At 37.6% G+C, this 576716-nt stretch overlaps 1 protein-coding gene and 1 pseudogene across 2 annotated transcripts; both read right to left on the reverse strand.

The window, feature by feature from the left end:
- Window positions 1-94261: 94261 nt before the first annotated feature.
- CNTNAP4 (contactin associated protein family member 4) lies at window positions 94262-360734 on the reverse strand. Its single transcript, XM_082366313.1, has 23 exons — window positions 360418-360734; window positions 322236-322346; window positions 283647-283840; window positions 218800-218947; window positions 205083-205286; window positions 204310-204494; window positions 203356-203499; window positions 199996-200257; window positions 185270-185419; window positions 179197-179368; window positions 164514-164620; window positions 161507-161626; window positions 150262-150459; window positions 145809-145965; window positions 141309-141436; window positions 128085-128303; window positions 117215-117454; window positions 115566-115790; window positions 114133-114266; window positions 113205-113292; window positions 102387-102605; window positions 101984-102055; window positions 94262-96643 (listed from the first exon to the last, which is right to left on the reverse strand). The coding sequence occupies exons 1-23, from the start codon at window positions 360500-360502 to the stop codon at window positions 96450-96452; spliced, it is 3756 nt and encodes a 1251-aa protein (XP_082222439.1). The 5' UTR covers window positions 360503-360734; the 3' UTR covers window positions 94262-96449.
- A 180207-nt stretch (window positions 360735-540941) lies between these two features.
- Window positions 540942-543750, reverse strand: LOC309616162 (histone H2A type 1-J pseudogene; annotated as a pseudogene). The gene has a single exon. The product of its transcript is annotated as a histone H2A type 1-J pseudogene (transcript).
- Window positions 543751-576716: the final 32966 nt, after the last annotated feature.

The following is a 576716-nucleotide window of genomic DNA, read 5'->3' on the forward strand; positions in this document are numbered from 1 at the left end:
ATAAACAAATGGAACCTAATGAAACTTAAAAGCTTTTGCCCAGCAAAGGAAACCATAAACAAGATGAAAAGAGAACCCGCAGAATGGGAGAAAATATTTGCAAATGAAACAACTGACAAAGGATTAATCTCCAAAATTTACAAGCTGCTCATGAAGCTCAATATCAAAAAAACAAACAACCCAATCCAAAAATGGGCAGAAGATCTAAATAGACATTTCTCCAAAGATGATATACTGATTGCCAACAAACACATGAAAGAATGCTCAACGTCACTAATTAGAGAAATGCACATCAAACTACAATGAGGTATCACCTCACACCAGTCAGAATGGCCATCATCAAAATATCTACAAACAATAAATGCTGGAGAGGGTGTGGAGAAAAGGGAACCCTCTTGCACTGTTGGTGGGAATGTAAATTGATACAGCCACTATGGAGAACAGTATGGAGGTTCCTTAAAATACTAAAATAGAACTACCATATGACCCAGCAATCCCACTACTGGGCATATACCTGGAGAAAACCATAATTCAAAAAGAGTCATGTACCAAAATGTTCATTGCAGCTCTATTTGCAATAGCCAGGACATGGAAGCAACCTAAGTGTCCATCGACAGATGAATGGATAAAGAAGATGTGGCACATATATACAATGGAATATTACTCAGCCATAAAAAGAAACAAAATTGAGTTATCTGTAGTGAGGTGGATGGACCTAGAGTCTTTCATACAGAGTAAAATAAGTCAGAAAGAGAAAAAGAAATACTGTATGCTAACACATGTATATGGAATCTAAAAAAATGGTTCTGAAGAACCTAGGGCCAGGACAGGAATAAAGATGCAGACACAGAGAATGGACTTAAGGACACGGGGTGGGGGAAGGGTAAGCTGGGACGAAGTGAGAGAGTGGCATGGACTTGTATACACTACCAAATGTAAAATAGATAGCTAGTGGGAAGCAGCCGCATAGCATAGGGAGATTGGCTCGGTGCTTTGTGACCACCTAGAGGGGTGGGATAGGGAGGGTGGAAGGGAGACGCAAGAGGGAGGAGATATGGGGATATACGTGTATGTATAGCTGATGCACTTTCTTATAAAGCCGAATCTAACACACCATTGTAAAGCAATTATACTCCAATAAATGTTAAAAAAAAACTGTTAAGATATGATAACAGTGTCTCATCAAATAGAAAATAACAATAAGAAGATAGAACTTATTTTTTAAAAAAGAAATGCAAACTCTGGAGTTGAAAAGTATAACAACTGAAGTTAAAAACTCACTAGAGAAAAGACAATGTCAAGAGAATAAGAGAAAAGCCCCATTCTGGGAGAAAATATTTGCAAAAGACACATCTGATAAAGGACTGTTACCCCCAATATACACAGAACTTGTAAAACTCAAGAGTAAATTAAAAATCCTGATTAAAAAATAGGCCAGTCATTAACAGACATCTCACCAAAGAAGATATACAGATGGCAAATAAGCATATCAAAAGATATTCCACATCATATGTCATCAGGGAAATGCAAACAAACCTACTAGAATATCCCAAATTCAGAACACTGACAACACCAAATCCTGGTGAGGATGTGGAGCTATAATGTCTCCCATTCACTGCTGATAGGAATGCAAAATGGCACAGCCACTTTGGAGGACAGTTTGGCGGCTTCTTACAAAACTAAACATCCTCTACTACAAGCAACTATATGCCAATAAAATGGACAACCTAGAAGAAATGGACAAATTCTTAGAAAAGTACAATCTCCTAAGAATGAATCAGGAAGAAATAGAAAAAATGAACAGAGCAAACACAAGTACTGAAATTGAAACTGTTATTAAAAAACTTCCAACAAACAAAAGACCCAGACCAGATGGCTTCACAGGCAAATTCTATCAAACATTTAGAGAAGAGTTAACACGTATCCTTCTGAAACTTTTGCAAAAAACTGCAGAGGAAGGAACACTCCCAAGCTCATTCTATGAGGCCACCATCGCCTTGATACCAAAACCAAACAAAGATATCACACAAAAAAGAAAATTACAGGCCAATATCACTGATGAACATAGACGCAAAAACCCTGAACTGAATCCAACAATGTATTAAAAGGATCATACACCATGATCAAGTGAGATTTATTCCAGGGAGAGAAGGATTCTTCAACATATACAAATCAATCAATGTGATACAACACATTAGCAAACTGAAGAATAAAAACAATATGATCATCTCAATAGATGCAGAAAGAGCTTTTGACAAAATCCAACACCCATTTATGATAAAAACTCTCCAGAAAGTGGGCATAGAGGGAACCTACCTCAACATAATAAAGGCCATATATGACAGACCCACAGCTAACATCATTCTCAATGGTGAAAAGCTGAAAGCATTTCCTCTAAGATCAGGAACAAGACAAGGATGCCCACTCTCACCATTTTTATTCAACATAGTTTTGGAAGTCCTAGCCACAGCATTCGGAGAAGAAAAAAGAAGAAAAAGGAATAAAAGGAATCCAAACTGGAAAAGAAGAAGTAAAACTGTCACTGTTTGCAGATGGCATGATACTATACATAGAAAATCCTAAAGATGCTACCAGAAAACTACTAGAGCTCATCAATGAATTTGGTAAAGTTGCAGGATACAAAATTAATACACAGAAATCTGTTGCATTTCTACATACTAACAATGAAAGATCAGAAAGAGAAATTAAGGAAACAATCCCATTAACCATCACATCAAAAAGAATACAATACCTAGGAATTAACCTACCTAAGGAGGCAAAAGACCTGTACTCAGAAAACTATAAGATGCTAATGAAAGAAATCAAACATGACACAATTGGAGAAATATACCATGTTCTTGGATTGGAAGAATCAATATTGTCAAAGTGACTATACTACCTAAAGCAATCTACAGATTCAATGCAATCCCTATCAAATTACCAATGGCATTTTTCACAGAACTAGAACAAAAAAATTTATAATTTGTATGGAAACACAAAAGACCCTGAATAGCCAAAGCAATCTTGAGAGAGAAAAACGGAGCTGGAGGAATCAGGCTCCCTGACTTCCGCCTATGCTACAAAACTACAGTCATCAAAACAGTATGGTACTGGCACAAAAACAAAAATATAGATCAATGGAACAGGATACAAAGTCCAGAGATAAACCCAGGCACCTATGGTCAACTAATCTATAACAAAGGAGGCAAGAATATACAATGGACAAAAGACAGTCTCTTCAATAATCAGTGCTGGGAAAACTGGACAGCTACATGTAAAAGAATGAAATTAGAACACTCCCTAACACCATACACAAAAATAAACTCAAAATGGACTAAAGATCTAAATGTAAGACCAGACACTATAAAACTCTTAGAGGAAAACATAGGCAGAACACTCTATGACATAAATCACAGCAAGATCTTTTTTGGATCCACCTCCTAGACTAATGAAAATAAAAACAAAAATAAATAAATGGGACCTAATTAAACTTAAAAGCTTTTGCACAGTAAAGGAAACTATAAACAAAACTAAAAGACAACCCACAGATTGGGAGAAAATATTTACGAATGATGCGACCGACAAGGGATTAATCTCCAAAATATAGAAACAGCTCATGCACCTCAATATCAAAAATGAACAACCCAATCAAAAAATGGGCAGAAGATCTAAATAGACATTTCTCCAAAGAAGACATACAGATGACCAAAAAGTACATGAAAAGATGCTCAACATCACTATTTATCAGAGAAATGCAAATCAAAAGGTATCATGTTACACTCGTCAGAATGGCCATCATCAAAAAATCTACAAACAGTAAATGCTGGAGAGGGTGTGGAGAAAAGGGAACCCTCTTGCACTGTTGGTGGGAATGTAAATTGGTAAAACCACTATGGAAAACAGTATGGAGGTTCCTTAAAAAACTAACAACAGAACTACCATATGACCCAGCAATCCCACCCCTGGACATATATCCAGAAAAAACCATAATTCAAAAAGATACATGCACCCCAATGTTCACTGCAGCACTACTTAAAATAGCCAAGACATGAAAGCAACCTAAATGTCCACTGACAGATGAATGGATAAAGAAGATGCGGTGTGTGTGTGTGTATACACAGACACACACACACACACATATATATATAATGGAATATTACTCAGCCATAAAAAGGAACGAAATAATGTCATTTGCAGCAACACAGATGTACCTAGAGATTATCATACTAAGTGAAGTCAGACAGAGAAAGACAAATAACATGGTATCTCTTATATGTGGAATCTAATAAAAAATGATACAAATGAACTTATTTACAAAACAAAAACAAACTCACAGATCTCGAAATCAAACTTATGGTTACCAAAGGGGAAGCATGAGGGGAAGTGATAAATTAGGAGATTGGGGTTAACATATACACACTACTGTATATAAAACAGATAATCAACAAGGACCTACTGTACAGCACAGGGAACTCTACTCAATATTCTGTAATGACCTATATGGGGAAGAATCTGAAAAAGAATAGATAAATGCATATGTATAACTGATTCACTTCGCTGTACACCTGAAACTAACACAACATTTTAAGTCAACTATACTCCAATAAAATTTTTAAAAAGCATCCTCTAACAATATGATCTAGCAATTGCACTCCTTGGTAGTTACCCAAAGGAGTTGAAAACTTATGTCCACACAAAAACCAGTATGTGGATGTTTTAGCAGCTTCATCCATAATTGCCAAAACTTGGAAGCAACCAAGATGCTCTTCAGTAGGTAATGGATAAATAAACTGGTACATCTAGACAATGGAATAATATTCAATACTAAAAACAAATGAGCCATTAAGCCATGAAAAGACATAGAGGAAATTTAAATGCCTATTACTAAGTGAAAGAAGCCAATCTGAAAAAAGTTACATATTGTATGATACTAACTATATGACATTTTGGAAACAGTAAAAAGATCACTGGTTGCCAGGGATTTGGGGAGGGAGGGATGAATAGGCAGAACACAGAGGATTTTTAGGCCAGTGAAAATACTCCATATGATATTATAATGATGGATATATGTCATTATACATTTGTCCAAATCCATAGAATGAACACCAAGAGTGAACCTTAATGAAAACCATGGACTTTGGGTGATAATGATGTGTCATCATAGGTTCATCAGTTGTAAGCAATATACCACTGTGGTGGGAGCTGCTGATAACGCAGGAAGCTATGCAAGTATAGGTATGAGGTATATGGGACATCTCTGTACCTTCCTCTCATTTTGATGTGAACCTCAAACTGCTCCAGAAAAAAAAAAAACTTTTATTTAATGTTTTACTAGAGAATCTAGTCAGGGCAATTAGGCAAGGAAAAGAAAGAAAATTCATACAGATTGAAAGTTAGAAGACATGTCTATTCAAAGATGGCATGATCTTTTATACATAAAATTGTAAGGACTAAAAACTCTATTAAACTAGTTCAACAAGACAGCAGGATACTAGAATAATATTTTAAAAATCAAATGTATTTCTCTAAACTAGCTATTAACAATCCCAAAATGAAATTATTCAAAAGAAAAATACATTCACCCAGGTACTATAGGAAATTACAATAGCCAATTTGAGTAGCCCCTTGGCTTAGGATGTACAAAAATATTTGTTTAAGTATGGATTTTTGTTATTAAGATGATGCGAACGTCTCTGAAAATCACTGTCTCCCATGTGAGAAATTCTGGGTAACTACTGAATGAAATCAATTTGTTGCCAGAAGGGATCACACAAGTTTGGAAGGAAAATTAACAGAAATATTTACAACAGAGAAAAAAATCCTTATTTAGGAATAAGAAAACCCAATAAATTAACCATATGAGAAATTGAGGTTTCTTTTGAATCCGTTTAATCAGAGAAATTTTGTTAAAGGTATATGCTGTTGCTATGGCCAAATCAGTTTGGGATCTACTAGAAATAACTCATCTAGAAAGCACGACCTTTTTAAAATCAAAAGAACTTGTCAAAAGATATATTTGATTTTCCTAAACACACACACACACACACACACACACACACACACACACTCGCTCGGCCTAAAAAATTCACAAGGTGTCTTTTTAATCCACTTAGAAGTTTTACAATGGGTAAGAATCGTGCCTTTGATTTGATCCTTGCTGCCTAAGCTCAATCATCCTTTATTGAACAAAGACCTTCTGAAATTTATCTTTCACCACTTGATGATAAAAAGCAGTTACCTCTTCCAAGTCTACATAGTCTCTATGGTCTTTTGTCTCACAAATTTTTTATTTATTTATTTATCTATCTATCTATCTATTTATTTATTTATTTTTGGCTGCATTGGGTCTTCATTGCTGCGCACGGGCTTTCTCTAGTTGAGGCCAGCAGGGGCTACCCTTTGTTGCGGTGCGTGGGCTTCTCATTGTGGTGGCTTCTCCTGTTGTGGAGCATGAGCTTTAGGCATGAGGACTTCAGTAGTTGTGGCACGTGGGCTCAGTAACTGTGGGGCTTTAGAGCGCAGGCTCAGTAGTTGTGGCTCACGGGCTTAGTTGCTCTGCGGCATGTGGGGTCTTTCCGGACCAGGGCTCAAACCCGTGTCCCCTGCATTGGCAGGCGGATTCTTCACCACTGCACCACCAGGGAAGTCCCTGTCTCACAAATTATTTAAACTACAGATTTACCAAAATTTTCATCATAGAATAAGAAGAATAGCCATTATTACAGCCTTCAATATCAGTTTACTTCCAGTCTGCCTAATAACTATTATGCTAATGCCACATATATTAGTTTTCATTAAGTCAGACTTCTCTTCTAGATACTGTTATTTATAATAGTTAGAATGGGCCAGGTTTGGCAATAACCCCACATCTCAGTGCCTTAGTTATATTTTCTGCCATCACAGGCAGCAGGCGACTCTGAACATCTTATTCACTCAGAGATACAAGCCAGTGGGGCAGCAATCCTTTCAAATATTACCAAAGGGGGGAATAATCGCTGGAGGGTATCAAACCAACAATTAAATTCTCTGACTCAAAGACATACATTAACTACTGCTAGTAACTCATCCCAAGTCACATGACTTCAATCAACCACAAGGGTTTTCAGAAATGTAATCCTTACATGTGCTCTGAAGACAAAGACCCAGTATTAAAGGGAGATTTATTAACTTACGGTGGGGGTGTAGTATTTATCCACATAAAAAGCCAAAAGGATTTCAGAAATAATGGTTAAATTGGAAAACCTTTTTTTGATATAAAAGCAGAGTATCAGGTAAAAGTGTGTGCAGATGTACACAGAATGAGAAAAATGTTATATTAAATGTGCTAGAACTGAAGTGAAACTCAAGTGACACGATACGGTGGAAAGCATACTTCACTTTCAATTTAAATATACTATTTTTCCTAGTCCGTCGGCTGGACCAATCACAATATAATAATAGCTTATGTCATTTAGCAAAACTCCTGGCAACTATCAAGATTAATCATAACATTTTCCTTTCATTTAACTGAACTACTTGCTATCTCAAATTGGCAATGTCTGCTCCACAGAGAATTAGCAAATGATACAGTTCAAAGGGACTTTAAAGTGATTTAGCAGTATAACCCTAAACGTGATTGCTTTTCTTAACTTAGCCTCAGACTGCTTAAGGCAGAAAATGGGCAGAATTCTAAGTCACTCAATAGCAGGTGGTAGTGCTGGGGTTAAAAACCAGACCAGCCAGCAACAGCATCACTGCTTTCGGTTACAAATGCAATTTCCTTTGATACACTGAAGTCAAGAGCAATGATTAATTACTCACTAATCAAAATGTAATAAAACATTTACATTCACAACAGCAAAGAAAACATGCTGTGAGGTATCTAGAAACACAATTTTAAAATATTGTCTTTTTAAGGAGCATGGTATTCATAGATAGTCAGAGACAGAATAAGAGAAAGCTGAGCTCAGGCACATACTCAGGTGCATGGGTGGAGACTTGGTTTATGAAAGAGGTGGTTTTACAAACCACTGGGAAATGATGGCTTTTTATTAAATACTAATGGGAGAATTGAACATCCATAGGAAAAAATATATATCCTTGTTCATATCACATACTAAAGTTAAGCCCAAATATTCTAAACACTCAATGAGTAAAGCTAATCTAAAATGTCTAGAAAATACATAGGTAATTATCCTTAGGATTTATGGGTAAGGAAGATTTTCTTAAAGAAGCCTAATCATAAAGGAAATCCTGCTACATCTGTGCCATAAAATAAATTACAAACAGATTCAAAACACAAGACATAGACAAGGAGCTTATTCAAGCAGCCTGTATAAAGAAATCCTAAAAATCAGTAATGTACAAAATATGTATGTGCAATTCACCTGAAAAGCAGTAAACACAATGAAAGAAAATGTTCTACCTCACTGGTAATCAGGAAAAATGCAAATTGAAGCCAATATTTCAGTCTTACAGAGGAGAAACTATAGTACATTTTGAGGAAATTGATCTGAGGAGAGAATCACCAGATTGTGTTATTAACAGCTAATATGACATGGAGAGCAATAAATACATATTCCACTTTGATATTACTTGTAGGCTCTCTTTTTGGCTTCCTCCCCTACATCAATTTTTCCTATAAATAGTTCAGGGACAGACAGCAAAGAGGATATAAAGAAAGCATGCCAGAAAATAATGTGTGCAGCAGTCTTAAAAGAATTGAGAAGCTTGTAGCATCGTAGAGCTGACAGCCCTGCAGAAAACACACACCTACACAAGAAATGTAGCCTGAAGACAAGACACTCTTGGCATTTAGTTTAACAGGGTGCTAATTAGATGAACAACAACAAGAAACATGCCAAGAAGATACTTTTGGAGAATGTTTTAAATGCTGAATGGATAGAATAAAACACTAAATATTCTCATTTGAAGTCAAGATGTTTGGTTACATACAGCTGCATAACCTACCACCTCCAAACACAGGGGCTTAACCCAATAAATTATTACTATTTGTTACAGTTATGTGGGTTGACAGGGCTCAGCTAGCCAATTCACACTTGGGGTCTCATACAAACCAGCCGTCAGATGGTGGCTGGAACTGGAGATTCACATGTCAAGTGTCTCAGTAAGGATGTGGGAACATCTGAGGAATGGCAGGGAATCCTTACATGGCCTGGTTTTTCCCAGAACAAGACTAAGATGGAATCTGCCAGAATCTTGTAACTAGCCTCCAAAATCCCAGAACATCCATTCCACTGCATTCTATTTGTCAATCAAGTCACTAAGGACAGCACAAACTCAAGAGGGCTGGGGATAGGGGTGGACTTGGACCCCATCTCTTGACATAAGAAGCAGCATGTGGGCAAAGGGAGGGAAGAAATGGCAGAAATCTTTGGAGACTATGCACTACCAAAGATAACTTCAACATTCCTTCACACCCTAGAGTATATTAATAAAATGATTCTGAAGAGTGAGTCTCTTTACGTGTTAGCACTGTATGTGAATGGAATAGCTCTTCAAGCTTTTATCCCAAGCCATGCCTGGGCACAGGCCAGCACCAACAGAAGTCATGAGTACCACCACGAGAATGGGGTACCCTGAAAATAACTCCTATGGCAGATCAAGTCACCTGGCTTTTTTTCAAGGTATTGTTTGAATCACTGAATGTCAATCGAGTCAAGTCTAAGCAATCAAATCAATTTTGTGAAATGAAATTGATTAAATCATCTTCTGAAAACAGGATATACATGTCTGAAGAAATTTCATCCTAATCTCCCAATTCATCCCACCCTCCCCTTCCCTCCCTGTAGCCACACGTCCATTCTCTACATCTGCGTCTCTATTCCTGCACTGCAAATAGGTTCATCTGTACCATTTTTCTAAATTCCACATATATGTGTTAATATATGATATTTGTTTTCCTCTTTCTGACTTACTTCACTCTGTATGACAGACTCTAGGTCCATCCACATCTCTACAAATGACCCAATTTCATTCCTTTTTATGGCTGAGTAATATTTTATTGTATATATGTACCACATCTTCTTTATCCATTCATCTGTCGATGGACAGTTAGGTTGTTTCCATGTCCTGGCTACTGTAAATAGTGATACAATGAACATTGGGGTGCATGTGTCTTTTGAATTATGTTTTTCTCTGGGTGTATGCCCGGTAGTGGGATTGCTGGGTCATATGGTGGTTCCATATTTAGTTTTTTAAGGAACCTCCATACCGTTCTCCACATTGGCTGTATCAATTTACATTCCCACTAACAGTGCAAGAGAGTTCCCTTTCTCCACATTCTCTTAGGTTGTAATTCTTACTGAGAATAGCTGATACCTAGATCTATCCTCTAATCCTTCCCTCTTTTATCTGACCTTTGTATCTCAAAGACGAAAATAATATCCAAACTATGTAAATGCCATGGGACACTTTGCTGTAATCCTGGCATGTAGGACAATCCCAATGATCACAAGAATATCTTCATGTCTTCATGTGTCTGTATCATCAGAGATATTTTACAAAATAGACTAATGAAGTAAAAAATAATAATAAAGTAAATATCTAAAGTATCAAGAATTTTGTGCTGTTGATTTTACAGGTGTCTTTAAAATTTCATACCACTTTTTAAAATGTATATATATATATATATATATATATATATATATTACATGTTACAACTGTATTACTTGATTCCCCATGTCCTCCTTTTCAGAAAAGGCAAACCACAGGTCAATCAATTTATATATGAACTATCTTGAAAAGCACAAAGATAATTCCGCAACATCATGGTGAAAAAATAATTTACCTTTGCATTACAATATTTACAAGCATTTGGTTTTTCTCTTCCATAAAAACGTGCAGCAGCTTCACTTTTAAAAATTCGCATTTCGGGAGTATCTTGTTCTGAAGGGCAATGGAAGTTGTCATAGAAACAACCATAATTACAAGAGAGACATTTATCAGGGAGGAAAAGACTTATCTTAAAATCCGATCTACTTTTTCTTTGTTGTTGAGGAAATGAGTCATTTGTTTGTTTGTTTGAGGAGCAAGGTTTATATTTCACGAGTATGCAGAGGATTATTGACCTTCTACGTTTCCACTCCCCAGAGTCCTTTCTTTCAGGTATCTTGAGGCTCAATTTAAAGTCAGTGTTCTGCATCCTAAACTTGCTGCTGAAGACATGATGTCTCCTCACAAGACTGATTAAAGGAATCATGTGATGAACAGAACAGGCTATTGTTTGCATTAGAGGGGGAAAAAACACCCATGATATTTCCCAAAGCAAATAATTATCTTCAATAATATGTATCCTTGGTGTATTCAGAGTTAACAGGAAAGCACTGGAGTAGAAGCAGAAAGACATAGGTAAATACCTAATTTATAACCCTTTATAACTTTGTCTCCATGACCACTTCATAAATATCTTAACTGTTGTGTCCAGTGCTTAAAAAATACATATCTTAAATATATGTATATATTTTATTTTAAATATATTTATATGTAATATATATCTTTATATAATAATTTAGAAAACTAAATCTGCATTTATTCATATTGTAAATGTACATTTTTTTAAGCATTGGATTCAATTTATATATATGTATATTTCTTTCCTGATATTTAAAAAATGGAGACTTTCTTTGAGTTTCATCCCCAGATAGATGTATGGCAACTTTCAAAACAGAGAGAGTATAATGAAATTAAAATAATAATAGAATTTTAGAGACAAGACAGCAGAGTAGAAGGATGTGAGCTCACCCCTTCTTATGGAAACACCAAAATCACAACTAACTGCTGAACAACCACCAACAAAAAAATGCTGGAACCTACCAAAAAAAGATACCCTACATCCAAAGACAAAGAATAAGCCACAGCGAGACAGTAGGAGGGGTGCAAGTGCAATAAAGTCAAAACCCATACATGCCAGGTGGGCAACCCACAAACTGGAAAACAATTATACCACAGAAGTTCTCCCACAGGAGTGAAAGTTCTGAGGCCCACATCAGGCTCCCTAGCCTGGGGGTCTGGCAATAGGAGGAGGAACCCCCAGAACATCTAGTTTGAAGGCCAGTGGAGTTTGATCTCAGGAATTCCACAGGACTGGGGGAAACAGACTCCACTCTTGGAGGGTGCACACAGGGTCTCGTGAGCACTGGGACCCAGGGTAAAAAGTGGTGACCTCATAAAAGACTGGGCCAGACTTACCTGCTAGTACTGGAGGGTCTCCTGCAGAAGCAGGAGGCACCTGTGACTCACTTCGGGGACAAGGACACTGGCAGTGGCAGCTCCGGTGAGTACTCATTGGCATGAGCCCTCTTGGAGGCCACCATTTTCTCACTAAGACCCGACCCCACCCAACAGCTTGGCGGCTCCAGTGCTGGGACGCCTCAGGCCAAACAACCAACAGGGCAGGAACATAGCCCCACCCATGAGCAGACAGGCTGCTTAAAGTCTTTCTGAACAAACCACTCCCTGATAAACACACCCCTGACATGGCCCTGCCCACTGGAGGGACAAGAGCCAGCTCCACCCACGAGTGGGCAGGTACCAGTCCCTCCCACCAGGAAGCCTGCACAAGCCTCTTAGCCTCATCCACCAGGGGTCCGAGAGCAGAAGCAAGAAGAACTACAACCCTACAGCCTGCAGAATGGAAACCATAATCACGGAGTTGCACAAAATGAGACAGCAGAGGAATATGATCCAGAGGAGGGAACAAAATGAAACCCCAGGACAACAACTAAGTGAAGTGGAGATAGGCAATGTACCTGAAAAAGGAATTCAGGATAATAATAGTAGAGTAAGTCCTCTACATACGAACGAGTTCCATTCCAAGAGCATGTTCATAAGTCAAATTTGTTCATAAATCCAACAAAGTTAGCCTAGGTAGCCAACTAACACAATCAGCTATGTAGTACTGTACTGTAATAGGTTTATAATACTTTTCACACAAATAATACATGAAAAACAAACACACACAAAAAATAAAACATTTTTGGGACTTCCCTGGTGGTGCAGTGCTTAAGAATCTGCCTGCCAATTCAGGGGACACGGGTTCAAGCCCTGGTCCAGGAAGATCCCACATGCCATGGAGCAACTAAGCCCGTGCACCACAACTACTGAGCCTGCACTCTAGAGCCCGCGAGCCACAACTACTGAGCCTGCACGCCTCAACTACTGAAGCCCACGTGCTCTAGAGCCTGTGCACTGCAACTACTGAGCCCACGCACCACAACAACTGAAGCCCGTGCGCTCTAGGGCCCACGTGCTGCAACTACTGAAGCCCGCGCATCTAGAGCCCGTGCTCTGCAACAGGAGAAGCCACCGCAATGAGAAGCCCGTGCACCACAATGAAGAGTAGCCCCTCCTTGCCGCAACTAGAGAAAGCCCGTGCACAGCAATGAAGACCCAACACAGCCAAAAAAAAAACCAAAAATTTTTTTAATCTTATAGTACAGTACCTTGAAAAATACAGTAGTACCAGCTACATCACCACTGCTTTTACGCTTGCTTCTGGACATCCTCGGCTTGAAATAAAGATACTGTACTACTATACTTTATACACTACTGTACACAAAAGCACAACCACTTGTAGAGGATGAATGCACATGAAAATGTACACCAGACACATGAACTAACTTATGTAACTGGACATGCGAACGCACATTTGCATATTTGAAAGTTCGCAACTTGACGGTTTTCATGTAGAGGACTTACTGTAAAGATGATCCAAGATCCTGGAAAAAGAATGGAGGTACAGATTGAGAAGATACAAAAAATGTTTAACAAAGACCTAGAAGAACTAAAGAACAAACAAACAGAGATGAAGAATACAATAACTGAAATGAAAAATACACTAGAAGGAATCAATAGCAGAATAATTGAAGCAGACGAATAGATAATTGAGCTGAAAGAATGGTGGAAATCACTAAAAACAATCACAAAACAGAATAAAGAAAAGAGAATGTAAAGAAATGAGGACAGTCTAGGAGACCTCTGGGACAACATTAAATGCACCAACATTCGCATTATAGGGGTCCCAGAAGGAGAAGAGAAAGAGAAAGGACCTGAGAAAATATTTGAAGAGATAATAGCTGAAAACTTCCTTAACATAGGAAAGGAAACAGTCACCCAAGTCCAGGAAACGCAGAGAGTCTCAGGCAGGATAAACCCAAGGAGCAACATGCTGGGACACGTAGTAATCAAACTGACAAAAAATAAAGAAAGAATTTTAAAAGCAACAAATAACATACAAGGGAACTTCCATAAGGTTATCAGCTCGTTTCTCAGCAGAAACTCTGCAGGCCAGAAGGGAGTGGCATGATATATTTAAAGTGATGAAAGGGAAGAACCTACAACCAAGAATACTCAACCCAGCAAGGCTCTCATTCATAGTCAACAAGGAAATCAAAAGCTTTACAGACAAGCAAAAGCTAAGAGAATTCAGCACCACCAGACCAGCTTTGCAACAAATGCTACAGGGACTTCTCTAGGCGGAAAAGAAAAGGTCACAACTAGAAACAAGAAACTTACGAATGGAAAAGCTCACCAGTAAAGGAAACATACAGAAAAGGTAGGAAATCATCAGCACACAAATATGATATCAAAACCAGCAATTTTGAGAAGAGGAGAGCACAAATGCAGGATATTGGAAATGCATTTGAAGTTAAAAGACCAGCAACTTTAAACAATCTTGTTTATATATAGACTGCTATATCAAAACCTCATAGTAACTGCAAACTGAAAATCTACAATAGATACACACACAAAGAAGAAAAAGGAATCCAAACACAACACTAAAGATAGTTATCAAATCACACGAGAAGAGGAAAAAAAGGGAAAAAATAAAACCTACAAAAACGAATCCAAAACAATTAACAAAATAGCAATAAGAACTTACATATTGATAATTACCTTAAATGTAAACAAATTAAATGCTCCAACCAAAAGACACAGACTGACTGAATGGCTACAAAAACAACACCCATAGATATGTTGTCTACAAGAAACCCACTTCAGATCTCGGGACACAAACAGACTGAAAGTGAGGGGATGGAAAAGGTATTCTATGCAAATGGAAATCAAAAGAAAGCTGAAGTAGCAATACTTACATCAGGAAAGATAGACTTGAAAATAAAGGCTATTACAAGAGACAAGGAAGGACACTACATAATGATTAAGGGATCAATCCAAGAAGAAGATATAACAATTGTAAATATCTATGCACCCAACATAGGAGCACCACAATATATAAGGCAAATACTAACAGTCATAAAAGGAGAAATCAAAAGTAACACAATAATAGTGGGGGACTTTAACACCACACTTTCATCAATGGACAGATCATCCAGACAGAAAATCATTAAGGAAACACAAGCCTTAAATGACACATTAGATCAGATGGACTTAATTGATATTTATAGAGCATTCCATCCAAAAGCAGCAGAATACACATTCTTCTCAAGTGCACATGGAATATCCTCCAGGATTGATCACATGCTAGGCCACAAAGCAAGCCTCGGTAAATTTAAGATAATTGGAATCATATCAAGCATCTTTTCTGACCACAATGCTGTGAGATTAGAAATCAACTACAAGAAGAAAAAACTGTAAAAAACACAAACACATGGAGGCTAAACAATACACTACTAAACAACCAATGGATCACTGAGGAAATAAAAAAATACCTAGAGACAAATGAAAACAAAAGCACAATGATCCAGAACCTGTGGGATGCAGCAAAAACATTTCTAAGAGGGAAGTCTATAGCAATACAATCTTATCTCAGGAAACAAGAAAAATCTCACAGAAACAACCTAACCTTACACCTAAAGCAACTAGAGAAAGAAGAACAAACAAACCCAAAGTAAGTAGAAGGAAAGAAATCATAAAAATCAGAGCAGAAATAAATGAAATAGAGACAAAGAAAACAATAGAAAAGATCAATGAAACTAAAAGCTGGTTCTTTGAAAAGATAAACAAAATTGATAAACCTTTAGCCAGATTCATCAAGAAAAAGAGAGAGAGGGCTCAAATCAATAAAATTAGAAATGAAAAAGGAGAAGTTACAATGGGCACCACAGAAATACAAAGGATCATAAGAGACTACTACAAGCAACTATATGCCAATCAAATGGACAACCTAGAAGAAATGGACAATTCTTAGAAAGGTAAAATCTCCCAAGACTCAACCAGGAAGAAATAGAAAATATGAACAGACCAATCACAAGTAATGAAATTGAAACTGTGATTAACAAACTCCCAACAAACAAAATTCCAGGACCAGATGACTTGACAGGCGAATTCTATCAAATATTTAGAGACGAGTTAACACCTATCCTTTGGAAACTCTTCCAAAAATCTCAGAGGAAGGAATACTCCCAAACTCATTCTATGAGACCACCTTCACCCTGATACCAAAACCAGACAAAGATACCACAAAAAAATAAAATTACAGGCCAATATCACTGATGAACATAGATGTAAAAATCCTCAACAAAACACTAGCAAACTGAATCCAACACACATTAAAAGGGTCATACACCATGCTCAAGTGGGATTTATCCCACGGATGCAAGGATTTTTCAGTATCCACAAATCAGTCAGTGTGATACACCATATTAACAAATTGAAGAATAAAAACCATATGATCATCTCAATAGATGCAGAAAAAGCTTTTGACAAAATTCAACACTCACTTATGACAAAAACGCTCCAGAAAGTGGGCATAGAGGGAACATACCTTAGCATAATAAAGGCCATATATGACAAACCTACAGCTAACATCATACTCAATGGTAAAAAGCTGAAAGCATTTCCTCTAAGATAGGAAGAAGACAAGGATGTGCACTGTCACCACTTTCATTCAACATAGTTTTGGAAGTCCTAACCATGGCAATCAGAGAAGAAAAAGGAATAAAGGGAATCCAAATTGGAAAAGAAGAAGTAAAACTCTCACTGATTGCAGATGACATGATACTATACATAGAAAATCCTAAAATACTAGAGCTCATCAATGAATTTGGTAAAATTGCAGGATACAAAATAAATACACAGAAATCTGTTGCATTTCTATACACTAACATCAAAAGATCAGAAAGAGAAATTAAGGAACCAATCCCATTTACCACCATATCAAAAAGAATAAAATACGTAGGAATAAACCTACCTAAGGAGGCAAAAGACCTGTACTCAGAAAACTGTAAGATGCTGATGAAAGAAATCAAAGATGACACAGATAGAAAGATACACTGTATTCTTGGATTGGAAGAATAAATATTGTCAAAATAACTATATTACCCAAGGCAATCTACAGATGCAATGCAACCCCTATGAAATTACCAATGGCATTTTTCACAGAGCTATCAATAGAACAAAAAATCTTAAAATTTGTATGGAGACACAAAAGACCCCCAAAAGCCAAGGCAATCTTGAGAAAGAAGAATGGAGCTGAAGGAATTAGGCTCTTTGACTTCAAACTATACTACAAAGATACAGTCATCAAAACAGTATGGTATTGGCACAAAAATAGAAATATAGATCACTGGAACAGTATAGTAAGCCCAGAAATAAACCCATGCACCTATGGTTTAATCTATGACAAAGGAGGCAAGACTATACAATGGAGAAAAGACAGTTTCTTCAATAAATGGTGCTGGGAAAAGTGGACAGCTACATGTAAAAAATGAAATTAGAACATTCTTTAACATTGTTCACAAAAATCAACTCAAAATCAATCAAAGACCTAAATGTAAGACTAGATACTATAAAACTGTTAGAGGAAGACATAGGCAGAACACTCTTTGTCATAAATTGCAGCAATATCTTTTTCAATCTGTCTCCTAGAGTAATGGAAATAAAAACAAAAATAAATAAATGGGACCTAATCAAACTCAAAATCTTTTGCACAGCAAAGGAAACCATAAACCAAATGAAAAGACAACCCACATAATGGGAGAAAATATTTGCAAACAATGCAAAAAAAACAAGCAACCCAATCAAAAAATGGGCACAGGACCTAAATAGACATTTCTCCAAAGAAGACATACAGATAGCCAAGAGATACATGAAAAGATGCTCAACATTGCTAATTACTAGAGAAATGCAAATCAGAACTACAGTGAGATATCACAATGAGATACACCAGTCAGAATGGCCATCATCAAAAAGTCTACAAACAAATGTTGGAGAGACAAATATTATATGATATTGCTTATATGCAGGATCTTAAAAAAAATGATACAAATGAACTTATTTACCAAACAGAAACAGACTCACAGACTTAGGGAATGTACTAATGGTTACCAGGAGGGAAGGGTTGGGGGGGAGGGATAGATTGGGAGTTTGGGATTGACATGTACACACTGCTATATTTAAAATAGATAATCAACAAGGACCTACTGTACAGCATAGGAAACTCCGCTCAATACTCTGTAATAACCTAAAGGGGAAAGAATTTGAAAAAGAAAAGATACACGTGTATGTATAACTGAATCACTCTGCCATACACCTGAAACTAACTCAACGCTGGTTGTTGTATGTATGTATGTATGTATGTATGTATGTATGTATGTATTTATTTATGGCTGCATTGGGTCTTCATTGCCATGCGCGGGCTTTCTCTAGTTGCAGTGAGCGGGGACTACTCTTTCTTGCGATGTGCAGGCTTCTCATTGTGGTGGCTTCTCTTGTTGCGGAGCACGGGCTCTAGGTGCACAGGCTTCAGTAGTTGTGGCACGTGGGCTCAGTAGTTGTGGCTCATGGGCTCTAGAGCGCAGGCTCAGTAGTTGTGGTGCACGGGCTTTTGTTGCTCCGTGGCATGTGGGATCTTCCTGGACCAGGGATCGTACCCGTGTCCCCTGCACTGGCAGGCAGATTTGTAACCACTGAACCACCAGCGAAGTCCCCTCAATATTGTGATTCAACTATACTCCAATATAAAATAAAAATTTTTTAAAAATAAATAAAACACACACAAATAATAATGAACTTAAGCAGGGAAAAATCAAGAAAGGATAAAACAAACAGAATATGTGATGGAATCTGGTTCACATGAAGTCGCTAGAAGATGCAGTTGACTTCCCTTCATTTTCCCATCAGTCAGTGCGGTGAGCAGCACTCTCACCTTCCTGATTGGCAGTGTCCTAATGACGCTTTCAAAGTCCATGCTTAGAGGAAACACAATTCTCTCCACCTCTGAGAAAAACTTTTCCCAGAAGCATCAAAGATCCTGTGTAAAGCACTTAACTTTTTCAGCAACATTTTATACTACATCACATAGGTTTCATCTTGTATGTCAAAACATCTCAAAAATGACAATGATAGAAAATTAAGTTTTAGGAAAAGTGTTCCATGGCGGTGTCAGAAGGCTGGTTCCTGGTTCATTTCTCCTCCAGATTAATATGAGGATCCAATTTGAGCATCCAGGTTGATGGACAGATTAGAACACTTCAGGTCTAAGTGTACCATTTCAATCAATTAGTTTCTTTGGTAAATTTCAATGAACCAAGTTATATTCACTGATAATTACTGGAGTGCAGTTGTTCTATTTTATCCCTTGCAAGTAGATTAGACCAGCCAACCAGAGGCAGAATTTCATTCTCTGTCAGGAGAAGACTCTGACAAAGCCACAGGCTATGTATAAATTAGCCTCTACCTGCCCATGGAGGACTAATAGGCAGAGCCTACTAGTGTTGGAAACTAAACAAACACACACACACACACACACACACACACACATACACACACACACACACACACACACACACACACACACACTTAGAAGACTGAAACCTCAGAACTCAATGTTATAAAGCATAGCCTTGGAAAAGTTTGGAGCAGATTACAAAGGCCATGAATCTCTGGATAAAGACCCAAACAAAATAAATATTATTATGTAACAAAGATTAACTGTATGGAAACTATATCCTAGCCTGTAGCTCTCTTGGGCTTCTAGATTTCACAAATCATTAAAGGTACACACACACACACACATACACAGCGTGCACGCATGCTCACATGCAAATAAACATGACAGCCACATACTCTTATTACCTTTCATTGCAAGTTAAAGCCAGGGAAGGTGACTAAGCATCCAAACATACACGTGCACAGCACACATACACTCACACACACCTCACACTGGCTCCCACTACCATTTAAAAATGTGAAGGTTATCTTCATGAATCCAAAGGGCCAAATTATTTTAGTACCAGAGGATGTCAGTCTTAAGAAAAATTCCACAAAGCAAAGTTTTCTTATTTTTCTGAGATGAATTTAAATGATTCGTCACAGACTAACACAAGTGTTTGGGCCAACATTAAGGAAGGTCTGTCCTAGGTAAGTGAATGAGTGACTTGGCTGGATGGGATTCAATGAATCATTTTCAAGCTCTAGCCGTGAAAGAGATCCTGCATTAGACACAAAACACTAAGAACTGACAAATAAGCCTGATTTCTATCCAGAGGTGTAGACATGACACAGATCATCCCACAAATGATACTGAAACTTCACTTCCATCAAGTTCTGTGACTACAAAGTTCCAGGTGTAATGAGAATTCATGACGGGAACACTCCATCTGCTTGGCCCCCTACTGCAGCATACAGATGAGCTGCCCAGCAGCAGGGAGAAGTTCTGCTCTATTTCTGCCGTAGTCATTTGATCCGGATCAGACCTTCATTCAGTGAGTCAGCATAGTTCTTGAGGACCTAGTGTGTTCTTGGGACTTTTCCTGGGTGTTCCAAATGATTTTGATATTCAATGACAACCAGATTAGCCAATGGCATATTTATTATTGCCTCAGTCTTCCCTAACCTCCAGGCTGTGAATCTCCTTTCTTTTTCTCTCTCTCATTAAATGTCTTAGAGAACACTCTCCAGTTCTATCCAGCAGAAATGGCATGATGTGGCTTCATCAAAAAAAGAGAGAGTTGCTAGGTTACCCATACATTCTTAGTTCAAAATGATCCTGTCTCTATTATATGTAGTAGAAAAGCCTCAAAATTATGTAATTTTACTTCCTGTTAGCCTTAATGTAAGTTTACCTGTATTCTTACCGTATTCTGAATCTGTTTTGGTAATATCATCAGGATATGGGAAGTACTAAAAACAAGAGGGGAGGTTAGAGTCTCACGGTGGCTTGACATTATCCAAAATAATTCCACACAAAAAAAATATAGTTAATGGAAACAAAATATTCAGGTTTACGAATTATAGTTAATGCCTGATTTTAAAATCTTTAAAATTTAAAAGTTCAGGGAATTTCATGAAAGTTCAAATATAGACATAATCCAGTCTTGGGAGGTGAATTTAACAGTCTATTTCTCTTTCTCTCTCTCTCTCTACACACACACACACACACACACACACACACAGTAAAGAGGATGGTAAATTGAAAAAATGAGGTTTTGATTTTGAGGGATTTGTTTTATGGGGGGACTGCTGTCGTTGTGTTATTCCTTATAAAACTGATAAAAGATAAAATATAGAAGTATCCAGTATGCCAAAATATGGTTTGCTTTTCCCAGCTATCTCTTGAATATATATTTTTCTAATTCATTAAGGATGTTTCTTTGCTCACTTCTGCTCACAGTACCATGTCTGGTGTTTTGCAGTTGACACACCTATGGAATCTAAGCTTTTAATTACAAACTTCACATCCGTCCAATGAGCGTAAGTTCCCATTAGGATTAAGTTTAAATTGTACTTATGCTCAAGACCACTCCTTCCTCTCAATCTTGCCACGTACCTTACACCATTGTGAAATGGCTTTCTCCATTTTTGCCCCAGTATGTCCTCTCTCCATAGACTTCCAGCCTAAAGCCATCCTTGGGAAGACCCTGCTATACTTTGGTCACTACAGATCTGGAAGGTTTAATCTCATGGGTAGACCCAGGTCACATTCAATGGCCTGATCATTTGGGATCACCTTTAGTAACTATCTCGACTCTCTGTGTTCTTACATGATCTCCCTTCTTGTTTTGACTACTTCCTTCTTGACCTAGGAAGAAGTCCTACTTTTCATACTATAAACCTCCAGTCATGATCTGCTCAGGGAATGAACTCATCTTCAAAGTTGAATAGAAAATAACCATAAAGTGAGCAGAGGGGAAAAGTCAGAATGCATATACTTTGCCCTTATACCTTTACTTGAGACTGTGTCTGTATTAGGTATTCATTGCTGCGTAACAACTTGCCACAAATATAATGGCTAAACAAACACCCATTTACTATCTTCCAGCTTTTGTGGGTCAGGAATCTAGGCACAGTTCAACTGGATCCCCTGCTTTGGTGTTTCTCAAAAACCTGGCAATCAAGTTGTCAGCCAAGGTTGTGGTCTCGTCGGAAGTCTCGACTGGGAAAGAACTGGCTTCTGTGCTCACTTATGTGGCTACCGGCAGGATTCAGTTCCCTTTGGTCTGTTGGGTTGAGGGCCTCAGTTTCTGGCTGGCTGCTAGCTAGGAGTTGCCCTTGCTGTGTGGGCCTCTCCCACATGGCAACTTGCTTCATCAAAGCCAGCAAGAGAAAGCATCTGCTACTAAGATGTAGGTTAGGGACTTCCCTTGCGGTCCAGTGGTTAAGAATCCATCTTGCAATGCAGGGGATGCTGGTTTGATCTCTGGTTGGGGAACTGGGATCCCACATGCCGCAGGGCAACTAAGCCCACATGCCACAACTAGAGAGCCCGAGTGCCGCAACTACAGAGCCCATGCACTCTGGAGCCCACACGCCAAAACTAGAGAGAAGTCCACGCACTGCAACGAAAGATCTCACATGCCACAACTAAGACCCAATGCAGCCAATAAATAAATAAGCAAACAAATAAATAAATATATAACACAAAGTTAATTCAAATTTAAAAAAAGATGTAGGTTACATTATCGTGTAATGTAATCAATTACAGAATGTACTTGAGAAGTGATAAGCCATCACCTTTGCCATATTCTATTGGCTAGAAAATTTCTAGGCCAGTCCACACTCACAAGGAGGGGACCACACAAAGGCTTGTACTTGAAGGCAGGGATCACTGGGGGGTCACCTTAGAAGCCACCTATTGCAGCATCAGCATAGGAAAAAAAAGTGTTAAAGACTTCCATGCCCACTAACAGCTATGGGAGCTTCGTCCATGGGCAAGTGACTGTTTTCACACAGAATAATATCTGTTTCTATAGAGGCTGCAAGCACAGTCTGGACCTTACTCAAAATGATAATCTTTTATCGGTTTGTCCAGTCTTCCTAAATTGACCTGGTTAAGGCAAGAGTTAGATTTCAGGGAAAACCTTTCCACATAATGGCTTTTTAGCTATGTGAAAGGGTAACCATGGGCCTATAATTTATTCTTCCCTCCTCCGGGGTCCCTGAAGAAGTTTGACCCTGACCAGAATTCTTTGCAAATATCGACTGATCGAACATACCAGCTAAAAGATAAATGAGCGTCCTGAAAGGGTTTGCTATGCACTGATTACTGATTTAGAAATGATTTTAGCATTATAACCTGGTCCATCTGGATTGTTTATATTAAATTATCCTGCAAATCATGGGCTGAAGCTGTGCTGAAGCTCTACAGAGAACCAGAACAAGGTCGTGTGTCTAGAGAGAGTCGGGAACCCAGCTGTTTCCCTGGTTAACCTGTCACATGTGAAGTCAGTTCTTGACAAACTCCAGAATATGTCCTGATGTGGGAAAGGACACTCAGAAAGTTGTATCTGCAGGTTTGGAGCCTCCCAGATGTTGTGTGTGTTATCGCTTCTGTCTCGTATCCATTGATAAATATGCATAAGCCTAGCGTTGGGGAAGTCAGTAGCATCTTTCTGAAGCAGTGGGAGTGACAAAGGTGAAGGCATTGGAGCAATGTGTCTACTTAACAGCTTTACTGAGATGTAAGTGGCATACAAAAAACTGCGCGTGTTTAAAGTTTTGGCAGATGTATGCACTCTAGAAACCATCCCACAATCAAGATTATGGAAACATCAGATTTGATACTGCTGACCCGAACCGTGATACATGCTATGATTGGGGGTGCTCCTCAAATCTGGGCTCCTCATGTTATGCTGCTGTCTAGGGATCAAGAAAATCCTCAAGAGTTAGTAAGCTCAATTATTATGCAGGGAATTAAATGGTAGCAAAAATGTTCTTGTTACCCAAGGGAAAGGTGGTACTAAGGGGGAAGATTATAAAGATGAAGAATGAGGTACTAATGGACTTATTCGGCTGGGATTGTTTCATTGCTGTTGAAAAGCAGGATGGGAAAGGAAGAAATAGACAAGACCATTAGTGGGTGTTGGTGTCATAGTCTTGTGGCTTGAGAGGTGAAAAACCATCTTCATCTCCAGCTATGACAACCACAAACCTTCAGAAGCCCCTTAAACTTCACTGCATATCACCTAACATGGATGAGCACAAATAATCCGATTATAGAGATCACGATTCGGAACAGAAAATACTTAAAGAGGGACTGAATTCCTTCTCTCAGCTAAAACCATAACATTTTTTTTTAACATCTTTATTGGAGTATAATTGCTCTACAATGGTGTGTTAGTTTCTGCTTTATAACAAAGTGTATCAGCCATACATATACATATACCCCCATATCTCCTCCCTCTTGTGTCTCCCTCCCACCCTCCCTATCCCACCCCTCTAGGTGGTCACATAGCACCGAGCTGATCTCCCTGTGCTATGCGGCTGCTTCCCACTAGCTATCTATTTGACATTTGGTAGAGTATATATGTCCATGCCGCTCTCTCACTTCGTCCCAGCTTACCCTTCCCCCTCCCCCATGTCCTCAAGTCCGTTCTCTACGTCTGCATGTTTATTCATGTCCTGCCCCTAGGTTCTTCAGAACCTTTTGTTTGTTTGTTTTTAGATTCCACATACATGTGTTAGCGTACGGTATTTATTTTTCTCTTTCTGACTTACTTCACTCTGTATGACAGACTCTAGGTCCATCCACCTCACTATAAATAACTCAATTTTGTTTCTTTTTACAGGTAAGTAATATTCTATTGCATATATGTGCCACATCTTCTTTATCCATTCATCTGTTGATGGACACTCAGGTTGCTTCCATACCCTGCTTATTGTAAATAGAGCCGCAATGAACATTGTGGTACATAACACTTTTTGAATTAAAAACCATAACAGTTTAAAAATAAATTAACTAAGGGTTTGGGATCTGCTCACCCAACCCTCGGGAGAGTAATCCTAGGAACCAGGAAATGGGGTGGGTGGAATGGCCTCTGGGTAATAATGAAAATACTTGGAAGGATCGCTCTTGGCACCCAGTGTACCATAATTCCCACGGCGGGTAGAGGAGGCACTTACGGAGCCTCAAGGTAAAACTCAGAGGCTATCAAGATGCTGACAGGTAACACCAATACAAAGGTTCATCCCTAATGTAGAAAACATGACAAGAAAAACTGCTCTCTGGTTGCACTGTCTTTACTGAAATGCATGATTGGGATGGACGCCATGTGTGCACGGAAGATGATGGTCCTACATTCTTCAATTACATGTGTTCCATGTCCACCCTCCACCTGGTTTCAGCTGAAATGCTAAATGAGGATCTTTGCAATTCCCAAGCCCCCCCCCCACCCCGCTGTGGAAAATATTAAACAATATAGAATTCCAGGAGTGCAAGAGGAGATTAATGCTTTAGTTAGACCAACGGTTGCAGTAGGGATATTGATCTCCATTAATTCTCTTTTTAACAGCCCTTTCAAGCCAAAAGGCAAAGCAGATGATTTACAGATACTGATAGTGAACTTTTGGGAATTTATCTAGGTAGACCCATCAGTCGCCTCAGATGTGCTGTAGATATGTTTAAAAAACAAAAACAAAAAACTGCACCAAAAGGCAACGGCCAAAGGAGACTAGTGAGCAAGCAGGGCAGAGTTAGCTCATGCTTTCTTTTCTATTCCATTTTCAGAAGCCAGTCAGGAAGAGTTTGTGTTGATGTGGAACTACCTCTGGGCTATTTTAACTGTTTACACAAGGACATTTAAGTTCACCAGTTCACTGTCACATCTAGGGTGGCTTCATTTGGTCTTAATAACCATTAAGGGTAAGTTGATAACATCAGTGATACACTGTTGCCTCCTCCGAGGAAAAAGCACAGGGGTATTTAGAGACTGTGACCATCCAACTTGCCCATAGAACGTGGCAGATAAACCCCATTAAAATGCAAGACTTGCCCCAGTCTGAAAATCTGGGGAACAGGCCTGTGAGAGGCCGTCCTCAGAGGGTGAGAAATAATTTATGATCTAATCTCGACCCCACCACTAAACAGCCCAGAGACTGGAAAAACCATCTGAGTTATGTATGGCAAAATCCCATCTCCCATTTGGGGATATTGTTAGTCCTACTCACAAAGTCACCAGAAAGAAATCTGAGATTGAAAGGTGCCCTGACAGAAACAAGCAAATAAAAGATTTATAAAGGGCTGTCAATGGCAGTGTCTCTTGAGCCTCATGACCCCAAAGCACAAACGATTGTAGAAGTGTCAGCAACTAGACCACACACAGACTAGAGCCTTTGGCAGAAATCAATATAGCTCCTCACTGGAGACAGCGGGAATTTTGGACTTGAAAGTGGTCTGATGCAGTTGCTCGATACAGCCCTTTAGAAACGTAATTGTCAGCTCGTTGTTGGGTGTTGGTAGAAATCACTCCTACCGTATGAAATCTTCAGAGAATCCTGAAACCACAAACGCCCATCATGACTTGGGTGATGGCTGTCGGAGAAACATTCAAACTGAGGAAGGATCTCCATGAAGCTCACTGATGAATGGAAATGGTATACTCCTGAGGACACTTTAGCTGAGGGTTCAAAAGAAGTTCACTTCATTTATGCACAGATTTTTTCACTGCATTTGGAGCCAATGGTAGAACCCCTCGAGGACCTCTCTGCTGTGATGGCTAGATTGTCTGAACCCTAAAATTCTCCCCTAGCAATGCAAAATGCCTGATGTCTACTGATTGGGTTTCCTAAACTGACAGTCATGAAGCTGTTTGGAAATCAGTTCTTACATGGTCTACATATGGTGGAAGAAGGGAGAGGCTGAAATGATATTTTGAGAAGTTATCCATTAGGAGGACAAATATTTGCTAATCCAAGTAGGAACACTAGAGGGAGCTCTCTTTCAGGAGACTGGCCAAGGCTGGCAATCAACTTAGAGACATGGCAAAGAAATCTGAGAACAGACGGTCTGTATTACTAGACTCACACATCAATCTTGCCAGCAGTTCTGGGAAAGAGTATCTGCCCTTACTCAGGGGACATGTTAATAACAATGAAATCAGATCTATTTAAGAGACAATGGTGCTAGTGGAAAAATGTCACTAAGACTGGGCAGTCCAATAAGGTAGCTGCAATTGGCTACTGAAATGCGGCTAGACCAAACAAGAGGCGTCATAAGTGTAAGCTACATACGGGATTTCAAAGACGGCACAAAAAAAGAATGTAAAATACCTCATTAATAATTTTATTTTGATTACATGCTGAATAATTATTTTGGATGTATTTGGATAAATATATTATTAAAATAATTAATTCCAACTTTTTAAAAAGCTTTTTTTAGTGTACCTCCAGAAAATGTAAAATTATATATATGGTGTACATTGTATTTCTTCCCAACAGTACTCTTCTAGTTTGCTTATCGTAAATAACCCTGTAATTTGTGGACTGCAGTTGGGCCGAATAATTGAAGGCACACTTGTAGCTTGGATAGGGCTACAGGAAGATCAAGATGTAATATGTAAACTGACAGACACCCAGGTTTGGCTACTTCCCTGTGATAACTGGTTCTACACATGCTCAGCTCTTGTCACTACAAAACCAAAATATTCACTAATTTGGAAGAGGGGACTTGGAGAGATGTAGCTGTCAGGTCCAGGACCTCCTGGAGAGTGACATGGAGTATGTATGCATTGTATCTGCTTCGTGTCCTTTGTTAGTTACGGTAAATCTTCACACTAAGACAGACATGTTTCCGGTGGATCCAACTGACAATCTGAGCTTTGTATCTGCACAAAGGTTAAAACGATATTTGTTGTTTTTACCATGTTTTTTTAGCAAGGTCTACAAGACATTACTAGTGCTAGGTCTTGGAAGACAGCACTATTAGGCCACCTGAAATCTGTTCATCTTCTGCAGTATTTGAACAATCTACAGAACTACGACGTGGGTCTGTACAAAGACCAGCCTTGAATTCATGTGGTTTGTCTGCAGTCACCTCCTAGGACATGACCCAAAATTGTCTACATGACCTCTGATCACACCTCTTGGATTTAGAAACCTAGTTCTCCACATAAGGAAACTGTTTTCCATACAAAAGAAGGACAATTTTTTATTAAACAAATACAAATAAATGAGATCTTTTATTAAAATAATAGGACATTTTCTTATGTGGAATAAAAAGTTGATGAAATTATTGTAAAAACTAAAGGATGTCTACACACTATGTTGTGGACCAGGAACTGACATAGGATGGTAGGTCAATTATAGTCCAGAAACAAACTCATAGAAAAACAGATCAGATTTGTGGTTACCAGAGGTGGGAGGTGAGGAAGCTTTTTAAAAAGTTGAAATTAATTATTTTAATAATATATTTATCCAAATATAACCAAAATAATTATTTAGCATGTAATCAAAATAAAATTATTAATGATGTATTTTACATTCTTTTTTTGTGCCATCTTTGAAATCCCATATGTATCTTACACTTATGATGCCTCTTGTTTGGTCTAGCCACATTTCAATAGCCAATTGAAGGTGGGGGGGAATTGGATGAAGTCAGTAGAAAGGTACAAACTTCCAGGTGTAAGATAAATAAGTATGAGGCATGTAATGTACAACATGACAAACACAATTAACACTGCTGTATGTTATATATGGAAGTTGTTAAGACAGTAAATTCTAAGAGCTCTTATCACAAGGAAAATTTTTTTTCTATTTCTTTAATTTTGTATCTATCTGAGATGGTGGATGTTCACTAAACTTATCGTGACAATTATTTCATGATGTATGTAAGTTAAATCATAGTGCTGCGCACAAACTTCTATTCAATACTGTGCTGTACATGAATTACATCTCAATAAAACTGGAAGAAAAAATAAAAATAAATTAAAACAGGGATATTTCTTTAAAAAAAAAAAACAACTGAAGGATTTCTAGATAGGTTTCCTCAGAAAGGGAAGGAGGGAAGGACCTGGCCTGCTTAGAAAAACACAGGTTTTACTCTCACTGTCATAATAGGAAAAGCAGACTTTGAGAATAAATAAAGTGCAAAAAATTGTTTTTTTAAGAAGAAAGAATAAATTAGAGGAAGAATAATGTAACTCAGGAGAAACTTTAGACCTTAAAAGCCAAGATAGACAGATAGAAAAGGGGAAAAAAGATGTAACTGGGTCCGTATGCTCACAAAAATATGTGATAAAAGTAGAGCATGTCCTATAGTTTCTAACAAAAAAAAAATTCAGGTGGACACAACGGAAATACAACAGAGAAAGGGAGGCTGTCTCAAAAATCAGAGTAGATCAACACCTTCTCAATTAAAGGCCAGAAGCCAAGAAGCCACTGAAAGGAGGTCTCAACTCTTGAGAGAATCTCAAAATATTAGAAAGATTTTAACAAGTTGTTACAGGAACTTTAGACAGATATGAGAGTAAGATCTATCTGCAGATATTATTATGTAATGTTAGAGCAATGTATTATTTATAATTAGAGATTGATATATTACTTGTTCTTAAATATACTCAAGAATTGGTAAATTAGGATTTTGAGAGAAAACACCGCAAAGATGAGACATTTATGGGGTGTCAGCCAGGGCCATCATAGACCCAGTCAAGATTTGTGTTAATGCTGCTCTAACAGGACGTCACTTGGATGGGATTATTTATATCGACAGGATGAAGATGGTCAAGATTTATGTCAATTGTAAAAGCTTACTTTGTAGCGCTGGGATTTTTAAATGTCATACCACTATCAAGACTTTATCTAAAGGAAAAAGTCAGGGAAAACTCTGGTCCAGAAAGCAAAGAAAAGAAAGGGAAGAAAGGGACTCAGTTCCAGCAAACATTATTAGACCTTTATGTAATATTTACTATAAAGAGCAAAATTGGAACACAGCTTGAATTGTTTAGACCACAACAGCATTCTAGAAAATATTCTTGGAACAGAGAAGGAAGGAAGGAAGGGTGGGGAGGGAGAAAGCAATCCAACCAGGGTGATATTCAAACTATTTAGTAACCAGTTAGAGAGAAACTAGTTTTGATTTCACATTAAGAGTAAGCACTGGCCAAGAAAACAGGCAACACACTCTGACCACAGCAATAAACAAGCCTGTGTCTGTGTAATCAGCTGAGAATAGGCATGCCCTTCAGGTAAAAAATAAACATAATGAAAGTTAGAACAAACTAATAATATTTCTTGAATTAGGACACATACACACACTTACACTGAGATTGATAATTAGAAAAATTTGCAAAAACTAGTTATAAAAAAATGAGGAGATGAAACGCCAAGATGTGAAAAACATTCAAGCCACAAGGGAAAAAAATAAAGAAATTTTACAAGTGTCCAATCATGAAAACTAGGTTAAGTTAATTGAATGCAAATCAGAATAGCTTTAATTTCCTCACTAAAACAGAAGACTTTGGAATAATTGACAGAAACATCAGAGGAGAAGACATGCTAAAGTTATAAATGGATATAATTTCAATGCTAAATCATAATGGAGAGCTAAAATAAATTATTAATTGATGGGTGACTGATTTTAAGGCACATATACTACTTGTTACCTCTGACCAGTGTAATTAGGGAGAATGTAAAAGACGACTTCCAATTTTTATATTTTGCATTTTTTTTTACAATGATTATGTTAGAGAATGCAAGGTAAATATATATGTTGTTCTATAAAAACAACCAAGAACTTGAAATTAAAATAAGAAGAATAATACACCTTACTATAGCATCAAAAGCCACAAAATACTTAGGACTGGATTTAAAATTGGTAAAAGATATGTACTTTGAAAACTAGAAAAAGAACAAAGCATAAAAAAATTAACGGAGATGAAAATAAATGGAGATATATAATGTTCTCATGAATCAGAAGGCTTAGTATTGTTAAGAACTGATTTCTCTATAACTGATCTTTATATTCAGTACAATCCCATACAAAAAACCAGCAGACTTTTTAATAGAAATTGATGAGCTAATTCTAAAATGTATATGGATATTCAAAAGACTTCAAAAGCCAAAAAACACTTTTGAAAAATAAGAACAAAATGAGAGGACTCATACTATCTAATTTCAAGATTTCTTCTAAAGCTAGACTAATTAATATGGTGTAGTATTTGTATGAAGATAGAAAAGTAGATCAATGGAAGAAAACAGAGTGCCTAGTAGACTCATATGTATAACAAGAACAGATTTTCCACAAAGTTGCCAAAGTCAGTCAATGGGGAAAGATTTTCTTTTCAACAAACAATGTTAGAATAACTGGATAATCTATATTAAAAAATAAAAGAACTTTGTCCCTTTCTGGATATGCACAAAATTAAATCAAAATGAATATAGTTGAATACTTACAAGGTGAAATTATGAAACTTTTAGAAAAATATCTTTATAACATTCACGAACTCAGTGAATTTTATATAGAACAACCACATTATTAAGACACGATATTGAAAGACATGAATAAACAAATGAATCATAAAATTAAAAATTAAATTTCATCAAAATTTTGTCTTCAATAAGATAATAAAAATCATATAATTGGACTCATATCAAGAACAGATAAATAACCCTAACAACTCAATATCAAGACAAACAAGCTAACTTAAAAATGTGCAAAATATATGAACAAATCATTCACAAGACATAAGTAGCTAATGAATGCATGAAAAATTATCAATATCATTAGTCATAAAGAAAACGCATATTAATATACTAAAAACTCTCTAGGAGAGCTGAAATTTAGAAGGCTGGCAATAGGAAGCTTTTGCAAGCATGTGGGGCAACTGGAAATCTTGTATATTTCCTCTGGGGATACAAAATTGGATAACTATTTTGGAAAACAGTTTGGCTTGCCAGTTCCTTACACATATGCTTACTACGTGCCTCAACGGTTTTATTTCTAGGAATTTACCCAATAAAAATGAAACTTATGTCTACACAAAGACTTCTACATAATTGTTCAGCAGCTTTATTCATAATAGACCAAAACTGGAAACACTTCAAATGTCCTTCAACTAGTAAATGGATAAATAAATTATGGTATATCTATGCATAGAATACTATTCAGCAATACAAAGGAATGGGCAACTGATACATAAAAGAACATGGGTCAATCTCAAAAGCATTATGCTGGAAAAAAGAAGGTACACACAAAAGAAGTCCCTATTTTATTATTCTATGTATATAAAAATGTAGAATAAGATAAACTAACCTATAGTAACAGCAAGAAGATCAGAGCTTGCCTACAGCCAGGAGTTAAGGGGGTGACTTTTAAGTGGCAATAAAAAACATTCTAAGGTGATAGAAATGTTCCGTATTTTGATTGTGATGATGACTATATGGGTGTATACTTTGTCAAAACTCATCTAACTGTATATTTTAAATTAGTGCATTTCATGTAGACTATGCGTCAATCAACTTAGTTTAAAAATACAGATGGTAAAGGTAGTAGATGCTCTATCAAATGGATTGGATAGAGGAAATAGCTCCCTCCCCCATCCTGTAACACCAAGAGGAAAAGAGACCCTACCTTTAGTGCATAAACTGCTTCAGACCTATCAGTTATTGGAAATATTTGAGAATGAGAATCTGAGGAAATCTTTGACTTTCTGATAATAAGACAAGTGTATCTTTATGCTTAGAGATTTAGAAACTTGCTATAAATCTAATATCAGATGGAACAGCTTCACCAAATCTTAGTACATTAAGAAATTGTTAATGTCGTAGATTTTTTCTTTTCTCTTACTTGTTAATAGTATGTTTGTTCATAGAAAACATTCTTTATAAATTGCATTTCAATTTGAACCAGGTGTTTCCTAGGCCAAGTGCATTGGCATTCTGAGGTGAAGCTTCCTGTCTTTTCCCTAGTGGTGCCAAGTTATTTCATGGCTCAGTTCTTTGCATTTGTGTTGCTTTCCGGGCCTGGAATTTTGTTCCCTGCTCTCTGTTGGCTGGCTCCTACTCAATCTTCCAGACCCAATGTAAAAACTACTTCTTAGAATCACCATTCTGTTTCACTGAGGTGTTCTTTTTTAAACTTTCTCATTGCACCACATTCTACTCCTTCAAAGCATTTGGATCTTATGTATTAATAAATAAGATTTTTTGCTTTCTATCTGTTCTCCCTCTATGCTACGTTCTATGACCCCATTCCTTTCAGTACATAGAAATGCTGTTGATTATTGGAATCGTTCAGTGCTTTTGGATCCTAGAGATGATTAAAGCAGAGTCAAGGTTTTCATACAAAGAGAATGTACCATTTTTAAATATGTGCTTTATGTAATCACTTGGTAATGTGACTTAATCTGGAAGTAAACTGGGAGGATTCTGAAGGCAGGACTAATACTGTGAACTTTACATTTCTTGTTCCTAAAAGAGTTCTGGAGAAAACAAACAAACAAACAAACAAAAAACAGTAACAGCAGCAACAAACCATCAAACAAACAAAAATAAAACAACAAAAACTAATTGGTCATCTTTGGTGGATGATAAGGAAACAAGTCTTTTTTTTGGAACAACAATAGAGGCCAATATATGTGAAGAAAAAACTTACGTATTTGAAAAGAGGGGTACTTCAACAATAACAGTTGAAGAAATCAATATCCCCAAATGAATAGAAAAACTAGTCAAATTAAAACTACAATGACATAAAATAACAAATGTTGGCAAGAATGTGGACATATTAGAATCTTGATAAGTTCCTGGTAAAATGTAAAATGGCACCTAGATGTTCTAGAATTAGTAGTGATGGTTGACAGATTTATAAATATGCTTAAAATCACTGAATTGTATACCTTAAAGGGTGACTTTGATGGTAATGTGAATTATATATGCTAATAAAAATGAAGGGAACTAAAGGGAACTAAAAAGTGAATCAACACCATGATTTGATTCAATATTTTTAACTTAAAACTCAAAAAAAAATACGTATTTATTACTAATGTTTGCAAAGAGAAATGAGTGAATATAATCCAGTGATCGTCCTTCTGTGTAATTTTCTCACAATCCACACCCATAATGCATCTTTTTAGAAACTTAGTTTGAGGTTATTTCAAATTGAGTGAGAAATTAAACATTTTTTGGATCACTCTGAGGGCAGAATCTGTCTAAATATTTTCCCAGTCTTTTACAGTTACCTCATCAACACCTAATTTGACAGCTATTTTAAAGCTACTCTTCTTTACTGAGTCTTTCTAAAGCCTTTAATTTAGCTCAAATTGAACCCCTAACTTTCTCTACTTTCAACTTATATTTCAACAGACTTTTTTTTTGGTATTTCATTAAAACATGTAAAGAGAGTAACAGCTACAAGTGACAAAAGTAGTTTTGAAAGGAATATAACTGATTCTTGACAAGCATGCAATTCAGCTGGTATAAACAGAAAGGTGAGGGCAGGCAAAAGTAGCAATGCCATGGCTACAAACCAACAGGTAGCACAAAATAAACAGTGGAGATTCCAGTTAGTTCCAGGACAATGGTAAGTGGAAATTACCTAAAATAATTTCTACTATACTTAAACCTGATATTCCCAATATATGGGAAGGTCATTGCGTGCACACATAGAATAGCAAGGGCAAGAGGATAGACTTTTGGAAACATAAATGAAGAAATTTGACTAGTATTTATACACTCATGCATGAATCTGTGCCCTTAGTTGAAAATATTCTTCAGTCTAGTTTTTAGAACATTTACTGCAAAGAGATGGTGATAACCAAAATTTGATGAATATGAGCATCTTCTCCCATTAGAGTCTCACCTCTCTGTCTTTACTCTGTATGGATTTCTAATTACTGACTTGGAGAAGATTACATGGACAGGGTTCAAATCCTTTTTACTCTCTAGCTTGGGAAATGGCTTTCCTCATCTTTAAAGTGGCTATAATGATGGATGTGTTAGGCAGAACAGTGGGTGCCAAAGTTTCCAACACCCTAATCTCCTATAAACATGGTATCTTACTTTGCAAAAGGGACTTGGCAGATGAGAGTAAGGTTAAGAACTCTGAGATGGAAGATCATCCTGGATTATTAAAATGAACCCAATCTAATCACATGGGTTCCTCAAAGTAGAAGAACAGGCAGATGAGTGTGTCAAAGAGACACAAGATGAGAACTTGACCATCTCTAACTGGCTTTAAAGACAGAGGAAGAGGCCATGAGCCAAAGAATGTGGCAGCCTCTAAAAACAGAGAATGACCCCCAGCCAATAGCCAGCAAGGCAACGGGGACCTCAGTCCCACAACCATATACAACTGAATTCTGCCAATAGTATGAATGTATTAAAAAAAAAAAAAAAAAAGAAAACATTCTCCCATAGAGTTTCCAGAGAGAAACACAGTCCAGTAAAACCTGCACTGGACCCCTGAACTATAGAACTATAAAGTAAATGTGTGTTGATTTAAGCTGCAAAATTTTGTGTTAGTTTGTTATGGCAGCAGTAGAAAACTAATAAGATAGACTCATCCTTATAGAGTTGTGATCAATTTAAAATTAGATAGTCCATATAAAAAGTAAGCTTGGATAGAGCCTATCACTTAGTTGTTAATAGTTTTAGCATCACTATTTTTGTTATCATTAGTATCACAGCACTTATAACACTTGATGAATGTTTTATGGCTATCTTTTTAAAACAGATTGTATGCCTCTTGGTGGCAATAGTCATTCTAATTTATCTTGGAATACTCAGTTCTAGCAAGATGCCACACCATGGTGGGTGCTTAACTTCTTTTGTGTGTGTGATATAAAAAGAAAGAAAAAGAATTCAAAGTGCTAGAGTCTGAATTTCAAACACTTTGGAATTAAAATGAAAGTAAACTTATCTGTTGTAACTGAGTCTTAAATAGGCTAGGACATGACCAGTAAAGATTGAGGAATGGAAAACACCCATAAGACTAAATGTTCCATCCCACTGCTGACTGGGTTTTGACATGGTTGTTGTTAGAGATGATTTGTATGAACGACAAAACATGTGTGGAACCAAAACATAGATCTACATTCATTGCTGATGCGGTTGTGGCATCAGAAGTATTAGGAGTTTTTATTTCCCTCAGATTCTGCTCAATAAGGCTTAGTAGAAAAGATGAACAACCAACAGTAAGAACAGCTCTGTGATCTCCTCTATAAATTTCTGGCCAGTCAGTATTCAAATTGTTCCAAATTGATGCCTGTTTGTGTTACTGCATGCACAGAATACTCATCAGGGATTATACCAAGGGATATTAGAATAGAAAGAGGCTTCAAGGAGTTGAATTTAATTACTAGAAACTCTGTCACCAAGACAGATTTTTTTTCTCCTAAGCTTCTATTCTCCTTGCTCACAATGACATCCCCAGAGCTTCCGGGGCACAATTTTTACTGCTTTGGAAAATGTTGTTGTATTTTCTACGAATCAACTAGGTTTGGATAATTACTTAGTTGAAGTTTACAAACAAAGCTTTTAACATATCAAAAAGAAACATATAAGGCAGGTAAAGACAAGAAAGATATAAAATATCATTGTTTCATGTTAGGTATCACTCTATTCTTAAATGCTTGAGAGTAGGTAGGAGAAACATAATCTCACAGGAATGGGAATTATCTTCGTCTCTCTGTGACGGCATGATCCCCACCTCCTGGTACTTATACATCATCTCCTCTCCTTGGATGTGGACCAGACTTGTGACTTCCTTCTAAACTTTAGAATCAGCAAAGGTGACAGGCTATGTCATAAGATGGCAAAAATTGTCTTGCTAGAAGACATTTCCTCCTTTTCAGCCTTTGAGGAAGCCAGCTGCCATGCTGTGAGCTGGCCTATAGGGAACACCATGTGACAAGCACCTGAAGGTGGCCTCTGTCCACTAGCCAGCAAAAATTGCAACCCTTAGTTTGATGACTTGCAAAGGAACTAAATTCTGCCAACAACCACATGAGCTTGAAATGGGATCCTTCCCCAGTTGAGCCTCAGATGAGACTGACACCATGGCTCACAGATTGACTGCATTTAAATGGAGGATCCAACTAAGCCATTTCCGGACTCATAACACAGAAAACATGAGGTAATAAATGTATGTTGTTTTAAGCAATAGCTAACAAATATACTAGGTTTCAAAGCCAACCGTTTACCTGTGAAGGCTGAGAAAAGTTGCCTACTATTAGGTGTTATCTCCTATTTCCTCATTAAATGCTAAACCAGAACACGGTATCTGTTGACTCGTTATAATACTACACACATCAAATGGGCTGACAAGTGGAAGCCAGCCTTGAATTCAACTTCAATATCTGCATTATTTAATTTGTTGTAAAGAGTTCTCATCTCTTTCTTCTTATCTTACCTATATCTAATCCCCAAGTCAGGCCAGCTCATGTCCCCAATATTTCTAAAACTCTTCTGGTTCTTTTCATTCATAGTCCCAGGTCCTGATTCAGGTACCAATATCTCCCACCTCTTGAATGTATCAATTTCCTTCTGGTCCAACCACCACCTCACCCTCACTGCTGTTTCCTCCCTTCATTTCACCTGTAGCCTGTGCAATATCTCCTATATAAACACGTGATTATGTCAACTAGATTCTTTAAATCCTTTCCAAAGCCTTTGAACAAAGGCTAAACTCCTCAGTATAATTCATATTATGCCCCAGATTTTACTTATTTTATACATCTAGCTAATAAAGCACATTCTGCTTTCCTAAGGGTAAGATTGTGTATGTCTTATCATTTTATTCTCAGCTTCCTGCATGCTTGATTCAAGCCTGAAACAAATTTGGCAGTTAATATTTGTTGAAGGAATACATGAAACAATAAATAACATACTTGTAAAAGTTTAGATCTCATGTTAAGTGTTCTTACGCACCCCCCCCCCCAACACACACACGAAAGCTAAGCAATACAAAAAATCTTTTGGAAATGATGGTTATGTTTACTACCTTGATTGTAGTGATGGTATAATGAGTATATGTATATACCCAAACTTGTCAAAATGTATATGTTAAATATGTGCAATTTTTTGTACATTAAGTATACTTCATAAGGCTGAAAATAATTTTAAAGGATTAAAAAGTTTAAAAAATTAAAGGTACTTCTTTAAAAACTAGATCGCATACATTTTGTGCATTTCCTGAAATTGGTATTTATTCATTATTAAACCTTTTTCTGCAACAACCAAAAGGCATCTGTGTCTACACAGCTGATACTCAGGTATTTATATACGTGAACTTGTATCTCCTTACATACATGCCCCAATGGGAAGGAGAAGAGGTGAGAGGAAGCAGAGCACAGACACAGCCAGGTAGTATCTACCACTGAGTGAGATAATGATAGTGTCTGTACTCTGTAGGAGTCTGTACTGCATAGTTTGAACTAATAGTTAGCTTCCCAGTGGCCACAGACAATTCAACAAGCACGTGTTTTATACATATATTACCAAGTAAATGCAAAGCTCTGAGAGTTATCTACATAGCTCTCATTTTAACAGAAAACCTTCGGCCAACACAACAGAAAGAGATTGGAGAGGCACCCAATGGCAGTTGACTAACCAATCATGAATTTGCCACTCCCCATGGTTTGCACTGTTTGTAACTTTGGCCGCAGATAATACATTTACAGACACTGCATGCAGATATGAACACACATGTCTCTTTGGCCGTTTCCACATAGTGAGTGATTAAATTGTACCAAAGAATTTATTCAAACATTTTTGTTCAGACTCTTCCCCGTCTTTCCGCCACTCTGAATGATACACAAAGAAAATGAAATGAACGAGTCACTGATCTGTATGAGAGTAAAAAGAATTTCCAGCAAATGTTAAAAAACAGGGCTTTTTTGCAGGCCATGGATGGAATTTAGGCAGAGAGAATGTTGGCAGAGTGGTGACTCCACATTCCTCATAGCTGGTGTTCATTTAAAGTAATAGGCTCTGTACAACTTTTTCTGCGCTGGTAGTTTGAGAAGACTTGAAAAGCCATTGAGTGATTCTCTCCTGAACCCAACCATCAGTCTCTTAAAGCATGAAAATTGAGAGTATCTGAAAGAAAGTGGTCTCTTTATTTCCTTCCATGGCTCCATTTGTGCTATCCAGTATGGTAGCCTCTGCATTTGTCGACCGAGGGTATGAAATGTGGTTAATCTAAATTAAGATGTACTATAAATGGAAAATACACACTGAATTTTGAACACTTAATGAGTTTAAAAGAATGTAAAATCTCATTAATAAATTTTACATGTTTATTACATATTGAAGTAACACTGTGGATATCTTGGGTTAAATAAAATACAGATGGCCCCTGAATCTGTGGATGTGGAACTTGCAGATACAGAGGGCTGACTATACTATGCCACTTTATGTAAGGGATTTGAGCATCCCTGGATTTGGGCATTGGGTTGGGGGGGGGGGGTGGTCCTAGGACAAATACCCTACAGATACCAAGGATGACTATATATTATTAAAGTCAGCTGGATGCATCTATCTCACCTGTTTCTTTTTAGTTTAAATGTGGTTACCAAAAATTTTAAATTATATATGTGGCTCACATTGTACTTCTATTGTTCAGGGCTGCTCTATGTAGTACTAACTTCAGTAGTGAAAAGGGAGAAGTGAACAGTGCTTCTCTCAACTTTCTTACATTTCTCATGGACATGGAATCCACCTCCTCTGGACTTCACAAACTCTTATTCAGGCCCAAGGCTATGGAGTGAATGGTGAGCCTTTTTAAGTGCTTCCTAGTTCCTTTAAAAAGTAGTAGTGTATCCCTTTAATTATAATTTTTAGCTCTTTGCTCTAACACTACTGTTACTTATCTTGCAAAACACAAGCTGTAGCTAATATTTGTTGGGTCCATTTTCTGATCATTAACTTGCATGTGCAGAAGTCCACTGTGCTATATAGTATCTCGTCATTTTGTTGTTTTATCAATAAAACTTTTTGGTCACAAACAAAAGAAATCAACTCTGAATAACTTAAGTAGAAAAAGACTGCATTGGAAGGATATGTGCAAACCATGCCTCAGAGGTGGGAGAATAAGGCTTAGTAAACTAGCAGGAACTGAGAGGAGGACAGGAGTGGGAAACACAATCAAGCCCACACCTTGTGTTCTGACACCCCATCCACTAAATAAATAATTAGTGATGTCAATGTTTCTACTGTCCCTGTACTTATTTATCTTCCTCAAATCTTAGGTGGGAGCATTTCATCGATGCAGCCCAGTAATCCATGCCCGTGGCCTTCCCACCACAAGAGGCTTAACTTGACCTCTTGCATGTTGGGAGGTCCCTCCCCCCCACCAAGACTCACGCACGCAAGGGGGCCTGCCACAAATTTGAGAGAGGTGTTCAGAATCTGGGTAACTTTAAAATGACAACTATCCCTATAAATCCTGCCAGAAAGTTCACGTCTGCAGTCTATCACAGTGGATAGTAAGTTTGGCAATAGAGTTGACACAAAAATTTGAACTTTATATTTTTAGTGAAAAAGATGCTAGTGTATTACAAACAGCATGGTCTTAAATGCATCAGTGTATAAAGATACACTTTGTGATGTAACAAAAATTTCCTGTGCTTTCCAAAATTAAATTGGCCCTCTCAATGTGTCTCTAATGAGGATTGAATCTTAGCTTCAGAGCCTTTCAGTTTTTTCTTTTTCAATCTACAGACATGTATTGACCTATTAGTCTTAGTTCAGCCTCTAAGAATGAAGGATCAAGGAGCAGTAGATAATTGCATATAGACATTTCCATTAAAGGGGACGAGGTAGGTCTTTTTGCAGTTGTTAATTGTCTGCTGACTCTCACTATGAGAGTAACTCTTTATATTCCTGTTTTATATAGAGCTATGCCTACAACTAGCTATTCATAGCTTGGGGTACTCATTTAATTGAAATTATCAAATTAAAAAGTCTCCTTTTATTTACTGAAAAACTTATACCCATTAAAGCAATCCACGTGCATCTAAAAAAAAAAAAAATAGGACTTACATTGTAAAGCAAAACTCGTCTAACCTGTAATTTCTTGCCCTTAGTCCTGCTGATTTTAACTATTTTTTGTTTCAATTATGGAGGTTTTGTTTCAAATCTGGAGGTTATCCATACAACTTTAAATAAAGTATTCATACTATAATTTAAGTCTGTCATACAGAGGGAAGTAAGTCAGAAAGAGAAAATTACATATCGTATATTAACGCATATACCATATGCGTTAGACACAGATGTAGAGAACAAATGTATGGACACCAAGGGGGGAAAGAGGGGATGGGATGAATCGGGAGATGGGGATTGACATACATGCACTATTGAGACTATGTATAAAATAGATAACTAATGAGAACCTACTGTATAGCACAGAGAACTCTACACAATGCTCTGCGATGACCTAGATGGGAAGGAAATCCAAAAAAGAGGGGATATATGTATATGTATAGCTGATTCACTTTGCTGTACAGCAGAAACTGACACAACATTGTAAAGCAACTATACTCCAACAAGAATTAAAAAAAAAAATCTATTATTTGTACCCAAGGCACTGAATGACAACATTCCCACTTCTCATTTCACAGTCTATTGATTCCATAACACCACAAACAATTGTAATTGGTAAAGACAGAAAAGGAATTAGAGGACGCACAATGGAGAATAAAATACACTGAACCAGAGGTTTCCAGTGACCATATTTGAGACTGGTTTTGCCTTAGTGTCTCTTAATGCAAGGGAAAAATTAGGGGTAAATTGTCAAAGATACCTGGGCTTTTATTATGTGAGCCCTCGTATGGGAAGGCAGAGAGCCACGCCCTTCCTCCCAGACACATGATGTGGAGGCCTGAGCTTAGGTGTGGGCCGGGGGGCGGGGGTGTTTTGGGCTCTCCCTGCAAAACCACCCGAGCAAGAACCCCTCTCTCCTCAAACTGGGTATCCTCTGTGTTAGGTGTGTTGATAGCTCAGCAGCCAGAATGCAGCTGCTATTTCCAGCTCTGTTGTTTTCTTTTAACGAACTCAAGCCAAGAGCAAAATGTTAAGGAAGCAGAATATTTATTTCTGGCATTTGCTTATTCAGGGCTTTAATGTCATAAGTTAGAAGAATCTGAACATCAGGACATACCAAGCACCATGGTGTGTGTGTCAAAAATCAAAGCAAGGGAGTAGTCATCTGTTATTTGAAGTGAAAACTAGAACTTCTCTAATTCGAATTGCTTTTTCTTGTTGCATGCGTGTGTGCGCATGCGTGCGTGTTTCACTGGCACGCACACACAAATATTATTGGTGGAGATAGTCTTCTAATTAATACGTTTTGTAATACATTGAAAAACTTCATAAATGAATATGACTTCCACATATTAAACTACCTACATCATTACCTAAGTGATAAAGGGTATAAATTTTACCATTATCCAAGCTTTAACACAAAACCTGGTTTCTTGCAGTATTTCCTATCTTAGTTAATGGTAATTCCATTCTTTCTGTGGCTTGGTCAAAAACTTGTAATTATCCTATAGTTCTCTTTGTTTGTTTTGTAACAAATCACAACAAATCCATCAGTAGAACTGCTCAGCTGTACATTCAGAATATGTTCAGATTCCAATCACTTGTCAGCACTTCCATGACTACCTTCTTGGTCCAACACCATCTGTCACTGATTTTCACAGTAATCTACTAGCTCTTCACCCTCCTTCCACCGAGAATTCTTTAAAATTCCTGGTCTGATAATCTAGCATCCCTACCATGCCTGATTCTGATATCTGCTTTACGTGTTCAAATTGTGTTTTTGGCCTTTTGGTATGCTTTGTAATTTTTTTTTTTTTTTTTGATAGCCAGACATGATGCACCAGGTAAAAGGAACTGCAGGAAATAGGCCTTTAGTAATGTGGTGGTGAGGCGTGAGGGGAGAGGGGTGTTCCATAATCCTGTGATGCAGGGCGCAGTCTTTAAGCTGTGCCTCTGGATGTGAACTTCACAACTGTTCCTCTGTGTTTTTCTCCCCGCCTTGGGTGACACATGACGACTCAACTGGGCTAGGGTTGCATTTTTCCCTTCTCCCACTTGGAAGGCTAAAGGCAGCTAGAGCTGGCTATTTCTTTCTGAGGTCAGTCAGGCTCTGATAATACCCAGCAGGTTAGGCTCTGGTTAACTAACTTCTCCTGAGGGCAGGCCTTGTTAAGAAGAAAGGAGTGTCTGGGCAGATTTCAAAATGATTCCTTCTCTGTTCCCCTCTCAAAAGCCTGGGGGTATTTCCCCCCTATGTTTACTAGGGGAAACTGGTCGAGTTCCCGGAGGGAAATCTCATAATATTGTGGGTCCCCCACCACCATGAATAGGTCCCCCTGGAGTTTTCAACGGTCAGATTTGTCCACACTGAATCACTGGCAATGCAATCACAGGTCAGGTTTTCCTACCCTAGCACTGGTTACCGAGGTGGTGTCTGCTCTTGAGTCTCTGCCCTGGGAAACTGCGACCCCCTGTATTTGCCTCTTGGCCTCTACAATCTTGGGGGCAGAGGTTCGCCCTGTGCCCTGCCCTCTCTTACAGATCCAAGATGAGCTGCTGATTGTCAGGCTGCTCAGCTTGTCACTGACTGTTAGGAGGGAGTGGCAATTTCCAAGCTCCTTACGTGCTGAACTGGAAACCAGAAGTCCCCTTGGGCAGGGAAATACATTTAAATTTCATACACTCTCTTTCAGTTGAATGTCCTAAAGCCCATGTGGCACTAAAGCTTTGGTGACAGTTCTGGGCCCTAACTCACGGCTTTACCATTCAAACTAGTGCTCATGTATTGATGCTGGAAGAGCTTCCTGTATTTCTTTATTCATTCATTCATTCATTTTTTTAAAAATATTGTGCTTCTCCTAAAGGCCGAATGTTATTCTAAATTCTGGGTGGAAAACATGAATTAAACATGGTTTCTGTTCTCAAACCACACAAAATTGGAGGTAAAGTTCAGGGAAAACATTTCATAATGTAACCAACCCTGCCATCTGCTTGGACCCTCTTCTGTACAATGGGGAAGGAGGATTGTGTGGAATTTTTACTACTTAGGAAGGAAAAAAGATGATAGTGGTGAACACAGTGCAGCTCCAATATATTTGCATGTGTTATTTATAATACAGTAAATGTATGACTCCAGACATCTACTTTGGAATTTTTTTTTTTTTGGTCATACATTATATCCTAATGCCAGAAAATAGAAAATATACTTTCTAGGTGCTTAATTGGATTATTTTATGACCACGATGAATGGTTTCTATACATACAACAGCAAATATGGTCTTTAGCAATTCTAGTTGAATCTTTAGTTAATGTCATAAGACAGTTCCTCCATCCTAGTACATGTCTGGTGGAAGCCCTAAGTTGGTCAGTGAATTTTCTTTTTAAATGGATATTAAATTTAAAATTTCTTAGAATTATTCTTGCATGATGTTTATGTTGGCATATCACGTGAGCTTAGAGAAAATTAGCTTGTTATACAAAATAACGCATTTAAGTGTTTGAAAGATTTAATAAATACGGTGTTTTAAATATTCATAAAATCTCATTACAGACTCAAAGTTTTGTAAAGGGAGTAATTTTTTAAAGTAAATATATGATAAAACATTTTTCACAGCACATCAATATCAGAGTTCAAGGTAAAGAATGTACACTAGATGTGTAATTGCCACCAAACATTACCCCTTCTACTAGACTTCACTCATTCATGCATTCATTCATTCATTCAACAAATTTTCTGGTAGAACCCTCTGTGGGTTAGCCGTTACAAAGTGCCCTAAGAACTTAAAGATATGCTTAATAAATATTTTTGAATCAACACTGGATACATGGAGGAACAAGACACAGTACTTTGTCTCTGAGCTCTTCCAGTCCAGAGAAGAATACAGGTAAGACCCAGTCTTAACATATACTACACTGAAGGTCACAAGATGCTGTGAGGGCCTGGAGGAGGAACCCAGTTTAGGCAGTCAGAGAAATGTTGCTAAAAGAAATTGTCTCTCATATGAGATTTGAAGGATAAGTATTGAAACAGAGTTCATCACTGGCCTGATGTGTGATGGATGACTGGGACATTTTGGGCACTTGCTCCTCCTTGGGGTAAGGGAAGATGTGAAGCGAGAGGGAAGGGGTCATTAATTACTCTCCTAGCACTGTGATTGCAATGCTCTGCTTGTGGGTTGACTAGTCTCTGTGTCACTGCTCTCTCAGGTGACAATAGGGAGTGTAGGTGATGAGGCAGGGAGTGTAGGTGATGAGGCGGTTACTCTGGGAGACTTTAAGCCACGCCTTGGGGAAAGTTCAACCTCATAGCTCTATGGAGCCACTTGGAAGCTGGTTCTGGGGCTCCTTCAGAGGATGAAAGTTGAAGAGCGAGTTCTCTTGGGTTTTGGGTCCCTCATCTGTTCACTATCTTGTATCTGTTTTTCAACTTAATCATTCCCATCAACATTCCAATGCACTTAATTCTAACTTTAAAAGAAATCTTTTAAGCCCACACCCCACCAGTTATCATTCTATCCTCTACTTCCCTTTATTCACAGTTTCTCGAAGAGTCGTCTACACAAACTGGTCTCCATTTTCTCAATGTTCACATCCCACTCTAATCTGGCTGCCAAATTCAGACACCCATTTTGCAAAATCCAATGGGCATGTTTTAGTCCTTATTCTACCAGACATCTCAGAAGTATTTGATTCAGTCACCCCCAACCTCCTCCTCCAACTTTTCTCCTCTCTTGGCTATTACATTATCACCTTAACCATTGTTTCTGAAACCGAGTCCCCCTAAAACCAAGTTCCTCTGTGGAGTTTATGGTGAACCTCTCTATCTAAAACTTTATTCTCTTTCTTGTCCTGCACCTGTTCCCTCTCAAGGTTGAGGAGTATCAAAGAAAAGGGGGGGGGGGGGGATTGAAACCAAGCAGGACATTGCAGGTCCCTCTCAGATACAAAACCCTTTCTGTGTCCTGTGTTTCTTGTTTGCAGGCCTTCCCTGAGTTCCAAAGGGAAGATTCAAACAGTTACTAATTAGGGAAGTGAGGGAATGCAGAAACAAAGGAAGAGCAATCAGGAAACAATAGTGCAGTGATAAAGCAGACTCCTAGTTCCTCCTCAAGGGATATATATATAAATCCCTTTGATACATATCTCTGAGTTTTTCTGATACATATCTTTGAGTTCTTCTACAGGAACTAAGGCCCCCACCCAGATGGAGGATGGTAACTTCAGGCTGAACACAAGGACTGGACCCCAGACTGGTTGGAACCAGAAGGCTGATGATTGAGATTCTTGAAACAGCACCCATTTACCTCACCACAAACCAATCAGAAGAAAGGTATACATCCAGAAGCCCTCTCCCCAAAATTTGCCTTTAAAAACTCTTCCCTAAAAACCATTGGGGAGTTTGGGTCTTTTGAGTATAAGCTCCCATACTCCTTGTTTGGCCCTTGTAATAAACCTTTCTTTGCTCCAAACTCCAGAGTTTCAGTTTGTTTGGCCTCATTGTGCATCAGGCACATGAACTTGGGTTCAACAACATTTCTCCTAAAACTGAAATACTTCTGTCTTTGTTTCAATTTTCCCTTTTTTGTGATCTTTTAAATATTGAGTTTTCTTTTAAGACTCACTCTAAGATCTTCTCTTTCCACTCTTTATTCCATTCCTAGATGATCATGACCATTCCCACTGTTTTAAATACTACTCATATATCAACAGTCCCCAATTTCCATTTCCAGCCCTGATGATCTCCATACTCATTTAGCCAAATGCCTACTCAACAATCAGATATGAATAGTTCACAGGTAGCTCAGAAATAACATGCCCAGGACCCACACCTTCTGACATTCATCTCAATAAAAAGAATTTCCACCCACTCAGTTGTTCAAATTAAGGAAAAAAAAAAAAAAGATTTTGAGTTGCACTTTTTTTTGGAGCAAGTGTGGTGATGGTTTCATGAATATTTAACTATCTCCAAACTCATTAAGTTGTATACATTAAATATGTACAGCTTGTTGTATGTCAACCATACCTCAATAAAGTCATTCAAAAACAAAAGAAAAAAATCATAGTCAGTCTTCACAGTTCCCTTACTCTCAAGTCCTACACCCAACTAATCAGAAAAACCTTGTAATTGACATCTAAAGTATTTTTCAATCACCTAATTCCTCCCCAATGCAACATTCAATCAAGTTGTCCTCATCTCAACTGTTCTGGCCAGCCATAATGTGCTTCATTCCAGTCTATTTTCTCACGTATCACACAGATCCAAATTTTATATGTGAACCAGGTATATCATTCAGCTGCTTAAACCCCATTATAAACATCCTATTCCATCAATGATAGAATGGCTGTATCTCTCATGTATATTCATATGATGCAGTACTACAGAGCAATGAGAGAAAATCAAGTCATGTTATATGTAACAACATGAATACCTCTCAGAAATACCATGTTGAGTGAAACAAACCAAAAACAAAAGAGCCTTTACTTTATAATTCCATTCATTTAATGTTAATAAAAGAAGTAAAGCTGCTCAATGGTAGAAGTCAGAATAGAGGTTACATGTGGATGAGTAATCACTGTAAAGAATTAGACTGGTAATGTTCTATGGCAGCTACCTGCATGGCTTCACTTTTGTGAAAATTCACTGAATTGTATAGTTCTAACTTGTGCATTTTTCTTTGTGAACATTATGCTCCAATATAAAGCTTACTTTAAAAACCAAATGAAGAGCGTTTGGGTCTTTCATAGATCAATTTTTTTGAATTACTAACCACTCTGGGTATGTTAAAACTAAGAAATAGAAATGGCAGAATTTTCTGCTGGGTAATTATTGTGTATTTAGAAAAATGCCTAATTATACATTCAACTGACACACTAGAATGATTTCAGAAAGCCTTGGCTAATATGAAAAATATGTGTTCTGAATAAATAATATCCTGTTGTTAGAAAAGTAAACATCCAGGCCTATGATTAAATAATGTTAATACAACTATGGTAAAGAAAGAAATTGAAAAACATAAACAAAGTCTAGAAATACAACATTACAAGTTCTATTCTCGTTGTTGGGTTGACAGGAATAGAAATACAATTTTTTGAGTGGGGGGAAAAAAGACAGAGGAGCTATAAGAATCCGTACGTTAGAAATCATATTTAAAACATGACTGCTCCCTTTATAATTGTAAGATTACTTTACAAATACTCAGGGTTGGTATTTTTATCTCAGGTGTCTAGCAGAGAGAGCTAGAACACTGATTTCAGTTCTAGAACTTTGGAGTTACTTGTACACATATTTTTTGAGAAATATAATAACAGGCATTCATGAGTAAAAACTGTCAAAGCCAGTACATAGGGCATAGTCTGTTTGTAATAACACACAGTAATAAATTGGTATTACCTTCTTAGTTTGTAAACTCAAAATCAACTTTCAGAATAAATGCTATCGCTTGAAACTCCTCCATCACAAAGTATATGGTAAACTATTGAAACTGAGCAGGACCCTTTGGGGCCCTCCCAGGTACAAGTCCTTTCTGTATCTCCCATTTCTCATTTGTAGGCTTCATTCAGCCTCCATGACCTTCCCTGAGTTCCAAAGGGCAGATTCTAACAGTTGCTTATCAGAGAAGGGAGGGAATGCAGAAAACAAAGGGGGAGCAGTCAAGAAGCAATAGTGCAGTAATAAAGCAGGGTCCTAGTTCCTCCTCAAGGGATATACATAACAATACCTTTGAGCTCTTCTGCAGGAACTAAGGCCCCCACCCAGGTGGAGGATGGTAACTCCAGGCTGAGCACAAGAGTCCTGGAACTTCGCTCTGTTACCTCACCACTAACCAATCAGAAGAAAGTCTGCACACAGTGGAAGATAACGAAGACTTTGATCCCCTCCCCAAATGGGTAACTGTGATTAATTTCCCCTTTCTCCCTTTAAAACACTTTCATGAAAAAAAAAAAAACAAAAAACACTTTCATGGTTGAGCAGCATCTTCAGAATTGGTTCTTGGACATGAGTCCACCTTCTCCCCAGGTTGCCATCCTCCAGAATAAAGCACCCTTTCCTTTCCCATCAACACATGTCTCTCAAGTACTGGCTTCTGAGCAGCCGAACCTGAGCTTGGTAACAATACAAATCAGAAATAACAACTTAACAAGTAATGTAAATTATAGCATTAATTACGTTCTTTCAAGTTCTTTCAAGTTATGTTTACCTAGGCGAGAAGAAAACGCTGAAGACTAATCCTTTGGATATATGATGTGAAAATTATTAATATGGTTAAGTGGTTCATTTAAAATTTATAAATCATTCACTCCCCCTGAAAACTCAGTTTTCCTAAATCATTAAAAGTTCCATATATTAAAGTTATGGATAATATCACAACCATATATGCTATAGGATGTTTTCTGCTTGGTCATCTTTTTATTGGAATGAAAGATGTTAAATTTCTATATTAATGTAGCTTCCCTCTTACCCCTATTTAATTATTTTTCATAAATTTTTGATCATTTTTGCAGAAAATCAGAATTTTTACCGATTCTCTCTATAGACTTCTTTACACGAATTCACACATATTCTTAAGATATATTTACATACAGTTTTTAATAGGTAAGATTTTGTAATATTTTAATGTTCCCAGTGGGGGGAAAAAAGTCTCTAAAACGAACGGGAGCTTCATTACCAGTCTAAAAACAACTTCATTTTTCTATTCTCAAATGATTAACTCCATTTTACAACATCTGATAAACATCCGACTGAATGGTCTCTTTTGTGCGAGGATGGGGGGCTGGAGAGGGAGTTGGGCAGATGGATGTTGAAGTTAGTCATGAATGGGAGCACGACCCCTTCAAATTCCATTTCACGACTCACTTCATGTTCAGAGCTGAATTTGCATGAAAATCAAATTCATAAATTCAGCCACGGCTTTGATCAGGAACTTTGAGGTTGTTATTGTTCTCTTTGAATTGTTGTAAAAGTCATGGCAGATGGTAATGTTTCTTGAAATGTCTGTTGACGCTCATTTCCTTTCCTCTCCCAGCACAGTACTAGGAAATCTTTAGTACCTTCAAAGGATCAGCCCATCTTAGACCTTGAATGGTCCTTAGATCTCAGTCCCTCATTTCAAAAGCTACAATCTGAAACAGGCCTCTGTCCTCTAACTCTTACCCCGGGGACCTTTCCAACATTCCAGTATGGTTTCCAAGAAAGTGAGCACCAGAATCTGAGAAACATTGTGAGTAATTACAAACTCTGCTATAGAAACAATCGAGGGAAAATAAAGCAATCTACATATATATGGACACACACATATATGTATACACATGCAGTTGCTATTATGCCTTTATATGGGATCTTTATCTATCTATATTTATATTTCTATATATATAAGAAAATTATAAATGGAAATCAATTCACAAATACTTTATATTTCTTCTATATATGATGCATATTTATACATTTACATATGTCCCCATAGATGATATTTATAATGATTAGCTCAAAGAACACATTGATTGAGTAGAGTTTGGAAATCAGTGAACATCTGAATCCCAGATCTGCTGCCTAATAGCTATAGGACTTTGGACATGTTATTTAACATATTGTAGATTTAAATATATATATACGGGATTGTTGTGTGGATTAGATAAATGAATATATATATATATATATATATATATATATATATATATATATATATATATATATATATATAAATGCTTACCACAATGCCTGACGCATGTCAGTTAAGATGCTTTTTTCAAGTTTCAAAGACATTATCTATGTGTGCCTGGAAGTGCACTATCCCATACCATGTGCCAGGAAATAGGCTAATTGCTTCTCGTGCGTAAGCATGAGCATCAAGCTCTTCCACTTACCATGGAAGGTTGGTATGACTGATACCTTGGTTACAAGTGAGGGCACAAACCTTGGAGGGGTACAGTGGCCTGATCAACATCTGATGATGGTGACGGATGCAGCTCTTCTCTACAATACCGCCACACATAATTTCAACTTAAGCCACACAAAGTTCTAACTCAAGGACTGCAAGTGTGTTGATTTCAATAGCCTAGTCTCTAAAATTAACTTCATTCTCACAATTTTCTGAAGCATTAGAAGATATTTAAAATAAGGCATTTAAAAATTTCTATTCTGATACATTTTGCCCAAATCTGTATAGTATCATCATAAAATTATACAAAAATTTTTCCCTTCTAGTCTGCTTTTTCCTGATCTAAGACACAACCTATAGGTGGATTTAATAACAACAATCACCACCACAAGAAAGAGAAAATAGACACCTGTTCTTTGGAACTCTAACCCCACACTGTGTTGTGATCTGATATCTCAATAACCATTAATAAATTTCTGGGCTAGGACCCAAGACTCTATTTAGTAATAAAATTTAAAAAGCATCTCTTTTGCATTCAACATGTAGGCAATAGGCCAAGAAAGGAAACAAATTATCTTGACTTGTTTGCCAGCTGGTGCTTTAGACCAAATGGCCAACTACCAAAGAACCAAAGAAACACCATTCCTCCATCACACAGGAAAATGAATTTCTTGCTAAGCATACATACTTTGACTACTGAAAAATTATCCTGAGAAAAAAACGAACTGCCACAGTAACACTCAATTTCCTCTCACCCGACATGCATCTGGAAACTCAGAGAGAGACAAATATAAAACTGCTGTTAGTAGGGGTTTTGGATTAATACGGCTATTGGTAAATGGCTGTTAATCACCTTTTGTTGAAATTGTTTCAGTATAGTTTCCCATCTCAGTGTAAATATTTTGCTTTTATTTGCTAACACGAATCTTTAAATGGGGAAATCATTATATAGTTGTGTTATATACGCACACATATAACACAACTATATAATGATTCGTGTGTGTGTGTGTGTGTGTGTGTATATATATATAATGTTCTAAGAATCTGAAATATATATTGTAAAATAACTTGACAACCCACAATGAATAGTCTCTTTTATGATATTATGCAATCATAATTAATAATTCCGGGTCATTTTTATTATATCATTTATTAGTGTCAGAGATATTTAGAAACACATGAGACTTGCTATTGAAAATGGAATTTGAGATTGGATTGATGGAGATGAAACACTAAATTTTAGCCATATTCACATGTAAAAAAATGTGAACTGGTTAGCGATTTTCTGGCTACCACTAGTTACCCAATTATCATTTCAAGCATTCAGCACAAATTTTTCTCCAGAAGATACGCCATTTGGAATTTCTTGTCCCCTCCTACTCTCTATATCATTTAACCTGAAGTTTGGAAAGGAGCACAAACATAGCAAATTCCATACCAGCAGATATTTAAAGATGGGTAAAATCTTGTGAGATAGCGTAACAATTTTCAAATGCACTAGTAACTATACAGCATATGGGGCAGCAACATCCCTCCCATGGAAACCTCGTGTCTTATACTCCACTGACTTCTTTGGAATGTCCACTTAACTCTTAAGTAATTACTTGAGCTGTAAAGAGATGCAGCTCCTAAAATTCCACTGCCTGATAACACTGTTGGTAAATTCTGTGAGATTACCAAGTAGAAGAAGAACAGTTTGGGAAAATCTTGGTAAGAAAAACATGATCAGAATTTTGAGATTTCTAATGAAAAAAATACAGACACCTGTGTATATTAGGCATAATTTCCTATTTAGGCTTCTTTCCAGGTTACTAATAGGTGTCTGTCAGTTGTTTGTTAAACCTCTATTTTATTCATGTAAAACTGCATAGTTTGGAAGAACGTAACAGAAGTGGCTATGTTAACACTGATTATAACTAAGTCTGACAAGTTCTGCTGACCTATGGAAATAAAATCATAAAACTTCCATTTCTTATGAAAGGAACTGAAACCCTAATTTGAAGAAATGCTCTATTTGCATCTGCATGCAGCTTGATGATTTATGATAGTGAGAGTTTTCATCTGAAATAGAAAGATGCCTCTTTAGGAGTTATTATATAGTGGAAATGAAATTTCCTAACCTATTTAGATGAACCAGGTTGTGCATTATCTTTCACACTGCTATCTCACTGCCTTCATTTCAATAACTACTCCTGCTATTCTCTGCTTACTCTGGGGAGAAGGAGATAAAAAATACGTTATTCCATGAAAATGGCAAAATATCTGATAGTTATTATATTCAGATAAAAATCTGCTTGAAGAATAAGTTAAAAATACATATAATGATTCTATTCCTGAATTATTATGTATTTTGTTGCAATATATAGTGGTGGGGGTAACATTTTATTGACTGCATCCCTTTATATTAGTGATATTTCTATATACAACAACTGAGGAAAAAGAAAGAAAAAGAGGATTTTGAAAGTTATGTAATGGGAATCAAGTGCCACCAAGGTTTACCAACTTTCAAAACAACCACCTCCTGTATTGATGAGATTCTCTAAGTTACTAAGTGGTCTATTAGTACTTAAAGGTATTCTTGCGATGGCCAACTACTGCACGTACAAATATACCATTTGGTGGTACCATTATTTTTTTCTGCATTGTCATTTTAGAGACTTCATTTATCTCTTACAGTGTGATTACAATAAAAGATAACTAGTATGTCCAATGAGAAAATTTTGGAGATGTTATCTTTAATTACTCTAATATAAATCAAAATATGTTTTGACTAATTTTTAAAATTTTGATTTCCAAGCTCCTGTTGAAATTGGAAAATGAAAAATCACTCACACTGGAAAAATCTCTATTTGAGCTGAAAAGTCTCCCTGTCATAAATCATAAGGCTGCATGTAGATGCAAATGGAGCATTTCTTCAAATTAGGATTTCAATTCCTTTCACATTATAGCACCTGCCCATGCGTGACCGTCAGAGAGAGGGTTGTTTTTTTTTTTTTTTTCTCAAAAATTTCCAAATGTGACAGGCAGGGTAACATCAAGGAGATGCCGTGCATGTGTATTTTATAGGAATGTGTCAGTCAGAGTGCGTATGATAGTCAAGTTTCAAGGTTAGAAGGGAAGGTAAAACGTATTTAGTTCAACCATAGGTTCTAATTCTCGAAGCATCTCCAGACGGAGGCTGACTGAGTTTGACCACCTGGGGTTTAATCCCAGCTCCTCCCTGTCCTAGCTTTTGGCATGAAGTCAGTTACTTAACCTGTTAGTGTCTCATTTTCTTCGTGTGTAAAATAAGAATAATAGTAATAGAACCTCTCTACAGCATCACCATAAGGACTAGATGAGTTATTGTGCTTGGAACCCACCCAGCCCTCCTCATCTCCCGTAGTGAGTCTCTGCTCTTAGTTGGGTAACCTCCAGGGAGTTTCTTATTTGGGGGCCAACATAGATTGTTGATGGTATATTTCTTGTATTGAGCCCAAATGCATCTGCTTGGAATTTCTTTTCATTGTCCTAATCCCACCCTCCAGAATTATGCAGCAAAAGGCCTCATCTCAACTTCTCTTGAATTATCTTCAAATATGTGAATTCAGCATGGGCTCCAAATTCAGACCGGGTAGGGACGCAGAAATTTACGGCAGCTAGTAACCTAGATCCTGTAATACCATGTTTCCTTGTGGCTTGAGAGAGACAAGAGACAGAGACAGAAGGAGGTGGGGGAGAGAGCGCGCGCGCAAGTACAGTGGTGTAGGGTCAAATGAATATAAGTGCTTAGAATTTAATTTATGGTGATAATGCTAATGACGATGATGATGGTGAAGATGCTGTCTCATACTAGGTCAAATACTAGGCACGCTGGACAAACTGTTTGTTCAGAGCTTCTTTGTATGTCACTGAATACCACAGTTATCACATGATTGCAAAGTTACCGTCATGCCTATAATCCGAATGATCACTGTCGTGGATGAATTCTCTTCTGTAGTTCTGACAATGAAATCATCGTGGTAATATGCTGCACCTATTTCATTGGCCAAAACTGCCCTAGAGTGGTTGCATATCTTATCAAGATCTGAAATTTTCCCTGATACAGAAACACTACAGCCAATTATCTAGAAATTCTGAGCCAAGACCTTTATTTCCTTTAGTTGCAATGCCTGTTAGCCCCCATGCTATATTCCTCAATTCTATTTACTTTTCATATTGAAAAAAGGCATCCTTCCTGTACAAACTTCCTCCAATAGAACCATATTTCTCTCCATTTTAGGCAATTTTTTTTCATGTTACGGTTAAATATTTTTCCCTCAATTGTTTATATGGTGTGTTTTCTAAGAAATATTTTTAAAATAAATTTATTTATTTTATTTCTATTTATTTTTGGCTGCATTGGGCCTTCGTTGCTGTGCGTGGGCTTTCTCTAGTTGTGGCGAGCCGAGGCTACTCTTTGTTGCGGTGCGCAGGTTTCTCATTGTGGTGGCTTCTCTTGTTGCAGAGCATGGGCTGTAGGTGCGTGGGCTTCAGTAGTTGTGGCTCGCAGGCTTCAGTAGTTGTGGCTTGCGGGCTTAGTTGCTCCACTGCATGTGGGATCTTCCCAGACCAGGGCTCGAACCCGTGTCCCCTGCACTGGCAGGCGGATTCTTAACCACTGCGCCACCAGGGAAGCCCTTCTAATAAATATTAAGGGTGTTTATAAAACAAAGCATCACCTTCCCTCTCACTAAGAGAAGGATGATGGCCTTATAACTACATGTGTGCTTCCCCCATCCTTCTCTTACAATCTCAACACACGGTCAGTCATCTTTCTACGACATCAATGTTCCCTTCATTGATTAAAATCTTCTACTGCACAATATCACCTACAGAATGAGACGTCTTTTCAAGGCATCCAAAGCAGGCCCGCTATTATAGGAGCATTTATTTTCTCACCAAATTCACTGTGTTAAATTTCTTGCACCTCACACCGCATCTGTAGCACTACCTGGTATTTATCCAATTATTTCATGCTGCTTTGGAGCTTCCGCACAATTATACCTGATGTTCCGGCTACATGGAAATGCTACCACCCACACTTAAACACACACACACACACACACACTCAAACACACGCACACGTACACAGCTGTTTAGCTTAAATGTTTTCTCCTCTTTGAGGTACTTCCCGTTTCCCTTCTTACTGATCCTGCTCTGTAATTTGCATGTGTTACCCTGGATACAACTGTGTGATTTACCTCCCTGTCTCCTCTGTTTGTGAGACATTTAACTTGCAGAATCTGTCTTTTGCTCTGCACCTTTGGTCTATTGTAGACCAAAACTTAGTGAGCAGCCCACAGCAGCTATACATGCAGAATCCATAGCCAAACTGTGTGAATACAGTTCATCTCCCCTACAGTGCGACTTGGAACAACTTCTAAATCCAGTTTATCAGTACCTGACTCAAAGAATTAATTTGAGGAATACATTAAAATGCTTAGAATAGTTTTTGGCACTTAGTAAATATTCAATTAGTGTCTGTTATTAGGTATTTTTAAATTATGGGTAGTATATACAGACAGGAATATAATATTAATTAAAACTAAAAGTGAGCTGGCTAAGTTCCTGGGCATTAAAATTTTTATGTTAAAAAATTTAAAATAGGGGTAACGTCATTTTATTCCAACCTCATTTCGATTTTCAATGATAAAAGGATAGGGACTTCCCTGGTGGCACAGTGGTTAAGAATCCACCTGCCAATTCAGGGGACATGGGTTCGAGCCCTGGTCCAGGAAGATCCCACATGCCGCGGAGCAACTAAGCCCGTGCGCCACAACTACTGAGCCTGCACTCTAGAGCCCATGAGCCACAACTACTGAGCCCACGAGCCACAAATACTGAAGCCCACGCACCTAGAGCCCATGCTCCGCAACAAGAGAAGCCACTGCAATGAGAAGTCCGCGCACCGCAATGAAGAGTAGCCCCTGCTTGCCACAACTAGAGAAAGCCCGTGTGCAATGAAGACCCAACGCAGCCAAAACTAAATAAAATAAAATAAATTTTAAAAAATGATAAAAGGATAAAGGATAAATTGTTCATTATGTGAACAATATTTAATATTTAGTAAACAATCAATTAGTAATAATCACCAAGTATTTTTAAATACTGGAGTAACCATTTACATATAAAAATGATAGAGAATATTTCTGATATGCAAAAATGAAAAAAAATCAATAAATTTCCAGAGAGAAAAAGTAGCACACATGCAAGTTATGATACCTGAATTCTGTTTTTTCTACTATAACCCTGAGAGTTCTTTACATTTGGGCCTTCAGTTATAAAGTAGTGTGGTTTTTTAAGGACTGAAATTATGTTTTTATTTTTTCTTAACTTTAGAATTTATTTTTAAAGTAGTATTTCTTATATTTAAGCATTTGTAAATAACTGAAATTTTCTTAGTTTCTCCTGCTAATTTTTCACTTAAAAATAAATGTTAAGGGCTCCCCTGGTGGTGCTGTGGTTAAGAATCTGCCTACCAATGCAGGGGACAAGGGTTCGAGCCCTGGTCCGGGAAGATCTCACATGCCGTGGAGCAACTAAGCCCGTGCACCACAACTACTGAGCCTGCGCTCTAGAGTCTGCGAGCCACAACTACTGAGCCCACGTGCCACAACTACTGAAGCCCAAGTGCCTAGAGCCTGTGCTCCACAACAAGAGAAGCCACCGCAATGAGAAGCCCGCGCACTGCAACAAAGAGTAGCCCCCGCTGGCCGCAACTAGAGAAAGCCCGCGCACAGCAATGAAGACCCAATGCAGCCAAAAATAAATAAATAAATAAATTTATAAAAATAAATAAACATCTTGTATATATAAATATTAATTTAAAAAGTTACTGAACATAAGTAACTTTATTTGCTTTCTTCTTCCTGGAGCATGAGAATAACATTTTGTGTTGGGAGAAAAAAACCTTTTTGATCACAATTTGTACAGTTTACGTTTTCTATTACTTGTATACATTATTTTTTAATAAAATAATTTCATTTAAAAGTATAGATTTTTAAAATGTACTTTAATAAACCTATCATCTTTCTACCTTTTTATTGATACTTGTATATGTGCTTTAAAAAGCAACCAGAATGAGTTTCACCAAATGTAAACAATGATTATTTTTGGATGGTCAGATTTAAGAAAACGCTTCATTTTTTGTGTGCTTTGTTGCTTGAATTGAATACATTTATCATTAAAAATAATGGTAGACAATATTCCCTAGATGGAAAATATTAAAATTTTTAGGTTTTTTTTCACATTTGGAGGGAAAGTAGATATTTAAAAACCAACAATATGGAAAAATACAATGGATCTGCTGATTACACATTAAATCCCTCTAAAGGTCATGAGACTGAAGTTAAGTAAGCAACTCTGTATAATTTTTAGAATTCATACATCCATTTGGCATACATTACAAAAACCCAGAGGGCATTAAAAGGAAGAGGAATTTTCCACATTTTTAATGCCATTATGGTCTCCCTACCATACAAATGAATCAAGAAATAAAAATATTCATTATGTAGTGAAAGCATTTATGTAATATATAATTGTGAAGATATTATGGAAATTGCTGTCTAGTCAAATGTAAAAGGAACTGCTGTGTTTGCATGTCTAAAAAAAAAAAATAACTGTACCACATAAGCCTGGGCATTCTTCACACTTTGCCATAGGCAAACAATTATGGTAATCCCTTTTATAGGTGCTTACAGTAGAAAATACGTTTTGAAGAATAAAGTAAATTAGCTAAACGCTCCAGAGGCAGAGAATATTGGGGTGATGCTGAGTGGCTCTGATTTGGCTGTCATTTCCAAAACAGGGAAGAGATAACATTATTTTAGTTTTTAATAGCTGGTTAATATTTGGCTCGTGTGAGTTCACAGACAAAAAATATCAGCTTCATCTCATCTAACTACATCTGATTTCAGGCAAGGACAGAGGATCGATCCTCTGGATGATGGCAGAATGCTAAATTGGCTCCTCAGAACTGGTTTGCCAACATATTAAACCCTAAATATCTACTTGCTGGCAGGTGATCTTCATTTCTAGCCCTTTACTAATGCTTCTCTGCCTTTCCTCCATTTCTTCCCCAGAGCATCTGTTACTGCACACATCACAGAATACACAAACGGGGTTTTCCCTTCTCATTCAATAAATAATCGACCAAACAAAAAAACCTAAGCAAAGCTGAAAACAAAGAAGAAACAAAAATTAAAAATTCTAATATTCAACTATTTGCAGGAAAACTATATTATTGGTCTGATTTACCCAGATAATTCCTTACTTTTACTGTACCATAAATGTGTAAATTCTAATCCAGAGTTGTCTGATAACCACAGTTGAGAGATGAAAGCAAAGGTAAAATAGAGACACCTAATAAATTTTAAATGCTCTAAGTAATCCACTTGGTAATTTCCTTAAATGTCTAACACATACATGTGTATTCAGCACCAGAGGCAGTAAAACATAAGCCTCTATAAGTGTGTCAAATATGTGCGTTCAACTCACTTCCTAACAGTAAATCCTTGGACACAATACATATTCCCTCTAAAACTGAGTTTTCCTACCTTCAATTTGGACATGATAATAATAGGTAATTATAACAAATAGTAACAGTACCAGTCTCACTGTGATTTTGAGGCTTGAATAACGCATATTGATTTCTAAACAGAGCACCTGGAAGTAAGCATGTGGTAGAAGTGATAATTATTCATTCCAAATACGTTATATGTAAGCATTCTTTTTAAAGGGGCTCTTCAAAGTCTAAACTTGACCCCCAGAGAAGGCTGAAAGCTGATTAGCGTATTTAAGCACTAATTCCTACAACCCAGGGTCACGGCACCTTAATCATCCCCTTTGATGGATTGACTGAGCTGAGCCTCTGCAATAAGTTTTTAGGCACCAGAACTCCCAGGATTCCTAAGTTTAAATAGTTGTTGTCTAAGCTTAAGAAAGAACATGATGAAAGCAAAAAAGGTCAGTATATCCCATGCTCCCTTTAGATGTTAAAGATCCAACAAAAGCTAGCGTTACAAGGAGGACAGTAGCACTAAGACTGTCCCTTGAGATGTCAAGGCAATGAGCTCCCTCCTGAGGACTGTCTGTGCCACTGGAGTGGAGCTTATGGTGGCTGTGACCCTCAGTACCAGTCCCTGCAGTGACTTCAAACTGGCGGCTGCTGTGACAGCTCTCAGTGCCTCTCAGGGCCCAAGTTCTCTGGGGGACCCTTGTGTCCCATGTTTACCCAAAAGTGTCTGGCTTTTAGGAGAATCGATAACTCTCGATTGGCCTGTCAATACCACCTCCCAAGGGCAAGTTAACTAGTATTTCCATGAGTGAAGGCACACTTCTATGCTAGACTTTCTTCCAAAGATGTCCCTTGGAGAAGCTGGTTGATGTTCCAGAGAGCTCCTTTAGAAAACCAAGGTGACGCACTGGTGGAATCACGACTAGTTGACGCTGCTCCCATCCTTCTGTGACTTAGGGAAGATGCAGGCTCACTGATCAAGCTAGGCAGGACCACCCCTTCGCCACCGCCTCGATGACAGATAAAAGGGACAATTTTATTTGCCTGATCAGAGCTATGTATGTATACATTTCAGTATGTGCTTGCAGGATCACCTCTTTCCCCTTCGGCTGGCTCCCACATTCCCACAGATCCTGAGGTCTTCGCAAAGACGTGTTTAGAATAGGCACTGGGGAAATTTACAACAATGAAAAAGAGAACCGTGAGTGGCTAACTCAGGGAAATACGTATAAATGTCAAGACCGTGGTTTTTTGACACCCAAAGTGCCATCAAAGAAGGAACAGAAATCTCTTTAAAGAAATTAAGGGAGGGGCTTCCCTGGAGGTGCAGCAGTTAAGAATCCGCCTGCCAATGCAGGGGACACGGGTTCGAGCCCTGGTCCGGGAAGATCCCACATGCCGCGAAGCAACTAAGCCCATGCACCACAGCTACTGAGCCTGTGCTCTAGAGCCGGCAAGCCACAACTGCTGAAGCCCATGCACCTAGAGCCTGTGCTCCGCAGCAAGAGAAGCCACCGCAATGAGAAGCCCGCGCACTGCAACGAAGAGTAGCCCCTGCTCGCCACATCTAGAGAAAGCCCGCGCGGAGCAACGAAGACCCAATGAAGTCAAAAATAAATAAATAAACAAAATAAATCTATTTTAAAAAAGATGTTCCTTTAAAAATAAAAGAGAGATTAAGGGGAAAAAATGTTAGATTTAGGAGAAATAACAGTAAGATTTACAGGTGAATCAGATGGCTATGTAATAGAAGCTGAATTGGACCTCTGTGCCTGCATTCTTTCAAAATTTGCTTGATGTTAATATAAATAATAAGAATTGATAGTTCATGCTACGTTTTGCCATTTCTAATAAAATTTTTATAATGGAAAAGCCATTATTACCTGCCTAGTGTGTTAATCTATTCTCTTGACTTCCCCACACACAGAAGTAGCCTTTGCCAAATGATTAATAGTTTTTATGGTCACAATTAACTGTTATTGAGGCCATGAAACTCAGGAGGAAATGAGAAATCCCTAAAAGGCAGCCTTAAAGCCCATAAAGAGACAGTAACACACTACATATTGAGTCCACTTAGACTCTGAGTGTGCAGATTAAGGCTCATTTTGTGGTCACCATTAAAAATACAATGCTACAGGCATTCACTTTTAAACAAGGTTTAAAGCAGAGGTGTGCTGGAGACAGCCAGCTTGTACCAGCTCACAAAAAAGCCAATTCTGTGAATTTCTTTTCAACTCTTCATTCAGCAATGTCAAGTTGGTATGTTGAAATGGACCATGGTGGGAGTATTTACACCATGGAAATCGGCAAAAAGCTACAAATCAGGACTGTGTTCCTCTCTCTGTTTACCAACACATCCCTACTTAAAAGAGCAAATTTTAAATGATCATAGAGTTATTCCCCAAAAGACATTTTGAGATTAAAAAAAGAAAAAGACTGAATAAGTGCAATGATTCCCTGAATAAAACACTGCTTCTCATTCCTTAATTTCTTTCTTACTTTATTATTTTATCACCTATAATCTCTGCTTCCTTAAAATTGCATTTTCTCAGTCTCATTTCTTAAATTCCCTGTTGTCTACTGCATTTTATACATTTATTACTCTTTTCTGAAATATCCGATTTACCTCTACTGATATTTACTTCTTGCTTTTATTAACAATTATTCATAATCAATTACATTAGATGTAAGTAAGTTCCCCTAAAACAATGCTTCCCATTAAGAGCCTAATGTGGAACAATTTAGCAAGCACATTGTGAATGAGAAAATGAGTAGTGCTGGTAGAAAAAGGAATGAGAGGACTGAGGCATAACAACAATAGTAATAATAGGTACCATATTACCTATCCTATGCCAGACATTGATCTTAAAACTTTTCATTCACTTTGGTATGGATGTAATTATTCACCAGCTAAAAGCAGTCCCTCTAAGATCAGGAACCAGACAATGATGTCTATTCTCGCCAACTTTTATTCAGCATAGTTTTGGAAGTCCTAGACAAAACTATGGAATCGCTGTCCTAGCCACAGCGATTGGAGAAGAAAAATAAAAGGAAACCCAAATTGGAAAGAAGTAAAACTGTCACTGTTGGCAGATGACATGATACTCTACATAGAAAAACCTAAAAGCCTAAAGAAAAACCTAAAAACCTAAAGACTCAGTAGCATCTTTACTGAATCAATGAATTCAGTAAAGTTGCAGGATACAAAATTAATATACAGAAATCTGTTGCATTTCTATACACTAACAACAAAATATCAGAAAGAGAAATTAAGGAAACAATCCCATTTACCATCGCATCAAAAAGAATAAAATATCTAGGAATAAACCTACCTAAGGAGGCAAAAGACCTATACTCCAAAAACTGTATGACACTGATGAAAGAATCTGAAGATGACACAAACAGATGGAAAGATATACTGTGTTCTTGGATTGGAAGAATCAGTATTGTTAAATGGGGTTATAACTTTTTTTTTGAGGTTGAACTTCATTTTTTATTTTTTTAAATTAATTTTTATTGGAGTAGAGTTCCTTTACAATGTTGTGTTAGTTTCTACTGTACATGTGACACAGCAAATGTATGGTCAAACAAAGATTTGAACCCAGCTTTTATTTATGCTTTCTCCAGTGATTATGATCTCTAGTGATGTGATTGAGCAGATGTGTTATTGCTGAAGGGCATCTCAGTGGATTGTAATACGTGAGAAGAAAGGACATATAAACAGAGAAAGGTGGTTGACTGCTTTTAAGTGAAGGTAAGATAAATATTTCCTGAACTAACCAGAGGAGAGGAAAAACATGAAAGAGGTGCAGGCATTTTTATAAAAAGATGCACTTTCTAATCTGAGTCCTGGAAGTTATTTCAGACTTTGTGGAGCTTTCCAGCAAAAATGGTTCAATTGCCAGTCTAAAAAAATTGGATTTAGCATTGAGTCAGTGTCAGGAAAAAGATGGTTCTGAGAAATTTGGATCCCCATGATAAATCAATTATTTGGATTTTTATTTCACTTATTAAGTGTCTGGGATTCAGTTACCAGAGAATTATGACCTCACAGAGCTGTTAGAATTGTCTGGAATGAGAAAGCTCTAAGCCAGGATCTAGATTACTCTATGTTACCTTTCTGTCTCAATTTGGGATCACATCCTCCATGGGGCAACTCCCCAAGCCTGAATTAAATATTCCAAGCTATGTGGAATTCTTGAGTCCTAGTACTTATCACACTATTGCTGGGCTCCCTTAAATTATAAGACCCATGAACACAAGAGAGCTATCTGTCTTGCAGATTACTGCATCTGTAGTACCCAGTACAGTGTCTCAATGAACCAATTTTGAATAAATGGATGAATGAATGAATAAATGAAGTTTCTGGTGGCCACAAAGTTACTATCTATTATTCTGTTGCAAAACCCAGTTTGGTTGGTCACACCTAGACCTCTTATACTGCTAATTTCAATACTATCTACTATTAATCACAAAATTTTGTTAGAGGCAAGTTTAAATAACAAATAGCCTTCTTCAAAAATCAGTTAATTTTATCCTGGCCATTATAGCCATAACATATTTTGGGGGAAACAATGGTATTAAGCATATACAGATCCTCAGTACAATTTCAGCCAGATTAAAAACAGATCAAATATTAGAAAAGAATGAGTGGTTTTAGAAAAAGAACTTTCCCTAATTCCATTCTATTCTTTCTGACCCCAAAACTTGGCCTCATCATAGTTGTCTGGTCTCCAACAAGAGACACTTCATGTAGCATTGTTGATTCACATAAATGCTGCAACATTACTTCCACAGAAAGGCAGCACACTTATTAGGGTATAAAAGTAATCGCTGATATTGATCTGTTTTTGGATATACAAAACAAGAAGAAAAATAATATGTTAAAAATTCCCCCCCCCAAAAAAAGAAAAATAATTTTGAGAGATTTATCAGGAAAAAAAAATCCCACTAATTTAACAAGGCCTCATTGCAAACCTGTACTTGTCTTCAATCAGCAGATTTGAATCCCCCAAAATGGAGGAACAGATAGTTGGCTAGATGGTGCATAGAGGTAGAGAGAATAATGGCCCCAACAAAGTTGAAAATTAGGAAAAATGATGTACCTGCAAAATTTGGTCCTGGATAATTTAAGCTGGATTGTATGGCCACCACAAAGAAACTCATAAGGCCAGTAATGGTAAACAGTGAAACTGATATAGATAAAAAATTTTCTATTTTGAATCAACCGTGTTGTGTAACTACACAGAAAAGGTCTTAATGAAAATACTTTCAGTAAGATATAAATAAAAGGAGAAAAAGTGAAATAATTTCACATCACTCCATGGAATACCACTCGGTGAAATAAACTACATTAATGAAAGTAGCTCTAGAAAATATTTTTCTTGACAATTTCTGTCAACACTGGTATAAACTTAATTATTATGATTGTATTTATAAGTATATATGCAAGACTCAGGAACTAAGTGATCACTTCATGCAGAGATGTAGAACAACTGTATTTCTATTCTTAGAAACAACAGGAACTTCATTTTTCATTTTAGCTGATGACAGCAATATTCTTAACTCTTCTGATCTGTAGCTTGTAAAATAGGCATACATATTGGGTTGGCCAAAAAGTTCGTTCAGGTTTTTAAGATGTTACGGAAAAACCTGAACGAACTTTTTGGCCAAACCAATACTTGGCCAATATGTACTGGGTTATCTGAAAGTATTACTGAGTACTGGTACCCCAGTGTATTATATAATTGATGCGGTAGTTGTTTAAATTCAGAGCCAATTATTTTGTTGAAAGATGATTTAGTTAACACATGTGGACTTTTCCTCTTTATTGGAAGTAGTAGATTTTGATAGCATCTATCTTTGGTAGATTAACGATAGTGTGAAAGTAACAAGTTGTCCTTGAGGAATCACTCAGATTTGTTGATAAAAGCCCTCAATGGCTCGATCCAGAGATCTAGTATTTCCGAACACATTTTAAAAGTTGAGTTTGTAAATTCACTTAGAGAGTCACGTGGTTGGAGCTCTCCTTGGAGAATCTTAGAAGCCATTTGGTTCTGTGACGTGCTCCTTACAACCTGATTGACCAGCGACTGCCAGTAACATTTTTAACCCACACAAACAACGTCCATGTGAATCACAGTTCATAAATGTAACGCTAGATAACACCTATCAAAAAAGCTTTGAAATAGTTAATCTTATTTTACGAACAAGTGAAATGAAGCAATTTGCCTCAAATCACTTAATTGTTTAATGACAGAACCAACACTGGAATTCAGTTATAGTGACTCTTAGTCATAAACTCACTTCAAGAAAATCAATTACATATTCTAATTTTATAATTTGTTTTTCAATTTTTAACACATTTGCCAATAACTGTTAACTTATAGGTCAAACTCCATCTTCTTTCATAGCTCACCTCCAGATGATGTCACTACAGAATTCAGAATTGAGTAGGAAACTTGCAAGTGCAAAATATATTTTCAAAAAGGGATAAATCACTGAGAGAGTAATGTATCTACTATACCATCACTATTTGCATTTTGGAAAAAATGGGTCGACCCTTCTTTTGCTTGCTTCTTTTGTTTTCCAAATGAGTTAAAGAAAGAGAGCTTCTCTGAGTGAGGCAGGTCAATTCTATCACGTTGTGGAGACTGAGACTCTGCATCATCAATCACCTTAACACTCCCACCTCCCTGAGTCTTTCAATTTCTCCTTCGAGATGTAAGGGTATTTTTACTTCACTTGTTTGGTAGACTATCGTTTGATCTAGGCTCCATGACACTATCAAAGAAAACTATTAGGATCAGCTCCAAGTATTTTTACTAAAATGTTAACTCTTCAATTATGAGAGAATTCGTATCGATGAATTCTGTCATATTCAATCTTCTATTGCACACACACAATCAGTCTAAAACTGCTAAAAATCCTCTTGATCCGTGTATCCCTGGTTCTGGTTGACATATTAGCAACGTCTGAATCTGAGAAGCTGTGTTGGATCTTTTATCCCCCAGGAGCAGGGCTCGTACTTTGTCATTCAGGACATACTAAGAACTGACCCTGGTTACTGACTTGGAGGCAACAAGAGGCAGAAAACCCCTGCAAGGCATCTGCTTCAATAAGGTCTTCACTTGGTCTCCAGGCCAGGGGTAGCTAATCTCCTCTGGCAAAGAGGGACTCAGGGACTCTGAAGACGAAAAGGTCTTGTACTTAAGCACCCATTCCTCCCCAGGCAAGTCTGAGGGACTATTTTTTTCCCTCTATCAGGGCTCCGATTTTGACATAGGAAATCTACGGGGACTTTACATTTAGTTTTGTTTGCAGCTTTGCTATGTTGTCATCAGAGCCTGACTTTCAGCACGTTGTTCCTTGAGGCTGCACGAGGTACCCCTCAAAGCTGCATCTGAGGCCACCTGGCTTCCCGAACATGTCTTAAATTGGCAGTTGACTGCCCGGAAATTGTCACATCTTTCTGTAAGTTCCATCAGAAGCCATGCTACTCCATTATCCTGATGTAGAGCAAGAATTCCTTCATCTTCCAGGGCAGCACCATGAGCTAGTACCTCCTTCCTGGTAACCCAGCCACTGTGTGCTAGGGACTATTGCCACCCTACTTAATGATTAGTAATATGGTTACTATTACTTTCATTCAGACAAGCAATCCAAATCCTAAAACCCATCTTGAACACCTGTATTTTTAAAATACTTCTAGTACAAATTGTCTTAGTCCATGAGATTTAGTAGAAAATAAAGCCTGAGGAGAGGATTCAAGTGCTAAAACATTATTCGGGAGGTACCAGCCCAGAGAAGAGGAAGGAATGGGAAAGCAAGTGAGGCCGGGGAAGATGTTGTGCACTGAGATGCCTACTGCTTCGCAGGGATGCACGAAATGACACAGCAGATCACAGCAACGTTCGTTCACCACTCGGAAATTCTCAAAGTGTTGCAAGGAGGAATCTTATCTTGCGGAAGAGAAACGAGGAGGAATCTACCTCCTTGGATCCCTCATGTTTCCCACTTCCTGTTAATTGCTTCCCTTTGGGGAGAGATAATGCCCCCAGACCCTTCAACAGGCACAAAGAAACCCAAGTCTCACACCTTGAAGTGTGAGGATTCACCGCACTTCAAGAGTCTGGTGTAGGTGAGATGACAACCAAGAAAGAGAGAAAGAAGAAGGCATTTGTGGGAATCTGAGAAGGTCGATGAAGGCTTTGTCCCCAAAGAGTCCACAGTTACCTCTCATTCACCAACCCACCCATGCCCCCCCATCATCAACAGACCTCACCACACATATGGGACCTCCACTTTGTGCATGAGAAAAACAGATGCAGAAGAGAGACAATTCATGCCTTGGAGCTTTAGAATCTGGTTGAAGGGAATAAAAGAATTAAGAAGGCCTGCAGTTTTAGATGATACATAAAACAGAGTATAGATATAGAGTGAAGGGGTAGTGAGAAGTGAGGAGTTTATTAGGGAAAGCTTTATGAATGAAGATTTGATGGGTTTTGGTCTACACTTTTTTTTTTATGCAAAACTTACAAATATGCCTCCTGCCTCTTGTATGTCTTGGTCCCTTCTCATCCCACTATGTGTGTGACACAATTCTCTCTCATATTGTATCAACATGACCAACCACAGTTCAGCCAGTTAATTCAGCAGAGTCCAGGCATCCCAGCATGATTATACATCTTAAGGGTTGATATAGCTGGAGAAGTCTAACTCATTTTTTTGATAGCTAAGTTATTTAGGTTATCACTGACTGTTCTAACAGTCTTAAAGATAGTCAAAGGTATCAATGAATGCAGAGATTTATAGAGAAATTTTTAATGAGAATAAAAACTGCAAGAAAAAAAGGTAATGGACAGAATTGATCATGCCAGGGAAAACATTATCTTCACAATTTACGTAACTGTGAAATACTTCATTCGCATTCAAATCACACTTTTAATTCATAAACACTGAACACAATTTATATAAACTGAATTTATATTAAAATATTATAATGCTATTAATAGACAAATTGGTTCCCAAATGTATTAAGTGCATAAAGACGTTTACTTTCCTAAAGCAGATGCATAACAGATAATGCAAAGATTCTTTATTACATTGCTTCTTGTAAATTCTTCTCAACAAAATGGGCTTTATTAATGTTTTGAATGTACAATATTTGAAACCTACAGCATGTCATACCCAGATGAAGATCACACACTAATGGAAGATATTTACTATGAACACAGTCTAACAATTTAAAATCGTTTTGAATAGCAAATATTTTGTGCTTCTATTTTGTATGACTACTCTACACTCACACGTGCACACACACACACACACACTACCCCCTATACATCTGTATGTCATAAATCATGAATCGTGGCTGTGTTTAATAATGCCAACCTGATTGTGGGATACATTTTTTGGATCAGTTAATTCCTCTTCTTTTTGTAAAGACAATTAATATAAATAGAAACAATCACATTTCAATTTAACACTATATGAGTTAAATAATGTGGCCCCAATGATTACATTTCTATGTGTTCTACATAGTGACTACATGCCAGTTAGGCTAAAACAGGTAATATACATGATACCTTGTATTGTTTAAGATTCCACTCTGATAGTTAAGCTCTCTTTTTCCAATTGATTTTCAAACAGTTGTTGGTCTGACTTTTGCCACTCTGTGCCAAAAAGATTTAAGGACTATTTTGGGACAATTTGGTTCATAGAAATATGTAGGTCCTCTCTAATATGTATGGTTTTAAGGCTTACTTATACTTAAGTGTAAATCTTTATTGGTTTGTAAATACAGGATATTTATTTCTATCTCTAACCATTTTCTGTTCTCTGCACTGAAATTTCTGAACCTTGATAAGTAACCCTCCCACATTGTTTTGATCAATTTAATTTCTACATTTTAAACAAGATTTTTGTTGTTGAAAACAACTGAATCACTGACAAAGCCTTCCAGCAAATTCATCTAGAGTGGGGGCTCTTGCCCATGCTGGGTCAGCAGACCCCTTAGGCAGACTAGTAAAGTTTGTGGCTTCCAACACAGAATAATGTTGATATACAGATATCAAAATATTATATAAAAATGTATGTTTATTACATTAAATAACAAGCTTTCATGGCAGGCTAATAACTACTGTAAATTTTAGATAGGAATATAAACTATATTTTGAGATATCTATAACAACTATAATGTCACATGAAAAATAATCTGGTCTCTGTTGGTGCTAATCACAGGGACTGTTGATACTACTTTGGTTAGTGGTCAACAATCAGAATTAACAGAAAAGCTGCATGATTTCAATTAACTCAGCTATAAGCCAGTTTCCCTCCATCAGATTCACTAATATATCATGAGAATTTAGTAAGATGTCTCCTGAAATTATGTCTTTCAGTGGAGCTTTGATTTCTCATATTCCACAGGGAATTCTGGAGAATAGAAGACATTCAATGTATTTTTGCATGCCTGTGTTCTGTGGAGGAATTGTTACCTTTCAAACAACTCCAATTTGCAAGTTGTAAAGGCTCTAGGAAGAATATGTGTGATAAGATTACTTCTGCTTTATGCAAATTGTAGCAACATGGTACTTAGAAAACAGGATAAACACTGTTCATGAAACACATAAATACAAGGCTTCTATGACAAAATAAATGTATCCTTCGGTATTAACATAACATAGGTGTAACCACAAAATTATAGGTGTATCTAATATTATTGTGTAATTTTAATAAATACAAGTCAAACTGGCAGTGCTATTTGTCTTTTAAAATAAACATTAACTTTACAGGCTCAATTTCCAAGTTTCCCCAGTACTAGTCCCTAAGTGCTTACATCATAAAAATAATTTGATTTATATAAAAAAAGTAACCATCCAACCAGCTAGTATATCAGTGTTACCCAGCCTGTGAATCACTGAGACATATTTCATTTGAACATACATCCATCAAATTAGCTCCATATGTCAACGCAAGAAGCATTCACTTTCACATGGAGAGAAGATTCTATAAAACCATCACTGACAAGGTAGTTTCACAGCTCTTATTTTTATGTGAAGCTGAAAAGCTAATTTAAATGAATACTAGAGAAGCTTAGTTTTATTGAATATGTGTGATATATAGGACATACGGCTTTAGCCTAACTTCCAGAATGGGTAAAAACAAAAAAAGGGCACTACTTATATTATCCCCATTACTCATAATAATTTTAATTACATGAAATATGTAGTTTTGAACCAAGCAAACTTTCCTAAGAAGCATATTCAACCTTAAAGTGCATGTGTAGTCATGCATGAGTATGTATGAATGCATGTACAGACATATGTTCACAGGTGAGTGCATGTTGGGAGTACACAGAAGTGCAGAGGTCTGTATCTAATAGTGAATGCACATGTGACAGTGGGTATGTGTAGGTGTCTCCCGGTGGGGATGTGTGATGGAGAAACTTGCAGGAGATACATGAGAGGGAGAGAGGCATGAGGCAGGGGTATTCACGATGGAGACTTCGGAGAGGGATGAGGGAGGGAACTGCAGATTTATGAGGGGGGCATGTGAGAGAGGATTTGAAAACTTGTGAGGGCCACAAGTAATGAATACCTACATGGGAATTGAGGGATGAGGGGGACGGGGAGAAGGGGGGGCAAAAGGTGTGTGTGGGTGAGAAGCTGTATATGGGGGGAGAAGGTGTGTGGGGCGGAGAAGGTGTGTGTGTGGGGAGAAGGTGTGTATGGGGGAGAAGGTGTCTATGGGGGGAGAAGGTGTGTGTGTGGGGAGAAGGTGTGTATGGGGGAGAAGGTGTCTATGGGGGGAGAAGGTGTGTGTGTGGGGAGAAGGTGTGTATGGGGGAGAAGGTGTCTATGGAGGGAGAAGGTGTGTGTGGGGGGAGAAGGTGTTGGGGGGGGAAAGGTGTGTGTGTGGGGAGAAGGTGTGTGTGGGGGGAGAAGGTGTGTGTGGGGGGAGAAGGTGTGTGTGGGGGGAGAAGGTGTGTGTGGGGGAGAAGGTGTTGGGGGAGGGCAGAAGGGAGGTGTGGGAAGGAAGTTGTGGCGGTGCAGAAGGTTTGGGGGAGAAGGTATGGGGAAGTGTGAGTGCATGTGTTGTGTTGTGCTTGCATGGGTGTGTGTTGTACACCTGGGCCTGCCTCAGCAGTGATTATTTAATTCTAGTGGAGAGGAATTCCCAGCTTAATTGCCAAGGAAGTTGATGGGAGAGATTGGGATGTAGGGCAAGTACCAAAGAGAGTTTCAGCAGCTTGAAAACTTCATCTGAGCTTGGGTCTCCATCACTCCTCACCTTGGATTTACATGCTTTATCTAGCACCAGCACTAATAACCTGTCCTCTGTTTAAAATCATAAAATATTAAGGATTCAAGGTCATTTACTTCAAATCCTCAATTTGGCAGTGATGTTAACGAAGTTCAGAGAAGTTTTAGTTTATGACTCAAACTTTTCCTTTTCCCTTCGGACTTAGTCGATACTTGTATTCTGTGTGATCTTGGTCAGGTACCACTGACCACTGACGACTATGCATTTGTGGGAACAAAAATAACTGTATCCCAGAGAAAAATTTCTGGAAGATAACCTGCCATAGGAGCTGAATAAACTTCAGATCTGAGAGGGTCACACAGACAGAAGACATAGCCATGGGCTGCAGATAAATAGGGCCCTGTGGGTTTTTCAAGATAGAGAATTAAATCAAGCATATCAGCTCTTTTGACTCTAATCCCTTGCTGTTTTCAACTGACTTCCCTATATTTTGAACTCTTGAATCTTTACTTTTCACCCTAAATTGTCAATCTTGATAATATTTGACTTGTGGACTCTAGGTAGTAAACAAAACCTTAATTAATCTCAATACAATTGCCCTAAATGCAATTTTAGAAATATTTTACCATTTTCCTTTTTTTATTTTATGCTTATAAACATATTTATTTACAAGCAACTCATTTTTATTAAGCAATTTGGTGGCTTAACCTATGTCCTTAAAAGGAACAAAAGAAAGCACCCCAGACTCAAACCTCATTTCTTTTTTTATCGACTCTCCTTCCTAGGTGATCTTATCCAGGATCATGGCCTCAACTATCACCTCCTGATTCACGACTCCAAATACTATATCCAGGTTCATGTATCCTCAAACTCAGTCTCTGATATCTCCTACTGAATGTCCAAATGTTCTCTCAGACTCGGGCTTACATGTTCAAAGGGAACAAAAGAAACTTGAATAAATAATCATCTGCCCCTCACCCTTCCACTGTCACTCGAGCAACTTTTATCCTTCTGGAAATACATGCATGCAACAGGACACACACACACACACACACACACACACACACACACACACACACACACACTCACTGTGGTAGGCAGCCTCTATGATGGTCCCAAATGATGCCATCTTCTGATACCCAAAGCCTTTTGTAATTCCCACCACTTGACACTCCTGTTTCTAATAAATGGAACACATCAACTTTAAAGACGCTAACCTGGGTTTTGCTAGCAGACTCTCCCTCTTGCTGGATTTGATGACGCAGAAGGAGAGAAAAGCCATGTGACCAGTAGCTGAGGGCAGTCTGCAGCCAACAGCCAGTGAGCAGCTGAGGCCCTCAGCAACCCTTGAGCAGGTGAATCCTGACAACAGGCTTGTAAGTGAGCTTGGAAGGAGATCCCTCCCCAGTGAAGCCTTCAGTGGAGACCCCAGCCCTATTTGGCATCTTGACTGCAGGCTCGTGAGAGACCCTGAAGCAGAGAATCTGTATCCGTATTCCTGACTCACAGAAACAAGCTAGCGGCTTAAAACAACAAGCAAATGTTAACTTTGAGGGTGATTTACTACGTAGCAATAGATAAAAAAGGACACATGTACATGAGTTAGCATAAATTTGAATATATTTTATGTACTGTTCTGTACTTTACTTTCATTTATGTAACATATTTATTGAGGATTAAGTGATAGAAGTGAGAAAAATTACATGAGTTCAAAATAAGTATGCTAGCCACGGTAGCTAACTACGAATAGGTAGCCTCAGTTCTGTTACCACCTCCACTGTCCCCATGACACCTGCTGTACCAATGGTTCCCACAGCTGTCACCATTACTATTGGGTTAGCCAAAAAGTTCATTCGGGTTTTTCCATAACATCTTCCATACAATGGCTGTGCCTACAACCAGAACTTGGTTAGACCCATTCCTGCCTCAGGGCCTTGGCATCCGCTCTTCTATTGCCTGGAATTATCTTATTAGCCCTGGAATTATCTACATGGCATGTTGTCTCATTTTACTCAGATTTCAGTCCAAATATCAACTCTTCAGGGAAGCCTTCTGTCCACTCTATCTACAACAGCACTGTCACTCTAATATCTGTGCCCTGTTTTTTCTTTTTTTTAAATTTCATACTGTATGTCATTCATTAGTGAGAAAGTTAAAAGCAGCCCCTGACTTCCAAGAGCTGGTCTGAATTCACAGCTGGGCCTTGATGTTCCCCTGCCCAACATCAACTATCTCACAGGACACCAACCTCACACAAGGCCACCTCGTGACTGTGACAAAATGTGACCATCCCCCCCCCCCAATACTATTTTATAATAGTGCCTAAGCACGGGCAGAAAACACTGCGAACCAAAAAAATCCCCAACTTCCCTCTCTCCCAGCTGAAATGAATGACCCCTGCTGCATTACCGATCCCAGCACTGGCCTCTCTCTGCTCTTCACTCCCAGGCAAGATTAAGATTCACAACCATAGAATTCCCTGCATTTCTTGACAGCATCCAAGCCAGAGCAAAGCCCTGCTTTCTGGAAACTTCCCCCAAATTATCTAACACCAACTCAAATTCTACAGTCCTTTCTGACTTCTTGTTACCGAGACACGTTGTTTCCTTATAGAGTGTGTGTTGTCCTTTGTTGCAACGAGTGATAAATCCAGCTTTACTTAACTAACGGTCTGTTGGTGGTGGTATGTGGTTAGAGGACATTGACATTAGCTAAGGTAGCTATTACACTTAGTTATTATTGGTTAATTGTAAGCTCTGAAAAGGCGGGAACTTTTTGCTTTGTTTTCACTAACACTATCTCCACTACCTAAAACAGAGCCTGACGTGGGTTCAGCGATCAATACCTTTTTGCTCAGCCATTGAAAGAAGTACTCCTCCCCCTAAAACATGGGTTGTGAAAGAATCAGGAACGAACAGAGTTTGGAGGACCCCTTATCTCTTTTGGATAAGGTCCCTTCCCAACTGACTTTGTATTATTTAACTCAGAAATTGAGAAACTAGGGTAGATTTTCTTCTTAGGTATAAATCTATTGTAGGGACACAGAAATTTATCTCTTCTTTAACTTCTCTTTAAAAGACAGTAGAAACAAAAATATCAATACAAAGCAACAGTTTTTGGAAACAAATAATTAGACCTATGGGCAAAAGAGGTACAATTTGCTTCCCAGATAAAACTGAAATAAAGTTATGGATTCTACCATGGATCATGACCTCCTTTCAAACGTGAACAACAAGACCGTAATTACTCTGGGGCTACAAGTTTCAAATAGTTTCTACTAACAATACTGGCAACCGTGGTAATAGATGGCTTCATGACTCTCAAGGGTTTGGAAGCATCAATAATTCTTTTTCCTTATTCTATTTCTGATGAAGTCCCACACTTTCCTTCTCAAGATCTTAATTTAGACATCAACCCTACTGTCTTCATTAATATCTTCACCATTGCAAGGCACTTATTTACATCGTATCGATATAATTACAGCTGATGTTCTCTTCAGCTTATCTCTTTATTTTTTAAGTTGCTAAGACATTCTATAGGAAATTGAAGTCGCTTTTGATAAATCACAGTACTTTCTTCAACATCAGTTAGATTAGCAAAGAAGAGATTTCACTGAAGAGAAATGGCACCTACAGCTGAGTATTAGTGCCATGAGCAAGGACCCTGTTTAAGTGACGTTCTATCTTCTGGCACTGTCTACTACCCCAGGATCACACTGCCATTACTACACCACACTGCCCTTTACCCTTGTACATGGCACAGTGAGCGTCGGAAAATAGCGGTACAAATAATTGTAGCCATCCAGGACACGTACAAGATGTTTGAATTCTTTTCTTGGCATTGAAACCCAACGTGCTGACCAAAAGACTTGAAAAGCTACTGTACGACATTTCTTAGAAGCTCATTTATTTTCCATTTCATTTGTGGTTGTAAGTGTACTATTGGCATTCATTGTGATAAAAACACACACACACACACACACACACAACAAAAACAAGCATGTTTACTTTCTTCTGTTTTTGCACTTTAAGTCTGAAAGGCAGATTTTTATGCACCCCCATCAGAAACATTTACCCCCCTGCGCTGGGGATGCAATTTCTTGGTTATTATACACAGTTTCATCTCCTTTGTTTCCACCGCGGTAACTGCTAGCACATTGAAATCCTAGTTACATATTGCATTGCAGTAACTAGGAGATGCCAGGCTGGAGAGTTTTTAGCGCTACCATTGTTGTCTTGGATTACACCATGAATGCCAGACCATCTGTCAGGGAAGCGCTGCCAAGAGTGGATATTTATCTGGCTTCTCTGTCAATTTAAGAGGACTTAGCAAGTTGGCCACCTGCCAGCAGCTACAGAACCAACCTTTGGAGAGATGGCTGCTGAGGAAATGACTGAAATTGTACAATTTTCATCTCTCCTATTTTTCCACGTCTGCACATAATGAAAGGGGAACTGACTCAACAACCCATGCCCTCCCCCCCACCGCCCCGGCTCTTCCACGTTCACTCCTGATTCTCTCTCTTTCTTTCCATCACTTTCTTCCTGTCCAAATCCCATCCATCCTTCGGGGCCAGCTGAAATTAAAACCACCAGTGGAATAAAAAATATCTCCTCTACCTTCTGTGTTCTTCTTGGCCTTTGGCCCAACACATTTATCAAGCATCTATCACGTATCATGTTATTGCCAGAAACCTAATAGATTGTGCACAGCAACATATCAGGAATGTAAAAGCCTCTGTAACTCACTAATCTAGCAAGTGTCTAGCCCATGATATCCACTAAGTAGTTATTGTAAACAATTGGAATGAAGAGGCAAATCTCTAACCAAATTTAGGGTTAGTAGAAATGCTTGTGAGAAGCACTTGCTGAGATTTTCCGAGCCGGCCACCCTTGCAGATATAAAGACAAGTCAGATGCAGGAGATTAAAGTCCAGCATGAGAGTCAGGCAATCCTATCTCAGTGTAGTAGGTTTATTTCCAATGAGCAACAGGGGAAAGTGTGGGAAAACTTCCAAATAAATGATTTGAACTAAGGTGCATAGATGAATTGCTTATTTTTTTCTCACGAAACACACATAGAAAAAAAAAAAAGTTACCTTTAACTAAAAGCCTCACAAAATGGTCCTAATTTAATTTACTCTAGTGGGCAAAAAATGAGTTACAGTTTGTTTTTCTCTGGGATGTTCCTGCTACCTTTGGTTGAAAAATATGGCTGTAATTTTGGCACAGTGTTTTTGGCAAAAAGACAAAGTTCCAAAAGAAAATGGAAGACAAGAGACATTAGATTTGTTTTTATTATCTTAGGAGAACAGCTTTCCAAATGTCCCCTATTTCACCTGAAAACTTGGAGCCTCTCTCTAGGGTTAGGTAAATGACTGCAGAGGAATAGGAGGGGAGGCCAATCAATCAGGAGAGGTCAGGGGTTGTCAGAAATTGTAATGGCCACTGCGGGATCCAACTGGCTTGCAGGCTGGGTGCTCAGACAAAGCCCATGTTGTCAGCTTTGCCTGTGGTTCAAGAGATTCTGCATAGGACAGTCACTGTGGCCAGTATCAACAGTGAGGTCATGTGTGTGTATGTGAGTATGAGAGTCCCTAAGAACACGGGCTGCCATACTTGACTGCATGTTGGAATCTCGCAAGGAGTTTTTAAAAATACCAGTTCATGGGTCCCACCCCAGGGATTCTGATTTGATTTTGATTGGTCTAGAGTGCAGCCTAAGCTTTTGGATTTTTAAAAAGATCCACAAAGTTTTAGAAACACTGCCATAAAGATAAAATGACTCGACATAGTATTAGCGACAGCCACAGTAATTGTGAAAACAGAATAGAGCACAAATTGGGAATCCCAGGATATCAAATTTGTGTGGAAAATTGAGGTGCAAGAATATACAGTTGGACACAACACTGTAAAACGACTATACCCCAATTAAAAAAAAAAAAGAATATACAGTTGGCAAATAAGTCTCCCTATGGAATTTGTAGAGGACTTTTAAAAGAGGGGGATATGATATTTGTCTTTGTCTGGCTTACTTCACTTAGTATGATGATCTCTAGGTCCATCCATGTTGCTGCAAATAACATTATTTCATTCTTTTTTATGGATGAGTAATATCCCGTTGTATGTACCTATATATTACATATATATAATACATATATACACAAAGACAAATATATGATATCACATGTGGAATCTAAAAAATGATACAAATGAACTTATTTATGAAACAGAAATAGACTCTCAGACATAGAAAACAAACTTATGGTTATCAAAGGGGAAGGGGGGTGGATAAATTGGGAATTTGGGATTAACAGATACACACTACTATACATACAATAGATAAGCAACAAGGACCTCCTGTACAGCACAGGGAACTACAGTCAATATCTTGTAAAAGCCTATAAAGGAAAAGAATCTGAAAAAGAATATATATATATATATATATATGGATCACTTTGCTGTATACCTGAATTACTGTAAATCAACTATACTTCATTTTTTTTAAAAAGCAACATAAATAAATAATGATAAAAATAAAATAATTAAGGGGGGGATAAAATACCTAAAAGAGTCATGGTCAATCATGGAGAAAATACAGAAGGTGTGCAAGACCCTGTGGCCAGGAGTTAAGAACCGGAATGAGACTGGTCAAAGATTTAAGAAAGGACAGCTGTGAAGGGCCCTGGGAGAAGTGCACCAGTTCCTCACTGGTAGCAGCATGGGGTCACTACTTTATCAGACTTCAGGAGTATAAATGTATCACACAGGTCTCTCGGCAAATATACCCATCCATCACCTACCACCGATGTCACTGAGTATTTCTTAGCTAATTACCTGTTAGCTTGTAAAGTTCTAAGTTAAATAATTCTTTGAGAACTGTTAAGCCAGATACACCTGAATCTTATACATGGCCAACCTTTGGAAGGTCACGTGAAAAAACCATCCATTCGAGGACTATTATGCTGGTCATACCCAGACGGAAAATACTACACAAATGTCAGGAAATCCTGCCACAGTTTTAGACCACAAGGACAAAGGTCACTTCATGTTAAGACACTGGTTTACCTTTTTCACTCTAGATACATTTGTAAAAATCTGCACGTTTACCTATGAATTTGAGGCTTCACAAGAGAATGAACATTTGTAAAGATGTCCAGTAATGACCAACATGAACTAAGACTCCAACTGAGGGAGGTTGAAGCTCTGTAACTGAGACTTGGGTTTAGTTTTGGCAGAAAAAAAAAAAAAAATGAAACATTCTTTTTTCAAAAACATAAGTGTTTAAATGTCATAAAACGTCAAGACTTTTGCACCCGTTTGAACCATAACATGCAATTTGCTGAGGAGACTTGCTGTGTTCTGTCTCCCAAGCAGAGAAAATATACGGCAAGAGCAAACAAATAAGCCTACAGCAGAAACTCCCCATCGCGTGAAATGATACACATCCCTCCCAAATTCATTCCACCCAGGGATTTCCAAGATCTAAAATCCCAAGGAGTTTTCGTCCAAATATTTTAACACGTTTAGTTTAAATTTTCTTTCCCCCCATCGGCTGGATTTCAAGACCTAGATGTCAATCAGGACTCTGCTCTCCCTCACACAAAGCCTCGTGGGAGAAGGGATAGGGCATCTCACAAAGGATTTACTTCAATAAAATTCTCTATTTGTGCAGTGTTGACAGGATTCTGATATTTCTTTGTGTTCCCTCCCAACTGGTTGTTCAAAGAACAGTCGTGGGCGTGTACACACTCAGTTTAAAACCTCACTATACAAAACGTGGTCCATGAACCAGCAACACAGGCATCCTTGGCAGCTTGAGAAATGCAAACTCCCAGAGTAAACCTTGGACCGGCTGAATCAAAAAGGGCTTTAACAAGATTCCTGGTGTTCTGCGCCCAGGTTCAAACGGACAATCACGGCTCTAGACAACTTCCCCTTCAGTTTTTCCTGAGCACTTACCATTTGCTGATTTCATATATTTAAAGTTTGTGTTCATTTTTTTTTAAGTCTTCACTTCACCAACACTGATTTTTGGAAAAAAATTCACACTAGGCAAAGCAAACAAACTAATATATGATTTCCAGCTGTTCTACTTCTGTTTTATCTGCTGGTTATCTCACACAGCTCTCCTACTCCCCTCCATACCCTCATATTCCCCTACAGTCTATCATTCTCATGAAAAAATTATCTCCCTTATCACATCGCCATTCTCACCACTCTCAATACCCAGTTTGACATTTAAAACATACTAGGGTTGCCCAGGTGGTGCAGTGGTTAAGAATCTACCTGCCAAAGCAGGGGACACGGGTTCGAGCCCTGGTCTGGGAAGATCCCACATGCCGCAGAGCAACTAAGCTCCTGCACCACAACTACTGAGCCTGTGCTCTGGAGCCCACGAGCCACAACTACTGAGCCCACGTGCCACAACTACTGAAGCCTGCGCACCTAGAGCCCGTGCTCCGCAACAAGAGAAGCCACTGCAGTGAGAAGCCCGTGCACCGGAACAAAGAGTAGCCCCTGCTCGCCGCAACTAGAGGAAGTCCGAGCGCAGCAAGGAAGACCCAACGCAGCCAAAAATAAATAAATAAATTTCCTAAAAATCCCATACTTATTGGATTCTTTCATCATGATTGACCTACAGCAATTAAAAACCAATTGATCTAAAATTATCTTCTGCATTTAAGACGCTTTGGAATAAAAAGAATAATTACAACAAAAGAGCTTCTCATGTGATTCTAATGACCAGAACACTTTGATAAATTCTGAGTATATTAAACATTTTTTTCCCTCCTTTTGAAATAGGCATCCAAGTTTTTGAAATAAGTTACCATTAGCCTCAATGTGTATTTATGTTACATCTCAACAGATTTCTTTACAACACATTTTAAAATTCTCAGTTGGGTGGAGGTGTTTTTTTCTTGGCAGGTTGCAGGGGGAACCATGTTTTGGCAGGCTAACAAGTACATAGATTTACCCCTGAATTAAAAGTCAGAAGCCCTATAAATTCTAATTTATGTTACTGAGAATTCCAATTTTCCAAATAACTTTGGAAAACATATTTGGATATTGGACTTTAGCTTCTTTTTTAAAATGATTTTTTAAAAACCTTATTCATTGTGCAAATACATCATGGTAAATAATTTAACTGCTTAATTATAATAAAAAATAAATATTTTGCTACTACACCACTTTGAGAGCATATTTGCCTCCCCAGGTGAAAATCTTTATTTACATTCACATTATTACTACTTGTATTTAATTCCCAGAGACTAAGACAATTTACAGCTCAGAGGATACTCAACTGGATTGAGTATCAGCCTACTCAGCACATGAGGCATTTGCTCATGAACTTCAAAAAGAGTCAGATTATACTTGAAATGAAAGCAGAATGGTACATTATCCCTCTTATTCAACTTCAGAAACAGAGACAGGAGAGAGAAAATGGTGTGCAAAAAAAAAAAAAAAAAAACACTTAAATCATAGACAAACATGGACCCATGGTTTATATCCACATCACAAGCCAAAAATGGGTAAGTCCAGTCGCTTACATTTAGAAGAATTAAGTTGAAAATTACCATTGATTTAAAAAATAAAATTAGATGTTAACGTTTTAGCTTTTTCTTTGGTGATATGGTGCAGGGTGGGTACTTGTTTTGCAAACACACATTTAAAGTGTATTCCTTTTCCTGAAATCAATACTGAAATGACTTACTTGTCAATAACTGCAACACGGAATCAGATGAGGGCATATGCAGAGGCTGGGTGGTCTCTGGCTTACTGAGGATGAGAACTCGGACACTCAACACGCGTCCCCACGGAGATTCGGCTTCACCAACTTCTGGAAGTCGCCAGCTCACCGGGTCTGCTCCCACCTCGGGCTGCGGCTTCTTACGCACAAGCGCAAATCCTTTCCCAGCAGCCCTCCCGACCTGCATCCGCCGAATAACAAGCAAAGCCTAAGAACAGCTCTCGAGCCATCGCCATCGAGTCTAACGCAGTCTTCTACCAGCTCCGAGATGTTGATTAAAAGTGGAAATTCCTGTTGCTCGCACTTACCAGAATCACGTGACTGGGTCTGGGAAACCACAGCTGAGATGAATTTTATTTCACCCAATGTTGAGAACTACTCCGTCTACTACGCAGAGAATGTTGATTGAAGCCACAGACACCCCCAGTGTCCCTATCCTGTTTTGCCAAGCGGTTTGGAAACTGCTTTGGAAAAGATTCTTGGAATTTATGCTTTGACTGTAGTAAAACAATTAATGTTCTCCTATTTACATTAAATATTGCGTGAAAATTATGGCCTATGTATTACTGATGAGTCAGGCAGTTGTCTGGATTCAGGTGAAATGCATAATAATTAACACCTATATAGCACTTAGTATATGCCAAGCTTATGTGTCCTGAGTGCATTTACACAGGTAATATTGAAAGTTACTTGCAGTGTTAGGATTTATAAGACATCTTCCAGGAGGTTGTGGTGAGAAGGCTTTGGAGTATATGTTGTCAAATAAAGTTAATTTGGAAGAGGGAGGCACTTTGAGAATTTAGTAGGCCAAATGAGTCTGCAAAGTTTTTACAATGTATCCTTTAACCGTGTCCCTTGGAAAGTAATCTAGCTGCCTTTATGAATTTCCAACAAAGTAGATTTTTAAAGTGTCTTTTATAATTCAGGCAAGTGACTGTAGAAGAAAACATACACAGAGTCCATAAAACACAGAAGCAGATACACACAAGTGCTTAAATGACACAGGCATATATATACATGTATACAAACATATATATACTATAAATACAAATATTGATAGATATTTTATCTATCTATAAAACGCCAAATACATATACGGTGTTTTACATAAATGTTTCCTAGAGGAAAATTTTTGGTCTCTTAAATCACGTTCACAAAATACACTGTACCCTCTGTGACACTGAGGAGGTAGGTGGTCTGTGGGTGTGCGCACCTGCAGCGGGGGAAAGCCTGGGGGGCATGGCTGCAGGCTCTCTGTGGGGGAAACACTCCCACAGGCCATGACCAGCCTGCGTGAGGATGAAGTAAAAAGCTCTGTGTCAAAACAGATGTTCTTAAAAACAGATTCCGAAACTTCATAGCTCTAGTGTCTGCAGAATAAAATCATAATTATATTTTTGCATCAGTGAGACACAAAACAAATAAGCACTAACAAAAGGACAGAGAGCCAGAGGATGTAGTGACAAAGATCCCCTCCTCGTCCAGGCTCCTCTGACTAGGGCCCTCTTCTCGACTAGGCCTCATCCCTGTGCTAGAAAGACCTGAACCAGCACTAACAAAGTTTCTAACATCCCGAGGATGGCCCTAGCTTCCCTTAAAGCACCGGCCTGGAAAAACTCAAGGCTGCCGAAACAGTTTACTGTTTGTTGCAGCCAACACCTGAGGAAAGGAGGGTAGAAGCCTAGCTTCCGTAATTGCCAGCAAGCAGACACAGCTGGCCTAATCGTGCCTACACTGACTAACCCTTGGTCATTTTTCCCTTCCCTGACTCTACTGAGCCCCTGCCCACCTCCTCTGGACTCCCCGCCTCCCCCCTTTAAAATGCCAGTCACCTCCATACAAATCCAAGTTGAGTTCAGCTAATGCTGGACTCTTTTCCCTATTTCAATATTTATTACTAACTAAAATCTCTCCTTACTATCTTAATGAGTAACTGACTTTACCTCTGATAACAGCAATATGGACTATTTAAAACAGCCAAGTCAAAGGAGAAATCAGAGGCTTCCGCTTTAGAGAAGAGGGGGAGGGAAATCAGACTTAAATTGAACTGAGCTGTGCTTAAAACTGAGGTGTAAAGAAAATGATGTTTCACGTGGAAAATTATGGTTATTTATTTTTGCTCCATTAGGCATTTTCTGCTAGAATTATACAGAAGTTAAGTATTTGTGATTAGTTAAGTATCAGGATCAATACTTTAATTTCTTTGATTTTTTTTTCTTGACTTCTGACTGGTTGTTTACTTCTGTATTTACTTTCTTTTAATTGAAGTATAGTTGATTTACAATGTTGTGTTAGTTTCAGGTGTACAGCAAAGTGATTCAGCTATACATATACATATATATATATTTTTTCTATTTTCAGATTCTTTTTCCTTATAGGTTATTACAAAATATGGAGTATAGTCCCCTGTGCTATATAGTAGTAGGTCCTTGTTGGTTATCTATTTTATATATAGTAGTGATTTGATCATATGAACCTCTGTGACCATCCATAAGCCTCACCTGGGGGCCATTACCAAGGAGGCCAAATATAGAACAATCTGAGCAACAAAGCAAACAGTCATGGGACTGGATTATGACCCACTGAATAAAACAAATAAGCATGAGTCCATACTAACATCAATGAATAATTCAATAAACACTTAAATGGTGGAGAAGCGTAGCTCCTCCTTACGGAAAAATCCAAGTTAATAAACGTGTAAGGAATGAGGGAAATACAAAGCCCCATAAGGCAGACATCACAGCAATAACTGCAGGAGGCAAGATGTGCTAATGGATGCTGAAATCAGTGGGTGAGAGTTTAAGGAGAAACAGGGTATCAGCCTAGGCTAAAGGTAACTTTATAAAGGAGAAGGCTGACAGACACCACACTGACCAAGAATCCAGGGTCCACATCACAAGTAATGGGACATACTGACATCATGTACCCCATGATACTATGAACTGAGCAGGACACAACATCACTTCTGCGGTGTTCTTGCCAAAAAATGCATACACTCAATTTAATCATGAGAAAGCATCAGGAAAACCAAAATTGAGTGATATTCTACAAAATGATCAGTTATTGTAAGAAATCAGAAGCGTCAAGGTCATGAAAGATTAAAGGCAGACTAAGGAACCGTTCCAGATGGAAGGACATTAAAGAGACACAGTAGCTACCTGCAATCAGGAATCCTGGATTAGATCCTGGAACAAAAATAGGATATTAGGGGGAAAATTGGAAGAATTTGCATAAGAATCTGTAGGTTAATATCCAATGTTAATTTCCTGGTTTTTATCATTGAAGTATGACTGTGTAAGTTGTTAATATTAGGACGCTGAAGGAAGGGTAAACGTAGACTCTCTGTCCCAGTTTTACAACTTTCCTGGAATTATAAAATTATTTCAAATAAAAAAGTTTTTAAAAAGACAGAAACCTAGCATTTTCATGTTGACCCATCCTTTCTTGCAATATTTCCAAATTAAACCCAAAGTGCTATCGAGACATTTAATTTCCCTCCTCGTACACATTTCTGTTTACTCTTCTGAAAGTTGCTACTGATGTATGAATGGGCACATCCCCCCATGCAAAGTGCCAGGTCTGTTGATCAGTGAAAGTCCAGCTTGATTAGTAATAAAATGCATTTACTATAAATGCAGTCACACTCTTTCAACATTACAATAAGTAAAAGAAAATTACTGATGAATGTAGCGTGCAAAATGAAATGTTAATTGCCCATAAGTGTTACTGTGGGTAAATTGGTATTGAACAAGGGCACCATTTTCAGCACTAATGTATATAATGTGACTCATTTAAAACACATTTCACTACCTCAGAAATACAATTTAGCAAATTTAGGGCATTGAGTAATTGGCTTTCATTAAAGTTTTCTTAATTGGATACTTTTGAAATAGGTTTATTAGTGATCACAAAATGAATCTATAAAGCAACCTGTAAAAATGGAGAATTTACCATGTAATGGACACTGTATTCATGGTTATTACTATCAGGAGAAGGGCATGTGATAGATAAGCTACATTTTGCTTAATGTTTGCTTTGAGGTATTTTATCGCTCTAAATAGGTAGTAAGTGTCCATTTAAAAAGAAAAACAATAGTCAGCAAGCTGCATAAAAAATAACTGGAGGACTGTCTATGTTTCTATCAGTTTTAATCAAGTAAGTGAAAGCAATCACCCTCAATCATCCTACACGCCAAAGTCACTGGCAAATGAAGCCATGTTGACGCCTGTGTAAGCACAAAAGGGCTGCTGCCATCCAGCCAGTGCACTGAAGCAACTGGAAACATCCAGTCCAATCAAAGAGTATGTGCTTGCTTGCTCTCCTCCGCTCCCACCCCACTCCACTTGGATTTCAAGTGAAACAATTTTCAAACCAAACAGAACTATATTAGAAAATATAATCCACCCAACGAATTACAATATCGAAAATCCCCATTTTCTTCTAATTCAAACACACCATCTAATCTATAATGCTCAAACCATAATCCTTTTCTTTTAAACTAATCCAAATGCTCATAACAGTACGCATATATTGTATAGTTGTGAGCACATATTGTATGCATCTTACATAAACTCAACAAAAGAAAGTTATAGATCAGAAAACTGTGGAGAAACTAGCTTTCAATTTTACATAATGGCATGAATAATACTGAACAGAGAGAAGTAAATGATGGACTGTGGCAGCACTCTTTATAAAATATAAAAAAGTGGGCTGGAGGCTCATTAAGAGCAAATAAGAGATAGAAGGACTAGACAATGTAAGAATTGCAACTTGTAGAGAACAAAGTTTTCAGCGCACAGATTTGTCCTTTATTTGTTTGCTTGTTTGTAAGACAGTAAAAGATTGATTTTAGTAATGCAATATTAACCAAGATGCTGATTAAAGATGCTTTATTGATAGTCCAGTGGCATGAGGGGTGGGTTAATCTGTTTTGCTAATATTAGAGGCTGCATTTAAACATCACTAGTGGTCTTCAGGTTCTGGAGATAAATTATTTACCTTTGCAACAGTCTTGACTTCTTATGGGGTAGTCACGAGAAATTGACCCTTCAATTATGTCAGTTATACGTATACAGAAAGCAACCAGTGCTCAGTCATTATTTACTTAATCTATATTTATTCAGTTAACTCTATTGGGTGGCTGTTAATCAGGCCCTGGGTTGGTGGTTGGACTGAATGTGAATGAAACACAGGGACACATCTCTTGATCTCATGGTGCTGTGAGTCAGGTGTTTTCAGTAGGAGAATCTGATGCAGCAATGGAGACCACGGAACCTTTGCTGAGAAAATGATGCTCAAAATGATGGAAATGAGTTAACTAATTGATTTGAGGAGAGAAGAATTTACTGCAAAGGAACTGCAAACTCAAAATCTGTGTGATGGGGGCAGGGGATAAATGGAAAATAAATGGAACTGAACTAAAAGAATCTTAGTGTGGGGTATCCGTGTCTGATCTGAGGCTGGGGCCAGATCATGATTATGTTCAGGTCAACCACCTAATTTATCATTAGAAATGTAACATTCTTGATAGTGAAATATACATTCATAATTAACCTGGGACACTAAGGGTAACCCATATAGAACATACAATCCCCATGACCTTCATCTTCAGAGCAAAGAAAGAGAACCTTCTAAAGACGTACACTGAACGTGAGATGACATACAGAGAGGTTTGCAGAGTAGGGGATGGCCAGGAGGTTTGGAGGTTGTGGTCCTCATATGATAAACTAATTAGGAGGCCACTGCAGTGGACTAGCCAAGTGATGACAGTAGCTTGAGCAGGGTTTCTGAAGAATGAGACAAGAGGATAGGGTTATGATACAGTTAAAGGACAAATGGACACATCTTGGTGATGAATCAAATAGGGAGTGTGAAGAAAAGGGGCTCCTGGTTTGATTTCAACTTTTGGCAGGTAGGTGGATGGTGCTGCTATTCTATAAAACTGGAAACACGGGAAGAGGCCAGCGGCAGGGAGATGCAGATTGATGCACAGTTGGGATGAAGTTTAGAGCATGAAAGATGAGGCTAACCTTCACGTTAACCCAGCAGTGACTCCACAGAAGGTACCAGAGAGACTATGTCAAAATCCTCCACCTGGTACTTTGCAAGGATGGATATTCTATACACTAGGAATTCACTGTCAAACACTTTAATTGTCCTGGCAATGACTTGGAAGCTAGACCCTTTTCTGTGTCTGAAGTAAAGGTTTCTACCAAATAATATGAATATCTTTCATCCTGGGGCAGAACGAAATCCAGTATCGGCAAAGAACTGCACTTCCCTTTGGGCTGTGGTCTTCATGTTTTGGGAGTGGGAAGGCAATTGTACCACGTTGGGTGGGAGGGCAGCAGTACAGAAGAGTAACTCATTGAAAGGGCAGGACTGGTGGACCCTAGGAACTGTAACAATCGATACCTGATTGAATTCAGTTTTTCTGCTTTGGGAATATTTTATATTATTTCCAAGATGTCCATAATTTTTTTTCTTAAATGTTACTTTCCTCTCTTCTCTGTATTTAGTGAATTAAGCGAAAAGCTTGGACTACATTCAGAAGCTGGTTGTAAAAAAAGAGAGAGAATCTACTTAGCTTACACTAGACTCTAGTTTGGTCACTAGAGTAATGGTCTCACGTGGGCAGCTGGCTGAGTAACATATAAGGACCAAGACAGGTTTGCAGAATATGACACCATTCCTTCAGGGACTCCAGAAGACCCTGGGGGGAGGAGGTATACACTTAAAAGATTCAACTTCCTACAGTCCTGAGAGAAGAGCTCAAACTATTTTTCCTTGGGTATTAAAGGAAAGGATGATACATGAAGGTCACAGGAACTAGGTGGAGGTCTAGCTTGGTTTCCCTGAGCTGTCTGGAAGCCAGTGGGAGGTTCTAAACCTCTTCCCATACCTACTCCTTCAGTGCAAAAGCAGTCACATGGCAAAAAAATAGTTGCATGTGTGTAACTATAATTTTTTTAGCAATTTAGTAGCGATTTTGTTTGTACAATATTATAACTCAGAAAATATTTCCCTTCAAATTAAGGATTATAAGAGTAGACTGACTCTATGTTTATATTATGATTTATAGCTTAAATTCTACAGCTAAGCTTCAGTTTCATGACAGAAGCCAACAGAAAAGTAGAAATTGCTCAAAGAAAATTTTAGAGGCATTTTATCACCGTATTGATTTCATACATCATGAAATTTCAAACATGATAAGGTCGAAGTGCACTAAATTCCGCTAAGAAAGTCGACAGGAAATATGAGAGATTTTCTTTCTCTTATACAAATTACAGGTAGAAAAAGAATGTGTGGACATGTGACACCATTCAGAAACTATCAGCAGTATTGGCACCACTATAGTTCTTAATAGTTTAAATTAATTTGGTCAGTGTTTGTTTTAGTTTCTGATTTTATTTTTTCTGGTATGATAAAATGTGGTGTTTTGTTATATTTGGTTTATTTTCCTTCATAGAACTGCAATACTTTTCCAGAAAATGTCATTCTACAATAATTTATTTGGTACCATAGACTTCTACTAAGAAAAGTTTGTCAGATATCTTAAGCAAATGAAAAAAATTATTGCAAAGAGTCTCTTAATCATCCTAGTCATTTGTAACCATCGTCTTTTAATATGTATTTTGGAAGAACAGGTCATTTGACCGCTCAATTAAAAAATTAATCTGTTGCTTAGGGAGGATGGGAGGAAGGCTCAGGAGGGAGGGGATATGGGATATATGTATACTTATAGCTGGTTCACTTTGTTGTATAACAGAAACTGACACAACATTGTAAAGCAATTATATTCCAATAAAGATATAAACAAAAAGAATAAAAACATGAAAAAAAATTAATTTGTTCCTGTTGAAAATATGGAGAAACACAAATTCATTCACAGAAATGTAATTTATCAGAAAGTTTCTCACACGAACAGCTTGGAAGCAGATATGTTAGTTCAATGGGCACGAAGCCATGTCTAGTATCAGCACATTGAAAAGGAACAATATTTTATTACGAGCAAACACAAATTAGTCTGGCATGACACAGGTAATTATAATAAGAACTGGTCTTGCTAGTTTGAGGCTTGATAAAATAGATATTACTAATTTAACGACTTTTCGAAAAATAATGGTTAGAGCTCCTAATTTTCAGAGAGGCATATGAAGACAACGAGCAAGTCAAATTGTGAGAATTTCCAATCTTTTCTCAGGAGGAGGAGCAGGAAGTTAGAGCCAAGGGAGGAGCCCAGAGTCTACTCGGGCTAGATTCACTATTTGCATTGCATCCATACATGGAAAGTGAGACAAATTTATGCAGAGAAATGGACCAGACATTCTATACCTAACACAGGAAATATGGGGACAGACAGTGCTCTGGTCTCCCAAGCATTTACACAGAGAGGCATACAGGACACCTGAATACAGGTTTCTCTCTAGAAAAGTTCAAACAAAAAGGATCTGGAGTAAAGGATATTTGGCTAGTTGGATGAAGAAAAATACAGTAAATGGGGGTGTGGTAGGCAAAACAGAAACAGACTCACAGATATAGAAAACAAACTAGTGGTTCCCAGTGGTGAGAGGGAAGCGGGGGTAGGCTTCATTGGGTTCTAGAGGCAGCCTTTTCCACACTGGGGAATAGAACTGTGACCATACATTGGGTAACATAAAAGTCCTCTAGTTTTGAATGGGGCTCAGAGCAAGAAAGGGTTTTACAGTGGGTCTAGACAGTAGACAAGTGGTCTTGCCTGTTGGACCATATAACTCTGTAGACCCTATGCTCTTAGTGGTATCATTGGTGGAAGAAGATGCCATGCAGACTTCACTGGCAGTCACCAATGGGAATAATACACTGCAGAAATTCAAGATTTGGAAGCAATGCCATGTCATCTGCAGCAGAGAAATACCCAACTCTCTAAAAAATCCCCTGGCACGCTACTGAGCCCTGCTAGAGATGAAGTGCCTCACGCTGGGACATTAAATGTGGTCAAAATTGTCCATAATGATCTGGGTTCTGTCAGAATCACCAAGTCACAACGTTAGCAGGACGGCCAGCATAACTACAAAATGGTGCATCTGGGATCAAGCATTAGCAGGAACAAGCCATCTGCACAAGGCACTAGCCCAGACCCCCATGTTCTCCACTACTCTTCCCTGGCACGTTTCCCTTGGCTCACACTTAGGGTTGCATGAATGGTCCCTTATTACCAACTGCTGAAGAAGGTAAAACGGTGAACTTGGTGCATGGATGGGATGATTTAGAATGTGGGTGAAGCTGAAGTTGAAAGGTAGCACCACTACAGAGTCCCAATCAGGATAGCATAGAAAGACAGTGGTGAGGAGAGACCTACCCAATGAATAGAACTTTTGGATGGTGGCCCCGGTCACTCACTTGGTATGAAAGAAATGGCCCAAGGTTATAATATATATGGACTTACAAGCAGTAATTTGGTCAATTTGTCAGGACCTAGGAGATTTGGAAGATCAGCGACAAGGAGGTCTGAGGTAGAAGCATGTGGATGGACCTATGGGTAGGTGGGCATGAAATGTCGAGATCTTTGCCCACCAGAAAGCTTATGCTGCTGTCTAACAACCAAGTAGACAGGAGGACTTAGCCAGTTGGTATCAACCACTCAATCACTGACCACTGAAGTGCTAGTATAATGGGTGTATGAGCAGAGTAGCCACGGAGGTAGGAATGGAAGCAATGCATCCTAAGTAGATTAGCTCCCACCCATCAGGACTGTTGTCACTACTACCACTCCTGAATGTTCAAATGGTCAGCAGCAGAGACCCATGCTCATTCCCCACAAAGATTCCCCTCTACAAGGACACCAGTTTTGCGGCCAGCTGACTACATCAGATCTTTTCTACCCTGAAATGGACAGAGATTACTTTTGATTAGCATCATTACTTATTTCAGGTATGGGTTGCCTTTACTGCCTGAAAGGCATCAGCCAACACCACCTTTTGAGTGTCTACGCGGACCTTCTGATGGTGTGATATGGAAGGACCAGCATATCCCACAGTATATGCTCACTCTCACACATCCTTTGCTATAACGTGGATCTTTAGCTAGTGCAGTGTTACGTGGGAGGCTATGTCAGGGGGAACTGTCCTGATCAGTAATAAAAGACAGAGCTGCTGTTACGCTATGGGGGCAGGAAGAATATGTTTGGCATGTAGATACCCCTTTGACCAATTTTAATGGAAAATGCAAAAGTACAGCAGCTACAGCCTGAAAAGGTCATACTAGACAAGGGTTCAAACTCTTTGCAGAGTTGTCAGCTCGCGATATGGGAGTCTGGTATGGGTTGTAGAGGAGGGAGAGAGTGAGTCCCAGTTGCAGCCAAGAGACCCCCTGCAGGGGCAGGGTCTGTGGTCTGTTCTACCCTCTTTCCTGGTATAAGTTTCCCCAGGGCAATGAGGCCCACCAGAGTCCTGAAGGAGCGGCTCCCAGAACTCACAGGAAGCAGGTGGGTCTGAGCTGCACAGGGTAGACCCTGGGGGATGGTACACTGTGCCACCCAGATCCCCCAGATGCTGAGGAGGTCTATCCTCCCTCTTCAGGAACTACCTAAGCTGAAGAGAGCTGTTTGTCCAAGTTCATGCCCTGGTCACCAAGCAGTCAATACCCAATGCCTGGATGATACAGGAGTAAAAATGCCCGGCCCTCTCACCCCAATTCAGCACATCTTTAATGGACCACATCAACAGGGTTGGCTGAGTCTCTGTTGTAATTGTACCAACTTCTCCATCTGCCCCATTTTCCCCAACAGATGTTGACCTCTACAATATTCCCTAATAAATTTCCTTCACAATAATCTCTGTCTTAAGACTTTGCTTCCCAGGGAACCCAGCCTGTTACAGCATGTAATTAAGAAACATGGAGATAGCTAAAAAGAGACAGCTAAAGGAGCTGAAAGTGATATGTCAGGGGATATGGCAATGGAGAGCTATTTTTCCTTGTAAGATTTCTTGTATTGAATACTATTTAAATTTTAAAATACATGCATGTATTTTTTTAAATTAAATATAACATTATAAATAGGGAAAAGAATAAAAAAATGATTTCACCTGAGAAGCCATTATAATTGTGGATCAGGTTGTTTTCCATCCCATTCTATTTGCATTTGCAAATCTTCAAAGCCAGGCTCCAGGGAAGCTATTGATACACCAAAAGTCCAAGTCTCTTACCACATTATATGCAAAATGTTCATATTCCCTTGCTCCTCATGTTGTATTCCTTCTTGTCCACATGCATGTGCTCACGCACACACAATCCTAACACACAGTCGGCTGCTAAACTTTTTCTTCCCTGTTATCACTCTCCATCATCCCAACTTTGGAAAAGCAGAAGACAAGCAGGACTTACTGAATGCATCTGTAAAATTGCATTATTTAGTTAGATCCGTCACTTAGTTGATACATGGATTGAAAAGTCAAACAATCAACTACACATTTTAATATGAGATGTGTCATCTTCTATCACGAGGAAAACATTTGATGACTCAGTCAGATCAAACTCATATTGAGTATTTCACAAAGACTATATGTGTTTCGATTAAAATGATCTTTCCTAGAGTCAAGAACCATAAGCCTAATAAATATGTTTTTTTAAAGAAAAACCTGTCAACAGCACGACCTACCAAATAAAGGTTTATGTTCATTTAAAAAAGGATACGGAAAAGATCTAGAACTATAGGTCATTCTGGACCAAAAGGATACCAAGATCCTTTCTACATCACTAAATAATTGTCAGAACCCCAGGTCTTAAAGGCACTAATGATCAGCAAAATGTGGAGTGAAAATGAAATTCCTGTCACAGCTTCGTCACTTATTACATACGACTACATGTCCCCTTGGGAATATAACCTCATAGATATGCGTCTCAGACATTTCATCTGTAAAACTGAGCTGTTCACACTAATGTATCAGCGATTGCCAGTTGCACGATGGACTGTCGCAAGGCTCTGTTATAGATGAAGGACAATACCATCTGATGAAAGGTAATTTGGAACGCTTGACTTCTGTCTGGTTGGTTGTCTAGATAAAGCTTCTTCTCTGGTTGTTGTCTTTAACTTACCATCTGAAGAATTTATTAAATTTGTTTTAAAGAGCAAGACTTGGGAAAGGATTTTTAAAAATGGAACTATTTCCTAGAGTGGACATGGTTTCTGCAAAATTAAGATGTCATTTCCCATGCGTGACCCTCATTTCCTATGCCACCCTAACTCCACTTTATTTGCATATTGCACATTTGGATTTAATGAGATTTGGGAAATGTTAATTACATATTGTTTTCATTTTTTTTCACTTGAAATCACCAATAAAGAATTTTTAAACTTTTATATTACAGCAGTGTGTGCTATATGCTTACGTATAATCCCGTGCATCTATACAGGGCTCACTGTATAGATGAGCCAAGTTCTTGGCAGAAGTAAAAGGATATCACCCAATTTAAATATAAAATAACCTTTCAGCAAACAACTGCTAACAGTCAAATCATTGTTCTCTGGCAAAACTTAAAATCTAGTTTAACTTCCTTTACTTGTTACAATCAGTAAACATCTTTCTATTTTTTCTTTCATTTCTGAGCCCAGTTAAAAGGAAAAATTATAAATGCAGCTTTTGTTAACAATTCATAATAATCATGGGGTGTACCAAAAGGTTCAAAAAAAACCACAAACACCAGTAAAGAAGGCATACATCTACGCATCTTTTTACTGTTTTGAGAAAAAAAAAAATCCAGTATAATTCCCTCATTTTAAACTTTTATACAACATCTCAAAATATATTCTGCATTTTACTTCAAAAGTGCATTTTATTAAGAAAAAAGAAGGAACAGATTACAAATCAGGGAATGAAAGTCATGGCATATGATGTGCAGTGCGTTTTGATGTCATAATGTTGAAGTTCCTAGCCGGCAGACCACAGAGTACTGTGAGGCTTTACCATCTATAAACCTGTTTACATTCCAGCTCCCAACCAGGTTAATGCTGCTACTAAATAACAAGAACACGTGTGAAAGATTCAGAGCTGTTACAGTGTTTGTATTCAGCTTTGCATTAAATGAAAACTACCATTTTCACGTTCAATCCTTGATAGCTACCACAAGCCTTTCAACAAAAACAAAAATGCCATTTATCCATATAGGTCCTTCATAAACTACTGTTAATTCATATCCTTGAGATTTAGTCGGGCATTTACAGAGACATCAAAATGGATATAGTGCTGTGAGAAAAGACAGGCAGGTTTGGTAAGGTGAGTCAAGAGGGAAAATAAAGAAAAATATGTTAAATTTACATATTTCCAAATTGTTCTGGTGTGAACATACTAAGGAATCCAATTTTTCTTTGGCAGACACCTGGAAAGTGTGAGTGTAAATTCCAAAGTGCCTCTGCTATATAATTGGCTTGTGGAATTCAAAGATAGCTACATGCAAGCATCTTGTTTACATGGCCTCAAAGGTAATTATTGCAAGTTTCATAAAGTTATTGATAATTATTTGAACTTCTGGTATGTATATATCTCCTAATCAAAATGAACTAGTTAGTAAGTTATATTGATTTTTGGTTCTTTTTGAGAAATATACCCCATCATCGTAAATGAGAAGTAACTAGAACGACAGACTTAGAATATGACATGTAATATGCCATGACCCCTTAGGAGGAGCATTCTTGAATAACTCTACTGGATTTGCACAAAAGGAGGCATGGCTGCAGCTTATATTTCAAAAAGTACGTCCTGGAGGTCAGTGCACAGCAAAATATATGCCTGAAGGGGGGGATACAGTTTAGAATGAAGAATGGAGCTCTACACTTCAAATTGTCTCTTTTTTCTAATACGTAAGAAGATGCTCCATGGAATATAGTAAAGGGAGATCAAAGAAAAGTGGGTGATAAACTTTAGGAAAACAGAAATAGAAACCTATAAAGAAAACTGACATAAGGTTTGGGGGAAAATATTCTCGGAAGTATATTTCATTTGAGATATTACAGTTGTAAATAAAAATAATTCTTTGAAGTGTTAAGAACTGTGTTTTTTATATCAACGAGTTTACTTGCCAACATTTCACACTCTTTGGGAAACTGGCATTACCCAGGGTCTTAACTACTGCCGATACCGAGCCATGAGAGCAAGTTAAACAGAAAAGTGTTAAAGGCAAGACATCGCATACTGATGACCAATGCACTTTGTAGGTCTTGTAACATATGAATTGCATGTTCAGAGCTGGAGCCTGACACTCAAAACCTAAAGTTCTCAAAATCATCGAGAAGAGTCAAATAGAAAAAGAGCAATACAAACAAATCAGTGACAACAAAACATATTTCGACACTACTGATAAATTGTATTGAATGCAATACAGAGAAAGGCAAAGGGGTTTATATACTTTTGGCCACTGAAGATGCAAACACCAGCCAAACAGGATCTTAGAAGCATTTCCAGGTCTATGAATAACACCATGGGGACACTTAAAGCAAACACAGCATATGTTCTCAGATAAAGCAAGGTCATTATAGTCCAATTTTGACTTTTACCTCTCACACAACTTAGGTATCACTTATGGCTGAGAGGCCAGGGCTACACTTTTCACATTGAAAAACTGTAGCTCTCAAGTGGGTTAAACTTCTGTTTTAGATCATATCAGAACAGTTGGAAATTAACATCAGTATCTAAAACTCCTTGTTATATGGAATGACCGCTACGGGAAGTATGTCACTGGATGAGGCCTCCTGGAGCTGTCTCGAGTCTGGACGTGGCAACATGGCAGTGCCGCAAATCCTTTGCCTGTACATTCAGTGTAAGAACTTTTTTTTTGTCCCTTGAGAGCCCCTGGCTATTAAATCAGACTGCTGTAATTATAAGGTAAATCACTGCTGCCAATCAGAAGAAGTACTCTTTCTGATTTTCACTGACTGCATTTTGCATATTAAGCTCACTTTTCAAAACAGCCTCGGCACTGGCTACATTCTCTGACCTTTTTGCCTCATTTCTTCTGTATAACCTTTTCTGCTGATAAATGCAGACAGCTATGGCAGCGATGCACAGCAAGATAAAGATCACAACAGCTATCAAACCTAGTGAGAGAAGAGAAAAGAAACACAAAATCAGAATTGTTGTCCAGGTAGAAACTGTAGACTTCACTGTTTAAGAAGTCATGATAAAATGATTTTCTACTGAAATCAAGCATCTAATATATATAAATTGGAAATAGCAATTTCAAATCAATATCAAAACCTTAGGCATTTCTGGATCAAGTGGTATCAAACTATGTTCAGTTCACTTCTGAGTTCTATCAGTCTTGTAGGTTCACCTTCATTTACTCTGAATGCATATTATACTGGATTTATTCAGTGCATTTATATATACAATATGTTAATAACACAAGGTATTACCTACATGTCTCTAAGACCATGGGGTCACTTCACATTAATACCCAGACAAGTTTGAATTATTTTTAAATTATAGAGTAATAGTAACATCATAAAATAATCAAATGTGTTTTTAATACTTAAATATGTAAACATTTTTTATTATTTATTTTATTTTATTATCATTATTATTTTTGGCTGCACCATGCGGCATGTGGGGTCTTAGTTCCCCGACCAGGGATAACCCACGCCCCTGCAGGGGAAGTACGGAGTCTTAACCACTGGACCTCCAGGGAAGTCTCTGTAAACATTTTTTAATTAAAGTATAGTTGATTTACAATGTTGTGTTAGTTTAAGGTGTACAGCACAATGAGTCAGTTATACATATATACATATACACATATATCTATTTTTTCAGATTATTTTCCCTTATAGGTTATTACAAAATATTGAGTATAGGTCCCTGGGTAAACAGTATGTCCTTGTTGTTTCTCTATTTTATATATAGTAGTGTGTATAGGTTGATCCCAATCTCCTAATTTATCCCCTTAAATGTAAACACTTGAATGAAGTTGATTATCAATAATTTGTTATATTGTTAAATAGCAGGAACAAGTTATGTATATGAATAATCTTGACTAATGAAATATATCGATACTAATACATAGAGTAATTATATCTATATGAGGAATACTGATTTTTTGAAACACCTGATTGTAAATAAAAAATTTAAATACCACAACTGTTAGCTATGTCAAATGGTTACCAATCCTGGCATTACGTTAAGTCAGTCTTCTTCAAAGTGTGATCTATGAATCCCTGGTGGTTCCTGGGACACTTTGAGGGGTCCACAGGGTCAAAACTATTCATAATAACTCTAAGATGCCTTTTTCACTGTGTTGTAATATCCACCGATAGGACAAAACAAGGTTAGGTGAACTTCTTGGTACCTTAGCATGAATTAAGGCAAGGCCATCAAACTTGAAAAGTGGTCACTGAATTCATAAAGCAGAAAGCAGGCATTGCACTACCAGATTCATTTAAGAATATCCTTGATGAAGCACTAAAAATTACGCATTTTACCAAATCGTGACCTTTGGCAGTAAGTCTTTCTAACATTTTGTGTGATGACATGGGAAGTATTTGTAAAGTACTTCTACTGCAGTGTGAAGTATGATGGTTGTCTCCAGTTAGAATGCTAGCGTGAACATCTGAGTTGAGTTGTGAACTGAACTAGCTGCTTTTTCCTTTAAAGAACACTGTTTTTACTTGAAAGGATGACTGACAGATAAACTATGGTTATTTTAACTGGGCTATCTGGCAGACATTTTCTTTAAAATGAAGTAAATCTGTCACTTCAAGAAAAACAGGGCTTCCCTGGGGCGCAGTGGTTAAGAATCTGCCTGCCAATGCAGGGGACACGGGCTCGAGCCCTGGTCCGGGAAGATCCCACCTGCTGCAGAACAACTAAGCCCATGTGCCACAACTACTGAGCCTGCACTCCAGAGCCCGCGAGCCACAGCTACTGAGCCTGTGTGCCACAGCTGTTGAGGCCCATGTGCCTGGAGCCCATGCTCTGTGGGGGGGGGGGGGGCACCGCAATGAGGGGGTCCCCGCACTGCAGTGGGGACTGGCCCCCGCTCGCAAGCCCACGCACAGCAATGAAGACCCAATGCAGCCAAAAATAAATAAATAAAATTTTAAAAATTTATTTAAAAGAAAAGAAAAGAAAAACAACTGACAATGTAGGATGCCAATGATAAAAGCCAAGTTTTCAAATGAAAAATACAATTTGGAAAACTGTTGTCTGTCACCATGAGTTTGAGAGTCCCCTTGTACTTAGATTCTTCTGATGAAATCAGTGGAGGTACTAATATACTGTTTTCAGGCGAAAATAGGTACAATGAAAACAGTGATGTGGATGGAGTCTCATATCATAAAACAAGGACTCTTCATCCTAGTTTAAATTAGGTATAAACAACTCTAACAAATCCAACTGAAGCCAAAACTTTGAAGGTCCTCATCAGTCACAATGGATTCCACAGCACATGATCTGACGGGCAGATTCACTACAGCCAATCATAATACTGCCAGGGGCTAAGCCGATTTTTGGCGAGGTCAGCCTTATCTGAGAGGGACAGCAATTCCTTGCTGATAGATCCAACATAAACCTGGTAACTAAATTCTGTACTGTACTTGAAATCTGAAGAATTTACTAATGCATACGATTTTTCATAATTGGTCATATTAATAAAGAATAATTTAAATCAGAATATCCATTTGATGTTATATATTTTGCCTCTCATCTTAGAAAAGTAATCAGTTGAGTTGCTATAACTACTTCTATTGTCTGGTTATAGGCCTCTAGTTTAAAGAAAGAGATTCTGAACAATTTCAGCGTGGAAAGCTGATGAAGTAGATACAGAGGGCAGGCTACTGCAGGCCCAGGCAGGACATCCAGACAGTCAAAATCACAGGTGGACTCTGGAAATGGTTTGCTTCATGCATGTGATTTCCCTTTTAACTGGAGACAGTGTTATGTCAGGGTTTGTCATGTCCACGAAAAATCTTGATCTAACCTGTTATACAAAAAAAAAAAAAAAAAAAAGGAAGAAAGGAAAAAGGATACTCTAAATGACATATGGCCATCTACAGCACTCTGTGACACTGCCATCTGAAGCTCTGGGTGAATGTGTTTTTTTGAGGAAATTATGTAGCTTTCTGTCTAAATCTGAGCATTCATATCTGTGTATTCTGGTCAGAAACCCTCTACAGTGTCTGAGTCACCAGTTTTAACTATCTTATTAAATCAATTTTCCCATCTCACACTATTTATTTATTTACTGTTTGCAACTGAAGAAAAAGATTACCTAAAATGTAAAACATGGGGGAATTAGCCAATTGGAAACTACTTAAATGGATTAATTATTGTTACACAGTGGGTGCAATTTATGAGTAACGAGAAAACAAATGAAGAACTCTACCACAACGCTAGCAGATGGAGCAACACGCTAGAGAATGGAATTCTGTGATTTAGCCGAGAAACTGCGCGTGACCCCAGGAGAGGCCTCCCGGGCTTAGATGGCCACGATCAGCTGCTCTGATCCTGAAGCTCAGTCTGCAATGATCAAAAGCAGACACTCCTGGATCTGTAGACCCTGGCGAGACCCCGAGCAGCAAATCTTCCATAATTCTTGCTCTGCTCTGTGCATTTGAGTCAAGTGAGAATTTCACAGGTCACCTATTAGTTGTTTCCATTGTGTGTTCCATTCCAACACACAATGACTTACAAACAATATTCTAAAGATTAAATACTTGCTGTAACATTAGCTTGACTATACAATAACTATTTATATCTAAATCTGTATATTTATCTCCCTGTATCCTTACTATATATCTATACTAATTAAATGCACAGAAAAAGTACCATTATGAGACTGAGACAATTTGTTTGACTAGAATCCCAACAATTTGCAATGTTGAGCACATTTTAAATGCTATAACTTCAAATGAGTTTTTACCATGGATTGTATTAATACTATATTGATATATTTATTTTAGACACGCAGTTATTAACTACTCTTCTAACAGGGTTTTAGTTTTTGTTTTTCACTTGTTACATAACTAAATGAGGAACCTATTTTATGCATCTTTAATTTATACCTCATTAATTTGATAAAAAGTAAAGCAACTGAAAAAGCAATGGGGATGTTAATATTCTCACAAAGATTTGACCAGTACTCTTCTCTGTCTAAATAAAATTCTAAGTTCTTAAAGGAAGTCAGTGTCTACATGAGTAAGGGTGTAAAAATAGAACCAAATGAGTCAGGTATAAAGCCCACTTAAGTTGCTCAAGTATACGACTAATCACGTTACCTGGCAATATATTGATAATAAAATAATTGTTTACTTTTTATGTCCATATCATATGCAGAGTATGGAGGAAAGGTGAGCCACTTAACATTTCAATAATCTGATTAATAACATTCTTAAGACCATTAATCAAGAAGGAAAAGGTTTATGTAGGGGGTTGGTTTTGAATAAATTATGTCTCAGAGAATATGCTGCTTTACTGCCAGGAAGATATATTTAAAATTTTTTGTGTTAATTTTGCAATTTAAAATAAGTATTGGGACTTCCCTGGTGGCGCAGTGGTTAAGAATCAGCCTGCCAATGCAGGGGACACGGGTTCGATCCCTGGTCCGGGAAGATCCCACGTGCCGTGGAGCAACTAAGCCCGTGTGCCACAACTACTGAGCCTGTGCTCTAGAGCCTGTGAGCCACATCTACTGAGACCTCGTGCCACAACTACTGAAGCCTGTGTGCCTAGAGCCCGTGCTCCGCAACAAGAGAAGCCACCGCAATGAGAAGCCCGCACACTGCAACAGAGTAGCCCCCATTCGCCGCAACTAGAGAAAGCCCGCGTGCAGCAATGAAGACCCAACACAGCCAAAAATAAATAAATAAAATAAATAAATTAAAAAAAATAATAAAGTAAGTATGAACCACCCTTATTCCATTAGTTTTGTATTTGATAAAATGCAAATAAAAATGTCATATTCATTGAGAGGAGCATCTAAACCATGGAAATATCCACCTTTATTAAGCATTAAGGCAACATTAAATATATGCTCCTAATGTTAATCTCAGGTTTTTCCTACTTCTTACATAAACCCTTGCAGAAGCAGTGATGTGTCCAAGAAGGCAAAAAATGACACTTCCTCAAATACAGTCAGAACACCCTAGGGAATGTAGATGGCCATTATCAAGCTAAATGATATTCATTAGTATACAGTTTAACAACTATTCTTTGAGTGTGATGTTTCAGTGAGTTATCAGTTATTTACACTGAAACTCTCCAAGGGAGCTGGGAATTCAGGATGACTCTGTAAGACAATCCAGTACAAATAATAAAGCACCCCACTGACCTCAGGATTCACTGCCTAACTCTTGGGCCATGTGTAGATTCTGCACAGACAGCTTCTCTAGTGCTAACTACCCCATCATTAGCAATGATAGGAAGAGCTCGCTCATGCTTTCTACTACCTCCAATTACTGCAGAGTCACTCTTGATTGTGTTAGTGACGGGTTCTCTGTCATCTCTTGTTCCAGAATGATCTGCAGTTAAAGGACAGAAAATGGGGGAGAGGGGGATATCGGTGAGTAAAAAGAAGAAATTTTTAAAAATTCATAAACTTTTTAAACCAGAACAGAATTATAGAGGTCAACGTGGGATGTCTGCAATTTTAACCTTAAGCAATGCCCACATGCAATGGTCCACATGAATAAAGAACTGAGAATCTAGGAAAGAAATGGGAAAGGACTGAAAATTAAACAAAACCAATTTCAAGAAACCATCTCGAGAACATAGAGTCGCAGCATTAAAAGATTTTAATATCCAAAGGACAAGCTGTGTTTGTGACTGGGTAAAGGAAGAGCCATACGCCACCTGCAAAGGAGTGTGTCCTCTCCCTTGATGTGGCATCAGTGCCGGCCTGGGCCACACAGCTGGACTCCGTCACGTGTCCTGAGATGGTGATGGGGGCTGGGTGGCTGTGGTGCAGAGCGGCCTTCAGGGGGACCACGTGGCTGACCTGCACAGCAGAGAGACAGCCCAGGAAGCCCTGTGCACCTGCCAGCGCCGTCTCCTGGTCCACATCACTGTGTTCTGTGAAGCCAAAGAAACACCGCAGTATTGACGACAGTGAAGGTGCAAACGGGCAATGCCACAGTGGAATATTCCAAGTCTTGACAACTCAACAGCAATACATACGCAGCTGTTAAATTCCTTTTGCTTTTGTCTTTATTACAAGAGATCCATTCAATCTTTCCACAACTACTGGTGAGACATCCCAGGTTAATAAAGACAAGTTTTTAAGTATGGCTAATTAAATATACTGAGAGCTCTCTGGAAATAATTAAAGTCTCTAAAAGAATGGGTCAGATAATGAACTGATCAGGGTTCTTGCAAGATGTTATCATGTTAGAGATTGTATCTCAAAAGCTTTTAGAGACTCTTAATTCTTCACGTACAGCAGTGAAAACTTTCATACCTCACTGACTTTTCTCCCTGTTTCACTATCCACCTATTGCTCAGACTGAGATATGTGTGTGCCCCCTATACATAGATAACCCCTCCCCCCATTTTAATGAGCATTTAGTTAATATGGAACTATTGTGGGACAGAGATTGGTTTGAGTGTCAAAATATTAATTCATAATTTTACAGGGAAGAAGATATTTCATGCTTGGCAAGCATGAAATCTAAACAAGGGGAATTAATTGTAGACTTTTAACGTTCAAATGTTATCAGACTACGATGCACCCACCCATCCTATATGATCATAAAGCAGCAAGACTACTTTCCCCTGTGCTGCACATACCGGGACACCAACATTTGCATTTTGGTCTCTTCAAAAACTAATATAATAAATATTGTATTTATTGAATGCTTATTATATGGTAGGCACTATTCTAAGGGATTTGCATGCTTGTGTTTAAACCTTACAGTAGCCATGAGTATCCTATTCTAGTCACACAGACAAGACCCTTTAGGTTCAGAATTTTAGTGATTCGCCTGAGGTTACTCAGCTGTTGGCATTGTGCACTGGACTCCAGGCCTGTTGGACTCCAAAATCATAAGCTTCTTTTGTTTATAATTGACACATTCTTTCCTTCACTCCACTTATATCTTCTGCGGTGCATTTTTTTTTTTTTTTTTTTTTTTGGCTTGAGATCTATTCTTGAAATGACTCTGGGCAACTCCATTCTGATTGAGGCTGTCTTGTTATATCAAGGTTTTTGAAGAACACTTCCTTCTGCCCCATTTTCGTTCACGTTTTATATCTTTTTAATAAAAATACTGATTAGATGTTTAGCATCATGAATATCACACTTCAAAAAATCTGAAAATTAGAGAGATTACATCACTTTCCTGTTGTGCTGGGGGATATGGTATTCAGATCCAGGTATCCTAGCTCTGGAGCCTATGTTCTTACCACTAGGCTGTCCTGCCTCGTAGCACAAAGAGCCCTGAGAGGCTATCACTCTGCTGCTCCGTGAGCGCACAGGGAACCCTCAACACCCAGCACCACGCGGTTACACGGGAGGCGCTTCATCAATGTGTATAAACCAAAGAACTAACTTAGTCCCACCACACAGCACTCACTCATTTGAATGGATGGAGATACATTCAAATATACATATTTTTAGAAAAAGACAGCATTCTTGCTTTGTAGTTTTTTGGTTTATTTTATTTTTTTTTACTTTAACAAGAAATAAAAAGGAATATACTTTAATAGCAACATAATCAGAACAGTGCTTTTCATATTTCTTCTACAAGGTTAAAATCTTGAATAAAATTTCTATAGACCTTAAAAAAAATCTTACCTTTTGAACAACAACAAAAAGAGTAAATAGATAAAATTCACTTCTTTGGTAAAAATCTGATATGAGGCAACTTTTTAAAACCCTACACCTTTAAACTGAAAATATTTACCTATTATAAAATATTGCAGAAAAAAGCTTTAAATTGTAAAACTTAAACTAGTCTGTCAATTAATATTTGTTTTAAGAGCTAAATATACAGGCAACACATTCCCTGCTGTTTGAGCATCTTACATCCTAGCAGGGGAGACGGACAATAAACATGAAACAGGAATGGATGAAAATTCTGGAGACTGATAATGCTATGAAGAAATAAATTAGAAAATGTGATGGAGTGTATCTGGAACAGAAATTTATCTTGATGGATTAGGGGATTTTTTTGTGTGTCTGTTTTAAGGATGACTCTGCCCAGCCCTATTCTCTTAATCGCCTGTAGACGTCACTCCAGCATCTTCTGGCTCTATCACTTCTTTCTTAAACTTTGTAAGATTCCCTGTGATTTAGGAATTTTTGTCAGATTGTCCCTGCTGTTTATCTTCTCTCATCTCTTATGCATAGACCACGGTGGCCCCTTTTAATCTGCAGACACAAGGTTTTTCTTCAGCTTGGAAAATTTCATATGCTGTGCAAGCAACTGTTTCACTTTCATCCTTTTTATCCTTCTGGACTGCCGAGTATTCACGTTGGGTCTCCTCTGCATATTCTTGAACTGCTTTTAATCTCCCTCCTGATTTCTATCTTTTTAGGACTTGCTTTTGTGTGGGTCAAGTGCGTCACTCACTGGCTCTTCCAGGGGATGATTTCAAGTGTCCACAAAGATCATTCTTTTTTAGTCTGGAAAAATCATACTTTTAGCTCCTCTAGGTCTTTTTGTTGCTTTGTTAGAATTTCCTTACAATGCTCTTACTCAATTTCATTCAGGATGGGCTCTGTCTCCTTGAATAGCTTAATTCTGGTTGTTTTGGTTTCTCTCCCACTTGATTGCTGTTGAATCAAGGGTTGTATATAGGGCTGTTTTTCTCATCTGCTAGTTGATTCTCTGTCACTGCCTTCCTTAGGTGGTTGACGCCCAGAGAAGGTAGAGAGCGCAGCAGCTGTCCTTGTCAGTGAAGCTGCCATCCAAATGCCCACCCAACCTCAGGAGAGAGAGGACATGGTCCAAATTTCAGGATTCAGGAAATCCTCACATTTCAGGTCATTCTCTCCTCGGCAAAGAGGGAACACAGAAGCACTGAGTTTTCAATGCTGCCCTTTCCCCACTGGGTCCAGGGCTCTCTGCAAGCCAAGCATTTTCCAGGATCCACACAATTCAGGGTCTCCCTTAAGACTCTTCTAGGCTGGTCCCCAGACTCCCTTCCAACCAGAAGCAGGGAGTCTCACAACACTGTCTCACTGGCAGCCCCCAGGCATGACCCCTGGCCGCGCTAGACCATCAACTCCCTTGTTTCAGGAAAGTCAATGGGTCGGAACTAGAATCTGGAGAGAAAGGGAACTATGGGACTTTGCATCCATCTTCCCAGAGTTGAGTCCAGATGAAGTCAACAGCTATATTAAGTTGCTTATAAGCAGTACATAGTATCAGAGAGCTGCACTGACAACCGTGTTCATAAAGCCAGTGAACAAAAACATTTATCTTTCCTATTATCTGACTCCTGAAATGCCAACAACATGTAAGGGTTAGAACAGGACAGGTGGGGGAATTGTAGATAAATGCCTCTTACTTCATTGAAATCCTGATAAGACTATTATGTTTGGGATGTTTCCGGTTAGAAAAATTCTTAACTGACTCAGATTTTGCAGGTGGTCTTGTCTGTTAAAAAGGTAGCCTCAAGTGTATCTTCCAACCAAGGGAATGGCTTCTGCTTTTGCAAAGAAATCTACCAAAAGTTCTACAAGAAAATAGAGTAACAAGAAAGTAAAATTCGTATGAAGCGCCTTTCTATTTATTACCCAGAGAGAGGACTGTTTCTGGAAAGGATATGAAGTAAATGAAGAACAATTAAAACAAGAAGTGCTTCATGAAACTTCTTGTGGCTGTCAAAACAACAACAACAAAGATAAACAAAACAAATAACTCAAAAGAAACCTAAGTAGTTTGGCCATACCTATGGAAAAGGGGCCACCTTAAAAAAGGATCTCAATACCTTTAATCCATAAAGATAAAGAAAGCTTGCCAGAAAATGGTGCAATGAATCAGAAGAGCAGTGCTAATATCCAGCAGGACATTTTTACCATCATAGGCAATTACAACAAGGATTCAACAACAACAAAAGTTGGTGGAAAAGTCAAATGGCAGAGCAGACAGCAAATACTGTGTGGATAAAGGAGCAGTTTTTTTTATAAACAGTATTTATTTGCCAACCAAGCCTGCTGCTCTGAGATACAACCTTGAGAACCTGATTAATGTACAAACTATTTATAGTGAGGCATCTCGGGGTAACCTGAGCTTCTCTTTTGCTTTCAGCATGACCTGTGTCATCTGAAGTGTCAATTGACTGGACATTTACAAAATCACAGTGTCCTTAAGTAACTGAATTAAACTTTCTTATGTACCCTTTGGCTTTGAAGCAGGTTTTACATAAAATGTCCCTGAGATTGAAGTCCGTTCCTGAAGCTCTTCTGAGGAGATGCCGTCGACATCCTCTTCCCTCTGACCACATACTTTATTTACATCTGGCCTAGATCTCCACTGCAGAAATCTGAGTTAATTCCTGGCTCTGCAGCCTCAGAAGAGATAAATGATCCCGATGTGGTCACTGCCTTTAAATATACCAAAGCTACTGCTCACAATGAGTGAAAACATCTTCAGGCTTTTAGAAAACTCTTCTAACATAAAAAACAATCTGTAAACACAACTCAGAACTTAATCTAAAGAGTTTTGGATAAACAAAGCAAATGAAATGCAGCCTATTAATTAGGGAGGAATATGAACCCAGTTTATCTGATGCAACCTGGCTCTTCCCACCATGATGTACCCACCGATTTTTGCTGTCAGTGTTCTTGCACCATTACATACCTGACATAAAAAAGTAATAAATAGTCGTAAACTTCACTCAGCCTCTGAATAGTAATTTTCAGTCATTTTGTAATAGGTTAAATTATATCGCTTTTCAAAATGTGGGCACATTTGCTATGAGAGGCTTTATGCAATTTCAAGAGTATGCAATGATCTTAATTGAGATTTTTTTTTTCATGTGGTGGAATTGTGACCCAATAAAAGCTTAATGAATTAGCAAAACAACTTTATACCTGCATACCTCCTTTGATTAATTACATAATTACATCGTAGAGAGATGTCTCTTTATATAATCTTTGAGTAAATAGGTCTCTTAAAGGAGCCGATTGAGGAATCATTCACTTTGGCCTCAGTACTTAACACATTTTGAACATGCTTAACAAAGAAATGACATCAGGCTGCCTGCGTCTTCAGAAGGAAGAATAGAAAGAGAGGAATTGCTTTCTCTCTGTCCTCCAGTACTCATTTCTACAAATGAGAATGGACTGTAGGAACACTTTTTGGCTTCAATCATCGTTAACAAGCATTACTGGCAGCTATCAAGCAAGGAGGATAATTTATAGGTAACAATATCTTACTCTGATGACATGGAAGCCATCACTAACCCTCTTTTATACTTAACAGACAACACGAGCAGAATTCACATTTCACTGTCTTTCTTCTGACTAGTGCTATAGACCATCATTAGGCTGGCCGGTCCAGTATCTCTTTGCCGTGGCTGTGCCCTCTCTCCACCCCAAACGTCCTGTATCCGTACCTCCTGTCAATTCCATCCTCTCTCTCTCATCCATCAATGCCTGGTCTTTAATAAATTCATGCACACAATAATGTAAGTCCCTGATCATGGCTTTATTTTTTACTTATTCCTGGTGCAGGTACATTTTTTTTTTTTTTAATAATAATAGTTTTTTTTTTTAAGTATTTGTTTTATTTATTTATTTATTTATTTATGGCTGTGTTGGGTCTTCGTTTCTGCGCGAGGGCCCTCTCCAGCTGTGGCAAGCGGGGGCCACTCTTCATCGCGGTGCGCGGGCCTCTCACTATCGCGGCCTCTCTTGCTGCGGAGCACGGGCTCCAGACGCACAGGCTCAGCAACTGTGGCTCACGGGCCCAGCTGCTCCGCGGCACGCGGGATCCTCCCAGACCAGGGCTCGAACCCGCGTCCCCTGCATTGGCAGGCAGATTCCCAACCACTGCGCTACCAGGGAAGCCCAAGGTGCAGGTACATTTTAAAGCACGTCAGTAATCAAAGAAATAAACAATTGCTTTCTCCTTTTTATTTTAGAAATTATTTGAGTTTTATCATTGTATGAAGGCTTCTAGATTGTGACAGCTGATAAATATATAATTTGGGATTTGTGACTTTGGCTTTTATCATTTAGCATTTTTTGCAGTGTAAGTTGAGCTCTGTTTTACGATGTTTGACGGCCAAGTGAAAGTGATGCAGGTGACATCCTTGTCAAAGGCGTACACTTGCCCGTCCCACCTGGAGCGTGTACTCATGATTATATGTGCCTCTGACAAAATCCCACTGTCTACCTTATCATTTGCTCCATAATTAAAATCAGATAATATGCTTCAGCCTCATGAGTGCTCTTTGCTTTTGGAACATGACACTTCTGATCGATGCTCAGGTATCACGATGAGGAGAAAAGCTGTTTTTAAGTTTCTAGGTATGGCCAATTCAAAATGATACAGCTGACTGTCTGGAAACAATTAAAGCTGCCACAAGGATGAAGTCATGCTAAGTACTGAAGATGGTCTATGACATTTTAATTATTAAAATATTCAAAAATCTACCTGATGAATACAAAAAAGTGATTTTAAGTAGATGCCTTACTTTTCTTGCTCTAAACTATACTTCTCTTTTAAAACGTGCTTTTAAAATAACGCCTCCATTATCTTAAGAGACGTTTCACAATATATTTACAAAATTGCAGTGCCCTTAGGTTACCTGGCTCATGTTTTTTCCTCACGTCTGGGCTCTTAAGTGAGTTTTACATGAACGGTTCCTGACACATTGAGATTGTTCTCAAAGCTCTTCATTGGAGACTGAGTAGATGTCCTTTCCTAGCTGACTACAGACTTTATTTACATCTGGGCTAAACCTACACTGCACTAATCTGAGTGTACTCCCTGGCTCTATGGCCTCAGAAGAGAGAAATGATCCTTAATGGTCATCAGTCACCTCTAACATACAAAAGCTACTACTCAGGATGAGTGAAAATAATCACCCAGCTTCTACTCAAATAAATCATAAAACGATTCTAACATACAAAAGTATCCAGATGCAGAATCCAAAGTTTAATTTTATAGTGAATTTTAAATATGAAAAGCAAATTTAATGTACTTTATTGAATACAGGAGTATCTAAATTGAGCTGCTTGGCAAACAGCTGGATCATCTCACCCCGGCTCCCAACTACTAATGACTATTAATGCCAAAGTTATTGAGTCTTTAAATATTTTAAGTGTAGTAGGGAGTTAGAGATGGTTTCCATGTCATCATAGTACAGCTTGATATTATTTCTAAAATTTACCCTCCTTTTCAACATCTGCTAGTAATGTTGATTAATAGTGACAATAATCCAAAATTATTCCCATGATTCTTCCTAAGTTTAAGAAATGAGTACTGGAGAAAAGTGAAAGAGGGGAAGAATTTCCTTTATTTCTGGGTTTCCATCTAAAATGGCAGTGGGGGCTTCCCTGGTGGGGCAGTGGTTGAGAATCCGCCTGCCAACACAGGGGACACAGGTTCGAGCCCTGGTCTGGGAAGATCCCACATGCCGCGGAGCGACTGGGCCCGTGAGCCACAACTACTGAGCCTGTGCGTCTGGAGCCTGTGCTCCGCAACAAGAGAGGCCGCGATAGTGAGAGGCCCACGCACCGCGATGAAGAGTGGCCCCCGCTTGCCGCAACTAGAGAGAGACCTCGCACAGAAACGAAGACCCAACACAGCCAAAAATAAAATAAATAAATTTATAAAATGGCAGTGGATGGTCATATCCTTAAGTCTTTGGTTGAAAATAGGCAAATTATAACTCCAAAAAAAAAACGGGTCAATGGTTTTTTCTGCTCCCTTAAAAGAAATATTCAGAAATTATAAAACGAAACAAGTATTTAATTTTTTTTTTTTTTTTTTTTTTTGGCTGTGCTGCTTGGCTTGTGGGATCTTAGTTCCCTGACCAGGGATTGAACCCGGGGCCCAGCAGTGAAAGTGCCGAGTCCTAACCACTGAACCGCCAGGGAAGTCCCACAGTATTTTAATTTATTTTAATTTGGAGGATAATTTGGAACTATTTTTTCCCAAGCAACATAGGGTACATTACACTCAATTAGATACACAGGAACATTTTGTATAGTGATTATCTGTATGCCCACTAACCATAAATTCTGTGAGGGCAGATGCACTGTCTGCCTTGCTGAGTGGCATTCTCTGTGTACACAACCGGTGATCACAAAGTATGTGCTAAATGAACAAGGGAGCCAAACAGACTTACAAAAATGAAAAACATAGTTGATAAGTGTGGGCACATGAGAATGTGCCTTGCAGACCTCCAACTAGATGAGAGGAATTGACCAAGGGCCCCAGCTGCTGGGCTCTGAAATCCATCCTCTTACTTGGGCCAGTGCCTTGCTTCCCATGGGCTGTTCCCAGCCAACAGCTGATCATAGCAGGGACTCTAAGGCAGACCCATCCTTGGAAACATGGGACTCCTCTGATGGATGACAGACTCATGGGCTCCCCAAAGACTGTTTAACCTTTGTTGACTGCACGGAAGTCTAGGATGCTTCTGTCTAACTTTCCCTCCCTCTCTCCTTCGCTTGAAGGCAGAGCTGCATGGCATCTGACGGCTCTGCCAGTCTTGGCAAGCTCTCTCCCCACGTTCTCTTTCACAAGTGTCCCCTTAATAAAATCCTCACATGGTTAATTTTGTCTTGGCAATGGCTTCTTGGAGGACCCCGACTAACATAATAAGAAACTTCAAGATTGAGTAACTCTCTGGAAAACTACTAGTTCCATTTTAGCATCAATTTTGCTATAAATTAACATACCATATTACAACATAATAATATAGTACATAACATTTTGTTGTAAATTCATATACCACACCATGTGACCATAAATTATTAGTCTCCTTTGAATTACAAATGATTTGAATGTAATATTAGTCCTTGGTCAAGATCCACACCTTAGGCACGTACCAAATAAATTCTTACTTTTGAACTTTAATCTTAATTTTCAGCGTGAGTGATATGCATTTTAATAATACTCTGTTCTTGAATGAAAACATTAACATCTTTAATTCCTTATTAATCTGCGATATTCATTATAAAAAGGGAAACAAATATTTATATAATGAATGCTATTATTCTACTGTTTGATTAATATAATCCTCCTCATAAAATGCAGATCAGTTTCCCAATTGTTTTATAGTATATTTGACTTATTTCTATTCACACAAAATATTTTCATCAGCAACTCTGGCATTAAATTTGAACATGTTATTTCTTCAAAAATATGATTTTATCAACATTATGCATAATTGTTAGAATTTTCTATCTTGTATTTTACATTTTTATGTAAAGTGCCTCATCTCAGACCTTGCTAGACTGAGGAGCTCTTGAAATCGGGATTTGCTATAATTATCTGATTTTTTAATTACTGTAGTTGAATTTATGTAACTTATACTATGAAACTCACTTGGGATATTCCAATTAAGCTTCCAAATATCCAAGAAGTACTTTGCACATATTTTTTATCTCTAAAAAGATAAAAATGATTTGGAAGAACAATGCAATTGATATTTCCCCTGCTTGTTTGGAGAATAAGAGCGTACAATACTGGTGCTTATCATAGTACTAGAAAGCCTATAAGTATTTACAAACTTAACTATTAACCTTCTCAAGGGCCAATATTTTGATCATTCACCCATAGGTTTGATCAAACATTCTCAAGATTCTGAGATTATGTACAGGGAATGCAAGAAATGATATATCAAGGTATAAGTAACTGAAAAGGTCAAAAAAATAAAAGATTCCATTTATTATCTTGGACAAAATATTCGAGGTTAGTGTCAAATATCAAACTAGGAATGAGAACCAGACTACAGAAAGTCTCCCACCCCCACTTTTATAACTAAAAAGAAAATCCCTTTTAAAATGTACTGCCCCTCTTTCCATTTAGTCCTTGCTGGCAAGTGTAAAAAAAGCATACATATTTTGATGTTAAAATGGCAAGAGTATGTTTCTACTTCAGTGCTATTATCAGAAGTAACTAGTGGATAGAAATAAGAATTATAAGGCATTTAGATAGACACTGGGTTATACGTCATTGGGTTCTAGCAGGAGTGGCTGGCCACTGCATCGCAACAAGGCAAACAGGATCCAGGCCACAACCTAAAGCATATTCACTAAGCAGCAGAAAAGCAATTGCTTTCTCCTCCATTTTTTTTTAGATCTAATCCTAGTTTTATCATTAGATAATGGTTTATATATTTGGCAGCTGACTGATACACAGCCTGTTATTTCTACTCCTATTTGATATTCTTGAAGTGTGAGGGCAATACCGTGTTTCATTATGCTGGACTGACGCATGGCACACGCCAGAGTGGCATAACTATCAAAGTAACATGCTTGCTCATCTTGCAAAATGTCCCTACTCATGATTACATATACCCCTGAGAAAGTACAGCTTCTGCCTTGATTATCATTCACTTCAGAAATGAAATTACGCAAGAGATTTCTTTTGGCATGATGAATTTGTATGTGGCGTGTGTGTGTGTGTGTGTGTGACTCTGGCATATGACTCTTCTGGTCCATGTTTATGCATCATGATTAGGCGAAAGGCCATTCCTTTTACTTACCTAGAATCCTGCCCAGTACAAGGGATCTGACCGCACTGAGTTCTGTACCTGATGCAAGGTGGACTTGTCTCCTCGCTTTCTCGTCAATCTACAAAATTGTTACATGAGATGCAAACATCCAAATGGATGCCGTTGTTGAGAAGAGGCAGGAAGCAAAGGAAGACAAAAGAAAATGATAAAATAGGCAAGAGTTAATATGGCCCCAAAGATTTAGGAAAACGAAGTTTAAAGAGTTAGCCATTTATACAGGTGAATATTATTTTCTAAACTATTTCTATGCACCCTCAGATACCAGTGCACCCCACCTTCTATCCCCTTATATCACTCTATTTTTCTCCACTGTATAAGAAAGCCAAAATGGGGAAAACCAACAAAAAGATACAAGCTATTCTCATCTTGATATTTTTACTTAGCTGGGTATTTTCACTTGAGTCATTCAGCTAAGAAATTTTCCTCTATCTAGAGGGCTGAAACATTAATGCTTTTCTTCAAAAGCTGGTAGAGTGAATAATTCAACTTTCTCTGCTGTAATTCACATCATTTTAAAATTTATTCTGATATTGCAATCATTAATTTCTGTGCTAGAATTATGGTTGCATGTACACCCATCTGAAGTAAACTGGTTTCATTAGAGTAGCAATGGTCCTACCAATAGCATATTATGCTAAACTAGAAAGCATTTCCCTCCTGAGTAAAGCAAAACAAATAGGAAAGTTTGGCAATTTTAAGTATCAAATATTAATAATATTTTGGACAGAATCTTATTGCTTAAAAAACCTGAACACGTCTGATGGTCTATGATCTATGCAAAAGCAGCAACTGAAAGGATGTCTTTGTTTAATCTATCCATTATCCAATTTCTGCTGTAGGTGCTTCTTGCTGGGGAGCATAATTTTAACCATTGCTTCTGCTGCATTTTCTCTATTACCTCCACAAAGACCACTGCTTCTTCTCTGTTAATCTTTATGTGGTGAAGCTGCCCATCAGCCATGTTTTTGAAATCAAAGTTAACAACATCGGGCTCTTGATATCTATTTAGCTTGTACCTGATCTGCAAACTTCCTAAAGTAGGGGGAAAAAGTTATATTTTAGTTAAAATTGTATTTTAAAAACTACTTAAAAAAACTCAAGAATCCTTTTTTGTTATTTATTAATTTCTGGGGGAAAATCCACAGTAGTTCATTTGGATGTACACTTTCCTCATAATCCCTAGAAGTCAGTTTCCATGTGAAAGTGCACTATTTTCAAAATCAAGAGCAAATATGCTGCGAATAAGCAGGCTTTTTCTTGCAAAATTTTGATTTGTCAAATATGTGATTAAGCATTTGCAAATCTCTGTACTAGCCTCTAACTTAAAAAAATAAGATTTCGTATATTATGAAGTGCCAAACTACTGTGGAATATTGCAATAACGTTGTTTCTATAATCTCATCTTTCAAAAAAAATATATCTACCATTCCTGAAATGCAACTGATGAATGGAATGATTATAAGCAAACACTACTCACTTAATTGCCTGCAAAGATGTCAATAAATTTACTTCACAGGATATCTTCCAGTTTAACAGAGAAAATGTCGTAATATATATAGATAAGCTTCAAGCTCAAAATGTATACAGTGAGGAGAAATATACTTATTGAACAATATTATTTTTATTTTGATATTCAGTGCCCTTGGGCCATATTTGATTTAGTTGAAATAATATATTCACATGTTTGTATGTTCATTTGTTTTCCTCACCCAGAGGATTTACTCATAAAATTTTTATCTCTAATCCAGATAAAGGGAAGAGAATAATAACAGTAAGTGGTTTTCTGTAGCACACACGTCCTAAGCCACATACCATTACCCTGCGTCGACGTACTAGCATTTCCCATGACTACTTTATTGCCGACAATCAGAACCAACAGGTTATTTTGTGGACGTTTTCTTATACATAATGCTAGTTTGTTAACATTCTCTCAAAACTTCTCTACTTTGATTCAAAGGAAATTATTTGTTATGTACAAATAGGCATCCTATTTCAAAATGAACCACAAAACTGATACTGATATTCACATGGAATAGGAAAGTGATCCAAGCAATGATAAAATATAATAAATATTTTATCTACATAAATTAAAAATTCACACTGATTGTGTTAAATTACCAAAATTATAAAGTGATAAAGGCATTTTAAATATTTTAAATAATCCTTTTAGATTGAGTTGATAGGACAGTACCGAAAAAACAAAACTGAATACACAGGACAGGCACACTTTTCTTCCTGTTTGTAGTTTGAGGAGTGGGAGCATGAGAAGGATTCATATCGTTCCTGACCTAGTGTTCTAACCCAGTTTTCTCTCGTCTGAACAGCACTCACCATTTTTGGCAATGATAACGGAAAGGTATTCTTTATAAAAGGAGTTGACGTAGAGCAGCAAGCTCGGGGTCCGTGTGGTGCGGAAGCTAAACTTGATCGTTTCCCTGCTTAGCCTCATGTCACCGTGAAATGAAGCCGCGTGGGAGCTGGAATTTTTACTTAGGGAGTAATTTTCTTGAAAATTGTAAATCACAGATGAGCCAGATCCAAAATAGGCAGAAATCTCTGAAATGATATGCACATTTTACGTTAAAAAATTTAAGAAACAAGGATGTTGTCTCAGTTATACTGATACTTTTTAAATTAAAAAAATAACTATCTAAACTTTTAGAAATCATTTTACTTACACGAGATTAATATCCTAAATTCACACATAAGCACACACACACCCCAAATATATTTGTATAAAAGTGAAGAAGATGGTGGGAGAGGTAACTAGCTCGGGATCCCAGAACTCTGCTTTCCCCCATTACTATACAGGGCACTTGTTGAACGTGAGCTTCAGACGATGCTCACGGATAATGTAGCAACATCTCCACTCCCTCAGAGCTTTAGGTTTTTGTCTGTTTATTATTTTTACTATCTATAGATACACATTTTAGATACTGCATAACATGTGGATGCAGAATAATATTCCCGATTACACTTAGCAAGATGAACTGGAAATCATTTAGATTCAGAAAATAAAGACATCCTCTTATAAAGACATGAGGATGCAAAGACAGGTCTTAGTTCTAACTTTAAACGTGAGAAGCATAGAACGGTAGCAGCAGTGATTGATTACCACAGGTTGATTTTAAACGATAACTTATTCCTGATAAAAAGTAGATGACTCGAAGAGTGCACTTTGGCCAACTTTCCATTAAATAATCTCAAATGCTTTCATTGCAAATCAGGGACTGCTTCAATTTGCAGCCAGTTTTCGTTAGTAAAGGTTCAGTAGCCCAGAAACACTTAAATAAAGCAACTGAATTAAGCCGGTTGACATTTTTCTATGAGGAACTACAGCAAACGTTTGTCTATTCATGGAAGTCTGTTCAGAACGCTGAGTACTGCACTCAGCTCGTTCCTTCTTCCATGACACGGATCAGTGAACAAGACCAGCTGAAAAAGAGTCCGCTGTTCCACTTCACCAACAGACAGTAGACATTTCACAGAGCAAAACGCCCGAGCATCTCTATTTTGTTACACATCAATATTGAATGCAAACGTTATTTATATTCCTGGAAATAATATTTGTTTGGTAAAACAACAAAGCTTCCTAAATGTCTTTGCATTGTTGACCATCTTCAAAAATAGCAATAATGCTTTTAATGATTTGAAAAATGAGAACTGCCCATGGGACTGGTTGTTGACACCCATATTACTTAAGAGCATTAGCTGTAGATAGAAAAGTGCAGACTGAGCAGCCAACACTCTACAACACCTAGAGGCGAGATTAGAGGGTTTATCATCAATAAACACAGTGTTTAAAGAACCGCGGCAAATATTTAAGTAATGAAATGCCATTGGCATAAAATAGGCAATTTGTCAAAAAAAATTCAGAAATGGAGTTACTTTTGTTTCAAATAGCTACAGAGGAAAAGAACTGCAGGAGGTTTTATTCACGTTGGATTGTCTTGCTGCTGGGGCACCCGCGTCACACTCACCATCTGAGCAGAACGGGCCTGCGAATGCAGAGGAGGTGCAGTCACAGGAGAACCCGCTGGGCTTTTCCCTGCACTTCCCGCCGTTGTGGCACAACCTCCCGTAGCTGCTGCAGTGCCCTCCGCAGCCCGGCTCCACTCCGGGAGTCACCTTGGCTCTTTCTTCCAGGTCCAGGGCCATTCCGTTCAACTGCAGAGACCGAATGCATCCCAGAAAGCCCCTCTGTCGGGTGGCTGTTCCACCTAAAAGGGAAATACTGCAAATGCAAACACGTTCCTAGGTGTTTTGTTCAGGATTTTAAGACCAAACAAAACTGAGGCCTCACAGAGGGCGGCCAAAATCATGACCTTAACAGAGAACCGCTGGAGTCTGAAGAGCCAATATACTTTTAGAAGCACGATTTGTGACAAAATAGAAGAATTCAAAAAGATAAAAGATAAAACATTGATTCATTTTTTTCCCCAAAGGTTGAATTTGTTATAGATTTGTTTTCTAAAAGGGTGTTATTAAACTTTAAATTGGAGACTTTTTTTTATCAGTCTCTTTATTTTAAAGAACAACTTAAAGGCTCTTTCATTCAAAATAACAGTGCTATGCATTGATATTCTTATGTAGAAACTAATCTTTTTCTTGCAATTTTAAATAAGCATATATTTGTGGGTAAGTGTGGTTTGTCCTTCACATTGAAACCTGATCCTGATGCCGGGACAGTTTTAATTTAGTGAGAACTATGAAGGAATCCTTGAGTTTTTCTAACTTGACTGTGCGTTGATGTGCTCTTTTGGTTGTTATCTTTTCATCAAAAACACACAGCATCAGATTGAGCACCAGAGTATTTGCTTCTGTCAGGCATATTTCCCAGTGGATTTTTTCTAAGTGTTCGACCAGTGTTCATTGTTTTAAGCTTGAAAAGATTCTCAACGAAATCGGGAAAGGGGATTAATGAGGACACACAGTGGTGTAACATTTATTGAATAATATATAACAACATGTATTTACCAAGTCACCCTTGAAGAGGTTTACAGTGTTTGGGTAGAATCAGACCCTGCTATTCTAAGGCAGAGGTTCTCAAACGTTAAGGAATATGAGTACTACATGGAAAGGCTTCTTAAAATACAGGGTCAGGGGCTTGTCCCAAGAAATACTGATTGTGTGGGCCAGAAAAAAAGGCTGTGAATCTAAACGGTCAACAAGCACACAGGTGAACCTGATTCAGACAGTCACTTAAAGCACTATCTTAATGGGAATGTAAGCTCTGGGTGCACTTGCACATACATTGGTGCCCAGGAATACCATAAATTAGTGCTCAGCATTTGAAGTAGGAATATAGTGTCCTAATCTAAATAATCTGGGCAATTTACCCAGAGACAGTTAGGTGGTCTTGGGGCCTCTGAAAAGGAGCTTCATCTTTGAACACACAATGCTGCCTCACCTCCAGGATCCTATACCTGCTCTGTACCTGTTCTCTCTTCCCAGAACGTGTTAACTCTCCCTACCCCCCCAACCCTCCCACTTCATTTAGCTAGTTCCTAATCTAGCCTCATTTACCTAAGGTCTCCTATTCTCAGATTAAACAGGTTTTCTGGTTTTGTTTTTTTGTTTATTTTTTTTGTATTTCAGAACCAAAATTTGGCCAGAAAGACCCTAAATAAGTCTTTGTCATCATCTAGCAAGCTTTACTTTTGTACAATTTTCCTTGTATATTATCAGTGTATCTCCATCAAAATACACATTCAATAAGGGCTGTTTCAATCACACTATATCCCCAGAACAAAGAACAGTGCCTGACACATAATAGCTGTGCAATAACTATGTATAATTATAACTAATTATCAATTAATACTGATCATAATTAATTATTAATTCTCAACTAATTTACTGCTAATAAATAATTAACACACTCATTCACTAAACCGATTGTACCTTAGGAGTAGGAGATGGGAACTTGGTGCTTCAAAAGTTGAAGAGAGGTACAGCCTTTCCTCACAGGGATGTTTGGGTCCCTGGGACTGAGATTGTCGATAGAACTCAATGAATATTTCTGAATAAATTAATTCTATGTTTTTGGATAATGAAACACCATGAAGAGGACAATAAAAGAATTTCTGAGAATTCTGAACTCATGGTACTAATGCTATTTAGTCATATATTTCAAATGACTGTATCTAAATATCTGTATTCAAATGGCTTCAGTTGACATAATTTGTGCCTTTTCAATGAAGAATATGAAAGTTTTAAGGGTGTGGGTCATATTTTCTATTTATAAATCCAGATCAAGTATGGTATGGAGCCAAACATCTTACAATTCCAGTTTATGTGGGCAAGGAAGAGAGGAGTTGCTTTTATCCCAGAGTTTCAGAATTGCTGACACAATTGTTTCATCCTGCCTACATTTACTCAATCTCCTGCCATTCTTGAAGTCTCTCTTCTCCCCTTACCTTGAGGACATCTTTTCTCTTCCTTCCACTTCAAAGCTGCTGCTAACTCAACTCAGTAAGAATGTCTAGGGCTCGGTCAAGTTTGTGACAGAGATTCTTTCAGCATCCTTACTGGAGTTTTCTTTCCTGGGAAAGTAAGGCAGCCTGCAGCCTTGGTTTTAGCTTTGGCCCAGGCACTCTTTGGAGGAGGGCCAAATGCTGTGAAATCTGGATTAGAGGTGTATTCCTGGTGTATTTCACTGACTTCATGTTACAGTATTTTAAATCACAGTGTAGAGTTTATAGTACACAGTAACATTAAATCATGGCCTGTTATGCATTTGTCACTCTGAAACATCTATAGTCTCTCTGATTTAGGGGTTTGTCTTAGTCTACCAGTGACATAATAATAACTAAATAACCCAGAGTCCAACAACTGAATAATCCATTTTCATTGGTTCCAATTCATTCATTCTTGTTTGTTTTCTGCTGTTTTGTTTCAGATGGATGAGGAGCTAGAGGCATAGAAAAGTCCAGGGACTAGCCCATGGGCATAGCTGAGAAATTTTAGAATAAACACATTTAGTCAGAGGCAGAGTTAAGACTAAAATGTACAGTTGGCCTTTCGCTACAAGGACGCCCCTTTCCTCTCCACGTAAGAATATGGTCAAAGAAGAAAACTTCCATTTTCTTCTCCTCAGATCACTTTTGGTTTGAATGGCATTTCAGTTCTGCAAGCTTCACTTAGCAGCTCTTTCCTGGACACTGTCTGACATTGGAGGTACAGAGTTATACGCAACAAATCGTGGTCTCAGAGATCTCACAGTCTAGTAATGGATTTAGACAGAGAGACGTGAGCACAACATGATGTCAGTGGCAGAAATAGATACCCCGTGGAGAGGAAGGTCAGAGGATGGGGATATTAACAGGTGAAAATACACATGTACACATGTGAGATATATGCCTAAATAGCATTCGTAATAGTGAGACGAAAATCAACACAGTTTTGTAAACAGGACTTAATGCTGTACTTTTAAAGAGTTAATGCTTGCCTAATCAAACAGTTTTAAACTACATTTTTAAATTACCAAGAAAATGTAATGTCTAATTAGATATAAACATTTGCAGCACACATGTACTGAGGATTCTTACTTTACCATTAGGTTTCAAGTTAATAACCTTTTATTTTAAGATGTAACTGTTCAGGAAAACACGACTAATGTAAATAGGATTGGGCTTGAAAGCTTAATTAAAGATTCCAATGACTTTTCCAGGTTAGAGTATGTCCAATTAAAATGAGTTGCAGTTTGATTAATTGATTCTGGATGTTTCTGCTGAGTTATTGTGTTTGGAACTGCCTTCCAATTAATTTTCTATCAATTTACCTGCCATATTGTATCAGATATAATGGATTCCGTAACTTCACAAACACTGAGTATTCTGTGAAACAAATACCCAACGTTTCTATGTGGATGAATATAACTGAATCTGTTCCCTTACATAACAGTATTGGGATACTGCACCTAGATAAGTGCGCAAGGTGCTGAGTAGAGACTGAGGCCAATCCCTTTATCACATTCCACACTCTCAGGAAGTTAGACTAAGTGACAGATGCTATTGTCACAGAGTACAAGCTGGCTCTTTCCTATGCCAATTTTCCACTACTTTTGTGGCAGGAAGACCTTTCATTTTTTAATGGCAAATTATTTACGTGCTGTGCTTGAATATTATTGAGGATTAACTGGGAACAACTGTGTAATTTGCCCAGGGGCCTTAGAGGAAAAAAGAAATCAAGATCCCCACACTTCTCTTTAAAAGCCAAAGTTACAGAAGCTTGTCAGAGTACAAGGGTTCTCTGTGACCAGGGTGCTGTGCAGAGAAAGGCAGGGAAGGCCCCGATCATGGGTCACCTGGGGACAGGGAAGTGACTGGGGCATGAGGGCTGGGCCAGGACCAAGTCAGCGGACTGACGGGAAGAGTGGTCCTCTGTACATCACGCATTGGACCTTCAGTCCCGTCCTTCCCAGCCATCCCCTAGGTCTGGGGAAGACGCAGCCCTGCAGCAATGATGGTATCAGTTAGTGTAGAAAGCTGTGAGACTGGAAGCCCAGCTATAATTTTGCCATGGAATGTTCCTCACTGAGCAAAGCCCTGGGCAGGCTGGGAAGAGGAGGACTGTTCTCCCTCACGTTTAAAGAACGATCATGGTTGAAAGAGGCAGGTGGTGTAAGCAACCGTGTCACAGGCAGAAAGTTCAGTCACTTTTCCCTGAACCAGAGTCACTGGTGAGCACACGTCCCAGTGGTAGTGGCAGCAGGGAAAAATGGGTCTACTCAGACTTAAGGCCACAGCAATGTCTGGTTTGACCGTACTAAGGTCTATTTCAAAGAAATGAATGTTGGTGGTATTAGTCATATTCTCTGATTTCAAGAGATCCCATCTGAATTCTGATTTTAGTCAACAGTCACTCAGATTTGCTCGCTAGACACAGAAAAGTACACTGGGAGCTTCTTTGGCTGATCATGAAAAAGACATCTCAAGGAGGGGAGAAGAAAATAATTGAAATAAATGATATGATTACATTAAAGAGAAATGTGACTTTTATTGCACTGCACTTTGGTAACGAGGGAACATATTTACGACTACAAAAGAAAATTAGTCTGTAATAAAAATTATTCAAACATAAAGTTGTTTGGCATTCTCTTGCTGTAACTATATTTTAGCCTATCAAAAACAAACCAAAAGCAAAAAATCTAGAATATATTATAATTAAGAACTTCTGCTCATCAAAAGACACCATTAACAAATGTGAAAATGCAATCCAGAGAAAGGAAAATATCTGTAGTGAATTTATCTGAAAAGGACTCATCCAAAATATATAAAGAATTCTACAATTTGTTTTTAAAAGAGGACAGCCCTGTAGAAAATGCGCAAGAGATCTGAACAGCCACTTCATAAATGGCGCTGCCCAAATGGCCAACAGAGGTTTGGTAGAGTCTCCTGATGCTTGGCATACGCTCATTCCTGTGACCCTGTAACTCCACCCCACGTACACACCCCACAGATATACAAGCATATGTTCACCAAAAGACCAGCACAACGATGCGTTTGTAATATGCAACTTTGCAAGTACACAAATGTCCATCAACAGTAAATAAATATCTTGGTACTGGCACTGCCAGGGTCCCAAAAGCTCCCCAGGCCATGTGAGTGTGTGACTAGGTTGAAAACCAGCTTTCAGAGCTTCAATATGCTTAGAATTCAGCATTAACCTTTGAGTATGGCATTTAGAGATTGTTTGCTCTTGATACTTAATAAATATTTGTAGATTTGATGCAGTTCAAATGCAATGCAAATGACTCGTGAGTCTACATCAGGAGTCCTTACTTCTCCTTCGGGCCCTGGTCCCAAAGTATCGAAATGAAGTTTGCCCCATTTAAAAACCTGCCAGTGAAAAATTTAGGCTGCAAACAAAAATTTTAGAGCTGGTTGAATGAAAATCAATTCAAGGCTAATTTAAGATGCTTCTAAGAAAAATGCTGAGTTTACAAGCCAAAACAGAAAATGACCACTGTCACAATTCAGCTTAAAAAAATGACTGATTCTTTTCTCTGCCTCATTTCCGTGGTTGGAGCATGTCTGTGGGTGTAAAATCACAGCAGTGACTCTCAACATTGAGTCCTCAGTGTTTACAACGTCAAGGGCATATGTTAATTACACCAATCAGCATCATGTTGCTAAACTTCTTTTTTAAGGTAGGGAATAGCACCTCTGAATAGGACTATTTAACTAAGATATGTCATAAATCACACACATACAAAAAAGGACAAAGTGAGAGAACGTGAAAAGGTTGGTAAAGACCCAGTGCCATAATTTAGAACAAGAATAGAGAAAGATGGGCTACAAATAGGAGGGGAATCATCATTTTTACACCGAAAAGCAATGTAATGGTTGAGATTATTTGGGGGAAGGGAAGATGTTCATTGCATTGTTGTTATTGTTTCTCATCTGACTATCACACTACATTAATGTTAACTTTCTCATACAAGGATTTTTGTTCATTACTTTATTACTCCTTCACTTCGCATGCCATCCTACAGTTTAGATTAGTTGAAGATAGTTGTGCCAATATTGGGAACTGCAGGGATTGTTAAAGTCCTTCTGTTATAATTCTGTGGTGCAGGCTAACACTAGTTGAATCTCCAAAACTACCTATCATTTCCTTATTCCTGTTTCAGTTGCCAATAGTTGTTGCCCAGCTAAATCACGTTTTTAGTCATGCTTTCTATTTATTTTTACTGATTTTGCTCAGAAGTTAAAGCATTAGTCTTGCCTCAGAGTTTCACTCTGAGATGTGAACACACTTTACGATTGGTCTTTAGGGGAGAGAGTGAAGCAAGCAATGGAGAAAATACATTGGATTCTTTCATGTTATCCTATTGCAGCAGTCACTTCTGAGAGACTGCCAAAAACTCTAATCTCAAAAAAAAGTAACATCGACAAATATCATCAACATGGGACTGGCTATGGTAGCACAGGGAGCTGGAGAAAATAATTTAATTCAAAATTAACATATATTCAAATATCTGTAACGTTCTACTTGTAGGTAAAAGTGTTAAAGATAGTATCTCAAACAAACAAATATCTACATTATCGAAATTTCTACTGTTTCATATTTGTAGTGCTATAAAATAACTTCATTTAGTATTTGAAATATTCTACAACAGGTTTAATGTTTTGTGCTATATTTGTTTACAAACAAGAAGGTGAATTTTTGGTAAAAGCTGCTAAATGCTGGGGTAATAACATAATCTAACTTTGACAGACTGATACTAACTTGGTCTTTCAGTTTTGCCCTGTATTTATAAAAACTGTGTTTCCACAACATTTAAAACATCATCATCATCATCATGTGTCTGAATTTAAACATTTTTATTAGGGAAAAGAAAGTGACGCTGAAAACTGTAGACTTACTCTTTGCAATTATATCTATCTCATTCATTTGTCCTGATACCCAAATACAAATGACAGTCGTTATGCACGGTTGAAAATACTGATTAGTCATAATTATTTTTTAATATGCATGGGTGAGCTACAAATTAAACTCTTGAACCTGTAAGTAAGGGAAATGAAATTGCCCTTTAAAATTTTAACCAGAAAATCAATTATATTGGCTTAAAGCGGAGCCAGTCACCCAAGGATCACTGGCTCTGAGAGCAGACTTAAGCCCAACAATTTGAAGGTATTAATACACGGGGAAACAGTTTCAAAGAGAATGTCCTTCTACATCTGACGTGCTGGCACAGAACATATGAACAAAGCAGCCAGGTTTCCTGGCGAGAGTGTGATTATGGGGTGGATGGAACCTCATTGAAGGAGGTGGGATATTTTCTCTGGACTATGAAGAATAACCAGGGGTCTTTTCCAGCCTGGCACAAGTGTGGTCTGTATTGTATATGTGGGACCGGGGAACAGCTTTAATCATGCTACAAGTTAGGATTAAGGAAGAAAACAAGAAAAGTTAACTTCAGGTGAAATTAAAGACTGAGAAATGATGTGAGTAACGCAAAGACCTTGCCGAAGGATATTAGCAGGAGTAAAAATAGTGAAACACTAACAGCGATAACCGACTCACTAGCAAGTGCTGTGCATCTCCATGTAAAATATGTCCCAACTCTCTTTATCACCATTTCCCCTTTAGCCCGTGCCACCACGATCTCTCATGGGGACTAATGCTGTGGCCTGATTCTACCCTTTCCTTCCATCCATTTTCCTCACAGCAGTAAGAGAGAACGTGGAAAACGTAAATTAGACCATGCCACTCGTCTGATCCTTTAGAACGAAATCCAAATTCCTCACCATGGCCTTTGCACCATCTTCCACTCACACCAATTCTCTCCTCAGCCACCACGACTTACTCCTTAACTCCCGAGAAGCTCATTCCCACCGCCTGGAATTCTCTTCCTTCGGATATTCCCAGGGTTCCCTCTTCTGCTTCATCTTGCCTCTGTTCCAATGTAAGGTCCTCAGAGAGGACTTCCATGAACACCCTACTTGACATAGAAGCCTCCCAAACCAAATTGTTGCCTGACGCCTTAATTTACTTTTTACTTTATTGTATTTATCATTATCTGAAACTTTATATACATACACACACACATACAGACATATGTGTGTATGCATGCCTGTGTGTGTATATGTAAATTGTTTTTATATATATTTATATACATATTGTTTTTTTATTCTGTCTTAGTTTTTACTCTTTTATTGGCTGCCTCTCGTCTCTTCCACTGAAACATACTCTTACGAAGGCAGAGAACTACTTTTGGTCTCGGTAGTGCTACATTAAACTAGCTGTAATTATTACTAGTTTTTTACTACTTTTCACCCACTTTATGCTAATCCAGTATAATCTTTTAATTATAATTTAAATTCTATCGAATCTTCCTACAGGGGAAAGGTATTTTCATCTAGAAATTTAAAAAAATGTTGATTTGTTTGACAGTAATGTTGTAAATAGACAATTACTATTTTGTCTTGTATGTATTATTCTATTAGCTTGGTTGGGGCCCTTTCCTAAGAGTGGTTCACTCTTGCAGTAGAGGTGAGGATGAAAACAGACCCTTATGTGGCCTCTTGACAGCCAAAAATGTGCCTCTACCTAAGGCTGCAAGCCTTTTTTTTTTTTTTTTTAACATGAGTCCATCTTTAATATTATCACATTAACCACTTCAATTTACTCAGTTACCTATGAGTAGGAAAGAGGGAACTGTATAAAGAGATTTTTATTAATAGATGTAACCTTTTTTTCAGAGATCTTTCTTTCTGCCTTTCCTTTTTAATTTTCAACAACTTTGACTTAAACATAAGATAGATTTCAGTTTTTAAAACTTTCAAGTAACACAATCATCCTTGAATTTAACACATGTAGGAATGTCAAAAGCCTAACCAACTGCCTCCATAAAGATGAAATCTTTTAGATCTTATTAAAATTATAACACATGACTGATGGCAAAAGACTCAAGTCTGTTCGAACACACAGTTGTGTGTCATAATAGTACTTCTATTCATTACAACTACCCGAAACCAAATAAGGCTAGAATTCCCATCAGACACAATATATAGTGACTCCATTTCTATGAAGTTAAAATTCATACGAAGAATGAAAGGTCATGCACAGGCAAACTGCAGCAGATTTCACTGAAAAATTCGAGGACTGTTTCAGCCTTCTCAATTTCTAAGAATAGTAAGGCTATTTCCTAGATCCTGACAGATTTGAAATTGCCATATCTTTTGTTGTGGCCATCTCTTATTTTTTGTAACTCAAGAAATATCTGTGTCAATTTCCTGACTGAGCTCCTAGCATGTTATTAAAAGAAAAGTTATGTATTTCTTTTCATGGTTTCTTTATGATTTCCATACCCTTAAATAAGCTTCATCCTTCGCAGTGAGAGAGAATAAAACAAGGCTGTTAAGAGAAGATGTAATGGGGACCTGATGAGAATTTTGTCCTAAAACAACTCTTACAAGTGCTTGAAATATAATTTCTGATAATTTACAATTTATCCTGCTTGACAGCGTTGCTGTGTCCTCATTTACACTAAAATGTATGAAAAGTGATCAAGACATAATTCCTTGAACTTTATGGTCAATAAGTTCTGTTAAGTAATTAGCAGAGATGTAAAATAAAACAAACACACCCAGGAGGATTCTGCTATCAAGTCTCTAAAATAACAAGTGAATGTATTTAGAAAATAAAGGAACAACGTTTGGATATAAATATGAAGTAGGTGGTCACAAGACATGAGAAAAACAGGGAAAATAAGGGACACCAGAAGAACTGGTGAAACTGGTCAAATCATGGATCCTACACACTTTGCTCATGCTTTTTTTTTTTTTTTTTTTTTTTGCCCTGCTATTGGCCTGTTTTACACAGGGGTCACTGGTTGGCATCAGCTGGATTTACAAGGAAGGTTCTTCCACTTCCTGGGGAGAAGAGGTAAACATTTCCAATATTATACTAAAGATATTAATCTTAAAGAAAAACTGAAACAAGTCACATAATCTGTAATAATAAGAATGTTTATGTTAAATTTATACAGTGCTGTATGTCAATTATATCTCAATAAAATGGGAATGGAATAAAAGAATGCAGGTTTAGGAATTAGTCAAACACAAATTTGAATTTCATTTATTAGGTGGATTTCTGAAGACAGGTCATTTCAGCTCCCTGAAACTCAGTTACCTTGTCTGTTAAACAGGGATAATACCCATTTCACAGGTTGGTTACGAGGAAGTAATAAAACACCTGGCGCAGCCTGGAACATAGGTTCTCAATAAACGGTGATTTGGTGGTGGTGTTATCGTTATCTTATAGTTGGTGTTATTTTATTTTGGCCCATCTCTGCACTTACGCCATGCAATTAAAGACAAACTGCCTAAAAGCAGGACTTACCCACAAAGAGCTGACTGTTGAGCTGTAGGAGGACATGCCCATCAGCCGGAGCAGGCTGCGTCCTTGGTGAGAGCTGATCCACTTGAACGGATGCCTCTTTCGTGTTCCTCTCAACCCTAACGTGGTGCCACTGGTTGTCGCTGAAGTGAGTGGGTGACTGCACCGAGATTTCAAAAGGCCCATTCCCCACATCGAATGAAAATGCCACAACTGCAGGAGCTGGAAATGTTAGACGTGAAGATTGTTCACGTTAGTCCCCGTGGTGGAGAGCTGAGTCTTCAATACACTCAGGAATAGCACCATAGCATCAACGGTCACTAAACATGAAGACAATGGTTTGAACTCTATGGAAGGAACCATTGATGTCGGCACAGAATAGATGTGGAATGAGACAGTAAAATACATTTGTATTTTGGGGAAAAAATGGATTCTAAGAAATTCATCACCAGAGTTAATTTTTCATGGTGATAAAAATGAAAGCTATTTAGCCAGGGCAAGAAAACTAAATAGCATCTGGCATTTTATATAAAAATAATTTTGACAGTGATTCAAAGTTTATTTAATTTCAAAAGCATGCAATATGCACTTGATATCAAAATACTAATAGCAGTCTAAGAGGATATCAAAACAATACAGCTGGTTGATTTAATTAAGTAATTTTGAAATTAACTGAGAATTTGGATTTTTAAAAAATTTTAATTTTTTGAATTTAAAAGACTTAAGTTGGTTCTAGAAGACTAATAATTTCCCCAAATTATTATATATGTTAAATATCAAATAATTTTCTTGCAAAAACGCTATCTTAATATCATAGTTTTTTTCAAAAGGACACAATGAAAAGATTCAGCTGATAAAGTAGAAACATAGTACTTTAAAAATTAGTTAAAGAATTTACTCCTAAATAGAATCCCAAAGACTTCTTAGGAAAAGAAGACTTACAGCGTAGCTCTATCCGTATAAAATCAGTAATCCCCAGGTTCTCTAAAAATACCCCAGATGAAGCTGTTGTCTTAAAAAAGAAAGACACATCTGCACTAAGTTCTCCGTGGAAAGTAGGAAAATGAAGGTATGAAGCCTCAGTATTGAAGGAAGCTGAATTCCAAAATAACCCTGTTTTTTTTTAAAGGGAAAGATAAAAAAGGAAAACAAATTCATAAAATAAATGACATAACTATATTTTCTATTTTTTTTTTTGCAGTTTTACTCTTAAAATATTGCTAATTTATACAAACCTGCTTTTCTTTTGTCTGTTAATTATACAGTATACAAGACATGAAAACACGATTGGAGATTTTACAAGGTTGAAATTCTGGATTCCTTCCAACATAGGAGAGGAAAGATCACTGCAGTAACAGTCTGAAAGTTATATTTCATATAAGAAAAATAACCTGCAGCCTAAATACCAAAGCATTATGATAAGATCTGCCAAACATTAATAGACACTTTTTTTATAACTTGAAAATTTAAACACCTACATTACTTTGAATAACAAAAACTCTACAGAAGCTCACAGTGTTTTTTGTTCTAATACTTCTAACATACCTTACAGAGTTACACCCCCAACTAACTGTTTTCATTAATGGGCTTTGTGATTTTCTAAACTGAGATTGGCAGTCAAAATATTCTCATCTAATTAAAGATCAAGACACTACTTACTCTGTGCTATGCTGATATTCTCATGAAAGTGCTCTTTTCATTCAAAACTATCTTTTATTTTGCTTATAACAGTGAAGTAGGAAAAGGGTTCTCAAAATTTGTTTAAATGCTCAAAATAAGGAGCAAATGTTTAAAAATTGTAGTATAAAGTAAGACATCTGCAAAAATTATGTGGACTATAAAGTAAATTATAATTTCTGTCCAAATACAACTTCTTATTTTCACCTTCCCATTCATTTTTTTGGTTACATCTACAAGTTTCCACAAGTTTTCTTTTGAAAAAAATATTCTCGGTCTTATAAAAACAAAGCATGGAAAAGAAAATACACATGCAGTGGCATGAAGTGACGGAAGTGAAATCCACCTGGATACGTGTGGTTGATGAGAAGCATTATTGGAGAAATGAACTACGCATTGCCGCTGCCACCAGCAAGTTGTCGACACATCAAAAATAAATATACATCTTCAGTTTTAAGCAACTGCCATCATATGTACTCACAACACTGAATGAAATTCTACTAAATTACCTTCCTGGAAGAAAGACGTATTGATCCTCTGAAGTAAGAACACAGGAATTTCAAAACAACGTTTTGTTACGTTAGCAGAGAACGGATACCTCGTTAAGTTAAAAGTCACGAACTTGACTTGGCTTCTATTTGTTCCTTAGATTATAATTTATTTTCTATAAATTCTGGATCCAAACAAACAGGGCTTACTTACATCTATTGTATTTTCTCCTGTATTTCCTATGGACCTGATTCAAAAGTCAATCCTCAGCTCATATGTGGACAACTTTAGAGCTGAGTTTATTCAGCTGAGAATATACTTAGAGGGCTTTTTTTTTTTTTTTTTTTCCTACAGCCAAATGAAACTGTATATTTTCTGAGTATGTCAAACTTTGCCCTATTTCCATTTTGCAGCTATTTCTGTACCTAGACATTTTGCTCTCTACGAAAGAGAGCAAGAAAAGCAAAACATCAAGCCAGGGGTAATAACACATTAGTGTTCTTAAAAGTTTTTACCTGACCTATTTTTAGAAGGAATTAAATGCCTTTCTGTTGAAATGTATGAACATTAAAATAAAGCTGTAACTTTAAATTATGGAGTTTTATTAAACCTTGCTCATTTGGAGTGATTACTAAGAGGAACACTCAGAATTACTTAAAGGTCTAAGTTAGATATTATTACTATAAGAACATAATATCCCATTTGTTTCATTTTTATATCACAACTAACCCAATAAAGCATCATACAGTGGGCTTCAGGGAACTGGCTGAAACAGAGGAACAATTCTTTGAATTGCTGCTATTTTTACAATGAATGCTTCTACAGTAATGAAAACAATTTATTACCTTAGGTAGTTTAAACACTCACACACACATAGTACCACATTTATCTAGTTAGCAAACCTTATTTTACAGACTCACAATAGGTAAAAAATGAAGTAAGAACACTTTATTGAATTAAGAAATTGCTGCTAATTCACAACAACTATAAAGACAGGAAAGGCCAATATTTCCAAATGATAGCTCAGCTCTTTACAGACTGTGCCAGGAAGCACCCAGGAGGATCTGGACTGCCTCTGAGAAAGGAGGGGCAAGAAAGAAGAAGCAGAGCAGAGCCCAGCACGCAGACACCAGCCAGAAGTGGCAGGTCTTTTAAAGAGAGGATTTCATGGCTGGGGTGGATTAAAAATCCCTAAGCTACACCTGGAGCAGACCAGAATGCAACCACTTACTATATGAACGCTCTTTATCATCCCAACAAAATGCCATTTGCAGCAACATGGATGGACCCTGAGATTAACACACGAAGTGAAGTAAGTCAGACAGAGAAAGACAAATATCATATGATATCACTTATATGTGGAATCTAAAAAATGATACAAATGAACTTATTTACAAAATAGAAACAGACTCACAGAAATAGCAAACAAACTTATGGTTACCAAAGGAGAAATGTGGGGCGGGGGAGGATAAATTAGGAGTTTAGGATTAACATATACACACTACTATATATAAAACAGATAATCAACAAGGACCTACTGTATAGCACAGGAAACTCTACTCAGTATTCTGTAATAACCTATATGCGAAAAGAATCTGAAGAAGAATAGCCATATATATATATGTTTAAAAAACCATGATGCATTATTCTAAGTAATTATTATTAATAATTAATAAAAGTAATTAATAATTAATATATTCTCAATTGCATTCAATATAGGGTAGTAGAGATTTGGAAAGATTCCGTCAGGGATGCCACTTACTTATTAACTTTCCAGAATTCAAAAGAAATTGTAATGAATAACGGGATCCATATGGTCTTTTACATAGAAAAGGAAGATGTACTAAGTATTTAATTCCATACATAAAGTAAAAAAGAGCCCATAGAGGAAAATTAACTTAGTAGAATATTAAGATTACAAGTAATTTTTAAAATACCTGTTTTGCTAAACTTTTATTTATATCATTTATTAATGATAATGATTCTCCTTTTAAAAGTAACAGATTTATAGAGACAGAAAGTAGACTAGTTGGCTGGGAAGATGGAAGGATTGAAAGATGACAAGGGCTAAGAGGTGAAGAGTTCTTTTTAGGGTAATGAAAATGTTCTAAATTGATTACAGTAATGGTTACACAATGCTATGAATAGAAAGCTTAGAGTAATCACTCCCAGTTTGGATGTATCATACGTATCTCATACATATACTCAAATTCTTTGGTAAACATGTAGAAAGAGGAAGGTAAAGAGGGGAGACCGCAGAGAGAGAAGAAAGAGGAAAAGCAAGAAGAGGAGGGGGTTAAAAGGGTGGAGAAACTTTAAGAAAATTAAATAAAGGAAACCCAAGGAAAGAAAACAAAAAGAAACATAAGAATTAACATAAAAAGAATTTATTAATGGTGAAGGATTATCAGATATAGTGGAGCTTGCAAAATTATATGATTATCTGTTAAAATGGAATTGGTCCTCATTCTTTTTAATGGTTTATTGTAGTCTGCCAAATGGAATAGAACTCTGTCAATGGAAGAGAAATTAACCAAATCACTCATCAATATTATTTTCCAGTCTAAGAACACAACTTCTGCAAAGTTATTTATTGACTACATGCACCTTTGATTATTTAATGCATTCTGGGCAGCTGTGATTTCTCAGACAGCTGAACAAGTCGATGCAGGCAAAATGAAGAAACTAATTTCAATGACAAGAGTATAAGAAAAAGAAACTTAGAACAATCTTTTCTAACCATGTAGGTTTTGAGGGTGCCTTGGTTAGACATAAAATTTCAACACAATGAATTAACTGAGAAGAAATACATTTCATAAAATTGGCTGAAAAATTCAAATGCCAAAGAGTTAAAAATACTACCTTGTCCAGATTAACAAATTGAGAGCAGAAATTTAGATCACGCTTACAACTCTTTAAACCGATTATGAAATGCAGGTATACATTTTACCACATCACAGCCTATTTCAGGAAAAATTAATAGCAGTGCACAAGACTGAGATGCATCCCTGTTAAGTACTGACCTATAAGGATAACTATTCCTTAAATTATTCTGTCAGAGAAAGCAAATCACCTCAAGCTGGAAAAGTCAGTTTGGCCTCAGAATTTCCCACAGCAACATTAAAAACTAGAAGATACAGGAGCACTGTCCACAAATTTCTGAAAGAAAATGTTGCCAGCCTAACTTTTTTTTTAAGCATTAAAGTAACAGATAGACCTTATCAAATTTGAAAGAATTCTGAGAATAAAGCACATACAAACTCTTTTGGGGAAAAATAAAAATAAAGCATTCCTTCATAATGAAATATAGTCCATCAAAAGATACCTAGACAAGCTATAAAAGACAAAGTTGACTGCATCTCTTAGTGCAGGTAGAGTATTATGTACAAAGTGGTGAAAAGTCACAAAGTGTGATTCAAAAATACTATACCAGTTTCTAAAAAGGTTAAACATAGGGTTACCTTTTGGTCCAGAAGTTCCACTCCTAGATGTATACTCCTAAGAGTGGAAATATACATGTCCAAAAAAACACACCTATACACAGATGTTCATAGCAGCATTATTCATAACAGGCAAAAAGTGGAACCAACCCAAATGGCCAACAACTGATAAATGGATGAACAAAATGTGATGTATCCATACAATGGAACATTATTTGGTCCTAAAAATAATGAATATTTGATACGAGCTACAACATGGATAATCCTTAGCAAAGTGCAGGCTAAGTGAAAGAAGCCAGTCACAAAGATCACAAACTCTGTGTTTTCATCTATATGAAATGTCCAGAATAGGCAAGTCTGCAGAGATAAAAAGTAGATCCACGGTTGACTAGGGTTGGGGTGGGGTGAGAGGAAAATGGGGAATGTCTGCTAATGTGTACAAGTTTCTTTATGGGGTAGGAAAATGTTCTAAAATTGATAGTGGCGATGGTTGGACACCTCTGTGTAATATGCTAAAATGATTAAATATACTAAAATACCATTAGATTGTATACTTCAAATAGGTGCATCATAGGGCACATGAACTATATCTCAAAAAAGCTGTTACCAAAAAATAACATAAGGTTAAACCAGCCAACTTTGTCTTAGAGTTCTGAGGCAACAAATACTCTCAAGCATTTGCCAACTCAGGAAATGCAACACTCATGGGTCTTTCTAGAGGAAAAAAAAAACCACAGAAAATATCAATTACCTGACAATGCAATCCAAGAATAAATTAAAAAAAAATCATTCAAGAATAGAGAGGCTCTGATGATAGGACCTGTGGTTAGCATTCAAAAATAAACAACCATACAAATAATAGCATAACTAACAAAAATTGGGACGTGGGGGGAGAAAAAGATGAGGAAGGGACAGATGAGTGCTAATTTTCCCATTTTTCAGAATAGATCAATGCTATCTAAAATTTAAAATAACTTGAATATAAAACCAAGTGACTCCATAACCTTTAAAATTTTTATAATTTTTTTAAGTTTAGCAAGATCATACAAGTTGAATATATATTTATTAGATATATAAATAATATAAAGCAATCCCTACAGCTTCAATTTGTTTCTTCTTTCTCTGTCAACTTCAGTTAATAAAGTTTTGCAAATTTATTTCTAAATCTCTTTTTCTATTCTTCTGTCTAGAACAGTGCTTCTCAATCTGGGGCTATTTTGCACCCCAGGGAACATCTGGCAATTTCTGGAGACATATTTGGTTGTCACAACTGGGGAGGGTACTACTGGCACCTAGCAGGTAGGGGCCAGGGATACTGCTAAATGCCCTACAATGCACAGGACGGCCCCCGACCATCACAATGAATTACTCAGCCCAAGAGTGCCGAGGTTGGGAAACCCTGCACTAGCGATATTTAGAAATGTCTGGAATAATGCTCACTGGTATAAATCATTATTTCTGACTTGTGTGACTCTTGGTGATTACTGTAGTCTTTTCTTTGACATTTCTGTATATCTTAAAATTTTAGAATGACTTCATATCAATTGTCATTAATATTTAATATTTAAAACAATGAATAGAGATATATACATGTAGAATCTTGTCACAAAAGAATATTATTGTAGTTCTGAGAATTATCAGGATTCCCAGTCTCAAAAAAAATGGAAATCTTTTGAAAGTGTTAGAAAGAATGTTTGTTGCCCCACATTTGGGAAGTTTCTTGAATATCAGTTACTAGCTAGTAATGTAAATGTTTTCAAAAGAACACAAAACAAAAAGCAAAATAAATCATAAGATATTTTTCTTTCTTCAAGAAGTAGATAATATTTCAGTTTTATAAAGTCACTGTCTTATTAAAAGAGTGAAAAATCAAAAGTATTAAGTAAAATCATGTGCTTATTTGAAAGCACTTTCACTGCCTCAAGCCCACGTACATGAATGAGAAATGGCTCAGGATGGTACTAAACGTCCTTTGTACTTTGTGATTTTTAAAAATCAGAATAAGTCTTTCAAAATATAAACTCCTTTAATTAAAAGCATATATTTGCATATCATTTAATTGCTTATACAATAAAAAACTTATTCCTGTTCTCTCACGAGTAACTCCAAGCTATAGGTTTCTTGAGCTGTATGAGAGATCATTCTCATTCTTTCATAAGCTGCTATTTATTGATTATCTTTCATGTAACAGGTAATGTACTAGGTGTCAGGAATACAATGATAAATGAGCAATTGACCTGCTCTTGAGAGGCTCAGAAATAATTAAAAGCCAGTATGAGAAGTATATCTTCGTAATTTACTGAACATTCTTTGAAAGTGTAGGTAAAGTCCTCTAGCGACCTGTGGAAGGCTTCATGAAGGAAGGGTGTGAATGTGAGTGTGAATGGTTTCAGTAAAAGGATTGGGGGTGTGTTGTAGATGAAGGAAAGAAAGCAAGTGAAGAGGAAATGGAGCCAGATGCCATCAGTGGTGGATGAATTTTCTCTGTGCTGCAGGACCTGAAGAAATAGGGGAAGTTCCGTGTAGGTATTCTCCTGATTGATGTCAAAAAAAACATTTAACCCCGGGGGTCAATACTACTATGCTTTCTCCTTAGTGTGAGGGGAGAGTTCTGAAGATAAGGCAACTACAATTGGCATGCTCTCCAATAATTTTTAATGCATGCTGAAGTTGAAGAATTACTGGTCTAGAACAGTGGTCCCCAACCTTTTCGGCACCAGGGACCAGTTTCGTGGAAGACAATTCTTCCACGGACAGGCGGTGCGGGGGAGGGACGGTTCAGGTGGTAATGCAAGCGATGGGGAGCGATGGGGAGCGGCAGATGAAGCTTCAATGGCGCACCTGCCGCTCACCTCCTGCTGTGCGACCCGGTTCCTAACAGGCTGCGGACCAGTATCAATCCGCGTCCTGGGAGTCGGGGACCCCTGGTCTAGAAGACTTCTGATGGCACCTCAAAAATGAAGATGGCCCCACTGCTCCCAGGAGAGTGAGCAGAAAGGAAAATATATGTACGAGCCCTCCTAGTTATAATCTTTCTATTAACTGTAAACCCATATGTTTTCCCGTGATTCTTTCCTTTGACCCTTTGTCTCTAAAGTTAGTAAAAGTCAGAAACATATTCAGTAAGATCCTAGGAGTATCCTGGAGAATACCCATGTTACTAAAATCTTTACTAGTCAGTTTCTTTGTTTTATTATTCTTTTACAATTTCAGCCATTCTAATAGTTATATATTGGTATCTCCTTGTGGTATTATTGTACATTTCCCTAATGACTAATGATGTTGAAAATCTTTTTATGTGTTTATTTGGAATCTGTATATTTTATCTGACAAAATGTATGTGCAAATCTTTTGCTCATTTGTTAATCTGAATTTTGTTTTAATTGCACTGTTAGAAAGTTCTTCATATATCTTGGATACTAGCCTTTATCAGATATGCGCTTTGCAAATATTTTCTCCCCGTGTGTGGTTCTTCTTTCCATTTTTAAAAAATTAAGTTATATTGAAGTATAGTTGATTTACAATGTTGTGTTAGTTTCTGCTGTGTCGCAAAGTGAATCAGTTATACATATACATATATCCACTCTTTTTTAGATTCGTTTCCCATGTAGGTCATTACAGAATATTGAGTAGAGTTCTTTGTGCTACACAGTAGGTTCTTATTAGTTATCTATTTTATATATAGTAGTGTGTATATGTCAATCCCAATGTCATTTTAAAAGCAGTTTTTAATTTTGGTGAAACCCAATTTATCATTAAAAAAATTTATGGATCATGCTTTTGATGTTGCATCTAAGAAATCTGTGCCTAACCCAAGGTCACTATGATTTTCTTCTATATTTCCTTAGAGAAGTTTTATAGTTCGTGGGTTTACATTTAAGTTTATGATTAATTTGAGTTAATTTTTGTATGCAGTTTGAAGTATGGGATGAAATTCTTTTATTGTTTTTGTTTTTGTAAATGGATTCTAATTGTTCCAGCACTGTTTCTTGAAGGGGACAATTCTTTCTCCCTTGAGTTGCCTTATGTGTATATGTGTGTGTATACATATATCTATTCTACTCCATTAACTGATTTGTCTATCTTGATATCAATGTATACTGATTTGAATTGTGTAGTTTTGCAACAAGCCTTAAAATCAGATAGTTAAGTCTCCAATTTTGTTTTTATTATTCAAAATGTTTTAGCTAATCTAGTTTCTTTGCTTCCCCCTATACATTTTAGAGTAAGCTTGCCAATTTCTGCAAAAAAAAAAAAAAAAAAAAAAAATGCCTGCTGGATTTTGATTGAGAGTGTATTAAATCTGTACATCAATTTGGGGAAAATTGACATCTTAACAAAATCAAATCTTTCAATCTATCAGTATTACATTTTTATTTAGTTCTTTAATTATTTCTCATAAATGTTATATGTTTTTGTTATATTTATACCAAATTATTTCATTTTTTTGGTGCTGCTCTAAAAGGTACTTTTAAAATTTCAATTTAAAGTTTTTCATTATTAGCATATAGAGATATAATTTATTTTTTGCATATTGACCTTGCATCTTGTAATCTTGCTAAACTCACTTTTTTTTTTTTTTTACAAATTCTGAAGAATTTTCTACCTAGAAAACCATGTCATCAGTAAATAGAGACATTTTATTTCTTCCTTTCTGATCTGTATGACTTGAATTCCTTTTCTTGACATACTACATGTGCTAGGACCAACAGTATGATACTGAATAGGAGAGGTGAGAACAGACATCCTTGTCTTGATCCTGATTTTAGAGAGGAAGCATTAAGTCTGTGACTATTCAGGATAAATAGTCAGATTTTCAGATTTTCACAGATGCCTTTTGAAACACTGAGAAAGTTTTTTTAAGTTCGTAGTTTGCTTAGTTTTTATAAGTAGGATGTTGAATTCTGCCGTTTACTTTTTACGTATTTTTCAAAAAAATTATTTCCATATTCATAAATAAATTCTTTAAGGTCAACAATATTTACTAAGTTTTATATCTGCAGCACAACTTTAAAGGGGACTTTATCATTCATATCTTTTGTGCTTTTGGTAAAACACCTAACGATGTTACCTATGACTTCTGACATTAAGCAATAATAGCAGTAGTAACACAAAATTTTATACCCATCTACATTTAAAAAAATGAAAAGAAAGACCTGGAGTTAGGAGCAAGCTCCTATCTGGTACCTGTAGGTCTCACTCATTTTTATTTGTCCTGCTTTCTCAAGGCTTCTGTCTTCTTTCCTAGAAAAACATGGCTAGATATGAAATTTTCAACATCTCTGGTTTGTGTGATAAATCCAAAATATTATTTTTTTATTTTCATCTTTCCATTTTTCTGTTCAAAGAAAATCTAAAAATTCTGTGTCTCAATGAAGGGTACTAGCATTCTTATTGTCTCAACAAACGGTGCTACCTGCTTTACTCAAGTCAGGAAGCTGGAGATCATCCTCACAACTTTTCACCCTCACTCCCGTCCAAATCATATTGAACTTACCTCCCTAACTGAGCCCCTTATTTAAGCCCCATGACAACTATTGCCTAGTTCAAGCCTTCATCATTTTCCTTGTCTTACGTCAAAGGTCACCTTCCTGCCTTTAGGTTTGTACCTGATCTCCATGCTTTCAGTTGGATCATAAGAATTAAGCTAAGTCTTAAATTCTCCCAGTCCTAACTAGTGATCCAGTCCTAATGCCTTCAGGATAACATCCACATATCTTTCCTCTGCTTATAAGGCCCACTGTGCATGATCCCATATCTAGAAGCCCTATATCTGCCCAGTGTATCTCACCTGGAAAGGAAAAAAACTGTGTCTAGGGCATTGCACCTGCAGAGATAACAGTCTGCCCATACAGAGAAAACGGGGGCATTCATTACTCTGCCACCATCATTCCTCAGACTGAGAAAGTTTTTAAAAAGGGCCCTTTATGCAGAAAATGCTCTATGACCTTATGTGGGGATGAGTCTCAACCCTAAAGCAGATATGGGGGACAAGAAGGCCAAGGAAAGCTCTCGGTGATTGTTTCATTAATAAGTCAGACGTTAATCAGCAGGTCTCTAAATACTTCAGGATTTGTAAATCCTTATTGCTAATGTTGTCAGCCTCCTTCTGCATCCCCGTGGTCACAAAAGTTTAACGCTCTAGTCTCCCAACCTTAAGACTATGGACCTTTTGGACCAGATAATTCTTTGTGGTGGAGGGCTGTCTTGTGCACTGTAGGATATTTACAGCATTTCTGGCCTCTCCCTTTAGATGCCAGTAGCATAAAACCCCTCACAGTTGTGACAGCCAAAACTGTCTCCAGACATTGCCAAATGTCCCCTGAGGGAGCAAAATCACCTTGGATGGAGAGTCACTGCCCTAAGGGAAAAGATGCTGTGTGCTTCAGTTCATGACAGGAAGTCTGAAAGAAAGAACCCCTAAGGGACAGAGTTGGGAGTGACCTTAGTCAAAGCAGAACAGTTCCCCAGGGATGGTGGCAAATGGAGGAAGCCGGCCTGAGCCCCTGAAGGGTTAAGATCAGAGCCAGCAGTGAAGAGTGCATGCGATGTACAGAACAATTTCTCTAAAGTCACGCAAAATCATCGCACTCCTCGGGATGCATCCTGCGTTTACAACCTCATCTCTTTGCACATAACTTTTCTCTGCATGAAATATCCTATGTCATCTTTAAGTGACTGTTTAAGGCCTACTGGCAGAACAGGAAGTAGAGATGATAAAGATTAGGGATGGTAGGTATAATGGCAGACCGTTTTTTTTTTTTTACAATGCATATACACATTTTTATAGGCCAGTATCATCTTTGCTTTCTTAACTTAGCAACTTCTGCTATGTATCTCCATAAATCCAATGCATTGTCAGATCACCTCTTCCTCTTTTGATCCCCTAGAATAAAATTTCATTTTAGGATATACTTTTAAGGTAAATAAATATTTCTTCTATTTGCATTTTAAGTTCTGGAAATAACTAAAAGCAAAAATAATTGACGCATCAGTCTCTAACCTAGCTGACTTCAGAGAGGTTATAAATGGATATGTATGCTAATTTCATTCCCTGTTGAAAATATGTATTTTCTATGAAACTATATTTTAACTAAAAAATTCCAGTTTAGAGTGTTAATACATTGAATATACAAAACAGCAGGTCCCACTGATTTAGACTAAAAATACACACACACAAACTGGGAAAAAAAAATGAGATTAAAAGTTGAAATGTGTTTGATTAAACTAACATTTGATTCTACTGATGTTCTAATTTCACCCCAGGCCCAACAGTATAAAACTCACCATACATTCTTGATAATTTTATGTAGCACTGAGGCCTTCCTTTATAGACAATGGCATGCAGACATTTAGGAATGATGGAATGAGCTTATGAACCAATCAAATAGAGATGCTTTGTGGTTTCTTTCTCTTGGACTCTTAACAAAGTTTGCTGTAACAGCATTTATTGCCGGGCTTTGCACTCTATAGGGGCGCTTTGTTGATTGACTAAAGGAATGATTTCAGACACTGCTTATGAGTTTTCACACGAGAAGTCTGATTAATTATTATTAGAAACATGGTTCTTAAGCGACATCACTTTCCTCAGACATGTTTACGGCACGTCGCCACCACTTACTGTCGCCCCGGCAGAGCAGAGGTCCTAGTTTATAGGCTGCTGCTGAATGTGGTCGACCGGTGTCTGTGATCACAATCTTAGTTACTGGCAGATGTTCTTTATAAGAAAGGAATCCAGTGTCATTGGTCCTAAAAAACAGTAACAACAGCAAGATTCTTAAAATTATTCTGATGAACATAATTATAAAGTAAACAATAGTCCTTATTGCATTTCAAAGCCAAGATGTTCTGAGCTAAATTTGCACACACAGAAGAGTCAGGATCAAATTACTCATCTGAGGATGGAAAAATATGGCAACATTTTAGTGTCCCTTGCAGATGGAATATAGTTGGCGATTTTGAAACTCTGTTGGCCATTTTCTACCTTTTAAATGAGATGGTTAATCCACGGCCATTTAGTGTAATAATTGGTAGTGTGTTTTCAGATCTACCGTTTTGATATTTGTTTCTTATTTTTTTCCCACAGGGTATCTTGTATTTCTGCTCCCCCTTTCATGCCTCCTCTTGGTTTACTTCATATTGTTTTGCATTCGATTTTATTTTTTTACTCACCCTTTAGCTATATGACTGTTTATTGTATTTTAATATTTTCTTTATAGATTATAAGACACATCCTTAATCCATCACATTCTTCTTATATTTTATGTTGTATTACTTAATATAAAATGTCAGAAGCCTACCATGGGATAATTTTTAACATCCTTCCCGACACAAACACCTGTTCTTTGTGCTATGGTTGTAATAATATATTTTAAATCCAGATGCTATAAACTTTATAATTTAATTTACCTAATCAAGAGGAAAATTTAAACACTGGCTTTTACATTTACTGACATATTCATGATTTCCAGTGCCCTTCATTCCTTCCTGAAGATCTGTGTTTTAATCCGGTGTTAGTTCTGTCTAACCTGAAGAATTTCCATCAGTATTACTTACGGTACAGTTCTGTTGACAACCGATTCTCTGAGCATTTGTTTAATCTGAACAGGAATTTATTTTACTTTCATTTGTGAAATGTATTTTCATCCTGTATAGAATTCTAGGTTGACAGTGTTTCCTCCTTCAGCACACTAAAGGTATCATTCCATTGTCTTCTGACCTGTGCTTCTGATGAGAGGTCAGCCTTCATTTGTATCCTTATTCCCTTGTATGGAACGTCTTCTACCAGATTCACCCAAACTGGCTACTTTGAAAACATTCATCTTTATCACTGGCTTTTAGCAATGTGAACAACAAGCCCAGGTGTGCTTTTCTCTGGTTTTTATTCTGATTGAGATCTTCTGAGTTTCTGGAATCCATACATTGAAGTTGTACTAGTTATCTACTATGGCATAACAAATTATCCTAAAATGCAGTGACTTAAAACACGACTTTTTACGGTCTATGATTCTTCTGCTTTATGATCCTCTGTCTCAGGGTCTCTCCCAAGGCTATACTCAAATTGTTGGCAAGGACTGCAATCAGCTCAGTACTTGAGTGGGGAAGGCTCTGTTTCCAAGCTCACCCCGTGGCTGCTGGCAGTACTCTACTCCTTGCTGGCTGTTGGACTGACAGCCTCAGTTATTCACTAGCTGTTGGCTGAAGGCTACCCTCAATTCTTTGTCCACGAGAGCTCATGACATGGCAGATTGCTATATCAAAACAAGAAGGCTAGAAGACGCAGAGAATTTTGAGCAAGTCAGAAGTCACAGTCTTCTGTAACCCAATCTCTGAAGTGACATCTCATCACCTTTACCATATTCTGTTCTTAAAAGCAAGTCACAAGGTCCATGTGACATACAAGAGAAGGAAATTACACAATGGTGTGAATAACAGGCAGTGTGGAAAACTGGGGGCCATCTTGGGGGCTTGCTTCCATAGATGTTTATTAAGCAAATTTGAGAAATTTTCAGCCATAGTTTCATCAAATATATATATATATATTTTGCCTCATTTTATTTCCTGCCCTTCTGGGACTCCAATTTCTTGCCTGTTAAATCATTGATATTTTCCCACAAGCCACAAAGGGTCTGTCAATTTTTCTTTCAATCTTTTTTTTTTTCCTGTGTTCTTCAGACTGAATGATTTCTACTTATGTATCTTCAGGTTTACTGAAGATTTCTTTTGCTATTTCCCGTAAGAGTTGAAGTCTATCCAGTGAATATTTTACTTCTGATGCTGTTGTACTTTCCTGTTCTAAAATCTACATTTGCTTCTTTTTTTCTTTTCTTTTCTTTTTTTTTTTGGTTGCGTTGGGTCTTTGTTGCTGTGCGTGGGCTTTCTCTAGTTGCAGTGAGCAGGGGCTACTCTTCATTGCGGTGCGTGGGCTTCTCATTGTGGTGACTTCTCTTGTTGTGGAGCATGGGCTCTAGGTGCATGGGCTTCAGTGGTTGCAGCACACGGGCCCAGTACGTGTGGCACATGGGTCCTAGAGCGCACGGGCTTCAGTAGTTGTGGCGTGTGGGCTCAGGAGCTCTGCGGCATGAGGGATCTTCTCAGACCAGGGATCAAACCCATGTCCCCTGCGTTGGTAGGCAGGTTCTTAACCACTGCACCACAAGAGAAGTCCCTACATTTGCTTCTTTAATAAAGTTCTCATTTATCTGCTTAGAATACCCTTTGTTCACTTGTGATTATTTTTACCTGTAATTCTTCATACGTTTTTTAACAGTTGCTTTAAAGTTTTTGCCTGCTAATCAAACACCTGTGTCCCAGGGCCTGTTTCTAAATGGTACTTTTATTTTCTTGACTTTGGATCAAACTCTACTCTTTTTTGGAATAAGCAACAATTGTTATAATGTTCTGGATATTATGGGTGATACATTGTAGAGACTCTGGATTCTGTTATCATTCTCTGAAGACTTCTCTTGTTTCCACAAGCAGTTAAATCACAACCTTATCACAATAATGGTGGTTCTACTTCATCAGGGTGGGCCTGTGTCAGTTTCACTTGTAGTTTTCAATCATACTCAGTTCTCGGACATCGACTTTGCTGTAAAGGCAGTGGCTCTTCTGTCATTTCTATGGAAAGCTGAGGGCTTTACAAAGCCCATCTCAATTAATGAGACTTAAGCTCTAAATTCTGTCTCTCCTCTGGTGGTTGCTGCTGAAATTCCTATGTAGCTTGTTCAGTTTCCCAGCTGCATCTCTCTGCTTGGTTCCTAGAAATCTCCCCTGTGCATGTGCAGCTCAAGGGTCAGGGGTCTGAGAGGAGTTGATATAGTGGTCTCCCCTCAAGTGGTTTTCTCCTTTCTGACACGTCCAGAAATCAATTTCTAGTCATTCTGGCTGCTCTGAACTTTCCTCTGATACCCCCAGCCAAAAAAAATCTAGTATTCTCTTTGAGTTCTAGCCACTCCATGGCAGGTGGTCTGGTGAGTAGCCTCAAGGAAAAGGCACATAAACACAAATTTCACTCACTTACGTTCCCTTCTTTTAAGGTTCGAAGGCTCCCAACCCTGGTAGTTCCTGCCTACATTTGGTTATTCTCCACTTGCTACAAGTAGGTGTTTTTAATAAATAGTTTTCCTGGGATTACAAATGTTATCTGGGGTTAGGTTAGTTCTATGCAAGCTACTTAAGTATAAGCAGAATTTAATATGAAAAATTTCAAAATCTTATTTTTAAAAATTATATTTGATGAATAAAATGTCATGCAGACATTGGACAGTTATTGGTGATTAGATTAGTTAAAAAATTTTTTATTCACATTTTAAAATACGTTATTACTGTGTGGGCATTTTCTGTGAAGGCAGTGAGAAAAAAAAAAAAAGCATCTCCCAAAGGAGTAGAAATTTTGAAAAATTTTGAGTAAGAGAGACAATATTCTTCATATTGAACATATAACAATACGAGTATAATCATGACTCCATATAGATGCCTCCTTTAGGGTATTCTAAAATAATCTGGTTTTTGATATAACATAGTCTTTGATGTTTGACAAATGAATAAATGTAAGGTCAAATGAATAAATGGAATATTTCAAGCTCGATTTTCAAATCCCTAAATATTATAGATTTCTTTTTTCAAAATATGATAAATGGAATATTAGTTTTTCATAGCATAGTGTATCCTTTAAGAAAATAAAAGAGCTACATGTTTAAATAATTGTGGGAAATTCTAAGTTTATATATTTAAAGGTTTTATAGGCAGATTACTGAAGAGATGTGTTAGTAATTAAAGGCTGTAAATATATTTTGAGAATAATATAATTCTTAATTATACTTAATTTTAAAGAGAATAACTGACTTAAAATGAATAGCAGACATGAAACAGATGCCTGTTTCATCATATTACAGAAATAAAAGCTGTACGACTCATGATCCATTACCAAAAAATTCAAATAAAAAGACAGTGATCTTACCATTTAGAATTCAGATTGTAATAAATTTCATCAAAATGTACCTTTAATTTCTTCACTGTACTACCTTGTTCAGTATCTGCCTACCTATATATGTTTTGAGTGATTCATTTAAAAAAATAATAAACTTGATTTTGCATAAGGAAATCATATGGAAATCACCATTCATTCCGGTCAGCATCACAGTTGCAGTAATACTGAGAATCAATGCAGTTCCCCTCTAATCCACAAGTACATTTTTGAGGATCAGGTAAAGAACCTCCCCAATAAGTTTGTGTTTCATTGGTTCTTCCAACCCACCAGCTCAGAGGGGTTCCATCTGAAAGACAGAGATGAGAAATGTGACATCTGCTCTATACCCCAACCCTTCCATCCAGTATAATTCCCTCCTTCCCAAATCATTAAAAAGAATAAATGGAGAAAGACTGATTTGATGTAGTAATATTCCCAACACTGTAATTGATGGCATTTCCTTAAGAAAGTTTTTAAAGAAAATATTTCAGTATTTAAGCTTAAATGATTGATATATTTTTCTTTGAGTAGAAAAGAAACCAGCAGTTCCTATTTAATTCAGGCAAAATAGTAAAAAAAAAAATGTATTGAGAGCAGATCACATATGCAATTTTGTTAAAAATAATTTTTCGAAACAAGAAGGCATCAAATTATAAACCACAGTAATTAACATATGAGAAACAAAATTGATTTGAGATCATGAAATGCCCATTAAAACATTATGAAATGCTATGTAAAGTTAGTGATTTATCTCAATATATTTATTGGCTAAAAATAAACTAGGTGTTTATTAAACATTAGGCATATTATGGCACTCCCTTGCTATGATTTAAGATATATTTGAAAGTGTATATTTTTTCTTCCATTTACTGGCTTGGCTACTTATTTGAAGACTACAGAAATAACACTGAAAGATCTTTACACCCGAAGCAGACACTCCACTCAAAAACAAAGTTTCCCTTAACCAAATGCATTTATTTCTATGATGAATGTTCAGCTACCAGCTCCTTCACAGAGCTAAGACTAAACATGATGCCAAGGAACTAGAGCAAAGAATAGACAGAACATTTAGATGCGGCATGCAGGCAATCTGTCTTAGGGAAAAAACAAGTTAGAGAGGAAAACTCATAGTCACTTGAGAATCACGGCATGAGAGGAAGGTGACTTCAAATCAGTCAGCTCCTCAAAGGTGCTTGATCATTTTTCCATTGACTTGCAAACCTTTTAAGTTGCTGCCATTAGCCCTACTTTTACTAATTTCTCCCTTACTTACAAATGCCAAAGCTCATAAAAACTTATTATTAAATTGGACCTGTGCTGATGCAAACAGCCTCTCTCCCAGTGTTACTATACATTCCTGTCCACTATGCCGGGAAAACAAGGAGTTGTTGGAAGCTTGTGTTATACATTAATTAATATCAAGAATCTTCATCTTCTTTAATTGCATGATTAACTGATCAACTGAAGGCGAAACCTACTTGAAGCACTTAGTAGATCTATTTCAACACACTGCTTAAAATATTATGTGTTCATAGATTTAAAAAATAAATCATTATTCCTAAATACTGAATAATATTTTCACATCTATATTTGCTATCTTCCTGGGACTTCCCTGGTGGTCTAGTGGTAAAGAATCCGCCTTCCGATGCAGGGGACGCGGGTACGATCCCTGGTCAGGGAACTAAGATCCCACACGCTGTGGGGCAACTAAGCCCGCACGCCACAACTATTGAGCTCGTGCGCCTCAACTAGAGAGCCTGTGTGCCGCAAACTACAGAATCCATGCACTCTGGAACCCACACCACAGCTACAGAGCCCAGGAGCCCTGGAGCCTGCGTGCCACAACTAGAGAGAGAAAACCTGCACACCACAACTAGAGAGAAGCCCGTGTGCTGCAACAAAAGAGCCTGCGCCGCAACGAAAGATCCCGCGTGCCTCAACAAAGATCCCGCGTGCCGCAACTAAGACCCGACCCAGCCAAAAATAAATTATAAATAAATAAATAAATAAATTTGCTATTTTCCCTACAAAGTAGAAACCACTTAATGTTTTAAAGATACCAAATACCTTCGGTTTCCTTCAAGACTTTTTTGAAGTGTCCTAAAGAATTTACATAAGTATAAGGAAGAATTAAGAAAAGCATGAGAAAATTTTAAAGTTGAAATTAAAATGATAAAGTATCAGAGATCACGGTAGGTCACTTCTATTCTCATGGTTAAAATCCCAAATGGCTTGAGTTTCATACTGAGCATCCTTCCAGTGTGCTGAGCTGCAGAGCCACAGGTTGCTGGAAACATTTTCATACACATTTCACTTTATTCATCCACAATTATGGCACCACTGTTATTTGAAGCTGCTATATTCTCAAGATCTGAAACTGTAAAGTTAACTTGTCTGACGCCACCTTCCTGATCTTCCCCATACATTTCTTACAGTGACCTCGAAATCCAAATTGTTCCCTCTTTTCCACCTCAAATCCATTCTACATGAATTCTAGGGTCACAGACCTGAGGAAAATCTGTGTATTTAACAGTTATCCTCATCATCTGTTCTACAGCCTTCTAGAGCTTACTATTCTCTTTACTAGTGGTTCCCAAACACCTGGGGGCCCTGAAGGTAGGGACTCCTTCACACTCCATGTCGTCCCCTTGACTTCGGGTGGTGCTCGCTCACTAACATTCTTGGGGATTCTGTGTTCTGGGTCTTTTAGAGTTTGACTCATTTGTGACTTTGATGATTGTCCTTCCTTTTCTTTCTTCTCTAGTTAAGCAACTCAGTTCATTTTGTTCCATCACATTCATTTACCCTTCTAAAATTATGGTTCTCATTCTTCTTAGAATACAGTTCTGTACTTGCTTATCTACTTTTCTTTTTTAGATTCCAATATCAGTATTCACTAATAATGAACAATCAGTTGCATACTGAACTGGCAGGTTCACTATAACCACGATGCACTGGAGAGCTGGGAAGAGAGGAGCTCACTTCATGCACTTTGTATGCATTATGCCACCCAGCCACGACCACGCCCCCTTGAGGTTGGTATGATTGGCCCCAATTCAGTGAAGAGAAAACAAAGACTGAGAAATACTCTTCTATCCAAGTTCTGTACCTAATCAACAAGAGACCTGGAACTTGAACCCAGATCTCTCCCCACCTCTAAATCCTATGCTCTTTGCACTACAACTATCTGATGGTCAGTCTCAGATGGGATTGAGGTTTCAGGGGGTTAAGATTTGAGGGGATACCAGCAAGATGAGAAGAGTTAGGAGGGGTTAAGAGGCTGAAGGAGAACATTCTGAAAAAGAAGAAGGAGGAAAAGGAAGAAGAGGGAGTGGAACTCAGGCATATGGGAGAAAATGATCAGACTGTATTAAGTGGGTGGAAACGTAAATAGGATTGGGGCTTAACTGGAAACAAAAGATTCAAAGGTCATACCAGGAGTTCAAAATTTTTCTGCATGACCCATATAACACATGATATTCACATATGAAACACATTTCATTTTAAAGTTCTTGTCATTCTGTCTGGAACGCCAACCTCTCTTAAGATGACAAATGAGAGGGAACAAAGCAGCTTTATTGTGCAGATGTCTTAGAATCTTCTCTGACTACTGAAGAAAAATACACCTGATTATTGCTGCTAGAAAACAGTGTGCTGGGGAGCGGCATGAAGGTTCATAGGCAAGTGGGTCCAGAATACGCAACTCAGGTGTCCAGACAGAAGAGTCTGTACTGGACAGAAGAGCTAGGAAGGCAGTGGAGCTTCTTAAACAGTAAAGTGTTGTGATGGAAGCAGTGTTTCTTACAGGTGAATTCTCTTCATGAAGATTAATCTTTTGGATGATACAGTGGGTGGGCAGGAGATATGGACTGATGACCGGCTGAGAGGCCAGTAGGAAAGATCTTGCAGTAACTTCATAAATTAGGTCATTAAAGCCCGCACTAAGGCAGAGCTGGTGGGACTCAAGATATTGTCACATAATGAGATGCTCTAAAGGGAGAAAACACAAGACCAGAACCATAATTTAGGAGCAGACTGGTTATTAAAAGTAGAGTAAAAGAAAGAGTTAAACATGGTTTTCTGATTCCTCTTTGAGCTACTTAAAAAAAAAACAAACAAACTGTGTTTCTAGCAGACTGTTCTAATTTTCAGTTATACCCAGAGGGTAACTGTCAACAACCCGTGAAAGAGTCACACAGAATAGTCACTTTCAGAAAACGAATTCATATTTTTATTAGCTCTTTTCCATGGTAAAAACCAACCGTATGTGTCACTTGCCCTTTATGAGGGATCAATGGTGCGCATTCATCGAGTATCAGAACAAAGTCCTTTTCTGTGCAGTTCTCTGATTAAGGGCAGGCAGAGACTCTAAAGACAATCACGGCTTTGCACAAAGCTCAGCGTGAACTGACCTTGTTCTTTTCTTCAGGCAACAGCATCTCTGTGACTTCCAGACTGTGACACGTTTGCTAAAGACGCAGGGAGCACACACCCTCGGCGGCTCTAGGCCTCCACCTTGGCCGACTTAAAACTCCGCAGGAGCTGGTTAAGTAAAACACACTGTGCGACGTGTGTAGGGGGACAAGTGCCCCAATTTACGTACCTTCCTTATTGACCAGTCGTGACTTCTTGCAGTAGTAGGTCAGCTCCTGTTCACAGTGCTCCGCACGGTTAACTGTGGCCTGGAGCTGCTCCATGCTGGCCACGTACTCGAACAACCCAGCATAGGGGTTCTCTGGATTGGTATTGCGGACTCTTATTACATCAGAGCCATTGTGCTGGATGATGGTCCACGCAGTTTCTTGTATGCAGAAATGGGGGAAGAAAGAGAGGAGACCATCACTAGTCTGCAAAAGTTAAAATAAATAAAGAAAATCAAAATCACCTTTTATCTGAGTCAAATTTTTCTAGTCATCAAACCTCTCTGAGAGGTAGAATCAACACAAATGGATTCTTAAAACTTTGAAAGTATAGTAAAGTGATTTTTTTCCCTGAAATTTATACGATTGCCACGCATTTGCAGTGTTTTTATTCTACTTTTTCATATAATTCAGCCAGAAATTATTCATGGTGAAAAATATTAAGAAAAGATTATTAAAATTTGTGGTGCATTTCATCAAATCTGACATTCTGCTTTTAGAAGATGCATCATTATTTTTCTTCAAGAAAGAAAAAAATGATGCTATTATAACTGTAAAACATTGTTGATTGTTGACACACCCTGAATTCAGAGATGTTACAATATGAAAAAAAAATGTATCTTTGAATTTGTAAAATATTTTAAATGACATAATGTAAACAATGACTTTTCTAGTCTTATTGTATGCTGCCAGTAAAAAGAAAGTCAAAATTTTATGGTCTGTATATATACCTCCCTTCAGACAATTTTTAATTATGAGTGTACATCTATTTCTTTTTTACATCAAGTTTTGGATAGAGGATTTTTTCATAACATGGGAAAATGTACAAAATATTTAAGTGGGGAATGCAGGATACAAAACTATATATAATATGATTATGATACATACACAAACACACACATAAATATATATTCATTGGACACAGATGTTAGGAAATTACACCAGAAATACATCTATTTCTTTTAAAATCAAATCTGAAATATTCATCTTGGTATCATGTGATCTGCATAGTTATGCAATGCAAATAGGAAGTTACTTTTTTGAACACGCGATACAGCATCAGCAACTCAACTAACACAAGAAATAATATATCTTTGAGTAGGTACTAGACCTATCACTATTAGCATCTGAATGCCTGTAAACATTTCAATCATACTGATTACCAAAACTATTTAGATGAAACAAAAATCCGACAAGGTTTGTAACAGAAGATGGCATATTGTATCTATCCTTCAACCTTCCCAGCAATAAATTTCTTATTATATTTACTGTGATATACGCAGGCCCAAGAACACATTAATCAAAAGGCCTCTGATTTAATAGGTGAGAAACAGATTGGAAGTTGTCAAAACTCTGCTATAAATGTGCTGTTAAATCACATAACTCTTCTGTATTAAGAAGAATATTCCAAATTGGAGGAAAAGAGTAGGTAGAAATCCCCGCCAGCCTCTTTTTAGCTAATACATTCACATGGATCAAAACAAGACATTTCAGTCCCACCCGTCTCCTGGTCATCAGAATTTTGAATAGAGAGGCCTGTTAAATAAATGAGACAGGAGGCAAGTTTGACAGCCTTACTCCCCTCCATGCGTGGATCATTATTTTCCTCTGAAACAATAGCTGTTACTTTTATTCCCACCTTGCATTTCAGCTCACTGAAGCGCTTTAACAGTAAATTATTTTCCTTAAAGAGGACATGATATATAAGCTCATGAAATTAATTATGGAAGACCAGACAGCAGTACAGTGGAGAGGTCATCAGGAGACCTGAGTTGCAGATCTGGCATGTGTCTGCGCCCTTAAGAAAGTCAGGTGAAATCTGCGCCTCCATTTCCAAATTTGGAGAAAAAAAAAAAAAAAAAAAAAAAGGTAGACTATAGGAGGCAATATATTAAGTCTGAAATTCTATCATGTTAGCCACACAATCCTGACTATTAGAAATGTAAGATTATTAACCAGGCAGATCTGTTAGCCTAGCCTCTGCTGGACTCTGCTTTTATTATTCAGCGGAATGATTCACCTTTTCTTGTGGGGAATCAGTGGCGTGCATTAAGCAGCTCATCTCCGGCTGAGTAGCTGCTGAAAGAGCAGGACGATACACCTCCTTGAGACCTTTGTCTCTTTGCTTTTTGGGTCACCCTGAGAGGGACTTCCCTATCGCTTAGCATCCACTGGGTCATGAAGAACACACTGTGTTCTTGTAAGGTCTCTTAAGGTATTGTAAGCAATCCAAGGCCACAGTGCATGACAGCTGTTAAAGGGCAGCTCATAGAAATGTTTCCTTTTGAAATTCTAAAATTTCCATACTATGATAGTTTCTGTAAGTGATTTCATTTTTCTAATATGAAGTGCTACAAAGGAGGAAGTTACGCGGATGCCGTGCTTATCAGATAATCAAGATGTCCAGGGCAAAGCAGAGACAATGAAAGCATCACAGTGGATTCTGAGCAATGGAAATGAGAGCCCAGCATCCATGCTCCGAATCGCATGTGCTTTACTAATAAGAGGAACGTCTGCAAACTATTATACTGTTCTTTCGGACACGATCGTGTTATCTGATATTTCTACAAATACCTATTTAGAAATTACAACTATAAAAAAAGTAGACTTCACAATGCGTAATTCAGTATTTTGTGATTTAATCTATCGGTTTTTCCACTATTAGAAGACTGATAGGTTCTGATTTGCTAACTATACTGCTAGGTTCTGATTTGCTAACTATAGTATCTCCAGCACGTAGGCTTGGCACGTGCTGAAAAAGACATTAGTCACTGAAGGAATAAACATGTGAATGAATAAAAACAAAGCCTTGTCCAGACTAGAGCACAGCCTTCCAGGTTATCTGGTTGTGATTCTGTGGTGGCTCTGAGATTTTCATTGCGTTTTAACTATTTTAGAACTTTGTAAATAGGATACATCTGATGCAACTGCAAAATAATGATAAGGCTGAAACTGTGAAGGGTATGAGACATCCCACTTGCAAGCTAACAAGTTATCTTGCCTTCTATACAAATTGTATCTATTTATCTTTAACTCTCTCTCTCTCTCTACATACAGTGAGTGCCAGATGCACCTAAGCCTACTGGAGTTGTACCACGAGAGAGGGACCCCCAAATTACAAGACTTGGAGCTTAGAGAGGATGGCTGGCACATCTCCACCCCCCCAAAGAGTGAGAGAGGAACTCTGGAATGCAACAAATCTCTGAGGAGAGGGCTGTCAAGTTCTTAGGTTTTACAATGTAGGTAAATACCTCTGGGGGAGATAAGCTTCAAATCCCTCCAGGGAAATCCACTATCTCTAAGACATATTTACATTAAATTATCCTTTAACACAGACTTCCAGTTTTTTTGCTACTTGTTTTGCTTAGCAAGCAAGGCATTGTTTCCTTACAAGTAATTCTGTCTACAGACCAGCAAATTCAACCTGGTAGAGGTCGATGGGCTCCTCCACTAGGGAAGAAGCCAGTTTTGCCTCCCTTGGCCCAGTCACTTCAGCATTACTGATGTATGGATATGTCTGTTCTTTGAATCCTCTTCGAACTGACTGCAACATCTTACCAGTTTCCTCAGGAATAAGGTTAAACGTTAAACAAGATCTTCAAAACGTGTTTTTTAGCTTTTATTTTTCTATCTGTGTAAGAGTCGTGATGTTATTTTTTTGAAAATTATCCTTTACCAAGTGCAAAGAGAGTTGTCAAGGTAAGGAAACACAGGGAAATGAGTAAGAAGAGATAGCAGAAAATCTATGAAATTAATATATATACTAAAACATTGAAAGGCAGTTTGGGTCTACTGGTGTCTCTCCCTGAAAGTGATTTCTAACACATAGATTGTATGTAAAGCAACTGTGTGATTAAAACTTGATTTATCTTGGGCTGACTGCTATTTTCTAGTGTGATACCAGTGTAAAGAAAAAACATGCTGTTTAAGCAACACAGTTGCAGAGTATGTGTTCCTTCAGGATTAATAACTGCGGGTGATAGAGGTGATAAAGACTGTTAAGAGTGGGTAGGAAGTGCTGTGTTAAGGAAAGCTGGGAGATGAAAGAAAAGCTAGCATCCTGGAGCAAAACTTGATGTAAACAAGGCTGCATTTGAATGACGACAGCGAGTTATTAACTCTCATAGCTATTAAGAAGGTCTTTACTATTGAAATCCCTAAAGTAAAAATAGTTTTGTTATTATGTCTTTTTTTTTTTTAATAAATGAATTCATTTATTTTTGGCTGCGTTGGGTCTCGGGCTTTTCTCTAATTGCGGCGAGTGGGGGCTACTCTGTGTTGCGGCGCGCGGGCTTCTCGTTGCGGTGGCCTCTCTTGTTGTGGAGCATGGGCTCTAGGCACACGGGCTCAGTAGTTGTGGCTCACGGGCTCTAGAGCGCAGGCTCAGTAGTTGTGGCACACGGGCTTAGTTGCTCCGCGGCATGTGGGATCTTCCCGGACCAAACCTGTGTCCCCTGCACTGGCAGACGGCTTCTTAACCACTGCGCCACCAGGGAAGTCCCGCTATTATATGTCTTAACACTCTCCAGACTTCTCATGAAAGGGTCTCAGGGGCCCCTATCTCAGAATCACATGGGGAGCTTGGATTTAATAGAGTAGACCTTGGTCTCTAAACTTACTGAGTCAGTGAAATTAAATCCAGGAGTCTTGGTAGTGGGGCACTGGGAAAAGGTGACTTTAAACCATAGAATTATTATTTTCACAAAAGTTAAAAAGCCACGGCTATACCTCTCAACAATTTCTCTGCACTGAAACAACTGTCCTTACAGTATAATATTTGATGCTGAGACATTTCTTGAACATAAAACTATTTCCTTACAGAGAAAGCAATGGCTTTAGTGTACAAGAAGAACAAAAAAGCCCTATACATTTCAACAGTGACAACCACTGGGATTCATATTATCCTAATTATTTAAAAATTATATTTAGAATACTCTGTTTAGAATGAATTTTCAGTTTTTAACATAGTTTAGGAAATTATCCATTCAAAGGGGATTTTCTTTGTATCTTTTAGCTTGTAATGCTTAAAGATATTTAAATCCATGTGGAATCATCTGTTGGACAGTAATTCTAGACTAAGAACTTTTTTTTTTTAGTTACACTATTTGTAAGCTGCCAATTCAGCATTTTGTCTTGCCTTCATAATTGGTATACCTGATTGCTGTACCTTGAGGATATGTTATTGGCTACAAGCAATGAGATATTGGTAGAATGTAGCCTTTTCTAGTGGAAACATTTTCAGGCTGGGAGACGGGACCAAGGTTTGATGTCTTGATCTATCCCTAATGATATTCCTTAGTCTGCCTCTGTCAACCTCCTTGAGTCTTGGTTTCCGCATTTGCAAAACCACATCAGTAAGGAAAGTTTCAAGTTGTAAAGTGCATTTTTCACTGGGTTGTTACATTCTGGGACTGTCACTTTTGTTTGAATATATTTCAATATTCCGGAGCTTCTGAAGATACTTCCCTGTTTCCTAACTGGATTATCTGTGTCTCTGTCCTCCACTGCTTGCTCTTCAAATGGCTTTAAGTTTTGTGAATGTCCTCTTTTTCATCAATACTTTTTGATAATTTTGCTAAAGCACCTTTAACCTCTGTGTGTGTATATATACATAAATTTACTTCTTCGAATTGTAGAGTTGAGGTGTGAGACTCAGGTAACTAAAACAGGCATATTAGTAATATGACAAGGTAAATGTTGATTTAATAGAAATGAAATAATTCATTCAATAAAATGAAATTAATAATTTCCTTACCGTTTAGATGGTCATGAAAAATGTACATGGCCTATAAATTACTGAATTATTATGCATAATAAACATAATGTAGGCATGCATGTATGTGTATACAGTCAATCTTCATTATCTGCAGATTCTCATCATTTGTGAATTTGCCTACTCACTAAAATTTATATGAATCCCAAAATCAATTCTTGAGGTGCTCTTGTATGTCTAGACACAAAGCAAAAAAACTGAGTTGCCCAATATGAATTTCAGCTGCCCAGCTGAAGTTGAACAGAGCCACGCTCTGACTCCTTGCTTAGCTCTCATACTGTAAACACGTATCCTATTTGTGCCATGTTCTTTGTGCTTGGTGATTTCACTGTTTGAAGTGGCCTCCAAGCATAGAGCTGAAGAGCTGTCCAGGGTTCCCAAGCACACGAAGGCTGTGACGTGCCTTCTGAGAACACATGTGATACAAAAGCTTCCTTCAGGTAAGAGTTCTGGTGCTATTGGTTGTGAGTTCAATGCTAATGAATCAACAGTATGCATTAAATAAGGTGTCTTTAATCTGAAACACTAGTAAAACAAGGTTATATATTGATCAGTTGATGAGAATACTATGACCAGAGGCATGCAGGAACCTAATCTTACTGTAATTCCCTGGGAGCAATGGTTCAGTATTGACTAATTCAAGTGTCTGTGGTTACTTTACAGAACATTACTATCACAGATAATGAGAACAGTGTGTGTGTGTGTGTGTGTGTGTGTGTGTGTGTGTGATATTACTTAAAGCTTTAAAGATTACAGATACTTAGAAGTATCTGAATCGCAGAATCAAAGCTTCATAAAGCATGTGCATATGAATAGGTCAGGGTGCTTTTGTGGGAATGCAGGATTCACAGGCATGCAGTAAGAGACTGTTAAATCTCGCTCACAACGCAAACAGAAAAAATCAAAAAGTTATTTGACACTTAAATTCATATCTTTCATTTGCAAAACTTTCCTTTTCTCTTTGTGAAGTCTTCTCACATTTATTATGTTCAGTTCTCACATAATAGAGCGGGGTGTTCTCTAAAGTTTGAGAACCACAGGTCGAAAACAGCTACTCCCAAACCTGGGTGCACAAAAGCATCAAATGGGAAGATTTTTAAAAACACTGATTTTATCATCTCACCCCAACCCTCCTGCCTCAGGGAGCTACCTGGGAGTCTGTACTGTGCGGACTGGGGAATTTCATTGAGGAGATAAACATGTAAGAGTCATCAGCTGTCTTAGGTTGCTTTGGCATTTGGAACGGTGCTATGGTCTGAATGTTTGTGTCCCCCACTAAAATTCATATGTTGAATCACTAACCCCCAAAGGTAATGGTTTTAGTAGGTGGCACCTCTGGGAGGTCATGAGGTCAAGAGGGAGGAGCCCTCATGAATGGGATTAGTGCTCTTATAAAAGAGCTCCTTCTATCATGTGAGGACACAAGAAGGCTGAAATCTGGAAGACAGCCCTCACCTGACAATGCTGGCACCATGACCTAGGACTTCCCATCCTCTAAAACTGTGAGAAATATTTCTATTGTTTATAAGCTACCCAGTCTGTGGCCTTCTGCTACAACACCAAACAGACTAAGACAGGTAGCATCCTCAATGGTGGTGACAGCAAACAGAAGCCACCTGGTTGTGTTATATGAAAAACCTCTAAGACACATTCTACAGTAATTTTCCCGAATATTTGTGGCCAAGGTTTTACCACTACCCTGCAGTTTTCAGAATTACACATTAATACAAAGGAACTGTTGCTCCCACATTCAACTGCCTTCTCAGTATTCCATTTGAATGTGTAACAGACATCTCAAACTCAAAATGTGTAAAACTGAGCTCGTTATCTTTCCCTTCAAACCTTCTCTGACCACATCTCAAATAATGGCAACTTAATCACTCCAATTTGCCCAAGCCAAAAATGTGGTGTTATTTTTTTGGTTCCTTTTGTTTTCTCATTCCTCACACGTATTCAATGAGAAAATTTAATCTCCGTCCACCATCTACATTGTATCATCCAGTACAACCCACCATCTCCAGCTCTTGCCTGGATTCTTGCATTACTTGAACTTGGTCTCCAAACAGACTTCCAAACTCCTATTATACACATACATCTTATCTATATGTATGTACGTATTTGGTACACACACACACACACACACACACACACACACACATACATTTTCTAACTCCTTTCTACCCCTGCTCCTAGATAGGCATTTCCCAACACAGGAGCAATCATGATTTTATTAAAGGAAGTCAGATTGCATCTACCATTGCTTAAAACCCTCCAATGTCTTCTCAGCTCGTTCAGGGTAAAAACCAGAGACCTTACACATTGTAAGGACCCAGGACTCTTCCTCTCCTGCCCCCACCCACTTGATTCCCTCTTGCTCTCCTACTACTCCCAGATTACTCACCATACTCCAGTCACACTTTATCTGCTGCTGTTTTCTGAACACACCTGGTAAGATCACCTCTCTCAGGACTTAGCACCTCCTATTTCCTCTGCCCGGAAGGCTCTTTCCCTAGATATTCACTGCCAGATTTTAAGTAGTAAATCCTCCTCTGCCATGCCTTCTGCTTCAATTTCATATTTCCTTTTTTCTGCTTATTTTGCTCCATGAAATGCTGACTTCCTGACACAGTGCTATCCAATGTAAACTTTTTCCAATGATCGAATAGATGGCTATGGAGCAGTTAAAATGTGGCTAGTGAGACTGAGGAATTGGCTTTTAATTTAATCTTATTTTAATGAATTAATTTAAACTTGTAAAATTTGTTTCAAGTCATTTAGTTATATTAATTAATTTTAATTAAATGTGAATCTAAATAGGCATTTGTTGCTAGTGGCCACTACACCGGACTGCACGATTCATCTAGAATCTATTTGTGTTTGATGGTGAAGGGATCAAGAGTCTTTTTTACAATATTTACAGACAATTTTCCCCAGCACCACTTGTTGAAAAGACCATCTTTCCTTCACTGTTCATCAGTGCCACCTTTGCAATGAATCAACTATCCATACATGAGGGAGTCTGTTCATAGATTCTCTATTTTGCTTCATTGGTCTATTTGTTTATCCTTGGGTCAATTACATGCTGTTTTACTTAGCCTATCAATATAATGTCTATATTATATCTGGTAGAGTTGAGTCCTCCAGCTTTACTCTTTAAGACTGATTTGGTTCTTCTTGTCCCTTCAAATTTACTGATAAATTGTAGAATCTGCTTGCCAATTTTCACCAAAAAATTTACACCAACCAACAAACACACTGCTGAAATTTTAATTAAGGTTTGCACTGAATCAATACCTAGTTGGGAAGAACTGACGTTTATACCATCATATTGAGTTTTCTAATCAATGAAACTTTCATATTTCTCCACTTATTTAGGATTTATCTCAAGAGTATTTTACACTTATCTGTATAAAAGTTGTGCACAGCTTTCTTTAGATTTTATTACCATGTATTTGAGGTTTTTGATGCTACTGAAAATAGAATCTTCTAAAATTTCATTTTAACTGCTGGTATACAAAAATGAAATTAATTTTTACATTAACTTGATATCTAGTGATCATCCTAAATTTTAATAGTTAGTCTGTAGATTGTTGAGAATACTCTCAATACATAACCTGGCCATCTACAAATAATGAGAGTCATAGTTCTTCCTTTCCAGTACATATATCTTTCATTTCTTTCTCTTGCTTTATTGCAATGGCTAGGACCTCCAAAACAGTGGTGAACAGAATGATAATAGCAGGCATCTTTGTGTTAATGTTGGTAACAGGGGGAAAGTTTTCAATATTTCACAATAAACTGTGATATGTGCTATAGGTTTTTTTATGGGTCCTCTTTAACAAATTAAGGAAATTTTCTTTTATTGGTAATTTACTGAGTTTTCATTTTCTCTTTATCATGAATGGATGTTGAATTTAATAAACACATATTCCAAGACTATTAATTCCTCTTTAAGTTTATGTAAGTAAAGAATTCAAGAATAAAATTCATTTTTGCCCAAATTTAAAAAGTAAATATTTTCAAAGCTTTCACGTGTATCAATCTTTTTCTTTTATTATTATTTAAAATATTTTTACATGAAATTTCTAAAAATCTTATATTTGTATTTGTATGGAAATACGTTAATATAAATGTTTCAGACATTGCATGAAATTTCTAAAAATCTTATATGTTCTGGTATAATGTTATAAGTAATAATCCTAGTTATTACTTTAAAATGTATATCTCAGAAATAACTAATTTTCTTGTCAACTGCATTATTATGAACTTTCATCAAATCTTTAACCGTGGTCATTTTTAAGTCTTTTGTCATTTACAGACAGTTCTGGGTGTACTCTGATGATTTTGCAAATATGTTCCTATAAAAGGGTTTCATCTTCAAGAAATTCATGGAAAAGACTCTGACAAGTACAGGTTTCTGGTAACTGACTGTACTGCTGAACTGAATGAATAAGCATTTTCAGAACTCTAATGAAAAACTGATGAACTCATAAAAGTGCTAACAAAAGATCAAGATGAAAAAAAAAATTAATTACATGGGACTGAGTGAACTGATGAGGATGAGTATAATTTTTGTGACTTTCTGTCTGAATTTAAAAAAAAAAATCCCACAAGGATTCAGAGGCAAAGAATATACAAATCAATTTTCACTGCAAAGTAAAGGAGCTGTTACAGTGGAGGATTACTGGACTGAATGTCAATATTATGACATAGTATGAGTGTGTTTCATGTTTGGTAATTGCAATCATTGTTGCTTTTGTTGTGGTCATCCATGTACAATGCTTGGTGTCAGTCTATTTATCTCTTGTAAAAATAAAATACAGTGTGTGTGTGTGTGTGTGAAAAAAAAAATCTTTTTCTTTTATTATTATTATTTAAAATATTTTTCCACTTTATGTTGGCAAAAATTGTATATATTTAAGGTATGTAATGTGATGGTTTCATATGAATATACATTGTGAAATGCTCACCATAATCAAGCTAATTAGCATCCATTACCACACTTGTTACATTTTTCTTTTCTTTTCATCCCCCTACTCCCCTCCCCTTGGGCAACCACCTGTTTGTTCTCTGTATCTGTGAGTCTGTTTCTCTTTTGTTATGTTTGTTCATTTGTTTTGTTTTCTAGATTCTACTTATAAGTGAAATCACATGGTATGTATCAATCTTCTAAGAGGAATACAGTCTATCCTTTTTGTTTTGGGACTTAATAAGATACATTTATTATTAGATGTTCTACACAGATACCATATGCATAGAAAATAATGACATTTTAAATCACTACCATTAAACTATTTTTTAAAGATTTACTTTAAGTTCTTCTACTGAACAATATACATTTTAATCAAGTTGCAAATTATGTCAACCTCTTACTTGTTTCATTTTAATTTTGTGTGTTTAAAATTTAACTATTAAATGAAAATTGATTAACTCACCAGTCATATTGCAATATAGAAGAAATGGTTCCAGGGGACCACTTCCATCTGCATCTATATAGTAAAATCCTGAAGTATTTCCTCTATGCTTATAGGCTTCACATGACTGCTCATAGATAGCTGTAAAAAAAAAAAGGATCATCATAAGTAAAATAGTATAAAATTAATTTCTTTAATTTTAATTTGGACACAGAATACTCCAAGTCTTGAAATTTGTATGTACATTACTGACCAGGAGAAAAGGTAACACACATTTTAAAACAAAACTCATTTTTTTAAATTAATATGGTTGAAAGAAGGTTAGATAGAAAAAAGGAAGAATGAGATTATATTTTATGGCATTTCTTTTTATCATTAAACGAATATGAGAATGAAATTTTAGTTTATTTTTACATTAGGTAAAACAACAAAAGAGATGGTAGGTGTTTTAAATGTTAAGATCCTTATAAGTATAATGTGACTTCCATTTTGGACATGCATCCAAATGGATCTTTTGACAACCATTTTGGAATTTCTAATTCTAGTATCATCTTGTAATAACCTAACATGTGAAGCACAATAGTGTAATCTCCTTAAATAATCTGCTGTTATTCAAAAATTATGCAATAGAAAAATTTTAAATAATGCTTTAACTAGTCTCCTTTCTCACATAAAATTATCTATAGATAAAATCCTTTTTTCCATAAAACAAATATGATTTACAAAGCTTCTCGTGAATAATTTAAGAAGTAATTTACATAAGAAACTCTCTCTAATGCTCTGTAATCAGAATTTAAGATAATTAAAATTCAAAGCAGAAGAAATATAAAATATATGCCCTCAAGTGGTCTCAGTGTGTTTTGATCCATAATTGGATGTTTTTAATTACACAATTATATATTTGCCATGTACAAGGTTTGATATTAACAACTGTATATGATACACTCATCTCATTGAACACTTGGCCAAATGTAATGCTGATTTCCATCAAGCTTTTAATTTTGTGAAATGAGAAATAAACCATCCCCTGAATATCATTCCTTGATCTATTCTAAATTTTCAAAATTATGTTTATGAGTTTTTAGACCATATGAAATAATGTAACTAATTTTCTCAATGTTACAGAGATTTCAGATAATCGTACATATTTACTTCTCCACTCCTCCACAATTTCTTGGTTTTATTTTATTCCTATTGTATATTACACAGACAGAAGTATAAGATGGATTGGTTTCTAGTCACATTTGTATTTTGTGCAGTGAAGTGGGCATATGAAAATGGTTCATTTATATATTACTATACGTGCATACATGCGTTGATAAATTCTTTGAAAGAGGCTGGGATATAAACATAACTTTGCAGAGAGGGCTGGTATTAGAAAGGATGCACAATTGCATGAGGGTAATTGGGAGTACTTTTGCTTTATGTGTATTACTTGGCTTTATATAACATGACTGTTTAACATATTATTTTCTAGTAAAACCTTTTAAAAGACCCCCATCACTCACCCTCCCTCAACTCAAGCTAACGATACTGATGGCTTCATTATAATTGGGTTTGTCATCCTGGCCCCATTTCCCAGAATGGTCACTGGCAAAACCCTTCGGCTCCCTTTAGACTACCTGCTCAAGAACCTAATAAATTAACTCAATGATTGGATCAAATTGTGGGCCACAGATGAAAATACGTTATTTATTCACTGTCTGATTTTTTTTGGCTCAGAGATGTTTGCGTTTATATTTAGATTTAGTCATTGATAACAGTTGAAAATAAACAAATAGTCAACTAAAACACATTCTATTAGCTTTCTGTTTTGAGTTAGTTACTATAATTGGGATGATACCGGATATGAAGAATTAAAATATGCCGTCCCTTTGCTGCTGGTGACCTGGGACAAGTAACTTGGCCCTGGCTTGAGCGACAGCAGGCTTTCTTCCTGTTCTTATGAGGCACTCCAAACCACACAAGCTGATGCCCCAGGAAAGACTGGCTGCAGTGGTGAAGGCATGAGGGTGAGGCCAGAAGGTCCCGCCACCCCTGCTCACGCCCTCTCCAGCCCTGAGCCAGGACTTCTGAGGGTCCCTTGTGGAGCCTCCAGGGCTGGGAGCCCAGGATTCCAATCTCAACTCCAGCAGGAGTTCAAAGCAGTGCACAGTGAAGAGACGAGAGTGGTGAGGCTGAGGACTGCACCTAGCGCCCTTGCCTGAAGTCATGGCTATGGGCCAATAGCACTAAGAGTTAAGTTGCTCAGCAATAACAGCAACAATATGAAAAAATGGGAAGGAAAAAAATGGGCATTTGGGTCTCCCCATCCCACGTCCTGAACAAGTAGACAAGAAAACGACATGAGTCTTACGACACATGCAAAACTTTTCACCAGGAAAAAAATGAATGGCTTCTAACACAGGAAAAGAGTATTTGGTTGTGGTCCCAGCCTCTGGAGCATAATTGCAAGCGTTCACATTCTCACTGTGCCTCAACTATTTCAGGAGCTTCTGGGCATGGTGATTAATCTCTCTCTATAACCTAGTAAACTAGGGATAATAACAATGACTATACCCACCTACTAAGGAGGTCATCAGAATTAAATAAGTTGGGACATGTAAAATACTAGAGCAGTACCTGCCATTTAGAAAATACTCAATAAAATTAACTATTATGATTAATTCCATTTCTACCATCCTTATTCTCATCATCCTTATTAATGGAGTTGCAAGAGAACTGAAGGATCACCTATTCTGCACTGTATTTTATGCTTATCCTTAGCTACCTTTGTTTTCTACACATGTTTTCCCCTTGCCAGCTCTCCTACTCTTTTCTGTCTTGCTTTATTTTATGTGCTTCTGTAAGCTACCTTGACTACTTTATGAAAAGAAGTGTGGACTAAAAATAAACTGGAAATCAACTGAATGCTAATAAGATCCAGGGTTGCACACACATGGACATATATACACACAAGAACAACAAAAGAGGGAAATAAATAAGGGAATCAGGACAGAGGCAAGAACCACAGGTGTGTGTGGCTTACAGTTGTGGCAAGTTGCTCCCCTGTATCCAGTGTTTGTACAGTTGCAGTGAAAGGTGTCCCAGGACTGGGAACATTGACCACCGTGTTCGCAATAGTTGGGCAAACACCTAAAAGAAGGTGCAGATACAATTACTACTATTCATTTTGAGAAATCACAAGATACTGACAATTTATACATGATCATGTGAAAGAAGAATGTCAACAGTAACCTAAAGAGTAAATACAGCATGACTAATGGTCATTCCATTTGTCGTTATGGTACCTTAATCACAAAACTAAACCTTAGATCAATAAATTCATCAGGTTTCAACCAATTCTCAGGTAGCTGTGACTGCTTAATTTTCAACATGTCCTACTATATCATAGCCCTTTCTTTTCCCTAGTGACATAACACTAATTCAATATGTTGCCAGAAACATCAATAGTTCACATAAAATAACAACATTTAATCATACTGATTTACTATAGTGAATATTTAAAGGAAGCGGGAATAAAGAAGAGAGAAGGAAAGAAGGAAGTGGGAGGGAGGGACATCTCTATTCACTTGGTGTATACATCCGGAAATGCTGAAGATGTACAGTATAGATGCACAAACTCCAAGCAGTGGGTCAGGGTGCATTAGGATGCTGAATCAAAATCACAGGGGCTCCCAGGATATTTTAAATTTTTAAGAGAAATACAGGCATACTCAACATCTGTCAAGCACTGTGCAACTTATTAGCTTGAGGTAGTTAAATTTCAACATTAGATAGTAATACATTCCACTTAATCATGTCCTATCTTTGAGAAGCTGGAGTCTTAGTAGTTGTTAAAAAGTAACACCATATGAAATCAAGTTGAACAAAAGTAAGGGTAGCAGTGTCTGATCTGATCCCAAGCTTTGAAAGGTTGTACACTACATTAAAAATAAACTTAAAATATTTTTCAAATTTTATATATATAATTAAGATGTATATATAAAAGTAATATATGTATAAATTACTTTTTCAAAGGTTTCTAAATTGTTAGGACAGGGCTTCCCTGGTGGCACAGTGGTTGAGAATCCGCCTGCCAAGGCAGGGGACACGGGTTCGAGCCCTGGTCCGGGAAGATCCTACATGCTGCAGAGCAACTAAGCCCGGGCGCCACAACTACTGAGCCTGCGCTCTACAGCCAGCGAGCCACAACTACTGAAGCCTGCACACAGACAGCCTGTGCTCTGGAACAAGAGAAGCCATCACAATGAGAAGCCCGTGCACCGCAACTAGAGAAAGCCCACGCAGAGCAACGAAGATCCAAAAATAAATAAATTAACTAATTAATTAAAATAAATAAATAAATAAATTGTTAGGACATAAACACTTGTAAAGTTGCCTGGAACTAAGCCACTGTTTAAATGAAAACGTTAGTTATATATTTTGGCTTAGGACACTGTGAAAAAATTACTGAAATATATTAAGGCACCCTGGACAAAAAAGTTGAAGAGCTTCTGGTATCAATTCAAACAGCCCTGATCAAATAACTGATGCTTTTTAGAATTTAAATTGAAAGTTATATTGAGACCAATGCTCTCATTCACCCCAGAATAAAAAAATAAATAAATTACAAAACCTGTCAAGAATATATTCTTGATGAAGTTTCTGCCACCTCCTTTTTAAAAACTAAGACTGGGAACTTCATGTTTTGCTTTTAGGATTTTCCCAATTTTAACTGAAAATAATGTTACTGCTTTTCCTGATTATAAAAAATAGATATTCACTGTACAGAAATCAAACAATATAGGAAACAATAGAGAAGAAATATTATTTATGATTTTAATATATAAAAATTACCACTATAAACATATATGTGTGTGTGCATAATGTATTATGTTCATAAATGTAATCAAAGTACACGCTACTTTACAACCTTTTTAAGGATTCAAAAATAAATAATGGGCATCTTTCCATGCCAATTAAATTTATATGTATTTTAGCATTTTTATAGATTCACAGGAATCTATTCAAGGAATATTTAAAGAGGTATTTAATTTTTTAAGCATTTCAAATCAATAACAATCTAGAAGAAAGAGGGAATTTTTAAAATAAAATTAAAACAAAAACAATTCTAATCGGTAATCAGAAAAGGACAGAGAAGGCTATTCTTTAACAGACCTTGAACAATGTTTTAAAAGGGGGCAGATATAAGTGACTACACCTAAAATCCTAAAGAATGAATTTATTGTGATACATGTACTATTTCTATTTGATCTGCTGCGAAAGATACTGTGTCCATTTTCCTAGATTCCTGTTAGACTTGACTTTTCATATTTTTTAATTACAGTGTGAAAGACTGGATTGTGGATTTTATTTAAATTCATCATATAGTAGTTCTGTTTGACTACTAGTAACCTACGGCAAATTACATTGTATAGTGAAGTACTGATTGTCACTAAAGGTTTTAAACAATTATCTTTTATACTTTTCTCCCTGAGAGTCATTTTGATACAAAGTAGAACATAAACAAATGAATATATCAACATGCTCCAAACTGAAGTGACGTGTATGATTTTATTTATTTATTTGTTTGTTTGTTTGTTTATTTATTTATTTAATTATGGCTGTGTTGAGTCTTTGTTGCTGTGCCCGGGCTTTCTCTAGTTGCGGTGAGCAGGGGCTACTCTTTGTTGCAGTGCGCGGGCTTCTCTTGTTACGGAGCACGGGCTCTTGGCACACAGGCTTCCGTAGTTGTGGCACGTGGGCTCAGTAGTTGTGGTGCACGGGCTTAGTTACTCCATGGCATGTGGGATCTTCCTGGACCAGGGCTCGAACCCTTGTCCCCTGCATTGGCAGGCGGATTCTTAACCACTGCGCCACCAGGGAAGCCCTGACATGTACGATTTTGGTTTATCCTGATTTCTAGCCGATTCCAATTTAAATTCCAAAAGACTTTCACACAATGTACAACTTGGCTAGAATTAAAGATACTAAAGTAAAAATCTATACAACATGATCATATTTAGGAAACATAACCAAAATTAGATATGTATGGGTCCTGGGAAAATGGTGACCACCTGAATTCAAATCTCATATCCTTCCTCAAAATATGAAATCAACAAGAACCGGCCCTTTACCCCACAAATAACTTCCTCCCCGTGAAATAAACAAGCCACCCCTTCAGTATCACGGGAGACAGAACAACACCATGACCTTCAATCAACCGTCAGCAGAGGAATAAACACAATATGTGAACATAAGGAAGAAGGAACAAGGGGAGGTTTAAAGGGCTCCTCAGAGGAGAGGAGAGGGAGGTGGGGAACTGGAGGGAAGATGGTGCCATGGGGGCCCAAGCCCAAGGACTGGGTGGTGGGAGTGGACTGGGAGAACGCAATGATGGCGGTCCAAAGGCTGCAGGTTGGGGAAGCCAGGAGGCAGGAGCTGGGCCTCCCGAGGTCGCCATGGTGAATGGTGTCACACGGTGGCCTCTTAAGTCTTGTGAGGAGTCTCTGTAGCCTGGTGTCATGGAGACCAGGGACACACCACACCCTCTGCCTTACTGCACTCGTGAAGGGTAGGTGATGTCAGAGCTGAGATGGACCTTCCCCAATCAGTTAATATTCTTTTTATTTATTTATTTATTTTTGGCTGCCTTGGGTCTTCACTGATGCACACGGGCTTTCTCTAGTTGCGTGAGCGGGGGCTACTCTTCGTTGACGTGCGCGGGCTTCTCATTGCAGTGGCCTCTCCTGTTGTGGAGCACGGGCTCTAGGTGTGCAGGCCTCAGTAGTTGTGGCACGCAGGCTCAGCAGTTGTGGCACACGAGCTCTACAGCACAGGCTCAATAGTTGTGATGCACGGGTTTAGCTGCTCCACGGCATGTGGGATCTTCCTGGACCAGGGCTCGAACCCATGTCCCCTGCATTGGCAGGCAGATTCTTAACCACTGTGCCACCAGGGAAGCCCCAGTTGATATTCTTAAAAAGTTGATAACAAAAGATTTCCTTAATACTATTGCTTAATAAGTGGTTTAGGTCCAAGCAACTTAATAAATATTTATGTCCTTAACAATTGTCACCCTTACCCCACTCCCACTTGGGTTTCTGCCCCAAGACATGAGGACATGGAGGACAGCTCCCTTTGCAGTTCTGTCCTCACCTCCATCGAGGGACTGATGGCCATCAGCCTCAGTCAGCCCCCACCCAGATTTCCTTGCAGGTCCACAGAGGACAAGGGGAGGGCTTCTAGATGAGTGTGTGTGTGTGTGTGTGTGTGTGAGACTGTGAGTAAGAAAGGTGTGAGTGTGTAAAGAGTATAGGAATGATCTTATGAGTGTGCAGGTGCGTGTGTAAAGATGCTATGGGTCTGTGAGAGTGTGTGTGTGACTGTGCTTGTGTATGGATGAATGAGTGGGGAGGTGTGTGTGTGTATGTGTGTGTCTGTGTGTAGACTGTGTGTGACAAGTGACTTTGAGATATGTGAGTGTATGAATGTATAGATGTGTGTGGGAGACTTGTACAATGACATTAGTTTACACATAAAGAATGTGTGTAAATGACTGTGTGGGTGTGAGTGTGAGCACGTGTGTAAATTTATGAACACCTTTATGTGTAGGTTTGATCCAACTTAAAGTTAGTTACAGTAAAAAGAGAACTACATTGTTTAAGGTTCTGTCAGATGTTTTTTTTTGGCTGTGCCTCATGGCTTCCAGGATCTTAGTTCCCCGAACAAGGATTGAACCCGGCCCTTCAGCAGTGAAAGCGCGGAGTCCTAACCACTGGACCGCCAGGGAATTCCCTCTGTCAGATTTTTAAATATATTTTTAATGTTCCTGTTTGTTTTAATTGCAATTTATTAAGCCATAAAATTCTGTGTTTAATGTACATAGATAAAGCATGAACCGCAATACATGTTGACGTGCACCCAGGGAAGCGGTACAACACGGCAGGTAGCACGCAGGGGGACTTCCTGGCACCAGGGGGCTTAGATCCGATGCTGGGCTCTGCCTTTAGCCGTGTCCTCTCAGCCAACTTACGTAACCGCTCTGTGCATCTATTTCCATGTTTACAAGAAACAAACACTCTAAGAACAGGTTCTAAGGGTTTTTGTGAAGATTAATTTAAATACATATTAATTTATTTATTTAAAATAAATCTTAAAACAGAGTCATTGCACAAGTCTCTCACACAATGCATAAGCTCACTCACATATCCAAAATCGCCCTACATACTCATACAAGTCCTGACACACACAATCACACAAGTCCTCAAGCATTAACCCATGCATGTGTACACTCACACATGCACACACTCATACACAGCCACACCATCCCTACACACACACTTGTAAGGTCATTCAGACACATTCCCAGGCCCCTCACTCACTCACATCACCCTACACAAGTCACTCACACACACACACAAACCTAAATTCTAATTCATGTTAAGTTAGAATACAACCTAGTAAACAGATTTTTTTTTAAGTCTCTATTTAATAATGCTTTGGAAGCTATGTCAAAAGGTATAGCATATAAGACCAAGATAGATGGATACATATTTTCTTCTGACTATAAGAGAATGGAATGAATTTAGAGATACTTTTGGAAGTTTAAAAGGTATACAAATATAAAAGGTATGTTGGTTTTTCCTATTATTTTTAAGATTTCTAGGGTTACCATTAGCTTAAAATTTTCTTTAAAAAATGTATAGTCAAGATCTATCCATAATTTGCTACTTCTGAAAAGCGTTTTTAAGGTGTGGTACCGAAACCATAATTCTCCTACTGTGCTGTATCATGTTCTGTTTTACAAGCGTGCACCTCCAGAAAGCAGGCAAGACGGATTCCTTGTGTAAAATGGCAGCTTCAGAGAAACCCATGTTGGAGAGGTGTGGGTCTACTTGTACCAAAAGAATGTTCTGCAATCTGAGATGGTCAAAATGACCATCACTCGTAGTGTGGATGACCGAACCTCCCCACCCATTGAGGGTGAGGGCTCCCTGCTTCTGTGAGTGAGACCCACCTCAAGAGAGCTGGCCCAGGGAGCCTTGCTACAGGGCTTCCCCAAAATCAGGATTAATGTTCCTGAGCTGGCGTGGCTGTAATTACGGAGACGGTCACTGTCATTTATTCCCCAAATCAAGCCAATTGAGGTTTACCGTCTCAATTCTCCCTTTACATATCATCTTTCATTATAGAAAGTATTATTTTATCTACAAATTGAGTTAAATAAACACATATTCATAGAGAGGAAATGATGTCCTTCTAATCCATTGCTAAATAAGGTTATAATTATTTTTTTCTACACAGAGAATAATATCTACTAGTGTTCAAAACAGGATCAACAGACATTGATAAACGGTCTTCAGATATAATAGATGTGTGTTTATGTTGCTAAAATGTTTCATACAAATAAAAAGTTATTTTGAAAACTCAGAATTTGGGACTTCCCTGGTGGCGCAGTGGTTAAGAATCTGCCTGCCAATGCAGGGGACATGGGTTCGAGCCCCAGTCTGGGAAGATCCCACAGGCCACGGAGCAACTAAGCCCGTGCGCCACAGCTACTGAGCCTGTGCTCTAGAGCCTGCAAGCCACAACTACTGAGCCCACATGCCGCAACTACTGAAGCCTGTGCACCTAGAGCCCGTGCTCCGCAACAAAAGAAGCTACTGCAATGAGAAGCCCACACACCGCAAGGAAGAGTAGCCCCCGCTCACCACAACTAGAGAAAGCCCATGCGCAGCAACGAAGACCCCACGCAGCCAAAAATGAAAAAAAAAAAAAAAAGTTAAAAAAACTCAGAATTTATCTGTTTGCTCAAAATATATATTGAACACTACTACACGGCTGGGGTTAAGATTGTCACATTGCTTAATTTTTTTTAAATCTGGAATGGCCATGACATTTCATTGAACTCAATAATTAAAAATAACTGCCTTGGGGGAGGAGAAAAGATGGCGGAAGAGTAAGACGCGGAGATCACCTTCCTTCCCACAGATACAGTAGAAATACATCTACACGTGGAACTGCTCCTACAGAACACCCACTGAATGCTGGCAGAAAACGTCCGACCTCCAAAAAGGCAAGAAACTCCCCCCGTACTTGGGTAGGGCAAAAGAAAAAAGAAATAACAGAGACAAAAGAATAGGGACGGGACCTGCACCAGTGGGAGGGAGCCGTGAAGGAGGAAAGATTTCCACGCACTAGGAAGCCCCTTCGCGGGCAGAGACTGCGGGTGGCAGAGGGGGGAAGCTTCGGAGCCACGGAGGAGAGCGCAGCCACAGGGGTGCGGAGGGCAAAGAGGAGACATTCCCGCACGGAGGAGCGGTGCCGAGCAGCACTCACCAGCCCGAGAGGCTTGTCTGCTCACCCGCTGGGGCGGGTGGGGCTGGGAGCTGAGGCTCGGGCTTCAGTCGGATCGCAGGGAGAGGACTGGGATTGGCGGCGTGAACACAGCCTGAAGGGGTTAGTGCACCACAGCTGGCTGGGAGGGAGACCGGGAAAAAGTCTGCAGCTGCCGAAGAGGCAAGAGACTTTTTCTTCCCTGTTTCCTGGTGCGCGAGGAGAGGGGATTCAGAGCGCCGCCTAAACGAACTCCAGAGACAGGCGCGAGCCGCGGCGATCAGCACGGACCCCAGAGACGGGCGTGAGACGCTGGGGCTGCTGCTGCCGCCTCCAAAAAGCCTGTGTGCGAGCACAGGTCACTCTCCACACCGCCCCTCCCGGGAGCCTGTGCAGCCCGCCACTGCCAGGGTCCCGTGATCCGGGGACAACTTCCCCGGGAGAATGCACGGCGCGCCTCGGGCTGGTGCAACGTCACGCCGGCCTCTGCCGCCGCAGGCTCGCCCCGCCTCCTCTGTACCCCTCCCTCCCCGCTGCCTGGGTGAGCCAGAGCCCCCGAAGCAGCTGCTCCTTTAACCACATCCTGTCTGGGCGGGGAATAGACGCCCTCAGGCGACCTACACGCAGAGGCGGGTCCAAATCCAAAGCTGAACCCCAGGAGCTGTGCGAACAGAGAAGAGAAGGGGAAATCTCTCCCAGCAGCCTCAGAAGCAGCGGATTAAAACTCCACAAACAACTTGATGTGCCTGCATCTGTTGAATACCTGAATAGACAACGAATCATCCCAAATTCAGGAGGTGGACTTTGGGAGCAGGATATATTAATTTTTCCCCTTTTCCTTTTTTTTGTGAGTGTATATGTATAGGCTTCTGGGTGAGATTTTGTCTGTATAGCTTTGCTTTATAATAGCTTTATTTTACTTCACTATATTATAGCCTCTTTCTTTCTTTCTTTCTATTTTTTCTCCCTTTTACTCTGAGCCGTGTGGACGAAAGGCTCTTGGTGCTCCAGCCAGGCATCAGGGCCGTGCCGCTGAGGTGGTAGAGCCAACTTCAGGACACTGGTCCACAAGAGACCTTCCAGCTCCACGTAATATCAAACGGCAAAAATCTCTCAGAGATCTCCATCTCAACATCAAGACCCAGCTTCACTCAACGACCAGCAAGCTACAGTGCTGGACACCCTATGCCAAACAACTAGCAAGACAGGAACACAGCCCCATCCATTAGCAGAGAGGCTGCCTAAAATCATAATAAGGCCACAGACACCCCAAAATACACCACCAGACGTGGACATGCCCACCAGAAAGACAAGATCCAGCCTCATCCACCAGAACTCAGGCACTAGTTCCCTCCACCAGGAAACCTACACAACCCACTGAACCAACCTTAGCCACTGGGGACAGATACCAAAAACAACGGGAACTACGAACCTGCAGCCTGTGAAAAGGAGACCCCAAACACAGTAAGATAAGCAAAATGAGACGACAGAAAAACACACAGCAGATGAAGGAGCAGGGTCAAAACACACCAGACCTAACAAATGAAGAGGAAATAGGTAGTCTACCTGAAAAAGAATTCAGAATAATGATAGTAAGGATGATCCAAAATCTTGGAAATAGAATAGACAAAATGCAAGAAACATTTAACAAGGACATAGAAGAACTAAAGAGGAACCAAGCAATGATGAAAAACACAATAAATGAAATTAAAAATACTCTAGATGGGATCAATAGCAGAATAACTGAGGCAGAAGAAAGGATAAGTGACCTGGAAGATAAAATGGTGGAAATAACTACTGCAGAGCAGGATAAAGAAAAAAGAATGAAAAGAACTGAGGACAGTCTCAGAGACCTCTGGGACAACATTAAATGCACCAACATTCGAATTATAGGGGTCCCAGAAGAAGAAGAGAAAAAGAAAGGGACTGAGAAAATATTTGAAGAGATTATAGTTAAAAACTTCCCTAATATGGGAAAGGAAATAGTTAATCAAGTCCTGGAAGCACAGAGAGTCCCATACAGGATAAACCCAAGGAGAAACACGCCAAGACACATATTAATCAAACTGTCAAAAATTAAATATAAGGAAAACATATTAAAAGCAGCAAGGGAAAAACAACAAATAACACACAAGGGAATCCCCATAAGGTTAACATCTGATCTTTCAGCAGAAACTCTGCAAGCCAGAAGGGAGTGGCAGGATATACTTAAAGTGATGAAGGAGAAAAACCTACAACCAAGATTATTCTACCCAGCAAGGATCTCATTCAGATGTGATGGAGAAATTAAAACCTTTACAGACAAGCAAAAGCTGAGAGAGTTCAGCACCACCAAACCAGCTTTACAACAAATGCTAAAGGAACTTCTCTAGGCAAGAAACACAAGAGAAGGAAAACACCTACAATAACAAACCCAAAACATTTAAGAAAATGGGAATAGGAACATACATATCGATAATTACCCTGAATGTAAATGGATTAAATGCTCCCACCAAAAGACACAGGCTGGCTGAATGGATACAAAAACAAGACCCATATATATGCTGTCTACAAGAGACCCACTTCAGACCTAGAGACACATACAGACTGAAAGTGAGGGGATGGAAAAAGATATTCCATGCAAATGGAAATCAAAAGAAAGCTGGAGTAGCAATTCTCATATCAGACAAAATAGACTTTAAAATAAAGACTATTACAAGAGACAAAGAAGGACACTATATAATGATCAAGGGATCGATCCAAAAAGAAGGTATAACAATTGTAAATATTTATGCACCCAACATAGGAGCACCTCAATACATAAAGCAAATACTAACAGCCATAAAAGGGGAAATCGACAGCAACACAATCATAGTAGGGGACTTTAACACCCCACTTTCACCAATGGACAGATCATCCAAAATGAAAATAAATAAGGAAACACAAGCTTTAAATGATACATTAAACAAGATGGACTTAATTGATATTTATAGGACATTCCACCCAAAAACAACAGAATACACATTTTTCTCAAGTGCTCATGGAACATTCTCCAGGATAGATCATATCTTGGGTCACAAATCAAGCCTTGGTAAATTTAAGAAAATTGAAATCGTATCAAGTATCATTTCCGACCACAATGCTATGAGACTAGATATCAATTACAGGAAAAGATCTGTAAAAAATACAAACACATGGAGGCTACACAATACACTACTTAATAACGAAGTGATCACGGAAGAAATCAAAGGGGAAATCAAAAAATACCTAGAAACAAATGACAATGGAGATACGACGACCCAAAACCTATGGGACACAGAAGAAGCAGTGCTAAGAGGGAAGTTTATAGCAATACAAGCCTACCTCAAGAAACAGGAAACATCTCGAATAAACAACCTAACCTTGCACCTAAAGCAATTAAAGAAAGAAGAACAAAAAAACCCCAAAGCCAGCAGAAGGAAAGAAATTATAAAGATCAGGTCAGAAATAAATGAAAAAGAAATGAAGGAAACAATAGCAAAAATCAATGAAACTAAAAGCTGGTTCTTTGAGAAGATAAACAAAATTGATAAACCATTAGCCAGACTCATCAAGAGAAAAAGGGAGAAGACTCAGATCAATAGAATTAGAAATGAAAAAGGAGAAGTAACCACTGACACTGCAGAAATACAAAAGATCATGAGAGATTACTACATGCAACTCTATGCCAATAAAATGGACAACCTGGAAGAAATGGACAGATTCTTAGAAATGCACAACCTGCCGAGACTGAACCAGGAAGAAATAGAAAATATGAACAGACCAATCACAAGCACTGAAATTGAAACTGTGATTAAAAAGCTTCCAACAAACAAAAGCCCAGGACCAGATGGCTTCACAGGTGAATTCTATCAAACATTTAGAGAAGAGCTAACACCTATCCTTCTCAAACTCTTCCAAAATATTGCAGAGGGAGGAACACTCCCAAACGCATTCTACGAGGCCACCATCACCCTGATACCAAAACCAGACAAAGATGTCACAAAGAAAGAAAACTACAGGCCAATATCACTCATGAACATAGATGCAAAAATCCTCAACAAAATACTAGCAAACAGAATCCAACAGCACATTAGAAGGATCATACACCATGATCAAGTGGGGTTTATCCCAGGAATGCAAGGATTCTTCAATATACGCAAATCAATCCATGTGATACACCATATTAACAAATTGAAGGAGAAAAACCATATGATCATCTCAATAGATGCAGAGAAAGCTTTCGACAAAATTCAACACCCATTTATGATAAAAGCCCTGCAGAAAGTAGGCATAGAGGGAACTTTCCTCAACATAATAAAGGCCATATATGACAAACCCACAGCCAACATTGTCCTCAATGGTGAAAAACTGAAACCATTTCCACTAAGACCAGGAACAACACAAGGTTGCCCACTCTCACCACTATTATTCAACATAGTTTTGGAAGTGTTAGCCACAGCAATCAGAGAAGACAAAGAAATAAAAGGAATCCAAATCGGAAAAGAAGAAGTAAAGCTGTCACTATTTGCAGATGACATGATACTATACATAGAGAATCCTAAAGATGCTACCAGAAAACTCCTAGAGCTTATCAATGAATTTGGTAAAGTAGCAGGATACAAAATTAATGCACATAAATCTCTTGCATTTCTATACACTAATGATGAAAAATCTGAAAGTGAAATTAAGAAAACACTCCCGTTTACCATTGCAACAAAAAGAATAAAATATCTAGGAATAAACCTACCTAAGGAGACAAAAGACCTGTATGCAGAAAATTATAAGACACTGATGAAAGAAATTAAAGATGATACAAATAGATGGAGAGATATACCATGTTCCTGGATTGGAAGAATCAACATTGTGAAAATGACTCTACTACCCAAAGCAATCTACAGATTCAGTGCAATCCCTATCAAACTACCACTGGCATTTTTCACAGAACTAGAACAAAAAATTTCACAATTTGTATGGAAACACAAAAGACCCCGAATAGCCAAAGCAATCTTGAGAACGAAAAATGGAGCTGGGGGAATCAGGCTCCCTGACTTCAGACTATATTACAAAGCTACAGTAATCAAGACAGTTTGGTACTGGCACAAAAACAGAAATATAGATCAATGGAACAGGATAGAAAGCCCAGAGATAAACCCACACACATATGGTCACCTTATCTTTGATAAAGGAGGCAAGCATATACAGTGGAGAAAAGACAGCCTCTTCAATAAGTGGTGCTGGGAAAACTGGACAGATACAAGTAAAAGTATGAAATTAGAACACTCCCTGACACCATGCACAAAAATAAACTCAAAATGGATTAAAGACCTAAGTGTAAGGCCAGACACTATCAAACTCTTAGAGGAAAACATAGGCAGAACACTCTATGACATACATCACAGCAAGATTCTTTTTGACCCAGCTCCCAGAGAAATGGAAATAAGAACACAAATAAACAAATGGGACCTAATGAAACTTAAAAGCTTTTGCACAGCAAAGGAAACCATAAACAAGACCAAAAGACAACCCTCAGAATGGGAGAAAATATTTGCAAATGAAGCAACTGACAAAGGATTAATCTCCAAGATTTACAAGCAGCTCATGCAGCTCAATAACAAAAAAACGAACAACCCAATCCAAAAATGGGCAGAAGACCTAAATAGACATTTCTCCAAAGAAGATATACAGATTGCCAACAAACACATGAAAGAATGCTCAACATCATTAATCATTAGCGAAATGGAAATCAAAACTACAATGAGATATCATCTCACACCGATCAGAATGGCCATCATCAAAAAATCTAGAAACAATAAATGCTGGAGAGGGTGTGGAGGAAAGGGAACACTCTTGCACTGTTGGTGGGAATGTAAATTGATACAGCCACTATGGAGAACAGTATGGAGGTTCCTTAAGAAACTACAAATAGAACTACCATACGACCCAGCAATCCCACTACTGGGCATATACCCTGAGAAAACCATAGTTCAAAAAGAGTCATGTACCAAAATGTTCATTGCAGCTCTATTTACAATAGCCAGGACATGGAAGCAACCTAAATGTCCATCGACAGATGAATGGATAAAGAAGATGTGGCACATATATACAATGGAATATTACTCAGCCATAAAAAGAAACGAAATGGAGGTATTTGTAATGAGGTGGATGGAGTTAGAGTCTGTCATACAGAGTGAAGTAAGTCAGAAAGAGAAAAACAAATACAGTATGCTAACACATATATACGGAATCTAAGGAAAAAAAAAACAAACAAAAGGCCATGAAGAACCTAGTGGCAAGATGGGAATAAAGACACAGACCTACTAGAGAGTGGACTTGAGGATATGGGGAGGGGGTGGGGTGAGATGTGACAGGGTAAGAGAGTGTCATGGACATATATACACTACCAAGTGTAAAATAGATAGCTAGTGGGAAGCAGCCGCATAGCACAGGGAGATCAGCTCGGTGCTTTGTGACCACCTAGAGGGGTGGGATGGGGAGGGTGGGAGGGAGGGAGATGCAAGAGGGAAGAGATATGGGAACATATTGTATATGTATAACTGATTCACTTTGTTATAAAGCAGTAGCTAACATACCATTGTAAGGCAATTATACTTCAATAAAGATGTTTAAAAATAAATAAATAAATAACTGCCTAGATGACTGGCAAGATGATTTGGCTACAGTTGCCCATGCCTAAAAATACTTTAAAATTATTAACTATCAATTATTATATTAAAAGTTACTTGTCCTCTGCAATGAACGCCCAAAGCTTGCACTAGCATGCCCTGTACTGGAGTTCCTATTGAAACTACTGGATCATCCTCACACTTTATCAACACTACGGCTCCAAACTTTTTTACAGGGAGTTTCCTCTTCATTTTTCCTGCAGAGAAGACAGTAATGGGTTCTTAAAGGTACACATCAGGACCACAGCAACCAGTTAAATTCCTATGCCTCTGAAATATTATTCAGCTGTCAGGGAAGCAAAAGCCAGTTTGATAACTGACCACATAGGTCTCTGATTTACTGGTACCTGATGGTCTAGATTACTGTTAGGGTATCCTAAGCTATTGCGTTTAATGATATATTTTTGATACATTTATACCCCTCTAAAATTATAGCAGCATCAACATCACCTTTTGTGAATTGGTAGCTATTTGTACATATAAATAACATGGTCACGTGTCTTCTAGCTAAATTTTATCACTGGAAATATGAAGTATAAAACTAAAAGAATATTTTCTTATTTCTAATGTGAATATTATCTCTTTCCCGTGGAACAGATGATGGTAAGAAAAAGGAGAGAAAAATGTTTGTTTTACATACAAATTTCGATCTGTTGCCAAAAGTTTGAAAATGGACAGGTCAAAATAAAGAAGTGAGATTGCCTTTACCTGTCTGTGATTCCACATGAGTCTATCTGAAGATCACTGAAGTTCCCAAGGGACTCCTGCTGAACTGAAATCAGATCTACCATCTTGTGACTGATAGAAATGAGTCTCATACATCCCTGAAACCCACCAAGTGGACTTTTACATTTGGATCCAAAGCTGTTGTCAGGACAACCTGATAAAAACAAAACAAAACAAAGTTGATCAGGATACATCATAATGAATCAGGACTCAGTATCTTCACTAAAAAAATTTTTTAAATAGGCATTTGATTATTAAATTAAAATGGAGGGGAAAGCCCATTGCAGTCATCATTCATTTGATCTAAATTACAAATAGCAATTCATACAAACGTACTTCTCTTTATTACCATAGGATTCATAGGAAATTACTACTGTTATAATAATTATGTGCAAGGATACTAACTTGATCCCAACTTTAGAAATATACAGATCAGCTTCAGTATCCTGAACATGTCAGCCAGCAGTATTAAATTATATATAACTCAAACACAGGAACTTAGTCTTTCGGTTTGCAAAAAGAAGAGCATAAAGGATGAAAACACGCACTGTAGATAAGAAAAGATAAATCGATAATGCTGAAATACCTTTGTGTTTAAGCCTATTCGGAAAAGGAGTTACGATGACTGGGAATAAAATTACAACTATTTATGTAATTAAATACTTTTCATATGCATATAAGAGCCACATGTACATGCATTTTAATAAATCATAATGGCTAAATGTCAAAACCATTTCATTGTTTGACTTTATTTATTCTCTGCCTCATAAAGGAGTGTTCCATTTATATTGATTTTTTTCCTAACATTTATCTAAGACCTGTTTCTAATTATTTAAATAATAAAGAACTATAATATTAACCATTTTTGTCTGGGGTTTAATGATGTTCTCAGTGTTTCTCTATCCAAGTGAAATAAACAATTTTATGGAGTATGAACACATATATTATACTTATGTATTTTTCATTAATCTTTCTTTGCCGTTATGGTTGTCAACCACTAATACAATTTCAAAGAATAAGAAATGAATCAGCAATTTCCTAATTCCTGTACAATCCATGCTAGTTTTCTACCTGGGAATTTCCATTATAATTAAATATTTTGACTGAGGATGTTTCTCCTTAATGCTTTGTTTTCCTAACAAAATACTTTTACCCAGAAAGGAAAGGCCAGGATTCATACTTAAAACTGTTATCAAGGACATTGAAATATTATATTTTAAGCAATGGAGACTGAAATTTAAAATTTAATATATCAAGAAAAGGGGATGAAAGTTTTTTGAGTATCAGTTAATTGTACATGGTTCTACACACACTTTCAGCGCTTAAAATTCTTCTGTGGTATAGGATACAGTTACCATAATCTGGATGTGTTTTCTAGATGACTTATTAACCAATTAAGAATGTTAAAATAAAAACCGAGAGGATAACAGTTCAATAATATTTGGGGGCAACTACAATATGCCAGGAATATAAACAGCGTTGCTAATCTCCTTTTCTCCAGGTGACGTTTCCTGACACATTTCAAACTATTTCAGAATAAAATAAATTGTGTGGTGTGCCTCTAGGGAACAAAACTAAGCAAACTCACAGTCACAAGGAGAGGTCATGGAACTTTACAGAGAGCACAGCGGTCATATGATGAGGCCCTTCACATTCCTGGCTACAATGTTTAATAAGCAAGAGATTCTAAAGAACAAAGTAGGGTTCAACCCAGGTTAGTCTCATTAGCCTATGATAACAGACATAACAGGTTAATATAATGCAACAGCAGAGAGAAATTCAGCACTGAACTGGTTTGAGATGAAAGTTCTAAAATATGAAGATTTCTAGGGAATACTTCATGCTGAATTAATGGATGGATCCATTACCAGAGGCAGGCAGCATGTTAAGCACCTCGGAGATGGCAGATAAATGATCGCTGCATGTACCAGAAGTAAGATGTCGGGTTTGACTTCAGGGTGGTGTAGCCAGTTCACTGGATGGATAATGTCTGATTTATACACGCGGGAGCGTGAAGATTCTGCACAGTCTGGTATCTCTAGCTTGTGCTACACGGTGCGCTATTCAATCGCACAAAGATTGCATAGGGGAATACACAGACGTTAGACTTTCCTCCATCCTCCATCTGGAGAACCCAGATTTAAATTGTATAGTTTATAAATGATAAAAGCTGACCTCAGTAATTTTTTGAAAGGCATACATTTGCGGAGGGAGGAAACGTAAACAATGATGGGCAGAGAGCGGCGTGTGGCAGTATATGCAGAACGCCCTGAGCTCCGGGCAGCTCACTCTCTCAGTAGTCACACTCAAGACTGACACAGGAAACAGATACAAGCCAGGCTGGTGGGACAGACCGCCCCTTTGCATGGGGGCACTGTAGCCAGCTTATAGGCTAGACTGATTGCTGATAAGATAACTGGAAACTGGCAGTTGAATTTAGAGAGGACCAAAGGGCAATGGATGGGAAGTGTCTCAGAACGTAGGATGTTTATTTACTTGAAGACAAACTGGCTGAAAAATTAACTACCTAAAAAAAGCTCTCCATCTAGATAAAACAGATCCTAGGAATAAAGGGGACTCTCATCCACACAGCGGAGAGGGTTTTCTAGGATGACCAACTGCCAAGTTTGCTCTGGGGGTGGGAAGCAGGGAGGCCGCTCGCAGGACTCCAGGCTTTCAGTGCTAGAACGGGACAGTTGGTGGTGCAGCAAAAATAGAAATGAGACTTCTCTTAAATAAAAATGAGACTTCTCTTTCCTGATAAACAAGGAAAATAAGGAAACAATGAACAGGCTGGGAAACAACATAAACAGGCCTGAAAGAGTTAAGGAGTCTTGGTTGTTCTTTAGCTGTTGCTACTAACCAACACTTGTAGCTGGGCTTCTCCTTCACAAAGGAGACTGACTCCGTATGAATTACACTCTGCACCTGGCTTTCTTCTCCCCTTACACTCCCTTGTTAGCATTCTTTGTTTCAGAAAGAAGGTCACCGGCCAATAACTTCAGAAAAGACCAACCCCAGTTACCAAGTTGCCTGGTGCCAGCTGTGGCTGTTTTGAAATTTTGCAAAAGAAAAAAAAATGCAAGACCTTCATTAGGATGTAAAACCTCTCCCTATTCCCGGGGTGGGGGTGGGGGTGGGGTAGCCTGCTGTGTCCTCTCTTTGCCTGGCAAAGAATAAAGCTACTTTTTCTCGTTCCTCCAAAACTCTGCCTCCGTATTTCTTTTTGGCATTGGTGCATGGAGAGCCAAGATTTTGGCATCATTGGTCACCCCATTGCCAGTACCACTCAGACAATGAGCCCCAGAGCCAGTCCTGCCCTTTAGGGGACCCTATTCTAACCCTCCTCCAGCCATGATTCTGCCCATGGCACCAGGGGGTCTCACAGGGGAAGGTGATGTGCCCACTTGGAAACTGCTCCCCTCTAGCCCATCCCAGAATCCAGAATTCCCACCCCAGAAGCCCTACTTGGGCTTCCAGAAGGATGGACCTCCTCTACCAGGTCCTGGAGGCGCAAGGCTGGGAGGAGGAGGGAGAAATGTGGCAGCAGGAAGCCTCCTGCTTTCCTTTGGACCCTTGCTCGCAGTCCTGGAAATGTCAGGGTGCCCTGGGGCTTGCAGGGTATATACTTAGTGATTAGTAGAATCTCATGACAAGATCAAACATACTCTGGTACTTAAGGATACCAACTGAGAAGATGATTGAATAAACAGAGATGTTGCCTAAGTAAACTTAAGATTGGTTATTTAAATAAAAGCCCTGAAGTTGAAATTTTATTATGGAAGCTTTCACAGTATATTGTTTAGGGACTTAGGAATACCTTAATAGATGTCAAATCATAAAGAACATGACAGGAGGCATAAAACCCCAATTCAAGACGATGGTTACCTGGGGAGATGAAGAGGTATGATCATGGAGTGACAAATGGATATTGGTAATGTTATCTTTCTTAAGCTGGAAAATGCATGTGTAGATGTGTATTTTAAAAATAATAATTAGTATTCTTTAAATTGTATATATGATGTAAGATGTGAACAATACGAAGTAACTGGGTGTGGGCTATTTGGCAACTCCCAGTGTATCTTTGCAACCCTCTGGTAAATCTAAAACTATTCAAAAATTATTAAGTTCATTTAATTAAAATGGTGTATATCATATGTATCATAATAAAAACAAGCAAAATTACAGACTGCTCATGTGATATATTTCATTACAAAATATTATAGTATGAATAAAAATCAATCAAAATTTTGTACAAAAAATAGGTAGGCATCATTAAATCTGAACATGAAGGGTGTAAAATAATTTAAGAATGATGATTCTATTTTCATTACTTACACTTTTATGCAGTCTGTTATTTTTATCATCTCTTTTTTGCATCATTTAACAAAATGTTTGGGTTTTTTCTTACCTCTTTTGGTGCTTCTAAATCTTTTCCTTTGAAGTGAAAGCTCTTGATTAAGTTGTTCTACACAGATCTTCCTTGACTTACAATGTGGTTACATCTTGATAAACCCATTGTAAGTTGAAAATATCCTAAGTCAAAAATGTGTTTAATATATCCAACCTGCCAAACATCACAGCTTAGCCCAGCCTACCTTAAACATGCTCAGGACACTTACATTAGCCAACAGTTGGGCAAAATCACCTAACACAAACCCTACTTTATAATAAAGTGTTGAATACTCATGTAATTTATTGAATACTGTACTGAAAGTGAAAACAGATTGGTTGTGTGGGAACAGAATGGTTTAAGTGTATCTGTTGTTTACCTTTGGGATTGTGTGGGTGACTGGGAGCTGTGGCTCGCTGCCACTGCCCGGTATCCTGAGAGAGTATTATTCCACATGTCACTAGCCTGGGAAAAGACCAAAATTCAAAGTACGGTTTCTATTGAATGTGTATTTCTTCGCACCATCATAAAGTTGAAAAATCCTAAGTCAGGGACTGTTTGTATATCTTACCATGTATTAAAGGAACATGTTCCTATGGACTGCTATAAAATCAATCATATATTCCATAAGGTTTTATAAACCACTTGGTTTATAAATGAACAAATCACCCTAAAGGAAGCAATTATATCTTTTAAGATTGTTGGCATTATTCTGCCTTTCACAGTAACGGATTATGTAGGGGTTTTTTGGTTTGTTTGTTCACTCTTTATATAAGATGAATGATTCATGGTCTGTGTACTTACTGTCAATTCTTAGAAAGGAATTTGTATTTTATTGATGAATAATGAAGACTGGGCTTTCAACCAAATTCAAAAGTGATTCTAGACAGAAGTCATGATTACATTTCAAAATAACAAGAAGAAACACCTCAAATCATGATTAAAAATAAGTCTTACTACAAACAGTTTTACAACTTTGCCTTTCTAATTAATGTCAAATATTGTCTTATTTTAATTTTCCAGTGCTAAATATTCATTTCCACTTCCAAGGTTTGCTTTTTGAAGATTTTAGTTCAATCAAACATCCACTGGACAAGTAAACACTTCATTTGTTTTTGTTCTTTAAGAGAGATGGCCTGGTGCTGAAGGCTGATGCCTTCATTTTATCAACTATATCAGTGTATTATTACTTAGCAGTGAGAAGAGGCTTCCGGGGCTAATTAAGTTAGATTATTTGTCCATTGGCATAATATTGACCTCCACTGAGCAGCAGAAAAGCAATAAGAATGCTCTAGAAAAGCTAAGAGGCATGATCAGGAAAACAGTGCAATGAAATGAGCCCATAAAATCTGAAAAAGACATACATGTAAGGCCATTCAACATTAGGAAAATATAACAAAATTTGAAAGTAAGAACTGAAGAGCATGGCCTACTTGCAAGCAATCTCATTATAGAAATCATAAACATAAGTCAGTCCACCTCAAAGAAATGCATTTTAGGTCATAATTAATCATCGTGATCTACTCAACATTTCCATGTTCAAAGAAAGTGAGAAATGATTCCATAATATTGACACTGGTTAAAACACGATGACTTTAAGACACAGGGGTAGTAACTGCGAACATGGTTCAACTGCCCATATGGAGCAACCGTTTCTCTTACCTCCAAAATAATAGGTGCCCCCTGAATAAATCTGCTCAGGCCCCAGGGAAGGAGATGCAGAAGCCACTTGGCCATCCACCGCCACGCTCAGGTAACTCCTTTTGGCAGACAAAGAGATGGAATGCCACTGCCCATCATTTAATCCAACACCTGGGGGAGGTAAAATCAGTTAAAAGAGATACCTCTTAACAGTGAACATTGTAAGCAGTTGGTTAGAAATAGCAATGTACGCATCACTCAATCAAGGGCAGCACTCACAACTATTAATAAAAGAAAAGAAGGAGGGAGAGAGGAAAGGGAGGTCAGTGGGCGATCAGCACCCTCTACGTGGAAATAATGCATGATTATCTTCCTTTCTTGGGGCCTCAATAGAGAGAACAAAATTCGAACTCAACTTTGGACAATCCTGAATGGTTAAAATCTTTCAGTGGTTCAAATCTTATTTGGCATGGACTAATTTTCAGCTTCCACCATGTAATTTACCTTTTAAAAGGAGGGGTTTGGGAAGAGCACAGATAGTTTCCAAAATTCTAGGTTCTACCCAATAAATGATTTATCTGCTATTTTACACTTTGGTGTAGTCATTTTTTGTGAGACTAGAATATTTAGCAAAGTATATGAAGTCAATCATTACAAAAATATTTGAAGAGATTATAATGCATGCTGAAAGCATACTGGTATAATGCAAAGTTAAAAAATAAAGCAGCGTGTAAAACCATATTTACACAGCTGATCATAATAATTTTCAGATTTCATATTTGCAAGTTCAACCAGTTGCCATAATTTATTGGTAGCTTCCAAATCAATACTCAGGGCACTTTTGGGGTCAGGCATAGAAATGCACAGAGCAGAGAAAAATTTGAGTTGACCGACATGCATGCTTCTAGCTGAGGTCAAGTAAGGCAAAACTTATTTCAGCTCTCACATGTAAACCTGTCTTCACATTTTTGTGTTTTTTGTTGGTGATTTTGCTGTTTAAAAGGCCCCCTGGCACAGTGATGAAGGGCTGTCTAGTGTTCTTAAGTGCAAGAATGCCATGATTTGCCTTATGGAGAAAATACATGTGATAGATGAACTTCATTCAGGCATGAGTTATAGTGCTGTTGGCCACGAATTCGATGTTGGTGAATCAATAATAAATACTAAATAACGTGTCTTCAAACACAATCATACATACAAGGTTGTGTTGATAGGTAGACAAAAATGTTGCCACCACAGGCTCACAGAAACCTAACCCTGTATTTCCGCTGGAAACAGGGGAAATACCAAATGGTTTAGTATTTGCTAATTCCATGTTCACAGCAACTTCAGAGAACATAACTATTGCAAGTATTGAGAATCGACTCTATACATACAATTCTAATTATATTCCTAATTTTACATAAATATGGGAAAGGGCTGAAAGGAAATATCTCTACATATAAAGAGTAATTTTTGCATAAAAGAAAACTGGTTGTTTTTACTTTATAATTTTTCTGTATTTTCCAAGTTTACATATATAATAAAAAATTGCTATAATCAAAAATCAAGGTTTTCTTATCACCTATAGAAACAGTCAGTAGTCCCTCCTAAGGCGGTCCCAGAGTCACGAATCCAGGAGATGGTGAGCCTTTTCCTCTTAAAGGGAATTAAGTCTACAAAGGTTCTGTTTTGAATACTCAGCAGACAGGTGGAATCTAAGTCTCTCTATTGTAGGTAAACCAGTAAGGTTTACATCCACCGAATAGTCAACTCTGTATGATTTTGCAGATCAAATTACTGAGCAAAAATATAAGTACTCTATTAAATCTAAAAGTCATGGGCCTCTTTCCTGATATTACCTGCGATTTCTTTATTTCTCCAGCTATTTTTGACCACAAGCTTTCAGACAGAAAATGCATGGAAGCTCCGTTACATGCTGAAGCTCTTTGCCCTGTACTCATTTAGTATAACACAAATTCCATCCTGGGCACCAAAGCTTATTTTTAAATTATATCCATGAAGCAAAAAAGATTTCCAAATACCCAATTCTGATTTGGTTTGTGAAAGATAATGAGAAAGACCTAAAAACTGAAAAATGAAGAATGTAGGCTAGATACTTTTAGACACATTTTCTAAGAGTGGACTCTGAAATAGACGGCTGAATAGAGTTATGTAATCCCTGACGATATGAGACTGGACTAAAATAAATCAAATGTCCCAAATTTGTCATCCTATGCTTCCTTTAAGAGGATACATTTAGAGTGAAAATCCTTGTACTGAGTTTTGCGTCACACGGACGAACACTTCTCACCCTCCTCACCCCACCCTGCGTCTCCCACCATCTCTTCCTCAAAGCTCGGATGTGCCTGGATACAAGGCTCTGCTTCTGTTATCTCATCCTAGGCTTTCCATTGGCCTGGGACGGTGCTAATCAAACTACCTGCGGTTATGGACATTTTCTTTTCTGATCTACTGCAGTTTGATACTTTTATAAAATTCAATAAAAATGAATGACTGAAACATTAAAGAAAGAATATGATATATAAAATACAAGCCCACTGACCATAGGCTTAGAAGTTGCGGCAATACCTTCTTGCTCTAACGGTCTCTAGGCGCTTACTCTCAATTTTTGTACTTATCTTGGTAATAAGTATTTCACTGAACCAGTATACCCCAAGGAGCACACCCTGAGTAGCAGTGCTCCAGGTAGCTGCTGGGGAGCTGCAGCAGGATAAAGTCAAAGGCTTGGGGACATCTTCTGTCAATACAGAAGCTAATTTAGATTAAGAACACAAGTCTGTCAGGACAGCCATTCTGTGACTTGACACAGTTAAACGCACCCATTTGCCCAGCTTGTGGGTTATGAAGTTGTACTATGTTTGTGGGGGAAACTTCAGAAAGCTATTCTTGAGCCTCATTTGTAATAGACATCGCTTGCTTATGATGAGGAGACTTTTATTACCTGTCAATGGGATTTATTACTCAAATTAAATAATGAAAGACCCATTTAATTCATTTCACCTAACTCTACATAATAAAAAGGATAATTTTTTTTTTTTTTAAATCATTGCCACTTCTTTTTTTTTTTTTTTTTTTTTAGCTACTTTATTTATTTATTTTATTTTTATTTTTTTTTTGGCTGTGTTGGGTCTTCGGTTCATGCGAGGGCTTTCTCTAGTTGAGGCAAGTGGGGGCCACTCTTCATCGCGGTGCGGGGACCGCTCTTCATCGCGGTGCGCGGGCCTTTCACTATCGCGGCCCCTCCCGTCGCGGGGCACAGGCTCCAGACGCGCAGGCTCAGTAGTTGTGGCTCACGGGCCCAGCTGCTCCGTGGCATGTGGGATCTTCCCAGACCAGGGCTCGAACCCGTGTCCCCTGCATTAGCAGGCGGATTCTCAACCACTGCGCCACCAGGGAAGCCCCAAGGATAATTTTTAAATTGCATTCTATTTTACTTTTAAATCTACAGCTCCTTCCACTTTAATGTCTGATGAGAAGTGAGCCCCTTTCCAAGGCCACATCACGGTGAAAGAGGGGAACAAAAGGAGGAATTGCAGAATTTGTATTTTTTCTGATTCATGGTATAAGGTAACTAAATGCTAATTCTAGTACACGACTCCCACCACTCACAACTTTCGAATGTAGGGGAAGGGATATGTTGTTGGTATAATAATAATAAAATAATAACAGTTTTAGTGACTATTATTCATAACAGGTACTGTGTGTTTTATATGCGTGTCATTTAATCTTCAACATTACTATTGTTATTCTCATTTTAAATATGGAGAAAATAAAGCTCAAGAGGAAAAACAAATCACCCAAGGAAGTATCCAGCTGGTGAGCTGATTCCAAAACCCACACTCTTCTCGGCCTGCACGACAGGGGGTCCCCTTATTGTTTTGCTCATGTTAAACAATTAACTTTGAAAAAGAAAAAAGCAGCCCCTAAGAGCTAGGAGCTAGTGGCCTGGTACTCTCAGGGAGGCCTTGGTGGTGGGAGACGCTGGTGGGCATCCAGAGCTAGGCCCTGGTGTTCTCCCACTGAGCATAAACAAGCTCACAGAACATCAGTATTAGACAAGGTCACTCCGTCACTACAATGAAACGGGACCAAAAAAAACCCCCAAAAACAAACAAACCCCAAAAGTACTTTACAAACTGGTTTAAGCACAGACAAAAGCAAGGCTACTGTGCAAACCACAAAAATACCAAGTCCTCTCCTGGATAATATGAATAACAACTGACTTTTAAAATCAATTACAGAGTTAGCCTTATTTTATTCCTCCATCCTTCTAAATAATATTTACAAAGATACTTAAGCACACAGTTACCTTCACCTCCTGGCAGCATTTAATCCCAAGCAATTTTCCATTTCCTTGAGACCTCCACGCAAAACAGCTAACTCAACCTAAAATCCTATGACGAGTCATCCTTAACACCTTTGTAATGAGACTCTTCCATGGTTCCCCTGGGTGAGGGTTCTCCTTGTTGCAATAAGCAACAAACCCAACCTGTTTGATTGCAGGTATGATCACTGTGGTCTCTGGGTAGAAACCATTGACAGCTCCAGCTGGAAGAACAGAAGAATAAATGGAAAGGTTTGCAAGTGCAGGTGGCAGGAGAATGTGGGATCCTTTACAAGAACCTTCTCCCTCTCCCCTTCTTCTCCTTCTCCTCCTCTTTTCTTTTCTCTCTCTCTCTCTCCTTCTCTCTTTTTCTCTCCCTCTTGGGCCCCAAAACACATAGACACACAAAATACAGGAGGAGGAAAAAGGTTTATCTCTGCTCCTTGTAGATAATATCAGGGACCAGTCTTAAACTGCTACAGAAATATTGTGACACTTTAGCTGCCATCACTCTTTCATAAGATTATAACAGGCATCCATGAAGTAGGATGTGTAAAGGGAAAAAAAAAAAAAAAGCTTGCTATATAGGGTAGATTCTTTGCAAAGAAGCAAAAGGCAATTATACAAAGGCCATTATTAAAGGAGCAACTGAAGGAATTTGCCTGTTCCAAGTAACCTTTAGTGCTCTGAAACTGTGCCAGACATTCCTATATTCACTAACTATAGCCACTAACCAGAATTAAAGATCCGTGACACCAGATTGCTCTTGCCAAGAGGAAAATATGGAGGTCAGTGCTGCCAATCACTTTAGGGGAAAGTGGTACTTTCAGGGAGCGATGGGGTTCTAACGTGAAAAGTAGGAATATTCCAACAGTGAAAGGGAAGAAGCGGGAACTTTAAAAATGGCTTACCCTGGGTGAGGCAAATCAAGAGGGCAGTCCCGTTGCCAGGGCCACAAGAATCACGAATGCCTAGTAACTGAAACATGCAGAAGCATCTCATAGGCGGAGTCAAGATGGCATACTGGGAGGATGTGGAATTTGCGTCTCCTCACAGCTAGGGCACCTGCTAGGTACTGGTGGGGGACCACGGACACCTAAGGGGATGGGAGGAACCCCTAGTGACTGGGTAGGATGTGGGGTGTAGGAGAAGTGAAGGGGGAGGAGAAGTGGAGGCGGGATGGGACTGGCGCCCCTGAGGGGTGGCTGGGGGAGGGGAAGGGATCCCACGTCCGAAGGGGGAAATTGGGGAACCACTGGGAGGGTAGAGGATCAAAAGGGAGTGTGGCCAGGTTCACCATGCCTACTTGGGCCCCTGGGAGCCTGCTGAAGACCCAGGCCTCATCCTCTGCCCACAGAGGCCTCCTCCAGCTGCGCAGGTCCTGAGGGAGTGGGAGGAAGGCAAGGTGGAGCAAAAGTAAAGTCCGGACCTCCAGGACCGGCACCCCTGAGGGGTGGCTGGGGGAGGGGAGGAGTTCCTACACCCAGCGGGACCCACCCCGGTTAGGGGGGGAGACCCTGGGGGAGAAGGTGGGGGAGGGGCATGGAGGAATGGAAGGCAACAGGGCCAGTGCGTTCCCTGTCCACTTAGGCACCGGGAAGACTGTTGGGCTCCCGGGCCTAATCCTCTGCCCTTGGAGCCTCCCTCCTGTGCGCAGAGCCCAAGCCCCGCCCATACACCCCCCACCCAGGGCCCCACCTCTACACTGGGAGACCCCGGCCAACGAGCTGGGCCTAAACCCCACCCACACACCCTCACTAAGGGCCCTACCTCCAAACTCCGGAACCCCACACTCCAGAGGCCCTGCTTTGGATGTGCTGCCTCTCCCCTTCCCCAGGTCCTAAGCAGACGCCCCACCCCACGCTTGAATGTCACCCCACCCCCAGGGACTTTTCCAGCTACATGGGTCCTGAGCCTAGGCCCCGCACCACACTCAAACATCACTCCCCCAACCGCCTAGTTCCCACCCCACCCTAAACCCCGCCCCTGCCTAAGTTCCACCCCTGCCTAAACTCCACCGGCATAGACAGGGTTTTTTATTTTTTAATTTCTTCTGTTGTGCTTGTATTTTACCTTGTTGTAGTTGTTTCAATTATAGTTTTATTTTTCCTAATATATTTTTTATCTTTCTAATTTTATTTTGTTTTTTATTCTTTGATATTGTACTGCTCCTTTTTTCTTTCTTTCTTCTTTTTTTTTTTAACTGCACCATGAAGCTTCTGGGATCTTGGTTCCCAGGTCACAGGTTGGGCCCGAGCTCCTGTGGTGGGAGCTCCAAGTCCAAACCAATGGACTAATGGAGAACCTCAGACCCCAGGGGATATTAATCAGAATGAGGCCTCCCGGAGGTCCTCATCTCAGCACCAAGACCTGACTCTATCCAACTGCCTGCAAACTCCAGTGCTGGACGTCTCAGGCCAAACAACCAGTAAGAAAGGAATACAGCACCACCCATCAAAAAAAAAAGAAATGACAAAAAAATATGTTACAGACGAAGGAGCAAGGTAAAAACCTACAAGACCAAATAAACGAAGATGAAATAGGCAACCTACCTGTAAAATAATTCAGAGTTATGATAGTAAAGATGATCCAAAATCTCGGAAGCAGAATGGAGAATATAAAAGAAACATTTAACAAAGATCTAGAAGAACTAAAGAGTAAACAAAGTGATGAACAACACAATTACTGGAATTAAAAATACTCTAGATGGAATCAATAGCAGAATAACTGAGGCAGAAGAATGGATAAGTGAGCTGGAAGATAAAATGGTGGAAATAACTGCCAGGGAGCAGAATAAATAAAAAAGAATGAAAAGAATTGAGGACAGTCTCAGAGACCTCTGCGACAACATTAAACACACCAACATTCAAATTATAGGGCTCCCAGAAGAAGAGGAAAAGAAAGGGTCTGAGAAAATACTTGAAGAGATTATAGTTGAAAACTTCCCTAACATGGGAAAGGAAATAGTCAATCAAGTCCAGGAAGCACAAAGAGTACCATAAAGGATGAACCCAAAGAGAAACACGCTGAGACACATATTAATCAAACTATCAAAAATTAAATACAAAGAAAAAATATTAAAAGCAGCATGGGAAAAGTGACAAATAACATACAAGGGAATCGCCATAAGGTTAACAGCTGATCTTTCAGCAGAAACTCTGCAAGCCAGAAGGGAGTGGCAGGGCATATTTTAAGTGATGAAAGGGAAAAACCTACAACCAAGATTACTCTCCCCAGCAAGGATCTCATTCAGATTCGATGGAGAAATTAAAACCTTTACAGACAAGTAAAAGTTAGGAGAATTCAGCACCACCAAACCAGCTTTACAACAAATGCTAAAGGAACTTCTCTAGGCAGGAAACACAAGTGAAGGAAAAGACCTACAAAAACAAACCCAAAACAATTAAGAAAATGGTAATAGGAACATACATATTGATAATTACCTTAAGTGTAAATGAATTAAATGCTCCAACCAAAAGACATAGACTGGCTGAATGGATACAAAAACAAGACCCGTACATATGCTGTCTACAAGAGATCCACTTCAGACCTCGTGACACATACAGACTGAAAGTGAGGGGCTGGAAAAAGATATTCCATGAAAATGGAAATCAAAAGAAAGCTGGAGTAGCAATTCTCATATCAAACAAAATAGACTTTAAAATAAAGACTATTACAAGAGACAAAGAAGGACACTACATAATGATCAAGGCATCAATCCAAGAAGAAGATATAACAATTGTAAATATTTATGCACCCAACACAGGAGCACCTCAATACATAAGGCAAATGCTAACAGCCATAAAAGGGGAAATCGAGAGTAACACAATCATAGTAGGAGACTTTAACACCCCGCTTTCACCAATGGACAGATCATCCAAAATGAAAATAAATAAGGAAACACAAGCTTTAAATGACACATTAAACAAGATGAACTTAACTGATATTTATAGGACATTCCATCCAAAAATAACAGAATACACTTTCTTCTCAAGTGCTCATGGAACATTCTCCAGGATATACGATATCTTAGGTCACAAATCAAGCCTTGGTAAATTTAAGAACATTGAAATTGAATCAAGTATCCTTTCCAACCACAATGCTATGAGACTAGATATCAATTACAGGAAAAGATCTGTAAAAAATACAAACACATGGAGGCTAAACAATATGCTACTAAATAACCAAGAGGTCACTGAAGAACTCAAAGAGGAAATCAAAAAATGCCTAGAAACAAATGACAATGAAAACACGATGACCCAAAACCTATGGGATGCAGCAAAAGCAGTTCTAAGAAGGAAGTTTATAGAAATACAATCCTACCTCAAGAAACAAGAAAAATCTCAAATAAACAACCTAACCTTACACCTAAAGCAATTAGAGAAAGAAGAACAAAAATAATCCAAAGTTAGCAGAAGGAAAGAAATCATAACGATCAGATCAAAAATAAATGAAAAAGAAATAAAGGAAACAATAGTAAAGATCAGTAAAACTAAAAGTTGGTTCTTTGAAAAGATAAACAAAATTGATAAACCATGAGCCAGACTCATGAAGAAAAAAAGGGAGAAGACTCAACAGAACTAAAAATGAAAAAGGAGAAGTAACAACTGACCCTGCAGAAATACAAAGGATCATGAGAGATTACTACAAGCAACTATATGTCAATAAAATGAACAACCTGGAAGAAATGGACAAATTCCTAGCAAAGCACAACCTTCCGAGAATGAACCAGGAAGAAATAGAAAATATAAACAGACCAATCACAAGCACTGAAATTGAAACTGTGATTAAAAATCTTCCAGTGAACAAAAGCCCAGGACCAGATGGCTTCACAGGCAAATTCTATCAAACATTTAGAGAAGAGCTAACACTTATCCTTCTCAGACTCATCCAAAATATAGCAGAGGGAGGAACACTCCCAAGCTCATTCTACTAGGCCACCATCACCCTGATACCAAAACCAGACAAAGATGTCACAAAGAAAGAAAACTATAGGCCAATATCACTGATGAACATAGATGCAAAAATCCTCAGCAAAATACTAGCATACAGAATCCAAGAGCACATTAAAAGGATCATACATCATGATCAAGTGGGGTTTATCCCAGGAATGCAAGGATTCTTCAATATACACAAATCAATCAATGTGATACACCATTTTAAAAAACTGAAGGAAAAAAACCATATGATAATCTCAATAGATGCAGTAAAAGCTTTTGACAAAATTCAACACTCATTTATGATGAAAACTCTCCAGAAAGTAGGCATAGAGGGAACTTACCTCAACATAAAAAAGACCATATATGACAAACCCACAGACAACATTGTGCTCAATGGTGAAAAACTGAAACCATTTCCACTAAGATCAGGAACAAGACAAGGTTGCCCACTCTCACCACTATTATTCAACATAGTTTTGGAAGTGTTAGCCACAGCAATCAGCGAAGAAAAAGAAATAAAAGGAATCCAAATCGGAAAAGAAGAAGTAAAACTGTCACTGTTTGCAGATGACATGACACTATACAAAGAGAATCCTAAAGACACTACCAGAAAACTACTAGAGCTAATCAATGAATTTGGTAAAGTAGAAGGATACAAAATTAATGCACAGAAATCTCTTGTATTCCTATACACTAATGATGAAAAATCTGAAAGAGAAATTAAGGAAACACTCCCATTTATCATTGCATCAAAAAGAATAAAATACCTAGGAATAAACCTACCTAAGGAGACAAAAGACCTGTATGCAGAAAACTATAAGACACTGATGAAAGAAATTAAAGATGATATCAACGGATGGAGAGATATACCATGTTTTTGGATTGGAAGAATCAACATTGTGAAAATGACTCTACTACCCAAAGCAATCTACAGATTCAATGCAATCCCTATCAAACTATCAATGGCATTTTTCACAGAACTAGAAAAATTTCACAATTCGTATGGAAACACAAAAGACCCTAAATAGGCACAGCAATCTTGAGAAAGAAAAACAGAGTTGGAGGAATCAGGCTCCTGGACTTCAGACTATACTACAAAGCTACAGTAATCAAGACAGTATGGTACTGGCACAGAAGCAGAATATAGATCAATGGAACAGGATAGAAAGCCCAGAGATAAATGCACAGACATATGATCACCTTATTTTTGATAAAGGGGGCAAGAATACACAATGAAAAAATGTCTCTTCAATAAATGGTGCTGGGAAAACTGGACAGCTACATGTAAAAGAATGAAATTAGAACACCCCCTAACACCATACACAAAAATAAACTCAAAATGGATTAAAGACCTAAATGTAAGGCCAGACACTATCAAACTCTTAGAGGAAAGTATAGGCAGAACACTCTATGACATAAACCACATCAAGATCCTTTTTTGACCAGCCTCCTATAGAAATGGAAATAAAAACTAAAATAAACAAATTGGACCTAATGAAACTTAAAAGCTTTTGCATAGCAAAGGAAACCGTAAACAAGACGAAAAGACAACCCACAGGATGGGAGAAAATATTTGCAAATGAAGCAACTGACAAAGGATTAATCTCCAATATTTATAAGCAGTTCATGCAGCTCAATAAAAAACACAAACAACCCAATCTAAAAATGGGCAGAATACCTAAATAGACATTTCTCCAAAGAAGATATAAAGATTGCCAATAAACACATCAAAGAATGCTCAACAGCACTAATCATCAGAGAAATGCAAATCAAAACTACAATGAGCTATCACCTCACACTGGTCAGAATGGCCATGATCAAAAAAATCTACAAAAAATAAATGCTGGAGAGGGTATGGAGAAAAGGGAACCCTCTTGCACTGTTGGTGGGAATGTAAATTGATACAGCCACTATGGAGAACAGTATGGAGGTTCCTCAAAAAACTAAAAATAGAACTTCCATATGACCCAGCAATCCCACTACTGGGCATATACCCTGAGAAAACCATAGTTCAAAAAGAGTCATGTACTACAATGTTCATTGCAGCACTATTTACAATAGCCAGGACATGGAAGCAACCTAAGTGTCCATCGACAGATGAATGGATAAAGAAGATGTGGCACATATATACAATTGAATATTACTTACCCGTAAAAAGAAACAAAATTGAGTTATTTGTAGTGAGGTGGATGGACCTAGAGTCTGTCATACAGAGTGAAGTAAGTCAGAAAGAGAAAAACAAATACCGTATGCTAACACATATATACGGAAAAAAAAGAAGGTTATGAAGAACCTAGGGGCAGGACAGGAATAAAGATGCAGACTTATTAGAGAATGGACTTGAGGACACAGGGAGGAGGAAGGGTAAGCTGGGACAAAGTGAGAGAGTGGCATGGACATATATACACTACCAAATGTAAAATAGATAGCTGGTGGGAAGCAGCCGCATAGCACAGGGAGATCAGCTCGGTGCTTTGTGATCACCTAGAGGGGTGGGATAGGGAGGGTAGGAGGGAGGGAGATGCAAGAGGGAAGAGATATGGGGAAATATGTATATGTATAGCTGATTTACTTTGTTATAAAGCAGAAACTAACACACCATTGTAAAGTAATTATACTCCAATAAAGATGTTAAAATAAATAAATAAATAAATAAAATAAACAGAAAATAAATAAATAAATAAATAAATTTTATAGTTCTGGGAGGAGAATTTTATATTTAACTTAAAAAAAAAAAAAAAGACCTAGTGGCAGGACAGGAATAAAGATGCAGAAGTAGAGAATGGACTTGAGGACACAGGGAGGAGGAAAGGTAAGCTCGGACGAAGTGAGAGAGTGGCATGGACATATATACACTACCAAATGTAAAATAGATAGGTAGTGGGAAGCAGCCACATAGCACAGGGAGATCAGCTTGGTGCTTTGTGCCCACCTAGAGGGGTGGGATAGGGAAGGTGGGAGGGAGACACAAGAGGGAAGGGATATGGGGACATATGCTTATGTATAGATGATTCACTTTGTTATACAGCAGAAACTAACACACCATTGTAAAGCAATTACACTCCAATAAAGATGTTTAAAAAGAAACATCTCAAATACTGTAAGGCTGCATCTGCCAGGCCCTGCCCATGGGAGCAAGAAGCTTGTTTTCAGGCCTGATTTTCACCTTTAGGCAAAAGCAACAGCAGAAATGTAAAACTCATAGCAGAAATCTCAAATTTGACAATAAAGAACTTGTTTTAAATAGGAAAATATAACCGTATTGTTCGTTAGGTTCTTGATCTGAATGATTTTTGCTTTGCCATCTATAAAGGTGACAGAGACTGACAACATTTTATGTCATGAGTGATTTTGTAGTGCTGCTAATATGTTTTATGATTTAGACTATTATAATACCCTTAATATTTAAAAAATGACTGAGGCTGGCATAGTAGTTTTGAACCTTTCCAAATGACGATTTGTAAAACTACATCACATTAAAAATTTAGCCTGATAATTCAAACATCTGCACAATTCCATTCTTCCTCAACATAATATAAATTTTTATTCCATTGTAAAAAACATAAAAACTCTGTTTTGAAAACCTGTAAGATTAATAATTTATATCTCCAGTAGCAAAGAAAACTTGAGCCATCCTTATATAATGGAATGATTTAGTATATGATACTCACCCACCAATAATAGGTCATCCATTCTCTTCCAACTCATTATGATACAACCTGACAACTGATTTAATTATCGAGCACTGTACCTGTGAAAGTCTTCTCCTATGAGAGAAACAAATGGACCACCCACCCATACCATTTAAATAGCCCACTATCCAATGCAAAACGTACTTTCCTCACCGAAACTAGCAAAAATTAATACTTTAAAAGAAACTAGAAAGATGGGAATGGGATAGTTGGTGTGTAAAGTCCTACTTGTGTTATCTGAAATGTAACAATTTTAATATATTGACTTTCATATTTTCTCGAGGATCCTTGTTATTAGCTATGGGCACAATCACACAAAGTCATATGATGTCAGAATAGATTACAGTGTACACGGATTTAAACATTAATTTTTAAAATCATTTGGGGTAATCTAGGTAGACTTACACCTAGTATTTTATTAAATTTGTATGCTTGTAAAGTGTTTAGAAATGAACTAGCTTCATGGGACTCAGTACAATAACACTGTACTGAAGCAGCTTCTTTAAGATGTTGAAAATTAGGCTATGAATATAACCACCCCAGAGGATGTCAAATAACATCACAATAAACTACACATTAATAGCAAGCTTAACATTTTTAGCCCCTCATTTTAGGGAGCCTATTAATTAGTAATATGACACTGATTCATTTATTTCCTTTTGTCAAGCCTGCAAATCTACCACATTTTGAGTATTGCATTAAAAAGTCACAGCACAGTACCTCTTAAAAATGATAATTGATATTGAAGTTTCAGTTCCCACATTTAAACTACAGTGATATACGAACAACAAAAAAGATACACAAAGACTAGGCATATTCATTTGTATACCTGTGTTTCTTATATTTGGTTTCTGACTGTATTTTAACTTTTTTTCCTCTCCCAGTCATATTCTATTAATTTTGGTCATAGTTAATATAGATGAGTAGTACAATGGCATCTTTAAATTGTTTTTAAAGATCATTTATTAACTTGATGTCGCAATTTACCCCAATGTGACCTCTAGTTGCTTGGCTTGGGTATTATTCCATATATATGAAAATGTGATGGAGATCCTTCGTCAAGAATTATATAATTTTAATGAAGAGACAAAAATATCCCTCACCCAAAGCACTGACCTAAATTAGACATCAATTTTCCAGACACTCATACAGTCTCTTTAATTATATTCTAGTCATTAAAATGGTACCATATTGCCTAGAAGTGCAGAGAATTCCATTTGGTTCCCAAATGAGAGACTTTACACAAATCTTCTCCCCAAATATATGCAACACCACACAAACTACAGCAGCAAGTAAAGTTAATTTGACTAAATATTTAGGTTTTACATCCACACTAATATTGAGATACAGATATAGATTCCAGAAAGACCCCTCCCCATCTCTCAAAGACCAGATAAGACTAATAACTGTGTTACACAAAGACTCATCTTCCATTGAAGACACCCAGCAAACTTGGGGGCCATTTCAAAGTCTTTCATATTTTTCCCAGAACACATTTCCTCGGGATATATTGATTTACCTGGACTGGGCAAGAGGGTCATGGAAGGAAATTTCTATTGCCCCACAACTATCATTTTGGTTAATAAGAACTGCTCGTGTTGAAGACATATTTAAAAGAAAATCGGAATCGAGTTCTTCTAAGGGAGAGATAATCTTATTAACTCAAGTATTCATTTGTTAAACAAATATTAATTTTTGGGTTAAGCATAAAATTTTATGGAGAAGGGACAGAGAGATAATGAAATCTTTCAAACGCATATACTTTGCCTGCAGGAATACACTTATTACCTGCTGTGATGTCACTGGGTAATTTTCCTGGATGGTAGAGATTCAGCTTAAGTTTTCCATCATTAAGAAAGAGGAGGAGACCCCCTGAAAGCAGCTGAAGCTCACTGAATAGCAGAAGCCCCTCCTTATTCCAGGTTCGAAATTGAAAAGTGGCAGAAACCTCGTCCTCCCCAGAAGAGTCCGGCAGTGCTAAGTAACTCCTGGGGCTCAGAAAAGTCACAGGCACAGACTCTGGTTCTGAACAAGAAAACAACACATTTCCCTGAGAATAAAGTAAAAGAAAAAGCTTTAAGAATGACACTCACATCACCTTAGTGATAAAATCTGAAATACAGAGGCTGTTTATCAATCTCTAATGACCCCTGATTTAAAACAACAACAAAAATCGCTATCAACATGAATATTCAAATCCTTGCCATATGTCTTAAAGGTTCAAATCCAGGGATACATGGTCAGGCAAATCTTTCCCTGCGTTTTCTGGGTGAAATTATTTCCTCCCCATCTCTCAGTTCACAAAGGAATCTAACTCAATGCAATTGAATTCAATAAAAAATTTATTTAAAACAACTCTTTTTTATGTTTTACTTGGTTTTCTCTTCCCACTTATTTCACCCTTTTGCTGCCTTTGGCTTCTAACCCACCCCATAACATAACCAACATTAATGAGCTACTGGTTTTCCTTCCATGTTTTTTTATAATTCTGTTTCCATTGACATATACAAATATATATATATACATATATATGTATATACATGTTTAAGTTATGTGTTCACTTATATGTACATTCACATACACCTAAATATATGTTTTGAATACATATACCTACACACTAGGCATTATTTGTTTTATTAAAATAGGAGCCATGTTTTATGCTGTTAACTGTATCATGATTTTATCATTAACAAATAACTTATGGAAATCCCTTTGAGTTACCTGGCAGAAGCCTAATTCCTACTTTTATTGATTGCATAATATTTTACTATGTGAACGTTCCAATTTTAGTCAACTGTTTCCTTGTTAATGTATATTCACTTTGTTTCCAGGTTTTGCCTCCCTGAACAATGCAAGAATAAATAACTCTGCATGCTTCTCTATGTGCTGGTATTTTCAGTTCTGCAGAAGAGGGTTCTAAGTAAAGAACTATTGTATATACATGTTTTAATAAATATTTCCAGCTTCTTCTCTGCTCACCAAAAAAAGTTAAATTCTCCACATTTCCAACAGTAGTATACAAAGATATGCTTTTCCTACATCCTTGACAAAGATATGCTTTTCTCCACATCCTTGACAGCAATAGGTATTACATATCTTTTAAATTTGCATAAGTTCAACAACAAAATGCCAAAGTGATGTATCATTCTTATTTATCTTGCATTTACCTAACAGTATATCTAAGCATTTTTCATGAGTTTGTTGCTCTTCTGGACTCGCTTTCCTCAGAATGGTCTGTTCATACCCTCTGCCTATTTTTCATTTTTTTAGGTTTAACATTGCATAATACAATGTAGTACTTACATTCTTTTTTGAACCATTTTTGTCTTTTTCTTATCATTATGTGCTTGTCATCAGATACATGTATTATTTCTTATCTAATGGTTTTTAGGTAGATCTTCAAGATACATTAGAATTGCATGAATTTTCATTAAAATATTGTACATGAAGGATTATTTTGCTATTAGAGTTAAATACATATTTAAGGATTAAAAAAAAAACATAAAGGTATGAACTATTTAGAAATAATTAGAATGTTCCTTAACAGGCTTCAGAAATCAAGATAAATGTTTTTATTTTTCCTGAAAATAATCTTCTACAAATTTTCTAAATATAGATTTGAAAAGTCAATGAAATCACTTTATTTAGAAGAATACACATTGGAATTAAACTACTAGTCTTGGTTAAACAAAAACATTTGGCTATACTGTGATTCTGCTAAAAGTGAATTAGCTTTCACTGCAGACAAATACATTGCCCCAGTGAATGAAATAACAAAAGCAGAAGAGTGAAATAAACTGACCCATAATGTAAAGGCAATTGTAAGACTAACAAACATGGTAAAAATGGAAACATTTACCAGCTGCATTTGGACAGCTGTCTGCTACTCTACAAGCAGCAAATCCTCTTGGCAATGAAGAGTGGGTGCTAGCTGCATGAGCAGCTTCTGGAAACTCATTTTGCAGTGAAACACATCTATCTCTCTATAATATTTTTATTTTCCATTTAAATTCTTTTCCCTTTTAAAAAAAAACTATTTAAAATTCTTGCTGGATGGTGTACTCATATAAATACTATCAATTCACACAGAGAATTAAGAATAAAATGTTTTGTAAGCAATAAATAATCCCATAATGTGCTTTGGGTTTTGCTGACACAACATGAGTTTACATTTACATATTCTGAATTTTGAACAATTAAAGAAATGTATTCAAATGGATAGATGTGTCTGCTTTTCTATCATTAAACTGGTTAAGCTAGAAACCACGTTTCACAGAATCTCTTTTCTTGTCTTGCTCTGGTTAAAAGTTAGCCAAAAAGGGAGCTTGCATGATATGAGTCAGAAGTGAAAAGGCTGGCCGTTTTCCCCCCAAAGGTTTTCTGTGTGTGATAAAGCCCAGTGAGGGATGATCACAGAGGGGCTGGTTTATTCCAGCTTGTCCTGGCTCTTTCACTCTGTTCCATCTCTTCCTCCAGACAGCTGGGCTCCACTTTCCAGCGCCTCTGATGATTGTTAAGATCCAAGTCCTAAAATAGATCCTTGTTCCTAAACTCATAGTGGTGCTGCTTCCCTGACTGAACCCTGACCGATAACAGTTGTAATTAAATTCTGCTGCATTTCCATAGAATTAGAATATAATGCAGCCTGACCAGCACTGCTCTTGGGACAGACTGGCAGATGCAATCTTGTAAAAGTCTATTAATTTCTTTTATTGGTTATAAATGACCATGGCAAAATACAAATTTTTCAAATGCTTCTCTAATATACATGGATGTTATCTGACTCCAGGAACTTGGTATGCTTCTTCAGAGAGTGTGTCAGGGAGTTATCTTATAAAGGAAATTACAGAGTAAAAGAAATTAGTCTCCTGGGAGTAATAATATCACAACAAAATAAATTATCAGTTGCACCAAAAAGAAGCCTGCTTTACTTCATATAAATATAAAATAATCATGCCCTATGAATTTAAAATTTTTAACATAGAATTCATCCCTTACATGCATATTGCCAAGCAGAGAAATGTTTTTAAGGAACAAGAGTAAAGTCTAAAACATCACATCAAGTGGGAATTCAAAATGAAGCAATTTTTTTGTGTGGAAAAGCCACGTAGTTTTCCTCATTTGTTCACATGAAGACTCAAGTCTTACCATAATGATGATCTGTGGGTTCTGTTGCTTGGCCAAATCAATAACATCCACTCCATTATAATAGAGATTTTCTAAACACCCATGAAAATGTTTATGGGGGAATGACACTGATTTTCCAGGTGCTGGAATCCCTCCAAAGCTGATCTTAGAAAGAAAAATGGCATCAATAATATTGTTTAGTGATTTTTTGATAATCTGCTTAAATAATTACGATTAGCAACTAGAGCTGTAATCATCATAGATAGACCGATTTTTCAGTACCCTAGACTGCCATATTGTTAATTTCAAATGGAGATTTAAAAAAATTAAGATGCAGATCTTAAAACAAATTTATATGCATTCAGTTTTCACTTACACAAGAGCTTGATTACTTTTACAAGTTGCTAATCACACCTGATTTTAATATTTTTTGGTTGTTGAAGAAAAATACATCCTTATATCCATGGTAAACCTTGGCGGCTTTAACACGGCTACCAATTATAATGACATTTTGTTTTATATACATTTCTGGCACACACTGATATTTGTGCATTTGAATTGATTATTAATAAATCAATTAATCTATTTATTGCTACATTCTTTCCATAAATCTGCACTGTTCAGGAGTGCCCTTTACCCGCCCCTCCCACCACCAATCATGCAACACATTCTGTATTTACTTGTGGTAATGAGATCTCTTCGTGAACATTTCCTCCATGTGGCAATTTGTGACTACACATTGCAGGCAAAAAAGGTGACATTTCTTTGTAATAATAAATTAACATACTGGGAGAAAGATGAAGCCTCAGTAGTATAGGCACAAAATTTGCTACTTGAGTTAGGTCACCTAGAGGAACACTTCATCAGAACCTTGACTGACTCTGAACATAGGTTTTCTATAGTGTATTTTCTTTCATGTGGCTATACCACATATACATTACAAAGTCTGCATTAATTGAAACGTAACCGTCACACCTCATAATCGAGATGTAGGTAACTGAACTCTCCCTGGGCGTGGAAACGACGCCTGTGCTCATCCACTGTAAAGTTGACTTGTTTGCCCAAGCGTTGGATGAGCACGGAATGCCAGTGCTGGTCGTCCAGCAGGCTGCCCAGGGTGAGACTGATCGGGACGTGAGCGGAGGGCAGCTTAGCTTCACCTTAGAAGAGAAAAAAATAACAGCACCATTATTCTCAGTTTAAAAAAAGAAAAAAAAAGTTTCTTTTGGGGGCACCAGAGTCTCATGATAATTGCAATCTCTTTCCATCTACTCCATCTAAAACGCTAGTCTGAATTTACCTCAAGTTTGAATATCCTCTCAACCTTGTTGTAATTTCTTCCTCTGTTAATTCTCTTTATTAGCATTACCCACCATCACACACTCATTTTCAATGTAAATTTTACCTTTGCTACAACCTCATTATTTTTACTACCTCAGTATTTTTCAATGACCCATCCCTTTCATCATGATGTTTGAAAATAGCTAAGTGGTTCTGTCAGCACTATGACATTGAAAGAGGGTCTTGTACAATTTGCAAATTAGGAACCATTTGTATGTGCAAGTACAATATGGGCATGTATATATATATATGTGTGATATACATATATCACACATATATACATAAACACTTGAATGTGGAAATAAGGCACCTTAATTGCTAAAAAAAATAAGCTATAAAAGCATAAAGTTACTAAGGTGATATCTAAATGACCAGATTTTTCAAGCACTTTACCCAAATAGTTTTACCTGAATTAATAACTAAAAAGAGTTTTCCTCTTCTTAATTCCAGTGTGATGTGATCTCCATTTTGCCCTTCCCGGTGGAGTAGAATCCCATCACTCTGCATGGTTTTAAATTTCAAAGAAATTATATCCTTTATTGGGCTCAGGGATTTTTGATCAAATCTGTAGAGAAGGCAACTTTTCCCATCAAGATCAACCACCTCTGATCCTAGACAAAGATATTAAAAGTCATTCTAAGGATAAATATGCTTTTCATTAAAGCATTTTAAAAGTATATGTATAGAGAGAGCATTATACTTGTACCCATACATGTATATTTTAGCTCCAAGCCAATCAAAATAATGGAAAATAAAACCACCAAATGTCTAATTCCTTCTAATTCCTGGGATTGATTCCATTTTAGTCTTTACTCACCTATTTACAAAATTCATGATCTAGAAATACATTTTGAAATGTATTTCTGATTTTCTCTTATATTATTAAAGGCTGTTTCTCATTCCATAATAAATTAGGGAAAAGGTTATAATCAATACCCATAAACCACTTTGCATATTTCATGATCAATATTTTTAATGACATTCTTGAAATGTTGAAGTTAAATGGTTTTTTAGCTTCTGAAAAAGTAGTTTTGAAATCTCAAAATTCTTTCTATATGGCATATATAAAAGAGATCGACACATAAATACATACACATACATCGGACTCATCAATGCCACCTCAAGTATATATTAAACTGATCTTTGTGTTTTGTTTTATTTTATTATTTTTGTGGCTAAGTAATAGTATTTAAGAGCAATGCTATTTTCTGTCTTCTCAAGGGCACTGTTGGAAAGATATTCACTTAATGACATTATAAGGGCTGTTCTGCTGCATTTGTGTCATAACTGTGACATTGACAGGTTTTTTCAGCTTTCTGACAGTGTCTTATCTACTCATTGTCAAGATCACTTTTATTCAGTTCATCTGATAAAAGATGTCATGTTATACCAGTAACATAACAGTACATCTGTCAAAATCAGTTGCACCCTGAGCAAAGAGCTGATAATACTCAGAAAGCCTTGCAGTGTTTCCTACATTTCACAAGTCAAAGATTTTTTTTTTTAAGGCAATTACCCTTGAGAGTGCATTTATGTAATAAATGAAGAGGTTAGGGAAACCCAATAAAATAGGAAGCAATTTTTCAACTGGTTAGGTGACTTCTCCCAGTCAACAAAACGACATTACAGTTCACTCATCTTGTTTCATTAGACAAAATTATTACATCAACTTGTATGTCCAAATATGCATTTCATTCAGATTATCCATCATATTTAATGGGAACCATTTATATTCACCACCGCCCAAAATTTTTTCCAACTATTTTATGCAGCTATCTTTTGGAAATTCAGAGGTTTGATTTTTCCACGTCTTGTTAATGTTCTTATAAAAGAATTCATTCACCAAGTGCACATGAATAAACATTGCATTCTGTAGAAAGAATAATGTTAACTGAATAATTACTCCTTGTTATATAGCTGAATGAATGTGCATGGCAAAAACATAACTCTGTGTCAAATACAAATAATGTGTTCTATGATAATTAGATTACAGTAAATTAAGAAAAATTCCAATAAGACAGACTTTAAATGCTGACACATTTGGAGCCATGCAGTTATCTCTGAGTTAATGCATCGCTTAAAGGCAACCATCATTATAATGATTTTATTTCAGATAAAGTCTATTTTTGGAATTAGCTACCAAGAGAATATTTTCCCCAGTGAAGGTCTAGCCTGTGATACTTCAGCCTTCTATTTCTTTTTTTTCTCTCTTCTTCACTATTGTTATTACATTATAATGGTCATATTAGCCTTTCATGGCACCAAGAGCTTTGTGCCGGGAATATCTCCATCAGCAAAATGGGATAGTGAGAAACATATTAGACTATTGATGCCTAAAGCAATGGTATACTGCTTCATCTCTTAAATGGAAGCCACTTGCCATTTTCTCACTTACCTATTGTGTTCTTACTTCACAGGTATCACAGTAAGTAGTTGGGTGCATTCATGCAATAAATATTTATTTAGCCCATCCAGTTTGAGGCCCTGTGATGGATGCTGAGATAAAAGATGGATCCACACCAACATGGCCCTTGTCCTCATGGAACTTAAATTCAGTGAAGATGGACAGCAAGTAGCAAGTAAAAAAGTAAGTTCATAAACCATTACAGACCAGAACAGGCATTCGGATCAAGATTAAAAGAAGCCTGGGGTCACTTTAATTAAGGTAGTTGGGAAAGCTCAGTTCTCAGGTCTAGAAACCTGATGCTAAAGCAGATGGTAATCAATAATCTTCTTACTCTTGTCAGTCTTCAAGTCCTAAACTTGTCCCCATAAAATAGAATTACTCTTATTATGCTTAATTTTAAGATGGCTAGACATTCTCCCAACACATTCTCTCATTCACTATCATGAAAGGAAGTTCTGAGGATGCTGAGAAACTCCAGTGGCAGTCAGTAACTCAGCTCTCAGATTTCACATGCAATGTGAACAATACCCTTCGGGACAAAAAAGCTAAATATAATTCAGAATGTAAGTACAATGTCAGTACGGGGAAACTTCAAGTTATATCCGTGTAATATATGTACAAGGATTCCCATAAAACAAAGAAATTCAGGATGGTCCCTAACAGTTTTAGATAGAAAACTCACTTATAAAAGCTATTTATAGAACTTATCTGAGATATAAAAAGCATGCGATTTTAAACAATCATCATAAAACGTTGTGCTATGATAAATACAGTTAATGATATAAAAATATGGAACTATCTGAAAAAAAAATAATCTTTTGAGAGACAGAGGGAGAGAGAGGAAGAGAGAATCTGAATTTTCTCCAAGGATGCTGGTGGGAGAGACAGGTCTCTCTTGAAACTGATATTACCACTGTTAAGAAAATTGAAAAAGCTGGAAAATAAATCAAAGGAATAACTTCATGTCCTCTCAATGTCATGCTGGAGCTTTTTAAAAGAAGCCCGTCTAATTAATTCTAGGTGAATTCACAAATATCCTATTTTACTATTTATTACTGATGAGGGCCAGTCTCTAAGTTACATGTTAATTTACAGTTGTTGTGTTTTTTTCCCAGTAGAGATGCAAATAACTTCCATCAGGTAGAAAATATATCCCCAAAGGTTATGGTTTTATTGCCCTGTTGGACGTTAAACATTTGTGTGCTTAACCTAGTGATAGTAATTCAACATTCTTTTTTCCAGCTTTTAGGAACCACTTGCGTTCTTGGCTGTGGCCCCTTCCTTCCTGTATAGGACCAGCATCACAGCAGCTTCAAATTTCTCTCTTTCTCATTATCTCTCACGTTTGCATTCACAGTCACATCTCCTTCTCTAACTCTGATCCTGTCACCTCTCTTTTATAAGGACCCCTGTGACTACACTGGGTCCACCTGGATAATCCAGGATAATCTCCCCAACTCAAGATCCTTAACTTAATCACAACTGTAAAGTACCTTTGTCATGTAATGTAACATATCTATGGTTACAGGGCATTATTCTATCACAGCAAGTTACCTGCCCTCTTTGTCCCTGTTCCTTCATTTGTAATGTGGGAATAGTAGTACATTCTTTTTTTTAAGTGATTAATATTATTAACAATATTTTGTTAATAACAGTATATTCTTCACAGGTCTGTTGTATGAATGCATATCTATACAATTTTTGGAAGTTGCTAGCATATAATTAGAATTCAATAAATGTTAACTACTATTAATGCTATTACTTATTAGAATATTGGGCAGGGAAAGAGGGATAGCAAAAATAGTTTAATAAATACATTTGGTGTGTTTATTTTTTAAAAGTGGACTCTAAAAAATAATGAATTTCTGAAGTGTACAAGAAATGCTCAATTACCAATGTCATTGCCAGGTTATGCAGCAAGAATGATTTTGAGCCATCTGTGGGTTCTGTGGCTTTTTCTCTGTCTGTCAGCAAATGCCTGAGCTGACTCACCATGGTAATTGTCGGTGACCTGAATCCTCCTCAGTGAATACCTCCATCTCAGATCTTCTCATTTATAGCAGGAAGCAAGCAAAGAAGTGGCTCACAAAGATTGCAGGCCCTACTCTCATATCAATTCTCCCTGTGACCCCGGGAAAGAGGTATAGCCTGCTTGATTTGCATGATTCAGAAATATAATCTCCCATAGAATAAAGAGTTTTCTGAAAGAAAATATCCTATTTCTTTCAGGGAGTTGTGTGAGAAGTGGAATTGCTGAAACACGTATTCTGTGCTCCTTCTGCAGCACGTATTTATGGAGACCTTTCTGCGAACACAGTGGGAGACACAGTAATGCATAACACGAAGTGCATTTTTTTTTCCAGGAGCTTACGGGTTAGCAGGGAAGACACACGTTCCTGAGATGTGATTATTCATGCTTCACTGCTGCATCAGGGCTGGGTCCCGAACGATTTCTAACACGTGCAGGAGGAGTTGAACCTCTCAGCCTCAGAGAAGGACGTTAACTAAAGGGCAGAAATGCTTCACCTCCGTGAGCAGCAAACTGCTTTTCTACCTCCGCATGTTTCACATGCAGACACACTGCTCATTGTCATATCTTCCACTTGACCCAGTACCGTTCCCTCGCCCTTGCATCCTATCCCTGCTCCAGAAGTTTGAGGCTTCTCCAATTGTGAGGGGTTGCCATTTGAAAAAGCAATGTCTTCCCCACCCTGTAAGTGAATTACTAAGAAAAACACATCCAAGAGCATGATTTCTCAAATTGGGGTCCATGGCCCCACCACGTGAGAATCACCTAAGGAGAATCTCTTGTGGCCTCCATAAACATTCAACAAACATCCTGCGCTCTGCCCGATGTCCGCTAATTTAGAATCTCTGAAAGACAACCCAAGAGTATAGGTTCCTGAGTGATCCTGAGGCAGACGACAGCATGAGGGTTATTTGACAAGAAGAAGAGGTAGCTTACAGAAACCTGTTCTCTGAAAATGAACAACTCATTGCACACTGAATTGTACCATGGAAAACAAAATTGTTTTATTTATCTATACCATAGGTGGTACTTGCAGAAAATTGTGGAGGTGGTAGTGACTTGTCCCTGAAACATCTTTCAGGGAGAAATGGATTCTGTGAGTTAAACCATGAATCATAGCATTATTGATGAGATCAGCTGACTAAGAAACTTAAAAGAGAAAAATTGGAATAGAAAATGCATGAAATGGAAAACAAATCATTAAAAATAGAAAATTCATTTTATTGAAGGTCATGAAAGAGTTCTTGAAAAAGACATGAGACTCTTCTAATAATTCTTTGGGAATCACCCCAAAAACACAAATAGAAAAAGAGTGCTACCACTAGAGAAAACAGCTATGGACCAAACTCTTCTGGGCTAAATTGAAATCAGTCTTAAACACCGATCATACTGCCTCTCTATTGAAAAATTACTACCTCTGAATCACTAAACAAACAGAGGTCCAATTTTGACTTCTAAAAAACATTAATCAGACTGAGTCACTGTTAAACTATTATATAGTGAAATATTAAAGCTACATCATGATGTATAGGCACGTGAGATGTGCATTACAGAATTGTGCTTTTAAAGAGATGGAGAGGAGAGACCAAGCACTCGAGAAATCAACAGGAAATGGGTTGTTCTATTTTTGCATAGTAGCATAAAAGAACATAGAATGATTTAAGGGACTCTTAGGTTTAAAACAACTAAAATTGATATGGTAAAAAGGAAGAAGGCACAGGATCAAATGCTGTACATAACCACAGGGAAAAGGTGACTTTACTATCATGGTTTTAAACAGACTGAGTTAAGGTCAGTGATAACACATCAGGAGGTTATGGGAGCAAACATCATCATGGCCACTTACATATCAATTTAAATTAACCTTTTAAATAGATTTGAAATCGGTAACATCTACTTCATCAAGGACGCTGGAGTGTATCATTGGAGGATGTAAGCTGGATTACTGTTTCTAATATTTATTTGTTATTTTTGTGATGTCACAGAAATCACTTAAGTGCCAATTCTCAATTTCCTTATTTGGAATATGTGGAGAATAATTCCAACCTTTCATGCTATACCAAAAAAAGCTGTTGGCACCCGAGGGAAATATCAAAATGCCTTGACAGTTATTATTTAGTATGCTATTATTCTCATTTTAATAATAACAACTTTTGAAATTTCATATGTTCATCTCGGAGATATTTCTCTTTTCGTCAGTTGCTACTGCTTGAGTATAATAAATTTGGATGTTTACATATTTATTCATTTTTTGGTTTATATCATGGCTAATCAGATATTTTTCTTAATACCTCCACTTAACAAATAGTTACTGAACGTTTACTGTGCCAAGTTCTACAGTAGGAGCCTGTGTAACGGGGAACACGTTCCGTCCTCATGGATCCTCCAATCAGAAGGAAAAGAAAGACATCACGCAACTCATCCCATCTGAACAGATGTTTTTACAAATTGTTAAGTGGAACTTGAAGGAAAAGGACAGGGTAACATCAGAGGTTTGAGCAGAAAGGTCTAAATTAGGTTGTTGATTAGGGACGACATCTCTGAGGAAATGATATTTAAGCTGAGTAGGTCACCACCTATGAGAACATCTAGGGTCAGGAAAGGAAGAGGATGTGGGGAGGGGGAGAAGAGGGGGAGAAGAGCTGGGAGGGTGGGAGAGTCTGGAGAGGGATGGATGATGTGGCAGAAACTAAATGGAAGAGATCCACAGGGAGCTGAATTACTGGCAGATCACCTTGACCCTGTGAAAGCTTGGTTCCAGGATTTTCTTGGACAGGTCTATTTAGGATTTGTCCTTAGTCCCAGGACATAACAATTGGTCCTCAGTTATGGTCTTTATTCCTAAGGCAATGCCTTTCTGGCTTTTCAGGTAGAAGCCCAAAGTGTTTAACAAGTCTCTCTAAATTGGCAGAACTTAAACTCCAAAGGTATCCTTCCCAGAACTAGGCAGATGCTGGATGAAGTCCTCAGGACTTGAATCTCCCAGCTCTTGCTTTCTGCCCAGTGCATAGTGGGCATGGGCAAGTCAGGAATCAGGCAAGGATTTAAGGGGAATGTGTATGCAGGAGGCAGGGCTCTCCCTCTCTGACACCCTCCTTTTCAGTATTCCACCCTAAATTTCTAATCACTCTGGCAACATAGAACTCTGACCTCTGTCTCCTCAGCCTAGTAAAATCTGGCTACTTGCTACTTGAGTATTATGATGTTCTTAGGAAAAAGTCAGTTAAATATGGATCTCCAGGAGTTTGCTTTCCACCTTTCAAGAGTCAAGTCCTCTCAAGTTGCTGCCTGTTTTGAGCTGAATTTCAAAGCCCTGAAGCATTTTTTTAAAATGTATTTTATCCAGCCACTATAATTGCTGTGGGCAGCAAAATAGTCCAATAAAAGCTACTCTGTTATGACTGGTACCTAAAAGCAAATCTCTCTCTTTTTGTGAAATTTTATAATTATTGACTTGTCCATTAATTTATTTAGGATTGCAAAATGGGCATATACTGATTCTACTATTCCTTGTTTATTTATATAAATATAACTTTAAAGAGAAATCCCCTCTAATCTTCTATTTGATTACCTTGAGGTACAGATTACATAGGAAGAGTAGGATAAATGCTTGATGTTTTCTCTTCATTTATTAGCTTTCAAAATAATGAGTCGATTCCTTAATAGTTTTCCTAGGTGACCAATGAGGGTTTTTTTTTTAGTATTATCATGAACCCATTCACTTAAATATAGTTAATATGTTTCAAAACTGCAGTTACTATCTTTATTGATGCTAAAATATTTCCATCTTTGGTCAGTGAGAGCCCCTTCAGTTGGCTGAGTTCTTTTGACATTATTCTGGTGGGTTTTCACAGTCTCCTTATTTCCTGGCATTCTAAAAGCTAACCTCATTTTAATTTTAATATAACTTCATGTATCATCAAATTAAAATCTTAAGACTATAAACTTTGCAAAGAATTAGAATTTATCCACTTTGATTTTAGGCCAACATGAATCCATCTTCTTTTTAAACTCTGACATAAAATAGGATCCCTCAGCTACAGTATTAGCTGATATACAATCTGAGAGCAGGGACTGTATTTAAAGCACCTTGTCAAGATTTTAGCAGTTAACATGTTGGAGCTGCTTAATAAGTAGGTATTGGATTCAATCACAACTATTCTTTAGGGTAAATCTAACACATTTCCTGCTTTTCCTTTTTCCCCAACCCAACAAGTGGCGTGAGAGAGCGGCATCCTAAGTAGAAGGAAGGTTATTACTTAGTTTTCTTTCAGTGTTTTTTCACCCAGATAAACAGTTGCACTTTTCATGTTACTTTCTTATATTTCCTATTGATATATTTTCTAAACGGAAATCTACAGATGTAAGTAGTTCCAACTTTCAGTATTTTTTACATCATGAAATGCATACTCTTATTTTAAGTTAACATGAGTTTTGTAATTTCTGACTTACTTCCATTTACTAAATAGAATCCATAATTTTCTCTCACACAGTCTGCATTCAAGCAAATAAACATAATAGTGTAACACTTCTGTACATTTCTTCTCTGCCAATCCTCTCACTCAGTTTCCCCTGTGCTCTATGCCTGATCTTTAATGGACTGAATAAGACACTGGGATGATGGGAAAAGCCTTCCTGAAGTTCCCCAGACCTGCCCCCATTCATTCATCTATCTGTCCAGAAGACTAATACCAAAAAAGGACCATCCGATTTCAATACAGTATAATGTGTGCATGATGCGATCAGGAGCAGAACAGCTGTTCCAGGAGCAGAACACATCCTCTGACCTAAACAGGAAGTACTAGAGAAGTTGTCAGAAACAGTGATTTCTATGCAGAGAAAAGACAATGAGTAAAAGAATTATCTAGGTAGGGGAATGAAGGCTAGATGTGTGGTGATCGCCCTATGCTTCATGAAAAGATCCTAAGACTAGAAAAATCATGAAATCACAACACTTCAAAGAAACTGTAATTCTTTCGCTATGGCCGGGCAGTTGGATGCTTTTATTCTGCTGAGGATGAGGAAGGAGAGATCGTGGGTCGCAAAATGAGAGTGTGTACACAACAGCTAGAGAAAAGAAACTAAGAATTTCTACTCAGGACAATTGCTTCAGCAATTCACCCACAATTAAACATTATCTCCTGCGGCTTGATTGCTACTTCTTAAGGACTCCTCAGACACACTCACGTGCAGCCAGTTATTTCCCGTTCTTGCCTTTGTTTACCATTGTTTACCCTTTGGGACACACTGAGCAAAGTAGTATTTCTTCATCATCAAACACTGTCTTTTCTTTTTCTTTCTTCCACAAGTTATTTCCTTACCTACACCTCTTGTCTAGATCTGTAAATGTGTTCACAGTGGCTATGGCCAAGACATCTGAAATTTATGCTTTCCCTTTGAATCCATAAAATTTAGCGTCTGCTTCTCTCATTACTCAGGAAACAACGTCAGGTTTACTGACATAAAAGCAGAACATGCTCTTTGATATGGATTTTCCATTCACTTGATGCTCCTTCATAACAAGTTACTGTTCTAACTCAGGGTAATAAAACCACGTGTGATTCTCACAACAGCCACTTTCCCAGCAATATTCACAGCGCCAGCTTGCATCTGTAACTTCAGCCAACACACATATTAGGCACAAGGGGCCGGGGGGTCTGGCATAAAAATGCACACTACCTGAAAAACAGTATAAAGGACCTGTTTTAATTATGACAGAAATGCATTTCTGTTTTTCAAAGACATGAGTAGTTGTACAAACACAGCTTTAAACTTTATACTTTTATTATCAACAGTAAGTGGAAAGGTTATGATTTAATAACTAATGATATTTTATAGGTTTCAATTCTGTAACTTCACCCCCAAGGGTGTGGAGTTCCAATCTTCCATATTTCACAGTCACTTAAACTCAATGAGTCAGCGATGGAATTAATTCTCTCTCCTGCTCCCTTCCAGAACCTATTTGTTCCCCAGTGCCCCCTCCCAGTAACTGACACTACCTTCCAGACAGTTGTTCAAATCTGATAACTCAGTGTCCCCTCACATACAATCACTAAATTCTCTTGATTCAATAGTAGCCTCAGCATACTGTGAATCTGATTCAAGTCAGGAGAACTCTGTCTCCTCATTGCTGGTCCTCTAGTTTGAGACTCCAGCTGTCACTTGCACAAAGGAGTTCAGAAGCCTCCCAAATGAGCTGCTGCCTCTAATCTGTACCCCTCATTTAGCCCTCCAATCTGTACCCCTCATTTCAGTCTGAATGACCATTCTCAAATACAAACTGATCCCTCCAAGCAATCCTCATTCCTGTTCTTGACTAGAAGACACCCCTTCTCCTATTTGGACCATTCTCCCAGCCTCTCATGTGAAAATATCTGCACCTTAGTTTCAAAACCTATTGCCATAAACTTTCTCATACTAACCTCAATTTATCAATCACGTTGTTCCTAACACCCTACACTAATGCTACCATATTTTGCATTGGGTTTGTGTAATTTTTATGACATTGCACATTCTCATCTTTAAGAAAAAATATATTACTTTAAGTTCCTCCCTATACCCAACAGCTAGTAGATTTCTCTTTCAGCAAGTGTCAAGAGACATTTAAAGGATGAACACATGTATGATTCATCAAGAGTACTGGTTTTGGAAGGTGATGGATCTGATTTTAAATCCTAGGTCTAACACGGGCTGTGTAATCCCAAAGCTCTTAATTTCTCTAAGTCCACTTTCGCCCGTGTCAGGAGACTTGAAGCACCCTGGTATACAACATTCTTGAGTGAGTCACTCAGGCAAAGCCCACCCAAAAGTCATATTAACTTGGTGCAGGCAATGGGAGCACACAAGCTGGCAGGTTGGATGCAATCCTCCAGGCCTTCCTCAAGCTCACAAGAGGCCCACTTCACTGCCGGCACGGACAGGTGTCCTGGGACTGTTATCCGCAAGAACCCTGCTCATGTCGCACCCTCCCACACTTTTCCTGTTCTTAAGGATTGCGGAAGAATGGCCTTGCATATCTGGAGAAAATCCAGTCTGATCTTGGATCTGGGCTACTCAGGAGAGTTGCAGACAAAATCTTGAGCGGGCTTCTTTTGCCGACCTACAGTTCTTCCTTTCGAGGGCAGGGGACACTGGTGGTCTCAGCTATTTCTGTGCCAGACAACCCAGCGCAAGCCACAGGGGTCATTCAGCAGACCACAGAATGGTAATATCCAAGTACCTACTTCACTGTGTTGTTAAAATGGTAAAAAATAGTACCTGGCACATATTAACTGTTCAGTAAATGATGATTAAATAGTATCATGCTTTAGTAAACTAATATTCTGCAAGGCTAATGCTACGCAGAGGTGGAGAATAAGAGTGTTGACTATGGTGTAATTGAGGAATTAAAGTCAATTTGATCAAATACATTCCCATAAAGCATTCACACCCAGCCCATTTTGAGGTTATTTTCGGTCATCTGTGAGAGTATTTTTCCATTAAGTTTATTTTTTTTCTCTATTATCCAAAATTATCCGACAGCCATTTTACATTGAATCCTGCTGTATCATTCTGCCGTGTGTGTTTATGCTTGAGTTTAAAATGTTGGCTCTCACTATTGACCCTTCAACCGTGGGTCCATGAAAAAAGGAGGTTGACTAAGTGCCCGGATGATGTGCTTACTCTAAGAGAGAGCAGATGAAGTCACAGCAAAAGGAATGTTTCGTGGGGTTGCGGGGCGGGTGGGGGGGAATCTGATTATCATACAGCACGTGGCAGCAGAGAACTCAAAGGAGCCTGCACCCCAGCAGTCACTTCATAGGGACGTTACTGTGGGAAAACAGCATCAATAGCCTTGTTAATCTAACGTTGAATTTACATACGAGATCGAATGTGTATTAAGTGTATGCTGCTGGGAAAACTGCTTAATATTTCTAAGACTCCATTAGATGGGTGATTTTTAGGATTAAATTAGAATGTCTATAAAAACTGTTATCTGACGCAGAATAAGTGCTCAGTAACTGTTTGCTATTATTATACAGTGATAAATAAATATTTTGCAAGGTAGACCCTCTGAATCAGTAACTATAAATATGAGTCATTTTGGAGTTTGCTTTGCTGATTGTCCATGGTGTGGCACGGGCTTTATTAAAACTCTACGATCCAAAGACAAATAAGACTGACTGTCCAGATTCTGTGTTCCAGAATCGCAATTTGGGGTGGGACCTTTTTTTTAAGGATGATTTTATTCAAGTGGGATCATTGTAAAGGGAGGAGCTAACACATACCAGGAGTAGCTAAGCTGAACTGCAGAAGCCAAGAAAGCTAGAAGGAAGTCAGGCAGATGATGAGAAGTAAGCTGCCCATGGCTCATCTCTCATTTAACAGCTGGAGGAGGCATGAGAATAAGCTGGGGTTCTGGAGTCTGGCAGGCTTGGCTACAAACCCAGCTCTGTCACTTCCTATCTGGGTGGCTGTAACAAGTCACACAGTCTCAACATCGAATCTCTAAGCTCTAGCTTCCTCATTTGCAAAGTAGGGGAATGGAACAAGTTACCTAATAATATTTATCTGGACTTTGTTTGGAATTATAAACTAACTGGTTAATATGGTATCAGACATATAATAAGCACTCAAGAAAAATTTGTTACTTCTAGAATTATAAAAATTAATCCCACTAACATTAGTGCTATTGCTACTAATACTATTATGACAATTCTGTCAACGTGGTTTCTCTGTCTGACACAGGGTAAACAACTTCAACAAGCTGCCTGCCCTCTTTATGACATGCCTGCCTTTTACATAAATAAAGTGAACCTGAAAAAGTGATGAAATACATGTGAAGAAAGCTTTAGTGGCTAAAAAAATAAAGGTTTACTAGAGGAATAAGGATGCAGTGAATTGAACAGTTATGGGTTCTCTTCCAGATTCTTCTGTGGACTAAGTTGTGAGATGCTGGGCAAATTACTGACTCTCTCCAAACCTCAGACTGCTCGCCTGATAATTGTAGATCATGTTAACTAACGACAGGATGGTGTGGCTTGAGGTGGGCTATCAAGAACTCTCAGGTCTCTGTTCCACAAAAAGACATAATAAAATACTTCATTAAGTGGAGACTAAGTGAAATCTGTGGTTTCTATCTTTTATGTGAAAGTATTTCAAACACATCTTACATTTTGGCAGGGGTCTTCACCTTTTCTATGAATTTATGCACAGGGCATAGCATATTTATAAGTGAGGTTCATGGCATATTATTAGGCTGTAGAGAAAAACATACTTTGGTCTCATAACAGATGATTGGTTTTACTAAATGGGCCACTGTCTTTTATTAAATTTAGGGTGCCCAAATGAAACATCAGCACATATAGTCTATGGGGGGACGTTCTAATATTTAAAAGTTAAGATCTGGTCAAAAATATCAGATTTGGATAAATGGATTCACGTATGTCTACAAACATGTATCTCTATCTATCTATCTCTGTAACGATTTGTCTATCTGTAAAATGCTTCCATTTCTGATTTAAAATATAAAAGCTGAACACGTAAGTCAATATTGGCATGTATGGGCACAAATAAAGCTTCCCACGGAAACTGCTCCCGTTTTTTATGTCTCTTTACATAGCTCTTAAATCAATTTCAGCATACAGTTTGGCTTTTAAAACATCTCCTTTGATATCTATTCCACTGTGTTGGATAAACAAATACTTACTATATGCACATCCAAACACCTCGATTCGCATTCCAATTCTGCCCTTGGGGTTCCACTCTAAAGGGATGAAGCGCAGAAATCTGGCTTTGATAGAAGGCTGTAGTCTATAGTACACAACACTGTCTGCATTTGCATTTCCTGAAAATCCCTAGAAGAAAAGAGAAAAGAAGGAAATCATTGTACCTGGAGAATATCTATTTCCCTTTGTCTCCTACAATGTCAACAGGCAACGTATGATTTGCTTTTTTACTATAAAATGGCAACCTTCTTTAAGAAGATCATATTGTTAACAGTTATGCCATAACGTATCTTCACCCGCATAAGTTACTATTGTCTAAACCTCTTTCTATCTAGCAGTTTAAATTCCATCATCCACAGCAAGCCAGCTTTCAACTATGAATCCCCCAGTAAAGTTTGTTTCTATAAGATGCAGACGAAACATAAAAGTTACTGACATTGTGCACCATGAGGAATATTGAGAACATCTTCTTCCTGTATTCAAAAGCTAGGATCTGATTCAGCATAGAAGTTGCTCACATCATTGATGAATGAGTAAGGTTAAGACTTGTTTGTATTGTTTCACTTTATCTTACTCAGTAACATAAATGAAAGTTATCACCATTCAAGTCAGAGCTACACTCTGAGAATAGGTTGTTAAACTTCATTCACCACAAGGCTGGATACACACCTTAAAAATTGTTGTTGCGTGTCACTTCTATTCAATAAAAAATAATAAAATAAAAGCACCTGTATTTAAAAAATTGTTAAGGGAAATTGGAATCAATAATAATCTGGAAAGACCTGAAATTAGACTTACAGATTCTAGATTTGAAAGCTAGAAAGACCACAGGAATGATGCTGAGCTAGCACCATCAAATTGCAGATGAGGAAATTAAACGTCAGAATGGTGAAAAAAAAATCTCTGGTGTTTGCAAAACTATTATATGGTATGACCAGGAGCTATGCTCCTTCCACAATATCAGGATGCATCTACCTAACACATAGCTCACCTGCAAAACCCACACCTGAACAGCTTTTATTTTCTCCTACATGACATATGGTAAAGCTTCATATGTGAAAAAGTTAGGATGAAGCAGTTGTTCTCAATAATTGATATTTAATTTTTATTTTAGCTTCTCCTCTTCCACCTCTTCCTTCCTTTCCTCTCTCCTTTTCTCCTTCTTGTCTTCCCCTCCTCCTCCTCCTTCTTTTTTTGTTTAACTGTAACAACCAGGATACGTAGGAACGAAATAAGGGATGAAGCTATGACCTATTCAGCCGCATGACAGGTCCCCTTACCATGACTGGATCAACGAATGAGGTCACCCTCATGTAGATCATACCAAACAAAGCAAATATTTTAGGAACACCAATACCCAGGGAGTTTATTCATTTGCCTACTTTTCTTTCTACTTCACAAATATCTCTTTACCAACATTTACCAAAATATTTTCTAACACAGTAAAAAAAAAAAAAAGTAAGGTTGGGTTTTTCAGTCACATTAATTTGATTTGATTCCCCTTATCAGTCAACTCTACTTCCTGCCTCCCCAATGCCCCCCTCTCCCAGTACCTCATATACCCAATTTTCAGGCTCACACAAAACAGACAGTTCTATGATGGTGCCTCCAAATTATATCCCAAATCTAGGCATCTCCCTTCATCTCAGCTACAACCACCAGGTTCAACAAAGCATTATCTCTCCAGAACTACTTCAATGGCCTCTTCATCATCTTTTTAGTCTTCTGTTTCCTATCACCATCCCCATCCCCATCCATATCCCTAATCTCTTTCCCTCTGAGCAGTCAGTAAGATTTTTAAAGGTAAGATAAACTATGTTACCCCCACTGCTTCCTTTACCACTTAGAAGAAAATCCAAATTCCTTATCAAACATAACACAGTCTTTGGCAATCTCCTCCATGATGCTTTAAGCACACGGAACCTCCGTGTAGAAGCCAAGCTCAGTCCTGCTGAGGGCCTTGGCGCCAGCTGTTCATTCTGCTCTGAAAGTTCTTCCCTCAAGATCTTTGCACAACCAGCTCCTCTTGTCATCTCAGGCCTTGGTCTGAAGAGCACCACCTAGGACAGGCCCTTTTTGATCACAGCTTCTAAAGGAAGTGTACCTGGCACCCCAGCATCTTACCTTTCTGTTTTATTTTCTTCATATTACTCATTATTTGGGGATCTTTTTTGATTATTTGTTTATCTTATCCCCTTAGAAGACAAGCTCTGTAAAGCAGGGACCTTTACTGCCTTCCTTCCATAGTACCTAGAATATGGCTTGGCTCAAAGTGGTTCTCAACAAAGTATCTGTTGGATGTGTATGTTTGGGAAAGACTGGGCTTAAAAACAAATCAAAGTTCAGCAAGTTTCTTGATTATTGTATCTCTATGAAGATGTCAAATGAGAATGTACAAATGAGCACTGTATCTCCTGAGGGAGGAACAGTTATCCAGCATGTTTCAAACATATTAGGCCCACATTCCTGCTTAATATTTCCCAGAACATAAACAGGAGAACATTGTTTAATCCCACAGACATTTGGACTCTGATAACCAGACACTTTTAGAATGTTCCATGCTATTCCACCAGTTGAAATTTCACACTGAGGATTTGATATAAAAGGTTAACTGTATTCTTTATTGTACTACCTAATCCCCATCCTCACTTCACCTTTAGGGCACCATGGTCTCCATTTCTGTCAAAACCATGAACATTTGCCTGAAAATGTCCATTTATACAAACTTTTTCTTTAGAATGGCTGATGAAGGGCAGTTTCATTTAAGACAGTATTTCCCAAACTTGGACTACACATTAAAACTCCCAGTGCTCAGACCCTGGGCATTGTTGTACGTGTGTGTGTGTGTGTGTGTGTGTGTCTGTCTGTCTGTCTGTCTGTCTTTACAGGCTCTCCAAGTCAGGGTAATGTGCCTCCAGGGTTGAGGACCTGGTTTAAAGACATTCAATCCTAATCAGACCTTCTTACACTTCTGATTCTATTTTCCTGGGTACCACTGGCAGGTTAATACAATACCTAATTATGATTTCTTGCAGTGAACACCTGGATGATGAATTAGATAACCCTCCAAAAGATCTCACATTTTTTCAAAATTAATATAAGTTCATAGATTGAGACAGATGGCACTCTGTGATCTCAGCATTTTATGGGATTGGAAGAAAAGATGCAGGTGACAGTGGCAACAGACAGGTAAATGGGAAGAGGACGTCTGTAAATGGAAGGCTTTCACAGTTTATCTGATCAACTTATGAGCTATTTGAATTTTGAGAACATAAAGAAGAAATGTAAATTACTTTGTCTGTATAAGTAATAAGAACATCTGAGCACATTCAAAATTTTAAGTGATTATTTCTGACAAGGGATGAGGGAAATTGTGAGGTGGGGGATATGGGATTTTTACTTAGCACATTTTAGTCATTTCTGAATTTTTTTAATGAGCATGTATTAATTTTATAATAATTAGCAAAATAAAGTAATGCATAGACATGTAAGTGTATACAGTGACAGAATAGGCAGAAATACCACTTAGTAATGCTCTGGGTACCTTAAATAACATTCTAAGATTAATGTTACTGGGAAAACATGCACCATTACTACTAGTTAAATATATTTAACTGAACAGTAATATTTGCGTTGTTTTGTTCCACTTGTTGCTAACTTTTAAAACATAAGATAATAAAGATTCTGCTGTGGAATTCAATATCTAACGGAAATTTTTTTAGAATGTCTGTGAATGAGACAGGGAATTGATGCTATTCACTTTATAAATGAAAAGTTCAATGCATACTAATGTTCCTAACGTAATTCCCTTGCCTAGAAGACTTTTCTCAATTTGCTATGAAGATTTTTTCATATACTCATAATTCATAAAGGAATGCATGAATTTAAATGTCTCATTCTTTTGAAAAAATAATTTTATTATGAGAATGTGTATGTCTTCCCTTATATTATATATTCTGAACTTTAGTGCTTGTCCAAATTACCTGAGGTGCTGTCACGCACTAAATCTGTGAGAGGGGCCTTAGAAATCCGCATTTCAATGCAGGTCAAGCTGATTTGTGCTCTTGGTCTTTGGTCTGCTCTTTGAACATTCTTCAGGCTTGTGGATAAATCGTGCTATTTTTCCCCTCCCTATTTTATCTCAAAACTTTTCAGAGAGGGAAAAGATTTTAGGAGAACAGTTGACTAGGGCTAACCTCCAAAGGGAGAAATAAGTAACAAATGTCTTCTGTGCTATCAATCTGAATGTCTTCAACGTGAAAGCTTGTGTCTCAACATCAGACACAGCAGAAATATATAATATATTATGTAGTTTTAATATTTGCTTCAATCCTGTGAAGTATTTTTGTGCCCACCATAAAACTGAAGATAACAAAAATTATAGAGCTTATGTGCCTAAAACCACACAGCTAGAAAGTGACAGAGTAAGGATTTAATTCTATACTTTTCTGAATCAAAAGCCCATAATTTAGCTAAGCCATCAAAGGCCTCACTCCAACAGAACGTGAAAGCAAACAACTCACCCTAGAGGAAACCTGATATTTTATCTGAGGCTGTTTTTCCCTTTTTCTCATAATTTATATTTAAAATCTTTGACACATCTGAAAGTAATGCAACTTAGATTATTACTGAACTGGGACACAACTCTAACAGTTGACTTTTATAGACAAAAGGATTGTTCTATTAACTTTATATTTTCGCAAAATTACTACAGCTGAATGAAAATAAAAGACAAATTTTCAAACATCAATAGGACTGTTGCGTATAAACGGTAACCTCCTAATAGATGCATAATGTAGAAGAATATGCCATTAGATCATCAAATATATGAAATATCTACAAGTAAAATTAAGGTGATGTGTCTTATGTGATAAAAATCAAAAAGCCTTAATTGTATTTTTCTTTTCTTTGAGACTTGATTTTCAAACTCAATGAGATGTTCAAAGATGGTTTAGAAATGTATTCTAACCAAGATAATTTATGGAGTTAATGAATTAAAGTTTTTCACAGGATTTTAAGTATTTTCATAGTGCTTCTAAAGTTTATGAAGAAGTGTAATAGCATTAACTTCTTTTGTAAATAGTAATTGAGCAACTCATCTATGAAAGCCAAGATGCATAAAGGGAGATGGCCATATATGGTAGTTCATAAGGGGCTCCAAAACACTGCTGTAATAAATTAGAAACGTGGGACCAGTTACATGTGGTTATATAGCAGATCTGTAATTACATGTAAATTCGTCCAGCTCCCACCAAAATAAACAGCAACATTAGTAGAAATTCAATACAACAAACAGGTAAATATTAAAATCCTCTGACCTCTCTTATTCATGTGACTTACATATGACCTTTTTCCAAGTACAATTCATTTTGACACTGTCAGCTAATATGCAGAAACTAAATATATCATAGCAACATGCTGTCTAATGGAAATCAGCTCTTTATTTTATGATGTTAGTTATAAATCTTTACTAAGTGTGCCTCCCATGAGATCTTCTGGTCTAGAAAAGCATAAAAGAAAAGAAAAATAAGAACTACCAAAAAATGGGAAATATGCTAACATAAACCCAGATAAGAATAATGTTTAAACATATGTTGAACAAGACATTGTAACTACATCCAACAAAAGTTGATTCTATCTTGAGTGTGAATGGAATTCATTTAATATAATAGAAAACCAGCAATGAGAGTACAGCAGTCAAATCAGAAAGTTAAGTTTTGCTCTGTATATATAATAACTCAATTTTCAATATAAAAGAGTATAGAATTTTATTAATATTAAATCAGTTTCTACTATCCCTCTCAGAAGATATTCAATATCTTTAAAATATTTATTTGGAGGGGTACCAAATTATTAACAATAGTTCACTGAGGGACCACAAACCAGCCATTATTTTAGAATCTGTGGAGGCACAAAGTTGTAAAATACACTGGTTAGGCCCTTTTAGCATAGAAGGGTTTGAATTCTCAAGACAGAAATATCAAAGGGCAAGAGAGAAAAAGCACACGAAAGATACAATCTTCACTATAGTCTGTAACTATTGTTGAGACATAGTAATAAATTTTTACATGGCTGATATATGGACAGGTCGTTAAGCCTAAATTTATATTAGGGTGATAACATGTACAATTTTGAGGAAGATTAAAATTTGACTGAGATGCAAAGTAACTTTTAACTAAAAAATAATAATATTATGGTAATGGTAGATTAGGAGATTCTGAACAATGCTCCTGCTAAAAGCTATACAAAATTAAAAATAGGGACTGAAGCTCTGAAAGACAATAAAATATTAAATGTCCGAGATTTGGGAGAAGAACAGCCAAAGAGACCAGTCCTACCTTTGGGGCCCTTGTTTTCCTCTTTAGGTGACTTAAGGATTTCTGAAGAGGAGAAACTGAGCAGATCCTTTGACAACTTCACAGGGTTAGAGACAAAACTTTAGTGCTAGAGCCCTCAAGGACATGAATATACCATAAGCTTCCACAGGTTTTGTGTCAAAACTTTGAGAGTCTACAACTAAGAATAAATGGTAAGACAGAGAGAGACAACTCCCCACAGGGATGAAAATTCAGCTTCCCATCTTCTCCATCTGTGAAATTATATGACGATGGTCAGAGATGCCTCATGCTTGCCTGCAGAAGCAACTGTAATTATATTCCGTAGGAAGACATCCTTCTAGATCTCAACTTATCGTTCATTTTTTTCATATATAATGTCCTACACACAATAGAAAATAATAAAACATTAGCAGAAATTGTTCTTAAAGGAAATTTATAGTCTTGAACATGCACACATATTAGTAAATAGGAAAGGCATCAGTTCTGTTATTTAAAGAAGTCGGAAATCATCACTCTATACAACAAGAAAGAGGGACAAACTTAAAATCAATGAATTTTGTGAGACCCATCAGAAAACTGAGGTTACATGGTGCTATGGACTAAGTTGTGTCCCTCTAAAAACGTATAGGTTGAAGCCCTAACCACTCCCATTGTTATAGTATTTGGAGGTGGGGCTTTGGGAAGTAATTAGGTTTAGATGAAGTCATGAAGGCGGGGCACCCATGATGGGATTAGCATCCTTACAAGATGAGGAAGACAGACCAGAGCTTTCTCTCACTCCGCCAGGTGAGGACACAAGAAGGCTGATGTCTGCAAACCACGAAGGGGCCCTCACCAGGAACCAAATCGGCCAGCACCTTCATCTTGGACTTCCTAACCTCCAGAACTGTGAGAAATAAACACCTGTTGTTTAAGCCACGCTGTCTATGGCATTTTGTTATAGCAGCCTGAGCTGACTAATACACATGGCAAACCACCCCCATGAGATCTGGAGAGAGAAGGCCACCCAAAGACCGCAGAAATCTGTCCATCCACTGGTGCCGTAAAATGATAGGAACTCTCATGGTAATTTTGATGAATTGATGGAGGCAGAGTGTGGACTAGCATGAGTGAGAAACTCCCGAGGGCTGTGGTCTCAGAGGACCCCCACATTGTTGTGGGCTTTTCCTCCAGGAAACTTTCTATGCTCTGTGACGATCAGAAAAAAAGATTTCTTCTTGGCTCTGGCAAGGAGGGGGAAAGGTAATCATTGTGAAATATGCCCAGAGTGATCTCCATAACAAAGACTTTGCCAGAGCCTTATCCCTATGAAGGACCTCCAGAAACACTAGTGAAGGTCACAGATTCAAGACAAAGGCTAAAACACTAACATTTAATTGCAATATTGTAGAATGATCTCATTCCCCCACGTCATACCACCATACCAACAGGACTCCAGTATAATAATACTGGATAACAACTGAGAGAAATGCAAAACCCAGACCATCTCTGAAGAGGATGCCAAAGTCAAAGGAGAGGCAAAAACAAGGATACTAGATGAATTTGAAGCCTCTGGCACCTATACCACCTGCAGCAAACATTAAATACAGCCCAATTTCTAGCCAGATTAATATAAATTCTCACATGAAAGACCTATTTACCTCAGTTCCCACTACTAGATACAATATGTCCAAATTTCAACAAAAAGTTGCAAGTCATGCCAACAGGCAAGAAAAAAACAGTGTCTGCATAGACAAAACAATCATCAGAACTTGGCTCACGTATGTCACAGATGTTTGAATTATCAGACTAGAAACTTTAAAAAACTATGATGAATATGCTAAGGACTCTAATGGGAAAACTGGACAACATGCAAGAACACATGGGGAATGTAAGCAGAGAGATGAAAATCTAAGAAAGAACCAAAGATTCCAAAGTGTTTAGAAATCAAAGACACTGTAACAGAAACGAGGAATGTCTTTGATGGGTACATTGATACATTCAGTGTAGCCAAAGAAAGAACCAGTGAGCTTGAAGAAAATACAAATTTCTCAAATTGTAATGCAAAAAGAAAAAAAGTGGAAGAGAATATCCAAGAACCATGGGATAACTGCAAAAGTTGTAACATTTGCAAAAACGGAACACAAGAAGGTGAGTAAAGAGAGAACGGAGCTGAAGAAATATTTGAAGTCATAATGGCCAATGGATTTATAAAATTAACGACAGACACCAGACAAGATCCAGGAAGTTCAAAGAGTAAGAAGTAGGTTAGAAATCAAAATAAAAACTATACTTAGTCATACGTATTCAAACTGCAGAAAAGAAAAGATAAAGAGAACATTTTGAAAGAAGCCAGAGGAAAACAAATACCTTACCTTTAGAGGTAAAAGGATAAGAATTATATTGGACTTCTCATCAGAAATCATACAAGCAAGTAGAGAGTGGAGTGAAATATTTAAAGTGTTGAAAGAAGTAAAAATAATCTTGGAATTCTATAGCCAGAGAAATTATCCTTCAAAAATAAATGAGAAATAAAGATTTTCTCAGACAAAAACTGATGGAATTCACTGCTAGCAGACCTGCTCTACAAGAAATATTTAAAAGAAGTTCTTCAGACAAAGGAAAATGATAGAGGTCAGAAACCTGGATCTACATAAAGAGAGGAAGAGTAGTTGAGAAGGAATAAAAGAAGGTAAGATAAAATAATTTATTTTTCTTATTCTTAATTACAAAATAACTGTTTAAAGAAACAATAGTAAGAGATAACGCAGAATCATGCAAAATGCTCAATTACATTCAAATTAGGCATTAAAAAGGGGGAACAGCAACAACAGGAAGAGGAACAAAAAAACACAAGACAAATACAACAAATAGAAAACAGCTACAAACGTGATAGATATTAATCCAAATATATCAATAAGCACTTTAACAGTGGATCTAAATACACTACTTAAAAAACTACTACTTAAAACACAGAGACCTTCAGAGTATAAAGGAGTATAAAGGATGACCAGACCCAACTATTTGTTATCTACAAGAAATTCATTTTAAATAAAAGACTAAAAATAGATTAAAAGAGATGGGGAAAGATACACTATGTTAGTGTCAAAAATCCAGAAACAGCAAAATTAAAACCACCGGATCAATAAAATAGTAATCAGTAAGAGTTTATTGTGCATATTAAGAACAGTTTTAGGGACTTCCCTGGTGGTGCAGTGGCTGGGACTCCACGCTCCCAGTGCAGCAGGCCTGGGTTCGATCCCTGGTCAGGGAACTAAATCCCACATGCACGCCACAGCTAAGAGTTCACATGCCGCAACTAAGGAGCCTGGGAGCTGCAACTAAGAAGCCTGCCTGCCACAACTAAGACCTGGTGCAACCAAATAAATGAATAAATAAATATTAAAAAAAAAAAAGAAAGAACAGTTTTATAACTGGGAGCTTTCAACCCCAAAACTAATATGAAGCTCAGAGGCACAACGTTACAGAATGGTTTATAAAGTGAAAATGAGGAAGTGGTTTAACCTTTACAATGATTGGTTATTACAATGGGGGTTTACAGACGGCAGGGGATTGATCAAAAGTGATTATTTAATACCGTGTTTAGGAAAACGACTTAAGTTTCTTTTGTGATTATCAGAGGCATTTACAAGAAGTAAACTAAGTTAAGTTTTGCTCCTGTGCATGAAGTAGGCTAGATTTAGTTTTGCTTATGTGGCTTAAATGGTTTGGTCTGCTCAGGGAATTTTCAAGTGTGGTTTTCATTTTATATTTCACTTTTTACGCTAACGCTACATCTAAATAAACCTAGAATAGCTATATTAATTTCAGACAAAGCAGCCTCCAGAAAAAGGAAGATTATCATAGATAAGTAGGCACATTGCATATTGACAAAATGATCAATCTTCCAAGATGGTTTAACAATCCTCTTTGCATATGGACTTAACAGCAGAGTCCAAATACAAGAGGCAAATACTGATAGAACTGTAAGGAGAAATAGATAAATCTATTATTATAGTTGGAGTAATTGATACATCAAGGAGTCAGAAAAACAGTAAGAATGTAGAAAACCTATATCACTATTAATCAACTGGATCTAATTGACATTTTAGAATATTCCACCCAACAACAGCAGAAACAGTCTTCTCAAGTTCATGAAGCATTCATCAAGATAGACTGCATTATGTGCCCTAAAATATGCCCTCACAAACGTAAAAGAATACAAATCATACAAAGTATGCCCTCAAATCACACTAGAATTAAACTATTAATCAGTAACAGAAAGATAGCTAGAAAGTCACAAAATGTTTGAAAATAACCCAAGAGTTAAAGCAGAAACCCCAAGTGAAATGTTTAAAAACTTATCTAAATGAAAATGAAAGTAAAATTTATCAAAATTTGTGGGATACAGCAGCATTTTTAGCATTAAATACATATATTAGAAAAAATAAAGATTGAAATAAATGTTTCCATCTTAGAAAACTAAAGAATGTAGAGCAAGTTAAGTCTAAAATAAGCAGAGGAAAAGAAGTAATAAATATGTATACCACAACTTATTGGAATTGAAAACAGGAATGCATTAGACAAAACCAAAAGCTGGTTGTTTGAAAAGTTTGCTAAAATTGATAAATCTCTAGTCATGCTGTCCAAGAAAAAAAGAGAGAGAAGACCCAAATTATCAACATCACAAATGGAAGAGAAGTCACTGCTATTGAGCACATGGATGTCGAAAGAAGAAAGGAGAAGATTAATGAGCTGAGGATGAATGAAGACATCAGAAAAAATACAGTAAATTAAAACCAAGGATGAAACAGGAAGTAGATAATAAAGATAATGCTTTGAAGGACATTTCTTTCTTTCTTTATTGAAGTATAGTTGACTTACGACATTGTGCCAATCTCTGCTGTACAGCGAAGTGACTCAGTTATACACATATACACATTCTTTCTTTAGTATTCTTTTCCATTATGGTTTATCACAGGATATTGAGTATAGTTCCCTGTGCTATACATTAGGACCTTGTTGTCTATCCAGTCTAAATGTAAGAGTTTGCATCTACCAGCCCTGAACTCCCAGTCCAAACCTCTCCCTTTCCCCCTCCCCCTTGACAACCACAAGTCTGCCCTCTATGTGTACGAGTCTGTTTGTTTTGTAGATAGGTTCATTTGTGCCACATTTTAGATTCCACATATAGGTGATATCATATGGTATTTGTCTTAAGGCTTTGAGGGACATTTAAATGAATGAAACTCTAGTTAGACTGATCAAGGAAAAGAAAAGCGACACAACCAACATCAGGAATGCAAAAGAGCATCTTACCATGATCTTACACACATTAGAATGATAATAAGAGGATATTTGGAATAATTCTAGGCCAATAATTTTGAAAATTAAGTGAAGTGGACAAATTCTAAACTGCAATTTACCAAAACAGATGAGAAACAGGAAAATCTGAGTTGCCTATATATAGGCGAAATTAAATGTATAATTAAAAAACATTCCCACACAGGAAATTGCAGGCCCTCTGTTTTTCCTAGTGAATTCTTCTAAACATTTAAGGATACAATAATGCGGGTATCATATAAACACCTTCAAAAAAGTAGAAAAACAGAATGCTTCCCAGCTTGTTTTGTGAGGCCAGCATAACCTTGATATCAAAATCTGACAAAGAACTTGTAAGGAGGAAAATAAAAGCCAGTCTTATTAAAACATAGACCCAACAATCCTTAAAAGATAGTTGCAAAATTATTCTAGAATATAAAAATAAGGAAAAAGTCTAATAGGTCATAATGCAATCAAGCTTATTCCAGGAATATAAGGATTGCTTAATATTTAAAAACTCTTCAATATAATTAATCAAACTGAAGAAAATATAGTCTTCTAGATAGACGCAGAAAGAGTATTTGATTAAATTCAACATCTAAACAAGATTGAAACTTTTAGCCAAGTAGGGAATTTCTAACTCTGTAAAGGATATCTACAAAATTCTTACAGTAAGCATTGCATGTAGGATGAAATTCTGAGAACTGTTTTGAGTTTGGTACCCAGACAAGTTATGTTGTCTACAGACCTGTTAATTCAACATTAGTATCATATTCTAATTAGTACAACAAGGTAACAAAAGTGTTTAACAGGTAATAAGGATTAGAAAGGAAAAAATAAAACTGCTATTATTCATAGGCTGCATGATTGTGTGTGTAGAAATTTTTCTTTACTCTGTAGAGTGCGTTTAGGCAAATCTGCTGGGTAAAACTCTCTATATAAATATGAACTGAACTTGCACACCTATTAAAGTGGCCAATATCCAGGACACTGACGATACTAAATACCGGCGAGGATGTGGAGCAACGAGAACTCTCATACATTGTTAGTGGAAAGACACAGGGACAGGAATCACCAAGATACTCTTGAAGAAAAACATAGTCAGAGGATTTTCTTTACTGAATATGAAGTCTTAAAATGTGAAGAAAAAGAGAGAGAGAGTGTGTGTGTCATATTGGCAGGGAGTGACTCAAACAGACCAATGGAACAGAATAGAGAATTCAGAAACAGACTCAACATATATGGACAGTGAATTTTAACAATGTTTGCAATGCAGAGCCGTTAAAAAAAAGAGACAACAACTTCTTTTAAATGCCTGGCCCTAGACCAATTGAATATCTACTTTGGAAAAAAGAAGAAGAAAAAAAATTTAATGGAAAGTTGGTTGATTACTACTTTAAATCACACGCAGAAGAGAATTCCAGTAGGATTGTAGGCCTATATGTGAAAAGCAAAACAATAAAGCTACTAGAAGATAGCACAGCTGACCATGTTCACAACTTTAAGGAGGGCAAAGACTCCTCAGACATGACTCAAAAGGCACGAACCATAAGAGGAAAGATTGACAAATCCGAATCTATTAAATTTAAGAATGTCTATTCATTTGAAGATGTTAAAACAGTGGAAAGAGAAGCCACAGAACAGGAGAACCTATTTTCCAGTATATTAGTAACCAGAACATGTGGAGGACTACAGAGCAATAAAAAAGAGGAATAAAAGCAATATCTAAATGACTAACAAATCTAAAAAACAGTGTCCAAACTCATTAGTCATAGAAGCATTGCAAATTAAAACCAGTGTGAGAGTTGTGCACATCAACCAGGTTGGCCAAAATTGAGGGAAACATTAAAAAGCTAAAATAAAATAAAACTGACAATATCAAGTGTTGTCAAGAATGTCAAGCAAATGGAATTGTCATACACTACTGTTGAGAGTGTAAATTAGCACAATCCCCATAAGAAGCCTTTCATATATTCCACTAAAGTTCAACATATACTTATTTGATGAACCAGCAATTCCACTCTGAAGAAGGCACCCTACATAAAAGCAGACGCTGTGTAACAAAAGACATGCATGTTCCTGAAGTATTATTCAGAAGAGTCCCAAAATACAACTCACATGTCCATTTGTAGAATGGGTAAACAAATTCAGACGCAGTCATATAATGAAAGGTTGTAAAGCAAAGAAAATTAATCAACTATTCCTATACACCATAACATGGATATGTTTAACAAGTATAATGTCAACCCAAGAAGCCAGGAGTAAAAAACATACATATTGCATGGTTCCTTCTGTACATAATTCAAAACTGGCATTAGTAGTCATGATAGTGAAAACTTTGGGAGAAGAGGGAGGCAGTAGTGATCAGGGAAAGGATGAAAGGAGGTGTCTGAGATCCTGTAATATTCTTGGCCTAGGTAATATTTAGACAACTATGTTCACTTTTTGATAATTCAATGAGCTGTACACATACATGCCTTTCACCTTTTTCTGGATGTGTGTTGTACTTCAATATAAAAATAAATGAAAATAATCTTGGGAACTATGGAAAAGAAATACGTCCTTAATGCTTTAAAAGATAGTTCAGTGAAGACAATCAAGATTTAAATTTGCATGTATTTATCTAAGAGCAAAAAAAAAAAAAAAAAAGATTTTGAAGAATACCTCATTAAAACTGTATTTTTCACTCTTGTGCTTTTTTCTATAGATCATTAAGAACACCATGAGAAGTACCTTTCAACTTCGGATTTTAGATATCATATAATTTATCATGCATTATACCATAATGAGCTCCATTAGCAACTTTCCTTTTACCATTAATATTACAGAGAATAATGGCACTCCTATGACCATTACCATTAAAATAACTATTGTTCAGTGATAAAACTACTGAGTTTTCTGTTAGAGATATTATAAAATTTAAAGTAAAATATTCCTCACTTACCTCTATATTCTATTAATGTTTTTATAGTCCTTCTAATATATTGATTAATCTTCAGAGTACTTCAAAATGGCATTTATTTACCTAATGAATTGCTAATAGACTTCCCAAGTAGAAACTTGAATATGTTTTAGAAAGATCCTAAAAAACCAATCCTTCCAACAGAATAAAATAAAATATCCATTTATTATACTTAATTTGAAAAACTGAAATGTTTAATCAGCCCTTATTGTTCAATCAACCCTTACTGTTCCTTATAGTTTTAGAGTCAATGGCTCTCATTTTTGGCCTCTGAAGCCATTCCTAATTTAATACATATTAAATATATTATATTATTACTGTATATTATATGTGCATTAATGTACACTCTAATGTGAATTGCAATGTAAATTAAATACTATATACTTTATTTAACTGGTGAACACTGTATCTTCACTTAGATCATAACCTAAACCTTCATAGAAGTTTGTCACTCAGAGAAGCTATGTAACCTCTAAGGCGTGCCTAATTGTTAATACTGAGTCTTAGCAAGGTACAAAGATTAATGGCCTCTAAAGTATTCTTTTTAAAGTCGGTGCCAACTTGATATTTAACCAAGTATTTTTAGAACACATAGATGAAACTACAATGCAGTATTATTTTGGGTACCTTGACCTTCAGATTCTGTATAATTTGGTCACAATTAAAGTTTCATTACACAGAAAGTCAAGAGAGAGACTACTTTATTTGGCAATAATGTAATCAGGGAGCAAAAACCTGCAGACTTTCCTATCCCATTCTTCATCAAAGAGACAAACTCACCAGTCCTCTGGGGGCAAAGGGTGAATAAATGCATGCAGCAGACACTGGGTTAGAGGAACTAAAGCAAAAGTGTTTTATTTCAATCAATAATAACACCTGCTTATTTGCATTGCCTTTTGAAACTCTGCCAGATGTAGCAAAATAAGAAAACAAACCAGTAAGTGGCTCACATACCCATGGGTACCTCGACACAGATAAATGGAACAAAGATTACAGAAAACTTAAATGCCTTAATGCATGTGCTACACTTTTAATGCTAGGGTGTCTGAGATTTAGAAAATATTTCCTCTACTCGACAAAGATGACAAAAATTCATTTATTTCTTGCTCAAACAAATATCTCTTTAATCTTTGTAGACAAGTTTTTAAAGCCTCAATAATCATTATTCCAACAACTGAAACATTAATAATGTCTTCACCCCCTCTTCACAGAGAAAAATTAAAGATGTTCATCTAAACCTTTGATCTGGAGACCTTAGTGTGCCCTGGGGAAACAAGACTACTGTGACTCTTAATAGATAGGTAGGTATCTATCACTTAATAGCTGGAGAAACTTCCATGAGATATATTCCTAAACCTAAGTTTCTTCATCTATAAATTGAGAATAGAAATAATTACTTTCAAAGTTTGAAGTATGAATTAAGTAAAATAAAGCAATTAATATCTGCTTGGCTCATAATAAGCTTCGATGAAGTGCAGTTGTGGTTGCTGTGTGGTGTAGCGATCAGGTCCTTGCAGATGGCACACTGTCCCTGACATCTAACTAGTCTGACTGAATAGCATTATTTGGGTTTAATATCTGAGTCTCCCAGCCAACAGCAACTCTTTTGAAGTTGCTATTTCAAAAGAGAAATAGCAACTCCTCTAAATGTCCTCTGATCAAAGTGACAATCCCATTTAGGAAATAAAGTGTTCAAATAGATACTTATTTGAATGTTATTGACAATATTTTTAACCTCAAGGCAAAAATTATCAAGAAAATACCTCCCAGAAAAGTTACTTAAACAAAAATAGTTTTCATTTCTTAAATGCAAAGTCTTACTTCTTTTTAAACTCATGTACCTTTGAATAAATATTTTGGAAATTATACTTCAGTCAGGGTAATCATAGCACCACGTAGCAATAAGAGGTCCCTAAATGCCCATATTATTTCTGTTTCAATGCAACGGAGATTAGTTGATGAACATTTGAAGAATATTTCAAAAGGATGTAATAAATTTAAACCAGATAACTTTTATAGATATCTGTATGCATCCTTGAAGTCTGTTTATAAAACATATTGCATGTGATTTTAATGATACTCTATAGGTTTTAAAATTCTACTTATTTGAATTTTAAGATACTACATTGTTTTTAATATACAGAATAACCATAAGTATTTCCTTAAGGAACCAGATAAAATGCCTCCTTGCTCTCTATAGATAAAGAAACTAAAATCAATGAATCTGAGGGCAACCCCTCCTAGAATTCCAATGACACAGTATTGGGGCTTATTACTTTACAGTTTAAATATTATTTAATATTTATCTTGACATGACATGTAGTGTAGACCCTACTTTTCTATACCTTCAAATTTTCCTTGAATTCTTCCAGAACAGTCACGAATTCTTAGACCACAAATGTGACACTTAGGAATAAAGAAATGACAGACGCAGTGACCTATTCTGGCTTTGTTCTCAGCTCAGGTATGAAAATCATGGTTCTAAAAGAAGAGGAATGAGCATCTGCTCTGAACACAAGACTCCTCCAGCAACTCCTCAGGGACTCAAATCTGGATTGAGTGCCAGTATCGTACAGAGTACACGTGCAGAGAACAGGCTCTGGCAACAACAGCCCTTGATACGAACTTTATTTCTTACTAGATTCTTCTACTTATCATAAGTATATATTTTGAAAGTTGCCTATTGACGGGCAAGAAACAGTTATTTTAATGTATCTAGTCAACTTAAAAGCTCTCAGTACACCACAAAAAAACTGATTTATTTAGTAATCAAGATTGATTACATTTGATAAAATTATTAGTTTCTGTATTATACTCTTCAGTTACGTAAAAAGGTGTAATCTCGGGACCATTTACATGTTATACATCATGTTTCCAAAATAATTTATTTAGACACTGATGATATTGAAAGGTGCCATTCTCCATTTTATTTTGCTCAGCAATTAACCACAGGGAAGGAGCGATCGCTACACTAGTGTGGTTTTATGGTGGTCTCTAGAATAATGTGACCTAATGTTACCTCTTAGAGTGAGGGGTAAAGTGCTCATAGAGAGTGACACTGAAAAAACACAAATCTGTTGATGAGAAGCTCATTAACAATTGCATTCGGGCAATCTACTAATTCTGTGTCATTTTCTATTCAGAATTTAAGACATAAAACTATTTCCTTATTTGAAACACATGCTTTTATCATACATTTATTATAAAGTTTTTACCACAATAGCATTGTCATAAGTTCTGAAGTACTCAAAACATGAGTGTTTATGTACTCTGCAATTCTTATATTCAATCTTAAATTTCTAACATGTCTATTCCCTGTGCTAAGTGATTTCACATCTGCATTTAATGCTTACAAAAATCTTGACAGGGCCTTATATATAGACACCACATATTGAGCAATGTAAGAATGATTAATCAGTCTTGCCAGACACCCACCTACACTGAGAGAGTCTAACTCAGCCCCTTAGTTAACCTTACTCCAAGCTGTTTTGCTTCAGAAGTAGAATGATGTTGTTTTAAAGAAGTGCACTGGAGAAGGGAATCCTGTACGGGTTCTTCCAAAGGTCAGATCTAAAGCATATTCTTTTTTTTTTTTTCATTTATTTATTTTTTTTATTTATTTTTGGCTGCATTGAGTCTGCTGCTGCATGTGTGCTTTCTCTAGTTGTGGCGAGCAGGGGCTACTCTTCATTGCGGTGTGAGGGCTTCTCATTGCGGTGGCTTCTCTAGTTGCGGAGCACGGGCTCTAGGCTCATGGGCTTCAGTAGTTGTGGCACACGGGCTCAGTAGTTGTGGCTCATGGGCTCTAGAGCACAGGCTCAGTAGTTGTGGCACACGGGCTTAGTTGCTCCACGGCATGTGGGATCTTCCTGGACCAGGGCTCGAACCCGTGTCCCCTGCATTGGCAGGCGGATTCTTAACCACTGAGCCACCAGGGAAGCCCTGAAGCATATTCTTAAACACACAGCCTTGGCTGACTCCTTCATCTCTCACACAGTAATAATACCCGGAACGCCCAGATCACAGCTCTGCTTGAAAGTAATATTACTAAAAGTGTTTGCTCTCTATGGGGCTGTGTAAATACGAGGCATTATTAAACACACTGACTTATATGTGTTAGTATGTCTAAATCCATTGGATTAAAATAATGTGTAATTTATACTACACATTTTTGAAGATACTGAATTACTTTCAAGTCCAGAGCACTAAAATATAATTATCCTGGCACATGCACTTGAGGGAATATTATGAAGCAATTAAAATGGTGATTTTTGCAGACTATTGAAAAATTAGCATGCTCTCTTCTTTACTTAAGGATGAAACATGACTGTGTGAGCAGCATAATTATAAGTTAATTCAAAGTTAAGCAAAATACGAAAAGAATAAAGATGATACATTAAAGTTTTAATAGCAGTCTGTTAAGGGATAAACTTACAGATTTCTTTTTTAACTTCCCCCATTTGGCAATTTTTAATGATATGATTATAATACTTATATATAGAAATGTAAACAAAAAAGGAAAAAGCAAAATACATTATTCTTTTTTCATCTACTGTTAGTCTCTTTCCTTCTCCCAAATCCCCTCATCCTGGACATTATCAATTTCCTGAACATTATCCACTGCAGTTTCTCTTGCTCTCTTACCATGGGTTCCAGTGACCTCAAAAGAATATCCCCTAACTGAATTTCGATTATTGGCAATTTTATAATAACCCAATTTCCTAAACTCTTTATAACTTTGCCTTTTGATAAATCATTTTAAAAATTAAATTCAAGAAAAACAAATACAGAAAACTCCTTGGGGGAGCTTACTACTCTGCAGACCAAGTACGAATCACCTTCCGTGCAATTCTCATTCCACGACCTTCCTGTGACAGAGAGATGTACTTGCTTCTCATTTTACAGATGAGAGAACTGAAACTTAGAAAGGTGAAGTGACATCCAAGATCACACACTTAGCAAGTTGAGGAAAAACAAATACACTGTACAAACAGATGCTCAATATTGTTATTTAAAAAGACAGTAAGAAATAAGATAATACTTTGTGCTTAAAAGGCTGGCATAATTCAGAAAGCTGCATAATAGCGTGTGTTGGCAGGAATGTGGGGATATGGGGCCCTTCGTGTATCGTTGATGGGAGTGTACACTGATACAGCTTCTCTTGAGATCATGCTTGCATTATATAATTCAATCACTGATCAATCACTGATCCGTGTATATCCTATTACCTAGTGACTCAGTTTCTAGTAATATAGCCAAAAGTAATGGTCGCGTAAGTGCATAAAGGGTCACGCGGATGATGCCCTTTGCAGCATGGCGGCTAAGAGTTGAAAGCAACCTGAGCGTCTATGGCTGGGAGAGCGGGTATTAAGGAGAAGGAGGTGCCCGGTATGCAGTATTACATGCGCGTTAGTGAGCCGTCTGGATGATTCTGATGCAGGCTAAACAAAGCTTGAGAACCTTTGTACTACAGGAGTCTTAAGTTTTGCTGTAGCATAAGATCTCTCTCTCTCTCTCTCTCTCCCTCTGCCTGTGTATGCATTCATATATTCATTTATATCCATTTGTTTATTTATTCATTCGTTTATTTATTCATTCATTCATTTATAATGCTGTGATTATAACCATGAAATTTTATTCATGAAATGACAGAATTTATGAATTGACGATAACACTAGTATTTTATGGTTCAGGCCTTATTATTTTTGGTTGTTTACTGCTACTCTTAGGTATGTAACAGTTGCTATAGGTTCTGTTCCTAGAAATGCATAATAATGAAAACAAACCTACCCACCCCCTATCTGATGTTGCTACTGTATGCACGTTCCAAAGCTTCTTTCCTTCTATTGCATGCACAGCCCAACTCTCCTTGGAAAGGGAGGGAGTAAACAGCTACTGCCCCCAATGATCCCACTTCCGTTAATATTTAACCCTTTACGATTTAATCTCCTTCCCCACAATTCTCCTGACATTAACAGCTCAGTGATCACCCACATTCTTCTGACCATCATATCTAACAACCTCTTTCCATTCTCATTCTTCATTTTCCACCATCCCCCACCAACATCATCCATGGATGCTCTGCCTAGAGACTGCTCCCTGCCTTTGGACCCCTAGTTCAAATACCACCTACTGCATAAATCCTTCCCTCATGCCCACATAGGGTGCACTGTTCCTTCTCCTGTAGGCCCCTGGGTCCCCATTCACTCAGTTACTAAAACAGAAGCTGGAGTATAAAGTCCTGTTTGCGTGTGTGACTGTGACATCCTCTGCAAAAAGGAAAGCGCCTCATCCATGACTGATTCCCCTGCAAGTGTTTCACTGCCTAAGGCACAACACTAAATAAGTATCTGCTGAATAAATGAATGCATATTTGATGCTCAAAGCTTGGTAAACGTTCATTCCCAATACACACACACGCGCGCATGCACACACACACACACACACACACACACACACACACACACACACACACACATATACACACCCCACCGCTTGGAATACTCTTTAGTCCCAGGTCAAAAACATTCAGTGACCAATGGAGCACACCCTTCGCAAGCCTCCTGTTCGAATCCACCCTAGTCTTGCATGCCTAGTCCTTCACTCCTGACTCTCACATACTCTCTCCCCATGCGCTGTCACTCCCGCCAGGCTGCTCTCTGTACTCTCTCGTCTCTTCTCCTCTTTGCCTTTGCTCTCAGTGGACCCGGAATGACTCCCAGACCCCACCCACCCAGGAAACCTCTCTTTGAATTTCTATCACTACTTAAATTACATCCGAAACGCCCCAGTTCCACAAATCTTCCTGGTTCCCCTCAACCCCTTGTGGCTCTGCTTCCTTTGAAACTTCTCATTGTTTCTTGTGTGTTTACTTACTGACCTAATTGTGCTTTCACAATAAATAGCTTCAGTTCTTCCCCGAGTGTCCACGGGGAAGCTATAGGACTTTTGAGTGGTGTGGGTGTTTTATGTGTAAATTGGGAAGAATGATACCTCCTGTCCGCACAGGACAGCTTTGAAGAGTGAGTGATTAGTGTGCAGGCCCAGCAGTGCTGACTGATACACGGTGTGCCTGAGGTGAAGGACAGTGAGAAAGATAAAAGCAGCCCTGGCTGCTGTCAGCTGGGGGCCAGGCCGGCGTTTTACGACTGAACATAAACAACATCACAAGACACCAACATCACACAAGGTTACTCTGTGACTGTGATGGAGTGAGACAAAAATAAGACCACTCTGCCATCCTGCCTGAAGGCATACCCAAACTAAAATAACGACTACACCACAAAAGTATGGTGTCCACCTCCTGGGCTAGCATGAATGACTGCTCCTTCCACCAATTACAGCTTTAGCCCTGTCCCATTCTCCAACTCTCAGATAAACATTAGGAAACTCAAATACGATCCACCTTCTCCCTTGTTGTAACAGGTAGTAAGCACAACACTGTTTGACCGTAAGCCTATTATTACTGGTGGTGTCTGGTGGGCTGGTGGGCAGCCGTGGCAGCTATTATTGAAATCAGTTATGTGCTATTTTTGTTGAATTCAACGGCTAGCTATGATGTGGGTTTGAAGGAATGTGAAGTCATTCCTTTTGCTCTTTTAGATATATAAATGCCTAAGAAGTTAGTTTAAGGAAGTAAAATTTATCAATGAGTTCCATATCATGGAGTCTCTTAAAATATGTCTTACTTTTAGTTGATGTTGAAATTTTTCCTTATTTATGATCAAGATGCTTTTATTTTAACCATTGTTCACGTTAATCAAAACCAGAGATCTTTTCAGGGGGCCACAGTGTTACTGGTGCCTGTCACTAGTTTGTGTGACCAAGACAGAACTGCCAAAAGGTTCTCTGTGTACATTTATTTTTCCTGAGGATACTTTCAAAATACCATTTCTCTTTAAATGAAATAATTTATCACACTCTATTTTAATAACCTTCAGCCTGAAAAAGGAATAGTGAAAGTGGAAAAAAATTAATAATGTCAAGTCCTCTGATGTCCTCTAAGGATCTGATTTGAGCAACTTCAGAAGGTCATGATCGCCCTAAAGCCCAAGCTTACTGCTTTCCAACTGGCTTCCGTTTATCGTCATCACAGACGTTGCTCCAGGAGCTTCACGTGTTGTCATCAGGAGACCATTTTAAACATACAACTGTCTTTGAAAAAGAAAAATGTTCAGTGGCTCTGGTCACACTGATTTGCCTGGTTGTTCTATTAAATCAGCAGAAATTTATTCATCATGTTATCACCTTGGGAAAGGGGAGTAAAGGGGAGTAACTGTGGCCCTAAGTAAAAAGGGCCTATGAAATGTTAGTACTGATTTGGGGAGAAGACATTAACGCGTGATTTCAACCTTGGGCACTTTCCATGGTAGGAAGATGTGAATGATGCATCACTCGTCACAGGGGTTGAATTCTCTCTATACTCCTTCTAGGTTTTACACATTCATTCACTGACATTGCCTAGGGCCTCTTTGATAATCATAATGTTTTAACTGAACTAAATCAATACTTAAGTAGACACCAAGAATGTTGAAATTTAAGTTCAATAAAACTTCTATTTCAAAGTATAATTTTTATTTTAAATAGTGAAAATTTTCATTATAAAAGTAATTTAAATATGTTGTTATAGAGTCTGGGGGGAAAGAATAAGGGAAGAAAAAAGTCCTACTCACCATTTCAGCATTTCTAAAAATTAGTGGAAAATTGGGTCATTTCCTCTAGCCATTTGTTGAAAGTAAGAGTCCCATCCATTAAATTATTTTATAATTGTAATCTGATACCAATAAATATAATCTTTCATTTTTATTATAGCTAATTAGCATTTGGAAGACCTATTCGTTCTTTTCACACTTTCCAAACACGATAAGGTATGTACATGTGTGCACTTGCAAATCCAACCTTCCCGATTTCAATGACAGTAAAGGACATGGCATCTGTGATTTACAGAATAAACTCCATTTTAATAGACACTATTTAAATAGCTTACTCGAGGTCAACTTGCAAAACCAACTCTATTCTACCACTAAGATCAGAGCCTCTCATGATGAATGCCAAATGATAAGATGAATTTTTAAAGGCACATATTTTCAGATGTTGTAGAAGTCAGAGCTTGCCACAAAAAATAGGCATAACTTTTCCCCCTGCTCTGTTTGATCTTTTTCTTTGGCTTCTCTGTTCATCCCCGTGAAGACGAACGTATATACATCCATACACCCATATAGCCAGAGGAAAAACAATCAGAGGGGATATGTTTGACACAGGAAAATGTGCTCACAGTCTAATAGAGTTTGTTTCTGTTAAGAAAAAAATGAAATAAACCATTTGCATTGACTCTCTTTTTCCTCTGACCTCATTTAAGCCCCTAATGTTGAAGTTATTTTATAGTTACTTGATAGACCCAACAGTTCTCTAAAGAGGCATCGAGGACTTCTACATCTTAGCCAGATCTCATGGCACAGAGGGCTGAAGAATCTTCTTAGGGAGGCTGGCTGGGGATGCAGCTCAACACGAAGATGACATGCTTGCAGCATCCGCCAGGCTCTCCCAGTGTGCCCTCCCCTCCCCTGTGGAGCTCTCATTGCTGCCTGAATGTGGCCTCCCCCGACCCTACCACCACTCCAACTACTGTAACTCTGCAGACGCTTCTCCTCTGTCAAAAATGTCCTCCTCCGCCTCTCACCTAATCCCCATGAGACCCTTGCCTGACCCACTCTCTCTGCTGCATCAGCTGTGATCACTTGGGGGCCCAGAACTCTCAGTCATCTCCATATATCCAGCAGTACAGAACAGCTGCCCAGCGCTTAGTACACTCTGACTGAATGGACATACAAATTCCTGTGTGATAACCCACAGCCATGGGGCTTACTGCCACTGCCGCTGGCATAAATAAGAGTGTGAATACGGGATGTGGTATAAAGTAGGATTGATTTGGAGACACAGCCCCTCCTCATTTTGTGATATGATTAATACTACCTCTGAGCTTTCTTGATCAATGCATCACATGTCCTATCGAGGGCATATTCTGGAGCTTCTTACTGGATATTAAAGTTGTTCTCAATTGTTGAGAATAACCAGAGTAATAGGAATGCATCAGTTCCTAGGGGTTTTTTTCTCATGGAAAAAAAGTTGTGAGGTAGAGAGCGAATTTGGTAGAGCCTCTTTGAGCTTGAGCGTGAGGTGTCAGGAACAAAAGGATGACAAAGAGCTCCGTATCAGAGTGAGATTTAGACAATCACGGTTGTTAAGGCCATTTCACAGGCTCAGAGCAATTAAAATCTTTGTGATAAAATTGCTAAGCCTCTTATGCTGAGACACCGTTTCTCGGACTTGGCAAGAAGCAAATGGCAAGGTACAAGCAGAGACGCTGGTCTAAGCACTCTGGCTCCCTCCCGCCCAGTACCGTACCTGCAGCCGCCTGCCCACTGCTGCCTTGACGGGCGCCAGCCGTCACCAAACGGGAGGCTCAGGGATGTCTGTGCAAAACGAATGGATCTATGCCCAGGTATCCGTGTCCATGTGCAAGCTTTAACAATTCAAATTCCATGTCCATTTGTTATTTCAAATAAGAGTTCTGCCCTAAGGACTCAACACTCAAAAAAATTGTTTTATTTTTTCTTTGTGTTTGACGGAGCCACATTTCCCGAAGGACAATATGTGCCGAGCAGAGCTGGCAGTGTTTGGGAGAAAATAAATCTCTGCCCCATGCACTGAGAGGAGACATTTTTCCCCATTTCCTCAAGGATGTGTTCCAATCATTTTGAGTAGACTTACAGTGTCTTGTTTTTTTTAAAAAAAGTAATGAAGTTGAAAGTAGGTCTGCAGGGTGACTTTCTTTACCCTTCTTTCCCTAGCTGCTATCTTTTTGTAGGACTCACATTATATCTACTTAATATCCTGGTTCATGGTTTTCCAATGAGAGCTTTGATTTCACAGTTAATACTGGTTCTCCTTTTGGGTGAGTGATATTTAGGAATATTTCCTTAACATAACTGTCCATTTACATATATACACGACCAAATGTAAAACAGATAGCTAGTGGGGAGCAGCCAGCATGGCACAGGGAGATCAGCTCGGTGCTTTGTGACCACCTAGAGGGGTGGGATAGGGAGGGTGGGAGGGAGGGAGATGCAAGAGGGAAGAGATATGGGGACATATGTATATGTATAACTGATTCACTTTGTTATAAAGCAGAAACTAACACACCATTGTAAAGCAATTATACTCCAATAAAGATGTTAAAAAAAAAAACAAAAAAAACACAAAACTGCCCATTTAAAATATATTAGGATCCATTTTTGATGGTAACTGTATTGATTAATTTGACATATCTTACTATTTACTGACACTGAAAACACAAGCTAAATCCTGTGGAACAGGGCTATTCAGATTTTAATGTGCATACAAATTTCCTGGGGCTCTTGAGGAAATGCAGATTCTGACTCAGTAGGCCTGGAGTGGTGCCTGAAATTCCGCATGTCTAATGAGCTCCCCTTTTGCATGCTTCTGATGCTGTTGGCCCCGGAACCACACTCGGAGCGGCGAAGCTGTAGAGCTGTGCTACTGGAGCTTGCTGTATCTGACACCACATGGGAGAACTGTTCAGCCATGATTCCTGGGCCGCATTCCCAGAGGTTCTGATTGGGTAGGCTGGCGTGGGCTCTCACATTCTGCATTTCTGACAAGCTCCTAAGTGATGCTGAAGCTGCTGATTAGTAAATCAGACTCCGAATATCATACGAGGCAATCTAGCTGAGCTATAACGTGCCAGCCTGACCCTTACCAGGGCAAGCACGCAGTCTGGCGCAACAGGACATTTTAGGCAAAGAAACGTTAGCATGCTTCAGAACACTCCCCCGTTAAAAAGCAATTTCTAAAAGTCAGATACAAATTGCAAAGACTGCCACTGGTGGCAAGAAAACTGGAGGTAGGTTGACTTTTCCAGCCCAAAATAGTAAGAGATGTGGAATAAAGTAATATTTGCGGTCATTTATGTTGGAAATGTTTACCATATCTGATTTTTTCTCATGTGCAAGAGGGCAGTAGTAATCTTTACACTTGGCCAAAAGTCAGTGTGACTTACTGTCCACATCCATAGACAAAAGCAGTTAATGGGAACTAAGGGAATATCAGACGCTATACTTCCCAAACTTCAGGAAGGTAAACTTCTATAGTTCAACCCAAAAATGGTCAAAAGAGTTCAATTTAGCTAAGAAAGCCAAGGAGGAGCAAGGATGGAATAAGAGTTGACAAAGTGTGGACTTATGATGGTTCATGTTACGTGTCAACTTGACTGGGCCACTGGATGCCCAGATATCTGACTAAGCATTATTTCTGGGCGTGTCTGTGAGGGGGTTCTGCAAGAGAGTGGCATTTGAATTGGTGCACTGAGTAAAGCGATGGCCCCTCCCAGTGAGGATGGGCATCATCCAACCCGCTGAGAGCCAATACCTTATCATAAATATCCTTATGTATATATATATAACTGGTTCCCTTTCTCTGGAGAACCCCAACTAATACAGATTTTGGTGCCAGGAGTGGAGTTACAGGGACAACCTTGGTTTCAGGCCACATCCTAGGCTTTTGATTTGTACTGCCCTTGATAATGCATGGATGGGAAGGAACAATGCCTACTTACAACAAGTAGAGTTTTTTGGTACCTATTATTTACAGGGCCAGAAGACAGAGAGTTGAACTCCAGTTCGTGAACAGAGCCCCTGCTGTGAAAGCTTACTGAGGCAAGAAACACTGGACTTCTCTTAGAGGAAGTAATTGCACGCTGAGGTTTCAAGGGGGAGGTGAGTCCTGACAAACGGATACAGTCCAGACCCCGGGCTTCAGAGTGTGGTCCAGCCCAACAGGCCTCAAATGCAACGATGAAAAAGAACGTGATGGCTTCAAAAGACTAGCTCCAACAGGTAAGGTACGAGCACTGCAGCAACAGATGTCAGTAACCCACCGTATACCTGAGGCTTTTGCCATTTCCAGACATGTCTTGCCAAATCCCAGCTTCTGGCATCACATAAGTTTATCTGAGGGCTTTATCTATCTCCCAGGGAGGAAGGATGAGCACTCCACCAAAGACCGGCCAGAGAGGGTGGATGACTGACTTGTCCTGTGGGTAATAACACTGAGACAAGTGAAGTACGCCAGCTCCTACAATTCCCTGCCAGGATTAAGCTCTAGTTGCCCAAATTGCACGTTTATCAGCTGCTTTCCCTCTCTGCCTCATTTCCCCCCCTCTCCTACTGATTCTTTGGATCACCTTCCAAATAAATAACTTGCACTCAAAGTCTTGTCTCAGCATCTGCTCCTGGGGGAACCCAAACTAAAACACATTAGTTCGGGTAGGCATATTAGAAAGAATCAGAATATCGAGCCCAGACTGGTTCACCATTCTGAGGTAATGAGGTTCCCATAAATAGAACTGTTGACGCACCGGATGGAAGAATTGCTGCAAGCAATAATGCAGAAAAAACTCTCATGACATTGATTCGAGATAAGTTTCAGAAGTAGATACAAACACAAGACAGACTCATTTGATACGTGTTATGTGTGCATGTATGTGTGTCAGGACACATACTTCTATAGGTCTGTACGATACCACTGCATTGCCTGATCCCACCCACACAGAAAGCTTTATCCTGCTCATTGATTTCCTAACATTTGAGTTTTCCCTAGTATCTAGCAATATCCATTTTCTTTCTTTCATCAGTGAAAATATTTTTGTACAGACTTATATTCTGTTATATACTATAGAGTGTGCTCTACATTACACCAATACATAATATTTCAGCTTATATACACATACATAATATTCACTAGGTACATGTAAATTTTTTTCATTTTTTTAGAATTACTTTCCATTTTATTCTAGAATTGCTAGAAGGGCACAGAAGTTCTTATTACATATTATAGTTTAATCACAAAATGAATGATTTTACGCTACAAGCAGAACCTGTTGGGACAGACTTTACTTTGGAGTCATATACTCCTCAAGCTGTATGACTTGGACAACATTATTTAATTTCTTAGATTTTACTTTCCTGGCATGTACAATGTCAATAAATATTTCTGTTAATGTAAGCTTACCTGAGGAAAACAAATAAATAGTCTAAAATATTTCCCAGCATGGACAGGTAGAAAGTCAATAGAAAACTTATTTGTCTATCATAGGAAAAGATATTATTACACAGGAGATATTATTACAAGTCATGGTATTATATATGAGATAACTATAATTTTAGTACCTTGAGTTTTTCCTTTTATTTTGTGTTCATTTTACCTTGTGCAAATGGATATATTTATGAACATACTAGAACCATATTAATGTCTCCTGCATTTGTTTCAAATCCATTTAATCAATAGTCTACTAAAGGCTTCAGAATCACCTCATCACTGCCCCCAAATAAGAAAGAATGGTGTTTTGCTGTGTAGAGGAAAGTATTTTTCCTTTTTTAATTATTATACCAATATTTCAAAAATGCTGACTTTCTAGGAGAGTGAATTCCTGGCAGTACACGATGCTGGTGCCTTTCTGAGGATGGATGAAATAAACAGCACACTACAATGAACTCTCTGGGTAAATGTCTCAGAAATGTTCCTGATACCACAAGATCCTGACTTAGCTAAATCAATGAGGTGGGAATTTGTAAAGTAATTGCTACTCACCTACAGATGAGGGAGATCTGTATGCATCTCAAGTCAGTGACATAGTAAAATACAAAACCTCTCACTTTGGGGCCAGGTAGACTGGCAAACACCTGTAATGACTAATATTTACACAGTGTTGGGTTTCAGAAAAATTAATGTTTTTGAATGAAATATTTTCACTAGCCTAGAAAAGAAGGAAAGAGGGAGATATAGCTCTACTATGTTTACATAATAATAGCAATGACCTTCTTAACAATAATAGTAACAGCTATACATTTACTGAGCATGGCCTATACATTTAGCAGTACAAATAAGTGCTTTACATCATCCTAGCTCATCCTCATGACAACATAATCATCCTTATCTAAACCTCTATTAAATCACACTGGTTGACAACATACAATCAAGATTTTGTCCATGTTCAATGGTTTTTAAAACATTAATTTTCATTACTTCTTTGCTAGATTATTTCATGAACATTAATTCTGAAGTTTAAAAGGGCAATTTCTTTTTTTAAGTACTGTGAAGTTGATCTTACCATATTTTATCACAAAACCTGATTTTAAAAATTGTAGAAATAAAGAGGCATTGCTTAGCACATGATTTATAAATATATAAAACAACAATTTATTTCACATGAAAATGACAAAACAGTGAGATAACAAAATCAATTATTTTAGCCCTAAAGCCAGATAGGCCATTGGTTCCAAAGGATTTACAAAATCAATTGATCAATTTCATGAACAGCTGCTAAATTACATACTGAGATCTGAGACTGGGATGAGCTCCCCTCTAAATATCAGTTCCAGTCTTCACCAGGATGTTTGACGTTGATACCTAAATATTCACTGCTCTCTGTCTTAAGGGCTTTTCAAATTTGTGATGTCACTTATTAGACTATAGATACTATTTGGTGAGTGTAATGTCTATGGCATGGCTGTATATCAAATGCCAAAAATTTAGTGGCTTAAAACAACACAAACGTGTTATCTTATAGTTCTGTAGGGCAGAAATCTGACACAGGTCTTACTGGGCCGAAATCAGTAAGATGTCAGCTTCCTTTTAGGAATCTCTATGGGACAATCCATTTCCCTGCTTTTTCCAGCTGCTAAAGGCTGCCTGCATTCCTTGATTCATAGCCCCTTCCTCCGTCTTCAAAGCCAGCAACAGCAGTTTGAGTCCTTTTCAGACTGAATAACTCTGACCTCCTTCCATAGCCATCTCTCCCTCCCTCTGAATCTCCTCTTCTGCCTCATTCTTTGACTTTTAAGGCCCTTGTGATTACATTGGGCTAGTCTGTATAATCCAAGGTAACCTTCCTGTTCCAATCTCAGCAACTTTAATTCTATCTGCAACCTGAAATTCCCTTTGTCATGTAAGTTAACATATTCACAGGTTCTGAGACTTAGGATGTGAACATCTTTGGAGGGCCATTCTGCTTACCATAACAGGATGCACATTATTAATGACACACATTCATTTATTTTGTCTGTATATCTCCTGAGTACCTATTATGTTTCCAGCTCCAAGTGAGGCTCTGGAAAATTAACATAAATAATACAGACATATCTTTGGGAGCTTGCATTTTAGATTTTAGTCTTATTAACTCCTGCAAGTAAACACAGATTGAATTTTTAAAAGGGGTACCCCTGAGAAGGCAAAAGACAGTTTCTAAGAGAAAAAGATGTGAAAACATACCTGAGCTAGTGACCCATATTGGTTTTTTAAGGCAAATGGTAAGTGACAGCCAGTTCCCATTATTCACAGATTCTGTACTCGTAAACTCACCTACTCGCTACAATGTATTTATAACCTCAAAATCAATATCCGTGGTGCTTTCGTGGTCACTGGCGGACATGCACAGTGTTGAAAACTTTGAGCTGCCCTCGGTGCATGTTTCCAACTGAGTTAAAACAAGGTAATAGTCTGTTTTCCTGTTTCAGTTCTCACCCCCTAAACCAGCGTCCTTTTCGTGTTCTATTTAGGGTCACATATTCACATTTTTGTACTATTGTTGGTGATTCTGCTGTTTAAACGACCCCTATGCATTAAGGCTGAAGTGCTGTCTAGTCCCAAGGGCAAGAAGGCTGTGATGTGCCCCATGGAGAAAATACGTGTGACCAATAAGCCTCGCTCAGGCAGGAGTTAGAGTGCTGTGGGCCGTGAGTTCAATGTTAATGAATCAACAATACAGGCATACCTCGTTTTATCGCACCTCACAGATACTGTGTTTGTGGCAACCCTGTGTCAAGCAAGTCTGTCAGTGCCATTTTCCCAACAGCATTTGCGCACTTCCTGTCTCTGTCACATTTTGGTCATTCTCACAACATTTCAAACTTTTTCATTATTATTATCTTTGCTATGGTGACCTGTGATCAGTGATCTTTGATGTTATTACTTGCTGAAGGCTCAGATGCTGGTTAGCACTTTTTAGCAATAAAGTATATTTTAATTAAGGTATGTACATCGTTTTATAAGACAATGCTATTGCACACTTAATAGGCTACAGCATGGTGTAAACATAACTTTTAAATGCACAAGGAAATCAAAACATTTGTGTGACTCGCTTTATTTCGATATTTGCTTTCTTGTGGGGGTCTGGAACTGAACCCGCGGTATCTCCGAGGTGCGCCTGCATACATTAGCGTCTTTAAACAGAAACACACATAAAACAAGGTCATGTATTGATGGGTTGATGAAAATGTGACCAGAGGCTCACAGGAACCTAACCCTGTATTTCCCTCAGGAGCAACAGTTTAGTATTGGCTAATTCAGTGTTCAGAGAGAATTTATAAAACATCACTATCGCAAATAATGAGAATTAACTGTACTTATTGTATAACTCTTACTGCTTTAACTGCTGGAAAAATCCATAGTAAGTGTCAAGACAAATCAACAAAATGCATTATATTATAATGTCATAAAAAATTATCTTTAAAGATTTATAATTATGCTCCTAACATATAAATTATTTCATACTTTACAAGTTGCACCTGTCAGGTGTCAGAATAATTCACATGTATATGTCCACGATATGTATGTCTTAGGTTATTTTTCTTTAAAAAAAACTATTGTAGCTGGTTGAATAGTGACTTTAAATGAAATCACTGATTTTTAAATTTTTAAACGCACACTTCAAATGTAGCTTGGGTACTGAAACATATGTTTTCCCTGTTGTTCCCGTTTTCCAATTTTACTTTATATTAGGTATTTTGAGATGAAAATAGCACAACTATAAATACAGATGCTAATGAATCATCATAAAAGAAAATCTTTTAAAAATGTGTTATCATGTATGCTTCATACTTTGGGAATGATTTCTAAAAGCCTAGACAAATGTAGATTAGATGATTTTGAGGCTATTACAAAGCTTGGCTAACAGGACCACTTCCCGTCACCTTCCATGAGTGTTCCTGTGAAAGGAGTAAAGGAATCTACCCCGTTGTTAAGGTAGTTCCTGGAGAGGTTAATCCACTCGTCAGCTCCTCTCTGCACCACACTCTCCAAGTGTGGGGAACTGAAAGGCAGGTCAGTTACAGCCAGAGCTATGCGTGGCCCCGGGCTCAGGCATCACTTAGCCTGAGGTATGGGGGTGGAAAAACAAGAGAAGACACGGCAACCCTCTCATTTCCTTTTTTCCCCATTTCTCTCCTTTTCCTTCCCTGTGAGATCTGCCGTTCATTCCTCTTCTCTATTTCTCGGTAGCAGCAAGCCTCATCTCTACCCTCCCCACTCCCAACCCGGGTGCTCCTTTATCAGAATCAGCCTCCCGTGGGTCTGGACCACCTCCTTTCATCCCCGATGGAGACAACCAAATCCACATTAGTCTCAGTACTCTATTCAATTTGGTCCTAATGGTATTCGTTATTCTCAGCCTTATTGCAGGTAAAATTATACTGTGTGAGAATGGAAACTTAAACTACTAAAAACTTAAAGAGGAGAAAGCATATATCTGGCATTAAAAGTTTTATTATAGACATTTTCAAACATATACTCAAGTAGGGAGACTAGAACAAAAAAGTCATCTATATCCAGTTTCAACGACTGCTAACTCATGGCCAGTTTTATTTCACCTCTACCCACACCCCTTCCCACTTCATAACCTTCCCTAATAGATTATTTTAAATCCAGTCTCAGATGTCAAATTATTTCATGCATAAGTATCTCAAAATATTTCTTTAACGGATAAGGATTTAACTTCAAAACCTAAAACGTTGACAACAGTTCGGTAATATCATCAACATCCTGTGATGACTGCTTACCTCTTGAAAGTGTATGCGCCTGTGTGTGCGCATGTATATGCAATATTGTTCAAATCAGCTTACCCCGAATTTCCATACAGTTGATGTTTGTCTTAAATATCTTTTTACCTATGGATCATCTCCCTTTCATTTTCTCTTAAATTGTTATCAAAAACTGCTGGCCAATTGTCTTATACTTTCCCACAGTTTGCTGATTGCCTCTCTATGGTGTCATATGATATGTCCTATCTAGTTTGTAAACTGGTAGTCAGATTTGGGGGCTTGATTGGACTTAGGTTTGACTTTTTAGCCAGAAGCCTTCAAAAAACACAATGTATACATCTAGCAGGAGATGCATTATACCTGGCTGTCTCTGTTTTTATGATTCTAGAGATCACTGATGTTCTCCAAGTACATTATTTCATTAGAGGTTATAAAACGGTGATATTCTGATTCTATCATCCCTTCCTCAATATCTTATTTAATCTAGAATACTTCTCTAAAGACAAACATCCGCTCATCAAATACCTGGCTACCCTGAGATGCAATTTAATCAGAAAAAGCAGAGAAATCTTGATTATTCCTTTTTTTTGAACCAGCGTTCAGAATAGTGAGTTGATCCTCTAGCAACTTCCAATGATGGTGAATAAGGAAATTTTTGTATTATTATGAATTAATAAATGATTAACTTACTTGGTGTTTCAATACATTTCTGGAATTATTCTTATTGATATTCTAGTTGCAATCCTTCTTGAGTTGCCTCCTGAGTCTTTCTGACATGACCCCAGTAGTCTTTGGTAAAAATCCTAGTTTTCTGGTACTATAAGATATTCTAGATTTATTTTGTATATTTCATGCCTCATATCTGGATTCAGCTATTTTTCACAATGAGTCCTAAGTCCTTTCAGAGTATGATATTTGGGATCCACAATCCAGGTGCTAAGGGAGATCACTGTTTTAGGTTCATGATACCTTCTTGATCAACAAAACTAGGAAATGTTCTATTTTCCTTAGAGAGAAAATATATCAAGTTCATACTGATATATCCAATTCAAATTCAGAATTGCAGGATATTTACTTAAGCTCTTCAATTTTATTCTTTTATTATTACTTTTTTTAATTTAAAAAGTTTATTATAGAAGTTTAAAAAAGTATACAAAGGTAGAGGGGACTGGATGATGCCCTCCACTTGGATAAACAAATGTCTTTTTTTTTTTTTTTAAACACCTTTATTGGAGTATACTTGCTTTACAATGCTGTGTTAGTTTCTGCTTTATAACAAAGTGAATCAGCTATACATATACATATATCCCCATATCTCTTCCCTCTTGCAAGTCCCTCCTTCCCACCCTCCCTATCCCACCCCTCTAGGTGGTCAGAAAGCACCAAGCTGATCTCCCTGTGCTAATGTGGCTGCTTCCCACTAGCTATCAGTTTTACACTTGGTAGTGTATATATGTCCATGACACTCTCTCACTTCGTCCCAGTTTACCCTTTCCCCTCCCCGTGTCCTCAAGTCCATTCTCTAGTAGGTCTGCGTCTTTATTCCCATCCTCCCCCTAGGCTCTTCATGACTTTTTTTTTTTTTTTAGATCCCATATATATGTGTTAGCATATGGTATTTGTTTTTCTCTTTCTCACTTACTTCACTCTGTATGACAGACTCTAGGTCCATCCACCTCACTACAAATAACTCAATTTCGTTTCTTTCTATGGCTGAGTAATATGCCATTGTATATATGTGCCACATCTTCTTTATCCATTCACCTGTCGATGGACACTTAGGTTGCTTCCATGTCCTGGCTACTGTAAACAGAGCTGCAATGAACACTGTGGCAAATGACTCTTTTTGAATTACGGTTTTCTCAGGGTATATGCCCAGTACTGGGATTGCTGGGTCGTATGGTAGTTCTATTTTTAGTTTTTTAAGGAACCTCCATACTGTTCTCCATAGTGGCTGTATCAATTTACATTCCCACCAACAGTGCAAGAGGGTTCCCTTTTCTCCACACCCTCTCCAGCATTTATTGTTTGTGGATTTTTTGATGATGGCCATTCTGACTGGTGTGAGGTGATACCTCATTGTAGTTTTGATTTGCATTTCTCTAATTATTAGTGATGTTGAGCACCCTTTCATGTGTTTGTTGGCAATCTGTATATCTTCTTTGGAGAAATGTCTATTTAGGTCTTCTGCCCATTTTTGGATTGGGTTGTTTGTTTTCTTGATATTGAGCTGCACGAGCTGCTTGTAAATTTTGGAGATGAATCCTTTGTCAGTTGCTTCATTTGCAAATATTTTATTCCACTCTGAGGGTTGTCTTTTCGTCTTCTTTATGGTTTCCTTTGCTATGCAAAGGCTTTTAAGTTTCATTAGGTCCCATGTGTTTATTTTTGTTTTTATTTCCATTTCTCTAGGAGGTGGGTCAAAAAGGATCTTCCTGTGACTTATGTCATAGAGTGTTCTGCCTATGTTTTCCTCTAAGAGTTTGATAGTGTCTGGCATTACATTTAGGTCTTTAATCCATTTTGAGTTTATTTTCGTGTATGGTGTTAGGGAGTGTTCTAATTTCATTCTTTTACATGTAGCTGTCCAGTTTTCCCAGCACCACTTATTGAAGAGGCTGTCTTTTCTCCATTATATATTCTTGCCTCCTTTATCAAAGATAAGGTGACCATATGTGCGTGGGTGTATCTCTGGGCTTTCTATCCTGTTCCATTGATCTATATTTCTGTTTTTGTGCCAGTACCATACTGTCTTGATTACTATAGCTTTGTAGTATAGTCTGAAGTCAGGGAGCCTGATTCCTCCAGCTCCGTTTTTCTTTCTCAAGATTGCTTTGGCTATTCGGGGTCTCTTGTGTTTCCATACAAATTGTGAAATTTTTTGTTCTAGTTCTGTGAAAAATGCCATTGGTAGTTTGATAGGGATTGCACTGAATCTGTAGATTGCTTTGGGTAGTAGAGTCATTTTCACAATGTTGATTCTTCCAACCCAAGAACATGGTATATCTCTCCAACTGTTTGTATCCTCTTTAATTTCTTTCATCAGTGCCTTATAGTTTTCTGCATACAGGTCTTTTGTCTCCTTAGGTAGGTTTATTCCTAGGTATTTTATTCTTTTGTTGCAATGGTAAATGGGAGTATTTCCTTAATTTCTCTTTCAGATTTTTCAACATTAGTGTATAGGAATGCAAGAGATTTCTGTGCATTAATTTTGTATCCTGCTACTTTACCAAATTCAATGATTAGCTCTAGTAGTTTTCCGGTAGCATCTTTAGGATTCTCTATGTATACTATCATGTCATCTGCAAACAGTGACAGCTTTACTTCTTCTTTTCTGATTTGGATTCCTTTCATTTCTTTTTCTTCTCTGAATCCTGTGGCTAAAACTTCCAAAACTATGTTGAATAATAGCGTTGAGAGTGGGCAACCTTGTCTTGTTCCTGATCTTAGTGGAAATGGTTTCAGTTTTTCACCACTGAGGACAATGTTGGCTGTGGGTTTGTCATATATGGCCTTTATTATGTTGAGATAAGTTCCCTCCACGACTACTTTCTGGAGGGTTTTTATCATAAATTGGTGTTGAATTTTGTCAAAAGCCCTTTCTGCATCTATTGAGATGATCATATGGTTTTTATCCTTCAGTTTGTTAATATGGTGTATCACGTTGATTGATTTATGTATAGAAGAATCCTTGCATTCCTGGGATAAACCCCACTTGATCATGGTGTATAATCCTAATGTGCTGTTGGATTCTGTTAGCTAGTGTTTTGTTGGGGATTTTTGCATCTATGTTGATCAGTGAAATTGGCCTGTAGTTTTCTTTCTTTGCGACATCTTTGTCTGGTTTTGGTATCAGGGTGATGGTGGCCTAGTAGAATGAGTTTGGGAGTGTTCCTCCCTCTGCTATATTTTGGAAGAGTTTGAGAAGGATAGGTGTTAGCTCTTCTCTAAATGTTTGATAGAATTCACCTGTGAAGTCATCTGGTCCTGGGCCTTTGTTGGAAGATTTTTAATCACATTTTCAATGTCAGTGCTTGTGACTGGTCTGTTTATGTTTTCTATTTCTTCCTGGTTCAGTCTCAGAAGGATGTGCTTTTCTAAGAATTTGTCCATTTCTTCCAGGTTGTCCATTTTATTGGCATATAGCTGCTTGTAGTAATCTCTCATGATCCTTTGTATTTCTGCAGTGTCACCTGTTACTTCTCCTTTTTCATTTCTAATTCTATTGATTTGAGTCTTCTCCCGTTTTTTCTTGATGAGTCTGGCTAATGGTTTACCAATTTCGTTTATCTTCTCAAAGAACCAGGTTTTACTTTTATTGATCTTTGCTATCATTTCCTTCACTTCTTTTTCATTTATTTCTGATCTGATCTTTATGATTTCTTTCCTTCTCTTAACTTTGGGTTATTTTTGTTCTTCTTTCTCTAATTGCTTTAGGTGCAAGGTTAGCTTGTTTATTTGAGATGTTTTTTGTTTCTTAAGGTAGGATTGTATTGCTATAAACTTCCCTCTTAGAAATGCTTTTGCTGCATCCCATAGATTTTGGGTCGTCGTGTTTTCATTATTATTTGTTTCTAGGTATTTTTTGATTTCCTCTTTGATTTCTTCAGTGACCTCTTCGCTATTAAGTAGTGTATTGTTTAGCCTCCATGTGTTTGTATTTTTTACAGATTTTTTCCTGTAATTGGTATCTACTCTCATAGCATTGTGGTCGAAAAAGATACTTGATATGATTTCAATTTTCTTAAATTTACCAAGGCTTGATTTGTGACCCAAGATATGATCTATCCTGGAGAACGTTCCATGAGCACTTGAGAAGAAAGTGTATTCTGCTGTTTTTGCATGGAATGTCCTATAAATATCAATTAAGTCCCTTTTGTTTAATGTATCATTTAAAGCTTGTGGTTCCTTATTTATTTTCATTTAGGATGACCTGTCCATTGGTGAAAGTGGGGTGCTAAAGTCCCCTGCTATGATTGTGTTACTGTCGATTTCCCCTTTTATGGCTGTTAGCATTTGCCTTATGTATTGAGGTGTTCCTATGTTGGGTGCATAAATATTTACAATTGTTAAATCTTCTTCTTGGATTGATCCCTTGATCATTATGCAGTGTCCTTCTTTGTCTCTTGTAATAGTCTTTATTTTAAAGTCTATTTTGTCTGATATGAGAATTGCTACTCCAGCTTTCTCTTGATTTCCATTTGCATGGAATATCTTTTTCCATCCCCTCACTTTCAGTCTGTATGTGTTCCTAAGTCTGAAGTGGGTCTCCTGTAGACAGAATATGTACGGTCTTGTTTTTGTATCCATTCAGCCAGTCTATGGCTTTTGGTTGGAGCATTTAATCCATTTACATTTAAGGTAATTATCGATATGTATGTTCTTATTACCATTTTCTTAATTGTTTGGGGTGTGTTATTGTAAGTCTTTTCCTTCTGTTGTGTTTCCTGCCTAGAGAAGTTCCTTTAGCATTTGTTGTAAAGCTGGTTTGGTGGTGCTGAATTCTCCTAACTTTTGCTTCTTTGTAAAGTTTTTAATTTCTCTGTCGAATCTGAATGACATCCTTGCTGGGTAGAGTAATCTTGGTTGTAGGTTTTTCCCTCTCATCACTTTAAATATGCCCTGCCACTCCCTTCTGGCTTGTAGAGTTTCTGCTGAAAGATCAGCTGTTAACCTTACAAGGATTCCCTTGTATGTTATTTATTGTTTTTCCCTTGCTGCTTTTAATATTTTTTTTTGTATTCAATTTTTGATAGTTTGATTAATATGTGTTTCTCCTTGGATTTATCCTGTATGGGACTCTCTGTGCTTCCTGGACTTGATTAACTATTTCCTTTCCCATATTAGGGAAGTTTTCAAGTATAATCTCCTCAAATATTTTCTCAGTCCCTTTCTTCTTCTGGAACCCCTATAATTTGAATGTTGGTACATTTAATGTTGTCCCACAGTTCTCTGAGACTGTCCTCAATTCTTTTCATTCTTTTTTCTTTATTTTGCTCTGTGGTAGTTATTTCCAATATTTTATCTTCCAGGTCACCTATCCATTCTTCTGCCTCAGTTATTCTGGTATTGATTCCTACTAGAGAATTTTTGATTTCATTTATTGTGTTGTTCATCATTGTTGTTTGCTCTTTAGTTCTTCTAGGTCCTTGTTCAATGTTTCTTGTATTTTCTCCGTTCTATTTCCAAGATTTTGGATCATCTTTACTATCATTACTGTGAATTCTTTTTCAGGTAGACTGCCTATTTCCTCTTCATTTGTTTGATCTGGTGGCTTTTTACCTTGCTCCTTCATCTGCTGCATATTTCTCTGTCTTCTCAATTTGCTTAACTTACTGTGTTTGGGGTCTCCTTTTCGCAGGCTGCATGTTCATAGTTCCCGTTGTTTTTGGTGTCTACCCCCGGTGGCTAAGGTTCGTTCAGTGGGTTGTGTAGGCTTCCTGGTGCAGGGGACTAGTGCCTGTGTTCTGGTGGATGAGGCTGGATCTTGTCTTTCTGGAGGGCAGGTCCACGTCTGGTGGTGTGTTTTGGGGTGTCTGTGACCTTATTATGATTTTAGGCAGTCTCTCTGCTAATGGGTGGGGTTGTGTTCCTGTCTTGCTAGTTGTTTGGCATAGGGTGTCCAGCACTGTAGCTTGCTGGCCGTTGAGTGGAGCTGGGTCTTGGCGTTGAGATGGAGATCTCTGGGAGATTTTCGCCGTTTGATATTACGTGGAGCCGAGAGGTCTCTGGTGGACCAATGTCCTGAACTCGGCTCTCCCACCCCAGAGGCACAGGCCTGATGCCTGGCCGGAGAACCAAGACCCTGTCATCCACACGGAAATAGAGAAAAAGGAAAAAATATATACATATCGTTGCTCCCAAAGTCCACCTCCTCAATTTGGGATGATTTGTTGTCTATTCAGGTATTCCACAGATGCAGGGTACATCAAGTTGATTGTGGAGATTTAATCCTCTGCTCCTGAGGCTGCTGGGAGAGATTTCCCTTTCTCTTCTTTGTTTGCACAGCTCCCGGGGTTCAGCTTTGGATTTGGCCCCGCCTCTATGTGTAGGTTGCCTGAGGGCATCTGTTCTTCACTCAGACAGGACGAGGTTAAAGTAGCAGCTGATTAGGGGGCTCTGGCTCACTCAGGCCGGGGGGAGGGAGGGGTACAGATGCGGGGCGAGCCTGTGGCGGCAGAGGCCGGCGTGACGTTGCACCAGCCTAAGGCGCGCCATGTGTTCTCCCGGGGAAGTTGTCCCTGGATCACGGGACCCTGGCAGTGGCGGGCTGCACAGGCTCCCAGGAGGGGAGGTGTGGACAGTGACCTGGGCTTGCACACAGGCTTCTTGGTGGCGGCAGCAGCAGCGTTAGCGTCCCATGCCCGTCTCTGGGGTCCGCGCTGATAGCCACAGCTCGCACCCATCTCTGGAGCTCGTTTAGGCAGTGTTCTGAATCCCCTCTCCTCGCGCACCCGGAAACAATGGTCTCTTGCCTCTTCGGCAGCTTCAGACTTTTTCCCGGACTCCCTCCCGGCTAGCCGTGGTGCCCTAGCCCCTTTCAGGCTATGTTCACACAGCCAACCCCAGTCCTCTCGCTGCGATCCGACCGAAGCCTGAGCCTCAGCTCCCAGGCCCCGCCCGCCCCAGCGGGTGAGCAGACAAGCCTCTTGGGCTGGTGAGTGCTGGTCGGCACCCATCCTCTGTGAGGGGATCTCTCCACTTTGCCCTCCACACCCCAGTGGTTGCGCTCTCCTCCGTGGCTCCAAAGCTTCCCCCCTCTGCCATCCACAGTCTCCACCCACGAAGGGGCTTCCTAGTATGTGGAAACCTTTCCTCTTTCATAGCTCCCTCCCACTGGTGCAGGTCCCATCCCTATTCTTTTGTCTCTGTTTTTTCTCTCTTTTTTTGCCCTACCCCGGTACGTGGGGAGTTTCTTGCCTTTTGGGAGGTCTGAGGTCTTCTGCCAGCGTTCAGTAGGTGTTCTGTAGGAGTTGTTCCACATGTAGATGTATTTCTGATGTATTTGTGGGGAGGAAGGTGATCTCCTCGTCTTACTCTTCTGCCATCTTGAAGGTCTCCCCCAACCTCTTCAATTTTAGATTTGTTTCTCTTTTCTCTTTTACTGAAATTTTGATTTCTAACGATATTAAAATGATTGCTTAACTGTTTTATCAAAAGAAATTTTAGAGTCACGATACAATATTTTAAATAAAATGTAATGGGTATCACTAACAAAATATGATTATTGAAAGTAGTTAAAGATTTTTTTGTCAACGGGTTCTAAAACAATAAAAATACACAACTGCTGTGTTTTTAAGTCACTTAAAATAATTCCTTTGTGTGAGTGTGCCTTTAAGTGAACCTACAGGTTTGTTTCATGTTACTGTTGATCTTTAGAAATAGCTTCCAAATTTTTATTTAATATTGGTATACAATTATTAAATTGTGTATATTGCTTTATAGTTAAATCTAAAAAACAAGGCACGTCCAGAAAAGTCCAACTCCTATCCCTATTCCATCCTTCCCCCTATAGGTTATCACAGAGGTAACATTTTTTTAATTGGTCTTGCTTATCCTCCCGTTTATTTTAAAAATATGAGCAAATATGTAAATACATGTGTATATTTCCATTCCCTTTATTTAAATAAATGGTAATATACCCTACCCATTTTCTTCACCTTGTCTTTGTCAAGGTAATTGAACAAATGTGAGAGGTAGAGGTAAGATATGTATTAATCTTTTTAAATGGTCTTCACCCTTGAAGGGTTAGCCAGATGAAAAGTGATGATCCCAGGAAGGGAGGGTAAGTAGAGTCCAGGCCAACCTACAGTAAATTTGGAGCCTTTTCCAGCCTAATTCCTCAAGTAGCACTGTCCACCTGCATCCTCTTCTCACTCGCATGACATCAGAATTATTACCAAGAGTTCTCATGGAGACAGCTGTGCATCTGTCAGAGTCTCTGCTGAGAGAAGACTGGGGGGTGGGGGACAAGGAAGCTACTGTGTCTTGTCTCATGTGTCAGCTTTGGGGACTCACTCCAAACACACGAGTGGCCTCTATCTTAATGTCTCCATGAGGCACAGAGTTTTGGAGAACGTCAACTTTAAAAAAAAAAAAGAGGTACCTTCATTAAAATTGCTAGATTTCAAAATTTAGCCTATCCAATGAAATGCGTTTTGGGGAAGATAGTGTGAAAGTATCTATAAATTCCTGAGAAAGTTTTAGGAAAAAGTAATCGTGGGTAAATGATAATAGGCAATCGAGAAAAGCAGTTATAAGGTACAGAGAAAAACTTGGGAAAGTTGCAAAGCACAGTCGCAGAGGAGAATAACAGGAGAGAAGGTCCAGGGATAGTCAGTAATAATATGGTAATAATTACAGCGGCAGATATCTAACTGAAAAGAAAGTAACTGCGAGTTCACGATGCAACATAATTTTTTCTTGGCATTCTAAGGTGCACATATTGATGCTTGTGGTGTGGAAGAAGCATCCTATATATATGACTTCCTGAGCACACACTGGCTCTATCCTTGGTAACTGCTGTATCATCGGAACTTTTAAATATTTATGGATGATTCAGGTACACATTGTTCTGTTCCAAGCATTGTCTACTCATAAGAACACAGCTCTTCAGCTATATAGAAGCAATATTTCTAATAACAAGCAATTGATGAAAGTTTTTAAGAAAAAAAAAAAGTTCCCCTAATCACATTCAGTTTTGAAGTCATCTCTTAGTCCTCTTATTGTTACACTTTGCTTGAGTCTATTCACATAATTGTTTGCATTTTAAAAAATGGGGAAAAGCATAAAAAATACAGACTACAAAATGTACCAGTCATTTCCCTTTAAAGTATAGCAACACTAATTTCAAAGTTATCTTGCAATCTGAAGGAACTTAGTTTCTAACGTCCTTTTCATCAGTGAGACCGAGACCAATTACGTGATACAGAGAGGCATGTAGTTTTTCAGAATATGTAAATCCTAGTTCTGTCTGCCCATGCCAGAAACGGTTTGATTCCCTCAGCAATCTGTCACCGTCCTCAACCCCACTGATTTCATTTTGGATGCCACAAACCCTTTAGATATAATATCTTATTTAAATTAAAATAAATAATAGTGTATGTGATCTAGTCCTAAATATATAGGGTCATTTTGAGCACATTTTCCAGCAGAAAATAATGGACCTAATGTCTTGCAAAACTGCAGTAAACCTGAGTTTTAGTTGGTATTTTCCTCAAAAAATATGTAGAACTTTCACTATGAAATTCTGACTTGGGACATCAAGCATTAGAGCAAATGTCATTAAACTAGACAGACAAATACACTCACAGCCAAGGACTTCATACCCCAAGGTCATCAAGACGTACACCATTTTATAGATATTAAGCATATCTTTTTAAATCTGAACTTAAGCATAGAGAAATCCTTCACATATCATTAGCCCAAGTACGGTACAGGAAGCCAGAATATTCCACAACCATGAATCAATTTAGAGAAAAGATGAGGACCACTGTCCTGGTCAGAACCAGCTAAGATCAGTCAGTAGTGATTGAAACTGATGTGTGTGCACTTAACTACTAAATTAGAAGTAGAATATCAGAAGGCACTCAAAGGATAATGTCACAGCTTGGTTAATCTACAGTTCTATTGGGAGGAAAGGTGTGATTAATAGATGCATCTCACACGAATGATAATCTGAGTAATGAGGGTGTGACCTCTGGCTGCCATGTACAAGGTAGGATGGCAATAATAAGACAAAATCAGTAAGAGGAAGAGTGTCATATTTTGGAATCGACTCAGCTAAAATCAGATATGGAGAAAGACAGAAAGTAAAACCAATGCCAACTCTAAACTCCAAAGAAAGTTTAAATGATAACATAAATTTCACAAATTAAATTTTTAATGGAAAAGAAACTTATACATAGAATGAGAAATAGGAAAGGAAAACTATCTAACCCCTAGATTGTGGTAAGAGTTTCTGTTAATTTCATTCTTTTTCTGGGTATGTGAACTTCCCCTAGGATGCCTTCCATAGTCACTTCCAAAACTCATGAGCCCTTTGCATTCTTTTCTCCTATTTCCCATGTCTTTCTGTGAACTGGAATGATTTGTTAAGGACCAGAAAGTAGGGCTGATTTAATTAGATCCTATAATAGCCGAGGAATGATGCAGAGTGAAAGGCATCTGTGATGACTAATTTCATGTGTTAACTGGGCTAAGGGATGCCCAGATAACTGGTAAAACATTATCTCTGGGTGTGTCTGTGAGGGAGCTTCCAAAAGAGATTAGCATATCCCGTGAAATCCAAATTAGCACTTTGGAACCAAAAGTGAATTTTGCTCACTTTTCCCAAATGCTACATGTCCATGGAGTCAGTAATTTTTTTACAGCTCTTCTGTCAATTCCATATGATTTTTCTTTCTTCCTCATGAAAATAAGCCAGCAAAAGGAAAAAAAAGAAACCTCATTTCTCCTCCTTTAAGAATATCAGCTGGTTACAGCAAATTCTGGCCCTCTCAGCTCGGGTCCTCTCCCAAATTAAAGGTCATTTCCTCATCCTCATTGCAAACTTCTCAGCAACTCTCTGCTTCAATACCCTTTGGATGACCTATAAAACATCCTGGACTTAAATGACCTTCACGTGCTCCTTTTTAACACATCCCTGCCCATATCTTGGTCCTTAATCATTTCCTGTGATTGCGCCATCTTTGGAATTGTAAATGCTTGTAATTCTACTCTTTGATCCCAGACGACTAGACCTTCTAGCTCTCTCAATTCCATTCTCCCACTCTTATTTACTTTTCAGCCTCAAAAGCTCCACTGTTCCTTTGACATCTTCCATCTCTGTGACAGTTAATTTTACGTGTCAACTCGACTAGGTCACAGTACCCAGACATTTGGTCAAATATTTTTCTGGATGTTTCTATGAAGGTATTTTTAAGATGAGATTAACATTTAAAGCAGTAGAGTTTCTAATAAAGCAGATTACGCTCCCTAACGTGGGTAGGCCTCATCCAATCAGTTGAAGGCCTTTGGAGAAAAAAGACTGACCTTCCTAGAAGAAGGGAATTCTGCTAGCACATTGCTTAAGACTTGAACTGTAACTCTCCTATGTGTCTCCAGCCTGCCAGCCTACCTTGCAGATTTTGGACTCGCCAAACCTCCACAGTCACATCAGCCAATTCCTTAAAATAAATTTATTGTTCAACATCCTATTGGTTCCATTTCTCTGGAGAACCCTGACTAACATAGTCTTCCATCAGCACCCCCGCCCCCGACTTCACTTCCTCCCCTACATGGTGCTAACTCTACACTTTCCTTCTTCTATGCTCTTGCCAGCCCAAATGTGTCCTTGTCCTAGACAAGTCCTCCCATCACAGTATCCCCATAGATTCCAACACTGGGTCAGACTAAGAAACTACACCCTCTGCTCCTGCACGTGGCCAGCTGCCCACAGCTGGAGAAAACCAAACAACAGTGCACACAGGTGCCCTGCGTGTGGTCTCCAGCCTACGCTGGGCTCTCAGTGCAACATCGAGATTCTTTTCCTAGTCAGCACCATTCTCACTTCTCTTTGTTCTCAGTAAACACAGGAACTTTCTGCCCCTTGAGAGACCTTCTACGGACTGAAGTTCAAACCCATCTTTATTTTTTTTCATCTTTGTTTATAAGAAGATATGTCTCTCTTCAAAACCAACTGGGATCTGGATCCCCTTGCTCCACCCACTACCTCTGGAATCACCCATTCACGTTCAACCTCTGGACCTCCATGGGCTCCCATTCAAGTTCTAACCAAGCTCAAGTCTCTCCACTAACAAGTCCTCTATTTGTCTCTGCATCACTTATCCTGTCTCTTTACCATCGTCCCACTTCCTTTCTCCACACAGCCAAACTACTGGGAATAATATTTGCCATTTCCTCTTCCCTCGTTCTTACCATGGTTCCCTTCCAAAAACCACTGCATTCAGTCAGGCATTTACTGTCACCTCATAGCTGAATTGCTGATAACCTCAGATCTATTGCTAATTTTGCATGAGTTTTTTTTTTTTAAATCACATGGTACTTTTATTTATTTTTTAAAGTCTTAGATACTTAATCTTTTGCAGTTAAGCAGGTATTTCATTTTTGCCTCTAGGGAAAGACACAAAATTCCAAAGCTGCCGCTGAAGATTTCAGCCCTTCTAGCCCTTATGTAGTTGTGTGCTGAGTACTAAAATGCTTACTATTGAACTCTTTAGAATGGCGTCATTGTCAGCAGATCGAAAATCTACACTATTCTTCACCTGATTCTTTGCCAAGTTCATAAAGGTGTTTATATTTTTTTAAAAACCTTTGGCATGAGTTTTAAATTTTTTTTTTTTGCATTTAATTCTGCAAAGGTTCCTTCCTCCCTCACACACATTCTTTAAGGCGTGTATTATTGCTATGCCCAATTTGCAGACGAGGTAAAAGCAACTTGTCCAAAATCACACAGCTTGTAAGAGATGGTGCCTGTATCTGAAGGCATGCAATGTGGTAACAGAGATGACTTTTTCAACTGCCCTCCATAGCCTGCCATCTCTTCCTTCTTTTGCATGCTATAGCTCTGGTACTTTGAACTGGACCTGACTTGACATCCCAACTATTCAAGTCACTCTGGGTTCAGACTAGAGAAATAGGACCATGGTTTCCAGAAAGCCAACCTAAGCATGGGTACAGAAATTGAGACAGTGTGTTGACGGCGTTTGCTACTTTTGCCCCAGATTATCAGATCCAGTCATATTTATTCTGTTTCCAATCCAGAGCCTGGGGATGGTGAGTTTCAATGGAGGAGAGGAGAGGAGAGATGATTCACAGGGACTTTCCAGGGAGTAAAGTAAGGAGACAGCCATGTTCTATGGTGTGGTCCAATGTGAAAAGTTGTATAGATGCCCATGTTGCAGAAGACTCCAGTACAAAAAGCCCTATGCAATGTTCTAAGCAGACTGTAAATAGAAGTAAACAGAAGGAATATATTTCACGAATATACAGACCTGTTGTAATCACACAAAACGTAGTTCCTTGCGAAAACATCTTTTAAAAAATTGTGCTACAGTCAAGTGTATACAGCTCAGACGAACTAAACGCTCAAAGGCTAAGAATTTAAAAGTACAAACCAAAAAAGTGAGAGGAGCCCATATGGAAATTCAATGTTTGTGTGGTCATGTATCCAAAGAGTTTGATTTTATGGAAAAAAAAAAAAAAAGAGAGAGAGAGAGATTGAACAGACCAATTTCTTTCTAATTTAGAGCCGTTTTTGTATTTACCTGTCATCTTTGACATGCAAATTTTTTAAGATAGCATAAATATCACTGTGAGCTTCATTAATTCATGTATTTATTCTAATCTAAGGATCAAAAATCTATTTCCAAAGTGACATATTGAAAAAAGGTTTTTTTACCTTTAAATTTCAGAGTGCAAAAAATGGAACTGCCATTACCATAATAGCTTTGTAGCTCTTGGGACAATTTTCTGCAACTTTTCCACAAACTTGCTAAAATAAATACAAGTGTTTTTTCCTGAAACTTATATTCCCCACTCACCCCCAGCTCATGATGACTCTGACATATTGTAATAAAGCCATTGCTCCCTGAGGATCTCTCTTTTCACTGCTCCAGCAATTTTTCTCTTCTCTCTCTCTCATTGGAAAAGAACCCTATTACTGAGCACTTAAAATGTTCAAGGCTCCAAAAGGAAGACAACCTTTCAGTATGAGAGATTAATAATAACAATAAGAAGCACAGAAGGGAATATAGGAGTTCAAAGCCAAATAAAATTTTCATTTGCAGAATACCAATCAAATATGATTTCTTTTGAACTGCATTTCTCTGATTTATAGACACAGCTCTGCAGAATATTTCCCAGTATTTTTGCTTCCTGTTTTCCTCCTTTTTTTTTTTTTTAAATGTATTCATTTATTTATTTGGCTGAGTTGGGTCTTTGTTGCTGCGCGTGGGCTTTCTCTAGTTGAGGCGAGTGGGGGCTACTCTTTCTTGTGGTGCGCTGGCTTTCTCATTGCGGTGGCTTCTCTTGTTGTGGAGCACGGGCTCTAGGCATGCGGGCCTCAGTAGTTGAGGCTCACGGGCTCTAGGGCGCAGGCTCAGTAGTTGTGGCGCACGAGCTTGGTTGCACCGCGGCATGTGGGATCTTCCCGGAGCAAGGCTTGAACCCGTGTCCCCTGCATTGGCAGGCGGATTCTTAACCGCTGCGCCACCAGGGAAGCCCCTGTTTTCCTCCTTTTATCCTCACGGCTACTTCTGGATAAATGCCCTAACACTTTTCTAAAGCACGGCTCTTCTAAATCAAGGGTTATTCTTTATGAACATTTCTGAAAGGAGTAAGATGTAGGTAACAATACAAAGAGAAAGTCTTAGACAATACCAACTCAGAGGCAGGACTCCTAACGGCAATTGGGAACATGGATGGAAGAAACCAAACGGTTCGAGTCCTGGTTCTTATGGCTAGGAGTTCTTCTTTTACATACTTATACAAAATATCAGATGGATGCCCTCATCTCAGTACACAGACATACCTCTGTATTGTAAACCAGTAGACACATCACCAGTTTACTGTATTTTAGATTTGAAGTAAGTAATCACAAAAGTGTTTCCTTTTACTATTACATTTTTATTAACATCTATTCTAAACCACATTAGCAAAAAAGTATGGTGGTCCTATCTCCAGTCATGTTTACTATCTCCTTGGAATATCTCCTACCTCCTAGGAATCCAGTACACATAGTATGCATTTTAGCCGGTAGCATTTGGGTATTTCTGTCAAGCATAAAATTTGGACACAAGGAAAACATGTAAGTAGAGTGAAGGAGAATGAAAAATATATGAGTGAGTTTGAAATTCAGTTGATTAAGGTTATACAAACCACGCAAAGTACTCCAGAAACGTTTCTTGGAAATAACACTTTGGAGGATGTCATTGGAAGTAAGACTCTAGAGGTGAGTTGGTGACTATTGGAGAAGTGATGGGGCAGGCTGGACTACAAAGTAAGTGACTGAAAGGCCCTAAGTTGGAAGGCATGAAGCATGCCTCAGATAAATGAAGAGCATGACCCAGAAGAGAAGTCTGAAAACACAAGAAACCTTGGTGACTGTCCCAAGAGTGGCAATTAAGTGTCTGAAATTGGAGCTGTGGGACATGAGGAAGCCACCAGTGAAATGTGCCAGATCTGAAGTTGGGTGGGGCCGTCAGGTTTGCCAGCCAAGCAGAAACATTTCAGTAAGACAGCAGCGTGCTGTTTCCGTACAGCAAATGCGTGTAACAGCCCCATCCCAGAGGCAAAAACAAATGTGTATTAATCCAGATACACTCTTGTACCTGGTCCCGTGCAGTGAGCCCTGGACTCATCTGCAAAATGCCTGATGAGAAACAGAGCAATGCTGCCTTTCCCACATAGAAAGCAAAACTATCCCCTGAACTACAATACATATTTTGATAAACAACAAAGGACTGATTCATAATTTATTATTTTTGTTCTCCTGCCTTAGAGTAGATGATGTGTAAAAAATGACACTAAACCAATGATTTAATCTACACCATGAATTCCTTTCCTTCAGTATATTTTGAAATACTGTTCTTTCCTAGCTTTGTATATTCATTGATATTGGCAGGAGGAAAAAGAGCTAAATGTAAAAACTTTATAAATCTGGCTCTAGTTAACATGAACTTAGGTGGGAACTTACTATCTTAAATCTCAATTCCTTCAGTATCAGAGTATTATTGATTCACTTTCTTTATGGGTTGATGGAGAAGCATGCAATTTTACTACTGAAAGGAATGAGTGATCACTCAGTAAGTATCAATACCTCAGTCTGTAAGAAAAAGAAGTTCATAGAGGTGAGTTGTCCTTAGGAACATACCTTCTTAGGGCTGTGCTGGTCGTGTGCTTGTTTCACTTAGAACCATGTATCACTGTCTCCCTGCTCTGTTCTGAGACACAGGGGGGCTGAGTGACGGAGGCTGAGAGTCCCAGGCCCCTGTGTTAGCAAGCTTCCTGCTGAGCACCAGAGACAGCTTGAGAGGTGAGGGGAAGGGAGGAGCCAGGATATTCCTCTCTGCTCTTGCTCTGCCGCAGGCAGCTTCTTGGTAGCAGCTGAGCCTCTTACAAGGCTCCTGCTCCCCCCATGGACACACCCTGCTTCCAGAATCCTCTACTGGGCAGCCTCGCCACGACTCTAGCACTATCTGGCCAATGTCAGCCACAAGCTCTGCAAACACCACCTTCTCACTGTCCCTCCACTCTTAGAGTTACAGCATCTGCTTGCTGTTGCTAGGCTCTGAGTTGCTCACCACATCACGTGATTTACTTTGATCTGCTTTTCCATCACCTGTAACCGATTTCCCAGAATGACTTTGCAGTTTCAGATGCCTGGAGTAATTTCTGACTCTCTGACTGAGTACTGACTCACAAACCAATTTAGTATCAGAACTATGGTGGTTTTCTATTCTATGATCAAAGATTAGATGACATGCTGCACATATAAGTGCCACCCAACCATTACATAAATATAAATGTATATTTAAACTACTAAAAGAAATATTAAAATAATATATGATGCTCTATATTGATAACTCCCATAGGCTCGATGCTATCAATAAATGTTACAAGATAATGTCATATAAGTGGGAAATATCCATCATCTGTTTTTCTTAAAAATTCAATAATTGGATCATTTCCTACCCATTCCTCTCTGTTATCCTTTGTTTCTTTCACTCCCAGATTACTTTATCCCTTTTGAAACCTCATATAAATCCAATCTTTACCTGTGTTTTTAATAAATAAATATATATTCCACCCACTGTCCCCATCTCTTTCTCTTCACTCCTTAAGATTTATTCTTTAGTATCAAATGACACTTCAATTCAGAATTTTACATTGGTTTTGGAATTCACACCAGAAATGGCCAGTGTATTTTTACTTCATCTGCCTCTGATGGCCATACAGTATTCCACTGTGCAGAGGTACTATAATTTACTTAAGCAAGTGACCTATTGCTGGTGAATTGGATTGATATTACTTTACTGCTAGAGACAATGTTGCAACGAAGATTCTTGCATCCTTTTCTTCTGCACAGTGCAAGTGAACTTGCAGGATAAATCCCTGGTTTGAGTTGGTTTTTGGTGTAGATTATATATTTGGATAGATTTAAAGCATTAGCCAACATTGTTTTGGATTCCCTTCCTTCAACACACTAAAACATTCATTACCTTCTAAAGAGTTTGTATCTATTTATTCTCCCATCAACAGAGTGTGGGAGTGACTCTTTCCCCCTGCCTCAGGGCAATGTTTCTCATGCCTTTAATCAGTTGAGTTCTCCTTCCAAATGTTGATTTCACACACATGATACTTGAACATATAGCATAGAGGATACTTAAACCAGATTACTGGGGGTCAAAACCTTGCCCCATCCAGCTGTGTGGCCTTGGGAAAATAATCTCATCATCCCTCAGTTTTCTTATACACACTCTAGGCGTTATCATAGTACCTAAGTCACTGGATTGTGAAAATTAATTGAATATATATATATTAGTATAAATCAATATATAATGCATGTAGAATAGTGGAATAGTGCCTGGCATATACTAAGTATTTAATAAGTATTCATTTTCTTGTTTTTAAAATGCTTCTTTTAAAAATTCACTTTTAGTTTATTCTTGTGTTAACAGTAGTGTCCATAATATACCATGGACTTGATGTAACAATTTAAAAATTTTTAAGAAAAGTCATTACATTAAATGCATAACTATTAAAATTAAAGAAGATATTATTTTGTTATATACCACAATTTGGAAAATAATGTCTTAAATAACACTGTAGTTCCAAAATTCCCATTTCTTTCACTCTTTTAGGAAGTGTTGCATTTCTTCAATATTAAATTAGGTTGAAGACACTTTTACATATTTATATACCATGTTTTCCTTTCTATGAACTACCTGTTTATATTTTTACCTACTTTTTAAAAAAACAAAGCCTTGGTTTTTTTTGGTTTTTTTAATTAGTTAATTTATTTATTTATCTACTTTTGGCTGTGTTGGGTCTTCGTTGCTGCACACAGGCTTCCCCTAGTTGCAGCAAGCGGGTACTACTCTTCGTCGCGGTGCACGGGCTTCACTGCAGTGGCTTCTCTTGTTGCGGAGCATGGACCCTAGGCACGCAGGCTTCGGTAGTTGTGGCACACAGACTCAGTAGTTGTGGCTCATGGGCTCTAGAGCGCAGGCTCAGTAGTTGCGGCGCACAGGCTTAGCTGCTCCGCGGCATGTGGGATCTTCCCTGACCAGGGCTCAAACCCATGTCCCCTGCATTGGCAGGCAGATTCTTAACCACTGCACCACCAGGGAAGTCCCCTAAAGCTTTGTGTTTTTTTTTTTGTTTTTTTTTTAAATTTTATAGCTACTTTATTTATTTATTTATTTATTTTTGGCTGTGTTGGGTCTTCGGTTCGTGTGAGGGCTTTCTCCAGTTGCGGCAAGCGGGGGCCACTCTTCATCGCGGTGCGGGGACCGCTCTTCATCGCGGTGCGCGGGCCTCTCACCATCGCGGCCTCTCTTGTTGCGGAGCACAGGCTCCAGACGCGCAGGCTCAGTAGTTGTGGCTCACGGGCCCAGCTACTCCGTGGCATGTGGGATCTTCCCAGACCAGGGCTCGAACCTGTGTCCCCTGCATTAGCAGGCAGATTCTCAACCACTGCGCCACCAGGGAAGCCCAAAGCTTTGTTTTTTGTTACTAATTTTAAAGAATGTTTTGTACCTGTGCTAAAAGAATTTTTCGGTGATGATGGATATGTTTTCTATCTGCACTGTCTAATATAGTAACCACTGGCTTAATATAGCTACTGAGCACTTAAAATGTGGCTAGTATGACTGAAAAACTTTACTTTTAATTTATTTCATTTTAATTAATTTAAATTTAAATAGCCCTATATAGTTAGTGGCTACCATACTGGACAGCATAGCCTTAAATATTAAGGAAATTGGATCTTTCCCATTAGGACAGAGTTAACATCTGGCTTATAGCTTGTTTTTTTTTTAATTTTTTTTTTTTTTTTACTGAAGTATAGTTGATTTACAATGTTGTGCCCCAATCTCTGCTGAACAGCAAAGTGACTCAGTTATACACATACAGACATTCTTTTTTTCATATTCTTTTCCATTATGGTTTATCACAGGATACTGAATATAGTTCCCTGTGCTATACAGTAGGACCTTGTTGTTTACCCATCCTATATATAATAGTTTATATTTGCTAATCCCACACTCCCAGTCCCTCCTTCCCCAACCCCAGCTTTTTTTTTTTCAACCTAGCCTTGATCTTTAGTCAAATCCTTCTTGCAACACTTACTCAAGAAATGTATAGGAGCACACTGGATCTAAGATGAATCAGCATCCTGCTGAATATGTTTAATATGTTAAACTAAGAGTATGTACTTGATTGTCCAGTTTGCTTATTGAGTAATCTGATGGTTCCCATACTTTGCAGCAAACTGGAATAACAGGATACTATTTTTTAAATCCCAATACCTGGGTTCCCACCCCCATATATTATTTAATTGGCATGAATACTGCCTGGGCATCAGAATTCAAATGGGCAGTAAAATTTGGGAACCACAGGCATAACTTGTAATCAGTGAGTAACCTGGGAATGATGAGATGCATATGCACCAGAGAATGGGGCTGACACATATCTTTGAGGAGTTACATCATTAGAAAGGTATAAGAGCTGAAGTGCCCCTGGAGCTGATGGCTGTCCTGGTCTGTGGTGGTCCCACCCACTCAGTCTCCTCCATTGTGACCATGTTTATCCCAGTTCAAGTTGTTGGGATACTTAGAACCTGTTCAGCATAACTGAGCACCCATTATGCTGTTGCTTGTCCTTGATCCTTTTTGAAGCCTAAGTAAACTTGTAGGTGAATGAACTCCACTCAATCATAGGCAGTCTGAATATCAATCTTAACCCAAGACCACTGCTGCTAATAATCAAAGTGGGAATTGCCATCATTTAGGCTAGAAATATTTTCCAAAAATTTATACTTTTTCTTTTAATGTTGTTTATACTCTTTTTTTTTTCATGCAGCTTTGAACATATTATCCAATTTTTCACCTTTTCCCCTGTGGCATCTGGGTTTGGCTCTCTTGCTTAGAAAGACACACCCTTCCAATATTATATGTGTATCTATACATTGTCCTGTGAGTTCTTTTAATGCTTTTGTTTGTGTGTCTGTATTGTTTTTAAATATTCAATTAATCAAGAATCTATTCTGATATAAAAATGTTATTATTTATTTTTCTAGAAGCTATAGCTTACCAAGTTCCATATTGACTAATTTACATTCCCTCACATATTTTCAATGCTCTATCGTAGGAAAATCCCTAAATGTATTTGGATTTCCTAATGGAGGTTCTATTTTGTTCTTCCACTATGTTTTAATGTGCAAGTATAAACATGTTTTAATTAACACAGATTTGTAAAATTTTCCTAATATGTAGATTCTCCTTACTACTGTTATTTTGCTAACAGCTATTTTCTCATATTCACTATTTATATATGAAATTCAGAATGATTTCACTTTTTTGAGTTATTTTAGGTAGAATGAATAGCTTCATAATATTGTTTTCTATTTCAAATAGATATGTCCTCACATTTAATCATCTTCTTTTATGTCCTTTAGTAATATTCTAAGTATTATTTTCATATATCTCTTATAATTTCTTTAAGCTTTTTCCTTGATATTTATTCATTTCTGGCTCTATTATAAGTGGACTATGTATTTCTTTTATATTGTCTACCTAGTTATTTGTATGTAGGAAGATAAATTACTGGTTTTAAAAATTAATTTTATTGTTAGGTACATAATTTATTTAATTATCTTTTTAAAAATAGTAAGATGATTTGCTTAGATTTTTAAGGAATTATTGTATCAATGCCAAATCTTACCTCCTTTCTAGCTTTATATATTTTTCTAGCCTCTAATCTGACTGAATTGTTTGATAAGTTTGAAAATTAAAAATGTAAAATAGGAAAGAGAGACTCATGCATCAGTTTTTTAGAAGACCTAACTGACTGAGTCTTGAAGAGCAATAAAGAAACATTTCAGACTTAATTGATATTTATAGGACATTCCAGCCAAAAATAACAGTATACACTTTCTTCTCAAGTGCACATGGAACATTCTCCAGGATAGATCATATCTTGGGTCAGAAATCAAGCCTTGGTAAATTGAAGAAAATTAAAATCATATCAAGTATCTTTTCTGACCACAATGCTATGAGACTAGATATCAATTACAGGAAAAAAATACAAACACGTGGAGGCTAAAGAGTACAGGTAAAAAATACAAACACATGGAGGCTAAACAATATGCTACTAAATAACCAAGAGATCACTGAAGAAATCAAAGAGGAAATCAAAAAATACCTAGAAACAAATGACAATGAAAACATGACAACCCAAAACTTAAGGGATGCAGCAAAAGCAGTTTTAAGAGGGAAATTGATAGCAATACAATTCTACGTCAAGAAACAAAAAAAATCTCAAATACACAACCTAAGCTTACACCTAAAGCAATCAGAGAAAGAGAAAGAACAACAACAACAAAAAGTAAGCAGAAGGAAAGAAATCATATAGATAAGATCAGAAATAAATGAAAAAGAAATGAAGGAAACAATACCAAAGATCAATAAAACTAAAAGCTGGTTCTTTGAGAAGATAAACAAAATTGATAAACCATTAGCCAGACTCATCAGGAAAAAAAGGAAGAAGACTCAAATCAACAGAATTAGAAATGAAAAAGGAGAAGTAACAACTGACACTGCAGAAATAAAACGATCAAGAGAGACTACTACAAGCAACTATATGCCAATGAAATGGACAACCTGGAAGAAATGGACAAATTCTTAGAAAAGTACAACCTTCCAAGACTGAACCAGGAAGAAATAGAAAATATGAACAGACCAATCACAAGCACTAAAATTGAAACTGTAATTAAAAATCTTCCAACAAACAAAAGCCCAGGACCAGATGGCTTCACAGGCGAATTCTATCAAACATTTAGCAAAGAGTTAAAACCTATCCTCCTCAAACTCTTCCAAAATATAGCAGAGGGAGGAACACTCCCAAAACTCATTCTGTGAGGCCACCATCACCCTGATACCAAAACCAGACAAAGATGTCACAAAGAAAGAAAACTATAAGCCAGTATCACTGATGAACATACACGCAAAAATACTCAAAATACTAGCAAACAGAATCCAACAGCACATTAAAAGGATCATACACCATGATCAAGTGGGGTTTATCCCAGGAATGCAAGAATTCTTGAATATACACAGATCAATCAATGTGATACACCGTATTAACAAACTGAAGGATAAAAACCATATGATAATCTCAATAGATGCAGAAAAAGCTTTCGACAAAATTCAGCACCCATTTATGATAAAAACTCTTCAGAAAGTGGGCATAGAGGGAACCTAACTCAACATAATAAAGGCCATATATGACAAACCCACAGCCAGCATCATTCTCAATGGTGAAAAACTGAAACCATTTCCTCTAAGATCAGGAACAAGACAAGGGTGCCCATTCTCACCACTATTATTCAACACAGTTTTGGAAGTTTTAGGCATGGCAATCAGAGAAGAAAAAGAAATAAAAGGAATCCAAATCGGAAAAGAAGTAAAACTGTCACTGTTTGCAGATGACATGATACTATACGTAGAGAATCCTAAAGATGCTACCAGAAAACTACTAGAGCTCATCAGTGAATTTGGTAAAGTAGCAGGATACAAAATTAATGCACATAAATCTCTTGCATTCCTATACACAAACAACGAAAAATCTGAAAGTGAAATTAAGGAAGCACTCCCATTAACCATTGCAACAAAAATAAAATACCTAGGAATAAACCTACCTAAGGAGACAAAAGACCTGTATGCAGAAAACTATAAGGCGCTGATGAAAGAAATTAAAGATGATACAAACAGATGGAGAGATATACCATGTTCTTGGGTTGGAAGAATCAACATTGTGAAAATGACTATACTACCCAAAGCAATCTACAGATTCAATGCAATCCCTATCAAACTACCAATGGCATTTTTCACAGAACTAGAACAAAAAATTTCACAATTTGTATGGAAACACAAGAGACCCCGAATAGCCAAAGCAATCTTGAGAAAGAAAAACGGAGCTGGAGGAATCAGGCTCCCTGACTTCAGACTATACTACAAAGCTATAGTAATCAAGACAGTATGGTACTGGCACAAAAACAGAAATATAGATCAATGGAACAGGATAGAAAGCCCAGAGATAAGCCGACGCACATATGGTCACCTTATCTTTGACAAAGGAGGCAAAAATATAAAATGGAGAAAGACAGCCTCTTCAATAAGTGGTGCTGGGAAAACTGAACAGCTACATGTAAAAGAATGAAATTAGAACACTCCCTAACACCATACACAAAAATAAACTCAAAATGGATTAAAGACCTAAATGTAAGGCCAGACACTATAAAGCTCTTAGAGGAAAACACAGGCAGAACACTGTATGACATAAATCACAGCAAGATCCTTTTTTGACCCACCTTCTAGAGTAATGGAAATAAAAACAAAAATAAACAAATGGGACCTAATGAAACTTAAAAGCTTTTGCACAGCAAAGGAAAACATAAACAAGACGAAAAGACAACCCTCAGAATGGGAGAAAATATTTGCAAATGAAGCAACTGACAATTAAAAAATCGCTAATCATTAGAGAAATGCAAATCAAACCACAATGAGGTATCACCTCACACCCGTCAGAATGCCCATCATCAAAAGATCTACAAACAATAAATGCTGGAGAGGGTGTGGAGAAAAGGGAACCCTCTTGCACTGTTGGTAGGAATGTAAATTGATACTGCCACTATGGAGAACAGTATGGAGGTTCCTTAAAAAACTAAAAATAGAATTACCATATGACCCAGCAATCCCACTACTGGGCATATATCCTAAGAAAACCATAATTCAAAAACAGACATGCACCACAATGTTCACTGCAGCACTATTTACAATAGCCAGGACATGGAGCAACATAAGTGTCCACCGACAGATGAATGGATAAAGAAGATGTGGCACATATATACAATGGCATATTACTCAGCCATTAAAAGAAACGAAATTGAGTCATTTGTAGTGAGGTGGATGGACCTAGAGTGTGTCATACAGAGTGAAGTAAGTCAGAAAGAGAAAAACAAATACCGTATGCTAACACATATATATGGTTCTAAAAAAAAAAATGGTTCTGATGAACCTAGGGGCAGGACAGGAATAAAGACGCAGACGGAGAGAATGGACTTGAAGACACGGGGAGGGGGGAAGGGGAAGCTGCAACGAAGTGAGAGAGTAGCACTGACATATATACACTAGCAAATGTAAAACAGATAGCTAGTGGGAAGCAGCCGTGTAGCACAGGGAGATCAGCTCGGTGCTTTGTGACCAGTTAGAGGGGTGGGATACGGAGGGTGGGAGGGAGGCTCAAGAGGGAGGGGATATGGGGATATATGTATGCATATAGTTGATTTACTTTGTTATACAGCAGAAACACAACACTGTAAAGCTATTATACTCCAATAATAAAGATGTAAAAAAGAAAAAAAAGAAACATTTCAAAAGGACAGAATTGCTTCCCAGAGAGAGGATCTCCATACATAGCTTCTTGGGACTGGGGAATGAGCAAAGTTAGAAGCAGAAATCTACAACGCTGCATCACAGCAAGAAAGGAGAAAAGAGAGTGATGTTCGGTCACTGAACTGTCACATGGTAGAATGTGAGATACAAGTTTTACAGTGTTTTTAAAACATGCCATCCTCTGGTTGATGATTTGAGAATAATCTGGATGTGACTGTGCACTCTGAAGAGGGCACCAAATCAAATCTCCTGCTAACTCTAATCACTCTCTTCAAATTATTTTTATTTTGCTGGCTTAGGGACAGATCAATTGGAAGAATGTGAAGCAACATTACCATTTATCTTATATCACTGTATATATGTTTCCACAGCTCACAGGAGTTCATATATATTTTTGTATATTACATATTGATGTAAAGTTCCAATATACATGCGCCCAAGAAGTTTATGAGAAGGGACTGACATCGCATGTTACAGAATGAGCACAGATGCGAGGAGGTGAAATAAACCATGCTGCTTGATAGAGAAGGCGCCTAGCAAACCGTTCTGATTCATGATTGATGTCACATTAAAAACCCCAATGCAGCCACCTTTAACCATGCACTCCTAGGTTAATCATTTTCAAAAGGGTGGAGAACTTGCAGTTAAATAGAAATGTAAACAGGAGATTCCCTGAGGATAAAGACTAATAAAATAGACTTTCAATAAAAACATCTTTTTGGCATTCAAGTAGAGGCAGTGTTGAAAGGCTGAAGCAGCTTAAGGCACTCTCCAGGCATTTGCCCAAGTACTGAGCCAAGAACTGCAAAGTATTATGCTTGATGACTTGACATGTTGACATACACAGCATCAGCACTGTTACACTTTATATCACCACACGTGACTTTTGAAGGCTTAGAATACTAGAATAACATAGTAGAAAGGTCAACATAGGGAAAGGTCTAGGAAGGTGCGCCTCACAAGGCGAGGAGTCTACCAGTCTTATCACACACCTCCCACTTGTGTTTCTGCCTCCTTGGGTTTCCTATTAAATGCCCTCAGTCACTTATTTATTTGACTGGAGATAAATACATGTTAAAATCTTTGCAGGTGGTGTTTCTGCCCTGTCTGGTGTATGGAGTTGACAACTCAATCATTCACAGTGATAATAATGCCGTGAATATTTTGTGACGGGTGATGCTTATGTCTAATTGACTATACTTGTCACAGGGGCTCCGTGTCTTTCACCAGCCAAACCCAGAACCACGACACTCAACACTTCTCATTAAAAAATAGTTATACTAACTTTAGAAATATGCTAATATGAAATTATGGGTTTTTTGTTTGAAAAATCAGATACAATTGAAATCCAGAGGGAGGAGATATGGGGATATATGTATATGTATAGCTGATTCACTTTGTTATACAGCAGAAACTAACACACCATTGGAAAGCAATTATACTCCAATAAAGATGTTAAAAAAAAATAGCACCTGACACAAAAAAAAAGTAAACTATTGTGCACAACAATCATATTTACTTAAGTAATTCATAAAATTAGTACCATCCCATTCCTTGCCCTTATAGTCTGCAGTGTAAAAGAAGTTTGAGCATGTATCAGAGAGAATTTGTATAGTTTGGCTGTAAAGTTCCTGCACATGTTGATTTGCTTAAAATAATTTCTAAGATGTTCGTTTCATGAAGTTTCAGCAATTGTTCTTAGATGAGTGAAAATTATACCTTACATTTCCTTTTCCAATCATTTACAATAAACTGGCTGAAAAGTCTTTTGATCATGGATGTTGAGAGAATTTATTTTGTCTTCAATTTGAGAGGAACAATTTCAGTAGCTTGCATTTCTAAGTTTTTGTAAAATATTTATATGCTATCCAGTAGAGTACTTTGTATAAATTACATTTGTGAGCACTAGACTATAAATTTTATTCCAAAGAATAATTTTTTTAAATATCATATATCTCTCAAGTTTACAGTTCTATTAAATATATGCATGGCCACATAGATAACAAAACATTTTGCCTTTCTTTTTAAAGATTATTTGTAAAAAGCAGCAGGGCATTTGATTAATTCTTTCAGGTATATAGAAGTCACTGTTCTCTCTAGTGCTTGAAGAGGGATAAATAAAGGGAGAGTGAGGAATCCTTAAGGCAGCATTTCCATCCATATTGATGGGTTTTATTTTATTTGTCTCTAAACTTGTAACAACTGCCTTTTCTTCCTGTTTCCATCACATACTCATATAATGCCTTAGGTGTTTCCTAACTCTCTTTCACAGATTTATTTGTATCATCTGGAGCAGACTGTGAAGCTCTGAAAGAAAACTGGCAAGTTTTGTATAATTTGGATACATCCCATAATATCTAGAAAAACTGGGCAAAAAAAAAAAAAGTTAGGAAACACATTTGTAAAATGTGACAAAGGGTTAAATTCTTTACTATGAACATCAATTAAAAATTGTTCTTTGGCTAAAAAAAAAAACAAAAAACAAATTAAAGTGATCTGTGTTATACCAGGTGAAAATGTCAAGAGCCAGGGCACAATTCGCCATGTTTCGTTTTTCCTTCGTTGGCAATTACAGATTCACAGAAAGGGAGCTTCCCTCAGAGTGGGACCTGAGTAACTGTGGGGTAAAAATAGAACTATTAGCCTATCTGGGATGAACAGGTAGCATGAGTGTGTGTGTGTGTGTGTGTGTGTGTGTCTACATATATCAACAAAGTTTGAAGATTTGAGGCTGTTTTACCTACACCATAACCTTACCCGTTTTATGTGTGGCCATGGCACCAACTGCACCAAGTCTCAATTCTGACCTTGACATTCATCTACTTTCTTTACCATATTCAAAATTATAGTCCAGTCCTTACCAAACTTGATAGTCCATTCTGACCACAGTCTCACTGGTTACTACATGGGAAACCATATCTCTGGATAATGCCAATGTCCATTCTTCTGTTCACACTTTTCCAGCTTCATGGAATTGCTTCCTTAATCCTTCCATAATCTAAGTTTTAATGCTTTTTGCAACACCCATGTAAGCCCTGCTTTTTTTGACAAATTCATTCTACAGTGATCTCCATATTCTGTCAATTTCCAAAGCTCTAGGAGTCTGTACCACACATTTGCACGCTCCTCTGACTCACTCTTTGGTTTGTTCTGATGTGTTTTATCTTTTCAACAACATTAACATGAGCTCTTTTTTTTTTAACATCTTTATTGGAGTATAATTGCTTTACAATGGTGTGTTAGTTTCTGCTTTATAACAAAGTGAATCCGTTATACATATACATATATCCCCATATCTCCTCCCTCTTGTGTCTCCCTCCCTCCCACCCTCCCTATCCCACCCTTCTAGGTGGTCACAAAGCACCGAGCTGATCTCCCTGTGCTATGCGGCTGCTTCCCACTAGCTATCTATTTTACATTTGGAAGTGTATACATGTCCATGCCACTCTCTCACTTTCAGCTCTTTTAATACAGAATTTCATACAAAGTTAGGCACAGATTAGGAGATCAACGTATTCAAATCTATTCATTGATTGACTGATTTTTTTTTCACTAATTTACTCAACAAGTGATGTGCCACACTGGGTGTTGAGTGCTGGAAATGCAAAGATGAGAAAGATAAACCTTTTCCCATGAAAAAGTTCAAAATGTATAGGGGAGAGAGAAATGTAGCCTTCTAACTCTAAAGTACATTAATCTGGTACAATATAAATGTACTAAAAGGAGGAGCTGATGGGTGGAGGAAGGGGTCACTTTTAGTTGTGTGATCATAAAAGTATCCTACAAGAAAGTGCATTTCATTTATTGGTTCATTCACTCTTTCCCTCATTCATTCATTCATTCAACAAACATTTAGTAATTGCCGGCAACATGCCGGGTACTGTTAAGATTGGGGATACTGGGATGACAGGTTGGAAGGTAGAATCTCTATTTCCAGGGTGCTCACACTCCAGAGGGGAAAACAGTGAGTAAACCAACAAATGATAGCACAGTCTAAAAAACAATGTTACCTAGCCAGGTAATTGTGATCGATGCCGGCTGTCTTTACATTGATTGGTTTGGACTAGTTAAGGATATCATTCACGTCACTATTGCACCCTGAGCACCTCACCTTTACTAAGTAAGTGAAAAAAGGCAAATAGCACTATCTAGGTTTGGTTTTCCTCAAGCTTAATCCATGAAAAACAATTAATTGTCATGGTTAAGATTAAAAATTTTTTTTTAAATATCAAAAACATACATCTTACTTAACACAGCTAAATATTAGCACGAATTAGCTGCCATTTATCTAGTTTAAAATCCAATGCTTATTTCGAAAAAAAGAGTAAAAGATAATCCAAAAACCTAGTTAAAATAAATACCTCATTAAGCTTTCATTGCTATTGGTTCATAATTACTGTTTATTTTATCCCTACTTTGAATGGTTTTCATGGAACTAATTCAACCATAATATCCAATTTTTCTCGCTCTTATACAGAACTTCAACTTGCTTTGGATTTTAATGCAGGTTTTCTTAAAAATGCTTATAGAAAACTTCTTCCAGCCTGACTGTTGTCCTTGCTTGAGGAAGAGCAGGGCTACATCTTCTCAATTCAATTTACATCAGTAAACATGCACTGGATGACCACCAAGTACTTTAGAGATACAAAGGTGAGTAAATCACAGTCGATTTCTTCAACAACTGTATAATGTATAACGGAGTTCTAGGAAGTTTCAAAAGAGAGGCCATTGACTGATCAAAGAAAATTATCATTATGTGCCCAGATAGGCCTCCAAATTATCTGTGTGCTAAGAATGATGCTTCATTAAGTTACTCATTTTCTCTGGTTCCAGCAGCTCAGTCAGAGGAAAATTAAAAACCAAAAAAAACACAGTTCTTTGATGGCAGTATGTTGTCCCTGGCCCACATAAGATCCAAACCAATACTTTTCTACACTAAAAAAAGAAGTTCTTTCTTCACCACCAAGCAAACTTCCTTTAGCTTCCCTCTTCCATTGGGTGTTTAAATACCATCAGTCAACTACAAATACCACCCACTTTTTTACAAACGGCCTCCTTGTCAGTCTCCCTTACAGGAGCTGTGCCCTGGCCACAAAACACAGCATCTAACACACTTGAAAAGACTAGAGAATGGTTTATATATAAATCATATATGTGGGTGTATATATAAATCATATATGTGGGTGTATATATAAAATACATATATAAATATTCCAAATATTATACATAAAAACCTCCATATACTAGAGAGATTAATTCATAAATCTCAGTCATCAGAAGAAATAAAAGCAATAAATTCTTTTCAACAAACTTAAATAAAGACAATGCAAAACTACTATGTTATTGAACAAAACTTAAAATTTTTTTTATATAGGTTTAGTTTCTTTCTTTAACTTCCACACTATTTAGTGCACTAATGAGATTTTTTTTTTCAATTTCTGAGGACTCTGTGAAATAAGTTTACCTTTAGTATTTTCATAAATTAAACCATAAAATGTATTAGAAAATGAATAGTAATACATTTTCTCTTGAAAAATGTTCTCTAAGTAATTCTGAAGATTCTGTTTCTAAACTTAGTTTAAGAGATTCGTAAACAGCATGTAGGGATGACTCTACTTCTCTCTCTGAGAGGCGACGTATTCTGTTAAAGAAACATACCCAGATACTGTCCTCTTGTCGATACTGTTTCCAGTTCCTGCCACTGTCACTGAACATTAGGAGGTAGCTGGTCACCCAGTTGGAGCTCCCATATCCCCCTTGGGTGGCCACAGCGGTGATCTCCATTCTCTCTCCAAGGTCAATCTGCAACCACTGGTATTTGTTTGACACAAGTGGAGACCAGCCACCGGCTCCTTTTGTGAAAAGAGAAAAAGGAGAAATGAGCAAAGAATTCGTTAAAAATCTGTTCGTGAACCAGCAATCCCAGTAAGACTGTTCCTCTATGGAACTTAAGAAAGTCAAATTTCCAAAATACGAAACTTTCCATAATGCTAGAAAAATATAGAGAAACAAGAATGTAATGTAAATGGATGGAACCTATGTTAATTATGTTCATTTCTAGGCGTTTCAACCATCTGACACTAGGAGAGTTAACTGAATGAGGTTAAACTCATTGAATGTTTAAACCACTTAATTTGACAGGCAGACATCCACGTCAACACTTGGAACTGGCACGTTTACTGCCCACATGCATGACTGTGTAATGATTTGGCCTTACACCCCTTTGCCCAGAACTTGATTTACCTTCACACTATGGTGGAACTAGAAGACTACCTTTGATGTCTGATCATGTTTAGACTCCTTAGAGAAAGAAGTACAGCATTAAGCCCGGGAATACAAACGTGGCCAAGGGATAGTTCCTGCCTTCACCGTGTTTACGGTCTTATGGGAGGAAAAGACATTGAAAAGCATATTTGAAACACAACATGAAAAGGGTTAATGGTGAGGCAGGTGCAGGGAATAATAACACAGTAAATAATGGAGAGCTCTATCCAGTGATAACTGACTTGCAACAGTGTGTGAGAGACCATTACATTTTCAGCAATTTTGCATGATGATTGTTAAAGATAGCCATCTTTGCAATTGGCCATGATGGGAGTATTTAAACCACGAAAATTGGCCAACTCTGCAAATCAGTACCCACTCCCACCCCAGCCAGTTTACCAACACATCACTAGTTGTATCCTATCTGGGAAGTGGGGTGGTGGGTGAGAGGATAGCGGATAGGAGAGCCATGGTAAATTGTGTTTGAGCACTCAGAAGTGAAAAATAGAAGTCTGTTGTATATTCAAGGAAATATGGATAGAACAGAATTTATTGTGTTTTGTTTTATCCAAATGCACACCAGAAAATTATAGACGTGATTACCTACTGTACATCTTGTTAAGACGTTTCATTCTTCCAGTTTACTATAATAGTGCTTTATTTGAGGAATTTATTTAAGTAATACTGAATTGCTAACCGTGTAAGTATTATGTAGTCACTGTAAAAAACATGAAATAGGGTTTATCCCATTTTTGAATCCATAATTATCTACTATTCAATATATATTAAAATGCAGTATCTGTTACATAATGTACCATGTAAGAATATTAGTACATGTTTTCTTTTCCCCATTCTTTTGCCATCCACCTTGAGGTTCTGATAATAAGTTCTGACATTTCAGATAGAGATTACCATAAATTTATATACAGTTTTTATTCAAGCATTATTCTTGACATCCATGCCCTGTTTTATAAACCTTGAGTCAGGCACTAATACAAAGAGATGCCCAATTTTGCTATTATGGTAAGGCACATACCTTTGTGAGACCTAAAGGGACACATCTGTATTAACAACTGCTTTAATAAGATTTTTAAACCCTTCTGATGGCAGATACAACACAGTGACACTCTGAGAGATAAAAAGCAGAACTCTGTGTTACAGCTTCAAAGAAAAGAAGACTGCCAGGAAGGGCCGTAGAGGGTAATGCCACCACAGAAAGGGTGGCAAGTTGAAGCCGTTGAGGGCAGCTTACGTATGCAAGCGGGGTGGAGTTAGCTAAGTTTTGTGAGCTCCAGGGAAGAGGGGCTGTGTCCGGGGGTCTGGGCCTGGCTCCAGGATGATCAGGGTTGAGGCACAGTGGCCACAGAGGGTGTGAGCGCAATCAAAGAAGGGGTTGGGTTTGGACACAATCAGCTGCTCAAGAAGGGGACTGACCAGCTTCTAGTCAGGGCCTCAAACTGAGTTAAGACAGCATTTTTTTTAAGTATTATATTCTAACAGTCTCCTTCCTTGACAGTATCACACTAACTCCTGATTGTATTCGGGTATGAGTCCCGAGATCACTTACTACATTGTCTGTAGAACTATATAATTTCTTTTCAAATTTCCTTCTTTCTTGGAGGGAATCATTGTTCAAAAGTGTCTTCCACTTTGTACATCAAAAGTACAGTGCTCTCCTTCTTGACCCAAAATATTGGTACACTGTGCAATTTTTATTGGTGTGTTTTTGCTTTTCATTTTCTCTGTATTTGCCCCTGAAGAACCTGTGGTTTTGGCTGGTAACCTGGATGAGTGGAGTTCTCTTGGTCACCAATGCCATCTACCATGTTTAGGCTAGAGTGAAAAATGCTTGTATTTTAAGTAAGAGGGCTTGTTGGGCAGACGTGGGCCCTGGCTGCATTTCGGGTGTCTCGGGGTCATTGACCTAGCATGGCTTTGCTGTCCACAAAGGGCGCTGCTCATGCAGCCTGTCTGCAGAGCAACAGGAGGCACGGTGCTCTTAACTAGGACACAGCAGTGTCCCCCATATTGTCATGATATATAAATGGGAATCAGCAGTTCCCAATGGATATAGAAAAGACAGCAGCAATAGGGGTTGGGGAATCTCAGGATTTGGCTACCTGACAGTAGGGTCAACCTTCCTCTCCAGAGTTAACAATAGACCATGTCTTTGAAGTATGGGTACATGATGGGAGTGGTGAATGGGTAAAAACTTCCCTCTACTGTCCTATCTAATTTTACAATTCTGCCTCAGGGCCTATCAAAAGTTTGGAAGTTGAAAGTCTTCCAGGGTCTGATGTTCACCAAGCATCCTTGGTCCATCTGCAGCATAGTTGCATATGTGTTACAACTGCCTATCTCTCTGCATTTTTATCATTTTTTGCATAGAAAAGTTGGAAAAGAATGAATGAAGTGCCCCCAGCCAGCCATCATCTTTACCTGGAATTTCTATGTTTGGAATTTTATCTACATCACCTTATACCTTTGAGAAAATACTGAGTTATTTTGTTTCTTGCTCTTTCTAGTTAATTTTAATGGTCTAAAGTTAGTAATGAAGATACATTTTTAATACAGAGTTGTATAATGTTTCTGTGGCACTCTGACATTCCTTTATAGATCAGTATTTAAAACAGGAACACATGAGAGAAGCACAGTGGAAAAAAAAAAAAGAATCAGCGTGAGTCTAGTGAGTTAAAATTGGATCATCAATTCCCATCAGGAGCAAGAGGAACCTCTCACTGACCGCTCCCTCTTCCCAGCGTCACTCACCATTACAGCTGCTCTAACCAACTTGAAACATCCGCAATTAATTGACCTTGAACATTTCAATTTCTCACCTGTGGCGAAAAGGTACTACTGATATGCTAAATCAAGTGATACCATTAACAAGGTACACCAATAAAGTAATGGAAATTCAGATGCTCCTAGGCTTTACCGAGTAATTTCGGCAAGCTAAGTCAGCCATAGGGAATCCAGAGATTCCTACAGGGTTTTAAACTGTGTGGCTCTGTAGACACACATGGTATAAGTGTGTGATGGAGTGTTATGATTGTTCTAATTTTAAAACAAATGTTGAATAGTAATATAGAAAATGCAAATATACAGATATAGATAAACAGACATGGATATAGAACTCAGCACACTTTGCTAGTGCCAGCCTATGATGACATGTAGGGACAATAGTGACATGAAATGAAAATGCAGCTGCAGCTGAGGTTAAGCTACCCCAGGCGTAGGGTCACCGCCAAACCAACTAGCCTTCTGGAGACATCCTATTGTCATAGTATCTACTTTTTGAATGGAGAAAATGATGGCTAACTCCAGCAAGTTGTTAACCCTGAATTACTATAAAATAAAATACAGTGAACTTTTAAAATTTACTAACTAAAACTTTCAGCTGGTGGTCAAGTATTATTTGTCCTTAATGATGCTTTTAATATGCCGATAGAGTCAACATCATGGTAGACCAATGTGAGACCAATGACCATCTTTCCATAACCCCATCTATTCCATGGTTATTGACACTTAATCCACAAGACCCAGTCTTATCCCTCCATTTCTTTTCTTCCCCATATCGCAGCCCTCCTTCCCCTATTCCACCCTCCTTTTTCTCCTGCCTTGGCCTCATTACTGAGACTTGGCATAATAAAATGTCATAAATTTATTCAAACAGAAACATTTCTTGCATCTTCATATCACAGCCTGAAAACTCACACTTAAAAGCCCTCTACCCACTGATGAGACTTTTACACTAAGCATTGTAGTACTGCTATGAGATTTAAATTTAAAAAGCATAATAAGTGCCTATTGATTTCTCTCACAGACAGCAAGCCCGTGAGTATACGGTAATTGTTAATTTTTGAATTATAAAACAATTATTATTGCTATCGACTCCAAAGAGTTACCATCACAGTAAAGTTGAGCTTTGGAAAAATTTAGTTACTGAATGATCACAAAACACAGCATCTCTTGTATCTGTTGCCTACTACTTTTAAACATCAGCTTCCTCAGGAACTGGCTTCTGTAACACATGTTGCTGTGAACTGTCAGGAAAAAAAAAGCAAACTAAAATTTAGCCGGTGCCTATTGTATGCTAAGTACTCTACTAGAAATTTTATGTACCATATTAAACTTTATTAAAATTATCTTGTGAGATGAAATATATTTTAACATCTCTTCTTTTCAAATGAAACTTTTAAAAAAGAGATTCACAGAAGCTAAGTAAATTTTCCCAAATTTTTAGTATAGATGAGAAATTATTTTTTAATGATTTTAATCTGTTAGGATCTCATTTAAGAAATCTCCTCCTTTTTCATTCTTTAACCTTGAAATAATTATACAACTACCATTGCCCCAGAGTGGTATATTTTATCCCAAGAATAAATTCAAATAATAGATTGTGTTATTTAAATATAAATAGGTAGCTGGCTGAATTACGTTTAAAACCCTTATATCCTTTCTAGTAGGGAGCACGAATATTTAGTTCTGGACATGGAGGCACATCTTACAAGTTCATGGAAGTGAAAGAAAAATTGAAGAAAAAAATACTCTTGGTAGGAGCTTTAAAATATAGAAAAGAATCACTTCTATCCCCTACTAGTATTAAAAATGGCATGACTGCCACTGCTGATGGTCACCTGTGAAGGTGATGTGTCACAGAGTTTGTCAACTTTGCAAAGGTTGGAACACACGAAAGGGCAAGCCATATTTCTCAAGATGTAAAGCATAGAAGGACACAGGTGTTCAAGGACACAAAACACAAGTGAACACAGTTCAATGACAGTCCTAGCCATCATTATGGCATCTACATTTCTAGAAAACAACTGGCTTAATTAAAATTGTCCTAGGGAAGTTTCCCTCTGAGATAATTACATTTTTTCACATGTGATTTCATCTAGATTTCCCCACAATTGTAAGTTTGCCTGGATCATTTTGATCTTGACATTGAATTACAATAATGTAAAAGGAAGAGAAAAAACATGGTGCCAGTATTTGTCTGTCTCCCTTAAATGGTTCGCAGTGTCCCGGGGCCACCATTTACAACCTTATCAAGCTTTGTATTTTTACCAGTGTAGTTCTTTTTGCTGGAAGGCAACATGACTCTATCGATGCTCTGTGTCTGGCTAGTCTTGCCTCGTGTACACTCCTGAAACGTGGCGTTGCTGCCCCTGGTCACAGTGATTATTACAGGTACAGGCAGGTCAGCTGAGCCGAGCCAGCAGGGCATTTCCAGGATTTCATTGAGACTATGAGAGAAAGACCCTCTTTTCTGCTGTGAACGCTGAAAGGATGGGAATTAGGCATCGAGCTGTAGGAGCAACTGTTGTGGAAAACCTGAGTGAAGCAGCAAAGGCCCAAGCAGAACAGAGAGACGAGGCGAGACCCGGTTCTGATAGCACAGTCAGCACCCCTGGGTCCAGCTGGGCCCGCAGGGCATCCCTGCGCTTTCCAGGTACGTGAGCCACTGGCCAGCCCCTTCCCCTGGTGCTGAACCCACTCAGGCCACTGCATCAGCAGTTCTCCATTCTCTCCTTCATTATTTTTTTCTCCTTAATGCATCATACCCATTAATGTACATGCATGCTGTTATTTTTCCCCCTTTAAAAGAAAAAAAAAAAAGAAGCTTCTCTTGACTCCACTCTATTTCTCCTGCTTTTTATATTAAGGTAATATGTTAATTCAAATAAGATGTCCATGCACACTCTTTCCGATGTTTGTCATTTCATTCTATCTCAGGCCAATTCCAATTAGACTGTCAGTCCATGCCACTCAATGAAAACTGCTCTTGTCAAGGTTACCAAAGAACTGCATGTTACTAAATCGAATGGTCAGATTTCAGTCTTCCTACCACTTGGCCTGTCAGTGACATCTGATACTTTCAACTACTCCCAATGCCTTGATATTCTTTGTCCACTTAAACTTCCATAAAGCTCATTCTCTTCATTTTCTTCTTAGCTTATTAGTTGCTCCTTCTCAATCTCCATTGTTGGTTCTTCCCCTTATCTCTTCCCTCTGAAGGCTGAGATGCTCCAGGGCTCAGTCCTTCGCCCTGCTTCTTCTCCATCCCCATCTCCTTGCTGACCTCTCTTGGCCTCATGGACTTAAATATTATGTGCCAATAATTCCCCAGTTTCTATCTCCACCCCCAACCTCTTCCCTGATATTAGACTCTCTACTTGCTATCTTTAACATTTCCCAAACCAAACTCCTCTTCTTCCCCCAAATCCTACTCTATTCACATGCTTCCCCAACCCAGTTTATGACAGACAATTCCATTCTTAAAGTTTCTCAAGACAAAAAAAAAAAAATACAGTGTGCTTGACTCCTTTCTTTCTCTCTCACCATACTACCAAACCGACAGAAATACTGCTGGTGCTACTCAACTCTGCAGAATCAGAGGATTTCTCCAACTCCACTGGTGCTCCTTTCTATTCCAGCCGGGATTCTTGCCACAGCAACCTAACAAGTCTCCCTGCTTCCCCCTTTGCTCACTGAGACTCTCTCTGTTCTCTATACAACAGGTTTAAAATATTCCTGGGCTCAGAACACTACAATAACTTTCACTTTCACACACAGTGAAAGACAAAGTCATTACTAGACGGCCTCCAGATTCCTTATATGATCTGCCCCCCTTGCACGGCTCCCGCCCCAGGTCTGGCTTCCCAGATCGGTACCCTCCGTCAACGACGGCCTCCTCAAGGTTCTTTGAGCAAACACCATTCTCCCATCTCCCATCCCATGCTTTGATAAGCTATCCTTTCTGCCTGGAGTGCTCTTCTCTGAGATAGACTGGGCTAAAATCTTTGCTACCGTCAAGTCTTTGCTCAAATGTGATCGCTCTCATACAAGCATGCCTCTCCTGACCTTCCCTATTAAAATTCCTTCCACCCAGCAATCCTGCTCCCATTCATCTTAATCCAAACCACTTTTCATTTTTTGTCAGATATTGACATATTTATACATACATTTCTCGTTTAGTATCTTTCCTTATCCTTTATCTTGCCCTATCAGAATATAAGCTCAATGAGGCCTAGAGTCTTGGCCTGTTTTGTTCAAAGATAGATCCTACATGTCTAGCACACTGCCTGACACATAGTAGGTGCTTAATAAATATTTATTGAATAAAGGAATGAAATAAATCTCTTTCCATATGGGTATAATAAGACTGTGTTAATTCATATACCAAATATGAATATATTATACCTAGTGGCAAAAGCTGGAACTAAATAAAACTAAATAAAAGCACAAGATACTTCTCTTTGCAAAAGAGAATGAAAAACACATCCTTCTAATAAAAAAAAAAAAAAACCAATTGTCTCTTTCAGTACTTTCAGTGAGGTTCTCTAAGAGAAAGCTTAGGCACTTGGCTGAGACACACACACACACACACAGAGGCATGCACGTACATACACACAATGTCTACCAACCGCTTCAAAGTTCCCTAGTTTAATCACTTGTAAACTACATTTCCTAGATGTATTTATTGCTCTATTTTTGGAGTTTTTGATACAATGAAAGAGATGCTTTTTACTTCATTTCCCCAGCAAGGTTCTAAACTAATAATACCTTACTAAATTCTCGTAGGTTTTAGTGTTTTGCTGTTGATCAATTTTTCCTCCCAGCAGACTGGCAGACTGACTTTCAGCCCTGCTTCTTGTATTGCCAGATCAAACGTTTCTGAAGTGTTCAATAATTCAGTGGATTAATCAGTAAATATTTACATCCTTTCTCTGCTTAGGCATTTTGATTCGTATATTTGATGTGCAAATTTTGGGAAAGCCAAATTTCCTCTAGAAGACTAGAATAAAATTACAAAACCACCAAAATCTGTGCTTTAATTTTTTTCACCACAGCCAGTTTTATTTCATTCAAATTAGTAGCTTTGGAAAAATGACTTTGAGCACATGATGTCTGGAAATTCAGACGGTAATCAGGACTTGCCCGTGTTTTGCTCTAAGACCATTATAATACTTTTCTAAAAGTTTCGATTTAGATCTACTACAGTGAGGCAGGTCATTTCAGTAAATGACCTCATGCATCAGATAGAGCACACTGACAATATCCCAGAGACTGAAAAACCATTTTTTGCTTCCCTACCTTTTTTTTTTTATCTTCCCCAGCCAGAGAGAGATGATAAGCTGCCATGAGTCAAATGTCCTCATATCACTCCTGGGTTAAGAAACTGAAGTCACTCTTGTACCCAACAGACATTATTTCCACATAATGATTGGAAAAGCCAGCAATACTAGGGCACAGTATATGAAAAAAAGGTAAAAAGTACAAAATCAATTCCAGGCATTTGATTAAATCATTTAATATTTTCCCAATTTGTGAAAATGCTAAAACATTAATACAGCATCACGATCCCAATGAATGAGATATGTTTAACTCTAGGCTTAGATATTTGTTGAATTTAGTCTTGAATATACATACTTTAATTCCACGATTTATTCCTTTTTAAGTATTATTTTATTGTGGAAAATTTTATTTCACAGGCAATGGGAAAAATTATTAGTGATGCTGGTGACCGAGACATCCTTAACATTCATTCATAACATTCCCCTCATCTTGACTGAACTTCAGACAGGTTTTTTCCCTGACCATAGGCCCCTGACCTCCCTTTTCTCAGAGCATTTAATTGAGGGAAGTTGCAATTGTAAATTATTTCTCTGATCCTTGCAATGTAAATTTTCATCAAGCCTCCTTACAGTTTTACAATCCAAGAATGTCTTTCTCAAGGACCTGAGTCATCCCTCTGAAATGTAATCAAGAAAGATAGAGCCCTATCACCCAGTCTCTGCGGGAGGGCAGGAGCCTAACTCCACAAGCACCAATTAGCAAACACAAATGGCCTAATCACATTGACCAACTTCCCCCTGAGGTTCTCCAGTACTCTTCCATTAGCTCATCAGCTCAGTGCTTTAAAACTCTCCCACCTTGATTTCAACAGAGCAGAGTTCAATCTCTCTCCCCTACTGCAGAAGTCTTGACCCCCATTGCTATAGTCTTGAATAAAGTCTTTTTGTCTTTTTAATTCAATCCAGTGCAATTTTCTTTGACAAGAGATAATTGGTTTTTTTTTTTTATTAGAAGGATGTGTTTTTCATTTTTCTACCTAATGAGTCATGTTCCCCAGAAACCATTACACAGAGTCTGAGAAGATAAAGAACAATGCTTAGAAATGAATGAGGGTCTGACTAGAGCTAACCAGAGGGGTTCTTCAGGATAGTGACAGTGTCCAAAGACCACTGCCCATCTGTTCTACCTATTAACCAAAAGAATGTCACAGCCAGCTTAGGGGAATCTGAATAGAACAAGAACTGTCATGGGGCCTGGCCAGAAAAGGTGATGGCCTTTGTCAAGAGAACAGTCGTAGGGACCAAATGACCACTAAATTTGGCAGTGTACATCAACAAACATCCAGTGTGAGGACCAACCAAACCACACTTAGCAGGTATCACTGACCTGGGACACAAGGATCCAATCAATGATCTTGTGGTGGACATCAACACAACAACCGACATATGTCAGGGGAGCCCCCCACCCCAAGTGCCAGGACATCATCTGAGTTCCTCTCATGCCAACTGCCATTTTGGAAAGGAGTGGAAGAAAGATTAGGAAATCAGAAGGTCTGAGCATTTACCTGGAAGAGACTGACACAACCAAAGGAGGTTCCTTTACCCAGCAGAGGCTAGGGGGTTTGAGGTGACTTGGTAAGTGGGCAAAAATGGGAAACAGTCTCTGAACTGAAGAGCAAACAGGATCTTCCCAACTAAAAACAATACACTCAGCTGCTAAAGTTTTGGCAATACTGAAAAATATATGGTGTTTCCATGTTACTTCTCAACTACTAACATAACCTGCAGACTCATAGCTTTGCAACTAGCTTGAGAAAATCAGATCGACCAGTTTTCAGATCTGAATGACGAAAGATACTAGAGTGTCTTTATGAGTGTCTTGGGCGTGTGCTTAACATCCCCAAAGCTGCCGATTATGCATTTTATATAACTTATGATTTTCTAAAACTGTATGTGGACTGGCCAGAACGATGTCATCTGCACGTGTACATGGGTGGTCAACCAGAATCAATATGTCTATCTGGTTCAAAAAACATTTTGCCATATGCACAGCATTGAAACAGTCAGGTCTACGCTGCTCCAGAGCAGAATCACTCCACATTCATTGGGCATCACACTGATTTTAGGTACAAAGAAGAGAGAAACACACACACACACACACACACACACACACACACACACACACAGAGTCTGCTGGCTTTAACAGAAATAACGTTCTACAATAGCATGTGGAGTGGGATCCAAGTAGGACTGAGTGTGTGAAGCCAACAGGTGAAATACTCCTCCAGCATCGGGCAACCAGCTCCACGCGGCCCTGGGCCTAGGTACAAAGAGCGGAGCACACAAGCGTTAGGGCTTCATAAAAAGAATACAGGGGAAAATACGCTTTTACAAGATTTAGTTCAAAATGGTGATACCTGACCGTTAATTTTGCCAGTGATACACATACATTTAGATTTTTAAAATTATCCTCAATTATTACATGTGTATTCAATGGTTTCTTTACCTCATTATATAAAACAAATCATGTTTCGACATATGAGAGTCTGGTAGAGTTTATTGTGCCAAAATAGTGAAGACTCCAAATAGACGTAAATGGAACAAACCACTGCTGCGTGGTTTTTTCCAATCAAGCCCTTTTATTTATTAATCTGATTTTAGCCTATGGTTATAAACTCGTCATTTTGTCATTGTATCACCTAAACTGAGAGATAAACACCTTCTAAAATTATATGCACCAATTATTCTGTATTAGAAACAATATCACACATTGCCCTGGCTTCACCAAGAGAAAAACAGTCCTATTTTGAGGGAGTGTGATCGAGTCGGTCAGGATGTGAAAGGTGGGGAAGCACAAGGAGAGGAGGAAAAAACACATCATTTTGTTCTGTTTATCTCTATCTTATTTCTATTTGTAATGTATAATGGAAAGTTCTAAATTGTCCTTTTTGATAAGAAGAAAGTCTCACAAAGGAACCTCATTTCCACTTGAACCAATGAGGCCTTTCACACGATTGTCAGGCCACCTATCATGGTTCATGGTTCCCAGTGTATACTGATCCACTGAGTCATAAAGTAGTGCTTCCAGCTGGGAATGAGAGTTAATGCAAACTCTCTGGATCAGAAAAGACGGACCCCAAAAAGTAGGTCATGCTTCCGCCTAGCCAATTTCAGATTGCTCCTGGCAATACTGTGACTCTAACCCACACCCCTGCGCCTTCCCACATGCCCCGTCACCACACAGGAGAATGCGGCAGCTGAAAACAGCATCCTAGCAGAGGCAGCTCCACACATGTTCACGGTGACCGCTAGGACAACTATAAGAAAACAAAGACTTTTGATAAGCAAAAGGAAAAGTCAGTTATCAACATGGATCATTCTGTTGCAACTGTTTTTGCTTTTACTATATTCTTTTTCTGAAGAATTAACATAAAGGTTAATTTGTTGGTACTGTTTGGAATGTATCTTCAGAGTTTAGAACTTTGCATTTTAATTTTTTAAGTTACCACCAAATTTTTAAAAAGTTTTTTAAGAAAAATAGAAAGAGAGAGGGAGGGATAGGGTGGAAACTTCTGGAGGTGATGAATAAGTTTAGGGCTGTGATTATGGTGATGGTGTCATGGGCATATACTTATCTCCAAACTCATCAAGTTGTATACATTAAATAGGTACAGCTGTATACATATCAATCATACATCCATAAAGTAGTTTTTAAAATTAGCAATTCATAATTTTAAGAAATATGAATGTAATATTTCCAGAGTCAGCTGAGCTTGTCAAACATAAATGTCAAGATCTTTATATTTTTATTTAAAGGTATCGATTTTTCCCTTAACAAATCATAACTGAGTAGAAGAGTATTGTGGTGTGTTAATGGCCATAAAAAAAAAGTTTTTTTGCAAAATTATATGCAATCCTAGGATTTTAGGCTCCTTTACATAAAACACGGGAGGGACAATATAGTTGCATGGATGTTGTATTTAAGGGGACCTCCCAGATGATCTTCAGACAGAGTTTCAATAGTGAATTCACGATTTACATGATTCTTCAGGGATGATGCTTTCAAAAAAAGAACAACTGTTTTTTGCTTTTGCTATTTTGACATACTGTATCTTTAGAATATCTATCTAGGTCAATAAATGAGCTGCAAATAAAGCCATCAGGAAATGTTTCACAACCAAAATTCTGTCACTTAAAGCAAGTCCCTCCTTCTTTAGCTCCAGGTGACACCGCAACTTCCTGGGTTTTTTTCCTCACTCCTCTGGCCAGCCCTTTTCAGCATCCTTCACAGAGCTCCCTTTCTCTACGTTTGTTGAAAAGCTAACACAACTGTCCTCTCTTCTTTTACTTTACATTCTCAGTGGACTACATTTCTCATGCCTCTGGCTGCAATGATTAATTTTTTTTGTTTTTGGAAGACGAGGCCTGATCTTTATTTTTAGCTCTGACTTTCCTTTGAAATCTGTATTCCAAATCCTGAATGCTTCCTATATATCTATTCATGGATGCCCTACAGAGATCTCAAACTCGACATGCCTAAAATGGATGTCTTACCTCCTGTCAAAACCAGATGGCCGTATCATTCCCATCTTCAAGTCACTCAGACTAAAATGTGAAAATCATTTCTAATTATTCCCTTTCAATAACAGAAATTTCTACATATGTAGAAATTGCCAGATCTGGTCAACGTCACCTCCAAAGTGATTTTCATTGTCCCTTTTGCAGTTTGTTATTCCTTAGTTTAAGTCCGTATGTCAACCACTCAGTTAAACTTATTTTCTGTATTTATTTTTAGTTATGGGGGATACAACTTTGAAGCAAGTAAATGAAAGCATGAAAAGACATGAAAGCATTTGAGAGATCCTAGTGAGGCAGAACTGGAAGGCCTTGATGTCCTGTGGATAACCCCTTCGATGTTAGACGCTGGGAGGGCAAGGAGCATGGAGAGGACAAAGTCAAGGATGCCAGCTTGGAAAACTTTCTGGATGCTGGTACTGAGAGTAAAGAGTCATCAACGGAAGGGAAATCTGAAAGACGTAAAATTGAAGGAATGGGAACCCTAAGGAAGTACGAAGGACTCAGAATGCTGTGAGTGATTCATTGTGGAACAGAGGGGCAGGACTTCTAGGGTGATAAAAGTGAAGGAAGCAAGGCCACTGGGATTTGCATACGTTTACAGGATTTGGAGAGGAAATCAGGAAATTGTTTTCCGAGCCCCGATGGCCTACCCTTCCTAAAAATCTTCAATATGTGCCTTTTAGAAAACCAATCTGTTTTTGCCATCATTCCCAGAGTTGCTTTGGTAAAAGCAGGTTGAATCATTTTTCTCCTGGTTGCAAAAAGCATTCTTTTTGACACAGCATTTAATTCAACTTCAATCTGGCACTGGAGCCTCAGAAAATAGTCTATTTTTCTATGAAGTCTGTTCTCATTCTCCACAATTTCATTTGAATTATACTTATTCCTGTGCCTCTCACTCAGCCAGGACTTTGTTTCTTCCACCTCTCAGCTGCAGCTCAAATACCACCTCTCCCACAGTCTCACTATAAGAACTATGTAATATGAGATAATATAGTTTATTTATGCTTGTTAAATTAATAACTAAGAATCAAGTTTCCTATTAGAATACCACTGTCATATTTGAAACCCACTTGGCAGAAACGTTTGTGTGCTGCTCAGACATGAAAATGAGGCTTGCCATTAGCTGAACTGCTATTGTTCTAATACGGCCAAACTCAGAGCAATTGAAATAGATTAAATAGATTCTGAGATGACTTCAGAAGGTCAAAGGGCTGTGAGAGTTTTGCTTTCTAGTAACAAAGTAAAATGACAGACTTTTTTAATGAGCAAAATTGACATTTCAAAGGATCTTAAACTCTCTTTATGCCATTTCTTTTCTAAGACATGGTTCTGATTAATTCCCATCATTTTTTTTTGGAATATCTGAAATTGTGTCTTGAATTCCAATGAGTAACTGAATATTGGCCAAATATTAATTTAATAAAGTATCAACATAATTAAGTATCTTAAAATTTAAATGACTGTGGTTTGTGTGTAGATTACAAAGTGGTTAGATTTTATATTTTTGAACAATGTAATAAACACTTTTAATAAACTCTTCTCAGACCTTTTCAAAAGTAAGAAGAAGACAGAAATGAGAGGTTAAAAGTTGAATAAAGGAGAAGCTATGAAGTTTAGGATATTTCTAATTCTTAATAAAAATTATTAAGCACAAGAAACTAGAAGGTTATAAAATACCACTTTCTTTAAAGTCCCTAAATGTCATCTCTCATAACAAAGAATATAGAATTTATCTCCCTAATTATATTTACTAGTTATGCTTTTCAGTACTAGATCACACACAAACTTTTCAAACAGAGAAAAATACGGTACACAAGGAATTATCAATATCACTCTAATCACCATCATTAATACCCACAATTTACACCCTGAAAACCTAAACCAAAATGTGATCATTATATCCATCAGCCCATACGTAAACAAAAGAAATGCTAGGTATATCCAGAAAAGACAAAAACTCTTGATTTGAAAAGATATATACACCCCAATGTTCACAGCAGCACCATTTACAACAGCCGAGATTAGGAAGCAACATAAGTGTCCATCAACAGATGAATGGATAAAGAAGATGTGGTACATATATACAATGGAATACCACTCAGCCATAAAAGGAATGAAATAGTGCCATTTGCAGCAACATGGATGGACCTAGAGAATGTCATAGTAAGTGAAGTCAGACAGAAAAACAAATATTATATGATACCACTTATATGTAGAATCTAAAAATGATACAAATGAATTTATTGACAAAACAGAAACAGACTCCCAGACATAGAAAACAAACTTATGGTTACCAAAGGGGAAAGGGGGGATGGGGAGGGATAAATTAAGAACATGGGATAAACAGATACACACTATTATATATAAAATAGAATAGCAACAAGGATTTACTGTATAACACAGAGAACTATATTCAATATCTTATAATAACCTATAATGTACAAGAATATATATATATATATATCCAGATCACTTTGCTGTACCACCTGAAACTAACACAATATTGTAAATCAACTACACTTCAATTTTAAAAAAATGCTAGGAATGACTGGATCTGCTAGCTATGAATAGAAATCGCCGATGTATTCTACAAGGTACTAAGTACATCACTGTTCTAACTCATTTGATTCTCACAATAAGCCTAAGTGATAGAAACTATTATTTTTCCTATTTTAGCCATGAAGAGACTGAGGCAAGGGGAGGTAAAGTCACTTGTGAAAGGTCACAGAGCTGCAGTAAATCAGGCAAAACCCTGAACACAGTCCTACTTCAGAGCCTATTCTTTGTCACTTAAGATAATGGCTTCCACCTTCATGAACTTTATCTTTTATGAAAGAAGATGACACATCAGCAGGTGATACACATTATATGAGGAACTGAATATACACTAAAGAAGTTTAGGATAGGGCAACTGCTGGCTGAGTGATAAGGGAAACAGAAACATTTCATTCAGGTTCTAGGGTGGGATTTTGAAAGGTCAAAATGAAGGGTTGGAGCCTTCGGAGCAGAGGAATGACTTGAGGGCAGACAGGTGCAAGGCACGTTTTTCAGGATGGCAGTAACGGACTGAAGGGAGTGAGGGGGCATGGAGAGGGCAGTGGTCACTACGGCAAGAAAGGAGAGTGGAACCAGATTGTAGGAAGTCTTTCATTCAAAGCTAAGAAAACAACTGTCAAACTCTCAGCTCCTGAGGACCACCTAGTGTGTGTTTTCTGTTTGGCACATATGTGGATCACCAGTTTTAGATAACTTGACAAATAGAGACCATCCACAATTTTAAAGGTACAGAATAAACAATATGTTAAGCTCACTAATAATAGGCATGGTTCTTCATATCCTTTTACAAGAAGACGGTATTTGCAATCTTCTACCAAGCTGTACCCAGCCTGATGGATAGTTTGGTCTGTATGGGCAGCTTCCACAGCGAGTTGCTTTAACTATCACTCTTGATATTTACTAAAGAAAAAAAAAAACCTTAACTTATACACCACTGAGAAAAACAGATGTCGTGAATACACAAATTAACATATTTACGGATTTAGTTTTCTGAGCAACAAACAGTCAAGCACTGGGAACATGTCAGACTCTTTTGGTTCATGTCTTCTGCATCACAGTCCAATTCTAAAAAGAAATGTTTGTATCTTTCCCCCCGACATCATTACATCTTGTCTCACGAGAGGTAAGTCCAGGTAAGTAGTATGCCAGAAAGTGTTTAAAAACTAGTTCTCTGGGGGGAAAAGTCCTGCTTTACAGCATTTGTCAGTTCCTGTGGTGTAAATGTTCCCTCCATGGCAGATTTCAAGCTCCCAACGTGACAATGCTGAGTTGGGAAGAGCCGCTCTCCCAGGCCGGCAGGTTACTGACCATATCTCAGATAAGCTACTTGAGCACAGCAGTTGGAATCATATAGAGTTATGAATTTCTCAGTTACAGCCTCAGGTTTGAAAAATGCATTTTTTCCTAACTCATTCTAATTTTCTCTCTTGAGCTCCTATTCTGTCCAATGTAGAAAATCAATCTGATCATTACAGAGGCACTCAGTCCAGTTCATGGATTTCTCAGTCAATTCAGGATTTTATTTCTGTCACCTTCAGCTTCGAAATGCTTGCAGGGATCTGCCTCCCTTCCTGCCGACCCTGGGGGCAGTGGAGACCGGGACCACTCTTTCTCCGTGTTTTGCGTGGGCGGTCAAGCAGCTTCCACTCCGCACCTAGGTGACTGGCTGCAGGTTAGCTGGGACATGCCTTTGTCACAACATTCTGATGCTCGTCCTCCCATCCCTGGTGTGACTCTTTGCCCACACCTACCACTTCACGCCCTAACTTCTGCATCCCTTCTTGGTGCCCACAGCAGCTCCTGGTTCCCCTCACATGCCATCCGGCATCCGGGGCTGACGTGGGGACTGTCACAGCACCGCCTCTGCAGTGCAGCAGCAGGATGATTTAGTGACTTCTCTTGGGGCGGGCACTCTCCTCTGCAAGCACCCTTCCACATACAGACACCTGAGTGTGAATGAAGGGTTCTGTCAAGTTTCCTACTGTGGACTTAGTTTGAGGACAGGACTTCAGGGAAAATGATCCCTCACACTTGCTCTCTCATGTCTCTTCCCTCAGTGGGGTATGGGGAAAAGGGATTCCTTTAGGCTGGTCATTTCCCCTTTCAAATCGTTTATATTTTAGATCTAAAAGGTACCCACTTAACTTTGTTCCCAAGCTGGGCAGTGACCATCCTTTCCCTTAAGCCATGGGTGGCATGTGCCTATCTGCACTGAGAGGGGAGACGAAGGACCAGTGGGGAGGTCATGTCTACTTCTGCTCCCCCCATCACCCCACATAGAGAAATAGCCACTGAGGCAATTATTATTGTCATTAAAAGTGCTCATATTTCATCCTTCATTAGAGGAATTTATGCACTCCCCTTTCCCAACATTAACCAGTTTACTTTCATGCAAAAAAAAAAAAAAAAAAAAAAAAAAACAGAAACCACTGCCCACTTTTTTGCACAACACAATAAAAAGAGCCCCCCAACCCCTCACTTCCTAGCAAACTTGGTTTGGTAAGACAGTCACACTGAGATCTGTGACTGTGCGCCCACTCTCCTCTGTGAGCAAGGTTTCTTGCATCCATCCAGGGCCACCTCAGTCCAGTTCCACGGCATCTTCCAATCTGCAACATGCACCAAATGACCCAGAACACAAGGAAAAGTGCTGTCTCCTGCAGTGTGGGTCACCAAGGCTAACCAGATTCAAAGACCAATGAGTCCTTTGCGCTTACATAGGCAGAAGCAAGATTAAAACTCAGAAATCAAAGTGGTTCTTACGTTGAAGAAAGCAGGAGTCGACTAGTATTTTCTCATATTTACTCCTCCACATCCAGAACCACTGAAAAAATCTAGGTTGTGATAGTGTCTTTTGAGAGAGAAATTTTGCAAACAGTTTATTCTACTTTGCTCCCCAAGCATAATATTAGTAATGAGATGGGGTTTTGCTATTAGGAGTGCAACTTTGATGCATATCAAATTCATAACATTCACACTAGAAGACACTAGTTTAGATCCGTTTTACAATCTGTAACTCTTTATTGATAGTCTCTATTTGTTGAGACACCATGTTCCTGGTTTCCTTTGGCTCTTTGAGCGTATTTAAGAGAGACAATTTAAAGTCTTTGTCTAGTAAGTCCAATGTCTACCCAGTGGTTTTCTTATTTAGATGCCTGTATGAAATCACCACATTTAAATATGCACATATCCCAACTTCTATGATTTAATCTTTGTACTAAAATCATGATCACTCCTTATATTTATGATATTGTATATTTATTAGATTTGTAGAAGAAATATAAGTAATAACACACAAATTAAGCAAAGATAGGTTAGTTAGCAGAAACTATACAGACATGCCTCAGAGATACTGGGGAATGAAGACCACCACAATAAAGCAAATACCACAATAAAATGAGACACACAAATTTTCTGGTTCCCAGTGCATATAAAAGTTATGTTTACATTAAACTGTAGTCTACTAAGTATGCAAGAGCATCACATCTTTTTAAAACTGTACATACTTTAATTTAAAAATGCTTTATTACTAAAAAATGCTATCATCTGAGCCTTCACTGAGTCATAGTATTAATATCAAGATCACTGATCACAAATCACCATAATAAATATGATAATAATGAAAAAGTTAGAAGTATTGTGAGAATTACCAAAATATGACACAGAGACACAAAGTGAGCAAATGCTGTTGGAAAAAATGGTAATAACAGACTTGCTCAACACAAGGCTGCCGCAAACCTTAAATTTGTAAAACCACGATTATCTGCAAAGCACAATAAAACAAGGTATGCCTGTACTCTGTTAGTGAATTGCAGACAATTCATATATTCTTACACTTTAATTTGTGAAAAGTTTTTAAGTATTTTTTATTCCTTTTTCCTTGAAACTACCAAATTATCTGCTCAACCACTGCAAAATATTAGCTGGACTTCAGAAAGCACGTTCAGAAACACCTATACATGCAAGGGAGGTAGGACTGAAAGTCTTAAGCAGGCAAAAAAGAAGGTCACAACTGTGCTTTAAATTTTATTTTTATTGAGGAAAGCCTCAAAGTTGCATGACTTCAAAACTGCAAGGTTATTAAAATAACCTTGCTTAGAAATCCAAAAACTGCATTAGGGTAGTAGCAATGGAAACTGCCCACCCCCAAAAAAAAAGAGTGTAAGAGAGACAGATTGCAAACCACGAATACACAGGATTTATCATCTTCAGGAGGAGGGATCAAGGGAGAAATAAAAGGTGATTCTAAGAATTTTAAGCCATGGTGATTAAGATAACCAGCAGGAATCAGAAAAGAAAAATAATTACAAGCAGAAGCTGGTTTAGATGTGATATATTTAACTTAAGACTTATGTTGAGCTTTTTTGTGAAGACAAGACATCTAGCAGGCAGCTGGAAAATTCCAGCAGGCAGTTGAAAATACAAGATAGGAGATTGTTAGACATGTTTCTTCTCTAGCACAAATGTGGGAGATGTCTGCACAGGCCTCCTCCTGAGGCCCTGGCAGTGGACCAGCTCATTCAGGGAGGGCATGCACAATGCCAAGGTCAAAGACAAGGCTTTGGAAAAACCCACATAAACATTGTCATTTTGGCATGGCGTCTCTGATCTTGTTTTTCATTTTTATACAGATATTTTTATATAGTCTATTAAATCAGTTGTATTTTATATGGCCAATTTTAGTCAATTTTATGTGTGTCCCTTTTCTTTTGTTGTTAATATTCATGATATGTCAATTTTTGTAAAAAGGACTCAAGGGAAAAGGTAAGAGAAGAATAACAAATAATCATCAAATCACTGAAATGTGATTTTAGGCTAGCTTCCTACTTAAATTATTGGAGCTTTAAGGACCTAACAGTTCCCACTGAGGGAGAAAATCTCTGATATAAAGTCCTATTTGAGAAGAAACACAGAGAAGTCCTTCTAAAATCCTGTAATTTTTGTACATCTTTTCCCATGGAATTACATCTGAAGGGCAGCCTTCAAAAGGGTTACAGTTAAAACTCAGATGAGATAATTTATGGGAACAGATTTTAATTTGCAGAACTATTAGAGAGACAGACAGACAGACAGACATGTAATATATGAAGTGACGTCAGTAAGATGGCAGAATAGGAAGTCTCCCACTCATATACCCCCTCAGCAACAATAATCTGGCAGCCATCCACGGACAGAAGCCCCTTTGTGGGAGCTTTGGGATCCAGCCGCAGGCCCAGAGAAGTCTTGCCCCGCCCAGGGACCCACCAGGAGACACGCCTGACGGTACCGCCTGGAGGTAGGCCCACTGATTTTAATCCAAAAGGAGATTCTGAAACAGTCCTGTAACTAAGCCCCAGCCCTCCCAGCTGCCGTTCAGGGGCTGGGCAGGCCAGCCAACGCTGGTGTGACTGCGGATCTTAAAGCAGCCGCATCACCTGGCCCCAGGCCCTCGCAGCTGCGCTTAGGGAGCGGTCTTGCCAGGAAACACGTCATCCCTGCCCCCAGAGGTAGGCCCTCAAACCTTAGTCTGACTATGGATATAGAAGTGGTCCTGGAACCCAGCTCCACACCCTCTCAGCTGCAGACCGGGAACAGTCCTGCCCACTCAGGGACGTGGAGGGAGACACACCCACCCTGAAGTGGCCCTGTGACTGGGCTCCAGCCCTTCCCGGCCACAATCTGAGAGCAGTCCCACCTGCCCTGGGACCTGGTAGGAGACATGTGCCTCCACGCCCCTGAAGGCAGCAGGCCTGCAGACCTTGTCCCAGCTATGGACCCTGAAGCAGCCCTATGAATCAGTTCTGGCTCCTCTCAGACACAGTCTGGGACTAAACCTGCCTGCCCAGGGACCTTCCCAGCGATGCTCCTTCAAATGCACAGACAACAGCGCAAGGCTACTTAGATCACGAAAAATCAGGCAAACATGACACCACCAAAGGACACTAATAAACCTCCAGTAATTGACCCCAAAGAAATGAAGGTCTCTGGCCTAACAATTCAAAATAATCATCTTAAGGAAGCTCAATGAGATACAAGAAAACACAGACAGATAAGTAAACAAAATCAGGAAAACAATGTATGAATAAAATGAGAAGCTTAACATTTCCAAGCAGTCTTTTGATGAGGTGCAGCTCAGAACTTTCCCCCTTGAGGACAAAGGTGGAAGATTTTATACATCAGTTCTCATCTTCTGTCGGTCAAGGTAGCCTCACAGGCAGGCAATAGTGCCCATACCCCACCATCAGAATTTATGGTGCCCAGTGGTTCCCTGGAAGCAGATCATCCCTCAGCATCAGAGGAGCCACAGGGCAGGAAGCTACAGGTAAGTGGTACCACCCAATATGAGACCCTGTTACACCTGTGGGAAGTTGAACTTGATCCTGGTTGGAGAAAGAGGCGGGGCTGAGAAGATGTAAGTGTTGCCTAAGAGGTGTCCAACACACAACAGCACATCTGTAATTATAATAGTCTATAATATGAGTGAATACAAAAAAGATGGTCTTCTACTGCTGGCTATAGTCACACTTCCGCTCCATCCTCTCCTAGGTAAGATGCTCAAGATACTTATGCATGGATCAGACCGGAAAGCTCTAGGCCCTGCTTTCATTGTTTCTCTGGTTATGCAACCCACCATGCTTTCAGAACACGTGTGCATCCCAGCCGAGAGAGAGCATCTCAGGCGGAGGCCAAGCCCGACCCCCTTCACACATGTATGCCAATATTTTGTTCACGAGAGAGAGTGGCTTTTAATTTTCCTTCCTTGTTTGTCCTTGACAGGGTTTGGTATCAAGGTTATGCTGGTCTCATAGAATGAGTTGGGGAGTATTTTGACTTTTTTTCTGTCCTCTGGAAGAGAATGTGTAAGATTCAAGTCGTAGCTCCCCTAAAAGTATTTGGAAGAATTCACATATGAATTCATTTTAGCCTGGAGTTTTCTGTTGGAGCGTGTGAATTATGGATTTACTATCTTTACCTGACAGAGGAATATTTAAATTTTATTTTACTTCTTGGGCACAATTTTTCAGGTTGCGTTTTTCAAATAATTTGTTCAATTCATTTAAATTTTCACAATTATTAGCAGGAAGTCTGTTAAAATATCCTCTTATTATATTTTTGTCTTACTGATTGTCTATATCGCATGTTTTCTATTTCATTAATTGATGTACTGTTCTTTTATTCCTTTCCTTTTCCTTACTTTGGGTTTAATCTGTTGTCCTTTTTCTAATTTCTTGAGAAACTGAAGAAGTAGGCAATGGATGGGTTATTAATATTTAGCTTTCCTTCTTCTGTATTATGTGCAGTTAAGGCTACCAATTTGATCTAAGCTGCATCTCACAATTCTGAGCTATAGTATTTTGTTATCAGTGAGTTTAAACGTTCCCTAATTTCCACTGAGATTTCTTTTTGAGAAGTGTGTTAATTAAATTCCACACCTTTCTGGGTTTTTAAGTATTTTTTAATTATTGATTTCTAGCTTAATTCAACTGTACTAGGGCACCTACTCTGCATGATATAAATCCTTTGAGATTTGTTGAAACAATTTTTATGGCGCCGAATAAATTTAAGTAAGTATTCTAGGTACTCTGGATAAGAATGTGTATTCTGCAGTATTTGGAGGCAGAGGTTTATATATGCTACTCATTATATAAATATAAATTACATATGTAAATATTTTGTCAAATTTGTTAACTGCTGTTAAAATCTGTATTTCCACTGATCTTTTCTTTGGCATACTTCTTAAATAAGCTACAGAGACAGAAATATTAAAAACCTCTCACTATGTTTAGTGTTTCAATTTGTAATGTCTATTTCTCCTATTATTTCTGTCCATTTTTCTTTCTGTATTTTGAAGCTCTGTTATTTCGTGTAGAAAATGTCAGACTCACTATATGGTATTTCCTTTTTCTCCAGGATCTTTGACCCTGAAGGCCTGGCTATCTTGGTTTTTCCCAGGTATCTTCAAGCGGTTAACACTTTTTAGCTGGTTTACTTGTTTATAGAAAGGCAGCTAACTGTTATGGGCTGAGCGTGTCTCCACCCCCACCCCCCAAATTCATACACTGAAGCCATACCCCCCAATGTGATGGTATTTGGGACCTTGCAGAGGTGGTTAGGTTCAGATTAGGTCTTTAGAGTGGGACCTCCCTGATGGATTTGTGACCTTATAAGAAAAGGAAGACAGATCTTTCTCTCCCTCCCCACATGCAAGCACCAAGGAAAGGCCACGTGAGCACACGGCAGGAAAGAGGCTGCTGCAAGCCAGGACAGGCTCTCACCAGGAACAGAATCTGCTGACACCCTGATCTTGGACTTTCCAGCCTCCAGAACTGTAAGAAAAGAATGTCTGTTGTTTAAGCCACCTCGTTTGTTGTATTTTATTATAATGTCTAAAGCTAGTGTTTAGACTAGAGTTCAGACACTAGGTTTTCTAAATTACTCACACAGCCAGCCACCTTGGTAGTTTCAGTTCCTTTAACGGGAGGTGAGACAAAGCCTTAGGTAAAGTTTTATCATCCAGAGTTTCCTGGGAGATCAGGCTGTGTGTGGGACTTCACTTGAAATTGCTTTCTTCCCCTTGCTAATCCGGCTTCTTACACCCCCTCACTGTTTTCTCCTGGGAACCAGCCCCTAATAAACCTTTAGCACCACAACTGTCGGTCCAGGGTGTGCTTCTGGGAGAACTCAACCCAATACATCACCCAATTACTTACTCACTGTTCATTTTCACTGTACCTACATGTGAAATTTTCCTCCTCAACAGAATGAAAAATATTAGATATACGCAAAGAAGTGTAACCTAATATTAATGATAATTTAAAATTTTATGAATGTATTTTAACTGACTAAATTTAAGTTCCTGTATCAATTTCAATAGGTTCATATTTGTAACTTGAATTCCTATAGTTTATAACAGTTGAAGACATTTCCTAAGCCAGGCACATTCTGTGTCTTCTAGTTTGAGAGGACTTAGAAGGACAGACTGCCTTAAGATTCTCCCCTTCTTCTTGAAAAGCCATCAGTGTCACTCACTCACATGCTTTGAAAATCTCCATTATTAGAGTGAGTCAAAAGGAAAAGAGATGGTGCCTATAGAATATTACAAATAAAAAGAGTACATTGTCAGACAATTTAGAGATCCCCAAATTCAACCCCATACTTTTACAGGAAAGGAAAAAAAGAGAGGAAATGTCTTTTCCCCAAGACCACCCACAATTTAGTATTATAACCTAGTTTTTGTGATTCCAAAACCAGCATTTTTTATCACTATAAATTACTGAGGATCAGCTCAGTGAATCATGGCACATTCACTGGGCTTACATCATCAAACTGATTTAGAGCTGAAGAAAGCATGGTACAGGGCAGACAAGGATGATAAAGGGTAAGACTGAGGGAGGAGCAAGACACTGGCCAGAGATCAGAAGAGAGTCGAACATGTTCTTGAGGAAGAGGGCCCAGAAGGGAGAGCTACATCCAAAGTAAGAGAGAAGCAAACATTCAGGAGGACAATCACCTCTGGTGTTAAATCAAATGAACTGACAGAAGAATAGAAGTGATTCTATATTAATCCCAGAAGTGAGAGCAAACTCTCCTATACTTTAATGACTAGAGGATACAGGCATATCAAGAAATAAGATGTAAATATTCACTAATCTTTATTTCACCTTCTCAAAGCCAGTACGCAAAATATAATCTATAAGTACATGTGACACACCACTGACCATAAAACTGATCTGGAACTTCATTTGCCAAACCTTTATTGAAATGTTAGTAAGTTTTTTTTAACTTCATAAACCAATTTCCAATTGCTAAAAAAGTAAAAATATTTTAAATAAAACCACCAGATTACCCTAGGTCATAGATTTTGACTAAAGATATATGAGAACATTTTATCTTTACTTCAAGCTAATAATGAACATATAAAATGTAATTCTTTGTTTGGCCCTGAATCAAGGCCAGCAGTTTGGCTGTTGGTTTCAAGCAGGAGCCTAAAGAAGTCTCTTTCTATGGTCTATTGGCCATTTCAGAACTTTGGAAATGTAATGGTCAATTCATTAGAAAGAAACATCTAAGTCATTGGTGATAGATATGGGCTAATACTTATTTGTAGTTGATTAACACTGCGATTCCAAAATTTTGAGATCCCTGGCTTAACTCATTCATTAGAATTATAATACTGTTAAATCCAATTACTACAAAAAAATTGCTGAGGATCCAAAAACAGTCGGATGATTCTGAACTGTGAGCTTTCTTTGAATATTATTCTTTCGTACGGTCGGGGCCCTGACTTGTGTATTTTAGACTTCATTCAAATAGGAAACTTATATTTACTATTGGGCTGTAAAATTTTTTTAGTTATATATTGAACTGTGAAAGTGCATCTATATTATGGACATTGATTGAGAAAGTTACTTTCATAGTAAATGCACCATTTAAATATGGTGTTCTTCATTATATGAAAGGCATAATTCTTGCTGGATTTCATTTGCCTGGCAAGATATACAAATATTTGGAAAGTAAAATGTATTTTCTTTAATAGGAAGGGAAGGAAGACTTCCTTGCTCTTTTGAAAGGAAAATTGATTTTTTTCTATTCTGCTTGTTAAATATTTTACCAATTTATTAATTATTGTAACAAATGTCTGGTAAAGGATTAGTGCCCTTAATATATAAAATTCTTGTGCAGAGTAATTAAAAACTAAAGATAAATGCTCAAAAAAAAAATTCTTTGACCCTGCTTTGCTCTATAATTAATCAAGAATAAAAAGACTCTTCTACCAGAGTTATGAGGATGCCTGAATTTTGAGATTACCTTTGTATAAATTAAAGTATATATTTGGTCCTGTGAGGTTTGCTAAAGTGGGGTTAATTGGCAGGACACACTCTGAAACTGTTTAACATTCTCTTGGGACTGTGCTTTTGTAATTCTTGTGGTTACACCACAGTGCCGTGATCATTTTCAATAAAGCCAAAACCTCTTCAGTATTACCCCTATTCTTCCAAAAGAAAGCTAGAGAATTAAAGCATAGAGGTTAAGTGTTTCTTCCGTCTTTAAAATAAAGTAAGGGACAAATGTAAAATACATAGCTAGTGGGAAGCAGCCGGATAGCACAGGGAGATCAGCTCGGTGCTTTGTGACCACCTAGAGGGGTGGGATAGGGAGGGTGGGAGGGAGACGCAAGAGGGAGGAGATATGGGGATATATGTATACATATAGCTGATTCACTTCGTTATACAGCAGAAACTAACACAACATTGTAAAGCAATTATACTCCAATAAAGATGTTAAAAAATAAATAAATAAAATTACTTCCTACTTAAATAAATGAATTTAAAAACGTCTTCCTAAAAATAAATTAATTACTTAAAAAAAAAAAAAAAGTAAGGTAGTAATGATTTAAACCCTGGAATGGTGAATTGATCCAGATAAGTCTAACACCAAAGTGTTCACTCTTCACCTAAAATGTCATGATCCACTGGAGAGAGTACAAAGGAGAGAAGCAGAGCAGGTTAACTAAGGTTCAAGTGTGCTGGAGAAGCTTGCGTCCTGTGACTACAGGGGCGACTCTCAGGGATCTGACTATTCAGGAATTTTTGTCAGGTCTAAGTGCTCACATCCCAACATTAAGAACTGTACATCTCCTAATCTCAGAGATCAATTAGGGCAAGACAGAAAAATAGGGCAAAGCTAATACAAAGTCGGGTACTTACAGCCTGACTCAGCATGAAGGTGTGGGACCCTTGCAATTCAGGTAATTATTCAGGCCGAGGGCTTACTCAGGCACATTGCATCCTGGGTGTGATGGGAAGCAGTTGATATGGAAGCAAATAAACTGTTGGCATCTTTTGTTCTCTAGCCAACTCTATAAAAATAGGCGGTCCCCAATGCAGTCAATTCTCTACACTCAGTTCGTGAGGCTCACCTACCCCATTTCTGGTCCTGGGGACCGTCAGGCAAATTTCAGACCTTCACCCACCATGCCAATGAGGCTCTCCTCTTCTGAGGCCTGAGTTTTTTCAGTCCTGTACAAAATTCATCTCTTATTCTTTTCCTCATAAAGTACTGGTTATCAAATATATTAATTTTATCATTTTAAATGTGATAAGTATAAACGATTATATGCAATATGTTTAACGGCAAGAAACATTTACCTCATCTATCCTCTTAAGCACTGACATGCACCATGCATACCTTGGGAATTTATCTCTGGGATTTTAATTTAAGCATAATAGTTACATGCAAAGAAGCACAATGATTTAGGGCAGAAATTCTCCCCCTAACCCCTTGCTGGCAATATTTGACATTTCTTGGTTTGTAGCTATATCATTTCAATTTCTGCTTCCATCTTCTCATGGACTTCTTCCCTCTGTCTCCTCTGTCTCTGCGTCTCTGTGTACCTCTTTCCCCTTAAAAGGACACCAGTCACTGGATTTAGGGCCCAGCCTAATCCATTATTACCTCATCCTGATTATACCTGCAAAGACCCTAGATCTAAACAAGGTCACATTCTCAGGTACTAGGTATTAAGAATTAAATATATCGTTTAGGGGGACACAATTCAACTCACAGAAGTCTACCCTTTGCTCCCCCCAAAATTCATGTCATCATCATGCAAAATACATTCACCCCATCCCAACATCCCCAAAAGTTTTAACCCATTCTAGCATCAACTCTAAGTCCAAAATCTCATCTAAATACAATCAACACAAGAAATCCTAAATCTTATCTTCCAAACCATCTAAATTAGACATAAGTGAGACTCTGGGTATGGTGCATCCTGAGGAAAACCTCCATCTGTGGACTGTGAAACTAGAAAACAAATTATCTGCTTTCAAAATACAATAATGGGACAGTCATAGGATAGACATTCCCATTCTCAAAGGGAGAAACTGAAAGGAATAAAGGGGTTATGGGTCCAAAGCAAGTCTGAAACCCAGCAGAGCAAATTCCACTAAGTTTCAAGGCCCGAGTATAATCCTCTGTGGCTTGATGCTCTGCCCTCTGGTCCTGCAGAGGCCCAACTGGCCCCAGACTCAGGACCCATGGAGACCTTGCTGGCCTAGCTTCCGTCTCTTTCAGTCTAGGCAAGTAGTGTTTCTGCTAGGATAAAATTCTCAAAAACTGCCTCCTATGTAATTGACAGAAGCATGTCCTCCACAGATCTTTCTGGATAACCCCATCTATATCCCAGGGTTCAGCTGAGATGATGGACTGCATTCATGAGTCACACTCCTAATCTCTTTAGCAAAATGTGCCCACATCCTTGATGTTCTCTCTAGAGCATTTTTTGCAGTAGAGATAGGCTGAGAAATTTCCAACGCATCAAATTCTGGTTCCTTTTTTGCTTAACAGCTCCTTGCTCCATTTATCCCTTTCCTCCGGTGTTTTACTATAAGCTGCAAGGAGAAACCAGGGCACATCTTCCATATGTTGCTTGGAAACATTCTGACGTAAATACCAAGTTCATCACTTACAAATTCTCCTTTCCACCCAACACTAGAACACAACTCATCCCACTTTCCCACCACTTTATTACCAGGATTGCCTTCCCTCCAGTGTCTCATAATATGACCCTCTTTTCTTTTGGAGACCTCTCCAGAAGCACTTTATCCTCCACATTTCCACCAACAGCAGTCTCTTCAAGGCAATCTAGGATTTTTCTATCACACACCTGAAAATTCTTCCAACCTCTGCCCATTACCCAATTCCAAAGCCACTTCCATATTTTTAAATATTTGTTTCAGTAGCACTAAACTTACAGTACCAAAGTCTATATTAGTTTCCTAGGGTGGCTGTAATGAAGTATCCAAACTGGCTTAAAGTAACAGAAATTTATTCCCTCACTGTTCTGGAGACCCAAAGTCCAAAATCAAGGTGTCACCAGTCACGCATCCTCTAAAAGATCCTTCTTTGCCTCTTCCCAGCTTCTGGTGGTTGCTGGCAAACCCTGGAATTCCTTGGCTTGTAGCTGCATTACTTGAATTTCTGCTTCTGTCTTCACCTGGCCTTCTTCTCTCTGTCTTCTCTGTTCCTGTGTCTCCAAATCTCATTCTCCTTATAAGGCCTTATCTGGAGCCCACCCTAATCCAATATGACCTTATCTTAACTTGATCACATCTGCAAAGACTCTAGGTCTAAATAAGGTCACATTCATAGGTATCAGGGTTAAGACGTGAACGTATCCTTTTGAAGGACACATTTCAACCCACAATGGAATTAAGTGACAAAATTAAATTAATATACCTCAAAAAAAGTAAACTTTTCTTCTTCCCTACTGGTAGAAATGGAATAATTACATTTAACTGTAGTCTTTTTCTGATTTCCTTTCCCCATTACAGGGCCTAGTCATTATCACAGTGTAACCCAGGGCACTTCTTATCTCATAGATGGAAAGCAGTGGGCTGTTGAGCTTGATTCCTCATTTCTTGCTTGTCTGTTCTTTGGCTCTAAGTTTTCCAGATTCCATAGCAAAAAGGTAACCCTATATGTGTTTCTAGGATACTAGGATCTTTATTTGCTGATTTAGTTTATTTATACATGACCTGCTGACTTAGCTGAACACCCTTCCATAGCCTGATTTAAATACCACAAGGAATGTCAGCATACTAGTATAATATACAGCCTTTAATAAATCTTTCAAAATCTGATACTCTCTTGTGAACACTTCATGTAATTAACAGGTAAAAAAAGAAAAACTAAATAAAAAAGAAAAATGTAATCAAGCAGGTTGACAACCAGCAAAAGATAATTAAAATGATCCTGTTGTGTTTCTCCATTTCATTAACATGCAAATGAGATTCATGAAGTTTAATATTGTGTTTCACCAAGAGCCATAGAAATGAATTAAGAATGAAAATGAGTCCTACTGATAGAGACTCCTGATGAGTATATAAATTAATGAAAAATATGATTTGATCAAATCAATAACATATTATATATACATATAGAGAGAGAGATTTATTGAACCTCAACAAATGAAAATAAAGATAAATAGTTACATTAAATTTTGTATCTCTTTTGATGGGCCAAATCCTATGAAACCTTATTATAACTCAAATGGAGTGGTGGTAAATGCTAAACTCTGCTTTACTTTAAAAAGAAATACAAGATGGAAACTTCATTCTAAGGTCAATGTTGTGATGACAGCATTCCTATGGAAAGGACCATTGGTTCAGGATCTGGACTGACCCCCCATAGGGCTAGGAAATCTCACTTGCCTGTGGTAAGGGATTCAGAATTGAAAATAGGAAGAGAGAGTCCAATGTGACAATAACTTTCACTATAAGGCAAATAAATGTAACAGACAAGAATTACCTACACAAATATATTCAAAGCCCACAAAATTCTCCATTTGATACAAGGATCTCAGTTATTACTCTCCAATGATATTCTCACACTAAGAAACACACAAAGTTATGGCAATTATACCTAATTAAAAAAAAAGAAACACACATAGAGGACTGTATCAAAGAATATCAGATAAAATTTTTTAAATAAACTCATGCTACAAAGTTAGATATTTATAACATGGACCATATGGCAAAACACACACACACACACACACACACACACACACACACAATCTATTTGTTATGTCCAATGTTCAATGTACTCAAACATTAAACAACAGCACAAAGGATAAGATCAAGGAGTAAAATTAGAAGTAGTAGCTGCAGCATGTGAGAAGGGAATAATAAATGAGTGGATCATGGTTTTAATAATATATGATGTCGGTGTCTTTTTTTATGGTTGTTAAAAATATTTTCTTTGTTAGTATTGCTAATCCTCTTTCCATAGAATGCATGAGCAGATGGGTTTTGCCTTAGCATATTATAGAAAGGGATAATAATGATACTTTGCCTTTAAGTGCAGAGAGTTTTGAAATTCTCTTATATCTACAGCAAGTTGTCATTTAATTATCTGCACTTTTCTTTAAACATACTCAAGCAATCAAACACAACCTACCTAAGAGATAGTCAACAATACGAACTGAGTATTCCTAAAGGAGCATGAAAGCTTATTAACTTCCTATTCCTCAACAGGAGAGAAAGTTATGTCATTCATTTTGAGAATTAAATAAACTTAGGGATGATTACTGTTAAATAACTAGCAACTTTTAAAATCGCTTCTTGCAAACTTCCTTGCTTATCTTGAAATAGAGGGCCAATTAAATTTTCATGGCTACTGTATACATAATGATTGTATATTGTTGTAGAAAAGTATATTTTAGGATCAAGATGGCAGAGTAGGAAGACCCTGAACTCACCTCCCCCCACACGCACACCAAAATAACAACTACTTAGAAAGTAACTATCAGGGCTTCTCTGGTGGCGCAGTGGTTAAGAATCCGCCTGCCAATGCAGGAGACACGGGTTCGAGCCCTGGTCCAGGAAGATCCCACATGCTGTCGAGCAACTAAGCCCATGCGCCACAACTACTGAGCCTGTGCTCTAGAGCCTGCGAGCCACAACTACTGAAGCCTGTGTGCCTAGAGCCCGTGCTCTGCAACAAGAGAAGCCACCGCAATGAGGAGCCTGTGCACCACAACGAAGAGTAGCCCCCACTTGCCGCAACTAGAGAAAGCCCGCACACAGCAACGAAGACCCAATGCAGCTAAAAATAAATAAATAAATAAATTTATTTTAAAAAAGAAAAGAAAGTAACTATCTATGAGAACAACCTGAAGATAAGAAAAGATTTTCCACAACTAAAATATAAAGAAAAAGCCACAACAAGACAGGTAGGAGGGACAGAGATGGAGTCTAGTCAGGAACCCCAGCGCAGGATCAGTGACCCACAAACATGAGGGAAATCATAGCAACAGAGGTCCTCCATGAGGGGCATGGTGTCCAAGCCACACATAGGGCTCCCAGCCCAGGGATCCTGCACAGGGAAAATGAGGCCCCAGAAGTCAAGCTTTGAAAACCAGTGGGGCATATGTTTGGAAGAGCCAGAGGGCTATAGAAAACAGAAACTCCACTCTTAAAGGGTGTGCAGAAAATCTCACATACTCCAAGTCCCAGTGCAGAGGCAGTAGTTTGAAAGGCACCTGAGTCAGACTCACTTAATGCCCGTGGAGAGCCTCCCAGAGAGACAGGAGGCAGCTGAGACACCCCTGGGTAATGAGACACTGGTGGTGGCCATTTTTGGAATCTCCTTCTACTGAGCTGACACCAGCACTGGCAAGTGCCATTCTGGAATCCTCTCTCTAGCCTATTAGTGCCAGGATCCGACAACACCCACCAGTGGGCCCACAACAGCCATGCACCACCAGGTCACATGGCCAGCCAGGTTGGGGGTCAGCCCCACCTGCCAGCCCACCCACAGTAGTGGGCCCTGCCATAACAAAAGGGCACATGCAGCCCACACAGGGGACACCCCTGGAGCATCTAGCTCTGATGGTCAGAGGGGAGTGTGCTGCTGGCCCCAGAGGACATCTCCTATGGAAGACCACTTCAAAAAGACTGGGAGATGTAATGGAACTACCTAATACATAGAAATAAACACAGAGAATTAGGGAAAATGAAGAGACAAAGAAATCTGTTCCAAATGAAAGAAAAAGACAAAACCTCAGGAAAAGAACTAAATGAAACAGAGATAAGCAATCTACCCAATAAAGAATTCAAGATAATGATCATAAAGATGTTCACCAATCTTGGGAGAATGGATGAACAGAGTGAGAGCTTCAACAAAGAGTTAGAAAATTTAAAAAGAAATCAGAGCTGGAGAATAAAACAACTGAAGTAAAAAATACACTAGAGGGTATCAACAGTAGATTAGATGATACAGAAGAAAGGATTAGTTATCTGGAAGACAGAGTAGTGGAAATCAACCAAACTGAACAGGAAAAAAAAAAAAAACGTTTTTAATAAAGGTAATTAAGGGACATCTGAGACAACATCAAGCATAGAAACATTCACATTATAGGGTCCCAGAGGAAGAAAAGAGAGAAGAAGGACCAGAGAAGTTTTAGAAGAAATAACACCCAGAAACTTTCCTAACCTGGGGAAGAAAACAGACATCCAGGTCCAGGAAGCACAGAGTCCCAAACAAGATGAACCCAAAGAGGTCCACACCAAGACACATTATAATTAAAATGGGAAAATTAAAGATTAAAGTGAGAATCTTAAAAGTAGCAAGAGAAGAGCAACTAGAAGGGAACTCCCATAAGACTATCAGCTGACTTTTCAGCAGAAACTTTGCAGGTCAGAAGGAAGTGCATGACGTATTCAACGTAATGAAAGGAAAAAAACCTACAACCAAGGGACTTCCTTGGCGGTCCAGTGGTTAAGACTTTGCCTTCCAATGCAGGGGGTGCAGGTTCGATCCCTGGTTGGGGAGCTAAGATCCCACATGCCTCACAGCCAAAAAACCAAAACATAAAACAGAAGCAATATTGTAACAAATTCGATAAAGACTTTAAAAATGGTCCACATCAAAAAATCTTAAAACAAAACAAAAACCCTACAACCAAGAATACTCTACCCAGCAAGGTTATCATTCAGATTTGAAGGACAGGTAGAGTTTGGCAGAGACGCAAAAGCTAAGAGTTCAGCACCACTACACTGGCCTTATAAGAAATGTTAAAGGGACTTCTAAGAAGAAAAGAAAAAGCCACAACTAGAAATAAGAGAATTACAAAAGGAAAAAATCTCACTGGTAAAGGTAAACATATAGTAAAGGTAGTGGATCAACCACTTATAAAGCTAGTAGGAGGGGCTTCCCTGGTGGCGCAGTGGTTGAGAGTCTGCCTGCCAATGCGGGGGACGCGGGTTCGGGTCCTGGTCTGGGAGGATCCCACATGCCGTGGAGCGGCTGGGCCCGTGAGCCACAGCTGCTGGGCCTGCGCGTCTGGAGCCTGTGCCCTGCAACAAGAGAGGCCCGCGCACTGTGATGAAGAGTGGCTCCCGCTCGCCGCAACTGGAGAAAGCCCTCGCACAGAGACGAAGACCCAACACAGCCATGAACAGATAAATAAATAATAAATAAAATTTAAAAAAAATTAAAAAAAAAAAAAAAGCTAGTAGGAAAGTTACAAGACAAAAGTAGTAAAATCATCTGTATCTACAATAAGTATTTAAGGGATACAAAAAATAAAAAGGTACAAAACATGATGTCAAAAACATAAAATGTGGTGGAGGGACTAAAAACATAGAGTTATTAGAATGTGTTCAAGCTTAAGAGATCATCAAATTAAAATAGATACCTATATATAATAAATAATTATACATGAACCTCATAGAACCACAAACCAAAAACCTATAACCCATACACACAAAAAAAGAGAAAAAAAATCCAAATATAACATTAAAGACAATCATCATATCAGAAGGGAAGAGAACAAGAAAAGAAGAAAGAACAGAGAAGAACTACAAATATAACCAGAAAACAATTAACAAAATGGCAATAAGTACATTCCTATCAATAATTACTTTAAATGTAAATGGACTAAATGCTCCAGTCAAAAGACATACAGTAGCTGAATAGATTAAAAAAAAAAAAAAAAGACCCATATATATGCTGCCTACAAAAGACTCCTTACAAATCTAAAGACACTCACAGATTAAAAGTGAGGTGATGGAAAAAGAAATTCCATGCAAATGGAAACAGATTGAAAGCTGAGTTAGCAGTAATTATATCAGACAAAACAGACTTTAAAACAAAGATTGTAACGAGAGACAAAGAAGGACATTACAAAATGCTAAAGGGATCAACCCAACAAAGATATAACATTTGTAAATATATATGCACTCAACATAGGAGCACATCAATATATAAAGCAAATATTAACAAATATAAAGGGAGAAATTGACAGTAATACAATAACAGTAAAGGACTTTAACACTCCACTTATGTCAATGGACTGATCATCCAAACAGAAACTCAATAGGGAAACACCGACCTTAAATGACACATTAGACCAGATGGATTGATATATACAGAACATCTCATCCCAAAATAACACAATATACATTATCTTCAAGTGTACATGGAACATTCTCCAAGACAGATCACAAGCTAGGCCACAAGAAAAAGTCTCAGTAAATTTAAGAAAATTGAAACCATATCAAGCATCTTTTCTGACCATATGAGTATGAGACTAGAAATTAACTACAAGAAGAAAACTAGAAAAAACATAAACATATGGAGTCTAAACAATATGCTACCAAACAACCAATGGGTCATTGAAGAAATCAAAGAGGAAATTTAAAAATACCCTGAGAAAAATGAAAATGGAAATCTATGGCAATACAGGCCTACCTCAGTAAACAAGAAAAATGTCAAATAGACAACCTGAACTTACACATAAAGGAAGTAGAAAAAGAAGAACAGAGCCCAAAGTTAGCAGAAGGAAATAATAAAGAGCAGAGCAGTAATTCAAACAAACAAACAAACAAAAAAAGAGACCAAGGAAAAAAAAAGACCAATGAAAAATGAACTGAGTTTTTTGACAAGATAAGCAAAATTGATAAACCTCTAGCTAGACTCATCAAGAAAAAAAGAGAGAACCAAATAAATAAAATCAGAAACGAAAGAGGATAAGTTACAACCAACACCACAGAAATACACAGGATCGTAAGAGATTACCACAAATAATTATACAACAACAAATTGGATAGCATAGAAAAAAATGGATAAATTTCTAGAAACATACCATCTTTAAGAATGAATCAGGAAGAAATAGAAAATCTGAACAGACCAACTACTAGTAATGAAATTGAATCAGTAATCAAAAAACTCCCAACAAACAAAAGTCCAGGACTAGACAGCTTCACAGGTGAATTCCACCAAACATTTAAAGAAGAGTTAACATCTATCATTCTCAAAGTATTTCAAAAAATTGAAGAGGAAGGAATACTTCGAAACTCAGTCTAAAAGGTCAGCATCACCATGATACCAAAACTAGACAAGGACACCACACACACACAAAAAAAATTACGGGTCAATATCATTGATGAACATGGATGCAAAAATCAAAATATACAATGCATTAAAAAGGATCATACACTATGATCAAGTGGGATTTATCCTAAGGATGCAAACATGGCTCAATACCTGCAAATCAATCAATGTGATAAACCATGTTATATGGTCAATTATTAATGTACAACAAAGAAGGCAAGAATATACAATGGGGAAAAGACAGCCTCTGCAATAAATGGTGTTGGAAAAATCAGACTACATGCAAAAGAATCAAACTGGACTACCTTCTCACACCATATACAAAAATAAACTCAAAATGGATTAAGTACTTCAATGTATGATCTGAAACCATATAACTTCTAGAACAAAACATAGGCAGTATGCCCTTTGACATTGGTCTTAGCAATATATTTTTGGATCTCTCTCCTCAGGCAAGAGAAACAAAACCAAAAATAAACAAATGAGACCTAATCAAACTAAAAAGCTTCTGCACAGTGAAGAAAACCATCAACAAAGCAAACAGGTAGCCCACTGAATGGGAGAAGATATTTGCAAATGACATATTCGAATAGGGTTTAATATCCAAAATATACAAAGAACTCATACAGCTCAATATCATAAAAACAAACAATTCAATTTAAAAATTGGCAGAGGACCTGAATAGACATTTTTTCAAAGAATACATAGAAATGGCCATCAGACACCTGAAAACAGGCTCAACATCACTCATCACCAGGGAAATGCAAATCAAAACCACAGTGAGATGTATCTCACACCTGTCAGAATGGCTATCATCCAAAAGGCAAGAAATAACAACTGTCTGCGAGGATGTAGAGAAAGAGGAACGCTGGTGCACTGTTGGTGGGATTAATTGGTGCAGCTGCTATGGAAAACAGTATGGAGGTTACTCAAAAAATTAAAAACAGAACTACTATAAGGTCCAGCAATTTCACTTCTGGGTATTTACCCCAAGAAAATAAAAACACTAATTCAAAAAGATATATGCACTCCTATGTTCACTGCAGCATTATTTACAATAGCCAGGATATGGAAGCAACTTAAGTGTCCTTTGTAGATGAATGGATGAAGAAGATGTGGTATATACATATACAGCGGAATGTTTATTTTTCATTAAAAAAATAAAATCTTGCCATTTGTGACAACTTAGATGGATCCAGAGGGTATTATGCTAAGTGAAATAAGTCAGAGAAAGACAAACCCATATGATTGCACTTATATCTAGAATCTAAAAAACAAACAAAACAAAATGAAATCAGACTCATAGATACAGAGAACAAAGAGGTGGTTATCAGAGGAGGAGGGCTGAGGGGATGAGTAAAATAGGTGAAGGGAATTAGGAGGTACAAACCTCCAGTTATAAGATAAATAAGTCATGGGATGTAATATACAGCATAAGGAATATGGTTAATAATACTGTAATATCTTTGTATGGTTACTAGACATAACATGGTGATCACTTCACAGTGTATTTAAATGTCAAACCAATATATTGTACACCTAAAACTAAAATTATATAGTACATCAACTATATTTCAATTAAAAAATGAAAATAAAAAAATTCTGAAGAAAAGTTTATTTTATAAGATACATTTAAAAAATCTCCAGATTTAGGGAATTCAATTCTTTGGGCGCTAAAATGATGATACAAGATCTTGGAACAGATGCATTCCTTTGCCATTCTAGAGCCAATCCTAAATGTCATGTACATCCCATCAGTTTCTGCCATTTGCTTATTAAGAAATTTATTACCTTTTACAATATATCACTTACAATGATTTTACTAAAAGAGAATGGAAGACGAATGAGATTCGTCATGAACCAATCAGAGCAGAAAAAGCAGACTTACCATCTCTTCGATTTAGCCTTGCAAATCCAGGACCATGGCTGCTAGAGAGCTCGGATGAACTGCTGAATGATGCCTGAGACAAGGCAGACACCAGAGGGTCATCACAATCGTCTGCCAAAAGGAAAAATTCCACATTCAGGTTAGTAATGTGCTGACAGCTTACTTGGATTCAACAGATAAAACAAATAAACAAAACAAAACAAAACAATAAATCTAGGATCTCTAACAATATGCCCACTGCTTATATACAGTGTAAGTTCAATAAGAGAAAAAGAATTTAAAGACAAGAGCATATGGAAATGGAGAAGGAAAACTTCGTAGAAATTGCAAAATAGTATCTTGAGGTAGAAACGGTTTACTTAAACAAGAAACAAAAATACCTAATCAGTATTCCTAATTTACATAAATAAATGTATATTAGGAAAGAATTATAAACTTAACTAGATTAAAACTAAGAACTTAGGGTTGCCAAAAGACATGTGATGTAAAGAGAAACATCACAACATGGAGAAAGTACTCCCCAAACAGTTTACAATTAGTACTGCAAATTAAGGAAAACAAAAAAAAAAAATAAGGAGAAACAAAAACTCCTTTTAAATCAGTTAGAAAACACACTAGAAAAAATGACATAAGGCTAGACCAGAGATTTCACAGCACAGAACTGCTATTAAATGATGATCAAACTCAAAGTGTAAATTAACACTACAATTAGATACTATTTTACAAACAGTAGGCCAGCAAGATTTAATAAGTCTGACAACACCAGATGGTCCAGATAATGTGGGCCAAGAGAAACTCCAACATCCTGCTAGTGGGAGTGTAAAGGCGAGCACCTACTTTTAAAAAACAATTTGTCATCAGCTTGCATATTTGAACTTCTGTACCCCATGGTCCATTGATACGTATTTCCCCCTGGGCAGAGCCTCCCTATGATGAACTGCTGGTCTCAAGAAGCTTTGCCTTTTGGGTGTTATACAAATACTAGTATTTATTGTGTGCCATCAGAAAAAAAGTTGAGAAACATTAACCTAGAGCAACTCTTGTATTTGTGCACAGGGAGATGTGTGCAATTTCTAGCAACAATGTTCATGATAGAAAAAATTGATTAACAATCCAAACATTTACTGATCAAAGAAGAGATCAATAAATCATAGTACTTTTCACAATGAAATAACATACAGCAGGAAAAAGAACTACACCAACACACATCAAAAAATAAATAAAATAAAATAAAAAGGTTGGATCTTAGAAATAAAATATTTAATGAAAAAAGTTATAGAAGACCATATAATATATGCTGATAGTTTTGAGAATCTTAAAAACAAGCAAAGCTAAGTAATACATTATTTAGGGACACATGTGACTAGGACAAAAAACTATTTAAAAAAACAAAGAAATGAAAAGCTTAGAATTCAGGATAGTGGTTACTTCTAAAGGAAGGCAGTGTGTGTGTGCGTATGTGTGTGTGTATACATACACATACCTGTATGTGTATATGAATAGGTATGTAAGGATATATATGAAAGTATATACATGTCTTATCTATCCTATTATGTATATCACATATCAAATAAAAAGTAAGGCACAAAGAGTGAGGAAAAGTATAAGAACAGTCTCATGTTGACCATCATATCTATACATGCTTATTTTATTCAGCTAATTCTTCATTTCATGCAATCTTCAGATTTTCATTTTATACAATTATTAAGTTGTTGCCATTTTTGCTCTAATCAGAAAATACTTCTCTTATATTTAGGATTTAACATATGTTGGTAATTAAAAATCATGCAGGATTATTGTCCCAACTTTTAAATTAACAATAAACATTTTAAATAAATCTAGGAATTATCTAGATTCATCTGAAATTTTATGAAGCCTATGCCTCTTGAACATAGGTTTTTATAAAATAGTCACTATCAATTGTACTGCTTAAATATTCAAACTACAATATTTTTCTGCAGTCCTGCCATTTGAAATATGTACTTTTTCTTAAAGTTAAATAAAGGTTTAAAGTATAAGTGGTAAGTAAAAATTTACCAACTTAACATTTGATTGCCTTTCAAAAGAATTTGCTAAAGGTAGCATTTTATTTTTTAAGACTGTCTCATTTTCATTTAAAGTCCCCTTTTGCTTCTTTCACACCTTAAACTCTTTAGCTCAGCGGTCCCCAAACTTTTTGGCACCAGGGACCAGTTTCATGGAAGACAATTTTTCCACAGATGTGGGGGGATGGTTTCAGGTTGATTCAAGTGCATTACATTTACTGTGCACTTTATTTCTATTATTATTACATTGTAATGTAAAATGAAATAATTACACAACTCACCATAATGCTGACAGGAGGTGGAGCTCAGGCGGTAATGCGAGCGATGGGGAGCGGCTGTAAATACAGATGAAGCTACGCTCGTTTGCCCGCAGCTCACCTCCTGCTCTGCAGCCTGGTTCCTAACAGACCACAGACTGCTACCAGCCTGTGGCCTGGGGGTTGGGGACCCCTGCTTTAGCTAGCTCTTAAGAAAGACTTGATAACTGGCCCACAGTTCCTGCATGTCTACTGACTGGCTTAAGTACTGACACTCAATCTAGTTGTAATTCAAGTGTTAAGAAGTGTAGACATAAAAAGACATAACAATCCATGAAGTGTTGAAGGAAATTCTGATTACACCCAATCACAAGCAACAACCAAAATGCTTTAGTATGCTGTGGAAGCTATGATGTGTGTGTTAGCGTGCACAAATGAGCACATTATCTATATTGGGGGGGGTGTGCATTTGTGGGTGTGTGTCTACCAAAACTATAATCATTTTTGAATCATTATGAGTATTCAGGTATAAGTGTGACCCAACAAGGCTGTTTAACTGCAATTCACAATCAATTATGCAGATTCAAATCAATGTTTCAGATGTAAAATGCCTCTCTAGTGCAATCACTCTAGAGGGCATATATTTATTGCACATTTGTTTTTGCCACTATAAACTGAGACTCAATACTGTTTTACTTTTAGCTTAAAAAGAATGGGATTAATCTAAGAGAAGTGGTGCTTATTCCATTTGTGAGAAGAGGGACATGTGATACGGGAAAGAGATCGGCAGGGGACAGGGGTCGGGGGAGGACAGACGGGGACTTCTGGTGTTTGGTAAAGTTCTAGCTGTAGGTCTGAGTGGTGGTTACATGAGTGTATACACTTCCCCCCAATCTGTGGTATGTTTATTCAGCAGCAGAATATTCTAAAGTTATTCTTACACAGAACTAATAATAGTGAACACACATTCAGTGAGCATTCTCTGCTAAGAACTCACAGCCATTCAACATGTAGTTACCAATCTTTACCACTCCTCTTTGAGGTACTGATATTATTTTACAGATGAGGTAAAATTGAGTCACAGAGTTTGGTTAATTTGCTCATCTCATTGTGATGGGACCATGATGTTTATGAAGTGAGTTGGAGTCCAGAAACTAGTAAGAACACCATGACTATAATCACTATTTCTTTAGGTCTGGAGCACAGGAATTTCATCAGACACCATAATGACATAAAATACCTCTCAAGAAGGTACATGCTCCAATGCCAGGTTTGCCAGGCTATTTGTTTATTACCAATTTGATCTGCAATAGTCTTAACACCAGGGCAGGGGGATCTCAGCAATAATGAGTCTGGAGTGAGTAAAACGGATATTTCCCTCTAGGCATTAATGAAATTGTATTCTGGATTAAGAATCAGTGTCCTGGGACTTCCCTCATGGCACAGTGGTTAAGAATCCGCCTGCCAATGCAGGGGACACGGGTTCGAGCCCTGGTCTGGGAAGATCCCACATGCCACGGAGCAACTAAGCCCGCAAGCCACAACTACTGAAGCCCGCGCGCCTAGAGCCCGTGCTCCCAAGAAGAGAAGCCACCGCAATGAGAAGCCCGCGCACTGTAATGAAGAGTAGAGCCCCCCACTTCCCCACTCACCACAACTAGAGAAAGCCCATGCGCAGCAACAAAGACTCAATGCAGCCAAAAATTAATTAATTAATTAATTAAAAAAAAAAAAAAGAATCAGTCTCCTGTGAATTTCATTCCAGAAAACCAGTTTTCTCTGACTGTACCAGTTAAAGCAGTAAAATGCAGGTTCTGGCCTTGCAAAGCTGAGACCCATAACCGGGGGTGATTTCCCTCCCCCTCCCAGGGAACATTTAGCAATATCTGGAGACACTTTGGTCATCACAACTTGGGGGTACTCCTGGAATCCAGTGGGTGGAGGCCAGGGATGCTGCTAAACACCTTACAGTGCCCAGGGTGGCACCCCACAAGCAAAAATCATCCAGGCCCAAATGTCGACAGTGCAGCCATTGAGAAACCCTACCCTACACTCTGGTAAAAGCAGCCCAATCAACTAGCTTTCTCCTGGACTAATCCCCCAGCTAGAACGCTCAACTTCCTCTCAAATTTCTGTGATTGTTAGTTCTACTTTACGGCTTTTCAGAGTGCATATAATCGTCATTCAGAGTGTATAAATATACAGGCATTTAAGGCAGGAGCTTTTCAAAGCTGAAATAATATATTATTTCAGCTCAAAACATAATTGTATTTTTTAATTAAATACAATACTGGTCCTTCACCAAGGGACCAGTATATATGTACATATATACTATATTATATGTATATACTACACATATACTATATGTATATACTATACATATATTTATATAATAGTATAATGTATTATATACATACTATATGTATATGTACAATATTTGTACTTATATATGTATAATGTGTATAATCATATATATGTATATGTATAACAGTATAGTTATACAATATACAGTTATACTATACTGCGTTATACATGTTATACATATATTACATATACAATTATACATATAAATAGGTAATCATATATACAATTAAAATACATATTAATTATATATACAATTATACTACATATGTGTACAGGCATGTGCATATGTGTTATAACATACATATATTACAACATACATATGTATAGTGTATATATATATATATATATATATATATATATACACACACACACAAGCTGACCCTTGTATAAATGCTAAGTTGGCCATCATATCATAAGTTTAACTGATGGCATATACTTATATAGTAACCTTATATAAATATGTCTGAACATATTTCTATATACATATTATATGCATTAATAACAATACGTATGATTTTATACATACATATAAATATATTTCACATAATATGAATAATACATAGAATACGAATACATTTCTTTTTTTTTTTTTTGGCCACATGGGACTAGTTTATTGCAGTTAAATACCTCTCTCTCTCTATTATTTTTGTTTTTTGGTCCATTTTTCCATAAAGAAAATGAGAACACACTCACACACCCAAAGGGGAGGAGGGTCCAGAAACAAGAGGTGGGGTGGGACATGGCCTCCCCTGCTTAGGTCCAGGCCCCGGGGATGGCCCCCCAAAGGCTCCCCTCCTTCCCAAAAGCACCCTGTCTCAGTACCTCTAGGGTCCAAGGAAGCAGTGGGATATGGCAGAGCCTCTGTCCTTCTCCCTCTTGTCTCCAGACGAGACCACTACAAGTGCTGGGGCTCAGTGGGGGCCGGGAGAAGGAAGACAGGCAGGCGGGGGCACGGTGGTATATGTAATTTACATATTCACGTATGTAAATATATAGCGTGCAAGTACTGACACCTCTGCACCCACCCCTGCAAGTCTCCAGAGGACTGCCCACCACAGAAGCTGCTGAACAGGGAGAACCTGGGCCAGCTGTGGAGTGGGAACGTTGGGCCTGGACCCTGGACGGCTGCTGCCCCCTTGCCGCACCCTAAACAGATGAGCAGTTCAGGCTGTGTGGCCCGGCCCTCACCTCACCTCGCCTCGCCTCGCCTCGCCTCGCCTCGCCTCACCTCGCCTCGCCTCACCTTCAGTTCTCGCCCGGCGCTGTAGCCTGCTCATCTCTCTCCTGCTTCCTGCACATCAGTGGCACATGCGTGCCGCTGGCTCTGGTTCTGTTCAGCTCTCGCTTTGCGTCGGCGTGGAGGTCCTAGCTCCCAGCTTCCCTCGCGCTGCCTCTTGACCCTAAGAAGGAAGGTTCCTAAATTGCAGGGGCCAGGTGGAAATCCTCTGCTGCCTCTCCAACTTTCAGGAAGGGCACCTGGGAGACTGAGGCCTTCCTGGCCCCCCGTGCTGCTTACTGTACCTCCCACCACCCGCACACGGGATGGATAGGGCTGTCTACCTCCCAGCAAGAGAGCCCCGGCCTGCATCCCGCTGTCCCCCACCGCGAGAACGGCGCCAGGACCGCTTCGCCCCGGGCCTCGGGCTGCCGCATTGCATGCTGGGACTCAGCTCCCACCGCTCCCTCGGTTCAGGTGCTGCGGGCGAATTGCGCTGCCGCAACTCACTCGCAGCCGAACGCGGTGGGAATCGGGTATAGCTTGACAACCTTAGTGAAGAAGGGAATTTGACCGGGAGAAAAAAAGCACATTCTAGGTAAAAGGGGCACAGGAGAGTATGAAAGACTTCAGTCACCAGTGAAATTTAAAAGCACAGTCATCAGGGGGAAGGCTTGTACAATTCAAAAGGGTAGCAAGGCATGTTTGGTTAATTAGTTCTTTCCGAGGAAGAAATGAATATCACTCTTACTACTCTATGCTTTTCCAAAATTATATATTTTACTATTTATACAACTTTTCATAGTCAGAATTTCCACATTAAACGTGATAATACAGTCGGAAATGTGAAACTATAGTTCTGTCTTTTTTTGTAATTACAAACTTGGGGGGTAATTTTTTAGTATTTTCAGTCTCTTTTGATTTCATGTAAAGAGTGTTAATGAATTATGTTAGACTATACATATTCCAGGGGAAAAAATTACCTGATTTCTGTTGAGACACTTTCATGTGTGTGTGCATGTGCACACACAGGCAGAAAGAGGCACAAATCTACAGCTTTCAAATCAATATCTCAGAAAAGACATCATTTACTTCTCACTGTGAGAGAAGAACTTACCATTGTCATTAAAAAGACAAGGATAAATTAGACCTCTGGCGAATTGTGTATATGAAAAAACTCAATAGCCTCTTACAAATAAAGATGCAAGCTATATTGAAAGTATTTTAATATAGCTTGATCAAAAGTAATTTAATTTTATTTTACAAAGGGCTTTAATTCATAATTCTCATAAGTAAGTAAAAGCTGTTCCGTTTTTAATAAAAGTAATTCAATTTTCTTAATCTCTGTGCAATACAACCTGTACTAAGATAATAGGTCCATATTATTGGCTGCTTATATTCTCAGTGCTTTACATGTATTAAATCCTGACAAATACCTTATACTATTTGCTACTATTAACTCCATTGTACAATTGAGGAGAAAGGGACACAGTGGTTACACGATTTACCCAAAGACACACAGCTGTTGTTCTGAGCCACTACATTGTTGAAACAGGTACTGGTAATCTAAAATATACCTGACCAAAAATAGGGCTAATTTTCAGTAACATTCAGCTTAGTTGCCACTGAGTAGAATAACCTTCTCTGTTATTTGGAAGACCCGCCAAAATCAATTGCGTACCTGCTAATGTATCATATTTCCCACGGGAATACTCATTGAAGAAGGATAGGACAGGACAGGATAGGATAGATAGGAAACATGCTTAAAAATCTTCCAAAATTCCCATATACTAGAGGCAGGAGTGGGACTTTTTTTTTTTTTTTTTTTTAATATTTATTTATTTATTTATTTATGGCTGTGTTGGGTCTTCGTTTCTGTGCGAGGGCTTTCTCTAGTTGCGGCAAGTGGGGGCCACTCTTCATCGCGGTGCGCAGGTCTCTCATTATCGCGGCCTCTCTTGATGCGGAGCACAGGCTCCAGACGCGCAGGCTCAGTAGTTGTGGCTCACGGGCCTAGTTGCTCCGTGGCATGTGGGATCTTCCCAGACCAGGGCTCGAACCCGTGTCCCCTGCATTGGCAGGCGGATTCTTAACCACTGCGCCACCAGGGAAGCCCAGGAGTGGGACTTTTGACAGGGAGCTTTGGAAACATTGGAATCTCAGTCTTTTCAGAAAACAGTTTACTATTTAGACCTAACCCAACTATTCCATTGACAAATTCAGGATTAAGGAATGACCTTCCCTTCAAGAAATCTATTTCCTTAAAGAAAATGTTTTATTCTGATCTATATTATTGAAATTGTCATCCAGTTGAAATTGGAAATCATGGACTAATTTAGGAAAAGTGTGGAATTAGGCTAACATAGATCAGAAATATTGTGTACAAGGCAAGATTTCATCCCCAAAGTGAGAAAACAATATTGTTCTTTAACCATAAGCCAAATCTGAGTTAGTTCTACAGATTATTCAGGTCCAGTTTTAGGATTCCAGGAGGAGTCCCATCTTCCTGCCCTGGCATGACACAGGATCCAGTCCCTGATGACCACTTCTGCCCAATGAGAGACTGAATATACAAACAGACAATGGCCACACTACACACAAAAACAGAACTTCTGACCCATAACGTGCAGCAACCAGCCCAGGAACCGACCTGCTATCCTCGGTAGCCACCTCAGGAAGCCTAACAATAATCCCTTGTAGCAATTGGCCCCATACAGCCAGTACTTGGTAAATATCTTATAGCTTCTCTAATTTGTGCCCCTGCTTCCAACTTAGGACTGGATAAATCTCTGCTAAATACAGAAGAACCCAAATACGCACACCTAATCCATCACATAGGATGGCCTGCTTCTGGTTACCCTGTCTACAGCTTCCCCCTGCCAACAGCTTCCAATCAAGGCATACCTGATGCCTTCTCTCTTTTTTTGTCTTTTCACTATAAAGCTTTCCCTTGCCCCCTGCCTGCCTTTGAGTCTCTGCCAAACACAAGTGATGGCGGCTGACTCCCTAGCTATAGCAAAATCTGGATAAAGAGCCTGTGTTTGTTCTCATTTGGGTGGCCTTCGTTGATTTCCACATCAATGAGCTCTTCCCAACTCTGCAGGCTCATCCTCACAGTTGTAACCACCCTAAGCATTCACTCAGCACATCAAAGAAAAGCCACAGAAGGCCATCCTAAGAATTTGTAGAAGACCCAGGTTATGTTTGAAAAGTAGCATCAGCCTCCTGATAAAATTATACACGGATCAGCCTCAGGCTGTCACTTTTATGGAACATGCACCTATAGTGATTCATCCTAGCTACATAGTACAATCACTTGAGGGAGGTTTAAAACTTGCCCGTGACTGTGCCCTATTCCAGGTCACTCGGACTTGCTTTGTCTGGGGTGTAGTTTAGCCAGGACCATGGTAATTTGGAAACCACTAAAATAGACTTGCAAATTAATTTCTATCCAATAGAGAGATTTGTTCCTTTTGCAAATCTCTTTATGGTTTTCATACTGTTTCATGAGGCTATTTAAAGATCGGAGAAATGGTTATGGTATCACACACCCCATCCCTTTCTCCCTATGTAACTATATCAACTGACAGTGTGTGGAGGCAGCTACCACACAGTGACATTCTGGTGAGAAAAAAAGAAAAAGAATAAATTTTAAGGAGTAGTGATGATACAACTGGGCTTGAATAAAATATAATTTTTCATAAGCGTAGGTGACAAAATATGGGCCTATCCTGATTTTTCTCTCTCATCATTACCTAAAATAACATTTCAACTCAATTAGATACCACTGAGTATAGATCACTGCTAAATTCTTTAGCTTGAGTAGTGATTTGACTCTGACATGAAAATTAACATTCACTGAGGAGACTAGTTTTAGACATAAGACAAACATGAGCTTCTAACTTTGTCAATCAGTGGCTTAAATCTAAAAAACAACATATTGCTGCAACTCAAAATATATTGCTGAAACTCAAGTAAATATTTATCAGTATTTTTTCTAGGGCTGAGTCAAAGACAAAGATGATTTTCTAGTTGTCAAGAATTCATTTTGGCAGCAGCCTATAAATTTCTATGCATTTTCTCCTACATAAGCCATGGGTGAATTACATATACACACACACACACACCCACATAGATACATATGTGTGTGTGTGTGTGTGTGTGTGTGTGTGTGTGTGTGTGTGTATAAGTACTCTTTGATGTTAATGGGATAAGGTTTCACTTGGAGGCAAACACTGGCTTACATACCCAAGTTATAGCCTTGGTTTGAATAGCTTTCCCAGTTAATCTTCACAATTAATGGATTAATGGGAAGGCAGTTAACTTTTAATGACAACACAGCCAGAGGCTGATTGATTTTAGAGGTTTAACAGCAACTATTTAAAGTCCAGATGTTAAGACAAAGAGACCTACAAGTCCACCAAACAAAACCAACCAAAGGTGAAGGGGTGGAAGAAATAATTAAAAAGTAAAGACAGGATCAGAGTTCTAGGAATCTGTACACAACACAAGCCTTTACTGACAGATAAGTGACCACATGTGACACCATGATGATGTTACCGAGTCTAAGCTCCTACTTCTCGCTGCACGACAGGCCAATAAATCAAAAGACGAGTTGTTGGGCCAAGGAATAACAACTTTATTTGGAAAGCGGGCAGACCAAGAGGTTGGTGGACTCATGCCCCAAAGAACCATCTTTCCTGATTTAGAATTCAGGCTTCTTTTATACTAAAAGGAGAGGGAGTAAAGTCAGACATTTCCTGGTTCTGGTCAGCCTCTGAAGGGATGTGTTAATTTCTTCCTCCCTGCTGTGGTTCACAGGTGGGCCTGGTCAGGATGTTTCCTGTGAGCTAAACAAAAGTATTTTAGCTTAATGCTCATTACCTGGGAGGCAGGGTTCCCAGAGATGGGCCATTATGTATAATTTAAGCTTACAGCTAACACCCCTTTAGTGATTAGCTTGTAATAGAGTACAAAAAGTTCTTCCCTATTACAATGAGTAGATTTAAGACTTGTAACCATATCTCGAATTCATTCCTTTTATGACCAAATCTAAATTTCAGAACTGACTTTTGACTAAAAAAGACTTAAAGAGAGAAGCTTTAAGTAGGTATAAAACTCAAAATCATTCAAATAATAAACTGTAGAATGTACGATGTTTAAAACAGAGATATAAAGGGGCCTCTCATAAATTTTGGATTTTTGTGGAGCGGAGGTGGGGAGAGGTTTAGAACATTAATAGGTGTGTAACTTGGATAAAATAAAATATGCTTCGAATTAAGGAAGAGGAAAACCAGTCTAAAGAAAATTCTCATGTAAGGTTAGAAATGGATAGTTACAAAAAATGATAATACAAGTAAAAATGATGTTCACCAAACATGAGGTTTATGCTGTTGACAATCTAAACACACAACATACAGTCAAGCAAGAAAAAAGATGAAAGCCATAGAAAGTATCACATATAAATGAATCCAAGGACATTCTGTCTACATTACTCATACACAGATTGTGGAATGCATACAGTGTGAGCTCAGGCATAGGAGTTTATGTGACTTCTCCTCCATTTATTGCAAACAACACAGATTAACATGCCTTTAAATCTATGATAGAACAACTAAAGTCAAATGGTAATGAAGGTGTGTCTTTAAAAGAAAATAGGTTTAAGTGTATAGAATAAAGAACTTTTCTTCTGTTTTTTTTTTTCTTTCTTTTTAATAGGTTCATGTAAAAACTCTCGAGTGGGGACTTCCCTGGTGGTGCAGTGGTTAAGAATCCGCCTGCCAATGCAGGGGACATGGGTTCGAGCCCTGGTCCGGGTAGATCCCACATGCTGTGGAGCAACTAAGCCTGTGCTCCACAACTACTGAGCCTGCGCTCTAGAGCCCGTGAGCCACAACTACTGAGCCCATGCTCTGCAACAAGAGAAGCCACCGCAACGAGAAGCCCGCGCACCACAACAAAGGGTAGCCCCCGCTCGCCGCAACTAGAAAAAGCCCTCAAACACCCAACACAGCCAAAAATAAATATATAAATAAATAAATTTATTTTTTTAAAAACTCTGTTTTTTAATTTTTGAATTTTATTTTATTTTTTTTATACAGCAGGTCCTTAGTAGTCATCAATTTTATACACATCAGTGTATACATGTCAATCCCAATCGCCCAATTCATCACACCACCACCCCCACCCCCCAGCTGCTTTACCCCCTTGGTGTCCATATGTTTGTTCTCTACAACTGTGTCTCAATTTCTGCCCTGCAAACCGGTTCATCTGTACCATTTTTCTAGGTTCCACATATATGCGTTAATATACGATATTTGTTTTTCTCTTTGACTTACTTCACTCTGTATGACAGTCTCTAGATCCATCCACGTCTCTACAAATGACCCAATTTCATTCCTTTTTATGGCTGAGTAATATTCCATTGTACATATGTACCACATCTTCTTTATCCATTCATCTGTCAATGGACATTTAGGTTGCTTCCATGTCCTGGCTATTGTAAGTAGTGCTGCAATGAACATTGGGGTGCATGTGTCTTTTTGAATTATGGTTTTCTCTGGGTATATGCCCAGTAGTGGGATTGCTGGGTCATATGGTAATTCTATTTTTAGTTTTTTAAGGACCCTCCATACTGTTCTTGAATGAATTACTACAGACAACTGCTTGTTTTTCACAGCCCAGGAAGAGTGGCAGAGGATGTAAATGGCTGCTGTATTAGTTTGCTGTTGCTGCTGAAACAAATGCTCACAAACTTAGTGTCTTAAAGCAACACAAATGTATTATCTTACAGTTCTGGATGTCAGAAGTCCAGAATTAGTTTCACTGGGCTAAAATCAAGGTGTCAGCATGGTGATATTCCTTATGAAACTCTAGGGGAGAGTCCATTTCCTTCCCTTTTCCAGCTTGTAGAGGCCGACTGCCTCATGCACAGCCCTCTGATCTCTGCTTCCACCATCATATCTTCTTCCTGACTCTCCTGCTACCCTCTTTCACGTATTCTTGTGATTACACTGGGCCCATCTGGATAATCCAGGATAAAATCCCCGTCTCAAGAGCCTTAATCTAATCACATCTGCGGAAGTCCCTTTGCCAGTCCCACTGTAACATTCAAAGATTCCAGGGATTAGCATGTGGACATCCCTGGAAGGCCATTGCTCTACCTACCACAATTACCAAACTGTAGGTGTAGAATCAAAAAATAAAATTTTTTTCAGATTCAAATCACTGCCCAATGATTATTAAAAAGTATTGATAGTTTTGAGTTTGATTTAGTGACACACATATACTGCTTTAATGATGAGACTTTCTATTTTGAGTAAGCCATTAGGGTTAACAATGGAATCCACATGTGTGACTATAATTTCAGAGCAACAAGACTATATCATTCCCAAAGTCACTTGGAAGATTATCCCAATCCTCTCCTCAATGCACAAAGCTGAAAGAGGTTGGTTCTTCTCTTCATTTTGAGCACCTGCTTCTCCAAGTCTCAGCTGTATTTCCTGATTCTCTATGAAACCCCTCCTGAACCACCACTCCCATCCCTCACGAGGGTCCCTCCTTAACCTGAACGGGCTTCTGTGACAACACCTCTCAGGTGATCTGGGTCTCCACTTGCTGGGATGAAAGTGTTTGGAGGGTCAGCATCATAAGTTACATGTCATCTCACCCAGAAGCCAGAATATAGCATAGCATAGTGATTACAAGTACAGCTTCACAGCCATACTCCAGGAGCTCAAGTCCTGCCTCTGCCATTTACTGAATGACCTTAGGCACTTTATTTAGATGGCCTTCCCCCATCTCTAAATGGGGATAATGATAGTACTAAGGTAAGCAGGGCTTTCTGAGAATTAAATGAGTCAGCATATAAAGAGTACTCGTACCTGGTATATAGTAAGTATTGTATAAGTGCCTGTGATTGCTACCTTAAGTAATTGTTATAAATTCAAACATTTCAAGAGTTGGAACTGGATAAAATTCAGCTGGATATCTCTTACAAAAATCTTATTATAAGAATTAACCCTCGAGAAGGGGAAAGAAAGAGAGGGCAGCGTTTAACATGCCCAATCACATTGTTACCTTCTCTCTAAAAAAAAGTGGCACAGAATTATTAACCTGAAAAGGAAGTTAAATGTCCTTGGGATGCATTGTTTTTCTATTAAGGAATAATTTTTAATGTTCCAAAAGGCCATATTTTTTTTTATATCTCTTGAATTTTAGAGTTACTTGCTTCATTTACTCCAGAAAAATAGAATTTAAGACTGCAAATGATGCAAAAATTGAGTGGCCATGATTCATAAAGAAAGTGGAAAGGATTCAGAGGACACAGGCATCTCTTCATTTAGACACCTTTGATGATGTAGTTAGAATATTCAGAGCATTCATGCTGTGCCCAGCTACCTCACATGTGCGTGAAGTCACAGCAACGATGACCTCCTAAGTATGTGCTATTTCCATTAACTGATTATTTGCAACCTGAAATTGCCATGTTTTAGACTTTGATTCCTGGAGGGAAAATTGGGTAAGCCTCACTTCAGTTCCTATTCTAGTCATATTAGATGATATTTTGACATTTCTGAACAAATACTCCATTTTATTACCAAATTATTTTGAGAGTTGTTATTTGTATCTCAAAATATCACACTTAAAGATAAAGGCTCAAGTCCTTCATAGTCATAAGAAATTTTTCTGCAGATAAGTGCATTTTAATAGGTGAGTCCACAAAGCTATCTAATAAACAGCTATTTCTAACTAAGGGGACAGGGGAGTGGGGGGCAAGTTAACTAGAAACAATAAGCTTCTCTGAGTTATAACATGAAGTTAGATGGAGGATATTTCCAGTTCATTGGCTAAGATCATTGTGTTTGATGTCATAATTGAACAAGGGATGAGCTTGGCTGGCCTCTGGGATTGATTTCCACTCTGTTTTTGACAACTTAGTTAAAAGCTGGCTAAGCAGGTATAAGTTAGCTCAATGGGACAACAGGCTGATACCAGTTCTGAGTTCTGGAACAACCCCCTTTCCAACAAGGCCACACTCTTACCAGAGAACCACCACTGTTTCAAGGACACTTGGATGTTTCCAGCCCCTGATCTCCTTAAACATAGGTAGCATCATAGCACGGGCCCCATAGCCAGGAGTGCAAGCCACTCAGCAGTCAGAGTTTTAAGATGACCCCAGGATTCCAGCCCCTTGTAGAACTTTGTATAACCTCCTCCCCTTGAGTGCAGGCAAAACCTATGAATGTGATGGGATATCACTCCTGTGATTAGGTTACATTATAAAGTAGAAGAGATTTTGCAGATGTAATTAATTAAGAACTCTAATTTCATTAACTTTAAGTTACTCAAAAGCGAGATTATCCTGGGTGGGCATGACCTAATCGGGGAAGCCCTTCAAAAAGTCTTAAAGGTCAAAGACACAAAGAAATCGGAGAGGACGTGAAACATGAGTAAAACTGTTCCCACTGCCCTTGTAGGAGAAAACTGTCATGTGTTTCTTACCATATAGTGGTCTCTAGGAGCTGAGAACAGCTCCAAACTGACAGCAAGCATGAAATTGAGGGCCTCAGCTGCAAGGTAATTCTGCTAATAAGCATGGGAGTTTGGAGAGGACTCCAAGCCTTAGATGAGACCATAGGATGCATCCTTCATCTCTTTTTAAAATTATTGTAACTCTGCCAACATCCTGATAACATTCCTTTGTAACTAAACCAAATACTGGTAACTCATTTACTTCGTGGTCTTTTAATGTTTATGAGTGTACATATTATTTGCAAATACCACTTTTTAAATAGTTAATTTTATCTTAGATATATGTACTATGTCTTGAATTATATCATAAATTATTTTAAAATGGAAAACACATTTCAATTTTTGCATATCCCACCATGATTTACTTTTGGCCTCAAAACACAACTTCTTAAAAAAAAACTTTGAATATTTGTCTTCCAACTTTAGTTCTTAAAATAATTAGCTTAAAGTAATCCTTAGAGCTTTTAATATGATGATGGTATTACAAGTGGCCATATGTCGTGTTGACTACCATGCTTAAAAACCGATTATTCCCTATAGCAGAAACTAACACAACATTGTAAAGCAACTATGCTCCAGTAAAAAAACAACTGATTACTCCCATAATAAAAGACAAAACCCAAGAGTCTCATTCAAAATTTTTCTCTTTTTTAATGCTAATTTTTTGTATACTTCTACTCTCACTTCTCTGGAATTAGAAAGAATGGTGTATAGTTTCTACTTCGTTTTCGTGTGAATAAGTTATCATTTTCATGTTAATTCCTACAAAATGCTGTTGAGTTGACCACGTATTTGTTACCTGTTCACACCATCACCACTCCAATATAAAAGACATCCTCTCCTTGACCCATCACTCAGGTACTTCCCTGACATGTCATTGCATCTAATCTACTGCAAAGTGACTTTACATGTAGCAACTAAGGCATTAATAGGATGAACTGATCCATGCCACTGTACCAAGGATATCTTAACTGGAGGCCTCTAGAGAAAAGTGCTAACAACAATAATAGTTACAGTATTGCATACTATGCCTTAGCCGCGTTAAATCCTTACAACAAACTTGTAAGGAAGATATTATCTCCATTTTCTAGATTGGGAATTGAAGATCAGAGAATGTAAATTTCTTGCTGAAGACTTTGGGCTATTTTTTTCTTCTTTCAACATCTTTACTTTAAAGACTATATTATACTACCAGCACAACTCTCCCACTTTATTGCCTGAACTTTTAAAGTTATTTGAGCAAGTACACTGTGTACAGTATCCTAATTGGACATGATGTGGGAGAGGCAAAGTTGTCTATACAGTAGACAACAATGGAACATACTTTCCATAGTGAGAGTTCTTTAAATGCATCTTTTTATATATATATAAAAATTTATTTATTTATTTATTTATTTATTTATTTATTTATGGCTGCATTGGGTCTTCGTTGCTGCGTGCCGGGCTTTTCTCTAGCTGTGGCGAGCAGGGGCTACTCTTTGTTGCTGTGTGCGGGTTTCTCACTGCGGTGGCTTCTCTTGTTGCGGAGCACAGGCTCTAGGAGTGCGGGCTTCAGTAGTTGTGGCACGTGGGCTCAGTAGTTGTGGCGCACAGGCTTAGTTGCTCCGCGGCATGTGGGATCTTCCAGGACCAGGGCTCGAACCCGTGTCCCCTGCATTGGCAGGCAGATTCTTAACCACTGTGCCACCAGGGAAGTCCTAAATGCATCTTTGATATGACAGATATCACCTTCAAAGTATTGGCTAATTTAATTTTTTGAAGATAAAACACTGTAAAACTCGAAATTAAAAATCTCTACCACGTTCTAGAGAACACTGAGTCACAGTCAGGAAAGATGAATCCGTATAGTACAAACTTCACATGACTATCATTTCTGCCCTACCTACTCCTCCCCAATCCATAATCAGTATTAAAAACCCACCACGCACACTCCTATGCTTGATAAGAGAAAGCCTGAGGGTCTGCATATCAGATAATGTCCCCATTGATGGGAGTGTGATCCTGGAGATAGTTTACAAGCCAGTTGGCCAATATCCCTGCAGACAACTGGGTCCTTGGAGAGCAAATGGCTACAGCCACCTCATTACTTCCAGGATGTGGTCACTCCACTTACTGGTTTTCTGCCTTAATTTCAGATTCTAATGAATTTCTCCACTTGGTTGGGCGCTAGAACTGAGGCTCTGGCTGCTTCCCAGCACTGGCTCCCTTCCTACTCCCACACACAGTTGAATGGGGTAATCTAAATAATCTAATTGCCATGCATAAAACTTGGAGCGTTTGTTCTAAATTCATTTTCAACTCTGCTTGCCCCCATCCCATCAACCCTTCTTATGAACGCTACAGGACTATTACATTTCGATGATTACATTTTGGTTAAACTCCGCTATTACAGTTTGATTAAACTAGCAGTTCTATTCGGGTTCCACTGATCTGTGCCACTGCTGAAACCGTCAGCTTGGAACAGCCTCTATACAAGGAGCCATTAGCTGACCTCCTTGGGCTCAACTCTCCTCCTTGTCCTCCTGGCACCCTGTATAAGCCTCTTGCACAGTAAGTAAAACAACACATTGAAATTCTGTGTTCACACGTTTCTTGTCCCCGTCTAAATGCTCAGCCCCAAAGTGTAGTTGAAAAGCCTCCACCTTTCTGGCTGTGACAGTAAAACGAAAGGAAAGGAGTGGATATAGAGATGCTGAAGAAGGAAGAACGAGTAATTTGTGACCACTCGAAGAGATGGGTGAAGGTAGCAGAGAAATAAAAGTGTCTTGAAGGGTCTCTGACTATGGGTTATCAGGAAAAGATAACACATTTGATCTAAAGAGGACAGACATGATTTCTGGCTACTAGGTTATTATCTGATTTATCGGGTCTTGTAGTATGAATAATATTTTTAAAAGAAATATTTAAAACAGACATTTTTTGTATGTTGCAAATGCCAAACAAAATCAGAAGTGGCAAGTTATTTGGAGTCTTTGGGTAAAGGGATCTGAAAACAGCATGCTGGAGGATTACATATAACCATTAGCAGAGTAAAATATTATCTATTGTCTGTCTGTCTATCTCTCTCTGTCATAAATTTCTCAGCTTCTTTTTGTTTAGTAAACTTTGACAAATTTGAGGAATAAAAACCAATTATTTCATAGCCTGAGAATATATATTTCAATTAACTTGGAAGAAGTTTAAGTGATAGATTGGAATCAAGATTTTCCTGTAAGATCACTATCTCATTCGTCAGTACTAAGGATTTAATTTCCATTGTGAAATAACTCATGATATGCATGCACACCTGGAAGAACAGGTCCCTTTTAATTTTTTAAAGGCGCAACATAATAAATGAAATATGTTACTGTGGTTGAGTAAAATATAAATAATCATGATTTATTATAATTCATTTAATACCTCAAGTTCTTTGCAATGTAGAGCACTAATATGGGTAGGGCACATTCCTATCTAACAGAATTTTGAATGTATGTTTGCTGGTTTTAAGCAAAATGTAAATTAAATAACAGTGTATTACAAATGCTGAAATGTTAAGTGGTCAAGACGAGTTAGCTAAATGGTTATCATCAATTTCAATAGCTTGTCAAAGACCAGTTGCTGATTTTGTCGTACTTGAAATTCTGGTGTTCAAAATACTAAAATATTTTTTAAAAAAGAGCTTTTCGGGCTTCCCTGGTGGCGCAGTGGTTGAGAATCTGCCTGCCAATGCAGGGGACACGGGTTCGAGCCCTGGTCTGGGAGGATCCCGCATGCCGCGGAGCAACTGGGCCCGTGAGCCACAACTGCTGAGCCTGCGCGTCTGGAGCCTGTTCTCCGCAACAAGAGAGGCCGCAATAGTGAGAGGCCCGCGCACCGCGATGAAGAGTGGCCCCCCGCTCGCCGCAACTGGAGAAAGCCCTCGCACAGAAACGGAGACCCAACACAGCCATAAATTAAAAAAAAAAAAAAAAAAAGAGCTTTTCTTCTTATTTTTCATAAATCCTCTGAGTTCACTTATAAATTAGAAAAGGTTATTTCTTTACAACTTTGTTGAGTAAAAACCTTCTGGGTTTTTCTTCAGAGCTAGATGTGTCCAGGGGCATATTTTAAAAATGTAACAGTTGCCACTGGAGAGCAACTGTAAGCCTCAAATGTTTCCTGCCACAGATTTTTAAATCTCACAAGATTGTGTAACCCTGTAAAACACACTGGCGAATTAAAGCTCTCTAGAGGGGCAATTACCTTAGCTCTTCTCAATGCCTGAGGTATCAAAGATGGTCAGTACCCAATAGCATTCACCTATAGCTTCTGAATCCTTAGATATAGCAAAAGAAGTGGATTTGAAATTATGAGGCATTTTCAAAAATGGTACAATTAGTACCATTTCTCTCTCTCCTCTCTCCTTCTCTCTCTCTCTCTTCCATTTTTGAGAGCAGAGTCTATACATCTTTATATACCTGTTTTCTAGCACATGCTTCAACATGGAAGGCACTTGGTAAATGTCTGTTCAATTACATTGAAGAGCAAGTTGTAAAATTTTAATCAACTTTTGCTTTTCTATTTTGTCTAGGTCTTCTTTTTACACATCAAGTGACAGATACTTCAACCCAGACTGTATTTGTCCTGAAGCCTTTAAACAACCTAACTAAAGGAATTCAACCTTTTGTCAGAAGGAGCAAGTATTGAATCTCTACTTTCTAAGACATCTGGGTGGGGTGGGGGTAGATATTTGAGTGGGAGACAGGAAAACATAGTTATCAGTGATGGGGAAGAACAGTCCACAAAACCTTCAATTCAGGTTATATTCCTGTTCCTGCCAAAAATAAGAGATGTCATTAAAATGTAACAACATGCAATGCCAGAAAGTACTCTGTGTGAGCCTTATTTCAGACAGGTTTTACTCAGTATATCACCATGGCATGGATCTTTGTAAAATATCGCATTATATCTCAAAAAATTCAAATATGATCCTTTGTAAACAGAGTGGGGAAGAGAATGAAAAAAAAAAAGGAAACAAATATAAATGAATTAAAATTCCTTATTCAGAAAGAAAGCAGCTACATACGAAAAGCATATTACACTTTTTGGAATATAAACACAGTTATAATAAAGCAAAAGTAAAAGCCAATAACTGGAATTGACTATTCCTCGATCTCACGTATCTCTACATTCAATCAATCATGACATTCTGTCAGTCTTACATGTTCACACGGAACAAGTCTGTCTCCACTGTCACTGTCTCAACTTATAGCTCTTATTACTTCTTACAGGAATTAATTCACCCGCTAAATATCTGATTCTGTGTTCCCAAGACAGACTCTATTCCCCTTCCCTCATCATTCCTTCCTTCATATTGCCAAGAGTTTTAACTTTACAAAAGACAAATCTAATCTATGTCACACACGTGTACATATAACACTTCTAACAATAAGATGATCCCCTAGAGAATATCAATACTTAGGTCTTGTTTGTTTGTTTGTTTGCTTTTTTATACTGCAGGTTCTTATTAGTCATCAATTTTATACACATCAGTGTATACATGTCAATCCCAATCGCCCAATTCAGCGCACCACCATCCCCACCCCACCGCAGTTTTCCCCCCTTGGTGTCCATATGTCTGTTCTCTATATCTGTGTCTCAAATTCTGCCCTGCAAACCGGCTCATCTGTACCATTTTTCTAGGGATACTTAGGTCTTTGCTTTACATATAAGACTCATGAGCTGGGATGCTTCCTGACTCTTTCTTTAGTTTTATCTGCCACCAGTCCTCACTTTCAGCCCGTCCTTCTGGACGACTTGTAGTGCCTTCCAATGCTCCACGCTTTGTGAGGCTCCTTCGAACTGGAATGTGCTTCCCCCTACTTCCCCCTCCTGGCTCTTCTATTTGTCCAAGAAATAGCTTTCTCTGGTGTTCTGCCTATTACCAGCCCAGAAGCCTTGTATTCCTCTCTCTCATCATGGTGATCACACTGTGCTGTGCTTTTCTACAGAACTAGAAAGTGGCAATGTTGAGCTTTAAGCCCAGGGTGGGCTAGTTAACAGTTAGCCAAAACAGCAACTGAGCACATTGTGTGTAATAGAACTAACCACCCTGAATAGTACTGTACATTTTCTTGTAAGAAAATCAAAACCTTAGGCATAAAATATGATCTCAAAAGCCTTTATGTATCTGGGAGTCAAAACTTCCATTCTCAATTGTTAGCAAGAAGTTACCAATTTTGACCATTGTAACATTTCAAAACCACTGATGCTGCGGACGTGTGTAATGATAGGTAGCACACTGTAGAGGCTTACTAAATATTTGCTGAGTGAATAAATGAATAAAATGAGCAGAGTAAGGTAAAAGCCCAAGAAGCCTCAAAAATTATAAGAGTAAGGAACACTTTAATAGATTGAATGAACAATCACCCCACCCAGTGAAAAGTAATTGTTTGTATGAAACCAAATACATCCAGGCAATGTAAACATTATTTCACTAAGAATTTTTATAATATTCTTAGTTAGTATTTCTTCTTTCTTTCTTAGGTATAATTCTCTAAATCATCAGTGCCAACTGAAAAATAACCAGAGTCCCAGTGAGTGCAATTATAGGGTTCATTTAATATGGAACATATTCACCCGGTATAATTCATGGGGATAAATTTCCAAACTAATAGTCAGTGAAAAATATAATAACTCATCTTATATCAACTCTAGTAATATTACTGGTCATATACTGATTTTTAAAGGAAATAAGAGGAAACATATAGGTTACCAAATAAATCAGAATGGCATTACATCAGGAATCTAGATTGAAGTGAAGTGTGTATCACAGCCTGCTTTTCATTTGAATTACTTTAAGGCATGTCTTTCTGTCTTCCCCAAATGGTTTGGGGTCCCTGAGTGGCAGGGATTTATGATTTTACCCAACTAGCCTGACTAGGAAAAAAACTCACGTGTCATTTTAGCGGTTGAGTAGATGGATGGATAATTTCTTTACCTACCACACTCACCCTCCGAAATATAGAAACTCCAGGGTAACTCTGATATTTCTTTTGCTGTGCATCACACTGGAAGCTCACTTAGAAAATAAGCAGAAGCCCTGCAATGGCAACTGTTAGACAGATAGGTACTTACTCTTTTTATATCTCTTATTTTTAGAAGAATGTAAGGGTTAAGAAATTCTTGCTGGAGAAGAAGGAGATTACTTGAATTAGCTCTATGTGTATTAAATAAATTTAATTAATTAATTAAAAAAAAAAAAAAAGAAAGTCGTGTTGAACATAAAGAGTAAAGACTGATCACAACCTTCAGTTCCAGCCACTCTGCTAAAAATGCTACATTCAGTTCTGGGCATCAGTTGTATCTTTTAATTAAAAAAAAATAAAAACAGCGCATTCGAGAAGATGCAATAAATTTCAACTCTTGGATTAGCCATTTGCTTGTGGTATTTCACCTCGTATTTGACTAGCAGGTGAAATTAAATACATTTATTTTCAACAATATCCAATTAGTTCCAAGCATATACCCATAAAACTGTGAAGATATACTTTGTGAAAGGTTGCCTTAAATGCAGAGTCACAGAAGTCCACCTAAAAACAGTGGATTGTACAAAGTAAGAAGAAATTCATCTTAGAACCAATTAATTAATGCCCTAGGAAATCATTTTCCCTTAATATTTTTTACTTGTGTGATTGGGAAGATAGAAAGAAAACTAGAAAGCATTCAATGTTGTTATACCTAGAACTAGAAAGCTCATGAATATTGTTATATCAAAGATAATATTGAAGACTTCCCTGGTGGTGCAGTGGTTAAGAATCCGCCTGCCAATGCAGTGGACACAGGTTCGAGCCCTGGTCCGGGAAGATCCCACATGCCACGGAGCAACTAAGTCTGTGCGCCACAACTACTAAGCCTGTGCTCTAGAGCCCAAGAGCCAAAACTACTGAGCCCTCGTGACACAACTACTGAAGCCCGCGCGCCTCGAGTCCGTGCTCCGCAACAAGAGAAGCCACTGCAAGGAGAAACCCGCACACTGCAACAAAGAGTAGCCCCCGCTCGCCACAACTAGAAATAGCCCACGTGCAGCAACGCAGACCCAATGCAGCCAAAAATAAATAAATAAAATAAATAAATTTAAAAAATAATAATACTGAAATGGTGATCTCACTGATTTTTTTGATAGAGCAAATTTTTAAGGTGTAGTGTATTGCTTGTGCAGAGTAACGAGGAAATATTAAAGAGAGCTGAGCTAGATGAATAGGGGTCAGTAGTCAAAGAAAGAGTGAGACCCAAAGTGCTCTTAATGTCTCTGATATTTTTCTTTTTCAGAAAGAGATTGGGATTAATGAACACCATTCAAAGGCATATCAGGTATTTCACAGAATCATATCCACCCTGGGAGACTGGCTCAAGGGGTATTGGTCCTGGTTTAGCTGTGGAAACAGAGTTCTCATTCAAAATTATAAATCTGAAGTTTTTCTTTTTCACTATGATCTTCATTATATATAGGTTGCTTTTCCTGATTAAGGAGGGAATAAAAGTAGGGAGGAATACTAATTTGTTTTGTTGAGATGTTGAAATTTTTCTCAAAAAGATGGAAGAAATTTTCATTTTTTTTAAAAGGAAGACAAAACCGGAAGATGCCAGAAGGAAATCAAAACCAGTACCAAGGGAGGTGTGATATGGCAGTTAGGAGGTTCTTCCCATAAACAGTGACTCATGCCTTCTGGAGAAGACACTAGGCTCATGGTTACAACTGAAAACCTGCACTTGCAGCCACCCATCAGAGGCCATGGGCACCAAGCTCCTGAGAGACACACAGGTAGGGATGACTGGTGATGCTGCTGAGGGCTATAGAGACGAGACGGCTGTGTGTGTAACTGACAAGACCAATGGATGAGTGAGCAGGTTTCCTGGAGGGTGACAGATGTGCTTCTGCGATCTGTCAAGTGTGGCAATCTCTACCCACCACCTCTGATTCATGTTTGAACAAATGATACCACCGGAAGAGACACAGAACCATCTTTAAGTGTTATAAATTCTTGAGCAGGAAAGGGACGGGTGTAGACAGTTATCGTGTTAAATTTCTCCTTCCAAAATAAATTTAGGTTTTCACTAAAGTGGGGCAAAGACATTGAACACTTCATGACACTGACATGTGTAAATGGCTTAAGATCCTGTGGTCTTAGAGAATTACAGGAATCTTAAGATAGCCATATATTAGAAACAGACACTGGTAGACTGAGAAACTTTAAAAATAAATCAGTGAACAACCAATTGGTTCTTAACGTTTAAATAAGAGCATATCCACTTGACAAGTTACGAAGAACCATTTAAAAAGACAAAGAATATTTAGCCACAAGAGAAATGCACTGGAGATGATGGAAAAGCATGCATAAGAGAAAACACTGGTGTGAACAGACGCTACATTAAGATTGAGTGAAACAATGTATGGCGAACATCTGTCCCAGTTCCCAATACTAGGAGGGCATTCTACAAATTTTAAATTAGACAAATTTTAAATTGAATTTAAAGAAGTTATTAGAATGATGATTGTTCATTTGTTTTGCCTACGTTGTGTTTGGTTGGTTTTGGCTTGACAAAGAAAGCATCCCAGGGAATAAAGGGAGAATCTGTGTGCTCCGGGTTTTACAGATTAGAAGTGGAAAAGTGCCAGAGGAAACAAACTGCAAAATCAACTTTTGGGAAGGGGACATGAGAAACACAGGGAGCAAATCACAACACAACTGGAGCTCGGTAACATAAAGGAGAAAAGAATTTGGAGGGGGATAGCGGGATGTCAGAAACTCGCGGGCAGAGGCAGTTAGAGAGCACCAGGCCCAGATAAAAGGAAAGAGAGAAGGGTCAGGGAGTGCTAGCGCCTGCGGCAACCAGGCGGCGGGGGTTAGCGGAGAAGCGCACTGCACATGATCCCAGCAGCGCCACTGAGGACGGGGTCCATCGGAAGACAGCTTAAAAAAACTTGTAAGATGACTTCACTACCTTGATAGGTTTCAGTAGGTCAGAGCAATATCTGTCTCAAATACCAAGAGAAGATACGTTTTACTCAGGCAGTTGAAACAGGGAGAGCACTTACTATGGACACCACCCCACCCCTCCCCCAAATTCATACATGGAAGTCTTAACCCACCATGGGACTGCGTTTGGAGACAGGGCCTTTCAGGAGGTAATTAAGGTTGAATGAGAGCATAAGGGTGGGACCCTAATGGAAGAGGGCTGGTGGCCTTATAAGAAGAGGAAGAGACACACCAGAGAGCTCCCTTTCTGACTGATCACACACAGAGGAAAGGCCATGCGAGGACACAGTGAGAAGGTGGCCATCTACAAGCCAGGAAGCGAGGTGTCACCAGGTATCAACCCAGCTGGCACCTTGATCTTTCATTTCCAGCCTCTAGAACTTTGAGAAAATAAACTTCTGTTGTTTAAGCCACCTAGTCTGTGCCATTTTGTTATGACAACCCTAGCAGACTAATACAGCACCCAAAGGGAGCATATTCCTGAACATGGGGAAGGAGAGTGGTTTCACAGAGGCAAGAAACAAAATTGCAGAGTGCCTTGGTCAGGCACTGTTGCAATCTTGCAGAAAGGAGCTGGGTTTTCTTTGTGATTTGAGCTGTTCCAGCCCCTTGGAACCTGTTCCTGGAACTATCGACTCAAAGAAGGAATTTAGACAGAATGCATAGGTCCTTGGGTATCAGTGAGCAAGGGTAGGGGGTTGTCGGTGGAACTCAGAGGAGAAAAATTTACACTTATATATACACTGGGTGATGTTTGATACTTTACTTCAACTCGTAAGGAAGAGCTTGTTGATAAAATACAAGTGACAGAATCCTTGGAAGAAAACAGGCACATTACCTTATAATTTATCACACCAGGGAGGGAACCCTGAAAACAGGCAAGTGTGGGTTCTAATACTCAGGGGAGGTGATCTTAAAGGCTCACGGAGAAGATGAGTGTATTCCATTTCAAAGAGCAATGGCTTTGGCATCACGAAACTTGGGTTCAAGTCCATCCCAGGTTACCCTTCCTTACTCAGTGGCTTTGGAAATACCTCCTACCTCCTAAAGTCCAGTTTCCTAGTCTGTAAAATAGTGATAATAATGTCTGCCCTCCAGGCCTGTGAGGTACACTCCACCACTTTAGAGTCCACAGAGCCCAATGCAAAAGGAATATTTGTCAATATTAATGATAACATACGTCATGTGTGGAAAGCTATGAACTATAAAATAATAGCAATGAAAGTACCAAATGTTTACCATGAGGAGGAATAAACATGAGAGGAATCTTTAAAAAATGATGACATTTTACAAGAAAATAATCTTTAAAAATGTGTGCAATTAAAAGAGGAATATACAAGTTCAGAACTCATTAATGTTTGTCAAAATTACTAAAGGCAATGAAAAACGTTTTGCATATATTTATAGACAAAAGAAGACCAAAGAAGCTGCAGGTACACTCTTTATAAAGTTAATGATGAAAAGAAAAAAAAGAGAAAACTGATTTTATTTTTCTTCTACCCTCCATAAAGGAGATAAATCTTCAAATGGGAAAATGTAAAATAAAGGAATTGAAGTGCAAGATAGATGAAGGAGTTGAAAATTTCTTCTTGAAATGTGGCAAGAACTTTGTGGTCCAACTTTCCAAATTGAAGGTGATGACCTGGGAGGCCCTACAGAAATGAGGAGGCACACTGATGGCCTGCAAGAGGAAAAATGCTGTTCCAAGTTTATGCTTATGATGTATTTTTGGTTTGCCTGTCCATTGAACATCCTCAATCCAAAAACCTGATAGGGGCTTCCCTGGTGGCTCAGTGGCTAAGAATCCGCCTGCCAACATGGGGGACATGGGTTCGATCCCTGGTGCCGGAAGATCCCACATGCCGGGGAGCAACTAAGCCCATGCGCCACAACTACTGAGCCTGCGCTCTAGACCCCGAGAGACACAACTACTGAACCCACGAGCCACGACTACTGAAGCCCATGCGCCTAGAGCCCATGCACCTAGAGCCCATGTGCTGCAACAAAGAGAAGCCACTGCAATGAGAAGCCCGTGCACTGCAACGAAGAGTAGCCCCCACTAGCCACAACTAGAGAAAGCCCGCGCGCAGCAACGAAGACGCAACACAGCCAAAAATAAATAAATTTATATTTTAAAAATGACCTGATATAGTGGCCTATCAAATGACATTTGCTGTAAATAAAAAAGGAAGCAGAGAGAGAAAGGGAGACATATTTTCTAAAAAATCAGATTTGATACTCTATGATCAGGAATAGGCAAACGCTCAAGGTTCTACTGAATTTCTGTTAGAAGAATGAATAGAGGTGAGGTGGTTTGATCAGGCAAGACTCCACAGAGGAAGGAGGTGAGGCTTGCTTTCAGTAGAAGTTTTCCAGGAGGATTTAGAGGGAGTGATTGAGGGCAATTAGGCAAAGGGAACAGCAGCTGTAAAGACCAGGTGACAGAGGCTAGAGGACACTTGCAGGGGGGCAGGATTGTGAGGGAGAGAAAGCAATTAAGACAGACAAAAGGGGAAAGATAAGCAAATTCAGAGGAGGAAGATATTTGTTTGCTACGCTAATAAGTTTGGACTTAATATACACTTAACAATGAAATACAGCTGAGACAAGATTCGCTTTCATTTTGATAAAAACCTTAAACATTAATTAAAAACATCAATTCATTATGGCAGACACCTAAAAATATGATATATGTGTAGTATTTAAAAATACTGCATGAGTCACAGGAAGTAGTGAGGGAGGAAGGGGACAGCTGCCTCGCAGGTCTCTCAGCCAAATCAACCCTGGCAATCGCAGAGATGACAGATGCCACAGCCAGATCACCCTCACATCCAGGAAAGTGATCACGGAAGGCTCAGTTTCGCTAACTCAGAAAAAGAGGGCGCTGCTGGCATCTTCTCTAGAGAATGTGTCAGTGATTAATGATACTACATACATTCTTCTCATACTAATCTGTTTCATGTTGCGATTTATATATATATATATATATAATAGAGAGAGAGAGAAAGAGGGGGAGAGAGAGAAAGGGGGGGGAGAGAGAGAGAGACAAGGCAAGCACATATCAAGGCTTTTAAGAGATGAATATGATCATTTACAAGGCCACACCAGCAAACGACTCAGTTTTATGCATCAAGCATAGAAAATTATTGTGATCATGATTTTATTCTTAGTACCCAAAATTCTACATCATATTTTTGGTAGCCTCCTTTTTCTATTTCTGTAGTAGACATTTGACTATGAAATATTTTATCATATTCCATTTTGGGATTAGATCCTATAGGTTGCTATGAATTTAAGAAACCAAAAGTTATCTTCAGTGTTTGCTCCTTGCTTTCTTACATGTATGCTAGTTCTTTTCCCGAATTTTCTCTCTTTTGTGTGTTTTAGGAAGGACTACACATCTTACGATACTTAAAGTTGTGTTATGACATTTTACAAGGCGCATGATGTTTTCTTAACAGTATTATAATACAGGCTCATGTTAAAGTACAACAGTTCAAATAAGCACAGAAATCATACTCACAATGGAACAAAAGAGCCTAATTGAGCAGCTTTATAACCTTGTACAGAATTCCCTCACCACCACTTTAGATAGAATTGCTTTTATTTTAGCAATGTTCTTTTAATTAAGTCCTAAACATCTAAAACATGGCAAATGTAAATATGTATTATAAATCCTTAATTATGAGGATTGCTAAGCATTCATGCAGCTTTCTGCCTTGGAGATAGTTTCTTTCTGTTCAAAATCAGCCAAAATTGAGAAATAAAAGTGAATGGATGTGAAAAATGCAAAACTTTGTTTAAAACGCCCTTCTCCTGGTAGCAGTATCATTTCACCACATTGTCTTCAAGAGTTAAATTATGTTTCAATTTATCTAGTGGCTTTTAAGTCAAAACCTCTCCTGCCATTTTCTGCCTTTGTTGCCATATTCAGAAAGACTAGCACCCTGAGACTGACTAGAAGTTGAGTTAACTGGGGATCCTGAGGTCTTCATGGCCTTTGCCTAGAAAATAAAGCACTTTGGGATCAGAAAAGGGCAACACTGTCCCTCTGCTTGGGATGAGTTTAAACTGGATCCAGAAAGACCTCTTGCTATTTTTAATCCCACATACTGTTTTAAAACTATACAGGAGACTATTCTGGTATAGTAGCAATAAAATAAAAATCTTATTATGTATCCCAACAATACTTAATTGAAAATGTGCCACCTAGGGGATTGTCTTCCATTTCTCTGCCGACATGGCCTGTTTCCCAGTCCCTATCCACAATATCTTCCAACATATGCATGCACACTCGTGCGCACACACACACACACACACACACACTGACAATTTCCTCTCAGCAATTCATTTCCCTCACAGACCACTTTGCATTTAGTTCCCTTCTTCTGTTTGCTTATCTACTGATGAACATATCTTAAAAGACAAACACATATCAATATCTTTGAAAACTAAAGACAAGTCTTGAAGATCTAAATACATACTCAATCTTTTAGAACAAAGCTGTTAGCCCAGAGAGAAACTGAACTTTCTCAAGTTTTCTCAAAAATCTCTCTTTTGGGTCTGATACACAAAGGTAATTTGTTTACATTAACAGGAAAATGCGGGGTTCTCAGCTATGGGCCACAGGGTCAAATGTCTGTTCATTGCCATCCAAGCATCTCCCAACTCCAAGGCTTGCAACAAATTCCTAGGAGAGTTTATCAATGCCCTTCAACGGACATTCAAAAAATATCTCTCGGGACTTCCCTGGTGGCGCAGTGGTCAAGACTCCACGCCAGTTCAGGGGGCCCAGGTTCGATCCCTGGCCAGGGAACTAGATCCCACATGCATGCCCCAAATAAGAGTTCGTGTGCCACAACTAAGGAGCCCGAGTGCCACAACTAAGGAGCCTGCCTGCCGCAACCAAGACCTGGCGTGAGCAAATAAATAAATAAATATTTTTTAAAAAAATCTCTCTGTAGGTTATAACTTCAGAGTAAGTCTGAATTAACGAAATTACAGGTTGTAGTTTGTCTTAAAACTATACGATAAATGTAATTTAGGAAAGCAGTTGAATTTATATATTCACATGCTGTTTCTAAACTAAGGTCGACCTGTGACCTCACTTGTAAGTATCATATTTGCCAGTGAGGGAAAAAAAATGGTTACAGAAACAAATATGTTTTTTATAATTTAGAAACACATAACATCTTATTCTAGAGCACTGCCAAGTAATAAGAAGTACTCAGTAAAAAAAGTAATTAGAGCTGTAGGACAACTGATACACATCACACCCTTTTTTTCCTTTGTGATTTAAAAACCTTAGAGGTAAATTTCTTCACTGTTCTATTAAATACTTATAGCATAAAAAAATTTTATAGTTACTAATTTTAAACTACTTAAAATGTCAAATGTTTTTAGGCTGCACTCACTTTTCCAATTATTACATTGGAATGACTCATTAACTGTAACATAAACGGGCTCATTTTTACCTCCTGTTATGCTATTTCTCTGGTTTTACGACCAGAGTACCACTTTTCCGTGAACCATGACGAAAATGCACTGGGAGAAAAAAAAATGAAGCACATACTCTTCCTCTTCCAAATACCAACTCACCTCAGAAGAACTGAAGTAATAATGACAATTTGTAATGTATTTTGCATGTACATTTTTACCAGTAAGTAATACCATAGTTTCAGGTCCCATGTATGTGAATACCTTGGCAAAAGACATGCTTGCAAAAACTTTATCCTCTGAAAGTCAATTGGGGAACAAAAATATCTTTACTTGTGCTAATAGCATACCAGATATGGTGTTTACCAACACAGAGTTACCAAGACCCTGGAGTGATCAGCACCGTGGAAGGTCTAAATTCATAGATTATAAACAAGGAATGATAGTTCTAGAAGTCAAATAAATAAACATATGTATACATACATGCCTAACTGAAGCACACAGCCAGACAACAACAGTCTTAGAACTCCTTGAAAAAATTCAAATGCTGGAATCTCAGACATCAAAGTTCCTCCCAAAAAGTAACTAAGAAGATAATCCAATAGTCAACGACATCTCGGTTATTTAGGAATGCATTTATTGTAACTTAGTCTTATGGGTAAACTATCCATTATTTCTCAAGAAATTTTAAACTTTAAAAAAAAACCCTCAAAGACTTCAAATTACAATATTAATATTGTGGGTGAATTATTCATTTAAGTATATTCAGTTAATTGAGGCTTTTTGATGAGTTCATTCTTCCTTTAAGGACTTCCAGTGATAAACACAAGTTCTTCTAAAGCTCCATAATTTTTTGTCTGCATTTAGTTTAGGGCATTTATTTCTCTTTCTGAGATTTTCCTTTTTATAGGGACCCAAATCAAACTGACCTTAGCATGTGATGCTACAATTCAAGACATGTTTTTAAAGGTCTGTTTGTTAAAGGGTGTTTCTAAAAGTTCCCACCTGAAATACCCATTAAAACAACAATCCATATATTCTATGAGAATTCACCCCACCACCACCAAGAACACAGCTCAGTTCACCTCATGATCATGGTTCATCCGTGAAACATCCCCTATTTTAAGCACATATTCTGTGATGGGTCCGTCCTTCCTTACCATACAGTTAACTTGAAAAACTGCAATAATTCTAAATAAATACTAAACAAGTTACTGAGGCCAAGATTTCTGAATCGATAAAAATGAAAAAAAAATTAAGCTAAGCAATAATGGAAACAGCAGGCCACTTAAAAAAAATCAAACTCTGCATTATTTAATATTTCACCAGAAACAGTCACCTACAAATCTGAATACACATATCTGGGATTTATGTAACAATGCTGGATAAATTCTTATTATTCTTCCGACTGTTTTCAGGGACTGGGTCATTCTGTAAACTTTCAGTCACAACAGAGGAAAGGAAAAGATTTTTTTAAAAGGACAGAGAAGGACTTCATAAATAACCTGACTAATCAGTGATATGATTCGTAAGTTGACAACATTAAGGCCCCAATACAATTTATCTGAGGTAAAGGAGATTCAGATTCTAAATACAGTATCAAATTGTGAAAAAGCGGTGTTTGCAAAGCAAGACTGGTATTCTATTGTAAAAAAGTTCAGAACCATGTAATGCGAGTGTCACTATCCTTTATCATCTATTTACCACAGAGAGTCATGAATCCCATCATCATTCTCGTCCACACCCAGAATAAGTCACATTAAGTAAGCTATATGAGACGGTCCTAGGCTGTCTTTGATCTGGAAATTGGTCTTTTGATAAGACAGAAATCTTCATTAGTTCTGCACCATTGTAAACAGTATTATGAAAAATAAATCATTTTAACATATGGCCATTCATTTGCGGGAAAAAATGCTACAGTGAAACTTCAAGGAAAAGAATTTTTAAAATATTATACCGTATCATATTTTTTAACTTAAACTTTAAAAAAAAAACACTGTAGTAAACAGTGTAATGTAAATAAAATGAGGCCACTCATCAGTTCTTGGAAATGAAAATTAAATACAATTCCAAATGGACAAGGCATTTACATAAAAATTAATTATCTTGGCATGAGTAGGTAAAAGGCACCTGCTTAATTATTATGAATTCTCAGTGGGCAGCGCTTAAATGAAAATCTATTTTTCAATTTATTCTAGAAAGTTTGCCAATTTCAGAATTTTTAGGAAGCTGCTACTGTAAAAGTCATAGGGACAAGGACATTCTTCCAGTAAGATGATTTACTTCATACAATCAGTGATTTCAAATGCATGTTCCTTATTAGTATGGAGTGGAATAATTTACACTAATGAAAGTATAAAATAACAACAGAATTTTCATTCAAAATATCTAAGCTGCAATTACTTATACACTTTATTGAACTTCTTATACTAAGGGGATTACTTGAGATTGAAAGTGTCTCTTTAGCAGCCAAAACTGCTGAAACTTTGCAAATAGTTATAAATAATTCATACCCATGGAAATAACAAGATTTCTGAAGAATAATGTCTTTAAGAAGACACATATGAAGAAGATGCTAATGAAGGCTTCTTCTGTTATAGCTCCTGGCAATTGTAGCATTACCTTCAGCACTTCAATTCTTCAGGAATGTATTTGCGTACTAAATAAAGACTAAATTTTATCATAGCAGTATATAATTTATCCACTATCCAGGTCACATCATTATATTATATTGTGGCTTATTTAAGTCAAGGGTCAATGAACTTTTTCTATGAAGAGCTAGAGAGTAAAGAATGTTATTTAGGTCCTTGTATAACGAGAGGGAAATCAATTTTAAGATAATTTTATTGATAAAATTAAAAATATAATAATAATTGAGTATAAATTTTCGCCATACAGGTCTACTAATGAGAAGAATGAACAACTAAGATTTGAATTTCATATAATTGTTTTATGCCACAGAGAATTCTTCATTTAATTTTTTTCAAACATTTCAAAATGCAGTAAATCAACTATACACCAATAAAAATTAATTTTAAAAAATTTGAAAAAAATATAAAAACCATTCTTAGCTCACAGGCTACTACACAAAACAGGCAGTGGGCTAGATCTGACCCATGGGCCATATTTTACCAACCTCTGAATTAAATATTACATTATCTTACAAGTGACATTATATAATTCTATTAATTTGTTTTCACGGAAAAGGTAAATTAATTCAATCTTGATATAGAGATTGGCTTCCATAAAGGAATTGTTTACATATGATACAAATTCTGACATTAATTTTAGAAGACATAAAAATGTTTTTTACTTAGGTTAAGCACTAGGTATCACGTGGAAGTCATGTGTTCGATTCCTTGTTGGCTATGAGCTGTGTTATCTCCATAGCTGGAGGCTGCCCTTATCAGAAATGATTTGGGATGTATACTATCAGGAAAGAGGAGAATGCACCAGATTGATGAAAACAAATCAGTATTGCTGTTAGAAAAGTGAGTCAAAGTTCAGGCTCACCTTTATATCCAGAGGTCAGCTACTTATGTATTGCAACTCATAATTGTATTTTATCAGTACTTTACTGTTTATATTAGTAATTTTTTGCTATGGAAAAGAATTTGGGTGGGAAGGAGGAGGAAAAGAAGAAAGTTTCTAGAAAGAGGTACAAGGCTGAATTTGAACAATTTGAGAATCTGTCCAGTAGCATTTAGGTGGCATCCCAGAGCCCACAAGAACAATCATCTACTCAAGTCATTACCTTCATCTTTTGTTAATTTTAACATATTCTTTAGTGCTTCTTTCAGGGTAGATATCATACAGTCTTTATTCCAATTATGGAAAAGAAAGCACACAGTGAGAAATTAACTTCTAATTATGTCATTCATAAGCTACTTGTTAAGCATTAAATATTCTCAGAATACCTGAAGCCAGAGAGCTTCCATCACATGATCTGCAAGAGTAAAAATAAAAGCAAAACTCTTAGCTGCCTTACGACTTACACCTTTTCTTCTTTTACAGTGTCCACCCCTCCCCCAACAACGTCTTAATGCTCAGAAGGAAACTGTGGGTTCATAAGAGCAATTTAAAAATAAAGGGACTTCCCTGGTGGCACAGTGGTTAAGACTCCACGCTCCCAAGGCAGGGAGCCCAGATTCGAGCCCTGGTCAGGGAACTACATGCCACATGCCTGCCGCAGCTAAGAGTTCACATGCCACAACTAAGGAGCCGGTGAGCCAACACTAAGGAGCCCACCAGCCGCAGCTAAGCCCCAGTGCAACCAAAATAAATAAATAAATGAAAATAAATATTTTTAAAAAAATAAAGAGATGACTCCCTTTTCAGTGCATGTATCTTACTAGCAAGTGAAGAAACCAACAGCCTGTGCAGCTTATCAAAGAGCAGCCCTACTAGGAGGATCTGTCTCTAAACTTTCACAGAAGGAACCCTTCAATATAATAACACCTTGACCAGAACAAGGAGGAAAGACCTGGGGCTGGTTCAATGCTTTTGAAATGTCAGGTAGGGTGCTAATAGCCAAAGAATGTGGTCCATTCAACGTTTTCCATCTTTAGTCAGAAGAGGAGTCAGCAGTCACCAAAGATGTATAAGCACATGCATCTAGTGGTTTATGCATCTTTATATAAATATATACATATGTTCACACACACACACACACAGATACACATGAACATGTATGTGTGTGTGTGTTTGCACAGAAACCTTCTAATGTAAAGTTACCCTGTTGATTAATTAGATCAACTAACATTCAAATTAAAGTCTACCTAATCCCTGAGCTGTCCCTGGTGTACAGAGTCCTGTCCCATGAAAGCTTTCATACTGGCGGCCTTGGGCAGTCTTGGGCCGACTCAGTGGATAGCAGATTTGCTCCTGGTGAATCAGCTGTAAATAGATAGAGGGAAAATGTCTTTGTATTCACCCGAGAGACTGACCTTTAATTTCCTTTATTTTTATTCAGTTCTCCCTGACTTTAATATTGGTGTTCAAGATTGATTCATGTTTTAATATAAAGTCTTGTCCAAAAGAATTACTGGAGCTATTATAATACTTTAAAAACACTTATGCTGGTTGATGGTCACTTGTCACTATGCTGAATTACAACCTTGCTGGTAAACATATAGACTTGTTCCTCCAAAAAAGATACAACACATGGAGTACAATGACTTGGTAATAAGTACCTTGCTTTCTTTCCCCCCCACAAAATACTAATGAAATAAAACTTGGGAAATGAATTTTTTCTTTTATATCTACTGCTGCAAATCATACTGTCAATGTGATAGTAACAAGAAATTACTAAATGCAGCTTTAATTATCTGAAGTCATTTAACTGCATTTATGACACTTTAAGAACAGTCAACTCTTAAAACATATGGTAACCAAGAATTCCAACTTTAATATTTAAATGTTCCTAATAATTTAAAATGCTATAGGTTCTTTAATCAAATGTTTAAAAGAGCATTAAACTACTTCCTGAAGAATAAACCAAGGCTGAAAGAATACAGAATCAGGATTGAAATTTTAAGTGTCAGGAGAGGCCCAGCCAGAGCTCAGCACCCATGAATATTCTGCTCTCCTCAGATCTTCTCAGCAGCTCAACTTTCCTTTGAAGAAGATATATTACAAAGAAGCTATTGAATGTCGATCTGCCTTTTACTGGACTTCAAGAAAATAAACAAATGTAAACAACTAATAGCCCAGTCAGTCACATTAATCAATGATAAACTCAAACAGTCAGCGTATTGGAAAGACAAGACCGCCTCTAGGCCAGACTTAAGCTCTGCTTTTCTTAAGGGAAGGATGCTTCAAATGATGTGCTTTACATTGTAAGAGTGACCTCTAGCGCTTCCTTTTTTGTTGAACTTCGGTAGTTGGACGATGAATTACTTATGCGTTTTCTACAAAACTTTCTGTGTGTGTGTGTGGGGGGGGTCTGTGTTGTTACTGTTTGTTTGCTGTAATGTTGGTCAAATGCTACTATTACAGCATTCCAAGATTTTGATTAGGTGAAAATATGCACATTTTATTGACTCATGGGATTCTTACACCCCCAAATTAAAACAGAAGCTAAAACACAGTGCAGCATCCGAGTGAAGTTCTCTTCTTTCAGAGTGATAGATATACCACACCATTAAGTGAGCTAATACTGAATGGAAGCACGGAATCACAGTGGCCATTCAATGTAAATGAGCATTTGGCTTGGGCCAGTAAGGTCATTTATAATGTTCTTCCCACATCAGAGTGCTTTAGTGCACTCAAGCGATGTGCCATAGCAAATGCCTGGTTACTGGCTTATTTGTGTCCCCCAAACCTAAACCTGCTTGAACAGTAGTGACATAAATTCCTGATCAGGCCTCATAGCCCTTTCTTGAAAAGCAGATGAGCTTTTCCTTTAAAGTCCAAGAAAGAGAGAAAAAGTTGTATTTGCCGAGCTTGTTGATCATTCATCAGGGAGGGGGAAATTCTCCCGTTTAGAGATTTTAGGCCAAATGTAACTTTTAAAACTTTTCCTTATCTCTAATAAAAAGTGGATGAAGGGGCTTCTGTCAAATTATTTTGGATGACACTTAAATTAGAAATAAGGTCTTAATAAATCTTCCCTGGGACCATTAACTCAGAATCAGAATATTCAATCACAAATTTATAAAGTTAAAAATTCAAGAATAATACTTTTGAAAAAAGCACCTGAATGTATTTCTTTAAGCAAGATGTAGGAATCAAGCCCCCTCTTTCAGTAGTGTTCAAGTCTCATTCCGGTGGCAGTGAGGGCACAATTCCTAATATTGAGGTTCATCTCTACCAATTCTGCCCCTGAATTCTGCAGTACATTTCAGTTATTATCCGGGCATCATTTTAAAGATGCAGCCAGCTATCAGTCTGCCAAATTGCAAACTTCAGAAATCTAAGCTAATGTAGCATAATGTAAAGTCTGCCAGTTGTTTTCCTGTTAGACATAATTCCAATAAAATTCAGTAAACCTAAAAAAGGGAAGAAACGAAGACATTCACAGGCTATTCCATGATTAAGATGACGATTTAATGTTTTACTAGAACTTGAGTGTTCTCAATGAACACAGAAAGACAAGAGGACAAGATTCTGCTCATAGACAAAAAGAGAAATGATACTTTGCATATTCTGACCAGACCAAGAGGAAAGACATGTGTAAACCCAGTCGTATTTGCAAGATTTTAAGTGATGCTTCATTTATAGCAATATGCTTTGCAGCAATTCCAGCTGCAAATAATAATCATAAAAAACAACAGAATTAAAGTTTTGCAGAGAGGCCCCCTTCAAGTTTTAAATCATTTGCTGTATACTTACGGGAATTCCCAGCTAAAACCCTGTTCCAGTTTGGAGTAGATAACAGAAGTAGCGTCTTGAGAACAGCTCCGGTGACAGACCCCATGTTCACATTTATTGGGCTCCCCCAAAAGATCTTGAGTGGCTCTCCGAGGGCTCCAGTCCTGCTCTCAGTCTCTCTCCCAGCTCTGTCTGGATTTTCAGCACCTCTGGGTCTCTTGGTCTCTCTTCCTCCTCCTCTTCCTTCCCTCTCTCTCTCTCACACACACACAAACACACACACCACAGCCCTGACTGCTCACTGAAAAGCGCTCAGCATCTTTCCGAACGAGCATCCACACTGCCGAGGCCACGCCCACTCCTCGCAGCCGTGGTCCCAGAAATTGGCAGCAGCAGCGTCCCTCCTCCAAATTCACAGCAGCGCTCAGAGCTCCGCCGTGCGCTGCGCTGCTGATGAAAGCTGCACTTGGAGGCGAGGCCTGCCGCTCCTGGGCCTCCTCGGGGCTCCCTCCCCTCTCCTCTATTCTTCAATAATCCTTAACCCTTTTCTCCCCTCTGGAGACGTCCGTTGTGGGAGGGGTGAGGCGGCGGAACCTCCTGATTTTCTGGAGGTCTTGCCTTCAGCAGAGCCAGTCAACATACTGAGCTAATTCCTGATTATCCGGGAGTGCATCCAGGTAAAATTGTGTTTTGTTTCAAAACAAAAGCATAAACTGAGACAGAAATAACTAAGCAGCATTGGTAAATTGTAGCTAAAACTGTCCTTGGGGAAAATACTTGCTGTTGTTTTTCTCTGTTTATATAGAATTATCCTCTTCAGCTATGGTGCCAGGATTTTATTATGGAAATGCCTCACAAGGAAACAGACATTCCTGTTTGGCAGATATTTAAAATCATCTAGTAATAGTCTGCAAGAAATTAACATTTCTTATTTTAGTGCATCAGGAGTACAAATCCACAAACTGAATGCTTTGGATAGATCTATTTTGATGAATGCTTCAGGCTGTGAATACACAGTGGCATTCTACAATCAAATTCTTTAATAATAATTCCCAAAAGGCCCAAAAATAAAAATGATGGGATAGTGAAGAAAGGGAACCCCCCCCAAAACACACACACACACACACACACACTCACACCAAACCTCCTAAACAATATAAAGATGTAATTCAAATGGCCTAAAGGAGAGAGGAGTGAAGTTGAATTCAGAAGATCACCAGCTACAGAAAAATTACTCTTCAAATGGCTGATCCATGGATACTGCCAGTTCTTGAATAGAATATTAAAATATTTAAATAATGGAGCCAGTATCACATAGTGATAAGTGTATAACATGGTGTCATAGAAGGATAAATCAGCTCTTCAAAATAAATGTCAAGATATTTAACTTAGAATGTGCTAAATTTTATAACAATAGGAACACTGAGGTTCTCAAGCACTTCTTGGTGATAACAAGTTAGAAGAAACATAAGCATTCAGCAGCAGCAACCTTGCTATAGAATGAATGAAATAAGGGGGAAATGACAGAAGCATTCACCATAAGAGCTAGCTCTTGCCTACAAACAAAGCAGAATAGATATTTTTAATTTCCCTATTTTGCAGATGAGAAAAGAAGAACAGGGAATTTAAATGATTTGAGGAGATCATAGAGTTAGTAAATAAAGCACTGGGATTGAACTTTGTTTTTCTGACCCCAGTTTTACTGCTCTCACCCTAGGACTTGCTGCCCTTCACATAAGAGTACAGCTCCTTCCTGACCTCTGTCAAAGGCAGTGAAAACCTGAAGCCCTTAAAAAAAAAAAAAAAAAAAAAAAGCAGAGGAAAAGAAAGGTCCTTGTTCGAGTGTTTACTCTGTATTTCTAGGCCTATATCATTTTCAAACATAATATGTTAAGCAAAAGCAGATATAAATTGACAATTTCTGTTAAGTAATCATTGAAGGGGATTAAATATTGTTGAACACATATGCCACTTGTTATCTAATTAAATTATTATAGCAATCTTTGAGGGAAATATCATTGTGCCCATTTAACAGACGAATAGATTGAGCCTCAGCAAAGTTAAGCAGTATGTCCAAAGTGCCACGGTGAGTAGGCTCAGTATTCTGGTCTGCAAGTATTTCCTTCAATGACTCCACACAGAGGGAAGGGGTCTCAGGCTCTCCAGAAGAGAAAAGTTGTCTTCCTTTTAAAACTTTATACTTAAAATTGTTCCCATAAAATAAATTAGAGAATGCATTTTAAAAGGATCAGTACACATATCAAAAATGAAAAATAATTGAACCTTTCATGGCAATAATAACTTCTTTAGGACAAAGTGTAAATTTTCATAGCAACCGTTAAAGATGGATTTTTCCATATCAATGGGCTATGGTAATAGAATGAGTTGGAGGCTGGCAACCTGAGTATTTCATACCTGAAATACCTGAGTATTTCAAGCCATTGTACCACCAGACCCTGCCTGATGGCCACAGAGGAGAGAGAGCCACATGGACCACATGATGCAGTGGAGAGAGTTTAGACATTATAAACAGAGAAGCCCAGATATGAATTCAGCTTTCACTGTGGTTCTGATTAAATGACTCATTTACTCTGGTCTTCGATTTCCTTTTCTTAAAAAGTAAGAGAATAATGACTAAAGAGCCATTGTGATATAATGTATGACAACCCCCCACTGAGTGCCTAACACTTAGTGGGTCCGCAATTACTCACTGGCCTTAGATATCTGCATTCTGACTGTACAGAGTAGTGGTTTGAGCAGGCAGTGTTGGAGTCTGGTAGCCCAGGTTCAAGGTCTGCTCCAGCGCCACCTCCAACCAGCCTGCCCTTGAGCAAGCTGCATATCATCCCTGATTCTTAGTTTTCTCATCTGTGAACCAAGGACAGGTAGAGTATCACCCTCATGGCTGAGACAATGCTTGTAAAGTGAAAGCCCCTGAGAGTTAGACAATCAATGTTGTTCTTGTAATCATTGTATTATTACAGCTCACTTTGCACAGATGAGAAATCTGAGGAGGAGAGGAATTACGGACTTGCCAGAGGGACATGACTCATTGGTGGCAGAAAAGGGATGGTCACCAAGACCTACTGACTTGTGCTTCTTTTCTTGCTCTCTACCATTAAGAGTGGTGCTTAATGTCAGGGAGGAAAAAAAAAAAAAAGAGTCTGAATGGGAAAAATCAGAGAAGTGTAGAGACCTAATTTTGCACATTACTGTACTGCTGATTCAGACGTCACAAATCATTTCTCCCTGTGTATGCATTTGTGGTTATATTTTCCACCGATTAAGATAAAAACAACTGCTGGTGCTTCAGGTTTGGCGTATGCATATTATGGGCCAGACCCTGCCTGAGAAAGCATTATAAATCAAACCAAAATGTTCCAATTTGTAAAATAAGGCTTTCAATTTCCTCTTGGTACAACTTGCCAGGGAACTGTATGACCCACCACAGTGTGCATAGAGGCTCCTGGACTGTCCTTTGGATTGGAAAAGGATCATCGGGTCATAGTGGAACAAAGTCACATCAAAAGACTAGAAAGAGATTAAGATGCAACTCCTTTGTTTCTCTTATTCATGTGAATTGTGTTATCTGGTGCCTGAACCTCTTAACTGGTTTCTGGATTTCTTACAAAGGCAACTGGTTTGTGGATGTCTCCCTAGGGGAAGAAGAGGCTGGGCTTCCTATTCTGCAATTTTGTTGATGTTGCTACTCAAAATTTCTTCTTTTTGTGATTTATGAGAAATATATTTTGGTCATCTGAATGACCAAATATATTTTTCTTATATATATGCTTGGTCTTCCTCCACAGTTTCTGGCTCAGGACCTCCCCAAACCTTGGAATTTCCTAAGTGTAGACAGTGGTAAAGGTGTCTTGTCATATGTGAATAGGCGACTTTTAGAAGCACCTAAGGATGGGGGCTGGTTGCCAGGAGAACCAATCATGTGGTTAGAGGATTGGAACTTTCAGTCCCACCCCCTGACCTCCAGGGAGAGAAGGGGGCTAGAAGTTGAATCAATCATGCCTATGTAATTAAAGCTTCCATAAACATTCAAAAGGACAGGATTCTGAGAGCTCCTAGGTTGGTGAACACGTGGCGATGCGGGGACAGTGGTGCTCCTGGAGGGGGCATGGAAGCTCCATGGCCGTCCCCATACCTTGCTCTAATGCATCTCTTCCTTCTGATTGTTCCTGAGTTATATCCTTTTATAATAAACCATTGACCTAGTAAGTAAAATGTTTCTCTGAGTTCTGGGAGCCACTCTAGCAAATTAATTGAACCCTCCTTGGGGACCTTGAACCCTTCATGGGAACCTCTGATTTATAGCTGGTCAGTCAGAAGCACTGGTGAAAAACCTGGACCCGTGACTGGAGTCTGCAGTGGGGACAGGATGACAGTCTTGTAGGCTGAACCCTTAACCTGTGGAATCTGATGCAATCTCTGGACACTCTGCTGGTGTCTGAGAATTGCTTATTGGTGTGGGGGACCCCACACACATTGAAATTGGTCTCAGAAACCTATTTATGAGGTAAGAACATTTTTGCCAAAAGCCCCTTCCCAAATATATTTATATTGGATATAAACAATGTTTTCTTTGCCCTAACAGTCAACATATAAGAATATTCATTGTCACTGTTGGGATTGAAACTTTATCAAGTTAATATTTTATTAATGGCATTTACTTTTATTTTGTATTACATTTTCAGTTAAGGGACTTGACATTCTGTAACATACATGCACTTTTCACGAGTGATCTTTATATTGCCCTAAGTGTTACTATTTTGTTTTCCCTTTTAATCAGTATGTTACAAATAGGGTAAGTGATGACTTCCATAATAACACACATATTGAGTTTTCAAGTTTGCAAACACCCAAAGCTCTAGCAGGTGCACTTTTCCTATTAACATCTCACTTGACACAACCCTTACATAATAAAGACAATTTGCAAATAAAGATACAAATTATAGGCAACACTGGCTACTGTCTTCAGAAGATTATATTGGGTTGGCCAAAAAGTGCCTTCGGTTTTTAAGTAAAAATAAAAGACACATTTTTCATTTTCACCAAGAACTTAATTGAACAGCATATTCACCATTTTGTTCCACTACCTTCTGCCATTTTTCAGGCAACTTCATAATTCCATCTTCCCAAAACTTTTTATCTTTTTGAGCAAAGAACTGTTCCAGGTACCTTTTACAGTCTTTCAGATAATAGAAATTTTCTCCATTAAGGGAATTTTGTAAAGACTGAAATAAATGGAAATCCAAAGGTGCAATGTCTGGTGAATACGGTGGATGAATCAGAACTTTCCAGCCAAGCTGTAACAGTTTTTACCTGGTCATCAAAGAAACATGCAGTCTTGCGTTATCCTGATAGAAGATTGTGTGTTTTCTGTTGACTAATTCTGTATGCTTTTTGTAAAGTGCTGCTTTCAGTTGGTCTAATTGGGAGCAGTACTTGTTGAAATTAATCGTTTAGTTTTCTGGAAGCTTATAATAGAGGACTCCCTTCCAATCCCACCATATACACAACATCACCTTCTTTGGATGAACACCTGCCTTTGGTGTGGTTGGTGGTGGTTCATTTCACTTGCCCCATGGTCTCTTCCGTTCCAATTATTGTACAGTATGCACTTTTCATCGCCCGTCACAATTTGTTTTAAAAACAGAACGTTTTCATTACGTTTAAGTAGAGAATCACATGTGGAAATACCATCACGAAGGTTTTTTTGCTTAACTTATGTGGAACCCAAACATCAAAGTGATGAACATAACCAAGCTGGTGCAAATGATTTTCAACGCTTAATTTGGATACTTCGAGTATGTCAGCTATCTCTCACGTGGTATAACGTTGATTGTTCTCAGTTAATGTCTCGATTTGATCGCTACCAACTTCAACTGGTCTACCTGACCATGGAGCATCATCCAGTGAGACATCTCTAGCATGAAATTTTGCAAACCACTTCTGACATGTTCGATCAGTCACAGCGCCTTCTCCATACACTGCACAAATCTTTTTTTGCATTTCAGTTGCGTTTTTACCTTTCTCGAACTAATAAAGCATGATATGCCGAAAATGTTGCTTTTTTTCTTCCATCTTCAATATTAAAATGGCTACACAAAAATTCACCAATTTTGATGTCTTTTTTTAAATGCTCACTGATACGATAGCTGTCACGTACAATCTAACAAAATTGTTTCGAATGAAGTTAAAGACAACTAAGTGCTACTAGAGCCATCTTACGGAAAAAACCAAACGAACCTTTTGGCCATCCCAAATACATCTGCATGTCATACATAGTTTGTATAATTCAACAAGATTTAAAATGAGATATAGTTTTCAATAGGAAGTATTAAGGAGTCTCAGATATCATTCTGATTAAAATACTGTACAGTGAGTGTGATGTCATTAATGACTTTTGAAAGTCTCTATTTTTAAATGTTATTTTTAATATTTTAAATACTTAATTTAAATTTATTATTTTTAATAAAAATAAATTTTAATGTAAAACCTTTTAGATTTATAGAAGAATTACAAAGCTAGTACAGAAAGTTTCCATTTACCCTCCCCTCCACCCCCCGACACACACACAGTTTCTCCTATTATTGACATCTTATATTAGTTTTGGTACAATTGTTATAATTAATGAGTCAACACTGGTATATTATCATTAGCTAAAAGTTCACATCTTACTAAGATACCCTTCATTTTTCCTAATGTACTTTATGCATTCTAGGATCCCATCCAGGATACTACATTACATTTAGTATTTGTGCCTCATTAGGATCCTTTTGGCTATAACTGTTTCTCAGGCTTTCCTTATTTTCCTTATTTTTTTAAATTATTTTAACAGTTTTGAGGCATACTGGTCATCTGTTTTGTACAATGTTCTGTATTGGTATTTGTCTGTTGTTTTTCTCATGATTAAACTGTGATGATGAGTTTTGGGGGGAAAGGCTATGGAGGTAAAGTGCCATTCCCATCACACCATATCAAGAGTACGTACCGTTAATGTGAGTTATCATTGATGACGTTGACCTAGATCACTTGGAGAAGGAAGTGTCTGTGTTTTCCCCGCTGTCAGGTTACTCTTTTTTTCATCCTTTCTTTGGAAGCAAGGCACCATATGCACACCACATTTAAGGAATGGGGAATTATGTTCCACCTACTTGAGGGCAGAGTATCTATATCTATCTATCTATCTATCTATCTATCTATCTAGTAAAAGTATATACTAATATACTAATAGTATATTTACTAATAGTAACTATATATACTGTATATATTTGGAATTCTTCCACATGACAGATTTGTCTATTCTCCCAATTTATTTATTTAATCAATCATATGGACTCATGGATACTTTTGATATATGTTAGCTTATAATCCAATATTATTTTACTTTGTTGCTGAAATTGTTCCATCTTTAGATGAAAAGGCTTCCATCAGTATCCCTTTTAATTGGATCCTGTGTCCTTCTGACATACCTCCATCACTGTGTGTGTCTGTGCTTGTTCACACAAGCACACTTTAGCACTTCCTTAATTTCTGGCACTATAATATTCTCTAAGCTTATCTTTTTTTTTATTTTAGTTTTTTTTTTAAAATAATTAATTTATTTTTATTATTTATTATTATTTATTTATTTTTGGCTGCGTTGGGTCTTCGTTGCTACGCCCGGGCTTTCTCTAGTTGCGGCGAGCTGAGGCTGCTCTCCGTTGCAGTGCGCGGGCTTCTCATTGCAGTGGCTTCTCTTGTTGCGGAGGACGGGCTCTAGGCGTGCGGGCTTCAGTAGTTGTGTCTTGCGGGCTCTAGAGCGCAGGCTCAGTAGTTGTGGCACATGGGCTTAGCTGCTCCGCGGCATGTGGGATCTTCCCGGACCTGGGCTCGAACCCTTGTCCCCTGCATTGGCAGGCAGATTCTTAACCACTGGACCACCAGGGAAGTCCCTTTCTTTTAGTTTTTAAAAGATTTCATTTTTAGGGCCGTTTTAGGTTATACAACAAAATTGAGGGACTTCCCTGGTGGTCCAGTGGTTAAGACTCCACACTCCCAATGCAGGGGGCCCAGGTGCAATCCCTGGTCAGGGAACTAGATCCCACATGCCACAACTAAGACCCAGCGCAGCTAAATAAATAAATAATTTTTTTTTTAAAGTTGAGAGAAAGGCACAGAGATTTCCCATATACCCTGTACCCCCTTATGCGCATAGCATCCCCCAGTGTCAACATCAGACACTGGAGGGGTACATTTGTTACAAAAGTTGAACCTACACTGACACATCATAATCACGTAAAGTCCACAGTTTACTTTAGAATTCACTCTTGGTCTTGTACATTCTGTGGTTTAGACAAATGTATAATGACATATATCCATCATTATATTATCATACAGAGCATCTTTACTGCCTTAAAAATCCTCTGTGCTCTACCTACTCATTTCTCCCCATCTCAGCCCTGGAAACCACTGATCTTTCTAAGCTCATCTTTTATACTTCCTGCCCCAGTCTTAGATTAAACTATTTCTTTAAAGAGCAGCTGTTTCCATTTACTGGAGAAGGGTATCCAAGATCTAGGTGCTAAGTGTGCTTGTTGCTACTGGATATCCTTACTTCTAGGTCCCCTCAGCTGAAAGAGCAAAGAAATATAGGTGTACATACTAACCTGTGTATATCCAGATATCTGTAACTATTTGTATGTTTATCCATTAGGATCTATATTAAGCTAAACAGGACTTTGTACTGACGTCTCCAACTCTAACTTGTTACCACCTGGATTATTCCATTCCCTTCTTTTTCTTGTTTGTGAACTGCCATTCCAACAGTCAGAAATTTGACTCCCATTATCCACCATAATTTATTTAATTGTTCATTTCAATGTGCCTTTAGAATAGTATCACAATTTATAATCTTTACCAACTAAAGTATAGTGCTTAGGTACTATTTCTTTAGTCTTACAGACTCCACTCACTTCCAAAGTTACTTAGTTCAGAACCTTTTTCACCCACCCCCTTGAATAAGGTTGTTTCATATGTTTCTAATACAAGTTCTTGTTTTGTCATATTCTACATTCCATCCAGGTAATCCTGCCCTCCTAAATGATATTTTTTCTAATTTGCTCATATTAAGGTTAACTCTTTGTGCTTTATAAGGTTCTATGGGTTCTGTGCCTTATGACAAATACATAGGGTCATGTATCCATGATCATAGTATAGTACAAAATGGTTCTTGGCCTTAAAGAAAAGTCTCCAATCTTTTACCTATTTAACTCTCTCCTACCCTCCCCTAACCCCCTGGTAACCACTGATCTTTTTTACTATCCATATAGTTTTGCCTTTTCAAGAATGTCATATAATTGGACTCATACAGTATGTAGCCTTTTCAGTCTGGCTTCATTTGCTTAGCAATGCACATTGAAGATTCATCCTATGCTTTTCAGGCTTAATAGCTCCTTTCTTTTTCTTGCTTAATAATACGCCATTGTTTGGGTATGCCACTTTTTGTTTATCTACTATTAAAGGTCTTCTTGGTTGCTTCCAGTTTAGGGCAATTATTAATAAAGCTACTATAAACATTCACATGCAGTATTTTGTGTGAACATAATTTTCACCTCATTTGAGCAAATATCTCAGAGTGTGATTGCCAAATCATTAGTAAGATTATGCTTAGCTTTGTAAGAAATTGCCAAATTGTCTTCCAAAGTGGCTGTTCCATTTTACATTCCCACCAGCAGTGAATGAAAGTTCCTGTTGTTCCATATCCTGGACAGCAATTTTATTGTCAGTTTTCTGGATTGTAGCCATTCTAATAAGTTGGTATCTATATTTCGTTGTTGCTCTAACTTGCAATTCTCTAATGACAAATGATCTTGAGCATCTTTTCATATGCTTATTTGCCATCTGTATATCTCCTTTGGTAAGGTGTTCATTTAGATCTTTTGCCCATTTTCTAATTAGGTGTCTTATTTTCTCACTGTTGAGTTTAAGAGTTTTGTATATTTTGGATACAATTTATTAATCAGATATATGTTCTAACAATATCTTGTCCTCATCTGTGGCTTATCTATTCCTTGTCTTAACAGTGTCTCTCATAGAGCAGATTTTTAAAAAATTTTAATAAAGTGTGTCTTTTCACTTATATCTCTCATGGATCTTGTTTTTGATGTTGTATCTATAAACTCAAGGGCTCAAAGATTTTTGCCAAAGGTCTTTAGTTTTATAGTTTTGCTTCTGACATAGGTTAACAATCCATATAGAGTCCATTTTTGTGAAAGTTAAACGTCTGAAAAAACCATCCTTTTTCAATTGAATTGCCTTTGTTCCTTTTCAAAGATTAGTTGACTATATTTATGTGGGCGTTTTTCTGGGCTCTCTCTTCTGTTCCATTAATCTGTATGCTATTCTTCCAGCAACAGCATGCTGTCATGATTACTGTAGCTTTACAGTAAATCTTGAAGTTGGATAGTGTCAGTCTCGAACTTTGTTCTTATTTAGTATTGTGTTGGCTATTCTAGGTCTTTTGTCTTTCTGTATAAACTTGAGAATCAGTTCACCAACATCTGCCAAAGAACCTGATCTGGGATTTATTTGGGATTATGTTACATCTATAGATAAAGATGGGAAGACATGACATCTTAACTATACTGAGTCTTCCAATCCATGAATATGGGTCTATATTTTTTTATAGTTTTCATCAAACTTGGACAACTTTGGCCATTATTTCTTCAAAATTTTTTGCCCTTCATGTTCTTCAGGGACTCCAATTACATGTATATTAAGGAGCTACAAGTTGTCCTATAACTCACAGGTGCTCTTTTCATTTTTAATTTTCGTCTATATTTTATTTTGGATAGCTTATATTTCTATGTCTTCAAGTTCGCTAATATCCTGTTCTGCCATATTTAATGTGCAGTTACATCCAGAGTGTTTTTCATCTTAGGCACTGTCACTTTTAGGCCAAGAACTTCAATTTGCATCCTTTTTATTTCTTCCATGACACAACTTTTGGGCATATGAAATACAATTATAATAAGTGTTTTTAATGTCCTTAATGCTCATTATACCATTTGTTAGATTATAATAATATTATTAGATTATCATTGATAATTTTCCTCATTATGGGTTGTGTCCCCTGCTTCTTTGCATGCCTGGTAAACTTTGACTGGATGACAGGCATTGTGTGGATTTTACCTTGTTCACTACTGGTTATTTCTGTATTCCTTTAAATCTTCTTAGCTTTATTCTGAGATACAGTTAAGTTACTTATAAATAATTTGATTCATTCAGGTCTTGCTTTCATGATTTTTAGGTGGATCTGGAGTAGTCCTTAGCCTAGGACTAATTATTCCCCACTACTGAGGCATGAATTTCCTGAGTATTCTATACAATGCCCTGTGAATTATGAGTTTTCTTATCTGGCTGATAGGCATAGGCATTCTTCCATATCCTGTGAAAGTGCCAAAATCTCTTTCCTCTAATATTTTTGGATGCTTGTTCCTGGTCTCAGATAATTTCTTCACACACATGTGCTGGTTAACATTCTGCTGAATATTCAGCTCAAGAGAAACCCACCATAGATGTCTGAGGTTCTCTCTCTGTGCAACTCTTTCCTCTGTGATACTCTCCTCTGTGAATTCTAACTGCTTTGGTCTTCTCAAATTCATAGCTCCATCTCCTCAACTCAGGGAATCTACCAGACTCTGTCTGAGTTTCTCGCCCCTGAACCATGGCCTAGAAACATTCTAGAGGCAATAAACTGAGGCAATTGTAGAGTTCACCTTGTTTGTTTCTCAACTTTCAGAGGTCATTGTCTTTGTCACCTGATATCTAGTATCTTAAAACCAATTATTTTTCATATTTTGTCTATTTATTTTGGTTGTTTTAATTAAGAGGATAAATCTGATCCTGGCCCCTCCACATTGGTTGGAAGTATAAAAAAATGTCATTAAATACCTTTGCTATATGTAAGGTGAACAAGCTATTATATGAAGAATCTTCATTCTAAATTATGTCCCTGACCAAAAGTCAGTTAACTACCCATGAGGAATTGAGAGGTTAGAGGAGGAGAAAACAATGTTTTTAAAAAAGCTCTTTTCTAAACAACTTGCTTGAATTTTTCTTTAAGGTGAGTACTATGTGGATGTGCTCATGTCTAATTTAATATCGTTAGGCATCATAACACCAGTATTCACTGATCCATTTTCCTTATATGATCTTTCTTGATTAAGATGTCTTCTTTGATATAGAAAGATTAGGATGACCATAAATCAGGATTAACTTTACACATAAGAACAGTAGGTGTACAAAATTAGAGTGAGAGTTCAGGAGCTAGAAAATAAATCCTTGATTCCATCAAATTGTTTTAAATATATTTAGCATAAGATATGCTAAAAATACTCAATTCCTTAAACAGATATAAAATTCTGCTTAAAATTCAAGTACACTAAAAAGGTAAGATTGTCTTTGATCACCCTCATCTGAATTTCAACCCTTTTCCTAGGAACTGACTGGGATTTAGGAGAGAGCAAAGACCACCAGATTCAAGAGGGTTGGACAGAAAAGAAAAGGGGGAAAAAAAAAAAGAACAGAGAGTAGATGTGGTAGGGGAAGGGGAGGATGCCGAAAAAGATAATTACGTGTCAAAGATGGATTTGCCTCCTGTACATTTTTGTCTCAGTAAAACCTTGTGACTACAGCATTCAGAGTTTTACTTCTCTGATAGAAAAAGCTTATCCCAGTAGGAATGCATAGCGTTAAGAAATGTCATGCCTAGATTTGTGATATCTTTATAGTGAACTGATTTAAGCATAAGAGAACACAGTTACTGTAGAAAACAAAGAATTCTGTAGATAAGGACTTTGAATATTTTTTATATCCACTACTGTTTGTTTTAGAACTCTAGACTGCCTCATGCAAAGTATCCATTTCTCAGAATAATGAAGCAGAAACAATTTTGGCCTCGGTCAGGTCCAGGAAAATCAAATCCATCCACCACCTAGATCTTCAGATCCACAACACACGGCAGGTTTAGTGCCTAGAAGCCGATGTGTCTTAAAGTGGCTTAAGGGAGCAGTTCTCCAACTCTCAGGCAGAAAACCACTGTTACAGAAGAGTGAGGATAGCTGGGGTTAATCTCCTACAAGTAAAACTGGTCATTACTTTTGCAAACATGGTAATGGTGCCATCTCTACAGTAGCAAGAAAAAGGAAGAGTGCAGTTACAGGGTTCACCTGCTTTCTTAAAGAGACTAGCTCACTTTCTGTGTGCTGTCTGAACAGTGTGGGAGGTCAGCCCTACGAGGGGGACTGGATGCTTGAAGTCATTTCATTTTGACCTGCTGTTCAACATGGTACCCACTAGCCATATTAACATTAGAGTCCATTGTTCTGTTGCACCATGAACACTTCAAGTGCGCAGTAGTGGCTGCTATGTTGGACGATGCAGATACAGGACATTTCCACCAACACAGAAAGTCATCCTGGACAGTGCCACTCTAGATGTTTGCAAAGGCTGGGTAACATTTTTATAACATACCAGTATTTCAGTACCTAATTTTTCCATTAAAAACATTTAAAAGCAATTTTCCTTCCAAACTTACTGAAATCATGTGCATTGAAATTTCAGATTATAAAGTCTCGAAAGAGGAAAAATGTCTCTATGCTTTTTCTGATGAAAAGTGAACTCAGCCTCCTGAAATAACCACCTAGAGTGCTTACAGACAATATTCCTCTGTAATAGTAATAAACAGTCCTCTAATACAAATTAGTGTAATACTCTGGTTCATGTTTTTAAATAAATAAATAATTTAAAACAAAAATAGTTTGGATATGAGAAAAGAAAGGGAAAAAAAACACTTTAGAAAAACGGCCTAAAAATAGAATAAAACTGATTGCAGTTAAAACTTAGAGAGCACTGTGGCCCAGTTGAACGAAATGGTGAAGGGGATGAGACCAAGAGCAAGACTTTTGAATTGCCACTTCTTTCACCCACTTGAACAAGTCACCAAATCTCTCTAACACTTATTAGTTAAGCCTGCCTTCCAGGTGTGTTGTGAATATTATAGGAAAACAACTAACGCAAATTTTCTAGTTCCCATAAAACAATGAGGGTTTAATAAATGGGTTGAATCATTATTAATATAAAAATAAACACAAGAAAATATATTAAGTTGTGTACATTAAATATAATACAGCTTTATGTATGTCGATTATACCTCAATAAAGTAGTTTTAAAAAAATAAACCCAAGAAACTGCTTTTAAAAAAACTTTCAAAAAACACCTAACAGGGACTTCCCTGGTGGTGCAGTGGTTAAGAATCTGCCTGCCAGGACATGGAAGCAACCTAAGTGTCCATCATCGGATGAATGGATAAAGAAGATGTGGCACATATATACAATGTAATATTACTCAGCCATAAAAAGAAACGAAATTGAGTTATTTGTAGTGAGGTGGATGGAGTTAGAGTCTGTCATACAGAGTGAAGTAAGTCAGAAAGAGAAAAACAAATACAGTATGCTAACACATATATATGGAATCTAAGGAAAAAAAAAAAAAGGTCATGAAGAACCTAGTGGCAAGACGGGAATAAAGACACAGACCTACTAGAGAATGGACTTGAGGACATGGGGAGGGGGAAGGGTAAGATGTGACAAAGTGAGAGAGTGGCATGGACATATATACACTACCAAACGTAAAATAGATAGCTAGTGGGAAGCAACCGCATAGCACAGGGAGATCAGCTCTGTGCTTTGTGAACACCTAGAGGGGTGGGATAAGGAGGGTGGGAGGGAGGGAGATGCAAGAGGGAAGAGATATGGGAACATATGTATATGTATAACTGATTCACTTTGTTATAAAGCAGAAACTAACACACCATTGTAAAGCAATTATACTCCAATAAAGATGTTAAAAAAAAAGAAAAAAGAAAAAAAAAAACGAGAATCTGCCTGCCAGTGCAGGGGACACGGGTTCCATCCCTAGTCCGGGAAGATCCCACATGCCACGGAGCACCTAAGCCCGTGCGCCACAACTACTAAGCCTGCACTCTAGAGCCTAGGAGCCACAACTACTGAAGCCCACGCGCCTAGAGCCCGCGCACTGCAACGAGGAGTAGCCCCCGCTCACTGCAACTAGAGAAAGCCCGCGCACAGCAACAAAGACCCAACGCAGCCAAAAATAAATAAATAAATAAACAAATTTATTAAAAACAAAAAACAATTTAAAGCACCTAACAATTATAAATGTATTTGACGTCACTATGTGTTTAGCCCAAACCAGAGGGTTAATATACTCACCCTTAAATTTTAAAACATATATCATAGATATGAAATTTACCAGAGAGCAGTATGGAAGAATGTTAGTTTTGACCCCTTTAAATTCTTGTAGTTAATTGTTGTATAGTCAGATGATGCTACATCAGATCCATTTTGCAATAAAAAAAAAAACAGTATTATTGAAATCCATTATATTTATGTTCTCTTTACTTGCAGAAAGAATCTCCGAAGTGATGCGAGCCTTTTTCAGTTACAAAGTCCTTGTGAACTTCTTTTACATCACTGAATGCCCTGACTGAATTAAGAATGTCAAAATTTTCTGGCACAAGGACCACCATTTACATGCCACTGAATGCAGATCCACTGTCAGGTTACAATTATTAATTTTTTAAATGTGTTTGTGCTTTTTCTTAACTTGTGTTTCTTGTAAGTATATGTATATATGTATAGTTATATATAGTTATGTATCTAACAATATTTCAATGACATCAAATTTTGAGTGTGTAGTTTTATAGGTAACATCTCTTCACTAGACTCGTTTTCAAGAAACTTTCAGTGTCACAGGATCTCCCTGAAAAGGAGGGAGATTTATATATTATTAGCAAATCAGAATGTACACTCTGCTTCTCCTGCAGTGAAGTGAAACGCACCCTCAACATTATTGAACAAAATACGTATTATACAAATTACAATGCTGCACATTCTTGAATACACTGTACCTTTAGCCAATGACCCTTCTAATTTCGTTTAAAACATAGAGGGAAATTTTAAGAAACACATGGATTCCTTTGAAAACATCTCATTACATCATATATTGTCAAAATCATTGGCCTGCTTATTAAACGGCATTTTTTCCTTGAAGATATGAACCAGTATTAGGATGAATATTTTGATCGCTCATAAAAACCTGCCCATTCCTCTTGCCCATTCACTTTCTTTCAGAAATTGAGATTTCTGACAATGACAAAGATTTATTCACTCATGGAATACTATCTGAAGAAAAATATATAAAAATACTATCAATTTTAAAATAACCAATTGTTTATTGTTTTATATGGGCAAGGGCATTGTCTTTAAAAAAAAGTAACAACTATGAAAATATTGCAACTCTTTGCTACTCATTAAAATAATCTAAAACTGAAGCAACTGTTGTATTTTTAGCGAAACTGCTATGTAAAAGCCACCCCAAAATGCAGTGGCTGAAGACAATCATGATTTATTATTCCTCCTATTTCTGCTGGTTGGTGGACTAGAAAATCCAAGATGGCCTCTTTTCATGTGTGGTGATTGGATGCCAGAGGGAGCATTTCAGTTCTCCACCACATGGCTAACTTGGCTTCCTTACATGGGGGTTTCAGGGCAGTGATCAAACAGGATGAGGATGTAAACTGCAAGGTATACTGAAGCCTAATCTCTGGAGGTCACACTATGTCACTTCCAACACGTCCTATTCGTCACAGCAAGTCACAAGTCCAGCTCAGATTTAAGGGGGTGTAGAAGAGATTCCACTTCAGTGCTGGGGGGAGGTGGCACGTCACATTACAGAGAGGTATGAAGTGGGATGGGAAGCATTTGTAGCCATTAAGTAACCTAACTCCTGCTGAGTCTTCTTTTTCTTTATTTTGCATTATTTTTTTGACAAAACTGTGTGACCACATGATAAGACATTGCTTGCGTCTGTCTGACTTTAACAGTATAAACACAAAAAGTGAATTTTGCAAAAATATCTATGGTCTTCAGTCAATTTTTCCAAGGGCCTTTCTTAATCTTTTGATTTTCAAATCATTATCTTTTGAAATTTGAAATAAATTTGCCTTTAATTTGCTGGGTATATATAATGTTGACAACACCTTATACTCAACAATGACCTAACCTACAAATGACCTAACACAGTGAGTTAGGGGGGGGTCTCTGCTAGTGTTAAACAGAAATGATAACTGAGAAGTCTCTGACTTTATAATCATTTTTTTAATGACTGCTTTGCTATTAAGAGTTTTGTGTCCCTATAAAGCCTTGTAATTGCAGCCCTGGAATCATATTTCGTTAGTAAGGACCTTCTCTCATCTAAATTATTTTCACTCCTTATTTTGCATTAAACATTGCACTAGTTCCAAATATGAATAAACAGAACCGTCCTATGAGTTTCAAACACAGGGAGTTTAACACAGAATTTTCTTAAATTGGAAACAGCTGGGTGTTGAAAGAGCTGTAAGAACAGGAGGAAAGGTTATCCAAAGATTAATAACTGCGGGAAGACACCACCACTCCTGAGGTGGAGAAGCAAAGGACTCGATAATGTCACCCAGGGCACTGTGCCCCTGGGGATGCACAGCTGGAGCTGAGTTGCAGGAGGGCATGTCCGGAACCCTGCCTGCCCTCCCAGCCCTGCAGTGATGCTGCAGCCTCGGCTGCTCCTGGCACTTCCCTTGTGGCTCCTCGTGTGAGAAAGTCCAAGAAAGGAGTAGCTTCTCCCCTCATTCTACCTCTCATTAACTGAACCTAACAGGACCCAGAAATACTAGGAGTCTGGGAAATGTAGCCCACAGGTTCCCACCCTCCTTCAACACAGGCAGAACACTGAGAGGCAAGAATGGCGCTCAGACCAAAACGGCAACTGACCAGCACAGTAAGACATACTACCTACCTCCACAGGGTCACAATGCAATGGTGGACATTTATGTGAGGAGCCCTAAAACAAGTTCTACTGCAATGAGTACTATGATAAGGTAAAAATGAAAGAAGTTTAATACATTGGGAGATCAGAGGAGGTAAAGAAATAAACTGTATTTTAAATGATAGACAGGAGTCTAAGTCATTATCTGGGCAAGAGGGAATTTCCAAGTAGAGGATATGATATTTTGGGAGGTTTCTGTTTGTTTTGTTTTAGGTGAGCCTAAAATATAAAGTTGAAAGACAGTTGTTTCTTGGATTTGATAGCATTCAAAGTGCTTACTTTTTATTAATAAGAAATATTTTGACAAGAGATTGAGGTTAGATTTAATCTGAGTTTCCTCAAAAGTGGCATCTCTTTACAAATACGTCAATAAAGCATTTTAAACCTTTTCCCTATTTAAGGATAGGCGAGAATAAGTAAGGACATTTCCCATGTTGTCACACCAATTTTATTCCTTTATATTTTAAATAATCACTAATTTATTTCTCTGTCCTAACTTTTAATAAAGTTTACCTGAAGCAGCAGAGGGATTGGCTCAGTGGGGAGCAGCTGCTAAATTCCACTGTGACTGCACTTTGTAGAAGCATAATAAATTTGTGGTAGAGCCATCTCCCATGTGAGGAATACACTAGAATATTTGGCATTCACTTTCTCTTTCTCAAATTGCTTCTAAAAGCATTATTCTGTCCAGCATGACAGAAATCCCTCAGGTCACTACAGAAGGACTAGAAACCTCCATGGGATTTAGACACCAGGGGAAGTGACCTTGAATCCGGGCTTGGCTATGAACACTGTAACCTTGGGAACTTTATCTATAGAATAAGATTTGGAATAGGTGATCTCCAATGCTTCTTTCAGCTCTGATAAGGTAAAATATTATGAAAATGCTTTAAAAGATATTTGAGTGAAAGTGCATAGGAGAATGCATCACAAAATTTGCTTTCAGTTTATTGTAAATATTTAAAATGTCAGTGCTGTTGCCTGCATTTTTGTACAGCTATTTTCTTATTTCATTATTTTCAAATGAGGCCAGAAAAATATTAGGGGAAACAAACTTTGTATAAATTAGACTTATGGGTCTTAGAGAACAATGGTGCTAAAGAAAGAGTTGCCAGGAATGTACACCTTACATAACTTTGGAACTTTTGTGCAAAGCTCTCTTAAAAAACTACTCTTTTCTATTCCCCTGTTCTTTGTGGCAATGTGGTATGGTGGAAAGATACTGGATTTAAATCCCACTGACTGAATTCAGCTTCTGTACCACTGTATTTGTATGACATCTGACAAATGAACTAACTTCTCTGATCTCTAATTTCTTTTTGATCAGCTACATGGAATGGGATAAATCATAATCTTTGGTTCACAATTCCCTATCACCACAAGTTCACACATGGCTCTCCTTAATTTTATTTTAATTTTAGTCTAGTTCTTGATTTTGAAACAATAATGAATATAAGAAATACCCATGAACTGACTCTAGTTTTGCTAGTTTTTGAAGATATGAAGAGCCATTCTGCACATAGTCCTTTTATTTTTCATTCAATAGGATGTTACAAGAATAATCTATTTTGTCCTATTGCCCTTGGATACTATAGTTCATTCATTTCATTGCTATCTATTGTGTGAATATAGTACAATTTTTTAAAAATTAGTTAGGCCATCTCTGGATTTTTAAAATGACAAACATTGCTGCTATGAATTATCTGCTTTATGTCTCCTGGTGCAAGGTGTAAAATTTCTACTAGATATATCACTAGAGATAGAATTTCTGGGTACATAAATTTTCAAATTTATAAGCTAATATAAAACTAGTTTTCAACATGGTTGTACTAATTTAAATTGCTGACAGTAATGAATAATAAATTCTATTGATCTACATCCTCTTAAATACTGGGTATTTTCCCTCTTCGTAGTTTCTGCCAGATGAATGAGCACAACATAGTAGGTCATTCTACATGTTTCTGATTCTAGTGAATTTAAACTTTTCTTCAAATATTTACTTATTGAACATACATGCTTCCTTTCTGAGGAAATGCAAGTTCATATTTTTATCCATAACTTTATTGGTACCACATACGGACTTTGTATGTTATTGTGTTGGTCAGTTTATATACCCCTGTATCAGTGATTGACACTCCATATTAATTACCATGGTTTTAAAAATCTTGACCTCCAAATAAGAAAAATTTCCCGTCATTATCCATCTTCTTGTTCAAACATGCCTTATCTTTTAGGACCACTGAACTTCTCTATAAACTTTAGAATCAGCTTGTCAAGTTTCATGAAAAACCTTTGTACATTTTTATTGGAGAAGTCTCAAGTCTATAAATCAATTTAGAAAGAATAGCCTCAGAAAATAAGTGTTTCCTTCATGAGCATGGAATTTGTAGAGATGTTTGTAGACCTGATCTAAGTTAGACTAAGCAATCCTTAAAGCCTCGTTCAGATCCAAGAAAATGATGAGAAATTATATATATCCATTTATTAAAGTTTTACTTAGTGTATTTCAACAAAATCTTAATAACACCCATGAACAGGCCTTGAAAAACTTTTGTTAGATTTATTTCTAGATCCACTATAATTTTAGTTGTAAATTATATATCTTAGATACACATACACATGTATGTGTGTGTCTTCTAATTGTTTGTTGATGGTGTATTAAAAAAACTATTCACTTTTGTATATTGATCCTATATCCAACCTCATTGCTAGGCTGCTGGTATGAATCATCTACCGTTTGAAAAATAAATCTGAAAATAGAAAATAATATTTATATCCAAATATTGTCTTTCCTTCTACTGCTAAATTTTCTTTCCAACCATGAGAATTAATAATTTTTTAAAAAATCCATATCTTTGTAAAATCAATAAAGAACAACTCCTTCCCATGTATAAACATCTATTTTTAAAAGTCTAATATGGGGTTTTTGTACCATATACAGCTTTTAAAATTAATCTTTTCTCCCTTCCTTTGCCTTCTCTTGTATTAGTGAAATGTTAACTAAGTTATCACATTGGATTTAGTCAGTTAAAGCAAAGAACATATTCAAGAACAAAAGTCATGAAGTGATGGCTTCATCATTTAAAAAGATATTATATATATATGTATATATATATATTTTTTTTTTTTTTTTTAAATACCATGAACTATGTAGCACCCCACACAAGAGTAAGAAGTACAGCTGATTTGGAAGATACTGTTGGATACTTCTACTGTTTAGAAGACAGAGGATGACTTAACAATAATTTTCATATGGATGAAAACAAAATCTGTTGCCAAAGAAAAACAAATTCTTAAGATTTAGATTCTCATAAAGGCAGAATTAAATTATTTACTTTATTTCCTACATGAACAGCAACAACAAAAACAGAGTGTTTGGTGCCCCTTTCCCATCTCCCCTAGACAGAAGTCTTTTGTGACCAACTGTACCTAGTAGCCACTTTGATTTGGGTAAACTCTAACGGGAAAGGAAAGAGCCTGAGAAAATCCCATATTGCCTTTTGTATAATTATCTTTATATATTAGTTCAATAGCTATGTGTTATTTCAAGCTTTATTAATCAATATTATTAATTCTTATTAATAATATTCAATATAAGTAAGAGTCTCTAAGACATAATTGGAATGCCTGTGGATGACCTCAAAAGGTTTGCTTTCCTTGTCATGGGATTTATTTAACAGGTACTGGTAATTCATTCCCTGGGAGTTTGTAGAGATGTTTGTAGACCTGATCTAAGTTAGACTAAACGATCCTTAAAGCCCCATTCAGATCCAAGAAAATGATGAGAAATTATCTTAAAGGAAATAATATTGTTTTCTCTGGGGTAAAAGTTAAAATGAAGTTGATTTATTTCACACTGTTCCTAGTTTTACCTGATCTTACTTTAATTTAAAATTACCTCAATCTATTTGGATGTGTGGTGCTCACTGAAATAGAAACAACCACTTAAGTTATGTGTAAATGAAAGATTTGCCAAATCCCAACCCATGTTCCTCTTTCAAGATGCCTAACGTTTCAGAATAGCATTCTTCAGGATTTCTGGCCAACACAAAGTCCACTTCCAAAAGTGCTGTCAGACATGACAGACATCAATTTAAAGCATTATGTAGTCTCTTCAGATCCAGTGTTCTCACTGTTAAATTTTAAGAACATAATATTACAACATAATGATTCAGGAATATTATCTCAGGGATATTTAATTTCTTCAAAAATTAGAAGTGAGTAAATCTTTCATTGTTGGAACCTTTTAAATGATTTTTTTTATATTCACTACATTAATAAAGGAAATTAGTGAAAAAACAACAAAAGCTCACTGAAAAGTTTATAATAAACAACAGCAGTCTCCTACTTTAGCCATCTCCTCTGTTTATTAGCTATGTGACCTAGGTCAAGTTATTTGCTGTATTTCTGCCTCACTTTCTTCATCTGATAAATGAAGACGTTAAAAAGTCTCTGCCCAATAGAACTGTTGTGAACAGATGTGTGAAACAAAGTGCACAATTCCTGGAACGTGGTAAGAGCAAAATAAATGTTAGTTATTATTACTACCCTTACCTTCCCTGTCCTAATTTTCATGGCAAACACCCTCAATCTTTCCCCTAGCACTTAGCTCCATATTTTAAAAAGTGATATACTTTTGTACATTATTTGTTTGCTTTTGACGCTGATAGATGATAGCTTTGTGCATCCTCACCATCCCCCAATGCCTCTCAAACTCCCCATATATAGTTGTTATTTCATACTTTTGGTTAGCTCGACACTCAATCATGCTTACATTTTCATTACATCAGTTAGGAATTTCAGATACAAATAATAGCAAAGCCAACCACAGGGATGTAAACCAGCCGAGGTTCTATTTTTATCTAACAAGAACTTTGGAGGTAGATGGTTGCTCTTCCTCCCTGCTGTCCTCAGTACTTTGCTTTGTATTCTTACAGTTGTCAAATCACATTACTTGATGCCTGACTCAGCTCCAGGCAACAGGACCACCTTCAAAACAGGAAGCGGGGACTAGCCAGGGTGGCAAAATCCTTTCATCTCCTATGGACTGCTCTTATTAGGAAGATAAATAACTTTCTAACATGTTACACAGTATAATTTCTCCTGCATCTCATTGACAAACACTGAATCCTAAGGCGACTCCTAACTCCAAGGCAGGCTGGGGCAGTTAGGATCTTACGCAAAAGAATGACATTGCTTTAGTTGGCTTAGACCAAAGGGTCTCAAACTTTCTCAGTTCAAGGCTCCATTAGTGCTTCTGTGATTATTTTTACAGTGCCCCTAGGCAAAAGAAATACCAAATAATCCCCCCTTTTTAAGTAGCTGGGACCAAACAATGTAAGTATGTATCCATATCCCTAGCAACTTAGTAGCCACTTGAGTAAATACTATATTTCAATTGCAAAAAAATAATAGTTTCTAATAAAAGGAAGTGTGTGCCTGTTAGGCACTGTACAACTTTTCAAATTTTAAAATCAGATTAAACATCAACACCCTCAGTCCCTATTCCACATTAATTTCCATGCAGCACAATCTATGTATCACAGAAATCACTGAAGATCCTTCTTCACAAAGATATGACATCCTGGAAAAGAAGGTAGTCCGAACTAAGGGTGAAACGAAGAAACTGCTTTGAGCTAGCTCAAGAAACTAAACTCCTGTATGTGCAGAGAGGAGAAAATTTCCTCTGTGCTCTGTCCACAGAATTTCAGCCAATTTTTTCCTCTTTTCATCCCAGGGCTTGACCCTCATTAAGGGGTAACTGGAAACCCCTGAGTACTAAGCTTCTCGGGGTTCCTCTGGGGCCAATGGTTTGACTATTCCTTCACACAACATTCTGGGCTCAGAATTACTTTGCTTCCTAAATTAGTTACCATCTCTCGGTCACCTTCTGATTCCCAATAAAGCCGTTGATATCTTTAGTCAACGGTGGACTGTCAGAACTCCTTTCATTTCCAGACGTGTTGATTATTTTTAAAAATACATTCTTATCATGACAGTGGAATTTGAGAAAGGAAAAAAACAAGGTGGTCAATGCAACATTTTCAACTAAAAGTCCAAGGTGGATTCTGAAAATGACTCAACCTTGGCAAGATGAGAGATAAAGGTGGAGAATTCCAGGGGATACCCCACGTGAAGGATGTGCTATTATTAGATAATGCATGGTCATCCACCCCCTATACCAAAGACTGTGAGGGACTGTGTATTTTGGACGTCACAGAACTCCCTTTGCTGTTCAGGTAACTAAGATTTCAGGTACTAATGCGCTAATGTTCACCTGATCACTACCCGTCCCCACACCAATGCTGCCCTAATCAATGCAGGAATATTGTCTAAAACAAGCCACCTCCTATCCCAACTACCCGTTTGTTCTTTCACAGTGCCTAAGTTTTTACTTGGGTATAGTATGAAATTAAGTTTAAAATCAGATATTAATTCCAGGTAATTGACAGTGGCCAACAGATTTATGTTTGGGTTTTATCAACCTCCAGTTCAGCAAATTTTTTGCATTATAAAAAAAGTCTCAAAAGTACCTTTATACTTTAGCCTACTGTCTATTTTTGAATAATATTTTTGAAGACAAAGGTATTTTTTAGTTCTATTAAAGAATAAGATGTGATATGCTAGGGAAGAAAATTATATATATATCCAGATTTAGTTGCAGATTAAACATTATCAGATTCAAAAAGCTCCTATATCATTCCCCTTACTTCGCTCCCTGAAAGACTACGAAACAGTTATTTCTTTGAAGATTGGGCTGCCAGGAATCTTCATATTGGTAAACACATAACTAGGTCTCACTACTGAACCTGGAATCAAAGTTGATAGGTACAACTTGATCTATTTTAGATGAAAGTGTACAGAAACAAACAGTTTGTTTCCCTTTTTATCTTTACATAGGACCTGTGTTAAGTTCAGAGTTTATAAAGGGAGAAATGCCTTAAATATATCCATTTCTTTATATCCGATAAGAAGTTATGCTAGCAAGTAGGTTATGTAGAGTCACCTGTGCACTTGGTTATCAGCACATTTGGAAAATAAACTTTTCAGTATTTTAGCAGCTTCAAAAGACTTGAATTATTAGTATTTAAAATGAGAACTTTTCAATTATGAGAAGGCAAGAGAAGAGATGGATGGATTTTATTTTTATTGTGAAAGTCAGTTATTGTATCTTATTCTTAAAGCTCCCTTTCAAATTATATGTGTTCTCTGGAGATAACAGTTCATGTTAAAAAATAAGTTTCTGGATTGGGTAGCTTTGAGAAAGTCATGCATAGGTTTTTAAACACCCCAAAATATTCACACACACAGAGTTGTTTTTCAAATTTTCCCAAGGAAAGTGGAAAGTTTTTCAAGTTTTCCTACCATGTGTGAGAAGTCCTTGGCACTTTACTGAGTTGCCTCAAAATATGTCCTGTATAATATTTTGGTTTCTTAATATGCATATTAACACTAAGATTATTTTATTACTCGGTACTTACACTTTCCATACTGATTCACCTACTGCTGGAAGTTGTAAATTTTTGGAGGCATAGCCATGATTTTCCACAGTAAATAAAACTGCAACATCTGCACATTACTAAAACTTTAGCAAACCCTTAAGAAATATATGCAAAAATATTTTCCAAAATTAGATATCTTGGTTGCAAGCAAAAGAAACTAATACTGGTCACCATAAGCACGAAGGAAATGTAATAGAAAAATAATGCAAATTCATGGGATTCTTCTCAAGGACTTGGGTTAGAAATTGCCCAGAAACCAAGGCAGCCCTAGGAGCTAAGAGCTAGGAACCATCTCTCCCACGGTCTTGGACTCATCAGCACCTGGCTTGAGTGGGAAGCAAGTAACCAGCCCAATCTCAGATGCATGCCCGCCCACTGGCTGCCAGAGAGTCAGTAAGGAGGTGTGACCCACCCTATGGCTTCCATATTGGCAGGAACTCCTCTGCTTCTCACCAGTCAACCCACTGGGTAATGCCCAAAAACCAGGATGGAGGTAAACTTTGAGTAGGCAAAAAATTATAAATTTGCCCCATTACCTCACACATACCTTATCCCACATTACATTTCCAATCAAGAATGTTTCCCTGAATGTAATGGAATATATTTTTTACAAACAAAATTGTGCATATCTGTCCTTCAAGGAAGGCAAAGTCTCATCAGTGCAGAATCACTAGATCATGTCCATTTCTCCTCTAAAATCATTATGTCCAATCTCCATTTTTCTATCATTAAAATGCCACTTAAGTGCACAAGTTAATTACATTTTCCACAAAGGATGATTTATATACCTTAGGTTTCTTCTCTGTTTGATAACTATAGAAACCCAGATTTCTTACTTTATCTGTGCTTCAAATATCTCAACGTTTTAATTCCAAAAAATCCAATATTTGATATAAGTACCCTCTTCTATTAAATTGTTTTTGGTAAATACGTCTTCTAGTAAAAATCCCATTGTGTTACTTTTTAGCAAATGAGAAAAGGAGTGCTTCCAATTTTCTTAGCATTATCTTTTGAATAGGCTCCAAAAAAAGTAAACATAGCTCTTTAGAAGTTTGGTTCAAAAAGAGTAGCTCATAAAGTAACACTTAATAAATAGGCACTATGCTCTTGCATTATTCTTAAATTCTGATTAACAGTTTTTTAAATAAATTTATTTATTTTATTTTATTTTTGGTTGCATTGGGTCTTTATTGCTGCACGCGGGCTTTTCTCTAGTTGCAGTGAGCAGGGTCTACTCTTCATTGTGGTGCGTGGGCTTCTCTTTGAGGTGGTTTCTCTTGGTGCAGAGCATGGGCTGTAGGCACAAGGGCTTCAGTAGTTGTGGCACACAGGCTCAGTAGTTGTGGCTCACGGGCTCTAGAGCGCAGGCTCAGTGGTTGTGGCACACGGGCTTAGTTGCTCCGCGGCATGTGGAATCTTCCCGGACCAGGGCTCGAACCCATGTCCCCTGCATTGGCAGGCGGATCCTTAACCACCGCACCACCAGGGAAGCCCAAATTCTGATTAACTTTAACGGGACCAGAGTGAACTTATTTATGGAAGAACAGGTTCCATTTTCTTATTCTTTATTGCGTTTTCAATACTGTACCATTCTCTGAAGCCATGAATTTACAGACCCTCAACGTTTAGAAAATGATGAATTGGACTGAAATGCCGTACAAAAAAGAAAACGTTTATAAATTCTCCAGAAACTCCTCAGCCTAGAAGGTATCCAAATTCACAACACCGTAGTTATAGTTCCTTAGAACACAAATAATCTTTCCAAAGAATTATTTAAATAGAAAGAAAATCCTACTATTAAACCCCACTTTAAATGGTACAATATTAGATAACATGAGAATTGCATAAATATCAAATATGATAACTTCAATAAAATTTTATTTCATTAAAAGCCTTTAGGTTAATCTAAAGTCTATTTAGAATCTGTTTTGATGAGTAGAATTTAATTAAATAGTCCCAATCATACAAATTTAAAATTTTGAGTGTCTATCCAATTCTTTTTTCATAATGTATATTCCAGCAGACTTATGTGTATGAGAATAATAAGAGTTATTATAAGGATTGAAGGAAATAATGTATGTAAAGATATTAACACACACAGTTTTAACAATAACAGTGGTAAACAAAAACAAACACGTAGATATAGAGAACAGAATAGTGGTTACCAGACAGGCAGTAGGGGAGGGTGAAATGGGTAACAGGGATCAACCATAGGGTGACCGACAAAAACTAAACTTTTGGTGGTGAGTACACTGTAGTGTATACAGAAGTTTAAATATAATGTCTTACACATGGAACATGTAATATTATAAACCAATGTTACCTCAATACATTTTTAATTAAAAATAAATAAGAATAATAGTGGTAGTAATAATACTTATATTCCACTCATTGTCTTTAGAAACAAGTAAGCTTTAATTTGAAATTTTCCATCTAAAATCTTGACACACGTTAAGGCTTCTATAACGACCTCTAGTATGAAAGGTTTTAGAGTTTAATAGAGCATGTTCAAACCAGTGCTAAGGCAAGTCCACAAAAGTATTCTTAAAGTTGTACCAAATTGAGCAATATGCTTTTTTGTTTATACGTAGTAATCAGAGCAAACACTTTGAACATATGGGGAAAATTTAGCAAATGAACTTTTTATCTTAAAAGCTAACAGATTCTCCACATGTAGCAATACATTAACGAAGCTATTATCTGGAAAAGATTAAAGGATAAAGACACAAATAGATGGAACGTGTGTGTGTGTGTGTGTGTGTGAGAGAGAGAGAGAGAGAGAGAGAGAGAGAGAGAAAAGGAGAGGGAGGAGGGGGGGGAAGTCTTAGAAAATGTGCATAGTGACGTGATGCAGGGGATGAGGAAAATAACTCAAGCAACATCTCACATGAGGCTCTTCACTGCTTATTTAGTCTACTTATTCTCAAACTTCAAGGTGCCTCATCATAATCACCTGAAGGGCTTGTTAAAACACAGATTGAGGGCCCCACCCCAAGATTCTGATTAGTAGGTTTTAGGGGGCCCCAAATTTTGTATTTCTAACAAGTTCCCATGTGATGCTTTGCTGCTGGCTGAGGACCCCACTATGAGAACCTCTGGTCTGGTTTGTAATAGGTTGACAGCTTATTGCTTTGTTCTCCTGCTTGATAAGAAATCCGAAACATGTTTTTATGAACAATATATATGACTGATACTATTCATGTTTTCTCAGATTTTACCAATTATTACGAAGAAAAGTTATTAAAGTTTAATTATTATACATGTATACATGACGGAAATTATCTCATATCCTGGGAATTGCATGTAATATATAGCTCTATCCAATAAACATATTTTAAAACATTTGAACATAAATTAGATGCAGTAAGCATTTTTGGCCATGGCCAATAAGTAAGGATAGAGAACATCGCTTATATTGATACAAATTAAAACAACAATGAAACACCATTTTTCCCTTTCCAGAAAAGCAAAAACTAAAATGCTTTATAATGTCCTACACCCTGTTGATGGAATTTGAAGGTGAGACCACCGAGAAAGGGTGATTCCAGGGTATATCTAGTGGTGAGATTTGGACCTATTGTTTATAGTTTATTATAGTTTCTTGTATTAAAATAAAACTATAAAATGTTATATATGTAGTAAAAAATACATTGTAATGTTTTAAAAACTGGCCTTACTTCAGTGCAAGTTACAGATATGAGTAACATAATTTGTAATTAAACTTTTTTCTTTTGTGAATTCAAAACATCCTTTATCCTATAGTTAAATTCAATAATTTTGTAAACAATGTATTTAATAAATTAATGACTGGCGATGGTAAAGTGGCACAGGAGGAGAAAAAGTCCACACAGACAGACTGCAAAACAACCCGGAGAAAGGACCTGTGGTTGTGTAATCATGATTCCGTCCACTTGGACTGTGTGACTCATACGTCATGACTAGACACCTTCTCCCTACAGAAATATCCGTTAGCTGATTAACTGCTCCCACATGGCTCCAAGTGCCCTGACCACACAGGTTAATAACACTGCTTCTGGGCAAGCTGGTGATGCTACATTCTCATATTTTTAAGGAATTATATACTAAGGAAGCACAGGCCAAATAAAGTACATATATTACTTAACAGGGTACACTGAACAAAGGTCCTGCCACATTTGCAGTAATTCCCTTTATTTCCTTGAACAAATATCCTTTATTCACAGGAGAAACTCTTCTACAGCAACATGAAATTTCCTAAATGTCATCAGAGTTTATACAAATATATATATATATATATTTGGAGGTAAAAGAACCAAAAAAAGTATGACCAAAATCAGTATTGAAACCTCTATTGCTATACTGCCTAAAATGTACCAAAGGAATTAACATTTCTGAGAGTTAATTTTCTTGATATGTAAATCAAATAAAAATATGAGATAAACTAATCATGTTTCACGCTAAAGAGGTTAAACAAGGCTGGGAGATAGTAAAGAAATTAATCTACATTTAGGACAAAGTTAACCTGCTTTGGAAGCCTCTGGGAACCACTTAACAGAAACTGCATAATCTTGCATAATAGCAGATCGACTGAATACTCTAGAAGTTTGCTGATTTAGCATTTAATTCTTGAAGAGCAATTATTGGGAAAAGAAGTTCTGTCAGATAATAAAATTAACACTGCTACAGTATTTACAGTTTAAAAATCTCTGGTGAGAAGTTAAATTTCATGGAGACAGACAAAATGTGTGTGTGTGTGTTGCGTATGTATACAACATACACACATGCCTACATACACACACACAAAACACACAATGAGGTATAATAAACCTCATTCTTTAACGATACAAATGTATCTCTTTTTCTGATTCCAGCTGAGTCAACTATGCCATCAAGCACTGACCAACAATAACACGCATGGCTATTTCTTTTTTAATTGGTCCTAAGCTCGTGGAGATTGTTTTTCTATTTTTCTGTTTTCTAATGTCAAAAAACAGATATTCTTTAGTAAAATCTTGATACCCTTCCCCAACACTGGTATGTCTTCTAAGTTGATAATTTTCCCACAATTTTAATAAATTTTTAAAATTTCAAGTGAAAACAATCAACTTATCATACTTACAAAACTAGAACATAAGAAATCAGAATCTCTATTTTTTAGAAACTATTCTTTCTTGCGCTTACATTTTAATGACTTCAGCACTGGTTTGCCCTCCCTTCACATTGACTACTCAGGTTATCTTTCTGAAACCTAGAAAGATGAGAAATTTCAACTGCTCAGAAACTACAGATGATCCCCCTTTGGTTGCAGAATAATATTGGCACTCCTTACCAAGGGCACAACTTGATGCAACTTTTCAGGGCAGCCTCTACTCTCGCTGTACAATTACACATAGCCTTTTCTCATCCCTCAACATCACTGTAATTCCTGTGCTGTCGATCGTCTACACTTCCTTTGCCTTCCCCAGGGATCAATCTCCATCATCATCAGCCCTGAGATCATCTGATTACAATCCTGCCTGGCTTCTCTGATGACCTAGATATATTCCAGCCTGGAGCTCCAAGAGCACAGATCTTCCTAGGTGAGCAGAGTGCCACCACTTAACAACCTTGTCTTAATTCCTCAGTCCGCCACTGGGAGAAAAGCTGAGTATGAGGAACAGACTTTACTGATAGTTTAGGGAAGTTGAGAAGAAACTACAATATAGCAAATGAAATGTGACTTTTTGCAGGAGGGAAAAAGACCAAGCCCTTCTCATGGTGTTGTCCCCCAAAATGACCCCCACTGCTAGTTCTAATTGCCTTTTCCATGAGAGTTAATGGTCTGCTACCCCATAGATTAATACCATGTTTTCAAAGCTTGACAGTCTATACCTTCATTCCTCTACAGGAAAATCCACCTCCTACTGACAGGGGTTCATATAATCTCAGTATCTTTCCCCATCCCCACCCGCAACCAGGACAGTCTGGTGAACATAACGGTCCAGTGGCCAGAGTATGTTTCCCAAAGCCTGAGATATGATTTCAAAAATCACACCACAGTGGGACTAGGGCCAGAAAATGTAGGGTTTGCCTTGGTTCTCCATGTCCTGCAGGGTGGTTCAGAGCAGACTCCAATGCACTACATCATTCTCTTTGAGTTCTTTTCACATGAGAGGGGAAGACATGACTCTTTACCTTCAGTACCCCGGCCTCTTCTTGTAAGTTACCCTGCACAGGACACACACACTTGCACATGAACATGAACACGTACATTTGCCAGCACGCATTCATTCAATAGCTATCTTTTGAAACTTCCTATGTTTCAGCAACTGAGATCAGAGGTGTGTTTACAGTGGTGAGCAAAGCCGACTTGGAGCTTACAGTCATGCGAGGCAGAAAAGTCACGTCAAGCACAAACTTTAACTGGATGGTGTAATAAGCAGAGCTGAGGAAAATTGTAAAGCAGGCTCAAATTATCCACTCAAGGGTCCTAACCCGGTCTCGGGGGCAGAAGAGGTGTCTCCGAGGAAGTGACTCTGACTTTCTGTCTGAACCATAAATACTGATTGGGTGAAAGAGGAAAACTTGTGACTGACCAGAGGAAGAATCTCTTAAAGCTTACAATTGCACCAGAGTGCACCAAGCTGCTAAGACTGACTCAAGACAAATCCATCACTCCTACAAAACATAATTCCAATAATATACTACTGTGACGGTGCATCAATAAAATCATATTGTGAAGGACTGTAGTTTTTAAGCCCTTCTCTGGCTATATTTGGAAGTAAGTATATACATTTATCTTATATTTGAAAAGCTCTTTCTTTCAACATTTAACACCAGCCAATGCTAAAGTTATCTTTGGAACCATTTTCCTTTGATTACACAAGCCTCAATGGCACTTCATCTTCTGGCAGATAATAGACTGATTATATAGATTTGCTTTAACCTTCTGAAATTGCTGGGAAAGAGCATATCTATAAATACACAGTGATAATTGATGGTCAAAATGCCAGCCGGAGTTGGAGCTCATTGAACAATTTTAGGCTCAGGAAAGAGAACAAGTTAAAATTGCTCTAAGCTCATACTGCTTCTAAAGATTCTTTCTTTATGCACCATGATTTCCGAATGGGTTCCAGTGATATTGTTAGTCATAATATGTCTCTCATCTGAGTTATCAAAATACAACCATTATATTCTCTTAGCCTATTAATTCAGTTATGCTTGATTAAATGCATAGTAAAAATGAAAAATTCAAAAAGTAATCCAAATAGTATAAAAGGCTACCAAGTAAAAAAAAAAGTCTCTCTTTTGACCCCCAGTCCCCAATTTTGCCAGCAGAAGTTTCATACTATAAAAGTTCCCCTACGTTTTCTTCTTTGTCCTTAGCAATACATCTTTTAGCTCTTTCCAAATAAGCACAGGAAGACCTCCTCCACAGTATTCCACCCCATAGTACGCCACCCTATGGTGGCATTTAACCTACCTATACTGATGGTCATTTAGTTCCTTCTCTTTTGTTTCTGTCACAGACACCATAGTTCTAAGCACAAAACACTGTTGTAAAGTATACAAAGCTTCTGTATATATATATATCTTGATGTCTGTAGCAGACATACTAACATTCTCCAAATATTTAATTTTCTCCCCTGCATGGTTAGGCAATACCATGTGACTTTTATATCCAGTGAAATGGCCAGTGAAAGGCCACAATTTGATCCTCCTGCCCTGCCATGGTGTTCCAGAAGTTTCAGCTACAAGATAGTGGAATTTCTATCTGATCAGCTATGGGAGCCAGAACCTTGCCGCAACCACCCAATCCTAACCCACTTTGGACTCCCAGCAGAGGTGAGAAATAACTTACTATCAAGAAAAGTGATCATCTTTGTCATAGCACTTGTTCCATGGATTTGGGTACTCACTCAGTAGACAGCCTGTAAATACAATTGTACCCCTGTATCTTGTGCTTAAAAGCGACCATATAAATTATCTCCCTTTATCTTGCTGAGGAAAATGGATGCTCAGAAATTTAAAATCCCCAAGTCTTTTTCTTTATAAGATTTTTACCAAACAGAATTGTTATTTTATAAAATCTTGTAATACATAAATGTTATGTATATGTATACAAATAGGTATGTGTGTGTACTTCAACTGTAGTTCTTATTAGAATGCATAGATTTGCTGTATAATATCATTCTTTTTCCTTGTTCCAGTCTCCCTACTTTCTTCCAGCCTGTGGATTGATAGTTTAACCTGACCCCCAGTCTTTCTTCATTTTACCTGCAGCCGACTGAGATTGTCAGCCTCCATGGATAACGCAGATCACCTGCCCCTTGATTCCAACTACCTATTCCAATACTCTATTGGAATTCCATGAGCACCACCAATGACTTAAATGATAATATGACCATTGTTGACATGTGACATATGTACGGTTATGCACAGCACATGTATTATAATTCGCTTCCTTAGCGAAGAGTCTCTACTATAAACCTTGTCTTCAGAGCTCATGTCACAATGGTTAATTTTATATTTGCTTGCACGCTTATTTAATTATTACATGACTACCCTCTACTGTAAGCTTCACGAAGGCAGGGATCCATTTGCTTCATTTCTGTACTTCAGCCCCAAACCCTTGGACTAGCATCTGGCTCATTCAATTTGCTCAACAAACATTTTTAGAATACTTTATTTTGTTTAATTATAATGATGGGTGCTTTTATAATTAACATAATGATATTCGAAGCAAATGTTCAACAAAAAAACCTTGGCGCATGAATATATAATTTGAGATCATTATTGTCCCTCTTGATTTTCCTTGACACTGATTGCACTGAAGTTTTATTTCATGTGTTTTGTAAAGTACTTAGATATGTTATGATTTTTATGTGCTCATATGCACCTGTACACCCTGATAAAGATCCAGTATATATGAGTATGTGTATTACATGCACATATATAAGTGAACTCTGTAAAATATTAATTTAAATCAGTGGTTCTCAGGGGCAATTTTGCCCTCCTCCCCAGGGGATATTTGGTAATGTCTGGAGATATTTTTGGTTGTCACAAACCAGGGACAGAGGCTACTGGCTTCTAGTGGGTAGAGGTGGAATGTTGCTAAGTATCCTCCAATGCACAGGATGGCACCTCCCCCCCCCCCGAAAAAGAACTATTCAGCCCAAAATGTTAATAGTGCCGAGACTAAGAAATCCTGACTTAAACCACGCCCTTTAAATTTTAATACAGACAAAAGTGTAATGCATTTTTTCTGAGTTAACATGTGTGATGCATGTCATTATTCAGAGCAAGTAATATATTGGCTCCTTTTGTTGGAAATGAAATGTTTAGCTTCATCAGCTGTTGCAATCCATATAGTCTCAATGTCATCCTTGAAACTGGGAGAAAACGGAGTAAGTTTATATTATAACATGTCTCTCTGAGCTAGGCTCTTCACGTTGGGATCTTGCTAAGTTCCAAGCAGGTCTCCTTGGTGTGCAGGACCCTTGCCCGGAGGTGCAGGGTCAGCTGTTAGAAGACAGTGAATGTGAACTAATGCCTAATCCCAAAGTCCCCTCTAGAATCTGCCTCTATAAATCCTCGTTCTCAGTGTGCTTATGTAAGGGCTCACTCATCTTCTGCATTAGCAGCAAGTATAATTCCTTTGTGTGCCCAGAATGGACAATGTGAAAGATAAAATGGTGTTTCCCATTCCCTGGGGGAGATGATCATTTTTATGATGCTCTAAGCTACTCAATTAGTCTTTTACAAGGGAACAAAGTAAGCTGTTCTATGTGTGCCTCAAGCAGAAAATCTTTTAAAACACATTTGCCTGAAACACTTTGAACACTGAATTTGACCATCCTTTCACAGCCTTGGAGGATTTAATAATTTATAGGTCTGCACATTGACCATAGGAATATTTTGTCATTGATGTTTCCATTAAATTATACTTGCTTGAAGTCAGCATGGGGTTGAAATTCTTTCCAGTGAATACTCTGATTTCTTTCACTGGTTTATCAAGGATGCTTATTGACAGTTTACATGGATAGCATCCTGCCTTTCGATATCATTTTTACAACAAACAATCACAACATTATGGAAGATTCTTCATGAAGAAAAAAAAACTTGGACATCAATAAAAACGTGTATTTTTCATCATCACTTCCTTGCTTTTACGCAAGTCGAAAATTTTCTACTTAACTTATCTTTGAATTCAGCATAAACTTTAGAGAAGCAAGAATTCAGATCCCATCTGGTAACTTGCTTCAGTCCCTTGATTGAGACCTAATGACCAGGTTGGGGCCGGGGGTGGCGGGGAGTTTGGGTTTTCTCAAACTCTCTGAACTCAGAGAAGCAGATTACATAAAGGTTATATTTTACATCTTCCTCCTCCCCCAAGTGAAATTATAAGAATGTGATGGTAAATTGAAAAACAGTGGTTTTCAGCTAGCTGTTTGATCAGAATTTAGAACATTAAACGGATATTTATTGAGCTATACCATGTGTTTAATTATAAACTCCATGGGAGGCTGAGATACAAAAAGGAACATGTTTCAGTGTGAGGAATAAGATGATACATATATAACCGTTATAAATGATAAATTAGTGTTAAGTAGCTCACTGCTGTAGGAAGGAGGTACCATTTCAGCTGGTATTGGAACAAGAGAGGCAGGCAGAAATGGAAGGTAACAGTCCTTTCAATAGGGACCAATACAAAGGAGAGGAATACCCTAGGGTACTGGGAAGGGGGAAATCTGACTCTCTAGAGCCTTGCTGACCAATAGAAATTTAATGCATGCCACATACATGATTTTACATTTTCTAGTAACCATATTATATAAAATAAAATAAAATAGATAAAATTCATCGTAATATTTAGCCCAATATATCCAAAATAGTATCATTTAACAAACAATAAATATAAAATTATCAGAGATATTTTATATTATTTTTATATTAAGTTTCTGAAATTCAGTGTATGTTTTTAAATTACAGCACTTCTCAATTTGGACTGGCCACATTTCAAGTGCTCAGTAGTTACATGGTACTAGTGGCTACCATACTGGACAGTGCAGCTCTAGGGTTTTTAACAAAGGCTATGGGGAGCCAGGAACGAGCTGAACAATGGAAAGGAGCAACATGCATTTCTCCACTGTGGACTCTTTCTGCACCAGAATGTACAAAATGGGCAAAGGAATGCATGACTGCTTTGTATATTCTTCTGGACTACGTGTCCAGTGGTTCAGCTTGCAGGAAGGCTGCTGGATAATACACTGTACCACCACACCTCTCTTCTGTGAATGGAGTTACCCTTAGGCAATAAAAACCTATGCATTCTTGTAGCCAGGGGGAAAAGGCCCTGGGGAGGAGGGACTATGTCTTAGCTGTTTCAGTGTTTGGCACTAGAGGCACTCTGGCAAATTTTGGCTCAATAAATAGCGATGAAGATCTATAAGTAGGAAACGGAATTAAGAACATAGAAGATTAAAGACTGGCATGAAATATTTACATTCATGCATTTGTTTGTGTGTTACAGAATTTATATTCAGATATAAGATATGCAACGGATACACAATGGATATAATCATTAATATTTGAAAATTAATAAACACTTGACCAAGACAGCCTTAACATTCTCTTCAGTTTCATTAAACGTTAGACAGATTTCTTCCTGACTATAGGCTCTGACTTCCTTATTCTTAGATGGTTTACTTAGAAAACTTGCAATTGTAAATTCCTCCTCTGCCCCTTTGGAGGTATGTAAATCTTCTCCCAGGCTGTTGTCAGATTTACAACCCAGGGAATGTTTTCTCAGGGTCTTGGGAACCATCTCTTTGAAAGTAAACATCTCAGGAGATAGCACCCCTATTTCGCAGTCTCTGCGGGAGAGTAGGAGACTAACTTTGATGGACACCAATTAGCAAACACAAAGGCTGAATCACAGTGAAAAACACTTGCAAACTCAGGAATAATTCTGATGTGCTCAACATATCCCATTGACCAACCTCCCCCTTAATGTCCTCCAGGACATTTCCACTTACTCACCCCAGCACTTAAAATCCCTCTCACCTTTTGTTTCAGGGGAGTTGAATTCAGTCTCTCTCCTCTATTACAATAGTCTAAATAAAGTCTTCCTTCCAGTACAATCTTTGCTTTGACAACTTATTAATGTATAATTTTCCTAGTTCCAAAAATAATGTAGGAAATGAAGTAGAGCTAAATAATAAACATGAAATGTAGAATAAAGAGAAAAATAAAGATAGGGGACTTACAATGGAGCCAAGCAAATTGCCTTGGAACATCTAGAAGAGGTGACCCAGAGGGGGAAAAAATCATGTATTCATGGGAAAAACATGAGGTAGGATTTAATGAGCTAATCTGTATTTATGTGGGGAAAAATGAATTTACAAATATTCCCTGGAAGTGTACAACCCTATCTATAAATTGAGATGGTCTAGGCATATCAGTCATTTTTATCTGTCTAGGTAAGATGTCTTTCAGTTTCTCATGGAGGTCCTTCATCATATACATTACTCTGTCATCTGGTAAGTGACTACCTCATTATGTCCCTTTGTACTCTGAGTGCTCTGCATGTTCTTGGCTTTCCTGGCTACGTGTGAACTCTTACCTGGACTTTAGAGGTTAACCCCTAAAGTTATCCTGGGCCTCTCATTAAGTCCTGTTTCACGGGTCAGGGTCCATCATCAGCTTTATCTTCTGAATTGTCCTAACAGTCCAGGGAATTTATTCTTGTTCTAGGTATGGGCTACAACAGAAGGATACAAAGGGTATCTCTAAAAGACCTAAAATATATATCACTTATAGGAGTCAGAATACATTTCAGATGAATAGATCATTAGCCTATGGAGTGTGGCATTTAAAAAAATGTTTTATAGTCAAACATCTGATCAGAATATTTATGAGTAGTGCTCACATAAATCCTTTAGCAAATTATATCTATAAATGCAAACAAAAACATCTTGGAAGCATATTTTCCATCATTAATCATAAATATGTTGTTCCTCACAGTTATGAATTCAGCAAAGCAAGCAGAGTTTTATATAACAACAGATCTTAAAACACTGTTAGGTGAAATATAAGATATGTAAATTAAGATATTTAGCCTAGCCAAACAATAAAGTCATTGGAACTAGCAAAAGCATAAACAGATATCATCAGAAACTAATCTTCTTTTCCAAGTCTTCAGCATCGAAACCTAAGATTATTTATATGAACCAACAATCAGAAAATGTGTATTCCAAAAATCAGCATATATAACAAAAGTTGTGTAATGGGTGTCTGTTTTCTTTTCCTGGAAGTTGGCTCAGTACTTCTCTCGTGCCCTAATATTAAAATAGAAACTAAAGTTTGTAGAGTTAAGAATCTCCAAATTGGTTGTTAATGGATTCTAGAAATTATGGATGGGATAGAATTTTTAAAGTCTTTTTACAGATCTTTCATGCTTCTTTCATCGAGTTCAGAACTTTTCAAATATACCCTAGAATTCTATGAGTCACAAGAATAATGGACACAGTCTGGCATTTTATGAAAGGAGAAATATATTCTCTAGCTTTGTGAAAAAACAAATGCTTCTTCTCTGGAACTCATTAGATTTTTGTTTAGAAAACAAAAGAAGAAAGAGATAAGAAAACATGGGATTTTTTTTTTCTTTAGTATATATCAACTCTGAGAGTGCCCATATATTTTAAATAAACACTACATATTGAAATATATTTTATGTCTATATTTTACTAGTCCCAACAAAATATTTTCCATGTGCCTGTGGTCATTTTTCCTGTTCCAAATCAGTTCTTTTTCGATGAAACTACCAGATTTAAATGCAAAGTTATAACACAGAGTATTCACCAAGTGAACTATTATTCTTTAAAACTTATCATTTCTAAAATAACCCATCAAATCATGCAAACTAGTAAGAATGGATAGAAAGATAAGTACTTGCCAGTATTTTCAACTGGAAGACTGTTTAAAGAATAAGTTTCTTTAAGTTTTAAGACAGATCTTTTTTTTTTTTTTTTAATTTTTGGCTGCGTTGCGTCTTCGTTGCTGTGCATGGGCTTTCTCTAGTTGCAGCGAGTGGGGGCTACTCTTCGTTGCAGTACACAGGCTTCTCATTGCGGTGGCTTCTCTTGTTGCGGAGCACAGGCTCAAGGCACGTGGGCTCCAGTAGTTGTGGCACGCGGGTTCAGTAGTTGCGGCTCACGGGCTCTAGAGCGCAGGCTCAGTAGTTGTGGCACATGGCCTTAGTTGCTCCGCGGCATGTGGGATCTTCCCAGACCAGGGACTGAACCCGTGTCCCCTGCATTGGCAGGAGGATTCTTAACCACTGTGCCACCAGGGAAGTCCCCTAAGTCAGATCATTTTAAATTTAGAAAATAGACCTATGTGAAAAAATAGTTTATGAAGAGAAATGCAAATTAGAATGACAGAAAAAATAACTTCAATATGACAGAAGACATTACTTGGGCTCTGAGACAAATACACTTCCTGAATTGACCTCAAATCCTATGTGATTTTTTGCTTAGACTTGTCCTATTATTTCTTCAAGAATTTAATATCCTAGCACTTCAGTTTCTTTCCAAAGTGAGAATTATCTGAAAAGAAGTGGGAGCATTTGACAGAGTGCATTGATTTTTCATTACCTGCACATTTGCTGATTTACTGTATTGGTTTGTAGGAAAAAAAAAATAGTTAAATTATTGCAAAGCAGTGATCAGCTTATGAAAAGCTAGAGAGAGGTCCAAACAAAAGCTCAGAGCCATGACATTATTGACTGCATGTCCTGTCTTAATGAACTGTGTAAACCACCCTCCATTACAAATGCTGCTAGTTTAACCTAACTTCACATTGTTTTCTCCTTTAAATGTTTCAAACACTGAAGTCATAGAGTAATCTGAATCTCTATTGATCAGCATCTCCTTGGGATTGCCAAATCCCAAGCCCCACTTGAAGCTGGTCTAAAATGTTTTTACTTTTTACATTTAAATAACAAAGTAGAGGTGGCCAGGAAAGGTGAGAAGTGTTTTACTCTTCCTCAGGTCAAAAAAACAATCATAGAATTCGTTTCACAAAAATTCAGATGTATTTTTCATTTCCAACTAAGAATGAAAAATGTGACTCATGTTGTCTTGGTTAAAGCTGCACTTGGGGCTCATACTTTGCCTTAGTTTCTCAACGATCAGAATATTTTTCACCAAGATGAACTCTAAGTGGATCCAGCATTCAGCACTTTTTGAAAAGCTTTCATCATTCTTCTCAGTGTTAGTCATACCTGTACCCTATGAAAGAAGTCTAACCCAGTGTGCCTTTGAAGGTAAATCTACCTGGAGTAAACTGCCAGATGATACCCTGGATTAAATCAATTATAATGACAACTTGGATTGATTCCTACCCAACTATCCATTCAAAGTCAATTTTAAGCAATTCTTATCCTGCATTATGTTGGTCCTCAGTTCTCTTCTAGGCTCTTGAAGGGCTAATATGCCCGCCCCCTTGAGTGTCTATTATAGAACACAGCAGTTTTAAATACATCTATGCTTCCTAGGCTTGATTAAGTGTGGGCACAGTGAAGCTATTTTATTGAAGTGTTAAAACATATGGAGGTTGCCACTGTGTGCTTAAACACTAAACCATTTCATCAACTAAAAGGTGAAATGTTTGTTTTCACAGGATTAAATGCAATAATGTATTCAAAATCATTGACACATATTATTTGATACATGACATCTATTATTACTCTTGCTGAATTTTTAAATTAGGAAAGTTTAAAATTTTAAAGGTTTTACTGAACTATATACACAGAAAAGTGCTCATCTCATCAATTTACAGTCTAATAAATTCTCAAAGGCTAAAATTTGAACACCAAAGCTCAACATTTCCAAATAAAAGTCTTCTGGTTTACACTACATTTTTTCCAGTTCTTTTTTATTTCCATATAATCTAAAGCCTAAGAAATGTTCAGTTAATACCATAGAATTCAAAGATACAACAATATAAGCTTCAGGGTAGGGTTTTACTACCTATTCACTGATCTGAGCCTTTGTTCACAAAGCAATATCAACTTGATCGTTTTTCTTAACTGGGCAGTTAAAAACAGATTTTTTTTCTTCTGTGTTTGGGGGGAAGGTGAGTAGGGTATAAAGACTGGAATTAACTTTTATTGAGTACCTGTAAAGAGCCAGGCACTGTGATCGACATTGTCGCATTGGTTTTGCACAGTAGGGATACTGTATACTTACAACATCCCTATGAAGAAACTATTTATTCTTACAGATAAGGAAACTGAGGTACAGATGGGTTGAGTATCCCGCCCAATACCCACACCTTGTAAACAGAACACTAGAATTCCAATTCCAATGTGACCCCATGGTCTTGCTATCATCCCAGGTTGCCACTGACGCCAAAATTGTATTTCCAAGATCAAATAATCCAATTCCAATAGTTCTTTTTCCAAGACTGCTGCTAATAAGTTTTACCATTACAAATATTACTCCTCGTATCAAAAATAGACTTTAAAAAAAACTGTTTCTCAGGTTCAGCTTGACAGAATTCTTTCTCATCCATAGGCCAACAGAACATTCCACCAAAGGCACACACCATCTTTTTTTTTTTGTGCTCAGTCTTACATGTCCATCTTTCACACTATTAGTCAGCATCAGAGAAAGTGAGCCAGAGAGGAATTTAAACCCACCAGCTAAAGAGAGTCAGAATATAAAACTGATTGATGCCCCTGCGTATGTTTCTATTGGGAAAATCAGAATTCTGGCTTTTTGCTTTATTCCATTTCTGCATGACTAATTACCCATTCAAAATTTCTATTTGGAACTTCACATTCATTAATTTTTCTATCCTACAACACCCTGTCTTTGGAATTTTTCTTCCTCATTCTTATTTTCCCCAATCACCTACTATATAAATCCTGGAGAAATGTTTGACTTATCTTTCTTCATTCCCCTGTATCCAATGGGTCAGGGAGTTCTGTGGATTCTTCATTTGCATTGTCCCACCTCTCTCTCCTTGTGTTTCTCACTGGACAAAACAATTCTCACTTCCTAATTCCCTCACTAACTTCACATCTCTCAGTCTCCTATTGCTAGTCTGCCTTAAGCTGTTTCAGTTAATGAACCTCTTGCCATGTCCTTCTTCTGCTTGCTTAACTTTTAAAGTAAGTTCCTTCCTGTTTCCCAGTTATTAGTCTCATGCAAGCTCTCCATAATCTGCCTCATCCAGCCTTTAAGGCACAGATATTCTCATTCTTCCCTCTGTTGGCCATGTCTCTCCCCACGAATCCCTTACACACCCTTCCCCTTCATAGGATTCAACACTATTATTTTAAGAGGCCACAACATGATATTCTAAGCAACTTTATTCAGCACTATGCTGAACTAAGAAGATAACAGGTATGTGAAAATTAAACAGATGAGTGAACTTTATCAATATTTATTAACTGGTGTTCAGGGTTTTTTCTTCTTAGAAGAACCAAAATGATATAATTAACTAATATAAGTTATTTGTATTCCCTCTTTTAAAACAACTATACTTGCACGAAAACCTTGCATTGCCTAAAGGGTATTAATGACTTTTCTATATGAATGACAAAGCAATTGCTTTAATAGTAATTTTTCATTTTTAAAAAACTTATCCTTGGGCTTCCCTGGTGGTGCAGTGGTTGAGAATCTGCCTGCTAATGCAGGAGACACAGGTTCGAGCCCTGGTCTGGGAAGATCCCACATGCCGTGGAGCAACTAGGCCCGTGAGCCACAACTACTGAGCCTGCACGTCTGGAGCCTGTGCTCCGCAACAAGAGAGGCCACGACAGTGAAAGGCCCGTGCACCGTGATGAAGAGTGGCCCCCACTTGCCACAACTAGAGAAAGCCCTCGCACAGAAATGAAGACCCAACACAGCCATAAATAAATAAATAAATAAATAAATAAATAAATAAATAAATAAATAAATAAATAAATAATAAAATAAAAAAATAAAAAACTTATCCTCCATCAACATCTTGTTATATGTATGAAGTTCTTCACTTTGTTATCAACAACCTCATTTTTTCTTTTTCTTTTTAGCATACCTTTATTCTCATTATTGATTTCGTACTTCAGGCACCATGCACTACTTTATTTCCACTTAATTAGTATCAGGCGTGCATTAGTGTCCTGTGGCTGCTGTAACAAATTACAAAATAATCTTCTCTTTTTCTTCTTCTTCATTTGTACTGTACCCCAGTGTTTTGAAGAATTGCCTGACACATTACAAATGCTAATTAATATTTGCCAAATGTATAAATAGGTCTTGTCTTCATTTTTATCGTGATGCACGTTTTTTTTTCAAGGGATTATGAATGGCCAACCATTGAATGTACCGTCTTAAAAATGGTGAGCTCCCTCTCTCTAAAAGGACTCATATAAATGCTTAATGATCAATCAAGAGAGAGGTTATCATAGAGTTTCTATATTGAGAATCAATGTGGACCAAACAATTTCTTAACTCACCTCCAAACCTGATCCTACAGTTCTCTAATGTACTGGTGGAACTGGCCTCATTCACATTCATTCATGGAGCCATAAATGGAGCATGCATTTTTTAATCTTTTTTTCCACCTATTTCTTAAGGTATGTTTTGGGGCCAAGTGTCATGTGTTTGTTTCCTGTGGCTACAGTCATAAATTCAGGGGCTTAAAACCACAAATTTATTCTCTCACAGTTCTGGATGCCAGGAGTCTGAAATCAGTGTCACTAGATTGAAGTCAAGTTGTCTGCTCCCTCCAGCTTCTGGTGGCAGCCAACATTCCTTCACTTGTGGTCACATCACTCCAAGCTCAGCCTCCACGGTCTCAAAGCCTTCTCCTCTGTGTGTGTCTTTTTCTCTTTTGTCTGTATCAAATCTCCTTCTGTCTCTCTCTTATAAGAACACTTGTTATGGCATTTAGGGCCCACACTGATAATGCAGAATAATCACCCCATCTCAAGATCCTTAACTTAATCACATCTGAAAAGACCTCTTTCCTCGACAGAGTAACATTTATAGGTTCTGGGGAGTAGAATTTGAAATCTTTGGGTGGCAATTAATCAGTCTCCTACAGGCATATAGAAGATTATTGTAAGCCATTATTTCTTAACTGTTACTCCAGCTATGTAACAGTTTTGGAGTCAGAAATTTCTATGGAGCTGCAATAAAGTGATAACCAGTAGGTGGTATTAAGAGTCAGACTCTCTCAAGCTCTTTTGTACTAAAGAAGGAAGAGTTTTAGAAAATATTTTGCTTATAAAATTTTAATGCTGATGAAAATGGTGATTTAAAATATAATAAAAAAATTTTATAAGCAAAAAGACTACAGGCATCCTCTGTGTAAAGCACTTCATTGATGGGTAGTTTTAGTTAAAGTACTTTTAAAGGGTAGAACATAAAAAGTGGATGTGCGTGAGATACAGAGAACAGATTGGTGGTTGTCAGAGGCTGGGGATGGGGAGATAGGAAGAACAGGTGAAGAGGGTCAAAAGGTACAAACTTCTAGCTAAAAAATAAATCAGTCATGGTGACTACAGTTAATAATCTGTATGGCATATTTCAAAGGTGATAAAGTAGATCTTTAAAGTTCTCATCACAAGAAAAAAAATTCTGTAAGAATGTATGGTGATGGATGTTAACAAGACATTGTGGTGATCATTTTGCAATATATACAAATATCGAATCATTGTGTTGTACACCCAAAAATAATATAATGTGATATGTTAATTATACCTATCTACGTGGAGACTATTCATATGTAAAAACTTCACAAATATTTTTTTAAAGTTAAAAAGGAACATGGGAGAAAAAGGTACGTTATAAGAACCTGAAAGGGCAGTTTCAGGGTGGAGAAAAATCTTCAATTCTGGGATGGGATGTCATGGAAATATATTAGTAAATGAGTTTTCCTAATTACCTACAAGCAGAAATGGGAAATTCTCATTACACTTTTAGCTAACCTTTTTTAAGAAAGTGTGATATTATTAAAAGTTGTTTCTATGATATTTAAGGAAGTTCACGGTCTCAGATTCTCTGTTTTCTGATGGCTTTTTAACCATCTTTTCCTAAGAGTCTCCTATGAGATTGGCAGTCCTTTCAGTTTGGGAGAATTTTTTTCCTAAACAACTTGGAAGTATTTCAAGAACTGTTTTTAGTAGTAATTCAGTGCTTTATTGGCTGATGTTGATTGAGAGGCATAAAAGGCATAAAAATTTAAAGAACTATTTTAAACTTTAAAACTGTTTCCATTTGATTTTAGTTTGGAAGTTTGAAGTAGCTCCTATTTTATAAGAATTCTTTCACCTACCATCAACTAATATCATAAAAAAGAAGTATTTGCTTACACAGAATTTTATACCTGGAAAAAAGTGAGAAAGACTGAGACAGCACATCTTAAATAGTCAATGTTGTGTTAATATTCAGATACATTACATTAATTCTAATTTTAATAAAAGGATAAATAACCTTGTTTATTGAAGCTATACATATCATTAATCTTGACTGGCTGCAATAATAAAAATTATTCAAATACTTTTTTCCATCTAATAAAAGCTTTAAACTGTTGAAAATGTCACCGTACATACGAATCTCTGATATTTTCTCCTTTTCTGTTATTAGAACTTTAATCCTCAATTACTGGGATTTCTCTGTCCCACACCCCTGTTCCTTCTGCTGCCTACCACTCCATTTCAAAAGTTTAATTCCCCAGTTGGGAAGCACTGCTGTTGGTCAAAATACCGTCAATGTCTTTATTATTGAACAAACACTTTCTAATTATTTATATAGTCATGCATACTTTACTACCTTCCTTCTTTCATGTATTCAGGAAATATCTAATAAACATGTTGCAGGCTTTGGACTTAATGCTGAGGACACAGAGATAAATAAGACAGAGCTACTAGCCGGGGGAAGGTCATAACCTAGTGTCTGGGGCAGAATCATCAACATGGGTCTCCCAACCTCAGCACTCCTGACAGGTGGGACCAGACAATTCTTTGTTGTGGGAGGCTATTCTGAGCATCATAGGACTTTTATCAGTATCCCTGGCCTACACCCAGTGGATGCCAGGAGCATCGCCCCAGTTGTGGCAACCAAAATGTTTCCAGATATTGCCAAATGTCCCCTATGGAGAAAGATGGCCCCCAGCTAAGAACTATAGTTATACACCAATGTGTCAGATTCAGAAATAACACAAAGGTTGGAGGTTGAGAAAAGATCAGAGAAGGCTATATAGAAAAGGTGGAATTTGAGCCAAATCTTAAAGAAGATGCATCGATTAGCCAGTTTTATACTGTTTCCAGAAAACTCTAAGTAAGGGAAATATTACACACAAAGGCACAGAGGGGAGCTTTTGCATGATTAATGTGCAGACAGACAAGGGAATTACAAAACATGGGTGCTTTGAAAGGTATAAATGTAGCAAATGTCAAGTAGTAAGGCTGAAGTTACAGGGAAATGTCAGATACAAAAGACTTTGGGTAACATGTCAATGCTATGGACTTTATCTTATAAAAAACGAGCAGCTGTTGCAACATGACAGGAGAACTGGATTTTGAATAGATACCTTTTGTATTCCCGTTAGAGTACAAGATCTATAAAGACAAATTGTGTGTGTTTTCAAATATGACACACACACAGCAGGATTATCATACATATTCAACAAATATTTGTTGAATGAATAATAATACTAACGATAATAGCATTAAGCACTGGTATTTATTACACTCTCATTGTGTGTGTGTGTGGTACTCTCTAACTGTTTACATGAACGACAAAGCTGGGGATCATACCTGTGATGGGAAGGATCTTGGAGGCAAGGAAATGGTTAGAATGTACTGAAATATGATACATTTTAGAAATAATAGGAAAGTAAAAGCAACACTAGCAAATGCTAACGCCAAAGAATATCAAGCGATATCCATCCATCCATTTGGTGTCAAAACTCACACTCGATCTCATGCTAGGTTATTATCTAGTGCTCTTTTTTAATATGATGCTGCCCCTCTTATACCATAGTTTCCCTCTGTTAAGCTCTCTTTCATTTTTTTTTTTTTTTTTTTTTGGTTAGGCCTTCATTTACTTCTTTAATTTTTCTGTTTATAAAAGTTCAAAATTCAATTAACTATCAAGTTAAGAAGAAAAAAAGGGAATTTTATTCGAGCCAAACTGAGGATTATAGCCCGGGAAGCAGATTCTCGGAAAGCTCTGAGAACTGTTCCACCTGTTAGAAGTTGAAGGCACAGTCATATACATTTTTAAGACAAAGGATCGTACACCAAAATGACATACTGATATTTTACACAAAGGTCACCGAGGATACATAGTCCAGGTAAGCACGTACAAAGTGAGCAACAAGTCACCACGACCCCCTACAGAGCTGGGAAAAAACACTATTCTTTTAAGAAGTTACACTGCTAGTTTCAGAAGAAAGAAAAAAAAAATTGATCTTTACAGTTGTAACAGGCACGCTCATCTGTGAGAGTCTCTGGGTTAATGTATAATGCAGATGTGCACTGCACATTAGGGAGGGAAAAGGCCCAAACAAAGACACAGAGAGATTTTTATGTTTAACTTTTTTCTTGTCCTGCTTTAAAATATAAATTTTATTGCCTCATCACTATCAATGTTTTTGGCGAGTGTTCTTCCAGACATCTTTCTGTGAGTACCACCACATGGCTTACTAATTATCAGGGAAATGCAAATCAAAACCACAATGAGAGGCTTCCCTGGTGGCGCAGTGGTTAAGAATCTGCCTGCCAGGGTAGGGGACACGGGTTGAGTCCTGGTCCGGGAGGACCCCACATGCCACGGAGCAACTAAGCCTGTGCACCACAACTACTGAGCCTGCGCTCTAGAGCCCGCCAGCCACAACTACTGAAGCCCAAGCACCCAGAGCCCATGCTCCGCAATAAGAGAAGCCACCACAATGAGAAGCCTGAGCACCGCAACCAAGAGTAGCCCCCACTCGCTGCAACTAGAGAAAGTCCATGCACAGCAATGGAGACCCAACGCAGCCAAAAATAAATAAATAAAATAAATTTAAAAAAAAAAATCACAGTGAGATATCACCTCACACCTGTTAGAATGACTATTATCAAAAAGACAACAAATAACAAATGGTGGTGAGGTTGTGGAGAAAAAGGAACCCTCACATATGCTGGGAATGTAGACTGGTACAGCCACTATAGAAAACAGCATGGAGGGTCCTCAAAAAATTAAAAATAGAACTACCATAAGATCCAGCAATTCCACACCTGGGTATCGATCTGAAGAAAATGAAAATCCTAGTTCAAAGAGATATATGTCCCCCTATGTTCATCACAGCATTATTTACAATAGCCAAGATATGGAAGCAACCTAAATATCCCTCAGTAGAGATAGATAAAGAACATGTGGTCTGTAGATTAGGCTCTGGCTTAAAATGTTGTGGCTGGTTTGATCTTCTATCTGGACCACCAAAACTTTCTCCATATCGTCAATAAAGCTGTTTTGATTTCTTATCATTCATGTATTCATAGGAGTAGCACTTTTAATTTCCTTCAAGAACTTTCCTTTGAAAAGTTCAAGAACATACAATGGAATACTACTCAGTCATTAAAAAGAAGAAGAAGAAGAAATCTTGCCATTTGCAACAACATGGATGGATCTAGAGGGTATCATGCCAAGTGAAATAACTCAGACAGAGAAGACAAATTTCTCTTTTTTAAGCAAACATTAGTATCTACCTTGTCATCCTTGCTTAAGTTCTATAATGAGCAAGTGAGATAACCTTTGGAAGTTGTCTAAGCAACATAAATGATCATTAAGACCCGCGGTTAAAATGTACATGGAAATATATGTTCTGCCCAATGTGGCATACACTTATATTCTATCAATTTCCTTCTTAAGAACATTCCCAATGTTCCTGCATACATTAGTTTATTGATTGGGTTTCAGTATAAATACAAGCATACCTCATTTTATTGCACTTTGATTTATGGCGCTTCGCAGATATTGCATTTTTTACAAACTGAAGGTTTGTGGCAACCCTGCATCAAGCCAGTCTGTCAACATCATTTTCCCAACGTCATTTGCTCACGTCATGTGTCTGTGCCACATTTTGGTAATTCTCTCAATATTTCAAACTTTTTCATTATTACTGTATTTGTTATGGTGACCTGTGATCAGAGATCTCTGATGTCACCATCCTAATTGTTTGGGGGCACCATGAGCTGTGCCCATATAAGACAGCAAACCTAACTCATAAATGTTGTGTGTGTTCTGACTGCTCCCCGACAAGCCATTCCTTGTCTCTCTCCGTGTCCTCAGGCCTCCCTATTCCCTGAAACACAACAACACGAAATCAGGCCAATTAATAACCCTACAGTGACTTCTAAGTGACCAAGTGAAAGGAAGAGTCACATGTCTCTCACTTTAAATCAAAAGCTAGAAATGATTAAGCTTAGTGAGGAACGCATGTCGAAAGCCAATACAGGTCAGAAGCTAGGCCCCTTGTAGCCAAACAGCCAAGTTGTGAATGCAAAGGAAAAGTTCTTGAAGGAAATTAAAAGTGCTACTCCTATGAATACATGAATGATAAGAAATCAAAACAGCTTTATTGACGATATGGAGAAAGTTTTGGTGGTCCAGATAGAAGATCAAACCAGCCACAACATTTTAAGCCAGAGCCTAATCTACAGCAAGGTAGGTCCTAACTCTCTTCAATTCTATGAAGGCTGAGAGAGGTGAGGAAGCTGCAGAAAAAAAGTCTGAAGCTAGTAGAGGTTGGTTCACGAGGTTTAAGGAGAGAAGCCATCTCTATAACATTAAAGTACAAAGTGAAGCAGCAACTGATGATAAAGAAGCTGCAGGAAGCTATCCAGAAGATCTAGCTAAGATCATTAATGAAGGTAGCTACACTAAAGAACAGACTTTCATAGACAGAGAAGAGAAGTCAATGCCTGGTTTCAAAGCTTCAAAGGACAGGCTGACTCTCTTGTTAGGGGCCAATGCAGCTGGTGACTTGAAGTTGAAGCCAACACTCATTTATCATTCCAAAAATCGCAGAGCCCTTAAGACTTAGGCTAAATCTACTCTTCCTGTGCTCTGTAAATGGAACAACAAAGCCTAGGTGGCAGCACATCTGTTTACAACATGGTTTACTGAATATTTTAAGCCCCCCCATTGACATCTACTGCTCAGGAATAAAAGGTTCCTTTCAAAATATTACTGCTCAATAACAACGCACCTGGTCACCCAAGAGCTCTGATGGAGATGGACAATGAGATTAATGTTGTTTTCATGGCTGCTAACACTACATCCATTCTGTAGCCCACGGATCATGAGGCAATTTTGACTTTCGAGTCTCATTATGTAAGAAACACATTTTGCAAGGCTATAGCTGCCACAGATAGTGATTCCTCTGATGGATCTGGGCAAAGTCAATTTAAAACCTTCTGAAAAGAATTCATCAATCTAGATGCCATTAAGAACATTCATGATTCATGGGAAGTGGTCAAAATATCAACATTAGCAGGAGTTTGGAAGCAGTCCAACCCTCATGGATGACTTTGAGATGTACAAGATTTCAGTGCAGGAAGTGAATGCAGATGTGGTGGAAAGAGCAAGAAAACTAGTATTAGAAGTGGAGCCTGAGGATGTGACTGAATTGCCGCAATCTTATGATAAAACTTGAACACATGAAGAGTTGCTTCTTATGGATGAGCAAAGAAAGTGGTTTCTTGAGATGGATCCTACTCCTGGTGAAGGTGCTGTGAAGACTGCTGAAATAACAACAAAGGATTTAGAATATTACATGAACTTGGTTAATAAAACAGCAGCAGGGCTTGAGAGGACTGATCCCAATTTTGAAAAAAAAAAGTGCTATCGTGGATAAAATGCTATCAGATAACATCGCATGCTACAGAGAAACCATTCATGAAAGGAAGAGTCAATTAACGCGGCAAACTTCATCGCTGTTTCATTTTAAGAAATTGCCAAAGCCACCCCAAACTTAGTAAGCATCACCCTGGTCAGTCAGCAGCCAACAACATCAAGGCAAGAGCCTCCAACAGCAAAAAGATTAGGACTCACTGAAAGCTCAAATATTGTTTAGCATTTTTTAGGAATAAAGTGTTTTTAATTAAGGTATATACATTGGTTTTTTTAGACATCATGCTACTGCACACTTAATAGATTACAGTATAGTGTAAATATAACTTTTAATATGCACTGCGAAACCAAAATAACTCGTGTGACTAGCTTTATTGTGATATTTGGTTTATTGCAATGGTCTAGAACCAAACCTGCAAAATCTCCGAGGTATGCCTATAGATGGAATTGAGATCTCATCAAAGTAAATACAGGGTGCACTTGAATACATGAAAAAGCAAGCGTTTGCTATCAAATATTTTAGACATGTAAAGTATCTTTTCTTTCCTTCTCTAAAACAAATGCACAGTAAATGTACTTTTACTTCTTAAAAGTAAGAAGTGCGAATTATCTAAAAAGCTTTGTAAAGTTGTTGAAAATACAGAGATTTTTATCCTCAACAAAACTTAAATAGTTGAAACTTAACTGTGGAGTTTTAAAAGAATTTCATGCACATGGCATTTAGAAGTAAGTCAAGCATGTATAGACTTTATATCAAAAATTTTCATGCTGCCGGTAACAATGTTGTGACCAGGGATTTTGTCCTTTGTCTGTTTACAGCTTTTATGTCTGTTTTTCAGATGAGAAACTTTAATGATGGAAGTGCACAGTCAATGAGCCAACTGTGTCCCTCCTCAGTTTCATTCTATTTTGACAGTTCATTTCATTTCTCCAATTTAAAAAGTAAATTTTGAATCTTATTTCTGTGCTACAGACTGTATGTCCTCACATCCAACACGATGCCATTTGTGATTTTAATGAGACACATTCCCAATGCCTTCCTTTAAGTCACTGATATCTATTTTAAAATAACACTTGCCCCCTGCTGAACAGTACCAGAAGTTTTTTATTTTACTCTGTTGACAAGTATCTGAACGATAACTTATTGAATAGTTACCTCATACTTCTATGGTGTACAAAGTGCTATAAACTGAACAACAATTTCTGCAAAATAAATTAGTTTTGCTTCTCATCCCTTTTCCAGCACTGCATCTGATCAGTTCCAAGATTCTCAATACCAATGGCGGTATTTATTTTAACAAAAGAAAAAACCTGTTTCAGAGTAAGTTTAGTTGTTATGTTAATGAATCTGGATGAAAAGTTCTCCCACTGACTTAATAAACAGTCCTTCCCTTTGTCTTTTACCTTTTTGTCTGGAATCCTAAATTCCTTTTTATCCAGATTTTCACACCTCCCAGGTTCCAATTACATGCAAACTCTCATGAGCCTGGAGTCTCTGTGGGCATATGCATGAAATGTAACCATCCATGTATTTCTTGTAGTGTTTTTTTGTTATTAAAATGTATTAGTCTTACTTCTTTGTTCAGGTGTTAATTTACATAGTGTGAAATACAAATTCAGGAGGCATTACCAACATTCTGCCTTGAAAATATAAAATTTTCAATAGAGCATTCATAGAATACCTAATTTTAAGGAAAACAAACTTCTTTTTGAACACTACCACACGAAACTGTCAAAAGTATATTCCCCTGTAACTCAATGATCTAATATATAATGTAACCTAATTAGGCTTTAATTAAATAAATATTACATAATGTGCACAATAAATGACAACTTTGGCATAGCATGGCAAACCATTCTTTAGAATTGCAATTCATTGTCTTTTAAGAGCCCTCTTACTGCAACTTATATTAATCACCTTTTTCGTTTTCTGTATTTCCTGATACTTTGATATCTGGGGCCTTGCCTACACTGACAGAGACTAGACATTCCTCTGGGATTTACTAATTCCTAGAGATAGCAACAACTCCACCAAAGGCGTGCCTTTCATATGCAAACCAACCATTCCAAAGCCCATCCTCCTCCTTTATCTGGCTCTCACAGGGCACTCACACTGGCTCCAGTATTCCCCTGCCCTAATCACCCCAAGACCAGGTTACAGACAACTCCAGGTTATAGACAACTTGGAGCAGCCCTCCACCCCAGAGCCTACTGAAGTTATTTAAAATAGACAATCCTAAACTTGCTTACCCTGCCTGACCCATTCCCTCCCGCATAAACCTAGATAAAGGCTCTTGCCCACATTTTCTCTTTGTTCCCGCTGCCTCTTGATGGACCCTGGTGCTTCCCTGTGTGGTCCTGTGTGGCAGGATGTGTCCTTCCTCTTGGGAACTATGAGTAACAAACTGTTTATTCAATGGCAATTGCCTCCTGATCTGTTTGCCTCATTTTACCTGAATAATAATAAAACCTACATTTTTTAGAAATACCAATTAAAGTTGACATTAACTTTTTTTCCTGGGACAAGCTGTACCTTTTCACAAGACCAATTCAAGATCTTAGATCAGAGGGAAAAAAAGAAAAAAGTTGTTCAATTTTATATTTGAGAATTAATTTGGAATATATTTTATATGTATATGCTACTGTGAAAGGATTTCAATATAAAAAGGAATTAGAGGACATGGAAAGGAGAATCTCACAACGGGCCCTCAAGAAAACAAAATGTAAGAACTAAGAGACTGGACTTCCCTGGTGGCACAATGGTTAGGAATCTACCTGCCAATGCAGGGGACACGGGTCCAATCCCTGGTCTGGGAAGATCCCACACATGCTGTGGAGCAACTAAGCCCGTGCGCCACAACTACTGAGCCTGCGCTCTAGAGCCTGCAAGCCACAACTACTGAGCGCGCGCACCACAACTACTGAAGCCTGCGCGCTCTATGGCCCGCATGCTGCAACTACTAAAGCCCGCGCACCTGGAGCCTGTGCTCCGCAACAAGAGAAGCCACAGCAATGAGAAGCCCGCGCACCGCAATGAAGAGTAGCCCCCGCTCGCCACAACTAGAGAAAGCCCATGCGCAGCAACGAAGACCCAACATAGCCAAAAAAAAAAGGAACTAAGAGACTGAGTTCCCGTAAATTCTTGATTTACAGAAGACCAAAACTTATCTCCTGACCAATAAACACCCACCAAGGATCTCTCCCCATCCTCAAGCCAATGAGCTTACCGCTTAGACTATGACTGGACTTTCCCCTCTTTGAACTCCATGCCCACCCCAAATACAGCCCAACCTGAACCCTCAGCAGACTCACCTGTAGCTTGCTACAGTTTGCATTTGCTAAAATGCTATTCCCAAATAAACTCAAATTCTGGTAATTCAAGCTTGCCTCTGTTTACCTCCTTATTTAGGTTGACTATATATATATATAGATATAGATATAGTTAGGTAGATATACATATATAGATTTCATCTCTGCGATATCTTAATATTTTTCCTCACTCTATTTTCTTCTTTTGTCATGTAATTTAAAATATTTTATCTTTTCTCTAAGGAATTTGTTTAGGGAGATTTTGATTATATAAATTATCCTGGTGACCTCTCGTCCTCTGGGCAATTTTTCTTTATGATCTATATTCTTTTTTCCCCTATATTTTAACTCCTTTTCCCTTTTGATTGGTGGTGGGGTGATTGTGCTCATATCTCATACTGGTTATTTTCTGACTGGTCCTCAGCAGAGCATTTCTCATCCATGTATCTCATGCAGGCATCTGTAACAGATTTGGGTATGCTACTTCAAACACTCTCTCCTCAAATCTGTGACTTCTTCTGTCTTTCTGTACATCCCCCTTCAGTTTCAGTATCCATGATGTCAGTGTGATCACAGCAAACACGTTTATATTAATTTTTGACCTGGCAACTGTTATTTACCTTCCCACCTTCTTTAGGTGAAGCATCAACATCCCCCCACCTTAGACTGTAAGCTAAGTTGTAGATTTAAAAAACCAAACAAACAAACAAAAAAGGGCTGTAGCACAGTTTTCCCTTCATCAGTATCTCCTCTGCCATTCTGAGGTGTTGCCGGTTCACATTCATGTCTCCCATCTCTCTGAACTAAACAGAAAAGATTTATCTTGGACTCAGTCACAGGCTACCAGGAGAATCTTTAACTTCCCTTATATCTGAAAAGGTATGTTTGGTTTCTCTTATCCTCACTTGTCTCTAAGCATTATTTCACAATACTTAACACATCTTCTTCCCATTTTGGTGTGTTGGAGTGTGATCATTTCCTTGCTTCCATAAAAGTTAGGTTTTTTTCCTCCCTTTTTTCTTGTTTTGCTTTTTTTTCCCCAATGGATTTTGAAGCAGAGCGAAAAAAGAAATTGCCTAGTCTCTGCCTTATTCAAGCAGAGGGGACCTGCATATCTTTTTTTTTTTTCTTTCATTAGCCTGGAGGAATACGCAAAAGCAATTATAGCAAGATCCATGGTCAAAAACTACAGTCAGTATTGTTGAGTGAATGACTTACCCTAAAAGTTGACACATACATGAGATAAAACAACAGTAATTTCTATATGCATGCAGCATGAAATTCGTGGGTTTTTTAAAATCTCATTTAATTTTCACAATAACCTTGTGAATCAGGCAAATCAGGAGTTATTTTCTGAATACTATAAATGAATAAGCCTGAAAGCAAATATGTAATTTGCTCTAGTGAGGATTAAAATACTAGTAATTCATATTATATTATCATTTCTTATAAATATCTGTTTCTTTGAATTTATAATATGCACTAAATGCAGAAGTATATATTAATAACAGGTAGTTGACTTCTAAGGTAAATAAAAAAGCAGAATCATTGTGTCTTAATTAGGATTCTCCTGGATGAAAGTGACAAAATCCCAATTCAAGCCAACTGAAAATAGATGTGGTAAACTGAATAATGCCCTCCCAAGGATGTCTATGTCCAGATCCCCAGAACCTGCCAATATGTTACCATACATGGCAAAAGAGACTTTTAAAATGTAATTAACTTATGGTTCTTGACATGGAGAAATTATCCAGGATTAAATGGGTAGGCCCACTATATCCCAGGTGTCCTTATAGGAAGGATGCTGGAAGGTTAGGGTTAGTACATGCAGCAGTCAATCCCACTCTGGCCCTGCTTGCAGGGAGGATGGCACTTGGTCCCTGTTCCAACTGATCACACATGTGAGGAACTGAGCTGCATCATTTTTGCCCTTTACATCTTGTTAAAAGAGCATAATAGCCAGGGGCGGCATGAGAATGGGGTTAATCGCAGAACGTCGTTTTTCCAAAATGTGTTTTTCAAATAATAAAATTTCCTTTAGTTGATTCTTTAAATCCTTGGTCTGTAAGCCAAAACCTAGAATCTGGATCCAGATTTTTCTGTCTCTTAGCTCTGCCTGTTCCCTAGCACCTCAGAACAATGGGCTGCTTTGATGACAGGCTCTTGCCTCCTAGCTGAATCTAGTAGTTGGCCTCTGTAAAATGGGTAACTGTTAATCTGTCAGATAATGAGTCCACAGCAGCAGGTATGCCAGAGGAGCCCAGGGACTCTGGCTTTGGTCAAAAGTTGCCCCATCCTAAGGGCTGTGTATAATCTTATTTCTTTTGGTTATCTGAGTTTCTCTCCCCTTGCTTTTATCTCACTAATGAGCATCTGATTTTGAAAAAAATAAAATTACTAAATTCTACACTTGTTCTTTCAATTAAAGATTAAACCACTTCTAAAACTATATTACCTTATCTTATTAATTTACGTAATAATAATATCTTTAACTTGTTATTCAATTCTATTTGAATTCTATTCTATTCAAATAGAATTCTATTTCTATTGAATATGTTAGGCTCACGTTTTAAAACTCAAAACTCTATTAAAATTGGTGGGGTTTTTTAGAGTTCCTGCACATTTCGTTGTCCTATTTTAGGTCTTCATCTCTCTTTTTCTTGCATTATATATGGGGATCAATTCCCGATCCTTTACAGGAATGAAGATGAAATTATTTTGTAGTCATTAAGAATCTGTGCAAATGACATCAACACTTACTTTTCTTATTTATCACAATACCTCTGTAAGCTTTGAACACTTATTCCTTCTTCATAGTTTTGAATGGAAGACAGTAAAATGAAAACAAAGGAGTAACTGCAATAAAATGATAGAGAAAGTTTGGAGAGAGACAGAGAGAGAGAGACAGAGAGAGGGGGGCGGGGGGAGTGTGTGTGTGTGTGTGTGTGTGTGTGTGTGTGTGTGTGTGTGTGTGTTTTCTCCCACATTCCCATGCACTGGGCAATCAGAAAACATACATCTTAGTTTTGACAAACATTTGACCAAAGCGTTTAAATCAGAGATTATCACCAAAGTATGGAATTGTCAGATTCTATTTTTATTTCATCAGTGCATTCCATCCACTGTATGTTGCGGATATAGAGCACTCAGGCCCATTTTATGACCTGTGATAAAATGGAATAGAGATTCTGGCCACCCATCAGGTAAAATGCCTCCAACAAGTGTCAGTAAGAGCTGGTTTCTGGATTTCAAACCGTTAATCTTTTGAGTCCCAGCTGGAGGTGATAATGTATTAATTGTTGCTTCATCTGGGGGGACTAACATAAACTATTTCATTAAATCCAAAAACGTTATGAAAATATGATTCTCGTGTGCCCTGTGCTAAAAATCATGTGATGGTACTGAGATCCTCATGGCCTCAACACCTACCCAAAAAACATATTGTGGACCAGAATACTACCTGTGACAGCACTACAGTGTACATCCCTCATCCTCAGTATCTATTCCTGTTGCCGTCATTGACACGTGATTCGAGGAAAGGGTTGATTTCTCAGTTGAAAACCATCAGTATATGAGGAAAAAAAACATATAGCTGGGCTTCCCTGGTGGTACAGTGGTTAGGAATCCGCCTGCCAATGCAGGGGACAGGGGTTCGAGCCCTGGTCCGGGAAGATCCCACATGCCACGGAACAACTAAGTCCGTGCTCCACAACTACTGAGCCTGCGCTCTAGAGCCGGCGCTCTGCAACAAGGAAAGCCACCGCAGTGAGAAGCCAGTGCACCGCAGCAAAGAGTAGCCCTCGCTCGCCTCAACAAGAGAAGAGCCCAGGTGCAGCAACAGAGACCCAGTGCAGCCAAAAATAAAAATAAATTAATTAATTTAAAACAAACAAACAAACAAAAAAACCAAACCAGAGCCTTTAAAAATAAAAAACAACAACATATAGCTGTGAATATATTTTGTGTGTCAACCTAGAGCACAAAAAACATGTGCTGTTTTGCATTTAGGATTTAGACCTTGGTAATTTTACCATTTGCACATGAAGGACTCTCATGAGTCCCCATGCTTCTGTCTTTGACACAAACTTCCAGGAACAAAGAGAGCAAAGCGAGAACGTAAGCACAAGAGACACAACAGCACATAGTTGTAATAAAATAGAAAATTGAAAATGGGATATGTTTAGATAAAAGAACAGGCTGAAGCATTCTGCATCCAGGCAAATGATGCTTTGTTTCCACAGGACTCTCCAAAGCCTGTCCCCTACACATGAAGAAGGCAGCATTTACTAGAAATAGTGCATTGTTTCCAAGATTCCTCTGCTGAATAATGGTACAAAATGCTCTGGCTACTTTCCCAAGCCGTACATTCTCTTGCTGAGCTCTCTGAGGTTTCAAGATGGTGAGCTTATCTGCAAGGAAAGAGCACAGAAGGCAGCCTATTTCCTCTTCCCATATGTGGCCTCCTTCCCTACTCAGAAAGCTGAACTATTTACATTTCTATCAGCCTTTACACTGGGAAGAGGTGCTCTGTGTGATGTTAACATATCAAAGGGAGAGTTTATAAAGAAGAACATAAAGAAAATACAGTAGTCCCCTTTATCTGCAGGGGATTGTGTTCCAAGACCCCCAGTGGATGCCTGAAACCGTAGATAGTACCTCCCTCTGTGTACAATATGTTTTTTCCTATACATACATACCTATGATAAAGTTTAATTTATAAATTAGGCACAGCAAGAGATTAGCAACAATAACTAATAATAAAATAGGACAGTTATAACAATATCGTATAATAAAAGTTATATAAATGTGGTCTCTCTCTAGCGCTCTCTCAAAATATCTTAGTGTACAAATGTAATGCCTTTTCCATCTTAACTAAGTACTTGCCACTAAGTGTGGCTGTAACTTTTTCAGTTTGAGGCATGACAGCAAAACTAGCATGAATTTCTTTTTTCTTCTTTACAATTTAGAGATAGAAGATTTATTCTTACAATACATCTTAGCAACCTGAGCACAGGATTGTTTTTCTTCCCTTATTAAGTCCCGAACTTTCAACTTTTCACTTAAAGGAAGCACCTTAAGGCTTCTCTTTGGCATGTCCAATTGTCAACATCACTCCTCTTGCAGTTTGGGGCCATTATTAAGTAAAATAAGGGTTATTTGAACACAAGCACTGCAACACCTTGACAGTCAATCTGAAAACCAAGATGAGTACTAAGTGACTAGAGCTAAGGAATGTGATGGACAAAGTGGTGATTCACAGGCGGGTCGGAGCCAGATGGCGCAAGATTGCATCATGCTACTCAGTATGGAGCACAGTTTAAAACTTATGAACTGTTAATTTCCAGAATTTTACATTTAATATTTTCGTACTGCAGTTGACCTCAGGTAAGTGAAACCGTGAGAAGCGAAACCACAGATAAGAGAGGAACTACTGTATATACCCAAAGCCATGGAGATAGGGTGGATTTCCCAAGCAGTACATTTTTATGAAGGAGGAAATCCAATAATGGAAGTAGATGTTGGGGACCCCAACCAGGGCAGAGAGAAGGGAAAAATCATAGTTCGCCCTTGTGGACATAATCTATGCATAACAATATCCTATGCACCTGGTAGCTGTTACATCGTTCAATCCTCATAACAGCCTATGGGCTTAGATCTTTTTTTTTAGTGCCCATTTTACAGGTGAGAAACTGAGTGTTAAGTAACTTGCCTAAGGTCACACTACTTGTAAATGGTGGAGGTCAGATCTGACTGCAGGCAAGCTATCTCTGGAGCCCCGAATGTTAACCTTGTTAAGAGAAAACCACAGGCCCAAAATGGCATCACTCATGCTAAAGCCCCTGGAACCAAACCTAGACTTAACACCTGACCTAGTTGCAGTTTCGACCTTCCCCAGGAACATAAGCTTAATCAGCCACTCTGGAATTTTCTGGTCAGTACCAATGAGGTAATCTGGCATATGGGCCTCTTCCTCCACCCACGCCCAATACACACACACACACACACACACACACACACACACACACACACACACAGAGGAAGAAGAGGTAATCCACATGAGAGACACTCGCCCTTCCCCCAAAAGAAGGTGACTGGCCTGAAACAATTCTTTCTCTTCTTTTGCTAGTCACTTCCTTGCGCCAACCTCCTCCTACAACCACCCCCACCTCCCCCCCATTTTGAACAACTCCTTAGAGCGACCTTCTGTTTACTAGATGGGATAACCCCTGATTCATGAATTGTTGAATAAAGCCAACTCGATTTTCAAATTTACTCAGTTGAATTTTGTTTTTTAACAACATCTACACTTTTCCTCTTTCTATTTCTACAATACGAGAGATGACATCAGACTCTGCTATCATGGCTTGGGAAATAGGGAGCTCCTTTTTGTCTACACGCAATTTCGGTAGAGGCTAGGAAGAAAGGTTTTCCTGTGTCTATGTCTCAGTTAACGTGCCATGGCGGAGCAGCAGATCACAGAAAAACCAGGAGTACTCTTGAGGAATTATTTGATGCCGCTTCTGATAGCAAGAAACAGTGATAAATATTAAATTGGGGGCAGTGATTTCATTCCCTGGGATCTGGGTGCAATTTCTTGTAGCATATGTTTTTCACCTTTGCAGCCCTAAAATATTTCTTTCAAAACATTGACTTCACTATGATCAAATGAGGGTAACCCATAAATATGATATTGAATGATTTATCTATATGGGAAATTGTTTCTAAGACTCTACAGTGAACAGAACATTTGTTTAGATATTGAAATAGGTGGACTTCAAGGGAAGACATGTTTATGAAGTAAATAAAGGAAAAAGCAAATAATAAAAGGAACATAATTTTGATTTTTTTCATTTGTGACTTATTTTGTATGCTGGTTTAAAAAATACTTGTTGAAACAGCATACAATTCAATAACAAAAAAATGAACAACCCAATCAAAAAATGGGAAGAAGACCTAAATAGACATTTCTCCAAAGAAGATATACAGATGGCCAACAGGCACATGAAAAGATGCTCATCATTGCTAATTAGTAGAGAAATGCAAATCAAAACTACAATAAGGTACAGACTCCACATGGGTCAGAAGGGCCATCACTAAAAAGTCTACAAATAACAAATGCTGGAGAGGGTGTGGAGAAAAGGGAACCCTCCTGCACTGTTGGTGGGAATGTAAATTGGTGCAGCCGCTATGCAGAACAGTATGGAGGTTCCCCAAAAAACTAAAAATAGAGTTACCATATGATCCAGCAATCCCATTCCTGGGCATATATCCGGACAAAACTATAATTCAAAAAGATACACACACCCCTATGTTCATAGCAGCACTATTCACAACAGCCAAGACATGGAAACAACCTAAATGTCCACTGACAGATGAATGGATAAAAAAGAGGTGGTACATATATACAATGGAATACTACTTGGCCATAAAAAAGAATGAAATAATGCCATTTGCAGCAACATGGATGCAAACAGAGATTATCATACTAAGTGAAGTAAGTCACAAAGAGAACGACAAATACCATATGATATCACTTGTATGTAGAATCTAAAATATGACACAAATGAACTTATCTATGAAATAGAAACAGACTCAGAGACATACAGAACAGACTTGTGGTTGCCAAGGGGGATAGGAGGTGGGGAGGGATGAATTGGGAATTTGAGATTAGCCAATGCAAACTATTATATATAGAATAGATAAACAATAAAGACCTATTATATAGCACAGGGGACTACATTCAATGTCTTGTGATAAACCATAATGGAAAAGAATATGAAAAAGAATGTATATATATCATAACTGAATCACTTTGCTATACACTAGAAAATAACACAACATTCTAAATCAACTATACTTCAATAAAATAAATTTCTTTAACATCTTTGAGTATAATTGCTTTACAATGTTGTGTTAGTTTCTGCTTTATAACAAAGTGAATCACCTATATGTATACATACGTCCCCATATCCCCTCCCTCTTGCGTCTCTCTCCCACCCTCCTTATCTCACCCCTCTAGGTGGTCACAAAGCACCGAGCTGACCTCCCTGTGTGATATAGCTGTTTCCCACTAGCTATCTATTTTACATTTAGTAGTGTATATATGTCAAAGCTACTCTCTCACTTCTTCTCAGCTTACCCTTCCCCATTCCTGTGTCCTCAAGTCCATTCTCTACATCTGCGTCTTTATTCCTGAAATGCCCCTAGGTTCATCAGAACCATATTTTCTTTTTTTTTTACATTCCATATATATGTGTACGCATATGGTATTTGTTTTCCTCTTTCTGACTTACTTCACTCTGTATACAGACTCTAGTTCCATCTACCTCACTACAAATAACTCAATTTCGTTTCTTTTTATGGCTGACTAATATTCCATTGTATATATGTGCCACATCTTCTTTCTCCATTCATATGTCAGTGGACCACTAGGTTGCTTCCACGTCCTGGCTATTGTAAATGGTGCTGCAATGAACATTGTGGTACATGACTCTTTTTGAATTATGGTTTTCTCAGGGTATATGCCCAGTAGTGGGATGGCTGGGTCATATGGTAATTCTATTTTTAGTTTTAAAACAAACCTCCATACTGTTCTCTATAGTGGCTGTATCAATTTACATTCCCACCAACAGTGCAAGAGGGTACCCTTTTCTTCACACCCTCTCCAACATTTATTGTTTGTAGATTTTTTGATGATGGTCATTCTGTCCAGTGTGGGGTGATATCTCCTTGTAGTTTTGATTTGCATTTCTCTAATGATTAGTGATGTTGACCATCCTTTCATGTGTTTGTTGGCAATCTGTTTATCTTCTTTGGAGAAATCTATTTAGATCTTCTGCCCAATTTGGATTGAGTTGTTTGTTTTTTGATACTGACCTGCATGAACTGCTTATATATTTCAAAGATTAATCCTTTGTCAGTGGCTTCGTTTGCAAATATTTTCTCCCATTCTGAGGGTTGTCTTTTGGTCTTGTTTATGGTTTCCTTTGCTGTGCAAAAGCTTTTAAGTTTCATTAGGTCCCATTTGTTTATTTTGTTTTTATTTCCATTTCTCTAGGAGGTGGGTCAAAAAGGACCTCGCTGTGATTTATGCCAAAGAGTGTTCTGCCTATGTTTTCCTCTAAGAGTTTTATACTGTCTGGCTTTACATTTAGGTCTTTAATCTATTTTTAGTTTATTTTTGTGTATGGTGTTAGGGAGTGTTCTAATTTCATTCTTTTACATGTAGCTGTCCAGTTTTCCCAGCATCACTTATTGAAGAGGCTGTCTTTTCTCCATTGTATATTCCTGCCTCCTTTACCAAAGATAAGGTGACCATATGTGCGTGGGTTTATCTCTGGGCTTTCTATCTTGTTCCATTGATCTATATTTCTGTTTTTGTGCCAGTACCATACTGTCTTGATTACTGTAGCTTTGTAGTATAGTCTGAAGTCAGAGAGCCTGGTTCCTCCAGCTCTGTTTTTCTTTCTCAAGATTGCTTTGGCTATTCAGGGTCGTTTGTGTTTCCATATAAATTGTGAAATTTTTTATTCTACTTCTGTGAAAAATGCAATTGGTAGTTTGATTGAAATTGCATTGAATCTGTAGATTGATTTGGGAAGTATAGTCATTTTCACTATGTTGATTCTTCCAATGCAAGAACATGGTATATCTGTCTATCTGTTTGTAACATCTTTAATTTCTTTCATCAGTGTCTTATTGTTTTCTGCATAAGGTCTTTTGTCTCCTTAGGTAGGTTTGTCCCTAGGTATTTTATTCTTTTTGTTTCAGTGGTAAATGGGAGTGTTTCCTTAATTTCTTTTTCAGATTTTTCATCATTAGTGTATAGGAATAAAAGAGATTTCTGTGCATTAATTTTGTATCCTGCTACTTTACCAAGTTCATTGCTTAGCTCTAGTAGTTTTCTGGTAGCATCTTTAGGATTATCTATGTATAGTATCATGTCATCTGCAAACAGTGACAGCTTTACTTCTTCTTTTCCGATTTGGATTCCATTTATTTCTTTTTCTTCTCTGATTGATGTGGCTAAAACTTCCAGAACTGTGTTGAATAACAGTGGTGAGAGTGGGCATCCTTGTCTTGCTCCTGGTCGTAGAGGAAATGGTTTCAGTTTTTCACCACTGATAATGATGTTGGCTGTGGGTTTGTCATATATGGCCTTTATTATGTTGAGGTAAGCTCCCTCTATGCCTACTTTCTGCAGGGTTTTTTATCAAAAATGGGTGTTGAATTTTGTCAAAAGCTTTTTCTGCATCTATTGGGAATATCATATGGTTTTCATCCTTCAGTGTTAATATGGTGTATCACAGTGATTGATATGTGTATATTGAAGAATCCTTGCATTCCTGGGATAAACCCCACTTGATCATGGTGTATGATCCTTTTAATGTGCTGTTGGATTCTGTTTGCTAGTATTTTGTTGAGGACTTTTGCATCTATGTTCATCAGTGATATTGGCCTGTAGTTTTCTTTCTTTGTGACATCTTTGTCTGGTTTTGGTATCAGGGTGATGGTGGCCTCGTAGAAGGAGTTTGGGAGTGTTCCTCCCTCTGCTATATTTTGGAAGAGTTTGAGAAGGATAGGTGTTAGTTCTTCTCTAAATGTTTGATAGAATTCGCCTGTGAAGCCATCTGGTCCTGGGCTTTTGTTTGTTGGAAGATGTTAAATCACAGTCTCAATTTCAGTGCTTGTGATTGGTTTGTTTATATTTTCTATTTCTTCCTGGTTGAGTATCGGAAGGTTGTGCCTTTCAAAGAATTTGTCCATTTCTTCCAGGTTGTCCATTTTATTGACATATAGTTGTTTGTAGTAATCTCTCATGATTATTTCTCCAGGGTCAGTTGTTACTTCTCCTTTTTCATTTTTAATTCTATTCATTTGAGTCTTCTCCCTTTTTTCCTTGATGAGTCTGGCTAATGGTTTATCAACTTTGTTTATCTTCTCGAAGAACAAGCTTTTAGTTTTATTGATCTTTGCTATCATTTCTTTCACTTCTTTTTCATTTATTTCTGATCTGATCTTTATGATTTGTTTCTTTCTGCTAACTTTGGGGTTTATTTGTTCTTCTTTCTCTGATTGCTTTAGGTGTAAGGTTACATTGTTTATTTGAGATGTTTCTTGTTTCTTGAGGTAGGATTGTATTGCTATAAACATCCCTCTTAGAACTGCTTTTGCTGCATCCCATAGGTTTTGGGTTGTCGTCTTTTGTCATTTGTTTCCAGGTATTTTTTGATTTCCTCTTTGATTTCTTCATGGTTCTCTTCGTTATTTAGTAGCATATTGTTTAGCCTCCATGTGTTTGTATTTCTTACAGTTTTTTCCTGTAATTGATACCTAGTCTCATAGCGTTCTGGATGGAAAAGTTACTTGATAAAATTTCAATTTTCTTAAATTACCAAGGAAGGCTTGATTTGTGAGCCAAGATATGGTCTATCCTGGAGAATGTTCCATGAGCACTTGAGAAGAAAGTGTATTCTGTTGTTTTTGCATGGAATGTCCTATAAGTATCAATTAAGTCCATCTTTTTAAATGTGGATTAAAGCTTGTGTTTCCTTATTTATTTTCATTTTGGATGATCTGTCCATTGGTGAAAGCGGGGTGTTAAAGTCCCCTACTATGATTGTGTTACTCTTGATTTCCCCTTTTAGGGCTGTTAGCATTTGCCTTATGCATTGAGGTGCTCCAATGTTGGGTGCATAAATATTTACAATTGCTATATCTTCTTCTTGGATTGATGCCTTGATCATTATGTAGTGTCCTTCTTTGTCTCTTGTAATAGTCTTTATTTTAAAGTCTATTTTGTCTGATATGAGAATTGGTACTCCAACTTTCTTTTGATTTCCATTAGCATGGAATATCTTTTTCCATCCCCTCACTTTCAGTCTGTATGTGTCCCTAGGTCTGAAGTGGGTCTCTTGTAGACAGCATATATATGGGTCTTGTTTTTGTATCCATTCAGCCAGCCTATGTTTTTTGGTTGGAGCATTTAATCCATTTACATTTAAGGTAATATCGATCTGTTTGTTCCTATTACCATTTTCTTAATTGTTTTTGGTTTGTTTTTGTAGGTCTTTTACTTCTCTTGTGTTTCCTGCCTAGAGAAGTTCCTTTAGCATTTGTTGTAAAGCTGGTTTGGTGGTGCTGAATTCTCTTAGCTTTTGCTTGTCTGTAAAGGTTTTAATTTCTCTGTCGAATCTGAATGAGATCCTTGCTGGGTAGAGTAATCTTGGTTGTAGGTTTTTCCCTTTCATCACTTTAAGTATGTCCTGCCACTCCCTTCTGGCTTGCAGAGTTTCTGCTGAAGGATCAGTTGTTAACTGTATGGGGATTCCCTTGTATGTTATTTGTTGCTTTTCCCTTGCTGCTTTTAATATTTATTCTTTGTATTTAATTTTTGATAGTTTGAGTAATATGTGTCTTGATGTGTTTCTCCTTGGATTTATCCTGTATGGGACTCTCTGTGCTTCCTGGACTTGATTATTTCCCTTCCCATGTTAGGGAAGTTTTCGTCTATAATCTCTTGAAATATTTTCTCAGACCCTTTCTTTTTCACTTCTTCTGGGACCCCTATAATTCGAATGTTGGTGCAATTAATGTTATCCCAGAGGTCTCTGAAACTGTCGTCAATTCTTTTCATTCTTTTTCTTTATTCTGTTCTGTGGTAGTTATTTCCAATATTTTATCTTCCAGGTCACTTATCCGTTCTTCTGCATCAGTTATTCTGTTAGTGATTCCTTCTAGAGAATTTTTAATTTCATTTATTGCATTGTTCATCATTGTTTGTTTGCCCTTTAGTTCTTCTAGATCCTTGTTAAACGTTTCTTGTATTTTCTCCATTCTTTTTCCAAGATTTTGGATCATCTTTACTAACACTACTCTGAATTCTTTTTCAGGTAGACTGCCTATTCCCTCTTCATTTGTTTGGTCTGGTGGGTTTTTACCTTGCTCATCATGTGCTGCATATTTCTCTGTCTTCCAATTTTGCTTAACTTACTGTGTTTGGGGTCTCCTTTTCACAGGATGCAGGTTTGTAGTTCTCATTGTTTTTGGTGTCTGCCCCCATTGGGTAAGGTTGGTTCAGTGGCTTGTGTAGGCTTCCTGGTGGAGGGGACTGGTGCCTGTGTTCTGGTGGGTGGGGCTGGATATTGTCTTTCTGGTGTGCAGGGCTGCATCCAGTGGTGTTTTTTGGGGTGTCTGTGACCTTATTATGATTTTAGGCAGCCTCTCTGCTAATGGGTGGGGTTGTGTTGCTGTCTTGCTAGTTGTTTGGCATGGGGTGTCCAGTACTGGAGCTGTTGGCCGTTGGGTGGAGCTGGGTCTTAGTGTTGAGATGGAGATCTCTGGGAGAGTTCTCGCTGATTGATATTACATGGGGCTGGGATGTCTCTGGTGGTCCAATGTCCTGAACTCAGCTCTCCCACCTTAGATGCTCAGACCTGACACCTGGCTGGAGCTCCAAGACCCTCTCAGCCACATGGCCAGGTACATGGGGACTTTCTTCCCTTTTGGGAAGTCTGAGGTCTTCTGCCAGCATTCGGTAGGTGTTCTGTAGGAGTTGTTCCACATGTAGATGTATTTTTGATGTATTTGTGGGGAGGAAGGTGATCTCCACGTCTTACTCCTCTGCCATCTTGAAGGTATCTAACTGCTTCTTAATCAGTCTATTCTGCTTTAAGTCATTTCTGCCTTGAGTCACATGTACTGTGTCCAGATGGTCTCAACACCACAGTGCTCTCTCTCTGGGCTGCCTCCTTGAAGTAGCTCCCACCGTGGAAACTCAGCACAGGAGACTATTATCTGAGGTATAAGAAATGCCTTCATGCTCATATGTATTGGATAACATCTCCTTATGTCCAGGACTTTGGGGCTTGAACAGACCAGACTTGTTAAATGAAAATGGACACATTATGGTCTCCAGAGATTACTGAGTTGAAATGACAATTATTAAGAGGAAACCTCCTCAATGGCCCCATTATGTCAGAGACTAAACTTCCAATTTTGATAGATCATGTCCTATCAACTAGTGCTAAAAAAGTACACTGAATTTATTCTTTTAATGACTGAATTTGTAAATCAAAGTGTTCCAAAAATGCAAATTATCGATAAATACCCATTACTAGTAAAAAATTGTATTGAGCACCTGCTTTGTGGCAAACTTTCCATTTCATTTTGAAAGTGCAGAATGAATCATGTATGATCCCTGTTTTCTTATTGCTCAGAGAAGATTGAATTAGTCATCTCTTGATATAGTAAGAACATAATTCCAAGACTATCTTAAATCCTCCTCAATTGCAGGGACTAGTTTCACCTGTGCTTCTACATGGACCAACAATTGAAGGAAGCAATTGCCGTGTGTACTGGACACGTAATAGATTTCAACCGTCTTCTGTTCCAACAGCTGCTGTGACTACCAGCTCTGCCTGAGTCCTGGCTGACTTCTGACAAACATCCCCCTGAGAGCACCTCTACTTCTCTATGGGCCTTCCTTGCTGACTTCTCCAGGAGAATCAATGGGATAAAAGTGTCCATACATGCATCTCCAGAAATGCAAGACCCCACAGGGCGAACCTTTGAACAGAAATGTGATTCATTCAATGAGTGCTTCTCCCTTCTACCGTAAGTTGATTATAAGGCAGTTTATTCAGCTTCTCGGGGGTTTGTTACCATGGGTCAGGCAACCAGTCACACTCAACAAACTTAGTAGCATCAGCATGAAAATGCATCCTCCTCCTTTTTTTTCATCCCTCCCTCTCACTCACTCCTGCTTCCTTTGGTAACAGCACATCCACCCTCTGCCCCAGGCCTTGCTTTCAGAGGAACGCAGAATAGGACTGAGCCAAAGAAGAATTTGTCACGAGTCATGAGGAAACATGGAATGAGTTACAAGTGAAAGAGAAGAAAATAGGCAAGAAATGAAATTCTGTTAGGAAAGATGAAAGGAAATATTAGATAAAGGAAACAAAGTCCAGCTGAAGAACTTGAGAGAAAATATTTTAATCACTCTGAGCAGTGATAAGACTCTGAAGAGCCAGTCATCTGACTCTGAGGTTTCCTCTGTTGTAAATCTTTTTGACTGAAAAGCTCTTGAAAAACAAAACTCATTAGAGAGTTAAGGTAATGGTTCTCCTCCAAAATGTCTACTGTTCACTTTTATTGCTGTGTTACTGCCAGCAATATTGAGAGTGCTGCGTCACTCCAGCAGGAAATGGGTGGATCAGTGTCTTCCCCAGAGATAAATGAAGCAACAATGTGGTAAAAAGCTCTTGGTTTCAGGAGGTGAACAGTTGGATCTTTAATTACAAAGGACTGAAATCCATTACAACGCGACGGGGAGTGTGTTTAATTTGCAGAAAGAGAGAAATAGCTGGGTTTTGTGACTTAAATGACCTTAACACAAAAACCCAACAGGCCCCACTTCTGAAGGGCAATGTACAGCCTCTACTCTGAACACACAGACAGGCTGTAGGATAAGAAATTTCTTCCTCTTGAAAAATTGAATGAGAAAAGGATGACACATAATCTCACTGTTGTCTGCGAGATTTACTCTCATGAGTTCTGCTTTATAGTTCAGTGAAATGCTTAAACCCTAACTTGTTTGTAGAAATAGAGCTATATTAGAAAGCAAGTGGGTATTGTATGGAATTTGTGGTTTTTTAACTTTGCTTTCTTTTCAAAGTATGTCACATCCCTGTGTTTTTATTTTGTTGAATTTTCAGGGATTTTTTGAAGAAAGCAATATGGTTTTATCTTAAACAAGTATCAGTAGTTTGCAGAGTCCCCTACCTTATGAAAGACACAAAGAATGCTGTGAAAACATCTAACTCTCTTTACCCCAAGTTCTGAGGATGTCACTGCTACTGTGAGCCTCTGGTAAATAGTATTAGAGCTTTTGCTTCAGCAAAGGTCTTGGTCCTCAGCTGAACAAACAGAAACAGGCTCCCTGTGAGATTCCTAGTATTCAACACCCTCGTTAAGTAATTCTAAAGGAATCCAAAATGGCATTCATTTTGCATTGTAATATTTGGTGTTATGAGATCATTGAGAGGTAGGGACAATCATTTCTAATGCTTGCTGTTTCCTTCCACAGGGAAAGTAGAGAGACATCAATTAGTTTAACATTCAGCCCTATGACAACTCCTCATTCACCTTCCCCCAGGAAAAAGGAATGATTAAACATCGTAAGCGTGCCAGAGGCTCGACCCCTGCTGCCCTCGTCCTCCCGGGTGCAGACCACTCAGAAGGAGTACCCAGCGTGCTCTATGAGAGCTCAATGGAATTTCATTTTAAGTTGATTCAAGGAGAACTCCATACCACCTCCCTCCAACCACCCCTCTTCTCTTTCAAGGAAATTTTAATCTCGAATATGCTCAAATTTATTTTACGGACAAATCTAAAAACTACTTTTAAAAGATGATTGCAAAACACATTTTGTTAAGCATTTTCAAAGAAATTATTGTTTGCCTACCTTGTTTAATTTACAATTTTAAACAAAATAAAGTACTTAAAGTCCACATTGCAAAAGTCCATAGAATTTACATGTGTTATTTCTTAAAAAAGAGAAAGAACACAGAAAAACCTGTAGACAAATGTTCATAGCATTTGTCATTAACTTTATTTGCAATAGTCGAAGACTGAAAACAAACCACATGTTTTCTGATGGGTGAATTGTTAAATAAACTGTGGTACATCCATACCATGGAATACTACCCACCAACAAAAAGGAATGAATTATTGATACACAGAACAACTTGGAAATGTCGTCAAGGGAAATGTGCTGAGTGAAAAAAGCCAAACCAAAAGGTTACATATCATATGATTCCAGTTATATAATCTTCTTGAAACAACAAAGTCACAGAAATGGAGAAGAGAATAAGGATTGCCTGGGGTTAGGGATGGGAGGAAGGTTGGATGTAGTTATAAAAGGGTAACATGAGGGATCCTTGTGATAATACGACTGTTCTGTATCTTGAATGTAGTGGTAAATATACCAACCTGCACATGTGACAAAACTGCATAAAATTGAACACACATACACATGAGTACAGCTGACACATGAACAAATGGGTTTGAACTGCATGGTTTACTTACACCTGGATTATTTGCAATAAATACAGCATGTACTACACGATCAGCAGTTGGTTGAATCCGAGGATGCGGGACCTCCTTGGATACAGAGGGTTTACTATAGAACTTGAGAATCCCAGATTTTGGTATCCGTGGTGGGTCCTGGAACCAATCCCCCGCAGATACCAAAGGACAACTGTACATGTAAAAATGGGGAAATCTGAATAAAATCAGTGGATTGTATCCTGGTTATAATATTGTGGTACAATTTTGCAAGTTGGTGCCACTGGCAAAACTGGGTAGAGTACACAGGATCACTTAATGTTATTTCTTACAGCTGCATCCAAATCTAAAATTATCTCAGAGTAAAAAGTTTGATGGGACAAGGAGGAAAAAATAAAATATACTTTTTTCCTCATAGGGCTGATCCATATCATGATCAGATATCAATTTTGGAACCATAGAAAAAGAGGTTTGCAAAAATGAAGGACAAAGTACATCCAGTTCTGTAGAAAAAGTTCTTTCTCTGTTGCACAGTATATTTTACATATATACAATTATGTTTGTTTGCGGATCTTCTAAGAGAGAGTGGCTTAGACTTTTTAAAAACCTTTCACTTAACAGTTTACAATTCTGATTTTCAAACTATTTCTTTTATGTTTTTATTTTATTTGGAATCAGTTAAATAAAAGCATTTTCGTGATTTTACCATGAGAGTCATAATAGCTTTTATTTTCATCTATGATCCTTGTTTAGAGCCACAATGGCATACAGAAAGGTGGAATTCTTTCTTTACCCTATTAAACTGATCTTTCACTCAAATTCTTAAGACAGAGTTATCTCTATTCCCTCATGACACTACCCAAAAACATGCACTTTTCTTTATATTCAGAAAATAACATGGGAGACACAAGCCATTCCAAGTCCATGGTTTATCTCATGTACCTACCTTGAATACTATGAGACTAGTGAACCAGGATATTTTAATTACTAGAATTGATTTTAAGCAAATTGAGTTGATTTTAAGGAAATTTATTGTAACTTTGAGTTCCCAAAATCCTGTTTCTGAAACTTAAATAAAAGCAGACTTTTATCTTTAATAGCCAACCCAAGATTATGTACTGAGTCTTTAATACTCAAAATAATCATTCAATTAGTGCATTTTACTTCTTTTATCTACTTGTGATGACTATATCTTTAATTAACTAGAAGGAGGAACAGAACTAAACCCAGGTCAATTATCACGATTTATGTACCTTGATTAGTGTGTGAACAGAAACAGGACTAAAAGCACTCACAGTGATCTAATTTCAAATAATAAGAGACAAATGAGATAATCTAAACAACAGTCTCAACAGGAAACTAGATCTATTAAAAATGTAAGAAGAAGACTCAAAATTCTAAACCCAAGGGGCAGTTTAAGTGATCACCATTTTTAAAAGACTGTACTTAATTCTATTTTCTGTTTATCTCTATTTAAACTTTTTTTCCCCTGAAAACCAAAGAATGAGGAAAAGAGCATCATGTACATGTCATTTAGGGATGTGAGAAAAGAGAAGATGTATTATTTGCTGAATGATTATATACTGAATCATTCTAAATAATATTCTCAACATTGTGGTGAAGCACTGCCTACTCTTTCTGTCCAGTTCTTTTCTGTTTCAGTTGCTGAATTCCTTCTGTGTTTAATATTTATCTCCTCCTGGAATTGTTATTGCTCCAACCTGCAGCCTTAATTGCCTCCATATTGTTTGAAGTTTCTATCTTATTATCAATTTCCTTTTAGTTGATGACTGTTTTACCTACTGGTCAATCCCAATGAAACACCAGCCTATAAGATCCCCCTCTCCTTGTCAGCTGACAAATTAATCTGCAAATCTGATTTCAAAAGCAACAGTTTACAAAACTGATGGACCTTTGCTGTAGACACAAAGATAAATACTTCAAAATCATACATTAATTGGTCATATCGGTTCTTTAATTTGGGTAAAAATATGTATTTCAGCTTTGCTTGTGACAAGTTTAACTGAGATCGCTACACACGTATGTGTGTATCCAATATGGCAGCTACATGTGGCTATTGAGGACTTGATATGTGGTTAGTCCAAATTCATATGTGCTACAGTTATAATACACATGCTAGATTTCAAAGACTTAGTATAAGAAAATGACTAACATATCTCCTTAAAGTTAATAATTTCTTATATTTGTTATAATCTGCTATAATTTATAGAAGAATAAAAATAATCCAGAGTCTCTAAAACTTAATATCACATTGTATAATATACAAACTATAATTATTAGATACATAAAGTAAATGGAAAGTAAGACCCATACTTAAGAGGAAAGGCATTTAAAGAAGATTGATCCTGTAATATACCATATGTTGGATTTAGCATACAATGTTCTAAGCTATTGCAATTATATAATTATATACAATATATCAAATATTAAAGGGAAATATTAATTTATTAATAAATAGGAAATCCTAGAGTAGAAATATAACTTAAAATATTATAAATTCCAAGACTGAAAAATATAAAATCTGAAAATTTAAAAATCCACTGGATGTTTTTAATAGTGATTAGAGATTGACAGATGGTGAACTTGAAGACAGATAAATAGAAATGATCTAATCTAAAGAGCAAAGATTAAAAATTGTTTTTTTAATTTAATGAGCATAAACTCAGGAAACTATGCAACAATGTAAAAAGTTCTAGCATATGTGTAACTGGGTTCTGATGAGAAGAGAGAAAACGTAGAGTGAGAACAAAAAATATATGAAGAAATAATAGCTGAAAATCTTCCCAATTTGGTAAAAGACATAAATTCCAGAAATTCAGCCAATCCAAAGCAAAACAAATGAAAAGAAAATCAGAACGAAGAATATTATAATAAAGATAGTGAAAATCAAACACAAAGAGTAAATTTCAAAAGAGCTACAGAATATGATACACTGCATACACAGGAACAAAAATACAAATAATCATGGACTTCTACTCAGAAACTTATAGGGGCCAGGTGACAGGACATGACATATTTAAAGTGTATTAAAACAGAAAACAAACAAAAACTATCTTCTAAAGTTTAACAGCCAGCAAAGATATCCTTCAAGAATAAGCCAAAACACTTCATTTTCCAGTTGTTTTATATCAGTATATGGAAATACTTTTATTGATTTTTTACACTATGGATTTGCTAAATTCATTTATTGGTTCTACTAGTTTATTGTAGATGGCTTAGGATTTTTGTATTTAAAATATTATGGGATTTGCAAATAAAGACAGCTTAAATATGTTTATTTGCAAACATTTTTCCCTCTCACTTCTTTTACTTGCCTTTTAACATTAGCCAGGATCTCCGAGGCTAAGAATAGAAGATTATGCCTTGCATCTGGACTTACGCAGAAAGAATTTCATACCTCATCATTAAGTATACATAATATTAGATGCAGGTTTTTTGGTAGCTGTCCTTTATCTGATGAGCCAGGTTTTATACTCCCTGTTTGCTAAGAGGTCTTATCACAAATACATGTTGAGATCTGTTCAGTGACTTTTTTGCATCTATTAACATGATTATATCATTTTCTCTTTTGTTAACGTGGTGAATACCTTGATTGATTTTTAAATGTTAAAACAACATTGCATTCTTTCAAATGCACCCCTCTTGGTCATGATATATTATCTCTCTCTTTTTTTTAATACATTGCTAGATTAAATTTGGTAATTTCCATCATGGATTTTCATCTATGTTCATGAGACATATTGGTCTTTAGTTTTTTTGTACATGTTTATTTGGTTTTGGTATCAAGGTTATGGTGATTTCTTATGAGGATTTGAGAAATTTTTCCTTCTCTTCTATTTTCTGAAAAAGTTTGTGTAAATTGGTTTTAATTCTTCATCATATGTTTAATAGGGTTCTTCAATGAAACCATATGTGACTGCAGTTTTCTTTGAGGGAGGTTTTTGATAATGCATATTCTAATTTCCTACTTTTTTGTCAGTTTTGGTAAGTTATCTTTTTTCAATGTATTCATTTCTCTGAATTGTATTTATCAGCAGACACTTGGACAGATATTCGCTTATCACTCTTTTAATATCGCAGATTCAGTAGTGATGTCACTCTATCATTTTTTATATAGATCATTTTTTCTAAATCAGTTTTTCTAGGGTTTCAATTTTATTAATAATTTTAAAGGATAACTTTTGATTGTTGACTTTCTCTATTGTTTGCCCATTGTCTTTCTTTGGGTTTAATTTTAACTTTTTCTAGATTCTTTAGGTGGAAACTGAGATTACTGATTTTGGACAACTGTTCTTTAATAATGTACGTTTTTAAGCTATCACTTTTCCTTTAAACACTCCTTTAGGTACATCACACAAAATATGATATCGCCCTGTGTATCATGTTTTGTTTTAATCCTTTAGTGAGTAATTAAATAATTGATGGATGAAGTATTGCTACTGGAGAATCAGCAATCTGAAATAAGAGAGCTCTTAACAGTTATGCTTTGTTTTGCTTTGTTTTTTCAGTAAAAGTTGTGGTCACACAAAACTAATTCTAAGATTTTCCATTTATTATTAATGAATGGAAAAGCTTTAAGAGTTTCACTGAGAGAAAAACCATGAAAACAAGTACATATGCTCTTCCTGAGACATCATAAAATAGATCTGATAATTAAATTCTTTTTTTTCTTTCATCTGGACTTTTATTCATAATTTTATAAATATGCATATAATTTCTATACTATAGTTTTAGAAATTATATATTAAAAAGAGCTGTCATTTGGAAGATTCCATGTACATATGTTTCCATATAACAGAATTTTTTTTTTCTGTTCAGAATGTTCCCTAAAGAAAAAAATTCTATATATTCTACCAGTACATTTGCTTCCTTTATGGAAAAGATACTTCAAGTAATATTTTTTGTTTTGTTTTTTTACTTTCAGACATTGATGGTCTTGTGCATAATCATATATTCTGAATCTCAAAAAATGTAAATGAAAATCCTGCCGGTAACTATATAGTAATTGTTTTTTTATGGTTTCTCCCGTTCAGTGTTTATGTTGTGACCTTTATTTCAGTTGGCATCAAAATTCCATGAATAGCTGACTATTTATATTATTCCTTACACATTGCTACAGTATATATAGCACAGCTAAGTTTTCTTTATTATCCTCACCTTGAGTCTATCTATAAAAGACAGGAATAATAAGGAAAGGGAAAGAGTACCGACATGTAATAAGCTCCTGTTCTCCTCTCGGAGTACACGTAGTACTTTTTATACAGTGACTCAAAATTCCTTTAAAAATTATTATTTTTACTGTTTTATTAATGCTGAGACTGAGGCTTAGAGTTGTAAGAGGACTTGCTTAAGGTTATATAGTTAATAAATGTCAGGGCTGGAAATGTTTTATCAGTGTTTAATAATTTTTACCAATACAGAGAGTTGGTTTTCCCAATCTTTACATAGAAACTCTTGCTTCTTAAAATGCTTTCTCTGCTTTGTGTATCCCTACCAACTAAGACAAATTACTGATTTTCATTTTCATAACAAAGACTGTTAGTTCTTAAATGTTATTTTTTTAATGTAAATAATCTAAACCTTTTGTCCTAGACATTAATATTTATGCTCTTTCCCCTCTAATTACCCATTCTTTACAATGTACCTTAAGAATTTATGTTATTGAGATTCCAAAACTTAAATTCAGTCCATCTTTGTCAACTTCTCCTATTTCTCTTTTGGTCTGCTGTACAAAACGAATGCCCTTTCCCCATTCAAGAATGAAAAGATGAGTGGTAATCAGTAAGGAACCCACAATAGTAACTGCCAGGCAAGCCAAATGCTCTGCATCCCTCCCCTGCCTGTCCACCGTTTGCCACAGGCAGTGAGAAAGAGAGGTGCTTCCCATCTAGCGGGAGAACGGATATGAGGATGTGGGCCTAGGGAAGGGACTCAAATTTTAGTTAATTAATTAATTAATTTTTAGTGGAGGAAGAGCAAGTGAACACAACTTATCATGCACATAAGACAACCACTAGAGATACTGAGAAACAGTAATACTACTTAATACACATTGAGTTCCTACTGGGTTCTAAAGGGTTTTACATATGTACTTAACTCTCATAACAAACATATAATAGGTACTATTACTCTTTTCACAAAAAGTAAAGAAAATTAAGAAGACAGAACTTTTCAGTCATTTCAAGTGGCCTATCAATTTCATACGAATAGTAAATGGTGGAGACAGGCCCATTCAGCTCAAGATGTTTATACCATCTTGATATATATGGTGATATATCACTTAACTTCCCTCCAAATAAACTTGAAAACTTTAATGAAATGGATGGTTATCTAGGAAAATATAATTACAAATATAATATTTAATAATATAATAAAACTACAGTTGACCCCATCAAAAATATATAATATAAACAAATAATAAATGGAAAAACCTATCACTCCCTACTAAAAAATACAAATAAATTAAAAGGCAAAAATTCCAACAGATAATTTCATGAATTCCGTGACTTGTATTTAACATATCTACACTTTTCAAACATTGAAAGCAAAGAAAATATTTGATGATGATAGAGGTAAGAAAAAATTTAAATAAGTCTGAAATTACACTGCACTTACATAAATGTGATAAATAATATTAGACTAAATGATAATAAAAATTAAACATGATAGGTAAGTTCTGACTCACTTATATCTTCATTAATAATACAACAAGTTTTTTAATTAATTGGATTATTCAGGGTAATGCTCTCTAGAGCACATCATAATTTTATGTGCATTGGCTGGCTACTCCTCCCCTGCCATATGGTTTCTCACACATCCAGTCTTCTTTCCTGTGCTGCCCACCTTAAAGGACATGGGCAATAGAGACAGGAGAAAGGAAGAGCCTGCATGGGATCACACAAATGATCTCAAGACCAAGGCCTAGAAAAAGTATCCATCACCCCCTGCTACGCTCCACTGTCCAGAACTAGTCGTGTGGCCTCAATATACCTGCAAGGGACACTGGAATATGCACTCTTCTCACATGTCTAGAAATAGGAAATGTGATTGGGGAACATCTTGCCAGTTTCTGCCACAGTCTGCATTTGTCATATCCAAATACCCACTTGACTCTTCCTCACAAACATGAAAACACTCATGTTCTCTCCAAGGGTATCAACATAATGGCCATTCATTCCATGGATTCAGCTCCCATCCAGGTGATGCACAGTCTTTTCCTCTTATAAAACAGCCAATATTTCCCTGAGCTCATATTTTCCTTGTAATACTTAGCCAACATACATTACTAAGGTTCTTTTTGCCAATCCCTTCCCCTAGAGCTCATTAGAAACATGGCCTGCCTTTCAAGTGTTCCCCAGAACCAATTATTTTACCTAACAACTTTTTGATACTATGCCATTCACTGACTGAGTAATGTTAAAAGAAATAGAAAGAAAAGAAAATCATGATGCTCTCAGTATTCATGGATAAGGAAGCTGTTGATGATATGAATCACTACATAACACAACGGTCTCTTCATGATGAATTTCCTTCCAGTGGCAGTATTAAGAATTGTGTTTTTCTTATCATCTGATTCTTTTTGTCATAAAGACAGTATGAATCATTTCTATCCTTGCCTTTGCTACTATAAAATCAGGTAAGTTTGTGGTAAACTTTCTAAAATTCAGTTTTAAAACCTGGACTTAGGAACACAGAGCTTGAGAGAATGAATTTAGCAATTAATCTCCTTGGTTTCATCCTTTTTCTTCTTCTATCTATACTGTTCCATTGTTCCTCATTTTTAAAATATGTTTAGTTATATATTCAGTTATAAATTAGTTTAGTTATATATTTGATCAGTTTCTTATCCTCTTAGGATCAAGACTGGAATATAAAAATAAGCAAGCAAATATAGGAAAGAATTAAGGTCATGATGACTTGTAGAATCTCGTGGTTTTGAGCCTCTTTCTCTCTGAAATGTTTAAATTATGAAATATTAGAAAGTATGGAGGGAAAAGGCTCAGAAATCTTGACTGGTTTTAAAAGTAATGTAGATCTATTATCTAGACTAATATTCTCCTTTAAAAAGTGACCTGTAATGTAGAAGATGCCACTTAAGTTGTTTTTAATTTGCTGATGATTGACAAGGGAGGTCAAAAAGTCTCTCACTTTCTCTCTAGAAGGGACATTAGAACAGATGCTCACACACAGATTAATGGTCCATATATTCCAGTCTCTTGTTGCAGACCAGCTGATAAGGGACATAATTGTCCTTAACAATGGTCATAATTTATTCCTGCCTTAGGTGGCCCTTACCTTATACAATTAAAGCATGGTGACTGCTGGGTCCTGTTATGTTACCCAAGCAATTTAGCTGAATGTGCGTTTCCTACTCATGTCTATATATCATGTCTATACATTGCCAGAAAATTGTGTACTAAATAGTTTCAGCTCAGGAAATGTTTTTCTATTCTCATAGAATTCTAGCAAACATCATAAAATAGATGTTCTACCCCATTTTGATGAAGTACTCTTTCACTATGGAGTTAAAGCACATTTACATATCACTTTGGGGGGAAATATATATTTTTGACATTAGGAAGTCACCAATGCATATACACTTGATATGCAAATTCATCAGCACAAGAAAGTGATATCAGGGGAAGCACTAATATGCAGAGGCATGGACTGTACCATCTGGAATACTCAACCCTGGAAGCATGCCAATGAACCATGAATTTCTAGGGTGTATCCTGGATTGTCCTTCTCATGTGAGAGATGTTAAACCACATGCCTCCTCCATCGTCTTCTAACCCACAGAGCACGTGTCCCATAGCTCTGTGTTTTCCCGATAACTCATGATGGAGTCTTCCATCATCAGATCCTTCCTCCCCACCTTGTGAATGACTTCTAAAGCTTCCCAAAGATATAAACTGTCCCTTAGGTCTCAGAAAATCACAAAGACTATATTTTTGTTATGTAGGCCAACTCTTAGCAATTGTTCTCAACATATCACAGGAATTAATTCCGTAAGTAAAATACAACTCAAAGAAAAGGAATCTTAGTTTTGAATGCAATATCTTTCAAATTTTCTATTCTTCTTACCATTAGCAATGAACAATAAAAGAAAAATAAGCATGATCCACACCATTTCAATAAACAGACTTTTCTTAATCATAGTAATTACTTAACTCTTACCCTGAAGGGAACCCCAGGAGGTAGCTAATTGATCACTCTACCAACGGTGATCCTTCATTAAGTCATATGGCAAAGATGGTAAGCAGTCTCTACTATATCACAAGATCTCCTGATTTCATAACCTTAAAAAGACCCTACTCTAGTTTATAATTATTCTTAAGATTTCCCATTATTTAACCAGCAGTACTCCTACAGAAATGTTAAGAGTAATAGCATATTAACACTAGACTATTAATCTTACTTACGTATATAATTATGTACATAATCATATATATATACATATGATTAGTAGTCTGATGTAAATACATGGAGAGAGAGAAAGAATCAGCAGTTTTCCTGGTTCTTCTTAATGCTCTAAATAACTCAAGTTTATTTTTACTTTTCTTTGTTTAGTTTTTTAAACATCTTTTTGAAGTATAATTTACATGCCATTAAATGTCACCTATTTTAAGTGTACAATTCAGTTATTCTTTTAAATTTATACAGTTGTGCAGCCATCACCCCAGTCCACTTTAAGAATATTTCTATCACCCCAAAAAGATTCCTCAGGCCCATCTGCATTCGATCTCTGTTTCCACTCTAGCCCCAGGCAGCCACTAATCTTTGTCTATATAAATTTGCCTGTTCTAGACATTTCACATAAATGGAATCACACAAAAAATAGTCCTTTGGATATTTTTTTCTTAATCAGTTATCATAATACTTTGAGTTTCATTCATGTTTTAGTAGACAGTGATTATTCATTTTTATGATTGAGTAGTATCACACTATATGGGTATACCACATTCTGCTTATCCAGTTTTGAGTGTTCGCACTTTCTGTCTATTATGAATAATGCTGCTATGAACATTCACAAGTCTTTAGTCAACATACATTTTCATTCCTCTTGGGTAGATACCTAGAATGGAGTTGATGTGTTGTATGATATATTCATATTTAACCTCTTAAAAAACTGTCATACTATTTTCCAAAGTAGCTGTATCATTTTACATTTCACCTGTAGTGTTTGAGGGTTCCATTTTCTCCACATGCTTGTCAATACTAGTATTATCTTTTTTGTTACAACCAATCTAGTGAGTGTGAACTGTTGCTCCATTGTGGTTTTAATTTGCAATTTCCTAACGACTAATGATGCTGAACATCCTTTCATGTGTTTATTAGCCATTTATATATCTTCTTTGGTGAAATGTCTATTTGTATATTTTGCCCATTATTAGCAGTTTTGTGAAATGTTATTTACATAAGATATCGTTCATCCATTAAAAGTGTACAACTTAATCATTTTTAGTATATTTACAGAGTTATGCAACCATCACCATAACCTAATTTTAGAACATTTCATCATCTCCAAAAGAAAGCTTGTACCCGTTAACAATCACTCCCCATTTTTCTTCTCCCCAACTTTTAAATTGGGTTATTTATTTGTTTTTTTATTGTTGAGTTGTAAGTGTTCTTTAGATACTCCTGATACAAATCATTTGTCAGCTATATCATTTGCAAATATTTTAGCACAGTCTGCTGCTTATCTTTTTATTTCTTAAATAAGTCTTTTGGAGCACAAAGCTCTTAATTTTGAAGTCAGAGTTTGCTATTTATTCCTTTATGGATTGTGCTTTGGATGTCATATCTGAGAACTCTTTGCCTAAAACAAGATCACAAAGAAATGATGATGCTTGGCCTTATGGGAAAAAAAACTATTATGCTATTCTTGTGGAGAAAATTGAATCTCATAGAGTTAACTAACTTCCTCAGGGTTTACAAATTAATAGCTAAGTTGTTATGTTTTGCTCTTCCATTTTTAGAAAGACATTAATAGGCTCTCTTACCTTACATTTGCTTTAATAAATACTTATTAAATATTGAATATTTAAAATGAAGCCTTAGAATCTAAACTTGTTATCTACATAGCTGCATCAGACAGAAGGCAAGTAGTGCATACAATTATTGCATTTTCAACAGGAAGGGATATTTTTCTATGAACCTTTGCAGAGCTATGTGACTGACTAATTAGTAGTATGCCTAATAATGAGGGGGGAAAAGCATTTGATTTTGTTTAAAGAAATAGAAAGAGATCAACTAGGAATTTTATAGATTATATAATGTTAGTGCATTCGTTTCTTTTGAATTAACATTTTTTTGCATTTTGTGATAATTTTGAAATTGCTTATTAGAAAAACTTTTAATAACGAAATAAACAACAGAAGTCATATAAAATTGGTATGCTCCATGTGGAAAAAGAAGAAGAAAAAGATCTCTGTTACTCATTTTCCTTTCTAGACTCTGAAGTAGGTGGTAATAGCAGTTTCTTCTTTTTTGTAATTACAGAGAAAGTAAAGTAAAAATAGAAAACACAGCAACAGAAAAGCACAGTCAAATGTTTCCAATGGGCTCTTTTGCATTCTTAAAGAAATCTGCTATTATAATAGTGATTTTTCACTGTGTCGCAGTGGTTTTGCATTAGTAACATTTTTCTATACGTAGTCTACAACACTGAAATCTATTGAGATTTTATGGTGATAAATCAGCACTAAGAACCTTTGATAATAATATGATAGGAAAAAATAACATCAAGGATGTCATACATTCATACATTTATCATAATCTTCTGTCATTTTGAGAACATCCAGAACATGTACACTCAGAGTATGATTCTTCATAACCCCTGGCACCTTGATTTTACAATTTTCAGCAACCATCTGTGCCCTTACCTATACTCACACATTGTTTCCATCACTCTTCACAGTTCAGCATCTTTACCTGTCAAACCCAAGAATTATGATGTGAATGAGTGAGATCCACAAAGTAATCTATATTGTGCTACCAAACTATCTTGGGAGAATTCTAGATCTAGGTAACACTATCCTATAGAAGGCTATGATATTTAGCATTAGGAAGCAAGAATGTAAGCCTTATCAACACTCATTATTCTGAGTTGGACCTTGGAAAAATCACTCCTAGGTCTAGTTTTCTCAACTGTAAAATGAAAATGAAAACAGTAGGTCATCCTTACCAGAAATGTTATGTGCCGAAATAAAACCCTATGTAGTAGACCTCCCAGCTTGAAGTTGAATTGAAATCACTCCTGTGATGCAGGCATGTCTGTGCAAGGGGAGTATAGATTTCAGAACCTATGGTAGACAGAATGGCAGGGACAATGGAACACGGGTCAAGAGTACATAGTTTTTGAATGGACAGAGAAGAGAGCAGAAAGCATCAGAGAGGTGGACCAGAGGGAAGCAGAACAGAAACTGAACCGGTCCTGCAGAGACAGTCTCAGGGCTCACAGCGTCATGGGTACATGACACCATCTATATGCCTCTGAGTTTTTGCATAGCCCCTTTCAAACAACCTTCTTCATGAGTTTCAGTAGATTTTTTTTTTGATAGCTATCACTTCGTTATTTTATGTATCTGTCACCATGAAAAATTCACTTCTTAAACTGATCTACATCAGTTGCTTATAAAGCATCCCTTCAACTAAATGCTCCAGCTTAGTTACTGAGTTTTGATGATGTGTGATTAAACCTTTCTTGAATTCCAGTTGGCCTTCTACCTTTGTGGTCCAATCTAGTTGCATTTCGGTCTATGATACACAGTGAAAATAACTGGTTATAGGAACTATACATGTTCAATCTTACTTTAAACATGGTAAATGAAAACAGTACATCAGTATGGATAAGACGAGGGGCTTTACAATCAAATCTTGGTTTACATTCTGTTTACATGACCCTTGGCAATATTCATAGTTACTAACCCATAGGTCTGTGGTAAAAATGAAATAAAATGATGCTTGTAGAGTACCTGGCAGAGCGCCTAGCACATAGGATCATTAAAAAATTGCTAGCTATCATTTTAAATTTTCTAAGTTAACACTACAGAACGTCTAGTTCAACTGATTCCTCTGATCAAGTTCCTCAAAACATAATGTACTTCACTAAAAATAAATGAATACATAAGCATATGTTTCATAGTTTACAAAAACTACACCTTTGTGAACTAAGGAGGAACGTATACTTGTTAAACCACTGGATGCTCTACATTTTTGCACTATATTGATTTGCCTTGAACCCACTATACTCTAGGTGGACACCTTGGGGGTTCCTACTGTATTTCCTATGGAGAGTATGTTGTTTTGCTGACTAATTCTAACCTTTTCATTTCTTCTCCCAATCTTATCCTTTCCAACTTTTCATCAAACTTGCTTCATCAATCATGCTTTCTCATATGCATATCCAAATGTTTTCTTTTTATGGATTGCATTCCTTCAACATATAAAAACTCTAGAGAATTCCCCAAATGAAAAACAACATAACATCTTCCTTCCCCCAAACCCCTCACCCTGATTTCCCAACTCATTTTCAATGCATCTAATTCCTCTCCTTTAAAATTCAGTTTCCTGAAATGAGTTCCCATAAGTGCTGGACCACCACATACATACTGAGCAGTGAGCACGGGGCATCAGCAAAGCAAAGGCACAAAATACCAAGGAGTCCATTACAGCGTATTCATGCAGAGCTGTGCAGTTAGATGATGTACAAGAAAGCTATTCCAACTCTAGAATTCATGTGAATTTTGGGTCATTTTGAAAAATGCAATTGTATTGAAAATAATCTTTAAGAGAGTGGGCTCTATTGTCCTTATGCTTATAGGCACTAAAGGTCTTTACCTGATTTGGGCTCAGTTTTCCACTTATTTCCTCTCCTTTCATTTACCTGTCACATCCCTTAATACAGCTTCTAACCCAAAACAAATCTACTGAAACTGCTTTTGTCAGTATCATTGCCTGCCTTATAACTAACACAGTGGCCATGATCCCTTAATTTAACAATAACTCTTAAGAATGTGGCAGTGTTGACCCCCTCTTCTTGAAATCTTCTATTGCCTTGACCTAACACTCTGTATATCACCTATACTGAAGCTCTCTCCGGTCCCTGAAAGAGTTAGATACTCAGTCTTACTTCCTGCCCTTGGACTTTCACCATTGTGTTTCCAATGCACATCACAGTACCTGTCACATAGTAATGGCAGGTACCCAGGGAAGATGGATGAACTCATTGTTGAGGGCCTGAATCTCATTATCCATGACACTGTAGCTTATATTACCCTGTTTGACTCCCATGTCTCCACTGATTTTCTGTCATAACTCATCTCCTCCCACCTCCCTAACCTGGTCTTTGCAATTTTCTGGTTTTCTTCTCTAGATTCTATGCCTCAAAACATTTTTAAAGTGAAAATGTATATAGATGTGCAAAAGCCAGTTGTGTTTCTATACACTAACAATTACCAATCTGAAAAGGAAGTTAAGAAAACAATCACAATTACAATACCTGTAGCATTGAAGAGAATAAAATGCTTAAGAATAAATTTAACCAAGGAGGAGAAAGACTTACTACACTGAAAACTACAAAACATTGCTGAAAGGCATTAAAGAAGACACATATAAATGGAAAGACATCCCGTGTTCATGGATTAGAAGACAATATTGTTAAAATGTTCATATTGCCAAAGCAATCTATAGATTCAATGCAATGCCTCTTAAAAATCCTAATGGCATTTTTTTTACAGAAATAGAAAAAAACATATAAAATTTATATGGAACCACAAAGGACCTTAAATAGCCAAAACAATCTTGAGAAAAAAGAACAAAACTAATGGCCTCATACTTCCCGATTTCAAAACATATTACAAAGCTGCAATCAAAACAGTATAGTCCTGGTACAAAGGCATATAGACCAATGGAATAGAATAGAGATCCCAGAAATAAACCCACACCTATACAGTCAACTGATCCTTGATAAGGGTGCCAGGAACACACAGTTGGGATAGGAAATTCTCTTCAATAAATTATACTGGGTAAATTGGATATCCATATGCAAAAGAATGAAATTGGGCGCTCATCTTACACCATATACAAAAATCAACTGAAAATGGATTAAAGAATTAAACATAAGACCTGAAATTAGACAAGCTAGACCACACCAAAGCCAAAAGCTTCTGCACAGCCAAAGAAACAATCAATGGAGTGAATAGGTAACTTACAGAATGGGATAAAATATTTGCAAACCATGTATCTGATAAGGGTTCATTTCCAAAATACATAAGAAACTCCTACTACTTAATGGTAAAACAAAACACAAATAAATAACCCACTTTTAAAAGAGGCAAAGGGCTTGAAAAGACATTTCTCCAAAGAAGACATACAAATGGCCAACAGGAATATGAAAAAATGTTTAATGTCAGTAATCACCAGGAAAATACAAATCAAAATCACAATGATAACAGGAGATTAGAGCTGTGTTAAGGGCAGAAAAAAAGAAGAAAACACCCATTTCGTAGTGGCCTGAATATTGGTCTGATTGGATATTGGATATTAGTTTTTTTCACTACTGCTTTTGACCTGCAATGAATGACTCCAGCCATACTTTTAGAAGCCACTACAGAGACTTAGAAAATAAACTTATGGCTACCAAAGGGAAGCGGAGGGGATAAATTAGGAGTTTGGGATTAATATACACACACTACCATATATAAAATAGATAATAAGAACCTACTGTATAACACAGGGAACTCTATTCAGTACTCTGTAATAATCTATATGGGAAAAGAATCTGAAAAAGAATATGATAAATGTATGTGTATAACTGAATCACTTTGCTGTATACCTGAAACTAACACAACATTGTAAATCAACTATACTCCAATATAAAATAAAAATTTTTTTAAAAAGAAGCAACTATAGAGGAAAACTGTCCCTAAAATAAGTAAAGCCTCATCTTATATTTCGGTGGTGTTATACCAAAACTGTATTAGAACTATTTCTGGAATATTAAGATACTGCTAACTTTGGAGGAAGGAAAATAATGTTGGCTTTATATTAATAACTCATTATCCTATATCAGTCAACTCCTTGGCATAATATTAAAAATACCAATAAAAATAAACATTTAGTGGGAAAACTGTTAAAATGGCAAATTTTATATTATATATATTTTACCACAACAAAATAATTAAAGCAAAAACTATTTTTTAAAAAATGAGGTATCACCTCATATCTGTTAGAATGGCCTTATCAGAAAAACAGGAAATAACAAGTGTTGGGGAAGATATGGAGAAAGTAAAACCCTTGTGCGTTGTTGATCAGAATGTAAAATGGTGCAGCTACTATGCAAACAGTACGGCGCTTTCCTCAAAAAATCAAAAATAGAGCTATCACGTGATTCAACAATCCCAATTCTGGGTATCTATCTGTTAGGAAAGGTGGTCTCACGCATACAATCTTTTGACACCCACTCAGCCATATGAATGGGCTTGGGCCTGGCACACTTCCTTACCACGAGATAGAGTCCTCACAGCCTGTGCTGAACTTGTCATCTTATGTGGGAAAACGTTTTCCTATTTCAGACTCGATATGTGCTCCTTACATCATTCTGCTTAAGCATGTGCATCATATGGCACCTTGACAACTCCATGACTATATCTGTCCTCTGTAAGAGGTGAGGACAGGGTCCTTCTGCTGGACCACAGAGGGATGCGTGCAGAACAATTAATCTCCGTCAGCTGAAGGGAGGGACCTGCTGGCCACTGGGGACTGATATCCACCATTGAAGCTGATCTTGCTCTGTCTCTTCTCCATGTGAGTAAAGCATTTTTCCATCCAGTGCTTGACTGCATTATTTTTTGTGGTGACTCCAATACCACGATGCAGTGGTCAGAAGCGCTCAGACTTCTACTCCTGATAATAGGCAACAGATGCCGCTTGCTTGACATGATCCAAAAGAATTAAAATCAGGATCTCTAAGAGATATGTGCATGTGCACTCCCATGTTCATTATAGCATTGATTTACCACAGTCAGATTTCATTTGCTAATAGGCAGCCCAATTCTCTGATGTATTTAAATCCATCTGGTGCTTTCCATGTTTCTCTGATGGGAAGACTATAAGCAAAATGCACGTGTTTGTATATTTCTAATATCTGCCTGATGGAGCAGTCACTTAGGGCAGCCAGCAGGAGGTAAAATAAGCCAGAAAAAATCCAGGGCCCACCAATATCAACTATGCCAAATTTTTTAAAGCAAGCATTATTTTGAACTCTCTTAAGAAAAAGGAAAAGAGAGCACCCCAGAATAACATGTTTGAGTTTCATTTTGAATATGAGAAATATGAAATGACTCATTTTTACAATGAAAAATTAAGTTTTTAAAATCACTGTTATAAAATGAGAGTATATAAAAGAGAATGAAGAACAATTAGATGTAGCATAACCCATTCCTGCTTCATCAAATCTGTGATTCAGGCAACAATTAGTAGTCTTTAAAAAATGATTAAAGCATTGATAGGGAAGTACATCTGAGCAAATACTAAGCTCCCCATCCCCCATTAGTTCTAGTATTAAAAAATCTAAAAAAAAAATGTGCTTTCTCAAAATTTATCAAGTGGTCATTAATCTGCCACAAAAGCACTAAGGATTTTGTTGGCTCTGTTACAATAGTAAATTGAAGTGTCTGGAACCACCATGCCTTAGGACTAGAGTGGCCCCCTTGTATCCACGGGTTTTACATCTGCGGATACTGACAGCTGACTGTATTATGTCATTTTACACAAGGGACTTAAGCATTAGTGGATTTTGGTATCAGGGAGTTTCTGGAACCAATCCCACACAGATACCCAGGGATGACGGTATTGCTTTCCCATATGAGTGAACGAGCTGGAAACCAAAGCCTTGTAAAATCAGCTCCAACCTTCTTTTTCTTTTGAAGAACTCCTTCTTTCCACACAAACCCTCTTCTTTGCTCCTATTAATCTGTTGCCCATTCTATTCCTAACTCTGCCATGGCTCTTGCTGATCTCATTTCCTGTAATTTCTTCCACTTAATTTTTGACTCATCCAAATTCTCTTTATTCTTCAACTCTCAGAGCAGTTTCCTATCTTCTATGAACCTTTTCCATTAGTCCATGGAGAAGCCCTTTCCAATGGTCCACCTTGCCTTTTTAAATAAACACTATTTACCTCTTATTTTCTGTTCTTGTTCTTTGATGTGTACTAAAATACCAGAGTGTCTACATTCCTCCAACATTCTTTAAAGCTAGTTTGCACCACCCATCTTATTTTAATTCTTTCTTGCACCCAGTAAATTATACATATACAAGAAGCACTCAGTATTCATTGAAAAATAAAAACAATGAACATGCAAATGAGTGAAAGCAAGTTGAGGCTATTATGTTGACTTTTCTTTGAAGACAGCAAATTAATGTTTACTTCTATTTAGTTACCCATGAAAAGGAGAATTTTTGAAGAATGTAAGTAAAGCAATTACAGCAGAAAAGAGGAAAAATAAATATGGACAACAATTTTGGATACATTTTAGGAAATGATTATGAAGTAAAATGCCACCCAAAGACTAAGTAGAAATAACTTAATATATAAATAAAAATAAAAAGGGAATCCAAGAAAACCACATTTCCAATTATATATCTTTCTTTCCTTTGATTTGAAATGCAAGTAATCTTTAAAATACATACATTTAAACATTTTTTCACACCAGCCAGGGAAGTAAATTTAACAAAGTATAGTAAGTGGTCAGTACATAATTCTAAAAACCATTCAACTTCAATGGCTTCACAGTTCCACTGTCGCCAAGGAATAAAGCAGAAAGAACTCAGCCGCCATTCAAAATATACCTTAATATTACCAATAAGTTGAATATAATTAGAATTACAATTAAATGTTATATCATTTTTAAAAGAAAATTATTTCTTCATCAAGTTTTATAATGGCCTTTGGCATAGTACAGTGAAATTGGACCTAAAAATAAAATCTTAAATGAAAAGCTCAGATTAACTAACAATTTTCATACTTCAGAATTTCCCTGTGTATTTTTCTCCAGTGACCTTTCTGATGACAAAGCCTGAAATGACAGTCAATTAAATTTATATCCCAAGGCACACTATAAATTTGTCAGAAACAAAACAAGTGCACTGTGAATTTCATGAAATCAGCTCTGGGTACCAGGGAGCAGAGGTAGAGAAGAGGTGGTGGGTCAGTCCTTGGTGGTCACATTGACATTGACATAATGATGCTTGAATCTGCATGAGGATGAAGGACCAAGAAAGGCCTTCAAAGCTTCCTAATATCAAGCATTTAATTACCCCAATTTATTTCAGTCCCCACAAGCAGAATGTGGCCCTATTCCTAGTCATGAAGCTCACAAATTCACATGTATGTATCTTCTCCTTGATAATTCAGGTGAAGCACAGGCACTGACAAAATGCTCATTACCTTTTCGATGCAGATGAGTATAATACAGGATAGAGGATCTCAGTGTGCATTTTCTTTCAGATTATGACACCATGTCTTACTCTTGGCCAGTTCAAACTCTCATTTCAAGTGGACTGTTCTTCTTTTGTATTTTTTCTCCCTAAACGAGAAAAATTATATAAAATAAACAAAAAATTTCCAGTTTATTTCGATCCTTGTATGAGTGATGTCTAATGATGCCCTCTGTTATGTAAACCAGGTGAAGGTTGCGCTTCCTCATTATTTTTCAGTTACATGAGAACCATGGAATCATACTCTTCGAAGAATAGATGGGTGCCCATTCTTTTGGGGAACTGTTGCCAGGGGAAAATTTGTCTTGACATCATATGAGTCCTTACATTCTAATATATTTAAGTAACCCTATAATGGATGACCCATATCCCCTGTGTTCACCAACACTCTCTGTGCACTAGGGCAATCCCACCTGTGAATTCTTAAGGTAACAGATCAGCTCCGGACACAAACAGAACTGAAAATTGTTCTCCTCTAGACCTGAAAAGATATTTCTCAAAAGCAGGTGCTTATTCTCTTCTTACTTCCTGTGCTAAACACACATTCATTAGTAATTTTATATCACAAAGGTTTTTAAAAGCAGATTCATTGGCAGTAGGAAAGCATTTTGAGAAGTAAAATACCTTTAGAAACTTAAAATTCTCCTTTCTCTATTTTTTAAAGATTTCTCCCACATTTATGTTCAAAATATATTCTTCTTTTCCATTAACATTAAATATTTATCATGATATGAAAACATGACAGTGTATTAGAATGACTAAGTTAAATTTTAAAACCATTAGAAAAAGCAAAAAGTTTTGGTTGCTGTTTTTATGTAAGCGGGGGTAGAAGGAAGCTCTTTAGAAATTACTAAACTGCTTCAAACATAATCTTTTCAAATACAGCGAAAGAGAGATTTGGTTTCAGCATGAAGCCATGTTTTGATTCTGTTTCCTGAAGAAAATAGCTGAGAGTTGTGCGAACTTTTCCTTTCACAATATCTTGACCCATTTAGAGAAACCCATCTGTTAGAATAGCATGAATCTCTCTGCAAGTCACCATCTCAATCAAGCGGAAATACGACAAAGCAATCAGGATGATCAAAAAAACATGAAAGGGATTTCTGGGATTTAATCAGAAGTGAATATAAAAATACTTGTTCAAGTGGGAACTAATTCAAGTCTGACTCATTTGCTCTCCAACAAGGTAATTATTTGATATCCCATTATGGAGCATCCACTGTTTGCAAAGGACTACTAAGAAAACAAAGACTTAGCTTCGGTCTTTCTTCTCAGAGTTTCACTTGGGAAGAAAGACTTTGATAGTGTCACCACAGTGTCAACTGTCATACTGTTATAACAAAGGTAGTACTTAATATAGAAATAGGGAAGAGAGACTGGTAGAACAGAAGGATGGAAAAGGACCATAAAGGAACATGTGCTACCTTGGGTGTATTTAATTAATGTTGATAGATGGCTATGGAAAAAGATGGGCAAGAAAAAAGGCTTTCCAAACAGAGAGAACTATATTAGAAAAAGTAAGTCAGAATGAGGGGCAGGAGATTTTGATTCTTGGCGTGTGTTTAAGGAGGTTGAGTAGGAGAGTGGGACCAACAGGTGTCTCTTTTGAAAAGATAATGTTGGCAGCAATTTAGAGTTATGATCTCCTAAGTGAAATGTGCACACTCTGGATGGAGATGGGTAGGGTTCAAGAAAATCAACTAGCATTGATTTATTTTTACTTCATATCTGTAATTTCAAATGTGTTACAATTTATAATATTCATACTATTTCAGTACAATAGAACATGTCCATAAATTATAAACGTGTATGTATCTGTTTGGTACATACACCTTCCTTTGACTCTTCAATTTCTGCCAAATACCTCAATTCTGATACTAAAAATAATATTAACATTACCAGTACCAACAACAGCCCTATTTTGTCTTAGTTGAGATCAGAGATAACTGATGTAGAAGATGGCTTGGAAAGGAATAGATGGGATCAGGTTGAGTTAGAGAAATGCTACTATTAATCTTAAGCTTTCATTGCTTTGGAGAAGTGGAACTATAAGATACGGTCAGTAACTACATATAATTAAATACGTGGAGAAGTGGAGTCCTTGCGATGATTTCAAGGCTTAAACATGAATCAAACTGGTATGATATGAATCAATAAACAAAATTCAAAAAAGGAAGAAAATCGAGGGAGAAAATATGAATCACTAAATTAAGACTCTCAAAAAACAAATAATCCATATATTCTCTAGTCTCTTCATCATGGTGATTTGCAGGACACAGCAAATTTAATTAGCTCAGTGAACAGCATTATGTTTCCATCCAAGGCCCAGCATCTTCTGCTCAAGTAACACAGCTGTATGAAGATAGATAATTCTCAGTGCAATATGTACTGCCAATGGCTTTTTTTCTCATTCCAATTAGTAGATATAGCTGGCAAACAATCGTTTTCTATTAGGAAATGGGGATGGAATCAGAACCCACCCCAAGTTTACTGTGAGAATTAAATGAGTTATTAATGTAAAACATTTAGGCGAGTCCACAATACAGTATATTACTAAGGCTCAATACATGTGAGCAATTGTTATCAATAATTATTCACATCCAAACTATGTATGTTGAAATCCTGGTTTCTCTATTTATAAATTTTTTTACCTTCGATAAGTGGAATCGTTTCTAAAACTCAATTCTCTCACTGCATAATGAACATAAAAGTATTATCATTTAAAACTTGGAAAGAAGGCAAAAGGATGACTTTGTGTCATTTTACTGCCATACTGGAGCCCTTTTGAATGGGTCTCCACAAGACAATGACTATTAATTCTAAAGGGGAATCTGCCTTTTTTTTTTAAACTATGTATTTATCATTAATTCGAGTCCAGATTCTAGGAAGTTTCATATTAACTTGTAGAGTTGTTTTGTCTGTTAAAGCTGCCAATGATTTTTGTCTAGTAGAAAAGATAGCCCCCAAACTTAAGGTTGTATTGCCTTGTAGGACACTAAACCAATTTTGTACTATTATTTGGTGATCTTATGCCAGCATTTTTTGTTTCTGTGTTTAAATGTACAGTATATCTTGAATTCTTTTTAACCAACTTTAACATTTTGGGTGTTTTTCTGTCATTAATGGACTAAACGAACATTTATCTGTGCTTACTATATATTTGTTTTATTATATAAAACATTTTGTTATATAAACTTTATTATATAAAACATTTTATAGGGACGTCCCTGGCGGTCCAGTGGTTAAGACTTCACCTTCCAGTGCAGGGGGTGCGGGTTCAATCCCTGGTCAGGGACTAAGATCCCACATGCCTCGGGGCCAAAAAATCAAAACATAAAACAGAAGCAATATTGTAACAAATTCTATAAAGACTTTAAAAATGGTCCACATCAAAAAAAAAAAATCTTTAAAAATAAATAAATAAAACATTTTATAGAGTATTCTTTTTAATGGCTAGTATTTATTGAGTACTAATTAAATATTATATACGATTATTAATTCATTGGTTTCTAAAAACAGCAATATGGAATGGGAAAGAGCATCATCCATATGTTACAGACAAACTCTGTTTTGTGATCACCAGTCATTGACTAAGTAAATGTCAAAGCTATGGGAAGTGTACCCTGCCCTGTGAATTACCATTCTTCAATTACCTCTATCTCTTGACTAAAGGAACTTAGTACATAATACCACAGAGATAAATTATCCTTTTATCCACCAAAACTTCATGGTTAGCATTTACCACTTTTATTCTTTGAGAGTCTTACTTTATGTTTCATTATTTTCTCACTTGATTTCTCTTTATTCTGTATTCTGGGCCTTAATTCAGCTTATACCATCAGTCATTAAGATATAATATTTTGACACTGTCTCAGGATCCACATCCCCAAATTTATAATTTTAAAAATCACAAACAACGATTCACAAAATTCTACAGCTTTTACCTCTACAAAGTGGAAGAAGGTATAAAATAATAGGATATCTAACTTCTGACTCTTCTGCTGTTGCAGTTTCTGACTAAACCTGACTCCCATTTCTCCCCAGTCTGAGGTGTACCATGAACCAGACATCTCTAACCTCACTGGGACTGGGTATCACTATTGTTGTTGCTGTTGTTGTTGTTGGGTTTGAGGCATTTGGAAGAAAGTTGAAGTAAATGAAAGTACATGCACCCTAAATGTATGTATATTAAATATAATACTATTCACATTTTGCTTATACTTAACTTTTTGCATCTTACAGATCAAACATAATTTGAAATTTAAATGACTGTAACAATGAATAAAAATTAAAATTCAAAAATCTCTTCCTTTACTGCCAGTTGATTGTCTAGCATCCCCTATGTCCCTCCAAGATGAGCACATATCACATAACTCTTTTTCTGCCAATATTATATTAGCAAAAGAGGGATCCGATGGACTCACTCTCCTGCTCAACATCTTCACAAACACATGATGCCAAGAGACATAATCTGAATCTTTTGCTTCATTCCATTGGGTAGTACAGTTTGCTCTGTTGGTAACGCCTCTGATATACCCACCTCTCTTGATATGCCCCTAAGAAAGCCTAAACATTCAAGCAATGAGAAATGTTCCAGAGCACCACCTCTTTCGGCAGTAGCTTCTCTCATCCCCTGTTCCAAATCACCTCCCTACTTTAGATTTTTTTCTATCAGTGCTCCAACACTTTAGATAGCTTACCTTGTGTCATAGGCAAAATATGCCTCCCCCCACCAAAAAAAGAGACACCCACTGTGAATATATCACCTTGCATGGCAAAAGGAACTTTCCAGATACCATTAAGCTAAGGATCTTGAGATGGGAGATCATCCTGGATTATCTGGGGGAGTGGGGGAGTGGGGTCCCGATGTAGTCATAAGGGTCATTATAAGATGGAGGCAGAAGGGTCAGAATCAGAGAATGAGATGTGATGACACAAGCAGAGACAGAGAGATTTGAAGATGTTATGCTGCTGACTTTGAAGACGGAGAAAGGGGCCATGAGCCGGAGAGTGCAGGAGAACTGTAGAATCTAGAAATAGCAAGGAAACAGATTTTTCCCCTAGAGCCTCAGAAAGGAATAGAGTCCCACCAACCCATTTTATACTTCTGAATTCCAGAACTTTAAGATAATAAGTTTGTGTTGCTTTAAACCATTAAGTTTGTGGCAATTTGTTACAGAAGAAACAGGAAACTAATACATCTTGTATTGACATGATTAAGTCTTCCCCTCCAAATGGGAAGTTCCCAGATGACAGACTATGGCTCAGTCAATTTTGTTTCCCAAGGACTTCTTTAAAAATAATTAGATCCTCAATTAATATTTATAGAATGGATTACTGTTTCAGAGCAAACAATTTAATAAGTCTCCGCTTGAACAGGATATTTATCCCCAATTTGGTTAGCCTAAAGGGACACCATTTATGATCCCGAATAGTTTCTTATACCTTTTGTTAGGCCAAAAGGATAATTGCCGGGCCCGCCTGGTGGCGCAGTAGTTAAGAATCCACCTGCCAATGCAGGGGACACAGGTTCGAGCCCTGGTCCGGGAAGATCCCACATGCCGCGGAGCAACTAAGGCCGTACGCCACAGCTACTGAGCCTGTGCTCTAGAGCCCGCGAGCCACAACTACTGGAGCCCACGTGCCCCAACTACTAAAGCCCGCGTGCCTAAAGTCTGTGTTCTGCAACAAGAGAAGGCACCACAATGAGAAGCCCACGCACCACAACAAAGAGTAGCCCCCGCTCGCCGCGACTAGAGAAAGCGTGCGCATAGCAACAAAGACCCAACACAGCCAAAAATAAATAAATAAAACAAATTTATTAAAAAAAAAATAATTGCCAAATTTATCCCAGTTCTGGACAGTATGTAGGTTTATTTATGGGCCATGGTATTTAGGTACCAAATGGAAAAACAAAACTCCACATGCCTCTCTGTGATTTTTTTTTTTGCAGGAAATAAAATTAAGACATATTTCCACAGTAAATCTAACTGTCTTCTATATTACCAGGTTTAAAAAGGTTATGCACATTAGATATTACATCACTGCTTGAAGTACGTTAGTGCTTTTGAAAACAGCTGCCTACAATCTCCATTCTCATAAAAAGAACAACCACGGTCTGTGCTTTTTCTAATGGCTTTGAAATGTATGTTAACTTAGAAATTCCGATCCACATTAATGTTTGTGTATCATAATAAAGAGCATTAATGGAAAACATAAAGGGGAGAAAGTCTTTACAAAATAGGGCAGAAGGAGAAACTTAGGTTTCTCAAAGTGTTTTTGGTTTCAAAATGCTTTCCCTTTGGCAATGAATATGCTTTTATAAAAGTTTCATGAGGCAAAATTATTAATAAATATGTGTATTTAGCATACAATGAGAGAAGAGAAAGGAGCCATTGATTTGGAGAAACTTTGCTATATGAGAAAAGTTTTGACCTTTGTATATTGAGCTGACTTCTATGACTTCTCACTGTGGTCTGTCCTACTGTTCACAGAAAGTTGGCGGGCACTGGTGGCATGGGCTAAATGTCAGTGTGTTATCTAAACAGGCCAAATATAAGGGCGTCTATGGCTTCAAAACTAGCTGTACTCCAGCAACAGTTTTCTGAAATATTGGGTGCACATTTTTTTTCTCAGAAAATGTGATCTCCATCATCCTGGTTCTAACTGGGAACCCTTGTCTGGTTTACAGAGCAGTGAAAATGGAAAACTCATTCTTACAGCAAAGTGCAGATTTATCACTCAAGATACAAGAATGGAAATGTACAGAGAAATGATGATGATGATGATGACAACGACGACTGGTTACTCATTCTTTACTCATTTGGGCAAGGCAAATATGAAGAGAAATTTGATTCCTTGAAATGAAAGGATGAACTGCCCAGCAGCAGGCAGCAAAGAGCAAATTCAGCAAAAGTGTCATTAATATTGCCCTGCATTTTGCCTACATAAAGAGGCAATAAGCATTTCTTAAATGGCTGTTCCTTACCTGAACCAGCAGGGAGAGAACATATACATGCACACCGTGGGCACTTAGTGTCTAGAAATGGGGTTAAGCGCTGCATTTGACTTTCTCAAGGCTGAAGAAAATGAAGATTTTATAAAAAATAACACATGATGTTGGAGATTGGTGGCTATCTTGATCTTCTGCCCTGCTGCAGAGGTGGGCAGCATAACCTCAGGTTCTGTATGAGTAACAAGGCCCCCTCTCAGCCCACTTGCTGGTCACAAGGAGTATGGTGCATTTGTTCTGTGTGTGACAAGTTCACATTTTACCTTGGGATATAAATTTAATGGACAGCATTCAAGATCTTTGTACATGGAAAGGGTGTCTAGGTAAAATACTAGAAGGAAATTCTGAGCCATGAAAATTGCCTGTTGATCTGAGCTAAGTGGTTTCATAGAACCAACCACAGCCTGGAAGCACCTGCTTTCTGTAGAATATATTATTTTTTGTTGTTGTTTTTTAGTTAACTACATCATTCATTTAAAAATATCAAAATATTTTATTTTTCAAATTAAAATAAAATACTTTTAGAAAGTTGAAAATGACCAGGATTGTAGAGTGGGGCCGGGGTGGGGGCGGGGGGGAAGAGACGAGGAATAAAAGAAAATGGTAAGAATCCAGTAGGAAGAATGGGAAGGCAACCTAGTAAGTGAGACTTAATGCAGTTGGGCTTGTGCTATTGAAATACATTTGCAAACCAGGTTTTCACTGGTCTGGCTAGAGAGTGTTTTAAAATGGTAAAACTGGTGTTTTAGTGGCCTAACATTAGTACTGAATAAGGGAAGTGCGATACAACATCTAAATGTTGTACATCACACTGATGAATACACAGGAACTCAATGTGTGTTTTTTAACAAATAAACGGATGAATGAAAGAATATGCAATTTACATTTCAGTTCATTTGAACAATTTATTATGATACTTGTAGACATTATTTTGTAAGTTACTAGTTTCCAAAGAATTTGAGTTTTTTAGAATATCTGCTGTTTTATGGGGATAGCAAGATAGAATATTTAAGCACAGTATTGTATCAGGTGAGCGTGGCATCTGATAAACAGACCCAGTTAAAAGTCTTGTTTTCCAAAGTAGAACTGGAAATTATTTTACAGACGCATCATTGCAAATGTATCAGGTAAGTCTTCTATAAATTTTAACTTCTCCTTCTGCTCCTAATTTTTTCAATAAAAGTTGAATTAAACTATTATTTACTTTTGTAAAGAAACACCCTAAAAAATATTTTTAAAATTAAGGTCCTGATGAGTCTTCTCATTATGTTAGTGGGAAATTTTGAAATATAAAGATGTCTTATTACCACATAACCATTATATTTTTGAATTATATCTATCAACCTATCTATCTGCAGTTCCTGGATACGAAACTTTATCCATTTGTGTTCTCTCCTCATAAAGCTATATCAGAGATTCCTTAATACTTTATTAACTGTTCAAAAATTAATTTTACAATTTCCCCAAAATTATCATTAAGAGTTTAAACCTTCCTTGGAATTATCAATATTTTAAAATGAACTTTCTTTTTTTAGTTTGCTTTACCAAATCTTTTAGCAGAAAACTAATAAACAAAAACCTCTTTAATTGTATTTAACATTTTAAAATTCCAGGAAGTTTTCGTGTTGATGGTGTATAGCTAAAATCTACTTCTTTTTTTTTTTTTCTTTTTTTACTATACTGACATTCTCTAATTTCAAAACTCTTTGGGAGCATTACAGAAAATGAGAGGGGAGACCTTCAAGACGGCAGAGGAGTAAGACGTGGAGATCACCTTCCTCCCCACATATACATCAGAAATACATCTACATGTGGAACAACTCCTACAGAACACCTACTGAACGCTGGCAGAAGACCTCAGACCTCCCAAAAGGCAAAAAACTCCCCACATACCTGGGTAGGGCAAAAGAAAAAACAGAGACAAAAGAATAGGGACAGGACCCACACCAGTGGGAAGGAGCTGTGAAGGAGGAAAGATTTCCACACACTAGGAAGCCCCTTCACGGGTGGAGACGGCGGGAGGCAGAGGGTGGAAGCTTCGGAGCCACGGAGGAAAGCGCAGCCACAGGGGTGCGGAGGGCAAAGCAGAGAGATTCCGGCACAGAGGATCAGTGCCGACCAGCACTCACCAGCCCGAGAGGCTTGTCTGCTTACCCGCGGGGGCGGGCGGGGGCTGGGAGCTGAGGCTCGGGCTTCGGAGGTCGGATCCCAGGGAGAGGACTGTGGTTGGCTGCGTGAACACAGCCTGAAGGGGGCTACTGCACCACAGCTAGCGGGCGGGGAGTCCGGAAAAAAGTCTGGACCTGCCTAAGAGGCAAGAGACCATTGTTTCCGGGTGCGCGAGGAGAGGGGATTCAGAGCACCGCCTAAACAAGCTCCAGAGACGGGCGCGAGCTGTGGCTATCAGCGCGGACCCCAGAGACGGGCATGAGACGCTAAGGCTGCTGCACCCACCAAGAAGCCTGTGTGCAAGCACAGGTCACTGTTCACGCCTCCTCTCCCAGGAGCCTGTGCAGCCCGCCACTGCCAGGGTCCCATGATCTAGGAACAACTTCCCCAGGAGAACACACAGCATGTCTCATGCTGTTGCAACCTCACACCGGCCTCTGCCACAGCAGGCTCACCCCACATTCCATACCCCTCCCTCCCCCAAACCTGAGTGAGCAGAGCCCCCTAATCAGCTGCTACTTTAAAGCAGAGGCGGGGCCAAATCCAAAGCTGAACACCAGGAGCTGTGCGAACAAAGAAGAGAAAGGGAAATCTCTCCCAGCAGCCTCAGGAGCGTCAGATTAAATCTCCACAATCAACTTGATGAACCCTGCATCGGTGTAATACCTGAAGAGACAAGAAATCTTCCCAAAATTGAGACAGTGGACTTTGGGAGCAACAATATATATATATTTTTTCTTTTTTCTCTTTTTGTGAATGTGTATGTGTATGTTTCTTTGTGTGATTTTGTCTGCATAGCTTCGCTTTTACCAACTGTCCTAGGGTTCTGTCTGCCCGTTCTTTGTTTCTTTTTTTTTTTTTTTTTTGTATACTTTTTAATGCTTCTTGTCATTAGTGGTTTTGTTTTTCTGGTTTGGTTGCTCTCTTCTTTCTTTCTTTCTTTTTATTTATTTTTCTTTTTTATTACTTTTTAAATATTTATTTAATTTTTAATAATTATTTTTTTTAATTATTATTATTTTTTAATGCTATTCTTGTCTGCTTACATTCTTTTTTTTATGTATGTATGTATGTATGTATGTATGTATGTATGGCTGTGTTGGGTCTTCGTTTCTGTGCGAGGGCTTTCTCTAGTTGTGACAAGCAGGGGCCACTCTTCATAGTGGTGTGGGGGCCACTCTTCATCGCGGTGCATGGGCCTCTCACTATCGCGGCCTCTCGTTGCCGAGCACAGGCTCCAGACACGCAGGCTCAGTAATTGTGGCTCACGGGCCGAGTTGCTCCGCGGCATGTGGGATCTTCCCAGACCAGGGCTCGAACCCGCGTCCCCTGCATTGGCAGGCAGATTCTCAACCACTGCGCCACCAGGGAAGCCCAATTATTTTTATTTTAATAATTTTATTTAATTTTATTTTACTTTATCTTTCTTTCTTTCTTTCTTTCTGTCTGCCTGCCTCTCTTTCTTTCTTTTTTTCTCCCTTTCCTTTTGAGCCGTGTGGCTGCCAGGGTCTTGGTGCTCCAACCGGGTGTCAGGCCTGTGCCTCTGAGGTGGGAGAGCCCACTTCAGGACATTGGTTCACCAGACACCTCCCGGCTCCATGTAATATCAAACAGGGAAAGCTCTCCCAGAGATCTCCATCTCAACACTAAGACCCAGCTACACTAAACGACCAGCAAGCTACAGTGCTGGACACCCTATGCCAAACAACTAGCAAGACAGGAACACAACCCCACCCATTAGCAAAAAGGCTGCCTAAAATCATGATAAGGTCACAGAAACCCCAAAACACACCACCGGATGCGGTTCTGCCCACAAAAAAAGACAAGATCCAGTCTAATCCACCAGAACACAGGCACTAGACCCCTCCACCAGGAAGCCTACACAACCCACTGAACCAACCTTAGCCACTGGGGGTAGACACCAAAAACAACTGGAAATATGAACCTGCAGCCTGTGAAAAGGAGACCCCAAACACAGTAAGTTAAGCAAAATGAGGAGACAGAGAAATACACATCAGATGAAGGAGCAAGGTAAAAACCCACCAGACCAAACAAACGAAGATGAAATAGGCAGTCTACCTGAAAAAGAATTCAGAGTAATGATAGTAAAGATGATCCAAAATCTTGGAAATAGAATGGAGAAAGTACAAGAAACGTTTAACAAGGACCTAGAAGAACTAAAGAGCAAACAAACAATGATGAACACCACAATAAGCAAAATTAAAAATTCTCTAGAATGAATCAATAGTGGAAGAATGGACAAATGACCTCAAAGATAAAATAGTGGAAATAACTACTGCAGAGCAGAATAAAGAAGAATGAAAAGAATTGAGGACAGTCTCAGAGACCTCTGGGTCAACATTAAACACACCAACATTTGAATTATAGGGGTCCCAGAAGAAGAGAAAAAGAAAGGGACTGAGAAAATATTTGAAGAGATTATAGTTGAAAACTTCTGCAATATGGGAAAGGAAACAGTCAATCAACTCCAGGAAGTGCAGAGAGTCCCATACAGGATAAATCCAAGGAGAAACACGTCAAGACACATATTAACCAAACTATCAAAACTTAAATACAAACAAAAAATATTAAAAGCAGCAAGGGGAAAAAAAACAAATAACATACAAGGGCATCCCCATAGGGTTAACAGCTGATATTTCAGCAGAAGCTCTGCAAGCCAGAAGGGAGTGGCAGGACATACTTAAAGTGATGAAAGGGAAAAACCTACAACCAAGATTACTCTACCCAGCAAGGATCTCATTCAGATTCGACGGAGAAATTAAAACTTTTACAGACAAGCAAAAGCTAAGAGAATTCAGCACCACCAAATCAGCTTTACAACACATGCAAAAGGAACTTCTCTAGGCAGGAAACGCAAGAGAAGGAAAAGACCTACAATAACAAACCCAAAACAATCAAGAAAATGGTAATAGGAACATACATATCAATAATTACCTTACATGTAAATGGATTAAATGCTCCAACCAAAAGACAGAGACTGGCTGAATGGATACAAACACAAGACCCATATATATGCTGTCTACAAGAGGCCCACGTCAGACCTAGGGACACATACAGACTGAAAGTGAAGGGATGGAAAAAGATAGTCCATGGAAATGGGAATCAAAAGAAAGCTGAAGTAGCAATTCTCATATCAGACAAAATAGATTTTAAAATAGAGACTATTACAAGAGATAAAGAAGGACACTACATAATGATCAAGGGACCAATCCAAGAAGAAGATATAACAATTGTAAATATTTATACACTCAACACAGGATCACCTCAATATATAAGGCAAATGCTAACAGCCATAAAAGGGGAAATCAACAGTAACACAATCATAGTAGGGGACTTTAACACCCCACTTTCACCAATGGACATATCACCCAAAATGAAAATAAATAAGGAAACACAGCTTTAAATGACACATTAAACTAGATGGACTTATTTGATATTTATAGGACATTCCATCCAAAAACAAGAGAATACACTTTCTTCTCAAGTGCTTGTGTAACATTCTCCAAATCAAACCTTAGTAAATTTAAGAAAACTGAAATTGTATAAAGTATTTTTTCTGACCACACGCTATGAGACTAGACATCATTTAGAGGAAAAAATCTGTAAAAAATACATTCACATGGAGGCTAAACAAAACACTACTTAATAACCAAGAGATCACTGAAGAAATCAAAAAGGAAATCAAAAAATACCTAGAAACAAATGACAATGAAAACAAGATGACCCAAAACCTATGGGATGCAGCAAAAGCAGTTCAAAGAGCGAAGTTTATAGCAATACAAGCAATACCTCAAGAAACAAGAAATATCTCAAATAAGCAACCTAAACTTACACCTAAGGAAATTAGAGAAAGAAGAACAAAAAAACCCCAAAAGTTAGCAGAAGGAAAGAAATCATAAAGATCAGATCAGAAATAAATGAAAAAGAAATGAAGGAAACGATAGCAAAGATCAATAAAACTAAAAGCTGGTTCTTTGAGAAGATAAACAAAATTGATAAACCATTAGCCAGACTCAGCAAGAAAAAAAAGGGAGAAGACTCAAATCAATAGAATTAGAAATGAAAAAGGAGAAATAACAACTGACACTGCAGAAATACAAAGGATCCTGAGAGATTACTACAAGCAACTATATGCCAATAAAATGAACAACCTGGAAGAAATGGACAAATTCTTAGAAAAGCACAACCTTCCAAGAATGAACCAGGCAGAAATAGAAAATATAAACAGACCAATCACAGGCACTGAAATTGAAACTGTGACTAAAAATCTTCCAACAAACAAAAGCCCAGGACCAGATGGCTTCACAGGTGAATTCTATCAAACATTTAGAGAAGAGCTAACACCTGTCCTTCTCAAACTATTCCAAAACACAGCAGAAGGAGGAACACTCCCAAACTCCTTCTACGAGGCCACCATCACCCTGATACCAAAACCAGCCAAAGATGTCACAAAGAAAGAAAACTACAGGCCAATAACCCTGATGAACATAGATGCAAAATTCCTCAACAAAATACTAGCAAACAGAATCCAACAGCACATTAAAAGGATCATACACCATGATCAAGTGGGGTTATCCCAGGAATGCAAGGATTCTTCAATATACGCAAATCAATCAATGTGATAAACCATATTAACAAATTGAAGTAGAAAAACCATATGATCATCTCAATAGATGCAGAAAAAGCTTCTGGCAAAATTTAACACCCATTTATGGCAAAAACCCTGTAGAAAGTAGGCATAGAGGGAACTTACCTCAACATAATAAAGGCCATATATGACAAACCCACAGCCAATATCATTCTCAATGGTGAAAAACTGAAACCATTTCCACTAAGATCAGGAACAAGACAAGGTTACCCACCTTCACCACTATTATTCAACATAGTTTTGAAAGTTTTAGCCACAGCAATCAGAGAAGAAAAAGAAATAAAAGGAATCCATATCGGAAAAGAAGAAGTAAAGCTGTCACTGTTTGTAGATGACATGATACTATACATAGAGAACCCTAAAGATGCTACCAGAAAACTACTAGAGCTAATCAATGAATTTGGTAAAGTAGCAGGATACAAAATTAATGCACAGAAATCTCTTGCATTCTTATACACTAATGATGAAAAATCTGAAAGAGCAATTAAGGAAACACTCCCATTTACCATGGCAACAAAAAGAATCAAATACCTAGGATCAACCTACCTAAGGAGACAAAAGACCTGTATGCAGAAAACTATAACACACTGATGAAAGAAATTAAAGATGATACAAACATATGGAGAGATATACCATGTCCTTGGATTGGAAGGTTCAACACTGTGAAAATGACTATACTAGCCAAAGCAATCTACAGATTCAATGCAATCCCTATCAAACTACCAATGGCATTTTTCACAGAACTAGAACAAAAAATTTCACAATTTGTATGGAAACACAAAAGACCCCAAATAGCCAAAGCAATCTTGAGAAAGAAAAACAAAGCTGGAGGAATCATGCTCCCGGACTTCAGAGTATATTACAAAGCTACAGTAATCAAGACAGTGTGGTACTGGCACAAAAACAGAAATATAAATCAATGGAACAGGATAGAAAGCCCAGAGATAAACGCATGCACATATGGTCACCTCATTTTTGATAAAGGAGGCAAGAATATACAATGGAGAAAAGACAGCCTCTTCAATAAGTGGTGCTGGGAAAACTGGACAGCTGCATGTAAGAGAGTGAAATTAGAACACTCCCTAAAACCATACACAAAAATAAACTCAAAATGGATTATAGACCTAAATGTAAGGCCAAAACTATCAAACTCTTAGAGGAAAACATAGGCAGAACACTCTATGACATAAATCACAGCAAGATCCTTTTTGACCCACCTCCTAGAGAAATGGAAATAAAAACAAAAATAAACAAATGGGACCGAATGAAACTTAAAAGCTTTTGCACAGCAAATGAAACCATAAACAAGACGAAAAGACAAACCTCAGAATGGGAGAAAATATTTGCAAATGAAGCAACGGACAAAGGATTAATCTCCAAAATTTACAACTCAATATGCAACTTATGCATAAGTTGCAAGCTTATGCAACTCAATATCAAAAAAACAAACAACCCAATCCAAAAATGGGCAGAAGACCTAAACAGACATTTCTCTAAAGAAGATCTACAGATTGCCAACAAACATATGAAAGAAAACTCAACATCACTAATCATTAGAGAAATGCAAATCAAAACTACAATCAGGTATCACCTTACACCAGTCAGAATGGCCATCATCAAAAAATCTACAAACAATAAATGCTGGAGAGGATGTGCAGAAAAGGGGACCCTCTTGCACTGTTGGTGGGAATGTAAATTGATACAGCCACTATGGAGAACTGCATGGAGGTTCCTTAAAAAACTAAAAATAGAACTACCATACGACCTAGCAATCCCACTACTGGGCATACACTCTGAGAAAACCATAATTCAAAAAGAGTCATGTACCACAATGTTCATTGCAGCACTATTTACAATAGCCAGGACATGGAAGCAACCTAAGTGCTCATAGACAGATGAATGGATAAAGAAGATGTGGCATATATATACAATGGAATATTACTCAGCCATAAAAAGAAACGAAATTGAGTTATTTGTAGTGAGGTGGATGGACCTAGAGTCTGTCATACAGAGTGAGGTAAGTCAGAAAGAGAAAAACAAATACCGTATGCTAACACATATATATGGACTCTAAAAAAAAAAAAATGGTTATGAAGAACCTAGAGGCAGGACAGGAATAAAGATGCAGACGTAGAGAATGGACTTCAGGACATGGGGAGGCGTAAGGGTAAGCTGGGACGAAGTGAGAGTGTGGCATGTACTTATATATACTACCAAATGTAAAATAGATAGATAAAATGTAAAATAGATAGCTAGTGGGAAGCAGCCGCATAGCACAGGGAGATCAGCTGGGTGCTCTGTGACCACCTAGAGGGGTGGGATAGGGAGGGTGGGAGGGAGACACAAGAGGGAGGAGATAGGGTGATATATGTTTATGTATAGCTGATTCACTTTGTTACAAAGCAGAAACTAACAGACCATTGTAAAGCAATTATACTCCAATAAAGATGTTTAAAAAAAAAAAAAGGAAAGAAAATGAAAGAAAGTTATCTCTATCAGTTGTCTATTGCTAGGTAACAAAGTACCACAAAATTAGTAGTTAAACATACACATACACAGACTCACACTTATAATCTCACAGTGTCTGTAGGTAAGTTTAGCTGGGACCTCTGCCATTTAGGGTTTCACAAGGAGAAAATCAAGGTATAGCCTGGGATGCACCCTCATCTGAAAGCTAAGATGAAAAAGAATCTACTTGCATTCTCACTCAGATTATAGGCAGAATCAATTTCCTTGTGTGTGTAGAACTGAAGACGTGGACTTCTTACAATCTGTGGGCTGGAGGTTGCCTTCTCCTAGAAGCTGCCTACAGTTCCTAGAGGCACCCCCAGTCCTCAGAGACTGCCCACAGATTTTTGCCTTGTGAACTTCATCATATGGTGGCTTCCTTCAGCAAAGAGCAAGGGGAGTCTCTAGAGCAGGTGTGTTAGCAAGACGGTCTCATGGAATATAACGTAAGCATGAGAGGGGCATCCTATGTGGGCTCTCACCTTTGTCATATTCTATTGCTTAGAGGTGAGACACAGGTCCTACTCACACTAAAGGGGAGGGGAGCACTGAGACATGAACACTGGGAGGAGGGGTTACAAAGACCCACCTTACAGTATGCTTGCCAAGTTGTCTCTAAAAACAAATTTTAGTGGAGTCTGATTTTCCTCAGTTAAGAATCAGTTAATTCTTAATTTTAAACTTGAAGTGTAATTGAATTTTTAAAAGGAGGTTAAATATATCCACTTTTTAAACCTTTGAAGATAACTTTGAAAGAAAGTTACTACATTACCCTAAAGGAGAGCAAATGTATATATATAAATATTTTTAAATATATAAAAATATATGATATATATAATAAAATATATATGTAAAAGATCTATATAAATATATATATAAAATATATAAATATATTTTTAAAAGGAGACATTGAGAAAGTTTTACTTGCTTACAAATATACATACACATTTTGATATGTAGGCATATTTAAAGTAAAAATGTAAAAAGTAGTTATGTATTTGTTCATTTTTTAGATTCAAAATGCATTGTTTATCATATCTGCCAATATTTCATTTTTACAGAGGCAAAGTCACCATCCAAATTAATAGCAGTAATTAGCAGTTTGGGTTTCTCACCACAGGCAAATGTCTGACTTTTAGAGTTACAAATGAGCATTTAGGGACTGAAGCAGGAGGCAATACAGTCTCTGGGAACAGAATGATTATTTAACATAATTTTATAAAGAATAAGATATCCATATTAATTCCTACTTAAATATAGACTACATAAATTCTTCATATTCTATTTTATTAAAATTTTATTTAATATTAACTAACGTGATGAGTACTTCTGAAAATTTTTATTTGATAATTTTGCTTGATTTCTATTCTGTTGATATAGAGTTTATGAATCTTACTCCAATGAATTTAGGTGGGAAAGTCTCTTAATTATTATAGTTACTGATTCAGAAACTCACTCTGCTTAACCTGAAAGAGAGCTTTAATATGTTAATTGATTAATTGACACGGTTCCTAATATAAAAAGATTTTAATAACTATCTGTGGATTATATTGATGGATGGAAGAATGAGTGAAAAAATCAATTTGTGGAAATATCTTTGATATTTGATTTATTGCATTGATGAGATTACTTTCGACAATTTACTATAGTGACCCTATTACTAAATTGCAATACCTTGGAGAAATTAATTAGCCTTATTGACCCTCAGTATAACATATACAGTAATTATTACCTAACAGGGTTGATTTGTAAGGAACTATGATTTGTAATAACTATTCTTATTATAGGGAAGCCTCAAAAACGTTGCCTACTTCATATCTGCCCCTCACCCTCTATCACATATATAAATTAGTTCACAGGAATTAGAAATGTAAGAGCGCAGATCATTATAACTTTTTATTTTGAAATAATTTCAAACACCAGAGAATCTGTAATAATATCACACAGATTGTTTATCATATCAGCTATATGTTTCATATTTACAAAGTGAAACCACCTTCTAAATTAATAGTAGTAGGTAGAGCTATCGGAATTCGCCAATTAAAAAAAAAACACTCAAACATGAGTTTCAGATAAACAACAAAGAATTTATTCAGAATAATTGTGTCACTGCAATATTTGGAACATATTTATACTAAAAAACATTTTTTCTTTGTTTGAAATTCCAATTTAACTGGGTGCCCTGAATTTTATCTAGCCCCCCTGCATACCCAACAGCCAGATTCCCTAATTGTTAATATTTGCCACATTCCTTTATCAGTCTCTCCATCTCTGTTTCTCTTCCTCTTCTCTGTCTCTAAATATTTACCTATATGTGCACAACATAACATACACGTGTGATTTTTTACTCAAACCATTTGAGAGTTTGCACACTCATGCTCCTTTTCCTGTATATATTCCAAGGTTATATTCTAAGAGCAGGGATATTTTCTTACATAATGACAGAAAATTACAAAAATCATGAAATTTAATGTTGAATACATGCTACTGATTAATATGCAGTCCATGTTCTGATTTCACAGTTTGTCACAACGCTGCTTTTTAGATAATTTCTAACCCATCGTTCAATTCAGGATCACAGACTGCTTTTATTTATCATAATTCTTTATTCACCTGTAACCTTAAACATTCCTCAGCCTTTTTGTGACTCATGGTATTATAATTTTTGGAGGAATTAAGGCCAGTTGTTTTGTATATTGTCCCTCATGGGTTCGTTTGATGTTTCCTTATGACTAGATTAAGGTTATGCATCTGCAGCAGGGATACCACAGAAATGATGCTGTCCTGCTAAATGCAACAGGGCATGAAGCATATAATGTTAGTTTTTCTCTACAGTGATGGTGGTAACTGCGAACACTTGATTAGGGTGATGCCTATCAGATTTCTCACCTGTTGTAAAATTAGCATTTTATTCTCTTTGAAACTGAATGAGCATTTTGTGGAGAGATTTTGAAACCAGGTAAATATCCTGTTTCTCATCTAACTTTCACCCACTAGATTTAGCCTCAACTGATCATAATTGCCTAAATAAATTGTAACTATGATGGCTGCAACCTGGTAACTTTTTTTTAACACTATTACTCTTGCTACATTTATTACAAAGCATTCTACAGTAAGAAAGAATATTTTCTTCTCTCTTGTTTATAAATGCTTGAACTTAAGAATGCATTTGTGTGCATATATTATAGTGTCTATAATGTTACATACCAATGTTTACTTCTTGACCTCCCATAACATTCATTAACAAGAAGCATCATTCTTTCCTTTGTGCCATTTTGTTCCAAATTATATTTCATGCGAAATTATAATTTATTCCTTATGCTCTTCTGGTTCATATTTTTGGAGAATAATGCATTCCTCTTTAATATAGAATTAATTATATCTGTTTGTAAATTTCTTCTTGTTTTAAAGCACTGTATATCATAAAGTCCATCTGTCACTTTTTTCATATACTAAATTTCCATATGTATTTGGGTCTATTTCATGACTTTTTAAATTTTTTTATTTTTTTAATTTTTTTTCTTAACATCTTCATTGGAGTATAATTGCTTTACAATGGTGTGTTAGTTTCTGTTGTATAACAAAGTGAATCAGCTATACAAACACATATATCCCCGTATTTCCCCCATCTTGCATCTCCCTCCCACCCTCCCTATCCCACCCCTCTAGGTGGTCACAAAGCACTGAGCTGATCTCCCTGTGCCATGTGGCTGCTTCCCACTAGCTATCTATTTTACATTTGGTAGTGTATATATGGCCATGCCACACTCTCACTTCGTCCCAGCTTACCCTTCCACCTCCCCATGTCCTCAAGTCCATTCTCTACATCTGCATTTTTATTCCTGTCCTGCCCCTAGGTTCTTCAGAACCATCTTTCTTTTTTTAGATTCCATATATATGTGTTAGCATACTGTATTTTTTTTCTTTCTGACTTACTTCACTCTATATGATAGTCTCTAGGTCCATCCCCCTAACTACAAATAACTCAATTTCGTTTCTTTTATGGCTGAGTAATAGTCCATTGTATATATGTGCCACATCTTCTTTATCCATTCATCTGTTGATGGACACTTAGGTTGCTTCCATGTCCTGGCTATTATAAATAGAGCTGTAATGAACATTGTGGTACATGACTCTTCTTTAATTATGGTGTACTCAGGGTATATGCCCAGTAGTGGGATGGCTGGGTTGTATGGTAGTTCTATTTTTAGTTTTGTAAGGAACCTCCATACTGTTCTCCATAGTAGCTGTATCAAATTACATTCCCACCAACAGTGCAAGAGGGTTCCCTTTTCTCCACACCCTCTCCAGCATTTATTGTCTGTAGATTTTTGATGATGGCCATTCTGACCAGTGTGAGGTGATACCTGATTGTAGTTTTGATTTGCATTTCTCTAATGATTTGTGATGTTGAGCATCCTTTCATGTGTTTGTTGGCAATCTGTGTATCTTCTTTGGAGAAATGTCTATTTAGGTCTTCTGCCCATTTTTGGATTGAGTTGTTTGTTTTTTTGATATTGAGCTGCATGAGCTGCTTGTATATTTTGGAGATTAATCCTTTGGCAGTTGCTTCGTTGGCAAATATTTTCTCCCATTCTGAGGGTTGTCTTTTCATTTTGTTTATGGTTTCCTTTGCTTTGCAAAAGCTTTTAAGTTTCATTAGGTCCCATATTTTTATTTTTATTTTTATTTCCATTTTTCTAGTAGGTGGGTAAAAAAGGATCTTGCAGTGATATATATCATAGAGTGTTCTGCTATGTTTTCCTCTAAGAGTTTGATAGTGTCTGGCCTTACATTTAGGTCTTTAATCCATTTTGAGTTTATTTTTGTGTATGGTGTTAGGGAGTGTTCTAATTTCATCTTTTACATGTAGCTGTCCAGTTTTCCCAGCACCACTTATTGAAGAGGCTGTCTTTTCTCCATTGTATATTCTTGCTCCCTTTATCAAAAATAAGGTGACCATATGTGCATGGGTTTATCTCTGGGCTTTCTATCCTGTTCCATTGATCTATATTTCTGTTTTTGTGCCAGTACCACACTGTCTTGATTACTGTAGCTTTGTAGTAGTCTGAAGTCCGGAAGCCTGATTCCTCCAGCTCTGTTTTTCTTACTCAAGATTGCTTTGGCTATTCGGGGTCTTTTGTGTTTCCATACAAATTGTGAAATTTTTTGTTCTAGTTCTGTGAAAAATGCCATTGGTAGCTTGATAGGGATTGCATTGAATCTGTAGATTGCTTTGGCTAGTATAGTCATTTTCACAGTGTTGATTCTTCCAGTCTAAGGACATGGTCTATCTCTCCATCTGTTTGTATCATCTTTAATTTCTTTCATCAGTGTCTTATAGTTTTCTGCATACAGGCCTATTGTCTCCTTAGGTAGGTTTATTCCTAGGTATTTTATTCTTTTTGTCGCCATGGTAAATGGGAGTGTTTTCTTAATTTCTCTTTCAGGTTTTTCATCATTAGTGTATAGGAATGCAAGAGATTTCTGTGCACTAATTTTGTATCCTGCTACTTTACCAAATTCATTGATTAGCTCTAGTAGTTGTCAGGTAGCATCTTTAGGATTCTCTATGTATCGTATCATGTCATCTGCAAACAGTAGACAGTTTTACTTCTTCTTTTCCGATATGGATTCCTTTTATTTCTTTTTCTTCTCTGATTGCTGTGGTTAAAACTTCGAAAACTATGTTGAATAATAGTGGTGAGAGTGGGCAACCTTGTCTTGTTCCTCATCTTAGAGGAAATGCTTTCAGTTTTTCACCATTGAGAACAATGTTGGCTTGGGTTTGTCATATATGCACTTTATATGTTGAGGTAAGCTCCCTCAATGGCTACTTGCTGGAGGGTTTTTATCATAAATGGGTGTTGAATTTTGTCAAAAGCTTTTTCTGCGTCCATTGAGATGATCTATGGTTTTTATGCGTCAATTTGTTAATATGGTGTATCACATTGACTGATATTTGTATATTGAAGAATCCTTGCATTCCTGGGATAAACCCCACTTGATCATGGTGTATGATCCTTTTAATGTGCTGTTGGATTCTGTTTGCTAGCATTTTGTTGAGGATTTTAGCATCTATGTTCATCAGTGATATTGGCCTGTAGTTTTCTTTTTTTCTGATATCTTTGTCTGGTTTTGGTATCAGGGTGTTGGTGCCCTCGTAGAATGAGTTTGGGAGTGTTCCTCCCTCTGTTATATTTTGGAAGAGTTTAAGAAAGATAGGTGTTAGCTCTTCTCTAAATGTTTGATTCACCTGTGAAGCTATCTGGTCCTGGGCTTTTGTTTGTTGGAAGATTTTTAATCACAGTCTCAATTTCAGTGCTTGTGATTGGTCTGTTTATAGTTTCTATCTCTTCCTGGTTCAGTCTCGGAAGGTTGTGAATGTCTAAGAATTTGTCCATTTCTTCCAGGTTGTCCATTTTATTGGCATAAAGTTGCTTGTAGTAATCTCTCAGGATCCTTTGTATTTCTGCAGTGTCAGTTGTTATTTCTCCTTTTTCATTTCTAATCCTATTGATTTCAGTCTTCTCCCTTTTTTTCTTGATGATTCTGGCTAATGGTTTATCAATTGTGTTTATCTTCTCAAAGAACCAGCTTTTAGTTTTATTGATCTTTGCTATTGTTTCCTTCATTTCTTCTTCATTTATTTCTGATCTTATCTTTATGATTTCTTTCCTTCTGCTAACTTTTGGGATTTTTTGTTCTTCTTTCTCTAATTGCTTTAGGTGTAAGGTTAGGTTGTTTATTTGTGATGTTTCTTGTTTCTTGAGGTAGGATTGTATTTCTATAAACTTCCTTCTTAGAAGTGCTTTTGCTGCATCCCATAGGTTTTGGGTTGTCGTGTTTTTATTTTCATTTGTTTCTAGGTATTTTTTGACTTCCTCTTTGATTTCTTCAGTGATCTCTTGGTTATTTTGTAGTGTATTGTTTAGCCTCCATGTGTTTTAATTTTTTACAGATATTTTCCCGCAATTGATATGAAGACTCATAGCATTGTGGTCAGAAAAGGTATTTGATACGATTTCAATTTTTTAAATTTACCATGGCTTGATTTGTGACCCAAGATATGATCTATTCTGGAGAATGTTCCACAAGCACTTGAGAAGAAAGTGTATTCTGTTGGTTTTGGATGGAATGTCCTATAAATATCAATTAAGTCCATCTTGTTTAATGTATCATTTAAAGCTTGTGTTTCCTTATTTATTTTCATTTTGGATGATCTGTCCATTGGTGAAAGTGGGGTGTTAAAGTCCCCTACTATGATTGTGTAACTGTTGATTTCCCCTTTTATGGCTGTTAGCATTTGCCTTATGTATTGAGGTGCTCCTATGTTGGGTGCATAAATATTTACAATTGTTATATCTTCTTCTTGGATTGATTCCTTGATCATTATGTAGTGTCCTTTGTTGTCTCTTGTAATAGTCTTTTTTTAAAGTCTATTATGTCTGATATGAGAATTGCTAATCCAGCTTTCTGTTCATTTCCATTTGCACGGAATATCTTTTTCCATCCCCTCACTTTCAGTCTGTATGTGTCCCTAGGTCTGAAGTGGGTCTCTTGTAGACAGCATATGTACAGGTCTTGTTTTTGTATCCATTCAGCTAGTGTATGTGTTTTGGTTGGAGCATTTAATCCATTTACATTTAAGGTAATTATCAATATATATGCTCCTATTACCATTTTCTTAATTGTCTTGGGTTTGTTATTGTAGGTCTTTTCCTTCTCTTGTGTTTCCTGCCTAGAGAAGTTCCTTTAGCATGTGTTGTAAAGCTGGTTTGGTGGTGCTGAACTCTCTTAGCTTTTGCTAGTCTGTAAAGGTTTTAATTTCTCCATTGAATCTGAATGAGATCCTTGCTGGGTAGACTGATCTTGGTTGTAGGTTTTTCCCTTTCATCACTTTAAATATGTCCTGCCACTCCCTTCTGGCTTGCAGAGTCTCTGCTGAAAGATCAGCTGTTAACCTTATGGGGATTCCCTTGTGTGTTATTTGTTGTTTTTCCCTTGCTGCTTTTAATATTTTTTCTTTGTATTTAATTTTTGATAGTTTGATTAATATGTGTCTTGGCGTGTTTCTCCTTGGATTTATCCTATATGGGACTCTCTGTGCTTCCTGGACTTGACTATTTCCTTTCCCATATTAGGGAAGTTTTCAAGTATAATCTCCTCAAATATTTTCTCAGTCCCTTTCTTTTTCTTTTCTTCTTCTGGGACCCCTATAATTCAAATGTTGGTGCATTTAATGTTGTCCCAGATGTCTCTGAGAGTGCCCTCAATTCTTTTCATTCTTTTTTCTTTATTCTGTTCTGCAGTAGTTATTTCCACTATTTTAACTTCAAGGTCATTTGTCCGTTCTTCTCCCTCAGTTATTCTGCCGTTGATTCCTTCTAGAGAATTTTTACTTTCATTTATTGTGTTGTTCATCATTGTTTGTTTGCTCTTTAGTTCTTCTAGGTCCTTGTTAAACGCTCCTTGTATTTTCTCCATTCTATTTCCAAGGTTTTGGATCATATTTACTGTCAATAGTCTGAATTCTTTTTCAGGTAGACTGTTTATTTCCTCTTCATTTGTTTGGTCTGGTGGTTTTTTACCTTGCTCTTTTATCTGCTGTTTATTTCTCTGTCTTCTCATTTTGCTTAAGTTACTGTGTTTGGGGTCTCCTTTTCGCAGGCTGCAGGTTCATAATTCCTGTTGTTTTTGGTGTCCGCCCCCGGTGGGTATGGTTGGTTCAGTGGGTAGTGTAGGCTTCCTGGTGGAGGGGACTGGTGCCTGTGTTCTGGTGGAAGAGGCTGCATCTTTTCTTTCTGGTGGGCAGGACCACGTCCGGTACTGTGTTTTGGGGTGTGTGTGAACTTATTATGATTTTAGGGAGCCTCTCTGCTAATGGGTGGGTATGTGTTCCTGTCTTCCTAGTTGTTTGGTATAGCGTGTCCAGCACTGTAGCTTGCTGGTCGTTGAGTGGAGCTTGGTCTTAGTGTTGAGATGGAGATCTCTGGGAGAGCTTTCACTGTTTAATATTACATGGGGCCAGTAGGTCTCTGGTGGACCAATATTCTGAACTTGGCTCTCCCACCTCAGAGGCTCAGGCCTGACACCCAGCCGGAGCACCACGACCCTGTCAGCCTAACGGCCAGGTTCGAAGGAATTTTCTTGCCTTTGGGAAGTCTGAGGTCTTCTGTCAGCGTTCAGTAGGTGTTCCGTAGGAGTTGTTCCACATGTAGACACATTTTTGTTGTATTTGTGGGCAGGAATGTGATCTCCATATCTTACTGCTCCACCATCTTAAAGGTCCCCCCTATTTCTTGACTTTTTATTCTATGGCAGAATTCTATTTTTCTCTCCATGAACCATAGGAAACTATTTGAATTTTAGCTAATTTATAGGAATATCTGATACAGATTATTTCCCTATTTTTTTATTACTTTCATTACTAGTCTTACAATTTCCCTTTTCTATATAAAGTTTAGTGCCCATTAATCTAAGTCCATGAAAAAAATTGCTGTTATTTTTCGTTTTGGTGAGTAGTGAGATGAAATTTAGAAAGTAACTTGGATGGTACTAACATCTTTATAAAATTGAGTTACCCTAAGAACAGGTGATGTTTTTCCATTTGTTTGAGTCTACTCTTTTGTCCTTGAGAAATATTTCAAACTTTTCCTCAACCGGTCCTCTATCTGGTTCTATTAATGTTTTTATGTTACTTACATACCCTCATACCTTACTGAATTTTTTTCTTAACTGATTCTTTTGTTTTTATAAATTTATTTATTTTATTTATTTTTGTCTGCATTGGGTCTTCGTTGCTGCACACTGGCTTTCTCTAGTTGCAGCGAGCAGGGCTCTTCGTTGCAGTGCGTGGCCTTTTCATTGCAGTGGCTTCTCTTGTGGCAGAGCATGGGCTCTAGGTGTGTGGGCTTCAGTAGTTGTAGCAGGTGGGCTCAGTAGTTGTGGCTCACAGGCTCTCGAGCGCAGGCTCAGTAGTTGTGTCGTACGGGCTTAGTTGCTTGGCAGCATGTGGGATCTTCCCGGACCAGGGCTTGAACACATGTCCCCTGCATTGGCAGATGGATTCTTAACCACTGTGCCACCAGGGAAGCCCCATTAATTGATTCTTTAGATTCCTTAGAGTTTTCCAGATATACGGCAAAAAAAAAAAAAAAAAATAGTTTTACTGCTTCTTTATCTGTTTTATCTATTCTTATGCCTCTAAGTCATATCTCATGATCAATTACTTTGACTAGTATTTGCATTAAAGTGCTGATTAGTGCAGAGATTGTAAGCACAATTGCCTTGTTCTTTTTGGAAATATCACTACTCTTCCTTATTAAATAAGATGATACTGACTTTAGAAGATATGCATGTGTATGCGCATGTGTATATACACACATAATGCACATTGTGAATATACACATATAACAAGTGTGTATATACACATAATACATAATGTGTCTACACAGATATATATGACATTAGTGTACATGTGTATGCGTGTGAGTCAAAATGTGGAAAGTTTTCTTAGAGTTTTAAACACTATTTCCGTTCCACTGTTTTATTCTTCAGTAATTGAAATAACATGAATGTTATTCCTTCCTTTCCTGTCTTCCTTTTCCTCTACTTTCCATTTTATCCTTTTTAATCCTTTTTTTTTTTTTTTTTTGGTTGTTAAAGAATGGTAAGGCAGATTTTATTCAGAGGGAGTATCACAGTAGGTAATAGGAATTACTACAAGGGGGTTTTGCAGTAAGGAAGAGAGATTGGGCTTAACTCTGAAAACAATAAGGAAAAGTGGTAATTTATAGCCAAGGAGCAGGACTGGTGGGGGATGGGTGGTGTCAGTGAAAGGAAAATTACTAAGAGGAAACATCAGGAGTAAGGGGAGATTTTGGTTATGCCATCCTAATAAGATTCTTGCTGAAGGCTGGCCAGGGCGATTAGATATCAAGGATGGGGGATTCTGGTTAAACTGACTTAGTAGGATTCTTGCTAAAATTGGGCTCTTGAGAACATGCCCGAGGACCAGGCCTAGTTGAAAAGGAGCTCAGAGTAGACTGATTAAAGTTTGGTCAAGGGGAGAATCTTTGTCAGTGGTATGGGGATATATGAATTCCCCATTGTGATTAACTATGTGTTCTATTGATATTAAACAAACAAGCTCTTTAAAAGTGAGGCATTTGTGGCTTGGAATTGGACTAATAAAACTCCTGAGGCTCTGAAGGAATTACACCATCCAGGGAGAGTCCTGTGTACAGCTGCTGAAGGACTTCTTGTTTAACCCAACCATCCTCTGGGTGAGTCCTTTCTACATTAAAAGGTTGGCAAAGATCAAATAAGATAATATTTGCAGTTCAAAAGCATAAAGTGCTCTACAAATATATTAAGTCTCCGCTCAGAGCAGCGGCCGGCCAGTCTACACCTCCTGCCATCTTAGCAAGCACCCCCTTAATCCTTTTTTAAAATCTCATTTTTATTCTTTTGGGTTTTGTTTGTTGTTGTTCATTTCTATTATTAATTTCTGAATTTATGAATAAAGGTGGTTTTTCATATTGTTAAATGCTTTTATGAATATATTTAATTCCATGTTAACTATTATTATACAGTTTACTTCTAATTTATGATTATTGTTTCAAGGAGAATTTCCATCAATTGGTATATGTTGACTTCCTATTTTTCTTGCTATCTTCACTGTATTGAAGTGTTTTTACAAAATTTCTAGTTTAATGGTGCTCTGTCATTGTTGCAACATCCAGTTACTTAGTGGATGTTCATCTTTGTTTTGGTGGTGTTAATGACAACAAGTTAACAACTTTACATTAAAAAGTTATTTTTCAAATACATATTCATAATGCTTAGTTTTACTTCATTTCAATTCACTCTAAAGATGAAATAATTTTTCTGAATTAGCAATGCTATTAAATTAAAATTTTAATAATTGTAAATTAATACAAACTAAGTAATGAATAGTAAAAGCATCTTTTCTCTTGTTTGTATTTTAAAAAATTGATGTAATGGGAAATAAATCTTTATTCATTTAATGTTTAAATTAATATCCATTTAAAATTTTACAGATAAGTGCATAAAGCCTGGGAAGAAACTCAAACTGGAATATGGGCTAAAATATAATTTTCTTAAGATAATGTCAAGATTCTGTAACAAAAAAGAGGTGTTTTCCCATTTATTTTGATATATCTTAACAGTAAACCGATGTTAAACTCAGTAGGGTAATTGAGGTGCTCTTTACAAAGATGTGGGAAAATGTTAAGGACAACCAACAGGGCATGGTACTCTGAGGCCAGCCACATAAGAAAGCTATGGTACTCTGAGGCCAGCCACATGAAAAACCTATGCCACCTCTTCTGTAGGGGCAAAGGGCTGGGTGGTTGTCTGAAACCTGAGGAAATTGCAAAATAGAAAGTGACAGTTGGCAGGAGCTGTGGCCATCGATAGAAGGGAACAATCAAACCAGGTGAGTTGGCAAGGATGGAGCCAGGGTAATAAGCACACTCCTCCCCTCTGCCTCACAATGCACGCAATCTGCAGAAAGATTCTGAGTGTTCATTGCAGCCTGGTATTTAATTGATATATTTTTTATTACTGGATAATTTATCTTTTAGTAATTATCAGTATTTCATTTTCCCTTAAAATATCCATCCATGTCATTTTCCTATTTTATTTTATTTTTTTACAGTTTTTTCTCAAGATTTGTATGATATATGCATACTTTAAATATCTCTATATTAACTATTATTCTGTAATAAATGTTGTGAAGCTTTTTCTTAGTCATTTGATCTTTAATTCTTTGCAGTGCCTTTGACGTACAGAAGTTATGTTTTGTAGGGCTAAGTATACTAGGGCTTATTGTATTATTTCTTCTAGGAATTTTTTAAAAATTATAAATACCTTTCTTATCTATTTATTAGCCTAATATATTTGTAGATTTTTTTGTGATATCTACGATTTAAGTATAAGTGTAAGTATAGATGTTTAAAAGAGCTCAGAATATTTTTTCTTGTGATGTTAGATAAGAACTCTAAGGAGTGTATATGTGCATGTGTGTTTGTGTGTGCTTATTTATATAGATAATTAGCCCAATGATTTTTTTAAAATAATCTATTCCTTTTCATTTTATTATATGCATCACATCAGAGTCTCTTTAAAGATAATGCAAATTGCTTAACCGATCTATTTATGCCAGCATCACACTGTTTTAATTATTATACATGAATCATTTTGGGCTTCTGATAAGGCAAGTCACTTTGAAGCCTGTTTCTGCTCAGCGATGCTCATCTTTTACACTGAATCTTACACTGAATTCAGTTCCATCAATCATTTCCCACACAGAGAATGTAAATCCAATAGAGTTCCTGTGTTGAGAAACCTGGGGCGTACAGTAAGAAAATGGAACAATTTGCAGATCACTTTATGCAAACTCAAAAATGTACCTCATCCAATTTGGCAATATAAATCTCTCCACAAATTGCATTTATGTAAATTGGCTAGGGTGATCCAATCACCTGTAAGCCTCTTTAAATTGTCATTCATAAAGGCAAAGTATAAAGTGGCTTTCTATCTATCATAAAGTGTGTGTGAATAATTGTTTAGTTTGATTTCTGTATGTTTCTAATCAATGTAATATAGTTTTGAATTGAGAGTTAAAGGCAACTCAAATGAGGAAGAAAATTATTACCCAGCTTCAGATCTGATTCACATTAAAGCAAAAGTTATTTCCACACTTTTTAAAATAAGTGCTGAAATGTCCAGAAGCTATGCCTGCTTCCATGATGAACATGTTTTCTTGTTGCACCTTGGGGAACTGGGCTCGTGAATGCACAATGTGCATCAGCTCTCTCATTCTCTGGGCCACCTGCTAATTTGCTGTAAGCAACAGAAGTGATGATGATATTTTTGTGTCTTCACCCACTAAATTACTTTCATGCCCCAAATGTCCTAATTGGTATTCTGTTCCTCAAAGCGTCCATAGTTGACTTTCATAAGGAAATGAAAATGTCGGTGGGGTTGTCCGCCTGAGCTCCCCACAGGTAGATGAGTCTTATGACACACCGGCCACCACCTCCGCTCGGAAGTGATGCCGTGCTCAGCATCACTTGATGGGGCTCCTACATTAGGACTTACAAAACCCTCTGTCCGTCCCCGGGCCTGTGATAGCGCCTCTCCTCCGCGGCCTCCGTCGCGCCGCCCTGTACCGGTGCCTGGGTGAAGCGCTGCTGCTGTCCTGTGTCGGGCCCGCAGCCCTAGGTTCGGCAGCGGCCGACTCGGCCGGGCCGGGCCCGCTAGCAGCCCACCGCAGCCGCCGCCGCCCCGCAGCCGGGGCTCACGTCGCCCAGCCGGCGACACTACAGTGAGGCGGCGGCCGACGGCGAGGACAACCCCAACTTCTTCAAGATGGTGGAAGGCCTTCATCGACCGCGGCGCCAGCATCGTGGAGGACAAGCTGGTGGAGGACCTCAAGATCCGGGAGAGCGAAGCAAAGATCTATGGAGGGAGCATCTTGGAGGCGGACTGTGACGTACTGATCCCTGCTGCCAGCGAGAAGCAGCTGACCAAGTCCAATACACCCAGAGTCAAAGCTAAGAAGCCAAGTTTATTGCTGAAGGTGCCAACGGACTGAAAACTCCAGAAGCTGATAAGATTTTCCTAGAGAGGAACATCATGGTTATTCCAGATCTCTACTTGAATGCTGGAGGAGTGACAGTATCTTACTTTGAGTGGCTGAAGAATCTAAATCATGTCAGCTATGGCCGTTAGACCTTCAAATATGAAAGAGATTCTAACTACCACTTGCTCATATCTGTTCAAGAGAGTTTGGAAAGGAAATTTGGAAAGCACGGTGGAACTATTCCCATTGTACCCACAGCAGAGTTCCAAGACAGGATATTGCGTGCCTCTGAGAAAGACATCGTGTACTCTGGCTTAGCTTACACCATGGAGCGCTCTGCCAGGCAAATCATGTGCACAGCCATGAAGTATAACCTGGGATTGGACCTGAGAACAGCTGCTTATGTCAGCGCCATCGAGAAAGTCTTCAAGGTGTACAATGAAGCTGGTGTGACCTTCTCATAGACCGGACCGGACTGCGGCTGACTTCTTCACTACCCTCTCCACCTCTTCATCTGCAGACCTATCACAAGTTTATATGTAACCACAGAAATCTCTCTCTCATGACTTAATAGATAATGGACACCATTCTCAACAAGTCAATCCAAATCAGCCCCTTAAGAAAAAAAGTTAGGGGATCATATATAAGCTAGTAAGTGATAGTAGAAATTAGCTATGTCAGAGAGCCATTTGGGCATTTTGCCTTTAAATAAAGTCTTTTCCCTCTGCCTGTGCTGCCTTGCTCCATGGCTGTTTCCCAGCACAGTCAGCTGTAGCCCTGGGAAAGCACCTTTTGTCCAAGAGCAGTCAGTCACTTGCCACTTCAGCTCTGGACAGATCTATCAGGTGCTTGGACACATTTAAGAAGCAGGTATATGGCATTTTCAGGAGGTAGCATGGTCCTCAAGTGAGTCATTGGTATTTTAAATCAGCAAAATAACTCAATTTTACAGGTTACAAACAAAAAAACCATTCTCTTTATGCATTTTATTCTTTTAGAATAAAATAACTACATGCTGCTGTAATAAAATTGCCTTTAATCACTTAACAAGCCTAACCTTGACTCAAGCAGTGAATGCCTGTAAACATAATAAATGAAAAAAGCTAGTATTTTTATAACATAAAACAGTATCATTTATAACTTGTCAATTGCATATTGTCATCCAGCAAAAATAAAAAGTCTGGTAGAGAATTAAGTTATCTTCATACCTGCAAATGATGGAGGCTATTTTTGTTAAGACTGCCAGAATTTACTGACCACAATTATGACATATAGTCCAAAGAATGCAGTAACCTCCTTAACATGTTAATTAATTGTCCTCTTTTGAAGATCTATTGTGTTGACTAATTGAACAATAATTCAAGTAGAGTATCCCAGAAAAAAACCACTTGGGCTCCCTCTTTGGAGTCTGGCTGGCGATTCTAAGCATTGACAATGGCCCCAACTCGCCCTGAATTTATGTCCTCATTTAGAGGCCTCGTCTTCCATACATGGCTTCATTCCCAGTGGGCTGGAAACAACCTGGGGTTGTGTTTTGTTTAGAAGTTGTTTGGCCAGGGCCTTTTGAACAGTAGTGTCCCAATGAAGTACTGGATATTATTTATGTAAGAATGAGCTTTTCTTTTGTTAACAATAATATCCTTTCAGAAATTTCTAACTACGTGGTAACTGCATGACTTAACCGGGTGACAAAAGCAGTTATTAAAAAGACTACCAGGAGACCTACAAGATGGCGGAAGAGTAAGACGTGGAGATCACCTACCTCGCCACAAATACATCAGAAATACATCTACGTGTGGAACACCTCCTACAAAACACCTACTGAATGCTGACAGGAGACCTCACACTTCCCAAAAGGCAAAAAACTCCCCATATACCTGGGTATGGCAAAAGAAAAAACAGAGACAAAAGAATAGGGACGGGACCTGCACCAGTGGGAGGGAGCTGTGAAGGAGGAAAGGTTTCCACACACTAGGAAGCCCCTTCGCAGGCGGAGACTGCGGATGGTGGAGGGGGGAGCTTCGAAGCCGTGGAGGAGAGCACAGCAAGAGGGGTGCAGAGGGCAAAGCGGAGACATTCCTGCACAGAGGATCGGTGCCGACCAGGACTCACCAGCCCGAGAGGCTTGTCTGCTCACCCACCGGGGCAGGCAGGGGCTGGGAGCTGAGGCTCAGGTTTCGGTCAGATGCCAGGGAGAGGACTGGGGTTGGCTGCGTGAACACAGCCTGAAGGGGGCTAGTGCGCCACAGCTAGCCGGGAGGGAGTCCAGGAAAAAGTCTGGACCTGCCTAAGAGGCAAGAGACCATTGTTTACAGGTGCGTGAGGAGAGGGGATCCAGAGCACCGCCTAAACGAGCTCCAGAGATGGGTGCGAGCCGCGGCTATCAGCGTGGACCCCAGAGACAGGCATGAGACGCTAAGGCTGCTGCTGCACCCACCAAGAAGCCTGTGTGCAAGCACAGGTCACTATCCACACCTCCCCTCCCGGGAGCCTGTGCAGCCCGCCACTGCCAGGGTCCCGTGATCCAGGGACAACTTCCCCGGGAGAACACATGGCGCGCCTCAGGCTGGTGCAACGTCACGCTGGCCTCTGCCACCACAGGCTCACCCCGCATTCCGTACCCCTCCCTCCCCCCAGCCTAAGTGGGCAAGAGCCCCCGAATCAGCTGCTGCTTTAACCCCGTCCTGTCTGAGTGAAGAACAGACGCCCTCAGGAGACCTACACACAGAGGCGGGGCAGAATCCAAAGCTGAACCCCAGGAGCTGTGCAAACAAAGAAGAGAAAGGGAAATCTCTCCCAGCAGCCTCAGGAGTGGCAGATTAAATCTCCACAATCAACTTGATGTTTGTACCCTGCATCTGTGGAATACCTTAAATAGAAAATGAATCATCCCAAAATTGAGGCAGTGGACTTTGGGAGCAATGATATATATTTTTTCTTCCTTTTCCTCTTTTTGTGAGTGTGTATGTGTATGCTTCTTTGTGTGATTTTGTCTGTATAGATTTGCTTTTACCATTTGTCCTAGGATTCTGTCTGCCAGATTTTTTTTTTGTTTCCTTTTTTAGTATAGTTTTTAGTCCTTCTTATCATTGGTGGATTTGTTTTTTAGTTTGCTTGCTCTCTTCTTTCTTTCTTTCTTTTTTTATTGCTTTTTAATTTTATTTTTAATAATTATTTTTTATTTTTATTTTAATAACTTTATTTTATTTTATTTTTTCTTTCTTTCTTTCTTTTTTTCTCACTTTTCTTCTGAGCCGTGTGGCTGCCAGGGTCTTGGTGCTCCGACCGGGTGTCAGGCCTGTGCCCCTGAGGTGGGAGAGCCAAGTTCAGGACACTGGCCCCAGAGACTTCCTGGCTCCACGTAATATCAAACAGGGAAAGCTCTCCTAGAGATCTTCATCTCAACACAAAGACCAAGCTCCACTCAACGACCAGCAAGCTACAGTGCTGGACACCCTATAGCAAACAACTAGCAAGACAGGAACACAACCCCACCCATTAGCAGACACGCTGCCTAAAATCAAAATAACGTCACAGACACCCCAAAACACACCATTGGAACCGGTCCTGCCCACCAGAAGACAACATCCAGCCTCATCCACCAGAACACAGGCACTACACCCCTCCACCAGGAAGCCTACACAACCCACTGAACCAACCTTAGCCACTGGGGGCAGACACCAAAAACAATGAGAACTACAAACCTGCAGGCTGTGAAAAAGAGACCCCAAACACAGTAAGTTAAGCAAAATGAGAAGACAGAGAAACACACAGCAGATGAAGGAGCAAGGTAAAAACCCACCAGACCAAACAAATGAAGAAGAAATAGGCAGTCTACCTGAAAAAGAATTCAGAGTAATGATAGTAAAGATGATCCAAAATCTTGGAACTAGAATGGAGAAAATACAAGAAACGTTTAACAAGGACCTAGAAGAACTAAAGAGCAAACAAACAGAGATGAACAACACAATAAGTGAAATTAAAAATTCTCTAGAAGGAATCAATACCAGAATAACTGAGGCAGAAGAACAGGCAAATGACCTCGAAGATAAAATAGTGGAAATAAGTACTGCAGAGCAGAATGAAAAAAAAAGAATGAAAAGAATTGAGGACAGTCTCAGAGACCTCTGGGACAACATTAAAAGCACCAACATTCGAAATATAGGGGTCCCAGAAGAAAAAGAGAAAAAGAAAGGGACTGAGAAAATATTTCAGGAGACTATAGTTGAAAACTTCCCTAATATGAGAAAGGAAATAGTTAATCAAGTCCAGGAAGCGCAGAGGGTCCCATACAGGATAAATACAAGAAGAAACACGCAAGACACATATTAATCAAACTATCAAAAATTAAATACAAACAAAAAATATTAAAACCAGCAAGGGAAAAACACAAATAACATACAAGGGAATCCCCATAGGGTTAACAGCTAATCTTTCAGCAGAAACTCTGCAAGCCAGAAGGGAGTGGCAGGACATATTTAAAGTGATGAAAGGGAAAAACCTACAACCAAGATTAATCTACCCAGCAAGGATCTAATTCAGATTCGATGGAGAAATTAAAACCTTTAGAGACAAGCAAAAACTAAGAGAATTCAGCACCATCAAACCAGCTTTACAAGAAATGCTAAAGGAATTTCTCTAGGCAGGAAACACAAGAGAAGGAAAAGACCTACAATAACAAACCCAAAACAATTAAGAAAATGGTAACAGGAACATACATATCAATAATTACCTTAACTGTAAATGGATTAAATGCTCCAACCAAAAGACAGACACTGGCTGAATGGATACAAAAACAAGACCTGTACATTTGCTGTCTACAAGAGACCCACTTCAGACCTAGGGACACATACTGACTGAAAGTGAGGGGAAGGAAAAAGATATTCCATGCAAATGGAAATCAAAAGAAAGCTGGAGTAGCAATTCTCATATCAGACAAAATAGACTTTAAAATAAAGACTATTACAAGAGACAACAAAGGACACTACACAATGATCAAGGTATCAATCCAAGAAGAAGATATAACAATTGTAAATATTTATGCACCCAGCATACAAGCACCTCAATACATAAGGCAAATGCTAAGAGCCATAAAAAGTGAAATTGACAGTAACACAATCATAGTAGGGGACTTTAACACCCCACTTTCACCAATGGACAGATCATCCAAAATGAAAATAAATAAGGAAACACAAGCTTTAAATGATACATTAAACAAGATGGACTTAATTGATATTTACAGGACATTCCATCCAAAAACAACAGAATACACTTTTTTCTCAAGTGCTCATGGAACATTCTCCAGGATAGACAATATCTTGGGTCACAAATCAAGCCTTGGTAAATTTAAGAAAACTGAAATCATATCAAATACCTTTCTGACCACAATGCTATGAGACTAGATATCATTAAAGGAAAAAATCTGTAAAAAATACAAAAACATGGAGGCTAAACATTACACTACAAAATAACCAAGAGATCACTGAAGAAATCAAAGAGGAAATCAAAAAATACTTAGAAACAAATGACAATGAAAACACAACGACCCAAAACCGATGGGATGCAGGAAAAGCAGTTCTAAGAGGGAAGTTTATAGCAATACAATCCTACCTCAGGAAACAAGAAACTTCTGAAATAAACAACCTAATCTTACACCTAAGGCAATTAGAGAAAGAAGAACAAAAAAACCCAAAAGTTAGCAGAAGGAAAGAAATCATAAAGATCAGATCAGAAATAAATGAAAAAGAAATGAAGGAAACGATAGCAAAGATCAATAAAACTAAAAGCTGGTTCTTTGAGAAGATAAACAAAATTGATAAACCATTAGCCAGACTCAGCAAGAAAAAAAAGGGAGAAGACTCAAATCAATAGAATTAGAAATGAAAAAGGAGAAGTAACAGCTGACACTGCAGAAATACAAAGGATCCTGAGACATTACTACAAGCAACTATATGCCAATAAAATGGACAACCTGGAAGAAATGGACAAATTCATAGAAGAGCACAACGTTCTGAGACTGAACCAGGAAGAAATAGAAAATGTAAACAGACCAATCACAAGCACTGAAATTGAGACTGTGATTAAAAATCTTCCAACAAACAAAAGCCCAGGACCAGATGGCTTCACAGGCGAATTCTACCAAACATTTAGGGAAGAGCTAACACCTGTCCTTCTCAAACTCTTCCAAAACATAGCAGAGGGAGGAACACTCCCAAACTCCTTCTACGAGGCCACCATCGCCCTGATACCAAAACCAGCCAAAGATGTCACAAAGAAAGAAAACTACAGGCCAATATTAGTGATGAACATAGTTGAAAAAATCCTCAACAAAATACTAGCAAACTGAATCCAACATTAAAAGGATCATACACCATGATCAAGTGGAGTTTATCCAAGGAATGCAAGGATTCTTCAATAAACGCAAATCAATCAATGTGATACACCATATTAACAAACTGAAGGATAAACACCATATGATCATCTCAACAGATGCAGAAAAAGCTTTTGACAAAATTCAACACCCATTTATGGTAAGAGCCCTGCAGAAAGTAGGCACAGAGGGAATTTACCTCAACATAATAAAGGCCTTATATGACAAACCCACAGCCAATATCGTTCTCAATGGTGAAAACCTGAAACCACTTCCACTAAGATCAGGAACAAGACAAGGGTGCCTACTCTCACCACTATTATTCAACATAGTTTTGGAAGTTTTAGCCACAGCAATCAGAGAAGAAAAAGAAATAAAAGGAATCCAAATTGGAAAAGAAGAAGTACAACAGTCACTGTTTGCAGATGACATGATACTATACATAGAGAATCCTAAAGATGCTATCTGAAAACTACTAGAGCTAATCAATGAATTTGGTAAAGTAGCAGGATACAAAATTAATGCACAGAAATCTCTTGCATTCCTATACACTAATGATGAAAAATCTGAAAGAGCAATTAAGGAAACACTCCCTTTTACCATGGCAACAAAAAGAATAAAATACCTAGGAATAAACCTACCTAAGGAGACAAAAGACCTGTATGAAGAAAACTATAAGACACTGATGAAAGAAATTAAAGATGATACAAACAGATGGAGAGATATACCATGTTCTTGGATTGCAAGAATCAACATTGTGAAAATGACTATACTACCGAAAGCAATCTACAGATTCAATGCAATCCCTATCAAACCACCAATGGCATTTTTCACAGAACTAGAACAAAAAATTTCACAATTTGTATGGAAACACAAAAGACCCCAAATAGCCAAAGCAATCTTGAGAAAGAAAAACAGAGCTAGAGGAATCAGGCTTCTGGACTTCAGACTATACTACAAAGCTACAGTAATCAAGGCAGTGTGGTACTGGCACAAAAACAGAAATATAGATCAATGGAACAGGATAGAAAGCCCAGAGATAAACCCATGCACATATGGTCACCTTATTTTTGATAAAGGAGGCAAGAATATACAATTGGGAAAAGACAGCCTCTTTAGTAAGTGGTGCTGGGAAAACTGGACAGCTACATGTAAAAGAATGAAATTAGAACACTCCCTAATACCATGCACAAAAATAAACTCAAAATGGATTATAGACCTAAATGTAAGGCCAGACACTATAAAACTCTTAGAGGAAAACATAGGCAGAACACTCTATGACATAAATCACAGCAAGATCCTTTTTGACCCACGTCCTAGAGAAATGTAAATAAAAACAAAATAAACAAATGGGACCTAATGAAACTTAAAAGCTTTTGCACAGAAAAGGGAACCATAAACAAGACAAAGAGACAACCCTCAGAATGGGAGAAAATATTTGTAAATGAAGCAACTGACAAAGGATTAATCTCCATAATTTACAAGCAACTCATGAAGGTCAATATCAAAAAAAAAAAAAAAAACAACCCATCCAAAAATGGGCAGAAGACCTAAATAGACATTTCTCCAAAGAAGATATACAGATTGCCAACAAACATATGATAGGATGCTCAACATCACTAATCATTAGAGAAATGCAAATCAAAACTACAATGAGGTATCACCTCACACCGGTCAGAATGGCCATCATCAAAAAATCTACAAACAGTAAATGCTGTAGAGGGTGTGGAGAAAAGGGAACCCTCTTGCACTGTTGGTGGGAATATAAATTGATACAGCCACTATGGAGAACAGTATGCAGTTTCCTTAGAAAACTAAAAATAGAACTACCATATGACCCAGCCATCCCACTACTGGGCATATACCCTGAGAAAACCATAATTTTAAAAAGTCATGTATCACAATGTTCATTGCAGCTCTATTTACAACAGCCAGGACATGGAAGCAACTTAAGTGTCCATTGACAGATGAATGGATAAAGAAGATGTAGCACATATATACAATGGAATATTACTCAGCCATAAAAAGAAACGAAATTGAGTTATTTGTAGCTAGGTGGATGGACCTAGAGTCGGTCATACAGAGTGAAGTAAGTCAGAAAGAGAAAAACAAATACTGTATGCTAACACATATACATGGAATCCAAAAAAAAAGGTTATGAAGAACCTAGGGGCAGGGCAGGAATAACGATGCCGATGTAGAGAATGGGCTTGAGGACACAGGGACAGGGAAGGGTAAGCTGGGACGAAGTGAAAGAGTGGCATGGATATGTATACACTACCAAATGTAAAATAGATAGCTAGTGGGAAGCAGCCGCATAGCACAGGGAGATCAGTTCGGTGCTTTGTGACCACCTAGAGGGGTGGGATAGGGAGGGTGGGAGGGAGATGCAAGATGGGGGAAATACGGGGATATATGTATACATATAGCTGATTCACTTTGTTATAATGCAGAAACTAACACACCATTGTAAAGCAAGTATATGCCAATAAAGATGTCTAAAAAATAAAATAAAATAAAATACATCTGTTTTAGGTTAAAAAAAAAAAAAAAAAAGACTTACCATACCCAATTTAATTTGATTAGCTATCCTTCTGACAACTTGTTAGCCGTCTCTTTCCTTACCCCACCCCACGTGAGAGACCTTTTACAAAGTATCTTATAAATAAATTTGACAATCTATAGCATATGATTTGTCATTCTTATGACACTGACAAAAGCAACTGGATTTGAAGATGAAATTTTGGGCATGAGGAGTGGGAGGAAGGAATGAAAAAGAATGTTTAAGAATGCAGACAAACACGTGCAGACAGCACAGATCAGCTTGGTCGTGCCCGCCACAAGGGCACTGGTTCATATGCTGATTTAGCCAGTGAGGAAAATCTCCTTTAAACCGAGTGGGAAATTATAGTTACCAAATTAATAATTTCTTCTTCAGCATATATATGTTTCATTGCTCTGTTTCCATCATTGCACGGGTCACTTCTGACCTGAGAGCTCTTCACAATTCTTGATTTCATTACTGTAAAAAATATGTCCCCTAAGCACTGACTGGCAGAAAAATCAACTGCATGAACCAAGCAGAGTACCTTCAGGAGCCCCTAAGCTGCTGTGCTATGAACTGGTTCTGCAGACGGCTAATGCTTTGTTGGGAGATCTTTCAACATGAAAACCATTTGATGCATCAGCTTAGCAGAAGTAAGAAGTGGGGCATATGCACACTCTAGAAGGGTGAAATGCTAAGGTCTTTCCATCTGAAGAGGCCAGTGGCCACACCAGGTTCACATTACGTAAGGACATAGCTTCTTCACAAGCTCTGATGGCCTCCACAGCCCATGCTGATCCTCCAGGTTTAAAGCCAGGACATTCTGTGTTATGTGTAACAAACTGAGGACTCTGTCTCACCTGCATTCCCTGCTTCTTCTATACTACTTATTAAAGTATTTTATAAATAAAGTAATCTATGATGAGTCTGTGTTCAATGACTGATTACCCAAGTGTTTATGAGCATCTATTACAGAGAACAACTGATGACAGGTGGCAGAATTTAAAGGAGAAACAACATAGTCATTGCCTGGCCTCTGAGCTAAATATCCTGCAAGGGAGACAGGTACATTAAATAAGAAATTATGGTAACAGTTGATAAGAACTGTGATAAGAATTTGAAGGGACTGTAACATGTACCAAGATCAGCTCATCTAGTCAAGGGGGACCAGATAATATATTTGATAAATACTAGTTGGGCATCATTAAATGAATAAGACGACATTTAGGCTGGTGCCTGAAAGATGATTTGGACTTGGTTCAGTGGAAAGGTGACAATGTAGGAGTAGGAATGGAGATCAAGACAGGCAGAGGGATGAGTAAGGGAGACAGCAAGGTGTCTGAGGAACTGAAAGAAGGCCAGGACAGCTGTCATGGGGGATGTGCCTGGGGGAGTGATCAAAGCTGGTGCTGGAGAGGGAGGCCATGAGAGGTCTTCCAAGCCAAGTTAAAAAAACTGAAATGTGTCTTTATGGATCCTGATGATTACAGTACTCATAAGATGCCTACTAAATAAGAGTAGACTTGCTTTTGTATTACTAAAAACAGCAAATTTATAAATTTCTGAGCACTAAATGAAGGTGTCATGTGAAAATGCATGGCACACAGAAGGTACTCAATAAATGTTTAATGACTCTGCAACTGAATGACTTTGCCAAATAGAAATTATCAATTCATCCATTTGTAATGGTTTTGTAATGCACATATGTGCAAATTTCCTTATTTATCATCTTAGCAAATAATATTTTATTTTCAAAAATAATTCTTTAACGTTTGGCAGAAGTTTAATTTCAAAAAACTTAAAGGCACTGAAATAGATGATTGCATATCTCCATTGCAGTGAGATATAATTATAAGCACCTTGAATGGGAGCACTATAAATAAAAATAACTCATCAGATTGCTTTTACAACCTGAGCAACGCAGAGTAATTAAACCAAGAAATTAAATTCTGTAAAATTAAAAATGCAATTCTATACATCAGATTTAGCAATGATTTTCAAGGAACTGATAGATCTCACAGTTCTGAAACAGCTGGTTTGGTTAAATTGTAGTCGATGACTAGTGTGTTTGCTATTTCAAACACTGTCTTCCATAAGCAAATTCACAATTAAAATTTTCAAGTCAACTTGATTTGAATAATCCATATAGTTTTAAAATGTGTGTGTGTGTGTGTGTGTGTGTGTGTGTGATTCTGGCAAAGGCTTTACAAGAGTGGTTTTCATTAAAGCCATCTCATAGTATGATTTGTATTGTGAAATAGTCTTCATAGTTACAGAAATACAGGCTATTGCTGATGACAAATTATTCATGCTATTCTACTTAAAAATGTTATGGTTAAACCATTATAGACTATGAAACACATACAGAGTATTTTTCTATGTGTACATGTAGAACATGAACAGAAATATAGAGGGAGTTATGAATTGATTATAATTATCTATGAGAAAATCATAACATTCTTCATAGTATTCCAGGTATTCTGTGAAATATTTTCTTACAGATTTCTTATCATACATCAATAATCAACCCATATTATTTTCTATATATGAATGAATGCTTCAGTGATTTTAGTCTCTTCTCCATGTCTCAGTGTATCTTGAAGAACACACATGTTATTTTTTTCAGTATTTTTAAAAAGAGCTAAAAACTGCTGAAAATGTTAGTTTTTGAAAATGCATATACATATGCACACACACAGTTTATTTCTAAGAATAAAATGAGAAGGATTATCTTCCCTCCTCCACTTCCCTTCCAATTAAAAAAGACAGACCTCTGTCACATGGAAGGCTGGGAGCTAAGAAAGGAAGAGGCTCTTTGTCTACAGCTATACTCTGTTGGAACTTGCTCCTTCCCCTGGTACCTTCCAAAGAGTAAAGACTAGAGGAGCTAGAAAGTAAAATCTTCTTATTGCTTCTCACTCTTATATCTTACACTATCCTTCTGGGTGCCATTAAGTCCTGTCTGCACTTCTATAAATGGTCCCTTAACAAATTCTCCTCAATCACCCCATTTGTGTTCCCTCTGCTCCTTGTGAGAACCTTGCCAGATACAGTAACTGATACAAGAAATGTCCCAGGAAAGAAACTTTCAAATGAGATTCTGAAATGTGTTGCTCGTATTTTTGAGGGATACTCAAAAAGCCACTTTGCTGTGGGACATTGGTACAAAGTTAGGCCACAGGATGAGATGGCATCATGATTATTCAGATTTTTCCTGGTGATGACATGGAATGAGATGCAAGTGGAAGGCAAGATGTGAGAGATCATGTAGCTGCTATCATGGAATTAGTAATAATCATGAAAATGGGGTTACCTGGCTGCTTCTGAGAGCTGATATATATGGATTAAAAATATAAAATGAAAACCTATTTAGAAAACAAGTAGAAAATCAGGAAGTCTTGACGGCAGCTTTGAAGGAACACCTCATCTCCTATTGTCTTGGGTTGGACATGGCTGAACACCAAGCACAGCCGAGGATATGATTTTAAGTGTTGAAGAGTGACATCCATCTCCCATCATCCCTGACTTATAGAATCACTTATCCATTACCATTTCATCCCATACAACGTTGCCTCAGACCAGGGGAACAACTTTTACAACAAAGGAAGTTCAACAATCGGCTCACTCCCATATAAATTACGGGGCTTATCACAGGATCCTGTCTCCGAAGCCAGTTGAGGGAGAATGCTTTGCAAGGTCAAGTGCATCACAACACAATATGCTATTTCCTGACACAGACTGTGCAGGAATCTATGGGTCCAAAACCAAAAGACGGAGGTAGGAGTGTCCTTGTTATGTTAAGAAATGCACTTAATGAATTCTTCATTTCTTTGTCTGGCAACACTGTGACTGAAGGAGTTTGAAAGTCCTAGTGTCCAAGGGAACAATGTTTCCACCAAAGAATGTAGTCAAGGACTGATAGAGTTAAATGATATGGCAAGTCTCTGGCCATTTCGAGGTCCTCAGGTGCTGGACAATCAGGGTGAGAAGGGAGCTCAGCAGACTGATTTTATTTCTGAGGGGGAATCGAGTTGATGCTACACAATGGTGGGGAGAGGTATGTACAAATAAAACCATATGTGAAACCTAAGGGACTCAGTGGGGTGCCACTTAGTATACCGTTGTCCAATAGTCAGTGAAAAACTGAGATAAATCCTGAAAAACAGGAACACCAAATATTACGGGGTTTTTTAGAAATGAAGGTTTCACTCACACCTTCAGGAAAAGAATACCATTACTGGTGATGGACAGTAAGTGAAACACAAGATAGTAGGAGAATAAAGGTCTAATTATTGACTTTGGCTTTGTGAAGAGCTACATAAACGGGAACTGTACCAATAAATTCCGTTCCTCTTCTTGTTGCTGTTAATTGCTCCCCCCCTTTTCCCCTGCTACCTTAAATAACAGTGGTATAGCAAGCATTTTAGATTTACAGGTAGGAATATGTTTTAACTGGTATTTCCTCAAGATATTACATTATGTAATCAGGCTTGTGAATTTGTGTTGAGTGCACAAATTTTCCACCCATATAAAAATTGAGTGGATGTAAAGACAAAAGCAATGGGTTATGCTACATGTCTTCTGTTAATCTCTCCAATAGTGGGCACTAACTGGATATCAGAGATAGAAGGAAAGGAAGTTGGTGGCTTTATTCTATTGCTTCCTCCCTGCTGGATCCTCTTCAGTTGGCTCTCTACCAAAGGCCGAACTCTCTTCTACACAGCTACTATCCCTGGGTCTCTCAAGTGCAGGGAAGGTAAAAAGTCCCTCACTCTCACTAGGTCTGAGGCACTGAATTATTCTTTGTTAACTTCCCTAAACCCTGCCCACCCCTTTGTAAATATTCCTTTCATTAACTTTCCTTGTGAGAAATATCTGAGTACAGAATTCTAGATTTTTATTATTCTTTCTTACTCTTTTCTACCTTTGTCAACAGGGAAAAACTTTAAATGGCTTCCTATATCAAGTCTTTCCAGTGCATTCAATGTGATTTTTATAGAAACAACTCTAATTTTGTATGAAACCATTTTCAACTGGCACAATCTCTAACTAAAATACACAAAATATTATGATGTCCAACTTGCCTAAGCGGGCTTGGGAACAAAAACCACTGACCAAGATAAGCTTGCAACTTTTCTGGTAGGAGAAAAAGTAGCAAATGCAGTCTACCAGGCACAATAGTTCAACATCCCATGACAATAAATGGACATAGTTCACTGAGAATGGCATCCGTGAAGCCAGCACACCGCTAAGCAGAGAGAATCGGCTAAGAGAAATACTATAAGTGCATCCATAGAAGGGGATGAGAGCACCTGGGAAAAAAGTGTAGAGTATGATCGAAAGTGTCTAGGACAGAATCACAAAGAACACCGGCATATAAGAGATGTGTCAAGAGGAGGAGCTGAGAAAGGAGACTAAGGAGAGAACGTCTAAAGTACTGGAGACTTACAAGGAATTTCTTGTTAAATAACAGGGCATCTTCTATACTAATGCAGTTGAATTCACAAATTCTATGGTGTTTTAGAATGAGCACAGAAATGTAAATTATTCAAAAGATTTGATGTGGACCATTTTTTTTTTAATGCCAGCTATTTATTATGGTCAATGTTATCAAGGAAATCTTTCTCACATCTTCCATATGACACTCATATTTCCTACTCAAGGAGAAGGCTTATCTAATTCCATGGCCTCACACTGATATTCAAACACATCTTTCTTTGAAGTCTTAAATATTTTATCTGAATCAAACAAGTTAGTGCTCGTATACACAATAATTTGTATTATCTTTTAATTGTTTCATGTTTGTAAGCCTTGCTCCTTCTAGCAAGGTGAACTATGGTTTAGGGGTCATATTTTATATTTATTGTGGATTTACCACTGCATTGTACAATATATATAGTCAATATTACTACTATTTCTATTGATTATATTTACCACATATATAATATACATTATACACATTGCTTATATTTACTATTATATATATATCTATTGCTACTTCAACAAATTATTGTAAACTGGCTTAAAGTAACACAAATATATTATGTAGGTTTGAAGTACAACATGGATCTCACTGGGCTAAATTAAAGGTGTTAGCAGGGCTAACTCTTTTTTGAAAACCATAAGGAAGATCAGTTTCTTTGACTTTTCTAGCTTCCAGGGCCACCTGCATTCCCTGGCTCCTGGACCCCTTTTGCCGTCTTCAAACTTTGGACTGCAGCAGTGGACCAAACCTTTCTGATGTCGTATCACTCTGAGTTAGTAGAACTCATGTTATTAGGTTGGGTTCAGCCAATTAATCCAAAATAATCTCCTGATGTGGACCATTTTTAAAGTCTTGATTGACTTTGTTACAATATTGCTTCTGTTTTATGTTTTGGTTTTTTGGCCACGAGGCATGTGGGATCTTAGCTCCCCGACCAGGGATCCAACCTGCACCCCCTGCATTGGAAGGCGAGGTCTTAATCACTGGACCACCAGGGAGGTCCCCCAGAATTGAAAATTAAAGAGTCCTGGCCGTGATTTCTGCCTCTGACTCTGATGTGTCACAACGACTCTTTGTCTCTAAGCCCCATTTACTTTAACTGTAAACGTAATAATTATAACTCAGAGAGTGGCCATGGGGATCATGTAAAGTGTCTTGTACAAAACTAACTCTTCACAAGTGATCAGTAAATGTGCATTTCCTACTTTCCTCTTCGGCACAATATCTCAAGGATACATTCTAAAGTGGTTGAATACTGAGAAGGAATTCCAATTCATTTTTTCACGAAATATGTGTGAATTGCTGCCTCTTGTCTGCCTTATTCTTAATCTGGGCCACTTACTGACAATTTCTCTACACTGAGGGAAAATGTTCTGCTTTATAGCCCAGAATATATGCCTTGTGATTTCCTGATTGATTTTATTGATTTTTATTTCATACTACTCAGGTCTTATTTCTCAATTTAGGTGTTCTCACATACCATGCCATTTCAATAGTTTAGCTGAGCCCCTATAGAACTGTGCGATCAAACAGTCCTGGTTGAGACCTCAATTCTCTTCAGCAAGACATCTTCCAGGGGGGTGGGGGCTGTCCTAGAGCCAACCTAGGTGCCCATAAAAGTATCTGCTATAGAAACAGCACTTCCTCCAAAGGTGCGATGGAAGAACCATTCTCTGGTTAAGATACTGAATGCCATGAGAATAGGTTAAACTATGGAGTTAATGTATTAATAGATAAAACTAATGTAATCCTTTATGTGATCTAACAGTTAACTTTATGCACAAAATATACAAAAAATGTAGAAGATACAAACTGCAAATTTCTTCCTCTTACATATCATTATAAATCTAGGAATTTAAAACATAAATTTCAAGATGGTCTTAAACCTAAATTTCCCAAAGATAAAACCCAAAAGAATTCCACAGACTCATCTACTCGTGATTTGTCCACAGTGTTTCATTGGTCCCCTTGAATCTGCAAGATTCAAACCACTGAATCAGACCAACTTTAGAGACAGCAGTGTGGCAAGATGCAGCTGTAGTTAGAATTGGAAATGCACGTTTAATCCACGTAAAAAGTTCAGGATAGAGTTACTACTCTATCCTGAAATGTACCAGTATAGAGCTCCTATATTCAATTATTATTGTTCTTAAAGAAAAATTGGTAGAGAGTCTATGATGGTTGTTATTACCATGAGAGGTTCTGAGATTTATCAGACTTCAACCTGTTTTGAAATCTGTATTCATTAAAATATCTCCAAATGGACACCTCAAATTCAAATACTTACTTCTGAAGTAATGAATGAGGTTATTAAACTCCATGCCCCTCTAACACCCACCTAAGTGGACATTAGAGGTTATCGCTGAAGGAAAATCAAGCCTGTCACTGGAATAATAATATTTTAAATGACACTTCGAAATTTTTTTCAAAATATTAATGACATTTCCATCAGTGAAATATTTTCACTCTTGTCTTTTAAATTATATTTATTTTGAAAATCCCAAAATAAAGTAGCGTGTGTACACGTGTCTATGTGCATGCCGGTGCGTGCAAAATCTTGTTACTACTGGTCTTTTTTAACAACAGACATCAAGATGATTCAAGAGCAGGTAAAGTATGTGTATGAGAAAATTTCCTAATCTAAATTTGAATAATCTCATATATCTCACTGACAATTTCTTTTATGAGCACAGATTTTATGCTCTGCAGTTATTTCATCCCACCATAAGCATGAGACCAGACAGATTTAGGGATTTTTTTTTAGAAATATGGGGATGGAAATTTTATTTTATTTTTTTAATTTTTTAATCTTTTTGGCTGTGTTGGGTCTTCATTGCTGTGCACGGGCTTTCTCTAGCTGTGGTGAGCAGGGGCTACTCTTCGTTGCGGTGCGCGGCCTTCTCATTGCAGTGGCTTCTCTTGCTGCGGAGCATTGGCTCTAGGCATGCGGGCTTCAGTAGTTGCAGCTCATGTGTTCAGTAGTTGCAGCACGAGGGCCCCAGAGTGCATGGGCTTCAGTAGTTGTGGTGCTGGGTTCAGTAGTTGTGGCTTGCGGGCTTAGTTGCTCTGTGGCATGTGGGATCTTCCTGGACCAGGGATCAAACCCACATCCCCTGCATTGGCAGGCAGATTCCTAACCACTGCGCCACCAGGGAAGTCCCCAGATTCAGTTCTTAACAGCCATCTGGGGCTGGACATCAGTTTGGGGACTAGATACACTGCACACAGTTTTCTACCGTGCAGGTAATTTTGCTTCCACCAAAGAATCTAATCAGAACTCTAAGCAAAGATCATTGTTTTAAAGAATTACTTAATGATGGGTTTCCCTGGTGGCGCAGTGGTTGAGAATCCGCCTGCCAACGTAGGGGACACGGGTTGAGTCCTGGTCCGGGAAGATCCCACATGCCGCGGAGCAACTAAGCCCGTGAGCCACAACTACTGAGCCTGTGCTCTAGAGCTCGCGTGCCACGATTACTGAAGCCCGCGTACCTAGAGCCTGTGCTCCACAACAAGGGAAGCCTCTGCAACGAGAAGCCCATGCACCGCAACAAAGAGTAGCCCCCGCTCGCCACAACCAGAGAAAGCCCGCGCAGAGCAACGAAGACCCAATGCAGCCAAAAATAACAATAAAAAATAAATAAATTTATTAAAAAAAAAAAAAACAATTACTTAATGACACTCTAGGTAAACTTCTAAACAAATGCACTAATGAAATGAAAAGTACAACAATTTACAGGTCTATGATTCTGATGTGAATTTTGTTTAGGAGCTGGAAGAATCCCTTACTCAGTCTAGCTAGGTCAGCATTCTTACTCTGCTAGCATCTTAGCTGACCCCATATGCCATTTACACAAACACTTGTTCTTGTGCTTCAGCTTTCACTGATTTGGAACTGTCCCTTTTCTGCACCTCCCTTTTCCTACATTTTCTGCATCCTCCCCTGTAGACTTTACTTCTCTTGCTTCTTTGCTCAGCTCCTGAAATCTACTGTGAATCATGTATTTAAAGGACATTGCATGTACCAACTGGTTCTTTGAGGAGGTCTCTCCAACACAAAATACACGATTTTTTTTCTGATACTATCCAAAATACAGTCTGTGTACTTCTTGAAAGCCCCATCATCTGCACTTTGTTCCTGACTGAAAAGAACATTTCCTTCAACAATCTTAGGGTTTATAGCAGAAAGTCTTGGGTAGGGTCACTTCTCCTACTCTCAAAGGAAAAAAATAACCTTCCAAAAAAATCTTGCTTCTCTTGCACATTCATTTTTCTACACTTATAAACATCCTCTTGTGGCTAGAATGGAATATCAGATTATAGTAGCCTGGCAGAAGTGCCCCGTTGGCCCTTTTAAAAGTTCACTCCTGAAACGTGGGTATTTGGATTTCACCAAGTCATTTGACTAAACTTCTCAAACTGACAAATGGTGAAATGTGGACTCAATACTCTTTAATGACTTTGCATTTTAATTTATCTACATTTGCCAAAGCTGCTGGATTGATTTTCACCATGAGGGACATTTACATTTTATGACAGGGGACTCTAGACAGTGCTGACCTGTTCAGCATTTGTATTGATGATCTGAAGTAGAATACAGAAAAAAATACTTACTATATTCAAGAAAACATAAGAAAAAATACCTTACAGAGCTGAATCGCTAAAATCAATTTTTGAGATAGGTTTATGTAAAATATTACAAAATAAAATATTACAGCTAGTAGGCTATTAGCTATTTCTCCATTTTTGTTGACTTCCCAAATTCTACATTACATTTAAAGACTAATTCTTGTTGCTAACAATTGTTGAGCAATGAAATATGTTACTCAAGGGTGTGTTTTGACAATCAACTCTAGCTCTGAAGTCAGACTGCTTGCTTATAGATTCTGGATTCCATTCTCACCAGCTGTGTGACTTTAAGTTCCTTAACCTCTCTCTGCCTTGGGTGATAATATTAGTATCTACCTTATCTGGTTCCTGGGAGGAATAAATAACATAATGAATGCAAATCATTTGAGCAATGCCTGGCAGATGGTATGTGCTCAGTAAGTCCCAGGGATTATTATTATCTTTTCTTATTATCTTTTCTAAATAGCCTTGCAAATGGGATATGTTTTCTTCTCTATTCAGGCTTAAATTTTATCTTCAATAAAACTGATATGGTAAGGGAAATCCTCAATTACCTGAAATTCCTTTTTAATTTTTATTTGAATGTTGGTTTATGTATTCACACAGTATTGACAAATTGGGAGGTTTCCTTAAAGGAAATCCCACACTTCGGCACTGTGAAAAGAAATGAGCAATTCAAGAGAAAATTAGATTAAATCCTTAAATTAAATCCCAGGTTTAAAAAAGATCTTGGGCTTCCCTGGTGGCGCAGTGGTTGAGAATCTGCCTGCCAATGCAGGGGACACGGGTTCGAGCCCTGGTCTGGGAAGATCCCACATGCCGTGGAGCAACTGGGCCCGTGAGCCACGATTGCTGAGCCTGCGCGTCTGGAGCCTGTGCTCCGCAACAAGAGAGGCCGCGATAGTGAGAGGCCCGCGCACCGCAATGAAGAGTGGCCCCCGCTTGCCGCAACTGGAGAAAGCCCTCGCACAGAAACGACCCAACACAGCCAAAAATAAATAAATAAATAAATTTAAAAAAAAATAAATAAATAAAAATAAAAAAGATCTTAGTAGAAAATGTACCAGTCTGGCTTCCTATTAAGATCTAATATTTTCCCAATTGTGTAGTAATGGGGGTTGGGGGAACATCCCTTAGGCATTCTCATGAAAAGATTTGGATAAACAACTAGACAGTGTGATTAAGCCCTCCTCAATAACATCAAAATCACCTCCAACTTAATTCTACCCACTCAAAGAAAGAAATTACTTCATTTCTAAGTTAATACAAGGTTCCCTTTTAATGTAATAATTGGCAGACAATATTATTTGGCTTGCTATGCAATAAGCCTAAATGTACTTTGAGGGTTATTAAATCAGTGGGATCTTCAAGGCCACAGAGAACAAGATACAATTGCTTTATTTTTTCTCAGGCTTTCCTCTGTGACTTGAATGTGCAGATCTTATTTACCAAGTGATTTTTGTATTGGACAGGTAATAAAATAAAAAATCATGATTTTATCAGAAAAGACTGAGAATTAAAGTTAATACAGTAAAAGAAAAAAGTGAACCAAAGTAAGATGTTTTATTTCCATTTTATCTGCTTCTTATTCCTCATATACGAGAGGAAAAAAATGGATATTTACATTGAATATCAGAGAGTTTGACATGTTCTCACCTAAATACGTCTTCAACAGAACATTTTCAGAATTCTTTTCTAAACATCCACGAACATTTTCCTAAGGCTTATTTCTAAATCTGTAAGCCCTGTGAGAGGGAGACTTTGCGTCTCTTGGAAGCGGCCTCATCGAGCGCTGGGCGGACATGAAATAACTCCTCTTTAAATCAGGAGCTGGGCTGCGGACCAACTTTACCAAAGGTACGCAGAGGACTTTAAATATCTGAAGAACACTGAATACGAACATGTTACATGGGTACAAAGTAATAACACGTATTTTAGAGCTTTAATTTATCTCTGATCCTAAACAGAACGAAATAAAACCCAAAAAAGAATCCTTTAAACTAGAATGGAATCATACATGCTGCCCTATGGGGGAAAAAAAAAGGAATATACATACATACATACATACACACACCCCCCCACCCTTCCTCAAGCCGTCTCAGTGTTTCACTTCACCATCAAATACCTTAAATATTATGCACTGTCTGTAACTATTTTACCACCATTCATTCCTCTACATTACTGCAAACTGAATTTTTATCTATCTGTATGTGATTCTCATCATTCCACTGTAACTTCTCTCAGGGAAAACAATGCCCTCCCCCCAATCAACGTCTTTTCCCTCTTCCTCCTCATTCAATTTGTGCTCTCAGCAGGAAAACACAGTAGATGGCTGTTCCTCCCTTGGGCATCCCCTGCTTCCAGTCTTCCCAACTCTCTTTTACCTCATTTCCCTTCTTGCAACTGCCCTGACACACAGAGAGAATTCTTTGTAATTCTTTGTAGGTCGCTTGCTGAAACTACTTGTTAGTCCTTCTCTGATACTAAGTAACCCAGAGGGAGTGTAGCGGACCAGCACCATATAGAGAATCTGAAGTTTGGATCCACTGAGCTTATACCTTGAACAGGTTGAATATTCTCCAGAAAAAGAAATATTTTCAAAAGGAAGTAACTAGAATATTGGTATCAAAAATATTTTGTCTTAGCCAAGGGGGATTCTTAAGAGTAATTTATTCTATGAGGACAAAGTCTATTTTTACACACACTGGCAACACGCTGAAACAAGGACTTAATGCTCAGAATTCTGTGCTCCTCTTTATCTCACTGTCATCTTCTTCTTCCCCGTCGCCCACTTCCTATTATAGGAGATGGGACTGCCCACCTGTTTTCCTCTTTGCTCATCCTAGCCCCAGGCTATTTCTCCCCTGTGACCCTCCCTTGGCTAAGAAGTCTCCCTATGCCTTCTGCTGACTCTCTTACTGAGCCTGTACATCTCAGATTATCTGTGGTTTCTTCTGCAACACTGCCCAGACCAGCCCCAAGTTGGGTCATGCTTCTTCCCGATGCTACATTAATACCCCGTATGCATTTCTATGGTTGCACTTGGCCAGATTTTAAAGCCCTCGGATTTCCTGGTGGTTTGTCCCAGTACTGTGAGCTCCTAAGAGTAGTTGTGATCTCCTATTTACCTTTGAGTCCACTGGGCTGAACATAATGTCTAACATATAATAAATGCTCAGTATATATCTGAATCAATAGATGGATGAATGAACAAATATTGAATTTAAGGTTCCTGATGATACTATCTTGAAACTCATCATCAACAAAAAAAAGTTTAGTAAACACAAAATACATTTTCTGAACCTCACAAATTATTTACCATAACCTTATTAATGTACACTTCTACGTTTTCACTATTATTACTAATTAATCAACCTTATACACTGATATTCTTAGGGAGAGGCTTACTGCACACATCATGTCATTTTGTTTACAGAGTCTCAAAGAAAGATACTGTGAACAAGGTCACACGTCCCTTCTCTGAGAGGGTTTGATAAATCAATGCTCTCAGAGCAGAGCTGGTATTATAAAATATTATGGGGGCTGGAATGATGGATCCAAATTAAGGACAACATCAATTTCTACTCAGCTAGATAACAAATTTCAACAACATGTACTGTTATGTCAATTTAGGTGCCATCAGAAAAAAAAGAATGATTTTTAAAGTTTAGTTTTATTACTGAAAAATATGAAAAAATTTTTAATTTAGTATGGAAATCTAGGCAAAGTAATCCCATTAATGTCAAAAAGTTTTAGCAAATGTGCTTGTGTCTCAGGCTACTTTATAAAAATATGTAGCAATGTGAATTACATTCAAGAAATAAACCAAAAAGATGAGAGATGCACAGACAATCTCCCTTATGATTGGGGCTCATTACTAGGACAGGATATCAGTAACTTAATAAAAATTCTACTGGGGCTCATTTTCAAGGAGCCTCAAATATTTTACCACTTGAAAATATAATTAATAATGTGCAAGAGATCAGGGAAAATAAATATTGATTGTAGTCATAAGATTAAATTCCACCTTCAGATATCTTATTTGTTAGCTACATCCTACATAAGTTAATTTCTCAAGCAGCAAAGAAAAAAAACAATTTGGTCAATACAGGCATCATAGTGTTGACATTTAAAGGAAAAGTGTGTCATTGCGCTAGTTATCTAAGCAATCGCCTCAAATATCATATGTATTTCTATTGCTGAGACGTTTGGACAAAGCTTGTGTATCCCAAACTGAAGTTGCAGGTCCTTCGTATACAGTCCACTGCAGGATCTGGACAGGAGCCCGACAGAGCTGAGAACATTTCATTATCAAGAGGGAAGAAGATATGATAGAGTGCTATAAAGAGAATGACTCAGAGTTGTTTTCATACTTCGTAGGGAGGTTTATATTTATAATTACTGGATTGAGTTGTTTACCTCAGTCATTTAAAGGATGCTGTCTTATAGTTTCTTAATCATTTAAAGAGTGCTGTTGGGCTTCCCTGGTGGCACAGTGGTTGAGAGTCTGCCTGCCAATGCTAGGGGACACGGGTTCGAGCCCTGGTCTGGGAAGATCCCACAGGCCGCGGAGCAGCTAGGCCCATGAACCACAACTACTGAGCCTGCGCGTCTGGAGCCTGTGCTCCGCAACAAGAGAGGCCGCGATAGTGAGAGGCCCGCGCACCGCAATGAAGAGTGGCCCCCGCTTGCCGCAACTGGAGAAAACCCTCGCACAGAAACAAAGACCCAACACAGCCAAAAATAAATAAAGGAAATAAAGAATTATAAAAAAAGAAAAAAGAAAAAAAAGAGTGCTGTCTTATAACAAATCATTTTTACTTAGGACCAGTATCATGTGGTCTTTTGAGGATTTTCCTTCTGAGCCAGATAAATGCATTATTTTGTAGTGATGAACACTGGATCATGTCATCCTATCAAAAGAGACAGAACTTAGAGAAAAAGGAATGAAAAAAGGACGGATTGGGTATAAAATTCCCAGTGACTGCATACATAGTGATTTGAACATGTTCATTAGATATAATCACGGTATAATTTGTTTCTTAATGAAGTAATAGAGGAGTACAGTAATAAAAGAATAATGAGTAAGATGTGAGAGAATGTTGTTTAGGTCTTGTCTGCATAATCAAAAAGACAGAACTTCTCTACACATGAGAGAACTGCAGCTCTGTAAGAGGATCAAATACAAAACTACCAAGATAATATTCTGACTTTTCTTTTGGCTACTTGCAAAAAAATGGCATTTAGTTTCAGCAAAGCAACCACTATTAAAGTTTGTATTCCTCTTTTGTAAAAAGGAGAGCAGTAGAACATAACTCACCAAACCGACTGGAATGAATCACGAGCTGCACAGACATTGTTAAAGATGAAAAACTATTGCATCTAAGTGAATAACAGAAAAGCTGAATCGTCTAGTAGTTATAGTGGCAAGCTTTAACATAGTTCTAAGGGTAATGAATTTCCTTTTATTTGGTTGAAAACAAAACAAAAATATAAAATTGTATATAAAAAAGATATTTTCTTTTTAATTATATAGAAGTTATTAATGAAACATAATTCAGTCTACTTTTTAAAAAAAATTTATGGTCTGAAAAGATTTTATTAACAAAAAAATCAAACAAAACAGAAAATTTCAAAAAATAAAAATCATTGCAAATATCTCAATATCCAGATATCATTACTATTTTCAGTGATATGTATACAAAATGCTAAGTATACTTGTAAAAAAGGTATCATAGTAATGAACTACAAGAAATAAACTGCAACTAACTTTTTTCTCACTTAATACTATACAATGGTCTTATTTTTTTTTTAACATCTTTATTGGAGTATAATTGCTTCACAATGTTGTGTTAGTTTCTGCTGTACAACAAAGTGAATCAGCCATACGCATATGTATATCCCCATATCCCCTCCCTCTTGCATCCCCCTCCCACCCTCCCTATCCCACCCTTCTAGGTGGTCACAAAGCACCGAGCTGATCTCCCTGTGCTATGCGGCTGATTCCCACTAGCTATCTATTTTACATTTGGTAGAGTATATATGTCCATGCCACTCTCTCACTTCGTCCCCAGCTTACCCTTCCCCCTCCCCATGTCCTCAAGTCCATTCTCTACGTCTGTGTCTTTATTCCTGTCCTGCCCCTAGGTTCCTCAGAACCTTTTCTTTTTTTTTTAGATTCCATATATTATGTGTTAGCATACAGTGTTTGTTTTTCTCTTTCTGACTTACTTCACTCTGTATGACAGTCTCTATGTCCAACCACCTCACTACAAATAACTCAATTTCGTTTCTTTTTATGGCTGAGTAATATTCCATTGTATATATGTGCCACATCTTCTTTATCCCTTCATCTGTCAATGGACAATTAGGTTGCTTCCATGTCCTGGCTATTGTAAAAAGTGCTGCAATGAACATTGTGGTACATGACTCTTTTTGAATTATGGTTTTCTCAGAGTATATGCCCAGTAGTGGGATGGCTGGGTCATATGGTAGTTCTATTTTTAGTTTTTTGTTTTTTTTTTTTTAAACATCTTTATTGAAGTATAATTGCTTTACAATGGTGTGTTAGTTTCTGCTTTATAACAAAGTGAATCAGTTATACATATACATATGTTCCCATATCTCTTCCCTCTTGCATCTCCCTCCCTCCCACCCTCCTCATCCCACCCCTATAGGTGGTCACAAACCACTGAGCTGATCTCCCTGTGCTATACAGCTGATTCCCACTAGCTATCTATTTTACATTTGGTAGAGTATATATGTCCATGCCACTCTCTCACTTCGTCCCAGCTTACCCTTCCCCCTCCCCATGTCCTCAAGTCCATTCTCTACGTCTGTGTCTTTATTCCTGTCTTGCCTCTAGGTTCCTCAGAACCTTTTCTTTTTTTTTAGATTCCATATATATGTGTTAGCATAAGGTATTTGTTTTTCTCTTTCTGACTTACTTCACTCTGTATGACAGACTCTAACTCCATCCACCTCATTACAAATACCTCCATTTCATTTCTTTTTATGGCTGAGTAATATTCCATTGTATATACGTGCCACATCTTCTTTATCCATTCGTCTGTTGATGGACACTTAGGTTGCTTCCATGTCCTGGCTATTGTAAATAGAGCTGAAATGAACAGTTTGGTACATGACTCTTTTTGAATTATGGTTTTCTCAGGGTATATGCCCAGTAGTGGGATTGCTGGGTCGTATGGTAGTTCTATTTTTAGTTTTTTAAGGAACCTCCATACTGTTCTCCATAGTGGCTGTATCAATTGACATTCCCATCAACAGTTCAAGAGGGTTCCCTTTTCTCCACACTCTCTCCAGCATTTTACAATGGCCTTATTTTAAATTCAATGCAATAGGTCTACCTGCTTTTTTTCAAATTGTTAGAGTGATATCCATAGTAATTTATTTAACTACTGCCCTCTTATTGGAACAGTTAGTTGAGTTCAATGTATTGCTACCACTAACAATGTTATAACAGACATCTTTCTATATGGTTACATTGCATGTGCATTTAAATTTTTGAAAATTGTGAAATCAGCAACATTTGTCATGACTGAGAAATTTTACTTTAATCTTTGCATATTTATAGGCAAAATCAATGTCATGGTTTTCATCTACATTTATTAGTGGGACATCAAATGGTCTTTTCAGATATTGTTAGTGATCCTTCTGCCAAATTTTCTATCATTCCAGTCATCATTTTGCTTATTTTGTAAGAGTTTTTTCATGTACTATAGATTTATGTGTTATATATCATTTATGGAATGCATGAAATCCTGTGAGGAAAGTACTGTTATGGACTGAATGTATGTCTCCCCCAAAATTCACACGTTGAAGCCCTAACCCCCAGTGTGGCAGCATTTAGAGTAAAAAAGTAAGGTTAAATAAGGTCATATGGGTGGGACTCTGATTCAACTGAATTAATGTCCTTCTAAGAAGAGACACCAGAGAACTCAATTTCTGCACGCATGCACCAAGGTAAGGGCATATGAGGATACAGCAAGAAGGCAGCTGTCTGCAAGCCAGGAAGACAGCCCTCACTGAAGACCAAATTGACCAGAACCTTGATGTTGAACTTCTAGCCTCCAGAACTATAAGAAAATAAATTTCTGATGTTTAATCGACCTAGTCTATCATATTTTGACCAGAATTTAGTATTTTGATCATTTCAGACCACTAAGATCTTTTTGATCAGAATTCAGTTAAAATTGGAGAGCATATTAGCTTTCTGCACTGCATAACACACTACAACAAACTTAGCAGTTTAAAACTACACTCATTTATTATCTCATGGTTTCCACAGGTCAGAAGTCCAATCACGACTTGCCTGGGTTCTCTATTTCAGAATCTCACCAGGCTAAAGTCCAGGTGTCATCCAGGGCTGTGTTCCCATTAGAGACTCAAATGGAGAAAGATATACTTCCAAACACTCTCAAGATGTTAGTATTATTCATCTCCTTGCAGCTGTAGGACTGAGGCTTTTGTTTTCTTTCTGACTGTCAACCAAGGGTCATTCTCAGCTTCTAGAGGCCACCCATGTTTCCTTGTTCCATATCCCTGTCCACAGGCCCTCTCACAATATGGAAGCTTAATTCTTCAAAACAGTGATAGAGAGAGAGAACATTCCTCACCTCAGTGAGAGCTCAGTCTTTCCTTTAAGAGCTTTTATCTGATTAAGACTGGCCCACCCAGGAAAACCTGCCTTCTGATCAACTTGAAATCAACTGATTTGACACCTTAATTACACCTGCAATAATCCCTTCACCTTTTCCATATTCTATTGGCCAAAAGCAAGTCACAGGTCCCTCCCACACTCAAGGGGAGGATTACACAAGGCATGAACACAAAGGCAGGAATCATGGGGGATGCCCTAGAGTCTGTCAGAGTGAGTATTTTGTGTTTTCTTTGTCTCTAAAATTCATGTTTCTTCCCACTAACTTTTGATCACCTGTACTGTGAAAATTTAGAGACAGAAGAGATAGGTGGTCAGCCAGGAGCTATAGGGGAAGAACAGAAAGGATATAACAAGAGGAAAACAGAGGTGACTGGAGAAGGGGAGAGATATCCATGCAGTGGTGAGTAGAAAAGTCATGTTGGAGCAATGACTTCATGTGAACGAAAAGGAATTGAGTTTTAACTCTCTCTTGTGTCCTACTTGTCCTAAATTACGCAAGTTTTTCTCAATTTTACTTTTCCTCTATGTCAATAAGACACCCAGTTTTTCTCGCCAATAACAGCACTGTCATGGTGCCTCTTGCTTATCCTTCACGCCTCAGCTTGAGATAGGCTGGGATCTGGAACCCTTTACTGGAGTGCTTGAACCTGGACAAATGTCTCTTCAAGCAACAGAATATAAAGAAACTATAAGGGACTAAAAATAACTGCATGCATGCCCAGTTGGGACAAATAATGAACAATAAAATACAAAAAGGCCAAAAGCCAATTGCCACTTTTGAGGTGCTGGGAGCAAAAGCAGGGTACTATGCATGATCCCTGCACACAGCACCACCAAGCAGGTGGGCAGAGCACCCCACCTAAGCTCGGGAAGCAAGCAAGGGCAGCTGCTACTTGTTCTCACTACCTTGTGCTGCAACACAAGTCCCAGTAAAGCCGTGCCTGAATTTCTCATCTGGCTTGTTATCAATTTTTATAAATTAAAGAGGCCAAGGATCCAGGTCAGTAACAAGCTGAAATGAGAAATTACACTCTCTGGCACCTGTTTGTTTCTTCCACCCTTATAATTTGAAGAACAGGCCTCATACATAGAGAGTTCACCTGGGTCTCCACTGTCTCTTGAAATTAGTATAAGATGTAATACAACTACATCTTGGGGTACAACAGAACCTTCTCCAATGTCTACACAGACAGTAAACACTTTATTCTTGGGTCCTCTCTGCCTGAGGCTCCACTGAACTTTTCTGGAATCTATCTCTGTTCACATCACTCTCTGCAGGTCCCTTTTCACACATCCTTCTGAGGTTACTAAACTCAGTGGTAGTTTTAAAGAGACAGGCAATGTTTGAAGGGTGTGTTTACATGACAGGACTGTACGTGATTTGGTTTTAAACATGAAAAACCTCTTAAAATGTTTGCTAGCTTCCCTTCATCTCATTCCCCCTCCCCCGCCAGTCCTCACACAAAATAAGCCGACCAGGTCCCTTTTCTCCGTGTCTCTACTTTCACTTTTATCCCCCCACTTTCCAATCAGAAAGAAAAAGATAAAAGAATCAAAAAGTCATCTGATTTTCTCCTACTGAGTAGCTCTTGATGGTGACTGGGTATTGTGGACACTCATGCCCTGTCATTTCACCTCCTAGCTCAAGTTGTCTACCAGGATAGTTCCCTCAGAATATTTCCTTCCCTAAATGGAAACCTCATGCTTGCTGTCAAAAAATAATAAAAGTTACACACTGGTGGCACATTTATAGTCTTCCTAGACCAGAGCTCTTGGAGGATGCTTACTCAATTTGTCTTACTCATCTTAGGAACATCCAGCCCCCCGCCTCGTGTCCAACAAGTCTTCCTTATGTATGTGCTGTTGCATCCATCACAGGAAAGATATATTGCAACTTAGCAAGTTCACATAGTAAATACCATATGAGTGTAACCTGGGTTCCCTGTTAATTTGCAGGAACTTGTATTTCCTTCAATGTTTACAGGACTTAAGGAACATAGAACTTCAAAAAAGTAGCGTAAAATACAGCATCGTATTATACCACACCCCACACTCCCAGACCTACCATCTCCAATACAGCACATTGTGTATGACGTGCCACATCTCAGAACACACCATCTACACAGCACATCTATAACTCCTACTGTATCACATGCCACCCTGAACACCATACCCCACAGCACACATGCACACACACACACACACACACACACATGCATACCCCATACCCCTATCACCCTAACCATTCACACTGTACCACAGAGCACAGCACACACTATACTACACTACACTACACACCCCACATTTACCATCCCCAACAGACCACATTACCCAACCATACAATACACCATGCCACTTCCAACACACCACCCCACACTTACCATTACAACATACCACACACCTCATCAATCCATCCCACACCAAACATACAAACATAAACTTTTCAAATGTTGTACACTTGGCACTGGCTCAATCCTGAGTGAAAAAAAGAAATGTTGACCTTCAAAGATATCTCATTCTTCTACTGTTTCATGATATTAGAATACTGACCTAAATAAAAGTTAGTATGGACTTCAGGGAGAGATTTTTATGTCCATATTTATAAAATACATGAATACTTAGAAGGAAACCTGTAGCTATATAAACAAGCCAGAAAACTGGGATGGGAGAGGAAAAATTAAGTTGAATCCTGATCATCTGTGGGTGATCAGAGTGACTTTCAAGATCGTGTGTTGGTTTGTCCCCCAATCACTCTTCTCAGACCAGAGAGCATTTATCATAATATATTATAAATCTTATTCTGTCTTGTTTTCCAACCTACTTGATGAGGACAGGAATCAAATCTTTTTGTATCAATTTGCCCAGAATTTTTCCCAGCACCTGACACACAGTAGGCATTACATAGTTTTTACTGATTCACAGCTTTGAAGAGAGAGATTAACTTATTATTGAAGTTATAAAAATATAATTTCAAGATGTATCTATTCTAAATAAGTCTATAAAATTAAATAATATTGTTAGGGGACTTTTCAAGCCCTTGCTCCTTCATTTATTTTCATCCCCTTTCAAATTTCATGGGACACTTTGGGGCATTCAATTTCAAACAGAGGTGTGTAACAGATTTCAAATTAACTAAAAGTAGATTTCCCTGTGATCTAAAAATGGATAAGTTTCTAATCAATTATGCATATAGTTCACTTGGCTTGTCCTTCATAGCGTAGAATTTCTAAAGGTGTTTAAAGTTGGGAAAACCAAGAACAGCATCTCCACCATATGTTATCATTTTCTTTAATTACAGTCCTATTTGGTTTCTTAATGAAGTAAAAATAAAATCCAACATATAAATGTTATGACATTTAGGGATACCTAATTTATGTTCTTATCCTGTGACTGATTTTTCTTAATGAAGAATTAGAGTGGGTTAAGTCCTTTAAAACCAAATATATTCTAACCTACCTCAACATATCAGTTTCCAAATAATTGTATTTTTATTTTCAAAGCCATTCAAGTACAGCATTTTACATCTCCTATGAGGCCATCGTTCTAAGCACAGGCACCTTCATGAAAATGCAATCAATGTAATTTATCATGTACTTGAATTTGAAAAAAGGCCAGTCCAAACTACATATTAACTCTGAAGGCAACCACACTGATTCTTATTCATCACAAAAATATTTTTTATGTCACCCCATTCTATTCATCTTTATCTTATGAGTTAGTGAATGGAAAATGAGATAGTAAATATTATAAATAAAAATATCTTTAATAAATTGTAAGATTTGAAATTTACATTTCCTAATATTAAATAGTGATTATAACTATTTTAGTTTGAGCAATCATGTAACAGACTAGGGGTTTAAAACTTTGCACTTAAGAACATTTCAACATAAGAATCATAGTTTGAGAATATTTTAATATACAAACTGAAGATTAAGTAAACAGGTGTTTTTGTTTTGTTCATCTTGATTTGTTCAACTTTTTAAAATCTCCCTGAGAATGGCAAGTGAAAGAGTAATTAGCATACATGTTTTTCCCTCAATATATTATGCCATAACAGACATGTCAATAGAAGAATTGCGCAGAATTCTACAATTACTCCCTGTGATTCACGTCCTTGTATAGCCCTCTTCTGTTGAAAGTGGGAGGATATGACAGAATATGATTAGGTTGTATTATACGGCACAAATGACTTTTAAAAAAGAATATTATCCTCCCTGGGCCTGACCTAATCAGATGAATACTAAAAATAGATAAGGTTCTTCCTGGAGAAAAAGACTTAAAACACAGGAGGGAGATTCAAATTGAAAGAGAGTCTTAGAACCTGCTGTATAGCACAGGGAACTCTACTTCACTTCGCTGTACAGTAGAAACTAATACAACATTGTAAAACAACTATACCCCAATTAAAAAAAAAGAGAGTCTTTGTTGCTGGCTTTGAAGATGGAGGGAGTCACATGGCAAGTTAACCTAAATGTATCAAAGCCTAAATGAAAGAGCTAAAAGTACAAAATTTTTAAAATACTACAAAAATTTTAAAATAATACATAGGAGAAAATATCTATAACCAGGTTCATGCAAAACTCTCTTAGATGCAACACGAGAAACATCATTCATAAATGAAAAAATGGATATACTGGACTTTATCAAAATTTAAAACCTTTATGTTTTAAAAAACACCATTACAAAAACTTAAAAACAGGCATCAGATTAGCGGAAATTATTTGCAAAACAAATATTTCATAAAAGACTTGTATCAAAAACTATAAAGAATTCTTAAAACCAAGGAATATAAAAACCTGATTAAAACTGAAGAAAAGTGTAGAATTGACATTTTACCCCAAAAAAAGATAGATTAATGATTAAGAAGCACATAAAAGACAGTCAATGTCATCAGTGATTAGGGAAAGGTAAATTAATACCACAATGTGATTCCACTTTACGCCCACTAGAATGGCTATAATTAAAATTTTTTAATAGACAATAAGAAGTTTTAGAAAGAACACAGAGAAAATTTCTAGTGGGAATTAAAATAGTGTTGCCACTTTGGAAAACAGTTTTGTTGTTTCTTAAAATTTCAAACATAAATTTCCCATATAACCCATCAATTCTACTTCTAGGCAACTACTCAAGGTAAATAAAAAATATGTCTACACAAAGACTTGTGAATTAATGTTTCCAGTAGCATTAGTAATAATAGTTAAAAAGTAAAAACAATCAAAATGTCCCTCTACTGATGAATAAATAAAATGTAGTATATTCATGCAGTAGAATACTACTTAGCAATAAAAATGAATGAAGTACTGCTACACGCAAAACATACACATGAACCTCAAAAGTGTTATGCTAAGTGAAAAAAGCCAGACACAAAAGACCATATATTATATGTTTCCATTTATAGGAAATGTTTCCATATTTAGGAAATGTCTAGAAAAGGAAAATCTATAGAGACAGAAAGCAGATTCTTGTTTGCCTGGTGGTCGGAGTGGGAACTGAAACTGACTCCAAATGGGCACAAGGAATCTTTAGGGGGAGATGGAAATACGGGATAATAATGCTACTTGAAAAACTCTGTAAATTTAGCAAAAATTATTGTACACTTAAAATGGGTAAAGTTTATGGTATGTGAATTATATCTCAATAATGCCGCTTAAAAAATCACACAGGTAATAGGTATTACACAGACAGTAACTTGCAAATGTTGGCATTTCTGTCTTCACAGCCAAGGCTACGCTATACAGTTTTCCTAAATATACCAAGATCTGTGAGATGTACTTTTGGCCTTGGAGTCTCTAAACTGCTTTCCTGCAGCTGAAGCATTTTGTATTTCTGTTGCTTGTCACAATTAACCAACACAGCTGGGGTATGTGGATCAAAGTGAACTGCACTTGTCGGTCACAGTGTTAACAGTACTACTTAGGGGTATGGTTCACATGCTTAAAGACTTGATTCCTGGCTAATAGCCAGGAGTGGGAGGAGAACAATTAGATACTGAATTAGACTTAGTGAAACTTTTATTATTAACATAGGCAGAAACCTGTACTGACAATCATGCCAATGAAAGAAGGAGTTGGCTGAGGTAAGTTCATTGATCCAAAATACAACATGATTTTGGCAAATACACTTATGTATTTGCAAATAAAGAAATCTGAAGGATTTCTTTCTCTTGAGGGATACTAATAAACATTGTCAGTATTTTAACAACGGAACTATCAATTAGACATACATTAGAGAACTTGCTAGAAGGTCCTCTTTGCCTCGGACATTATCCAGGCAAACTCTGAATATTCTGTTTCTAGCTTATGCTGAAAATATAAATTAGGTCTGACTGAATAACACTAAATTGGAAAGCATAGTTTATAGCTTTCAAAATCATATTTAGCCTTCTTAATGTATCCCTAGGGCAAATTCCCTTCAGGGTATATTAAATTTATATGGCATTAAATAATGGCTTGTGAATTGCAAGCAACGTATATTAGCAATAGAGAAAAAAGTAGACATAATATTGAAATCACATTACATGAAATATGTTTCTCGTATTTTCAGAAACTAGTATCATTTTTTTATTGATTCCATGGATAATGAATTTAGTTGAATCCTTATAAACCAACTGCCTGTGTTTATCTGAAAACCTGTTCTTTTAAAATAGATATTCCTATAGGACATGTATTTCTCAGTTTTTAAATTTTAATACTTTCCCTTAAATCGACTCATGTTAATAACAAAAAGACAATAAACAAAAAAATCATGTATAATACTTGATACCGAAACATTAAATTGAACTAGAATTACTATATCTCACTAAGAGTAGACTTAAAAGGTAAATTAGTTTGGTTAAAGGTATAGAAAATTTTGTTTCCTATCTCAAAATAAGGTTATTTTGAAATAAAAGTGGTAAACATTTTAGTAGTGCATAAATATACCCCAAAACTGATAAATCTGATATAAAATGTTACAGACTACATAAAATTCAGCAGATAACATATGATAGTAAAATGTAGAAAACAGTAAAATATATTAGATTTCTATTACATTGTTAGATGACAATAAAGTGTCTGGAGTCTAGAACTAGGACTTTGTTTCAAAAATAATTTCTCTTGAAATGATGTGTAAATGCATTATCTATAACAAGGACTTCATCTCTATCTTCTATTCTATGTCTGAAGTGACACAGTTTTTCAGAGATTCTTATTTTCAAGTTCTTCATGTGGATCTGAATTAGACATGTTAAAGTATTAAATATAAAAGATTAGACTACTGAGCAATATTTTCTCTCTCCTCATTTGATCTGGTTCTTGTCACAGGCAAATATTGAAATTACTCCGACCTTATCTCTCAGTGTTGGTCTCCTGATTATATGCAATGGTTAACCCAATATGTTTTGCTTTACCAAGGGGAACCATTTCCTTCTGCATGACAAGGAATCTGTGTGCAAATAAGTCATGGAAGAAACTATTGGGGATATTTGTTAGACACTGGTGATAAAACCCTCCTGTACTCCTACTGGCCTCAGAACTAAAGTATCCTTGAAATATATGTTCATACTCAATAATATAAGTATACAGGATAAGTATGGTTCTTGACCTAAAGTTTTACTATGTAGACTATAGACAGGTATAATCCTGTATTGTGCATTCAGCATAATTGATGCTATTGCTGATGCCAATGTCCTAAATTGCAGTTATAAGACCTATAAAATGGAGAGACTTACTAATGTTCAAAGTATCCTTCAGCTCAAAGTTTAAAAAAAAAAATTTTTTTAATTCATTCAGTTTTAAGCACAGTCATAAAATTAAGTGGACATAAGTCAGAAGTTTGAATAACAGTGAAGGTTGATGAAAACTTTCATGGGTCACAGAACACCTGTATCTAACAGTTTTAACTATAAGAACTTTAAAATTACATGTTTATCCATTTGTTTAATAAATAATTTTGTAGAATTACCACTATACAGAAAGAAGAAATAAGAACTCTGGTTTGGGAAATGGCCAACCTCACCTCTGAGAACAATCCTCTAATTGAGAACAATTAGAAAAACTGCAAGAAAAAAATTATAAAATTATGTGTGAAGGCATCAAAGAATCAATGAGGCAATAAAAAAAATTAAAGAGTGGAAGTCCAGGGTAAGAAACTCAGTGAGATGAACCCAAAATTAAAGTCCATATTTATCATAGAAATTGATGTTGATTTTAGAAGAGCCTAAGAGGCTGAAAAGATCAGCAAGGCTTTTGACAGATTTACAAGTTTAGGAGTACAAAAAAAGAATGAAGGACTTTCCAAGTAGAGAAAACCTTGGTAAATCACAAAGGCTATCCAATAAGAGAAGGGTGAGCTAGAGATACATCAGCCTTCATAAGATCAATGATTCCTCATGACCCTACCGTCCATTCAAAGCAAACTTAAAACCTCTCTGGAGAAAGAGTACATCCTTTTAGGGTGCAAATTATTTTGACAATTTCTTATTCACAATATACATCACTGAATGTTTTAAAAAGTCACTATTAGCAGATGATACTATGACAAAATCAAGGAAGCAACAGAGAATACAAATAAATCTACACAGGATTCAGGTAATGGAATTATCATGAACTTTAAAATAACTCTGCATCATATGTTTAAGGAGATAAAAGAGATCAAAAACTTTGGCATAGAACAATAAACTACAAAAAATACAAAGAGAATTCATATAATGAGAAATTATCAATTATTGAGACTAAAAACAATGAATGTGTTCAACAGCAGATTATACAAAGCTAAGGAGAAAATCACTTACCAATAATACAGTAAAAAGTAAAATGGCCAAACCAAATAATAGAGAGGAAAAGAGTAAAAGTAGGGTGTAAGTTACTTTGGGGATGAAGAGTTTACATGTTATTGAAGAACTGAAAGAATAGAGAGAAAAGGGCAGAAAAAAAGATTGGCTGAGAATTTCCCAAAACTGACAAAAGACATCAAGCCACAAATTCAAAAAGCTGCAGGGAAAAAAATAATAATAATTAAACAATAATCAAATAATTATAGGCAGATCATATTTTTGAAAAGTTTCTGAAATTCTCTGAAAACCAAATAAAAAGAAAAAGCTTTTAAGTATTAATGGGAATAACATGCAGTACCTTCAAAGAACCAAGAGTAAGTCTGGCAACAGACTTCTCAACAGAAATTATGGAAACAACATAGAAGGAAATCTACAGAGTGATATTTTTAAAATGCCAACAAGGTATTCTTTTCTGAGTGAAAGTGTAAAATATTAGGTGAATCTAAATGAATGTTGACTGCAAAAACAATAATAATAAGGCATTGTGACATTTAAAATATGTAATACAGAAAATTAAAGTGCCTGAGAACAATAATAGATCAAGTTCATATACTCCAAGAATTTTGTTTTCTCTATGAAGAAAAAATTTTAATATATGTTAACTTTGATGAGTTAACATGCTATGTATGTGGCATGAATCTCTGCATCTCTAGGAAATTACTGAAACAATTTTCAAGGACTGTGTAACTTAAAAAATCATAGAGGAGAAAAGACAAAAGAAAATATACATTTTAACTTACAATATGAATGGAGAGGAAAAGAAACACAGAATAGGCACATGAAATAAAAACAGTAATTTAAAACATATAGGTAGCCAAAAGGCACATAAAAAGATGTTCAACATTGCTAATCATCAGGGAAACGCAAACCTCAAATGCAAATTTCAAATTTCAAATTTTGAAATGCAAATCAAAACCACAATGAGATATCACCTCACAGTCAGAATGGCTCTTGTCAAAAAGACAAGAAATAATGAGTGTTGACAAGGATCTGGAGAAAAAGGAACCCTAGCACACTGTTGGCAGGAATATAAATTGGTGTAGCCACTATGGAAAACAGTATGGAGTTCCCTCAAAAAATTAAAAATAGAACTACCATATGATCCAGTAATTCCACTCCTGGGTATTTATCTAAAGAAAATGAAAACACTAATTTGAAAAGCTATATACACCCTAAGTTCATGGCAGCATTATTTACAATAGTTAAGATATAGAAGCAACCTAAGTGTCCATCAACAGATAAATGAATAAAGAAGATGTGGTATTTATACAATGAAATATTACTCAGCCATAAAAAAGAATAAAAATTTGTCATTTGCGACAACATGAATGGACCTGGAGGTTATTATGCTTAGTGAAATAAGTAAGATAGAGAAAGATGAATACTGTATATTTTCACTTATATGTAGAATCTAAAAAATAAAACAAACAAACAAATATAACAAAACAGGAACAGACTCACAGATACAGAAAACTAGTGGTTACCAGATGGGTAGGTGTGGAGTGAGGGCCAAAATAAGTGAAGGGGATTAGGAGGTACAAACTACTGGGTATAAAATAAATAAGTTACAAGGATGTAATGTACAGCACAGGAAATATAGCCAATATTTTATAATAACTTTATATGGTGTATAATATATAAAAATATTGAATCACTATGTTGTATACCTGTATATAGTATAATATTATAAGTCAACTATACTTCAGTAAATATGTATGTTGCAAAACAATTGATAGAACCTAAAGGAAAAATAGAAAATCCATCATTTTTTTTTTAACATCTTTATTGGAGTATAATTGCTTTACAATGGTGTGTTAGTTTCTGCTTTATAACAAAGTGAATCAGTTATACATATACATATGTTCCCATATCTCTTCCCTCTTGCGTCTTCCTCCCTCCCACCCCTCTAGGTGGTCACAAACCACCGAGCTGATCTTCCTGTGCTATGCGGCTGCTTCCCACTAGCTATCTATTTTACGTTTGGTAGGGTATATATGTCCATGCCACTCTCTCACTTTGTCACAGCTTACCCTTCCCCCTCCCCATATCCTCAAGTCCATTCTCTAGTAGGTCTGTGTCTTTATTCCCGTCTTACCCCTAGGTTCTTCATGACCCTTTTTTTTTAATTTCTTAGATTCCATATATATGTGTTACCATACGGTATTTGTTTTTCTCTTTCTGACTTACTTCACTCTGTATGACACACTCTAGGTCCATCCACCTCACTACAAATAACTCAATTTCGTTTCTTTTTATGGCTGAGTAATATTTCATTGCATATATGTGCCACATCTTCTTTATCCATTCATCTGTTGATGGACACTTAGGTTGCTTCCATATCCTGGCTATTGTAAATAGAGCTGAAATGAATATTTTGGTACATGACTCATTTTGAATTATGGTTTTCTCAGGGTATATGCCCAGTAGTAGGATTGCTGGGTCGTATGGTAGTTCTATTTTTAGTTTTTTAAGGAACCTCCATACTGTTCTCCATAGTGGCTGTATCAATTTACATTCCCACCAACAGTGCAAGAGGGTTCCCTTTTCTCCACACCCTCTCCAGCATTTATTGTTTCTAGATTTTTTGATGATGGCCATTCTGACAGGTGTGAGATGATATCTCATTGTAGTTTTGATTTGCATTTCTCTAATGATTAATGATGTTGAGCATTCTTTCATGTGTTTGTTGGTAATCTGTATATCTTCTTTGGAGAAATGTCTATTTAGGTCTTCTGCCCATTTTTGGATTGGGTTATTTGTTTTTTTTGATATTGAGCTGCATGAGCTGCTTGTAAATTTTGAAGATTAATCCTTTGTCAGTTGAAAATCCATTATTAATGTAACGTTTTAATTGATCCTAGTACCTAATTAAAGCCAATAAAAACTAGCAATAATATAGAATAACTGAACAAAAATAATTTTAAAATTAGTAAACCTAACTCTTATATACTGAATACTATGCCCCAAAACTTTGGAATATATCTAATTTTTCCTCTATTTCCAAGAAGAACCATTAAAAACACTCATATCCTGAAATGTAAAACAAGTCCTAAACTCACAATTGATTGATATGTAGTAAATAATCTTGCACTATAGAATAATTAGGCTTGAATTTAGTAACAAAAATATAACTAGAAAATTCCCGTATATATTAAAATAAGCAATTCTTATTTAACTAACCTATAGATCAAGAAGGAATCATAATTTAAATTTTAAAATACTTGAAAATAAACGACATGTTAGTTTTGAAACATGGCCTCAAATACCTCTGACATCTCTCTTTTTTTCTAATTGAAGTATAGTTGATTTGCCACGCTGTTGACTCATCAAGAAGTGAGATCCATGTGCCTTCCACTTGAATTTGGGCTCTGTGTTTTACCAATAAAATAAGGTAGAAAAAGGTACTGTGCCTGTTTCTGGCCCCTGTCTTAGGAAACTGGTAGGTTCTACTTCGTTTCTTTGGATCCTCACTCTTGGACCCCAGACACCATGCTGTGAGGAAGCTGGAGCAGCCTTTGCAAAGACTTAGGTGGAGCTGCCCACATGGAGGGAAACAAAGGTGCCAATTTGTCAGCCACGTGAGTGAGCCACTCTAAAACTGGAATTTGCTCCCACTGAAGCCACATGCAGGAGACACAAGCATTCTTCACAAAGCCCTGACCAAAACTGCAGACTCACGAGCTAAATAAGTGACTGATGTAGAAACCAGAAACTACTTGCTATCAGCAAAATATGCCTGTTTGAAGAGGCAAGGCTGGAAGACTGGAAGAGTGTGAATCTCACATGGTCAGCAGTTTACTGAATCAGATTCCCCAAAAAGAAGATCTTGTTTTGGTAGGTAGGCTTACAGTACGTATTGTATTCTCCCATCAACTGATTAGATGCCCAAACTGTGTATTACACAGCTTTCTTTTTAGCTGAAACACCAAACACATGTTTAAGGATGGCAGAATAATTGGTAGCACTTGATGGCTTGCTTCCTTCCAAGAATTCACAGACACTGTGTCTGTGCTGTAACCTTGTGTGAGCAAGTCCAAAGCCATGGAACTCATCTCAAGAATAACCTGAAAGAGTACGAGAGATCTGCTGTCATAGAATGTGGGTTAAAGCCATTGATCCCTTCATAGAATATCTCTCATCATTAAAAAACAAATAGATATGTTTGAAAATTGTTAGAAAGAAAACAAGCCCAAATTTGTAATGTCTATCTCGGACTTTCATATTTTAAAGACAGAGTTTGACAGATACTGATAGACAACATTCTAAAGATGAAAGAGAGAGGCTAGAAAGCAAGCGTTAAAAGAAAATGGCTGTAAGTCAAAGATTTGGATCAGTTCCCAGCTCGTCAAAAGCAGCAGGCAATGAAGATTTTCAACTGAGTTACAGCTAATTACAAACCAATGTGAGTGAAGAGTACAAGCGTGAAAGAATAAGATGAGAAATTTTCATTAACATTCCAAAAGGGAAGAGGTGGGCTCCTCACCTTATCAGCAGTCCACTGATAAATTCTGTATCAATTTTACAACTATTTCTGAGCTCTGAAACATTTCATAACTTTCAATTTGGTCTTCAGACTATAGAAACCCCCAAATTTCTGTCTAAAAGTCTGCATACTCCCAGAATTTGTAATCCTTGGTTAGATTCTCTCTCCCCTAAATTGAAAAATATTTTGCCTCCTTTGTGCCTTCCATTTCAGAGTTCAACATATTCACCTCCCCCCATACTTTGGGCAGAGCATCACGGGAATTTATTCTAAATTTAAGAAAAATATAGAGATACAATTCTTATATCTTAGTTAAGGAAAGCAAGCTATATTGCTTATGGTTACACGCTGTGGATTTATTTGCCTTCTCTTAATGTCTTCAGCATAATATAGCAAAATATTAAAGTACTTGACCTGGGACCTCCTTGGCGGTCCAGTGGTTAAGACTTCACCTTCCATTGCAGGGGTGCGGGTTCGATCCCTGGTCAGGAAGCTAAGATCCCACATGCCTCGTGGCCAAAAAACCAAAACATAAGGCAGAAGCAATATTGTACCAAACTCAATAAAGCCTTCAAAAAAATGGTCCACATTAAAAAAAAAAATCTTTAAAATAAATAAAGTACTTGACCTATATAATACTGTTAACTATATATAACCATTTTCAAAGTGTGCAATCAGCAGCAATGATCATTTTCATAGCTCCAATTTTGTATTTCAAACTGATATAGATATATATATTCCTACAGATAAAATAGATATTTGGACAGATAGATAAATGGCAATGCACTTTCTTTCTTGTTGCCAATGATGTCCATTTTTGACAAACGTGTATTAATACATATATTTCACACGTGTTCATAGCATGTTTATAACATGTTACAGCTTAGGGCTTGTAGACCATTTGCTAGAGTGCTTGTCACTGCTTCTCCAAACAAATATGTGTTTAATAAGAGTGAGTGGAGATATTTCTTATGTCTTAAGCTAATTGTGCTTGATATATATGAAATGTAATTAAATTATAACAAAATTATAATGAAAAAACAAAGAAACCTGAGGGACAGGTGATACCAACTTCTTCTGAGAAAAGTAACTTGAACGCTTTAGAAAGATGCAATAAAGAAACAATGTAATAATGCTTTTGAATTAGACATGAATGACAGTCCAGGACAACCTGAGGAACACAACCGGAAAGATTTTGATCTTAGACAGCTACACAAGTCTCTTCAACATATTACTTTACTTTAAAAAATGCCATCAGAAGGGGGCAATGGGGAGTTGTTTAGTAGGAATAGGGTTTCAGATTTGCAAGATGAAAAAGTTCTGTTTCATGACAAAGTGAATATTCTTAACACTACTGAACTGTACCCTTTTTTTAAAGTCAAATTAGATATCACAGGTAATAGAATTACAGGCATATTTTTCCCAAGAACTACAATTAACTGAACACTGTTCTTCAAAAAAAATAAAGAATTGGTTCTATGCAAAAAGACTCAAATAATGTGCATGTGTGTGTTTTTGAGTGAACATAAAACACTGGGTTCACATGAATATTTTTATGATTTTTCCTCTTTAACCAACACGATTGTGTCTAATATGTTTGTGGTGACTATTATTGTACATAAGACACTTGTGGCTATTAAATCTGAGCATGCTGTCCTTCTAAACTTTGGTGTTAGAGTTTTAAAGTGGCATTTCTTGACTGGAGTCCTAGGATATTGAGGCAGAGCATCTAGAACTGTAGCGGTGGGGATAGGAGTGGAGGAGGGAGATCGGAAGTTGGAGAGAGGGTGCAAGTGAGGTGGGGAGAGGAAAGCAGACAGAAGAAGGCTCCAGGACTCTGAACGCAGGACTTCAATTCCTCTTCAACCAAAAAGCTCTGATTTCATGTGGTACATATTGGGTGCCAGGTGAGAGTTCACTAGAAAATATCAGCCTCTATGGGTTTTAAAAGTTTGAGAAACGTGGTTTTTAACGTCAAAAGACAAGGAGAAGGAATAGCACATGCTTATTATCTGCCAGGAACTATGCTAGACCTTTTTAAAACATAGGTATTGTTTCACTTTCACAGCAAATGTAAGAGAGAGTTATTATTATCTAATTTTGCTGAGAGAAAATATGCCTCAATTACATTAATTAATTCAGGTAAAATCACATTGCTTATAGGAAAAGTCAGGTATTTGATAAGTCTGTTCCCATGCTGAAATAATTTTATAACTTCTCTATGTTACCTCTTTCTAAATATAATTTAATAAATTTTACCAACTTTCTTCACTAATTGACTGATTTCTAATCATCAGTTCTGAGGAAGATCTTACTTTTTGTTCTGAATCAAGTTATCTTGAATGAACAAGCTCACCACAAATCCAGGCAAAAGGACCTATGTTTCTAGCCAGGAAATCAATGATTTTGGCTCGAAACTCAGGGATTCATTTCACTAAGATAAATTTATATAAAAACAAAATCTCAAAAAGATTTCTTTACAATTTAGCTATTTTCTGAGTAAGAAAGTTGATTACTTTCCTTTCACTGCACAAAGAGGAAAGGCCAAGTGCAAAGAACATTGCTGAAGTCCCTGATATAAGTTCCATGATATTTAGCTTGTTGATTTACTTCCGATTTTATAGCCATGTATGCAGTTTTGTCATACAAATTCTCATATAAATTATCCTCTTATAAATAAACTGTTCAGAGACATAACCCTTAGAATTTGATAAGTTTATGATTTTTGTTTCTCTTGGACAAATCGTAGCATCACAGTTCTGCTTCTGCTTATCTCTACATTTTTATTATCTGATAATTTTCCACTCTTGGGGAAAAAAAAAAAAAAACCTGAAGTAACAGAAATATAAGGGACACAATGCAACAAAAAATAAGTCCCAGGAACCTTAGATTTCCTTTTCTATATTGCTGTGCAATCAAACACGGGATTGTTCTTTGTCCTAATACTTGTTGAATAATGATATAGGAATATGATCTTGACGATTCGACAAAGGGAAGGGGAAAGGGCAATCTCAAATCAATTTTACATTAAAGCAAAGAATTTTGAACCTATTGCCTTCGCTTGCAGTCTCCTACAGGCACCAACAAAAGCCCCATTTGTGGTGGGGAGAGGGGACATGTTTAAAGAAAAGAAAATAGCTTTTTCAAAGGCTGTTTATCGCTTTAAATGTTGTTTAAAAGCTTTTTAAAATGCAGCTTTTTTCTTCTCCTTTGGCATCAACAGGAGATAATTGCCTTAGCATGCTTTTAAATAATCCTGTTTAAGGCACAAAGTAGCATGGAAGCCTGTGCTTGGAAAACTTTTTACTTAACTGGATTGTGTGGGTGGGGATCTGGGGTCAGACAGAGAACCTCTCTACAAATAACAACACTTTGAATTTTCTTTTAGGATGATTTTTAAAAATTTTATCTTTTAAATTGTCAAACAGTAAAGTTGACTCTCTTCTTTTTTCTGGTGTACACATCTGTGAATTTTAACACATGTATAGATTCATGTTACTACCATCACAATCAGGATACAGAATAATTCTATCACCCCAGGAAAAAAACCCTATACTATCCCTTTATAAGTCATACCTTCCTCTTTTCCCTTAAGCCCTGGAAAACTGTGGATCCATTTATCACATATTTTTGTCTTCTTGAGAATGTCAGATAGGGTTCGACATGTTTTGTCTGTGACTGGGGAAATGACCAACTTGAAAGCTGAAGGGTGTCATGACTTTTTCTGCACAGAAAATGAACTAAGGGAATGAAATCAGCTGTGAAATACAAAATTCTTGAGCCATCTATGGCAGCTGCTTACCCACTGTTCTTTAAATTCTCAGAAGGATACACGGGGACGTAGGCAAATCAGAATAGGTGACATCTTTCTACAGAGGCAGAACATTCAAGTTCTGCAATGGCTGTGAGTTATGACATCAGGACTAGAAGCGTCCACCCACTTCTTTTGAATAACCATGGCATTAGTAAGCAGAATAAACTCTTGGGTATTTTTGTCACTCCAACCGGCACTGAGCCCTTTCTTATCTGCAGCAAACCAGAACATGTTATAGTGCCACCTGAATATGAAAGAAGAATATCAAGCAGCTTCATCTTAAAGCAGAAATCTAAATTTCCATTTCATTTAAATATAATTGACCTTAAGGTTTATTAATTTTACTCTTCATTTTGAGAAATTTTAGGAAATGATACAAACCTAAATTAGCAAAAGATATTCAACTATTTTTAACATAATGAAAGAGCTGTTTGGGTAAGTTTCACAGTATTTTATGACTTGAAAGTAAAAACATTTTGGATTCTGTTTGAGATATTCTTCCCCCCTGCCAAAATTTAATCGTGTAATGATTCTAACTAGATTGTATGAATTTTAGCATTGTAAAATGTTATGCATTCCTTGTTTTAGATTGTGCTAGGGTGAGCAGATGTTCAACGATTTGAAGTCTGTTTAGAATCTTCCTACCTGCTGGGTTTAATTTCAGAAGGAAGCAACATTCTTGAAGACAGACAAAATGTTATTTGTTCTTTTATCCATGTACCACGTTGCACTAATTTTCATCATTTCCAGCTCTGTTTATGGCAGGTCATTTCTGGTATACGTAAAATCTAATTGTAATCCTTAGAAGAAATGGGTAAATTTTGTTCCTGTGTCTGGTAAATAAAATATTATTAAAATCATTTGTGATATACAGCATGTACATACTGATGCCTGGTTTTGAGTTGAAAATAAAAATCCATAGATTTTTCTACTGTATTAAATGCTAAGACCTTAGGAAAAGTGTTTATTCACCTTCTTTATAAGTTTGTAAAATATCAAATTAGACTATTTTATACCAATTTTATATATAGCTAGATACTAGTGTATTGTAATTTTTTGTGCTTAGATTGCTGAAATAATTTCTATGTACACATTTATGTTTGTAACGAATAATGGCCGGCTTCCTTTTACTTATTCTGTTCACTTCAATGTCTGCATTACTGAATTGGTTGAGCTCTCCACTACCAGGTTGAATGACGTAATGATAGCAAGCCTCCTTGTTTTATTCTTTCTTGAAATGAAATCTTTGATATTTCAACATTAATAATTATTTAGAATTTTATAGATTCTTTCATACTATGGAAGTTTCTTTCCATTGATAGTATGCTAAATGTTCTGAACAATAAGTATGGAATTATCAAATGATTGTTATTCATCTACTGAGGTAAGAATTTGACATTTCTCATTCATTCTGGTAATGTTTAAATTGTACTTATTGATGTAAAAATGTCAAATCAACTTTGCATCTCTGAAAAAAACCTCACTTGTTCATGATATATTGTCCTATTTTATAATCACTGGATTTGATTTATAAATTTATTTAGAATTTTACATTCATATTAATGAAATATATTTGTCTATACTTTTCCTTTCTTGAATATTCTTGTTGGGTTTTGGTATCAAGGATATACTAGATTCATGAAATGATTTAGGAAGCATTTCCATCTTTTTTGTGAAATAACTGGCATAGAAATTGAAATATTCCTTCATTGAATGTTTTCAAAACTCACTAATGAAACTATGTAGGACTAAAGATTTTTCAACCAAGATTTTTACTTAGAGTTTTAATGTAGTTAACCATTATTTCACATTCATATTTCCTTTTTGTTCTGGTTTTAGTTTTGTACATTGTATTGTTTTAGAAAAAAATTCTATAAAATTTCATTTCACTTAAATTCTAAGACTTATTGCCATAAAGTTATTCATAATATCTTTTAATGAAGTTAAAGACATTTCCACTATTAGTGATAAATTTTCTCTTAATAAACTTTGAGGAATGCTAAGGAACCAACTGTTTATTATGGAAAATAAAGGAAAAAATATCAAGTTTTTTCTATATAAGCCACATCCTTGAGTAACCACATAGTTGACAAAAGAGATCTTCTGTTTTTAGAAATATCTCAACTAATATTTGAAAGGGGAATAGGAGAATTAGAATACCACTATTTTGCATGTGGCATCAGAGAGAGAGAGAGAGAGAGAGAGAGAGAGATGGAGGTTGGAATTGGGTACTTTCTAATGGAAGTATATAAGGCCATCTATGAAGCAGTTTTGCCCCAAAATTTTAACTTGAATTTGATTACACCTACAGATCTAACTTCCAATCTACAGGAAACACAGACAACAGAGGAACATGCTAAATATCACCAGAAAGATGCACTATTCAAAATCCAGACTGTGGAAAACTCTACAGAATAAATAAATCTATTCCTTCCATAAATAAGTTGCATGTAAAGAGATACGGAAATAGAATTTGTACATTAAAAGATACTTAAAGATATGTAAATAGTTTGCAACACCTGAACCTTATTTGGATCTTGATACAAACAGTTAAAAAATGATACAATCGGTGCAATCAAAATCCCAGCAAGCTGTAGTGAGGTGGATGGACCTAGAGTCTGTCATACAGAGTGAAGTAAGTCAGAAAGAGAAAAACAAACACTGTATGCTAACATATATATATGGAATCTAAAAAAAAAAAAAAAGGTTCTGAAGAACCTAGGGGCAGGACAGGAATAAAGATGCAGATGTAGAGAATGGACTTGAGGACATGGAGAGGCGGAAGGGTAAGCTGGGACGAAGTGAGAGAGTGGCATGGACTTATATATACTACCAAATGTAAAATAGATAGCTAGTGGGAAGCAGCCACATAGCACAGGGAGATCAGCTCGGTGCTTTGTGACCACCTAGAGGGGTGGGATAGGGAAGGTGGGAGGGAGACGCAAGAGGGAGGAGATATGGGGATATATGTATATGTATAGCTGATTCACTATGTTATAAAGCAGAAACTAACACACCATTGTAAAGCAATTATACTCCAATAAAGATGTTAAAAAAAAAATCCCAGCAAGCTATTTTGTGGATACTGACAAACTGATTCTAAAGTTTATATAGAGAAGCAGAAGACCTAGAATAGCCAAGGTCTGTTGAAGGAGAAGAACAAAGTTGGAGGACTGACATTACCCAACTTCACGATTTTCTATAAAGCTATAATAATCAAGATAGTGTAGTACTGGCGAAAGAACAGGCAAATAGATCAATGGAACAGGACAGAGAGCCCAGAAATAAACCCACATAAATTAAGTCAAATAATCTTCGACAAAGGAACAGAGGCAATACAATGGAGAAAAGACAGCCTTTTCAACAAATTGGTTCTGGAACAACTGGACATCCACCTACCAAAACAACAACAACAACAAAACCCTCTAGAATGCAGACACATAGACACAGACCCAACATTCTTCACAAAAATTAGCTCAAAATGAATCATAGACATAAATGTAAAATGTAAAACTATAAAACTCCTAGAAGATAACATAAAATAAAATCTTGATGACATTCTGTATGGCAATGACTTTTCAGATACAATACCAAAGGCATGATTCACAAAAGAAGTAACAGGTAAGCTGGAATTCATTAAAATCAAAAATGTCAAGAGAATGAGAAAACAAGACAAAGACTAGGAGAAAATATTTGCAAATGACATACCTAATAAAGGACTGCTATTCAAAATATACAAAGAACTCTTAAAACACAATAATAAGAAAACAAACAACTCAGTTTAAAAATGGCCAAAAACTTTAACAGACACCTCAGAAAGAAAATATACAGACAGGAAATAAGCATATAAAAATGTTCAACATCATCTGATATTAGGGAATTGCAAATTAAAACAATAATGGCATATTACAACACACCTATTAGGATGGCCAAAATCCAGAACAATGAAAACCCCAAATACTGGTAAGGATGTGGAAACACAGGATCTCTCATTCATTTCTGGTGGGAATGCAAAATGGTATGGCCAATTTAGAAGTTAGTTGGTCAGTTTCTTTCTTATCATATGATCCAGCAATCATGCTCCTTGGTATTTACCCAAATGAATTGAAAACTTCTGTCCACACAAAACATATGTCCTGCACATGGATGTTTATAGCAGCTTTATTCATAATTGTCAAAACTTGGAAGCAATAAAGATGTATTTTAGTAGCTGAATATAAATAAACTGGTATATCCAGACAAAGAGATGTTATTCAGTACTGAAAAGAAATGAGGTACCAAGTGATGAAAAGACAGAGAGGAATCTTAAATGCATATCGCTAACTTATAGAAGCCAATTTGAAAAGACTACATACTGTATGATTCGAGCTATATGACACTCCTGAAAAGACAAAACTATGGGGACAGTGAAAAATCATTGGTTGCCAGGGGGTGGCAGGGAAGCAGGGAAAAATAGGCAGAGCACAGAGAATTTTTAGGGGAGTGAAACTATTCTGTATGTTACTACAATAGTGGATACATGTCATTAGACATTTGTCCAAACCCATAGAAGGTACAATGGCAAATATGACCCCTAATGTAAACTATGGACTTTGGGTGATCATGTATCAATGTAGGTTCATCAACTGCAACAGAAGTACCACTCTGTGCAGGATGTTGATGGTGGGGGAGGCTGTGAATGCGTGGGAACATGGTTATATGGGAATTCTCAGCACTTTCTGCTTGACTTTTAAACATTTACTATTTCTCTGAAGATTCTTTTCACACTTCACATGTTTCAGGTTTCATCATTTTCATGGAAGGCACTTGTGTTATTTCAGTCCTCTGCTGAAATAGGTATTAAAACAATATATATTCATCCTTTAAAGAACATGTATCCATATTTTAGTAGGAATATATTAATCTGCTTCCATTTCTTCATAAATATATAAAAGTTGTGACACCACACTATGAAGTGTCATATACTGTCAAAATTTTAACTGTTCTTAGAAGTTTAGTGTATAAAGAAATCTCTACGTGTTTGGAGGAGTTCAATTTCTCTTTCTTTTCTGCAGCCTATGAGAGACACCATACAACGTCCTGGAATGGTGCCTTGGTAGATGCCATTATTTGCATCTGCTTCAGTTAATGTCCAGCCTAAAACAGTAATTCATTATTTGAATTCTTGCTTAGATATTTATCTTTCATATCTGAAAGTAAGATACTTCCTTCCTTTTTTTTACATTTATTAAAAACTAAGGTTAGGGCTTCCCTGGTGGCGCAGTGGTTGAGAATCTGCCTGTCAATGCAGGGGACACGGGTTCGAGCCCCGGTCTGGGAAGATCACACATGCCGTGGAGCAAATGGGTCTGTGAGCCACAATTACTGAGCCTGCGCGTCTGGAGCCTGTGCTCCGCAACAAGAGAGGCCGCGATAGTGAGAGGCCCGCGTACCGCGATGAAGAGTGGCCCCCGCTTGCCACAACTAGAGAAAGCCCTCGCACAGAAACGAAGACCCAACACAGCCATAAATAAATAAATGAATGAATGAATGAATGAATAAATAAATAAATAAATAAATAAATAAGGTCAGGATGGGGTTCTATAATTTGCTGCAGCTGTCATACGCTGCCATAGCTATACAACATGTAAATCCCCTGGCAACTGTTTAGCTGCGACAAAAACTCATTTTGAAAAATAAGGATACTGGACTTTAACTTTTAACCAGGCTTCAGTGTCAAGAGCCCTAATACACTTGTCATAAGGAAACCTCTCTTATCATGTTAAGGCACCCTGACCTCAATCAGTAGGTGAGAGAAAATCAAAACCCAGTTTTTATCCTTATTTGTGTCAGGCACCTCTTTGTTCATGAAACATCTAGACAGTATGAGGAACTGAAATATTAGCCAATCCAAAATAAAATGTTAAAATTATGTCTGAGTTCTTTCATCCCAATCCAATAGTTCAAATATCTAGTTTGAAATTTAGATAATAAAAAACCTCCATCAAATTGGAAAGATATAAAAAGGGAGCACCCATTTGAAAGGAACTTTCTCCAATGAGCGTAAATAGAATTGTGTTACTGAAACTCCAAAGAGGGAAATGTAATTTCAACATACTACTGGGTTCTATAGCATGTTACCTACATACTCAAATTCATGTCAATTAACATTCATTAGTTTTCCAATAGTTGTAACAATTACTGACATAAATTTTTTTTTTTTGGCCCTTGCTCCCGCTTACCAGTCTTCATCTCACCCAGGTTCCAGGTCTATCATTTTACAGGCCATTACTAGGCAGCTTAAAAATATTTGCCTTTGGGATTCTCCGCCTGAAACACACTCCCTCCAAATTACCACATCAGACTCCTTCTTACCATCCATACCGCACCTATCACCTTTTAAAAGCACGTCATTCTATCTAAAACAGTCCCCATCAACCACCACAGTCCCCTTTTAGAACAGTTTTATTAACTTAAAAGCACTGATTGTTTTCACATGTGATTTTACCTATTTATCATGTATGTACTTTATGTGAATTTCAGGAGGGCAAGGACCCAGTCAATTTGATGCACCTCTCCTAACTCAGAACCTGCCACACTGACAGGCAAATTGTAAATACAGAGTAAATATTTGCTAAATGAATCAAATAATTTATAAACAGCACAGAAGATGTAATGAGGGTCACAAAACAGTATGTAACTTTTTTAACTTTGCCAAAGAAAAATGAAAGTCACACCTGACAACTCTTGGAAGGTGGGGACTAGTGAGGAGAATGAGGGAATTATAGGACCAATAATAACACTTCTCAAAAGAGGGCACTGAGCATTTAGGTTGTTACATAATACTGAGCAGAGTTCCTTGTGCTATATAGTAGGTCCTTGTTGATTATCCATTTTAAATATAGCAGTGTGTACAAGAATTTGAAAAAGAATAGATACATGTATATGTATAACTGAATCACTTTGCTGTATACCTTAAACTACCTCAGCATTGTTAATCAACTATACTCCAATATAAAACAAAAAGTTTAAAAAAAGAGGGCATTGAGGGGGCAGGACTTCTGGAATGGAGGTGTGAGGAGCTCTGCAAAACCTCTCCCCAAAAAGCAATGATACAGTTGGACAAAACTGACAGAAATAATTCCAGTACTCTGGAGAGCAACCAGAGGCATATTTTTTTAAATGAAGAAAAGTTGATTGAAGAAAAACTACCAAACCCGAGGCAAAAACAGTGGAACTTGATGGAGTTTTAGCTTGGGGTGGCTTTCATCTGCCCCACTCCTACCCCACTAGCTTGCTAAGCAGGAACCAACTGTTCTACTGCTAGAGGGCACTTACTTAATTTGAATCAGAACGTAGAAAAATCCCAAACTCCTGGACATTAGCCAAAACAGTAGCAATTCTGGTGGCAAACAAATGGGGAGACTGAAATCACAGCTAGCATGAGACTGCAGTTCGGGTTGAGACAGGCAGCAGACTGCCCAATTAGCCAGAAATTTAACACGGATCATGGAATGATACACTCATAGTGGGCCTTGATAAGTTCCCATATCTCTAGCTTCCTGGAAGGCTGTGTACATGTGCGAAACTGCACAAACACTCAGAATAGACTAGAGAGGGTCCTATCTCTCCAAATATCACTGTTTGGGTCATGAGGCCTTACATATTCCTAGAGAAAATACAAGGAGACTCAGGCGAAAATTAAAAGCCAGGGGAGACTTATGAACTGCCAAAACTTTGGTTGTGTTCTCCAACCCACAGAACAGGTAAACAAATGAATGCTTCTGTGTTCCAATAAAATTTTGTTTACAGAAGCAGGAGGTTGGGTCACATTTGGCCCACAGGCCATTGTTTGCTGATCATTGTTCTAAAAACTGTAAGCTAACCTATTGTGACATGAAACAGAACACTGGTTGCGGGGGTTTTGAGAGGGCAGAAGGGATTATAAAAGAGCATGAGGAACCTTTGGGGGCGGGAGGCTGGTAGAAATAGTAATTACCCCAATTGTGGTGATTGTTTCATGGATGCTTAGATATATTAAAATCTAATAAACTGTTAATTTTAAATTTGTGCAGTTAATTATACATTATATGCAAATAAAGTTATATTAAAAATCAATTAATACATTTTACCACCTTAATAGAATAAATTAGAACAACCATATGACCGTATCAGTAGATGCATAAAAAGTATTTTTTTCAAATTTGACCCTCCTTCACGATATATGACACCCAACAAAATGCTTGACACATATATACATACAATAAAAGTAGTTCTTACTGTGGGACACAGTGGCAGAATGGAAAAGTATAGTGGAAATAACTCTGGCTTTTGAAACAGGTAGGCTACTGTTCAAGTCCAAATTAAGCTGTTCACTAACTGTATAAATTAGTGCCAATAACAGTTACCTTATTAGTCTGTGTTATAACAATAGGAGTACCATATATAAAGTGTACCGTAGAATTCCTGACTTTCAGTGAGTAGCCATTATTGTTGTTGTGGTTTTCTAAATTTAACATTTTTAAATCCATACAGATCCTGGCATGCTGGGCCCAGCACACTAATCAATAATTAATAGTAATGAGTTAGTTACATATTGAAACTACTTATTATGTCAATTTTCAATCATACACTAAAATAGAGAGGATAATGAATTTTCATATACTCAAAATTTCCACAGTAATAATCATTTTGCCATTCTTCATCATCTACCCTCCTTTTTTTGGATGCAGTATATCAAAATAAATTCCAGACATCATAGCACTCTACCTGTAATTACTTGAATACTTTATGTCTGAGATAGATTTTTTTAAATTAAAGACTTTTTCTTAAAATATGTATTTTTTAATTGAACACGTGTGTTATGTGCTAGTTTGTTAAGTATTTTATTTTATTTTTTTTAACATCTTTATTGGAGTATAATTGCTTTACAATGGTGTGTTAGTTTCTGCTTTATAACAAAGTGGATGAGTTATACATATACATATATCCTCATATCTCTTCCCTCTTGCGTCTCCCTCCCTCCCACCCTCCCTAACCCACCCTTCTAGGTGCTCACAAAGCACCTAGCTGATCTCCCTGTGCTATGCAGCAGCTTCCCACTAGCTATCTATTTTATATCTGGTAGTGTATATACGTCCATGCCACTCTCTCCTTTTCTCCTAGCTTACCCTACCCACTCCCCGTGTCCTCAAGTCCATTCTCTAGTAGGTCTGCGTCTTTATTTCCGTCTTGCCCCTAGGTTCTTCATGACCTTTTTTTTTTTTTTTGGTTCCATATATATGTCTTAGCATACAGTGTTTGTTTTTCTCTTCCTGACTTACTTCACTCTGTATGACAGACTCTAGGTCCATCCACCTCACTACAAATAACTCAATTTCGTTTCTTTTTATGGCTGAATAATATTCCATTGTATATACGTGCCTCTTCTTCTTTATCCATTCATCTGTTGACGGACACTTAGGTTGCTTCCATGTCCTGGTTATTATAAGTAGAGCTGAAATGAACATTGTGGTACATGACTCTTTTTGAATTATGGTTTCCTCAGGGTATACGCCCAGTAGTGGGATTGCTGGGTCGTATGGTAGCACTATTTTTAGTTTTCTAAGGAACCTCCATACTGTTCTCCATAGTGGCTGTATCAATTTACATTCCCACCAACAGTGCAAGAGGGTTCCCTTTTCTCCACACCCTCTCCAGCATTTATTGTCTGTAGATTTTTTGACGATGGCCATTCTGACCAGTGTGAGATGGTATCTCACTGTAGTTTTGATTTGCATTTCTCTAATGATTAATGATGTTGAGCATCCTTTCATGTGTTTGATGGCAATCTGTATATCTTCTTTGGAGAAATGTCTATTTAGGTCTTCTGCCCATTTTTGGATTGGGTTGTTTGTTTTTTTCATATTGAGCTGCATGAGCTGCTTGTAAATTTTGGAGATTAATCCTTTGTCAGTAGCTTCATTTGCAAATATTTTCTCCCATTCTGAGGGTTGTCTTTTCTTCTTGCTTATGGTTTCCCTTGCTGTGCAAAAGCTTTTAAGTTTCATTAGATCCCATTTGTTTATTTTTGTTTTTATTTCCATTTCTCTAGGAGGTGTATCAAAAACGATCTTGCCGTGATTTATGTCATAGAGTGTTCTGCCTATGTTTTCCTCTAAGAGTTTGATGGTGTCTGGCCTTACATTTAGGTCTTTAATCCATTTTGAGTTTATTTTTGTGTATGGTGTTCGGGAGTGTTCTAATTTCATTCTTTTACATGTAGCTGTTCAGTTTTCCCAGCACCACTTATTGAAGAGGCAGTCTTTTCTCCACTGTATATTCTTGCCTCCTTTATCAAAGATAAGGCGACCATATGTGCGTGGGTGTATCTCTGGGCTTTCTATCCTGTTCCATTGATCTATATTTCTGTTTTTGTGCCCGTACCATACTGTCTTGATTACTGTAGCTTTGTAGTATAGTCTGAAATCAGGGAGCCTGATTCCTCCAGCTCTGTTTTTCTTTCTCAAGATTGCTTTGGCTATTTGGGGTCTTTTGTGTTTCCATACAAATTGTGAAATTTTTTGTTCTAGTTCTGTGAAAAATGCCATTGGTAGTTTGATAGGGATTGCATTGAATCTGTAGATTGCTTTGGGTAGTAGAGTCATTTTCACCATGTTGATTCTTCCAATCCAAGAACATGGTATATCTCTCCATCTATTTGTATCATCTTTAATTTCTTTCATCAGTGTCTTACAGTTTTCTGCATATAGGCCTTTTGTCTCCTTAGGTAGGTTTATTCCTAGGTATTTTATTCTTTTTGTTGCAATGGTAAATGGGAGTGTTTTCTTAATTTCTCTTTCAGATTTTTCATCATTAGTGTATAGGAATGCAAGAGATTTCTGTGCATTAATTTTGTATCCTGCTACTTTACCAAATTCATTGATTAGCTCTAGTAGTTTTCTGGTAGCATCTTTAGCATTATCTATGTATAGTACCATGTCATCTGCAAACAGTAGACAGTTTTACTTCTTCTTTTCCGATATGGATTCCTTTTATTTCTTTTTCTTCTCTGATTGCTGTGGCTAAAAATTCCAAAACTATATTGAATAATAGTGGTGAGAGTGGAAACCTTGTCTTGTTCCTGATCTTAGTGGAAATGCTTTCAGGTTTTCACCATTGAGGACAATGTTGGCTGTGGGTTTGTCATATATGGCCTTTATCATGTTGAGGTAAGTTCCCTCTATGCCTACTTTCTGGAGGGTTTTTATCATAAATGGGTGTTGAATTTTGTCGAAAGCTTTCTCTGCATCTATTGAGATGATCATATGGTTTTTCTCCTTCAATTTGTTAATATGGTGTATCACATTGATTGATTTGCATATATTGAAGAATCATTGCATTCCTGGGATAAACCCCACTTGATCATGTTGTATGATCCTTTTATTGTGCTGTTGGATTCTGTTTACTACTGTTTACTAGTATTTTGTTGAGGATTTTTGCATCTATGTTCATCAGTGACATTGGGCTGTCGTTTTCTTTTTTTGTGACATCTTTACTGGTTTTGGTATCAGGGTGATGGTGGCCTCATAGAATGAGTTTGGGAGTGTTCCTCCATCTGCTATATTTCGGAAGAGTTTGAGAAGGATAGGTGTTAGCTATGTAAAGCCATCTAGTCCTGGGCTTTTGTTTCTTGGAGGATTTTTAATCACAGTTTCAATTTCAGTGCTTGTGATTGGTCTGTTCATATTTTTTGTTTCTTCCTGGTTCAGTCTCAGAAGGTGGTGCGTTTCTAAGAATTTCTCCATTTCTTCCATGTTGTCCATTTTACTGGCATAAAGTTGCTTGTAGTAATCTCTCATGATCCATTGTATTTCTGCAGTGTCAGTTGTTACTTCTCCTCTTTCATTTCTAATTCTATTGATTTGAGTCTTCTCCCTTCTTTTCTTGATGAGTCTGGCTAATGGTTTATCAATTTTGTTTATCTTCTCAAAGAACCAGCTTTTAGTTTTATTGATCTTTGCTATCGTTTCCTCCATTTCTTTTTCATTTATTTCTGATCTGATCTTTATGATTTCTTTCCTTCTGCTAACTTTGGGGTACTTTTGTTCTTCTTTCTCTAATTGCTTTATGTGTAAGGTTAGGTTGTTTATTTGAGATGTTTCTTGTTTCTTAAGGTAGGATTGTATTGCTATAAACTTCCCTCTTAGAACTGCTTTTGCTGCATCCTATAGGTTTTGGGTCTTTGTGTTTTCATTGTCATTTGTTTCTAGGTGTTTTTTGATTTCCTCATTGATTTCTTCAGTGATCTCTTGGTTATTAAGTAGTGTATTGTTTAGTCTCCATGTGTTTGTATATTTTACAGATTTTTTTCCTGTAATTGATATCTAGCCTCATAGCGTTGTGGTCGGAAAAGTTACCTGATACGATTTCCATTTTCTTAAATTTACCAAGGCTTGATTTGTGACCCAAGATATGGTCTATCCTGGAGAATGTTCCATGAGCACTTGAGAAGAAAGTGTATTCTGTTGTTTTTGCATGGAATGTCCTATAAATATCAATTAAGTCCATCTTGTTTAATGTATCATTTTAAGCTTGTGTCTCCTTATTTATTTTCATTTTGGATGATCTGTCCATTGGTGAAAGTGGGGTGTTAAAGTCCCCTACTATGATTGTGTTACTCTCGATTTCCCCTTTTATGGCAGTTAGCATTTGCCTTATGTATTGAGGTACTCCTATGTTGGGTGCATAAATATTTACAATTGTTATATGTTCTTCATGGATTGATGCCTTGATCATTATGTAGTGCCCTTCTTTGTCTCTTGTAATAGTCTTTGTTTTAAAGTCTATTTTGTCTGATATGAGAATTGCTACTCCAGCTTTCTTTTGATTTCCATTTGCATGGAATATCTTTTTCCATCCCCTCACTTTCAGTCTGTATGTGTCCTAGGTCTGAAGTGGGTCTCTTGTATACAGCATATATACGGGTCTTGTTTTTGTATCCATTCAGCAGTCTATGTCTTTTGGTTGGAGCATTTAATCCATTTACATTTAAGATAATTATCAATATGTATCTTCCTATTACCATTTTCTTAATTGCTTTGGGTTTGTCTTTATAGGTCTTTTCCTTCTCTTGTGTTTCTTGCCTAGAGAAGTTCATTTAGCATTTGTTGTAAATCTGATTTGGTGGTGCTGAATTCTCTTAGCTTTTGCTTGTCTGTAAAGGTTTTAATTTCTCTGTCAAATCTGAATGAGACCCTTGCTGGGTAGAGTAATCTTGGTTGTAGGTTTTTCCCTTTCATCACTTTAAATATGTCCTGTCACTGCCTTCTGGCTTGCAGAGTTTCTGCTGAAAGATCAGCCGTTAACCTTATAGGGATTCCCTTGTATGTTATTTGTTGTTTTTCCCTTGCTGGTTTTAATATTTTTTGTTTGTATTTAATTTTTGATAGTTTGATTAATATGTGTCTTGATGTGTTTCTCCTTGGATTTATCCTGTATGGGACTCTCTGTGCTTCCAGGACTTGATTAACTATGTCCTTTCCCATATTAGGGAAGTTTTCAAGTATAATCTCTTCAAATATTTTCTCAGTCCCTTCCTTTTTTTTTTTTTGGCTTAAACAACAAACATTTATTTCTCATAGTTCTGGAATCTGGGAAGTCCAAGAGCAAGGTGCCAACAGATTCCATGTCTGGTGAAGACCTGCTTCCTGGTTTGTAGGTACTGCTATCTCTCTGTGTGCTCATGTGATTTCTTCTTTGTGGGCTCCAGGAGTGGGTGGGGAGCTCTGGTCTCTTCTTCTTACAAGAGTGCTAATCCCACCATGAGGATTCTACCTTCATGACCTCATCTAAACCCATTTACCTCCCAAGCCCCCATCTCCAAATACCATCACATTGGGGGGTTAGGATTTCAATATATGAAAGGGGGGCAGGGGGCTCAAACATTCAGTCCCATAGCATTTCTTTTCTAAATTGTAACTGGAACGATACCCACCTAAAGTGCATTCATGTTACATATGTAGCCCATAAATGGTCTGTACTGAATATCTCTTCCATGTTTTCTTTAAAGCCTCATTCTCTTCTCTTTTGGGGCCTCAACTATTCACTTTGAAGCCTTCACATTATGGTACAAAACTGGAACCCAGGACTGGATAAGTGAAGTGATTGCTGGATCTTGTTACTTATTTGGTCTTGTGGTGGCTCTCGGTCTTCTTAGGCAGCAGCATGGCCTGGATGTTGGGCAAGACGCTGCCCTGCGCGATGGTGACTTTGCCCAGCAGCTTGTTGAGCTCCTCGTCGTTGCGGATGGCCAGCTGCAGGTGGCGCGGGATGATACGCGTCTTCTTGTTGTCGCAGGCCGCGTTGCCTGCCAGCTCCAGGATCTCGGCCGTCAGGTACGCCAGCACCGCCGCCAGGTACACCGGCGCGCCAGCCCCAACCCGCTCGGCGTAGTTGCCCTTGCGGAGCAAGCGGTGCACCCGGCCCATGGGGAACTGAAGCCCAGCCCATGAAGACCAAGTCTTTGCCTTAGCGCGAGCCTTACCGCTTTGTTTGCCTCGTCCGGACATTATGAGCTGAGCAACGTCTCCTCAACTAGCTATCCTCCCTTCCTTTTTGTCTTCTTCTGGGACCCCTATAATTCGAATGTTGGTGTGTTTAATGTTGTCCCAGAGGTCTCTGAGACTGTCCTCAATTCTTTTCATTCTTTTTTCTGCTCTGCAGTAGTTATTTCCACTATTTCATCTTCCAGGTCACTTTTCCGTTCTTCTGCCTCCGTTATTCTGCTATTGATCTCTTCTAGAGAATTTTACATTTCATTTATTTTGTTTTTCCTCGTTGTTTCTTTGTTCTTTAGTTCTTCTAGGTCCTTGTTAAACGTTTCTTGTATTTTCTGCATTCTGTTTCCAAGATTTGGATCATCTTTACTATCATTACCCTGAATTCTTTTTCAGGGAGACTGCCTATTTCTTCATTTCTTTGTTCTGGTGGGTTTTTACCTTGCTCCTTTATCTGCTGTGTGTTTCTCTGTCTTCTCATTTTGCTTAACGTACTGTGTTTGGGGTCTCCTTTTCGCAGGTTGCAGGTTTGTAGTTCCCTTTGATTTTGGTGTCTGTCCCCAGTGCCTAAGGTTGGTTCAGTGGGTTGTGTAGGCTTCCTGGTGGAGGGGACTAGTGCCTGTGTTCTGGTGGATGAGGCTGGATCTTGTCTTTCTGATGGGCAGAACCGTGTCCGGTGGTGTGTTTTGGGATGCCTGTGACCTTATTATGATTTTAGGCAGCCTCTCTTATAATGGGTAGAATTGTGTTGCTGTCTTGCTAGTTGTTTGGCATAGGGTGTCCAGCATTGTAGCTTGCTGGTCGTTGAGTGGAGCTGGGTCTTAGTGTTGAGATGGAGATCTCTGGGAGATTTTCAACATTTGATATTATGTGCAGCTGGGAGGTCTCTTGTGGACCAGTGTCCTGAACTTGGCTCTCCCACCTCTGAGGCACAGCCCTGATGCCTGGCTGGAGCACCAAGAGCCTGTCATCCACATGGCTCAGAAGAAAAGGGAGAAAAAAAGAAAGAAAGAAAGAAAGAAAAAGATAAAATTAAATTAAATTAAGTTATTAAAATAAAAAGTAATTATTTAAAAAATATTTTTTAAGTAATAACAGAAAAAAAGAAAGAAAGAAGAGACCAACCAAACCAAAAAACAAATCCACCAATGATAACAAGTGCTAAAACTATACAAAAACAAAAAAAACAAAAGAACAAAAAAAAAACGGACAGAACCCTAGGACAAATGGTAAAAGCAAACCTATACTGACAAAATCACACACAGAAGCATACACATACATGCTCACAAAAAGAGAAAAAGGGAAAATATATATATATATATCATTGCTCCCAAAATCCACCTCCTCAATTTCGGATGATTCGTTGTCTATTCAAGTATTCCACAGATGCAGGGTACATCAAGTTGACTGTGGAGATTTAATCCGCTGCTCCTGAGGCTGCTGGGAGAGATTTCCCTTTCTCTTCTTTGTTCGCACAGCTCCGGGGTTCAGCTTTGGTTTGGCCCTGCCTCTGCATGTAGGTCGCCTGAGGGTGTCTGTTCTTTGCTCAAACAGGACGGGGATAAAGTAGCAGCTGATTCGGGGGCTCTGGCTCACTCAGGCCGGGGGGGAGGAGGGGTACGGAGTGCAGGGCGAGCCTGCAGTGGCAGAAGCCAGTGTGACGTTGCACCAGCCTGAGGCGCACTGTGTGTTCTCCCGGGGAAGTTGTCCCTGAATCATGGGGCCCTGGCAGTGGCGGGCTGCACAGGCTCCCAGGAGGGGAGGTGTGGATAGTGACCTGGGCTTGCACACAGGCTTCTTGGTGGCTGCAGCAGCAGCCTTAGCATCTCATGCTTGTCTCTGGGGTCCACGCTGATAGCCGCGGCTTGCACCCATCTCTGGAGCTCCTTTAAGGGGTATTCTTAATCCCCTCTCCTTGCGCACCAGGAAACAAAGAGGCAAGAAAAAGTCTCTTACCTCTTTGGCAGCTCCAGACTTTTTCCCGGACTCCCTCCCGGCTAGCTGTGGTGCACTAGCCCCTTCAGGCTGTGTTCACGCTGCCAACCCCAGTTCTATCCCTGGGATCCGACCGAAGTGGAGCCTCAGCTCCCAGCCCCTGCCCACCCCGGCGGGTGAGCAGACAAGCCTCTCCGGCTGGTGAGTGCTGGTCAGCACCGATCCTCTGTGCGGGAATCTCTCCGCTTTGCCCTCCGCACCCCTGTGGCTGCGCTCTCCTCCGTGGCTCCGAAGCCTCCCCCCTCCGTCACCCGCAGTCTCTGCCCACGGAGGGCCTTCCTAGTATGTGGAAACCTTTCCTTCTTCACAGCTCCCTCCCCGAGGTGCAGGTCCCGTCCCTATTCTTTGTCTCTGTTTTTTCTTTTTTCTTTTGCCCTACCCAGGTACGTGGAGAGTTTCTTGCCTTTTGGGAGGGCTGAGGTCTTCTGCCAGCATTCAGTAGGTGTTCTGTAGGAGTTGTTCCACATGTAGATGTATTTCTGATGTATTTGTGGGGAGGAAGGTGATCTCCATGTCTTACCCTTCCGCCATCTTGAAGCTCCACCTAATTAAAGACTTTTAAATGTTAGGACCTTGTATTAGTTTGCTACAGTTGGCATAACAAAGTACCAGAGACTGGGTGGCTTAAACAGAAATTTTCTCACAATGCTGGAGGCTATATGTCCAAGTTCAAGGTGTTGGCAGGGTTGGTTTCTTCTGAGGCCTCTCTGCTTGGCCAACTTGATGGCCATCTTCCCCTATGTCTTTACATTGTCTTCCTTCTCTGCATGCTTGTGTCCTAATTTCCTCTTCTTCTATGGACATGAGTCATATTGGAATTAGGCCCACCCTTATGATCTTATTTTACTTTAATTACTTCTTTAATAGGCCCTATCTCTAAATACAGTCACATTCTGAGGTACTGGGGGTTAGGACCTCAATATATAAATTTGGGGGAGGACACAATTTAACTCATAACAGACCTATATAATGAGAGAGAATTGTAATGACCATGGAAATGCCTGGCTCAGGTCTCCCTTTGTAGATTTTCTGCAATGAACAGCATCGTCGGATGGCAGTCTCCAGTGTCTGCACCTTGAGATCTGCTGTAATGTTTACACCAAAGCCACACTCTCTCCAAGATGCTCTCAGCGAATGATGGCACAGTGAGGACACTGGAGCCAGGCCATTTCTGCCCTACATGGATCTCCTCTAATGGGCAATAATTGTTGTGTCTCTTCAACGTCCTGGTTGAGAGTTTCTCAGAGCTGCACACAGTGCGAGGACCTTCCTCCCTCCCTCCCTTCCTTCCTTTCTTCTCTTTCTCTTTTTACAAGTGTGGGACCTGAATCATGGTCTAAAACCTCTCTCTATCTACTCCTGCTCTCTCTTTTCTTCTTCCTGCCCAGGTATTTCCCCTAATAAACCTCGTACATGTCTAATTCTATCTAGATGTCTGCTTCTCGGACAAAAGAAGCATACAAATAATAAATGTTGAAATCTATAATAAAGCCATTAAGTAAATGAATGTTGGAAGTCAGGTTTTTCACTGTTGGAATGAGATGTTTCAGATAAGCAAGAACAGGAGGTAGTCTGTGTGGTAATGGATTCCAGTTGGAGACACCAACATTAACTCATGTTTACCTTAATGTACATGAAGATGGTTACATATAAAATATTTATCGATATGTGCATATACATGGGTTAGTGTACACACATATATTTCTTTGCTTTGTCAGCTAAGAAAACTCAGAAAAATGACATTTTGGTAGCAAAATAACTCATATCTTGGTTTCTAATGCTGTTCTTCAATAAAAGGAATCAGGGCTCTTTGAAGAAATAGTTGATCCCAGTACTGGGGCAGGATATCTACAAGATGAACCTAGAGCATCTTTTAAATGCCAGAAAGTATGGAAGTGCTAAACAAAAATAATAATTTAAAAAAAACAAACAAACATCCACACACACTCACATGGAAGTACATCAAAGGGACCTAAGAGCCAAAACAAATGGTCCCCTATGGCCAAAGCTGGAATAATTTGAGCAGCAAAATTAACTTGTATTGGAGTATAATGCAAAGTAAAAAATAAATATTTACAATTCCATATGGATATAAGTACATGATTAAATAAATAAGTAAATAAATGGGGGGGGGGGGATTTCCTGAGCAGAAGAATTTTAAATAATTTATGTAGATACTCCACCCTGAAGGAACTGCAGCATAACTCCCCACTGCCTAATTGTGGGCTGCACATAGTGACTTCCTTCCTAAGAGTACAGTATGGAAAAAGGGGAGAAAGAGTAACTTTACAGTGGAGAAACTGATAAACACAACTTTAGCCAGACGATCAAGGTGAGCATTAAGAATGATAAATCATATTGATAGTATGTACCCTTGATATGCTGTGATGAAAATAGTACTTTACTTCTGTGATCATGCTCTCAAAAACTCGTAACTCCAGTCTAATCATATGAAAAGCATCAGACCAATCCCAAGTGAGGGACAATCTATAAAATCCCTGACCAGTACTTGTCAAAACTGTCAAGGTCATCAAAAACAAGGAAAGTCTGAGTAACTGTCACAGCCAGGAGGATCCTAAGGAAACATAAGAACTAAATGTAAAGTGGCATCCTGGATGGTAGCATGGAACAGAAAAAGGACATTAGGCGAAAACTATGGAAATCCGAATAAAATGTGGACATAACATAATCGTTTCATTAATTATAATTGTTCCATACCACTTTAAGGTGCTCATAATAGGGGAAACTAAGGGAAAATAGGGTTATGTGGAAACTCTTTGTATTCTTTCACAGTCTTTCTGTAAATCTAAAATTGTTCTAAAATAAAAAGCTCATTTAAAAATTTTTTTAAATCTATAAGACAAAATGCCATGTGGATTATGATTGTAATAACTAATATTTATTTAGCACTCTCCAGGCTACAATGCACTCTCTACTGCATTAACTCATTGAATGATAAATCCATTGCCTTCAGAATTTTATGATGAGATCATGTTATGAAGCCTGTCTGAAAAGCACATTAATAAAACATGTAACTGTCATTATTTCAATAAAATCATGTTCTGCTCAGGAAAAAAAAGAAGAAGAATCATAAAGGACCTGAATTTACCAGCACAGCTTTTAATTTCTGGCAAATTTCACATCTCTGCTCTGTGTGTCAAATCTGTTCTGGGCATGTTGGGTTCTACTTTGCAGATCTCCAGTGATTTTAACAGTAGTTGTGAATACTTAATGAAATTCATCATGCATTTGTAACAAATTGCTCACCTTCCCAACCCCAGACAGAAATGTGGAAGTAGAAAAAAAAAGGAGCTCGTGATGAATTCTATCCCTCCTCACCAGAGCGGGATGGAGTAATTGACAGGACAGATGCCTGCCAGAGATCCAGCTAGTGCTCTGGTGTTTCAGGGCTGCCCCCTTCCATATGCACCTTTCTGTTCATCCTCCTCTCCAACACCACTCTCCCTGCCATGTCACTTCACTCCTTCGCATTCTTCTGCTCATGTGTCACTTTCCCCTCTCCTCTTCACTGCTTTAGGCTAATCAGGAAAACTCAGAAAATCCCCCAAATCCTACTGATGCCAGCATGTGGTACTCAGGAAAAATGGGTGGCTAACTGTAGATTAGAGTATTAATACACTTCTCTGATCCCACAGATGCCCTAGAGCACTTACTCACTCACTTTTACAAAACTTCTCATTTCCTTATTTCATTTTCCCTTGAACATACAAAAATCAGGCAGGAACCAAATACGGGGGCAGTACTCATGTATGGGATGCCCTCACACTCGAAATGGAATTAAGCATTTCAAGGGGCCTGTGAGGAAAATGACTATAACTCATCATAAACCTATAATATGTAGACTGAAAAGAAAATTCTCACACAAATTCCAAATATTCTTGATCATAAGGCAACAAAAGGAATCAAGGTGCAGAACCTGAGTGAAGGCTCTGACACATTCTAACCATGTGACCTGAGACTCACAGGCTCAGTGTCCTTATTTGTAAAATTGAAATATTAACAGCAGCACCTAAAGGGATCATGAAATATAAAGGTAATAATGTGCTTAGGGTACACTATTAGCATTCAGTAAATATCAGAGAAGAAAATAATCTATTTGGGATGAGAGTAGCATATGCTACACTGACTCTTGCTTCCAGGTCCGCATTGTATAAAAATAACAAAAATTCATCTTGATCACAGGATGGTACATGTTAATTTTCTTTTCTGTTATGCTTTTGAAGGAAATCTTGAACATTAGTTTAAATAAATTATGTAGCCTAGTATTCATACATAGAGTTACAAACATTAGCATATCAGAAATATCTAGCCCTAAATCTGGCACTTACTTTTAGAAAGACAAACACTAACGAAATATGTATGTGACTTAGAAGTTGACATTATCAGTGTTCAGTCAGCTTTTCGGAAGCAAACCATTTATTTAAAAAACTTTTTTTTAATATTTGTTTATTTGGTTGCACCAGGTCTTAGTTGCGGCTCACCAGCTCCTTAGTTGCAGCACGTGGGCTCCTTAGTTGTGGCATGTGAACTCTTAGTTGCAGCATGCATGTGGGATCCAGTTCCCTGAGCAGGGATCGAACCCAGGCCCCCTGCATTGGGAATGCAGAGCATTATCCACTGCGCCACCAGGGAAGTCCCTTAAAATGTATTTTTTAATAAATTTATTTATTTTATTTATTTATTTTTGGCTGTGTTGGGTGTTCATTGCTGCACGCGGGCTTTCTCTACTTGTGGTGAGCGGGGGCCACTCTTCCTTGCAGTGAGCGGGCTTCTCACTGTGGTGGCTTCTCTTGCTGCAGAGCACGGGCTCTAGGTGTGCGGGCTTCAGTAGTTGCGGCTCGCAGGCTCAGTAGTTGTGGTGCACGGGCTTAGCTGCTCCACAGCATGTGGGATCTTCCCGGACCAGGGCTCAAACCCACATCCCCTGCACTGGCAGGCGGATTCTTAACCACTGCGCCACCAGGGAAGCCCCCTTAAAATATTTTTAAGTCAAGCACTTAACAGTATTCTTAGCATATAAGTTTTCTATATATTTTGGAAGAATGAATGATAACAAATATATTAAAATACTACATAATATTTAGGGAGAACATCTGATGAATATACATAGTATATAAGTAAAACTAACTTTTAAGTTCTCTATACAGAGAAATTTTTAAAAATCTATCAGAACAGTTCTTTGGGTACCTCTGCTTGCTGTATTTGGATGGCTACCTTATCATCACCACCACCAAAAAAAATTTTTAGACAAAATCATTGCCATGTCTCAAAGCATTTGATATGGGACTCTGCTTCAGAGTTCAAATTGCTTCAAGTTGTGTGCCAACTAAGTACCCACAATTCAGTGGTAGACAAGAGCTATAATCAAGATTGCTGTACATCTCTCCTTATCGCAAGGAACTGAGAAGTTTGGAGCAAGAGTGAGAATGCCAGGAATAAGTAGGATGCATACAAAAAAGTAAGAAAGGAGCACATAGAATTTAAGACAATAGGCAAGCTTACTCTGCTTTTGCACACTAGATATTAATCTAAAAGCATTTTTGATACCTAACCTAGAAGAGTAAGGTAATATTTTCATACCCCTTGGCTTCTGAGTGGCATCTCATAGACGGAAATGAGTATTAGCTCAGCAACTCACATTCTTTCTCAGAGAGAACAGAGCAAACTTTTTTCCTATATCAAATTGACATGATAAGAATATTTAGGCATTTTTTTCTTTTTTTTTTTAAATATTATGAGATAAACATTCAGTTGTGACTAGTCCTTATGATATATAAGGCATAAGTTGTTTCCCTTTTTTTTTTTCTCCAACATGTAAGTAATTGCTAAGGGACACTCCTTACATCAGCAAACAAGATGATACTGACACTGTGTCCAACTCTTAATATAGAGACAATTAATTAGGCAAAATTTGTCACTGTTCAGGAAACATTCAAACTTCACAGCATTCACTAAATGACACATCACTTAAGGCATCATATTTACAACTCAGCTCATAGGCACATCTTCCTGAATACATGAAGCAGAAAACTACAAAGAAACCAATTGGTTCATGGAGAAGCCTTCAGCCAGTCAATAAAATGAGAGCTGGAAAATAGATCATAGAAAAAGTCACTATAAAGCAGAGTTCCAAATTCAATGGGGATGTGGCTTTTTGACCTGCTACCAACAAAGACTGAAATGTTATTCATTTCCCCCATATTTTCATGTAAATTTAATTTTAATGAAATGGCTGACTTGCTAACCCTGGAGACTGGTGATCTATTAATCTACAGAAGGAGTCTTAATGGTGAACTCTTCAAACAAGCACTTTTTCATTCCTTTAACCTCTCTTTCCATTTAAAACACTATGCTGTGCCCCTTTAGAATATAGTTACTGGAATGAAAATGAAGAGAAATATGAATGTTTTATACTTGCTCCCTTACCCCCAAAGGAATGACTGTATGATCCTTAAAAGCCAGAAAATTACTCCCTGAACATGTCATGAAAACAATAGCAAATTTAAAAGTCTAATCCTTTCTCATAAAATAAGAGCAAAGAAACTACCCAAAAGATGTAGAGATTGGCAGAAAACAAAGAATCAAAGGTGACTGAAAGAGTCATAATGTAAGAATGCCTTGAGCTTGACTTTTCACTTCTAGAAAATTGGATGTTACATTTTTCAAATGTTCCTTGAGTTTTCAAAATGTCATGGAAGAAGGCAGTAACTGCTTTTTTAAGTTCTCATTAAAGTTTCTTTGATTCACATATGGATATATGAAAGAAATTGATTTCTGCTATTAGTTATGTTGGACCAACTCTCCCCCGAGAACAACTGTAATAACGAGATACATTTTTAGAGGCTGTTTGAAGGTATCAGAGGGCTATCAAATCAGTAAGGACTTGAAGGGTCCAGAATCCAGGTATTTAAAAGTACTTTTACACATAAGGAATTTTCTAATCCCCAAGCAGTGGCTAAGAGAAAGAAAACCCTATCAAAAAGCAGTGGCTACAAATCTGTCTTACTTTGAGTTTTTCTGGAAGCAGACCCTGACATAAAGATCTTAGTGCAAGTAGTTCATTTTGGGAGATGCCAGGAACATCAAGAGGGAATTGGGAACTGATATAGGAAAGGGAAGCAACCAATAAAGAGCACCCTATTAAGCAAGATTCAAGAGACAGCTATAACGTAATACTAGAGTCACTCTGGGATATGTTGTAAAGCACATACTATGTTCAGATATATCCCATCTAAGGCTTGATGGGGCTGAGGTTTTTGTACATTCTTTCCATCAGGCATTGGGTGAGAGATATTGCTAAGGTGTTATTTAATTCCAGAGCATTTCTAGCCTTCCTTGGGTACAGCCTTCCAGAACAAGTCATGAAGCATGAATATACAGATACTGGCAGTTGTCAATTATCTAGAGCACACAGATATGATAAGCTTTAGGGTATTTGAGAAGGTACCAACTGAATTTGCTACATGTAGTCTGCCCTTTGTAATGCTCAAAACAACTCACACCTCAAGTTAAGTTTGCTCTACCTTGTCACCTCTTCAAGGTCAAATATTTTTTAAAATGCATGTGCAGGAGTTTTAGTGAAACAAGAGACATGCATCCAAAGGTTGCAACCAATATTCACTATATGTCTATTCTACCATTTAATCTCCCCATGTAATTGGCCCATACTTCTGATGATCTGGGATAAAGCAGATCCTTATCTTTGAAGGCTCGAGCCTCTGGTTACCATGCTCTTGTTAGGTCATGCTTTCTGCTGGTACCCATTTCTCATAAATTACTACATAGGGAAAGACAGTGACTCTTCCTGCCTTCATCATGCAGCAGCAACTTTATATTCTCCTGATAATAATGATCAATTTCCACTGACAATGTAACAACTTTTTCAATGCCTCTGCACTCCTATGTGAGAGCCCAGAATGACTAGGGTTAGCTATAATTTTAGCTTTTGTGGATCTCTTGCTGTGCAGCCTGGGAGAAGCTTTTCTCTTCTGGAAACTGAAGCCCAAATTCCTCAAGTGGGTCATGAGGAGTAACAGTTAAAGGGACCACTTCTGTTACTCCCACTCTTAGTCCTTAGGCCCTGCAGGTGCCTATGATATTCAGCGGTCTTTGGGGTCACCAACATTTTCATAATACTGAGATTTTATTTGCCTTTATCACCATGTTGACAACTGCAAAAATGCAATAGTGATTGGTGCTATCACTTGGTTAAATTTATGGCAGTTCCCCATAATTTTCCATAATATATTGATATTCAGGACTCGGACTAGTTAACTGAATGGAAATATGATAGGGATCACCAACCCTGCATCCTTTAAGCCCACAGGGTGACACTAAATCTGTCATTTTTCTCAGGATGCATTATGGCTTCTCACTTAGTCTCTTGACCAGGGAGTAATTTTAGGGGATTCTACTTGTTTTTCCCAAACATTTTGCTTCTTTCTCTGTAAGTCAGGCAGCCAATGTAAGAATTACGCCAAATTATATGTATCTTTATTATGTAATGAGGGACCGGGGAATTCACTGGAGTACACTAATGAACCATTGGATTCACAGTGAGACAGAGTTGGGCCAGGACTCCATATATCACCTGACCTCTATATTACCCTCCTAAGCAGGAGGGCCATAAGAGTCTCTTTTTTTGTCTCCTGGGATTAGAGTAGACGCAGATCCTGAGATGAGGATTCTATCACAAGTGGTTTATTTGGTTTATTTGGGAGTGAAAGGAACACTAATATGGAGGAAGTGATGCAGAGAAGGGATGGTAACTAACAAAAGATACATTATTACACTAGCTAATCGTACAGGGGAAACTCAAGTTTTAAAAAAAATGGTGTAAAACACATGCTCCAGCATTATCCTACCCAAGGGTGGGGGAACTGTAAAGATTTATATACCAACAACTGCCAGTCATTAGTTAAGGACTGCTTTGGGAGATTTTTAATTCCTGAGCATTTTTAGCACATGAATGGCTAGAGCAGCCTTCCAGAAAAATCCATCAGGCACATATATGCAGATTTAGTCCACTAATGATGTAAAATCTCTGACAGAAAGAGGTAAAGTTGAAAACACCATCTACAGATTCTGAGGAACATCACCTACAGAATCTGAGGAAACCAGCAGAGGTTTCCACATTTTCAAAGAACTGGAAAATTCAACATGCACCAAGGCATAAATCCTAAAATCTGCTGGAAAAAAGAGACACATCACCCTCAAAGGAACAACAATAAGGCTGATAGTTAACACTTGAATAGAAACTGTGAAGGCTAGAAATCAATGGAATGGCATCATCAAAGTGCTGAAAGAAAAGTATTTCAATTTATATAGCTACACCTAAGAAAAAAAAATCCTTCAAAACTGAAGTTAAATGAAAAGAGCTCCAGATGAACAAAACAGAGAGTTTTTCACCAGCAGACAAAAAATTTTAAGTGCTAAAATTACTACACCATCAAAAAATATTAGTAAAATGTTAAGTATAATCTAAAATATATATGTAATTCAATTGAATATAAATGTACTACATACTTCCTAAAAGAAAGTTTGTGAGATTGGCTAAATAAAACAAAGCACAATAAGATAGGCATTAAATACACTGATAAAGATATTTTCACAGTAAAAGAATAAAAAAATGATATATAATACGAACATTGCCCAAAACTGTTCATATAGCTATATCAATAGAAAAAAAGTCAACTTCGAGGCAAGAAGATTATTAAGGAAAAAAATAAGATACTTTATTGCCCAGAGATAAACCCCCACACACGGTCACCTAATTTATGACAAAGGAGGCAAGAACATACAATGGAGAAAAGACAGCCTCTTCAATAAGTGTTGCTGGGAAAACTGGACAGCTACATGTAAAAGAATGAAATTAGAACACTTCTTAACACCATACGCAAAAATAAACTCAAAATGGATTAAAGACCTAAATATAAGTTGGACACTATTAAACTCTTAGAGGAAAACATAGGAAAAACACTCTTTGACATAAACCACAGCAAGATCTTTTTTGACCCACCTCCTAGAGAAATGAAAATAAAAACAAAAATAAACAAATGGGACCTAATGAAACTTCAAAGCTTTTGTACAGCAAAGGAAACCACAAATAAGATGAAAAGACAACCCTCAGAATGGGAGAAAATATTTGCAAGTGAAGCAACGGACAAAGGATTAATCTCCAAAATACACAAACAGCTCATGGAGCTCAATATCAAAAAAACAAACAACCCAATTAAAAAATGGGCGGAAGACCTAAACAGACATTTCTCCAAAGAAGACATACAGATGGCCAAGAGGCACATGAAAAGATCCTCAACATCAGCCATAAAAAGGAATGAAATTGGGTCATCTGTAGAGATCTAGATGGACCTAGAGTCTGACATACAGAGTGAAGTAAGCCAGAAAGAGAAAAAACAAATACCGTATATTAACGCATATATGTGGAATCTAGAAAAATGGTACAGATGAACCAATTTGCAGGGCAGGAATAGAGATGCAGACGTAGAGAACAGACATGTGGACATGGGGGGGAAGGGATGGGTGGGATGAATTGGGAGATTAGGGTTGACAGAAATACACTACCATGTGTAAAATAGCTAGTGGGAACCTGCTGTATAGCACAGGGAGCTCAGCTCGGTGCTCTGTAACAACCTAGATGGGTGGGAGGGAGGTCCAAGAGGGAGGGGATATAGGTATACATATAGCTGATTCACTTCATTGTAGAGCAGAAACTAACACAACATTGTAAAGCAATTATACTCCAATTTAAAAAAAAGAAAAATATAAGATATTTTATTGTGATTAAATAATCCATCCATCAGAAAGATTTTTGTACCTTGTAAGCTAGTATATGAAATGTATAAGCAAAGTAATAAATTTTAACACACTGCACTCAGTAACTAATACGGGAAGCCAGTATTAGCAGTAAAGATAGAAAAGTTTTGAAGAGCAAAATTTTAAAATTTTGATCCCATCAACGTATACAACACCATCCTTAACAACTAGAGAATACACATTTCTCCCAAGATGATGTGGAGAATTTTTCAAAATTGATAATATACTGTTCATAGTAAGTCTCAACAAATTTACAAGGACTGAAACAATTCCATGTGCATCTCTGACCAGGGGGAATTAAGTTAGAAACAAGTAACAAAAGTACAACTAGAAAATCTCCCAATATTTGAGCCAAAGTTAATATTACAATGTAATTTTTAAATCAGTCAAATGGAAAGATAATAAACATAATTATATTGAATCTTCTTGGATACTTGTAAAGACTCTATAATGGAAATTTATAGCCTTAAGGCATATTTAGAAAAGGAATAAATGCTCATACTCCATGATCTAATAAGCATTCAACTCAGTAAGTTATCCAATGAAAGTAAGGTAATAGAAAAATAAGATAAGAAATTAATGAAACACAAAGAAAAGCACACAAAGAAAAAATTTTCACTGCAATGTTCAAAAAATAATCGTTTAATAAAATAAATAGTAATTTATTAAAACTGTAAGTTTCATGGGAAGACTTTGGAGAGAAACACAAAGAGAGAAAAATCCAAAGAAACAATATTAGGAATGAAAACTACAAAAGAAAAGTAAAAATATATGAACAACTTTATATAAATTTAGATTAAATGATGAACAGATTTCTAGTGAAGCACAACTTAGTGAATCTGGCATAAGAAGAAACAGAAAATCTGAGTAATGTATATCTGTTAAGAATTGCAGCTCAAATGAAAATCATTAGAGAAAACTTCAGGCTGAGATGATTTTATAATTGAATTTCTCCACGTATTTAAGAAATAATTAACATCAATCTTATTTTTAAAACTATTCTAGAGAAATAGAAAAAAGAGAAAATTCTCAAACTTATTATATGAGACCAACATAACTATCATAACAAAAATCTGACAAAAACATAAACATACATATGAAATTCTACATAAAATATTAGCAAAAATAATCCAGAAATATATACAAGTTGGATTAATTCCAGGAATGAACAACTGGTTTTAACATCTGAAAATAAATCATGTAATTCATCACATTCACAGAATAAAGGATAAAAATGTATGGCCGGGACTTCTCTGGTGGTGCAGTGGTTAAGAATCCACCTGTCAATGCAGGGGACACAGGTTCAAGCCCTGGTCCAGAAAGATCCCACATGCCGGGGAGCAACTAAGCCCATGCGCCACAACTACTGCGCCTGTGCTCTAGAGCCCGCGAGCCACAACTACTGAGCCCACGTGCTGCAACTACTGAAGCCTGCACGCCTAGAGCCCGTGCTCCGCAACAAGAGAATCTACCGCAATGAGAAGCCTGCGCACCACAACAAAGAGTAGCCCCCGCTCGCTGCAACTAGAGAAAGCCCGCGCGCAGCAACAAAGACCCAATGCAGCCAAAATAAATTTAAAAAAAAAAAAAAAAAGTATGGCCACCTTGATAGTTTCAAAGAAAGCATATGATAAGATTTAACATTCTTTCATGTTTTCATGAGAAAACTTGTTATATACTAATAGAAGTCTTCCTTAAGCTATCTAAAAAAATACCTTACATCAAAAAATTATATTCAACAGTACAGTCAATGTGGAGAGCAGTATGGAGGTTTCTCAAAAAACTAAAAATGGAATTACCATATGACTCAGCAATTCCACTCCTTGGTGTAAAACAAAAACACTATTTCAAAAAGATATATGCACCCCAATGTTCATAGCAGCATTATTTACAATTGCCAAGATATGGAAGTGACCTAAGTGCCCATCAAAAGAAGATGTAGTACATATAGCTACAATGGAATACTACTCAGCCATAAAAAAGAATGAAATTGTGCCATTTGCAACAACATGGATGGAGTTGGAGGCTATTATGCTTAGTGAAATAAGTCAGACAAAGAAAGACAAACCCTGTAGGATATCACTTACATGTGGAATCTAAAAAATAAAACAAACTAGTGAATAAAACAAAAAAGAAACAGACTCACAGATTTAGAGAACAAACGAGTAGTTACCAACGGGGAGAGAGAAGGGAGGAGGGGCAAGATAGTGGTAGGGAATTAAGAGGTACAAACTATTATGTATAAAATAAGCTACATGGATATATTATACAACACAGGGAATATAGCCAATATTTTATACTAACTATAAATGGTGTACAACCTTTAAAAGTTGTGAATCACTGTATTGTACACTTGTAAATTATATGATATATTATATAATAATTATATATAATATGTATTATATATAATTATATAATAATGTATATCAACTACACTTCCATTTTTTAAAATTCTGTAATAAAACTCCTTGTATACAAAAAAAAAAGAGTAAATGGCCAAGAATCTTTTGCAACTTCTTCTAAAATGAGGATAACTTGTGGTCAATAAACATATGAGAAAGTGTTCAGTCTCCTTAATCACCATAAAATGTAAACTAATTCCAAAGTAATTTACAATTGCATATACATCAATATGACTGAAATTTAAAAGACTGCAAACACCAAGCACAGACAAGGATGAGGAGAATCTGGAACTCTCATCATTTCCACTTTGGAAAACTGTTTGGTACTCTCTACTAAAGATGGACATGCACATACCCTATCACACACCCCCCAACAATCATAAATCTAAATATAAACCCAAAACATGCATACATATATTGACTGAAAGGTTTGCATGACTACATTATAACAGCATTCTTTGAATAGCTGCAAACCAGAACAATGCAAATGTCAATAAAGATTAGAGAAATTCATAAAAATAAATAACTATTTCTGAAACAGAATGGAAAAACAGCATACACATAACTTTGCAAGAAAGAAACCATACATGAAATAGTACATACTGTATGGTTCCATTCAGGTAAAAATAATCTAAAAGTGAAAGAAGTTTGTTTCCTCTGGAAGAGGTAGGCAGTAAAATGGAAAGACATTTGTGAAAATTCTTCAAGGTCTATACTTATTATTTGTGCACTTTTCTGTATGTACATTACAATTTGATAAAAATTATTTTAAAATACAGATCAAAAATAATGGAAATTATAATGTTAAAATTAAAACATAATGTCAGAAATAATCACAGAAGAAACCAGAGGATAATTAGTGTTAGGACTTTGTACTAGAAAGTAAATCAAATTTCTTGACTCATTCTTTAAGTGATTTAAGTAAAGTTTTGAAAATTCTTTGAAAGATCAAATTATTATTATGAAGTGAAATATTACATATTAAATGCAAAATGAATAAATTGGAGAATTAATTCAATATATCCACAGGGTATCCTGGATTAGATGAGAAAATCTCAATTATAGAATTTTACTATTAAAAAATAGGAAGTCTGCATGCCTGATGGACTGGATTTTTGCATTAATGAATTGACTAGTTTGTCTTAAAATCAATTGGAAGTACCAGCAACCCCTCAAAGAATTTTAACCCCAATTAAATGTTTTATCTTTTCCCCAAAGCTGTTCCTAGTTGCTGTAAACAACAGCCTAGTTTTTTAATCATTTACATTTAAAACCTCAGTACTACCCTTAACACTGCCCTCTCTCTTCCACTGATGGATTCTTTTACCTTATTAGTTTTCACATCTATCACAACCTTTACATTCCAGTGATCAAACTCTCATTCAAGCCCACAATTACTCTCTCCTAGAATACTGCAAATATTCTTTCTAGTTCTAGTCTCTGGATGTCAGTCAGGGATATACAAGCTAGTAGATTAGTCTTTTTGTGGGCAGCACTAATCATGTTATCCTTCATTTCAAAAACCTTAATTGAGTTCCTATTATCTAGAGAATGAACACTGGTATCCTTAGTTTGACTTCCAAGACCATCCAAAATTTAGTCCAAAACTAATTTCCAACAAGCATGGTATATTCCAGTAATGCAGCAGTAATTACATTCACCCTACTTTTCTGCCTGTTTCTTTGTGCTATTCCCGTTGTCAAGAATGACTTTTTTTCCTGTTTTCCACAACTCTACATTCTCTACAACCTTTAAAATTCAATTTGTCATGAAGGGTTTTGCTACTGAGTGAGGTCAGGAAAACTGTAGAATAAGAACTTGTTTACGTGGGTTTTTTAAATTTTTATTTTATATTGCAGTATAGTTGATTAACAATGTTGTGTTAGTTTCAGGAGTACAACAAAGTGATTCAGTTATACATATACATGTAACTTATTCTTTTACAAATTCTTTTCCCATTTAGTTTGTTACAGAATATTGAGCAGAGTTCCCTTGTTGGTTATCTATTTTAAATATAGTAGTGTGTATATGTCAATCCCAAACTCCCAATTTAAATTGATCAGGTTTTAGAATCACCTGAGGAGCTCAGGTCTCATATCTGCTGAAACTCTAAGAGGGCACATTTAGAGTTACAAAAGTCTATGAATCTTAAAAGGAAGCCCTCCTTAGTGGTGGTAAACACCAGCCGGAACTAGTTTTGGGGGACCTGATGGACTAAAATCTGTGGGCACAGAGGTTGACAGGGCTAAGCACTAAAGTAGGGTTAAATCATATCAGACTCCCCATGTATGTAGACAACCATGATCCCAAATTGAAGATTGAGGTAAGAGGAAATTCCCTGATATGGTCACCAAACTGACTATGCTATAGATTACATTTATTAACTCTGGAGAAATTACTAAAGAATAAATCAAAAAAAGGCAGTACAGTGTAGAAAACTGAGCCAGTTCTAGATAAGAGGCAACATTATGAAGAAAGAAAGAACACAGTTCCAAAAACATCATAGGAAAACAGTCCAAATATAAAAATTGCAGAGAAAACATTGAAAGAAGTCGGAAAAAAGCAAACAAGTAAAAGCAAATATACTTTACAGGAATATCTGTAAAATGTTTTTCATGAATGTAGACAGATTTCCAGTTTCTGTCTAAGATGTAGAAAGCTGGTAAGAACATCACTCCCACCCTAATGACAAGAAAATGCAGGATAATGTACAAAATTATAATGTTTCTTGGACACATCAAAAAGCTGTGGTAATAGAATAACCAACTACTCCAATATCAAAGGAGAGACAGCACTGTTGTTAATAGCTGCAGCAGGAGAAAGATGAGATCTTCATACAAGAGGATAAAAGGGGTTCAACTAAATTTTTAGTGAATTGTGGAAGGCCCAGTGTGAGCAACTGTAGGAGAATAGAAACCCTAAGAGTTGCTGACACACAGCACTTTGCACCCACTTAGAGACTCTTCTCCATGAACTCATCAGGTACATAGGACTCACCAGGTGCATAAGACAAAGCAGTGGAAGAGAGGAAAACAGGAGAAAGCCTCAGTTGGTGTTGCAGGCCAAGAGGACGGGAGAGGCAGCCCATGGGGAAAAACACAAAGTAGTACCTGGTGCCTTCTTCTCTAGGTAGCAAAAGATTTAAGCCATCAGGGAAAGGGCCACAAATGCTATGCCTGAGGGCAGAGTAAAAGATCCACTGTGGCTGTGGAAACTGGAACAAGGGAAGAAGAAAATTCCCTTAAGGAATGAGTAGCAAACCATCCTGGACTCAGTCCATTAGATGTTTCCTAATACAGGGGCAGTGGCAGGATCATTGAGCAAACCCCACCCCTGAGAATCAGGGACTAAGGATCTGCATAAAACTAAGGCTGGCCCAGGAAAACGGAGACTCCCCTTGCCTCCCAAAACAGGCTAGCATGCACAAGTAACAGTCAAAAGCAGTTTACCACTCAGGGAAATACAAAAGCAGAGAAACAGACCCTCTGAGTTTACAATATATCTATATCACACTATGAAGTAGTATGATAGCCATTATTTGATAACTAATTAGATAACTAAATAGGAATAATGCATGTCACACTATGATAGAGAGATAGATAGAGAGAGACAGACAGATAAAGATAGATATACAAATTTGTACCATAGAAAGTATCTTAGAAGCAAATACAGGGAGCTGTAAACATTCACTATTTCAGGGAGTGTATTTTGGGGAGAGGTGAGTAAGGAGTTTTAACCCATTATTTTACTCATCACTACAATATTTGAATTATTATTATTTCAGTAAACTTCTATTTCAAGCATCTTGTAAAAGCTAAAATTACTATATTGATGTTCGTAAAGGTACAGGAAAGCTACTACTCTCAAGAACTACTGCTAAATTTTAGATCAATATAAACTTTTTGGAAAATAATTTTATAATATACATCCAGGGTACTGAAAATGTTAATATTTCTCTTTTGGGGGCATAAATTTTAATCATAGACATATATCCTAAGAAAATAATCCACAATATGGAAAAGATGATGTGTGCAAATATATTTAACAAAGTACTCTGCCAAATTTTTTTAATGTAACTACAATTTTCAACCTTAGAATAGTTCAGTTTTAGGCACTTGCACTTAATGGACATAACATACTCATTAGAAATTATTGTTATAAAGGCTACACAGCAACATGGACAACAAATGTAACATAATCATGTTAATTGCAAAGTGCAGATGAAAAGATACAATGCTGCAAAATTGCACATAGGTAAAGGACCAAACTGCAAAAATTTGTGTCCTGGAAAATTCACCACTCTGAGTTTCAGTCTTCATGTCTATTAAATGAATGCAATAATATATGTATTACAGATTTTTCACTAGAACTGAATGAGAAAATAACTGGAATGTACACATTAGCTGAGTGCTTAATAAATATTACTTATTAGTATTATTATTACATAATATACAAATGGATTTTATACAGACAAACACATAGATGTAAATGACACTAGAAGGAAAAAATCATACTAATGAATATAGACAGGTTCTTTGCCAATATTGTTGGAATTTTTTCCTTTTCTAGATTTTTCCATTTTTTTCATAGTGTGGATTGTGTTACCTTCATAATTTAAAGAGTTATTTTATTAGACAATGTGATTTTCATTCATAGTTGAAAATTTTCTGCTAGAACAAATCTACTCAATCTGGAACTGCTGGCCATATTGGGAACTTTCCTTCAGTGTCCTTTCAAACACCTAATTTGAGGAGGAATAAAATTTTTTCATATATTCTACTTATACTTGAACCTTAGTTTCCTATAAAAATGGTTCTCTTACATACAGTTCTCCTTTGCTGGAATATTTAAGGCTTTTAGAAAAAAGCTATACATTCAACGAACACATCCACATGTACAAACTTCATCTGGGAAAACCCATGCTCCAGTCATCTAGGAATTGATAGAAAGACTCCATCAAGTGCAGCTGCAGACCCCATTCCTAAGTGAGGGAATTAGCTCATTTTGGAGCCAAAGATTTGTGGGGCCACAAAACAAACCCCTGACACACATGTGATTGATGACATTGCCCTAGATCTAGGGAGTGTGACTTTATTCAAATATACCCCTGGACGGCTGACAACACTCAAATTTATACCTTCCCAAATGAAGGCTTGAATAAGCAATTTTCAGGTGAACTTAAGAAGAACATCATGGGGGAGACCTTCAAGATGGTGGAAGAGTAAGACATGGAGATCACCTTCCTCCCCACAAATACATCAGAAATACATCTACACGTGCAACTCCTACAGAACACCTACTGAACGCTGGCAGAAGACCTCAGACTTCCTAAAAGGCAAGAAACTCCCCACATACCTGGGTAGGGCAAAAGAAAAAAGAAAACACAGAGACAAAAGAATAGGGACGGGACCTGCGCCTCGGGGAGGGAGCCGTGAGGGAGGAAAAGTTTCCACACACTAGGAAGGCCCTTCACTGGCGGAGAGGGAGTGGCGGTGGTAGGGGGGAAGCTTCAAGCCACGGAGGAGAGCGCAGCAACAGGGGTGCAGAGGGCAAAGCGGAGAGATTCCCGCACAGAGGATCGGTGCCAACCAGCACTCACCAGCCCGAGAGGCTTGTCTGCTCACCTGCCAGGGCGGGATGGGGCTGGGAGCTGAAGCTCAGGCTTCAGAGGTCAGATCCCAGGGAGAGGACTGGGGTTGGCTGCGTGAACACAGCCTGAAGGGGGCTAGTGCGCCACAGCTAGCCGGGAGGGAGTCCAGGAAAAAGTCTGTACCTGCCTAAGAGGCAAGAGACCATTGTTTCGGGGTGCGCAAGGAGAGGGGATTCAGAGCGCCGCTTAAAGGAGCTCCAGAGATGGACGCAAGCCACGGCTATCAGGGCGGACCCCAGAGACGAGCATGAGATGCTAAGGCTCCTACGGCAGCCACCAAGAAGCCTGTGTGCAAGCACAGGTCACTCTCCACACCTCCCCTCCTAGGAGCCTGTGCAGCCCGCCACTGCCAGGGTCCCGTGATCCAGGGACAACTTCCCCGGGAAAACATACGGCATGCCTCAGGCTGCTGCAACATCACGTCGGCCTCTGCCGCCACAGGCTCGCCCCGCATTCCGAACCCCTCCCTCCCCCCAGCCTGAGTGAGCCAGAGCCCCCTAGTCAGCCGCTCCTTTAACCCTGTCCTGTCTGAGCGAAGAACACATGCCCTCAGGCGACCAACACGCAGAGATGGGGCCAAATCCAAAGCTGAACACCAGGAGCTGTGTGAACAAAGAAGAGAAAGGAAAATCTCTCCCAGCAGCCTCAGGAGCAGAGGATTAAATCTCCACAATCAACTTGATGTATCCTGAATCTGTGGAATACCTGAATAGACAACGAATCATCCCAAATTGAGGAGGTGGACTTTGGGAGCAAAGATTTTTTTCTTTTCTTTTTGTCTTTTAGTGAGTGTGTATGTGTATACTTCTTTGTGTGATTTCGCCTGTATAGCTTTGCTTTTATCATTTGTCCTAGGGTTCTGTCTGTCCGTTCTTTTTGTATTTTTTTTTTAAGTATAATTTTTAGTGCTTGTTATCATTAATGGATTTGTTTTTTGGTTCGGTTGCTCTCTCCTTTCTTCCTTTTGTTTTCTTTTTTTGCCTTTCTTATTATTTTTATTTTTTTTTACTTTTCATAATTATTTATTCTATTAATAACTTTATTTTTTTTTTCTTTTCTATTTTTCTCCCTTTTCTTCTGAGCCATGTGGTAGACAGGGTCTCGGTGCTCCAGCCAGGTGTCAGACCCATGCCCCTGAGGAGGGAGAGCCGAGTTCAGGACATAGGTCTGCCAGAAACCTCCCAGCTCCATGTAATATCAAACGGTGAAAGCTCTACCAGAGATCTCCATCTCAACACTAAGACCCAGCTCCACTCAACGACCAGCAAGCTACAATGCTGGACACCCTATGCCAAACAACTAGCAAGACAGCAACACAACCCCACCCATTACAAGAGAGGCTGCCTAAAATCATAATAAGGTCACAGGCACCCCAAAACACACCAACGGACATGGTTCTGCCCATCAGAAAGACAAGATCCAGCCTCATCCACCAGAACACAGGCACTAGTCCCCTCCACCAGGAAGCCTACACAACCCACTGAACCAACCTTAGGCACTGGGGACAGACACCAAAATCAAAGGGAACTACAAACCTGCAACCTGCGAAAAGGAGACCCCAAACACAGTACGTTAAGCAAAATGAGAAGACAGAGAAACACACAGCAGATAAAGGAGCAAGTTAAAACCCACCAGAACAAACAAATGAAGAAATAGGCAGTCTACCCGAAAAAGAATTCAGAGTAATGATAGTAAAGATGATCCAAATCTTGGAAACAGAATGCAGAAAATACAAGAAAAGTTTAACAAGGACCTAGAAGAACTAAGGAGCAAACAAACAATGAGGAAAAACAAAATAAATGAAATGTAAAATTCTCTAGAAGAGATCAATAGCAGAATAACGGAGGCAGAAGAACGGATAAGTGACCTGGAAGATAAAATAGTGGAAATAACTACTGCAGAACAGAATAAAGAAAAAAGAATGAAAAGAATTGAGGACAGTCTCAGAGACCTCTGGGACAACATTAAACGTACCAACATTCGAATTATAGGGGTTCCAGAAGAAGAAGAGAAAAAGAAAGGGACTGAGAAAATATTTGAAGGGATTATATTTGAAAACGTCCCAAATATGGCAAAGAAAGTAGTCAATCAAGTCCAGGAAGCGCAGAGAGTCCCATACAGGATAAATCCAAGGAGAAACACATCAAAACACATATTAATCAAACTACCAAAAATTAAATACAAAGAAAAAATATTAAAAGCAGCAAGGGAAAAACAACAAATAACATACAAGGGAATCCCCATAAAGTTAACAGCAGATCTTTCAGGAGAAACACTGCAAGCCAGAAGGGAGTGGCAAGACATATTTAAAGTGATGAAAGGGAAAAACCTACAACCAAGATTACTCTACCCAGCAAGGATCTCATTCAGATTCGACGGAGAAATTAAAACCACTACAGACAAGCAAAAGCTAAGAGAATTCAGCACCACCAAACAAGTTTTACAACAACTGCTAAAGGAACTCCTCTAGGCAGGAAACACAAAAGAAGCAAAACACCTACAATAACAAACCCAAAACATTTAATAAAATGGTAATAAGAACATACATACTGATAATTACCTTCAATGTAAATGGATTAAATGCTCCAACCAAAAGACACAGACTGGCTGAATCGATACAAAAACAAGACCCATATATATGCTGTCTACAAGAGACCCACTTCACACCTAGGAACACACACAGACTGAAAGTGAGGGGATGGAAAAAGATATTCCATGCAAATGGAAATGAACAGAAAGCTGGATTAGCAATTCTCATATCAGACATAATAGACTTTAAAAAAAGACTATTACAAGAGACAACGAAGGACACTACATAATGATCAAGGAATCAATCCAAGAAGAAGATATAACAATTGTAAATATTTATGCACCCAACATAGGAACACCTCAATACATAAGGCAAATGCTAACAGCCATAAAAGGGGAAATCAACAGTTACACAATCATAGTAGGGGACTTTAACACCCCACTTTCACCAATGGACAGATCATCCAAAATGAAAATAAATAAGGAAACACAAGCTTTAAATGATACATTAAACAAGATGGACTTTAATTGATATTTATAGGACATTCCATGCAAAAACAACAGAATATACTTTCTTCTCAAGTGCTCGTGGAACATTCTCCAGGATAGACCATATCTTGGGTCACAAATCAAGCCTTGGTAAATTTAAGAAAATGGAAATCATATCAGGTATCTTTTCCAACCACAACGCTATGAGACTAGATGTCAATTACAGGAAAAAATCTGTAAAATATACAAACACATGGAGGCTAAACAATACACTACTTAATAACCAAGAGATCACTGAAGAAATCAAAAAGGAAATCAAAAAATACCTAGAAACAAATGACAATGAAAACACAATGACCCAAAACCTATGGGATGCAGCAAAAGCAGTTCTAAGAGGGAACTTTATAGCAATACAATCCTACCTTAAGAAACAGGAAACATCTCAAATAAACAACCTAACCTTACACCTAAAGCAATTAGAGAAAGAAGAATAAAAAAACCCCAAAGTTAGCAGAAGGATAGAAATCATAAAAATCAGATCAGAAATAAATGAAAAAGAAATGGAGGAAACGATAGCAAAGATCAATAAAACTAAAAGCTGGTTCTTTGGGAAGATAAACAAAATTGATAAACCATTAGTCAGACTCATCACGAAAAATAGGGAGAAGACTCAATTCAACAGAATTAGAAATGAAAAAGCAGAAGTAACAACTGACACTGCAGAAATACAAAGGATCCTGAGAGATTACTACAAGCAACTTTATGCCAATAAAATGGACAACCTGGAAGAAATGGACAAATTCTTAGAAACGCACAACCTTCTGAGACTGAACCAGGAAGAAAGAGAAAATATGAACACACCAATCACAAGCACTGAAACTGAAACTGTGATTAAAAATCTTCCAACACACAAAAGCCCAGGACCAGATGGCTTCACTGGCGAATTCTATCAAATATTTAGAGAAGAGCTAACACCTATCCTCCTCAAACTCTTCCAAAATATAGCAGAGGGAGGAACACTCCCAAACTCATTCTATGAAGCCACCATCACTCTGATACCAAAACCAGACAAAGATGTCACAAAGAAAGAAAACTAAGCCCAATATCCCTGAAGAACATAGATGCAAAAATCCTCAACAAAATACTAGCAAACAGAATCCAACAGCACATTAAAAGGATCATACACTATGATCAAGTGGGGTTTATCCAAGGAATGCAAGGATTCTTCAGTATACGCAAATCAATCAATGTCATACACCATATTAACATATGGAAGGAGAAAAACCATATGATCATCTCAGTAGATGCAGAGAAAGCTTTCGACAAAATTCAATACCCATTTATGATAAAAACCCTCCAGAAAGTAGGCATAAAGGGAACTTTCCTCAACATAATAAAGGCCATATATGACAAACCCACAGCCAACATCATCCTCAGTGGTGAAAACCTGAAAGCATTTCCACTAAGATCAGGAACAAGACAAGGTTGCCCACTCTCACCACTATTATTCAACATAGTTTTGGAATTTTTAGCCACAGCAATCAGGGAAGAAAAACAAATAAAAAGAATCCAAATCGGAAAAGAAGAAGTGAAGCTGTCACTGTTTGCAGATGACATGATACTATACATAGAGAATCCTAAAGATGCTACCAGAAAACTACTAGAGCTAATCAATGAATTTGGTAAAGTTGCAGGATACAAAATTAATGCACAGAAATCTCTTGCATTCCTATACACTAATGATGAAAAATCTCAAAGTGAAATTAAGAAAACACTCCCATTTACCACTGCAACAAAAAGAATAAAATATCTAGGAATAAACCTACCTAAGGAGACAAAAGACCTGTATGCAGAAAATTATAAGACACTGATGAAAGAAATTAAAGATGATACAAATAGATGGAGAGATATACCATGTTCTTGGATTGGAAGAATCAACATGTTGAAAATGACTCTACTACCCAAAGCAATCTACAGATTCAGTGCAATCCCTATCAAACTACCACTGGCATTTTTCACAGAACTAGAACAAAAAATTTCACAATTTGTATGGAAACACAAAAGATCCCGAATAGCCAAAGCATCTTGAGAAAGAAAAACGGAGCTGGAGGAATCAGGCTCCCTGATTTCAGACTATACTACAAAGCTACAGTAATCAAGACAGTATGGTACTGGCACAAAAACAGAAGTATTGATCAATGGAACAGGAGAGAAAGCCCAGAGATAAACCCACGCACATATGGTCACCTTATCTTTGACAAAGGAGGCAAGAATATAAAATGGAAAAAAGACAGCCTCTTCAGTAAGTGGTGCTGGGAAAACAGGACAGCTACAAGTAAAAGAATGAAATTAGAACACTCCCGAACACCATATACAAAAATAAACTCAAAATGGATTAAAGACCTAAATGTAAGGCCAGACACTATCAAACTCTTAGAGGAAAACATAGGCAGAACACGCTACGACACAAATCACAGCAAGATCCTTTTTGATCCACCTCCTATAGAAATAGAAATAAAAACAAAAATAAACAAATGGGATCTAATGAAACTTAAAAGCTTTTGCACAGCAAAGGAAACCATAAACAAGATGAAAAGACAACCCTCAGAATGGGAGAAAATATTTGCAAATGAAGCAACTGACAAAGGATTAATCTCCAAAATTTACAAGCGTTCATGGATCTCAATGTCAAAAAAACAAACAACCCAATCCAAAAATTGGTAGAAGACCTAAATAGACATTTCTCCAAAGAAGCTATACAGATTGCCAACAAACATATGAAAGAATGGTCAACAGCATTAATCATTAGAGAAATGCAAATCAAAACTACAATGAGGTATCACCTCACACCAGTCAGAATGGCCATCATCAAAAAATCTACAAACAATAAATGCTGGAGAGGGTGTGGAGAAAAGGGAACCCTCTTGCACTGTTGGTGGGAATGTAAATTGATACAGCCACTATGGAGAACAGTATGGAGGTTCCTTAAAAAACTAAAAATAGTGCTACCATACGACCCAGCAATCCCACTACTGGGCATATACCCTGAGTAAACCATAATTCAAAGAGTCATGTACCACAATGTTCACTGCAGCTCTATTTACAATAGCTAGGACATGGAAGCAACCTAAGTGTCCATAAACAGATGAATGGATAAAGAAGATGTGGCACATATATACAATGGAATATTACTCAGCCATAAAAAGGAATGAAACTGACTTATTTGTAGTGAGGTGGATGGGCCTGGAGTCTGTCATACAGAGTGAAGTAAGTCAGAAAGAGAAAAACAAATACTGTATGCTAACACACATATATGGAATCTAAAAAAAAAAGTGGTTATTAAGAACGTAGGGGCAGGACAGGAATAAAGACACAGATGTAGAGAATGGACTTGAGGACACCGGGAGAAGTAAGGGTAAGCTGGGACGAAGTGAGAGACTGGTATAGACTTATATATACTACCAAATGTAAAATAGATAGCTAGTGGGAAGCAGCCGCATAGCACAGGGAGATCAGCTCGGTACTTTGTGACCCCCTAGAGAGGCGGGATAGGGAGGATGGGAGGGAGACGCAAGAGGAAGGAGATATGGGGATATAGGTATATGTATAGCTGATTCACTTTGTTATAAACCAGAAACTAACACACCATTGTAAAGCAATTATACTCCAATAAAGATGTTTTTAAAAAAAAAAAAGAACATCATATGTTTGCACCGAGGTGGGTAGCAAATTTATGAAAACAATATGGGTGAAATGACAGGTTTGCAGGATGATTTTGGTTCATCTGCATGTGAACTCTCACTTGGCAGGAACTGTGAGGACAAAGTGAGAAGAGAAAAATAAAAATTCAGTTCTTACCCAGAAAGCTGAAAACTGCTGTAACAGCCAATAGAAATTTGGAATTGAGTGTAGGGTGTGTATGTGTGTGTGTGTGCATTTTCTCCCCAAAAACAAATTAAATACAAAAAATTACTTTGTTCTTACTTGTGTTCAAAACTGACACTGGAGTAACTGTTGCTAATCATGTGTGGCTGCAGTTTTGAAATAAGCAGCTACAAGAGTCTTACTTGATAAAAATAAACTTACATGTTGACCTCTTTTTTCTTTTTTAAAAAATTATTTATGGGCTTCCCTGGTGGCGCAGTGGTTGAGAGTCTGCCTGCCAGTGCAGGGGACACGGGTTCGAGCCATGGTCTGGGAAGATCCCACGTGCCGCGGAGCAACTGGGCCCGTGAGCCACAATTGCTGAGCCTGTGCGTCTGGAGCCTGTGCTCCGCAATGGGAGAGGCCGCGACGGTGAGAGGCCAGCGCACCGCGATGAAGAGTGGCCCCCGCTCGCCGCAGCTAGAGAAAGCCCTCGCACAGAAACGAGGACCCAACACAGCCATAAATAAATAAAATTTAAAAATATATATTAAAAAAAATTTATTTATTTACTTACTTATTTTGGTTGCGCTGGGTCTTAGTTGTGGCACATGGGATCTTTAGTTGCAGCATGCGGGCTCTTAGTTGCGGCATGCATGCAGGATCTAGTTCCCCAACCAGGGATCGAACCCAGGCCCCCGGCATTGGGAGCGCAGAGTCTTACCCACTGGACCACCAGGGAAGTGCCTTGACTTTCGAATATTGAAAGAATTTCATCAGATAGATGAATTACTAGTGAGTTTTACAAAAATGATTTCAGCTAACAATTTATTCTAATATACAGACAGTCTGTTTCTTTGGATCCTTCTCCTTGTGTCTGGGCATTCAAAAACTTAGAGTAAAAATAAAGCTATCCTATCTAAAGTTTCTGGCAATGCTATTTTTCTAGTCTACGGCTACCATCCCCTCCCTCCCTTAAAAACCATTCTATAGATGTGCCACTTATCTTAAACCTTTTAGTGGTACTGCAGCATTCCTTACTACTGAATTTTTGCAACTGTGGTTCCACTATATAGCAAGAACTTAATCCAGTCTTTCTACACACACATTCCAACCAGCAATGCTCAGTTACAGGAGAGTATTTGGTCCCATAATCTTCTTACAGAAGTTGTAGTTCAGTCAGGTTGATAGTATGCAGTGTGGATGAAGGAGTAGGAAGAAGATTCTGTCATAATCTGCTCTACCATTTTAAGGGCAATGCAGCAGTCATTTAAAAACCAATATTACTGAAATTTTCCCAATTTGGCCTTGTGATTCCATTTCTATGTATTTATACAAAAGTCCACATATCGTACAAAGATGGGTTTAAGCAGGTTCATAGTAGATATGCTCAACACAGTGAACCATGGAGGTATTCCAAATGTCTAGTAATTGGGAAGCAGATAAATATGTGATTATTCTACCAATCATTCTGTGAAATACTATGCAGTCTTTAAGAAAAATATGCTCATGTGCCTGACATTGAAAAATCTGTAAGATTTAACTTAAGAGTAAATTGTGTGGTAAAATATGTACATTATAACAGTTGTGTAAAAGTAAGTATATCACTATGTGTTTCTTTGTGTGCAAGTTTAAATGCATAGAAAAATGTCAAAAGAGTGCACACCAGGTTAACAGTGGTAGAGATTACCCTGGGAAGTGAGCTGGGACAGCACAAATGCGCATGTGTGTGCATGTATGAGAATTCTTTATCCTGTATTCTTCCATTTTGTTTTTCTTCAGTAGGAGTATATTCCTTTAATTTTCGTGTACTTGGAAATAAAATGTTATGTGTTTGGAATGAGACACTTTATATACACAAGCAACTACTAGAAAACAATACATAACAAAGAACAATGACGCCAAACAAACAGAATGTGAACAATTACTGTGCTAACATTCAGTAACAGGTTTTCAGAGAGTAAAGAGATCATTTACAGTGGAAAAAAATACTTCCTAAGGTCAAAGCTATAAGGAAAGTGGAAATAATTCAAAACTAAATAGAAACAATAGAAATTCCTAATATCTAGCACAGTGCCTGGCACATAGTAGCTATTCAATAATCATTTGTTAAATGCCAGTAATTGTAATGAGATCCTGGATAGATTACATCTCTGCAGCAGAGTTCTTGTGTTTTTCAAATAAACTGGTTTTCCTAGATTATCTTAAAGATTCCATTAAGGTATAAAAATCTTCACTGATGAATTGTATCATTTCTATGCCAATCTATTACATTCTGAATTTGTAAGAGATTTTCTGTGACTTTTAATTTAAAAAAAAATCCATCCCATGGTCTGCAGAAGTAGAGATAAAGGAGTTTGATTTCTTGTAATATTTAATTTACAAAAATCTGACCAATGTATGTATGCCTTCTACTGACAAGGTACGTAATTTCACTGACAAGGCATTCACTTCAGGCCTGCAAACTTAAAAAACAATTCTCACCAGCTACCACCAGACGTAGGCCTAGGAATTACCACTCTAGAATTGATTCTAGTTTTAATAAGGCAAACAATCTCAGTAAGTCAATAGAAAACTCAAAAACCAATATTTGTCTACATTAAAATATTAAGAGAAAGTAATGCTTCCCGGAAGAAAAATATTTCTTTGAAAACGGACTAGATATAAAGAACACAGCAATAAATACTGGAGGGGGTGTTAGGATTATATACGAGAATCTATCAAACGAAAGCAAGATGCTATACAAGGTAATTGCTAAATTTGTGAATTGTAACTGATTTTTTCCCCAAGTGGAAATAAGTTGTAACTGCAAGAAAAGAAATACATGTACTTTGCTTTTTAATAAATAATAAATCACAGAAAAACAAACAAAGGAAAGTAGATATTACACATAAAATGCATAATCCCACCATCCACAACAGATGATCACTGCTAACATTTTGTTCAATATCCTTCCAATCATTTTTTTCCCAAAGCACACACATCATACACTTTACATGATTGAATTTATAACATTTTATAATCTTCTCTTTCACTTTAAAATATAGCATTATATGCATATACACTATTGATACTATGTATAAAATAGACAACAAATGAGAACATACTGTATAACACAGGGAACTCTACTTAATGCACCGTGGTGACATAAATAGAAAGGAAATCCAAAAAAGAAGGGATATATGTATATGCATGGCTGATTCATTTTGCTTCTGAGTAGAAACTAACACAATACTGTAAAGCAACTATACTCCAAAAAAAAAATTAACTAAAGGAGGGACTTCCCTGGTGGCACAGTGGTTAAGAATCCGCCTGCCAATGCAGGGGACATGGGTTCAAGCCCTGGTCCGGGAAGATCCCACATGCCACAGAACAACTAAGCCCATGTGCCACAACTACTGAGCCTGCGCTCTAGAGCCCGCGAGCCACAACTACTGAGCCCATGTGCCACAACTACTGAAGCCCATGTGCCTAGAGCCCGTGCTCCACAACAAAAGAAGCCACCACAATGAGAAGCCTGCGCACTGCAACGAAGAGTAGCCCTCGCTCACTGCAACTAGAGAAAGCCCGCATGCAGCAATGAAGACCCAACACAGCCAAAAATAAATTTATAAAAAAAGAAATTAACTAAAAAATAAAATAATTACAAAGATGAAAAATACAGCATTATAAAAATAACATAACCTATGTCATAATATAATAATCTTCTATCGGTGAATGCTTAAATTATCTCCAACTTTTCACTAGTGAAATATGTTACAATGAAATATCTAGAAAACACATTTTTACAACTGTTCTAAATTCCAAGTTAAGAATCTAAAAAGTAAGATAGAAAGTACTTCTCTAAGGATGAGATTGTTGAGTTTCCTGTAGAAAAATTAAAGGAAATAGAAGCAGAGCAAAGCAGAGAGCTTCTGTGGAACATTCCATTTGGCCATTCCTCCAGAAGAGGGGTGGATGTAGAGAGAAGCAAATAGGCACACATAATCCCTGCTTTACTGCAAAACACTTGTGCGGTCAACTAATCAACACAGCTCTGGAGATGTATCTGGAGGTACAAAGGATTTCAAGGAAGAAGGTTAAAAAGATTGGCAAGTCTCTATAGGCATAAATAAAATGCTGATTAACATTTATTGAGGTATAACTGATAAAAAATTGCACATATTTAAGGTATACATCATGATGAGTTTGGACATATGCATACACCCATGATACCATCACTATGGTTGAAGTACTAAACATATCCATCACCTCCAAAAATGTCCTTACGTTCTTTTGTGGGCTTGTTTCATTGTGTTTTGGGGTTAAGAAAACTTAACATGAAATCCATCCTCTTAACCTGTATTAAAGTATACAATACCATACTGTTAACAAATGCTGTACAGCAGATCTCTGGATGTATTCATCTTCCATAACTGGAAATTTCCACTCCTTGAACAACACCTCCCTCCTCCGCCCCAGCAACCACCATTCTATTCTCTGCTTCTATGTGTTTGACTATTTTAGATACTGAATTTACATGGAATGATGCAGTATTGTCCTTCTGTGACTGGCTTATTTCACGTCACATAATGTCTTCTAGTTTCATCCATGTTGTCATATATGGCAGGATTCTTTCTTTTTTAAGGCTGAATAATATTCCATTGTGTGTATATACCACATTTTCTTCATACAGTCACCTGTTAAGACATATGAATTATTTCCATACCATGGTTATTGTCAATATTGCTGCAATGAACATGCAGATGCAGATATCTCTTCAAAATCCTGATTTCAACTCTTTAGGATATACACCCAGAGGTGGGATTGTTGGATCATACGGCAGTTCTATTTTTAATTTTATAAAACAGAAAAAAATTAAGAACAAAAAAAAATTGTTTCAAGGGTAACTAAAATGGGAATGCTTATAAACATGTAAATGAAACATATTCCCAGGGGGATAAACCATGTCATGTAAGAGGGTAATAAAACAGTTGATAAAGGAAAAATGAAAATTTCAAAGCAATGAATTCATGGAAAATTGATTTGCAGTCTGTGAAGATATATATCTTTGCTTTATTTGGTGAAGAAAGAAGACTAAAACCATAACTGTGTAATCATATTCTGTAATTAAAAATCATTTAATGTCAAATGAATTTGGGTGAAGGCCTCTTGTGAAGTGTTAATAGTAAATATGTCACATTTTCCTTATTTCTATGGGAAATATCATAGGCCCACAGGGCTCCTTTCTTGAAGAAGAATTGGGACCAAGGACACATAAATAAAAAACTTGTGTCTGGATGAAACTGAAAAATAGAGAGCAAAGAACATATGAGATTTAGAAAAGCCATGAAAGCTTTCTTCCACATGTAGCCACCCCAGCCACTTCTACGCCCATCAAAATAAAACATCCTGTACTCTAACTGTGAACCTCATCAAAGAAAATGCCCTCACATAAAATTATTGATACCATCAGGTAGAAAAAACATACAATGGAATTAAGTGTAGAAAAAACTTTTAAGTGTCTGACCTAACATCTTTTACTGCATCTTTCTTCCACGGTCTTTAGAAGAATAAAAACTTCCAAAACAATGACAGTTCAGAACACCTCTCTGAATTGTCTGTGTAGTGCCAACTCTACTCATCGTTTGGAGACAAAAGACAGGTGGACACAAAAGCTCTGACGAGCAGTGATAAGATCTAAATTAAAACGTATTCTATAAGGAGGGCTTCTGAAGTGTATTCCAGTGATTTTGAAGAAGCAGTGCTTCAATTGTTCCCGTGCCTAGAAATAATCTTATTGAAGGTGAAGTTTCCCTGTGTCCGACAGCTCTTCACAAAAATGAAACATTTTCTCTTTGAGTACATCCAAAGCAAGGTAGTGAGATTTAGGCTGGGTGCAAGAGTGACTATAACAGACTTCAAAGAGAAAGCATGTATTACACAGTTTTCTTTCATCCAAATTCTTCATTATCCCAAATTTGTTTTAAAGAATTTTTCTTAAAGTCCTGCAAACAACGTCAGCAATGACTAAACTTCCACTTCACCAAATAAGCTTGGACAGTTATATGAAAACTATGCAAGATATAACCAGGCTGCTAGCAATAGTCTGACCCCCGGTAACACTGCAATATTTTTAAAATTATCAGTTTCATCCTCTTGTTGCTTCACTTGTTACTAATCATATTAGTTGGTACAGAAAATTCTTGTTATTTTCTCTTCCTTTTTATTAAAAAAATTTTTCCTTATGGGAAATACAAAAAAAAAAGTTTCCATGAATAGACACCCATGAAAATGAATTAAAACCATTTACACCCAGATTGACTTCATGCTTACTTTGCCATCTTTTACTTAGATTAAAACATTTTTTTAAAAAAATCTGTGGTAGGGTAGAGGTACTCTTGCCTTTGTGGAGTAAAATGGATTTGAGTACATTATACTCAGAAAAATAGAAATGGCTCCATTTCAAGTCCTTTAAATATGCTTACTTCTAAAAAGATTGTGAACTGATTTTTCATTAGGCAATTATGTATCAAAGAAAAAACCTGCAAGAACATGCAATTAGTTCTTCAGTTAAACCTCTTTCTCAAGAATGTTTCCGTTTCACCAAGTCATCTCATATTTATATGATATTCTGTTAAAAAATTAATATTTAGCAAATTTAGAGTCATTCCATCATGAGGGTCTTCAATTAATTTGCATGTTAGTTTTTATTAATTTCTTCATCCTTTTCAACAATGTATTTGTTTCCAATTGTTGCTAGAACCAAATACCACAAAATTAGTGGCTTAAAACAACACAAGTTTATTATCTTATGGGTCTGGAGGTCATAAGTTTAAAAAGAATCTCACTGAGCTAAAATCAAGGTATCCACACAGCTGCCTTCCTTTCTGGAGGATCTAGTGGAGAATCCATTTCCTTAATTTTTTCAACTTCTAGAGGAGGCCTGCATTCCTTTGCTGGTGGTCCCCTTCCTCCATCTTCAAAGTCAACAACATCTGGCTGAGCTCATCTCATGCTGCCATCTCTTTGGTTCTCTTTTCAGATTCCTTCT

The sequence above is a fragment of the Balaenoptera borealis genome (genome assembly GCF_965194805.1).
Source record: "Balaenoptera borealis genome assembly, chromosome: 19".
NCBI lineage: Eukaryota > Metazoa > Chordata > Mammalia > Artiodactyla > Balaenopteridae > Balaenoptera > Balaenoptera borealis.

Excerpts from the sequence above, each read along its gene's own strand:
- CNTNAP4 (XM_082366313.1), bottom strand. The coding sequence starts at position 360,502 with ATGGGGTCTGTCACCGGAGCTGTTCTCAAGACGCTACTTCTGTTATCT. Across the intron at positions 179,369-185,269 it reads GGGCACCTATTATTTTGGAG|GTTGTCCTGACAACAGCTTT; the intron begins GTAAGAGAAACG and ends TGTTTTTATCAG. Across the intron at positions 150,460-161,506 it reads TCTATATTGCAATATGACTG|AAACTGCGTGGACCATCATC; the intron begins GTGAGTTAATCA and ends TCTGCATACAAG.